Below are 576716 nucleotides of genomic sequence, written 5' to 3'. Positions count from 1 at the left end.
TCTCTCTCTCTCTCTCTCTCTCTCTCTCTCTCTCTCTGTGTGTGTGTGTCTCTCTCTCTGTGTGTGTGTTGTCCACATCCATTTCTCCAGTTTGCAAATGAGCCCCAAAAGGTTGGGCACTTCTGGGCTTGAGAAAGAGATGTCTTTGTAATTGTCTTTAAAGGACTAGGTGTCAAGGTACCAAAGACTTAGAAGCGGCTTTGCATTTGCTGAAAGAATAGTCTGGGGTTTGTGCACCGGACAATAATTTGTGATAAACATAAACTCCTTCTCAGGCCAAAACCAGAAAAGCACTATAGTTAAAGAGACCATCTCTCAGTCACGCTTTGACAAGCCGCCAATAAGGCCCATCCTCCTAAGCACTTATCTGGTGGCACACCAAGCATTAATAGGAGATTGCAAAGGCTTATTTTGAAATATAGTCGTATTGCAACGTGGTAAGAGGATGTGAAATTGGATATATTAGTGCATTTGGATGCTTTAGGGCTTCAGCTGCCAAAACAACAAACTGCACAGAGTCCAAACACACATACACCAACTAGAGGAGCTGCATGAACTGGTATAACCAACAAAGCAACATATAAAACTGGCTTAATATGATCAGCCTTTCAGCAGAGCCAATACATTATAGAATGATGGTTGGTCAAACATCACAACAAGCTCACAATATTTTTTTTAAGTGTTTTCTGCACCATCAAAATGTGCACAATATATAGCTAAGCAGAGAGAGTGTTAAGCTAAAGATAGCTGCTTGGAGAGAGTATGTTCAATCATGTTTGTTTGTGAGCAGGTGTTTAAGATGAGAGAGGATGCATCCTGGAAATTAAAGACATCAAGTACCACGGAAGATTTCTACTGTACCGTCATAGCAACATTTATCAGTATAAGGGTAGTTAACACTCCGTCAGCATTTCCATTTCAATCCTAATGTTGAAGAATTTATTACCTAGCTGGTATTAATCCATATTAAGTAGATATCTAGTGAGCACAGCATGCCAGAATTTCAGCTATGGCATAAATGAGTGGGAGCTCATTGCAGATTTACACTAGCTATTGATTGGTTCTCTTATTCCAAAGCTTGATGAGCGCTGATTTGGAATTGGCCACTGCTATATAGCTGAGTTATGTGCTATAAGGCATAATGTTTTATTACCCTCTAATTTCAGAAATAAATTTGATTGAATATATTATTGATAATTGCATAAAAATGGAAGGAGGGGAACCACATGGTTGTTTTCCCCCCCTAAAGGAAAGCACATTCCCTTGAAAACACACAAAAAGCTACCATTTTGTTTAATTATTATTATTTATTTAAAAAAACCAGGTGTAGGGAACTTATGGGTGAAAGCCACATACATGTGCTATTTCTGGGTTGTTTTAAACTGCAGGAAAACAGCAGTGGCAGACTTTAGGATTTCAAATTTCACCCTGTGCAATGCCAATATTTGCTTCTCCCCCACCTCTCACTTTCTGGTTTAAGTCACTGTTGTGATGCCCCTTGCAGCACCCTTGTGGCTTGGCACTCAGTGCAGGCAAACTGGTCACGCTCTCCTAAATCTGCCTCTGAAAATGGTATGGGCCAAGGACCAAAGACCAGAGGCAGATAATACAGCCATACCTCTGGTTGCGTTCGCTTCATGTTGTGGATTTTCGGGTTGCGAACACGGCAAACCTGGAAGTGTATACTTCCGGGTTTCACTGCGCGCTCACACGCAGAAGCGATCTGCGCGCTTTGCACATGTGCAGAAGCGCACTATTGCACATGCGCAGTAGCGGCGCTCTACTTATGGACTTTTCGGGGTGCAAATGGCACCCTGAAACAGATCAGGTTCATAAGTAGAGGTACCACTGTACATGGAATATGAAGTAAGTGCCATTGAGTTCAGTGGGGCTTACTCCCAGGTAAATAGGTATAGGATTGTAGTCTTAAGAAAAAGTATTTGAAGCAGGAAACAAACTGCATCTCTAGGTTTGCTACTGGAAGTAGGTCCACTGTGTTTAGGATTGCAACCTAAAACAGTAACATTTCATAAGGTGGGGGGGGGATGTTTTAGTTAAGAAACCACACAGGATTCTTAATACACGCATATTATTACAGCAGGCTCCAGAATACTGCAGGTTTCTTTGTTGGTATGGCTTGTGGGCCTGGGTGTCACAATTTGATGTAATGGAATGAGTGCCTCGTATCATCAGAGGAGTGAATTCTACCTCTGCTAGAAACTAAATATTCACCTTTAAAGCACCAGTCACCTCATGTGAGAACTCCTTGGCAGCTTACTGTTCTGAGCTTGCTATTCAACCAGTGCGAGTGAGTCCCAGGCCTTCAGTACAGCCTGACTAATTTACACCCACAGCAGAGCAGAGCCTCCAATTTTTGTAGATAACTATGCCACAGTCATGCTTCAAGCATACTAAGCATACGCACACCTCAGCTGACAAGGATTCTGTCAGTCTGGGATATGTGCAAGTGGTTCCAAGTGAAATGTGCGATCATGATTCTCCTTTTATCAAGTTTTAGTTTCCTGTCAGCTTTTGAGAGCGGTTCAGTCAGATGTGAAAATGAGAAATGGGAGTGCGGGGGGAGGGGGAGGGATATTTCACGCACAAGACAATGTAAAATAGAAAAGAAAAGAAAGCAACCTGTGTGACAAGCACAGGCTAGTCGCTTACAGTTGTTGTTAAGGTAACATCCTGTTTGTTGTATTGTTGTGGGTGAAGCCAGCATGCAGTTGGATCTCTGAAAAAGGAAAAACCAAAACCAAAATGCTTTTACTTCTCCACTCCTTATTTGCTCTTTGGGTATGCATATACCTTTCCTCCCTAGTCGAAATAACTAAGGTGATGTATGGACAAATAATAGGGATTAGAAAGGGGTGGGGTGGAATTTCAGGTGTTTTGTACTGTTTACAAGTTACAGGAACAAGGAAAACCTCATTATGTTCTGTGCTCTGCCAAGCAAAAGGGCATCCTGCCCAAAGAATATGATTTTCATCTTGAAACCCTTAAAAGAGCGGAGAAAGGGAAAAGCATAAATTTTAAATTGGCTGACAATTTCAGAGGCAAACCAGCATCATTTGGTACCTGAGCCAGAGAAACTTCACTCAGTCATGGAAAACCATTGGATAGAGTTCACTCTTGGCACAGGAGACTGTGTGTCATTTACTTCCCCTGCTCCGTCTTTCTCCTGCAGACTGCTTTCCTCTGCTATGCTGCTTTGTAATATGATGAAACATAATCGTTGTAGCAAAAAACAACAACACATATTGGTGCATGTATTCTTGCATCACAATCTAAAGGTTCAGTGGGATATCTGAAACAGGGACTGGAAAAGATCATCATATTAAATATATTGTACAATACGTTCAACAATAGGGTATCCCTTCATTGCATGGATATATCCAGGGCCGTCTTTAGCATATGTGCCTTGGGGTGTAAAGATCTGCCCAGCGCTCCAAAATTTAGTTTAGTTTAACTTTTTTTGAGCTCTTTTTTTTGGGGGGGGGGAGCCAAAGTAACAGAGCAACGGGAGGGGGGGAGAGACTTTCGCTCCATTGCTTTTCACTGCTGCCAATCGAGAGGGACCAGTATACAGCAGTATGTATACATTTGGCGTCCCCCAGAATTCGACACCCGGGTGCTCTGCACCCCTTGCACCCCCAGGTAAAGACGGCCCTGGATATATCTCAATGAAGCTTGAAACAGCTTTTGGAAAAATACTCAAAATCAATGCATTTGTTCTCTGCAAACCACCAGGCAACATGTTCTTATTATGTGATAGAGAAATACAGCCCCTGGGCCCTTCCCTCCCAGCTTACAGAGTCCCACTCACACTATCCACTGTGCAGGTTTAGACTTGAAAAACAGCCTACATCTAAGCACCCCACCCTGAAAATTTCAGGGACATTTTTCTGTGCTACCCCACTCCCTAAAAAAACAACCCTGCGGAAACTTAGGTTTCATTTGCATGATGAATGAATGGACTCACAGGCTCAAATCCATCTTTGTGGAGGATGGATATACCCGTGCAAATGAGCTTTGGCATTTTGGCCTACCTTCAGTTGCAATCTGGTCTCTGTTTGGATTTGAGAACTACACCATTCTATTCTAATGCTATATTCCGCCCCCCCAACACAGTTTCTTCCATTTTGTTTTCTTTGATACTGTTTTAGCTAGAATACCAATCACTTTTCTTGTGCTGCCTCTTTTCATGAGCACTGCCAGGCTTTCATCATGAGGTATGTGTTTGCACATGTTTTGCAACTCACAGAGCAATTTCTAGCAAGAGGAAAGCTTGGTCCAGTGTATTTGCTCAGTGAACTGTAAACTGTTTGGAGTAAAACAACATTCAGATTTGGATGGAGTTTCTGTAATTGGTGAAATGCATTAAGCAAGCCCTTCTGTCTGCAACGCTACCCACACCTTTTCCTACACCATCTTCACTTTCTCTTTCTTTTCATTCTTTCTGAAAAGCTTCACTTCTTGAAAATCTGTGCCTTTCAGCTTGGCATGCTTAACTCCTTTTAAATTGGTAGGTTGATCATCTTATCCATCACCCACCAAATTCTCCAAAGTCACTTAGCCTAAAATGCTGGACTGAGCTGTTTGTATATGTTGAAAGATAAGCACACTTAAAATCACATATGAGTAAAAGTAACCACTTGAAGATCCTATTGAGCTGAAATGCTGAATCTGATTATTTCTGCTATTCCACTGCAGAAAGATAAACATACTTTGTACTCTGCTGGTTCTGTTTCTTAAATTTTCTGTAGCAAATTAAAGCAATCCCACTGTTCAGTTGGTTGCATCTTATTTGTCCAGATGACTCCAACATGGCTTACTGCTTCCTTCTAGTAGTAATATAACTATGCTTAAGAACCATGTTTTTCTGCTTATTTGCCATAGTGCAATCCAGGGATGAGAACACTTTTCATTCAGAGAGCCACATGGAAGAGTGAATTCATTTCTATTGTCCAGGCTGTTAGCAAATAAACCTGTTCTGGATCTTGTGTAGAAATTACAAAAGACAAGAAGAAATCTTAAAGCTTTACTGCAGAACAGTCTTAAACGCTTAGTTACAAAATAACAAAGTCATACATTGTAATGAGTTTCAGTTCCCTAAAGTTCCTATCTCTGCTCCCAAAGTGAGATACAGACATACCTCGCAAGTCGGATGGAATCTGTTCCGGAAGTCTGTTCGACTTCCGAAAAGTTCAGGAACCATGGTGCAACTTCTGATTGGTTCCCGATTGCGCAGGTGCGCTGGAAACAATAGCAGAAGCTGCACCGGACATTCAGCTTCCAAAAAAAGTTAGAAAACCAGAATGCTCACTTCTGGTTTTCGATTGTTCGGGAGCTGGAACGTTCGACTCCCAAGGAGTTCGGGAGTCGAATTATGACTGTATTAAGCATATTTACTAAAATGAAGTTTCTGTGTATCTCTCCAACAATACCCTGCATCTGCCTGTCTGCTTCTGCACCTATGTGCTGCAATCAACCTCCAGGTAAGTGGTTCTCAGGTTACATCTTTTGTTATGTCTTGTGACTTTCTAGTCATTAGATTGGTCACAAGGTGTTTAGCTCATTCACAACAGAAGACACTAGCCCTGTGCTTAAGGCAAAACAAACAAACTTCTTATACAGCATTTCTAAATACAATGTACTTGAACACAGCATTAAACTTTAACACAGGCAACTGGTTCAATGTTCCCTATCTTGCCATACTGTGCTGGCAAGTCTTTTTCCTAATTCCATTTCTATTTGCACATGGTCACACATGCCTTCTGGAGGCAGAATGTAGATGGGGATAGGCATTTGGACAAGCACACCAATTCCCATTCCATTAAAAGTAATGTAGCACAGATGGACATCTACATTCAGAGGTCTAACTAAACAGCATTGTATTTGGATGTGTATCCAAAGCACATTCCCATTCTGGCAAGCTGCTTCAGTTGGGACAGAAGAGCATTTGCCCAATTGCATCAGCAAATGGGGACGCTTTCCTTCTTGTCAACACTTTCACACCCTTTCACAGGGGTGTTCAAAACTCAGGTAAAGATGATCATAACGGCCACAAAATTCACCCGCCTGTTTCTGCTCAGCACAAGCAATTTCCTTCCTGCTTCCCTTAAATATCATTTCAGCCTCTAAATCTGAGGCCAGGCTGTATGCAGAACTGCTTTGAATACCGAAACAGTCCTTTAAGGCCATTTGCTGCATGCCTCAGATCCTGCAACTTCACCTCAAAGACTTTACACCGGTCATAGTTTGCATGTTTATTCTGCTTGCTGGTTTATCCTGTTTTCATTTTCAAGAAGAAAACATCTCCCTGCATGTGAATTTTCATCCCTGCATATACATTTTTGGAATGAAAAATCTTGAGTAAGCTGCAAACACCCAGTGCTACTCCATTTTCATCTGCCCTAACAGTCTACTAAAATATATGCTGTCACAAGCTGTGCTTAGTCACTTAATCTGTTTTATTTATTCAAGGTTGGAGGCTTTTTATCCCTTATTTGTTAATCTTTTCTATTGTACATCTATTGTGTGAGGCTGCCTCAAACCCCTTTTGAAATCAAAGCCGCTTAATACTGTCTGCATTCTTTTGTTATCATTTCAATAAAAAGGTCCCAACAGCTTAATCAGACAAGTTTTATAACAACAGCAGTAATACCTTGTACATCCATCGAATGTTTGATCTCTGGATCTTTTAGAACTTTTCAAATATTGGGCTCTTTGACTGAGATGCTCATGTTACAAATGTGGTGGTGGTGGGAGATACAAAGATGTTAGGTCTCACTGAATGTCTCAGAAGTTATCTATAGACCTTCTTCGCAACAGATCCCAGATTTCCTGACCCTGTGTCCTGTTTGCTTTTCAGAGCTAGTTCCTCAAACACACAGATGGCAATAAGGTGCTTTATTCACAGTAAAATCTTTGCTTTTTAGAGTATCCTTTAAGAGGAAAAGCATGTCATTTCCTTTTGATCTAAGTGGTTCTCTTTTGGCTCCATATCTTTTACCTCTCACCACTGGAGTTCACTCTTACAAGAGTGATATAATGGCTACGTATATGCATGTAATATTAGGCAGCTTGGATACATATAGCATCCAAACCTGTAGCGCAGCATGCCAATTTAAATGAGATATTTAGTCAGTAAATCCCAGTTGCTGTTTTAGATCCAGTATACTGTTGGCTTTATATGACTGTACCATATTGCTTTAACCAGAGAGCCCTCACTTGGCTGTGTTGATTACTCTGAAGCTACTGCATCTAGATTCTGCAGTTCCAGCACAGCAGCTGTATATTAAGGGACACTTGTGCTTGGAGGGTACATGCTTCCTTTCAAATGCACTGCTCAGGCATTGAAACCTCATGCAGCGGTAATAACATGAGGGGGAGACTGGTGCCACACTCGCTGATCCCAGCATGAGATTTGATTTGATTTAATATTTGTATTCTGCTTTTCCAACAACAAATGTTGAGCTCAGAGTGGCTCACAATACAGTGGTACATTGGGTTACATACGCTTCAGGTTACATACGCTTCAGGTTACAGACTCTGCTAACCCAGAAATATTGCTTCAGGTTAAGAACTTTGCTTCAGGATGAGAACAGAAATCATGCTCTGGTGACATGGCGGCAGCAGGAGGCCCCATTAGCTAAAGTGGTGCTTCTGGTTAAGAACAGTTTCAGGTTAAGTACAGACCTCCGGAACGAATTTAGTACTTAACCCAAGGTACCACCGTAATCACAATAGCACTTTTAAAAAAGCAAATATTGCAATCAGGGCTTTTGTTCCAGGTAGAACTCAGTTCCAGCACCTCTCAGGTAGACACCATTGCCATTCTAAGAGAACAATTGAGGTGTTCATGGTGACTTCCAGCACCTCTTTTTCTAGAAAAATAGCACTGATCACAATAGCATATAAAGAAAGCAAACAAGAGCAAAAAAACCCCATCCAAATAATTCAACAAAGTCATAGAAACTCAGCGTATTACAAGGATACTTCCTAATCACATGGAACCTTACTCCAGAATGGATTGGGTGTGCCCTGTTGATTATCAAATGCATTGTTTTGCCACACTGCAGTGGATGGATGGCTCACTCACTGTATGTGAGCTATAGGTACCTACAAGAAACTGGAGGAAGGTCGAGGTCATGGAGTCCATGGAGTCCAGAACCAAAAGAGCCTAGGTGCACTTGCTGATGACTTGCATTACTGTTACCGGAGAGAGTGATTGGAGGACTGCTGCTTGACTCCTTGGCAGTTGTGCTGCAGAGTACATCAGAGTTTCATCTTGTTCCCTATACTTTTAACATCAATATCAAGCCACTGGGGGAATTTGGACCACAAGGTCACGAATATATCGTTTCAGGGATTTAGTGCCCAATGCCACCAGTATGTAGATACCAACCATGTTCTGCACACTCTCTCCAAATCCTCTGAATCAGATGAGATTCTGCAGATGATGGACCTTTGAATAACGATGTTTTGGGAAACTAGCACTGTGTAATCATCTTCTGCCCCAACACATGGATGTGGAGGTTAGTGTGACATCCGTGTGCATGTGACAGCAGGGGTAGCAAATGCAGTCCTGCTCTTCCCCTCTTGTGGTTTCCATCAGATGAGGCATGAACTCTGAATAGGACTAAAGTGGGACAGTGGGAGACACCCAAGATGGCGAACGGCACTTAGTCAGCGTGAGTGTGAGCTCCCTGATTTATCTTTTAAGATTGTTTTAATGAGTATAGAAACCTATTAACTTTTAACTTTAGTTTTTAGTTTTTTAGTTTTAGTTTTAAACTAGTAAGTAGGAGGACGCCTCTTTCTATCGGGGAGACAACCATTGACCTTGAAACTGGGGCGGCTGCATGAAGAGAGAAATGACTAAGCAATTATACAGCCCTGCCTGTGGGAGAGGAACTGGGAAACGTACCAGAGATTCCAGAGATTTAGACGACACAGAGGAACTGAGATGCCTGCCTCTTGCTAAACAAACAAAAATTAGTGAATCTGGAAGTACAAAGGATATTTTTAATATTCCGGTTTCAAACTCTTTCACACTGCTAGCAGAGATGAATGACGAGGAAACCATTGTGAAAGAACCTTTTGATAACCTGCCTACTAAACCTTCAAGCAATAATAATACTGGTATCCACTCGAATGACTGCACTAGAGCCCATGAAAGCTGCATTGATGAGATACTATTTGAACACTCGACTACTCTAGACCTAGTCGCTAAAACAGTGGACTATATCTTTAAATACATAAAAGACATCCGAGGATCCTTGGAGAAGATTATCTCGCTTGTATCCCTAACAGGTAAAAACAGTTCCCCTGATGTACCACCTGAGATGAAGCCCATACAAATGCCCAGAGCACCCGTTTTACCTCATACCTCCTGTATAATTCCTCAAGTTGCTGGCAATCAGAAAAGTGAGCCAAGTGAGCAAAATAAGAAGGAACAACACTTTGCACCTCCTCACAAACTGCTGCTGCAAGCTACCAAAATCTGCCTAACGGTTTGCCCCTTTAGAGGCAAGGTGATAAACTGGCATTTTAAGAGTGATATAAGGAGACACCTAGCGGAGCTTCTGAGGGTAATCCCTAGCTCTATTGACCTGAAGCATACTGACCATATTAGCAGCAGACCTCAGAGGCAGAGAGTGCTGCTCTCCTTTAAAACCAAAAAGCTCCCTGCACTTATTATGTCCTCAAGAAGCCTTCTAATTAACTATGGAATCCTTGCTACAAGAGTCTTTACCAATACCAAGATCTGCCCCCTCTTACCAAACTGCTTGCTCAAAAAGAAAGCAGACAAGTCTGAGGGTCCGCCAATTGCCACAACCCCAACTCCCCTGGCTGCAGATCTAATCAGCTGGATTGACGCCCCCCTGCCTCCACTGACAAAGGCTATACATCTGAAGAATTCTATGGAGCGTGAGTTACTTCTATCCTTCTCCCAATTGCCAAAACTGGAGCGAACAGAGATAACGGACAGATTGGACGAGTTGCTACTCTGTCTCCGTAACTCAGAAGATCATGCTCATGTAAATAAGATGAGTTCCTCACCAATTGTAGATCAGTCTACACAAGCCCAAGTGGTACCTGTTTTAACGACCTTTGATCTGCCACCTGGCTGTACACGGCCTCGGGATGTCAAGCCTGGGCAGGATACAGTGGAAGATTCGACAACCCTCTGGTCAAACTCGGAAGCTGTGGCAAGACTGAATGCTCTTTTGGAGGCAAACCGAAAAGGATGCCTCCCACCTGCCTTAAACAGCATGTTCCTTACAGCAACCACAGATCCAAAAGGCCCACCCCCCTCAATCTTAGAGCATACTTTAAATGCAGAGTCTATGGACCTGTCGTTAAGTGATACTCCTGTGCACCAGAATCCATCCCTGCAGCTACCAATAATTAAGCCTCAATCTATGGCTGCTGCTGCGGTAAGTGGTGCTCGGAAATTGCCTGGTAAGCAAGCTACAATTACTTCCTTCTTCCAGCCTATTGCCCCCCCTCGCCGTATGCATCCCCAGGTGGATTCTGCCGTGCTGGTTCCGCAAGGCCCAGCATGACCCGAAGGGGTGACCAGGAGATTACTTACTTTCTTATCCTGGAATGTAGCTGGCATTAAACCTAAGCTGATGGATCCATCCTTTGTCGCCTACATAAAAGGCAGTCGTATTCTTTTGCTGCAAGAGACCTGGGCTTGTGAGGGCTTCTCCTTATCAGGGTATAAGGGCTTCTACCTGAATGCACAACAGAATTCACTATCACCTGGTAGACCACAAGGTGGGTTGGCTACCTTAGATTCTTAAATCTGCAGGTGGAACAAATCGACATCCAGTCGTCATCCATGCTGGGTGTAAAGCTACAAACAGCGGAGGAAGTGTTTGTGGTGATTAATGTTTATTTGCACCCAACCTATAAGAAAAATCTGGTGGACCAAAGATGGAGGGGAATTCAACTGACTCTTGAAACTCTCCTAGAGAAATATCCTGAAGCCACCTTCCTAGTTGCAGGAGATTTCAACAGCCGATTGTCTCACTCTGATAAATCATTATTTGCTAAATATAATAAATATCCCTCACTACCCATTTTAACCTCAGACCTTTTACCCAGGAACTTTAAAGACAGTGTTGCTACATACGCAGGTTTTAAATGTAGACAAACTTTGATGGCTCTTAATTTTCACCTTCTAAACGGAGCTCTCAGTTCTGATTACCCTGCCGAATTTACTTTCTGGTCAGGCTCCCGAGCCTCTACCATAGACTTTATTTGGACATCAGCAGACCTAATTCCCAAAATTTCCAACTTTAGGGTGGTAACGAGGTTGGAAAGTGACCATTTTCCATTAGAACTCTCTCTGATCCTGGATGGAGAATTGGCTACCTATTCCTGTGTGCCTATTACAAATAACCAGCTTCAGATGAGGCCCACTGCCTTAAAATGGACCGACAATATGGCTCAACGGATAAATGAACTCCTGTGGTCTGACCAACTGCAAGAGACAAGGGACTCCCTTATTCAGGCAGTTGAGCCACTGCCAATATATGACAATTTAGTAGAACTGCTAAAACCTTCGTTGGCTAAGGCCCCGGTAATGAATAGTAACCATTTCTCTCATAAAAAGTGGTTTGACGAGGAATGTAGACACTTCAAGAACAACCTATATAATGAATTGTTGGCATATAGGGCATCAAATCACCCCGCACCTAGCAGTAACCTTATGAACCTCAAGAGAAGGTATAAAGCACTATTAAAGGAAAAGAAGCTTGCGGCAGAAAGAAATGATTGGAAGAACCTTCTAAAAGCTGCAGAAAATAGAAATCCCTCCTCCTTTTGGCACCAAATTTCTCAATACCTGGGTAGACCGTTGTCAAGGATAGAACCCCAAATTTCAGCTGACACCTGGGAAAGCTTCTTCTCCGATTTATATGCAGCTCACGCTGCCAGCGGAGGAAGGTTAGATTTGGCCCCCTTGCCTGAGTGGGATCCTGTTACCTGCTCTGAAGTGGAAACACTTATAGGCCAATTTGAGGCGGGCAAGGCACCTGGAGACGATCTTATTTCCATAGATGTTATTAAAGCCAATAAGGACTGGTGGTGTCCACCCCTAGCAGCTCTTTTTACTTATATAAACAAAACAGCACAATTTCCTCCAAGCTGGAACTCTGCACTGATTGTGTTAATTCACAAGAAAGGGCCGCGCACAGACCCGGCCAATTTTAGACCAATTAGCCTGCTAAATGTTATCGGGAAGGTCTATTCAAGATTTCTACTTAACAAATTAACGACCTGGATGGAAAGCAACAATATCATCGCAGAGGAACAGGCGGGTTTCCGCCCCGGAAGATCAACAACAGACCAAATCTTAATCCTAAATCACTTGGCCACCAAGTACGCTGGCAATGGCCTAAAAGCCCTCCACATTGCCTTTATAGACTTTAAGCAGGCCTTTGATCTAATTCCCAGGAACCAGCTATGGACAAAATTGGCAGCGACATCTATCGACCGCCGCCTTCTCCTGCTGATTATTAATTTGCATACAAATACCCTCCTGAGGATTAGGCTAGATAGTAAGGGGCTAGTCTCCAATCCGGTTGCCACCACTAGGGGGGTAAGACAGGGCTGTTTGCTTGCCCCTGCTTTGTTTAATTTCTATATTAATTCGCTAGTGGTGCATATGGCAAATGCTGATTTCCATCCACCAAAACTGGCAGGACGAGCCTTGAATGTCCTACTGTATGCGGACGATGCCGCCCTATTAGCTACCTCCCCCATCGGATTAAGGAGGATGCTTCGAGCTCTTCATGAATATGAGACCCAACACGAGCTCCATCTAAATTATGCCAAGACCAAAATAATGGTCTTTGCTGCTCGACTGAAACCTAATTTATGGTCAATTAATGGTATCCCTTTAGAGCAGGTCAGTTGCTTCAAATACCTGGGTCAGGTTGTAAGATCAAATAGGTCCTTCTTGGCGCACAGAGAATACATAGCCTCGAACGCATCCAAAGCAGCCTTGGTGATTAGAACCCTGTACTCCAAGAAACAGGCACAAACTGTCAAAGTTGCCTTGCGACTCTTTAAAATGAAAGTCCTCCCTCTTCTGCTGGTGGGCATTGCCTTGGGCTCACGTAGGGACTTTGAAAAATTGGAATCTATCCAAACCCAATTCCTCAGGGCCATACTCAGGATCCCCCCCTCCATGGCAGGTGTAATCATGAGATTGGAAACCGGTTGTCAAGCCTTTAGGTATGTGGCCCTGAAAGCGAAGTTATGGCTATGGCTCAAGCTCTGTTTCAGACCGGTGGGTTTGGCCCCCTTAATTCTGAGGGATAACTTTAAATCTCCATGGGAAGGGGAGATAGTGGAGGAAGTGCAGAAGTGCGGGTTGTCCTCCCTTTATATAGAGTCCATGACGTATAGCCAGGCAAAGGCGGTGATCGCTCAAAGATTAAGGGATATTGCCAGGCAGGAGGACATAGCCTGCGTGAAACCTGGGTTGTTTCTGGGGGAGCAGTTGTATCGGGTTGCTCCAGCTCGCTACCTGGCGGATATCCACTACGTGGAATACCGCAGACTATTTACTGCGGCTAGGCTGAATGTTCTTGACTCGGCGGTTCTGAAGGGAAGATACGGAGGAGTCCCATATGACCAGAGATTATGCCACTGTGCATTGGGTGAGGTAGAATCCACAGAGCACATTTTACTGAGCTGTCCCATTTACAACGATTTAAGACAGTACCTTATAACTCCACACTTACCCCAGCTCAGTTCCTGACAAAGAGGAAAGCAGACAGCATATCTGCTAAATAAGTCTTCTGGGAAAACAACTTTGTCAGTGGCTAAATTCCTTTTCCTGGCACTCAAGTGTCGGAAACGTATAACTGAATGCTTTGATGTGGGTTATCTGTGAGAGGTCTAGTACTGTGGCCCTACCTTATTTATGTACCCCTATGATGTTATAGTTTATAATTATTGTGTAATGTTTTATTTCTGACTATTGGTCGAATAAAGGAAATTGATTGATTGATTGATTGACTAAAGTTGGGTGCAAATCTGAATGAACAAAAGGATATGCACATCAAATTGGTCTTCTTTAATCTGTTAAAATGAATTTGAAATCTCTGTGGTCTCAATGGAGTTTGCACGTGTAGAATAGCTCCTGAATATGAATTTGTAGAACATTTTGCAGTTTGTGGCCTCACAATGTTTTATTTTTCTAACTGCCTGCCAGCTACTCATTTCTTGGCAGTTAAAAGCTCATTCCATAGCCTCTACTGCTAGTACTTGTGACCTTCCTTCTTCAATTGCAGATGTTTAGCATGCTGTTTTATACAAGACCAAAGGTACATGCAAAATTCTTCATAAGGAAAATAAGTCTTTAGTTTTCTCTTACTTTTGGTCCACTGAACATTGCACTTCCCATTTCATGCTATATCGTTGTCTTTTCTGATTCATTTTAACACCACTTCATTATTCTGTAAAAAAACAAGATTTTTAAAAGCCACTTTTTTCATCACAATAAGCTTGTTACTCACATTTTCTTTAATTAATCTATAAAATAAGCATGCCATTTAACCACACAGAAACTTTCTCAGCATTTTAATGTGTGTTTCTCTCCGAATATGTATATACCTATGTGCATTTTGTGTGTATCTCCAAACATACACATTTTTGCAGGCAATATTATGTGTTTTTAGACATCATTTTTAGTTGAACTGTACCACAAAATTCAGGGAAGTGTGAATTGTGATGGATCATGAGTTCTGGTTTGTTTATTGTTTGGGGAACTGTGAATTTAATAGGTTTGTGTTAAAATGCAAATTAAACACACACACCCCATCCGTATCACACATACGCTCCACTTATTTTCTAGATTAAGTACACTGTAGTTGGTGGGAAAATGTACAATTACAATAAACTAGAGAACTTTATGTCTGAGGAATTAGGTTCAATTCAATTAGCTTTGGCTCCATTCATATGATCCTGGTTTTCAGCACTTCTATTAAAATCAGGTGTGACTTTCTCTTCCTTTAATGACCAAGACCAGGAATTCACGTCTGTATTCTATTCCATTGTTTCTTGCATTTACCAGATCCATCACCTTTTCTATAATAGATGGCAGCAGTACCATCTCCCAAAGGCAGTAGAACTATCAGTGTGATCTAGAAGAAAGGCAATCTGTCACATCCCCGCAAGCAAGTACAATGCTATTGTATGTGGACCTGCCATGAATGCCTCATTTTATTGTTTTTCAATTCAGGTGAATTGCTGTTTTTATTATATCTTGTCCCTCACCTTGACACATATATGTGGAAGGCGATTTTAATGAAGAACAATAACAATAATGGTATAATCTTACAGGACACAAAATCTCTTAAAGTCAGAAGATGGGAGGTGGTGGTGGTGGGTAGTGCAAGATGCACATTTCCTCACAGACTCCTGCAGAAATCTTGATGGATCCTTAATCTAATTACTCATGGTTCTACTTAAGTTATAGCATGCAGTGGTCAGTGTGGTGGGGCTCTGTCACTCACCTGACCTCCACCTGGCTGAGGCATTGCAGTATGCAGGGATGGGGAGGTGGTGCAGCAATGTAGGCATGGTGCAAATGCACTAGCAGTAGCACTGGATTGGCTCCACTGGTGTGTTTCCTCCATGCCAACCTCACTTCTACTGTGCTCCTGCCCCTCTCTGTTCCAATATGCAGCAGTGACTCAGCCAGACAAACTATCAGGCTTCAGGAAATCAGCTTCCTCCCCTCTGTGGAAGTAGATAAGAAGATCAAGGAAAGGAACGCCCTACCAGTTAGAAACTTTAATGATCACAGTGAGAGAACAAAGAACACATCTCCTAGAAATGGCGGCGCTCCCAATTAAGGATCACACCCCCTTCCATCCCTATTAATCTACGCCACTCCTACGTCTTGTAAAATGAGCTTGTATCCTCTGTGCTTTTTGTTCTGACACTTTCTGAGCTCTTCTTCACCTTGGGCTGAGTGGAGGAATGCTGTCCAGAGACTGTGAATCTGTTAACCCTCTCTCTTCCAGTGTTTCTTCTCCTAGCTGTCCCCCATCCAGTATTTCCCAGCTTCTGCCTTCTGAACTATGTCCCTCTGCAAACCACTGTTCCAAATCTATACTGTCCTCCTGCTCCTAGGAAGATTCAGGAGCAGGAGCAGGGGGAGGGGGAGGCTCCCACCATTCTTCCTCAGTGCAGCCCTCCTTAGCACGGTCCCTGACACAAACATCAGCTGAGCAGCATAGCAACACCACACCATCTGCTAAGATCATAAGAATTTTCCAACCTTCATATTTTTATACAACAAATTTGTGTTATAAATCATTCAGCTTCAGGGGCATTTGATGATATGTATAATGTAAAAGAGATGGATGACATCCCCGCCCACCCCAAACGCACGTTTGGGTTTTGTGAGTCACAAAGTACATGGTTGGATCCATTTTATGTGGAAATATGTCCTGACACAATTTGAAATCAGGCTGCCTCAAAGATTTCTCTTTTTACCACATCACAAAAAACCTTCAATTTACAACATAAGGTATATCACAGAAACCAATGCCAATTGTTTTGAAATGGCATTTTATACAATTGTAGAGTGTGCAGCAAAAATGCTGCAATGTATTGCAATGTGCTCCTGTGAAGAATTCCAGCTAGCTCATCATGTCTTCCTACAGGAAGCCACTCCATTCCATTTCCATAACCCTGGTTATCCTTTTTATACTAATACCCCTTTGCTACTGAACATGCTCAGTCCTCTCTTCACTGTTTTGGGTGTTTTGTAAAAAAAAGGGGGGAAGGTATGTGGGGGTTATATTTCTGAAAAGTTAAGGTTCCCTCCAAGTACAGTATGCTAAAATCTTCCACTTGTTTTTCAGTGGCTCCATTTTGATTCCATTTTTCTTGATACTCTCTACCTGAGTTCAGGTGCCTTGAAAGGGCACTGTGTGCTGCTAAAACCCTGCAATCTACCTCTCCTGTTCCTCAGGGATTAAAAGGGATGGACTGCTTGTGACAGGGTCCCAGCTTTGCCCAAAATGTGATGCTATGATGTGAGTACTTAAATTCACATTTGGAGTAATCTTGGGAGTCCAAGGGCATGCTGTTGAATGGAGTAACTGGGCATAGCCATATGGCTAGAACATGAAGATCTAAAGAGAATTTACCTGAGTTCACTATTAGAAGAAAAGGTATAATAACTACATGTACACATAAAATGACGTAAAACAGTTTTGGATGCATGCTACTTATCACATCCAAAGCTGTAGAGCATTGCACATTCAATAACATTTCTGAAAGATGGGCTTCCTTGACTTCCCAGTAAATAAAACACATGAACACACAACTGTAGGAGTTCATTGCTAGAAGTGAAGGATTTAGAAATGATGAATTTATCTAAAGCTGTCCCAAATGTCCATGAATCTGAAAGGACTGTCATGACACTGAATAATGGAGTGATGAAAGCGCTTCCCCCAAAAGATATTTGGGACAGGTCACCAGGGAGTGTGATCATGATCAGTCCTTTAAAATACCTGCCGTTAATGTTATTTTAGTTAGTAATGGTGCTAAAGTTTATCAGAAGATCTGTCTATTTCATGCAGAAGAATGCAATGCATCTTCCAGGGTAAAGCTGGCATGTCAATAAAAGCAGCAAAACTCACATTTAATTAACTGGTGCAACACTGGTGTGAAGAAGCTTCTAAGCATTGAAGACAGAAGGATTAGAATCCTATATTCAATAACCTTAGGACAAGTTAACTTGATTTTAGTGAAAGCCGGTATTATCAACTCAGACTTAGTTCTGTGATGCAGTATTTTTCACCTAGTTTAGTCATAGACTATACTGGTACTTCAAACACGTTGTGAAACTTCGGGTTGCTTAGGGTGGTGTTCAAAATTTTGGAAAGAAATGTAGGGGTCCCATAACTAAGCTATAAGCCTCAGCCTCTGAGTTTCCCAGTTCAGCCTTTTGACTTTAAACAGAAGCATGCCTTAATATTCTTCAGGTTTTGTGTTTGTGTGTGAACTAGGATGGCTTTGGATCCAAACCACTTCCCAGAATGGTCCAGACACACCTATACCTGCTTTTGGCCCTACACAACATTGGTTGGGCCAGTCCTTCAGAGGAACCAGTAATAGTGGAGATGATGGATCTCTTTCTCTTATATGGGAACTCCATTTGATATCCCAGTGACCAGAGAACTGCACACTTCTTTTTATCAATTTTTTTTGGCTTTTATTCCAGAATAAATAGCTGTGAGATTTGTAACTGCCTTAAAGAGAATACCGTTACATTTTATAAAAAAAAAAATAAGGAAGCAAACTGAAGCAATGCTGGTAACTAATTACACATTTTAATCTAAAGTTGATATAAGAGATAAGACATTAGGGCACCTGTATTGCAAAACAATATAAATGCATGTATGTATAAAATAACTGATTTCACAGAAATATTTTGCTACAGTTTTGGCTGCTTTAACTGAAAGATGCATTTCTATGTTCTGAGCACTCATTTATTTATTTTCTCTTGTTATCCACATCAGTCCTAGGAAAACAACATTTCTAAGCAAACCTGCAGTGGTTGATTGAATGTCACCCTCTATAATTGGACCTGGAGGGATCTGCTTCATCAAATGAAACTTGCAGACCCTTTGTGACTCACAATCTGAAGTCAGTAAGAAAACAATCACCTGAAGTACTACAGGTATATTTTTAAATCCAAGGGAAACATTTTTTATTTTTATTTTTTCCTCGTTTATGCTGCGGCCAGTGTTATGACTGCAAAAGGTCTTCGTTTGTTTTAACATCTCACAGAATTCATTTTGTATTTCATTCATCCAACCCAAGGGCTAATCTTGTCATTAAAAAAATGGAATATATAGGACAAGCTGATAATGAAGGGCCAGAGCCTTTGCTGCTGGAACTTTGGGCACAGATGCATTTGTAAATGGTATAATTGCTCAGTTGCTTTTTAACCACTATACTGCATTCATGTGTGAAATATTTTTCTGGTGTCTGTGGTTTAGTTCACTTGACTGTGTTTTATGGAGATCCCTGGCTTGCATAAACCAGGGGCTGCCAACCTTTTTGGGTCAGTGGGCACATTTGGAATCTTAAGAAAGTGCCATGGGTGCGAGTCACAAAATGGCCGCCACAAAATGGGTGTGCAGCTTTACACAAAATGGCAGCAGCTTTACACATAATGGCTGCCACATTTAAAATCATAGAAAATGAGACAGGGCCATAAAATGGTGTAGGCATGTCTACCTCCACACCTCCCCCCTACAAAAATGCACCTACATCAGCACACAAAGAGAGCCTCCTCACATGTTTCTTCTGTTCAGAATAGAAGGCAGCATGAACATCCCATGCTGGCATCCAGTGTAGCGGGGCTTTTTCCCAATGGACCACTTGAAAATTGCTGAGGATCTTAGAAAAACATGTAATATTTTTTTCCAACTTGTAGCATCTGCAGTGTGCTATGCTGGATTCTGTATGGTTTTTAACTGTATTTCCATTGCTATCATTTCTCATACTATATTTTATTGTGCAAAATTTGAATTCCATGAAATTCAGACTGCAAGTGTTCTTCACATACATGCCAAAGACCACCTCTTATGATGCTAACAGACCACTGGTGGTCCCTGGGCTACAGTCTGTGAACCCCTGAAACAGGGCAAGTGTACAAGGTTATGTTCAACACAGAAGAGGCTGAACCAGTGCAAACAGGAACTGGGAAGGAAGAACAAATTGTCTCATGCATTGTCTTTTTTTTTAAGGTGACATTTACTGAGACCTTTTTCTGCGCATCACTGGAGATACTGGCAGGCACACTGATGCCCACAAGCGCCATGTTGGCTACTCCTGGTTAGCCCTGTTACACTGGGTGCCAGCATGGGTTGCCCATGCTCCCTTCCATTCTGCACATTATTAGTTCATGCTTTCTGAAGTGGTTTGCTGGAAATTTGTGTTGGCTTTATCTACAGGAACTATGGCTTCTCTCCTGCGACAACGCATTATAAGTCTCCCATTTTACCAGATTCTATTCATATAGATTCCACCACTCATCCTGCCCAAGCACAATGATTTTTGAAACAGAAGCAGTGAAGCTGATTTGTTGAAAGCCTTGAAAGCCTTGAAAGCTTAGATTTCTAGATATCCCTCACAGTAGGTAACTTTTCCTGAAAACATTTTTTTGAGTTTACTATTCATTTGATATATGGAGAGATCCATAGGAACAGATTGATAGTTTACACACAACTCCTTCATATTTTAGCACACAAAAATGTATAAACACACAATTGCTATTTCTCCTTAAATTAATAGAATCCATCCTATCGTGGTGATATTTGGCATGGAGCTTCTCATTCATAAGGCGCATAATGTGTAAAATGTTTCCATGCTTCAGACAAATTAAATATGAAATAACTGAGCAAAAGCAGTTTAAAGATTTGGCAAGGAGAAGTTATTTTCACTATTTCCTATGACTGTGTCAAGAAAAGGAAAATAAACTGGGTTTTTTAAAAATAAAAGTGTTTCATTATTGGTTTGGTGGAAATGTGTTGTGTGATTTTAAACCTGGGAGCTTAAATATTCCCATTTTACTCAACAGAAAGAGAAGTGTGGGCAGCTTATGCAGCACAGGGAATTTCTGTAGTTTATGTGCTATGCAGATCTCTTGAGGATTTCAGTTCTCTTGGTGTATATTAGTTGAGAACAAAGCAACGCTCAGCCAAAAGGCCATGATGGTGCCAAGAAGGCTGGATGCCTGTTGGGCAAGAGAAGCAGAGCAGGTAAATTCCCTGCACCGATTGGTGCATTTCTAAGGTGGTCTGACTAAGTGGGCAGGGCTTGATCCCTAATTAAGGGACAATCTGCTTTTCCTCCAGCCTCTCCATTTGCAGCAGCACCCGCCCTCCCTACCTGTTGCCCAGTGTGCTTTGGGGTCACCACTAGGGGGCCATGTAGGAAATTTTCCCAATCCGCATTTTGGATAGCAGATTGGGTTTTTTGCCTACTTCACAATGAATAGTGACACGGAGTGCTAGATGGACTGCTGTGTTGTCTAAATAGGTTAATCTTCTTGATTTGGTCACTTTTGGCAGTTTAGGGACTAAAGGAGTACAACAGAAATAGTGTTGTTGTTGTTGTTGTTGTTGTTGTTGTTGTTGTTGCGTCTTCCTGCTTTGCATGGAAGTGATCGGATTTAGACAGATTTCGATACAAATGATAATGCCATATTCTATTTTTTCCTGCCTTTTCACATGTATTTACAAGGCACAAATATGTATGCATGTGTATCGGGAGGAGATGACATGTCAAATTGATTAACCACATTCTCTGCTTCATTCTAGATGACTGACAACATTTTCCTTTCTTCATCTTTTATCAGAAAATCCAATAAACCAGGCAAACGTGACATTTCTGCCACTTGCAAATGTATTCTATTAATACTAAGGAGGACTATTTCTGCACTCAACACTGCAGTTTTGGAGTTTTCACAGTGCTTTTGTTCAAAACAGGTGAAGTTTTGCTAACATACACTGAAGCCCAGGATCTTAAAGGCACAAATGTCACCATTCAGATTTATTTAATGTCTTGTCATTTGGTGTGACATTCTTGTTGAAGTTATCCATGGCAACAAGCTGTTGTGGAATTCTCAGCTGGCATTTATGGTTATGTTATGGTGACTGGAGTTGTTAACAAATGTTTCTGAAATGCACAGAAATGGTTGTGAATGTGCATTTGTAGATTATGGACAGGTTGCCAAAAAGCCGGTGGCACTGTATAGACATTTCCTTGCAACTTTCCGACAGAAACTTATTTGTACAACATTAAAGCAAAATGAAACTAAGGCAAATTTTGCAATTCTCCAAATTGATAGATACACACACAGGAAGAAAGAAAAGGAGAAGGGAAATCGGAAGTAAAAGTTTATGCCTTCACTTCCATATCATCTATTAAAACAAAAACAAAAATTTCCTTCCAGTAGCACCTTAAAGACCAACTAGGTTAGTTCTTGGTATGAGCTTTCGTGTGCATGCACACTTCTTCAGATACACTGTGCATGCACACGAAAGCTCATACCAAGAACTAACCTAGTTGGTCTTTAAGGTGCTACTGGAAGGAAAAAATTTTTTTGTTTTGACTATGGCAGACCAACACAGCTACCTTTCTATATCATCTATTATTAGCAATAAATGCAATGTACAGTGTCACAAGTTGTACTTGCTTACCACCAGCGTATAGGAGCTGAGATTTGTTCTCAATTGTTACTGAGCCAGATATCCAACCCAAAGTTGGAGGAATTTGCTACAATCAGCTTCAAAACAGGAGGCCAAACATGCTCAAAGAAGTCCCTTATGGCAAAAAAGACATGGTGGACTCTGATATTAAAAGTGACACTATGCAATAACAATAAAACTAAGTGAAGAAGTGAGCAAGAGATGAACTCTGACTCTTTTCATGCAATCTCTTTTTGATCTTCCCAACACCCACGAAACCTTTTGTCTTCTGATTTGTTCTTTAATCACACAAATGGGTGGAAGGTTGCTTGCTCTTGATGGGGTTCACTCCCTCTACACAGCTTGGGGGTACTTCTGGACCCATTGCTGTCATTTGAGGCTCAGGTGGCCTCAGTGACATGGAGTGCCTTCTATCAGATTTGGCTGGTGGCCCACCTGTGACCTATCTAGACAGAGATAGTCTAATTTCTGACATCTATGTTCTAGGTTAGATTACTTTAATGCAGTGATTCTCAACCTTGGGTCCCCAGATGTTTTTGGCCTACAACTCCCATGATCCCTAGCTCACAGGACCAGTGGTCAGGGATGATGGGAGTTGTAGGCCAAAAACATCTGGGGACCCAAGGTTGAGAAAGGCTGCTCTAATGTGTTATATGTGGGCTGCCTCTGGAGATGGTTCAGAAACTTCAGCTGGTGCAGAATTCACTAGCCAGGTTGATCCATAGCTGTCAAGCGTCCCTTATCTGGACGGACAGTCCCTTATCCCAGTGCCATGTCCCGCTGCTGTCCCTTATTGATGAATGTCCCTTAAATTTCCCGGGTTTCAAAGGAAGAAGCTCCTCTCCCTCCCTCCCTGCCGGCCAGGGAGGAGGGAGGCTCCAACTGTGTTGGTTGGCTGCCAGGCCCGCCCCCCCCGGCCTCCTCTCACCAGCCTCGGCCCCCAGGAACCCCTCCCTGCCGGGATTGGTGGGAGCCTCGGGCCCTTCCGCCACCACCCTCCTCGTGGCCACCGAACTGAGCGTCTCTGCCTGAGGCCTCCCCTCTGCCCGTCACCGCCGCTCCTGCTCCCGCTAGGCCGTACTGCGGCTGTGCCGCCAAAGGACCCGAATGAGATGGGCAGCCTGGCATGGTCTATGAATTGATGAGGAGCCTTGAGAGGAGAGCAAGGGCAGCCATAGAGAAAGCAGTTCAGAGAGAGGAGGGAGAGGAGGAGGTGGAGGCGTGTCTGGTGTCTTGAGCAGCAACCTCTGGAAACAAAGGGCTAAAAACCGGCGCTGCTCTCCAAAATTATCTGGTCCCTTTTAACTGGTTGTCTAAAATCCCTTATTTTGGCTGCTGGTCCCTTATTTTCAAATCTGTAAGTTGACAGCTATGGGTTGATCACAGGGGCAAGCTGGTCTGAGCATAGAATGCCAATGCTGGCCTGACTTCACCTGTTGCTACTTAATTTCTGGGTCCAATTCAAAGTGCTGGTTTTGACCTATAAAGGTTTAAATGGCTCAGGACCACAGTACCTCAGGGACCAAATCTCCCCATATGAACCACCACAGGCACACCATGTGGTACAGACCACTCACCCAGAGTTCTAGGTGAGTGGATATTATCATCTGAGGCGTTTCCTCATGTGCCGCCTCTGCAAGATGTCTGGTGTGCAGCCAGATGAGAACAGGCCTACAGTGGCTCCCCATTTGTGGAATGCTCTCCCCAGGGATGCTCACCGGGCACCTTCATTACATATCATTCGGCACCAGGCAAAAATGTTTCTCTATAACCAGGCCTTTGGCTGATTAGGATTCTATGTGTTTGTGGGAGAGGGGTTGTTGGTTTGTTTTTGTTTTATTATATATTTTGTGTTCTCATTTTGTATTTTTCAGTTGTGGACCTCCCTGTGATCTTCGGGTAAAGGGCACTATACATATTTATGTAATTAATAATAATAATATTTCTAATAAATTTTTTACTAACATTCATTTTTGTATAAGTATATACAGATGTGTTATCTGTGAGTTGCTCAGTGCAACCAAGTAAACATAGGCTTGATTCACACACAATGCTGAATTTAAATGCTATGGTATTCGGTGTTTGTATTTTGAAATTCTATATTGTATCTTGTATTCATGCTGGACACTGTTTGGAGATGCCTGCATGACAGGTGGCATATAAATATTTAAAATTAATCAATAAATGCTAGAGCAGAAGGAAGAAACTGCAAAAGAAAACCTTCTTTCCATTGTTTTAGGGGATTGACTGGCATGCATTCCTGAGCTTTATCAAGATGCATGTGAGACCCAGGAAGGTCATTCAAAGCCACTAGGTAACAAATCCTGCATGATCTCCACACTGGTGCCCTTGGTTAACTCAGCTGAGATCATGTCAACATTTCTGCTTCCGACATTCCAGAGTCCAGGCACAGAGAGCCCTTTCTGCCCCTATGAAAGATGTTGAGGCCTGTTTAAACCATAAGCCAGAGTTTCTTGACCAAAGATTGCTTCTGTTGAATTCTATAGGTCCATGAGGTAATCATTTTCACCAGATATCCAATTTCCCCTGCCATAAGATCTAAAGAACAATTGCAAATTCTAAACATTTCGTTAATTCATTTTAAAGATAATCAACTCTTTGGAAACTCACTCCTATGTGAGTTTTCTCATTAATGTAGAGGTCATTTGTTCCTTGTCTTGCTGACTCATGTCATTTAATGGTTGTATAGACACTTTCCTCATTGTCTGATTGATTAGCAGATGTATAATTGATTTGTTTATGATTGGACTGAGGCGTTAACATTAAGAGTGTTAACTGAGAAAGGGCCTTTTCTGAGGTGGTGCCTCCCTTGAGAAATTTGCCTAATTCCAGATTTGCTTCATTTTAGATGCCAGGTCAAAACAATTATTGAAAATATTTATTAAATCTGTATAACAATATCAACTAAATAAACCAATTGCACAATAAAGGTTAACCTTATCTTAATTGTTATCTAAAAATGTATAATAAAACTGACAACATATAATTCCAAACATTAAAAAACTTTTTTACCACTGCCCAACTGGTCAAACCTGTGATTCTCCACTGACACCAATATAAATATAGCAACACATCTTCATAAAACTCCCAGCAACTTATATGGGTTACACATTATCTCACATGGCTGTAAAATGATATACTGTCTGACTCAGACACCTTAATTCACAGTGAGCAACACCAAGTTGTTTGTTGAATTTACAATAACCCGTGTGTGCCCTTCAACCAAAAGGGCAAAGAGAAGGGGGTGAGGGAGAGAAAGTTGCTGTGAACTGCTACTTTCCCGCAGCACAAACTAATCTTTAGGCTTTTTGGTGATTCTTGTCTGCATTTGGCTACATAGCCGTTTTCTTTTCTTTTTTGCAGATGGCTTACTGAGCACTGCAGGAGGGGGAAGAGGACAGAGAAGCTGTTCAATAAGATACATATTCCCAGAGTGGAGCATGGATAAAAATTCACTTCTTGAAACATACAATAAATAAACATATATGAAAAAGCAAATATCAGAGCAAGAACTTGTTGTTGAGGTGTCTGTTGTTTACTGTAATTTTTTGTATTCACACCTGCTGCTCTTTAAAAAAATTGAAAAGGGTCTTAGACTTAAAACAAATGCAAAAATATGTGGCAGATATAATCACCACGTTGGTTATTTTTTAAAAAAAAAACACAGGACTACACAAGCAGCATAATGAAATGAAAATGGTAAAATGATCATGTGTTATTTCAGACTACAGCTAAGGGCAGGCATAGGCAAACTCAGCCCTCCAGATGTTTTGGGACTACAATTCCCATCATCCCTGACCACTGGCCCTGTTAGCTAGGGATGATGGGAATTGTAGTCCCAAAACATCTGGAGGGCCGAGTTTGCCTATGCCTGGCTAAGGGTCCATGAGTCAGGGGCAGACTTTGGTAATATGGCGTAAGACCAAAAATTGGTGCCCCCAAACGGATCTTCTCAATTCTGCATCTTCACAATTTTGGCTTGGTGCGCTGTGTAGCAGCACTGCCCACAGCGTCCTAAATCTGACACTGCAGGAATGGAGCGAGTTCTGATCATGCAGTTGAAATTTCCTGCAGTTTCCTCAGATCTTCTCTGGGTTTTCCTCCACACTTTGGCTGCAGATTTTGTGATAGTGCTGGGGAAGAGTGTCTGCAGGGGCAGGAAAGGGGAGGGACATTCCACTGTGTAAGTGGAAATCGTTCAATTCCATGACACCAATTTTGAATCCTCTCCCGTGTACAGGTACAAAGCCCCTAGCACACCAGGTAGAAAGGTACTTGCCCTGCACATTGTCTGTTGTGCTCGTTGATGATATGGTGGGAGTTTTTTATGTAGATGACTTTTTTTTAGTCATTCCCCATATGTCAACAATATCATGTAGATGCAGCAAAAATAAAATGTTGGCATTTTATCTAACTTGTCATGGTTTCTCATGACTTCCTCTTTAAATCACATTTTTTTTAAAAAAGAAAGAAAAAAGAAACCTAAGCCCTGGTCAAATATTATACTTTCAGATGGTGTTATTAATTCATTGCTTTGGAAGTGATGGTGCACTCTAGTCAGTGCTTTTTTTTCTTAAAAAAGGTTTAGGGGTACTCTCATTTTCCTATTCATATTGAAATACTGCCTCCCAATGAGGCCAAACTTAGATTCACAAAATGTTTACGGGTATGTGTCCCTGGGCATCCCCCCAGAAAAAAGCACCTATTCTAGTCACTTCCATCTTTTAAGCTCCAGTCCTGTGCACACTCTCTGCATATAGTGCAACTAACACCAAGTAAACATATGCTATGCCAAAAAATTATTGCTAAATGCTCCACATTCACAAATCATACAAGGAAGCCATCCAGCAAGCGGTGTGCAGATCTAACAGAAATGGATGGAAGTTGTGAAGCCAACATTGTTAAAAATGGATTGTGCTCATGATGTTAAGGAAATACCTTTTTTAAAAAAATGAAACAACAACAACCCATTTTACTGGTACAAAAAAAAAACCAAAACTAGAAAAGAATATTCCCACAGAAAAGAATAAAAATAATTGGCTCAAAATCCTCTATCTGTTTTCTATGATCAGTTTTCAGCTTATTGTTGGAAGGATACTGGGGCAGATCAATATTTGCTTTGGGCTAATTTCTTTTTGTTTCATTGGTGTGAGATCCAGCCTGTGCTGTTCTTTAAGAATTTTTCATCAATATGGAGACCAGTTACACCAAGGCTGTAAAAAGCCAGCAACACGACTAATAATGTTTCAGAGTTTTTCCCCACCAGTTGCTAACCTCAAACTAATTAAACATTTTATAGGATACGCCCCTTATTTGTCATATGATGCATTTATGGTGAGGAAGGAACCGGATATTTATGTTTCATAAAGAGAGAAATAGTTTAGGCAGTGGACAATTACAAGGTATATTTCACTTTTGATACTTTTAGCAGTAGCAGCATGATGAGAATCTATGGGATTAATTGCAGGAGATGAACAGCTGGAATTTTAGCAGTAAAACTATTAGGATATGTGCACTTTTCTTTAACTTTTTTATATAGAGGTATATTACTTTAGTTCTCTTGAAAACTATTATTTCCTTGACAGCTTCTTCCTAAGACAAGCTTTGGGAGTAAATCTTCTGCATCGTTATATTTTTCTGTTGTACAACCATCATATCAGTTTCCTTGGCTTGAAGCAGCCCAGATATGCTGCAGCTGTCAAAGCAGTTTGACTAGAAACAGATAAGAAAAAGCAAATATGGTCTCATTTCTTTTTAATCTCATGGAATATACATAGATGTTTGTCATGGAATCTACACCTGTCAAAAAGAAGCCAATTAAAAATTATTTTCTTCCTTTTTAAACTAGTGTAAACATGATAGAGGATCTACAGTTAATAGCTTCGTTTCATTATTGCCCGTCACCCAGAGTGAAAGACAACCTTGTTAAATGCCTTATTTTATGCACTGAAAAACAATTACCCAGGAATGACATGTTTTAAAATGGAAGCACTTGCCTCATATTACCTAGAAAAGAGATTTGTATAGAATGAGGCTGATAGCTGATATCATGTTTCTGGGGACTAGTCAATAGCATCACCAATCAGAGTTTGCACCAAGCTTATGATATTGATTAAATTGTCATAAAGGTTGTCTTATTCCTTAGGTTGAGATGTTGGCACTTACATACAATGTATGAAGAAGAGAGTGAAGGGAAATGGCTTATATTTTATTTGCATAGTTTAACATTATAAGATGCTTTACTTGGATTTTTGTGTGTGTCTTCAAATGAATGCATCCCGAAAGAATCACAGATTCACTAGGATATACAGTGGTACCTCGGGTTAAGTACTTAATTCATTCCAGAGGTCCGTTCTTAACCTGAAACTGTTCTTAACCTGAAGCACCACTTTAGCTAATGGGGCCTCCTGCTGCCGCTGTGCCGCCGGAGCACGATTTCTGTTCTTATCCTGAAGCAAAGTTCTTAACCTGAAGCACTATTTCTGGGTTAGCGGAGTCTGTAACCTGAAGCGTATGTAACCTGAAGCGTATGTAACCCGAGGTACCACTGTAAAACATTCTTATTCAAGAGCTAAAACCAGTGGCATTTCCACAGACTTTCGATCTGATCCAGAACTTGCAGAAGACCTAATTGAAACATACCCTTTTCATTTCTCACAATAAAGCAGGGGCAGGCAATGTGATGTCTCCATATTTTGCTATATGCCAACTCCCTTCAACCCCACCTAGCATGGTCTGTTGTATGAGATGATGGGAGTTGTAGTCTACCACATATGGAGGTGCCCTGTTTCCAACTCTGGTCAAGTTCATCCACAAATTTCACAAGCAGGGTTGGGAGGCATCGTTCTTCACGTGTTGTCTGTCTGCATATTAGTTATTCAGAGGTATACTAACTGAGCATGTCTATCATGGGTAAATGCCCATTGACAAACCTGTCCTCCGTTGGTCTGCCTAATCCTTTAAAAGCAATCTAAGCTAGTGGCCATGTCAACTTCATGTGATAGTGAAGCATAGAATAGACACAACCCACAACTCAGTGCTCTAGGCAGTGGAGGAAGGGAAATCACCAACTACTTGCTCAATGTTAGACATACTGTTATTGGGTAAAGTGCTGGAGCATACAGTGGTGGTCCAGCTCTAGGCTTTCCTGGCTGACCTTGATAATCTTTTAGATTCTCATCAAACTGGTTTTCCATCTTCCTTTGGGACAAGGACTCCATGGTTGTGCCCAAAAGGCTGGACAAGGCAAGTGCAACTGCTGATAGTTTTTGCTGCCGTTCTTAGGATGTAAATGCTCTATTATGCTTTTAAATGAATTGTTGCAAAGCTACTGAGTAGATACTAATTTATGGAAAGACTGGTTATAAATATTTGAAATGAACAAATGAATGGCAAATCACTATGCTTTTTCAGAGATATGTATCCACTGATTTCATATTCCTTAATACTCTCCTGGATTGAGGTATGCTATGTAAATAGAATTGATTCAGAATAAAGATATACATCTAGATGATGCCCTGGGGGGTTACAGTCTTCTCCAAAGAGAGAGGGAGAGGGAGAGAGGGAGAGGGAGTGAAGAATGCAGTTAACATTCAGGGGGTGAGTGTGACATGAAAGGATAGAAATTCAGAAATTGGCAATTGTGTAGAACCCTTATTAGCAAAGTCACTGCAGCTTTCTGTAGGTGTAGATTTGCTTCTGAATCTTCACTTCTCTAAGATTTCATTTCAAAAATTCTGATATTTCAGGAGTGTTCCCTTCCTACTTGTATTGTCAAAAGCATTCAGGGCATAAAATAATTGCTCTTTAATACTAAGATGAGGCTGAAAGGCAGTATTCCCAAAAGGGCTTGAAAAACCTGTCTCATGTTAAATCCCTATATAGTTACCTGACTTATGTCATTTCTGGTTCAGGTGTTTCTAATTACAGACTTTTGCAGTGGGGGGGGGGGAATCAGTGGAAGGAAACCAGGCTGGCTGATAAATGCCTTTGCTTTGTAACATGAAGGTCAAGGCAAATTAAACAGGAATACTTTTCTTTTTTTAAAGAAGCTTTGTATTGGAAAGCAACCTCTTCTTTCCACTACACCTTCTAAATTATGGACTTTTCTTTTTCTACTTATTTACACATATCTGCAACCCACAACACAGAACGCAGCAGCAGGTGGAGGCTGTTTTTGGGACTCCACTGCTTCAAAGTACAGTGGGAGATGGTTTAATCTTCCCTTTTCTCATATGTACACAAATTTTGCTAAAATGAGGACCCCTGACTCATGGGAGCAAACTATCCCCCCCCCACTACACACACCCCTCATTTCAGCTCAGTCCTAAAAAGTAAGGTATAGAATACCTCTGATTGTCAGCATTCTTTCTTACTTCCGTCTTCTGAACTTATTACCTATGTTGTCATTAGACCAGGGGTTGACAACCTTTCTGGGTCTATGGACACTATCTTTCTGAGCCACTGGTTAGTGGAAAATCCCCAATACCCATCTCCCAAGACAGGAAGAAAAAAACCATAATGAATTTATGGAACACACAGGAGGCGGAGAGGGGTGGAGAGTCCCATCGTGTAGTAGAAGTCATTCTATGTGCAAAAGGTACTACCTAGCACTGTGTTGGATACAGCCCACTAAGACCAACAGAACAAGTTAATAATGATTTCAGTCCCATTGATTTCAGTGGGAACTAAATTCAACCAATTCAATCTGGTTCCAACCCATTGTGGTTTTGTTTGCTTTTACCATCGGTAATAGCAAAATCAATTGTGCTATACATAAACAAGCAATCAGAGATGTACACCATAGCATAATAATTGAGACAGAACACATAAAGTTACAAATCTATGAACAGAACAAATAAAAATGAACTTAAAAGTCCATAAAACAATACAAACTGTGAATATTCATATAATGTTGCTGTGTCTGTGCTGCCAAACTAAATTAATCTTGTTTTTCTGTAATGTGCTTGCCTGCTGGAACTCTAATACAATATGCATGATTATGCTGTCACTGAGTCCCCTACACCCAAGAATTTCTATGGCATATCTCCAGCCAAATAAAAGACAAATGTACACAGAGGATGCATGATCTAGAAATCATCAGGCTGTTCTAAGAAGTACAACTTAATGGCTGGACTTCTTTCCCATAAAAACATGGCGCACTAATGGATTGCAAGACATGGCTGGATACAAATGATTTGCAGATTAACCAGAGCGCCTTAAGGCTATACTGAACTTTCCCTTTGTACATTGAGCATTTGTGAAGTGAAAAGGCCTATTTTTCAGCTCTGTGGAGGAATCATCCATAAGAGCACTATTTAATTGCTTATATAGCCTTGCAAGCTGGTGTGTGTGATGGCCTCCTCTTGTACTCATACAGAAATGTCACAGTATAAATTAAGTTTTGCTCACATATGAAGAATGAGTCAATAATTTATGAAGAGCAAAACCACAAGCAAAGTTTAGAAAGCTTTCCAAACATCCTGACTCAAGCATTCAATGTACCTTGTTTATGCATTATGAGTCATTTAACTGTTAGAATGAAACAGGTAGCAGTGTCTGGATTTCTCCCCCTCTTTAAGCATGACTAGGATTATAGGAGTAACCCAGTTCCCAGGGTGAAGGTTTCTGTCTGGATGCCCAGATGGGCTAAAAGGTCATAGAACTCCCCAAATGGCCACATGGAGGGGACACCCTTTGAACCTGATGAAGTAATCAGTCAGCAATTGGGCTGGTTGATGCAGTATACATACCCAATGCCTATGTCAAAGCCTATTGTCATCTGTAATCAATAAAGTTGTGGCCATTTTGATCCCTAGATGTTGTCACGCCATTTGTACTACATGTGCCCCAGCCCTTCCAACCTTAGGCTCACTTTGACTGGAACTGGAAATATTTACTTTCTTACTATTCTGCTAATATAAGGTTGAATCCTGCAGGTTTTGCCTTTTGGAATAATTTAGCACAGAAATAGCTTTTCCACTGCCTTTTATTTTACCAAATATGCTCCCCTTAAATTGCCATTTTTGTGCATATGCAACTAAAGAAAAAAAGAATGAAATTATAATGCACACGTAGCACATATTAATGAGCATGAGGAAGATCTTTCATCCCCGAGTTATCTGGATTTAATCTTTATTATCTAGTGTTTGCTGATTTATATTCAGTGTTTGCATATGTTATCTCTGCTTAATTCTTCTGGTTCATAATTCTCAACACAGATTAGAACACAGCCGAAGGATGGGGCTGGGACGGGTAGGAAAAAAACCTGTCAACGGAATTCAGGTGTAACAGATCCTATGATCTAACAAGTCTAGGACAAGTTAGCAAGCAGGCAGACTATTTTCTATAATAAAAACCCGCCAGGAAAATAATACAGTATGAAAAACAGATTGTCCTGGTCTCTGTAATTTCAGTTTGGGAATGAGAGCAATACCTGGCATTACTACTGTTAAGTGCAGTATAGTTTTCAGAAAGTGAAAGTAAACACCACCTTTCCTTTTTTTTAATCATGTCGTTAGACTGAGAAAATGAAACTACAGAATGGCAAAACGATGTAGTCTAATGCAGGATGTCAGGACAAAATGATGCAGCGTCAAGTAGCTGTAATCAGTAAAAATGTTAGCATACCAATGCATCAAAAAGAAGGTGAAGGATGTGATTTAAGAATGATCAAGATGCAGGGAAATGTAGTCCTTCAGTATGCTTGGAGAGAACAGAACATTCCTGATGTGAGTGTTTGACTTTGTCACCTAGCGGAACATGGATGTTGTTAGTATCCTATCCCCTTCATTCAGCCGCACTGCAACCTCCCTAACTGAGCTTTTGCAAGGAGTCTCAGAGGCGGTGTTGGAGAATCCTTTCACAATAGTGTCAGGGGACTTCAATATCCGTGCTGATGATGCTTCAAATGGGCTTCATGGCTTCTATGACAACCATAGGGTTGTCTCACCTGCCTCAGAAATTAAGGTGGGAGGTGGCTCAAGAGTGGACATTTTCTGTGGCAGCCCTTAAGTTGTGGAATTCCCTCTGCACAGAGGTGTATCTGGCCTCTTCACTGCATAGCTTTTGGTGAATGCTGAAGATGTACCTCTTAACCCTGCCCTTTGGCACTTGAAATGTGTGTTCTCAGGACCCACTCTATTTCTGTGAGTTTGATCTGTTTCCACTGTTTTTAATTCTTATTTTAGAATTGCAACCTGCCTTGAGACCTGCTGGCAAAGGTTGAGTAATAAATATAGTAGCAGTGATGATGATGATGATGATAGTAATAGTAACAATAATAATTGTACAGTATTCTGAGCATTAAAGGGACGCGGGTGGCACTGTGGGTTAAACCACAGAACCTAGGACTTGCCAATCAGAAGGTTGGCGGTTCGAATCCCCATGACAGGGTGAGCTCCCATTGCTTGGTCCCAGCTCCTGCCAACCTAGCAGTTCGAAAGCACGTCAAAATGCAAGTAGATAAATAGGTACCGCTCCGGTGGGAAGGTAAACGGCGTTTCCGTGCGCTGCTCTGGTTCACCAGAAGCAGCTTAGTTATGCTGGCCGCATGACCCAGAAGCTGTACACCGGCTCTCTCGGCCAATAAAGCCAGATGAGTGCCGCAACCCCAGAGCTGTCCACGACTGGACCTAATGGTCGGGGTCCCTTTACCTTTATTCTGAGCATTAGGTACAAATACAGTAAGTGGTCTACAACATGACAAAGTTAGGCCGAATGTTGCTAAAAAAAATCACTACCCAAGACAATGGCCTGAAAGAGGCCAAGGGAAAGAAGAGGTTGGGAAGAAAATCTCAGTTTCAGTAATGATTCGAGAATATTAAGTAAATGGATAATATGCACTATTTGTTTTACATATAAGCCGGAGGAAAGCTTTCTACGAGCTTTCAAGCATCAATAGGTCTAGGCGGATGCACATTCATCTCAAAGCAACAGAAACCGGAAAACAAACAACTAAAGAGGCAATTGAAAATACTGCTTTCAAAACGGGAGTATTAGTTTTGCATAATTCAGTAATTGTCATGAAAGAATGTCAGATAGATAAAACTTCTTGGCTCAGCCAAGAAATCCTGAAGGTCTGGCCCAGATTCATGGTGAGTCCCCCTGCTGGGGCACACACTATGGGAACAATACAAAGTACTGATTGTGTCTGTGCTAGTGGGAGGGAGAACTGGGTTAGATATTTTACCTTTCTCACCTTTCTCTCCTTTGCATAAAATGAAGAGGGGCCGTCTTTGCTCATGCTGTGTATCCACGTGTTGAGTTCTAGCAGGTTGGCATTTGCATATGCATGTAGCTATCCAATGCTCTGGTTTAAAATGTCAAACTCAAATAGGTGTTTAAAATGTGACCAGATAAAGATTCCATCCACTGTAGCGCACAATGACCTGCAAACAACAGTGCCTCCTACAAAGAATTCAAACCACTCCTTACTGCGAAAAAGCAGGAGGAAAGTATTTCTTATGAGCAGAAGGGTATTTGATCAGCATGTGCATACAAAGTTTAATTTCAGAAAGTCAATTAAAGGTCACCATAACCTCAAATGACCCAACACTAGTTTTAATTGGAATGCGGTTTCAGCAGCACACAAAAAATCCTGCTTAATAGAATTAGCACAAATGTCCAGCATTTTCATTTTGACAATGAGCTAAGCTGTGGACATGAGAAAAAGGGAGCACATGTGTTAATTATGTAGCTATAATGCAGAAGAAGAGATTAGAGTAGCAACAGCCTAGTCTCAAGGATCCACACATTTAATTGTTGGTCCTTTTTGTATCTGAGACACTAAAACACTATTTCCCCACTCCTCCGACTGCACACTGTACTTTTCTGTATCTGCCCCTCCCCTCCCACAACAACACCTATTGTTGACAAATATGGTATTCCCCAAGATGTCTTGGGTAACACGCAATAAAATTAATAATGCAAAAAGTTGCCTTGTTAGGAGCAATCCAAAGTATCATAACAAATGGACCAGGGGAAACATCCTGGAAAAATAAAGATTCAGAAGCTGCGTACTAGTTGTTCTTTCCCTCTGTGAATAGCTCAAGGGTGAAAGAAAGTTTTTTTTTAGAGAAACTGGAGGATTTCTGCAAATGAGAAGTTCTCCTTGGCTGAATTCAGCAGTAGTCAAGATGCCAGACAAACATTTCCAGAAGTGAAATTCTAAGAATTTGACCATTCCTCCTTCAGTGAAATATCTGAGGAATTTTGAAGAAAGACAAAGGTGTCTTCACTGATATAAGATTCTCAGAGCTTACCATGCCGCTGAAACTTCTGGTTTCCTATGCTTGGAGAGGCGGGGAGAATCTATGGTAAAAGGAAGCATACAGTACTTTCCTTCCAAGAGTATGAAAAACTCATCCTGCATTCTTCTGAAAGATAAGTACTTCGCAAATTCTAATTTGTGTGACTCGCTGCGGGACGATGACGACTGAGGAGGAGGCGGAGCTGGAGCCACAGCATTAAGCTGCTAAACACGCCCCCCGGAGACACCTGGTTGGCTGCCTCCGGTGGGCGTGGGCGCCAGCCAGGTGAGGAGGGGCGGGGGCTAAGGCCCCCGGCCAGGGGCGGAGCTCGGGCTCCCGCCCACAACCACTCCCCTCTCTTCCAGGGAGGAGAGTCTTTGTCCTCAAGTGCCAAAAGTCTACATCAATGACTGGGGTTCACACTGTGTTTCCATTTGATGATCTACAGCAACTGAAGTGGAAGGTGTGCCAGGAATGGGTGTGGTTGGCTGAATCCCACTCTGACACCAATGGGAGGGAACATTCTTCAGGAAACTAACCATAAAAGATCAAATAAATTGGGGGAAGACACACACACACACCCTCCTGCCATGGCAACACAAGCAGGCAGAACATAGGAAATAACAGCTTGGTTTCCCCCCCCCCCCTCTGTTCTCCATTGGATTTGTTTGTCCAAAAGCAGTGCTGGTGTGTAAATTTGCCTGGAAACCGCACCCTCTGAAATAGAAACCTTGCTCCTTATTGTTTGATTTTTGAAATTTGGCAGCATGCTCTGAACATGCCTACACACATACACACAAAAATACACACACATGTCTTATTGTTGTTTGTAAAAAACCCCTCCTGGAACCTTTTTTCCTTATGAAGAATGGGATACGAATGCTTTAAATAAATATATTTCAGAGCTGAGATCTGAAACACCAACCATAGATTACATCAACAATAGATTACAAGACTAATCCATTAAATCTTGAAAACAATTTTTCAGTAGCTCTTAGCCTCTGGTTAAGCACATATGGTGTACTGAATTATTATTTAAGAAAGGTCTGTCAAGACTTGAAATGTGGCAATCAGCTACTCCTACCCCAGTTTATGCATAGCATTATTCAACTTCCCATAATGAATACTGAGGACCAGAGTTCAGGATTCAAGTTCAAGTGAAATATGAAACAAAACTGTGCCAGTCAGTCTCTCACAATCTGCCAGAAGTGTGTGCCTTTTAGCTAGCATACAAACTAAATGAACAATCAGATCAACACATATTATCTCTCCCCCAACACCACCTATCAAAACAGAAGCAGAATATTTTGCAGTATTGACCAGTGGCAGGCTTATATGCAAAACATGATGGTATACATGGGTCGCAGTTCCTGAACCAAACATACAAAGAACTGAAAATGAGATGAACAAATATTTGATAACATTGCCCAGTAGGCTGAATGGTTTGCACCATGATGGTTCTGCAGCAACACTATTTCATTAGCCTCACTCTATAAGGTGACTGTGGAATCCATTTTGATATACTGAAAACTGATCTGCTTATGTCTCCAGAGACTTGCCATGAGCTTTCACTGGAATTCAGGAGAAAAAAAATTAAATGATAGATGCATGTCAGTTTATTTATACAGGTCTCTAATTCTGCACCTCTCTAGAACAGCTGTTACACTGCTAAATCTTGCCTCTCGTGGTGTGAAAAAGAAATGCTTCACATGTTAGCTTTATTGTGGTTCGAGGACCCGACTCCCGCGAAGTGAAATGAAGACACAAGGACAAGTGATATAAGGTTGATGGGCTAGAAAAGGCCACAACTTTATTGATTACAGCAATGAAAAGGTATTGGCTTAGGCATTGGATCGAAACAAGTGGGTTTATTCACCAGTAGGTGGAGCCTGTTGATGCTAATCCAACTATAGGCTCACCCCTGATGTCACCGAGGGTCGTGCCATGGCCTCCCGCCAAGCAGGCATCGGACAGAATACACGACCGCCAGATTCCTTTAATGGAATACCCCTAAAAATTGAAGGCATAGGCGATGGCCACACCTAGCACTTCGACACACAACACATTATTCCAATGCCTAACCTACCCACCAATACCACAAAAGTTGCGACGATTGCTACGAGGTAGGCGAAAAAACCAAAAAGCCTAATGCCAAATGGAAAAACTCCTACCAGGCCCCCCGGGCAACCAGGGCGACCAACCTAAGGTCCATAGCAAGGCCAATGACCTAAGCCCTAACTAAAAGGGAGTGGAGGGTGGGTGACTCGCGATGGGATGACGATGAGGAATGAGGCCAGGGAGAGGATGGCACTGCAGCAAAAGGCTGCTGAACACGCCCCCTCCACGGCACCTGGTTGGGTGGCCATCGGGGGGGCTTGAGCGCCAGCCAGGTGAGCTGGAGGCAGGGGGCAACGCCCCCTGCTGGGCGGTGCTCGGGCTCCTGCCCACAACCACTCCTCTCTCTTTCAGGGAGGAGAGTCTTTCTTGTGCACTGCCAAAACCTATCATTCAATTCCTCAAAAAGTTTCTTTCCCTGAGAAAGAAGTTTCCTTCCCCCACCACTCTGCCCGACACCAATTCTTACTCAAGGCTTTTTAGAATTTTGGTAGATGTTGGATTAAGCTTACTTTATTGTTGCTATGAGGTTGTGGTTAACCTTGTGCATTTCTGACGATTAAACTTTTATTCAGAGCTGTGAAGCCTTCCTGATCAGTTATGGAAACAAACTATGGCAGAAATTATCTTGTTTTGTCTTCAGTGCACTACCTGACTCTGTCTTTAAAAGAAGTCTATCAATTTAGCTCTTAACATAATAATCCCACATCAATTTCTTGAAAAGTAAGATGACTTCACTTTTTAAAAAAGATGCACAGTAGGAAGCTTCCCCACATTTCTGTGTGTATGAAGATTTTTAGGAAATGGGGACATTCTAGTGGGCTGCAGAATCCAAGGCACTGTAGGGATGATTTTTAGAATGAGAAATATGAAATTTGGCCACCTTGAAATTGCAACACAATACAACAAACATAAGTGCAGCAAAACCCCTGAACCACACCCATAAGAATTTTCTTTCATGGTTGATAATTTTTGGATGCTATTTCAATCATTGCTGGAGAATGAGAGCACAATAGATGATAATAATAATAATAATAATAATAATAATAATAATAACAATTATACCCCGCCCATCTGGCTGGGTTTCCCCATCCACTCTGGGAGGCTGCCAACCGAATATTAAAACACAATACAGCATTAAACATTAAAAACCTAAACAGGGCTGCCTTCAGATGTCTTTTAAAAGTAAGATAGTTGCTTATTGTCTTGACATCTGATGTAAGGGCGTTCCACAGGGCAGGTGCCACTACCGAGAAGGCCCTCTGCCTAGGTTTATGCAGTGCTTTTTTATTTTTAAAAAAATGTTTAGGAGTACTCTCCTTTTCCCATTAATATTGAAATACTGCCCCTCAATGAGGCCAAACCTATGTTCACAAAATGTTTAGGGGTATGCGTCCCCCTGAATCCCCCCAGAAAAAAAGCACTGGGTTTATGTGACACTGGAGCCTCTCTGGCTGCCAGCGGCCATCAACCAATCCTCCTCTTAGTGATTCTACAGGGTGAGTCCTTTAAAAGAGGCCCCATCGATACAGAGTACACATGTTCCACGGGGCCTCTTTTAAAAGACCCACCCTATACATGTTGATATAGCAGCGGTCTGTCAGCAACTCAGGGGCAGCAAGTTTTCTGTGACCAGGAGAGGAACTCCTGCAATGGAACTGAATTAATTGTGATATTTCTCCCCCTCATCACCTCAGGACTAAATTAATGATGCTATTGGGATGCCTTCACTGATGCCTAAGTTACAGAGGGGCAGAGAAAGCATAGTCCCCTTACCGGCCATTTCACATTCGTGGAGGAAGAAGCTCCACCCCATCATACCCAATTCATTGATTAGAACAACTGTAGAGACACTGATTCCTACATCTGTAAAAATGGAGCGCCTTTATTCTAATGCAGGGGACCTCTAAATATTGTTGTTGGATATTGTAGTCCAACAACACAGGAGCCAATATTGCCCTCCCCAATAAAATATTTGAGGGGAACGCCACCCCCAAAGTTAATGGACATTGCCATTCAAACAGTATTTGTGCTGCTGCTGCTGCTGCTTCTTCTTCTTCTTCTTCTTCTTCTTCTTCTTCTTCTTCTTCTTCTTCTTCTTGTCTGATAACAATTTATTGATTTTCCAAAAAATAAGAATACAAAAACAACAACAGGGGACAAAATTCATAACCAAATTGAACCATAAATTTTGGTTGACTTCCCTCCACTCCCCCTCTTGGTTCCATTATAATATACTTGTTTATTCACGTCCATAAAACCTTATATACTTAATCCATTTTTAAAACCGTCTTCATCTTATAACAAGTGACTTTTAAAAGTTAGACTAATGTAAAAATCTGTACACAAAGCTTAGAAAATATGCTTTAAACAATTGCCCCTTTTTGTAATAATTTGTCCTGCATAGTTCAATAGTCTATTTTGCCAGTCTTCTTTATCTTCTTCTTTATGTTCTTTGGCCAAGGCTTCTTCCTTCCATAGGGGCTGGCTGGTCTTGTCCTGGAATCCAATCTCGCATATCAGAACAAAGTCTTTCGTTCAAACAATCCATCAAGGGTAGCGTCTTAAACCTTTTGCCCTCCCTTCTTGTTTCTTCTCTAACATAGTCAGAGCCTCCCAAATCATTTCACACAAGGTACCATCTTTATCAGTCAGATCCTCCCATATCATTTCACATGAAATTCCATTTTTGTCTTTGACTATTTTTACTTTCCCATGTATTTTCCTCAGACCTCGTTTGTCTACCAGTCCCACCTTGGTGGTTAGTGTGTGCCACATCTTGTGATTGATTATGTAGGGTGAAGCTTACCTGGGCACCCCTTTCCAAGAACATCTGGAGCATCACAGATTCCTCTGCTCCCATTCCAACAAATGCATGCAGGCCAAGGAGTGGAGTTGACAAGTGTCAGAGGCTCAGGAGCAGAAGAGCAGGGGAGAGAGCAAATAGAGAGCGGAGGAGAGGAATCAGAGGGGAGCGTAGGGGAATATGACAGTGGACCGAGAGATTCCATGAGCTTCTCCAGTGAATCAGAAGATTCCCAGGAGGGGGCGCCTATGGTAAGGGCGAGGCGAGTCCCAGGGGGGACGATCCATAAACAAGGAACCAGAGGGGAGTCCCAAAGGAGTAGCGGAGGAGTAGGGCCAGTTCCCCCACCAGAGCACAGTGGGGGGGAAGAGTCACGTGAGTCAGGACCAGCTTCTCCTCCATCGGGGAGTGGGGAAACGGAGGGAAGGCCAGGTCCAGCTAGCCTCCCCGAAAGGGGGAGCAGTGACACAAGTGTTAACGGTCAGAAGGAAAGTGGGAGGCTGCGCGCGCGCGCCAAGTTCAAATGTGGAGGAGCGCGGGACAGCAGAAAACCCGGATTGGGAGCCAGGTCCTAAAGCCTGAAGGAGGGGGGGAGAAGAGTCGGCAGAATCAGCGTCAGAAGAATCTAGGAGGGCTGAGACTCCGACTAGCAGAAGGACCCAGAGAAAGAAGGAACAGAGGAAGAGGTGGAGTAAGGCTAGAATCTTAAGCTGGTGTCAGGGGGGAGGAGATTCAGATGGGACTTCTACGGTCTGATGCACGTCTGGAAATGATGGTGAACTTCAATAAAGACTTTTTAACTTGAGGAAGAAGCAGCGTTGGTCTTGTGTGAGCTGGGACCTTGGGCAGCGCTGACAACAAGCTTTCATTATTCTTGGACATTCAATGACTGCAAAGGCTAGCAAAATAATGTATTAAAGGGATAACAATAACAATAACAATAACAATTTATTATTTATACCCCACCCATCTGGCCAGGCTTCCCCAGCCACTCTGGGCGGCTTCCAACAAAATATTAAAATACAGTAATGCATCAAACATTAAAACCTTCCCTAAACAGGGCTGCCTTCAGATGTCTTCTGAATAACAGCCAAAAGGAATGAGAATACCTCAATATTAATTTAGTGAAATTATTATTTCTTCAGACTTTTATATAAAAAGCTTAGATATTTTTGCAGTACTTCTATTTGTTATTGCAGCTTATATTTTATATTTTTATATTTCACACTTTAGGGACTATCCATACAGCCAGTAATACAGAATTGTACTATCTGTGTAATTATTCCAGCAGTAATTGAACAGAACGAGTATCAGTGTTAAGCCCCAAACCTGCAAAATCTTGCATACGTGTTCTATATAATGAGCAAGGGCATTTGCCTCACTAGGGGCTACAGTCAGTGTGTGTAACGTATGCACATAAATTTTGCAGATTGGAGCAATTTAGTTGTGTTCATTTATCAGTTAATTAAATGGCAACAGTTTGAAACAGCATGCAGCAATGGTAAGCAGAGAAATTAAGGGCACTGCTAAATATGTGACTCTTAAGTTAGTGTGCATGCAGTTTGACTAAAATCTGCATTCTGGATCAGTAGGTATTAGTCACCTGCTGTGAAGTAAGGGAGATAATTCTAAGTTTCTACTTGAAATGCTTGGCATCAGATCCACATGTCAAGGTTTAATTTTGTGTCAAGGGCATGAAATTCAGAATCACTGCTAAGCAAAGACATTTTAAACAGATTACATTCTCAATAAATGGATGGAAAACAGGATGTGTGTAGAGTTACAAATGTGTGTGTGTGTGTGTGTGTTGATTATGAATGGGGGACCATATGAAGGGGTTACCCCTGGAAATCTAACATTTTGATAAAACCCGCCAAACTGCTTTGGGAACCAAGCAACACAATAGGTCGCCCTACGGTTGGCTCTCCTGAACTTGTTTTTGCATGCAAGTGTGGGTCTTCATGTTAAGGAACTAATATCATCTACTAAAAGCTGCAAAGTCCACCATAGCATGGTTCTGGAAAGATATATAAACCTAAGCTACTTGTATCATGTAGTTTGGGAAACAGCTCTTCCAGAGAAACTAGCTTAAAAGGTAATATTTGTTAGAGGTCAGAGGGAAAGGGGTAAGTTTATTTCTATATGATACAATTTTGTGGAGCGTACAAATATGAGAAAAACATGGACAATCTCCACTGCCTGCTTATAAATGGATCTGGCTGGTCTGAAACCTTCCCTTTACTTTGGTTCCAACATCAATGGAATGGGTGCATCCCCAGTCCCTAGAAGAAAATACATTCTTGTTAGATTATGCTTAGATCATTTATATTCAATTTATATACGTAACTGTATTTAAACTTACATTCTACCTTTCAGAAATGCACTCCCTCTTGTCTGATATAAGTTCTTACTAGATTATGTATTTGTGTTGCTTTGATTTTGTTTTCTTTTAATAGGTTTAACATGTTTAACATGCTCTGGATTGTTGTTGATTAATACTCATTTACTGACATTAAAATTAATTAAAATATTATTATTATTATTATTATTATTATTATTATTATTATTATTTTAAAAAGGGCTTGCCATTTCCCAAACAAAAGTTGCATTAAAAGAATTCACTTCATGGTCCCAAATGTGAACTTAAGTTAAATATGTTTAATGTATGGTTTAGACCACTTTAAACAAATTCCTTGCTGTCCATATATTGATAACTTCCAGGGAGTTCATATAACCAAGGCTGTAGTCTTTACATTACTAAAGTAGGGAGCCTAAAGCCAGCAATTTATTACTATGAGGATAGCCAGCTATGGAAATAAATTTAATGGGATTCTAATACACTATTTTAGATGCTAAATATGCAAGCGTTCAGGCAAAATAGTCATAGATAAACAAGATATGACTTTGAAATAACTTTTATCCATAAGCAAACAGATCAGTATCTCTCACACACATTATTAATTCACTACTTCACTTTTATGATCATAGCATTGAAGATAGAATGAGTGGAAATAATTTGCTGTGGACTCTGTGCTTTTTGATATCAAGGTAAGTTTGCATGTCTTTTGAGATAAGCTAATCTGGCATGACAAAGATATGTTCTGACAACCTGAATTCAAAGAGTGAGGTTCATCTGAAAATATGAATGCCAGAGAATGGTCAAAACTTACAGACAACAAAAGGACTCCCACATGCATTATATTCACGCTCTGAATATAAACCATGTTTTATCAATGCACTAATTATAATGAAAAGTTATGAACTTTTACAAGGTTGGATGAAACCAAATAATTTTGAATGCTCCGCTATGTATTTCCCAGCTCTACAAAGCATCACTCCTCATTTGGAGAGATTTTGTTTGTCTGTTCCACCAATGTGGATGAATTTTGCAAAGTTCCTGAGGTATTTCCACAGGAACTGGGAAGACATCAGCTTCAATTTATTTTTTTGAAAAGGTGACAGAACTGATTGTCCAACAAGTTTTATCTGTCCCTTGCAGCTCTGTTTCTACCTTGTTAAGCTACTGATCATTCACCATCATCAAGTGGTGTATATTTCTCATTTTTGACCACATCCAGCTTACCATGGTTCATGGATCTTACATTCCAGGTTCCTATGCAATATTTTTCTTTACACCATTGGACTTTCCTTTCACTTCCAGGCACATCCGCAACTGAGTGACCTTTCGGCTTTGGCCCAGATGCTTCATCAGCTCTGAATCTACTTGTACTTGTCCTCCACTCTTCCTCAGTAGCATGTTGGACGCCTTCATCATGCAAAAGGCTGGACTGGCCCAAGTTGGAATTAAGATTGTCAGAAGAAACAGCAACAACCTCAGATATGCAGATGACACAACCTTGATAGCAGAAAGTGAGGAGGAATTAAAGAACCTCTTAATGAGGGTGAAAGAGGCGCGCACAAAATATGGTCTGAAGTTCAACATCAATAAACTAAGACCATGGCCACTGGTCCCATTACCTCCTGGCAAATAGAAGGGGAAGAAATGGAGGCAGTGAGAGATTTTACTTTCTTGGGCTCCATGATCACTGCAGATGGTGACAGCAGTCATGAAATTAAAAGACGCCTGCTTCTTGGGAGAAAAGCAATGACGAACCTAGACAGCATCTTAAAAAGCAGAGACATCACCTTGCCGACAAAGGTCAGCATAGTAAAAGCTATGGTTTTCCCAGTAGTGATGTATGGAAGTGAGAGCTGGACCATAAAGAAGTCTGATCGCCAAAGAACTGATGCTTTTGAATTATGGTGCTGGAGGAGACTCTTGAGAGTCCCATGGACTGCAAGAAGATCAAACCTATCCATTCTTAAGAAATGGAAGGACAGATCCTGAAGCTGAGGCTCCAATACTTTGGCCACCTCATGAGAAGACTCACTGGAAAAGACCCTGATGTTGGGAAAGATTGAGGGCAGAAGGAGAAGGGGACGACAGAGGACCAGATGGTTGGACAGTGTTTTCCAAGCTACTACCATGAGTTTGACCAAACTGTGAGTGCTTCCCTAAGGTAGTTCTTTCTCCATGGAAAACTTATGGTGATATCCAACTAGCTCATTCTCAGTAGGGACCTATTGAAATCAATGAACATGTTACTTAGGTCCATTGATTTCAATCGTCATAATCCAAGTATGACTAATGTTTGATACCATCCATTGTTAACAATAGGGAGGGAGGGCTATCACTACAACCAAGAAGGAAAAAAGGCAGCCCTCACTGGCACCCACCATTTATGTGAGGAAATTTAGAAAGGATGGCTGGGCACTTGTATGCTGCAGGTGTGAATTCTAATCAGCAGGAAAAACCCTAAAAAGGTGCCATGATATACAAACCACCACAGACTCAGCACTGGTTGCTAAACCACCCAAACTTACTTCATGGTCCATCACAGTTGCTCTTTTATTTAACCCAAAATAAATGACTCCAGTTAGCTGAGATCAGAAAATAATAACAGAATGTAGGCTTCTCCTTTTTTTTTTAACAAACATTAGTGAAATATAATTGCTCAGTCTTTCCCTTTAATAGGTTGCTTGGGCCAAAACAAAATCCTTGCCTAGTTTAAATGTAATAAATATGTATCATAACCTACGCAATTTAAATGCATAAGTAGCCTAATTCACAAGCTGCATACAGGGCATATTTTGGGCAACATAATGAAGACATAGTCTATGAACTATTTTTTAATGTGATTTACCCATTTAATTTAATATTCCCTGCCTTGAGGTTTTATATAGGAACGCTCATCATCTTGATGAAAATAATAAAAATGTCAAGCTTGTAATGAACCTACCGAAAATTTACCATAATTTGTTTTTGAATGATCTTTTTTTCTGATTAGGAGACTTTAAAATTGCATAACTGAAAGGGGAAATGATGGCCATTGCAAAGAATTCTCTTTGATGAGTTAAATGACCTGATTAAGCAACTAGCAGCACTGAAGAACACTGAACTATGCTAAATAAAAATAAAATATTTCTTTACTTGAATGAGGAATAGGTCAGTGAAAAGGCCATGATCTTTCAAGACACTTACGGTTTCAATAAGACTCTAATATATATTACAAAATATTGCATGACCTAGTTCATAGTCCAGAAACACCACCTTGCTGAAACTAAGCTGGGTCTGCTCTGGGCCAAGATTGGTGGCTACTCGGGAGCCCGCACCTTGGGTACAATTATGAAAGACAGGCAGGTTATAAATATAATTAACAATAATAAAGTTTTATGCCTGAAGGATCTCCAGACCTTTCTGCTTGTTGTAAGTGAAGTCAACTTGTGATTATTCTGCTTTGTGTGTGAACCGGAGTCCTCATGTCTGCAGTGAATTACGAGATGTGCATGAGTGTCTGCCATCCAAATCCCCAAAGACAAAAATGGTTCCCATTGCTATATATGGTAAAACAAAACATTAAGTGCATACAGGTCTCTTTATTCAAAGCCTGAATTGGATACACAGAGTGAGATCATCTGGGGAAGATAAATAAATGAGGGCTTTATTAATCCCCATAATGACTTGGCTTGCTCTCATGGATGCTGCACCTGAACTTTCATCTCGATTATTGCCAAACACTTTATTCCAGAAATCATTACACGGCCTGAACATCAGTCAGGTTACAAGGTATGCAAGTCAGTTGTTATATCAGAGCTTTCAGGCACAGGGTTAGGTATAAGCTAAGATGTTGTCCCAACACTTAACATGCCCCTTTAACATGCTCAGCTTGGGAGGAGTGAGGCAGGTACAATCACTCACGTGGTTGGCTTCCCAAATCTTGGGACTCAGCAAGCAAGCAGGCCTTCCTGGGAGCAGGCTTGATCTGCTCATGTTCACACTTGCAGCAGCACATCCTTGAAGAAGAGATGGAGTTGAAGCTGGCTCACTTTTCCCATCTAGTCTCAGTTGCCTCCATGGAGGTGGGGAGCACTTCAGTGATGGGGGGCTAGGGTAGAATCACATCAAGTTCTTGAGGTGTCTTATGGTGCTGAGGAGAGAGATTTTCCTTACATCTTACTCAGCCCCTCCCCAGCATCCTGATCAGAACCTCCCAAATCTCTGGGCCCTTTCCCAGAATCCAGTTCCACAGCCTGATCCCATTCATTCATTTCAGACTACCCTTGCCAGGATGTCTCCTCATGACACATGGCACATAGAAGGTAGTTCTCTTGTGCACCTGAACCCCACAGAAATCAAGATTGAATTCCCCACCCATCAGTTGATACATGAGAAGGTCAATGCTGTTTAGTCACTATCTATCCCCATTCTATGGACCAACTTTTACAATAAGCAGGACCACTAATCTGTCAATCACCTGACATCACTGTGGCATTAGATGACTGATAGGGGAATCTCTCTTCTACCTGTCAAAGTCAGCCTTCAAGGCAGAAGTGGGATAAAAATCAGGTCTGCTGGGTGGGAAAAAAAATCCCCACCAAGTCATAAGCAGATGAAAGACAATTGTTTGTTGTCACCTGGAAAGTTCTTGTGGGGTTCCACTATTTGCAGAGAATATTATTTGAATGTGGGTTTAATTTTTGCCTCCTTTTCAGTACTGCATGTTTCCCCATATATTTGCAGCATAAGTTGCTTTGAAATGGTTACTCAGTTAGCAATTGCCATGTCAGAAGCAATGTAAACAGTAGTTAGCTGATAATTTATTAGAAACCTAACTACTAGAAAGTCACTAGAAGAGAATTTGAGATAGTGTTCACATAGAAGTTGATGACCCAAACTACCCTTCATCTATCTGTATGTTTCCTGAATGGGTCTTCAGGTATTAGAGGGGAAGAGGGTACCATAATAGTCATTAAACATCCCCCCCTTAAATCGAATAATTCTTTCCTAGGCCATTGCAACAGCCAAGGCATGAGATAAATCAATACATTTTGTGGGGAAATTCAAGCAAGATTCTCTCCCATAGATCTCATTATCATCATCCATCCATGGGGAAATTATCCAGTAAATAGTTGAGGGGGAAAATGTGTATTTGGGATTTGCAGACCATTTGCAGTGTCTATTATGTTTAAATTAAAACCTTTTTTTTTAATTCCAAAAAATGGCCTGATTTCTTGCAAAGAGTTTTCACATTGTATGAAAACTGTTAATATGCATGGCTGAGAGAAAAAATGATGTGCTGCCTTAATGAGAAAGCATGCTATCATGGGAACTAAGCTATGAAATGGATTATACCTCAAACGTATGCTGCAATAGTGTTTAAGCCTTGGGAGTGTGAAAAAAGAGACTCCTAATACCTAAGGAGGGGGCAGGGAGAGAGAATAAATAAATAAATAGCAAATGGTCCTGCTTCAGAGAGAGTCTCAGATTTTCCTGACAGAATGCATAGAGCTCCGGGGGGGGGGGCAGGGAATAAAGTTTGGGGAAATGAAAATAAGGGAGAAAGGAAATACAGAGCACAGCCTTTTGTCGGAAGATACCTGGGTATTTGCAATGAGTATACAATATGTGCAAATAGCTGAGCTGTATCACCACCCACAATGATTCTGTGGCAAAGTCCTTCCCTTTGGCGATTACTATCTTGATGCCCTCTTAGATGTACAAGTACCAATGTCCCACTGGTTCTCTCTATTTAAGTTTTGCCCACTCTTTCAGTGCCATCCTCTAAGACCAAGAACTCCAGTTCACCCATCTTGACTTGGAGGCATCTTGCACCAGTATATAAACATTTGTATACAGTCTCTCTTTTCAAGCGTCTTTGGCACTTGCGTTTTGACCTGTAGTGCTTTGACCTCTCTAGAGAAAGGTGCCTTGGAGTATCCTACCTAGTAACCTAAATTTTGCTTCTAGGACCTCATAGCTACATGGCCCCATGTCACTGGTGGCAACAGGCACCATGACCACTGACTCCTCCACAGCACTATCTACCAGGCTATCCATGAGACAGGCAACATCTGCAAATTTCACATCTGGCAAGCTATTCACCCTGCAATCTGTAATGCATAATTGTGTGTGCACGCATACACACACACACACACACACACACACACAAAGAGCGCATGAAGAATGTTACTAAATAAAAGGGAAAATACATGACATAGAAATAAACTATATACTTAATTAGAAGTAATGTTGACTATGGATAGCTTAGTTGGCAGAGCATGAGACTTCGTTCAAGCCCCATGTTGGACAAAAGATTTCTGCATTGCAGGGGGCTGGAACAGATGAGCCTTGTGCTCCCTTCCAACTCTATGATTCTATGAAAGATGTACAATATTGTTGCCACAATCCTATGCTTCTTTGCCTGGAACTAAGTGGCACTTAAATCTAAGTATACAGGTATATGATTATAATTTTAGCTATTATGAAGCACATAGACAGAAAATTGCAGCACTGTTTATTTGTTTAGACATAGATGCATATTCTGATTTCTTTTTTAGCCAAGACTGATTCTGTAAAGCAGCATATAATTAAAAGCCACCCAAAAGTATAATTAGGGGTGTACTGGTTTGTGTGCATGTCAGGCTCTTCCTTACAGAGAGAATGGGCAGAAGGAGCTGCAGATGGACTCGGGGAATGGCTGATGGTAAAGCTGCCAACACATCAACATTCCCCTTCTATTTACAGATTTATGGATTTACAAAAAAATTAATAAATGTTAACAAACTCAATTAAAAGATTTCACTTCCATCACTTACTTGCGCAATCTTTGTTAATTTTGACATTTCTACAGTTTTTGGAAGCTGTTGGAGAGCCCCATTTGGAAACTCTCAAAATTTTAGACATAGTTAAAAGATTCCACAGAGCTGACAACAAACAACATTTATTGGCCTAACCAGAATTTGATATCTGGTCATCAACTTACATGTATAACTGTTCCACCTCCTCCAAAATCATGTATTTTAGGACAAATGTACCTACCACTTGTAGAAAATCAGCATCAGCTTTATTACAAGGCCTGCATCAGCCATTTTTGCTCATTTTTGTCTACACTGCAAAGAATAAGAAATCAGTTGGAAGCTAATGGGCTTTTGATGAACATTTGCATCCAACTGGAAAGTGTGAAGCTCTGCCCTTGCTCTAAGACTGATGTGGGGGAAGGGGTGGGAAATCACATCGCTGAGGCAATTTTCATGGCAGAGTGTCAGCCCAGCTGCTTTCATAACTGTCACACCCTTAACATTTTTAAGCCTACAGAAAATCTTGCAAAAATTGCCAAAAGGGGACAAAAGTGTTCATGAAAGTCACTCCCCTTGTCCATTTCAGCTCAGCTTTCATGAAACATGCATTGCTGATTGGGAAGTCCAGTGTCAGCACTTCAATAGTTCAGTCTTACTTTTGCTCTTTGGCCCTGCAATTTTAACATTTTCTGTCATCTCCTTTGACACTTAGGACAAGGTAACTATTTAGAAACCAATTCTTCCCTTATATCCTGTCATGATCTTTGCACTATCCATTAGACAACAACTTTTCTTGGACATTCAAGTAAGTTTGGCTAAATTTAAAAAGTGCTGGACGAGTTTCCTAAAGTGATTTCAGTTAGTTATGTTTTATATTCCAGGAGGCCTGATACCGCCACCCGAGACCACAAAGATTGCGGCCTTGGGCGGAATCCTTTAGTCCATCTTCCTCTTTGCGGCGGCGATACCAGGGTTCCCCATTAAAGGGGTTTCTGAAGGGAGGCTTTGACCGTACGCCGAAAGGTCGTCATTGCTCTCCCCTGCGGCGGCGGCGTAACGGGGGCGGCTATCTCTGCTTGAACATATGTTCTCCAGAGCCGGCCCATCCCCACCCCCACACTGGATAACCCTGATGCTCCCTAGGTCCCCGGCTGGGGACTGGGGAGGGAGAACGCGCAATGCCTGAGTCAAGGTCTACTCACATTTGAAATTTAATAAAGTTGTGGCCAATTTAATCCCATAGCACGTTGTCTTGAGTCGTTATTCCACATGATGGGGGGGACCGCGCGGGATCTGGGGACTCCGCCTGTCCACGCAAAAATAACTAACTATATGAGTAAGCATTTCCAAAATCAGCATCAGGGGCTAAGCTTGAATAAATCAGCTGACTGATATGCTATTAAGGTGTTATGGTGTTTACATGTTTACCTTTCTAATCTGAACATTGTTTCATCTTAAAAAATAAAACAAAATGTGTATCAAATATATTAAAATGTATTTTAAATGTATACTGTTTTAACAAGCAGCATGAACACAAACCATAAAAAAGAAAACCCTTAAAGGGCAGAATTTTACTGGGTGTTCAGATCTTTGGTTGTCAATATGTGTAACAGAAAATGATGGCATCAGTAAGAGGATTATCCAGTTGTGATCTGTCATTGTGAAATTATCCACTTGCTCAAGTAACTCCGTAACTGCCCATGAGACTGAGTCAGTCTCAGTCTGTAATCTCCAATCTATTATCAAATCAAAGAAAGAGACCAGGATAAAAAAGACTGTGTGGGGATCTACACACAAACATCAATTGGGAGGAGGATGCTTGACCAAGACACTATTTTTATTTTCAAGGCTCATTCATTCATTTATTACAGAACCATCTTTCCGCCAAGGAGTTCAAGGCAGCATACGGACATCTCCTCCTCTTTTTATCCCCACAACAAACCTGCGAGGTAGTTTGGGCTGAGGGAAAGTGACTAGCCAATGGTCATCAAGAGAGCTTCATGTCTGAACGGGGTTTGAACCTGGTCTCCCAAGTCCTGGTGCAGCATTCTAACAGCTACACCACACTGACTCTCTTTTAGGGCTGAACATAACAATGTTCAAGTGAAAATATAAAAATGACTCCAAAATGACTAATGGGGCAGTGAGATAAACAAAAACAAATTGCGTGCCTAAAGTTTCTACGGCTGTTCAAAATACCTGGGGTGGTGGGAGGGAAGAGAAACTGAGGGGAAAGCCTGTTGTAATATACAGTTCCTATGCAATATTTTTCTTTACAGCATTGGACTTTCCTTTCGCTTGTGCTCACTGGAAGGACAGATCATGAAGCTGAGGCTCCAGTACTTTGGCCACCTCATGAGAAGAGAAGACTCCCTGGAGAAGACACTGATGCTGGGAAAGATGGAGGGCACAAGGAGAAGGGGGCGACAGAGGACGAGATGGTTGGATAGTGTTTTCGAGGTTACCAGCATGAGTCTGACCAAACTGCGGGAGGTAGTGGAGGACAGAGGTGCCTGGCGTGCTCTGGTCCATGGGGTCACGAAGAGTCGGACACGACTAAACGACTAAACAACACAATATACAGTTACTGACTCACACTTGTGTGCATGAAAGGATTAACCTGAACTTGGGTTACCAGAGTGGGTGTAGCTTAGCATGCTCCCCCACTTTATCTTCTTTCCTTTTCCTAGTCATTGGAACAAGCAAAAAAGGAGCCATGTGGCCAATAGCTCTCAGCTGCAGGAAAAAACAAGTGAAGTGAATCTTTCCAAAAGCAAGATTTTAAAACATGCATCTCTGCTAACCTGAAGCTGACATGATCATTTTTGTAAAGAACCATGTTCTTTTCTTTTTTAGTCATTTGGAACCTTCCTTCTTTTTTGTTTTACTTCCAATAGATGGAGACTTATTTGCTGTAACTTCTGGAAACTCTGTGAATAAAATATTATTTGCAAAGCTAAGTATCTGTGATTTATTCTAGCCTAAGTAATTTTTGTGGTGAATGTTAGTTTAAAGGTGGGTAAGGGCAGATGCAAATATAACCAAGTTTTTTAAAAATGTTGCTAACCATTGTGCTAACTCTGCTGCTAGACAATAAGAGATCTGTCTTCCAAACTTCTCTTTCCAAGAAAGCAAATCCTCACATAAACCAAAACAGCTCCATTGCCAGTAGAGCTGATACAGAAACAAGTGGTAAGACCCTCAAAATGCCACCACTGATACCACTGAGAACATGGTAGACTAGTCCCAGTCTTCCGTAGCACTGGGGAACTCAGACCACAGTAGCAGCCAAGTAATATTGTCACAGTAGTGTGCTGGTCAGTAAACACACAGTAAACACACAGTTCAAAGTTGGAGTTATAGCAGAAACATGATCTCCACAGACTTGGTTGAGTGTCAGACCTAATGAGCAGAGCAGCTCATTTCCAGTAGTCTTACTCAATGAAAATCAGTTGCTGAGACTGAAAGTCCCTGCCTTCTCACAGCCATCTAAGTCCTCTCCTCTCCAGGGCTTTCCCCAAGCAATCAGAGACTGCACCTCTATGAAGCCAAACTCTTCTCTGTCCTTTTTATGCCCCTTCTGGTGTTGGAAAACAAGTGGGGAAGAGAGCTTATCTCAACATGTGACCCTTCACCAGCCTGACTCATCTCTGCCTCTTGGCTTCCCTCCTCCCACTATCCTGCTTCAGCTTCTCTCTCTGATACTGAACTTCTCTCTGCCACAGACTCTTCCAGCTCACTAAGCCCTGTTACCTCTTTAGTTTTCAACACCTTCTCTTTCTAGTTTTTTCCCTGTTGTCCCATCAGCACTCCCCAGGCTCTGAACCTTCTTCCTTTGGTGGCTGCCCAGCTGGTTCCTTCCACCATTCCTCGGCGTCCAACCAGTCCATGATGAATAAGAGACCAGACTATTGGCCAAGTCACACCTGAAAAGTGGGAGGAGGAGATATCAGACAAAACTGGCTAGAGCCAGCCTCCCCTTGGCTTAGGCAAAAATAATTTGCTACTGGCCCCAAAGGGCTGGGTGCAAATGTCATTCCCACAGCTGAAATGTGGGGAAGGAGTAAGACAGTGAGAAACAAAGGGATTACTGTGATCTGCTTAGCTTTATTTCATTTAATTAGTTGAAAGGCATTGCACAAATATAGCAATTAAACAATTAATACATTTGAAGATCAACAACTACAGTTACTCAAAATGCTCCCACACAATTGAATATGTGTCAGTGGCAATGAGAGAAGTTCTGACAAATAATTTCCTCTGGAGACTAAAGAAGGAGAACTTTTCTGCTAAGAGGCAGCTCTGAAACCTCATTATCAATATGAGCAGAGGTTGGCTGGTAGGTTGCATTTTCTCTATTTATTTTGCCATCTTATTTCCCTCTCTTTGTATTTACATCATGTCTTCAAGTTGTCTGCTGGAATCTGAAAGCAATTTACATTTTTTTAAACCAATGAACATTTTTCTTACGATTTTCTCCCCAACTCTTCTCCTCATTATGAAACAACAGAGTGAATGCAGTCATTGATCTTTTTCCATAACCCTATTACATATCAATAAAAGGGCCATTAAGATAAAACCAGCATCATCCAGGGATCAACACTGCTGTTATATGATTAGAAGTTACTCACAAATATGTGAAAGGTTTAGCCAGCCTAACAATGTATGTGTTCTGATTTTCAAAACCTATATTGAGATAATGGAAGAATGTAAGGTAAAAATGAACTATTTACCTTGGAAGGAATTGGAATATAGTGTAGGCTTGATCAAGCACCAGCTGTCATGTTGATGCACTGAAAGAAAATAAAGGGAAACTAATTAAACTATCTGTAGGGGAAAACTTGAATTTATCACATTTTCCATTGTAAAAAAAACTGATATTCCTCTTCCTGTTCAGATGAGTTGTGAGTGAAGGGTGCTTGTTTGTTTTAACTTCTGGTGGCAGAAATGGACAGATCAATAGCAAATTTCAGGAGGATGCAACAAGCAATGCATGCATTTCATTTTGACCTTTCCTGTACCATCAAGGTGTTAAAGATCATGCATAAGGGAGAGAGCAAAAGACAGTGAAGCCATGATTCATTGAAAGGTGATATTATGACCTGCCATGTTGGTGATGGATTCATTCCCAAACAAATTATTGTAGCAATTTACACGTGATACAAAATGCAGTTTGTCATTAACAGAGATGATACAGATGAGAATCATCTTGTTAGCAAGAACCACCAACTTAAAGTCATATTCACCCAATGCCATCAAACTGTACAAGTTCACAAACAAAATCATTCATTGGAGTTCCAGCTATTTACACCAGCCTTTCCCAAATCTGATGCCTTCCAGATGTTTTAGAATACAACTCCCATCATCCCTGACCACTGCTTAAGACTGATGGGCATTGTAGTCCAAAATTTCTGAAAGACGCCAAATTGGAGAAGGCTGCCAAACCTATCCCAAAGTGGATCACAGAACCTGACATGGTTTCCCTAATTCACCCCACAATTACGACCCAGTCTTCATTTGAGAATGTCAGAAGCACAGGGACAGGACAGAGCACTGCCAGAAGAAAGTTTGCAATGAGGGGAAAGTGTTAGAATTCCTGCTCCATGACTGCAGTCATGGGATTGTTGTCTTTCACATGACAGTATATGTTTTGACTCCACAGAGTGGGAAGTGATGGAGACAGGATGTTTGTGTTACTGGGTTCCATGAAGTGGGACTATTTCCTTTGTTCTTTTTCTCTTTGTGGTCTGATGCTAGAGAGGGAGGGAGCCACATTGTAGTGCTCCGTGTGTGTTTATATGTAAATAAAGTAGATTAGCCAAAATGCTGAGTTGCTGAGGTCTGTTACACAACTGCACAAACTCTGTGGATCCCTAAGTGTGCCGGTGTCGGTTGGCATAGGTCGCTGTGATGTTCGGACGGAAAAAAGCTTGTGAAGCTCCCGAATGATTGACCAGGAGGGAGAGAACATGCCAATCGGGCATGTGTCCCTGTCAGGGTCCTACTCAAGTGTAGGCTGAGCTTCTACAAACTATCCTCCTGCTTGCATCTAAGACTGAATGTGTAGCTACAAGCCATGATGACGTATGTGCTGTCTCCATGGTCTGAGGTATAAATGCTTCTGAATACCATATTCTGGAAATCACAGCTCTTGTAGTCGGGTCCTGTTTGCAGGTTTCACATAGGCATCTGATTGGCCACTGTGAGAAAAGGATGCAGGACTAGATGGACCATTGGCCTGATCCAGCAGGCTCTGATTTATTCCTATTGTAAGACAGAGCAGGTATCAGATACAGTCAGGGGTTCATCTGGCAGCCTGGAATGCAGGCAAGAAGTTGCTTATGTTTTTACTTTCCCATTAGGGAATCAATACATCTTTCCTGTAACATAAATTTGTAACAAGAACCAAGATGTATGTGTTTTATACATACTTAAAACAACAATAACCCATAAACCTGTTGATTTGGTTATGACACAGAGAATGACAGCAGAAAATTATCCATTATGCACAGACTTTGGGATGACAGTTTGTACTTTGGCAGTTTCCATAAAAGAAAACTACTAGAACACTTGACTCAGGCAAAGGTATTTCAACAACAACAACAAACAACAACAAAAATACTCAAAGTGAAGATTGCAAGTTAGATTTAACTTATCAGTGCGAACAAAAGCTTTGCATTTAACTGTACACAGTTGAAGCACAAACCTCTCTAGATATGAGTAAGAAATTTATTACCTTATTGAACAATTTCCCCTTCAAGTGCACTGTGTCGCCTATATTGAAAAGAAAGTTTAGAGACAGTGGATGAGTAAGCAGTAGGAATTGTACATTTTTGTACATTTTGAAGATTGATGCAGCTGAGCTTCTGCAGTGCTCTGCTAGGTACATGGAAGAAGGGATGTGGGAGCTGCCTGACTCAGTGTGTTATTAGTGATTTATAAAGCTGTAAGGAGCTTTCCATCATAAGATCAGAAAAGGCTTTTGTATTGCTGGAGATGAAATTCTGATTCTCTACAAACGAAAAAGGGTATGATGTTGCAAGAACCCTACTGGTTGTACTTATCCGAAGATGAGGTCCACAGATTAGTGTGGTGAAGAGCACATTTCTTTGCCAGTGATGGATTTATGATCCTTGCATGCAGCTTTCCAACAAGAATGTGCTCTTTTGTGAAAGAAGAGGCTACTGACCTTAACATCTGAGGGTGCAACTCCCTGTCAAGGTTGAAAAGGGGAATAATTCTTCAGTAAATTATTGCAGACCCTAGCTCATCACTAGGAAAAAAACAAAACAAACCTAGAGTTGTGTGAAAATGGCCTCTTGAAATTCTCTGCCCTATTGCAGGCTGAGAAAAGTGGGGGTGGGGGGAGTTTCTCAGGGGTAGTGACATGAGAACATATTATTTCCCCTAAGGTTTTTGTTGCTCTTGCTGCAAGTGGCTGTCACAGCATTTGCGCTGGCAGCCTGGCAATCATTTTGCATTGTTCCAGGCATGGTGAGAAAGACAGCAACCATACAATGGGGAAAGTACAGAGAAAATTCTGCAGTGCTGTCTTCTTCTGGGGTGGAGGAAATCACAAAATTATCTCGGGGGGGGGGGGATGTCTTCTGAAAAATTGCAGTGCAAACCTATTCTAAACACTGGGTGATATTTTTTAGATTTTTTTTTGTAGTCCAGCATGAGTTCAGAACAGGCTGTAAAATAAAAAATACCCCTTTGTGTCATTAGTTTGAAGTCAAGGCATGGCTGCAAAGGAGTAATCTTTCTCTGCAGATGCAGTTCAAGCCAGGAAAACTCATGGGCAGCAGGAAAAGGTACAAACTTTTTGATGAAAAATAAGAATTAGGAGCATGTTTAGAGTACACTCTGGATTCTTCTTCCCTTGAGGTGTGGGAAAAGTGGGTGTGATTTACTCCAAATAGCCTGGCAATGCAGGTTCCAAGGGCTGAGGATCCTAGTTAGGTCAATCGACTGATCTATATGGTCAAACATCTAAATAGGGCAAACACATACTGGAGAAAATCTGATCCTTGTTCTAGCTTAAACACACAGAGAGAACCAGAGAATGAAAATACTAAGTACAGTGGTACCTTGGGTAACAGACGCTTCAGAAATAATCCAGAAATAGTACCTTGGGTTAAGAACTTTGCTTCAGGATGAGAACAGAAATCACACGACGGTGGTGCGGTGGCAGTGGGAGTCCCCATTAGCTAAAGTGGTACCTCAGGTTAAGAACAGTTTCAGGTTAAGAACAGACCTCCAGAACGAATTAAGTTCTTAACCCGAGGTATCACTGCAATGCTCCTTGTCAATTATCTTCCCAATCCAAGAGAGGTATTAAGCAGTCAAACAGAGAAGGCAGGCTGGTACTGAGGAAAAAGAAAGAAATGGTGAGTTCATCTCATATTATTGTGTAGGCAGGACAGCCAGTGGATTCTCCATGTGTCAGCGGAGTGCCAGGCAGCATACCTTTGGGGTGAGTCAGCCAGTTTATGCAATGTTTTGCTCATTGCCTCCTTGTGCCTTCTTTCACCTTGCATGCTAACATGACATGAATCCATGCCACTACCCTTGTAGAAGCAAGAATGTTCAACATACCCATTGGCGCCCAAAGCATGCAAGCAAGGCATCCAGCCTGGTTCTTCCTCATTGATGTTCGGGACATCCACGACTCTAGGCAGGGCAGCTATTTCAAAATGTGCATAACAGGTTGGAAATGCATGCATGCATAGATGGATGTGCACAGACTTTCACTTTAGCTGCTGCTGCTCAGTAAATATGGATGGGAAAACTGGGCAGAGGACAGAATCTCTCAAGCATCTGGGAAGACAGATTACCTCCTGAAATTGGCTGGCAGAGATTTTTGTCTGGTAGATTCTCAACCCTGGGAACATGTTTTGCACCACAAACCCAAAGGGAACCATTTGCATGAACTGGAGCTTCTTGTATATGCACGTGGATATATGTGTAGGCCCCTGCTCATGAAGTTCATTGGGCAAAGAAGTGGATAGATTGCACAGAGGGGGCTGGTGCTGATAGATCTTGAACACACTTGCCCCAAGATAACTTGAAATCATCTTTCTGTAGCCATTATATAAGTCAATCTGTGAAATATTCCCCACTTGGAATCAATAATGGAAATCTGCCTTAAGGAGCAAAAACAAATATACCACTGGAATCAAGAGAGAGGGAGAGATGTATGGTTCCCAATGCATTTTTAAAACAACAACAACAGTTCAGCCTTAGGTTCCATGGATATGGTGCAATTCTTTTTTCTGTGTCAGGAGTTCGTTGAACTATGCCTTGAGTTGTAAAGGGGTGGGATGACAAGCTACTTGATGCTTTAAAACAAAGATTAAATGCAGTTTTAGAAGCTTAGTCAGGTGGATTGCAAAAGGGAGTCTAAACAATTTCCCCAAAGCCTGTGTTGTATATTTTAAATGCCTTTCTTAATGTACAAGAAAATACCATACAACATCTCTTTGTGATCAGGGATTTCTAGAGCTGGGAAGGAAAGTGTAAATTGAAATGCTGACTCTATTGATCTTTTGACTTGTGCTCTTGAAGGTGAATTCTCCCTTTCGACTCTTTAGCCAAAATAAATTTGAACAAATGCAGCACAGCCTGAATTTCATTTCTGTCAAATCACTTATGCAAGGCATTTGGGGCTGTGCAGACTTGCATTTTTAAATTTATTTATTTATTTCTAATCATTTGAAGACAGTGATATCCATGCAGAATCCAGAAGCCAGAAGCCACTTCAGTGCCCAGTCTATGGGGGAAAGCATTGGCACAGTTGTAGCCCTACTGTTACTGAGAAATGCATGCACAAGAAAAATCAGGATCTGTGTACAGACAGGCTGTGGTAAAATTTCAATTGACTTCAGATATTTGGAGAGATAGCTCAACAAGGCTTTGGAAGAATCTGCATAGGACAATGGCACTAATTGTGGGTGATGCTTCAAGCAACTGGAATACAGTGGTACCTCGGGTAACATACACTTCAGGTTACATACGCTTCAGGTTACAGATTCCACTAACCCAGAAATATTACCTTGGGTTAAGAACTTTGCTTCAGGATGAGAACAGAAATCGTGCTCCAGCAGCGCGGCAGCAGCAGGAGACCCCATTAGCTAAAGTGGTGCTTTAGGTTAAGAACAGTTTCAGGTTAAGAACGGACCTCCGGAACGAATTAAGTACTTAACCCGAAGTACCACTGTATCTTATTGCATATCAGAGGCTCCATACTGGAGAGAGGCCTTACATGCTTAAGATGTTGGAAAAGCTACAGTCAGGGTTATCACCACTCACACAAAAAACCCAAAGAAGTTGACGCCGGCCCATGACATTTTGACATCTGAGGCAGAACCCAAAATAGTGCCCCCCCCCCAGTCAAGAAGAAGGATTGATGGAAGATATCAAGAAAAGAAGGGGGGGAAAGAAAGATCAACATTGAGATCTGCTGCCCCAGTGGACCTTGCCACCTGAGGCAGTCGCCTCACCTGGCCTCATAGACAGGCTGGTCCCGAAAGTGGTAGATTGTGTGAGGAGCTTCACATGCAACTCAGGTCTTATTGGGAAAAAGTGAATCTGTGTGAGAGAGAAACCATACCAGTGTGTGGTCTCCACAATATGTTCAAGTCTCACTGCACACCAGAAAAATTATATGGCATACTGTACATCCATACATCCAGGTAAAATTGCTATATTTGAATATGTCATGTTGGATATTTTGTTTGCTTAGCACTTGTTTTAGTAATATTTTGTCTGTTTCAGTTATGTTATATGGTTTTAATGGGTTTTTTAAATCAAATCTGATTTATCCAATGTGATAAACTGTAAACTACTAAGTGAAGGTCATGGATTATGGAGGAGCATTTATCGAGATCTTTTGTGGGCACCATAGGAGGCAATGACAGTCACACTGGTAGCTGAAGTCACCATGACGTCATCTCCTGGAACAGAAATCAGTGGGACTAAAGTAACTCATATAACTAATTACAGGTAGGTAGCCGTGTTGGTCTGCCGTAGTTGAAACAAAATAAAAAATTCCTTCCAGTAGCACCTTAGATACCAACTAAGTTTGTCATTGGTATGAGCTTTCGTGTGCATGCACACTTCTTCAGATGCTAATATAACATATAACTAATCTAAGTCTTGACAATTTCAATGCATCTACACAAAGCATGACCAAGACTGCATCTAACCTCATGTTTGCCATGCTCCCTCTCTGCATTTTATCCAACATGCCATCAGGCACAGAAGAGGAGGAGGAGCAGGAGGAGAAGCAAGCCATGCTCACTCCATCAGTTCTGTTGTGATAAGCCAGTTCCATCAGGCATCTTCTCCCAACAGCTGGCATTTGGGAATAGCCATTCCTTCAATCTGTGTCAGCCAGAGATATAGGAAGCAGGGCTCATTTCATGAGCTTTGCTGGAGGATCAGTTGCATCGGGCACCTCCTGCCCCTAAACTGTGCCAGCTGGTCAGCGCAGTAACAACAGTGTAGAACATGGGTAGGCAAACTAAGGGCCGGGGGCCAGATCTAGCCCAATTGCCTTCTAAATCTAGCCCGCGGATGGTCCGGGAATCAGCATGTTTTTACATGACTAGAATGTGTGCTTTTATTTAAAATGCATCTCTGGGTTATTTGCGGGGCATAGGAATTCATTCATATATTTTTTTCAAAATATAGTCCGGCTCCCCACAAGGTCTGAGGGACAGTGGACCGGCCCCCTGCTGAAAAAGTTTGCTGATCCCTGTGTAGAAATTGGTGTCTGAGTTTTGATTTCACTGGGCAACAATTTTTTACTTTTTGAATGTTGTCTAGATTTCTACAACTGATTTAGGGTATTTTTGCACTGCTGAATCAGGAAATGGCATCCGTTTCTCTCTATCAGGTCAGGTTTACTGTAAACTGAATGGTGGGCATTGATAAAGGTAAGTACACGTAAATTGCATGTTGCTTCACCATTTTTCAAACTTCAGGGCTTGAACTTCCGTTTCTTGGAACTCCAGGAATGCTCAGCGGCAGGGAGGTCTCTCTTCAGAGTTCAACAGTAGTCATCCATCATGACTGTGTCCCAGTGACCCTGATACCTGGTCTCCATCTCTTTCATGTCCTGATGGAATCTCTCCCCCTGCTCATCACTCATTGAACCCAGGTTCTCAGGAAACCGGTCCATATGCGAAAATAGGTAGTGCATCTTGATGCTCATGTTGCAGCCCAGGTTTCTGAAAGCAGTCAGCATGTTGTTGACAAGTTCTGCGTAGTTTCTGGCCTTATTGTTGCCAAGAAAGTTCTTCACTCCCAGAACAAATGCCTTCCACACTTCCAGTTCCACTTTGTTCATTGACTTTCCGAACTCTGGATCTCTGATGAGCTGATGGATCTGAGGACCGTCAAAGATGCCAGCTTTCAACTTCTCCATGGTCAATCCTGGAAAAGCCTGGCACAAGTAAGTGAAGCAGTCACCATCCTTGTCCAGAGCCTTGGTGAACTGCTTGATTAAGCCAAGCTTGATGTGCAGCGGTGGGAAGAGTATTCTGTCTCTGTCCACCAGAGGGTCGTTGATGACGTTCCTTTCTTTGCAAGGCACCAATTCCTCCCGCACAGGCCAGTCCTTCTTCGTGTAATGCTGAGCACAGTCCCTACTACCCCACATGCATAGAAAACATGGGTACTTGGTGAAGCCAGACTGTTGTCCCAACAAAAAGTTCACCATCTTCAGGTCAACACAAATAAACCACTTATGCTGATCATAACCAATTTTCTCCAGCACATACTTCACCGCTTCATAGTTCTCCTTCAGTGTACTTGAGTGAGCCAGGGGTATAGAGGCAAACTGGTTGCCGTTGTGTAGCAGAACACATTTCAGTGATCACTTGCTGCTGTCAATGAACACTCTCCAATCTTTGGGTTTGTACTGTGGCACTCCAAGCTTGAGCAGAAGCTGCGCAATATCTGCACAGTACACCAAGTCCTTCTCTTCCAAGAAAAAACGGAGGTACTCTTGATGCCTATTGCGGAAGAAGCTGATGCGAGCACTGTCAGAGAGGAGGTTTTTTTCCTTCAATCTGGATGCCAACAGTTCGGCAGAGTCCTTTGACAAGCTGAGGTCGCGAACTAGATCATTCAACTCCTTTTGGGAAAATGGATGCGGAGCATCATCTTCAAGAACCACTTCTTCTTCTTCATATCGTTCAACACTGGAGGCATCTTCGTCACTAATGTCAGGAAGTTCTCCAAAGATAGGCACTGGAATTTCATCACAATGAGCTACAGGACGACATGCTGATTGAAGATCAGGATACTTCGTGGGGCGACATAATCACCCAGAACTATCAGACCTGAATACTTCTTGCCATTAAAATAATCATTTCCAATCAAAACAATTATTCGACATTGCATTTTACCCTCACCAACTTCTTCTAAAATGCTCCACACAAGCGTACATGTGAACAAAAATGTAAAAAAATGACATGTGGCCATAGCTCAAAAACTTGACCTGATTGAGCAAAACCAATGTGGTTTTTGGATTCAGCACATCAGATTCGTCCTAAATCAACTGAAAAAATGCAGACAACAAATTTGTTGTTGACCAGTGTTTTGCTCTAAATAAATAAATAAGAAGAAAGACAAGCAGAAAGATTGACTGACTGATTGACAGCGCATATGTGTATACCTGGAAATTCTAGTGGAGACCAACATGTGTGGAATCTACAGCTACACACCAGGGACATATGCTTATTTTATATAATTTGTGCTGGAATGAGATAAAATAAATAAATTATTGCAGATGTTGTAATTTAAGATAGATTGACAAACCAAGCAATATCCATGTTTCGAGGCTCATCAGATATTATGATGGAGTATCTCTCTTCAAGTACCCCGCCCATCTGACTGGGTGCCCCAGCTACTCTGGGCAGCTTCCAGCAAATATAAAGACATAGTAAAACATTAAACCTTAAAAAAGCTTCCCTATGAATTAAACTGTTAATTAAAACTAGTCAACTAAAGCATATGAGTTAGTTTACTATGGTAACCCAATCTATTATTATACACAGAGTTCACCACATTGGCTATAGTTTCCCCCTGAAGCTATCACTTTTGTTACATTCCTTTTAGATCTAAACGTAAATCAGCATTATCACTATGAAACACAAAGCATACACACATTACACAGATCAGGACCATCAATTTTAGTGCCATTTGTTGTAGAAAAGGTCAATCCACTATATAACATGCTATATAACATTAATGCTATAAATACTGATGAATCTGAACTGTCATTGCCAACATTCCTTAGAGGACCTCCCCTCCATTTGAACATTTGTGCCCCTATCTAACCCATAAAACCAAATTGCCTCGAAATGCCTAGTCTCAAATGTCTGACTTCAGGCATATCTTCTCTCTCTCTTTCTTTCTTTAAGTATTGAATCTGAGAATCTGTCACAAAGTTCACACTTTACAGTGTTGTTTCACTTAGACTTTCAGTATCCTAACCGTTATCCTGTTAGTGATATGGGTTAAATGATCAACAGTTTATAGAGCACCCAAGAAAGTAATATCATAGTGAGCACAAAACAAAATTTAGCATAACTTGTCTGGAATATAGTGTTGGCTTTTTCAAAATAAATAAAATATTCAGTTAATTTGCTGACAATTGAAATGCATTCAGAAAAACGGAAATATAAGGGGGAAATATTGACAAAACCATTACATAAAATGTTGTGGAGGGATATACTTAATTGATAACAGAAGTTAAAAATAATTTCTCATATCCAATTGACTAAAGATTAGTATGAATGTCTGGTAAACCCAACCATCTCTCCTTTGCAATCAGTATCAGATGAGTTGCAGTCAGATTACAGTTTTAAAAACTGGAGAATAAATTAATTTGTTTAGATTGCAAGGATTTCATAAGAAGTGGGAATATGACTGAACATTTTATGTTCCTGAAGAACACAACCATTTGAGTATTTTCAAGTATGGGAAATAGTTCTAAAATTTATAAAGAAACAACAGATATCTAAAATATATCATCTTTTGTGAAAAAGATTGTGAACAAGAACAAGCGGAGTACATGAAAAAATGAGCTCAAGATATTGGGAGTAATTTTCCTATGGAAACATGGGGAAAGCTATGGGGGGGGGGAGATATAAAGTCTGTGTAAATGGGAACATAAGAGACAATTGCTTTCAACCACATCAAGTTAGTACCTAACTCCTGTAATTATTGGTGTGATGGATAAATGCTAAAATGTGTTGGAGGTATAAAAAAAGAATGTGAAACATATTTTCCAATGTGCTGGACTTGTTCACGTGCACAAAACTAGTGGAATAAGATTTTAATTCAAAATCGTGGTCATTATTTTAACAATGTACTGCAAGACCCTCCATTGTTACTATTTATGTATTTATTAAAACTTTTATGCTGCTTGATGGTAAAAAGCAAAACAAAACCTCCAAGTGGTTTACAAAATATCATATCACGGAAAAGGGGAGCATAAAGAACTATAAAAGCACAAGCAACAGTGTTTCTTCCCCCAAAATTGATAGTTTTAGTACTACCTCACTAGAAATATTGATTTAATTTGCTGACAATTGAAATGCATTCAGAAAAACGGAAATATAAGGGGGAAATATTGACAAAACCATTACATAAAATGTTGTGGAGGGATATACTTAATTGATAACAGAAGTTAAAAATAATTTCTCATATCCAATTGACTAAAGATTAGTATGAATGTCTGGTAAACCCAACCATCTCTCCTTTGCAATCAGTATCAGATGAGTTGCAGTCAGATTACAGTTTTAAAAACTGGAGAATAAATTAATTTGTTTAGATTGCAAGGATTTCATAAGAAGTGGGAATATGACTGAACATTTTATGTTCCTGAAGAACACAACCATTTGAGTATTTTCAAGTATGGGAAATAGTTCTAAAATTTATAAAGAAACAACAGATATCTAAAATATATCATCTTTTGTGAAAAAGATTGTGAACAAGAACAAGCGGAGTACATGAAAAAATGAGCTCAAGATATTGGGAGTAATTTTCCTATGGAAACATGGGGAAAGCTATGGGGGGGGGAGATATAAAGTCTGTGTAAATGGGAACATAAGAGACAATTGCTTTCAACCACATCAAGTTAGTACCTAACTCCTGTAATTATTGGTGTGATGGATAAATGCTAAAATGTGTTGGAGGTATAAAAAAAGAATGTGAAACATATTTTCCAATGTGCTGGACTTGTTCACGTGCACAAAACTAGTGGAATAAGATTTTAATTCAAAATCGTGGTCATTATTTTAACAATGTACTGCAAGACCCTCCATTGTTACTATTTATGTATTTATTAAAACTTTTATGCTGCTTGATGGTAAAAAGCAAAACAAAACCTCCAAGTGGTTTACAAAATATCATATCACGGAAAAGGGGAGCATAAAGAACTATAAAAGCACAAGCAACAGTGTTTCTTCCCCCAAAATTGATAGTTTTAGTACTACCTCACTAGAAATATTGATTTAATAATACATTAGACTTTGTTGTGTTGGTTAAATTGGCATCTTATTTAAGAACATAAGCTTCAAATGAGAGAAGAAATGCATTTTTGGAAATTTGGTGTCCCTTTATACAATTTCCCCTTGAGAATTGTGGTGTTCTCCAACAGGAAACAAGATCTGATTGTTTTAGATAAAACTTAGTCCACACCTCCCTTTATTTTTATATGTACAATTCTAATTTAATAGTGACAATAAGAATGAGAAGGAAGAAGAAGGTGTATGTGGACAATAGAAAAAGTGAATCAATAAGATAATGGTGTTGATGTTTATTTGTAAATATATTTTTATAATGAATATGGCTACTTGCGTATCATTGTTAACATAACATGTATTACAATGAATGAGTTATTATTTATAATTGATTTAAAATTCATTTGTTATAAAGGAATAGTAAATAAAATAGTGATAAACCAGTAAAGTAATAGTTAAACAAACACACAATATCCAACACTACCTTCTTAGTTTGCAGAAGGCATCTATCAACAGAACCTGGAGGGAAGCAAATTTTGCTACTTCCTTCTCCTTTCTGCTGCCCCCTGTATCCCCCAACCCTTCAGCTTTTTTTGGGGGGGGGGCGACACAGAAAGCTGCAGGTTGGAGAAGGAATCACTGGAAATTGCCTCTCTCCCTATTCTACTGAAGAATGCATTCCATCAGCAGAGGATACAGCACTGGATAGTACCTATAATCTGTGGTCATGGGTTTTCAAAACAACTGAACTTAGAACTTGGCTGAAGGCTTAAACACAGCAAGGACTTGGAAGCAAAGACCCCTCACTGGGCTCAGAGAGAGAGAAACCTTTGTGTAAATCTAGAGTGTGTGTGCCAAGTAAAACGACTCTGCTAAAAACAACTATTTCGTGTTGATGAGCTGACATGACACATACTTGAGAACAATATATAAGGGAAGAATATAAACACACACACCATGAAAGAGAATAGTTGTGCAGGTGGAGGGACAACATTAATTAATGGGTCAGTGTTTCCTGGTACAGGTACCAGAGGCTGCATGGCTAATTTCAACGGCATTGGGAAGGCTTCCATGATGATCTCCCATCCCAAACTGCCTGGCAGGTTTATAGCCTCTGCTTCTGCTCCTCCTAAAAGCTTTCTAAAGCTTTTGAGGACAGCTTCTGGTTGGAAAAATAAACAGTCTTGCAGAGATAGTATATTTCCTCTTGTTTAAAACACTCCTGTCAGTTTCTGAAATTCACTCTGTGAAAATACAACACAATTTTCAATGTAGTCTGGATGTACTCTAATGAAGTGATTTTGTTAAATCTTTATTTCAGCTATGCTAAGGTGTTACATTACATATGCCCCTGATGTGAGAGGAAAATGTAAATTATAATTTGAAAGCAGAATTTGTAGATTCAGTCTATGACCCGAGCTTAACAAGAGTCCATTTCAATTGTCTCAGAATTATTGATTATTTTCTCTCATTAGCTGCAGCTGTAAAATGCTTAATGAGGTGAAAAAAAAGAATGAAGGGGCTGATGCTTTATTTAATCACCAAGGTGTTATATGAACTTCATTATACAACATATGTCTGTAAAATAATTTTTTTAAGAAAAACATTATAGATTTCAGTGTGCTCTCTCCCAGGGAGCTTTTATCCAAGTGCATAAATTACTGGGAAAATAGTTATAGCTTCATAATATCAGATTATAAATATTCACAATTAATTTGTAGAGAGCATATGAACCTACTTCTCATCATTTTGCTTCTAATTGCTACCTCTTTGTATTCATTTTCGCCTAGAGTGTAGAGGAGGGGCAGATTCAGCATTCAAACAGAGAAATAGGAAACATTAGTGATGTAGCCATAGATAAATTGCAAATTATCCTCTGACAGTGTAATCCTATACATGTCTAGTGAAAAGCAAGTCCTACTAAGTTGTGTGCTTTCACCCAGGTAAATAGGTATAGGATTGCTGCTTGGCTCTTTTATCAATGCTAGGTGTACCATCATTTCTGAAATTGTAACAGGAGAAAAATGAACAAAGTGGGGCAGAGAAATCACAACAATTACAGAGTGGTTTGTACATAGAATAGGCCTGTGGATGTTGTGGTCTCATGCTCCAGATGACACATATCTTCTCAGCCAGTTTCACCATGTCATCATCTAAAACTTCTTTTTAAAAGCCCACCCTATTCAATTTATGGAAATTACTGAGATTCTGGGAGAAGTTAGGGAAATTCTGGGAGAAAATGAGTTGACAATGTAGCAATGTCAGTATTGAGGTGACACTGCCCATGCATGTGTGAGGCCCAAGGCAATTGTCCCCCATGCCCCTCCTCAAACAGGCCTACCATTCAAAGTGTTTGTGACTATTGAATTCTAGCGGAGAAGGATCTGAAGATATCCTATGGAGCCATAGTAAATTTCAGGGAGTAGTGACAGGTTTCAGTTCTCTGAATGGAATTTCACAGAAAACAACTTAAACAACTCTAGCAGCGAGTGGGCAAAAGGCATTCAGAAAACACTCTTCCCTAAGGCATTTTGCCCTCCTGAACTACATTCCTTTTAGCAAAATAACAAAATAACAAAAACCTGCAGCAAATCTGACAGTACCTGTACACAGACAGCCTGGACTTTCCTTCTCCTTTCAGAATAAACACTTTCCTGCTGTTTCGCTCGACTAAGCAAGATACATGTCCCTGGAAGCTTATGTAGACAAACTGCAACACCATTTGATACAGCTCCACAGTTATTATGGAGGCCATGACATCCCATGGTCTCCTCCGGATGAATACTGAAGTCACACAGAACTATCATCCTGGGTTCCCTGAATGCCATGCCAGAGACCACCTCAGTAAGGGATATTGCTGGGCAACAGGTTCCCAGGTTCAGTCTCAGGTTCAATCTTGTGCAGACCACTGTTTGAAAGCCTAGCAAGTGTATGCCAGCCAGTGGGGAAAGGATCCTTTTCAGCATCATTCAAGGACACACTTCAGTCAAGCAAAAACATTCAAGGAGAGTTTGAAGCAGAGCTGGGGAAAGGTGTGGGTTGGTGACAGGGTCTGTGTGTGTGAAAAAGGGCTATGGCATGTGTAGGGACCAGAGGACCCAATACAGAGGTCTGCAGGGCCACATTTGGCCACCAAGCTGACATTCCTCATGCCTAGGATAGAGGCAATACTGAGCCAGATAGACCAATGGCATGAGTAACTTCCTATTTACTCCAGGTTACGACTTGAACTGGAAAGAGTGTTCATGGTAGGAGGAATAATAGTAAGTAGGATGGCTTTACCGTTTTGTTGTTGATCTTGTGTTTTATTTTATTGTACTTTTGTACACTACCCTGTGAACTCAGGTTGAAGCCAGTCCAATAATAATACCAATAATAATAATAACAATAATAATAATAATAATAATAATAATAATAATAATAATAATAATAATAGCAACAGCAGCAACAACAGCAACAGTGCAGCACACTATTCCTCCTGTCTTAGATTCTTCTGTAATGACATAGATCAAGATGCAGTTAAATCTTTAGCAGGTGCACCTAGCTTACAGCCCAAATGCTAAGTGTAGGTTCTCCCCATCAATGTCTCCTTTCATGCTGTTGGTAGGGATAGCACAAATGAGCCATGAACAGAAGACAGGTTCTGCTAAGACAGCTCTTGCTAATTAGCAGCCTCCTAATATCTGCGATACTAACGCTAGCCCAAAAAAAGGGGGGGAGGAAGAGAAATACGCACCTAATTTTTAATGACTGGCTGAGAGAAGTCTGGAAATTAATAATAACTTTTGGTATGATTAAAAGCAAGAAAGGAAATGAAAAAGTCATTGTCCTATATGGAATGTCGTTACATGGAAAGATATGCATATTGTGTTGTGTACTGGAAAATGTAAACACTGCAGAAAATGAATTTTCTGTGTCAATGTGTACTGGTGTGTGGGAGGAAGGGACTCACAAAGGTGGTGTCTGTTTTCACAGTGTTCTGCTCTGGCCCCTTGGAGGTGGTGTGTAGAGCTCAAATGAGAGGACAGGCGGTTCTCCCTCTGGTCTACTCTTTGACCTTAAAGTACCAATAATATTTTAAAATGTTATTACTATATTCAGTACACAACATAGCAGTGTGTCACGTATCATGTTCTGAGGTGTCTTTCATTATTCTAAAAAGTAGTAAAACCAAGCACATAATTTTCAAAATAATGTAGATGATATTGATTCAGTAAAGTTATGTGGGTTGTTTTTTTAAAAATAAAACCTCCACAGTTGTATAAGGTAGCTAACTAATTAAACATCTTCTTGATATAGATAGTTAGGAGCCAAAGGCTAGCCTTAGGAATACTATGTTGGTAATGCACTAGTCCCATCAGACTTCATTAAAACTCCTGTAGAGAGATTTAATTTTACTCCTCATAGCTGTCAGAAAGGACCAATGAAATATATTCACTGGCATGTCACAAAAAGTATGTCATCAGTTTCATTTTGAAGCTAAGTCCCGGAGTTGAGCAAATATTTATAAAATGTATGCTTGCTTACCATTAACTCCCTTCATTAACTGACTAGTGGTAACAGAGTGTTTCTGTACTGCTAAATTAATGAAAATATTCCATAACGCTGAGATTTCTGTAATGAAAAGTTGTTTCCTGGGATTTCTATTGCCCAAAATGAGGAGGCTGCATAAGAAAAACTAGCAGATATACCAAGGAAGCTCAAAATATTTATGACTATTCCAGGAAACTACACTGAGTAATATTTTATTCTTAATAAAGATTCAGGTTTTGTCTAATATGTCAGTCTCCTTGTTTACATTCAGCCAAGAACTTTCCACAAAAGGCAGGTACAAGTTTCAAGAGTTCTTGTTCTGTATGTACTAAGACTTAACAATGTACATATTTAAATATCTGTCTTCCTATTACTGACAGACAGAGGTATTGATCTTATGGATAATTACCATCTCGCACTATCTAGTATGGTCTTAATTTCATTCTGTCTTCCCACTTATTTTACACCCACCCACTCAAAAAATCAGTGTTCTGTGGCAACTGAGCATGCTCAGTTCTCCTTAAGCTATTTTTTTGGGGGGTCCCCTTTAAATATTCTTGGTACTCTGCATGCCCATGCAGAAGTGAGTCCTACTGAGGACTTTCTGCCAGGTTGGTGGGTATGCGATTGGACCCTCACAGTTTAATCTAGATAGACCTAAGTCCTACAGAATTCAGTGGGGCTCACTCTTAGGTACATGGAGTTGTGATTGTAGCCAAATCAAATCAAAGGAGGCTAAGAAAAAAGTTGATTGTCAGTTAAATGAGCTAGCGCTTCCAACCCTGTGTTCAGGTCAGGCTCACCTTCCAATAGCAAAGAAAGAAGAGTAAGAAGATAGTTATGGAACTGATCTGAACCTTTATTGCGTCAAGTGATTATAGGTAGCCCAGCACTGACAGTGGGAAACAGGGCTCATAAGTGTGCTGCTCGTATATATGAACTGCAACAGTCAGCCATCACCCAATTAAATATCACCATGTTGTCATCAACTATCAAATATTATGAAGTTATTAAAGAAGGCTAGCTCATTCAGGCAGATCTAACTACATTTGAGCATACCTGATTTTGTTTGTATGCTGAATCTTTCATCTCCACTGGAGTTCCAGAGTAATCCCCGCAGTTGTTCCGAAATGCCTTCAGTGCTGCTGTTACTGCTCTGGCCATGCAGCAATTCAGGAAGGCCACTCACTGCCTTATGGGTGAGGCCTTCCTGTGCCAGTTATCAAAGCATTAAACAGTCACTCCTCTAACAGGGAAGGAGAAGGGGCTCAGCAATTGAGTACCTGCTTTGTATGAAAAAGGCCCCAGGCTCAAACCCTGGTATCTCCAGATAGGAATGGGAGTGATACCTTTCTGACACTCTGGCGACCCACTGCTGGTCAGGGTTGTAAGAGCATGAGAATAATCTGCTGGATGAGGCCAGTGGCCCATCTAGTCTAGCACCCCATGCTCACAGTGGCCAGCCTATGTCAATAATACAAAGCTAGATGGATTGAGGGGCTAAATCAGCAGAATGCAGCATCCATGTCCTCAAGTCTCCCATGCTCTCTCTTTCTGCTTCTGCTACAGTGGGCAACATGTTTCTTATCCTTGACTGCCATTGCAAAACCATAAAATACAAAATGTAGTTTGTCAACATAACTCATCGGTGCACTTGTATGTCTGCTTGACTTGGAACAAAATTATTGATCTGATTCATGTCAAAACATTTCTTGAAGACTTTTCAAGTCAAAAAGGAACTTAACAGGATTTCAAGATGTTCACTAAAAGTTGTCAGTACCCTGTAGTTTACACAAGGGAATGCTGGTTTTTGTTAACAAATAGAGGACTATTCAGGGCTTTCCCCCCCCAGCCAGAGCTTACAGGAGCTCAGCTCTGGCACCTCTTAGTTGGGCTCCATTGCCATTCTAAGAAAGCAAGGGAGAAGTTCGTGGTGAGCTCCAGCACCTCTTTCTCTAGAAAAATAACACTGGGAATATTGATAGTGCACCCAATTTCTTTTTCTGACTGACAACGTGTTTGCTACTGCATCAGACCAAAGGTCCTTCTACCCAGTATCCCATTTCCCACAGGCTGCCTCTGCAAAGACCACAAACAGGGGAATGAACAGAAGACATTGTCTTCCTCCAGTTGCCTCACCAGACGATGGTTTCCCATGGTGAACTTATCTTTTAGAGTCATCAAAGCTAGTAGTCATTACCATATATTCTGGTAGAGAGTTCCGTAAATTATGTGTGGCATGAAGGAGAGCTTGCCTTGCTTGTCTTGAAGATTTATTAACTTTTGGTATCACTAGAAATAAAACATTTCTTTATGCAGCATACCCAGTGCACAATTAAGAACTTCTCCACTGTGGGAGAATTCTACAGGAGAAGGAAGGGCAATATTTTCTTCAACATTAGGGAATATACTAAGAGGGTGCGGTCAGATGAACCCTTTCAATACATAGGGCTGGGCAAGAATTTTGATTCAGTTTATATTTAAAAGCAAACGCTCTTCATTAGCACTTCCCAAAACAATATAAGAACAAAGATACGGCCATTCTCCAAGATTTTCCAAATGTTGCTATTCTCCAGCCAAGTAATGTGTAAAAATATATATGCATGTACTGGGTCAAACTGTGCACACAAATGTGGATATTAATGTAAAGAACAACCTGTCCAAGGCATAATGTTATGGGAAACTGTTCTGCAAAAATTAGTATATTGGGCAAAATTTTAGGGAGGGATGCACTAAAATGCCAATGGATTTTCATGCGGTCTTTTAAAATAAATAAACCACGAACTGAAATGGACAGATTCATCCATTTTTAGACACGTTTTAAGGTGAATACTTGAGGCGAGTCGTGTAGTCCTGCCCTCTGTCACTCAGCCCAAGAGCCATGCCTCCTGCTATCAACCCGCACATAATTCATCTTTGCCCAAGATTCCCCTTGCAGGGAGCCGCTACATGTTGATTTTGATTTAATATGACAGCTTTCCAGCAACTGTGGCACCCATCTGCACTATACATTTAAATCTGTATCATGCCACTTTAAACGGTCATGGCTTCCTGCAAAGAATCCTGGGAAATGCAGTTTGTAAAGGGTGCTGAGAGAGCTTAGGAGAGACTTTGATTCCCTTCACACAGCTACAATTCCCAGAGTTCCCAGTGAAGAGGGATTATCCGTTTAACCACACTGAAAGGGAAATTCTTTGTGGGGAGCCATGCCTGTTCTGCTTTAAATGTATAATCATTCTGCTTTAAAAGTATATAGTCGTACCTCGGCTCCTGAATGCCTTGGGAGTCAAACCTTCCTGCTCCCAAACAATTGAAAACCGGAAATGAGTGTTCCGGTTTTTGAACATTCTTTTGGAAGCCGAACATCCAATGGAGCTTCCACAGCTTCCGATTGGCTGCAGGAGCTTTCTGCAGCCAATCAGAAGCCACGATTTGGAAGTCAAATGTTTTGGAAGTCGAACGGATTTCCAGAAGGGATTCTGTTCGACTTCCGAGGTACGACTGTACTGCAGATGGGGTCTACGTTGAGCTCCATGCTGCTCACAACAGTAGCAAAACTTTAACACTTTTCCTAATACAAAAGAAACATACAATAAAAGCACAATGCAGGAATCAAAACAATATAAAAGGGCAAAACCACCAAACACGTTGGTGCCTGTGGCTGGCGTGTGAAGAGGAGTAATTGCTTGAACATCCCACAAAGGACATGGTAAGGATACACATGTATCCTAACACTGAAGTTTCTGCTTGTGCAAAGCTCTGTCTGTGTATCCTGCAGAGCTTTGGATTCCAGCTCTACAAAACGGCACATGTTGCCACCAGCACGGCATATCTAACTAGTCTGAAACAAATGCAATAACAGAAAATGCTGCTGACCATTTTAAATAGCTTTCTTTCTTCGCCGTCTGGAGCCGCTAATTTTGTAACTGCACAGATGGTGCATAAAAGGAATCTGATGACACCTTGGTTATTTGTTAAAAAGTGCGGCTAAAGAGTCTTTCCTACTCCATTCAATCACATATGTAACTATGATCTTAGGACAAAGATAGAAGACAGAGCCTTTTGGATCCCCAATGGGTATTAATAGATATTCTAAATTCAGAGCTTTCGTTTCACTAACTATGGCCTAAGGCAGTAATAAATCATTTTCAAACAGTGCACTGAATAAAAGATAAGTACAAATATCACTAGGATCAATAGCCTGGGGTTTTATCATTGTACTATAATTACCAACATAATTTAGCTCTAATGCTATCTAAAATTGAGTTTAATTACCTAAAGGGAACTGAACAATGGGACAGAGCACATAAGCTAAACGTTATTTCTGACAAAGTAGACCCACAGCTGGAAATATTTCGTAACCCGTTTAGACATTTCAACAGCTACTTGAATTCACATTGCCATTTTCAAAGCACAGATGTAGCAAAGGGTAAAGAATTAGCTCTTTAGCTTCTAAACATTTGGACAGGGGAGGGGGGAGAATGTATTTGCCATGCCTATTAATGATCCTTCCCCATTCAAGTTTTCACATTTTAATGTCAGCTATTCAGTCCATGAAAATCCCACAAGGAGTTTCATTAGCCGAAAGGAGAAGCGGGGGTAGGGAGTAGGAGAAATCCTTTTATTATTCCATTAGTAGATATTCCCTGTTCTGCTCCATCACACCACAATCCAGACCTGAAAAGGCCATCTTTTCTAGGGATAACAGAGTAAATGAGTCCCCATTCTCATCTTAGCAAAGACGGAGCACTGTGCCAAACAGTTAAAGGGGTTTATTCATGCAACCATCTAACCGAAGCTCAACTGAGACCACAATGCCTGTTTCAATTTCCCTCCATGAGTGGAGCCAAGAAAGAAAGAAAGAAAGAAAGAAAGAAAGAAAGAAAGAAAGAAAGAAAGAAAGAAAGAATCAGGATTGTTTGTGGGGGTTTTTTTGTTTTTGTTTTTAAAGTTGGAGATTTTCTCATAATGTACATAATATACATTTTTTTTCAAAAACACAAGTTGCGTTTCAGGACACAAGTATCACTTTAGCAACATGTTCTGTACTTTGCACAAAACCTATATTCCCTCTCTACAGTTTTCTGCAGATATGATTGTACTGGGAGAATAACCTCAGTCAGAGCTTGAGTAAAGTTATTGAAATTTTTTTTTTTACTAAATTTGAAAACTTCACTGTTATATTTCCATCATATAATTTAATCTGGTGACAATAAAAGCATCATGACTCAAGTTGCTTTATGTTTCAGGAAGCTTTTAACGTTTGATGCTTTATTATGTTTTTATATGTGTTGGAAGCTGCCCAGAGTGGCTGGGGCAATCCAGCCAAATGAGTGAGATATAACAAAGTCATCATCAACATCATCATTTGCCTTTGCCTGAATTTCGACTGAATGGAGGTGCAGTTATGCTTAAGAAAGAAATGCAGGGTCCCAGGACAAGGGGATAACCATATACACTAGCCTGGTCTTCTTGGAGGAAGAATAGGATGATATTGTGTGTGTGTGTGTGTGTGTGTGTGTGTGTGTGTGTGTGTGTGTAACATTTTTTTCCTTGTAGAGAGAAATAGAACTGTACGCATGGTATTGCATCAGAGTTTAATCACAGGGAAGTACCCAAAAGAGTCAAATGAGGTAGTATCTTCTCCCAAGCTAACTGGAGTGATGTTTAAGCTGCAGTCCTATACATGGAATAAGTCCCTTTGAACTTCTTAATGCATCTCACTTCTGGGTAGCTGGCACAGAATTTCCCTGTGCAGTGGTACCTCAGGTTACAGACGCTTCAGGTTACAGACTCCGCTAACCCAGAAATAGTACCTCGGGTTAAGAGCTTTGCTTCAGGATGAGAACAGAAATCACGTGGCAGTGGCATGGCAGCTGCGGGAGGCCTCATTAGCTAAAGTGGTACCTCAGGTTAAGAACAGTTTCAGGTTAAGAACAGACCTCCAGAACGAATTAAGTTTTTAACCCGAGGTACCACTGTAGTAGAAAGCATAATGTTGAACAGCAGCCCTATGCATCAGCTGAAACTGGGAAAGATCCCCATGTAATAAATAAAGCACTTTATAAATAAAGATACATGTGATTGCAGACTACCCGTAACTGGATGAGAAGTAGGATGGCCATAGTTTGCGTACTGCAACTAGTTCCTACCACCTTAGATAAAAATTCAGGGGGCCTAGAAAATGCAATATTCAGGTTCAATGAAAAATCACATTTATGCAACAATTACAAAAGACTCTATGATGGGTTGTTTTCCAAACTGCAAATATTCTCAGTTCCCAGCTGTATATTTCACATAACTTTAAAGATATGCTTCGTTTATCACCAAAGTACTACACATTTCATCTGAAAAGAGAAGCGTGTGGCATCTATAATAGTTTAGATGGATAGTTCATAAAATTGAAAGGGAAAAAAATCCACAGTATGGCATATCCCTGGTGGAGTCATCATTTTAAGGTTTTTTTCTTTTCCCCAAGGATAATCTCTACTGGGGGTGGATGGAATCCTTGTACTTTCTTGAAACATGGATCTATCCATACAAGTCGCTTATGAAAAAAGCCTGTATATTTCATTCCTCATGAGCACAGATGATTCCTGTGGCTGAAAGCTTTATGTATATCACTAAACAGACACTAAAGCCTACTTAATGGTCCGTATCTGAAGGCTTGAGGATGTCAGATGCTATACTGTCATAATAACTTTCCCAACTAAGATTAGAGCAGCTACATTCCTGCACTGTGCTTTGTGAAAGAAAAAAGAAAAAGCAAGCAAGCAAGAATCACAACAGAGGAATTCTCAGGCTCCATGACTCGGAGCAGCGATCTACCCAGATGCTGCTTATGTGGCATATAACCACATAGTTAAATGGGCAGAAAGGGTAGACATTGCCAGCCATGGTGTGGAAGGAACCACAGAAATGGCAGCAACAAGACCTCTTCCAATAACCCATGTTGCATGGGCAGAGGCAGAGGAAGGGTGTGTGGTGGGGGCAGTGTGCCCTAGGTGTCACCACTGAGGGGGGTGACAAAATGCCGGGTGGTACTCACCGTGGGGCTTGAAGTGCGCCCAAACCGTAGGGCAGCTGAATGGGAGGAGGCAGGCAGACTCCTCAGAAGCCCCGTGGAGCACCTGCCCTGGCTCGTCCCGCACCGCAGGTAGCTGGCCCCACCCCTGCAGCAGCTGGCCTCACCCCTGGGCGCAGGGGACACGCGCCGCCCCAGGCATCCAATCAGCTTGCTCCGCCATTGTGCATGGGCCCCTGCTCTGATCTTACTCTGGCTGTGTACACACATTTAAGGCACAGTTAAAGCCCATTCCACACCCTGCCAAAGAACCAGGGAACTGTAGCTTAAGGGTGCTGGGAATTGTAGGTCTGTGAGCCAAAAGCTAGAGTTTCCAGGATGCTTTGTGAGGGGGTGTACTTTAACTGTATGGTACGTAAGCAGCCTCTCTCTTGTCTCCCTCCAGCTGTTCCAGCTTTCTGTGTCATACATGAAGATGATTAGCTGTGATTCCTGCAATGCAGGAGGTTGGACTAGCTGGTCCTTGGTTTCCTTGCAATTCTATAATTCTGTGAATTTTTCATGTAGAGTTTCAGGTAGCCTGAAGACTTGTGGATTGATGGTCAAGGCTGAGGGATGGCTGGCAGTCTGAGGTGAGTCACAGACAAGTTTGGGAGCGCCCTTGAGCAAGACTCCGTGGTTTTCTCTTGCTCAGTGAACCTACGCTTGAGGATACAGTGGTTACATTTGGAATTTTGGGCTCCAGTCACAAAATAGCTGCTGTGGAGCATGGTATATTACAAATTGGATGCCACGAGGGCATGGTGTAATGCAGAATGAATATTTACTGAGACCTTTCACTAGTCCTATGGGGGGTACTGGCAGGCAAACTGACACCTGTGGATGACATGTTGGCAACTCCTCTAATGGGGTGCTTGGGGTGGATATAGACATGGGGGGGAACGCTATAAATAAATCAGAAATTAGATAATTATAACAAAAGAAGGAAATCCCTATGGAAAACTGCATTTAAAAATTTTCTTCTTTCTGATGCCATCTGGTACCCATGTTTATAGCGCATTCAAATCACTGTTTCTTTACTAATGTAGCTGAGTCGCCTGAATACGCTGATGATTCAGGACAGGGTGATGAAGCACTTCACCCAAAAGCTTGAAGATTAGGGTGACCTACTGGTAGCTATAAAGGCCCATTATGTACAAGTGTCTGCTTGAACACAGTGTTCAGGCATCACAGCATAAAACTGTGGATGGGGAAGGGGTGCACCCACAACCTAAGACCCACCACTGATGATAATGGGGAATCTTTCTAAGTGTGTTCAACTGAACGTGCTTAAAAACCGTCTTCAGTCCTGTGTGATAATTTCATGATATGAAGAGCAACTCAAGTGCCTGAGGATGTTGGATGTGTGCACCCTTGCCCCATGTGTGTTCAGGCAAGTGCCTGAACACAGCTATTTTCAGCTTGTTATATAGTGCTAACTCATTGGCTGATGATTTGTCTGTGCATGTTCAAATTCTCTGCCTTTGGCTAGTGGAGTTAGGCTGCCAGTAACGGCCATGCAAAAAATGGGAAACTGCATGGAGCTCAGTAGCAGGCCCAAGGCAGAATATCTACTCATCAAAGCAGCACACCCCAAGAGACCAATGTGCAGCTTCATTAAACTCAAAGGGGGATGTTCTTAGAAGATGCAATGTACCCTAGAGTGTGAACTGTTGGCAATTGTTGACTTTTATGCTTTCAAAAGTCACTAGTATCCATCTCTTTTGGTTTTTAATTACCACATTAACCTTTCATCTCTTGACTTTTTAAAAAAGACTTACTAGATCATGTTTCTGGTTATTAACTTCTATCGTGTACAGTAGAACTTTGTCTTATAAGGCTTATTTCTGTTCATAAGTCAGGTAGCTTGCTGCCTTAATATATCATCTTCATTTTCTCCTCTAACTAGGTACATTCTTGCCACTCATATATTCATAAAATATAATTTAAATACGATTCCATTTAGCTCTGGGTTTTTAATGACCTTTCCTACAATACGCTTCATATTCATATTTCTTTTGTCGCAATGACATTTTTCCCGCATAAGCATTGCTACCACAGTAAATAATGGGTAAAGAGACTAAGCTTCCTACAAACTAATCATCAGTGGAGTACTGATTAATTTCTATAGACCACTTATCAAGCAATGACAGAGTATTGCTGGAACAACCACTTTCAACCATACTTCTGTTACCTTGATATATTGGAGCATATAGACGTATTAAATTTGCAGGTCCATGCACCCTACCTCAGCCTTGGTCCATGATATGGCCACTTAAGAACAACATGAAATTCTATAACCTAGTTGTAGTATTTGGCTAACAGTGGCCTAGAAGTGTGTGGCTAAATTACGATATGGCAGGCTCACATTTTCAAAATACCTTTTAACCACTACATCTTCTAAAGTAGGGATGGGGAACCTTTGGCTCTGCAGGTGTTGGGCAGCAGATCCAGCCTCCAAGGAGTACATTGCCTGCTGTTGCTGCAACTTCACTCATCCCTTGTCCCCAGAGTAGATCTTCACTCCCCTTGTGTTCCCAATGTACATCTTTATTCCCCCTCCTTGTTCCTGGTGTAGGTCTTCACTCACCCCTTCTTTTCCAGTGGGTGGGAGGCACCGTTTTGTAAAGGCTTTGGCCATGGTGGCTGGGACTGATGGGAACTGGATTCTTGAGGAAAGGTAAGGTAAAGGACCCCTGGATGGTTAAGTCTAGTCAAAGGCGACCATGGGGTGTGATGCTCACCTCGCTTCTCAGGCCGAGGGAGCTGGTGTTTGTCCACAGACAGCTTTTCCAGGTCATGTGGCCAGCATGACCACACTGCTACTGGTACACAGAGCACCATGATGAGTACCAGAGTGCACTGAAATGGGAGCTCACCCTGTTGCGTGGATTCGAACTGCCGACCTTACGATTGGCAAGCCAAGAGGCTTGGTAGTTTGGCCCACAGTGCCACCCATGACCCCCTTGGACTCTTGAAACATGGAAGGTCACAGAATCTTCATCCCTAATCTATTGTATTCCGTCGCATGTATTCTTCCTTTGGTCTTAAATGAATTATTTTCTCAGGTGGTGTTTTAACAAGTTGTGTCCTTAGACAAGGTGTGTTATACAGAGAATGTGTGTGGCAGCCACTGTATGCCACAGCATGAAATACCTTGTGATTGTTTTATTCGCATTTTCACATATAATTTCCTAGATTCCAGCAGGCATTTTATCTCCATGCTTTCCTATGTTTATTGACAAGAAAGGTAATTAAAAATGAAGAGGTAGCTTCTGTTCTCATCTCATTTTAATGTTATCTCTGGTTTTTTACACAGGCATTTGAAAGATCTATATTATAAAGTTTTATGATTTACAAGCAGAAAAAATGGAGTATCATTCCAAATGGGTTTGGCAAATTCTGAATTCCTATGGAAAGGAATGGCCAGTGGATTGCCGGTGCCTTGTAATATAGGTGCAATCTGCTTTCTGGATTATATAGAGACATTATTTTCTGTATACTAAAGAAAGGGTATGCATTTATTTCATAACGAATACAAAATGAACTGAATGGAGTTCAATTTTCATTTGTCACAAAATTAAAACCAAGATTATGAATAGGATTCATTTCTTTCTCTCTCTCATAATGCCTTTGTATCCATTCACTACTCCACATATGTGAATGGGATTACAATATCTACCATCTTCTTGCCTGCCTCCATTCAGTTGCCATTTTCTTTTTCTAGAACATTCTGTGTAACATTCTGGGACATTTGGGAAGGTGGAAGGAAAATGACATTGTTTCCCCCAAAAATGGTGGCTGCCAGACAGTCAGCTATTCTTTTTGTGGCAGCCCAAAAATAATGCAATAGGTAGAGCATTCTGGGAAAATAATATGGTAGCTTTCAGAAGGCCGCTGCAGAGGTGTGTTCCAGTGTTGTGAACTACCACAAGCAGCAGCAAAACCAAAAGTTTAGAAGAAAAAATTGAAACAAAAATGAATGCGAGCAATGAAACAAATGGTTCATTTTCCTCCCTTGCCAGTACTGAGCCTGACTGGGGGAATTCTCTTCATTCCTAGTAATAACACTAAAAATGCACCATACATTTATAAATGATCATTAGAAACAGACTATGCAAACTGGATGACCAAATTGTTGTGAAGTGTTCTGAATTTATAAAGCTCAATACATGGCTTTTAGATTGCTGAATTTAAGAGAGAGAATGTAATCCTTATCAGAAATGCTATAATTATGTGACTACAAGATTTGGGAGTGAAAATCAACGACAGAGCTCAGCCCATGTTTCTAGTTTACACTGCAAATTGCCCAGCTGACAAAAGCTAAAACGAAGTAAACACATGCAACATTGCAGTACTTTAGCAAAAAGGAGAAGATGAACTACATAATAGAAAGAGAGTGAAACAGGTGTTTATGGGAGAAAATAATAGCTATTAAAGCTAGCTCTTCCTACCACGTCTCATTAAACCAATCAATGTCTGTGCAGGCACTAAGACTCTCCATATATATGGTCATTATTTGTAAGTATGTGAGAGTTGTTTTTTTTTCTGTTTTGGATTTCATGCAAAAGCAGAAAATCACAATAATTTAAGTATAAGAATTCTCCTCCAGTGGAGATGTCATGGTTCCACCAATAGTCAATGGGATAAGTTGTCATTTTTCTTTTCTTTTTTTGGACAACATTATCTGGTATTTAAAAGTATACTGGCTCTAAACATGGATACTCCATTAAGCTATTGATTGATATAGACAAATGCATAGAAGATATACCTACCATTAAATCTGCCAAGCGGTGGAGTGTGAATTGGAGTATTTCATTTGTCCCTTTGAAAAATTGTGGTCTATTGCTACATTACAGAAGGGGTATAAAAGATTAGCATTCAAGTAGAATGAGATAAGTGAAAGTTGATAATGGTCCTGTACAATGTAAAAGTGCCAATGAAATGACATTCATCTCTGGAAAAGAAAGAAATGGCCAAAGATTAGAAAAGCTTCTGAAATTCATCATCATCATCATCATCACCATCAAATTTCTGTACCTCCCTTCATCCAAAGATCAAGGGTGGTTTACAATATAAAAACACAAAAATACAAACATAATAGCAAACAAAAACATTAACTCCCTCCCCCCCAGTTTAAAAGGCCATATATTGCTTAATTAGCCATAGGCCTGGGAGAAGAGGAATGTTTTTTCCAGATGGCTAAATATATCTAAAGAAGGCAGACAGTGAGCCTCACTGGGGAGAACTTTCCATAACTGGAATTCCAAGATCTGAATTCCTTAGTCTTCTACTTTCTTTAGTAAAAGGAAATGTTGCAAGCCCTCAGTTGTTCAAATTATATACCTCTGAATTCTGTAGAGTGATGCTCATGTATAGTTTGGCTCAGCTTTCAGTATATTCATGCCTTTCCCTCCATTCCCACAATATCAAAGTGAATTTGCACTTTGATAATACACTGAAAAAATGAGTATTGATGTGATAACTGGTTGCACCAAGGTTCTTTTTGTGTAGTATTTTACTAATAAATAAACTGTTTGTGGCAAAATGAGGCAAAAGCAACATGCATGCAATCATGATGTGGTCAAGAACTTGAAACAGCCTGGAAGAAGAATCAGCCCAAGAGAATATGGCACAGCTCCAATCCAAAAGTACCAGAAATTATCCACATATGTTTCAGGAAGTTTCAAAGAAAGCTAGAAGATTGTTGTCGTGGAGGACATCCAAGGTGTTTAGCTTTGTTAGCATTCTGAAAAACAGCATAACAGTGCTACTCTTTTGAAAGCTATTTGAGAGAAACAAGCATTAGTAACCATAGACAAGGATAATTAGTTTGCTTTTATTAGAATAATTGGATTTATGAATAAACTTGAGTATTTATTTTGCTTTGTATTCAAGAAATTAAGCATCCTTCTACCTCCCGTTGTTTAGAAATTAGATCTCAATTGGCAGCGTGTGCATGTATTTCTGATAAAAATATTAATAAGAGATTAGACACCTATTGACTTCCATGTCAACAGAGTAACTCAAGATTCTACCTTTCATGTTGCTTGGCACAACATGGCAAAACCCACCTGATGCTTACAACACATTCACATAGCTTTCTTTGAACGTGTTTCCTACAATGGCAGGGGGTTGGACTAAATTATCTTTGATGTCTCTTCCAATTGATACTATCATTCTATTTTCTCTCCTCCTAGTGCTCTCTAGATGCCCCTGAGGACGCATCCACGTAGATAATTTATTCTATAAACTAGCTCTCTATTAATACAACCACCATTCTTGGGTGGGCTATTTCTATGATTGCAGCCGCAATAAAAGAAATTGCTGCCAAAAAGCAGCAGCTTTATGGTTCTTACAATACATTCCCTGCATGAATGAATAAATCTCCAGGGATCATCTGAGAACATTGCATCATGAGAGAATTGTAAATTGCATAAACTGGACTTTTGAGAATGACTGGAGTGATGGCTGTGTTTCCTTTGTATGCAATCTGAACTTAAGGAAACCTGACATAGCACCAGGGAAAGATGGGGGTCTTCTTCTGAGAGTGCATCTAAGCATAAACCACAACTTGGGGGGGGGCTCATGACCTACATCAAGTAGAGGGACCCTACTCAGGGGTCCCCGTTGGGGGGAGTGCTATGGCCCTAGCCCCCATCTGGGCATCAGACAGAAGCTACTCCTTCCAGATCCCTTTAACAAGATACCCTTAACCAAGGAGGGGCAAGCAGAGGCTACAACCTCCCCTCCAGCGAAGACAAAGTCCTACCCAATACCTAACTGCCCGCCATTGAAGAAGAGCGGACATCCCATCAGCTCTATTCAACATGGCTTATGCTCAGGAATGACGGGAGTTATAGTCCAACAACATCTGGATGGCCACAGGTTCCTCATCCTTAGTGTAAGTCTCACATCAGCCTTAAACTCATCTGAAGGCCTTAGGTAAACCAGATCCTCTCACCTCTCTGTAACACGTGAATCATAATGCTTGTCTCTCTCTATATATATAATGTCCCTTTCATCATTACCTGCAACAATGCCTGAAAATCAATACATAGATATTAAGCACAATAGCCCAAGCCAGTTGTTATTTTTGTTTCATTTTTTATTGCAAACAAATGCACATGTTGCTCATTAAATAATCAGATGAAAGCAGATTCTGATGCTCCTTCATCTCAATGCATCACATGCGTTTGCTAGCAACTAAGCTATCGAAGCTAAGCAATAGCTGGAATCACTAATTAGTTCACATGCAAAATTCTACTGTAGCAAACAGTCCTTTATCCCTGGGTGAATAGTCAAATAGAAGTACTCTATTTCTGATCACTCAATCCTTTCTTCCCCTTCAAAAAGAAATCTTTACGTCTTCCAAAAAATGGCCTAGAACTATAATTCCTAGCTCTGCTGGATATCAAAATCCATCAATTTAACAGCGATAACTAGCTTTATATCTTCCTACAATAGTTTAACACCCTCAGACATTAACCCCTCAGTTGTCTGGGAGCTGTTAGACCCACTCCTTTAGAACAGCTTCATGCATTGCTTAGAAGCAGTAAGATACAGCCCCATTGCCAGATACAGATTAAATGCATCGTGCTGCGAAGGGAGAAGTGCAGGTTCCCTTTGTGCACTACACTGGCAGCACAGAGTGTGTTGCCTTGTCTTTGTAATATGTGATGCTTTGCTTGCAGATAGAGCGATGGGTATGACATTAAAGCCTGACCCCCAAAGTCCCTGCTTCAGTCTCACCTTTGTCATGAACTCACTAGGTGGCTTTAGGAAAACTTCTGTCAGCCTCAGCCTCTTCATCTGCAATGCGGGGATAACACCACTGACCCGCCTTTGGTTATAGGGATTACTGAGATTATGTACGTAAAGCTCTTTAAACACTCTGAAAGGTGCTTGCTATAATGTCCTGTCTAAACTTGATGTAAACTTCTATGGCCATACAAGCACCTCATATTGCAATGTATGTTGCTTTGCTTCTCCAACTAGTCTTGTGTGGCTGATCTTAAAGAGATGGGGGCAAAACATACGACACTGCCCAGCAGTAATGTACAAATAGGGATACCTGAAATTAAAACTACAGGAAGTTTCAAAGTCATGTTTTCCTCTTTAATTGTATATCTGCTGCTGCTGAAGTGTTACTGGGAATGCTTTCAAAAATTTTCTTGTCTAGATTCCTCCCAAGATTATGGAGTTATTAATTCTGCGGATATGTGTGTGTGTATTAATAATAGCAGTGTATTAAGAATTCTCCATTGTGCCATTTTTGTTTTTGTACAGGGCACTGTAGATATATGGTTTTGCTGCAGCCTTCATTTGTGGCTTTTCATCCTCTAATATCTTACTCTGATGCAAGCATGCTCCACCACCACTCTGATGTTGGACCCTCCCCAGTTTCCCAAGTGAGAGTCTGGACAGTGGGGGGAAGGGGGCCTGAGACGATGGGATTCAGAAAAGCCAGAAGTTGTTAGATTCCAAATTCTATGCATCCCAGCCAGCATGGCCAATGGTGAAGGGTGAGGGTAGTTATAGCCCAGCAATACTTGGAGGGCTCCAGGTTCCCCATTCCTGGTCTACTAGATTCTACTGATAATAGTCAGATGATCCATTGCTATTGCAGAATCAGGGGGGTGAAGTTCTCAGAGTGTCCCAACCCAACACATACAATATCCATTATTTTGTTTTGTGTATTTATACACTTAAGTTTATCTAAGGCCCACTCCAAGCTCAAAGCTGAGGCTATAGAAGGAAGAAGTACCTGCATTGCTCCTCCTTTCTGGATTCAGAGATATGGGGTGGAATTGAGGACGATTCTTTTCCATCCTGTTGAAGTAAGATAGCAATGGTGCACTATTTCTGGTGTTTAGTGTGTGTGAGGAATACTTGGTGTCACTGATGAATTGCATGAAGAGGAATACAGTGGTACCTTGGGTAACATACGCTTCAGGTTACATACACTTCAGGTTACAGACTCCGCTAAGCCAGAAATAGTGCTTCAGGTTAAGAACTTTGCTTCAGGATGAGAACAGAAATTGTGCTCCGGTTGTGCGGCAGCAGCAGGAGGCCCCATTAGCTAAAGTGGTGCTTCAGGTTAAGAACAGTTTGAGGTAAAATTGTAACAAAAAAGTTTTCTCCATTGTTAACAATGCAGCCCCCTTGAATCGATAACTCAGCAGATGAGCACTGAAGTTTAGTCCTATATATTAGCAACAATATGTAACAGCTCAAAACACTGATACTTAAATAAGATCGATAGCAGTCTAGATAGCTGTCTGGATAATGGAATCCACAGTGGAAGATCATAGATATAGAAGAGGAAATTTGCAAGTGAACACATAATAACTGCGCTATCCAGCAAATAGCTGGAATTGAAGGCGGACATTTGCTCATTAAATAATAATCACCAAGTCTGAGACTGAGCCACAACACTTAAATGAGAGGACAAATAGGAGTCAGAGGAGTAGTGTGTAGAGCTGGGAGTGAGAAACCATGAAAAATTTAAAACTTGGTAAAATCCCCAATAACTATAAGAAAAAACCCTTTATTTGTTTGCATATTAGATTATGTTGTGTTCTCTGTCTCAGAATAATTGTATTTTTCCCTTTTGCCTGAATGCTTTAAACTATTAATGCTGATTTTTCTTATTCAATTAATAACAATCAATGCTTCAAGCATGTCACAAAGCCACTTAATTGGACTGACACCATTTCCAAAGATTTGTCATCAATCACAATTTAAGGTACAATGTATAATGGTTCTTTCTATATCTATCTATCTATCTATCTATCTATCCATATGAGAGAAAGTGGCGAGAGAGTGAGAGAGAAATACTGCCATTCATTCTCAAATGTAGCACAATTAAATAATTTCTGACTTTTAATTTTGGAATTTATTAATTTAAATAAGAAAAATGAAACAAACAAAAAACACAAGAGGTAAAATTTGGATTATAAGATACTTTGAAAATATGCTTGTTCTGAAAAGATCTTGCTTATTTTATTACATTATTTATTACATAATGCTAGTTAAAATATAAAAATCTTCCATGGCCCCAACGGGTGTTCTTTGGTTAACCTTGAGAAAGAAGCGACTCCTTATTTTAGGCAATATCATTATGGATTCCCACCAAAATTCTGAAATTTGAAAGGAAACAAGGTAAAACCTCTGTTGCAATTTTGCAGATTCTGTAGAAACGTTGATAGAAAATAAAAGGATTTCAATTTGATGTGCTAGAGTTTTCAAGACAAGAACTGGCTGTCTTTCAAAACAGTAGGAAGCCACAAGGAAATAGAAAAAGTTGTGCTGGGAAAATATGTCAACACAACTACCACTACAAACTCACACATCCCTTATATTTCTAAAGGTCTGGGATGCTATACACCAGTACACCAGAGAGAGTCGACAAGGGCCATGGAGAGCTTTCCAGGAACACTTAACAATGGTGAAGGTACCATTTGCAGTGGTCGAGCACTCGGAACCACATTCAGTCTTCCCTGGAATTTCCTACCAAAATGTTGAATTTTCATGAGGACCTTTTTATTTAGAGAGAGAGAGAAAGATAGAGAGAAATTGAAAATGTGGATAATGAATTAAATATTGGAAAAGTGAAAAATCAAAATTGACAGATTTGCCCAACCCTATCCCCATGTATGTTTTCCCTCAACAGGTAAAAGAACACAAAGCTCTCTCTCTCTTTCTCTCTTTCTTTCTCTCTTTCTCTCTTTCTCTCTCACACAGAGATCTGGTTAAAACGTGGATCCAAAAAAATTAAAATAGATCTTTGGGATTTGCATGGTTTTACCCCCACAAGCCACTATCAAATGAAAGCTTATATTGGTACAGTGTGAAGTAGAAATCAGAGATCCAGAGCTTGCAAGCACCTCAAAAACATTGACCCCAGGCACAGTTCCTCATGGATCTTTATGATTTTCATGTGGAGAGAGGCTCAGAACTCACAGGGTTAAGAGTTCTGAGTGACGTCTCACATTTTGAGGCGGGGTTTAGAACACTGAGGGGAGTGGTTTCCTGTGTTCTCTCAGTGTGTGTGTTTGCTCCGTGGAGAGAGCAGCAAGATGTGCGCTCTGTCGCCGGGAAATTTATAGCTGTTGTGTTGTGCTAAGGAATAAAGACTTTAAAGATAAGGAGACTGCTGCATCCAGCCTAAATTATTGCCCTCACACGAACGACGTTCCTGTTTCTGTTCCGCTGTGTTTACGTGCTGCTGAGTCAAAGGTCCCTGGGGGAAGACCAGAGCCGCGCAGAGAAGTGTGCCGGACGCCATTGGGCTCCATAGGTTATGGGTCATCAGCAATTAAGATAAGCAACGTTCGTACGTGTGGGGGAAGCCGGCTGAGGAGAAGACTGCAGCCAAAGGCCAGCCGATGAGACGCTGGGAAGAAAGACTGCAGTCAGAGTCGGCTGAGGAGCAGCCAAAGGCCAGCTGAGGAGTAGCTGGAACCAGCCAGGAGTTCGCTGGGAGGAGCTGAGGTCTGCCGGACCGGGAGGCACTACCGCTACCTGTAAGTAGGCCGGGCCCCGGGGGAAGATGGCAGACAGCCAGAAATCGTCAATCCCTTTTGATAAGGTGGACGGGAGCAAGCCCTGGGTCGAGAGACGGCAGGCACTGAAGAAAGCAGTGGGAGCCAGGCCAGAGGGGGCTGAGAATTGCTCTAAGGAGGCACCAAGCCCAGGAGGGGCTGAGGGACGCCCAGAAGGCCCAGAGGGGGCTGGGACTGTGTTGGAGGGCTGCCGGAATGCCCCTACACATGAGCTGCGTGCTGGAGAGCAGCTGAGAGAAGAGAAGAGAGTTGCACCCAAGAGTGGAAGTGCAGGCCATTCCAAGGGTCTTGAGAGTGCCCAGGCTGTTTGGCAGGAGCTGGAGGGGGTTTGCAGAGAAACCACAGCAGAAGCCAAAGGCCATTTCCCCAACAGCAGAAAAGCCTCAAGCAGTGCTGCTGGAAAGGTTGGGGGGGCAGAGAAGACCAAAGGCAAGTTTGCAAAGTTTTCCACTCGGCGATGTTCTGTTTGTGCTTCTTCTGAACACCTGCGTCGGAGCTGCCCACAGAGAGCAAGGGAGACAGGGCAGGATGTGTCCAAGGTTGCTTCCCATGGGAACCAGCCGGGTTTCCATGGCAACAAGTCCTGCAAAGCAGGCAGGCATGGGAAAGCGCTTACGCTACGAGCTCCAGAGAGGGGAGGAAATGCTTATCAGCTGACTGCGTCAATGGCAGTTTTGGAGAACACCTGCAGCGAACGCCCCAAGGTCGGGGGCAGCAGGAAGTCGGTTGCTAAGGCAACAAAGAAGGTCAACTCCAGAGGCAGAGTGCTACGTTGGGTTGTGGACTCGGCTTCTAATGGCCATCTGGTCACAGCGCCACCTGATGGACAAATGTGGAACTGCAAGGCTGTTTCAACTGGGAAAACAGTTAAATTTGCTACAGGTTCACAGGGACATGTGACTCATTTTGCTAACCTGTTTGTCTCTTTCTTGCAGGCTGAACTGAAGGTCTATTTCGTGCCTGAGATAAAACATTGCCTGTTATCTGTACCTTGCCTTTTACAGGAGGGATATTCAGTGAGTTTTGAGAAAAATGTTTGTACAATTTCCAGAGGGGGGAAACGGCTAATAAGTGTTGAGAGAAATCAGAACAACCTCTTTGTTCTGGAAACACCTCTGGAGGGTGAGGGGAATACTGGGAAAGCCACTGATCACACTCATGTGTCGTGTGCTTGCGTGTGGCACAAGAGAATGTCACATGGGTCCTGTGAGGACATTCAGATGTTATCAGAGTGCACCAAAGGGTGCCGGGTAAAAGAATGTGGTCAACCTTTGAATTGCAGAGCTTGCAGAAAAGCAAGGAACAAGGGATTTAATCATCCCAGGGTGGAGAGAGTAACCAGAAAGCCTTTGAGCTTGTGCATGCAGACCTTTTTGATATGCCACAGCCAAGTCTGGGCAAGGCCAAGTGGCTGGTGGTGCTGACAGATGATTATACGCGGAACGCATGGGCATTCACGCTGAAAACTAAGGAGGAGGCAACACAACTTATTAAAGATTGGGTTGCAGAGGTGGAACTAAGGTTCTCCACCAAGGTGCAGGGGTTCAAGTGTGACCGAGGTTCAGAGGTCACTGGGTCTGCTCTAAAGGGTTTCTTTCGCCAGAGGGGGATACGTCACAAAGTGACTTCTCCTCAGGACAGTGGCGTGGCAGAGCTTAGGAGTAAAGCTCTGGTTCGAGCATCTGAGATTCTACTGGATGACTCTGGTTTGCCTCAAAGTTTTTTGGGGGAGGCGGTAAAGACAGCCAATTTCACGATGAACAGGTGCTACAATGCAGTGGTAGGTGACACCCTGTATTTCCTGCTTCATCGGCAGAAGCCGCTTGTGCATTTCTTTCGCACTTTTGGTAGCAGAGCCATGGTACCTGTACCAAAGTTTCTGCAGCAGGAGGGTGGCCCAAGGTACCAGGAAATGATCTTCTGTGGATATGAGCCTGCGACAAAAGGGTGGAGATTCGCATACCCAGAAGGTGATCAGACCAAGCTTCTGGTCAGTAAACAGGCTGAGTTCTTTGAGCAGGATGGTTGGGCAAGGCGCAAAGCGCGCTCTGACGTTCACTCAGATTGTCTGTCTGACTCTGAGGAGGAGGGAGAGCCAGAGCCTGAACCTGCTGGTGGAGACCAGGTCCCTGAACAGAGTAGGGCGTCTCCACAGGTTGTTAAGAGAGTGTCCAAGAGTGAGCCCTCATCTCCTGTGCGCATAATGGAGAAAGCTCACAGACGTGTCAAGTCAGAGGGGGAGTCTTCTGATGAGGAAGACGCACATGCTAGCCCCAGTGGGTCGGGAGGAGCACCCCAGTTTGTGCCCAGGCGGTCATCGCGGGCTACAAAGGGAATTCCACCTGAGAGGTTTCAGGTCACAAATGCGTGGGTTGGTTTCGCACAGTGCGAACCTGAGGTTTGTGAGGAAGTTCAACAGGTGCCTAACAACGATGCCAGGAAGGGGCGGAAGGCAATGGGGAAGGTGTTGAACACTCAGAAGTCCTCTCAAAATATGATTCAAGAGGGGGTGTGGAGAGAGGCTCAGAACTCACAGGGTTAAGAGTTCTGAGTGACGTCTCACATTTTGAGGCGGGGTTTAGAACACTGAGGGGAGTGGTTTCCTGTGTTCTCTCAGTGTGTGTGTTTGCTCCGTGGAGAGAGCAGCAAGATGTGCGCTCTGTCGCCGGGAAATTTATAGCTGTTGTGTTGTGCTAAGGAATAAAGACTTTAAAGATAAGGAGACTGCTGCATCCAGCCTGAATTATTGCCCTCACACGAACGACGTTCCTGTTTCTGTTCCGCTGTGTTTACGTGCTGCTGAGTCAAAGGTCCCTGGGGGAAGACCAGAGCCACGCAGAGAAGTGTGCCGGACGCCATTGGGCTCCACACATTATGACAACAGAACTATGTTGGGTAGAAAATACTAAGCAGATACCATACAAAACATTACCCAAACCACTGAACATTATCCAAACTGTCTTGAGGGTAAACTAAGAAGGATTTAGCCCTGTGTCCTTTGGAAGTTTCACTTCTGAATTCAGAATGGAAATTATTCTACTCTGCCCCAGTGCTCTTGAAGGTATGCATCTCACTGCTCTTGTGAAAAATGAAATCAACTTCAGATTGCATCAACAACCCAAGGAGGAGCAAACCCTGGAGCAATGCAAATGGGCTGAACAGCTGGTGAGTGCTTTATTACAACAACTAAAAGCCGTGGCATAGCTTTCTTTTCTCTGAAAGACTAGTATTTAAAGTACTGCAGGGAACATCTTAGAAATGCTTCATAGAAAATATCGTTATGCTGAAGTTCTCATTACTACCTGTGAGGGCTGCTTTGATTTGGCTCTGCCAAAGTACTGTAGAATGCGATCATGTTGGTTTTTTTGTAACAAATTATCTCTATCCAGCCAATTAGAATGAGAGAAACAATATAGCCAGAGCATTAAAAAATAAATAAATAGCTGACTGGCTAATTTAGGCCCATTACATAATTCCCCTTTTATTCTACCAGAATGGCCCCCTGTAGCTAACATTATGTCTCTAGCATGTTAGTCTGCTGCATTAAATGTCCTGAAGCCCCTTTTGGACCCCCAATAGCTCTCTTTTTTCCAGTTGCACCTGCAAAATGACCCTATCATCTGAAGATGAGTTGCAAGCTACCATGTGCTATTCCTTAAGTAGTCTCTGTTGCCTGTGAACATAGGAGTAGGAGAATACTGTGATTACAAAATGTCAACACAGGTCTCTTAAGAACTACCCACACCAGACTCGCTGTACCTCCTTTCCTGATCAATTTAAAAACTTATCAGGAGAATATTATGGACCTAGTTTATCTTGATTTCAGCAAGGCTTTTGACAAGGTCCCTGTGATATTTTTTGCTGGGTAGCTGATAAAACTTTGATAGCTCATATCCAACAATGATAATGAACAGCTCCTCACCAGTAAGAGAAGTGACTAGCAGTGTGGCCCTGATGTTGTTTAACATCTTTATAAGTTGTTTGGAAGAAGAAGCCGAGGGGATGCTCATGAAACATGGTTATGACACCAAACAAAGTATGGGAGCTAATACCTTAGAGGACAGAAAGAAGATTCAAGATGATATTGGAAGATGGATTACTAGTAGCCAAAACTAACAATGACAACAAATAATTTCAACAGAGATTAATGTAAAGTTGAGCATGTAGATAGGAAGAGTCAGGTGCAAGAGTTAGAGTCAGATAGGGGACATCTAGCCTGGCAACAATACATGTAGAAAAAACCTGATCTAGGGATTTTAGCAGACCACAAGCTCAACAAGAGTCAGCAGTGTGATGTGGCAGCAAATGGGAACGGGGAGGCAAAAGCAATTCTAGCTGCATCAACAGAAGTATTGTCTCCGGGCCATGAGAAATTATGGTAGTACTTTATGCTGCTTTGGTCACCTGCAGTGCTACAGATTCTGGGAATCACAGCTTAAGAACGATAACAGTGAACTGGAATGCAGTGCCAAACATGGTGAGGAGCCTGGAAACCGATAAACAAAAGTTATAGGAGCTGGATATGTTTAGCCTTGAGAAGAGCTCTCCTCAAATATTTTAAGGGCTATCACATAGATGATGGAGCAACATTATTTTCTGTTGCTTCAGAAGCAGGACCCAAACAAACTTGCTCAAGTGATAAGAAAAAGAACTTAAGACTGAACATTAGGAAGAACTTCCAGATGGTGTGAGCTGTCTAACAGTGGGACAAATTGCCTCAGAAGGTGGTAGACTCTCTATCATGAGATGTTTTTAAGCAGAGGCTGAATAACCACCGAAACTGGAGTGTGAGTCAAAGCAGACAGACCACAGAGAGTCTCAGAACAGTTAAAGCGGCTTCATGAGGTGACTACTACAACTATAAATGCAGGGGAGATTGCTGCATTAGGGCACGTGTGGCACTATCCCACCAACCACCATTTGCCCTCAGCCAACCTACATTTGCCATCTTGCTAACCAGCAGTTCAGGATGTGGCCCTGGCTGTCAGCTTCCTTCTCCTTGGCTGCAGTTTTGCCCTCACAAAATTCAGCAGAAGGATTGGGGGGGAAATTAGAATTACCGTATTTTTTGCTCTATAAGACTCACTTTTACCCTCCTAAAAAGTAAGGGGAAATGTGTGTGCTTCTTATGGAGCGAATGCAGGCTATGCAGCTATCCCAGAAGCCAGAACAGCAAGAGGGATTGCTGCTTTCACTGCGCAGGATCCCTCTTGCTGTTCTGGCTTCTGAGATTCAGAATATTTTTTTTCTTGTTTTCCTCCTCCAAAAACTAGGTGCGTCTTGTGGTCTGGTGCGTCTTATAGAGCGAAAAATACGGTAGTTGGCACCAATGATCATTGCTCTGTCTCTGCCTGTTACTTGCTCTAGTGCCACCTACCATTTGCCTCCTTGTCTTCCACACCAGCCACCACTGTACAAATGTATTCCTGGGACCGGTGCATAGTCTTGTCACTACATGTTTACCTGGAAAATCATTATTAGTATTTTCTCTTTTTTTATAAGATGTTTATTATGATTTTACAAAAAGCATTATTAGTATTTTCTTTCTGAATTAAAGCAGCTGAACAGAGATATCTGCTTCAGCTAGTTTCAATTTTAGTTGCCCTTTCTGCAGCAAGAAAGCATTGTTGACTACTGAATGAAAGCCTATTTGCTTTTGTCTGAAACCTTTATGATTGCCTATGAGTTTTCCTTCTTAGTCTTGGAATTTCAAGTTCTCTGGAGACACTTGTGCCTCTTCCTTCTCTAGGAGATGAAATCTATTAGAGTCTGGTATTGTGAATGTATGTTCTGCCTCTAAAGTTTACCCACTTTAAATTATTTGTCATTGGGTTGTGGTAGAAATGTAACCTGGGCATTTTATTTTAACTAAATACCCATTAAAAATAAAAATAAAAATTTAAAAAATCATATAGCATTATAAATGTAAAATGGTATGAAAAAATAAAACTTTAACTATTCCAGCCACGGCCACTCAGAGAAGTTTAAAAATAAATCCACATAATTAAAAAAAGAGAATTCAAGAAAGTATAAATGGAACCCAGAGAACTCAACAAAGGGAGCACCGCCTAATCCCCATACTGCAGTTTAAACTGGCAACCACCACTCTTGTAGAAACTTCAGATAAGCCTTAAGGCTTAGATTATCTCTGAACGCACAGCTGCTGCAGCAAAAACAGAATCCCAAAGGATTTCAAATGAAGGCTGTTCCTTGCTCTCCTGTGCAAGTTTTCTTTGGAAGTAATAAAGAGGGTGGAGTCACATAAGCTGCAGGCACAATAAGGAAGTCCTGACCAGGATCAAAGCTGTTTTGTGGATCTTCTCCAGGAAAAAAAAACTGCAAATCTCAACAACCCTGTGCCCTGTGTGTCTTGATTATTTGCCGCAGTCTTTGTGGTACAGGTGACAAGCCACAGGATGAGAGCCCTTTGGTTCTTGCCCTTCAGCTCATTTGAAGGATTAATATCTCTGGCAAGGTATCTGCTTTATATACCTGGGTGGAACACAGCACAAGAACTGCAGTAGAAGATTGAAATGTAATCACTCCTCTCTTCTTCTCCAGCCTTAACAATCTGTACTGTGAATTCTGTGGAAATGTAAAGCAGGAAGGAACTGATCCAATAAAACAGGTGTGAGGAACCTTTGGCCCTCCAAATGTTGCTGAGCTACAACTCTCAGCAGCTGTATGGCCAATAGGAACAATAGGAGTTTGAGTTCAGCAACTTCTGGATAGTGAAGAAATCATGACCTGCTGTCAGGGACTGGGCAGAGGAGGAATGGTGGAGACCGTCTCCCCAGCCTGACCCTTCCAGAGAAGTGGAAGACAGTTCAGAATCACAACAGGGGTTTGAGGGAGGTCACAGCTCAGAGGAAGACGAGGGGGAAAGTGGGGAAATAATGGAAGAGGAGGAGCAGGCAGAGCTGAAGCAACAGCTGGCTGACACGTCACTAGAAAGCATTCCAGACCCACCATCTCCCAGAACCTGGCGAGCCTTAAAAGTAGGAGAGCAAAGAGCTCAAAGACAGATGGCACTAAGTGGTACCCATAGAGAAGGTGATGCTGATGAAAAATGAGGAAGTGGGAGATAAGGGGGTAGGGGAATGTTCCAAGCCCCTCTCTGTAAATATTGAATAAAAAGCAGATGGTAAGAACTTGTCCTTGTTTTTGTATGTTCCTGGCAACCGGCTGCGGGAATTGCTTACCACCTGACACATGCTTATTTTGTATGGATTTTATGTTTTTTTTATTTATTTCTAATGCAGGCAGCAGCAATTGTCTATACTGATTATTTTATTATTCCAAATAGACATTTTTGCTTGTTCTGTCCTACCTCTTCCTAAAATGCAATAACTCCAGTTAACATTTACGTGGGCAGAAATCCTACCAATGTCATTCTAGTAGGATGTTCCTCCTGTGTGTCATTTGCTATTACACTGCTTGCATGATTTTCAGTTGCCATTCAGACTAATCAGAACAGAATCCATGGGCTTAAAAGGTAAACACGTAAGCTTTTTGTATTTGCTGTTTAATGAACACTGCTGTCCCATTCTGACTCAAATATAAATGCTTCTTGTTCCCCTGCACTAACAGATGCTTGATACACACAATCATCATCGCTTGTTGTCCAACAGTGTATGTCTCAAATAAATAGCAAATGTGGCTTTTATTCCTTCTGAGACCTCAAAGGCTTGCAACATTTTGCTATAGCGCATTCTGCTCACAAGGTAAAAACAACAACAAAACTACTAAACTTGCTTTTAAACTGCTAGTTTTCACACCCAGATTGGACATACAGTGGACCCTCTGGATACGAACTTAATTCGTTCCGGGGTTCCGTTTGCACTCCAAAAATTACGTAAATAGAGGCGCGCTTCTGCGCATGCGGGTTTGCCGTGGCCGTAACCCAAAGATTCAGTATCCAGAGGGATACGTAAGTAGAGGTACGACTGTATTGCTAAACCATTTTGTGATATATGAATAAGCCTGCTGAAGCCCTAGTCTCCCACTCCATACCCCAATCATGGTACAACAACAAGAAGGAGACTGGAAGAATCCACTTCCTGTTTAGCAGTAGCTGCAGTTTATTGTATCTCCCAAAATGACAAATTGTAGATTAGTGTAAAATATGATTTATTAATATACCAGGACCATAAACCATGGTCTGAGTCTGGCTTGTCTCACTAAACTGTAATTTACACAAACCACATTCCTTTTAGGGTCATAACAGTAAGCCACTGCTACTACTAAATGGGAAGCAGATATTGCCAATTCTGGCTCATATGGTGCTGGAGGAGTGGGGAGTACAGAAGCTTGAGGATCAAGAAAACTCGTTCACATAATCAAACTGAGAAATCCTATTTGATCTCTTTTCATGCAGCTATATGTGATATAGATTCATCTTGTGCTATTTCAGTCCCTTCTTCATTCATGATGAACCTTCAAATGTTCATTTAAAACCCCAACACTGTAAGGTCCCTACATTTCTCTCTCTCACGCTTGTGTGTGTGTGTGTGTGTGTATATATATATATACTCACGCTTTTGTGTTTATATATATAGATACACACACACACACACACACACACATAGATAGATAGATAGATTTAATTCAATCAATAATTGTTCTTAAGGAATATTTTCTTTCTATTTTTTAGCTGTTCTTATTTTTATCTGTAAGCTTCCATGAGTCTCTGTCAGGGAAAAAGACAGGGTATAAATAAATATATTGTTGGCATCCATCTGTCTCAAGAGACAATGGAGTGCACCTTCTGGGGTGAAGTCAAACCACTGCACTGGCAGTGCCAAAGTGACCTCCCTGGGGTAGAAATGCGGGCAGTGTGTATGGAGGCCCTGGGCTGTCTAGACAACAAGACCTCCCCTCAGCCTTGCTGATAAAGGTCCAGAGGAAAGCAGAGGAATACGTTTGGCACCAGCTTGACTGCAGGAGTTGCCAGAAGGAGGCGTACAAGGCACCATCCAACCGTCTTACAGACTCCACTCTGGATTTGTGTACAGTTTGCTCTTTAGACCAGGGTTTCCCTTCTCCTAGATGGGCTGCCTTCCCAGGTTGACAAGCCCCTCACTTCCCTCTACTGCTTGTGCAGAAACCATCTTCTTGACTGTAGAACCCATTATTGGTCGTGTTCGCTCAATCTGCCAGAGCCTGTCTTTATATGCAGATGAAGTCCCTAACACACTGAGGATTTGAGACCCATCGGCTACCCTCACCTGGTTTAGCCAGCCATTCAAAGCCATTTCCTGGAGGGTAGGGACCAAAGGCAGATGTACTATCCCAGAAGGAGCACAATGTGTCCTCCACCTTCCCTAACACCCCATGCACCTCATAAAATAATGTGCGTATGAAAGCTAAGCACTTTTTTTCTGGAAGGACTCCTATGCTTTCATAGCTACATAATATGCAGATAGTCCTTTTCCCATTGGGGAGATTCAGTTTTAAATTTCTACTGTTGCATTGCCACATACCACACAACAATGTCAAGGAAGCACCCTGCCACAGGAAAAGGTAAAGACCACCAAGATGGTCACAATGCACATTGAAGAAATGCATTAAGTTTCCAGATACAGTGGTACCTCAGGTTACATACGCTTCAGGTTACAGACTCCGCTAACCCAGAAATAGTGCTTCAGGTTAAGAACTTTGCTTCAGGATGAGAACAGAAATCATGCTCCAGCGGCGCGGTGGCAGCAGGAGGCCCCATTAGCTAAAGTGGTGCTTCAGGTTAAGAACAGTTTCAGGTTAAGTATGGACCTCTGGAACGAATTAAGTACTTAACCTGAGGTACCACTGTACTGAGTTACATCCAAATTAGATATATTCAAAGTAGACCAATTAAAATTAATGAATACAGCTTAGCTCCATTGCAATGGGTCTACTCTGAGTATAACTTGGTTGGATACAACCCATTTCCTATAATAAATCCACCTGTGCTTTCAAATCCTTGGTCACATAGTTCAAGGGAAATGGTTGCAAGACACACACAGAAGTGCTATTCATACTGGCTTGTTTATCACAATACACTAACTTCTAGCAGATTGTTTTCCCGTTTAAAAATGGATTTGGATGGATTAGTGAAATAAATGAAACCTTATTTCGATTATGTATGAGGTATTGTTTGGAATTCAAACTCACATTCCGTTGGCAAGCATTCCCATATAAGGTAGAAAGCCAATGCATGCTAAAAATAAAAGTTTCATTGGGGAGATCTTCTTTGTGCATTATTAATCCAGGGGTTGGCAGCATGCTGACCTCCAGATATTATTGGACTGCAGCTTCTACCAGCCTCAGCCAACATGGGCTCTGGTCAGGGGTGATGGGAACTGCAGTCCATCAAAATCTGGAGGTCACCACATTGGCTACATCTATATTAGAGGTTGCCAAGATGTCTAAAAACTAGTACAGAGATAAATATTTAGCAAAAACAAAACAAAAAAACCCCAACCCTCACAACTCTGGTGTTTTGATTTAACTAATATTCCCCACTACCTATTTGCTTCCAAGCCCAATTCAAGGAATTAGTTTTAACACTGAATACCATTCATGTCCTGGGATGCTTGGACTTTAGAAAGCATCCCTCTGTGTATCAGCTCTCATGCTTATCAGAATCAGCAGCCCGCAGGATCACACCTGGCACACTCCAGCAGAAAAGCAGCATACACATGCAAAAAACCTCAAAGGAACAAACTTTTTTCTATGATGGAGTTGCTGTTGTTGTCTTGAATGTGTGCAAAATTCATTAGCAATATTCTAAAATAAATCTTTCCCTCCCCCCAAAAAAGATAAACACCTTGTAACTAAGTCATAACTGAATGGTAGAATAAATTTCATAGAAATGAGTGAATATACTTATCCCTAGTTTTGAGTTGATTTTTGTAAGGTACTTTGAGGTTGTGAAAAAAAGGAGTATAGGCTATTTTTTTTTAAAAAAAATAATACCTACAATAATAGTTTGTATGCTGAGAGGCCTCTAATTGGATCTCTTTCTGCATACCTGGATAGGCTCCAAATTTCATGTCTGAACTATTTCTTGCTCTAGATTGCATCATCCAGTTATTGCAAAAGTGTAATCTATTTGTCCTGTTAGAAATGAAAGTGGACACCTATCAAACACTCTGCAAATGGAACTTTGCCCCCAAGGCTTTCATTTCAGTTTTTCAATCTGATTTTCCAGTGTCTTGTACCAGTATTGTGCTGGTTTGATTTTTCATTGTACTGTGCAAATAACAGACATACCGTTTAAATGGCAAGTCTCCCATAAAATCATCAGGTTTAGTCTCTGGCAACCATGTTTCACCTGCACAAACAGTCATGTTCCTATTTCACACAAGCAATTGGTTGGTAGAAAGAGGATGAAAGGACAAAATAAAATCCAAAGATCTTATGAGGGAAGGGAGGTTTCTCAGTATGTAATATTAGAGAATCGGTAGCTCCATAAAAGAATATTTCTGAAAACTTCAACACACTCTACTTATACACCAGTACATCTCTGCCCATTATCATCACTTCTCTAGCTCCATGACCTGCCACCACCCAAAGTGGTGGCATGGTAGCTAAAGGTAAAGGAACCCTGGATGTTTAAGTCCAGTCATACTTGACTGTGGGGTTGCAGAGCTCATCTCGCTTTTCAGGCCAAGGGAGCCGGCGTTTGTCCACAGACAGCTTTCCGAGTCATGTGGCCAGCATGAGGAAACCGCTTCTGGTGCAACAGGACACCGTGATGGAAGCCAGAGTGCATGGAAACACAGTTTACCTTCCTGCTGCAACAATACCTATTTATCTACTCACTCTGGCGTGCTTTCAAAATTCTAGGTCAGCAGAAGCTGGGACAAAGCAATGGGTGCTCACCTCATCACGCGTATTCGAACTGCCAGCCTTCTGATCAGCAAGCCCAAGAGGCTCAGTGGTTTAGACCACAGCGCCACCCATGTCCCTGGTGACATGAAAATTGGATTCCAGACCATACCTGGACTACTGTGTCCAGTTCTGGGTATCACAATTTAAGAAGGATATTGACAAGCTGGAACTTGTGCAGAGGAGGGTGACCAAGATGATCAAGGATCTGGAAACCAGGCCTTGTGAGGAACAGTTGAGGGAGCTGGATATATTTAGCCTGGAAAAGAGGAAACATAGACATGATTCAGGAAAATTGAGTCTGTTAGTCAAGTGTTCACCTTATTTCTTTTCTTTTAAATCTTTCAAGCGGTTACACATTTTGAACAAGAAAAGCATCAAGAGGAAGCCTTTAAAGGATTATATTAAACTATTAAATCAAAGCTAAGCTAATGCACAACATAAACGATAAAGGTCAAGAATCTGGATTCAATAGAAATAAATGTCTTCAATATAGCATTCTATTTGAACATTTCATATGTATCAAGCCAGATTTGATATTACGAGTTCAGATTTAGTGGGGAGGGGATATCTAACACACTGGATAGATTTGCATGTGATGTGGAAGTGACACAAATACCATCTGGCAACAGCAGAGGAATCCCCCTACTGTGCAAATTTTATTCCAACAAAGTCCAGAATTAATACTTATAAATAGATAATATCAGTGGCGTAGTGTGGGTTGTCAGCACCCGGGGCAAGTAATTTGCGCCCCCTAACCCGTGGATTTGCGCCCCCTAACCCTAACCCCCAGATGTTGCGCCCGGTGCGGCCGCCCCCCCCTGCACCCCCCATGCTACGCCACTGGATAATATAGATTGTGGTACACATTAGTGTTTGATTTGGAATCCAACACATTATTGGCCAACCTGAGATTCTTTCAGAATAGATAACATGGAATTCCATCTAGCTGTGATGAGAGAATGATCTATGGGCAGCTCTGACAAGAAGATACATCTCAAGGTTTACAGTGATAAGCTAGAACTGGGCCAATCAGCTGGAGAACAATTGGGAGAATCTCAATGAAACATCTTTATTCAAAATAGCATACCTCTCCTCAGTCAAAGGACAAAAGAAGTCCAACACTTAGATGACCTGCTTATCAGCTCCCATGTGGATCTGGATGGCTGCTGTTGAAAACAGATGAATATGGACAGTGGTGTGATCCAGGAGAAATCTACTTAATTCTACAATTCCCAAATCATAGAATCATAGAGTTGGAAGAGACCACAAGGGCCATCAAGTCCAACCCCCTGCCAAGCAGGAAACACCATCAGAGCACTCCTGACATATGGTTGTCAAGCCTCTGCTTAAAGACCTCCAAAGAAGGAGACTCCACCACACTCCTTGGCAGCAAATTCCACTGTCGAACAGCTCTTACTGTCAGGAAGTTTTTGTACCACAAGTGTAGTACAGAATCACTTCCCAAACAAATCCTCCGACACTCACCAAAAATTGATTTCCCACAAATTTCCCCAAATTTATTTCTCCTTGAATTCTGCTCCAGCCTTATTTTCTACACAGGTATCTTCCCAAAGAAGAAGAAATAAATTATGAATATGGAATGTTCTTGTGGCCAATCTGCCTGGTACTGTGGGGCCTCCATCCTCACCAGAGGGTGAGGACCAGTCATTGGAGCTATGCATTGTCATGCCCCTTGCCATCAACAGGTTTTGGCTTGCCCAGGGCGTCAATTGAGATTAGTTTCCCACACTTTTCCATTCACCCTGCAGATGTTATGTTAATAAATGTGAACTTGTGCAACCTGTTTTCTGTATCTTGTCTCTTCATTCCTTGGTCTGGTCATAATCCATGTCAATGGTATTCACCAGGAAGGGATGGAAATCACTACCACATAATAGCTGCAGTCCACACACTGAGCAGTACCAAAAGAGATAGTGGGAAATGGTGGTAGGGAACTCTCTATATGGATGCTGATCTGTAAGGTGGATGTATTTCAAGGACCAGTTCTCTCTCTCTCTAGCTTCTATAACCTTAGATAAAAAATGGTGACCTTGCAACTCTCCAGATGTTGTTGGACTCCAACTTATACCGGCCCCAGCAGGCATGACCAAGATGGAAGTTGTAGTTCAGCAATATTCAGGAGGCAGGACAAGAGGCTCCCCATACCTGCCTTTAGCTGTAGGCTGAGGATCATGTTTCGCTGAAGCCTGGAGAGCGAGAGGGGTCGGTGCGCACCGACCCCTCTCACCCCAGGCTTCAGGATGCAGGCAGCTCCCTGCAAGCCTTGGGTGACCGGCGTGACTTCCTGCCAGGCTCCCAAGGCTTGCGGAGAGCTGCCCAAAGCCTGGAGAGAGAGAGGGGTCGGTGCGCACCGACCCCTCTCGCTCTCCAGGCTTCAGCGAAAGCCCGCATTCACCCCATAGGACGCACACACATTTCCCCTTCATTTTTGGAGGGGGGAAAATGCGTCCTATAGGGCGAAAAATACGGTAGATTTCTCGAGATTTCTTGAAGGAGGAGTGGTTTTGTGTGGAGATAAATAGAGATATGAATATTTAATTTTTGCATTTCAGGTAGCTCACAACAGTTCTGTGCATAATACATTTATCTTATTCAACAGAACATGAATGATACAGGTAGACCTTTGATACCTGGCTTGCTTTCTGCACATTTTTGTTTGTTTGTGAGGTTTTGGTTCCATAAGTTATCTATGGACTGAAGTAAGTGAAGTTGTCTAAACAGAGATGCAAATTGAAGCATGCAATTATTTGTTCCAAAGCAAGTGACTGAGAAAGGAAAAGAAAAGAAAAGAAAAGCAGTGCTTGATTATCTGACCTTTACTTTCTTAATCGTAAATGAGTAAATAAATCATGCAGGATTATTTATTGTTCCTCTTGTTAAGCAATCCAGTTCCTTTTGTATTACTTTTAAAAAGAAAGGTCAAAAGTAAATCAGGCACAAATTGAACTAAAATTCCCTTCACTCTAGTCCTCAGGTTAAGTTGTGGAAGAAGAAATTGCATTGTTTGTATAGCTCTGTGAACATTTTATTGACCATGCCCTTTGCACCACTACCTTTCTCTTCTGGTTAGATTTTCATCATTATTTGCTCTAAACTCATTAGGAGATCTATCTGGAGAACTCTGTAGGTCATGCTCACCTAGGAGCAGTCTGAGTTACATTTAGGTCCAGAGGGTGTATAATGTTGTTGATTAGATAAATCAAGCACAACATGAATGCTGTTAGAACTGCATGCGAGTTGATTTGGACCTGGCTTTCTTCACCAGCTTTCACATAGAAATCAATTCAGCATAATGGACCCTTCTCCACCCCAGCTGCTTTAGGTTCTGTTTTCATCTTGGTGAAAGTTGCAAGGAGTATGGTGTTACCGACTGTAACATATAGGATTGCTACTGATAGCTTCTTAAAGTTATTTTTATGGATAACCCTCCTTTTAATAGTATTATGCATGCTCGTAACAGACACCTACTTTCAATAAACAAAACTGTGTGTCCCTTAGACATCATTAAGCATCAACACAATATTCGTGGATCGGGGCAGATTCCATCACTTCTTTGAAGAAATAAAGTAAGTGCATCTCCATGGACAAGTCAGAAGACTGGTTTGTGCATATAACTTTTCCATAACTAAATACATGAACACACTTCAAAAGGAATCCAGGGAGATAAAGTGGATTAAGACTGTTAGCTGCCCCATGCTCTGCGAGGAATGATGGGATACACCTGTAATAAACATATTCACCTCTTGAGTGATAGTAAAAGCATTTAAATCCATTGCTTTCCATGGGTGCATTTTGAGTATGACTAGTGTTGGCTATTCTCCTTTGAGGTGCTTCTCCAGATTACTTGTACTTGTACATTGAGCATTCATCTTGATTTGTGTGCACAAAGCCTATGCAGCAGTTAGACTATGTCCAGTCTTTATGGAGCATTCATCTTCATTTGCTTGCAGGGTGTATATACGTCTTCCCATTAATCATTTATTCATCTCACACCACATCATCACTTTCCTAATCCTTAATTTGATCCCATCACACCATAAACATTTTTCATCTCTTCCCCCCTTGACAAAGAGAATGCACAGTTTCACTTTGTTTGTCTGAATTTGGCCTTTAGTGCTGTACAGTTCTGGATTGCAACTGGAATTGCAGGCCGTTTCTATAATTTAGAAGATGCATAAACAAAATGTGAGTATGGATGGGGGAACCCCACTGGTTTAGTAAGACTGAAGGGTAGGATGCCAATCTGCTTTCTTATTGTTGATATTTTGTCAGATGGTATTTTGCAATATTTTGTTTCGGGGATTAGGAGGGAGACTGAAAATGAATTCAAATTAGGACTGTCACATTGCACTAATCTCACAATCTTTTAGAAAACTTTGATCAATTTACTTGTCTTGTGTTAATAATTTTCCCTGATGCTTCTACTAATTATAGCATGTTTTGGGACTCTTTATCCAAAAGGATTTCTCTCTCTTACAGCCCATCTGTTCCTCACACTTTGATGTTTCAGGAAGTGTGTCAACGCACGGCAGTTATTTCAATTAAATGGAGTCTGGTTCAGTTTTTACTGAGCTAACAGCAGTTTTCAATTGCCATTATATCTTCTTACATTGTATATTCCCAGGAAGCTAGCACAAGGAATCCCCTGAAGAGATTCCTCACCTGGCAATGGGTGACCTCGACAGGAGCATCCCTCCCACCACTATGTTGGCAGTGAAGTCTTGGCAGCTGTGACAGAATTTATCTGAAGTATTGTGCTATCATACATACTGAAGTGAAGTAGGTCACTAAGTCTCCAGGGGGAAGATGTTACACCACACATTTTAAATCTGCCATAAAATGTTGTACTGTTGTGAAAGCTTTATAAGCAGGTGGTGGTATACAATGGAGAGGAATGTTTGATATGGGACTCTTCAGAACCCCTGTAAGAAATTTTTGCTAGGCTTCATCAAAACAATTGTTGTTTCCCTTCTTCCATGTTTTGCCCAACCAGGAAATTCAAAACATGCCTTTAGTTGTTTTACCATAAGCAACATTAGCCTGAGGTAAATGCAAGGTGAAGTAGTTGAGTTCATCTCATGTTTTGTTTTGTTTTGTTTTATGCAGACAGATAGTTGTTGGGATATTTCACCAAAATATCTATTTTTTACCTTGTATATTAAATTATTATTTCATTTTCTTTTTGGGAAATACAAATGGATGTCAAGGCTTTTAAAAATGAATGATAATGAATACAGAGATTGTGGGCTGCCATGTATCAAATAATTGTGGAACCACACACAGAGTGCCTTGCAGTAGGCTAACAGCAACGAAAGAGACTGATCATTCAACAACAGAGCACTGCACCTTCCATTCGAAGACTGTGGTATTTTTACATATTCGGCACCCTGTTTCTGTTTGTGTATTATTGAACTGAAGGAGCAGGAGCTAGGAACAGCCACTGCCCCCCCCAAAAAAACCACCCAACAACAAATGCCAGGACACTTCCTGTTGCCATGCAAATGGTTTTGATTCCATGGCACAGAACGATATTATCTTTTTAACTTCTCACATCTTGCCCTTGGTTCTATAGAAAGGTATTTACTTTACAGAACGAACAGCAGAGTTGACAGATTAAATGGAAAAGTTCACACTGAGAGTTAGCAAAAGAAAGGCAAATCTGCAGAATGCCACAAAAACAGGTTTCCTTAAACATTTTGTGAGGAATCAAATCATAACTTATTGCCTGCTAAAAGTTACTCCATTCTTTTATTGGATTTCCTCCCTCCTCTCTCAACAGCTTGTTGTTTCAGCACAGTGAGATGTTTGCAGACTTGCTTTGGTCAGCCATAATTTATACTTCTCTGTGTGCAGAAAATCCCAAAGCTTATAATGCTTTAGAGTCTCAAGTGAGCAGCATCCTTGTATACACTTGCTGCCTTTCAGTGTGATTTCCTTTATACTCATTTTATATTATTAAACAGTAGCTCCCTTTATTAAAGAAATAAAAACCCGTATTCTATGGGCCTCTGATTTTCTTGGCATGAGGAGAGACACTTTATTTACCGCCTTTTGTCTTTATGAAAGAGTTAGGAAAGACCTGAAATATTAGGTAGGTATAGATGGAAGCAGCTGGCACGTGTGAGCTAATGACCCCTGTGCCTTCACACATCTCACTACCACCACAAACCTATTGTGTGATCTGTAGGGATGAAAGAAGGCATCATTCTCCATCGTTTCCATTCCGCTGCAGTTCATCTTCCAGCATCTCGCTGTCCACTGTGGCAAAATTATGTTGTCATTACATCACTCCATTCATTCCAGTGCAAAGGAAGCACAATGCAAATCATTTGCGGACTGAAAGCAACAACATCAGTGAATGCCGATCATATTCAGTGGCACTGACTTCCATTCCAGACATGTGGCAGATAAGCAAAGATCTGCCATTTCTGCTCCTGTTTCTGCTTTTGTCAGAATCCTCTGACATCCCTAGTGGTCTGCCACCTTGAATGCTTTGCCATCTCATTTCCTCATTCTGAGACGCTAAGTCCTGAGCCAAGCCAAGAGTGGGGCTCATTTTGTCAATGCTACCCCAAGTGTACTCACCTTTTATCATTGCCTGGGTAGGAGCTTGACAATGTTCTCATTGCACAAACACGTTCAGGAAGCTGCATCCCCATCTGACAAGTGCCCCAACCCAGGATCAGAATCCGCCAAAGGGAGATAGCCTCATACCATTCCAAAAATTGTTCTGGCAGCCAAAGATGTCCAGGATCAAATGACATGCTCTACTGCAGATCAATACTTAACAGAACTCTTCTTCAATATTCTATGCTCAATACTAGAGTCTTTAACTGTATAGATGGGAATGACAGCAGGAATTCTATAGCCACTGTTTAAAAAACACCCTATGTGTTGGCACAGCTACACCCTCTACTTCACCAGATTCCCGTAACTGTTATCATGGACAAAACTTTCTCCTGCCACACTTAAAAGCCTTGTAATGTTTCATTTTTCTTAAATAATTTGCAGTACTGTCCTGTTGTTCTAATAGATGCTAGTGCACAACTGTGGTGTTTTGGGCTTTATGTTTTGATTTATGGCATCTTGGAACTAACAGGGAATCATATTTTTTACATTTAGCTTTAACTGCCTGCCAAATATTTTCCATTTGGAAAAAGAGTATTTTCTGAAAGCTAAATATCATACAATTTATCTGCAGCCCTAGCCCTGGAATTAATTTGTTTCAGGCAAGAGGGGAGGAAAACATTACCCCAAAGACTGCCCACATTTATCAAGAAGTCATAAAGCTAAAAGGTTTAACAGCTTTGATTTTATAAGTGAACTCAGACTGTGTAAAAAGTTCAATTATTCACGATTTGATTTTTTTTATTAAAAAAGTATAACATTATTAAAATGATGGCACAAGCAAATTATTTCTAATTCCCTGACTTTATTTTTTAAGCAGGAGCCTGTCATTACAAGATCATGAAATCCCCCATTCTTGGAATAAAATACATATTATATCTGGACTTCCAAAAAGCTTTTGTCAAAGTCCATCAGACTAAGAGTGCATTCAGAAGTGGGGGTTATTGCATTAGGCTTCCTGCTTAGAATGTCAGCACTTCTGTTCTGGTTTCTAATGTTCAGTTCACACTGCATTATCTGTTGCATAATGGAAATGTCAAGATACTGCTGTGTCATGAATTTCACTTGTGTAAATTTCACTCCTGCCAGAGGACATGGTATAACATGGTATAACACAACTGTGGATGTCATTTGACATATCAACCCCGCCCCCTCCCCTTTGTTTCCTTGTGATTTACTCACGAAAGTGGCAGAAAAGAACTGTATGACAGAATACTGCCCCAAGTGCTCAAATTTTCCTATTCATTTCCTCTACTGAATCAGGACACACATTTGGGCAAGAGGTGCTGGTGTATAATACAGGGGTACCTCAGGTTACATATGCTTCAGGTTACATACGCTTCAGGTTACAGACTCTGCTAACCCAGAAATAGTGCTTCAGGTTAAGAACTTTGCTTCAGGATGAGAACAGAAATCGGGCTCCAGCGGCGCGGCAGCAGCAGGAGGCCCCATTAGGTAAAGTGGTGCTTCAGGTTAAGAACAGTTTCAGGTTAAGTACAGACCTCCGGAACGAATTAAGTACTTAACCTGATGTACCACTGTAATCCCTAATGCTTGGTCATATTTCTAACTATCTGTGGCTGTACACCTGCCTCTTGTTGCTGGATTAGAAACCAAGTGTGCAGTCCTGTTCAGGAAGGGACGGCATTCAGTCCCTACTCTTTCCTAAACGGGTGGCTAGCACCTTTTGTTATGTAGGACAGTGAAGCTTATGAGCCTTGACCACCGTCTGACTCAGAACAAGATTAGGTTTTAATAGCCATGAAGCATAATTAATATAGGGCTCTCCAGCTGCAACAAAATTATGTATTATAGGGCCATGATGGAGTACTATGATAAAAGGGAGTTAAGTGGATGGCTCCACAGAGTATTTAAGAGTGTCCATCATAACTTAGATAATATTTAGGTGTCAGCACAAGAAATAAACCCCTGAGGTAGGTTTTTTTAGACATCAACAAAAACGAGAGCCATCAAACTGTCAGACTGATTTTTATCTTAAGGGACCTTCCTGAGTTTGTGTGGACACATCAGTTAAGGATTCACGAGACATGAAACAATGTTTTTCTCAAAAAGCGCTGCAAGAATCTTATTACAGGCAGCTAAAATTCAGATGGAAACGCTTCACAATCACATGCAGTACAAGCCTATAAAGACTAGGGTTTAGCACCAACCAGAACTTGGAAAGTTCATTTTAAAAATAAATTAGGTTTTGTTCAATTGAAACATGTCCCTAAAGGAATGAATCCAGTTCACGTTTATCCCCTTTTCAGTTCACAGCTCAGTTCAAGTTAAAGGAGCCTCGTGGGGGGGGGTCAACATTCAGAATGCTACAAGCTGCTGTGATGAAATATAAGATATGCTTAAGAAAAAAGTCGTGTCTTTTGTTACTGTTGAAGAGATTAATGAATAACTCCCCCCCAAAAAAGAGATATATACAAAGCATACACACAGGTGATTTAATGTCTGTAGCATGTTTTGGCTGTCCAACTCACTGAAACTTGGGGAGAGAGGAGGTTCCCCACTTCCATTACTGGCACCTAATACACCTTGGTCCACCTTGGACAGGCCCAGAATTTTTCTGATGCACCACTCTTTGGCTCAGGTGTTAGGATTAATCCAAATCTGCTTCACACCCCTGATAGTGATACAATGTCAGCATAAGTACAACCACAAACAAAGGTAATGTGTGTTTCATTGTTCCACTAATCTGTTTGACTTTTCCTTGGAAAGTCTTTTCAGTCTTCATATCAATGGTTGAGGTGCCTGCTAAATGATTCTCAGGGTCCTTTACAACTCTACAATTCTATTATTCTAGAGCAAGGAATTGGTATTTTTTATTTTAAAAAATTGGACAAGTTACACCAGGAGAGAGCACAAGCAAATATGTGCTAGAGTATAAAAGTACCTGCTTGAGGTAAGTGCTTCTGGGGGAGGATTTTTGTTCTAATGAATCTCTTTCTTGCACCAAACATGTCAGAAATAAAGCTTTCTTGTATGATTCTGATGTTGGTCCCTCATTCCCCAGTCAGCAGGGGTCAGGCCTGACAACTCACTTAACTTCTTATGGAGACAAAATATCTCTTGACTCATGTAACTTGAAGTAAGCCCTCTGGCTGAATACATAAGACAGGATCCGCCAGGAGACCCGTCCTTTCCTTTCCTCGCAGTCTTTCTGTGATGCAAGGTTTCAAGGAAGGCAAGATGAAAACAGATAAAAGAAAAAGAGCTCTCGATGGAGCTTTTTTTGAATCCCAAGAGTATGGACCCTAAGTTAAACTCCCAACTTTGATTCAAATATATAACTCCACAAGCCTTGTTCAACCAAACCCACGCACTGCCACTAGAGGACATCTTAGCTTGATAGCTATGGCTAGGTTTGCAAAACACAAAACACACAGGCACACCTCACCCATCCAAAAACAGCTATATAGACTATTTCAAGAAGAAAATCAGGTCACTGGCATTTACATATAAATCACATTTTAGTAATATAACCCTTGTAATAGACAGACTGTTCTTTCAATAGTGAGTTCTTACATAGCGAGCAAGACTAGAAAGATCCCTCGTGACTGGGAAGGAGATTTCATTGTGAAGTAGAGAGTTTCCCACCACAGCTGGCACCTCTCCATCTCTCTCTTTTTTAAAGCATCAGATTTGTCATTTTAAAACAGATGATAGGATAATTTGTAGTTTTATATACACTATTTAGAAAAAAAAAATTGCCAAAAAGAATAGTTTACCCAGGAAATAGTACATTAATCACATTTTAGACCTCTCCTGAAATCTAGAGACCTCCACTTCTTCAGACTTAGGCCGCAATCCTAACTGTGTGTACTCAGGAGCAAATCCTACTGAATTCAGTCGGGTTTACTCTCAGTTAAGCTAACTTTCAATTTTACACATTTGCCTTAAAGGGATTAATTTGGAGGTATATGCCATTAATTTCTTTATAATTAATTTCTTAGTATATCTAGAGGCTAACAGGCCATGAAAAAGAAAACCCCAACTACTGCACTTCAGCAGTTCCTGGGATTCTGCATAAGGATGTAAGAAGCCCTATAGAAAATATTCAGTAATCACATCAAAATTATCTAGACCAGAGTAGACCAACAGGGTGTCCACCTGATGTCGCTGAGCTCCAACTGCTATCAATTCCAGCATGGTCAATGTTCAGGGGTGATGGAAGTTGTCATCTATCAAGATATGGAGGGCACCACTTTGGCTGCCCCAGATTTAGACTGGGGTGGGGGAGAAATTTGATTTAGTTTGCATTTGAAGGCGAATCGACCTAATTCAGTTTTTCTGAAACAATACATGAACCAAAGCACGATCATACTTTGACATCTGCACTTCTCTGAATTTTGCAGTGAAGTTCTCCAGACAAGCAATTTGAATGAAAAAAAATGCATACCTCAGGGTAAAGTGTGCATATATGTGTTTATTGAATTGCATTGAAACATTGGTGTATTAGGAGAAATTTGCACTAAGATACCGATGAATTTTCAAGAGAACTTTAAAAAGCACTTCAAACTGATTTGGAAATGTGGAGAACTGCACTTTAGACTGGGAAAATGAGAAATCGAGAGAATCCAAAACTGGAAGATTTAATGACACCTACTTTAGACTATATAATGTATGTTCTACTTGAGAAGGACACTCCAGATTTGATGGCAACCTAGACATGACCATGCACATTGCTGAGTAGTATCTCTGATTTCCATTTCCTATAGTGTTTTGCCTGAGCAGGAGCTTGCCAGGACCCACAAAAATTGTATCCATTTTTCCATTCAGCAAACTTGGATGGCAACTGTTAACTGCCACCACAAGAACCATAGCAGATGTTTTACAGCATACATAGCTGAATCATGAATTTTGCAACTGCATGGTGTTATAGGGAGGACCCTGCTAAACCCAGGAAATTAATAAATGGTAGAATTTTGATTATTTGGGATATGCATGAAAATACTCACTGCAGAACTGTGCTAGACAAGGAAACCCTGAGCTGGCTTATGCAAACCAACCTGGCCAGCCTAGTGAAGAGCAAAGCCGTTAACATGACAAAGGGTGCTGATGGCCCATCTAAGACAGGGGTTGCCAAGGTGATGGGGAGGGGGTGAGGTGACAGGGAAAGAGAGTCTTGAACAAGGTGTGCTAGGAGGAGAAAGAAGAAGAAAAAGGAGGAGGAGGAGGAGGAGGAGGAGGAGGAGGAGGAGGAGAGAAAAGAGATCCATCTCAGGCAGGCTGCTGAAGGCAGGTTGGGTGAGATGCTTTGGGCTCCAGTGCTGCACTGCTATGAGGAACAAGCCCCTCTTGAGATGCCTATGGCCCTGTGGGGGGTGGCTTCCAATTTTTGTAACAATATGTTATCATTTGAGTTTGGGGAGATTTTTTTTCTTCAAGCATGAGGAGAAAATAGAAGGTGAAATCAGTGTGAAGCTCCTAAGAAATAAACATATTCCATGAAAAATAGCTTTGTATGTTTGTGTGTGTTGAGGGTGGATGCATGTGGGTATGGCCTTATGCATTACTGCAATGCAACACCCATCAGTTTTTCAGTCAGGTCATGTGGACGTCAGCCCAAAAAAGGTTCTCCATACCTAATGGAGAGCACAGACAATGCCACTATGCAGAGTTCTACTTTTGACAGAGATTTTTCCGTGCTACAGTCTGTCACCAGAAGCAACTGGTGGTGAGCAAAATCTCTCCACTCAATGAGAGTCATCCACACATAGGGCAGCTCTTACCCTTAGGTTGTTTCCATGGATTGGTATGTGGTCCCTGAAAGACTTTAGATAGGCACTCACACAAAATATACTTTAAAAGGCGTCTAATTCATTCGTCTTAGCTGCCCTTTCTTTCCAAGTGCAATTCAAAAGCTGTAGCTTCTCAAGTGTACATTTTGCCTCCTACTGTAAAAGGTGTGCCCCTTAATCAAAACTTTAAAAAGAGCAATGCGAATACTGAGGGGGGAAAGTGCCACAAGAAACCTTTTGAAATTATGTATTCCATCTGGGAAATTGAAATATATTCTTTAGTTGCTGCCTCCCTTTCACAAAATAAAAAAAGAGAAAGACTATCAATATTCTGTGGAGGAGATTGAGTGAACATTTCCACCACGGAAACCTAAATAGTTTCAATAGAATATATTTCAATGCAGGCTATTCAGAGTCTTTCAAGGGAAGAAGCACAATAAAAAGAAACCCAGATCTCTTTCTTTTCTGATTCTTGGCTGGAGGCAAGTGGTTTCTGAAAGAGAATTTTTAGCATTTGAAGGAAAGAGCTTCCTGCATTTTGTGCATAAATGATCATTGGGCAGTAACAACATAGCCATATCCAAGGCTACCAAAAATAATGGACAAAGTTTGTGTCTGTGTGTGGGAGTGGGGTGTTAGAAGGAGTCAACTGATTTACAAAATGTGCAGTAATAACAGACCTCACTTTAAAACAGAGAGTGGGAAATATGGTGTAACAGCATGTAAGGAATCTGCCTCAAATACATTGCTCCTTTTCAGTATGAGGAATGTGTATCAAATACATTGCTGCTTTTAAGTGTGAAAATATTGTTGGTGCCTCTGGAAACTCACTCAGATCTGAAAATCTCTTTATAGTTCAGTTGTCAACCCTTCTAAACTCACATTGAAGGAGGAAATTTATTTTGTAAAACCTTCCAAAATTTGTCTTGAGGCAAACTCCATTGGCTACAAAGATGCCTCTGAATAATGAAAAAAACATTAATATTGGTAAATAGATGAAAGTATATCCCCTCATCTGAAGATGTTAAAGGACTTGCTCCAAGTAGTACTAGAGACTACAGGTACATGGGTTTTTGAAAGCTTCACAGGAGACTCGCATTCAAACAAATGAAAATTTGGTAGCATTCATAAAGAGTGAGCTAAAGAGTTCAGAAAACATTTGAAAGCTTGGGACATTATACATGTAGACTGAGTTTCATCCCAATTATTTCTACTCAATCCCAATTATTTCTGATGCTGTCATTATCTCCCCCATGCTTTTTAATATTTATATGAAGCCGCTGGGAGAGATCATCAGGGGGTTTGGACTGGGTGTTCATCAGTATGCAGATGACACCCAGCTCTACCTCTCCTTTAAATCAGAACCAGTGAAGGCGGTGAAGGTCCTGTGTGAGTGCCTGGAGGCGGTTGGAGGATGGATGGCGGCTAACAGATTGAGGTTGAATCCTGACAAGACAGAAGTACTGTTTTTGGGGGACAGGGGGCGGGCAGGTGTGGGGGATTCCCTGGTCTTGAATGGGGTAACTGTGCCCCTGAAGGACCAGGTGCGCAGCCTGGGAGTCATTTTGGACTTGCAGCTGTCCATGGAGGCGCAGGTTAACTCTGTGTCCAGGGCAGCTGTCTACCAGCTCCACCTGGTACGCAGGCTAAGACCCTACCTGCCCACGAACTGTCTTGCTAGAGTGGTGCATGCTCTAGTTATCTCACGCTTGGACTACTGCAACGTGCTCTACGTGGGGCTACCTTTGAAGGTGACCCGGAAACTGCAATTAATCCAGAATGCGGCAGCTAGACTGGTGACTGGGAGTGGCCGCCGGGACCACATAACACCGGTTCTGAGAGATCTGCATTGGCTCCCAGTATGTTTCCGAGCACGATTCAAAGTGTTGGTGCTGACCTTTAAAGCCCTAAACGGCCTCGGTCCTGTATACCTGAAGGAGCGTCTCCACCCCCATCGTTCAGCCAGGACACTGAGATCCAGCGCCGAGGGCCTTCTTGCGGTTCCCTCATTGCGAGAAGTGAGGCTACAGGGAACCAGACAGAGGGCTTTCTCGGTAGTGGCGCCCGCCCTGTGGAATGCCCTCCCATCAGATGTCAAAGAGATAAATAATTACTTGACATTCAGAAGACATGTTAAGGCAGCCCTGTTAAGGGAAGTTTTTAATATGTAACGCTGTACTGTTTTTAACACTGATTGGGAGCCGCCCAGAGTGGCTGGGGAAACTCAGCCAGATGGGCGGGGTATAAATAATAAATTATTATTATTATTATTATTATTATTATTATTATTATTATTATCATGAGATAATGTCAAGTATAGTTTTCCTTTCAGTAAGGAACATAAGATTGTCTTCCATTTACAGGACCACCTCTCCTGGTATGCCCCGCAGAGGACCTTAAGGTCCACGAATAATCATAGTTTAGAGGTCCCGGGCCCTAAGGAAGTCAGATTATCCTTCACCAGGGCCAGGGCCTTCTCAGTGATGGCTCTGACCTGGTGGAATGCTCTGTCCCCTGAGACCACGGCCCTGCAGGATTTAACCTCCTTCAGCAGGGCCTGTAAGACAGAGCTATTCCGCCTTGCTTTCAATTTGAATATAGCCTGATCTTTTATTCCCCTTCCTTCCCTCCCCCTCCCCTTTTTATGAAGATTACCCGCTCTGGGATCCCACAGCTAATTCTCCCCTGGCCTCCTTGCTGGCCCAAATAGGACTAATTTAGCCAGCTAGCCCTGGTGATCATCTAATGTTTATTGGATGGATTTCCCCTAAATTGATTTTAGGATTTGAATTTATTGTTATTCACACTTTTATACTATATTTTGTGCTGTTTTTTGTTGTATCACAATTAAGTGTTTTAAATTTGTTGTTAGCTGCCCTGAGCCTGGTTTTCTGAACAGGGAAGGGCGGGGTATAAATAAAAATTTATTATTATTATTATTATTTGAAGGAGAGAAGTCTAATGATACTGTGCCTTCCTTTCTGAAAAGCCAACTTCTGGGCCATTTCTCCAGCAGTTGCTTTTATGTGCAGGCAGTTTCTCCAGCAGTTTGCTTTTATGGTAAGCAAAAAAGTCACAACTACTACTGAGACACAGAAGAGCACAGCAGTTCTTCATCCACTCCTTTCCTTGTAGCTCCAGTGGCACCTTCTGTTTCCAGGATGGAGAACCTCAGAGCCAGGGGCCAAAAGTGTCCCTCACTCAAGCCTCTGTATCTGGTGCTCAGGATTCTCCTCAGTCAGACTTTGCACCACTGACTGGTCTTCCTGCATGCCCTCCTTGTGTGCTTTTGCTGGGCTGGAATGTGTCCTTGAACTATAATCATGCCTCTTGCTTCCCTGGATGGATGGTAGAGATGGGCAAGTGAGCATGTGTAGAACCTGCCCTATTGTACAAAGACAAACTTTACATTCATTGCCCTGCCCACTTTTGCCTCTGGGTCCTGCCTATCATTGGCATGTGGCCCCTGGAAGGTTGCTCAGAAGGAAGTGTGGCCCTCGGGCTGTAAGGCATTATTTCCCCATGTTTGATTTCTTTGCAAATGTAGAGGATGAAAAGAGATGCCAGGCAGGCAATTGCAAGCGGAAGCAGGCCTCACGCTCAACTAGTTCAAAGCAAAATGTGAGCCAGCTTGCTTCTCTAGCCTTAGAAGCAATTAGATAATTACAGATTTTACCATATTAACTCCATAAGCTGATAGTTCATCTGGAATGATGATAGAGTGGAGGGAGAAAATCCTATCTCCGTCCTTGAGGTTTTCATAAAAGCTGTGGATTTCATTATTCACTTTGCTGCCCGTGCAGTTATGTAGAACATTGTTTCCCACCGCCAAGGTAGTTACAGCCAGCTCGGAGAGTCAGCCGTTTCATGCATTCATTGGGTAAGAGGTGCCTTTCACTCCTTCTGTAAAAATCACTGGTCTTCAGCTAGTGCTTTTTGAGGCAGATGGAGGAAAAATGGAAATTGGGATTAGGGAGGCCAAAAATAGAGTGTGCTTAGTACCAGAGAGCAGTGTATATGAGCAAGGAGGAGAGGCTATTACGAATGTCAGTCAAACTCTGCTTTTAAAACTTGGAGATAGAAGAATAATCAGCGGGACAGATTTGCAGCTTGTCATTACCAATAGCCACCTCTAGCATGATTAATGATGTGAAAGCCCAGCATGAGATATTCTCTCTGGTGTCCAAAAGTTCTTTTAAAAGTATCTAGGCAGCTTCTGCAAAAACAGATTCCTTACTTGTCAACTGCATTACATCCTCTCTCCATGCTTCTCCTCTGAATACTGAATATATCTACTTTTCTAACTTCAGAAGCAACCAACTGCTGATACTGACTACAGTGGAGGGGAAAAAACCATCACAACCAGCTGAAGGACATAGAATAAACCTAGACTACCTACCTGTTTGCTTTCTCTCTTGGTGCCTTAACATTTCTCCAGAGAACTTGTATGACTAACTGCTTTGACTTACAAAAGAGTCCTTATGCACAAGAGCTGTGATGCATTATGAATAATCTGAATTATGAACACTTTGGCAAGAGAGGCTGCTAGTAACTTGTGATGCTTTCAGCGATCTTCTCATCCAGGAGTTTCCCTGTAGTTCTGAATCATCTCATCTTGTTTCCAAAGTGGAACTGATGCATTAGGAATCCTTCATTGTTCTTTTTCCCCTTTAAATTTTGAATTGAATGCAGTACATGTGGAATTTGCTGCCTCTTTGAGTTCCTATCATGCATTTGTGAGTCTTTCCTCGTCTATTTTGCTGTGATAAAACACTGCAAAAGGAAAAGGAAAAGCAATTGTACATACATGTGATTGCATCAAGATCCTTCTGTGTGGGGTGTTTTACTATTTTTCACGCATGCATGGATGTACTAGTAAAACAACACCCAAACCAACCTTCATGAACGGAAATGCTGTTACAAGGCTTTTGCTGTTAGCTTCCATTTTGTGTTTGGGGCAAACCAAAGATTGCTTTGGCTAAAGCACAGGAACATGGGAATGACCATTCTTTCTTGATGTTACATCCAGTCTTGTAATTGATTTCTCTGTGCTTGGCCTTCTTGTCAGTGAGGTCATGAGTATCCAGGAAGTTGATTGATGGACTACCAGGTTGCAATAACGATAATAAGGCAAAATGATTGGTAATCAAAAGGTCACCAAATGATGGTTTATGCATCTAAAAGCCCCTGCACTGAGCTCCAGACACAAACTTTCTCCATAAACCAGAAATTTTACACAAATATAGATGCAGATAGAAATGGCCTACCCATTAGGCAGGCGGAAGCAGCTGCCTCAGGTGACAGAATCCCGCAGTGCCCCACCCACTCCTTTCACTAGGGTGTCATGGCAGCGGCTTCCAGAAAGTTCTCATGAGAACTTGCTGGAAGCTCCCACAACTCAACCCCAGTAAGTGAGGCTTCAGCAATGAGGGCAGCTGTGAGGAGTCCAGGTTCCCACATAGAGTGCATTGCAATAGTCCAAGTGAGAGATAACTAGAGCATGCACCACTCTGGCGAGACAGTCTGCAGGCAGATAGGGTCTCAGCCTGCGTACCAGATGGAGCTGGCAAACAGCTGCCCTAGACACAGAATTGACCTGTACCTCCATGGACAGCTGCAAGTCCAAAATGACTCCCAGGCTGCGCACCTGGTCTTTCAGGGGCAGAGTTACCCCATTCAGGACCATGGTGTCCTCCACACCTGCCCACCTCCTGTCCCCCCAAAACAGTACTTCTGTCTTGTCAGGATTCAACCTCAATCTGTTAGCCACCATCCATCCTCCAACTGCCTCCAGACACTCACCGCCTTCACTGGTTCTGATTTGAAAGAGAGGTAGAGCTGGGTATCATCCGCATACTGATGAACACTAGGCATATGCAAGAAAAACAGCATGAGTCACCAGGAAGACACTTGGTATAGTTATTGTTCTTGAAAGATAAATACATTCAGAAAGAGCATGTATAAGATAAATCTTCCAGTTGAATTATCCTTGTTTACATGCCCCAGTCTACATCTTAGCAGAACCTTCCCTGCCATATTACTGGGTCTTCTCTCCTGTAACCCCTCCCCAATGCCACGCTGGAATTTATCCAATCCCCTTTCATTTCCTCATTTTAACCTCCTCTCATTGGTCATCATGCCAGCTTACCTAAACACACTTTTGGATCTACTACATGCCTATCTAAGCCCAAGTTTTAGCCTTAGTTGCTGTCAAGTCTTCTCCCTCGTGCAACCTCTCTGTGTATCCCAAGAACACAGAATCACATCTTTATGTCAACGTTGGACTTCAAGCCTAAGGCATAGCAAAGAGTCTATGCTGCTGGTCCTGCACTCCAACATATTGAGGCCAAAAACTGTAATGTGCACCTTCCCAGCTGCACTCCCACATGACTCACATGACCTGTGTGAGATCACTGAGCCCCAAAACACATATTTTGGGGCAAAATGCATGGGATTGTGACCTCACAATGGGATGTCTCAATTTAATCAGGGCAGTTGAGGGGTAGGCAATGGGGTTTATCAAGGCATAAGCTGCTATTTTCAGAGCATATGATTTGGTTAAGTTATTTATGATCAAGTTGCTCATCTGAACCAAGTCCGAATCATTTCCCATAAATAAAATATTTTTAATGAAAATCAAATCTTGGAATGGTCTGAGGAAAGGAGAACAGATGGGGCCTGCCTTTTAAGTCCTCGGAGACGACCAGGAAGAGCAAAGTCTTCTGTCTGGTCCACTCATGATCATTTTCAATAACCAGTATTTTAAACGAGGGAGGGAAACCGCAGATGGTGGGCATTTGTACTTCTTGTGTTGTACTATATAATGAGTAATAGTAAAGAGAAAATTCAAAACACAGACATTGTTTAATTTCTGATAACAGCTGGTGATAAAATGGGTACACAAACCTTCTGAGGCTTTCAAGTCAAGCTGTTGCTTCTCCATTTCCTCTGAAGGAATGTGTGAGGCTGGTTCAACATATGCCTCAGAATGAAATGGAAATAACAAGACAGAATGTTGAGGTACTTGACAACACAACTTCATCCTGCAGGTGGGGAAAACTGTGATCCTTCCTTTAAAACAAAACAGAAATATTGATAAGTAGAAAACTAGCCAAGCTAGATTTTTAAGTGCGGGGAAGTGTTATGCAGTCAAACTCTTTTTAAAACAACAACTCTTTTTAAAACAATGTATCCCCTACATGCAGTCTGAAGTGGTACAGTCCATTTTGCCAATCAACATTTTATTACCTCACTCTGATGTAAGAAGACCAGCCTTCAGCAACCTGGTGCCCTGCAGATGTCTGGGATTACAACTTCCACAGCTGGGAAGCTGAGGCTGTTGGGGGTTATAGGCCAAAACATCTGGAAGGTACCACATTGGTGATGGCTAGCACAGACAATGCTTCAAACTTTCTCCTTGTGCAGGAATAAAGTAAAATAAAATAAACCCTCAAGGATCAACCTGCAAAGCAGCAAATCATAAAGGTAAAATATGATGTTATAAAAAAGTTAGAAATGTTCCTCTCCAAATGCTTCTGGGGACTATTTGCCTAGTAGCATCTATGTTGGAACATTCAAAGCTAGAGGCTAATAATTTCATTTTTAGGAAGTCATAAACAGCAATCCTTTTCGTCAGATGATGAAAAGTAGTGTTGATTGAGTGTATCCAAATGACAAACACGTTATTGTGATATCAGTTGCAGGTGCTTTAAGTATTATGATTCCTGTCTGTTTTGGTGACAGGCACAGCAGAAGTAAATTTGTCTTCAAGAAAGGGTAAGATATCCAATAGGTATCTGTGGTGAGGTCAAAAAGATAATCTCTGTGTTTTGTCCTGATCATAAAATAATCAGTCATCACCACCACCATTTCATGGCTACAATTTGCCTGGAGTTAGCCTTTTAAATGTGTGTGTATTTAGAAAATCAGAATGTAGTCAATATGCTAAGGAATATTTATATAGGATGCTTTGTTTGCACGTTACAATTAAATTAGAGAAACCTAATAGCCTATTTTGATAAAGCTAGGTATTACAGTAAGCAAATGTAAGAACCCTATGTATTGCATTATGGTCCCCAACCATCTGCAGCATTTGGTGGGGAGGGGTATCAGGCTGCAAGAGACAGAACTTCCATTAGTGGATGCCAGAAATGCCCTTAATATGAGAGGAACTCTTCCCACAGATCCAAGTCCATGTTTTGTTGTTAGAAAATGGAACAAAGTTAACAATGAAAGCTGGGATATGCACAGATCAAAACTGAGCCTCTACTTCTAATCTTTAACATGAATATTTCATAAATAGAAGAATGTAGGTCTCGATAAATCCAGAAAACATTTTCACTTTTGCAAGAGAATTTCTCTTTCCTTTCTTCTCCAGTACCCCTTGCACAAACTCCAAAATCTGCTGGGAGGGGGGCAACCACCTCGAGCAGAGTAGGGGGCGGCATGTGGAGGACGAGGGGGGGGGGCTGCAGAGGGAACCTCAGTCCATTCCACAAACAGTTTCTGTTTCATTGGAGGGCCTTTTAATTTCACCCATAATATCACCAAGATATGTAATGATCAGATACTTTCGTTTCAAGAAGCGGCAATCAATATAAAAATGAAAAGACTGCCTTTCCGTCAATATTGTGAAAGACGCATAGTTATCACATTAATCATGCAACATGTCAGGGCGAGATCAAAGTTTGAGAAACTTGGGCCACAAACAATATTAAACAATTTATTAAGGTATCGAATAAGGAAATAATGGCAGGATTTCCTGGCAACTTGCCCATATCAAACTAAATGGGAGGAAGGCTTGGAGTTTTGCTGCACTGCAAGATGCATGAGAATTGATTTGGTATAATATATCCTATAAACTGATAGGCATAATCCTGAAGGAATATGTCTCTCAAATATGTTTCAGCAGCACTTAACACTATGTAATTTCAACAACAGAAACCTAATTTCAACAATGGAAAAACCCTGGAAATGTGAATTATAAAACAGACCAACAGCTTTTATGCATATATGATGGCATTGCAACAAATATTTTTTTAAAAACACCAAACATTCTGGGGGAAAGTTACAAAACAAATCAGGGAAATATTGGGATATGATTTGCCAAGGGATCTGGTGGTCTTACATTTGTATTATCTGGAGGGCCGAACTGAAACATATAATGAATAATTTGTTTCAGATCAATGCACTGCATATAGCAGATAAGTGGAAGGATAATGCTGAAACTGTTTTAATGAATGTCTTTTTAAAAATGCAGAGAGGAGAAATAGTAAAATTATGTTAGAATAAGTTATAGATAACAACAGGAACATATATTTATTGAAAGCTGGATAATGTTTATTCAGTACAGTACTGGAATGTAAATAAGTAGCTGCTGTATACCACATCAGACTATTCATTCATCTAACTAGTTTTGCCTACTACTCAGACTCCCAGCAGGTAAATGCAATTGCTCAGTGAATTTTTCCTCTTTCCCCCCAGTTACAATTAATTCCAGGCTAGTTCTGTATTCTTCAAATTGCAACCTCCCTGGTATCTATATTTGGAAGTACATTATCTACTGATTTGGGGAGATGAAGTTGTCATTGTAACAATACTTACACTGGCGGCGGCTGTGTGAGATCTTCCTGAAGTTATTGGTTATTTAGCTCCAAGATGAATATCCTGCAAGGAAATATGAGGGGAACAACAGGCAGAGTGGAATGTCATCTTTAGTGTACCTATAAAACATGTAGGAGGACAAGCGTTATTAATCAGCTCTTCGTTTCATTTTGTTCTTCCTGACTATATGCAGTTTGTCAATCTATCACCAAGTCCCCATCAAAAAGCTGCTTGTTTTCAGGCATTCTGGGCTGTCCATTAACTTCCGTGGGCATATTTTTATGTATGCTTCTTTTTTTCAGGTTTCACACTGCACCATCATTGTAAGTGGGAGTGGGATCAAGACCCCTGATTAAGTTTCAGGACCTAGTTACCTGGAGGAATGTCTCTCCCATGATTAAAGGTCTTCCAGGAAGACCCTTCTGGTTGCATTGGCACCAAATAAAGCCTGGCATACCAGGAACATGTGACAGGGCCTTCTTGGTGGTTGAACCACAGATGTGGATCACTCTTCCCCATGAGTTTTACCTGATATCAGTATTACCCGACTTTCATCACCAGTTTGAAATGTTTGCATCCCACCAGGCATTCCGAAGTGCACACACAGCTTTTGTATTAATTGTATTCTGATTAAAGGTTAGCTACCTTGGTTTTATATGGAAATCTCAATATGCCAGCCCAATAGTTTATTCAGCAACCTTGGCTTTTGTAGCCAGAATCAGTCAGGGCCTCACCCTTTGAGACCAAGTGGGAAAAGACCTGCAAGCCAGAGTGCAGATCTCCCAGGACTCACAGCCAAGATGATGCGATATAGTTATGATTTCCATGCTACTATGAACGTCATGATCTGCCCTGAGATTGTTACATGATGAACGGCAGAATTCCTCCCTGTCACAATCCGAACTCCACCCACTTCCCCATTGCACTGATAGCATTTTTCTAATATAATGGTTCCAACGGAGGTAGATGCTGCTGGCACACAACAGTGGGCGCTATGCCAGCATAGAATCCATTCACTGACACATATTTGATGCAAGAAGACTTTGGAGCAATCCTATCTCTGCCCAGCAGGTCTAAATTGTGGACAACATTAGTGGACTTATGGATTATGTTGCTTTCTTGGCTAAAGATGAGACCTGCCCCATGCATTCACAAAATACAAATACAAATGCATCACACGAAGTCTCAAGTTTTCTCAACTGGGACTTGGAGAGCAGCTTGGCAGGCCTGTGCCTGAGCTCCCAGTAGGCATATATACATATAATCCCTTTCCACATTATAATTTCAGTCAGGGGAGTAACTTGTCAACTCACTTCTGTTACTGACCATTCTAACATGGAAAGGGGTCTTTAGAGAGCTTCACAATGAGGCGGATGAATTCAGAAAAGCTATTCTCTATAATGTAAGAGATCTCACAAGACCACATGCATCATTTACTCAAAGGATATAACCTTGAAAATTTGTGAACCAACTGAAGTAGTCATTTCTTTTTCAAGCCCTGTTAGGCATAACATATCACCATTTCCCTCCTGCTTAGAATACTGCCTAAATTAGTAATTAGGAACACTCCAAATCTTCAAAACAATATGGAGTTCAAGCAATTAACAATGTGATCCTATGCATGCTTACTCAAAAGTAAGTATTAAATGCAGCCTCATTTAATTCTGCATAGGATTTCAGAAGAGTACCAAGAGAGAAGGGACAAATATTCAAATAATAGTATAATATTTATGTATTGATCAACACTGCCCTCATTAATAGTTGGAAGTCAAGGAACAGAACTCTCCTGCTTCTTCACATTTCACTTTCTACATGGAGAAGATCTCTCAATTTTTACTCTGAATTTCCTTTTATTAAAGAAACCAAATAAAACTCAGGTTTTCATTCATTATCATGAGGGGTACCATTTCATGGAAAAAGATGAAATTTGAAGAAATGCTAAAAGGCCCACATGGGAATATGTTCAGATTTAAGCAGCAAAAAAATATTTTAAGAGAATTTGCTGTAGCTTTTATACTTCATAATGACTCTAGCAATGCTATCATAGTCACATAGAATCAATTCAACAAAGGGATTTCTGTCTTTGGTTTACAGAACTACCAAACTATCTTCTGTGTGCTGCTGTTCCAGCATGCAGAGAAATCTGCTGAGGGATAAACAGATTTATTTATTTTTTACTCCACACATTCAGGAACACACAACCAGTTCATTAGGGCTGTGTAGGGAATAGGAGAGCCATACAAAGCTGACCTAACCCTCATTCTCCTCTTGGTTAAGTTACGCTTTACTCTAGAGCTTGACTGAGCAAAGAATGGGATGGAAGATGCAGAGCTCCCATTTCCTAGTCTATCCTGGAACATTGTATGTTTACAGAGCAAGGGTAGGAGTTGGGGGGGGGGAGAGTCCTATGGGGAATCCCTCCATGCATGGATATTGTGCCCACATAAGGAAGGGTTGTAGTCCTAGTCTATAGGACAATTAGTTTGTAATAGTAGTTATTCAGTATGTGTATAAGCTGTGAATTGGCCAGAATTATAGGTGCCCCTGGAGAATAATTGCATTTGGTCAGAAACATGAGGAGGGAGAAGCAATATTCCCCACCTTCCTGAAATGGCATTGCATAAAGTCTGCATTGTATAAAAGAAATTGTAGGTCAACCACCATGGAGAAAGATGTGCTTTTTGAGAAAGATCATTGTCCATTTCCAAGATGCCTATTCATTAAAATTTGTCCATTAAAATAGCAGAGAACATTGTGTGGGTAAACGTCTTATTTAGAAACCTTCCATTTTACAAAACCAACTACCCTTCATAGCACATTTTTTGCAGCACACACTGAATTGGATTTTCAATGCACACTGAGCAGCATGAATACAACAAACCCAAAGAAAGCTTATTTTCCTACCTGTAGGGCTTTGTTTACTAGTGTTATTCTTCAAAATCATTACAGGGATGAAAACCAAGAAGTAGAAGTTACCACATGGCTTGACATGCAATTCTCAGCAGCACCAGAACACTATCTGGTTTAAATTGCCTAATAATTTATTGAAAGAACAAAGGGGGGAAATGTGCAGGTTCCATTGCTTTGGACGGCAGAGAGCTCTTTTTCTCTCTTTTTAATACTGAAAAAGAAAACAACAAGGGGGAACAATTTTCCCAACACCAGCCATTTTCAATCCGTCTAAATTCTGAAACGGTTCTTTAAGTTTTACAGACTGCATACATGAGGCTTCCAACAGTGACTACTGCAAAACATAATTATCTTATTTTGCACTTGCTTTGCTATCATGATTTTGCATGGATTACTTAGTATACTGTTTGGGTTTATTATTGTTTGCTGCTCTAAGTACATTTAGTAGAAAAGCAGGAAGAGATGATGATGATGATTTAGGAAATGATCAGAAAGCTCTCCAAACAATGTACAAACATAATTATAGATAAAAGCAGTGCTTTTTCCAGGAGGTAATCAAGGGTACACAGAAGCGGCACCTCTTTTGTTGTTAAAAAAGTGTGGCATTTACAGGGCTTTTTTTTTTTTAGCAGGAACTCGCCAGAACTCAGTTTCTGCACCTCTCAGATGCGTACCATTGCCATTCTAAGAGAACAAGGGAGGTGTTCATGATGAGTCCCAGCACCTCTTTTTTCAAGAAAAATAGCAATTAAAAGACAATTAAAAGCATTAAAACTTTTTTAAAAAACACACACAATATATTTATCATCATCTTAGTATTAGAATTGTTATTGTGTGATCAGGCGGTGACAGCCCCAGCCCCCAGGGATCATAAGGAAGGAATAAAAATGCAGGGGTGTGAGTCACCACTTCATACACACACCATAAAGGTAAAGGTACCCCTGACCATTAGGTCCAGACGACTCTGGGGTTGTGGCGCTCATCTCACTCTATAGGCCAAGGGAGCCAGCGTTTGTCCACAGACAGCTTCCAAGTCATGTGGCCAGCATGACTAAGCCACTTCTGGCGAACCAGAGCAGCACACGGAAATGCTGTTTACCTTCCCGACAGAGCGGTACCTGGCAGGAGCAGGGACCGAGCAACAGGAGCTCACCCCGTCGCAGGGATTCGAACCACCAACCTTCCGATTAGCAATCCCTAGGCTCTGTGGTTTAGACCACAGCGCCACCCGCGTCCCCCCACACACCATATAGGGAAGAAAAGATTAAAGGATTCCACCCAAGGCCATTACCCCCAAAGTTGTGACAAATTGCTATGGGGAAGACAAAACCTGCCAGTGCAGGAAAATTTCTTCCTAGTCCTTCAACAGCAACCAGTCAAAAGACCGTAGCAGCGCTGGCTAAACAGGAAGAAAAAGTTAACCTGCAAACAAGAAACATTAAACAAAGGGAGGGTAGGGAGGGTGACTCTCCAGAGCTGACTGCCTGACTATTGTCGGCTCCATCCCCTATTTATAAATGGGGCTGGCCCCACCTCCCAGCAAGAAACTTGATTACTGAGTCTGGGCGTGAACCTCCAAAAATTAACACTGAGAGGCAAGCCAGCTCCTGTTTGCCAGTAAGCTCCCTGGGAACTGTAGCACCACACACGATCCTGCAAAGGACACCCACAATGTGAAGTGTGAGTGCTCATTGTTGTTGTTGCTATCCCCTTGAATTTTTCTCAAAAAATTTACCTTGTGTAACTCCACTTTTCCTACTAGTAGTTGTGTTGAATTTTTCAATTTTCAATCTCCAAAAATGAGGGGTGCTAGAAAGTTGTACATGACATGGGAATTCAAAATATATGTTGGTTAAATTTAGTTTTGCTTGGTAAACAACTACATAAAAATGTTGACATTTTTTCTCTCTTTTTTACATTTTTGTGTAATTTCTATTAACTATCAATTTTAAACTTGTCTTATTGTTTGTGAAAAATATGTGTGCAAAATTGCATAAAGTTCATTAAAAACATTTACCAAGTAATATGCTGGAGCAGAACAAAAAGTGGAAGTGGCAAGAAGACAAGAAAAGAAGGCTTGTTGAATATAAGCAGAGAAGTAAGCAGAATGCTTCAAGAATATCAGACGAAATAATTTTCTCTGCTGATTAAAATGAAAAGCAAATGGCTAATGCCCAAATGGAAATTATGGAAGTTGTGAATTGATATAAGGTAAAGCAAGTACATTTTCCATTCATAATAAAAAGAAATGAGTACATCACATTAGAAATACATAATATTGCTATGCAGAGCATCAGATTTGTTCTGGCCCGCATGCCACAGCTGCTATCACCACTTCCGCTTTTATGGATGCTGGCCTGATCATGAAGGAGACAAGAGACAAGAGGAGATCCAAGAAAAAGTTATGAAATCCCTGGATCAAGAATTTGATTATCTTTGTCAGAAGAGTTGAATCAACTGCATCTTCTTTTATGACCATGAAGATACAACTCAAGTTATGCTGAGAGCAGACAGTTCAATAAGCAGTTCCACAGCATCACCACAGAACAGCATTATTCTGTGTGCAGTGAGGCATGTGGAAGATATCTTTACTACTTAAGAGAAAGGCTCAAAGAAAGAAAAACCTGCTGAAGTTATTGCTAATAATCTTGTAGATTTCATGAAGAAGAAAGGCATTGATAAGACCTGACAGGCCACTGGAAATGATTCTAGGAATGTTAACACTGGCTAGGAGGCTGGTACCATGCATTAGGTAGAAGCAGGGGTGTAGGAAAGGGGGGGCGGTCCTCCCCAGGTGCCATCATGGAGGGGGGTGACAAGTTATCAAGGAACAATTACTGCCCTACTAGGGCGATTCATAAAAAAACTTTTTTTTTTGGAAAATGCCTGCTCCAAAGGTCTTATCTTACTACACTAGGGATTATATAGCTATATATGAAATTTCATGCATATCAGTTAATATCTTGACCCTCCTCCACAAAAATAGCTGTTTACTTGGCCATTTTCCTATGTCGTGAAGGCTAAAATTTCAGTTCAGTGGAGTTGCTCTCCAGGCACACCTGGAGGGCTTCAGTTCATAGTCTTAACAGCTATAACTGAGTTTGGTCTCATGTATCCATCTGTGTGTGGTAAGAGAAGGGGACAGTCAAATGCAAATATATTAGAGATGACTAAAAGGATAATGGCAGTAGCAGACAGAGGGAGTGGAAGAGAACAAGCTGGAGTGTTATCTAAGACTGCAACCCTATACCTTTTTACCTAGGAGCAAGCTCGATTTAACTCAATAAGGCTTCTTCCCAGCTAGATTTCTTTAACATCATAATAGGGAATGCTCTTCTGCAAAGCCACAACACAGTGTTTGCTATTAACATATAACAGTTTCTAGCATTGCTTCATAACACTAGGAATAACACATGGTGCCAGAAGTAGGCTAGTCTGAAGTACATTTCTGGTAAGGCAGTATGAAATATAAATATTAAATAATAGCATGCCATTGGCTCACAGAACGTGAAAACCCTCACAGGCAAATGAGCAGGTGCACATTTATGATGGCTCAGCATGAACACAGACTGTAAAAGTTATTAAGAAAGAGGCTTTGCGGTCCTTTTTAGTGCCACTTTTGGATGGCCAATAATAGAAAAGGAAAGCACAGCATCTTCAAGTCAGAGCATGCAACACTAAGGAGCTCTAACCCAGCACGTGACAGTTTGCACAGAAAGTAGTATTTCTACAAAGGGTTGATATGATGGTGATCTGGAGCAAACATCAGAAAGACACAAACAGATTGAACAAGAACTTAGAAGATCTACAAGACAAAGCAAAGCAATATGGAGACTGGTAGAACACGGCCTAAAAGACGTGGATATAGCATTTGCGTTAAAGGGGCGGAGGGTAGATTTCCTTTTAGCAATGGATAAGTGTGTAAATTTTGATTTCTGTCACCGTCTCATTTTTATAGACTAGCTCAGTTTGCCACATTTCTGCATCTGTTTCCAAATTATTCTTTGGAATAATATGTTCATGAAAATTCATCAGAATTTTAGTGTCTCTCTCCCCTAATATACACATTTTAATGTGTTTTTGTCTAATATACAGCATTTTGTTTAATCACACCTCCCATGCTCCCATCCAGCTCTGCTTCCCTGCACAATGGAATTTAATGATTCTCAGAGTATTAATGATAATTTGCATGAAGAGCTGGATGGGGATGTGGGAGGCCTACACAGACTTCTCATTCCTGCATGGGTACATCCTCCTCCTGCACAAATGATGAAGGAAACGCACCAGAAGTGAGTCCTGCAGTAATATTTCTGCATGCAGGCATTGCACCTGAGGTAGAACTGTCATCATATCCTGTTTATTAAATAGTTATTCATGAATTAAATAAAAAGCTTAAATTAATTAAGTAAAAAAGAGATGAAGTCTGAAGCTTTTCCACCTGCTGTGCCCTCCCTAGAGCTACATTTCCCTTGCCTGTTCATTTCCCATCTGCTCACATTTCACTTGGATTATATATGGCATTTGTGTCTAGCCTGCTTCTTTCTAACATGCTGGCTTTACAAGCTGGCTTCCTACAAACTCGCCAGTTTTACAGGCACCGTTGTGGACTGTATCTCTTTTGCTCCTGATTTTGGTTTGCGGCAGACTGTGGCCAGGGTTAAGTGTGTTAAGCTGAGGAGCGTTGATGTGTGTGGCGGAGATCCTGCCCTGAAGCTAAATATTCTGTCTTTTTTTGTGTAGGAGTTCCTTGGTCGGGAGAGAGCAAATTTAGGCATGCCCAAGGGCTTTTGAGTAGCTAGTAGGCTCTTGCTTCCTTCCCCTTTGGCCAGTATCGCTTCACATACTGTATCATAAATAGTTCCCAAACCTCCTGCCTTTCAGAAGCACCTTACAATTTGGCTGCTGCTTGAGAAACGCACAGCATCAAAGCCTGCTGGGTTTGGCGAGCTTGTAATATGTTTGATGTGAAGAGTCTGAGAATACGGTGAGCCAGATCAAAGCTGTGTTCAACCGGCTTGACAGTGGCAGAAAGCTTCAGAATGGCTATTAAGATAATGGATCACACTGAATATTTCCAGCAGTTCAAGGGTCAAGTGAAAGAAAGCATCAGGAAAAAGTGTGCGTGTGTTTGTCTGTTGCTAGCATTTCCCTTCTTGCAAACTATACTGCTATTCCCCATTAAAGCAGGAATATGGCATTGACTGTAAGTATTCAGTTCTAATGAAAGAAACCAGTGAATTTTTATTTTTTTTAGAATATTTGTTATCAAAATGTAGCTATTGTACAACAGAAAAGCCTACTAAGAGTTGGAAGGGTGGGGGAATATGCACTGCCTGCAGTCAAAGCCAAGCATATTTAGTTCCTGCATTGTTTCAAAATGAAACTTTGTGATGTTAGGCTGTCTACTGCGACAGGTGTTAACATGTCAAATAGAAAATTGCCATCTATATAGAAGCCAAAATTATTTATTGCTACTCTTCCCTTACACCACTTCTCTACAAGGTTTTAAAATCCATATGGAAAATCCATATGGCTGTTTCATAGCTTTTTTTGGTTGATCCTCCCTCTTCTTCAATAGTTATTCCTCTTGCTAGTTATGAGTTTCTCTTTTGATTGATGCCAGTTTTGCTTGGGCGTTAAAAGAGCCCAAGCCAAAGGATCCTTCATTCTACCCTTTTAAAATCTAAGCTTATTTAATTTGTCCTCCCCACCTGCCAATAATACTCCATTACATCCCCTCCTCCATCCTTCCTGGCCACTGAACTTACTCAATCCTCAATGGGCTGATCTTGGAAAGTGGGTTTCTCCCCATGAGGCTTTCGTTGTACTTCAAAAAACCTTGACATTTCCCTGAATCTGGTGATACTACACTTGTACATAAGTGATGCTGTCTTGGCTACATAATCAACACATTTCTCCCCTGAAGATTGCAACACATATATAAAATGAACAAAAAACTTAGTCGCAAAATAACTACCGGTAAATACTGTGCTGATGCTTTATATTGGTCTTACTGTCTCCTAATTGCATGCCTAGGAAATGGTGGAGGGTAGGGCAAGGAATAGTTATTACCTGCTAGGACAGCAGGAGATAAAGTTCTCCAATTATTTTATGTTCTCACTTTGCCTGTACAGACACTTGTATTATGAAGTAAGAGGCTAGCCAGGAATGTAGAATAATCACATCTTACATTCCTCCTATATGAAAGATGATACAGAAAAAGAGAGAGAGATGAAATTTATTGGTTTGTTAGTGCCACACACACTGATATGATTTCTGATGGCTTCCTAATGCCATGTATCTGCAGATAAGCTATCAGTCTTTCATTGAGATTGCTGTACAGTTAGCAGGGAATCATTAGGAAACTTCAAAATTTATGACAGAAATTATCCTGTTAGAATGATCAGCAATGGAAAAACAAACCAACTCCTTGCCTCTTAATTCTGTTTTACATGCAAGTGTCAGGGGGTGGAATATATGAATGTATAGGGGAAATATCTTGTTAAAATAAATATATGTTCCTGTAGTTATTTGGAATCAACCTAATATTGAATGAAACAAGAATGGATGTTAGGTTGAACATGCATGGAACTGCGTTGAAAGCAGATAAATGATCACTAGTGAAATGGACATGAAAACACAAACAACAGATTGAAGGTAATCCTTGGAAAACAAAGTATAATTTCCATCTGTTCATGAAAACCAGTAATCATGAAATGAATCACTGACCCAAAAATGTTAGGTCTCTGGCTTAAAGGAGAAGTTTAATTGAAATGAGAATAGAGCTAACTTAAAAACTCAAATTTGGAGATTAGAAAATTAACAGGGGTTTAAAGCTGTTAAAATTATTTTTGGAAAGTTTTACATTTACTGGAATGAAGACTTAAAGCAATGGAAATATAGAAAGCTAGAGAAATGTGGCAGGATAAATGTTCCAGAAAATTATGCAACCCACATGAATACTCATCATTTGAAGCTGACGCTAATAATGTGCTGCCATCAGTATTGTGTTAATTTTCAAAATGGTCCTGTGAGCCAGCCAGGTCAAGGCCATTGTTACTCATATAAACAGATATGGAAATGGGGCCAGTGTTGTTTTCTAAACCATGCAGTGAAGATAAGTGCCGAATCCTGATCTCTGAGTACTATCAGACTCTAATGTCAGTAAATCAAACTGAGTAAGAACCAATTCACACAATCCCTGAATGAATCACTGGGATTTGTTTTGGTTTTTGAAAAAAAACTTCATTGCCACCCACACACCATCATGAAGATTGCATAGAATGCCATCCCATTTGGATTTTGCATGAATTTGTCTATCTGGGGCAGGAATGAGGAACCTACGTATGGCTCTCCAAATCATAGAAATATAGAATTGTACAGTTGGAAGGGACTCAAAGGGCCATCTAGTCCAACCCCTGCAATGCAGGAATCTCAGCTAAAGCATCCATGACAGATGGCTTGAAGTTTTACTATGTTTTTATATATGCTTAAGTCGCCCAGAGTGGCTGGGGAAAAGCAGTCAAATGGGAGGGAAACAATACTACTAATAAACCTCCAAGGAAGGAGAGCTCACAACTTCCCGAGGGAGACTGTTACACTGTTGAACAGCTCTTACTGACAGAAAGTTCTTTCTGATGTTTAATTGGAATCTCCTTTCTGGTAACTTAAAGCCATTGGTTCAAGTTCTCCCCTCCTGGGTGGAAAAAACCAAGCTTGTTCCCTCTTCCATGTAACAGCCCTTTGAGATATTTGAAGATGGCTATCAATTCTCCTCTCAGTCTAAACACACCCAGTTCCTTCAACTGTTTCTCATAAGGCTCGGTTTACAGATCCTTGGTTATCTTGGTTGTCCTCTTTGCACATGTTGCAGCTTGTCAACATTCTTCTTAAATGGTGGCACCCAGAACTGGACACAGTATTCCAGGTGTGGTCTGACCAAGGCAGAATAGAGTGGTACTATTACTTCCCTTGATCTGGACACTGTACTTCTGTTGATACAGCCTTTTCTGCTGCTGCATCACACTGGTGACTCATGTTAAGCTTATGGTCCACCAAGACCACTGGATTCTTTTAACATGTACAGCTAGTAAGCTAGGTGTTCCCTGTTTTATATTTGTGCATCTGGTTCTTCCTGTCTAAGTGTAGAACCTTTAATTTGTCCCTATTCAAATTCATTTTGTTAGTTTGGGCCCCATTCTCCAACCTGTTAAGGTCATCTTGAATCCCGATTCTATCTTCTCATTCCATGTTGACTGACTTTCATGCTTCTGATATTTGCTCTCTATCACTGCTTAAAGGAGAAAAGCAATTCCACTAGGAATTTGGGTTGGCTGCATTTGACTTACATCTCTGGTAAGTGAGGACATAGGCTTGGTTGGTTCTAGCTTTGAGGCTGTAGGCCCTGATCCTACTCTTCCCTGTTGCTCCTCCAGTCTGAGAAGATTAATTTCTGCCCCGTCTGACTGCCCCTCTCTTCCCTCACTGTGAAGATGAATAAGAAATCATCCAATGTTCTACCCCAAAATGAACTTAGCTCCTGGAAAATATAGTATTGACTTTCAGGCTTAGTTCAGAGATTTTTGAACTAGCTCAAATGAACTAGTTCATTCCAAGCACGACATATTCCAGATTGTAGACCTACATGGCATGCCTACAGTTGTGTAGTAAAAAAGGTAAAGGTAAAGGACCCCTGTATGGTTAAGTCCAGTCAAAGTCAACTATGGGGTTGAGGTGCTCATCTTGCTTTCAGGCCAAGAGAGCCGGTGTTTGTCCACAGACAGGTTTCCAGGTCATGTGGCCAGCATGACTAAACCGCTTCTGGCGCAATGGAACATTGTGACGGAAACCATAGTGCACGGAAATGCTGTTTACCTTCCCGCCACAGCAGTACCTATTTATCTACTTGCACTGGCATGATTTCGAACCGCTAGGCTGGCAGGAGCTGGGACTGAGCAACGGGAGCTCACCCCATCACGGGGCTTCGAACTGCCGACCTTCTGATCAGCAAGCCCAAGAGGCTCAGTGGTTTTGTAGTGTTTACCAGATCTCAGTTACAACTTCTGAGTGAATTGCTGATCATGAGCTTTCCTTTAGAACGTGTTAACTACTGATGAATTTTTGGCTAACGCTAATGAACCTGGAAATAAATCTTTACCTAATTTCATAGTGTCTTAAATTCATCACACTTATTTCTGAATAAATTTGCTGCACTATTGTCAATAATGGTTTCTGAAGTCCTCTGGTGCCTCACTTCTGCTCTGAGCACTTTGAGACAAAGCACTACATGCCTGCTGCCTTTTGCCTGGAAAGGAAGCCTATATTTTTCAGTGCTAGTTTTTTTTTTGGCCATACTTACTCCAAAGTTTCTATCAGTCCTGATTCATCTTTGTCCCTAGGCATGACTATTTTTCACTTCACTGCGCTGCTGTTTATTGTTCCCAAGTCATTGCACTTATTGCTCAAGATTACAGTTAATTTTCCTTTGGTGCAGCAATTGGATTTTCATTTTGTAAAAAAAAAAGGGGGGAAAAAAGAAATCCCTCTGAAGAACCTTCAACAGAGAAATACATTGCTTTTCATTACACATTCAGTGCGCATTTAATTAAAAGGGGGAGAAATTACCTGAAATTTAATTATGAAGGAAGAATTTAGAAGGGAGCTGAGTCAACAATGCCTTTCAGTAGCACCAAGATATGCATCAGATATGGCCATCAGGAAGATTTTTAAAAGGGAAAGAATATTAACAACCTAATAGCAAAAGGTTTCCCCCTCTCCATCAAGAAGATTAAAATAAGAATAAATTTAATATTCATGAGCAAGACATGATTTTTCACATACTCGTTTTAAATATACTAAGGCAATTTCAGTTCGCTTCAGACTTCTGTTAAGAACCAAATTTTCCAGGTACTGTCAAGTGCTGCTTGGTTGGAGGTGTTTGTGTGGGAATCATCTTTCCCTGTTTTTAAAAGCACTGATGCAGTTGACAGTACAGGGGGTGCAATTTTACTAGTAAAATAGGCATCTTAAACATGATAGATATATAGAAAGAAATCTTAACGTACTGGCTGTGAGCTTTAGAAGTGTGATGTATTTGGTAACAATAATGAAATGTGTGATAATCTTCAGTCCTTCTTTTCACTCAGGAGCTGGAGGTTTCATGTATTTACTTGTCCTTCATCAGATATGATCCCAGGAACGTTTACAGACATAAGCAACTGCACATTAGAACTATAGAATGCAATTTAAATCCATTTTAAAATTGAATCCTATTATACTGCTCCCTCAAAAGCATCTATTAACTACAGCTGGCCTAAACAGATCTGACCTAAACAGACCTCTCCCAAATTCACATGCCTTCCATTTGGAGCCAACTGTTAATTAATCCCATGGGTTAAGAGTTGGGATGCAACTGCCAACCCAGAAATAATAGTGGAGGCACTCATGACTTGACAGTGGAATTTGCAGGCTGCAGAGGTTCTTACCTGATTTCTTTCCGCAGGGACTGTAAGACAGAGTTGTTCCACCTGGCCTTTGGCTTAGAATCAGTTTGAATGTCTCTCCCTCTTTCTTTTTCCTTTCTCCTCCTATGAAGAGATTGCACCCTAATGTTTTAATGTTCTACCTTAATCTTTTAAATTGTATTTTAATCAACTTGTTTTTATTATTGGTTGTTAGCTGCCCTGAGCCCAGTCTTGGCTGGGGAGAGTGGGGTATAAATAAAATATTATTATTATTATTATTATTATTATTATTATTATTATTATTATTATTTACCCACCATTTCCATTCTTCTTCAAAATGGCCTGCATCAAAAACAAGGGCAGGACTTGTTACTTCTTACACTTACCACAGTATTAAAATGATGTTTATATAATAATATGCCACACTCAATTGTCCCATGAACCTTATGCTCCTGAACGGTTTCCCCTAAAAGCTCTTTTGCATCTTTAAAAGCTGTCCAACAGAAATCCAGCCCCCCATTTCTCTCAAATTGCTTGTACTCATCTCCTCTGATTTCTTCTCCCCATGACCTTTTATACCTAACTTCTAACCTCTTGGCCCACCTAAACCATAAACTCTACATAGCTCAGGCCTGGTCTATCAGAATCTTGCCTAGAAATAGCAAGGTTCTATACCTCCAGAGGCTAATATTGGCCAGAAATGGTTGACCATATAAGCAACTCGGTTGACTAACAGTGGCCACAAACAGGTCCTTTTAATTAAACTACTGATGTGCAGTGCCAAATTTAGGGCAGATTTAGAGTGCCATGCCAAGGGGGCATAATGATGATGATGATGATAACCCTTTTTATATGGGTACCTACTGAGAAGATCCATTAAAAAACAACAACTGTACCAAAATGAATTATTGTGAAAATAAGAAATATCTATGGCACCAAATTTTGTTTTCATTCAGGGCACCATATTACCAAACTCTGCCCCTACAAAATGTCTTATAGGTAAAAGTACATACCAAATTTTCCATGGATCTAAAACAACAAATGTTTCCTCAAAGTCAGAATATGAATTGATAAATATTTCTGAAAAAAACCACCCACAAAAATCTATGGAAGAAAAACACACACCAAGCTGTCAACATGCCAGAGTATCTCATAAATTTAATTTCATCACATTTTAATGTGTTTAACATAAGTATTTTCAAAAATATTCTTTCTATGCCAGTGTTGGCATGGAGCATCCTCAAACATTCCTCTCTTACACAGCCAAGTTTTGGATCAGTCCACCAAACCATTTTCTAGCCATAAATCAGAAAACTTACTCCCACAAATTTTCCATTATTTATGGCATGATTCAACTGATGCACCTTCAGCATAGGGTCATGATTGTGGCCCCATATGAAGGAACCCATATTTATGGTAAATTTGTTGGAATGTGGTGTGCATGCATGTGTGTTTTTCTCAGTATTTTCATACTGAAGGATAATTATGTGTTGAGAAACAATGGTGAATGTTCAGAGTTAAAAGTATCATATGATGGTTCCACCACTTGCCAAGCCTACCCCACATTTATGGCTGAAGTTTCCCAGTGCTTTGGCAAATGTGAGCTGATCTGCAAACTGATTGGATGGAAATGCAACCAGATGACTGCCTTATGCAGAAATCCACACAGAACACCTCAACCCACACTTTTGACATGCCAATATTTTTGTGCAAAATGGTTTCTTGGTTGCCGCAATGCCACATGTCCTTTTTTCCTTCTACTTTATTTGACTCTCATAAGCTGCTTTGTGTTTACAGATCAGCCCTGCAGAATCCGATAATGATATCCCTTTGTGTGGATATTTATTACTAATCACCAGCCAGAAATGAGTGAAGCAGCACTTGCTACCAACCTGCTTAAAATGAAAATCAATAAGCAGAATGAAAAGAGAAAGGGAGGATCAATAATGCCTGAGAGATTTTCCTGGGAAGCTAAGGCAATTTTCTTCACGTGAGAAGAGTTGTCTATAAAGATAGTGTACTGGTGATCATGGTCCAGTGTGCTCTGTCCTCATTACCCTGGTGTTGCTAGTTCTGGTTGTAGGCCATGGTGGAAACAATATCCACAGAAGCACCCAATGTCTATAGGTGAACCTGGAAGAGATGGGGTCCAATAATCAGCATCCAGTAATCTGAAAAAGAATGTTGTGGAGTTGTCCCTTGAGTTGTAAATTTGAACTAACAGTAACATTGGTGCTTTAAGGGCAACGTATTTGTTATATATTGAAGATGTCAATGGAGAACATGGCAAAGTAGCTGGATGGTTGTGCTGAGATTCCTTTGACATTTTTGCTCCTTTTTTTAGGAAGTGGGAGAAATAAATTATTCACAGATTTACAGAGTTCACCATAGGGTATCGATTCACTGTTTGAAATCTTGAACTGGCATAAGTAACAGATAATGCCCATCTTCTGCTTGTTGACCTCCTGTAAGGGAAAGTTCCCCTTATGACTGGTCCCTTTGGCAAACTGCTCTCATCATCAAGGTATGCTTCTTAATTTTAATTGAAATCTATTCTTCTAAAATTTGAACTGACTACATCTAGTCTTGTCCTCTTCAGTGGGTCTCTTCTGAGTTAAATCTTGCTGAAACCACCCTAAATATACCTTTTCTTATAGAATGTTTCTCACATAGTCTCCTTTTCCAACTAATGCAAAATGACTAGTACAAACTATTACTTCTTGTAACATGGAACGCAGCCTAAAATTGAATGAGTTTTTTTTTCTATAGCCACATCAAGTTGCTAACTCATATTCAGCTTATGATTGACTGCAGTCCTGAAGATCCTTTTCCTGTGCTTTTTAAAAATCTAAATGTGGAACTATCCATTTATCATTGCTGGATTTCATTTTGTTAGTTTCAGCCTCATTTCCCATTCTATTGAGGGTATTCTGAATTTTATTCGGGACTTCTGAGGTGTTAGTTATGATATCCCTCTCAAGTTTGTGTTAACCACAAATCTGATTAGGATTCCCTCCATCCCATCACCGATATCACTCATAAAAGTTCATGCAAACCACTAGGCCCTGCAGTATTTCACTCCAAACGCCCATCAAGCTTGATCATAGAATCATAGAATTGTAGAGTTAGAAGGGACTCCAAGGATCCAGTCAACCTCTCTGCAATGCAGGAATCTCAACTAAAGCATCCATGACAGATGACCACCCAACCTCTGCTTAAAAACCTCCAAGGAAGAGAGTCCACCACCTTCCAAAGGAGTCCATTCCACTGTCAAACAGCTCTTACTGTCAGAAAGTTTTCCTGATGCTTTGTTGGAATTACTGTATTGGCCCGAATATAAGCCGCACTCCCCCCCCCCAATTCCAACCGTGAAAAGTGTGGCTTAAATTCGTGACCTTACAAAAATTGGCTTACTCCCCCCCCCACCGATGGTTTGCCTGGAGGCTGTTGACCAGCATTGGTGGGATGCTGAGCACCAGCAATGGCCGCCCCCGTTCATTGTGGTAGCTTCAGGGAGGCTGGGGGTCCAGCACCAGTGCTTGCTTGGGAAGCGGGGTGCCAAACGCTGGTGCCAGCCACTCCCTGCCCCCCATTCAGGGTGGTAGGGCTGGGAGGTGGGTGTGCAGTGTGCTCTGAACCGAGTGCTGGCGCCGGTTTGGGGAGCGGGTCGCCGTGCACCGGTGCCACCCCCCAACCCACTGGTTGTTTGAGCGTCAGAGCGATTAAGGTGCCAAAAAAGCGTCAGCGCTGGCTAATCACCATGACTTTTTTCTTTTTCTCTCCAATTTTAAGGGAGTGGCTAGTATTCGGGTATTGTCTTTTTTTCTCTCCCCCCCCCAAATTTTAAAGGTGTGGCTTATTTGTGGGTGTGTCTTATATTCGGGCCAATATGGTACAGATGAACACTCTTTGAGTACACATTTCCAACCATCTGCGAATCCATCTGACAGTAGCACACATCAAACCCAGTCGGTAACCAAAATATTGCTTAGCTGAAATCAAGATAAATGAAGGTAAGCAAATCAAAAAGAGAGAGATTAAGATTGACAGTGTCATCTGCTGTAAAGAAGGTGGATCTCCCCACTCTACCCCTGCCTCACAGAATTTCATTACAATCTCCTGTGGTTCTTATAAGAAAAGAGAAGTATATTTGTTGTCATATCAACTGAAGGCGAGAACATTTAAAATGTAAGGGGTTTATTCTCCGTTATCAAGCATTTTCTACATACAGAACATCCACATGGTGTAAGATAGAGAAGAAAATAATGTAGAAGAAACGGATGACTGTAAATCATTGAATAACAAACAGTTTACATGGCAGTGGTGGGGATTTTTTTTTTTTTTTTTGCTCACAATGGGAAAAAATTGTTAAAAGGATTCAGTAGGTATAAATGTAAGTCAATTCTTTTATTCAATTAAATCTGCCAGTTTTCTTAAGCTAAAGAGAATTCTACTGTATCACAGCGCAGAATGCTAATTACACACAAGAAAATACAATGCTAGAAAATTTCAAATTTTTAAGCAGCTTTACACATTAGGGTAGAATTAGAATAAAACTTCTGACTGCATTGAATAAACAGATGTCAGTTGAAAAGCCTGCTTTATTTAAAGAAACACATTCTTTTAAAAAAATCAAAACCACCTATTGTTACTGAAAATCTGAAGAATTTTTTTACTGCTAACTTTGAGTGCAGATCTCATTTTTTCCTCATTCTAGTGGCTACAATGATTCTAAATTTTAGAACCTTTATTATCCTTATATAGATGTAGAAGCAATGTTCGAAACTAGAGCAGTAATTCGTTAAACAAAAAGAAATAATAAAGACAACACCTTGCAATAGTGATCTAATGGGAGGCGCAGGATAGAAAATTTACTGAGCTTTATTAAAAGTGTTGAGGAAAATCAGGTATTTGACAAACAATGTACATGTAGAGGCTCTAGCATCTAGCAAAGTGATCTTAAACATATTTACTTATAGGTTTGTCCCATTGATTTCAATAGACCTTTTACTTCCATTAAGAAGCTTAGAAACATCGTCTGACGCTGCAACCCTACACACATCTGGGAGTATGGACTACTGAACTCAATAGGGCTTAGACATGTACAGGATTGTGCTGTTAATCTCCACCTTTTTCGTTCCACTGATATACAGATTCCTTAAAAATGCACCTCTAGTAACAAATTAGTTTTTTAAAAAATAACAGTTTTTTTTGCCAGTGTAAGTGAATTTTCTTGGTATTGGTAGTTAGACAAAACATGTCTTTCTAAGAAGATACGCATGACATTTTTTCTTTCATAGAACCAAAACTCTCTGTTGATGCAAGTCTTTTAGAGGTGAGGAGATAATTGCCTAACTCTGCTACAAAAAAAGAGGGGTCAAAGTTCTATGAGCAGTTAACAGAATTTCAACTGAAACTTGAAATAAAAATCATATCCTCAAACTGCAGTAATAAAAAATGACAACACAAGAGATGTTGCAAATATACTTTTCCTTTGTCTTAAAAAACCATGCTTTACAACCTGATGGAGATGAAAAACTTGAGATATCAAAAGCTTCTTTTCAGGGAAAAAGAAAGCCTGCAGCCACAATGGGAATACAATTACATGTTTCCCAGGCTTCTCTTTCCTTGTGAGACATTTCCCTTCAAGGCACAAAAAGATTAAATAGTGGACAGGGCAGGACAAAATGCTTCAGTTAAAAAAAATAAATCTAAAGTTGTACGTAGAGTGTACCCTAACATTTCAATGAATAGGATTAAGTCGACATGACCCCCCCCCTTTAAAAAAAGAAAAGCCTTCATTTTAAAATGTGGCATCATTTTGTCAACACATGGCTCATGTGTAGAGGGTCCCTTAAACATTTAATATTTTCACCAATTGGCCAAATCACCCTAAGGAGGTCATCAAAAGTACACAAAATGTTTGCTCACAATTCCAGCATTTTTTATATCACCAAAATTGCATTTTAGTCAGCCACACAACATGTACAGAAGGGTCTAACTTTTTTTAAAAAAAGAAAAAAACACAATCAAAACAAAACAGTGACAATTTAGAGGATGAAGTTAAGTGCAATGTACTGTAAAACTATTCACTCGGCTGTTATCTAACATGGTTCCTTATGCTTCTCCAACCCAAATCACTGTGTTTCCTCTCTCAACTTCAGTGATTTCGCAATTCAGCTTGTTCAGCCGTCCATCCAGAATAAACAAGGATTCCTTAGAAGGCGTCATCAGGTACTGACCAAAGAGCCCGCTGCCTTCAATTAAGCGGTTCTTCCTGTTCCACGGCCATTCGTCCGGCTTGAGAGGCTCCTTAAGACTCTTCACCATCTTCACCTTGCCAGAGGACAATTCTACAAAAAGCACATCAGTTTGTGTGCTGGAGCTACCAAATACATTATATTGATGGGCTTCAGTAAATGATGCTTGAAAAGCTACATCAGATATGTGCAAGTTGGTGTGGATGTCAAAGGCATCCTGTATCTCTCCTCTAACTGTGATGGTCTGGACCCTCATGAGACCTTTCACATCATCAATGCTGACTAGATAGTGACCATCTGGAGAGATATATGGAGTTCCTGTTACATCACCATTGTATCCAATGACAGAGTCAGTAACACCGTCCACTATAAGCTGCGGTGGGACAGCTCCTGTGGTGTCAGGCTTACAGCTGATAAAATAATATCCTCCAAGGTGTGTGTAAGCCAGAGACTTTGGAACACAATTGTAATCCTTTAAACTAATTGTCTTGATGTACGACATAGTTTCAAGATCTATTTTCTGGAGCACAGGCTCATCTTTGTGAAGAATAAATCCAAACCTAAAAGTAATGAGACAAAAAACAAAATCAAAGGGGGGGAAATCCACAGTATAGTATATACAATCAAATGCAAGCAGTGCTTAAAGATCTCCACAAAGAGCTACATGTAAACCTTGCTTATATCTGAGATCTGGTTATCATATGCCTCTTTAAAAATACAGTGGAACCCCGGTTGTTGAATGTAATCCATTCCGGAAGACTGTTCGACTTCTGAACCGAGGTACAATGCTGGTCAGCAAATTCCATTGAAAAAATGGAGAAACGCACCTCGGAAGCCGTTCAACTTTCAAGGCGTGTTCGAAAACGGAAGCATTCCATTCCGGGTTGTCGGCATTTAAAAGCCGAAATGTTCGACAACTGAGGTTCCACTGTACTTGTTGTTTTTAAAATAATTTTTATTGAATTTTACATTTTTATTATATTAACATCGTATCAAATAACAAAAATAAATACAATTCCCAAATTTTCCCCTCCCCCCTATGACTTCCCTCAACTTCGTCTTCTGGTTTTCAAACATATTAACTTCTGTTTGCATTATTGTATGTTAATTTTAAACTCCTTAAATTAAATGTTATTACGCTCTTATCATTTTTACATCATCTTTCTAATTTCTATATTTCATTTTGTTAATTGTAAGTTTTTACTCAAATCCTGCTAATGATACTGTACTTGTTAGTCACCTCATATGTAGGTTTCTCATACAACACAACAGCACATTTAAAAGTCCACAGTGAATCTTACAAAAACCAACCAAATTATTTATTTTATGTACTTATATGGCATCCCCACAAAGTTCTCTCAACAGCTTACAATAAAAAAGTAAATAGAAAATAAAATATTAAATAAAACTAAATGAATACAGCATAAACAGAACACACAACACTTCTATATATTAAAAAGGGGAAAGATTTAAAACTTGAGATGCCCTGACTATATAAGCTGCTTACCTGGGGATGTCTTCACCGGGTGCCACAAAGAATCATAAAGATGGCACCCTGTGAGCCTCCCTAGGAGTCTGTTCCATAATTGGGTGCCACTACTGAAAAACTTTCTTTCCCTGGTGGCTACCTGCAGCAGGGCCTCTGAAGAGAGTCTTAAGGTTCAAAGAGGTAAAGGAGAAGCTGGCCTTTTAAATAACCTTGTCTACATCAGTTTAGGGTTTAAAATGGTAAAACCAACACTTGAAAGTAGAACTGGACACACTGGCGGAGGAACAGGCGTGTGCAGGGAGCAAACTGCCCCCGGCACCACTATTCCAGTAGGGTGCCATCGCGGCACCCCTCTGGACACGCGCGGCGCCACACCCCCCAGGATGCACATCACACACCCCAGGGGGCACCAGCCATGCCCCCACCTGCTCTCCGCCCCACCCTGACTGGACATTGATAAAATACAAAGAAAACCCCAACAACAAATTACAATACGGATCTCACAGTAGTTTAAAACACAAGCAGCAAAAATGGGAGCTTAGAACAATCAACTTTGCCAAAGGGATTAAATTAACATGATCTTAAAAGGCCAGGAAGGACAACACAAAGGCTTAGCCTAAAGCCAAAAGTACAACAGTGTGGGGCCTGTCAAGCTCCCTTGGGGACAACATACCATAGCTGAGTGAATTGAATTGAATTTTATTATTTTGGTCACAGACCAGTTCCAGCCCACATACAATATCAAGGAAGTCATAAAACACGATAGGGATACATTTGAAATAGCTGAGTGTGGTACTACCAAAAAGGTCCACCTGGATTGAGAGGGTGCTCAGGGAAGTGTATAACTTATATCAGATTAATGTATAGTTATACTTAATGAAGCTGAGCAGCTTAAAGTGTGAACCGATTCCAATGAAAAGCAATTTGTTTGAGGAGATGGAAGAGAAAATGTTGGTAGTGTTAACCGAGATAACCTATTTACAGATGCAAGTTACCACTGTGTACTGCAGTCATCAAGTGATGAAACACTCCCAAGTCACAAATTCTTCTTATCAAGTTGCTGGTGAAGGCTATAGCTTCTCTGCAATTATAATTCAGTTCCCAAGTAGAACAACATACATCAAAGCCACCTATGAAGTTTAATTGGAATATATTTTTTGCCATGTGATTAAGAGGAAATGGTACACTATTCTGGATGTGCATAACTCCAGCGAGATATCGTATATGCAGTTTTAAAATCAATTAACTGTTGCTTAAACCAGAATAGATACACAGCTTCAATGGGAGCATGCAGTACATCTCAGATATTTTAGTTCATTTCATTCTCTTTCTCCCCCTTGAACATGAATTCAATGCTCATTGCTATTATTCCAATCCTTCTCATCATAATGATTTAGGATTACACCTCCCAACTATTAAGGCCTAAATTGTTTCGTTTTCAAAGTACCTTTAGGCATAAGAACCAAGGAAATTGACTATGTGGAGGTTTTCAGAAAATATGAGACAAGCATGATAAAGCTGAGCAGAAATGGAGCAGGACTCCTGGATATTACTACACAGGCTTCCACCCCAGCTGCTGGTCAGACACACTGCAAAGTATTCAGCTCTGTGAGTGTGTAGTCAGAGGCTGATATTTGATGGCTGTTAAAGGACTACCTGAGATGCGGGTGGCGCTGTGGGTTAAACCACAGAGCCTAGGACTTGCCGATCAGAAGGTTGACGGTTCGAATCCCCGCAACGGGGTGAGCTCCCGTTGCTCGGTCCCTGCTCCTGCCAACCTAGCAGTTTGAAAGCACGCCAAAGTGCAAGTAGATAAATAGGTACTGCTCCGGTGGAAAGGTAAACGGCGTTTCCGTGCACTGCTCTGGTTCGCCTGAAGCAGCTTAGTCATGCTGGCCACATGCCCTGGAAGCTGTACACCGGCTCCCTTGGCCAATAAAGCGAGATGAGCGCTGCAACCCCAGAGTTGGCCACGACTGGACCTCATGGTCAGGGTCCCTTTACCTTTAAAGGACTACCTTGGCTCTCATAAGGAACTGTTCTAGTGTATAGCTGGAGAGACTGTGCTCCGAGATTTTAAATGATACAACTTGTTTACTAATTTCAACTCAACAGTATTCAAATTCTTAAACACACACTCACACAATAGCTCTGGTTATCATTAAATACTGTATTGTACACACGACACCTTCAATATTTTATACCCTTGCAGAAAAACAATATTACAGTATTCTTAACTACGACACAAGTGGAGCTTTCAGGCTTTTTCTTAGCAGCATGCTTTGGCACATCTCTAAATGTCACCCCCCTCTCCAACCCTTTGATCCTCAATGCCAAGTTTTCTTGATGTAACTTGCTAATACAGTATATCTGGAAAGCCTGACAAATAGCACCAGCAGGTTAATAGGATTAACAACCAATAAGGCTGATAGTGAGGCAGGGATGAGAAGGTGGAATAGACTGACTGAGTACATACTGATTTTTAATATCTGCTTATGATTCCGACTGAAGGAACTCTTCTTTGCTCCATCTCAAAAAGAATGTGGTTTGCTGCAATGCAGAAAAATTAAAGCATGCTAGAAATGTGAAGGGTGATTTAACAAATAAAGGAAAGGATGGCTAATGAAACATACATCATGGTGCTATGCCTTATATAATGGAGTCCTATCTAATTTCACTTTCTCCAGATAAAGAATGCATAGTTGCTGCATAACCTAAGAACGTTTGACAGTACTAACACAATGAGGAAGAAAATGGGTGACCTTTTCCTGAATGATTTATTACAAGATTGTGTATGGCCAAACACCAAAGAAATTCAAACTAATGGATCATCAGAGCTCATTATCTCTTCTGAGTAAGGACTACCAGATCCAAATGTCTTCTTTAAGCCATATAAATGTTTTAAAATATTGCCACGGGGCCAAAGTTCAATGGAAGAGGAGAATTTATCCTGCATCTGTTATGATTTTGCAGAAAGTTAATTCAATTGATCAAACTGAACATAAAATGTTGAACTTCCAGGTTTTTTTACATGTATGTAACTGTGAGTATCATCACCCGCTCCCCTTAAAATTAAGCCTTTCTATAATATAAAGTAAGGCTATCTCTTCTTAGATAGCCTGTGTTCATGTATGTTGAGGGTTTATTTTTATAGTGAACTCTTTCCAACTAAACATCAAGAAAAACTTTCTGACAGTAAGAGCTGTTTGACAGTACAGTGGTACCTCGGGATGCAAACGGGATCCATTCCGGAGCCCCGTTCACATCCTGAATGGAGCGTAAGACGCGATGGCGCAGCTGCACGTGCGCGGGTTGCATTTTGTTGCTTCCGCACATGCGCATGAAATCATTTTGAGCGTCTGTGCATGTGCGAGCGGTGAAACCCGGAAGCAATGTGCTCCGTTACTTCCAGGTTTCCACGGAGCGCAACCCGAAAGCGCTCAACCTGAAGCACATTCAACCCGAGGTATGACTGTAGAACAGTTTCCCTTGGGAGGTTGTGGACTCTCCTTCCTTGGAGGTTTTTAAGCAGAGGCTGGATGGCCATCTGTCATGGATGCTTTAGCTGAGATTCCTGCATTGCAGACGGTTGGACTAGATGACCCTTGGGGTCCCTTGGAACACTACAATTCTATAATTCCACACAAACGGCAAATGAGGTATCAGCAAAGTGTCAGTAAAAAGCCCTGCCAGCCACTCAGACTCACATTTTAGTCCAGCAATTAAACAGGGAAATGCCTGCACTTTGTTGATAGATCAGAAGCTGGCAACAAGTCCTATAATTTCCCTCAGAAAAGTGGCCTTTAGCATTTGCGCTCGGTCATTAGTGAGCAAACATTCTTGCCAAGGGCTGACATCTGAGCAACCTGTAAGATATGTATTGATTCTTATTTCCTCAGAGAAAAATATCCCCTGCACAAAGGTGAATCTAAATTGTCCCCTTCATGGACACAATCTTAAAACAGAACAGTCAGTGATTAAAGTGGCAGAGACCTATCACAGTCAAAGGGAGTTAAGCCAGATTCTTTAGGAAAGTATCTCCAAGGCTGTCTAATCTTCAGGCTGTAGTTTGAATAGAAGGCTTCAGGTTTTCAGAGCCGTTAATCTAGTACCTTTCATAAGCATTTAATTTTTAAAGATTAGGGGCAAAAACCTGCAGTCACTCATAATTGTGCCATAAAATTATGCTTGCGGCTTATGTACTATAAACCTGTTTTATGAGTAGGTCTCTAGTAGAACAACAAGTGATACATCAGAGTGCCTTTAGTTTCCCCCAGTGATTTATATGTAAAAAGTGTCATGTTTAATGCAAACTTCCCTTTCATGCAGATTGATATACGGAGGCCTCCCACTGTTCATTAATCCCTGATTAATATTTATGAGACGTCTAACCCTCATGTCTCCCCTGTGCAATAATATCACGCATAGTGCCTGGCTTAGAATCACCAACACGATTTTGTCCAAGTGCATACGGATCCTTCTTTCATCCATCCAAAACAGTGAAAAGTGGGAATTAGTTGTTCTACAGAACAACAGTAATGACATTTTTTTAAAAAAGAAAAGAGCTAGAGCAGGTGAAACATGACAGGCTGCGGGCAGTTACTTGGTCCAGTCTCCATTTTGCCTGCTAAATGTCTTAACTAAATTCTTATCAAAATGCTAATCTGAGTGCAGAGTCTGAGTAAAGGACAATCAAATGAGGCTCCTGTATTGAATGATATATAAAAGTTGTAAGTCTCAGGTCCAGAAGCCAAACATGGCCCTAAAAGCCTCTCTAACTGGCTCTTGGGACACATCCGTGGTTACACCTCTCGAGTCCTGTTCTGCACCCTTCTTGAGAGCTTTTGACTGGCTGAAAAGTATCCTTGAATTATGATAATGCCTGCTTCCTGCACGGATGCAGGACAGAGATGTGAGTGAGTGTGCAGAAAAAAATCACACCCATTGCTATTCCATGTCCCATGTTGCTTATCGTAGAATGTGGCTCTAGGGCTGAAAACCATTCCTCACCCCTCATAAATAACATGGGGTGTCCAATAGCCACCTGATGTTGGCCAGTGAGGCTGTCAGAACTTGAGCACAGCATTGCTTTCAAATCTGTAAACAGGGAATAGACAATTTGGTGCCAGCAGTTTAAATGGAAGTCTAATGGTGACTCAGAAATGCAACAGGACTGCTAGGCTAAGTCAAGTCTAGAACTGATTTTGTGAGTATATTAGTGACAAACAAGATGAAGCACCAAGTAATATCTCCTAAAGGCTTTTTATTTTTGTTTTACTGAAATGTATCTGGGTAGGGGAATGGGATACCTGTTTGGGAAGACAAAGTGCTGTCAGACATTTGTTCTACTCAAAATTGCCCCACAAGCTATTTTCCCACCTGTATGGGGTAAATGGTAGTATCTTTTCATCTGTGAATGTGAAAGCAGTGGGGGGGGGAGGCATTTTGTCAGAAAAAGCTGTCTGATTGGAAAGGGTTAAGCATCCCCTTTCCAATATCCTACAATTGCTAACAGATTTTCAACTTCCGATGTCTGCATTTCAGTCAAGCTGTCATAGGAACAACATCTCATCTAGTTTGTCTCTTAGTCTGCTGGGCAAAGATTCAAATGAATAGCAATAATGTAGTTTTGATTTTGATTTCTAAAATGCCTAATATACTGGAAGAAATCTAGAATTGGTTTCATTTGGACCAAATTGCTAAACATGTGCCCTTTATTGCAAGGATGCTCTCCCTCCCTCCCTCCCTCCCTCTCTCTCTCTCTCTCTCTCTCTCTCTCTCTCTCTCTCTCTCTCACACACACACACACACACACACACACACACTTCACCATTTGGTGTATCTTCAAAACACTGTTTTGGTACATTGTGTATCCACCTTGACTTTCTCTCGGTAATTTCGTTGAAATGTTACTTTCAGGAATAGTCATCAAAGTTACTTATGGAATATTCATGAATAAAGCTTTGGAATGTCATGGTGAAATATTTGTATTTCTTATTGATATAGTGCTATAAATGTGCATGGTGCTTTGGCACCGTATGATAATGCCTACCAAAGACAGTTTATCAAAGAAGGCAGTCTGTGATCATTACAGCCTCTTAATAAGTTAACTGGCAGTGGAGATTACTTTAAGGTGCATACTTATCTAATTAAGTTAAGATCTCCACAAATATGACCTCTACATTGACAAAGACAATCACATGCAGAATTTGCATTTCAAACTTCAAGTAACTACTTATAATTACATATTAAATATGAAATCCACATTTTGCTCATGCCGCATCTTAGACTGCTCTTCTTTTCTCAAGACACGACCATCTTGATATCTGGCTAGTAATTTCAAAGCTTCCCTTCTGAGGTGTATCTGTTGTGAACGCTTTTCAACATTTCACTGGCTTTATTGTGATGAGTTTCCACTTCCTTGGTGGAATGTTATGAGTTTTGCCATCCCCTATCAGTTACTGTTGTCAACATGGGTCAGGGATGGGTAAATTCAAGCATCACGGAAACAAGTTATGTCACATACTTTGTTTGTATACAATAATGGCTGGGCGATGGAAAAGGTAATGTGCCAGGTTCTGTACACGGAGTTCTAACAAACCTGGATATTTAGTTGTAGCACAACTCTCTGGGGGAAAATCACTATTACTTGTTTAGTTTTACAATGCCAGTAGTCTAGAAGCTTAACACTATGAAGCAAATTGTGAGTCATGCCTCTTTGTCTAAACTATTTATCCATGCTTAGCCAAATATGTTGCAGAGCCATCCAGTAAACATTCCCCTAAAATGCAGAAGTTCTGGAATTATATTGCTCTGGGACCAATGTCCCACAGAGCAATGGACCAAACAAACAATGCTCTGTGTAGTAGACTTCAAACACTTGTTTTTTAATAGAATGCTTTCCAATAAAACTATCCTTCGAAAGAAAGCAAACCTGGTATAACTGTGTCCTATCCACCCAATGTGTGACAAAAGCATTTTTCTCTTCATCAGGCTCATTGTTTCTGAATATTTAAGCTGTGCTTCACTTATTGCTAGTTGCCTTCCATGAAGAAAAGAGTGAGTGATATTTACACATAATGTACTAAAGAAATAGTTTTCAATCTGAATATAATGTGGAAGCAGAAGTGAAATACATCTGTGTTTAAACAGTAGGCACATTCAGAGTTAGAAGAAAGAATGTAGGTAAAGGTAGAGGGAAGCTCAAATGGGGATGTTGGTCATAGCACTATAGATTAAACTAGAGTAGATTCAGAGCAGGTGAAATTATTGGACTCCTCTTGAAAAACTGATGAACCCTTTTGGACAACAAATTGCAGTGGACTAGACTGGGGTAGCTAACTCCAGTCAAGCTTAGTCAGCAAGGGCAATGGCCAAGGATGATGAGAGATGTAGTCCAACAACATCTGAATAGCACTGTATTGACTTCTCCTGGACTACACTGTGTCAAACATGAAAAGGAGACATTGAAAACCAGTAGTAGAATATACTGTGCTGAAGATTAGAAAGGGTTTGGGAAGTCTAGCTCCTGTGGGCGAGCTAGAACTGGGAATTTTGGTCAAACACATGCAAAATATAAGTGGATATTTCTTTTAGTTGAGAGAACTAATTTAAAACAACATATAGTTTTGCTTTTGACAATTTGTTGAAGACACAGAGAGGTGAGACACTGTGAAAACTAAGAAATCAAGAGAGACAATTCATATCTCTCTTCTCAGTGTGAATTCAGCAAGACAGCAGAGATCTGCTCAAAACTCAAAGAGCTGAGAAATTTCTCATCATTTCTTATATATATATAAAAGAAAAGATCTGCAGGAACTGAATATGTAGACATCAGTCAACACATCCTATCCCATGTTTTCCTTGCAGCAGCAGGGAACTGCTTGCACAGGTGGGGTTAAAGTAACATCTTCCACTGAGCACAAGGGACAGGAATATGCAAAAGCTGGAAGTTTCTAGCTTCCTGACATATATTTTCCCCACCCAATCACATTCTGAAAAAGCTAAATTGGTTGCAAGTGCAGCCTGTTGGTGACTTCAAATAAATTCATAAAACCTTCTGCACCTAATAAGAAATTGTTCTGTTAGTGTGGCAGCGCATATGCTTCAGAGCTCCCTGTCTATTGACATCAGACAGAAACCTTCACTGTATTCTTTGACACCTGCTCAAAACATTTTTATTTTTTTTAGTTTACTGCTGATTTTAATTGATTTAAAAATGCTTTTAATTACTTGTTTTTATGGGTACTTCTAATATTTATGGCAAACTGCTTGGAGGTTTTGTTACAATCAAGCGGTTTCTAAATTTTGTCAAATAAATAAAATCAATTTTGATAAAACTTCTTAAAGCTGTAATTATTGGTTTTCAGAAAGGCAAACAACAACCTTCTGAGCTTTAATTGTCTTTGCTTTCTTTGTATCCCACCACATTCAGACACTCTTCAATTTACATTGGCTTAGCTAAACCCAATGTTAATTCTACAGTGGCTCATACTTCCATTTAACATTTTTTAATGCCCCAGGGAAGTTGGTGTAAAGCCATTTCCTATTTCTCTGGGTTGATTCCTTTTTTATATCAGTCTTGACCCACTAATTATAACCTTCTCTTAGCAACTCTTACAAACTAGTGTTTCTTCAATGTCTAGCCTACCAGAGCCATTTACATGAGTGAGTAACAACAATGGCATTTGGTTTTAAGAACAACTGTGGTCATTATTGCAGAGGTATCAGGAACACAATGATGTCTATAAAAGTTGTTGGTATGAACATACTTCAAGGAGAGTACAAATAATTCCATTTCTGTTACAGACATACAGACAACTATATGGGAGGGTTTTATATCAGACACAAGGCTGAACAGAGTACGAAAGTTATGGGAGGCTTTCCCAACCTACAACAGTAGGTGACCAAGGCTTTTTCACAAACTATAAATGACCATCTAGTGAAGCTTTGACAAGAGACCATCAGTAACTTGTGTTTTTACGAAAAATCAATTGTCAGAACCTGGTACGGGGATTATATTGACATTTTAAAGGCATGTACTTAGCACTAGGCATTCAATTTAAAAAATAGATAAGACCTCTGTTTCTTGCTCACATTTCTAGTGCTCATGATAAAAGAAGGCCCATGGCCATAGTACCAAGGCTCAAATTGCTAGCATCTTTCTCTTTCCAAGGGTAGAAGTAAGTCTCACATGATCACATACATGAGTAGATCCTAACCTGTGCTTCCAGTGATGTGGATGAAACCAATCAAACTAAGTCAAGTTAAATTTTGCACAGCAGTTTTAGCTTAAAATGGTTTTAAGATTAAGAAGATTAAAATTCCCATTTGGTCACATGCATTTTTTCCCCTTGTTTGATAAAGATTATGAACAGCTTTGGGTCTGATTACTTTTCAGCTAATGTATATGCAAATGAGCGGTGGTTCTATCAGTTAAAACCAAAATGTGGAGAGAGCATGTTTCTTGTAGAAGCTGAAAATAGATTTGCTTAACAAAAATCCAGCAAATAATACAAGTATTGTATTGCTCTTGGTTTTTAAGGAAATAATTTTGTTATGGATAGCACTATGATTATTATAAATCTTGTTTAAAATCCATGTTAAGTAATATAATTGTAACTAGGGCTTCCAGCAGCATATATATTGATGGTATGATTATGAACTATATTAAATTTCAGCTTCGCTACTGGAGTTTCATTTTGTGATGTATCTGACATATCTATGATTAATTAGAAGAGTTTTAAATGCAAGATGCCTGCTGATTTCTGGATGGCATGGGTAATGTGTTGCCTAGTGGGTATTATATGCTATAGTTGAATGCATTTTGAATCTTAGCATGCTGTATGGTTATTCAGACATAAAGCTGCATGCAACTTTCTCAGACACAGAGAACTGAGTCAGGTGATGAATTCATTGATTTGGAATAATGGGATATAGTTCACTGGTAGTGCATAAAAATTCCCATTACAGTATAAGCTAATTGCTTCACTGAGATATTTTCAGAGAGAAGGAGGATAGCATCTCAGCTAAGTTACTGCTATCATGGAGACTCAGCCACCACTTGTACTCGCAACTTTGGGAATTGCCAGTCTGTTCTGTTTCTGCTTGACCAAAGAATGATCAATGAACCTTTTAAAGCACAAGTAATGACACCAACCACGAATTAGACTGGCCATGTTCTGGACATATCGAAGAACAGACTTGGCCTAAATCTCCAAAGCCTTACCCCATCAATTACGATTAGAACTGGGACTTTGAAGGACATAGCTAAGGTATTGTAAGGCGGTGATCATCACTAGTTGAAAAGCAAACCTTTCTACCAAATGCTGGATACCCTTCCCTGGTTTGCCTCCATTGCCATTGAAAAGATGTTGTAAGAGTTGCAGGACTGCTACTGTTCTGTGTAGCTTTGTTTCTTCTACCTCTAGACATTGACTGCAATGTAACACATGAGGTGATGTTCTTTTGTCATGCATTTGCCTGCCCTCACCAGTCAATGAGGCAAAGCAAGAATGGTAGACGCATAGTATTATCATTTGATACATATGTTGCATTGCCATAAATGTCACGACGAAGGAATAACAAAGAAAAGTGGGACAGTGGCAATTTTGTGTTTCTTTTTCGTTTTAAAGTGAACTACTGCAGCTGTCCCTTAAATGTTTTTGCAGTCTAACCCATGGGAAGAAGTATCTCCTGAGAGTACTAGGCTGTCTCTCTGCATCAGCAAATACCCCACCAGCTTCCGGAGTGTGATAAATATAGAAGATAGTGTAAAATTTAAAGTATGGCTTCTGATTCGCTTTTGCATGCTGAGAAAATTGTTAGCCTGATGTTACCGTATATACTCAAGTATAAGCCGACCCTAATATAAGCCGAGGCACCTAATTTTAGCACAAAAAACTGGGAAAACTTATTGACTCGAGTATAAGCCGGTTCACCACACCACAAACCTGGTGCTGGCGGTAGCAGTGGAGGAAGAACAAGCAGCCCAAAAGGGCTGCTTTCAGGCTGCTCCTTCCTCCTCCTCCACCACTGACAGTGGCAAAGGCTGAGGAAGAGGAAGGAGCAGTCCTTTCGGGCTGCTCGTCCCTCTGCCACCCGCCTCACTCGAGTATAAGCCATGGGGGGGGGCTTTTTCAGCATAAAAAATGTGCTGAAAAAGTCAGCTTATACTCGAGTATATACGGTATTTCTTTTCCTTCCTTGCTCAAGGGCGCACCACAAATGCCATGAGGCTTAACCGAATTGTGGCATATTTGTGGCTGGATTTTTGGGAACCATTTTCTGTGAATGCATTGATTTGCAAACATATAAAAACTGGGTTGAGACCAAACCAGCTACCTAGTCTAGCATTCTCTTTCCTACAGCAGCCAGCCAGAGGACATGGGAAGGGTACGGAGACAATGCTATTGTCAACTACCCAGCTTCTGAAATAATAATAAAAATGTGGAAAACACAGCTTTCCTGATATAAGCAATCTTAGTCATCCAAAGTATGACTCACTTGTGTCTGACATACAAGGATTTGGAATACGTATTGTGGCAACAGACTGCTGTCTAAGAAAACCATCTGCAGAAAATATTGTAATCTGGCAGCGATAGGATAGCTTCAAGAAAAACTATGGAAGAGGCAGCATATAATAGAGTTAGCAGCATCCTAATCATTCCATCTAACCTCATTAAGTTATATCTCTAGTATAACAGCCACAAAAGAAGAAGTGTAGGATTACTAAATGAGAACCAGAAACAACAAAATAGCCCAACCATTAATTTGTGTTTCTTGGTCATAGCTTCCAAGACTCTGGGTTACAGGAAACAGGGTGCACTATACCATCCCAAGAAGTCCATCCTGTTTCTTCTGGGCCTTTCTGTTCATCCTCTGAAGTTCAGAACTCAGGAACAAAGAAAGTCGAGTGGTGCAGGAACACAAAGGCCTACCCTGTATCAGTGGAAGCATATTTGGTCTATAGGTAGAAAGCCTCTGGCTCAATCTCCAGCATCTCTGTGCAGGGCTGGGAAGGCCCCCTTGTCTGGAACCCTGAAGAAGCACTGCCCATCAGTGAGGAACATACTGAGGGAGATGGGCCAATGATCCAATTCAATATATTGCACCTGTCTATATTTTCCAGCGCTCCTTTATTTGTCACATTTAAAGACTTCAAAAATGTTTGAAGGAATTAAAATCAGAATAGCTTCTGATTGAATATTGCTCCTATGTCTATTAGCACTTCAGACAAAGAGAGCTATTTCAAAGACAGAATAATTAATTCTATTTAAATTTTGGGCTAACACACCAGTAGGCTGATTGTTCATTCTTGCACATGTGAAGGCAGGTACCGTGTGATGTTCATAACACCTGCTAGAAAGATTAAAGCAGCCAAAGACTGGGAATGAATATTTTACAATTATTTCATTTAACATTGCTTTGAAACATTGTATAATATTATAATTAGAGCCTTTAATTTATTCCAATTATCTTACTTTTCTTAATTTTATGAACTGTGGAGCTAAAATAATCAGCCCTTCTGCTCCACAGACTTCTAAATATCTCTCTTTTGATATTCTCTCTCTCATTCCTCACAGAAATTTAATGCCCGTCTAGAGACACCTGTGGGGACAATTAAGGGCCCTATTGTTGCTACTTTTGACAAAGCTTTGCCGAATTAAATGTATTATTGTCACCAAGATAAAAAAGCAGGTTGAAGTTAAGCGATGCTTCAATATTGAGAGAAAGTTTGGGAAACTTTATGCCGATTTTTCATTTTATTTGTTGTCTACTACCTCACTCACTAGTGTTGGATTCTGTGCACCAGCAGAAGACTGATTGCTGTATCTGTCACTTCAGGGAGCAGCCCAATCTGTCCGGAGTCAGTCACTCTGTGGTCTGGTCAACTCAATATGTATTTGCATGAGTGGCTTGGATGGAAGCAAGTACTCAATTCAAGAGGCAGTCTGATATGGGGAAAACTTGACCAGGTCACAAACTCTAAATTCCATTACTACTATTACTACTACTACTACTCAGACTTCACCAATGCATCCCAGGGCAGGCTATAATAATTTTAAATTAGAAATGGTTAAAATAGATTACCACCGTCACAGGAGTAAGATGGGCCCTGAAAACACATGTCTGAGTTGTCAAGGTCAGGCTAAGGAGCAAAAATCCTGTTAAAACAGATTCCTTCTCCAACTCTAGGTTGCAATCTCATGTTTGCTTCCTAATGTCCCTTCTGTGCTGGCACTGCTGTTGAGCATTTTCACCAAAGACAGCTAACTTTAAATTCTATGTGTCTACTCAGAAGTAGGTCCCATCAAGTTCAATGAGATTACAGCTTTTAAACCCTTTTCTGACACAATACTTAGATTTTTTTCAATTTTTATTTAAACCAGCCCTCCAGGTTCTTAAACCAAGGCACAATTAATTAGTGAACATTGAACTCCTTAGTGGACAAATTAAAATATATTTCTCTAGAGGTGGAGGGGGAAGGGAGAAACAGGTCTGTACAGGCTTATAATTTAATTTCTGGTTTATTTTAATATGCTGTCAAAGGCTAGTTTAAAAATTGCTCTAAAACCAAAATTCTTTATAATGTTCAAATAAGTTCATTGGGAGTGAACATTTTTGTGTAAAGCTGATGTTGAGGTCAAAAGCTGACATGCCTGACAGGAATGAAAACTGAGCTCATGTATTTGAACTAACTTTCAGAAGAATCATTGGAAGGAATAAACACAAGGACTAAAATTCTCTAGGTGAGGCAAAGAAGGAGGTATGATAATTGAAGTTTTTTCAGTTGCATTTCATAGCCCAAGAGTGAGGGACTGAAGTACTTTCAGACTGCTGTGTGTTCTTAACAGCAGTAACACCAGAGCACATAGAAGTATCCTCTAGGGCTGGGGTTCAACCAGGTCTGCAGAGAACTAGGGACTTGACGACAAGTCCTATATTGCTAACTCTCTGCCATGCTCTGTTTTCTTTGGAACTAGGGATTCCTAGTTTGGAGAGAGGGTGCTTACTGCTTTTTCTGGCTAACCCTGTTTCTGACCTTAAGCAAAGTTTCGTTTTCTAAGAAAATCTGTGTTTGGATGCTTGCCCCTTTTTGTTTTTCAGGGTTAATGTTCCCTTTGATCATTTCCTGTTCCTTCTGCTGTCGACTAGTACAACATAAATGTATTTGGCATATGTTAATATATATCTATATTATTGTAAGTTGTATTGATTCCCATCAAATTCCTCCCACCCATTTTGCAGTTTTCATTGTCACTATGCTCCTTATTTTTAGCTGCACCCCCCAAAAAATTGCTTTCAAGTTATACTACAGCACCCAAGTAAAAAATTGCTTAGGAAGACAATTCTGCCTTGGACCACAAGATCTAAGGATAGGATGGGAGTGGGCTGTGGCAGAAAGGTGAAGCTCTTAAGATGAGAGGACTGAGAGGGCAGAGTATTTGAATATAGGACTACAGTCACACCTTCGTTTTCAAACAGCTTAGTTCTCAAACGTTTTGGCTCCCGAATGCTACGTTTTGGCTCCCGAATGCTTAGTTCTCAAACGTTTTGGCTCCCGAATGTTTCAGTGACTGTTCCAGTTTGTGAACTATTTTTGGAAGCTGAACTGATGGAGCTTCCGTGGCTTCTGATTGGCTGCAGGAGCTTCCTGCAGCCAATCAGAAGCTGACCTTTGGTTTCCGAATGTTTTGGAAGTTGAACCGACTTCCGGAACAGATTCTGTTCGACTTCCAAGGTACGACTGTACAGGAAAACCTATCCTAAAACCTAGGGAAAGAATTAATGTGATACTGGAGAACAACAACAACAACAACATTAAAAAATATCCAATAGATAAGTAAGTACAAACCCTTGGCTCCAGAACTCTTACTAGTTTGTGTGTCACTTACCTTATGTGAGTGATGAGGAGGGTTGTAGATGGAATGAAAAAGTCATCCACTCTGTCAAACTGCTTCCCCACTGGCTGAGTATGAATAGTATGATGAGAAATACTCCCACTGGCCTGGGTTATCACCTGGAGGATGTATTGTGGAGGACAATTACTCACATTTTCTTTAAAATCTAATTTGAATCAATCATGTTTGATTAAATTATGTTAAGGGTAAGGCTACCAACAACTTATTCCAACACTTGACTCAAATAAAGTTACTGTAATGGGTGCAGTCTTTGTCATTGTTTTGAAAGTAGATGTTTCTAAATACCTGCCTTATTTGTTCTTTGGCATGTGGTTCATACCCCCAATTAGAAATAAGAATATAGTGGGTTGTATAGCAAGAAACTCCAGGAGTTCAACAAATATTCAGCTTTTTAGCTTTAGTACAAAGGATATATGAACTTCTTGTGAGAAATCCTAACTCTTCCACTATTTCTTTCTTCCTTCAGAATTATTCAGATGGTTCTCTCAGGTACTGTAGGTACATTCAAATTTGCACTGAAATTTCACTTTCAGTGATAGTGTAAACTCTGCTCAAAATTTGTATTGCAATGTTTTTGACAGGACAAAAACATGTATACCCTGATAACATGAGAGACGGCCCGTAATTCAGCAACAATATTATTATCAGGGGTTTTTAATACATTAAAGAAAGCTGCAAAGCAAGATGAATGTGGATCTATCCGTGCGCACAAATGAACTGTATACATTTCTGAAACTGTAGTAGCATGTTTCCTGGCCCCTGTGACCATGAAAATAAGGTGCTGACATTTTATGTTTGCCCAAGTGAATGTGTGCCTGGAGACAGCTTGGACTAGTGGTGAATGTACAGAGAAATATTATATGAGCAAGCCCTACATTTTGATGCAAACAATAAAAATTTAAATACCAGTGCTTAAAAGTAAATCCAATAGTTTCTACTGAAGTAAGCAAATAACACATTACAGTCTTATAAATCTGTATAGAAACAAGGATATGCAGAATGGTTGCACAGATTTAGCTGAAGTCAGGAATATTGGTCCTGATATAATGCTAAGGCCAATCCTATTATAACAGTTTACTGTGGTATACAAAATACAACAAATACACATTTTGTTGGACTGTACCAATTCCTTTTTAACCCAAAGAGTTGAAGAGGGCAAACAGTCATCTGCTGCCCCCCCATTCCCCACTTCTCTACCTATTCCTTTGCCACTAACAACTTTGTATAGCACTTTTACCTCAGTCAGAGATTATATCAGCCACCATCTCAGTCAGAGATAGTGGCTGATATAACTGCAAAGGTGCTGGGCCAGTTCCTCAACTTCAGTGGTTATGGCATTACACAGACCTAGCAATCCCTGCACAGCAACCCAAGGTTTGGGCTGCCAGGTTAGAAAATAATAGAGTTGTATCCAAATTAAAACATGTATTTGACATAAGGAAATCAATCTTCTTGTCCATTTTGCCTTAAAGTTCATCTAAATATTTTGAAGTAATTTTCAATAATAGTGCATCTAGTGGAAAGCTTAAAGCTCCCTGGAGACTGCAATCAGCTACCAAGTCATAATCAATAGCAATATATATCAGCCTTCATTTGAAAGTATGTCTCCCTGCGAAAACAAGCTGTTTCTTTCAATGCAATCCCATTATCAGTTTGATGGTTCTGATCCCTTTTGAAACAAATGATTCAAAAATAACCAACTTCAGCAAATAACATTCACAGGCAATCCAAATTATGCTCAGGCTCTAATAAAGAAGGGATGTGAAGCATTGCACAGCTCCTGCATTCAGGGGAATACACATTTGTCTGTATTAATGATTCCTGGAGATTTACTGGTTTCATGCAGTCAGGAATCATTATAAACAAAGCAGCTCTGATGAAAAATTACTGTGCATTCTATATATTTTAAACTATGTAACTATTGTGCTTATAGTAAGCCATTTTTACTTGAGCAGTGGCTAGACAGACATCTGTAGGGGATGTTCCAACTATAGGTTTCCTGCGTCAAACAGTGGTAGACAGGAGAGCCTACAAAGCTCCCTTAAATTCTAATTCTACAGTTCTGTGTACACATGTGGTTATCTCTTTAAAATTCTCCTGTTGGTAAGGTACCTTTAGGCATCACAGTAATAGATTGATGTCACTTTTCCCGAGGTACATTCCACAACACCAGGGGTGGAGGAAGGGGTGGGTGGTGGGTGCTGTCCGCCCTGGGTGTCACCACTGAGAGGGTGACAAAATGCCGGGTGGCACTCACTGCGGGGCCTGCAGCGTGCCTGAGCCATGTGTCTCTCCTGGGAGAGAAGCGGTGGCATGGTCTGCCCGCTGCCTCCCTGCCACCAGCTGTAGGGCGGCTGAGTGGGAGGAGGCAGGCAGACTCAAGAGGTGTGCCCCACCCTCGCCCGGCTCCACGGGTGGCTTGCCTGGCCCCTGGGCGCACCGCTCTAGGCCCCCAAGCGGCTTCCTCCACAGCTGCACAGCACTACTTAAGGATTAAAAGTCTGCCACCCTGTCATTTCACTGGATCTTTCCACCTGATCATCAACTATGAACCTTACCAATGCTCATGTGTTAGGACCTATCAGTACAGAATCCTTAAATATTACAGCAGATCTGCCAGATGAACCCATACAAAATGCTATTTCTATTCATTTCATTTTGTTTTCACGCCTTCCCCTTCCACTGAAGGGAGCCTGGGATGGTGCACAACAATAAAAAATGCACCTGTTCCAGGTTTGAAATACGTAAGTGTAAGATGGGTTGGATTCTGTTCCCCATCCCCAACCTGTTACACATGGCTCCTGTTACACAACTAGAAGACACAAAATCTTTGTTGTGATTTATCTGTAGATACTTTAAAGCCATTTTGATGTGCTTATGTGTGAAACATCACCAGAAATAGTACTGGGGGCTCCCTCTTCTGCACGTAACTGCCAAAGTAAGAGAAATGTATTCTGAACAGAAGTTTAAAAAACAAAATAAAATCTGTGTTTGTTTAGATTTAATTCAAAATGTTGACATTATTCACTGTGGGGCAGTGCCAACTGGGGACATCGTTTATAAGTATTCCACTGCAGGTTTTCTACATTTTGAGCACGTACAAATGAAGGAAATTTCTTAGTAAGTCTTATTGCTGACAAGATGGCTTTAAAAATTCATTGATAGCTGCTGTTGAGGAGCTTCCAAGGAATTACTTTTCTCTGTGTATCATAGGATTCTACAGCAAGTTTGGCTATAACTAAAACAATGAAATAAAAATACTCACCTGTAATGTAGGAGAATTCTTATCAAAACTTCCCCAGCTGAGCACCCATACCTGATCATGCGATTTGTCGTAGTGAAGTTTGACTGGAATAGGATCTGTACTTACTGCCTAAAGAATATGAAGAAACAAGGAAAGAACCAGCTTTTCTTTAATGTTATAGTAACATAAATATTGCACAAGTTTGGAGTGAAAATTAGACCCCAGTGAAGCCTTCAATTGTTGATGTCATTCTAATTAATCTGAAGCTAGAGCACTCCTGCTTAAACAGTGATCTTTGCTCATTATTTGAACAACGTGACATGGATATATGTTCCGTCTCCACCTAATTAAGTTGTATGCTGCAACAAAGCTATTAAAATGCTTGAGACAAAAGTGGTAAGGCAGCAAACTATTTATTTACCCTTCTTCCTAGATTGTAAGCTTCTTGGTTTATCTGTGAACATCTTTTTGCTTTTGTTAAAAGTTGCAAAGGAAGAGAAAAATGTGGAATATACTGACCATGGATTCATCAAAGTGATACATTTCCTTTTTTGAAATTGAAGAATTTCAACTAGCAAAAAGAATTCTGACCAGAGAAGGAAACTGACACAACTGTAATTGTTCTATGTGTATATTATTTGATCATAGCTTTCATGTAATTTTTAACTTGGTAAAACAAGACAAAATTAATATATTTCACTCAAATAATTTTGTGTGTGTGTGCTTTGAAAAGTAGAAGAAGCACACAAAGAGAGGTAGGACAAGAAAAAATCTTCACTGGGTGCTTAGAATTACAGAAACAAATACAGCAGCAGCTTGATATAAATGCAGTAAGTGTGTTTAAAGGTAAAGGGACCCCTGACAGTTAAGTCCAGTCGCGGATGACTCTGGGGTTGTGGCGCTCATCTCGCTTTACTGACCGAGGGAGCTGGCGTACAGCTTCCGGGTCATGTGACCAGCATGACTAAGCCGCTTCTGGCGAAGCAGAGCAGCACACGGAAACACCGTTTACCTTCCTGCCGGAGTGGTACCTATTTATCTACTTGCACTTTGACATGCTTTCGAACTGCTAGGTTGGCAGGAGCATGTTTACACTCCCTCAAAAGGGCCAATTATGCAGTTTGGGAATCATCCTGGGCTTGGCATTTTTGACCAAGGCATAGGTATCATCAGTAACCAAGAGTGCTTTTTATCAATTTCAGCTGGTATGCCAACTGTATCTCCCCGTTAAAAATACAGGTATTGACCTTTAAAGCTCAAAAAAGAAGAAAAAAAAGGAACAGGCTATCAGAAAGACCACCTACAGTTATATGTACCTGCCCAAGCTTTAAGACTGGCATCTGAGGCACGGCCTTCTCTGTGGTCAGTCTCTGAAATGCTCCTACTAGGAAAATACATAGGGCACCTTCTCTCCTGACATTTAGCAATACCTGAAAGACACACACACCCCTGCCATCTACCCTGCATTCAGATGACTCTATGCTTCTTAAGAACGCTTGTATCTGTTGCTATCATCTGAATGCTGCTAATAGTTTTTACAGCCATTTAAAATACTGAAATTGTAATGATGTAGTATTATACTGATGTGTACCTGCCTTCAGAGGGTATATATCCTTAAAAGCAGATTAGAACAATCAATTAAATAATAATCCTTGCCACTATTTATATTGTGGCAGGTAACTGTCAGAATCTGGTCCATTGAAAGGAGACTATTTAGAGAACATTTTAGTAGTTTCTTTTTGGATGTTGTGCTTGCCGATAATAATAATAATAATAATAATAATAATAATAATAATAATAATAATAATTTTTTATTTATACCCTGCCCTTCCCGGGTCAGAAAACCGGGCTCAGGGCGGCTAACAACAAATTTAAAACACTTAATTGTGATACAACAAAAAACAGCATAAAATACAGTATAAAAGCGTGAATAAATTCAAAAATCAAAAATCAATTTAGGGGAAAATCCATCCAATAAACATTAGATGATCACCAGGGCTAGCTGGCTAAATTAGTCCTATTTGGGCCAGCGAGGAGGCCAGGGGAGAATTAGCTGTGGGATCCCAGAGCGGGTAATCTTCATAAAAATTTCTCTGTTGCTGTCAATGAACTAACTCCACTATCAGGGCTGCATTTGTACTTTTGTTTTGTTTTTGTTTTAAAAGGAGCGCCTCTACCTCTTTGTTCTGTTTTGTTTGTTGGTCTTTCTATCACGAAACTGTGAAGCACAGCTTGTTTATCAGTTTGACAAGAAGAGTACCAGCTGGCTAATTAAGTGGATCTAATTTAAAGTAATGATGTAGATCCTCAAGATAATGTGCTAATGGCTGGCTGAGACCACTGGTGATGCTTAACTATACACCTGAGGTGTTGCGAAAAACTCCAGCTTCCTGTAAAGCCAATGCTGTTTTTCTTCTTGAGCAGACAAACTCCAGGACAATTGTTTACTTCTGGGTTACTTTTCTTTTTTTTATGCTGCTAGATAACACCTGCAATAGTCTTTCATGCCTGAATCAACTGTTGTGATACTGCAAATTGTGCAGGTTTGAAACAACGTCTTATTGTTGGCTCAACCACTGCAAAGAAATCGAAGGGAATCAAACTAGGTGACTTGGGTCAAACCCATTGAAACTGAAAATACAGATCTAAATAGTTCCACTTAGAGCACAATTCTTCTATTAATCTGCTTGCTAGGTCTGCTTCTCACTTTATTTCCGAAATGTCCCTTGTATGTGAGATGTTATATTACATGGGATATTAGCTGTGTGGGTGCCATGGTTGTAGAAATGCTTCTATGTAAGATGAGAAATCACTGAAGCTGGTCTTGGCATGCTTAAAATTGCTTCTACCCAATCTGTTAAGTAACTTCACACCAAACTACCTCACCCAGCAGGTATAATGTGAGATCAGGATGCTGAAAAGGTGATGTGGAAATTTGGCAAACTGGACTTATGATTGGAAAAAAGGAGAAACAGAGAGAAACAGAAATTGACAGTTTCACTCATCCCAGTTTCACTGTGAAATCACAATTTGCTTGACATGATCACCCAGCACATTTCATGTGTTTCTGCTGGTCCCTTCCCTTAGTTCCTGTGGGGGAGGCTGGATATCATTCAGGTACAGGATTGTATTGCAACAACATGTCTTTCCATGCATGCAATTATAGCTTGACAAGATCACCTCTTGTGGCACCATCTAGAGTTGTTTTCCAAGAAAGGTATGCAATTTTTCTCGAGTAAATAGAGAGCAAAATATATCCACCTTCTGAATAATGTGCATATTTGACTTCTTGTACCTTCCTATGCTAAGACATCTTAGTGATGTGGAAAGAAAAAATAAATAGTTCCATCAAAGTGGACTGGCTAAGAATCTAAATGCCTCACATATCGGTTATACATATTTAAAGATTTATGTCTAAATGCAAGAGAAAAATAACTCCTGGGGCTTGCCAAAAAATAATAATACAGTAGCATATCATTATGGGATAAGAGAGCAGGATTGTTTCTATGATATTACAAGCATTGCTGAGCCAACTCTTTCCCTAAAAACTGCCAAAGTACTTCATATTAGTTATACTTCAGTGCTGAAATCTCTACTATAAAATGACAGAGATAAATTGATATTTCCTTCATGGCTGGCAACTTTTTGTGGGAACTTTAGACATTATGTTTTGTCACCCTGGCTAAAAATCTTACAAGCCTCTTTCTGTTTTCTCACAGGATTTTTATCAAGGGTAAAAAACCTGTAATGTAGTTTAATATTTCAGTTTATTAAAGGAATTTCCTTCTTGCAGAAATGTGTGAGAATCAGTTTAACAAAAATAGTGCTGGGGTCCTCTTTAAATGAGAATAAACTTTGTTATAATGCTATTATTAGAAGGGTTGTGTCTTGGACTTGGTGGGCAATATTTCTGGACTCACAACAGGGCACACCAGCCTGCCTACTACAGTCCTCTGCACAAGAGTCCATTCTGTTGCAGAGAGACCCTCCAGGAGCAGCTTTAGGGACGGGGCTGGCAAGAGGCATAAATGTGTAGTGGGAACTGACTTGCACAACTAGAAACACTTTCCACTAAGGCTGCATGCATTTCCTGTCTCAAAGAGTTATGGGCACTGCAGTTTGTTGTTGTTGTTAATTTAATTTATATACTACCCTTTATCAAAAGTTCCCAGGGTGGTGTTTAACATTAAAACATATTTTTTCGGAGCATAATAATAATAATAATAATAATAATAATAATAATAATAATAAATAATACAAAGCATAATGACAGATAGCATAATAATAAAATAATCATAATGAGAGCCCCTCTACACACACCTTTAACAGGTCATAGATTATTTCATCACCAAAGGCCTGGGTAAAGAGGAATTTTTTTGCCTGGTGCCTAAAGACAGGCAATGATGGCACCAGACGAGGCTTTCTGGGGAGAGCATTCCACAGATGGGGAGCCACCACAGAAAAGGCCTGTTCTCTTGTTGCCAATCTCTGAACCTCTCGGGTAGGGAGGACATAGAGAAGGGCCTCAGATGACAAATGCAGGGTCTGGGTCGGTTTGTATTGGGAGAGGGAGTCCTTAAGGTATGAAGGTCCTAAGCCATGTAAGGCTTTACAGATCAATACCAGCTCTTTGAATTGGGTCTGGAAACTAATTGGTGTTGCTGGGAATTGTAACTGTGAGGAGTACACTACAGCGCCCATCATTCTTTGGCGGAAAGAATATGCTTCAAATGTCTTTTGAAAGCACAGTGTGTATGCAGTCTAAGGCAAAGCATATACTGGATACAACACATTATAATGGCCATCCAAAGTAGTTGTGGACTGCATATGGGAAATCCACGTTCCAGCAAGCATGAACATGATGTTTCATTCAGATAGGCCAGGTGTGGAGAACATCAGGCCCAGGGCTGAATGCAGGTGTCTAGGCCTACGTGGGACTCCTCCTCAAGCCACACTCCACAACTTCCTCTAGTGCTTTTACATGGCTATATTGTGTCAATGATTGGTGAAAATGGCTCTTGCCTGCCTGGTTGACAACTCTGGGGGAATGTGTATGAGGAGGTATAAAAGCTTGTAGTGGTGTTTAAACTTTGGTATTTTGTATGTCTGAAATTGTGCCTCCGGTTCATAGGTGAAGAGTTGCATCCCTTCTCCCAACCACTTTTTTTTTGTCTCTCACAGGCTCCATGGCATGTGGCCCTTGGAAGCTTGCACTCTAAGCAATGTGGCCCTCAGGCTGAAAAAGGAGAAGTACTGTGAGCCATCTTGTTGTGAACTACCTGTGCTTTAGAAATGTCTCTGAAACTAATAAACTGGACCCACCTTGAATACTAGGTGAGCATGGCAACCCACAAATTCTTCTCTTGCCTGGATTTGACAAGACAGAAATGTGACAAACAAAATAATACCTATTTTTGATTAGCTGGATTACATTCTGAGAAATGCAGGTGAATTATGCAGTCTTCCAACTGCTTCCCCAACTATAATTCTGTGCTTAAAAATGAACAGAACCTTTCTTTTGTATTTTATTGAATGCTATGATGATGGCATTCTAGAGCTGCTCTAAAATCTGCTCTAAAATAAATTATAGTTATCTTTATTTTAAACTGTCATATTGATACATGATAAAAAAAGAAATTATGAGCACTGGTGTACAAGCATTAGCTGTATATTAGTGTCTGTTATATTATAAAGAAGTCTAGGGTACTGGGAATATTGGCAAGGATTAAAATTTTAATAGCAGCCGTGCCTGACACTTTCAATCACTTTCAAATTTCATTTCTTCTTATGAAGATGACAGCAGATTTTTTAGCAACTGTATAATGCCTATTCATGAAGTGAAGCACAGCTGCTTGCAGGAAAGTCACATTTATATTTTAGAAAGTGCAAATTTTATGATCTTGAAATGAATTTTAAGACACTTCTTTGTGTTCTGAAACATAGTGCTGACATGATTTTGCTCTCAAGAGTAAGGTGAAAATTCTTGTCTGAATGTTTTTGGCTAACCCTTTTCACAGATGAGAAGCATCTAAAACTTAAACTGTACATCATAGCCAATGGTTGAACAGGCAATTATATTTGCTATGATATATAAAGCATGCCAACTACTTTATGTATGTGTATCAATCACATGTACACATACACATCCATATAGACATAAAGACACAAGTAAATGTACACCTCATTCATAGTTAAAGTAATGCTAAACTCAGGGGCCCAGAGAAAAACTTTGGGGGTTTAAAAAGTTGCCAATTTTTAACATCCAAATCTTTATAGGTTTTTTTTAAAAAAAAATCCTTCCCTTCCACCGAAATGTATTTGCACTTTGTTTACATTTTTTTAGTGTAATACCCTGAAAACTTCTAACAATAAGCACTGAATGGGCAACATACATTCATATATCCAAGTCTGAAACATCCAGACTTCAAAATATAAGCTGTTGTTAGGAGCAATTTCAAGGATGCCAAGTTATTTGTTAGCTTAAATAAACAGCACAGTCCTCAACATTCTACACAGAAGTAAGTTTCATTCTGTCCAAAGGAATGTATTCCTAGGTAAACTGTGTATAAGGGTGAAGCCAGGCAGAGCAATATGAAGCCCTCACTGGGACCAGCATAGTGGAGCGGAGCAGAGTGGAATGATTGATTGGATATCTCATCTGTCATGTCTAGCTAACAAGGGTAGAAAGTGTGTGTGTGTGTGTGTGTGTGTGTGTGTGTGTGTGTGCGTGTGTGTGTATGTTTATATGTTTTTGCTGTTTGGGGCCCATTTCAAGGGGATGGATCTACCTAGGATCCAGCAGATCCACAGCCAGCCATGCTCCACCTCTGCAACATCAGTTTTAGAATTGTAAGCTTCTTCCTGCAGGTAGGAACATTGCTGGCAATAGCATTCAATCCATCTTGCTTTCCATGGCTGCAGCAAAGCGCCCTCCCAACAAAGAACAGCGCTTTTGTAAGCCTGTTAACACACACTGCAGAATGTGACATGATCACACTCCTTTGGGTGGACTTACCACCGAACGGCAGGAGTCACAGTGCACATCCCAAGCCACATATAAGCTTCTTGCAAGGACATGGCCCTAGCCCTGTGGGTGTAAAAGGTCCTAAGCTGAACCCTGGGAATCTCTATTTAAAGCTGGGAAATTTTCCTCTGAACCCAGACGAGGTGCTGCCAGTCAGAAAAGGCAATACTGAACTAGACAGAAAAATGGTCTGACTTGGTATAAGGCAACTTCTTCCCAACACTACACTGATAGGAATCAGGTTGCAGTTTCTTTTTGTCTTTGCTAATAGCCACAAAGGGAACTGTTCCCTTTGAAAAACTCCAGATATCCATGGCTGGTAGGATATTCTAATGAAATTACTACCACACAGTTGTAGTAGTTTGTGAGATTTGTAGTAGTTTGTGAGATTACATACTTCCTGAATCATGGCCTGTTGAGAGAAAGAATAAGCAACAGGCCTCAATCCAACATTTTGTTCTACCTTATACAGCAAATGAAAGAAAAGAGTATCTTACCTAGGAAGAACACTTACCTGAACAACTTTTTGTGACTGCACATCAACAATCAGCACTCTGTCTAAGGTGGGTTGGGTTACATATAGAAACTTGTCTTTTACATTAACAGCAGATGCCCAGACACACTGCTGGACTTCTTCCCCCTCAGCCTTAGGGCAAACTTCATCCTAGAATTAAGAAGAAAGGAAGATGACAAATCACCCTAAGACCACAATAATTCTAAAGGGTGCTCATAACAACTCTGCCACATTTCTGCATGACTCAAATGCAAGCTCAAAATACGCCAGAAGAACAGGCAAAGCCTGAACTATTTCAGGAACTAACTGTACTAGCTTCAAATCGTGAATTCAGTTTCATCCAAGAACATTCAGCCACCTCCCCCGCCCACCCCAGTTTAGCTTGTCTCTTGAAGTTATTTGTTTAATGTTGGTTAAATTATATGCCTGTCTAGCATAATGGATGATGTGCTAGTTGTAAAACCTCTTAAGTCTTCTATGATGCCATTTATGCACAGAGGTGCCTTAGCTACAAGATCTAGTCCCCACCAGATCCACTTTTGTGTTCTGTTTTAAAGTAATCACATGATGTGAAAGATCATCTGATCGTCTGAGACTTCGGAGAGCTGCTCTGAGTCATAATAGACATCAATGAGTTAAACAGAAAAACAGCCTGACATTATATAATTCAGTTTCCTGTGTCCCAGGAATAAACAGAATATTGTATATAGCATGAAATGCACTTTCTAGAATCCTGTCCCTTTAATTTCTAGAATCTGTGACAGAAAATATCATACACCTGTAATATTCTAGGAGCAGCTAATAATAATAATAATAATAATAATAATAATAATATTTATACCCCGCCCATCTGGCTGGGTTTCCCCAGCCACTCTGGGCGGCTCCCAACAGAATACTACTACTACTAGTAATAAAGCGATAAAAGTACTCACAAAAGCTCACAGTACAGTGGTGCCTCTGGTTACGAACTTCATTCGTTCCGGAGGTCTGTTCTTAACCTGAGGTACCACTTTAGCTAATGGGCCTCCTGATTTCTGTTCTCATCCTGAGGTAGAGTTCTTAACCCGAGGTACTACTTCCGGATTAGCCGAGTCTGTAACCCAAAGTGTTTGTAACCCGAGGTGTTTGTAACCCAAGGTACCACTGTACTAGTGTCCCAGTAGCAGCATTGCTGCTGCTTACCAGGAGGGGGAGCTAGTGGTGAGGCTGGGCCTATGCACAAGCACCAACGGGACTTCTGGAATGGCTTGGTTGGTGCACAGATTGCTGCTTCTAGTTGTTGTGACTGTGGCCCACTGTGTGAGCCAGTCTTTTGATGCAGTGTAAAACAGTGCCCTTAATTCCCATTCCCTGGAACAGAGCCAGGTAGATACCTGGGCCTTGTCACTGCAGATTTGCAGTTGCTATACAGAGAAGAGAAATGACCAAAACTTAACCATTATCACTTATGAAAGTGCTTCTGGTCTATTCCGGATGCACTAAAGGATTCGTATGAACACAGGGTTATTAATCTGGCAGCTGATGTGTGGACTGTAATGTCTTCTGAAAATCCACAAGCGTTATGTAGCCGTAACAACACAAAAGGCAAATGGCCAGCGACTATGTGTGAATAGAAGGCATGTAGATCTTCCAGAGTGCTATTTATCAGTGGATATGAAGTAAATCCACCAGTGCTACAAAATTAACTGTGTGCCAAACATTCTAACACTTCAAAGAATGCTTGAAGAATATTCATACTCCAGTTCTGAAAATTGCTTGGGCCAGAAATGTGTCACATATGCCAAGATTTCTCTTCATCTTTTCTTCATCTTATTACTCAGGACAGCTCATCAAAACAAGATTTTAGCATATATCTGATGCTTATTCCTGACCTAATATCTTCTATTTGACACATCATAGCAGGCTGCTGTAGCAATACTTATGGTGTGTCAGAGGATGATGACTTCAAGTGAGGAATAAACAGCAGGCACTGATGAGCTGCTAAGCAAATATCTTGTTTCCTTGTGCAGGGGTTTCTTTGAAATGAAAAATAGAGGGGAAAACAGCACCTGTGACATGCAGAGGGATTGAATACTAGAAAGCACATTTTTAAAAGGCACATGATATAATTTATCTGAGCATTCTGTGGCATCTCTGTTTGATGGTTTTTCTTTAGTACACAGTATAGGCACTGTCTGAATCTTCGCATGTCAGAGTGGAACAGAAATCAATTTCTGAGTCCTGCTTAGAATGTATCCACTTACAAGGAAGGTTAGCAGTCATTATTTGTTGTTCAGAATTTATTAAATCTTACAGGGAAATGTGTCTGTTTGAAGCCACTCTATAATACTTTGGAACATTAAAAAAGGGTTCCTCTGAATTGACCAACATCGGGCAAAAGAGTACTTGCTGATACTAAAATTAAGGTTCGATTTCCTATTAATGCTTAATATAATTCTGTTAATGCTGTGCTGAATCTTGCCATTCAAATTCTCAAAAGTTATGTTCCCCTATGGAGGAGGTTTTCATTTTCCTGTCTCTTATTCACTGAGGGGTATATGGGGTATTAGGGGTAGTACCACTGGTGTGTGACATGTTGTGTTCCTTCTGAGGTAGTTTGTCCATCTTTGGTCTCCACTCTTCACTCAGCTCTCAGGAGCTGTCAGCATGTGACAGTGGCCACACCCTGAGAAACAATTTCAAAAGGCTGGCTAAACCAGCTGAAGTTAGCTGATGGGTCTCAAACCCTCCATGAGTTAGGGACTTCCCCTGCATGCGAAGACAGGCTCTGGCAGATTGAGTGGACATGACCAATAGTGGGCCCAACGGTTGAGAAGATGGTTTCTGCATGTACTGTAAAGGGAAGTGAGGGGCAGAAGGGGCTCATCAACCTTGAAAGGTAGCCCATCTAGGAGAAGGAAATCTCTTTTCCTAAGTCTTCACTGCCTTGCAGCTAAACTCATTCCAAGGAAAAATCCATACCCTCTGCTTTGTGGAACATATTTGGGAGAAAAAAAGGCTAAGCAGTAAAGCCTGTACAAATCTGGGGCGGAGTCCCTAAGATAGTTAAATGGCATCTTGTATGCCTCCTTCCAGCAACTCCTGTAGCCAAGTTGGTGCTAAACATATTGCTCTGCTTTCCTTTGGACTATATCAGAGAGGCCAAGAGTGGGGTCCCGTCATCTAGGCAGCCCAGGACCTCCAGACACACTGTCCAGGCTAGCACCCCGAAGAGGTAACAGCAAAAACAAGGCAGGAGGCAGCAGTTATGAGTTACTGGTCTCTTCAGCCACAGCAGGTGCTGTGATTCTCCAGCGTGGCCAGAGGCACACACCATTGTCTCTTGAGAATGATGGATGCCAACGTTAAAGTAAAGTGATTTGCCTCCCTAGAGAGGGAATTTTACATCATTTCTTGATCCTGCCAATCTGACAGATTTTGAGTGTAAGCCTACACAAGCAGGGACTCTGACATCTGATGCTAAGGACTGGGCAAGTACGTATGGCTACAGGTGGTCCTTCAAGTATCCAGCTAGCTGAATTCAACTTGACCTCATCCCGCCAAAGCTACAGGGTTGTTTTTGTAACATTCCCTTGAAAAGCTTAAACGAATGAAAAATGAAGGCATTCTATGGATAAATTGGGGAGATCAAACATCACAGATCACTACACTCAAACATAAAGCTATTGAAGACACCTCACTTAATGTGGCCTCAGCTGGGACAAATACTGTATTATGTATATTCAGTTATTTGTATAGCATGCTGAAATATGTACATATATGTTTTTGCATATCACAATTTTCAGCTAGTATATCTGCTGTTAAATATTAACTTAGTCAAATGAGACCTTCAGTCCTAAGCAAATTTTTTCTCCTTATTTATTTTTTATCTATGAGACCCATTAATCTGACTATAGCTGATGCCAGAAATAGTTTGATGGGAACAGAATGCAGAATGAAGTATTTTCTGTTTTAGAAATGATTTTTTAAAATTTTTTTATAAGGTTAAGCTTAACATTCTCCTCTTTACCTTCAAATGCAAAGCTCCATTAAAAATTTCCCCAGTGGTCAGATAATGGGATGAAACAATTTTCTCTTAAATATAGGAACAAATTCTCTTTTTAATTAAAAAGTGATTGATGCACCTTTTTTCCAATTTAGGTTCCTTATAAGAGGAACATCTGATAATATCCAATAAAAATGTTAATTTATTTCACTGCTTTTTGACACTTTCCTAAGCAGAAAGTGATTCAGTCTAATTCAAACCAGCAGATGGAATAAAGCAAAATATTTGGTGATTTTGGAGAGTTGTTTCTGAGATAGAATGAGATCTACAAAGAAAATTGATTTGCAAAATTCAGTTGTATGGGATGCCTTATTCAAGCTATCTAGTGAGTATATACATGGCCTCTTATTTCAGTAGATTCTGAGTCAATCCATATATTATTAATTAGCTCAGATACATGTAAATAATTTGTTACATGACTGATCTGCAAGAAACTTTGAAAGTTTTGTTTCTAAATAATATAAATTAGGTTAGGAGGAGAGAAAACAGAATTGGCCAAGGATATCTAGTAAACTCTGAAGATGAGAAAGGACTGTTACTTAATTTTCTGAGCTAACATTTTAACAACTGACCAAATGCAAGTTTGCTTATATACTGTATTTTTTTCTTTTAAAAGTTCATGTTTCTATCTCAGTTCAGCAAAGCATCCCTGTGCAAATGAACAGCTATGCTTAATTTCAAATATGCTTAAGTCCAATGTATAGTGTTTGATTCCTACATTAGACAATCAATGAACCTTTGTAATGTTCACAAGTAAAGCTAAACCATGATTTAGTGCTAAGGAAGAAGCCTTAGCCAGCCTTCGTCTTGCATGCTGTCTCCTCCACTATATATAGCGGTGAGGATATTGGAAGCTTAATTTCTGCTTTCAAACAACTTTGTTCTTTGTTACTCTTGAACTTGGTTTAGGATTATGGCAAGTGAACAAACCGTTGTTGAAATAACCAAAGTTTGGAGGCAATGGGGAATTATAATTAGTTTAAAAGTGGAATCTGCTAGATCTAAAGGTGAACTTCTGCAAGTGAAAGATACCTTCAGCTCATAAGAAGGCTGCTTTACAGATCATGCTACAGAGTTGCATGAAAAATAATAATGAAACAAATGCTAAAGATGTTGTTCTCCTTGTGCAAGAGATTCCATGAAAGCTTGTGGAAATTCTAGCTGATCAAGATTTATGAGAACTTTTGTAGAACCTGCCCATTGGAGCACTTTATCTTGCACCAACTCTTGGGCAAGCATTTGCAGAGTACAATTAGCAGTTCCTTTACTTGGGCTCACTTGTTGCTTTGGATCTAGTCTTGTCTAAAGACAAGGCACTTCAGAGCAGTGGTTCCCCAAGTGGGCAGTACTGCTCCTTAGGAGGGCATTAAGATTACCTATGGGGTGCTAAGAGGAGCTGCAAGGGGGCACGGAGCTGTAAATGACTATCAGACTTTTAAAAATGGTGTCACTGGATCAAGTTAATCAGAGTTTTTTAATTCATTAAATTAAATGGTATTAATTGGATTTTGAATAAATGTGCAATTAATTGCCACTGTTTTGAATTTCGCTGTGGTATTATCTTCCTTATAGGGATGCGGGTGGCGCTGTGGTCTAAACCACTGAGCCTCTTGGACTTGCCAATAAGAAAGATGGTGGTTCGAATCCCTGCAATGGGGTGAGCTCCTGTTGTTCGGTCCCAGCTCCTGCCAACCTAGCAGTTTGAAAGCACGCCAAAAAGTGCAAGTAGATAAATAGGTACTGCTTCGGCGGGAAGGTAAACGGCATTTCCATGTGCTGCTCTGGTTTCAATGTTCCATTGTGCCAGAAGCGGCTTAGTCATGCTGGCCACATGACCCAGAAAAACTGTCTGCGGACAAACGCTGGCTCCCTCGGCCTGTAAAGCAAGATGAGCACCGCATCCCCACAGTCATCTCCAACTGAACTTAATTGTCAGGGGTCCTTTACCTTTACCTTATTATCTTCCTTAGTGGGCCATTCAAATCACTAATCTGAATAATGCTTTTTTACAGGTTAGGGTAGAGAGCCCTGGGGATGAGTTTATGCAACCAAGGGGGTGGTGGCTCAAAAAAATTGGGAACTGCTGCTTTGGGCAACCAATGCCATAAACACATTGACAAATTAAATTTGTAAGAATGAGGACTCTAAAAAGCCTGAAAGCCCCTCAGTACTTGCATCTGAGGAAACTGTCACGTCAAAACGCTATGCATTTAATGTGGTATGTAGTAATAGATACTTAGCTCAAAAGCAGCTTGAAATCCACACTCAGGAGCCAGTCTATGCAGCAGAAATATATGTATTAAAATAATGCATAATTCAATGAGTTGGAAACATACTTTCCTCCTCCATGGAGGGAATTCTATTGAGGATTTTTTTTAACAACATAGCATAGTTGCCTGAAGGTATGTTGTAGTCAAAGCAATGAGTAGAAAATTATTTTTCCCTTGCTATGTAATTCAAGTTATGGAGCAGCAGCAGATTTATAGGCACTATGCAGGAAGGCGTAAAAATAATAATAAAATCCTAACCAGTAAAGTTGCATGGCAAAAAAAGGGGGCACAGAAAATAGATTTGCATGGCTATTTTCCAACTGCAAGGGAAGAGTAGTTTAAACTTACTACTTGTGGTGTATGTCTGTTCAAATTTTGCCCTATTCAAGTGTTCAGTCTAAATGTGCAAAGCGGCAAACAGTAATACATCATATGAGTTGGAAAGACACTGTATTAAACCTGAGGCATGAATTGGATATAAGTACTTTTGAAATGTCTATCAAGTACTGTAAATTTTACACTCAATTTACTGAGGGCTATCCCAAAATCTGCTCTGATCTCAAAACAAACAAACAAACAAACTGCTTAAAATTCACTCAGTGTTACTTGATCAAGCATTAGATGTTCTTCTGATACAGGATTTTTAAAACTTTGTTGTGATGAATTGTTCATCCTCACAAATGAAAGCAACATGTGCAAAAGACTACAGAGTTCATGACACAATGTGACTATTGTGAAAATACCAAGGTCCTTTCATTGAAGTGAGAGTCTGATGATACTGAAGGATACTGAAGGATAGCGCAGATACTGATGATAGCACAGATCAAGTTGGCTAAAACTCAGGATTATCTAAAGGAAAATGGAATAACAACACAATTCTGCCTATGTAATTTGCACACACCTACACACTCCGGCGGGAAGATAAACGGCGTTTCCGTGTGCTGCTCTGGTTCGCCAGAAGCGGCTTAGTCATGCTGGCCACATGACCCAGAAGCTGTACGCAGCTCCCTCGGCCAATAAAGCGAGATGAGCGCCGGAACCCCAGAGTCATCCACGACTGGACCTAACGGTCAGGGTCCCTTTACCTTTAACACACTTGCTTGCTCTATGAACTGAATCTTTCCCTCTCCTAAATTTTACCTCTGGTATGGGGGAGAGGGTTTAAAGATGGAGAAGAAAAAATTAACCTAATATATTTTACATTATAATTACTTCGCTTCACTGTTCATCACTCAACTTATCATTAATTCTGAAATGCTACACAGAATACTTTTACGTTTCACTGTTCTCATTTTAAGTTTCCTTTGGTAAAATTTTCAGATACTTCCTAAATTATCAGCTTTTAAATTACCCATCCACACGAGAGAGAAAAAAGGTCTTTGACTTATTTTTAGTGGTGTTGAACTAATTTTAGTTAAGCAGCACAAATCAAAGCTTGATTAGCTACTGAAAGTATAATTACATGCAGTAAAAATTTATCTTGTTGTTGAGCACTGCATATATCTGTATATATTTTTTTAACTTTGGCAGTAATCATTACAGAAGCAAATCTAGCCCAAGGGTTTTGTTTTGCATGGGTTTTGGAAGAGTAGAAACATAGGAATATGTGAGTAGGGATGTAGGTAACCCACAGTTATATTTGCATGAAGGCCAGAGGGATAGCTGTATTGGCCTGCTGTAGCAAAAACCACAAGGAATCCAATGGCACCTTAAAGACTAACCAAGTTATTGTGGCATGAAGTTTAATGGAGTAAGGTCCACTTACTTGATCAGATTCTGTCTTTATCTACACCCTTATCTGTCTGTCTTTGTGTTCGTCTATCTAATCTTCATACACAGAAACACATAAATGGGTACATAGAAGTAAAGTTTATACAAAGTAGGGTCACGTGGCAATGAAGCAACCTGTGGCTTTCTTACTCAGAATTCAAGGTAAGATCAGATTGACCTATTCGTCACTGCCTGACCCATTTTCAAAGTGTGGCAACAATTTGCGATAGTAAGCCTTTGCATGAGTTCTTTCTAGAGTAGGCTTCCTCAACTTAGGCCCTCCAGTTGTTTCGAGACTACAATTCCCATCATCCCTGACCACTGGTCCTGTTAGCTAGGGATCATGGGAGTTGTAGGTCAAAAACATCTGGAGGGCTGAGGCTGAGGAAGCCTGTTCTAGAGTTTGGTTGCTACAGCTTGCATCTTCCATATTTGCCATGGCATTCATACTACTGCACAGCTAGTGTAACACTGTAGAACCACACTGAGACAAGACTTCCACAAACGCTTGAGCAAGAGAGGGGACACATTTCTCCTTCTGCCCATAGTTCTTTGGAGCCAATCAAGTCAGGGTCTTCTATTGTAGTGGAGGCCCAGTGACAGAAAGGAGCAGGAAATATTTGTCAACCGTTGCTTCATGTAGATAGAACATTTCAAAGAGCATATTCAGCTTTTTGCAATATGATGCATGGTGGAAGGAAAGAGTAACTAGATGTTTCAGAATACTTGCCTGGAATCCAAGGAGCTTTTCACTAGGCTTAATATGTCTCTGGAATTCACACTCCACTGGCTGTATCACTTTGATTCCATCTTCATAAAATACATAGAACATATTCCCAATTCCCAGACCTTAGGAACAAAAACATGTTTTAAAAGTACAAAATTAAACCACTCAGGGAAAAGAAAAAAGTTCATGCACCAAAGCTTTGACTAATTTTTTTGGCCAGATAATATTTTGTTAATGTGTGTAAAATTAATTAAACTAATCCTGTGGGATTATTAAGAAAAAAAACACTGTAGACTTAAAATGAAACTTTAATGTGATACAAGATTCCACATTATAACCCCCCTGAGAAACAAAATGGCTTCATGAATATTAGTCTGGAAATATATGGGATACTTTGAAAATACCTGCAACAAAAGAGAATGTAAGGAATTTATTATTCATTTAGGATCAACGAGAAATAATAAATTATTTACATTTTCTCATTGTGCCATTTGTGAGGGCTGGAAGAGGTAAAATAGAGGTTCATGGCAACACAGAAATTATGGAGGGTTTGGGTTTCTAAGTGATTTTTTTTAAGTGTCTTATCATATGAAAATATATTTTATGGTTTGTACCCCATCCAGCTTTGCTGTAACAAAGAGTACTTTTGTCCCTACGATTTGGGGCACCAGAACTTGGCCAACCTATGAACCTTAAAAGTGGAGGTGTTGAGGAATCTGCTGGAGCAGACTGGGATATGGTGCAGGTGGCCAGGTGCTCAATGAAAAATGAGCATCCTGGCTTGTGTCAGTGGAAGTGTTTGCATAGAACCCTATACTTTGAAACACTGTAAAAGGATCATTCTATTGCACAAATATTCACAGAATCCTCCATCATATCTGGTATTGCACTACAGAATAAACAGCATCATTCTCACAAATTGGCTACAGAACTGGAAGCCAAGAGGAGGGCAACCAAAATGGTCAAAGGCCTGGAAACGATGCCTTATGAGGAACGGCTAAGGGAGCTGGGCATGTTTAGCCTGGAGAAGAGGAGGTTAAGGGGTGATATGATAGCCACGTTCAAATATATAAAAGGTTGTCACATAGAGGAGGGAGAAAGGTTGTTTTCTGCTGCTCCAGAGAAGCGGACACGGAGCAATGGATCCAAACTACAAGAAAGAAGATTCCACCTAAACATTAGGAAGAACTTCCTGACAGTAAGAGCTGTTTGACAGTGGAATTTGCTGCCAAGGAGTGTGGTGGAGTCTCCTTCTTTGGAGGTCTTTAAGCAGAGGCTTGACAACCATATGTCAGGAGTGCTCTGATGGTGTTTCCTGCTTGGCAGGGGGTTGGACTCGATGGCCCTTGTGGTCTCATCCAACTCTATGATTCTATGATTCTATGAAATTAGTTGCTGCATGATCAGCCTCCTCTTTGCACACATTATTTTGTCTTGGTGCTTCAGTTTTTCATATTTCTTACACATTACTAGGGATGGAATCTCCTTTGACACGGTGTCAGAATTACTAGTAGTGCTTCTGGGGGGCTTGTTGTAGGATCTCTTGATACAGGCTATGTGGTATCAAAATGGTGACAGGGAAAAGCGGTGGGTTGGGTTGTAAGCTTCCTAAGGTCTTGGTCGGGGAAGGCTCCTTGTTTCATACAGATAAGTGCTCAATTTCTCACAGTGACCTGAATGCAGAATCTGTTCATTGACCTGGCAGACTACGAAGCCCAAATCTAAAGGAAATTTAGCAGGATGCAACTATCTCAGTGCATTTATAGGGCGATTCAGAAATTCAATTGATTTTTTTTTTATGCAGATGAAGATGGAATGAAGGGTGGCAAGGGCAGTTAGCAGAACCCGACCCTTTTCAATTCTCCTGCATGTCCATTCAGAAACTCAACTGACAGCTACATCTTTTTGGAGGAACAAAGCAATACATAGCTGTGGTCACCTGCAATAGAAATCTCTCTGAGTGTTTAGAATCTTTCTAGTTCAAAAACCAAACCATTCAAGGTTGCCTACAAAGGCAAATGTAAAGCCAACTATCAAAAACAAACATGGCAGATAAAGCAAAGCAAGTTATAAAAGAATAGAAGAAAAATCAGCAAGGGGTGTGTGTGAAATAAATTAAAAGGCCAGCCTAAAAACAAAAATGTATCCAGCAAGTGACAAGTCTTTTCAGGGTGCCCACCTTGACACATTCCAATGGCTTCTCTGAAATTCAGCGTCTTATTATGGCCATTCAAAGGAACCACTGCATTTCAATGGTCATTCTATGTCATTGGTTTTGATATACCCCAATATTGCACTAAAAGTAGACATCTACTTTTGACAAGAGTGTATCTATAGTTGTGAGACAACCCCAAAACAAGTAGTTCCTGTGTCTTTAATAGCAGCTTGATTTGTAGAAATAAGCAAGCGAATTTTTTCTCAGCTTGGAGCACTGTCACCTAATGTCTGTTCAAGGCATAGGAACAGGTGCCAGTATACAGTTGGCAGCCCCATATGTATGTGTGCTTTGCTAGCAAAGACAGTGAATCAAATATGACATTTGGAAATTTCAAATCTCTCTGAAGAACAGTAAAGAGCATGCAAACATTGCCTAATATAAACCATTCTATTTCTGTTACACAGGTTCCAGCTAGCATATGCATTATAACTGCTGGCTTTCTTACTCTAATTCTGATTTTTGACATGTTTTCCAAAAACCTACGTACTATTTTGCTATACAGTCATACCTCCGCTTATGTATCCCTCCGGTTACGTAAACTTTGGGATACGTAAGTGGCAAACCCAAAAGTATATTTCCGGGGTTTTGCCATGCATGCATGTGCAGAAGCGCCCTAACATCGCGTGTGCGTGTGCAGAAGTGGTCTCTCCAGTTGTGAAAACCTTGGGATCCAGCCGGACCTCTGGAACTGATCCTGTCCACAACTGGAGGTACCACTGTACTCATTTACACTTAACTGTGTCTGTTGATTCTGAAAATCACATAGGTTGCATACAATATTAGTAATACTTGGAGTAGACCTATCAAAATTAATGGACATAACTAAGTTATGTTCATTAATTTCAATGGGCCTACTCCAAGATTTTTCCATGATACGTCTTGAACCCCTATAGAAAACAGTATGCCAGTAACCATCTCAGTTTCAGATGTGAGCAATGTAAATATTTCTTTTTAAAAGCTAGATAATTAAAATGTAAACAGTTATTTTTGTTGGAGGTAATAACTGAGGAATTTGAATATTTGTACATTGTAAGTTCAAGATTTATATGATTGAAAATTTAAATTATAATTCAGGATCAATTTTTGCTTTCCTCTTTAATATATTGACTATTTTGCCCATTGTTTTCTCTTGTTTTTTGAATGTGCCCTGTGTGGTGAGACCTGAGGACTAAACTAGACATATGGAATGAGTTATTGCACTTAAAAACATACACAACCAGCCACCCCAAGGAGGGGAGTGAGCATGTTCAGCACCATGGCTAGAGGTATGGATAGGAAAATTTGTCAATTTTGGTTTCTCTGATACCCTTATTTTTTAAAGTTCAATTTTCCACATTTCCACATCAGTATGCAAGTTCATCAACATTTTAATTTTAGTGTGAAAATTTCCTAATACACACATTTGTGTATACAATTTTGCCTAACATACACACTGTTGCAAGAAATCTACTCCTAAACTAAAAAGTATGGGCCAAGATTCCAAATTTTAAGGACGAACTCTCTGAAACTCAACTAGTAAATAAATGCTATGTTGCTTCTGAACTGAGCTAAAGGACATTTGCTTACCACCAAAAAGAAAGAAAGAAATGAAAAGCAAAAAGAAAAGAAAAGAACAGCTAAAGGATATTTGCCTATCACTTGAGTCATAGTGTCTTTTGAGCTCCTTTGGGAGGAAGGGCAGGGTAAAAAATTAATAAATACAATTAAAACGTCTGGCTGTAATCTTGTATTCTATATCACTAGCAGTAGGTTTTGGTAAACTCCAACCTTCACTCTCCCACCCCACACAAACTTCCCAAGTTTTAAAGCTTTTTAGTTTTGTCTCACCAAGTAATCAGATAACAGCACTTCTCTGTTACTCTGGGAGCTTCACTAGATAGCACTCTTGGCAAAATAAGAATGATTCACATTCCTGGGTCAACATTCTGACTGAAGATAAGCTGATTGGCCAAATGATTTATGACAGCAACAGGACAAGTTAAGGGCACAGTCCCCACAGGGAGTTTTAACTGTAACTCAGATATGCCCGTAAGCCTTTTAGAAACATGGGTTATTGTTAGGTACAAATAGAGAAGGAAAAGATAAACATTTACAGATACTGCAACCAAGGATTCATCCCCACCCCAAATAATAATTAGGGTTTTTTCTATCCTTGACAATGACACACCGTATAACAGAATTAGAAGCAAAGATCTATTTGTGAAGAATGAATGCATAATTAAAACATAATTGCTATAGCTATTGTCTAACTATAAATTTAATATGTACATCAGACAAGAAAATTACTACAGGATGGGGAGAAAATTATATTAGTACCTTCCTCTCTCCACAGTATGTTTGCAACTGCAGCATGTAAGAGGAAAAGAACAGAAGACACAGATGAGTATGAAAATATCACCCAATGGCACATCAGTTTCTAAAATTAGGAACGTGATACAAGATTGATTTGCATGCATCAACTATCTAAAACAAATTCTGATTGTTTGACTCCTAGATATATACTTACTGCACTTGATATTTATGACCAGAATTTAGCACATTTCAATGAAAATGAATAAGCTAATGTGAACCACAAAGCTTTTTATTATTATTTTTTAAAAAAAGGTTTTTAAGTGGAAATATAGACAATGGGGATACTTCAGCTAGTCTTATTGTGCTATTGTGTTTAGAATGAATAATTCTAAAGGGGAACACTTCACTGCATCTCAAAGAGGTGAAACATTAAAAAATATTCTATGAGTGGTGCATTCGAATGACACTTTAGAACTGCTCTGCATGATCTTGACTCCTTTGAAGCTTATGGGATGCTTCTTAGTGCCTTCAAAAACCAAAACTGAAGGCAATAATTGTCTGTAGCAAGAGAGAGAGAGAGAGAGAGAGAGAGAGAGAGAGAGAGAGAGACTTTCTAGTATATTTACAAGAGATCATTATTATTGAGATTTGAGCTCCAGTTCATGGAGTTTGGGTTTAAACATTTACAACTGAAAAACGAAACAGAACCCCAAATGCTTATTATCCAACCTATGACCATTTTTTTTCTGTTTTAGAAGCATAACTAGGCAGAGTCATACACCATCATAAAATAAATTGACAAATTCAGACACAACCCAATTAAAGTAGAAGTTAAAAGTTCCTAAGACATTTCAGAAACAGATCACTCACAGGAAACTGATACATCAGAGAATTCAATAGTATACAAGAACCTTTGAACACCAATATTCTTTTCTTAGAATTTTAAGAAAAAGGCAGAAAGTTAATTAGTTTTCTTCCTCCAGTTATTTTTTTCTCTGCTATGCAGGAATCTTACTTGCTCTACTGAAAATCCAAACATTTCTCTAAGCTAATCCTGTAATATCGGGCTGGTAGGCTTAAGGCAAAACCCTTATATTATGTATCAGTAATAGCATGACCAAACTAATAGCCACTCATTCATGTTTAGTATTAAAGAAAGTCATGGAAGGCAATTCTTGACATTAACAAGTTATATTTGTATTTGTGCTTTGGGTCTCTCCATCATAGTTCCCCTCACCACCACACATTTGGTCCTGGCAAAGGTAGATCTTGTATTAGTCAGCGTATAACAAATATGGACTTTAAACATTTGCCTTCAGTAGCCAACAAGACCTGACCGTATTTGGCATTTTCCCTACTTCTGTTAACTCTCAGGCCAAATATTTGCAGAACTTAAGGACATTTTCTCTTGTATGTTTCAAGGGATACCTTTAGTTATTTTGGATGGAGCTTCAGTGGGGTAACACTACTCTGATGAGTTCTATCTGTGAGGAAATTTCTTCCAATTCAACTGAATTCTTTATTGTGGCCCAGAGACCCACCAATAGATTCCAATACGATAAAAATGCATTAAAAGCAAACATACTAGTTGGGCAGCAAATAAAACTATGCTCATTTCATACGTTTATCTAATACAAGGTGCCCTCTCATCCTGACCGCCTCCCAAAAAAAAAAAATGTGAATAAATTGAAACAGCCATATATTATTAGTTTGTAACTTCCATTGAGATTGCTGGAAAGAGTTGATTAATCCAATAAACACTTTGTATTCTGGAAGATTATCTGAATATTTCACTTTTATCATTGGAAACAAGTAAGTTCATTACCAAAACTGTAGCTAAATTACTTTGAGAGCAATGAACCAATGAATATACAAGTAAAAAGTCTCATCTAAAGAAATGTAATACTACTTTCCTACCTATTAACAGACATATTTGATAATTTTGCAACGTTTTTGTGCATTAACTGCCAGGTTTTATTGACTGAATCAATATTTGGTTGAGTATATTTGCAGTTCAAGGACAGTTATGCAGAAAATGTATCACAGTTTTTAATACAACAAAATTTCGCTACATAAGAACCAATAGATATTTTCCCTGGATTTGAAAAAAAAAATGGGGAAATCTGCACTTGGATTTTGGTATAACATGCCAAGTTAAAAGCATAGGAACTACAATATAAAACAACAACAACAACAACAACTGTGGCAACTTTGTTCTGAATCTCTGTTTATCTCTGCTGTTATTAGGATTCATGGTTGAGAAGACACAGATTTAATTAGGATTGGGTCCTCTGAGCCTTGGTTCAAGGCCTCAATCATTGGTAAAGTTGTACTTGTAAGGTAATGGCATTGAGTGATGTGGTACACAGTATAAGATTGAGAAAGAAAGGAGAGATAACAGGCAGAAAATCCAAATCCCAGGTGGGAGAGGTGAGAGAGAAAAATCTGAGGGCAGCCTAGATACACAATATGACTGCTAAGGTATCAAGGAAAGTGCTGTGAAGAGTTCTGCAACCGAAATCCCCATGACAGGTTATTGGAGATTGGGTAAGGGGTGGAATCCCATTTAAGCTTGTAGGTCTCCTGACAAAACAGATCCATTTCCATCCCCCCCCCCCCCCGCCAGAAGTAGGCCCTGGATATACTGAAGTTTCAAATTCTTTAGGGGCTGCCCTACAGAAAACATATTATGCAATCAGTAAATGTGACTGGTCCTGTCTAAGGTCGCAGTCAGGTATAAATGAATCCAGGACCCATATTGGATCAGCCAGAGTTAATGATTGCATTTTCTGTTTCCTATATACCACCTTGATGGAGTTATAAGAAAGTGGTAGAATTGTATTTATTATTTAGTAAGGGTTGTGTTCAACTAATGTTTACTCAGAGGAGACCTATCACAATTAATGGACTAACTAAAGTTCATTCATTTCAATGGGGTTATTCTGACTAAACATTAGTTGAATACAACCTTATATTCAACCTTAAATTCCAGAAAAATGAGGGCATAGTTAGGATCCAGAATTGTGCAGTGTGGAACTCCACATTTGTCTTCTTTTGTAGCATCTCACATCCATATTTGGCTATACACATCTTCAAGTTCTCTCCACTGATTTCTGTTGTTTGCTTCCTGAATCCACAGAAGCCCTGCTGCTTATTCTAGACTGCCCACCCATTGCTTAGGTGCAATCCCCTTGGTCTTTAAAAATTGTAGGGTCTCCACACTAACATTGGCTTATTTCGTTGGCCTGAAGAGTCTCTTGCCACAGGTCCTGCAAATGTCCATTTTAACTTGGTGTCCCTTTCCATGACTCCATAACTGTCAATCTTTGTCATCTTAAATCATTAATTCTTTATATCTTTTAATGATAAGTTCCATGGAGAGCCTAAAGCCTTCAAAAATCTGGTCTGGGTGCTTGGAGGACCAGCATGGGAAGTGCCAATGGGGGCTACAAAGGGAAAGGGGAATTGGCAAAACTAACCTCTCTTCTTTCACCTGCAGGAGTGTCCATTTTGGGCACCTCTGCTTGATGCAGCTCACTGTTCAGAATGGAAGGAGCCCTTCCATTCAGAGAGCAGCAGGTCTGACTCCAACCACAACATAATTAAAACGATGTGTTTTATCTATAGAAACCACAGAGTTCTACAGACTACATAAATTCCCCACATATAGGCAAGTTAGTTATGTGCAGTTGAAATTTCCTTTCTCTGAAAATTCTGTAGACAGGGTTTTTATCTGAAGACAATAACCTTAGAATAATAACCCCAGAGATAACTGCTGAATCTTGTTTTATAAATAAACCCTTGGTAATCTACAGATGCTTTATGGGCTTTGGAAACAAAGATGACCCCAACAGTTGCTGGGTTGTTGTTTTTTTTAAACCTGTTTGAGACTGAGTCCCTGGAAAGCCTTTGTTCAGCTCTGCATACCTAGGCATATCATAAAATGCCAGCACAACTTATTCCCAGAGAAATGAGGTAAAGAGGCATTGCTGTGTATGAGATGCAAGAGAGACCTGTGAAAGACCCTGTGGAAGAAATTTAGACAATAAATCAGAGTCAAAAAAGCTTTTAGCCTTATGCTGTTCTATAGGCCCGACAGGAGAAGATGGCCATGAACCTCGGAAGTCAGTAGTATTCAGAGCACATAACCTCTTCTTAGGTGATAAGACTTTGACATGCAAAAAAGGCCCTGGTGTTAGAAATTGATCTATTTAATGGTAGCGAAAAGGCATATTATTTTTTAAACATAGCCTCTAGACACAAAATGCAGGAAGCAGATAATTTTCAGCTTGCTGTGGGTGAACAGATGAAAGGATTTATAGAAGTTGCTTCATAGAATGTGACAGAGTCACAGCTGCTTAACTGGGTAACATGGGGAACTGTAATGGATGTTAAAGAATAAAAAATGCAGGATGAAATATTAATTGGGCATCAAATATTCAACTCATCTGTAAATTACTGCAAAATATTTGGGTGGCAAACTTTCCTCTCACTTCATTAACAGGTAAACAACATGAAATCCAGATCGCCTGAAACGGAACAGCATTATTTAAAAAATATTCAAATCTAACCTTTATTGTTAAAAGTAAGCTTTTGAAAATTATCATAATAATAAAAATATCAATAGTGGTTTTTTTAAAGAAATATCTGTTTGAAAAATATTCTCGCTGAAAACCTAAGATGCTATTCCACTAAATCTTATACACAGCTGCTCCACTGAAATTAAAGAACATGACTAAGTTAAGTCCGTTAATTTCAATAGGTTTACTTCGAGTTGAATACCATCTTATACTACATCTGTGACCCGGGAAATGGTGCAACAGAAGTTCAAGCAGTTTATTATGCTGTTACAGTGTAACGGCAATGATAATGTTCGATATATATGATATCCCATTCCCACAGTTCTATCACGAGCAAGTGTCACACAAATAAAGGGACCTCAAGGTTAGGATATGCTTGAGATTCCTCTGTTTCAAACATGAATAAAGACACTTTTTAAAATGTCATCCTGGGGCCTTCAAGGAACAGGGATCCAAGTTTGAAATATATTCATAGGGTATCCTTGAGAGTTCATCGATCAAAGTGTTAATGGTGACCTCAGATGTTCACATGACTTAAGATGGGTCACCATCGCTACTTTTGAGGAATCTAACACATTCTGGGGAGACAAAGAACCCCTTTGGAAGATGTGTGAGAGCATGAGAATTTAAAATGCCTTCTCAACAGACCTAGAGGGGATGGGAGACCTTACAGTGATGGAAGAATAGTGAGTCACACATGATTCCCCTATGGTTGTTATGTCTTAAGTCAGTCTTATTTTAAACATCATCATCACCATCTCTATAGTACATCCTGGGAGTGAGTGAGTTATTTACTTACTTACTTACTTACTTACTTACTTACTTACTTACTTAGCATGCTGCCCTTCATCTGTAGATATCTGGGCAGTTCACAACATAGAAATATAAGATTGTGTTGCCACCCTTTGGACCTCTTGTGGAAGAGGTGCATGAAGAAGGGCTTCAGATGATGGTCACAGGGTCCTGGTCTGGAGTATATTATCCTTCTGTGGCTAACATAATTTATACAAATGCACCACCACAGTATACACTCAGTAATCATCGTTAATGTTGTGAAAGAAATGATAACAACAGACAGGAGACACTAAATTAGTAGTGGCTCAGTTTAGTCTGCCACAGGTACATTGCCCATTCACAGAGAAATCTTTTCTAGGACATAACAAAGCTGTCTTTAGCTAGTCAGGTGGCAATTCTTGGAAGTAAATCCTACTGAATTCCACAGGGCTTACTCCCAGGGTTAGGGTTGCAGACCCAAACTTTGAGAAGAGCTGGATAGGTTTATGGAAGGGGGCACACAAGTCTCCTATTCCCTATAAGATGTGGCAATCTGAGTGCCTGTGTATGCCACTGAAGGAACAGGGTTCTATTATGAGCTATAGGATCCCCACCAACTGAGTCTAAGGAGCAATCCTAGCTTGGGCTGGATTTTCCAGCCACATCTGCAGTTCTGCCAGCTCCTGCTGGTCAATGCAGAAGGTGGAGTGGGATGTTTTGCACTTGTTTTGCTATACAAACTGGCACAGCCTGAGGACACAGTTCAGGGACCTCCTCAGAATTGGAAGGGCTTTGGTTCCAGTTGATCCATTGCAATGTGTCCAGTAGACGGATACCTTCACGAAACTCCTAAACCCTAGCAGCAGCGTGGATCAGGGGTTTAGGATTGCTCTGCTTGTCCTTTAGGAACATAATAGAAATACTTGCCCTACTGTTGTTTAACTGACCCTAGGAATGTTAAGGCCTCCCAATCACAGGTACGAAGCTAATGTACCAATGAACATTATCTCACAAGATGTAGTGATGGCTGCCATAGAGGATGGCTTTAAAAGAGGAACAGACAAATCCATGGAGGTTAAGGCTATGAATGGCTACTAGCCATGATGGCTCTGCCTCTACTCTCAGAGGCACTATGGCTGTGAATGCCGGTTGCTCTGAATCCCCAGTGGGGAGAACATTGTTGCACTCTTGCCCAGTCTGTGGGTTTTTCATAGGCCACTGTCTGAACAGGATGCTGAACAAGATAGGCCTTTGGTCTGATTGAACAGGCCTTGCTATCTTTCAGTTTATGGGCTCACAAGGACACAACATGGTTTTGTGGACTGAGATGTAACTTTATTTTGAAATCACATTTCCACTCTAAGTTTATGACTCCTGAATTTTGGAGTTTGCATGAAGTCTCTTGTGGAGTTAATTATTATACTTCTGTGATTATGCTAGAACACAATACATATAAAATAAGTGTTGACAACGTGCAAACGAGCATGTTACGTATATACAAAGGACTGAAAAATCTCTTAGGACTGAGAGATATATTAAGTTGTTCCAATACTAATAGGAGTGTCAAAAGGGTTTACCAGATTACCATCTTTTGTTAAAATTGCGCCAAGCTGTCAAAGAAGCTTAACTCATTGCTTCTTGAAGACAAAAATGTAACAACTGCAGGATAAAATGCTTTCACAGTGTTTTTCATTGACTTTAATCTTGAATTTCCATTTTGATGATGAATTGTTATCATCTTAGTAGTACTGGCTTTTCTCGGGAGCAGAAATGTGACAAGAGTGTGTTATCTGCAGGAAACTTTAAAATAAAATTATATCCTCCAACTGCAACCAAAGCCAAAGCTCAGACTATTTATTTCCTTTTATTCTTGCCAACAGCAACAGGCATCACATAGTCCATTGAAGGTCTTATCCATCACTCCATTTTCCTGCCTGCTATAAAAGCCGGCATATTAATCTCCTAACAAACCACACTGTAGGTTATTACATCTTTTAAATCTAATCTCAAATTCTAAGTGTAAGTATAATGTAAATGCTTTGAAGGTTTGCTTCATATTAACCACTTCTCACCAGTAAATTCGAGTTTCTGATTTTGTTGTTGCTGTCAAAGAAATCCAGCGGAAGCGAAATGGATGCTTCATATCTTTTACTTCTGTACAGCCCAGTGATATATAAGAACCTTTATCACACTCAACAAAATACAGCCCTCCCAAGCTTCTCTTCAGAGGCAAGCAGATGATGCATGAGGTCCAAAAAGCTATCTCCAGGGCTGTGGTGAGAAGGTATGTCAAGAATGAACTTTATATTGTGAAACTTTTTTTCCTTTTTTCTTTAATGTGCATTACTGCACATTCCTTTAGACGAAGAAGAAAGCTACCAAGGCTTATGACCAAAACCTTTCATCTGTATTAATTCATAAAAGTTGTATAACTCTACAACACAGAGCAGGCTTTGCGACAGGTTTGATGTCTGGACCACATGGAACTTTCTCTCGATAGCAAGTTGGAAGACATATAACTAAACTAGGGCACTTTCTTTTTTACCCATCAAAGCCAGAAAAGCAGGTGTTCAAGTGTTCTGTGATGGATTTACGCAGTGGAGGGTTACTTTGCCAAAAGTAGAACCTAAGAATAATGGAGCCAGTATATATATTGTGCTAATGGAGAACAATGGAAAAAGAACTGTATGGTGGCAGCACAGGTTAATCTTGACACTGACACATCTGGTGTTGCAGCCGTTGAAGCGAAGAACATGCAGAGAGTGACTATAGGCGAGAGCCAGGGCTCCTCATTATTTCTCTTCTAATGCCACTATACTAGTTTCCTGGTAGGTGGGTCACTGTTGCTTACTGGGAGGGGAGGGGTAAGACAGCAGGAATGTCAGCAAGGCACTTCTGTATAATACACTACTCTCCTGCCTAAACCTTTTGGACTTTCATTTTTTCCTCCTTTGTTGCTATCATCATTCTATTTTCAACAACATATTTGCATGTGAGTATTAAATTATTCCCGCATTGCAGGGGATTGGACAAGATGACTCTTGGGGTCCCTTATGAAACTAGATATACTCAGGACTTCTTTTCAGGTGGAACTCACCAGAAATCAGTTCCAGCACCTCTCAAGTGGGCGCCATTGCCATTGTAAGAGAAGAAGGGAGTTGTTCATGGTGAGTTCTGGTGACTCCTTTTCTAGAAAAATAGCACTGGGTATACTCATTGTGCAAGAGCAACTGACAGATTAGGTTGCAAATAACACAAAATAGGTCATTGAAAAATTCAAATATGGGCACTGATGGAGAACTCTGGCATGAGGGTGCCATGGCGAAAATTGTTGGATGGGACTGAGGGAACCGGATTCCTTATTTTAAAAATAATAGTAATAATAATGTTTAGTATATTTACTCACCATAAAGATTATCTTTTAAAAGTTAAGCACCTTGAAGTTCCATTGATTTCACTGGGAGAGAACAAAACAAGTACTTCAGTTTTCTCATTGAAATCAATAGGAGTAAGTTCAAAGTGCTTAACTTAGGCATGCTTGTGTCTTCTATTTACAATAAAATCAGAATGTCTGCTACCTGGTTCTGAGAGAACCAAGTAAATACGCAGCTAAGAGGCTTGGCACAATTATTGGGCATGCTGTAGTAAATTATTGCTGAAATCAATATTACTTTTCAGATTTACAATTCTTGGTTTAATCCTTTTGCCACAGCAATCACTTCAGCTCTGACGTCTACAAGGCAAACCCCAAAAATCAATCAAATCTGAAGTTCACAGCAAATGTCTGTTCTGTTCACTTGCAAACTAAAGCACAGTGACAAGGAAAATGCTAGAATTATCAGGATTGAGCTTTCTACTAAAAGAGACCTACCATAGGGAGGTCCTTACAGGTGATTTATGTTCTCATGTGCTGGCTGGTGATGTTCCAAATTAGCTTGATAGATGGGAAGGAAGGAACTGAGCAACAGAAGTAAAAAAACATGCTTGGTGTTTTGTGCTGTGTTTGCTCAGCTTTGGCAAAATACATTTCACCTGCCTCACTTTTTATGGCTCGTAGTACTTCTTGAATGTCTTATAAATTCAGATTTAAAGTTTATTTTATAAAAAGAAAATAAGAAGTAAATCATCTCCTTACCTATCGTATTATTAACTTTTACTAGTCAGGTTCATGGGTTTAATTCCAGAAAGAATAATATTTTTCATGCTTTGCAACCATGGCATTCGTTATTTCCCTTTTATACGGTGCTTTTAGGAAAACAAACTGTTCCAATATCTTTGTTTCTTTCAACCAAAACAACCTTGTGAGGTAGATCAGGATTATCATCCACTAAATAGCTCATAATGAATGAGCTCCATGGGGAACATATTATGAGAAGTTTGAAGCAAAGGGACATGCGTTCTGTCATTTGCTCCCATTCCTTCAACATTCAGACCACTGATAATATTAAAAAGATGAAAGGCAGGGACTGCTGCCCTATAAAGTATGGAAGGGACAGGATCAAATCTATGCTTCCAGGTGTCATAAGAAAGCTGCAGAGATAGTGCAGGATAGTACGCACCTCGGAAATGATCTCTTTCAGCTTCTGCCTTCTGGAAGAAGGTACAGGGTTATAAAGACTTGGACTAGCTGCCTGAGAAACAGTTTCTGTCCAAATGCGATTTTGGTTTTAAACACAGTGTAAGGTAGTCTCTATGGGAGTATATGGCATTTAATTATGGGGTATCAGAGTTTTTAGGGGGTTAACCAAGCTGGGATAGCTGGGATAGCAGGCTTGTTGGTTTTTGAATATCTGATGTAGATTTTTTTTTCTTTATGGGACAATGACCATAAAGATTATTGTATTGTATGATGAATGGTGATAGGCTTTTTAAAAAATGCATACAGAGTAGGGAGTGGGGGAGGTAATGATAATGAATACTGAGATTGGGGAATAGCATACAAAGAAGAAAGGAACTATGATTTGAGGGCAGGGGGGCTAGGATGGAGCTATTGGTGGAATAGTTGGAAGGAACCGCTGAGATTACCACTGAGAAGGAACCAAACTTAATTTGAGGAGACCAAAGCTTAGTGGTAGAGAACATGCTTTGCATGCAGAATGGTCCAGGTTCAATCTCTGGCACCTCCTCCCCCTCTTAAATAGAACAGACAGCAGCTGAAGGAGAACATCCTGCCTGGACAGCTTCTGCCAGTCAGAGCAGAAAATATTGGGTTAGGGGTCAGCAAACTTTTTCAGCAGGGGGCTGGTCCACTGTCCCTCAGCCCTTGTGGGGGGCCAGACTATATTTTTTTGGGGGGGGATGAATGGATTCCTATGCCCCACAAATAACCTAGAGATGCATTTTAAATAAAAGCACACATTCTACTCATGTAAAAACACGCTGGTTCCCAGACCATCCACAGGCTGGATTTAGAAGGCGATTGGGCCAGATCCGGCCCCCGGGCCTTAGTTTGCCTACCCATGGGTTAGACAGACAAACTGCCTGGCTTTCTATAAGGCAGCTTCTTTTGTTGCTAACATCCTGCCTTAGAATGCGGGTGGCACAGTGTAAATGTGAATTGGTTGTGGTGTGTGTGATTTTAAGCAGATGATTCATAAGCAGGAGAAGGGCACTGAACTCTTCTTTCTGTGCACCAATCCTCTCCATTCAGGCAGCACCACCAGCTGCTTTATGGAGGTTTAGCACATAACATTTAGTATAGGGATATGGGGCGGGGGGGGGGAGAGTTGGCTTCCCACACCTTCCCAACGTAACTTCATTTGCCATTTGGGCTGCCAACTGGTAAAAGCAAAATAAACATTCAAATAAAAATCAGCTGAAGATTGTGAACACAGTTTGCCCGTGGCAGGACTGGCTTTGAAATGTGTGGTTTGCTTGTATTAACAGTCAGTTACGTTACCTGCAAAGTTCACATTGCGATAAATCAACTACAGTTTTCTTTAAAATAGTAGTCGTGCTGAGGAGTATTGCATCTACCCGAGCATATGTAACTCTAGTGATTTCAGTGGGACTGAGCACAAGATTGTGTGGCTCAAGCCTGTTGGAGAGCTTCTAGGAATATTATTATGTGGGGATGAGAGTCAAGATATATCCATTTTGTAATGACAAGTTTTTATTAGGCACTGTGATGGTCTATTTTGACTGTGTAAGAATTACTGCTACCAGGTGGTAAACAGCCTCACTAGCGACTATTAATTTCATTCAATTTCACTTCATCACCTAGACAACATAGCAGAGAAGCTGCCATTTGAAGACAGATGGCACTTGTGACATTTACTTGTAAGAGGCCACCAAATATATCAAGTAGTGTTTTATTCTTCAGCCAGATAATCAAATTATTGAATAGTATCCAATGCTATGAAATATTCTTAGAAGTAATGTACTGACATAGATGACTACTGTAACTATAATTGGGCTTCCTTCTATATATTTATGACAATGTCAGTGTCAGCCTAGCTAGGAAAAGGAGAAGCAGCAGAAGGCTGGAAAACATTTGAATTATGTGGTAATTTTCTCAGCAACTAAGTTCACATTTGGAAATACCATTTCCATCTCCAGTCATTAGAATTAGAAAGGTAATCTCAAGGATCTACAAAAACCATCAGTCAAAAATTAATTGCAATGGGAAGCCAATCTACATCTTAGTGCTACCTGGCAATAAGCCCCATTGAACACAGTGGGACTTTGTGTTGTGCAAATGTGTATACTATTGCTCTGTGGCAATAAGCCAGGCACAGAAAGCACTGGGAAATGGAATTTTGCTTGGTCAACACTTAAAGTTGATGTCTAGTGCATCAACTTCTTCCATAAACCACACACCATAAGCAAATACAGCACAAATCAAGGAAATGATTGTTGTTGATATTTATGCTGACTCCATGAAGCCACACATTTCCCCTCCATAAGATTTCCAATGCATTCCCAGATAATAAAGTAAAAAATATGACTGAACAGACCTCAGACCTTGGATGTTAATGGTTGAGATCCGATGATGCCCTAACAAGCACACCTATTTGTACAAAGGTGGTCCCTGATTTCTTATTGTTCCACCCATGTCACACCAAATACCATTCTGGAAAGCAGCTTTTCTGAGGGTTCTGGATATTGCAGCAGGAAGGAGGCACTAAAGCCTTAAATTAATAATATCACCTTCTCTCTCTCTCTCTCTCTCTCTCTCTCTCTCTCTCTCTCTCTCTCACACACACACACACACACACACACACACTATTGTAACCAAACCGAAGACAAGATATTTATTGCAGGTTCAGTCAGGCTGTTTGGCCAGTTACTTACACCCTAAATTCCTGGAAGAGCTATTTAGAATTACATCTGAAAACTCATAGATTTCATAAACAAATCAGTTCCTCTGAGGAATGAGAGGCAAGACTAAGTGAAAATAAAGATACAATCTCTGTTACCTCTTAAATAGGGATCTGTTGTTACTTTTTGTCAGTATTGCTTTTGAGGGACTGTTATTTCTGTGGCAATTACATGGATGCCAAGGCAATCCTTGCACAGGATGTTCTGGGAAAACTAGCAGGCTACAGTGATTTGACCTCTTTCCAGTTATATGAACCTGCCACATTTGATGATCTAGCCTCAATCAGAACATTCCAAGGGATGTCTCAAAACATATTATGAGACAGTAAAACTTTTTTTCTTATGTGTGTGTCTCCTATGGTTTCTAAGTACTTCCTATCAGTTACTGATAGCTTTTCTTCTCTAGGTATGAGGGAAAAAATAAAAAGTACACACGTGTCTTTCGAGCAGAATCCTCCACAAAAAGCGAAGAGATGTCTTCATCCACTCCTGCTTCATTCTTTGCAATACAGGTGTATGCTCCTGTGTCTTCATAGCGTACATTGCTAATGTGGACCTCGCTGCCATTTGCTGGGTGCAGAAGAAACAAAGGAGTACGTGAGTTATGGTTTTTGTTGTGTCACTTTGCTCGCAAGATGAAACAGGTAGCATTTGTTTTAGCCCAGCCCATTTAAAGCTTTTGTCCCTCCTCCTTGAACTCCCCTAACTGGGGGGATATAAAATGTGGCCACAAATATGCAGTTGGTCAATGATGCACATTCTTCTGCTTGCTATCAGAGAGGAGCAATGCCTTTTTCTATTTCAGTGCCAATGTGTGCACATTTCATCATAGCTCAATCAATGCATGTGTGAACTCTCAGGTAGAGAGAGGCATTGGATTTGGTCTATAAAAATGCTAATTCAGAAACTGATATTCACAGATTAAAGGAGAAGATATGTTAGTTGGTTAAACAGCATGTGCTTGTTTTTTTTTATAAACTTACCACTTCAAATTGGAAAATACTTCACTGTGGTAACATTTCCTAAAAAGATTACTTGATACACTTGCACAAAATATTAAGGTGAATTGAAAATAGCTATAGACAGAGAAGTAAAGGAAAACATATATAGAACAGGTTACTTGTAGACTTCAGAACTGTCAGCTTCACTTCTGAGGTGGAGTTAACACATCATACCTGTTGCTCAAGGCTCTGCCTGAAGGCATGATAAATAAATTACACCAGTTTAAAAGTTCACGTTGCTCTCCAAAGTCTTTGTAGTGCAGATAAAAAGACGTGCCTACGCTTTTACCTTGAAGAGTTAACTGTTTAGATAACTTTGGAGTTATATCAATCCCGTTCTTTAACCAGCCAAGCACTGGATTGGGGATACCCTCTGCATGGCACCGAAGGCTGGCTGTAACACCAGGCTCCCTTGCTTGGCTTTCGGGAAACACTCTTATGACTGGTGGAACTGAAATAGACAAAAAAAGCATGATAAATCAAATGGAATGCAAATATATTTAAAAAAAAGAATCAGTGATAACAACTGCTTAGCCGTGTATCATTGGCAAAGCAGAAGGAAATTGTGACATTGACCATCTTGGCTACGAATTCTGGAAGACCTGCTCCCTGCCTTGTAGGCCTTTTCCACCTGGGCCCTGACTGACTCCAGTCACAAAAAGCTATGGCTGCTGAACAGACTCTTGGGCTGCTGTTTTGTTCCGGGGGTTTTGCTGAGGAGGAGGGGTTGTTGCTGTTGGGTTTTTTGTATATTTATTTTAGATCTTGTGATTTATGTGGAAATTGTTCAGTTTGGTTGTGAATTTTAATGTTTTGTTTATTGTTTATTACTGCTTTTGTTGTGTTGTAGTTATGCCTTTCTTCATGCTGTAAGCCACATTGAACATGGTTTGAACTGTGGAAAGGCGGCACACCAATAAAATTATGAATGTGTGCATGTAAATGTTTCCTAGCAGATATTGACCTCTGTCATACAATTTGGGAAGGGCCATAGCTCAGTGGTAAAACAGCTGCTTTGCATGCAGGTTCAATCCCCACCATCTTGAGGTAGGGCTGGGAGAAAGATTTCTTGTCTGAAATCCTAGAGAGCCCCTATCCATCAGTGTACACAATACTAAGCTAGATGGACGAAATGTCTCACTCTGTATAAGGTAGTTTCCTCCTTTCCTGTGTTGTGGAAGGGTGAACATGCAGGGCCATTTGCCACTTGCCTACATACCCATGGAAAGTAGATAAATATTTCTGCATTGAAAATATATTTAATCTTCCTTTCCAAGTTGCATGAGAAAATTAAACTCGTAGAGTCGGAATCAATACTTAATTAGTGAGGGGAAAACCACATTTCATGGCTGAGTGGCAATCAGAGGATTACATCTAGTCATTTATGACTATACTGTTACCTCACCTGGGATTTACAGTGTAAGACAAAACTACTGTGTGATGTAATTGTAAAATAAGAGTTGTCATATACAAATGTACCTCTGCATTAACAATAAAGCTCTCTAATTAAAATGGATTGCTTACACCCATCTCTTCAGGTTATTTACTTTCACTGCGATTGCAGTAGATCCCTACTAATTAAATTTTAATGCTTGCATCGTATGATTTTGTGCTAACTCCTTTCAAACAGAAAAAATAAAAGTGATAGTCTAGAGGTAACTGCAGGTATCAAAAGTCCACATAGCGACCTATTTCATAGGAAAACTTCCAGCAATATTGTTCACAATCTAAGGAGCTCCAAATGCACATATACAGCTCTAGCATACATGCACCATGTAGGGCTAAATGTGTGGGTGGAAGAACGCAGAGATGGAAAAAACAGTTGAGGACGTCTATTTTTTTCATATATTTCATAAGAAAAACACAAGTTCACAGAAAACCACACGTGGAAGATAATACCTTACAAAAGAGTCTTAAATCATTCCGAATGCCACATGGTTCTGAGGTTGTGCGCCTTCAACTTCCGGTATGATGAAAATGTACCATTTTCCAATAAATTTAATTTTATCTTGCTTACCTTCCCCATCTCAAATAAAATGTGCTAACTTCATTATAAACATGATGTGCCAAATTCATAATAGCCATACTAATGTCGCTAGAATCTCTCTCTACCCCATTAAACTAGTATACCTCCTAGCTGCTGTAAGAAGATGGATTATCATTTCCTGATCCTCCAGTGGAACCAAGTACAAATAAAGGATTCAAGAGAAGATTACATAATGCTGTGCTAATAATCTCAGCTGAAGGTTTGTTTGCTTGTCTGGCCATTCTTTGGGGGAAGGGCAGTACAAAAGATTCCTTAAAAAATGTGGGAAGGGGAGAATTTCAGTGAAGACAGACAAGGGCTGGGTGCATGTGCTCTTTCCTTTTCATAATTCTAGCATGCTCCCAGTGCCAACAACCCAGCTTTATGTGCTGTGGGAAAGGCCCTCCCTCATGGGCTTTTCACAAATGCTTTTCACAAACACCTGACAGAGGTGCAAGAAAGGATTTTACTTTAAAAAACAAATGAATGTGCTGCTCTCAGGCACTCCACATGCAGCCTCTGTGGCTTTTTCCTCTCTCTGGAAAGTTCAGGTGAGAATGTTGTACCTCGGGTTAAGTACTTAATTCATTCCGGAGATCCGTACTTAACCTGAAACTGTTCTTTACCTGAAGCACCACTTTAGCTAATGGGGCCTCCTGCGGCTACTGCGCCGCCGGAACACGATTTCTGTTCTCATCCTGAAGCAAAGTTCTTAACTTGAAGCACTATTTCTGGGTTAGCACAGTCTGTAACCTGAAGCATATGTAACCTGAGGTACTACTGTAATGCAATGTCTTCCCAGGGCTGTTCCAGGAACCACAGGAATCTAGAGAGGCTGTGGAATGCTATGCTAGAACTATGAAAAGGAAAGAACCACATACCACATGCTGTAATTTTATTAAGGAGTTGCCAAACACTCTCTCTTGAAAATTTCACAGAAATGCTAATGTCTTCACAAAAGAGGCACCTCATTCTGGGGGCTGCACAGAAATCGTTTCCCAAAGTTGGTATGTAGAGTTTAACACAGCGTTAAATAAAGTTGAGATGAAAATCATGTAGGTGGAGACATTTCCTAAGAAAGCAGCAGGAAATGGTCCCCATTTTCACAGGGATTTTTTTTTTTTGGGGGGGGGGAGACTGGGAAAATAGTGATCTTATTAAATAATACTGTTGTTGATAGTTTTCATCTTCCTCCAAAAATCTGGGGAGAGTTACTTTTGCAAAAAGGTGAGTGAGTAGCTGATCATTAATTACTTATGGACATAACTGATATTACCTGAGAAAGAAAAATCAGTCACACGAAGAATGCACTTTCCAACACTTTCAGATTTGTTTTTTTAAACAACAACAACAACAACACCCTAACATTCCAGTACCATCTTGAAGCACAGTTATTGACACGGGAGAAAATTTGAATGACAAAACATAAATTATTAATTTTGACTATTATGAAATGGGATTATCTGTTTTCCGATGCAACCCAACTGTTTAAAGGAAATGGCTCAGCATGACACCCTCATTATAATTATGCTGGCAAGAAAGAAATGACTTTGACGCATTTTGCACCTCAGTAATAATCATACACAAAATGAAAAGCATTGACTAGTTTTTGAAGGAGGAAATTAGAAATAACAAACTTTAATCTTGATTCTTATCATACGCTCCAGCTGTTCCTATTTATCAGAGACAATTTCTGTTTTCTGGTAGTTGGAAGTTAAATCTCAAAGTGGGATGTACCTCGTATCTGCTTCTCGCGCTTATAGATGCATATAATGGGAGTGCAAAGGCACCATGCAGTGCCTGCTCCACATTTCCACATAATGCAGCTGCTGAGGTGCATACTGAACTGTTGACAACAGAGCTTAGGACAATTATGCTTTTTCTAGTGCAGCTGGAAAAGCAACTTACAAATAATGAGTAAAGCCTTTAGAATGTGAAGTAGAACCTTGATTCTCAGTGTGAGAATTGACTGCTTTAGTATGCCCTCATTTCCATTTCTGAAGTGGTAGATGACAGGTTTTTATCCTTATTCTGGTAACCAATTTATTTCATGGTCGTAGGCTTCCTACAGGGATTTTATTGTTGTACCTAGGTGAAAAGCTGCCAGCTTATTTGGCCTTTGTCCCTTCTATTCCACCAGTCCTAAAAGAACCATAGAATTGTAGAATTGGAAGGGACCCCGAAGATCATCTAGTCCAGGCACGGCCAAACTTGGCCCTCCAGCTGTTTTGGGACTACAATTCCCATCATCCCTGACCACTGGTCCTGTTAGCTAGGGATGATGGGAGTTGTAGTCCCAAGATAGCTGGAGGGCCAAGTTTGGCTGTGCCTGATCTAGTCCAACTACCTGAAATGCAGGAATCTCAACTAGATCATACATGACAGATCCATTACAATAAAGCCCTGCAGTCACGTTTCATGCTGCTATCCTACCCTTTCTCGATGAAGGATATTAAGCCTCAGACTCAGTTCTGGACACTGCTAAACATATGTGCAGCAGCAGCCAACTGACAACAGGGAAATGCAGCTTCCAGTCCTTCCCAGTATTAAGTAACACTGCTATGAGCATGCTGGTGCTAGTGTCTAGGTCTTAATCCTGAATCCCAGTGTTGTTATTCACATTCCTCACCTATGTTTCCTTTCACAAACTTGGGGAAATTGGGCTTGTTGCAGGGAGATTGGCTGCTGCTATTACTATTATTATTTCAAATTATATAACCCGCTTTATCTGAAGATCCCAGGATGGTGTATAACATTAGAAAATCATTTACATAGTATAATAAAAACAGACAGGAAAATAATCACAGAAACAATCATAATAACTGCCCCCCCACATACATTAAAAAGGCCACAGATTGTTTAGAGGCTAGAGGCCTGGGTAAAGAGGAATGTTTTCGCCTGGCACCTAAAGACATGTAATGATGGCACCAGGTGAGCTTCTTTGGCCTTGATAGGGAGACAAGGACTGATTTCTACTGCTTAGGGTTCCAGATTGTGTGGAAACCTGTGTACATGATGGTCCAATCTCATTCTTCAGACATTTGCACTGAATGTGTGGATTACAGGGGGAAAGCCCATTTGATGTGGTCCTTCTTCCCACTCACATCTTCTCCCACTCTAATGTTCTTCCTAACCATTCATCTGAATAGTGCTCATGAATTTACTTAAAATGAAATCTTACAGGTATTGCTCTTTTTTCAATATACAGTGGTACCTCGGGTTACATACGTTTCAGGTTACATATGCTTCAGGTTACAGACTCCGCTAACCCAGAAAAAGTGCTTCAGGTTAAGAACTTTGCTTCAGGATGAGAACAGAAATCGTGCTCCAGTGGCATGGCAGCAGCAGGAGGCCCATTAGCTAAAGTGGTGCTTCAGGTTAAGAACAGTTTCAGGTTAAGAACGGACCTCTGGAACGAATTAAGTACATAACCTGAGGTACCACTGTATATATATCCATATAAATATTATTTTCTCTGCTTCTAAATTTGTCGCTATTCTATTCAGGTAGCCACTATTCATCAAATTGCCATAGATATATCACTAAGATAATATAACAACCTCAACTTATCTACGTTGTGTGAAAAGTTGCTATTGGATTTGTGTTGTTTTATTTGCACATTGTACTTCTTTGAAAATGAAGCAAAGTTTGAATGAAAAATTATAGACTGAATTCTATAAATTATGTATAAGTCAGTAAAAGAGCAAATGCCTCTTGTCTATGACATTATTAAAAACATCAATTGCTCCCTGTCACTGTCCTACCTCATTCATTCTGTTTCCACACTCAGATCAACTCAAAAGTTAACATGGTGAATATTCATAAATAAAATAAAATTGTGCTTTCTTTCTTTCTCTCTCTTAGTAGCACTTAACAACATCTGAAGGGGGGGGGGCAGAACCATAGATCTGGATCAAAATGGTGATCTATAAACCAGTTTTGTTTAAATGTTTTATTTGATTTACACACTAATTAATCACATATGCTCACAAGTATGTCTTACTGAACTGAAAGTATCATGGTTGCAGGAAAATGTACTAAGGATTTCTATCCTATCACAAAAAGAAGTGTTATGCAGGTTCTTTAGCTGCTTTACCATATGTTCATAAGGGATTTAGATGAAAAGGGGATCCTGAATCAGGTAGCACAGTCCCCAGAAACACTAGATCTGGACCCTGGTACCACAGAGACCAAGTCCAACCATCAGGGTCCTGCCTAAAGGGAGATCCTTCAGCCAGGAACCCCAGTGACTGCAGCCGCTGAGGAGCCAGCGTCTTTGCTTCCACTGGCTTCACAAGCCACTGAATCTGTGCATGACTGAATTGTACAGCCCAGCAACAGAGAAAACAGGCTGCCAGGTTACGGGTCAGGAAGTTGTCACTTTGATGGTTTTGATTCTCCAGAAAAGGAGTGGAGCCGGAGAGGGGCTACAGAAGAGCTCAACCAAACTTTGTCAGAACAAGTCATATCTTTTCCTGGGACCTGTTCTGAAGGACCTGATTTGACTCCAGTTCTTGACCTGTTAAGTGCTTCCACAGTCTCTGTGTTTCAGTTCCTTTTTCTTGCTACGTCTGCTGAGCCACTATCCAACTTCCTTCCTCCAGATTCCATTGTGGGTTCATCTTTGCCAGGACAGGGCATTAATTAGAAGTTCCATCCCTTCACCATGCAACAGAGCTGGTGTTGTATCATAGCTAGAGTCTTTGACTAGAAATGGGGAGACCAAAACTCAAACTTGTGCTCAGAGACAAGGTCATAAAGGGTGACCTTGGTCAGCACACAGGTTTGTTGTCACATACATAAATATATATGACTATGTACACTACCCTGAGTAGCTTGGAGAAAATAATAATAATAATAATAATAATAATAATAATAATAATAATAATAAATAATAATAATATGGTTCACCTTGTTCTCTCTGGAAATAGATGCTGTTGCCTCCAGTAGAGAATGGAAACATTTACGCTAAACAAAATCAAGTCAATAGGCTTAACAAGCTTATTATTCTGAAGGTATGGAAATTATTTTCACTGCAAGCTAGCCAAGGCTCTGCCCATCATTCAGTACAAAGAGTTATGCCTATTTTTAGAGTCAGGCAGTATGTAAGGTAAGGTGAGAAGGGTGGGGAGATATGGTTCTCTAGAGATACTATGACATACATATTTACTCCTTCCTTGAAGTAGTGGTGGACCCTGGGGTCTCCAATTTCAGCAGTGTCCTATGCAACACCAAAATCCCCCCCCCGGCCTCTTTGCTTCCATTCTACACCATAGTGGTGGTGCCCCCAAGGCCCCATGCCCAGTGTGACCAAAGCGATCATGCTTCCTTAAATCCACCTCTGCTTGGAATCAAAAAATCTGGGAGTTTATCAAAAATCAATAGTGGCCAAGTTGTGGTTGATGTGTCATATTGCTTGGGAACTATTAGTCTGACAGGTCTGCTGGCTGATTCACTTCATTTTTGTCTCAATGGGACAGTTCCAGGTTATACAAACACACATCCATCAATGTTCTCAACCAGCCACGTCCCATCCTGCTCCCTCCCTCTTTCATTGTGAAGGGTTGCCAGGAACTGCTCCACTGCCCCCTTTCTGTGCAGCAGGAAGCCAAGCCTGCAGTCAGACAAGACATGCCATTTCTTCTCCCTGCAGTGGGGTCTGATAAGAGTGAAAAGAAACAGCTGTTGAAATGGAGTTCTTTATAACTGAAGAGGAAAGGAAGGGACAGGACTGGGGAAGAAAGGGTCTGACTAGAGAAAAACCCCAGTAGAGGGAAGGTGCTAGGAAGAAACATAAGTGGCTTGCAGTCCACAGTGCAAGGTGTAAGGCCTCAGATACTACCCAACAAGAAACTACTCACTGGGGAACAGCATGTGATATAACACCCTGTCCATAATAAACCAGAGTAAACTGAACAATCCAGTGGTTGTGGCTATTTGTGCACTGGAAAAGAGGGACCAAAGGCATGGACGTTGGGTCTTTTGATGTACCCCTGCCCATGGAAGATCAACAATGATTAAGGCACACCAAATGGCTGTAGCAACGAAAAATCAAGCTGTAGATGCTCTCCCACATTACGCTTGCATTACCTCTCTCATGCATTATTACTACCTTTGCAAGTACATTGCAGTATATGCAGGACTAGGGATGGATGTGATTACTGGAATGCCTTTCCACAGAGTTAATGCCAATATATAATTGCATTAAACCTGTGCTTCTCTCTCTCTCTCTCTCTCTCTCTCTCTCTCTCTCTCTCTCTGCTATGCATTTAATATTGCTCAAACCCCTACATGGTTAGAAAGTGACATATTTACTGTATATGCTGATTTATCCCCAGGACAACACAGGATATAAATCTAAACAAATAAGTAAAAATAAAATGGAACACAGACAAAAATGGAATTTAATTCTGGGATAAAAGAAAGGAAAAACAAAGAGAATTTTAACTGAGATAAAATGACAGAACATTAGTGATAACAATTACTACTGATTCATATGAATGAAAATAGACATGTTGCAAAAGTGGTTAAAGTCCAATTAAACATATTTCAAAGCATTCTCACATTAGATCTTAAAGATCAACTAAGCTTCATTATCTTGTTAACCTTATTTTGACTCTTCTGTTAATAGAGTGCAATTGCATTAATTAATCTTTTTCTTGGACTACAAGTGCTGGTTTCTTTGCCAATATTTAGGAAAACAGTGGTTAGAGCTACAAACAGAATCCATAAAATTGCTGCTTCATCTGACCAATGCATTAAGCTTCACATTTTGACCCAGTTTAGCTCCAATGTGCAAATCCCAATATATTCATCTGTTCACAATCTGATTTGACAAAAGTGCAAATACAAAAATATAACTACAGGGGTACTGTCAAATCATGGTCACAGTGATTGCATTAACTGTAGAGAGATGTATCCTTAATATAAGAAACTACGTGGCACATTATAGCCCTGTAAAAATCTGTATCTTTTTCAATGCCCTTCTTCTTCCCCAATAATCCCACCTCCTTTAAGTTGACAGAGAAAAAAGGTAGGTGATTGGTTTGATCCTTTGGCCTAAAGAGATAAGTTGCCTCCTTTTGTTTGCATTTTTATGGAGTTTGATGAAGTAGCACCCTTCTAATAAGCCTTAACTCCTTCCTAGATATCAAGAAGTCATAGTGATTGACATGTACAGAGCTAATAAATATTCATAGAGACCTCTGACCATTCTATTCAATAAAGCAAAATACATATTAGATAATCTGATCGCCTGGGAAGGAGCTTCAAAATACTAGCCAAAACACATGCATTTCAAGCCACTAAGCAGAGACAATGGTGTCCATTGTTACTGAGTTCCAGTAGGTCTATGATGGCTTACTGGAAGCATTAGGTTGCTCTGCATTTTAAGTCCTATTTTTCTTTAATATGAGGACAGCTTTTTTTCTGGAATGCATGCCACATTACTGAAAACGGACAGACTACAAATGGATTATTGCACTATGCAATAACATGATTAATCTGTTATTCTTAGCCATGTTTTCCCTAAATATCTATTATTTTACAAACAGAATACTAAGAAGGCACATTGTTTAAGACAATTAAGAGCTCAAAGTACAGAGTAAATAAACTGTGTGGTCTTCCTTATTATTTTCAATAAGAATTAATTATTTAGAATTGCTACATGCTGTGATTAAATCTCATTTTCCTGTAGCTTTGTTTATAGAAGAGAAAATATTAATGAAAACTGATCATCCATGTCTGTTTTTGCTTTTTGGCTTTCATATAGCAATTAAGAAACCAAAACAGTCTACTGAATTAAATCTAGAGACGGCACCACAACTTGGCAAATCAAACATTTCCCCTTACCATTTACTTGAAGAATATGAGTCTGATAAAGTTTATCATAGCCATCTGCATAGCAGCTGTAATTTCCCATGTGAGTTGTAGTGATCTTAGTAATGTACAGGGACCCATCATCGCCAAAATCCTAAAGGGAAAGAAGAATCAGAAGGTGATCACAAGTACCTGGACAAAAGTACAACAGCTGCTCAATTCACTTTAGAGGTACGGTACAAATACCAATGAATTTAAGGAGTTTCTAATCTCTTCAGTATAAATATGATAATATTACTGTGTCAACAACCTACATGATATCAAAGTCACACTGGAAATGTGTCAAACCACAAAGACAGCAGCTAATTTGAAGATCAACTGACAGGTGATTAAAATGATGTGGATCAACATAGGGGATGCTGGGAGCAAATTCTGGTTCTGCAAATGGGTCCGTGGACCTGCTGAAGTGACAGGCAGATCAGTGTTAATGAGGGGTCAGCAAAGCACACGTGTAGTAAGGATAATAATAATAATTTATTATTTATAACCCACCCATCTGGCTGGGTTTCCCCAGCCACTCTGGGCAGCTCCCAACAGAACAATGAAAACAAAATAGAACTTCAAACATTAAAAACTTCCCTAAACAGGGCTGCCTTCAGATGTCTTCTAAAAGTCAGATAGTTGTTTATTTCCTTGACATCTGATGGGAGGGTGTTCCATAGGGCAGGCGCCACTACTGAGAAGGCCCTCTGCCAGGTTCCCTGTAACCTCACTTCTTGCAGTGAGGGAACCGCCAGAAGGCCCTCGGAGCTGGATCTCAGTGTCCGGGTTGAACGATGGGGGTGGAGACGCTCCTTCAAGAAGATCCAGCACTGCAGCCACTGGATCAGCGGATCCATAGCTGCCAAATGCCCCGTTTTGGAGTTTTTCACACCTTATCACCACTGGTAGCTTAACACTCACTGACCATAGCTCATGCCTTCTGTTGTGATGATGCTGCTGCTCTCAGCAGTATACCTATCTGTAGGTGTAGACTAGAGGAGACAAATTTATATACCACTTTACTTACCCAGCAATCAGTGTAAGGGAGGGCAGGATTATGTTCTACGAGTCCTTCCATTCCAACACCTTGAATGCATATTTAGATCAGACCTGCACAACTTGTGACCTATCAAGCCGAGCACAGCTCGGCCCATCAACCATTTACACTCCATGAAACTTTCTTGTCCCATTTATTCAATCCAGGTTGGGCCAGCAAAACCAGCAAAAACATTCATTTACTTAGCTTCTGGTAGAGCATCATAAATGACTGACACATCTTTGTTCAACTTGGTGGGTCACAAGTTATTTGGGCCTGTTGTGAATCATCTTTCAGCTATAAAGTCTTTATCTGTTGGACAGTTTTCTGCTACAACAAGGTCCAGAGAACACATTAAGCATGAAAAATATATAATCAGCACAATAAACAGAAACAGAATATATAATAGGACATGGAAGCTACCCAGTTCTTTTGTTTTTAAGAAGTAACTGATATCGCTTCTCCTTTTTTATATATTTTTTTCATTTCCCCAGGACCCTGCATTCTTATAAAACATGAATGAATCTTTCCTTAGACTTGGATAGGATTTAAACAAGGTACTGAACTGCATACTTCCTCTTCAACACTTGAAATGTTGCAATAAGAAAAAGAAGAAAACAAGCTGAGCCCAGTTGTATGTGAAGTACTCTCCTGTGTCTACACAGTCTCAAATCCAGAAAGTCTTCAATAGTACTGTATGGTTATCAACTATGATTTAATTAGGCCATTACACTTGCTGTTAGTAATTTCTTCTTAATTCTTATTTTGGCTTTTATGTTTCCACACCATTAATGTTATTAGGTACCAAGTGGGTGTTTCTTTTATTTGGTGTGGTATATTTTCATAAAAGTACAGTAAGTTAATTGGAACAACCTGTTAGCTAGGAGCATATGGAGTCCCATTGAAAGTATATTACGATGAGAGATAACTTCTGTTGTACAATATTTAATGCAACACTAAAAATACAACACATAACAGGAAATTAAAGGATACAGCAACATACCAAAGCACTTTTCCCCGATCTGTTTAAAAGCCTTCAGATGATAAAGAGCTCAAACCGGGAAACTAAATAAGGTGAGATGACATTATGCTCAAAGCAGTGGCCTGGTTAAGACAAGCTTCTGGGTGCAGAAAGCCTATGCAGTTATGTCCACCAGACTTTTTTCAAAGAGGGCCAGATTTGATGAAGTGAAGGGCCGTGAGGGCCGACCAAAGTTGTTAACCTTTTTTTAAGGATTGAAGTTGCTGAGCCTTTTTTAGGGTTGAAGCTCTTGAGGTTTCTTTAGGATTTTACTCCAGGAAATAAACTGCCAGATTAAACTGACCGGCGGGCTGGATTAGGCTCCCGAAATGGACTTTGGACATGCCTGGCCTTATCAAGAGAGAATTGGCTTGTTCCTTGCCACAAGGCACACTTGCCTTGCCATATATTGACAAATTAGATGAAGCATTCAACTGTACAACAATGCATGTAAGTCTCAACCTCACAGTATTTTCCTAGACTCTATGCACTTAACAACAAAACTAATGCAGTAGACTTGTATGCACATTGGCCTCTATGCAGAAGTTTGGCCATAAATGAACAGTCAACAGCATGAAGGTGACAAGCAGAATGGTGTTTGTTGTAGGATAGAGGGAGATTAAGGGCTCAATTCAACTAACTGGCCCTGGAAGCAGTCCTGCAAAGATGTCCACTAGTGTAATGGGGCTTTCCCCCTTCTCCCCTCCCAGGTGGCTTGTGTGGGGTCAGGACATCTCCCAGAACAGCATGTGGGAGGAAGAGAATGGAGATCATTTCATCAGACAAGCAGAAATGAATTTCAACACTGAATTCTTTCCCAGGATGTGTTGTACCTAATACAGCACACATGGATTTGAATGTTTTGGGCTTTATTTGTATTTTTAAATCTGCCACACAACTGAAAAATATTGAGAATGTGCAGATATCCATCTCTATCATTTCACCCTTTGCTGTTTCTTGTAGGGCGGCTTTGTTTGGTCGGTTTGTCTTTTCGTGAAATCCTAAACAAAGGATGCTGGCACTGATTTAAGACATGATCTCAGTGATTTTGGGTAAGATCTCACCCCAAGTGGACGTGATGTCACCTGAAGTCAGCGCCGATGGCAGAACCACTTCTCTGCTGTTGGTGGAGGTGGCAGGGCAGGCATAGGGGTGGCATCTCAGGGGCTTTTGCCACCTGAGGCAGCAGCCTCACCCTGCCCAATCTCCAGCTCTGTATGTGCTTATCAGTTTCACACAATTTATTCGCTACAGATGGGCACTGATAAGAAAGTGATTTGGCCTCGGCTCCACACCAGCAATTTCTTGGCAAGAGACTGAAATTGCCTGTAATATGATTTGGTGACAGCTCAGTTTCAGAACTAGCCACATAAACATTATACGTATAAAAAAGCAAGCAACTCACCCTAGAGGCCTTTCTATTTAAGCTATGAAAAGCCTTGGCAATTATACACACAAGAAAAGACCGATCTCATGATTATTCTCTGAGGACTACACTGGAGAGTGGCACTAACAGTACACTTAAAATACAAGGAAGTTATATACAACCCCACAGAGAAATCAAAAGGAGACAATAAAACAAAAGCAAGTCCCCAGACAACAAGTCAAAGACAAATGTTGCTTTGCATGTGTAACAGACCATAGTTAGACAATGATTACAGACCTTGCTGATACTACTTTTATTAACTATTAGTGCTCTACAAAGTTTGCTTGGCAGAGAAGGATCAAGAGAGCCTTGGGATATGAGCAAGCAAATGAGTGGTGAGTTGCTCTCTCCCGACTTTCATCTCCCCAAACTCCTTAGGTGTCAACAGGCATAGAGAGATGTAGCACAGAGAATTCAGAGACATATCAAAATGCAAACTTTTTTTGCTTGTGCCGTATCAAAATCTGTCATCCAATCTTTTTTTGGAAAGTGTTCTTCCTCTCCAAAAGAAACTCCAGTTTTCCCCCATCATTCTTTGGCTACTTGAGAATTTCAGTGTGTGCAAGGTTTTTGAGTTTACCTTGTTATTCTAAAGTGACCAGGGACGGTGCCTTCCCCCTCCCTATGGGTAAGCATTTATCCAACACTCAGAAGTTTTCCTGGCTGCCCATGATTGGAAAAATCCCCATGTTTCTTACCATGGAATTTAATTAAAGTATGGGCACCCAGGAAGGCTGCAGAAAGCAGATCAACAGAGAAATTACTGGTAGAATGAAAAAAGGATACACACAAACACTATGCCACCGCTCAAAAAGTAAGGTAAGTATGACACAAATCCACCACCCAAGAGAATTTCACTGAATATTCTCTCATCTTTTATGACTTTCAAATGCAATTTCTTTTCTCATTAATGGAAAATGGGTTTAAAAAAATAAGAGAAATGTTCAGCATAACATTATTTTTTATATACATTTAGAAAAGTTGGGCCTATAGTTAGACAAATCGTGTCCTCCAAATCATGGAGAGCCATGTATTGCGGTGAGATCACCAAACTGCCTTCTTGTTGCTGGGGCGGGCCTGTTTGGATGACCTCTGCACCTCATCGCCTGGAAACGATGCCTTATGAGGAATGGCTAAGGGAGCTGGGCATGTTTAGCCTGGAGAAGAGGAGGTTAAGGGGTGATATGATAGCCATGTTCAAATATATAAAAGGATGTCACATAGAGGAGGGAGAAATGTTGTTTTCTGCTGCTCCAGAGAAGCGGACACGGAGCAATGGATCCAAACTACAAGAAAGAAGATTCCACCTAAACATTAGGAAGAACTTCCTGACAGTAAGAGCTGTTCGACAGTGGAATTTGCTGCCAAGGAGTGTGGTGGAGTCTCCTTCTTTGGAGGTCTTTAAGCAGAGGCTTGACAACCATATGTCAGGAGTGCTCTGATGGTGTTTCCTGCTTGGCAGGGGGTTGGACTCGATGGCCCTTGTGGTCTCTTCCAACTCTATGATTCTATGATTCTATGATTCATTGGTTGCCTCTTTGTTACTGGGGGAAATTTTCTGTCGGTTGGGTTTGATTGGCAACTAAGGGGTTATTTAAGGGGCTGCACGAGGTGAAGTACTTTCTCTTTCGCATCGTGCAGCGGATCTCCCTCCCTATAATTTAAGATGTGTTTTGACCTTGCTATGCCTGCCTAGGGGTTGTCTGTTTTTGGAGCAGGGGCCCGGTAGGAATTTTGCCACTTGGCTGATTAGCTGGTGCCATTTGGTTTTTGCCTACCGTGTAGCAAATCATCATAACTTTGTAAGGTTGGCGGTTAGGCATTGGTTCATTCTTTGGTGGAGGGGATTATGGATTGGCTGTGCCTGCCCCTCAATTTTGTTGTTGCTGCTAGTGAATTCCGTTAAAGGAATCCAGGGGCTCAATTTGCTCTGTCTGATCCCCTCTCAGGGGTAGAGCCATGCCAGAGTTCCTGGAAGAATCTGGGGTGAACTAAGAGGCGGAAATCCACCTCTGTGCTCCCCCAGTATGTTTTCCCTTACTGACCTCTGGAGGTTCCAGTTGTCAGTCCTGTTCCTACCGGTGCAGGTTCAGGTAGTCCGAACCAATGCCTAAGCAACCACTCACATGCTGTAATCAATAAAGCTGTGGCCAAATTAATGCCAAAAATCTTAAACAAATAATCTGTGTCCTGTGTGATTTATTTTGGAGGGGGTTTGGGGGTCTTCACATGCAAAGACCTTCATGTGCCTTTTGTGCAACATGTGTCTATTATGGTTAGGACTGAGGCCCAGTTCCTTCTCATAACACAGTGCAGTGACATCAAAAGAAGCAACCACGTACAGTATACCTTTGTACAAAAGGCAAAACAGTAGGCATGAGGAGCTTTATTCCTCCCTATCCTAGAGAACCCCCTCCAAACCCGGCTCTTCATGCCAAGTGTGTCTAATGTGCCTGTACCTTGTGCCCATGCTTTAAGCAATAGAGACAGTAAAGTTGATAAAATAGGACAGGACTAGATGAAAGAGATTGTTCTCCTACAGCCTTTATAATCTTCCATGCAAGCTGGGCCTGCTATTGTCCCTTGCTAACATTAACTTGTTACCATAGCCTCTTGTTCTCAAAGAAGTGGTAAACCTGTGTCTTAGCACTTTAGATGGAGGCTGAGGCCTCACACATTCTCTTTAAAAAGGAAAAGAAAAACCCTGCCCAGAAAACTAGAAGTCAGAGAGAAATATGGGCTAAAAACAGTGGCAGGCAGTCATTGGATGAGGGGGATTAGACTACAGTCATACCTCATGTTATGTTTGCTTCAGGTTGCGCATTTTCAGGTTGCGCATTTTCAGGTTGTGTCCCGTGGCGACCTGGAAGTACCGGAAAGGGTTACTTCCGGGTTTTGTCGCTCGCGCAGACGCGCTACATGACGTCACACACATGCACAGAAGCGGCAAATCGTGACCCGCACATGCACAGACGCGGGTTGCGTTCTTTTCAGGTTGCAAACGGGCCTCTGGAATGGATCCCGTTCGCAACCAGAGATACCACTGTAGTTCCCTTCTTCCCAAAGCCCGCCTTAGGAAGAGAGGTGCGATGCTCTGTTGGGTCCAAAAGCCTTCCCGCCACCATCCCAAAGCCCGCCTAGCTTTAGGAAGGAGGCAGCAGGGCTCCAGCATCCTGTCAGAGGCCTGGTGTCTCCTTCCCAAAGCCTGGGACACTTCTGCCTGTCTTAGAGAAAGAGACACGATGCTCACCAACGTGACATCAGCCCTCCCCCCCATCGCCTTGCAAGCTGGTGTCTCCAGCCCTAACTGTTCCCCTATGAAAAATTTCCCTGCACCCCACTGCACCCCATTTTCCTTTGTGCAGGGGATGGAGGCAATCTGAGGTGGTATATCCCAGAGAGGTATTATTAGCCACCCCCCTTTCCTCCCTGCTCCAACTTTCAAACTCATTTACTGGCTTCTGCAAGGAGCAAAGCTTGAACAATAAATGGAAGCCAGGAACATTTGTTGCACATCAAGACTACATGCAGAAAAGATGATGATAACCTAAAATTGTGCAATTTGTCCATTTCCAGGGGCTCGAATGATTGTAATTATGAGGCATGTAAAGTTCACAGTGTGGGCTTCTAACAAAGATTGGAAGTACTGAGTTAGAGCAAAGCTGGAAGCCAATTTGTGTCGTGCGCTACTTCAGATATTCCATGTATACGCACCCACCCTCGACGATGAACCTCATTCCTGTCATGGGTATATTATCACTTATATGCTGTGGTCTTGCATCCTGGCTTTTAAAGCATCTTGTGCAAACAGCTGCATCTCATATGCCAGTTGGTATATAAAGCAAGTGGGAATAGGAGGGTGGTAAACCCTGCTGAGTTATGCGAGCACACATCCCTGACTGTGTTTAAGAGACAATGTAGGACTTGCCTGTTCTAGAGAGTGATTCAGGTTTGCTTGTTTTTTTAGTGTGCTGTTGAAAAGTGTTCTTGTATGTGATGTTTCTCACTGCTGCTGTTTTTAAAGCTGTTTTATGCTGCTTTTAGGCATGTTTACAGTCACTGTATTTATTGTTTTTATTAAATACTTTGAGCTTCATTGGATAAAAGTCACATAAGAGATAAGCAGAGACAGATGGATTTTGATGAATATACATGCTAAATTGAGATCATTGTTCTATGGGCTGGCTAATTTCCTTCCCTGGGAATACAAAAATAGATAAAATGGACCACAAGTGAACTGGCCTCTCTCTTTTCCATTTCTAGCATTATCTGTGAAGACAGAACCAACCGGAACACATGTATGCTCCCAATTTGGGCATTTCTCTACGACTGAAGTGCACTGCCCTGCTGCTTGTTACCCCAGATCCAGACGCACAAAAGGGTCTAACTCAATAATGCTTCCTGGGAAGGTGCAATGTCACCCTTTATTGGCTGTGTTGCATTTACGTTCTCTACCGAATCATGAGTTATACACATGCATCCTGAACAGTCTGGAATCTGCCAGTTCACTATCAGGAAAAGGTAAACATAAAGGACCCATGGACAGTGAAATCCAGTCAAAGGTAACTAGGGGATTGCAGCGCTCATCTTGGTTTCAAGCCGAGGGAGCCAGTGTTTGTCCACAGACAGTTTTCCGGGTCATGTGGCCAGCATGACTAAACACTTCTAGCGCAATGGAACACCATGACTGAAACACACGGAAATGCCGTTTACCTTCCCACCGCAGCAGTATCTATTTATCCACTTGCACTGGCGTGCTTTTGAACTGCTAGGTTGGCAGGAACTGGGACAGAGCAACGGGAGCTCACCCCATCGCGGGGATTCGAACCGCCGACTTCCTGATCAGCAAGCCCAAGAGGCTCAGGAAAAGACTCAAGGCACAGGCCCATAATGCAAGTCTGCAGAATATGTACATAGTCATACCTCCGGTTGCAAACATGATCCGCGTGGGAGGCATGTTCGCCACCCGCAGCATTCGTAGCCTGAAGCGCTGCATCTGCGCATGTGTGTGACACGATTCGGCGCTTCTGTGCATGCGTGTGATGTCATTTTGTGCTTCTGCGCATGCGTGAGTGCCAAAACCCAGAAGCAACGCATTCCAGTTCTTCCAGGTTTGGCGTGGTCTGCAACCTGAAAACGCGCAACCCGCAGTGTTCGTAACCCGAGGTATGACCGTATAATTTATATGCATAGTTGCAAATAAAGGTCTCTGGGACAATTAAGATGTTAGGTGGTTCTCATTGTCACTTTGCAGAATGCCCAGTGAAGTATACAAGCATAGTGAAGAGTTCTGGGGAACAGAATGCAAGACTTGGGGCTCAGTCCTCTAGGCAACCCTCTAACTGCACTCCTAATACAAACTTCATCTACTGAGGTATCAGAAAAGAAGCTACTGGCAGGGCATTTGCTATGATTCATCTATTTTGGAACTATATGTAATTCAGACACTTACCTTGTTGATCTTTACTGATCTTACTGTCTGTTGTCACGTCCAGTCTACCTCACAAAGTAGGCTCATATGCACACTAGCACTTTAATATCCACATTGTGTACTATGGCAGGAAGCAGTTCAATTCCATGTACCTCTATAACATAATTTCAAGTTAAATGACTCCAGTTTTCTTAACTGGTCACATCAATACCTTTTCGGCAATATTGTTGCATGTGCCATATAATCTATTACAATCTACACCACCAATCCACTAACTTGACCACCTTTTGCACTCCCGCTGAACCAATCCTAACACATCCCAATGCAATCATTACTCACTAACCTGAGAAATGCCATCTTATCCCAATAACAAAGTGAGGGCTTTCCTTTTAAACCTCTTTCACCAATAATTGTACCGGTACATTCCTTTCCTACCCCCATCTCATGTAGTCTTGGAATCCCTACCTGCATGATTGGTCCTGTTCCAACACTAAAATGGTCAAGTGAATTATCCATAAAAGGAAGCTCACAGAGATAAATTCCAAGATTAATATGCATATATATATATCAAGGTTCTAAAATTATTACAAGAAATGGAAAATCTCATGCTTCAGATTGCACTGATTTGGCCTTCCCCCACTTCATTCTTCTCTTATGAAGCAAAATTTCTTATTTTCTGTTTGCAAGTTATATTTATTCCTCATCGCAATGTCTGCAGAGTGCAAGCTATTTAGCAATCTGACTGTAGCGTGCTCGTACATCCCACACCCATCCAACATACATTACATGGTTTAATGCTTAGCCATGCACTGTTTTGACATTCCTCAGTAATAATTGCACAATCTTCATAAAGTTTAGGAGAAGAAACAGCTTGAAATGTAAAGACATCTTCAATATGAGTTCTGAAAATTATAAACAGGGCGGGGGAGGGGAAAATGTAAAGTTGGATACCACCCAGACTGTTAACAGCATGCTACTTGTCACAGCATTTCAAGAGTCTGCCCCCCTCTTTTTTCTCTCTCAAGCAACTAACTCAAGTCATCGTGGTTTCATAATGATTTCCTCAACTTTGATCCATATTAAATGTACATTGTTGTTGTTTAGTCATTTAGTCGTGTCCGACTCTTCGTGACCCCATGGACCAGAGCACGCCAGGCACTTCTGTCTTCCACTGCCTCCCGCAGTTTAGTCAAACTCATGCTGGTAGCTTCAAGAACACTGTCCAACCATCTCATCCTCTGTCATCCCCTTCTCCTTGTGCCCTCCATCTTTCCCAGCATCAGGGTCTTTTCCAGGGAGTCTTCTCTTCTCTTTTTTTTTTTTAATTAAATATTTATTAGTTTTTCACAAATTATAAAAAACACAAATCACAACAAAAACATACACACACACAAAACACCAAAAAAGACACCACATGTATAATTTCAAACCCTATTTTCATAAAAGATTTTCCCGACCTCCTCATACCTCCCCTTACTGCATTCCAATCTCTAATTAATTTTGATCAACAAATCCTTCCCTAATTTCTAATAAATAAATTTTAACCTTTCTTTTCATATTGCATAATGGTTACAGCATTCAACCTCATGTTCTCCAAATCCACAACGTCTCAACATTCCACAATTTTACAGTATTTCTTAAGATAGTCTTTAAATTTTCTCCATTCTTCTTCCGCTGTCTCTTTTCCCTGGTCTCGGATTCTGCCAGTCATCTCTGCCAGTCTCATATAGTCTATAACTTTCATCTGCCATTCTTCCACGGTGGGTAGTTCTTCTGTCTTCCAAAACTTCGCAATCAATATTCTTGCTGCTGTTGTAGCATACATAAAGAATGTCCTGTCCTTCTTTAATACCAACTGGTCGACCATCCCCAAGAGAAAGGCCTCTGGTTTCTTCGGAAAGGTATATTTAAATACCTTTTTTATTTCATTATAAATCTTCTCCCAGAAAGCCTTAATCTTTGGGCACGTCTTCTCTTCTCATGAGGTGGCCAAAGTATTGGAGCCTCAGCTTCACGATCTGTCTGCGAGCACTCAGGGCTGATTTCCTTCAGAATAGATAGGTTTGATCTTCTTGCAGTCCATGGGACTCTCAAGAGTCTCCTCCAGCACCATAATTCAAAAGCATCAATTCTTCGGCGATGAGCCTTCTTTATGGTCCAGCTCTCACTTCCATACATCACTACTGGGGAAACCATAGCTTTAACTATATATACTTTTGTTGCCAAGGTGATGTCTCTGCTTTTTAAGATGCTGTCTAGGTTTGTCATTGCTTTTCTCCCAAGAAGCAGGTGTCTTTTACGTAATTTCGTGGCTGCTGTCACCATCTGCAGTGATCATGGAGCCCAAGAAAGTAAAATCTCCCACTGCCTCCATTTCTTCCCCTTCTATTTGCCAGGAATTGATGGGCCCAGTGGCCATGATCTTCGTTTTTTTGATGTTGAGCTTCAGACCATATTTTGCGCTCTGCTCTTTCACCCTTATTAAAAGGTTTTTTAATTCCTCCTCACTTTCTGCCATCAAGGTTGTGTCATCTGCATATCTGAGGTTGTTGATATTTCTTCCAGCAATCTTAATTCCGGCTTGGGATTCATCCAGCCCAGCCTTTCGCATGATGAATTCTGCATATAAGTTAAATAAGCAGGGAGACAATATACAGCCTTGTCGTACTCCTTTCCCAATTTTGAACCAATCAGTTGTTCCATATCCAGTTCTAACTGTAGCTTCTTGTCCCACATAGAGATTTCTCAGGAGACAGATGAGGTGATCAGGCACTCCCATTTCTTTAAGAACTTGCCATAGTTTGCTGTGGTCGACACAGTCAAAGGCTTTTGCATAGTCAATGAAGCAGAAGTAGATGTCTTTCTGGAACTCTCTAGCTTTCTCCATAATCCAGCGCATGTTTGCAATTTGGTCTCTGGTTCCTCTGCCCCTTCGAAATCCAGCTCAGACTTCTGGGAGTTCTCAGTCCACATACTGCTTAAGCCTGCCTTGTAGAATTTTAAGCATAACTTTGCTAGCATATGAAATAAGTGCGGTAGTTGGAGCATTCTTTGGCACTGCCCTTCTTTGGGATTGGGTTATAGACTGAATTTCTCCAATCCTCTGGCCACTGCTGAGTTTTCCAAACTTGATGGCATATTGAGTGTAGCACCTTAACAGCATCATCTTTTAAAATTTTAAATAGTTCAGCTGGAATACCATCACTTCCACTGGCCTTGTTATTTGCAGTGCTTTCTAAGGCCCATTGGACTTCACTCTCCAGGATGTCTGGCTCCAGGTCAGCAACCACACTACCTGGGGTATACGAGACATCCATTTCTTTCTGGTATAGTTCCTCTGTGTATTCTTGCCACCTCTTCTTGATGTCTTCTGCTTCTGTTAGGTCCTTTTCACTTTTGTCTTTTATTATGGAAATCTTTGTAAGAAATGTTCCTTTCATATCTCCAATTTTTTTGAACAGATCTCTGGTTTCCCCCATTCTATTGTTTTGCTCTATTTCTTGTATGTAGTGTTATTTAAATTAATGATTGTTGGTTTCTGAAGGGAATCATAATACAGAGTTTTGAGGCACCCCAAGGACTAACAAATTTGTTGTGGCATAAAGATTCATGCACATTTCATCAGAAGTGAACATTATTGCCCTTATGTCCTGCATGAAGTCAACATCATCAGATACAAAAAGCATTATCCTAAATATCAGATATATGTGCATTTTTATGGGGGGAGGGTTGGAAGCAGTAGACTGGTACCTTGGTTCTTGAATCCACTCTGGAATTCCATTTGTCTTCCAAAAACATTCAAAAACCATGGTGTGGCTTCCAATTGGCTGCAGGAGTTTCCTGCACTCATTCGGAAGCTATTTAGGATGTTTGGCTTCCAAAAAACATTCACAAACTGGAATACTCACTTCCGGGTTTGTGGCATTCGGGAGCCAAAATGTAGAAGTACCAAGACATTCAAGAACCAAGGTACGACTGTAATTCTTTATGTTCAGATAACTGAATTTTTGCTTAATGAGCAAGCAGATAGCGGGATCTGCATGTACTGAGTCAGAACCACTGTTAGCATCTTTCCAGGGTTTTATACAAGAAGTCTCTCCTAGTACTCCCTGGAGATCCTGGGAATTGAACCTGGAATCCCCTGCAGGCATGGCAGAGCTAGTAAGCTACTAGTAGCTACTGAGCTAGAAAGGAACAACACACCCCAACTGTTCCTAAATATTTCCTGGTCCGAAGGGCCAGTAGAGCATTTCAGTGCCACATATAAACTGATCATGCCATGACAAATAGGTTAACCACTACTATATCAGTAAGCAAAATATAGGATCCCTAAGGTTTGAATTATCATTCTCTAGTATTTTTGAACCTTTCAGCAGATTACTTTACTGCTTGTTCCAAAGGTACCCCCAATCAGTTTCACTGAGTGACCTCAAGTTTTATTATTATAAAGAGAGGGAGAAAAACACCTCTCTACCCACTTTCTCCATACCATGCAGAATTTCTTTTTGAACAAAAAGTGGCTTCACATGCAGAACCCATGCAGAAAATCTGTCCCACCATGCTGCCATTTGCAATCCAATTTAAATGGCCATTTGATTTACAATGTCTGTGGTTCCTGAAATTCCTTTCCAAAGCCACATACTTGCCTCTCTCCACCAAATTCTGTACTTTCCCCTTTATTTTAAATTCAGTACATTACCCTGAGAGTCTGCTTGGAAAAATCAATGGAACTAGTTAACACACTGAGCTCTAAAACCTATGTCTCATGGTAAACGTTACCCAAGAGTGTTTCAATAATTGTGCAAATCCCTGCAAACATTATGTTACTGTATATGCTTTATAGAAGCAGAAAAGCTCTCAACTAAATATGCTTTTTATTACCAGGAACAATATTGCCTTCCATGGGAATGATAAAACAGCCCAAAAGGCGTAACATTTTTCTTAAGGCATTATGTCGAATACAAAATGCATCAAAATGTCATTTTCAAAGTTAGCTTCTTAGCTAAAATGTGTTTAGATATTGTTGCAGTTTAGGGTGCTTTTATACATTCTAGAGGAAACTCGGAAGCTACCCCAACAACAAATGTTTGGCTGTGCTGCTTTATGTTAACAATGGGTTCTTATACTAATGCATAGTTAGCTCAGTTGGTTAGAGTGTGGTGCTTATAATGCCAATGTTGCAGGTTCGATCCCCATATGGGACAGCTGCATATTCCTTCATTGCAGGAGGTTGGACTAGATGATCCCCAGGGTCCCTTCCAACTCTACAATTCTCTCATTCCATGAAAGGACAAATGGAGGATACTAGTAGTACTGTGAAATATGAGACTACACTTAGTTATTAAACTTTTGCATTGAATTCAATAGGACTCAAGTACAACTAGCTTACTCTGGATCTACCTAATCATTACTGACATGGCCATTTGTGTTAATAGATGTTTGACATTCCACATTATTTCCCTGAAGAGCATACATAAACATCACTGCAGTGCTTTCCCTGGGCTATGGATGGAGTTAGAAGGATTTCCTTCCAGACCTCACATTAAATTTCTTCTGGAAACCATATTAGGTGCAATAGTTTGCATTTTCAACTTGAGATAAGTCGGCACATCTTTAACATATCCTTCATGAGGAACAAAGACATTGCTGAATTTCACTTTGATTAAAAAAAAAGGAAACTCCAATTTTGAAACTGCTAAAGTAGTCTTCAAAAAAGCTCAGTCCTAGGATTATGGTTCTTAAAAACTGGACTATTTCAAAAATTGCCTCTCTGAAGCTTCTACTTGCATTATGAGGGAAGACTGCACTGGTACTAATGGGAGCTTTTCTTGAAATGAAAATAGCATCCTTGAAGAGGATATTTTTGTTGAGACCCTGGCAGGATTAGAAAGATATCCCTCCACCTTACTCACATAGGTCCAATATCGCTCAAGCACCAACCAAATTTTATGTAGTTCTCCAACTAACCATTGTGTTGAAAATGCATACCTTAGGGGAAATTGTGCATAAAAATGAATTTATTAGTGAAGATAACATAAAATACAGTATATTAAGAGAAGTAGCTTAAAAAAATGTGTCCATTAGTCAAAACTGTTCCTTAGGAGAAATTCACACTAAAATAATGAAAAAAAATTCATGAGGATTTTTTATATATATTCACAAATTGCTGCAGAAATGTGGAAAAATGAGAAATGAACAGATCCTTCCATCTCTAGCACCAAATCCACAATTAAGTGCCATGATGGAAGCCATAGCTGTCAACGTCCCCCCCTTTTTAAGGGAAATTCCCTTATTCCGAATAGGATTCCTCGCAAGAAAAGGGAAAGGTTGACAGCTATGATGGAAGCACCCATTATTAATCTGCACTGATCATCAATTGCATTTTTTTGCAGCTCACTAAGCTTTATGCGACAAAAGCCCCCAGAAAATAGGACAATATGTATAAAACATATCATAGACATGTTAGGTTAAAATTCAACTAAACATTAATAGCATATATTAACAACACAGAGACTCAAATGAAAAACATTGCTTCCACTATCCTTAGCTTCTTGCTTAGGGGGAAGAACAAAAACCTGTAAAAATGGTACAGTTGCCTAAACTACTTAATTACAGTCAAGGCTTATCAAAACCTGACACTCATTTTAACTTCCTTGTTAGCAAAGGCCTTAACGCTATTCAATGTGAATTAAGTAACTGACATTAGCAGAGCACTCTAGTTGTAATATAAAATGCAAAATGCAAGGCAAGTCATGAATTGTACCAGTTAAATGTTGGGGTGCTGAATGTATATGTTTAACACTGATCTTCAGATTGGGACAACACAAATGCTGTCACCACTAATTTACTGCATAATACAGCATCTTATTGCCCAACATCAATGGTTTACTACGCCACTGCGACTATTCTCTGAATACTGTAGCAGCTGCTACAGTATTCAGTAATAATGGAGGAAAACTTCCAACTATATATGACTGGAAGAAAACGAGTTCATTTGTTTGACTATGAAATCAAATCACTCTACATTAATATAATAAATGTGCACGTGTTCTAATTATGTACATGGAATGTGAGTAAAAAGATAGGTAGATTTTCTGCACCTGCCCACTCTCTATATGTGCTCATGATATCTAAAAGAGAATACATGAGTACTGTATGTGCATAGGTTCTGCATGCATGAACAAGGAAGCCCAGATTCTACAGAGCTCATACACATGGTTAGTATGCATGTAGGCTTTTCCAGAAGTTGTTCTGTATGCACATACTGAAGAGGGCAGGTTCAGCAGGTAGAAGTGGATGCTTTCCTGCTTCCTATTAAGCACTGAATTTTTGAAATTGACATTCCAAATGAAATCAGCAACAAAATGTGCAGCACAAACCAGAAGTGAGGACAAAAAAAGTGGGTGGGTGGGATTGAATCAGGCGGCTAGATTCAGGAGCATGTCCGAAATCAGGACCAAAGAACGACCAAGGATGCAAGAACTCACCACAGTTTAGGAAGATATTGTAGACCAAGAAAGGTTCAGCAGGAATAGAAAGTCCTATTTATTCCTTCCTGTTCTTTGCTTGCCATAGAGTGGAGCAGCGAACTAAGATTAGCTAGGCATTCGATTTAGGCATAATGACAGACCACCAGTGGAGGCACCTAATTTAGGGGAATTGGGGCACTACCTGGCCTAAACCCCAGCACACAGAGACAGTTATAGCCCAGTCCTTCTTCCATTTCTTGAATTCATTTCTTGCATTCTGATCGGCAAGTCCTAGGCTCTGTGGTTTAATCCACAGTGCCACCCGTGTGCCTTTCTGTCATTTAGATATTACAATTAAATACTTTCAACACCATATCGCTCCCTTCACAGCTTAATACTTTGGTTCATAAGCAAGGGGCACTTCTCAGTTACCCACAACTGAGCAATTCTAAATGGTTATAACAGACCCACCTCTTCTTACTGGTTTGGGAGTCTTCAGTACCTAGAAGAACTCCCCTGTCCTGGCTATATTGAGATGCAGGTAGCCTGAATTCCCACAGGATCTACCTCTCCCGGTTCAGTCACAGCCCTCCCAGAACACTCCTGACTGTCTACCTTTCCCAGACCCTCAACCCTGTCTCCCTATCCAAGCTGCGAGGCTCTGTCTTCTCGCTACGGATAGTCTCCTCAGTGTATATTTTTAACTTCTCAGAACCAGTTCTCCCTATCTCACTCCCCATCTCCCAACCTGAAACCTGTCTAACATCTCAAATCGAATCCTATCCCTCTTCTCAAATCTAGCCCGATCTCTCAAAACCAAACCCCATCTAACTCTCTCTCTCTCTGAAACTGCTCCTTTTATTCTTTCCTCCCAAAGTGCTGCTCCTCCCCACTCTGTGGCTGGCTGACTCTTTAGCCAATCAGTGAAAGGCTCCAGCACTGGGCCTTTTTTATTGCCAAGGTGGTGGGAGAGGAGATTCTTGCTGACAAATCGTGCTTATTGAAATGGATACAGATGCTAAGGATTTGTAAAACTAAAGCGCTTAAGTGTTTACTGGTGCTTTACAAGGGAGAAGGATAGGGAGAGAATCAGAACAGGTGAAGGCCACACAAATCTCTCCCATCAGAAAAGCAACTGTCACAGAAGAGACTGCTTTCTGAACCAAAGATACTTTTCAGTTTAATTAGGTGCAATTTGTAATGAGCACTCACAGTTCATAATGTGGGTGCCCTTTGCATGATCGCGCGTGGAACTACAGTTCCCAGGGAACTTACTAGTAAAAGGGGGCTGGCTTGCTTCTCAGGTTATTATTCAGAGGCTCATGCCCAGCCTCAGTAATTAGTTCTTGCTGAGAGGCGGGGCCAGCCCCACTTATAAATGGGAGGCGGAGCCAACAACAGCCAGGCAATCGGCTCTGGAGAGTCACCCTCCCTACCCTCCCTGTATTTAATGTTTTCTTGTTTGCAGGTTAACTTTTCCTTCCTGTTAGCGGGCGCTGCTGTGGTATTTGACTGGTTGCTGTTGAAGGACCGGGAAGAAATTTTCCTGCATTGGCAGCTTTTGTCTTCTCCGTAGCAATTTGTCACAACTCTGGCAGTTATGGCCTTGGGTGGAATCCTTTAGTCTTTTCTTCTCTATAATGGGAGGTGTGTGTGTGAAGTGGTGATTCACCCCCCTACATCAGTGATGTTATATAATGGGTGTCACTGGCCATACACTGAAAGGTTGTCAGTGAACTACCCTGCGTGTGGGGATATGGGCTTGGCTGCCTGCTACACTTATGTCTTGCAGAGCACCCCCATATCCCATTTACCCTGATGTGCCCCAGCTCCCCCAGTTGGGGGGCTGGGAGGGATACACGCCCAAGGCCTAAGCCAAGGTCTTCCTATATTCGGAAGTTTAATAAAGTTTAATACAGTTGTGGCCTAATTTTAAGCCCATAACATTGTCTGAGTCCTTAATCCTTTTCTTCTGATCCCTGGGGACTGGGGCTGTTGTGCCTGGTCACACAAAATACAGTGCTTAAGTGGTCACAGTACCTTTGAAAGGGATGATGATGGGGAGAGCGTGGCAACTTCTCCTGGACCTCACTGACCATGCCCCCTAACTTCAGCGAACATGTCCCTTTGACATCCTAGCTATCAGCCTCACCAAGTCCAGCAGGCACAAATTCCCACTGCAAGCCACTGTTTAATGTAAGTTCTGACGACACCCCCCCCCCAACAATAATAGTAAGCGAGCATGGTCAATTTCAGTTGTACAAACAAATCAGAGTTAAGCTACATCTGAACACAATCTATCAATAGAATCTCAGCATTCTCTCTCCCCCCCCCCCTTAGCTGTCTCTCCAACTTCCCCACTGTGAAATTCAGATTATTGAAAAACAGGGAAAGCAGCATTTTAGGCACAAGTTCAGCCTGATCTTCACTTATGAGGCAATATGCAGACATTTCATTTTTATTCCAGATGCCACTTGCTAACCTCTCGTTTCAATTACATCTAACTCTAATTATACTCATATCATCAACACTTTCTGACAGGTCATATAACTCATTACAGTAACAAGACCTTTAGTAAAGTGAAATCATATAGTAGGAAAATTGGTTTCAAGAGCCTACTTTTTAATCCCACAGATTTTAAAACATTGATACTTAAATGCTAACAGCGTTTGGCTTTCGGCCTCATCGGACTAGCAAAATGCATACACCTCTGATGCGCATGTTAATCGCTTTAGGAATGGAAACTTGTAAGTTATTCAGTGATGTGAAAATTACAGTCTTGCAAAAAGCAAGTGAAGAAAAAAAAGGAGGTCAGGAGGCAAGGTGGGAAGGGGTTAATAGGAAAAAATGGAGGGTTAGAGGAGCATGTGAGAAAGATGATGGCTTTAGGACTAGGAAGGGGAATGAAAAAAGGGAGAAAGAATTGTTGAGGAAAGCATTCAGCATAGTTAACAACTTCCTATTGAGAGTATGGTTGCAATGGGTGAGGGCTGACTATTTAAGATGCTATACCAAAGAAGGAACAGAATTAAAAACTACCTAGAATCTTGTAGCACCTTAAAGCTGGAAGAAAATATAACGGCAAAAGCTTTCAGGTATTAGAATCCACTTCTCATCAGAAGTTAATAAAGTGAACTTTAGTTAATAAAAGGTGGATTCAACATAAGGCTATCTCATCCACCACCCTGCTTTCCACAATGACCAATGTATACTAAATATAGCTCATGCATAGGACTTGAGGCCAGCGGTGTTCATTTTTGATGTAATGAACATTAGTTGATGAAAGCTTACGGCATAACAAATGTGCTAGTCTTTGAGGTGCTACAAAATTCATGGTTGTTTTTGCTGTCACAAGACTAAGAAGGGTACTCATCTGGAAGAAATGGACAAGGGAGATGCTGAATCTCTGAATAAACATGCTTCATGATTGTGGGATTTCCTACAGGTTTGCAGCTTGGGAAGGCATGGAGAAACCTGATGCTAGAAAGAAGCACAGGTCGCAATGAAACGTCTTAAATTTTCTGAGCAGGGAAAAGGGATGTCCCAGCAGACTCATTACAGGCACATATTTAGAGATATGATGGAACATGCAACTTTAAAGAACATGCATTATTAACAAGGCAGTACAGTCGTAAGGATAAATAAGCAGCAGGGTAATGTTGCCCATGGGCGCACCAAAAAGCAAGAGAATGAAGATGAGAAACGCCACTAGAATTCCTGACAGCTCCTCCGTATCACTCAAGAGATAAAAATGAAAATGACAGGAACAAGGCAGTTTTAAGAGGCAACTTATGCATATGGGATGCCGAGTTAAGCTCCAGAATGGAAGGAAGACATATTCAGAAGAGAGTCTCAATGAACAATGTGAACAGGCTAAAACCAAAGAAACAAAGCATGCTTTAATATAAGGTCCTTGAAGAGGCATGTTTGCTGTAAAATACTGTCACTGCCTCAAAAAGCTTCATAAAGGCTTATAAAAAAATTATCCCTGGGATCCATAAGAAACACAAAGTGAGCAAAGAAACCAATTAATTAATTAATTTTACAGGAAAAAACCAACTTATGAAAAGTACTGCATCTACTTCAGTGGCCGTCTAGTAAAGATTATCCTCTTACTGCAGGGCATGGGAAGAAGGCCCACAGAAAGATGGAGAAATATTTCTACTGTGTGTCATTGCCACATGCTATTGCCATTCTGTTCTGTTCCCAAATTATTCTGTGGTGGGTTTTTTAAACTTCTCATCTTATTTTAGTATGTGTATTTTTATGCAAACTATTATTTGAATGTGAATGTGAATCTTCTGTCAAAAATACACACTGAAATTTATATTTTATGCGTCTACACTGTTGGAAACTGCTTTGAGGGAAGTGTGAAATCTGGTGGACAGCTAACTACACACATACTGTTACAAAAGTTGGATTCCACACCCACTCTCTGCCGGGTGGTAGCAAGATTTCAGGGAGTTCGGAACTTCCGGTTAGCGCCAGCGCTGAATGGCGGATTTCTCCCGGAGCTCCGGGAGAGATCTGCTTCGTGGGTTCGGGTCCTGTCAGCTACGGCGGAGCGGGGACCCTCAAAAATCACAGGCGCGTAGCCTGTGAACCGGAGACTCGGCGGGCACCTTTGCGCCCCCCCGACGCCGTGAAATAGCCTTTTTAAAGGCTGCGGATCAGCGGAGGGTGTGTGGAGCGGTGCTGAGAGTCGTTTTCACACAGCCTGCGAAGCGAAGCCGCGTCGCCATTAGCGGAGAGCGCTGATTTCTTCCGGTGAATTTGGACTAAAAAGAACAACTATCCGTGAGTAGGATTGACCTCTAAGATACAATTGGACACTAAAATTAAAGAAATTGGGCACCGAGACGGACAAGCACCAAAAAGGAAGTCTGCTTTCCGTTCTGTAGCAAGATCAAAGCGAAAGGCATTCAAGCTGTAACTGTTTGAAAGGAGAGTTGTGGGAACTAATAAATCCACCACCAAGTAAAGAACTCCCTCCCCGAAGGCAGGAGGGGGGGGGGGAGAAGATTTTAAAGTGTTTTCCTGCCATTTTAAAAGAAATTGAGCTATTCACCGCTGCTCCCATACCTGGGGATCGGACTGCCGGAGAAAAGGAACCGGCTAAGGACTGTTGCTACAAGAAGGTAAAAAAGTATCTTTAACTGACTTTGGCTACTCTCAACTTGAAACATTTACTTTGTTGCATAGTAAAGTTATTTGCAGGACATTATTGATTTGGATTCTTTAGAAAGAGAAAAGAACAATTGGAAAGGACTAGGAGGACTTTTGTTTATTTTCTGGAGAGTGTGGGATTAACTTGGAGGCAAAGAATTGACTTTACGCCCTCTAGAGGACTTATAAATTGTTTCAGCAACAAGTGGAGTTTAAAATTTGAGAATTTTTGTCTGACAGCTCAAGAGTGTGGGAATGACCTTGAGCAAAAGACTTTGTTATGGCAGATGGTAAAGAGAAAATTCACAAGAAAGAGGATTTACAAGAAACAACCTTGAGATCTGGCAGACAATACAAAGTTGATTTTTCCATGCAAAGAAGGGCTTCTGTATCAGGAGCCCCTGGAACTACAGTTGTCCCAAAGGCAAAAGTGAAAATAATGTCTTCAGAAGAAACCTTTGCTAAGGTATTGGAGAAGATAAATGACTCTTTAGAGGAACTAAAAAAGCAAGGTGCAGAAACTAAAGTACAAGTTGCGGAAACAAATAAGAAAATTGAAGAAATCTCTGGGAAAATTGATTCAAACACAAAAAGTATAACTGACCTTGGGAACAAAGTGAACTCAAATGCAGAAGCAATTGGGAAATTATTGGAAGAATCATCTACAACAAGAAAGATAGCTGAGGAAGCTAAAGAAATTGCAACTGCTGCTGAGGGAAAGTTTCCACCAGTGTTCAAGAAACTAGATGAGTATGAACTGGCACTTTCTATGCAGGATATGCAACGCAAGGAGAGGAACCTAAGGATCAGACTTGTGCCGGAAAAGGAAGGAGACAACCTGGTGGATTACCTGACAAAAGAATTTTCTGACTTTTGGAAGCAGGAGCTGGACAAAGAAGAATTTAAGATAGAAAGTGCATTTAGACTGGGAGCAAGGCAGAGGAAGAACAGACCCAGAGACTGTTTAATAACTCTAAGATCAAAGGAGGAACGGGACAAAATATTGAACCTGCATTACCAAACAACCCTTCGAATTGAAGATTTTCACATTGAGATTTTTAAAGACATCCCCAAAAGTATTTTGGATGCAAGAGGACACTACAAGGACCTGGTGATATTGCTGAAAAGGAACTACATACAATTCAGGTGGGAGTTTCCCCAAGGCTTGTCTTTTAAATACAAGGGGAAGAAAAGAAGAATAAAGACAGTGAGTGATAAAGACAAGTTCTTAGGAGAACACGAAGAAGACCTACAGAAAGAGACGTTTCCAGGGCAAGGGCATCCTTCACTAGATACGGATACGGAACCACCGACAAACGAGGAACAAAAATTGGGAGCTGTAGGAGGAAAGAGTAAATAACCCCATCATGGCTCTGCAACTTCTAACCTGGAATTGTAACGGTTTGAACATTCCCAGAAAAAGGAAAAATATATTTCATGCTTTAAAGAAAGACCAATTGGACTTGATTTGTTTACAAGAGACCCATGTGACAAGAGCACATAGAAAATTATTAATAAATAAAAGACTGGGACAAGAATTTATATCTTCAGACAGAGTAAAAAAGAGAGGAGTAGTGATTTATGCAAAGGAAAAGCTGCAACCGAAACAAATCTTTAAAGACGACCAAGGAAGATATTTGGCAATTGAAATTCAATTTCAAGGAGAAAAGTACCTGATAGTGGGAATCTATGCACCAAATGAAGGGAAAGCTGAATTTTTTAAGAAGTTGCATGAGACTTTGATGGACTATATGGATTATAATCTAATCATGATGGGAGACATGAATGGAGTAGTTTCAACAAATATGGACAAAGCACAAAGACAGGTAGTAACAAAAGATGGAAGACTACCAAAGACTTTTTTTGAAATGACTGACAATATGGACTTGATTGACATTTGGAGAACAAAACACCCATTAGAAAGAGAGGGAACCTTCTTTTCTGAAGCCAAAATGACATGGACACGGATTGACCAAATTTGGGTGACTAGCAGTATGGCGCAGAACATAAAGAGAGTGGAAATCTGCCCAAAAACTTTCTCCGACCACAATGCAGTAAAGATGGTGATGAGGCAAACAACAACTGGCTCCTTCAGATGGAGAATGAATGACATCTTACTTAGAGATGAGGAGATTTGCAAGAAGGCCCAAAAAACTTTGAAAGACTATTTTGAAATTAACCTAAGGACTAAAGTAGAAAAAAGAATAGTATGGGACGCAAGTAAAGCCGTGATGAGAGGGTTTCTGATACAACAAAATACATTAAAGAAAAGAAAACAAAATGAGAGGAAGGAAAAAATTCTGGAAAAGATAAAAGAAGGGGAAAAGAAACTAAGATTGAAGCCAAAATCACAAGAGATTTTAAGAGAAATCAAACTTTATCAAACACAATATATGGAACTGACGAATCAAGAATTAGAGTGGAAAATTAAGCAAATGAGACAAAAGACTTTTGAATCTGCTGACAAATGTGGCAAGTTATTGGCTTGGCAAATAAAGAAGAGACAAAAACTCAACACGGTAACAAATATAGAAGTGGAAGGAAAGAACATAAGTAACCCAGCGGAAATTAGGAACTGTTTTCAGAACTACTTTAGACAACTTTACACACAAGGGCCGCAGAAGGAAATGGATATACAACAATTCCTCGAGGAAAATGGGCTGAAAAAGGTCTCGCAGGAAAGTAAGACGATTTTGAACCAGGAGATATCAGCACAAGAAATAGAAGATGCCATTCAAGGTATGACGTTGGGCAAATCCCCAGGACCGGATGGACTGACTTCCAAATACTACAAAGTTCTGAAGGAAGGGTTGATACAACCTTTGAAGGAAGTCTGTAACGAGATTATGGAGGGGAAAAGGGCACCCGACACGTGGAGAGAGGCCTACATTACACTTATACCAAAGATAGAGACTGAAAAGACCCAACTTAAAAACTACCGACCCATCTCGCTATTGAATGTGGATTACAAAATCTTTGCTGACATTTTAGCAAAGAGACTGAAAAGAGTTTTGATGGAGGAGATTCATGGGGACCAAGCAGGCTTTCTCCCGAAAAGGCATTTGTCGGATAATGTAAGGAATATAATTGACATTTTGGAAAAGTTGGAAGTGAATATAAACACTAAGGCTGTTTTGATATTTGTGGACGCCGAGAAAGCCTTTGACAACATTTCTTGGAGTTTTATGTTGAAGAACCTCCGGGGGATGGGGGTAGGCCAAGGGTTTGAGAATGGCATAGGTGCAATATATTCTGAACAGAAAGCAAAATTAATTGTAAATAATGTAGTTACAGAAGAGTTCAAGATTGAAAAAGGGACACGACAGGGGTGCCCTATCTCCCCATTACTTTTTATATCGGTCCTGGAGGTTTTGCTTAATATGATTAGGAGGGACCAGTTGGTTAAAGGGATTCAGGTCGGAGCTAAACAATACAAACTGAGAGCATTTGCAGATGACCTAGTACTTACATTGCAAGAGCCAGAAGCTAGTACGAAAAGAGTTTTGGAAATAATCCAAGAGTTTGGTCAATTGGCAGGATTTAAATTGAATAAGTTAAAGACAAAGGTATTGGAGAAAAACTTAACACAGGTTGAAAAAGAAAGGTTTCAGAATGAGACAGGGTTGACTGTGGTTAAAAAAGTGAAATATTTGGGTATAAACATGACAGCTAAGAATGTGAATCTATTTAAAGATAATTATGAAAAAACCTGGACAGAAGTGAAAAAAGATTTGGAGATTTGGTCAAACTTAAAGCTTTCCTTGTTAGGTCGAATTGCAGTTATAAAAATGAATGTATTGCCAAGAATGTTGTTTTTGTTCCAAGCATTGCAAATAATGGATAAAATGGACTGTTTCAAGAAGTGGCAAAAAGATATATCTAAATTTGTCTGGCAGGGCAAAAAGCCCAGAATTAAATTTAAGATATTAACGGATTCAAAGGAAAGAGGGGGGTTTGCCCTGCCAGACTTTAAACTGTATTATGAAGCGGCAGCTTTCTGCTGGCTGAAAGAATGGCTGCTTCTTGAAAACACAGACATTTTGGATTTGGAAGGCTTTAATAACATTTTTGGGTGGCATGCATATTTGTGGTATGACAAGGTTAAAGCACACAAAAGTTTCAAAAACCATATTGTCAGAAAAGCATTATTAAATGTCTGGATCAGATACAAAGACTTGCTGGAAAATAAAACTCCAAGGTGGCTATCGCCAATGGAAGCAAAGGCAGTTAAAAAGTTAAACATGGAGTCGAAGTGGCCAAGATACTGGGAAATTCTGGAAAAGGAAGGGGACAAACTGAGATTGCAGAGTTTTGAGAAATTAAAAGGGAAGGTGAGAGATTGGCTGCACTACCATCAAATAAATGAAGTGTTTAAATTGGACAGTAAAATAGGCTTCCAGGTGGAAAAATCAAAATTGGAGACAGAATTGTTAGAACCCAGTACCAAGAATTTGTCAAAAATGTATAATCTGCTGCTGAAATGGAATACACAAGATGAAACGGTTAAATCAGCTATGATTAAATGGGCTCAGGACATTGGTCATAATATTTTGTTTGCTGATTGGGAAAAGTTGTGGACCACCGGGATGAAATTTACGGCATGTAATGCCTTAAGAGAAAATATTATGAAAATGATATATAGGTGGTACATAACCCCAGTCAAGCTTGCAAAGATTTACCATTCGCCTGATAACAAATGTTGGAAATGTAAAGAAAAGGAAGGTACTTTTTTTCACCTTTGGTGGACGTGCCCGAAGATTAAGGCATTCTGGGAAATGATCTATAATGAACTTAAAAAGGTATTTAAATATACTTTCCCCAAGAAACCAGAGGCCTTTCTCTTGGGTATTGTCGGCCAGGGGGTGTTAAAGACAGATATAACTTTCTTTATGTATGCTACAACAGCAGCTAGAATACTCATTGCGAAGTACTGGAAGACGCAAGATTTACCCACACTGGAAGAATGGCAGATGAAGGTGATAGACTACATGGGCTTGGCAGAAATGACGAGCAGAATCCGAAACCAGGGAAGAGAAGCAGCGCAAGAAGAATGGAAAAAGTTCAAGGACTATTTAAAGAAATATTACAAAATTAATGAAAGTTAGAATGATGTTGGACTGGAAAGTAAATGGTTACTATCAGTAATGGTTAAGACAAGGAGAATAAGGAAGATTAGTTTAAATTTTAATTAAAATAAGGGAAGATTTGCTGAGTAATTGATAAGAACTTGGAATACAGAAAAGGGAGGCATGAGGAAGTCGGGGAAGAAAGGTATAAGAAACTAAGATATGAAATGGTACATGTTTTTTGTTCTGTTTTTGTTTTTTGTTTGTTTATGTATTTGTTATATGTTTATGTTGTTATAAAAATCTGTAATAAAAAATCATTATAAAAAAAAAAAGATTTCAGGGAGTTCTAGGTGCTCACTCAGGGTTTGTGCTTCTTCGGAGAACTGAGACACTGCAGAGACTGTCGTGGCTTTAAGAAATATGATTTATTCTCATATTTACACCTTCAGTCTGCATGGAGGGAGTCCAGATATTAAAGCATGGTCATCTCATGAGGGGCTTGTTCCTCACAGCAGTGCAGCACTCAGTCCAAGGCATCCCTCCTAATTCTGCTGTTCCTAAAAGCTAAGCCTCCTTTACTCAATTGCATTCTAATGGTCAGTTATTTTGATGCTTATAAGTACTAATGGTTAATTCCCCCAGGTGTTACCTAACTAAGAAGTTCTCCTGACAACATCAATACTTGTTGATTGACTAGGATTGTTGTTGTTGTTGTTTAGTCATGTCCAACTCTTCATGACCCCATGGACCAGAGCATGCCAGGCACTCCTGTCTTCCACTGCCTCCCACAGTTTGGTCAAACTCATGTTAGTAGCTTCGAGAACACCGTCCAACCATCTCGTCCTCTGTCGTCCCCTTCTCCTTGTGCCCTCCATCTTTCCCAACATCAGGGTCTTTTCCAGGGAGTCTTCTCTTCTCATGAGGTGGCCAAAGTATTGGAGCCTCAGCTTCAGGATCTGTCCTTCTAGTGAGCACTCAGGGCTGATTTCCTTGAGAATGGACAGGTTTGATCTTCTTGCAGTCCATGGGACTCTCAAGAGTCTCCTCCAGCACCATAATTCAAAAGCATCAATTATTTGGCTATCAGCCTTCTTTATGGTCCAGCTCTCACTTCCATACATCACTACTGGGACTAGGATTACAGACTGGTAAACACTTAGGGCTTACCTAGTTTAATTAACTATTCACATGTTAATTGTTGATGCCCACACTTTCCAATACGCATGGATCTTGATAACAATGTCAAGGTCTGACACACTAACTGAACATCTCAAACCTTTTCCAGAACCCTCTTTCTAATACACGTTGTGACTGTTTTATAACATATCCCAGTCATAACATGCAAGTTCTAATTAAATTCTAATATTTACTAAACCTAAACACTTAGCACCATTACATTTTGATGTGTTTAAACTGCCTTGAGGGAAGTGTTAAATCTTGTGGATAGCTAAATTCATACATAGGTGGGTGGGTGTAGCTGTCTTTATTGAACGTTTTTTAGCCTTGCAAATGAGGGAAATACACACAACAGTATAAAGGGGAAAGTCCTTAGCTACAAATATCACTGCACAATGGCTATACCTTTACAGCTTTACAGTTTATCCAAACATGTCCACAGTGTTCCATGGACAGTTGCCAGTTTTATGCCATTAATGATATTCTACATTTGCCACATCTATCTCTCTAGTTTTGTATATAATGTGTAATTGTACATATTTCTATGGACTGTTGTTCATCAGCACAAGTGTTCCATTTTTTAAAACCTCTTATTTGCTAGATGGTCCCAAATCTATTTTATAGCCTCGGAAAGGATTGTGAGTATTGTGCAGCAAATACAATTCTTCTGGTTTCAGAGTTATCTCTGAAAATAAAGAAATATTTTATTCTAATCTCGCCCTGCCCTCCACAGTTTTGCAATTATGTGCTGAACAGTACAGTGGTTCCTCGGGTTAAGTATTTAATTTGTTCCAGAGGTCCGTTCTTAACCTGAAACTGTTCTTAACCTGAAGCACCACTTTAGCTAATGGGGCCTCCTGCTGCTGCCGCGCTGCCGGAGCACGATTTCTGTTCTTATCCTGAAGCAAAGTTCTTAACCCCCAGGTACTATTTCTGGGTTAGCAGAGTATGTAACCTGAAGCGTATGTAACCTGAAGTGTATGTAACCCGAGGTACCACTGTAGCACAAATTCATTTTACTATATGAATTGGGGGGGCGAGGGGGGAAGCAGCCTCACAGCAATCCTTTCACTTCAAACATAGTTGAGTAAATCAGCACTAGCACACAAATCTAGCTGGAATAGGGACTAGGTACCTATCAGTGGTTATTGGCATGGATTTTGGCAGTGAACTAGAAACATGCATGCATATATATATACAGCACTATCAGTTTCAATATCCATGTATATTTAGTGGGGAAGGGGAAGATAGTGACTGAATTTTGCTTCCTTCATCCCTATCCTCCCACAGGGAAGAGATTAATGGTGTCAAAACTTACACTGTTGGTCATTGTTTTGATAGATGCACATAATGGAGGTTATAGCAATATATAAAGCATATCACTGCACCTTTGAATTGGTGTATTTTTTTTAGGACTGGAACCTGAGCCATTACAAGGGAATATGCTCCATGGAAATTACTAGGCTTGCTTCCGAAATTTCTAATTTCATATCTCTGTGCAAATGTGGATTCACAAAGAGCAAGCTATAAATTAAAATTGCAATGCACAGAAATCAGAAGTCAAAAATGCACAATAAACTTCGGATTCTCCAGAAGTTGCTGCTCTGAGTATAGTACATTATATGAGAGCATGAAAATATGAAGTTGGTGAACAGGAAGTTATTTGAATATATATAGGATGATATGATTCTGAAATCAAGTTCTTCTTATGAATAGAAACCATTCTGAATGCAGAGATGAAAAATGAGAGCTATGGTATTTAGATAGATGTTAACTCAGCATAAAAATGACAACTAAGAAGGAATGCACAGGGTGTTGATAAAATTTACATATGCTGTGGAACTTGGAATGAAGGAAGAGAAATCAGCTAGGCTAAAGAACGCCATCAATAAAGGTTAGAGTAGCTGCAATATATGGTATTAGCAGCCTGGGTAGATAGATCAGTGAGCAGTTTAATTTAGAAAAATATCAAGAGCCATTTCCTAAAAAGTGTGGCAGATATGCCATCTTGAGCTGTAATCCTGTCATAGTGCACAAGTTAAGCATGGGTTGATCTACGTAAGTAATTTGTCACATGTCAGTCCTGCAGTAACTGGTGCTGGTGATTTTATGTGTGGCAATATTCTTTCTGGCTCAGTGCTGAATTAATGATGGGATGAGCCATTGCATGATTGACCTCTCACTGCAGCTAGAGTGGGTTTGCGTAATTTCAAAGGTCCTGCATAGGTTCTAAGCAGTGGGGAACATGTCACCTGAAATCTGCTCCTGTGAGCTGTCCAGTCACTGCATTCTGCACTAGTTGAAGCTTCCAGACCAGCTACCAGGTCAGATACATACAAAACATGCCACAAGTAATCAAGACATGAGGTTACTAATGCATGAGCTAGTGTACTAACTGGAGCTGGTAAAAAAACAACAACCCACATCTGCCACAGAGATCACTTGGGCCTCTAGCACAGGCATGGGCAAACTTGGCCCTCCAGATGTTTTGGGACTATAACTCCCATCATCCCTGACCACTGGTCCTGTTAGCTAGGGATGATGGGAGTTGTAGTCCCAAAACATCTGGAGGGCCGAGTTTGCCTATGCCTGCTCTAGTGGTTCAAGGAGTACTCTCAGACTGAGTACCTGCTCCTTTAGAGAGAGTACAACCCCATCCAGAACAGGCTGTTCACCTATCTCCTAGACAAGGGAACCACCACCGACAAGTTTTTCATGCTTCCATATTTCAAGCTTAGTTTATCGATTCACAACCAATCCATCACTCTATCCAGGCACCAGACCAGGACTTTCACACCCTCTCCTGACTCAAATGTAATGGAGAAATAGAGTTGAGTGTACTAATGACACCTTGCTCCAAAACTCCTAATGTCTACTTCCCATGGCTTCATTTACTTGTTGAATAGCATTGGGAGAAATAATGAAGAAGAATCAAGTAAGAATCAAATGCATGCATCAAGTGGATGCATTTGTGAACCAATCCTTGTGTGGTACATGCTATTTACCTTAAGTAAGGTGAAAGAAAGTATGAGGGGGGAAGCCCCTTTTTAAAGGAAATTTCAGGTCTTTTTAAAAAGCTGGCCTTTTTGTGGAACTAAAGCCTTGTGTAAGAATTATGGTCATGTACCCAGAGCAAGCTGGCTTGCACAAATGAAAGAAGTGTTGCAGAATCTCTTGGGAAAGCTACAAGAAAAAGCTACAGTGGTAATAGAAATAAATAATGAACAGTTTTTCCAAAGAATAATTTGGGGAAAGTGTAGCTCTGGGAATACAAACTGTCTCCTAAAAAGAAGAAACAATCCTTGATGGGTTCTCTAGCTTCCTTTTTCTTGAAATGCCACACATTTCTACAGAAGCAAGAACAGTCAATCGCTATTGACTTTACAGGGCTTAAAAATAGAACAAAGGGAACAGGCATCAAAGTAAGGCATAATTGTGTAGAGGACTATCAACAACAAATGTGCAGAATCAGGAGGCAGCTTCTGCTTTGTTTAAGAAAAGGACAAAATTAGCTTTATAATTGCCTACAGTATCAGAAACTATTTTTAAACAAAACAGAGTTGGGGGGAGGCGACATAAGAAAGATAAAAGAAAGGTTGGCATTTCAGAAGAATAAACCACTGGCTTAGAAATAGATTCAGAAACTTCTGTGTTAGCTAGGGAAAGTCTTGCTAGTCCAGATGAATCATATTAGTTGAAATATTGGTATGAGATAGGATGTTGTTGATCTTCAGGATCTTCCTTCTGGCTTCAGATAAAAAATATTAGTGTGAGCCAAAAGGTTCAAGGAATGAATGGAAAGGTGGACTCACTCTCACTCTCTGCCAACCCCCCAAACTCTTAGGCTACAATTCTACAGAGACTTCTTTGGTGGTAAACCACACGGGATTTAGTGAAGTTTTCTTCTAAGTAAGCATGCATTGGATTCCACCGTACAATTGCAAGCCTTTGTACATTTTAACTGGGAATAAGTTCCACTGAGGGACTTGCTGTATATGCAAGCAGACATGCACAGGACTGGGCTGCAAATCACATTATAGCATCACTAAAAATAGGAATCCCGGCTGTGATATGACTCAGTAAACAAGTAGTGATTCAGAAAACAAAGGGATCATGCAGAAAGTTGTGAGCAAAATTGCACTCAGCCCCATTCAGTTCTATGGAATACTGCAAACAGACAGCAATAAAATAGAACTAGCCCCAATGTTTTAAGACTGTAAACAACCATACGAAAACAACACCAGTGTGAAACAATTTTGAATGATATTATGAACAATGTGGACATTGTATAAACATGTGATAAACTAACTCACACTTATGGACTGGTTGTTTGCCCAAGCAGAAAAGTTATTAAATTGCCTTTGGAAGTACAAAGGATTTGGGAAAATAAAGAGGGTTCATATGCACAGCTAGGATGCAACCACAGGAAACTCTGATTACATGGCTGGTACATGTTAGATTAGGGATGAGAAAATCATGGCCCTTCAGATGTGGCTGGATTACAGTTTCTATTGATCCCAGCTGCCATAGACAATGATCAGGGATTATGGAAGTTGGACTCTGACAACATCTGGAGGGCTACAGGCCCCCTATCTTTGTGTCAGAAGGCTCCCTTGACTGATCTTAAAGATCATGACAGCATGCAGAATATTAAGTCATTTTTAGTATAGATAGTCCAAAACTACAGAAGACTTTTGACAAGTGAATATGACACTTCTTCACCTCCTACCTCACTTCTGAAGTGGCAAAACCCATAATCTATTTAAGCAAATGACAACACTTCATTTACTTCTAACAAGGTCATTGATGCTCCTCACTAGTCCTATTGCTACATGTTGAAACATTAAAAATGAAACCAGCCTTCTCTAATGTGTTGCACTCTTGCAGCTGATGCAATCACGTGCCTTTAATTCCATTGTATCCAGTAGCCAGTCTATTTCCCCCTATCTTGGCATGATTACTGAAAGTATTCTACCTGACTTTCTATACTTGAAAATACAGACAAATACTTCCCCCCAGCTTCTGTATACTGTGATTTAAAATCAGCTCTCACTGCTAAACAAATACACCATAGCTCATAATATAGCTAGAGGTGAGAACAAAGAACACCACCTCTGGAGACAGAAGAAATTGTACCAGTGCTGAGGCTTTTTGAGTGCTGAAATTGCCTTAGTAAGTGCAACAAATGAATTGGTATTTAAAGTGCTGCATAAACCACAGTGCACCACATTCTCTCTGAATGCATTTATTTGAAGTTCCGTATCTTTAAGTGCTACATTCATGTTCCACAGTGCAATTTAGAAGCACAATTCTCCTCAGTGGACCTATCCAATTACTCGGCTGCTCTCTCGGGCCTTAATTTCTATTTAGGGAGAAAAAAATAAAGTAATGACTTCATCACAGCTATGAGTGCAAGATTCTGAAGCTGGAAGTTTTAATAGGTGTCAAAAATTTAGCAGAGTATTTAATTTACTACAGATCAGCAGTAAAGGCTATAACCACATGTAAAAGAGGCAGCTCAGCTGCACACCTTGACAGTGTCACACCTATATTGTACATACAACATCACTGAAGTTCGCTTCAATTCATCCTGATTAACTGAACCCCCTTTGTCATCTGTTCACAAACACTAAAGCAGATTAAAATACCCTCAGCTCATAAGAATGCATTGAAATCCACCTTTCTAGTCTGTAATTATTGCACCTGCGCCTAGACAATTATATGCATGCTTACTCAGAAGTAAATCCCAGTGCGTTCAATTAGTGTGTTTCAGATTGCAACCTGAACTATATTAAAATCTAACTGACCAACATCAAGGCTGCAATCCTATGCATATTTACCAGGGAGTAAGGGAGTTATGCTAACCCTCAGCTAGGAGCCAGCACGGCATTCACTGCTACTAGTACCAGCCATGGTTAAAGGTGAATGGGATGGTTTTGTCATTTCTTTTGCTGCACCAGCTCCAGGATTGCACAGCAAAGACTAGGATGTAGCCCATCACCACCCTTTACTAGCTGAAGATCCATTAGGCCCTCAGTCACCCCAACTTCACACCCTCCCCAACCCGGAATGCCCTGTGGTGGGGATGTCACCAGCATTAGCTTCTAACCATCTATGATTTTGGTGGGCACAGCTGGGACCTCTGGTGACAGCAAGGCATCCACCAACAGAGTCTGATGGAGGGACAGCTCTTTCACAGCAAAACTCATTCCACATGGCAGATCAGGGTTTGGATTGCTTTCTAAGTCACTGGGATTTACTCATGAGTAAACACGCACAGGGTTTGACTTTAAGCATGAATCTCTATACTGAAATTTCTGCCTATGTGTAACTGATAAAATCCAGATCTATTAAAGTCAGTGAAGGCTTTGCCATTCATTAGAGTAGGAAATGGATGGTGAATACCTGAGAAGGTAGGGATGGATGAACATCTTGATTTTGGTTTCTCATATTCCATTGTTAAATTTAGTTTTCCACATTTCCACTTCAGTTTGTATTTTTTTTAAAAAATGGAAATCCTCATGAAAATTCACCAACATTTTAGAATGAATTTATCCTAATGTACACATGAAGGACAGAATGAGAATGAAAAGCCCCCCCCCCTCTCACTCCCCAAGAAGCAGAATCAGCTTGGAGGGTGTGAGGTGAGAGAGGTATGGATGCACAAGATGGGATTTTCCAACATCCACACCAGCCTACTCCTCAAATCTTGCTGCTCTGTGATTTTACCACCTGGCGGCATCTACATAATGCCACTGAATCATGTTCAAAAACAAAGCCACAGGGAGGTAGGTAAATCACCCCTCCAAAACAAAACTTTAAACATGCCCAGAACAAACACAGCTGGGCCTATCACTGTGAAATTTGGCAAGCTTCCTACTTAGGGACACCTCTATCACTTCTCTATTTTCAAACCAAACGCCCACAAAACACATGGGGAGATTAAACAATTTTGTTTTTTCAATTCACCTCAACAGTATAAAGGCTGTATTTATGGGAAAGCTACCAAATTTCCTTCTGAAATTTGGTAGGATTCAGACAGATACTGTATCCTACTTTCTGGGGCAGCTGGGTGCAAAAACCCCATGCAAGTGCCAACTCACCATAAAGAAAATATATATGCAATATGGGAAGAATATGTTGCAAGGGGAAAAAATCAGTGCATTATAATTTTAAAGCAAACAAAAGTAAATGTATCATTTTCTCTTTTTTAATGGTCTCTTTATGCCTTGCCACAAACTTTTGAGTTGTTCAGTGCATGTGCTATTAAAAGCAGAAATTATTTTTCTCCTTTATGGCCAAAGATCAGTTAAGCAGCTTCTTCCTTGACAAGACTCAACTATGCAGTTAAGGCTGGCCATCAAGACAGAACAAGAATGATGCTAATGAACAAATGTAATAAACAGTCTGCTGCATGGGAGGTTATGAAAGCTACACACATACTTAAAGACCCTGGTATTATATGAACAAATAACGAAAATACAGCCGCATTCCCCAGTGTATTTTCATCAACCTAGAAATTACATATTCAGCCAAGATTTTTTTTGGCTTTTTGAGCTGGGGGTAGGTGGGGTGAAAATTGCTGGGATCCTGGAGGATCTGTAAAATTTCTCATATATTTCATGAGGGTTTTTCATGATAGTTGTGACACAGCAGACTCCCTTGCAAAAGAGAGACTGGCCACAACTCCGGCACTTCATTGTAACACACACACACACACACACACACACACACACACACACACACACTTTTTTTCCAGCCCACACCCTCAAAATGTTTCTAAATTCCCCCCTTTCACATGAGACAATAGGCCTCATGAAGGCATGGGAGCATTTTCAGCCTTGCCTAAAAAGGCTGTAACACATTTGCAGCCTAACTTCCATGGTGTGTATACAACCAGAGCCTATTTCTAATCTCTCTCCAAGCTCTCATAACAATTCATGAGACCCCATGGAGTGAAGTTTAGGCAGGCCAAACAGACTGCAGTATGAGATCTGAATCTCACATTGTTTACTTCAGCTCCTTTGATGTCTCAGCTCCATGACTAAAATGCAGCCGGTAGGGAAAGGTTTTGTGCATCCCTTGGGATCCTGCTATGTTTCCATAAAAAATAAGATTGTTGTTGCTATTACTATTACATAGATAAGCTTGCAAATGTAAGAATAGCTGGTGGTACTACAAAAAAGTTTAGAAAGTTAATAATGTGGCAGCTGCTATTCAGTCTTCCTGGAAGAAAATATTTTATGAAATATGCCAGATTATGCACCAACCTTTTAAACTATGGATCCAATGAGGACCCTTTTATCAACAGGTTTTTAACAAAGAGCTCCAATTCTTGTTCCCAGCAGCCAAGTGGTCAAACTTGCAAGTCTATTGGTTCCTCCAAATCTGGACCATTGCGTTAATTGACAAGTTACCACACTTGGAGATGGAAGGTGAAAACAGGCAGTGACAGAAAAGAATGAGGAGCAGGAGTCTCCAGCAAATGGTAGCAAGCCCCCTACTGATCAGGCACCTTGATCACAATTAACAAGGTGTTCTTTATTACAGTAGTACCTTGGTTTTCAATTGTCTCGGAAGTTGAATGTTTAGACTTTTGGACGCCGAAAACCCAGAAGGAACTACTTCGGTTTCCGAACGCTTTTCAGAAGCCGAATGTAAATGCCTCCGGAAATGCATGCTTCGGTTTTCGAACGTTTCAGAAGTCAAATGGTCTTCCGGAACGGATTACATTCAAAACCAAGGTAACACTGTATATTGTCAGATCTTGTTATTTTTTTGACCATTTCACCTTCTTGCCTAGTTGAATCATGATTTAGTGTTAGCAACACTCAGGATAATAAAGGTACGTATGCCCTTTTCACCTGACAGAAATTACACGCAAACAATGGAACCTCATACAAAGTCAAAGTACCAGCAAGAATACAACCAAGCCAGTTCTTGAATTACATAAGGTGTTGTTGGATTCTATGGGGTGAATCCATTTGTTTCTTTAGCCTCGATCCTTTACCTCATTCCTTCCTCTCTCTCTTTTTTTTAAAAATAGGAGAATTGTATCATCTCTATTGCCAATGGGCAAGAATTTATATTTTGCATTTTTGTTCAGCATCTGAAAACGGAAGCCGTCATTTAATTTCAAGAGACATTTCCAGCATGACCCTTTGACCTGAACAGGAGGTCACTCATGTGTCAGAAGAGGAACAACACTGAGGAGCGGTTGTCAGTTTGACAAATGCTACTGCTCTAGTTTGTATGGCAAAAGGTTTTATAATGACTCTATTAAGTAGCTCGAGAGTCCTTTATCACTCACATTGATGTCTTCCAAATCTAAGTTGTTCAGAGCGACATTGTTCCGCTTCCAGATGATAGGAGGTCTCAAGGTCCCCTGAATGGCGCAACTTAGAACTGCACTTTGTCCTACTGTTGCTGCAGTGATGCTTATTTTCTGATCTTCTGGCAGACTCAGTTGAATTACTTCTGTAAAAGATACGTTGCATTTAAAGTTAATTAGCATACAGGGTTTCTGCACCCTGGTAGCTTTAAGATTTTAATTTGAATTAAAGGCAAAATAATTTCCAAATGAAGTCAGGAAATAGAACTGTTTCAAATAAAAGGTCAGCATGACATTTCAATTAGATTGACTGACAAGCATTGCTTGGTAAGAAGAGAGCCTTCTAACATGAAATAATTTCAAAAGCAAAGAACATGGCACACCGGCTCCAAAAGTACATTAAATATATTGTCAAATATTTGAGCACCTTGACAATATTTTTGTAGTGCCCTTCTGGATAAACATACTCATGGCATGTGTGTGCACCTGCACACACACTTTAGGGGAGCTGTTTTTTAAATAACCCTTTATAGTTAAATTAGACATATTGATGGAAACCATAGGTTTGCTCCAAGAATCTGCCCCCATTCACAACAAATAAAGCAGGGTCAGGAAGTCAATTATTAAATCAAAAGAAGTATATCATTGGGGATGATACACCACCTTACTTCCTGGTGGTCCATCACTTTAGGCACATTTCTTCTAAGCTGGATTATATTCTTTATTATTATTGAATTTATATACTGCTCTATACCTGGAGGACTGCAAGGAAGTAAGATGCCAGAGGTTTTAGCTCCACTGATCTGCATACATCTTTTGATATTAATAGTAGACTCGACCCGTTCATTGCTTTATATGCAATAGGCCAGGCTGATGAACAATAATCATTGGTGCCATCATCATACCCCTAAATAATACTAACAAATAAAATTAAAATCTGGTTTGCAAAGATGGGCATCTTCATTAGAAAGTGAGCACACTTAACTAAAATAAGCCTTACACATAGTCAACATGACCCTACCATATGTTTTTCTGTTTCAGTCTCTAGACATTAAAATATGAGTCTAGTGTTCAGCGGGACATGCTGTACAATCTTCTGATGGAACACTCCTATCTGGGATGAACCTGGGACAGCTCAGTCAGTAGAACATTAGACTCTTAATCTCAGGGTTATGGGTTTGAGCCCCATGCTGGGAAAAAGATTCCTGCATTGCAGGGGGTTGAAATAGATGAGCCTCATAGTCCCTTCAACTCTACAAGTCTATATTTCTATGATTCTGTCTCAAAATCCATGTCTGACATGGCACTGTGGAATGTTTGACTGTACAACATGTTCCTGCAAACATATGAAGTGGCTCAAAGTTTGGCCATCGTTCATGGACTAATCTACCGCCAATGACTTTTCATCTCACCGTGAAAACCAGAAACTGATGACAAGCTCATGCTACAGCTGATATGTCTAAGCTATGTGGCAATATGTAAAGGGTTTGTAAACTGGAACCAAATACAATGATAGATGATGGACTATTCACAATAAAAATGGCAAACATTGTCAAGAAGAGTTATTGATGGTTTTTGCTTATTGGCTTTACTGCCTTTTTTTTTTTTTGAGAAATGTATTTTACACTGAAAAATAACCCAGAGTAACAACTAGCAACAAAGTATTGCCATGCCCTCATCACACCCCTGTAACTCCTCAGTTAAGCATCTTTCTGGGGATGAGCCACGGGGGCTGTTTAGACATGGGCTGCCTACCAGCCAACAATGGAAAGAGCTCTTCATGGTTGGCTGTATCAGCTGCACTGTGCAAGCAAGGAAGAGGACAAATAGGAAGCTGGCACAACTCATGATGTTACATACTGTCAGGGAACTGCCATCTGAGGAGCAGGAGGTGAAAGGGCTCACAGAGGGTGAGAGAGACCATTCAGCTGAGGAGGGAACCAGCAGGGGGAGAAGTGGAGTTCCAAGGGAAAGTGAGTCGGAGGGAGGGCTCAGAGACACTTCCAGCGAAAATAGTGGGGAGGTTTCAGGACCTCCCATAGGGACACCTACTCCTCGCCGGAAACTGTCACGCCGAGAGTCCAGAAGACGCGTTTCCGTTAAGGAGCTTTTATGCTGGAAGAAGTTCCGTAAACGCCCACTGTCCGATTCTACGAGCGACTGATGGAGCCATGCTTAAGGAGCTCCGTCACAGACAGAGGTTTGTGGACTTAGCCAAACTCTGAGGGACTAGGATTTTACGCACAAGCAGCTCACCATCCCATCACAGCAATCGGACAGTCCCTGAAAGCAGCTTGTGCAGAGAGGCATCATGAGCAACCCAGCCGGAGCCGGGGGAGCAGGAGGAGCTGGAGAGGGTCCAAGCCTGGAAGAAAGGTACAGGGTGTTGGAAGTCCAGCTAGCGCTGCAAACGGCGAGGCTAGAGGAAAGGAGGGCGCAGGATGCAGAAAAGGCAAAAGGCGCTACACTAGCAAGAAAGATGCCAGGATTGGTGCAGAAGTTTGGGGGGGACCCCAGGAACTATCAAGCCTTTAGGACAGAGATGCAGTATGCTCTCGAGCTGCAGTTTGACGACTTTCCCGACGAGGCATCGCGAGTGGCGTTTGTGATTGGCCATCTCGAAGGGGGGGCGAGAGACTGGGTTAGACCCCTGATGGCAGGGAATAGTGAAATGCTGAAGGACACGAGGAAGTTTTTTCGCGCCATGGATTTGATGTTTTCCAGCGAGATTGAACAGGGACTGGTGCGCAGACAATTGATGGCTTGTAAACAGGGTAGCCGATCGGTTCGTGAGTACTGGACTGAGTTTACAATGTTGATACATAAATTGGGGTGGGATGGGACCTATCGGCGGAACCAATTCAAATGCTTTTTGAAGAGGGGCTTTCTTCGGCGGTGAAAGACGAACTTTCCCGGGCGCCCAGGGCGGAGTCTATGGACCAGCTGACCAAATCAGCGCTGACCATTGGAGCGCACCAGGAGGCAAGAGCCTTGGAGAAGCGGGAGGGGAAAGGAGAGCGTTGGAGGGATTTCCGCATTCCAGAGATTCCGGAGCCAAATTTCCCGCCAGGAGAGCCGATGGAAGTTGGAACAGCGCGCGCGCGCGCAGTTTCAAATCCCAGTGAAGGGAGGAAGAAGGAGGGAAAGAGCACCAAGAAATGTTATCTCTGCCAGCAGCCAGGTCACTTTGCCAGAGTCTGCCCGCAAAGAAAGGAATGGCAAGGGATGGCGGGAGCTGTTGGGGGGAAGGAGGAGGGAGTCCAGGAGCCAGTAAAAGCCAACGCCTGGCTGCCACCGTCAGGGCACTGCAGCCAGGCCAAGGAGCAGTAAAAGTGCCCACTCCGGAACCTCCAAGACCAGCCCTGGTAATAGAGGTGTTGCTAGAGCTGGCAAACGGATACCCACTAAAGACAAAGGCGCTGTTGGACTCAGGCAGCTCCTGTAATTTTATGAGTAAGGAGTTTGCAGCTGAACACCAGATACAGATACTCCCTTTAAGCAACCCCCTGCAGGTGACCACGATCGATGGGAGGGAGCTGTTGGGAGGAGAAGTTAGCCTACAGACCGTCCCAATGGTTATGAGGGTGGCCAGGCACACCGAAAGGATAGCGTTCAATGTGGCCACCCTGGGAGGGGCTCCCGTTATTTTGGGAATGAGCTGGCTAGCGTTGCATGATCCGCTAGTGGGCTGGCATCAGAGAGTGGTTTCCTTTGGGTCAGCACATTGCCTGGAACACTGCAAAGAGGGAAAGGTGCCAGAAGGGGCAAAAGCCTTTCTAGCAGGGATGGAAGTGGCGGACAAAGGGAAGGTGCCCAAACAATATGCTGACCTGAGCAAGGTCTTCAGCGAAAGGGAAGCAGATAAACTACCACCGCATAGAGCCTTTGACTGCCAAATTAACCTGGTCCCTGGGGCCCAGCTCCCCGTGGGCAAGCTGTACGCCATGTCAGACAGGGAAATGCAGGAGTTAAGGGAGTTTATTGATAAAAACCTGAAGAGGGGCTTCATCAGAGAGTCCAGAGCGGTGGGGGGGAGCCCAGTGTTTTTTGTGGACAAAAGAAACACGGATAAACCCAGACTTGTAGTGGACTACCGGGCCCTAAATGCAGTGTCAGAACCAGTGGCTTTCCCCATGCCCAGAATTGATGACATTTTGACCAGGGTGAGGAAGGGAAAGATATTCACGAAACTGGACCTGAGAGGGGCATACAACCTGATACGAATAAGGAAAGGGGATGAATGGAAAACCACCATGTTCACCCCTTTGGGGGCTTTTGAATATTTAGTTATGCCATTCGGATTACAATCAGGCTCCGCATGTTTTCAATCGTTCATGAACCATGTCCTGGGACCTCTGCTCTACAAGAATTGCGTGGCCTTCCTCGATGACGTGCTGATATATTCAGAGAATGAGGAGCAGCATGTAAAGGATGTCAGGGAAGTGCTGAGCCAACTGCAAGCAAACCAGCTGTGGGTGAAATTGGAGAAGTGTCAGTTTCACACCAAGGAGGTGGAATTCCTGGGGTACCGCTTATCAGACAAGGGATTAGCCATGGATCCAGGCAAGGTCCAGGCGGTGCTGGAATGGAAGACACCGAAAACGAAAAAGGATGTGCAAAGGTTCTTAGGGTTTGGGAACTTTTACCGTAAATTCATCAAGAACTTTGCCCACTTAACGGCTCCCATCACGGACTGTCTAAGCAGCAAGAAGAAATTCATTTGGACGGCGGAGGCGGAGCAAGCATTTGAGGAATTGAAAAGGGCATTCGCTTCGGAAGAACAACTCCTGCATGTGGATTTACAAAAACCCATGAGAGTGGAAACTGATGCCTCAGACCGGGCGGTGGGGGCGGTGCTGCTTCAGCCGGGGAGCAATAAGTCGGAATGGAGACCGTGTGCCTTCTTTTCGCGTAAGCTGAACAAATCCGAGAGGAACTACACCGTCTATGACCGAGAACTACTCGCCATTCACGAAGCGTTCCGGAGATGGAGACATTTACTAATTGGCGCACAGCATAAGGTGCAAGTGTGTACGGACCACAAGAATTTGGAGTATTGGAGAACGGCACGAGTGCTCAACCAACGACAAGTGAGGTGGGCCCAGGAGTTCTCCAAATTCCATTTTGAAATTTGCTATGTGCCAGGTCCAGAAAACATCAGAGCGGACGCTCTCTCACGCAAACCTGAATATTTGGAGGGGGAGGGAGCGCCTGAAGAGAGACATATTATCCCAGAGGACCACTGGGTGTGTGGGGCGGCCTGGGTGGGGCAAAGGGAACTGGTAGAGGGAACGGTAAATGATTAATACGCCCAGAATAAGCTCAGAGGTTTAAGGAGAGAGGGAGAAGACCCCGGAGGTTTTGAAGAAAGAAACGGGGCATTGTATTACAAAGGGGCACTATATATACCCGAAGGGGAATTGAGGGGGAGAGTACTCAAACAGCTGCACGACAACCCCACAGCGGGGCATTTTGGGCAACACAAGACCATGTGGTTGGTGACCAGGGAGTTTTGGTGGCCCAAGGTGAGGGAGGATGTACGGGAGTATGTGAGAGGGTGTGACCAATGCCAGAGAGCCAAAGGAGAAAGGCGGGCGCCAGTGGGGTTATTAGAACCGTTACCCACACCAGAACGACCGTGGGAGGCGGTATCGATAGATTTTATGACTGATCTGCCTAAATCCCAGGGGAAAACCGCCATACTAGTCGTAGTAGACCTGTTAACTAAGATGGGTCACTTTGTAGCTTGCTCACATGCAGTCACGGCGGAAGAGACAGCGAAATTGTTTGTAGAACATATTTTTAGGCTGCATGGCGCCCCCTTGAGGGTGGTCTCCGACAGAGGGAAACAGTTCATGTCCAGATTCTGGAGGAAACTTATGAGCTTGTTGCACGTAGAGGTCAACTTTTCGACTGCCAGGCACCCTGAGACCAGTGGGCAGGCGGAGAGGGCAAACGGTATCCTCCAACAATACCTGAGGTGTTATGTCAATGACAGAGAGAACGATTGGGTCGAAAAGTTGGCACTAGCGGAATTTGCTTACAATAATGCGGAGAATGTGTCCACCGGGATGAGCCCCTTTTTGGCTAATTATGGGTGCCACCCCAGGGCGTTTCCAGGGGGAGGAGGGGAGAGATGGAGTGTCCCGGCCGCCGAACATTTTGTAGAAGAAATGGAAGCGATCCATCGTCAACTCCAACTCAACTTAGAAAGGGCCAAAGAAGAATATAAGAGGCAGGCAGACAAGAGCAGAAGGGAAGGTGAAACCATTAGGGTGGGGAGTCAGGTCTGGCTATCAACCCAAGGGTTGCCGTTCAAGGGGGGTTGCAAGAAATTGAGACCCAAAAGATTGGGACCATTTGAGGTCATCCAACAGGTCAACCCAGTGGCTTTCAGACTCCGGTTACCGAACCACATGAAACTGCACCCAGTATTCCACAGGTCATTACTGTCACCATATAGGGGGGAAGGTGAAGGGGTATCCACACGGGGGCCAGTCTTAGAAGAAAGGGAAAGCAGCAACCATGTGGCGGAGATCATCGACTCCAGGTGGAAGGGTAATCAGGTGGAGTATTTGGTCGCGTGGGAAGGGGAACCGGAGTCGGAAAACACCTGGGTGACGGCAGAGGAGGTCAGTGACGAGATCTTGATCGAAACATTCCACCAAAGGTTCCCCAGGAAACCTCAGCCAGTAGCGAGGTTCCGGAGGGAGTACTTTGGCACCACCGACGATGAGGAGGAACTGGAAGGATTCAGGGAATCGGAGTTGGAAGAAGGAACAGACTCCGATGAGGAGGAGTACTTGGAAACTGGAAACAGCAACAGGTGGAGGGAAGTGTTCGAAACTTTGGAAGATGAGGGAGGTTCTTTCAGGGGTTTTGCTCCCTCGCCTCCCGCAGAGGAGGGGAGGGAAGGGGGTGAAGGGGGCCCTGGAGGGGAGGTGGATGTCAGGGAACTGCCATCTGAGGAGCAGGAGGTGAAAGGGCTCACAGAGGGTGAGAGAGACCATTCAGCTGAGGAGGGAACCAGCAGGGGGAGAAGTGGAGTTCCAAGGGAAAGTGAGTCGGAGGGAGGGCTCAGAGACACTTCCAGCGAAAATAGTGGGGAGGTTTCAGGACCTCCCATAGGGACACCTACTCCTCGCCGGAAACTGTCACGCCGAGAGTCCAGAAGACGCGTTTCCGTTAAGGAGCTTTTATGCTGGAAGAAGTTCCGTAAACGCCCACTGTCCGATTCTACGAGCGACTGATGGAGCCATGCTTAAGGAGCTCCGTCACAGACAGAGGTTTGTGGACTTAGCCAAACTCTGAGGGACTAGGATTTTACGCACAAGCAGCTCACCATCCCATCACACATATGTATAGAATTCCTATTGATTTTAATAGGTGATGTAACCATATGCTCAGCACTTTGGCTCCATTCAAGCGTAACAGCTGCAGAGCCATGCTTCCTCCCCTCCCATTTTCCTTCCACAATAATTTCTCCCGTTTTCCATTGTGTGCTTTAACCATGTTTCAGCATTACTTTGACATTATTGCCAATATGGTTAAAGCTAACCAAGAGCCCTTCATCATTCTTGTTTGGTAATCCACTTCAAGCCATGGGTACAAAGGAATCTTAGCTGGCTTTAACCATATTCATGCCCGTGCCACTATAACACTAAACTATGGTTTCAGAAAAGCATGGAAAGAAAGGGGGATTCATGCATGAGAAGGGCAAGAGAAGATGTGTGAGAGTGTACAACTTTGCAAAGCATGGTTTCTAAATTGGCCCAACATAGAATCACAGAATCACATGGACTCTATCTCCACTAACATCAATGGGACTGAAATTAAAAGTGCTTAACATTGGGTAGACTGAGCAAATAACGAAGATAGTGATCCATGTTAGAGTAGCCCTAGTAGGCTTAAGAGGAATGTTCTGCAATAAATGTTTTGTGACAAGTGGCCTAAAGGAGCCACAAAGAGCTTTGAGTTACTTCATTATTGCTCAAACAACAAATTAGTCTCAAGTAAGGCAGGCATTAATCTTTCAATTGGGGGTAGAACATCCATCTAGGAACATGGAAAGATCCTTAACTGGCTCCTTTTAGCCAAATTAAGAGAGCACTTTGTAATTAGCACAATTAAAGAGATAGCACATTTGTCTAATGTGTTTCCAAAAGGAAGCATCAAACAAACAGTCCACTAGTTCTGGGTGGGGAAAAAGCTTTGTTACATCATTAAAGTCATCTTTTTTTGGCAAGAAAAAATGGCAAGATTTTAGTTTCATTCCAGCATGAAATTCACAGATATTCTGCTTGTTCTGTAGTCTTAAAAAACAAAAAAGTGGTTCAAAATCTTTAATTACATACCACAAAAAGTAAATGATGTGTGTCCCACATCAGCAACCAACTCCAGTGCTGAATCTATGGAGGGTAAGACGCACATTCATCTCTGTATCTTTAGACGTATCATAACCAACAAAAAATAGTTACTAAGACGGTGTCCTTTGGCAATCCTGCACATTTAGCACTGACTAATTCTTTTGTCAGGAGCAGGGAATAACAAATGACTATGGTGGCTCTGAGTGGAACTATTTCAAATTACTGTAGACTAGATCTGTATTTGACAAGGACATTGAGCCAGACATCAGAATGGAACCATTGTTCATGTGAGCTCAAGATGTAGCAGCAACAAGTATGCAATGTTCAAGGCTGGTTTATGACAAGTCTGAGGGCACAATCCATCAGACAGTTGTGTGGCTGGGATTTCAATGAGATTCAAATTTCAATGAGATATAGATTTGGAGCCTATGTTACATTTGCCAAAAACTTTCCGAAGCTGAACAGACCAGTCTTTATATGGTGGATTAAGAAGCCATAAACTATTGCACTGGAAAAAAGGTGGAAGAAAAATACATGGCTCAACTATTCCAATTACTTTCTGAAATACTGCCATCAGTTCCATATCTGCTTGCCATGCCACCCATTGGCAGTTTTTCCTAAGCAGAAATTTAGTTAAGTCATGAGTGGCTGTGATCTAAAAAATGAATCAGACTATTGTCCAAAGTTTCAACTGCACAAAACTGATAGTGAATGGAAAAGTAGCATTGGTACCATTCCAGTTCTTAAATACTTTATCACTCAACCACAAGTAGCTAAGAGAAAAAGCAGAATAAACTTTTTTTCTTTTGGTGGTAGCAGGGGAGGAGACAAGGCAAAGAAAAAGTGAATATATGAACATCTGTATATATTACATTTCAATTGATAAAATATTAAAACGGGAACATATTCTACAGGATGTATAATGGCAAATATGCTTTTTAATTAACAACTATACATTTTGAGTCTTCCCATTCAGTTACTTATTTATTCACTTGCAGCCACAAAACACCCCTTTGAGCCTGAGCTAACGATCATTATCCAGACTGGAGCTTGCTAGATAGAATTAAGACCACATTAAACCTGTATTCATTTTGTTTGCCTATTTAGAATGTAATTTAAAAGCAATAACCTCCTCAAACGACATAGAACCATCCTTTGTATATAATCTACAGCAAGTTTCAAATTCTTAATGAGAAAACCATAAAACTCTGAAATAAAACAACAACAACAAAGTGCTGTGATGGGATAATTTTTACCTTTTGCTCCTTTGTAGTTTTAGTGTAATTTTATATATTTGTGATAAAGGTACAGTGTTATTGCATATGATCTTTATTTCCTTTTATTGCTCCTTCAGTAGTGTATAATGTCAGTTTCACTTTCAGCTCATTTTGTTCAGATTCACATAATAAGAAACATAACACATTTTTTAAATGTATGTAGAAGAGAACAGATGAAACTTAATATTCTCCAATCAGTTGAATAAAAATATAAATCAAAGTATTTAGGGAATAAAGCTTTAATAAACATGTTTTGGGCAGCAATCATATATCCACTTACCTGGGAGTAAGCCCCATTGAACACAATGGACTGAGCAGTAGGGCGAGTAGACAAGTACAGAATTGCATTGTTAAAAATGCATTTTATATGTAATGCTATAGAGTTAAGTTTCTTTTAAAAAATACAACCACATGTCACAATATGGAACGAGGCCTAAAGAACATAAATAGGCAGGGAAATGTTGCCTGTCTGCATGATGAAACTTTATCTTGTTTGTTTTTCGAGATGCAAGCCACATCCATGCGAAATACAGGGGAACCAACCTTGATTTACACCTCTATGTTCTAAGCAGGGGTTGGGAACACGTGACTCTCTAGATGTTGTTGGACTCGAACTGTCATCAGTCATAGTCAGCATAGGGATGATGGGAGATGTAGTTCAGCAACACGTGGAGGACCACAGTTTCCCCACCCATCACATATTCTAGATGAAGAGGTTTTATTTGTATTTATTACGCAATATTTTTTGTTCAATAGTGGATCCAATGGTCAAGAAGCACCTGCTGTAGTGGGAAGTGAGGAGCAGGTGGGGTTTGTCAACCGAGCACATCTAGGAGAAGGAAAACTCTGATCCTAAACTGCTGCCTTGAGAGATATTTTCAGGAGAAGAAAAGGCTAAGGAGTAAACCCTACACAAATCTGGAGTGGAGTCCCTAAGATGGCTGGATAGTGCTTTGTATGTCCCCTTCTGGCAACTCCTGCAGCCAAGCTGGTGCCAAAGGTATTGCTCTGCTTTCCTTTGGGCCACATCAGTCAAGCCAAGGTGTGTGTGTGGGGGGTCTTTTCATCTGGGCAGCCCAGGACACACTGTCCAGGCTTGAGCCCCAGGGAGGTTATTTCAGTGCTGCTGAATCACACTGATTTGACTTCACGCCTGGATGTGAACTCCATTGTCTGTCGAGACAGAAGGATGCCAACAAGTGCCCTTTTGTTTTCAATGCTCATTCCAATTATGCTGGGGTGACCCTCTGTATAGAAAGGTACCACTTGCAGTGGAAAATAACCACCCAGCAGCACACATTGACCACATAGCTAGCTCTGCAGTGACCAGAAAACTTCAAGATGGCACAAGATGATCCTACTCTGTTGTAACCTTCTACCTCATTCTTGTGCTATGTCATAGCATTACACTGGTACTGTATTTTAGCTGGCAAGTGGCTTTTGCAGACAGAGTTGCATATATGCTTTACGAATATATACCTGTGCAGGGTGTTAAATTATGCTGACATGATACCCTAACAGGGGCAGCAAAGGTTGTTCCATGGTTCCTGTGTTCAGACTACACATCCTACCTGCTATACATCCCAGCACCATCTGAATGACAACCATGTACCATGGAATTGTTGTACTGCATACATGTTAATTCCAGCATTTCAGACTGATATTCCCATACAAATATTTAGGACTGGTACACATCCAGAATACATTCCTTGAAATACTATGATCTCTGCGATCCTTACTAATGTTTTTCTTGCGATTAAATTTAAAAGACAGTTCATAAATAAATGAGAATATCTTTTTTATTTTCAGACATGAGCGCAAATTATGCTGCCTAAGTATTCAAAGTTGCAACAAAAAGTTTTCCTCCATAATTATTTTGTTTAAAAATATTCCATGCTTGGATTGTGAAAGGAGATTTAAAATAGTATAGATATTATAATTTGAAAGGATTGCTCTCTCAACTGCTTCATTTTAAAAAGAAAAAACCCACTGGGGAGAAAGAGTTTGTGTTGTTGTTGAGTGTTTGTACTAGTGAGTCTTTTAGGGCAAAACAGAGATGCAGGCTAAGGTGTAAGAGTTCTATGAGTTATTTATATCAAGTGGTCTGTGTGCGCGTAACTCCAGCTTCTCATTTTCAGTGCTTCAAGGAAGGAACAGCAGCTATAATCCACTGGAGATTCAAACATCTTTCTGATGGCAAAAAATATAGTTGCTGTTGGATTCTCTTTGCTTTTGTGGAGAGCCCTTAACCTATTTACCCTTACCATTGTATAATATGCGTGAATCTCAAAAGCAAAACAACACCCCCACCCCGATAGTTTTAACTACTAAAAAAGTCATGTGCAATGAAAAGCTAAGGCCCTGTAGTACCATTATTTTTTCCAGATATAACGAAGATGGCTTATTGAGAGCAAGAAAATAGGCCTGAATCACCCCTCAAAAGCAACCTTTTCTTCCTTACAAAAATATTAAGCCACAGGTTCAGCTCTGAATTGTCCCTTATCTGTATACATTTAATTTACAGTCTTTTTCTTTCCTTACAGTCCCACAAGCTTGCACTGATGAGTTATCCTTGGGTAAACTGACTGACAACCTCAGGCATTGTTCTTAAAGTCTATATCCTCCTTTTTCTGATCCCAACCCACTCCCACATATCCTTTATCTGGTTTTCTCTAAATATGGTGTTGGTCCCATACATACTTATTTGGTCCCATACATACTATTTTTGGTTCTCCTTTCTCTTCCTTCCTTACTTTTGGGGTTTTCATTTCAAACTCTGCAGTCTCCATCCACTCCCCTCTTCCCCATGCTTAAAATCCTCTTTCTGTAGTTTGCACCCTCTCATTATTTTTCTTTTAAAACTACCGTATTTTTCGCCCTATAGGACGCACTTTTCCCCCTCCAAAAATGAAGGGGAAATGTGTGTGCGTCCTATGGGGCGAATGCAGGCTTTCGCTGAAGCCTGGAGAGCGAGAGGGGTCGGTGCGCACTGACCCCTCTCGCTCTCCAGGCTTTGCGGACCTCTCTGCAAGCAGCGGGAGCGCTCCTGTTGCTTGCGGAGAGTTGCCAGCATGCCAAAGCATGCGCGTGCTGAGCTCAGCGCGCCCAGGCTTCGCGGACCTCTCCTCAAGCAGCGGGAGCGCTCCTGCTGCTTGCAGAGAGTTGCCAGCATGCCGAAGCCTGGGCGCGCTGAGCTCAGCACGCCCAGGCTTTGCGGACCTCTCAGCAAGCAGCGGGAGCCAGCGCTGGGCTCCCACGGCTTGCAGAGAGCTGCCTGTTTGGGGGCTGGAGTCGGGGGAAGCTCAGGCCTCCCCCGCCCCGTGCCTGGGGGGGGGGTAATAATTGTTTCCCCTTTATTCCCCCCCCCCAAAAAAATCTAGGTGCGCCTTATGGGACGGTGCGTCCTATAAGGTGAAAAATACGGTATGTTTCAGTCTTGCCTTACTGTTGGTCCTGGAAGATACCCAGAGTAGTTTCACAACATGGACATGTAAGAGTAATATGCTGGCAAAGCAGGATGCCATGAGTTTAGTTTCATTCATTTTTTTAAAAGTCTTCATTGACAGAGGGAATGATCTGGTATTTATTCATTATTCAAATCAATCCATAAATTCATCATGAGGAATATACCCTGTTTCCTTTTCCCATTCTACCTTATAGCAACTCCCAAAACCTAAAGTAATAATGGTCATATTCACATAACATATTAAGGCTGCAGTCCTCTGAATGCTTACATGGAATAATGTCTGATTGCACTCTTGAAGTAAGCATCTATAGGATCAGGATTTATATGGTATTTAGTAGTGTGTATTTTCAATTATTTAGTGGCACAAAGACAAATCACTAACCATTTATATACAAAGCTTCTGTATATTTTAGGTATATTTTAAAATATATTAATGGTGTGTACACAAGATAAAAGTCCCATTGAATTCAGTAAGCTTTACTCACAGGTAAGTGAGGTCTGCTCCCAGCAGTTCCAGATAAATGTGTATAGGGTTCATCCTAACAATTTTGTGAAGTAAGAACCACAATATTTGTTAAAGATGCAAAGATATTTGCACAAGCAGTTTAATAGGGGTTACACTTGAATTTAATTCCCTCTTGGTTGTTCTGTGGTGTTTCTGATCAACCTATTGCTGGAATGAGCAGAATGGAGGTGGAATGGAGAATTTTGGGGAAGTTTTTAATGTTTAATGTTACAGTGGTACCTCGGGTTACATACGCTTCAGGTTATAGACTCCACTAACCCAGAAATAGTACCTCGGGTTAAGAACTTTGCTTCAGGAATTGTGCTGCGGCGGCAGCAGGAGGCCCCATTAGCTAAAGTGGTGCTTCAGGCTAAGAACAGTTTCAGGTTAAGAACGGACCTCTGGAGTGAATTAAGTACTTAACCCGAGGTACCACTGTATTCTGTTTTTAATCTGTTGGGAGCCGCCCAGAGTGGCTGGGGAAACCCAGCCAGATGGACGGGGTATAAATAAAAGAAGAAGAAGAAGAAGAAGAAGAAGAAGAAGAAGAAGAAGAAGAAGAAGAAGAAGAAGAAGAAGAAGCAGCAGCAGCAGCAGCAGCAGCAGCAGCAGCAGCAACTGAAGTGGGAAAAATGATTCATAAGTGTGATGGGATGATGAGCTGCTTGTGCGTGAAATTCCTAGTCCCTCAGAGTTTGGCTAAGTCCACAAACCTCTGTCTGTAACGGAGCTCCTTAAGCATGGCTCCGTCAGTCGCTTGTAGAATCCGACAGTGGGCTTTTACGGAACTTCTTCCAGCATAAAAGTTCCTTAACGGAAACGCGTCTTCTGGACTCTCGGCGTGACAGTTTCCGGCGAGGAGTGGGTGTCCCTATAGGAGGTCCTGAAACCTCCCCACTGTTTTCGCTGGAAGTGTCTCTGAGCCATCCCTCCGACTCACTTTCCCTTGGAGCTCCTCCTCTCCCCCTGCTGGTTCCCTCCTCAGCTGATAAGTCTCTCTCAGCCTCTGTGAGCCCTTTCACCTCCTGTTTTTCCGATGGCAGTTCCCTGACAATAAGGATGTACAGGTTTGCTTCACACATTATTTTCACTGCAAAGGCGTACACTGATGCAGAGTGAAAAAGCACACCAGGATATACTGTCATGTGTGAAAATCATGCAAGTGCTTCTTTTGTCAGTTGTTTACAGGGAGCTTTCTACATATGGACAAATATTTGAGTTTATTTACAAACCATAAAGTGTATTTTTGTTGTTTGTAAATTCCCTTCATGCAAAATAGCCAACTTGACTTTGAGAGGTTTTGTTGTTTTCTAGGCATCACGCCAAAACAGGAACTTTTTTTTTATAAGTTAAACTCTGTTTTTGTCAGAAAGGTAGAAACCTCTGGGCCAGCCGTCTGGAGGAAAGAAACAGCGACACTGATTGCAGTTAGATACTGTAGCTCCTCTTTCCAGTGGGAGTGATAAAAAAGGGCTAATACAGAAAGGGAAACCATGATAACGTAATGTAACACATTTCCAGTTTCAACCTACAGTGAAGTGATTTCTCACCCCCTTCCCCAACTCTCATGTGACAGAGATAGGCATTTTTATCAGTGTTATTTAGCAGACAAGAAATAAGCAAGCTGCCTGCAGCTACACAGAGTGTCAGAAATAGTACTGAAAGTCAAAAGTTGGGAAGTCCTTCCCGGAATAAATAGAAATCAAGCTCTGGAAGGCATCCTTCAAAGCTCACCTGTTCTAACCCCCTCACCTTACAGTACGACACTTTGTACATCCCTGCCAGACACTCGACTCATTTTCCCAACTGAAAACTCCTATGAAGTTGTTCAAACATTATTTTCTCAACCCAATAAAAGCGGAGAGTGATTCTCAGAGTGCCACTGCTCTGTCACCTTGCTGAGCTTAGAAATATTTTTTTCTAACCACTAGATAATAACAACAATAATTTATTATTTATACCCTGCCCCTCTGGCTGGGTTTCCCCAGCCACTCTGGGCAGCTTCCAACAAAATATTAAAATACAATAGTGTGTCTAACATTAAAGGCTTCCCTAAACAGGGCTGCCTTCAGATGTCTTCTAAAAGTCTGGTAGTTGTTTTGCTCTTTGACATCTGGTGGGAGGGCATTCCACAGGGCGGGTGCCACTACCGAAAAGGCCCTCTGCCTGGTTCCCTGTAACTTGGCTTCTCACAGCGAGGGAACTCCCAGAAGGCCCTCAGCGCTGGACCTCAGTGTCTCAGTGGAGACGCTCCTTCAGGTATACAAGACTGAGGCCATTTAGGGCTTTAAAGGAATTGTGCCCGGAAACATACTAGTAGCCAATGTAGGTCTTTCAAGACGGTGTATCTGTACACAACCCAGACTGAAGATAGGAACAGTAAGTTTGTGGAGAGACTGGATACAGGCAAATCTAATGGCTGGGCAACTTAGACCAGGGTGGGGTACCCATGGCTCTCCAGATGTTGATGGACTAAACTCTTGTCACCTCTGACTATTGGCCATGCCAGCTGGCAGTGATAGCAGTTGGAGTCCAATGACACTTGGGAGTCTTCAGGTTCCCATTCCTGGGTTTGAACATGGTAAAAGGGAATTGACAATGGCATCTGGAAAGGTCAGAGCTGACTAAAGGTGTTGATAAATTCCACCCTCTCCTTCTTAGAAATGATGCTCAGTTGCACAGGCTTTTTAACGATGTTTCAAAGACAGGTAGAGATATCCAAGAATTCCAATGAAAACAGAAACAGGACTGGAAATTGTCAACGTTCACTTATTCGTTCCATGCCCAGAACAAATATTATTGGTATTCACTGTTGTCTATGCTTTCAGCCTACAAACGGCACGTAACTGATTAGATTCTCCCCCCATCCACACTGTGTTTTCATTGCATTAAAATGAATGGGACAGAATGACATAATCACAACATAACTTATGTAATTTGCATAATTAATTACATAAGTTGTGTAATTTTGTGACAGTGGACAGTAAGATGGAAGAACAACTCCAGAAGAACAGAAACAGTGCTGCACGTGATGATTACAAGGTGGAATGGAAAATGATGCCTTCTTACATCTCAGGAAAGAGTGAATATTCTTAAGAGGTTCAGAGTAGGCGTCCAGGGGGAGTAATCAGTCAAAATCCTAATATAAGTTTAACCTAAAATGAGTTCACAGAAGTTTCCAGTACCCTCTAACAGCCTCCTGCTCCATGGAGTTGGGTTTTTTTTGGGGGGGGGTGGAATTGCAGAAGGAAGGAGATGGAAAAAAATCCCTCTTAACAACAACCATAAGTTAACTTGTTTTAGACTCCAAGGCAAAATGCCTTCTTACCTTTGTTGTATTAGAAGAGACCACAAATGAGAGAAATAAGTTTTATAGAAGAGGAGCCTCCTTACAACAAAAGGATCTACAAATAAAGCAATTTTTAATCTGTTCATTCTAGAGTATGAGCTATGCTAAATCCCTATATACAATGATCTTTTTTATTACTAAACAAACAATGGTTGACTAAATACTTCACAATCTTAACAGGATTTGTTGTTAAGCTTCATATTTGAATTAAATCAAGAATCATACATAAACAATAGTAAAGCCCCAGTTGTATGGTGCTGTTTAATCAGCAACAGGGGCTTAGGTTATTGCTGCTCTACAGCTCTGGGTTCTGGTTTTTGTTTTTGTTTTTTTTGCCATGTTAAAAGATAGGAAGAACTGCATAGGCAATACATTTCAGGCACTGAGGGGGCATGGGCAACTTTCCATCAATCAATATTGAACTCCTGACTTATTACAAAACTACAAAGATGGGCTCTTAAGAGACACTTGTCCAGACAGCAGTCTCCAGACAAAAGGTTGATGGTACAGCAATAGTTCTTTCAGCAAAATGTCAATAGGGAGAAGATGGAAGTCTCAGGGTCCTGTCAAGAGATGCAGCCGATACAGCTAGAGAGAAATAGATGTGCAGAAAACATATACCAAGAGTCTCATTTGTGACAAGCTTACGTGGCTAGTTACTCAATCCCAAAACTCATGACAGCAATGCCCTTCCCCTAATATAAGCATTTTAATTGAAATAATAAAACCAAGCCTCAGTTTACATTTGGAATATCAAGTTTATTGTTGCAGTAAAGGCCACAAATTTCAGGTGCCAAATTACAATCCATTCAGATTTCCTTCTAATACCTTTCAAGGTTGTATAGCATAGCATAGCCTAGATGGGGAATGCCATGCTCTACGATAACCACCCCCCACTTAGTGCCCTCCACATGTTGCTGGACTACAAATCCCATCATCCCTGACCATTGGCTATGCTGGCTGAGGCTGATGGGAGTTGGAGTTCAAACTATCTGGAGTGCAGCAGACTGTGAGAAGAATGTGAGGATATACTGTTGATTGTGTAAATGCCCAACTACCTTTGCCAATACCATGAAACAAGAACATATTTAAAACAGGACTAAAACTATGTTGTCTGTCACTGCATGGCAACAACTTAGTCACTATCTTTAGATTGCAATCTGAAAGCATTACATATTTTCTGTATTTTAAATGAAAGAGTTTCCAAGAATGTAAGAGTCGTAAATAATAAAAGTTTAGAACAATTTTCACACACACATTTCCCTAATGACAAATGTCCCACAATCCCCAAAAGCTGCTCCTTTAACACAAATCTAGCCCATCATCCCACTTATAAGCATATCTTATAGATATCTGGTCCTTCCCCAAACCTAGAAGAAAAGGATGCACACACTCCAGCAATTAGCAGCCTGTTAGTTAGAGCACAAACTCTCCTCCCCACCCCCGCAACTTCTAAATATTTTCTGAGATTCACACCCTCCCCCATGGTTTCTACCTGTCACAAACATAATAATCAGCATAAGATTCATAGCTGATTTCCATAAATTTTGCTGTGGAATTAAGTGTTAAGAATGTGACTGAACAAATTGCCTCCAACATTTTTTTGTTGGAGTAAAAAAAGAAAAGAGAAAAGAGAAGCAAGCAATGGAGAAACTCTTTCGTTTGAATGCATTAAAACTAAAGAATTATTATTGAGATAGACTATAGGGAATTCAAATTGCTGCCACTGCTAGAGGCCAATGCAATTATCTGAATCACAAAGAGCCAGCAAATAATTATTTCAAATGGGGAAAGTTGGTAGCATTGTTGTTTTATAAGGGATTCAGAATTCAAGTGCAAATCCAATGATGTATTGCAGGCAATAACTGCATTTTCAAAACAAAACAGAAAAGATCAACCATACATGAAGACAAAAAACAAACCCAATAAAAACTTTGAACATTTTGGATGCCTTCCAGAAAATATTAAATGTTCATTATTCTAAGCTAATATGCTTAGAGAGTCTTTTTTGGAATGTTCTTTCTTTATTTGCATATTTTTCTCAGCCAGCTGTCTTCCTCCCTCATCCAAGAAGCTGGAATAGAGATCCTTACCATCAGAAATATCCCACTTCAATCATAACAGCCACAGTACTCAGGCCTCTATCCCAAGTGTGTGTGTATGTAAATATCCTCTTAAATGGGGGGGGGGGATTTGCATAAATGACAGGTTTGTGTGTTTGTGTACATTTTACTTCCCCAAGCCAAATTCCAATGTATCACAGTTCAGTAGAATGCCCTTTTTTAGACGGCATCTTGAACATCTCTTCAAAGACAAAACAGGAAAGGGATAGGACCTCAAACACAGATACAGACACAGACACAGGCAACGGACAGGTGAAGTATATACTGTAGGAACACATACCCACAGTCATGACATCTATGTCACTTCTGACTAAGCTCTGGGTACACATGTTCAAGTATAGCAGAAAAGGTATCATTCTAGGAGAAGTCATCATCATCATAGACTTTTATTGTGCTGGCCAAAGGCCATGGCATCATTCAGAAAAATAACAAAAGGAAAAACAGCAATAACCATAAAAATCCTCAGGCACCACACATACAATATAAACCACTGCCACAACTACTAAGATTGCTTGTTGCGTAAAACAGAATAGCAGAAGATTCTCTAGTAAAATGTGCCAAATTAAATATTCGAATCCCCTTTGCAGTTGACTGCTATTTTATCTAGTGTCCCCCCCTCGATCTTCTTAGCTGCCAACGCATAGAGTGCTACTTTATAAGTTACAAAGTCATCAGTATCGCTCAGCAGCCATTTCACCCTTTCCACCCTGTTCAAGTGAGTTCCATTTGGAAACGGGTTTTATTAATCAATCTCTTGGGTCTACATATAACAGGCACTGCAATAAGTAGTGACACAGGTCCTCCACACAGGGTTGCCCACATAGGCAAAGTCTCTCTTCATAATGTACTTTGCTGTAGTGTCCATCCAACACCGCCGAGGACATCGACTGGAATCGTAATTCCGTGAAAGGGATTCTAAGCACAGCAAGAGGGAGCTTTGACAGGTAACTGGCCCGGGTATGCTCCGTTTTAATAAGTGGGAACCATGGCAAACTCTTGGTAGAAGCCATCATGGTTAGATCCCTTTCTGCATTGGACCTAAAGAGACAATCTCTTAAGTGCCTCTTGTCCATCTTCATAGTCACCTGAAAATCTTGTAATTGATATTGAAACAAGAGGCGTTGGATACCATTCTTCCAACATTTGGTCTGTGTGTGACATAGCAGGGAATCTCTCCTCTGAAAGAAATAGAAGTCTTTTCACATAATTTAAGCACAGGTGATCAATTCTAGCCTGTATTGTTGTCACGTCAGCTTCAACGCGGAGAAGAGCAGCTGGAGTCCCGTTGGGGAGCGAGAACACTTCCTGAGGAATTTGTTCTGCACTATTTCTAAGGCTTTGTTGGCATTAGGGTCCTTGCCCCATATCGCTGCTCCATAAAGCATCTGGGAGACCACTTTACTGGCAAAGATTTTCAACGCAGGTGAGGAGAAGTCGTATTTAGCCTTCCAACGATTTAAACATCTCAGGTTGCAAAATGTTTGGCACTTTTATCTCACAGCTAGCACAAACCATTCCAGCTTCAGGGCATTTGCCAAAGGAAAACACAAACTTCTGAAGTCAGTACAGAGAAAGCATCCCATTAATGGGACTTTCTGCATTTACCATGTACAGTGCTATAGCTGCTGCTTCCCCTCACCCCTGACTGTGTGGCATGATGCCACATGGCATCAGCACTATTCAGCTGGTATCCTTGAATAATGTACTCAAAAGCTACTTTTACTTCTACCAACTTTTGTGAAGGATCCAGAATAGATCACCAATATTTTCATTTGTGTGGTAAGTGTACAAGTATTGTCCTGGTTTCTGCATGGAACAGGTGTGGTTGGTGGGTGTAGTTTGGGAGGCATTTGTTTTGTACCACTTCCTTCTGACTGGTGCAAGCTGTCAGTTTGTGAGCACAGTTCAGAGGAGAGATGGCAGATAGGGATGATGATACAGTCGTACCTTGGAAGTCGAACAGAATCCATTCCGAAAGTCCGTTCGACTTCCAAAACATTCGGAAACCAAAGCGCAGCTTCTGATTGGCTGCATGAAGCTCCTGCAGCCAATCGGAAGCCGCGGAAGCCCCTTCGGACATTCGGGTTCCAAAGAACATTTGCAAACCTGAACAATCACTTCCAGGTTTGTGGCGTTTGGGAGCCAAAACGTTCGACTTGCAAGGTGTTCGGGATCCAAGGTACCACTGTTCTGAGTCAAAGTATGGCCCATGACAAGAATCCTAAACTGAACACAAAAATTTATCACAATAACCAGGCCCACCATACCTCAGACACATAGGTCCTCTTGTAATTTTCTATACTCTCACAAAATTTGAATTCCAGAATACAGGGAATTGATTATTTTTTAAAGGGCTATCCCCATGCACATACTCAGAATGTTTGACATTTTCTGGCTGGAGGAACATAAGAGTACATTGGGCTACAGCCATGGAATTTTTCTCAATTCAGGCACAACCTGCCATTAGTATGGAAAGGAAAGCCACAGTCACTTGGTAATTGCAGTGACATGTGCGACAAGGTACAGACAATCCACTACAAAAACAGCAAGTGTACCACAACGTATGGTAAATATGGAAAGTCCCAAATCAGCATAGTAAACACAGAGAGTTTTCTATAGACAGATAGTCATGAAATGGAGTGCAAGAGAATTCAATGTCTGTGTGGCTAGGCTCAATCCTTTATTATCTGGGAGGGCAGAGTAAAGATCAACCTTCTAGGTCCCATGCCACTCTGTAATTCAATATAGAGGAATGAAGCACTTCTGAAGTTCTCTTTATCTGATTGCAAATACAAGATCAAGCAATTCAACTCCATCTCTCACATCTCCCCAAACACTTCTGATTATTATATGAAGATAGCTATCTTAAATGAACTCCACCTTCTCCTTCTAAGTGGAATTCTCTGTGCTCCTGCTAGGAACATCAGTTTTGTCTAAGTGGAGTATGCCTTCCATTTGAATTTGAATTGCAGCACTGCCATACATTCAATTGTTGTCCTTCGCCTGGGAGCACCTCCATATGAAGGCTCCAAAGATACGAAGCATGTGGGGTGGATGGTGAGAGAAAAGGGAAGTTCTGTTCCTCAAGTGGAAGTCCTTGTGTAAACAGGACAACTTCACTGGATACAAACCCACAGCTTTTATCCCTTGGTTATCTTTACACAAGGAACACAGTATTGATTTAACATGTAGTTTGGATAGAAAGCCATGCTGATCCTGGAGTGAAAACTTGACAAGGAAGGAAGAAATTAAGTGTATAAGTATTTGGACATGTAGATCCCCCCCCCAAAAGGTCTAATCCTATGGCTGTGGGGGGGGGGGAGGTAATGTTTACATTTAAAAAAAAAATCATGTTCTTTTTTAAGGGAAAAAAGACACACCTTGTGGTTTATTCCAACCTAAAGATTTGTGCTTACCAATAGACTTCTTAAAGGTATTCATTTATGCATTCATTCATAAAATGTATTAACTGCATTTCAACCATCTATACATGGAAATGTTACATGAGGATATCAATATTGCCCAGCTTAGAACATTTTAGGTCGTATTTCTGGAATAAAAACTATATCTGGATATTGATTCCCATGTAACATTCCCACATGCAGGTGCTTGAAAGAAGAGGAAAACCCAATGGGAGACCACAAAATGTTGACACCTAACAGCACTTAGCTTGACTTTATGGGGTCAAAGTAGTACTTCTGTCATGTGTTGAATCATCATAAATCCACCCCTCTTAAGATTCCTGAGTTTGCTTCCCATTTTCAGGTATTCAACTAAGTCAACAAGGCATGAAGGCAAGGTTGATTACCATATGCAGACTACCAGGTGACACATGCAGAAATCATGCAAGTAACTTGAGCTATGAAAAAATGAAGATAGGCCACTCACCCGTCAACAGATACATTAAAAACTCAGGAGGGGGGGGGGACTCTGTGTACTGACTTTTGACTTAATTCAATTAATTATATGAAACAAAATGAAACAAAAGCGAAGAACCAACCAAATTAGCATATGCGATGGAGAACATAATTAGGTTGGCATAATTCTGTGACATTTAGAAATTTAATGCATAATATGCTTGCATTATTTTAGTGTAACAAACACAAAGAGAGTTCAGGAAATGGGGGGCTTGGTTGCATAGTGGGAATCCCGGTGTCAGCATTAATTAAAAAAATACAAATTCAATTTTAAACATTTTTTGTCTAATAACAGAAAGTGTTGTTCCATCTTAATAATGCTATTTTACCACCATATCTGTGACTATATAAAGTTCAGGCGGATCAGAACTGGCAAGTTGAATTTTAATCATGAGATAACTCTGCTTAAATTATAAACAGAACTGGGAGCAATGGTATGAGGAAATAGAAATAAACTGCAAAGAGAAGGAAAGTTAGCTGTAATTCCTGCATTGTATGGGCTTGGCCTCTATGACCCTTTGGGTCCCTTCCATCTCTACAATTCTATGATTCTATGAAGGAGACTAGAAGCAGGAGACTGAAATAAGGTGGCAAAAAGAGGGGGGGGGAGAGAAATACTGTTTCTAGAAGTTGTGTAATACATCAAAAGTGGTGCTGTATCCTATAACTTTTCTGTGCCTGAAGATATTTTCTGACTGGACAATAGGAAATGGTTCAACGGCTGTTTAAGTGGGATGCTGAAGAGAAGGATACAGACTGGCTACAATTAGGTTAAGGTGCAACCTCTACAGCAGAAACTTGTAGGTGTTTCAGCCACAAGCAATACCTTTTGAATGGTCCATCAAAGCAGTGATTTGCCAGGAGAGGGAGGGGGAGGCTCTTGTGAAAGGCCAGAAGCACTCTTCCCTGGGAAATGTTTTGAAACTACTCATAATTTGATGCAATCTGCTGCACTCCAGAAAGCAAAAGGATTTCTCTTCAGAAGTGCCTACAAAGGATGCCCCTCTTCAAAAAGGCATTCATGGCTAGGATGCTTTAGAGATATCAAGCTCTGAAGAGGAAATCCATCTGGGAATTTTAAAAAATCCCACAGAAGTTAGAACAAATGTGGCTCACAATTTATGTACATGAACGTAACCTGAGTTTATGTCCTTATTAGCTTTGATAGTTTTAAAGGGGGATTAGACAAATTCAAGCAACTCAACTGTATCCAATTTTGTGCCTCCACTCACAGAATGCAATTTGATGCAGTAGAGGCTTTTTGTGAATGGAAGGTAGGGGAATCAATTTTAACAGATTCTCCCTTTCCTTTGCAGTCTCCTGTGCTCCTCCAAATATGCTGTGGAGGGTTGAAGTAGCATGGGAGAGGTTTGAATGAGGGAAACTGGTTCACTCTTGGTTCAGATCATAGGATGAAGGCACAAGAATTGCACTCCCATTCCCAAGAGTGGTCAAATCTTTCTAAGAGTTCCAAGCAAACTCTGAAAAAAGGCTTGAGAGTGTTTTGATCATTCAGCTTAGTGCTTGCAAATGATCTCTTAGTCACCCACTATTTTCTCCTGTCTCAAGGTCCTCCAGAAACTTATTTATTTACCATAGATTCCGGTGTATTAGGTGACTGGGTGTATAAGCCGACCCCCCAAACTGGCAGCACCAATTTGGGGGGTCGTCTTATACACCGGCAGCTGTCGAAGCAGCTGCAGCAGCAGCAGTGGGTGGTGTGCTCCGCTCCGCGCCAGGAGGAAGCTGCCCAGCAAAGCTGGCTTAGCATCACTGGGCAGCTTCCCCGGGCAGCTTCCTCCCAGTGCCCACCACCCACTGCAGCCATACCCAGTGTATAAGACGACGCCCGACTTTTTAACCTCTTTTCCGGGGTTAAAAATTTGTCTTATACGCCGGAATCTACGGTATTGTTTATCCATTCAATTTTTTACTGCCTTTCATCCAAAGATTATGGCGCAGTTCATGGCATAAAATTACAAAATGAAAGTGCAAAATATGTAATAATAAACAAACAAACATACCAATACCCCATACACAAACACAATTGAAAAGCCGTATAATATGTAATTAGCCAAAGGCCTAGTTAGAGACAAGTGCTTTCACCTAGTGCCTAAAGACATGCAAGGAAGGTGCCAGGCAAACCTCGATGGTGAGATCATTCTACAAATCGGAAGCCACCTCAGAAAAGGCCCATTCTTGTGTTGCCTCCCTCAGACCTCTCATGGAAGGGGCACATGAAGAAGGGCCTCAGGTGGTGACTGCAGGGTCCAGATGAGTTCATATGGAGATAGGTGGTCCTTAAGGTATCCTGTGATAAGGGGATAGTGATAGTAGAGACTTCAGACACTCAGGGCCCATGGGGAATTTATTCTTGATTGAATAATTGTGACACTCCTTGTAGTAATGCAGAGATGGGTGATTTGTCACCCTCCAGGTGTTTCTGGACTCCAGTTCCCCTCACCCCTAATCACTGGCCATGTTAGCTGGGGCTGATGCGAGTTGGAGTCCGACAACATGTGGTGGACCACAGGTCCCTCATCCCTCATTTATTATTTTTCATGAAAACTAGCTCATTTATCCTATCCCGAATGTTGAAGGACATTACTGGTAGATGATAGCATAAATCACGTTGGAAGATGACCAGGTGAGCAGTTCCTTGGTGGAGGACTGTATGTTCAGTATGCCACTGAATACTAGTTGTTGGGGAGCAACACTTAGGGGAGAGCTTCTCTTTATGTCAAGCTTGTGCTTTTTCTGAGGGCATCTGTTTGGCTGTGAAGGAAAGAAGATGCCAGACTGGACATTTCTTAGCTCTAATGCATAGTGGCTTGGGCAGCTTCTAAGATAAACAGAAATTGTCATATTTAACATGAGGCATATCTAATGCCTCATATCTAACATGAATGTTGCCATGCCCAAAGATGCTTAAAGACTTTGGTAGAACAAAATGATTATTGCAATCCAGTTCACATTTTTCATATGCATTTTTAATTGCAAAAACTTGTATGTGCACTTCACCTTATGGAATAATTTTAAAATGTAGCAGCTTTTGAACTTTTCCCTTCCTTCTCTCAATCGTGCCTCAAGCTTTACTTCTGCCTCATACACAAATAATTCCTGTTTAATGTTACTGTTCCCTGCTTTGCAACAAAAATGGCTGTTCAGTGCTCTTTTTGCATTGTAACTCTAACTGGTATGGCCTACATGTAAAAAAAAAACACACACACACCTATAAGGGCCATAGGTGTTATATTCGGAAATCCTGCTACATACACATAAGAACTAGATGGTAAAATATGGCCTTTGTTGAAGAGCTGTAATGCTCTGTGTATTTTATGGATAACTATACTTTCTGTACTATTTCCCCTACTATTAGCTGCCTTTGAGATGGGCCTCCCTAAAGCGACATGGGCAGACCATTTTTTTAATTATTATATTTTTGCTGCCACTCTTGGAATATTTAACATTAAAGGGCCCCCAGATGTATTTACACATATTTTCCTACTCTTCCTGAAATGACACCAGGCATCTAAATGACAGGTGCTGATTTCTGCCCACTCCATACCAGTTCTTGTGTGTATGCAATGTGATGGTGGAATCTCAAATCACAAATGGATCCAGGAAATCAAATTCTAATCTGTGGGCTCTTGTTCCCTTTGGCAAATAGAGCTGCTAGTATGGGAAGAACCCACACCCATGGAATCTTTAAAGTTCCTTGAAACACATCTGAAGCTTACAATTTGAGGCTGGGAGGTTTCCCTCAGGACAGTTTCATGTGTTTCGTGAATCTCTCTCCCCACCCCTGCACAATTGGGTTATATGGAGTAAAGGAACACGTCTATCTTCCTGCTTTGCACACAGACTTGAAAAGTACAAAAAATGGATGCCCTAGCCATTCATGTTTCCACTTCTCAGCACTTTGCATACTGTGTGCATCTACCTGGAGAGAAGAAGAATGAAAGCTTGATGCTCCTTATAAAATACAGTGGTTGGTTTTCTCTGTGCTTCCATCTTGACTGGTCTTTGATGACAGTATAAATGGATTGTAAAAGCACCGTAACCCTGATGGAGCATAGCACTGTTTCTTTTTCTCTTTTCCTTTCTTTTTTGGCAAACTTGTAAATGCCCGATACTAAGATTCGTTGCGTTATGTGTCTGGGTCTGCCTCAATAATATTTATCATGATGAAATAAATTAGCAAAGTGGGTATAAGGAAAAAATAAGAACTGTCTTCCCAAACCATCATGCAAGATGTTAGTGGTAAAGAAATATATTGAAGTGCAGGGTACAGTAAGCACAGGGTTTAAGTTATAGAGGGTATTATTTCTGAAATACTGACAGCTCAAAGTCACACATCTCTCCAAAAGGCATGAAAGACAAATACATAAGTAGAACAATCCAATCCAAAAATACTTAGAGTGTTATTCACTATTAGTCCACTGATTTCAATGAGCCTACTCTACTCTTAAGACTAATGTTGGATATCACCCTTATCTCAGAATGCTAGAGACATTTTGATTTAAAGTATTATTTATGCAGAGGAGACCCTTCACAAATACCCTCTCATCGGTTTGTTACTTACTTACTAATGATTTCAGCCGGACAAATTCAGGAAAAATAAGAAATGCCACATTAATAAATTTGCAACAGTTTAGACTTGTGGGGAGTCACAACCATGCAGAGCTAGAGAACAGAACATCTACTGCCACTCTACATGTAACACTATATAAATAACACCTGTACCATCAATAAGAGGGAAGGGGTAACTGTTGGTGGCAGTGGGGTATTAAAGGCAGAACAGGCCTGTCCCGCCTTGTCCTGCCTGGAACAGCTGCTCCTGGGCAGATTCAGGAACATAATTTTCTGCCAGGAAACATGGGATTTGTAGCTTCCCGTTCATATTAGTTGGGGTGTGAGGAGAACAGAGAGTGAGGCCAGAAAAAGTAGAAGCCATAATAGTAATAATAATAATAATAATAATAATAATAATAATAATAATAATAATAATAATAATTTATTTATACCCCGCCCATCTGGCTGGGTTTCCCCAGCCACTCTGGGTGGCTTCCAACTGAATATTAAAAACAGTACAGCATCAGACATTAAAAACTTCCCTAAAGAGGGCTGCCTTCAGTTGTCTTTTAAAAGTAAAATAGTTGTTTATTGCCTGGACATCTGCTGGGAGGGCGCTCCACAGGGCAGGCGCCACAACTGAGAAGGCCCTCTGCCTGGTTCCCTGTAACCTTACTTCTCGCAATGAGGGAACCGCCAGAAGGCCCTCGGCGCTGGATCTCAGTGTCCGGGCTGAACGATGAGGGTGGAGACGCTCCTTCAGGTATACAGGACCAAGGCCGTTTAGGGCTTTAAAGGTCAGTACCAACACTTTGAATTGTGCTCGGAAACGTACTTGGAGCCAATGCAGATCTCTCAGATCCGGTGTTATGTGGTCCTGGCGGCCACTCCCAGTCATTAGTCTAGCTGCCGCATTCTGGATTAATTGCAGTTTCCGGGTCACCTTCAAAGGTAGCCCCACGTAGAGCGCGTTGCAGTAGTCCAAGCGGGAGATAACTAGAGCATGCACCACTCTGGCAAGACAGTCCGCGGGCAGGTAGGGTCTTAGCCTGCGTACCAGGTGGAACTGGTAGACAGCTGCCCTGGACACAGAATTAACCTGTGCCTCCATGGACAGCTGTGAGTCCAAAATGACTCCCAGGCTGCGCACCTGGTCCTTCAGGGGCACAGTTACCCCATTCAGGATCAGGGAATCCCCCACACCCGCCCGCCCCCTGTCCCCCAAAAACAGTACTTCTATCTTGTCAGGATTCAACCTCAATCTGTTAGCCGCCATCCATCCTCCAACAGCCTCCAGGCACTCACACAAGACCTTCAGTTGAACCAAATAATCATATTCAAGCTATGCTTCCCACTTTCAGCAGAGAAAATGATAATTTTCATTCTCCCTGCCAGAAAATGATGTTCTTCAACATACTCTGGACTATCAATTCCAATTAAGGACATACTTGCCCTCTCCTATTGCTAGTGAGCTCTCCCTAATGCCCATTACCTTTGAGAACATGGAGGGGGCACATTTTTATCCTCTTGGAAAGCAGTTTGGGGAAACTGGAAGAAGAAAATATATGTTTGATGTTAGAGGGTTTTTTTTTAGTTTTTCTCAAGGAAACTCAAGGAGCAAACAATTGATCTCAAGCAATTTCTAGGAAAGCTAAAAAACAACAACCCTGTATTTGAAAGTGAGGCTTGTCCAACCACCACTGATCAGGTTCACTTAAAATGTCACTCATCCTTCCCATTCTAGTAGGGATGTCCTACCCTGCGTTTCTGCTAAGACTCTCCTCCCTGGAAGAGAGGGGAGTGGTTGTGGGCGGGAGCCCGAGCACCGCCGCTAGCAGGGGGCGTTAGCCCCCTGCCTCCACCTCTCCTGGCTGGCGCCCACACCCCTCGGCAGGCACCCAACCAGGTGCCTCCGAGGGGGCGTGCTCAGCAGCCTTTTGCTGCAGCGCCAGCCTCTCCCCGGCCTCATTCTTCGCCGTCGTCTAGTCGCGAATCATCGCAGGGAAAGTCATCGCAGGGAAGAGCTCAGCCATGAGGTTTGGAGTCAGGGGGTGTTTGTGTGTGTGGAGGCTGTCTGGTTCCTGGCTTGCCTTTTTAAATTTAGGAGGCTTGCGTGCGCTCATTGCTTTACTGCTTTTAAAAAACCTAGGCACCCAAGTTTGCCTTGCTGTCTTGCTGTGTCCTCTTTTCTGTGTATAAACCTACATTTTATTTCCCCCCACTCCTGGTGCTGGATTTGTTTGGGCGGTTTAAGTGTGAATTACCTTTCTTAAGCTGCAGCTTTTTCCTTTGCCCAGCACATGGTCTCTCCACCACCAGCGAGGTCTGAGTGTGAGTGCCGTCTTTCTATCTCCCTTGTCTCCTCACTTTCCTTCCCTGGCCTCTGCCTTGGTGGCTGTGCGTTTTATTTTAATTTTGGCCAGGGTGCCTGTATGTTTTTTCCCTCTATTGCCCTTGCCCGTCCGATTGCCTGGCTGGTCTGGGTGACTGAGTGGGTTTGCCTTACATTTTAATTTGTTGGCCAGGGTGCTTGTACGTTTCCCCCCTCCCTTGCCCTTGCCTGTTCCTCTCTAATTTTAAGTCGTGTGTGTGTGTGCTGGCAGCGTGTGTTTGTGCCTGCCGTTTGTTGATTTATTACTCTTTTAGTGTGGGTTTGATTTACCCTGCCATCCCGTCCATTGGTACCACTTAAACCTCACCCCTCTTACTTTATCTAAGCCACACACCCCTCTTCGCTTGGCATTTGGGGGAAGAAATAAGGCAGGGCTTGGGGTTGACAATTCAGGGTTTCTGATCAGGGAACCATTCCTCAGCATTGTACATTTATACGTTTAGAACCTTTGAAGGTGTACCTCTGCCTGGTTCTTGTCATTGGCTTCACTTGCCAGTACAGGGTCCCTAAAGAAAACCGCTTTTAAACAAACAAACAAACAAACAAACAAACAAACAAACAAACGGTTGTGGCTTATAGACCCTTACTGAAAAGTCCAGGCTAACCCACGGTTTATATTTCCACTTCATTTTGGCTCACTGTAAAGGTCAGCTATTTTCCTTTTCTTCTAAACTTTTCCTTGCCCTGAGTGTTCATTTTACCCCCCCCCATCTCCCCCCAGGCTTTCCTTCTCCTCCCTCCACCCCTCCTCCCTCCCAGCACCCCCCACCCTTGCAGAGTTCCCTTTGCTTCTTGCCTGAGTCATCACAGTTACCAGATAGGTTTTTCAACTGAATTGATTGCTCTCTGAGTGACTGGCAGTTTGTTAGGCATTGTCTTTAAGCACCTGGCAGTTCAGCAGCTCTAGTTGCATTGTCAGTTTAACTAACCAGCAGTTTGACCATTTGCAGTCTTTTGTCTGTTTAAGCACCCTTATGGAGCTGACCTTGTGGGCAAAGATTTACTTTTCTTTGTTTGGCAAAGTTTCCTTTGTTTGGTAGAAGTTTTCCCAGTAGTGAGATATTCCCCTTAAGAGCAACCTCACCCCTCCTTTTCAGAGGGCCACTGGTGTGGGCCTGGAATCTTGTTGATTTCCTTTTCTCTTAATTTGGCTGCAGCTTCTGGGCATTTCCTAGTAAGCAGTTATTTTCAATTCTGTTTAATTACTTGGTGTTGCTTTGTGCCTAGATTTGCCTATCATTTAAAAGGGGCAACATTTAATTGTAGGCAATTATCTTCCAATTCTGTCTGACTATAGTTAGGGTTTCTTTGTGTATGGGTCTGTTCCTTGGAGCCAGGTGCTAACAACTAGCTGAGCGCTAGTTGCACTATATTAGTGCAAAGAAAAACTGTGATCTTTGTATTTCAAAGTTTAGGTGGTTGATATATAAAAATGGTTGCCTTAAGTCTCTAATCCAATATATACAACATTGACTTTACTATACTAGAAACTTTTTTGGCACTTGCTAAGTTTAGAAGTTAGATCGTTTCCCATTAAGGTCTGACAGAATGTAAAACTCTGAGAATATTCCCTATGCTAAGCAATATTAGAAGCTGAGATTTAATCCCCCAGTCAATAAAGATTTAGGACACAGCAGGCAACCTCAATGATAAGAATTTATGATTTACATAATTTACATGAAGCTTCTGTGTTTGAAGCCTTTTTGAGACAGATGAGAGTGATGTAATTCTCTACATGCACAGAGTTAAGTTATGTGCTTTCAAAGCTTTTTGAAAACAATGATATTCAAGCATGCACATAAAGAATTATAGATATGTCACCGACTTTTGTTATTTATAATAGATAATGAATTTCAGTGAGACTTGCAATTTGCACTTAACACTCTTTGAACATGTTTCACAGTCTTCTAGAATCATCGAATCACAAAAGGAAGTGCTTTCTTCCAAAGACAACCACACCTATGTAAGCAAACACTGTGCCTCTGGATATTCTAAGTGACTGGAGAAGATGGGTGAACATATTAGCATCATAACTGGATAAATGCACTAATTTCCTAACCTCACGTTCCTTGACCAAACTAAGAAGGCAGGCCTGATGGGGATACTATTCTCTGTCGTGGTCTAATATGTGCCTGCCTGCTTTTCAGAAGGAATGGTGGAGCTCCCTAGTGACCTATGTGGATCCTTGCAGGCAGTGCTTTTTTTTAAAAAAAAAAAGGTACTCACCATGAAGTTGTTACAGTAAAGTGTGTTCTCCCTCATGGAGAGCACAGGTTGCAGGCGGGGCTGACAAGACACCTCACTGTTACTAGGCAAATGGTTTGGCCATCCTTTAAGCAGGGGCGGGCTGTTACTGGGGAAATCTAGATGTTGCCATTTGTTGATTGACAGCCCTATTTGTTAAATACAATGCTCGCAGCGAGGAACTTCCTCTTTTTGCTGCTTACTTTGGATCACCCGCCCTCCCTTCCCTAATTTTAGGCTGTTTGCTTGACCTTGCTATGCCTGTCATGGGGTCATCTGCTTTGGGGCAGGGGCCTGGTAGGAATTTTGTCCATTTGGCTGATTAGTGTGTGCCACTTGGTTTTTGCCTACTGCGTAGCAAATCGTCACAACTTGTAAGGTTTGCGGTAGGCATTGGTCTTGGAATTGGTTGGTGGAGGGGTATGGATTCGGCTGTGCCTGCCCCTCCAAAATGCTGCTGCAGCTGCTGCTTCAAGGGTTTTCCATTAAAGGAACCCAGGGGCTCCCCATGCTTTTGTCTGAAACCCCCTGGCAAGGGGCTAGGACCACGCAAGCCCCTGGGAGCATTCTGGGGAGAGGTGAGGCATGGTTCCCAGTCCCGTCTCTCTACCCAGGTGACTTACCCTTGCTGACTTCGCGGGGGGTGCGAATGTCAGAGCTGTCCCCGTGTGGGGTCAGTTAGTGCTACCAATGCCTAAGCAACCACTCACATTGCTGCAATTTGAATATAGTTGTGGCCAAAATTATGCCAAAAACCTTAAACAAAAATTAAGTGTCAATTGTGTTTTTCTTTGGGGGGGGGGGGTGTCTTGGGGACCTCAAAGCGCAAGTGCCACATTTTTTAACAACAAAAAAGAGGTGCTGCGTACTCTTGGAAAAAAGCACCCCTTGCAGACATACATGGTGGACTTGATGAAGCCCATTACTGTACATTCTGTCATCACACCACACTCACACAAACTTGATTATAATTTTACTTAAGAGCCATTTAACATATTACATAGGCAAGCTCACATATGCCACTGAATTAACCAATCCTGGGTTCCTGACAAATGTACATGTCAGAGCATGTGTATTCAAATGTTGTATTTGCACTCAACAGTTTGAAGTAATGATATTAACTTATAATATCACAGGTGAGCAGCTTAAAGACATTACTTCATGAACTCCCTTAAGTTAACTTATTTTAAGATGCAAGCCACATCTTTGTATAAGGTTGCTTTCAGTTATTGGGACTGCGAGAGTTTTTTAGGCTTAAGAAGATGCAAACACACATCAGTATTCTGACAGAATGTTAAGACTCCTGATTAATTTCAATTTGAAAATTGATTTTACAGGCTTTACAGAGACCACAGACCTGCATCTATACCACATTTAAATGTCAGCTCACATAATAAATAGCAATAATTGGTTTTAAAGGCTAACAATCTACAACTGAATGTATTGTATATTTTTTCATGCATTTATCCAACTGGAAAAGTGAATTTATGCAAAAATCAATGTCAGTATATGTTTGTTGTGTTTGCACATGGCTAGCTCAGGCAAAATCATTTCATTTAAATGTCAGAAGTTTACCATAGGCACCTTTTCCAGCTTGTTTTACGACTGTATAGATCTCAAGCTAATGCTTATGTTTACAAAGAATATATATATATATAAATCAAACATTACTATAGAACACTTGCATTTAACTCACATGGAACATTTAAGGAAGCAGTGAGCCTACTACGTGTCACTAGAATCAATGGCTAATGAAACGGGAAATTCAAGAGCACAGCTGACATTCCTATATATCTGAAGGAGCATCTCCACCCCCATCATTCAGCCAGGACATTGAGATCTAGTTCTGAGGGCCTTTTGGCTGTTCACTCACTGTAAGAAGTGAGATTAAAGGGAACCAAGGCAGAGGGCCTTCTTGGTAGTCACACACATGCTGGGGAACGCCCTCCCATCAGATGTCAAAGAAATAAACAACTATCTGACTTTTAGAAGACATCTGAAGGCATCCCTGTACAGGGAAGTTGTAAATGGTCAATTTCTGGGAACAATTCAAAGTGCTAGTTATGACCTACAAAGTCCTATTTGGTTTGGGTCCAGGCTATCTGAAGAACTATATTTCCCTAGATGTGCCTGCCTGGGCTTTGATATCTTCTGGGGCAGCCTTCTTCTCGATCTATCACCTTCACCTGCACATTTTGTGAGGACCCTCTTAGTGGCTCCTTCCAGATTGTGGAACTTCCTTCCACTGGAGTCTATACAGTGCCTTCCCAATGCTTTCCTTTCTCTGGCAGGCAACGATAGGCCTTTGACTATTACCTGGCTGTTATAACAGGGTCTTCTGAGGGCGGATGTTGCACGTTTTATTTTGTTGTGGTTTTAAATCATTTTAAGTATTAGAATTCAGTGTTCTTTTAACTTGTCAACTTTTACATTTTATTTTACTTTCTTTTTTTCAAAAAAAACACAAACATTTTTATAGTGATTGGTGTGTTTTTAGTTGTATCTGTTTTAATTCATGTTGTGAGTTGCCTTGGGCCCTGCACTGGAAAAAAGGTGGGATATAAAATAAACAAATAAATAAAGCAAGTGATCTCAGTTTCCTTTAGAACAGTGTTGCAAGTGTGCTGCCAATTCACCTCCTTATCACATCATTTTAACAACATTGGGGTAAATGCCTGAAAAGAGCCTATGTTTTAATCACTAGGTTTACTGGTTTCCCTGAAACCTGTGATCTAAAATACTGAAGGTTTATTTATGTATGGTATTTTCACTCTTTTTCTTATTCATTCAGTTTACCTACAAATATATGGAATAATTTCCATTTAAAGGTCTCCACATTGTACCACACAGTCACAGCAGTCACAGCAAATATACTGTGCATTTCAAAATACACAATAACCATCTAAAATAAAGCAGCATGTGGTTGGCAAAAGGCCTAAGGTTTGTTGTTGTTGTTTTTAAAAAGCTTGTATCTTGAGTGTTTCAGTATTAACACATAGTGAAGGAATCTGATTTACAAAGCTCCATTTGTAATCTTGATAACACTTCTCAAGACATAGTCAGTGAAAGATGCATTCTACTTCCACAAGTAGGATTGCAAAAAGAAAAAGAAAAAGATTTTTCATTTTGAGTGTAGACTTTCCAAAATCTATCAGTGACTCAGAAGTAATCAGTTGTCACAATGGGAGCTTTTTAGTCAGGCATCTTGTGTGTATCTATTGAAGTGATGAACACAAATATAGCTGTTAGCAATTAGCATTGCTATATGCTGGTTAAGTGAAACTTCTGGATGATCTGGAAGACAAATAATTCCCTCTTTATCTAAAGTTTGTTATTGGTTCTTTGTAGAAAAAAGATGTGCTTCCAAATGCTAGGGCATGTCTACTATGTGAGACTATGGGAGCTTTGAACATCGTCCTCCTCAGGTGTTCAAAGGACTTCAAATACATTACCTCAGTAATCCTTGCAAGATCCATGTACTGAAGACCCTCCAGTATTAATACTCTCCTATTTCAAATGAATACTCTCCTATTTCAAGTGAAGCAGACAGAAAATGACCTGACTTCTAATGAATGAATGGCCCAAGTGAAGGAATATTAATTGTTGCACAGCTCACATAGTACGTATCTACTACTGTATACCAGTTGTACTCTTTTGAGTATACAAAATGCACGCATTTCTCAATAGCTGTCAATGGCATTCCTACACTTTTCGATGACTTACTTTCCTGTGATCCCACAATGTTGTTTTAAAAAAGGTGTAGGGAACCTTTGGGCCTCCAGATGTTCCTGAACTACAACTTCCATCAGCCCCAGCAAGCATGGTCAATGGCCACGATTAGTGGGAGTTGTAGTTTGGAGAGCGAAAGGTACCCCATACCTGGTCCACAACCTACACATAATGCAGCTACTTGACGGAAGCTTAGAATGTTTGACTGAGCATTTGAATGGAAGAGGACCCATAACATATATATACTACTTTAACTTCCATGGAAGAAGAGAAAATAATGACAAAAGTTTATTAAAACTTGATGTTTTTTCTTTTCTTTTAATGGTACCTGCTTCTAACTCTTGAGTACTATTATGGGTATACCATTTCATCGACATTATTTCTCTGAAGATCTCTCTAAATGCCTACATTACATTTTTATTTCACCTGGTCACCAATAGTATCTTTTGAGGTCTTTGAAGTAGATGGAAAGTGAACAAGGAAAAATGATACACAATAGAAAGTACATTATAAGAGCTCAACATGAAAGACAGAATAAAAAAGACAGGTCAAGAGTTACAAAGGAATACTATAGTAATACTTAAATGTGCTTATTACTTTTGGAAATGAACTTTATAGTGGAATCATCTAAAATTGTACTTCACCCCCCCTCCCCATCATAATAGTATTCTTTCAACTACGGAACAAAACCAACCAGAATTCCTCCAGGGAAGGCATTTATGTATGGCCATCAGTGCACGGTATCATTTACATTATATTTTCACATAAAGGTCATTCACTGAAATCGATTTCATTGTTCAAAATATAGGCTATTTTAAGGATATTTAACTGATTCGTTTCCTTTGATGCATTCCAAATATGTCAAAAACATTATTATTAAGTAGGGCGGGTTTTTTATTTTTAAAAAAGACTATCTTCAAAGATCCCTTATTTTAATACTTATGGTTTAACCAATACAGCTGGGGAAATATACTAAAGCTTAGTTGTTCCTGCCTATGACAAAGGAGTTGTACTTAGCAGTTCTATACCAGAGATAGGATCTTGCTGAATCCTTCTCAAAGACCATCATCCAATTAAAGTAAAGAAGAAGAAAAAGGCAACTTGAACATTATTTTTAAACTAGACCACACACACTGCATGGATATAGAGGTGAAACTGTGCCTTTTCTTGCCAGAGTCAACAGACACTTTCCAGTAAAAAATAAATCTGAAGAAGTGTGCATGCACACAAAAGCTCATACCAAGAACAAACTTAGTTGGTCTCTAAGGTGCTACTGGATAGATAGATAGATAGATATAAATATATAGATATATAGATATATAGATATATTACATGTGAGACTGTACAGATCACTAGCAACATCTAACAGTGTTGAATTAATTTAAGTCAAAGGTTCAATGACATGGAGGGAAGCACTGTACTACTTTCATAATTTCTGAATTGCACGTTCATAAAAAATGAACTGTTCATGCTAGCCATAAGAATTAGCATTATATCTAATATAATAAAAGACTAATTATATTATGCATTTTTATTTCTTTTTCAATATTGGTAACCTTAGTCATAGTGACTGCTCATGGACTGAATCAACATGTGGGTAGGACTGTTCTGAATCTTCCACTTGCTCCCTGGCTTGTGCCAACCTTCTATGTCCTTCTGCATAGCACAGAAGGAGCATTCAGGTTTTTAGCTGTATCGTCCATGGCTTTCTTCCTGTAGATATTTGTGCTGTATGCACATCCATCAGAGCTGGCACAAGCCAGCATGTGCAATGCTGAGGATGGGGCATGTCTCCTCTCACATGTTCCAGAGAAGGTTCACTCATTAGGTGGAGAGAAGCAGCCGTCTCAGGCAGTGGAAGTGCAAGAGGCTGTGTCCCACTCACCCCACCACTGCCGGAATGCCCCCCATCAAATTTTAGCAAGAGTTAAGTGAGAGGGAGTGTTCCGGTGGTGGCAGAAGTGGGGGGGGGGGTAGGCAGGAGACAACAACAAGTATGGGGTAGGAGGTGACACATACCCATTTTGCCTCAGGTAGCATAATGGGACGGGCCACCCTGTCATGTTCATTCAGTCTGCAACCGTATTAGAACTATATTTAACTGGTTTTATAGGCAGAATTGTTTTTAAATAGTTGTATTGTTTCTGTATACAGTTCTCAAACTTGGTTCTCAAACTTAATCCGTTCCAGAAGTCTGTTCCAAAACCAAAGTGTTCCAAAACCAAGGCACACTTTCCCATAGAAAGTAATGCAAAATAGATTAATCTGTTCCAGACTTTTACAAAACAACCCCTAAAACAGCAATATAACATGAATTTTACAATCTAAAAAGACCATTGATCCATAAAATGAAAGCAATAAACCATGTACTGCAGTCACACAATCGATCAAGCAGTAGCTGAACTGGGTTCCACACAGTCACAAAAACAAAACAAAAAAGCCGCAAAATAAAGCAAAATAAATAGCAAAGACAGGACTCGGAGACACTCAAAACAGAAGTGTGGCACTCAAATTGGAAGTGTAACACTTAAAATAAAGCACGTTCGGCTTCCGAAAAAAGTTCACAAACCGGAACACTTACTTCTGGGTTTGCAGTGTTTGGGTCCAGGTTGTTTGAGTACCAAGGCATTTGAGAACCAAGGTACCACTGTCAGAAGTGTTTTTAATTGTTTCATTGTGGAACTGTTTTTAATTGTTTTTACACTTGTTTTACGGCTGAAATTGATTTGTCCTATAATTGCATATTTTATTATTGCAACCCACTCTGGCAGTCTGGATTGTGGGCTCATGACACCCACTAGTATAGAGCTCGCCTACCCTTGCCCCACTCCTGTCTCTCTCCTGGAAATCACAGTAGCACCCTGGTAACACCACCCCATGCTCTGCTGATGACTACAACCATCTAGTTTGTTTTATTAATTTACTCATTGAACCAGACAGGCATTTCTCATATGTGGCCTCAGAGTTCACTCTCACATTCTGTCCATGCCACCTAAAAATACTCAGGATGAAGTTAATTAGCCAATGATGGAGATTAAATACAGAGAAAACCATGCATTAGGGCAGCGCTTCCAGCACTGACACGCATACCAGTGAATAAGGATGCTCCATTATTTATGCATTATGTTTGTTTGTTTGTTTGTTTTAAAAAGTATACCCTGCTTTTCATCATATTGTTTCCAAAGCAGCTTACGAAATAAAAATACTATGACTTTATGCATATTTGTGTGCAGTGAATTACAAGACTTGTTCCTTGAATATTCTGCAGCATTTAAGAACCGAATGACTACTGGCTGTTTGTTCAGAATAAATATGATTGTATTTCATAGGGTGCCTCAAAAACACTTCTGTGTTATATCTGATGGACGACTCACAGTTCAAGTCATGTTGGTGATTCTCCTTCACTTTACAAAGATGTGTGTGGAATGTTACTTCCATTATTTATAATAAAGCCTTGTTATTTGTATTCACGGTATTCAATCAATTCTGTTCTTATTGACTTTCTGTTCTCTGCCGCTTCCATAAAGTGAAGGGACTACACATTTCCATCTGTTTAAGTGATCAAAGGAATAAGTTGTTGCTGCTTACTTATTTGTTGCAAGCATGGGACTTTTGTGCCCTGCTGTGAAAGGCTACCTGAGATCATCCCCTTGATGTTTATTTCATAAAGGTATGCTAATAGGGAGGTGAAATTACTTTTTATTTCAACTTTAAAAACAACACACAAAAATCATACAAATAGTAAACACAAAATTACTGTTGCTATAAGAAGCATTCCTAGTCAGAGCAATATTGCAATAGGAGGAAAATACACACAACACATAAAGACTATAATGAAAGAAAGAAAGAACTTATTCTCATCTTCTGTTGCACATCTGCATGGAAAGTTAGTGGGACTATGCCTCCCTCTCTCCCTGACCCCTGTGATTTCAGCAAAAGTGATGATGGGACTTGTTCATGCAGAATTCCAAATTGTGTTCAATGTTCTCTGTGCATACATCTATACACAGACAGAAGTCCATTTTGGAAACTTCTGCTGAGTATGTGGCAGTTGGGATCAGGGCCTGCAGAAAGCACACAAGCCATGGCACAGCCAGGATCATATCTCACAAAATAACTGCTTTCAGTGGTGTCTGCACATTTTGCTTCATAACTTTCATTATATGACACAGGTACAGGGGTAGAAACTTACTTTTTTCTTCTTCTAAAAATAACTCAGAGTCTCCTCAGCACTGGCTCTGGGCCTGCTGCTACAGCAGTATCCCCTGTACCACTGATCTTGGTAAACCCACAGAATAAGCTTCTAGCACATGTAATTTCACCTCTCAAGAGATCATCCCTGAAAGCTGCCATTTCATTTTTGCTCTAGTTCTGTCGTGCTTTGTTATTGTGACCACTCAGGAAAGAAAGAGATTGGGTGAAGTAGGTCAAATTTATTCATATGAACCCCAAACCAATCTGCATAGGGCACGCAAGATGTGCGATCTAACTAATAACCAAACTAGGTGAACCAAACCTTACAAGAGTAAGAGGTTGCCCCTCCTTGCACCCCATCCTTTCAGGAGAGTAGGGAAGCCTTCCTGCTCCACCGCCTCCTAGGGCCCCACAGCTCCAGGTAGGTGTTACTGAATGACCCCAAGGGTACTCCCTAACCATACCAGCCAGTCCCACAGCCATGTAGTCAGATTTCCAGACTACACTCTTTCGCTATAAGTGCTCACCAGTGCTTTCCCACATCTTTCTGCTACTGTGGCCAATTCACCTGTTTAACAACTACTCCCTGCTAAATACATCCACTGCTTCATCAGTACACTTCCATTTCATTTAAAGCTTGTCCAATCAAGTTGTGCACTGTGGTGATAAAAATTTTATACATGAGAGCACCAAGTAGATTTCAAACACTTCTAATCGAACATAAATGTTTGTAATAGTGAGAAAATTGGGGAAGTTTCATTAACATTTTCTCCTTAAGCAAATGTGCCTCCTTTCAGAAATCCTTCACATGATTTCCCCCACCATTTTCTTTTCACCGGGGAGCCGTACAGAGAGATGGCATGCCACCCTGAAATATAGTCAAGCAGCAAAACGTATGCACACCTGTCAGTCAGATAGTGGGAGCAGGACTTTATTCTGAGCCTCTTTGCAAATAGCTGGACGTTGGGTACTAAAAATACTGTTCTTCCTAGTGATAGAGATGTCATTAAGCAGTCCATAAGATACGATTATGTGAGGAGGTCACTGAGCTCCTATGAAGTTCCCTCAAAGTGAGGACAATGTTTTCTGAATAAGATTTCTCTCATTCTAAATTAGCTTAGTTTGCCCTCAATTACATTAATTTACCACATAATGAGACATATATATTTATAAAAATGTGCTAAACACGTAGCTGATCAGGGCTATGAACAATGAACCAGTGTCAAATAGGTAAACTTTAGAAAGGATTTTTTTTGTACTGAAAATGAAGAAAATTCAGCACAGTCCCATTAAAAAGTATTTAAAACAAAATTGATTTTTGAGCTGCAGAATCCAAATCCCTATTGGCTTAGAGATGCCAAATCATAAAACTCACAAAGTAATTTTCAGTCATGTTTGATTCTGAACTTACCATCTTCAGATGACAGTCAAGGCTCTAATTAACTACACTGCTGAAAAAAAAAATCTTCCCTACTAGGAAATGCTAATGAAACAATAGTGATAATTAATCATGCCGGTTTCACACTCCTGTCCTGTCTGCATATTTAAACAGAATTTAATTGCCTAACTGACTTCAGAAAGGAAACTTAAAGGGAATCTGAACTCCTAAAGACCCTGAATCCCAAACACTAGTATTGAAATGTGTATTTTCAGTTGTAGACTCACCCCCCCCAGACCCCTATATTCAAATATTTTTCAGGCTATTATTTTTCATGGTCCATAAACATATGTCAGAAATTCTCAAGCACTGTGCTAGTAAACTCCCTAAGGGAAAGCACAATCAAAACTACATAAGCTTGCTAAAATCAAGATAATTGTAAACAGGTTACCCAGTAGCCTTATGCATTCTTATAGATAAACAGGAGGTATAATCTGGTGCTACTGATTGGAAGCAAAGAAAACTAGTTTTTACAGATTAATTAACACTAAGCACTAGGATCTTATGCATTTGCAGAAAGGAAGTAAAACAGAAGGTTGTCATGTAGCATATTCAGAAGGGTGGAGGGAAGAGTCTGTGGTATATAGATATTCTCCAAGATTAGTAAATGATGGGAGAGCAAAAAAGATAAGAGAGCAAGATCCACTACAGTCTTCCAACTATAGACAGAAGGATTTGTCATTTTTGGTTCTCTCTGCTTCTTATTTTCCCATGCTTAATTTTGGTTCCCCATGTTTCTGTAGCACTTTGCTTTTTTTAAAAAAAAATCTTCATGCAAATTCATCAGCATTTTTGTGTGAATTTCTCCTCATATATTTATGTATACAGTTTTGACTAACGTACACATTTTTTCATGCAATTTCCTTTGATTTCTGTATGTTATTTCATGCATTTCTGTATGTTATTTCAACTAATATTTTTATGCACAAGTTCCAATAATAAAAGCATGTTTGTAAGTACAGTTTGGCTGGAGAATTGCATTGCAAATTTTGTACAAATGTGAATTTAGAAAGTTGGCTCTGTTTCAGTTCACATATTGTTTTGGGGTGGGTTTTGTAGATTGGGATTTAAATGTGCACAGATCTGAATGCCAACCCAGTAGATAAGCCTTCTGCAAACAGATGTTCTCCAAATGTTTTCCCACTCAGTCCCAGGCAGTTTGATCAATGGTCAGGTGTGATGAAAGTTCAAGCCCAAAACATCTGGAAGGTGCCAGGTTTTTTTTTGGGGGGGACATGAACCCTTCTCCTCCACACCAATCACCTTTGCATGAGCAGTCAGTTGGGGCAGAAAATTTCTCCATCCATGCTATTTGTTATTGGCTTGATACTAGCATTTGTGAGATAGAAGATAGTTGGCAAATATTCCATTATCTTAAAAAATACTTAAATAAGGGTAGGCTTCTATTGTAGTGGGCCTCAGTTCAAGAAACGGTGCAAAATTGTAAGATCTGTTTCAAATATTACACCAAGGTTTTTTGAAATCATACATTCATATGGAGCAGAACACAGAGGTAAATCTGGGAATAAAACTAGAAATTGTACTCACGAAATGCTCTATAGAATTCTTCCAGGCCTAGGTGCTTGTCACCGTTATAATCATCATATTTCAAGAGATCGAAAAGAGAGCAGTCAGACAGATCCTTGCCAAGCTCATCCTGTTTTATTACCTGACAAGAAAATTATAACCATGAAATTACACTGGAGCTCTAAGAGTTGAATGGAATAATTAAGTATTCCTAATATCATTTAATAGATCATTTTAAGGATGCTGTAAGGCAATGAACTAGAACTGTGTAAAGTCAGAAATTTCAAGTTGCTTTGTAATTATATAGTGCCATTCATAAAAAAATTAATACATTTTCATTGACTATGCACATTTAGATTTGGAATTCTATGGACATACAATAAGAGCTAACAATGAAATACAAACTATGCATTTTGGATTGTTGAAAGGCATTTTTTTTTGTCAGGATAATCAGTCTCACCTTTATTATAGATACTGCTCCCAGAGAACTAAGAGAGTCTAATATATCCTCATCATGCATGGAAGAAGAATAGCAAGCTCTTCCTTTCTGCCACTAGCATTCTAATGCAAATGTCAGAGTGTGGCACCTAATATTTCTTGAATGCAGTGATAGTTATCCAAGGGGAATTTCCTACCACTTCTTCTCCAGTATGTCACCCTTTCCCCCACTTCTTGTTTGGTAGACCCTCTGGAAATGCCTGAGATGTGGTGTGTGGCCTACTGTGAGAGCGAGGGATCAGGAAAAATCAGGCAACTTTATCATCACCATTATAGGCCACATAACTTACACAGTTACTAAAACTACCTTTGTTGCTCAGAAAGACAACCTATATTGGAAAAGAGGTAGGTGAATTACGATCCTCTTGGTTGTCCTCAACTTCTCAGCAGTTTTTGCTATAAACTATGCTGTCCTTCTGGACCACATGTATGGGTTGAGAATTAGAACACTGAATTACGTTGTTTCTGACCCCAACTTACGAAAAGGTACCAGGTTAACTGCTGTCCTGTCACATGGGAAATATCCTGTAGGAAATTCTACAAGGTTCTACCTTAATTCCCGTGCTTATTAAACTTTACACAAAAATGCAGGATGAAGACTGTATGGAAATTGTTCATCGACATAATGATGATACCCAGCTCTAATTCTCTTTTGTCTCTAGGATCATCAGAATCTGACTGTTGGTTCCATCTAGCTAAATATTGTTGCTACCAAGTGGAAGTGACTTTCTGGGATGTCTTTCCCAATGCTACCAGGAGGTGCTGAATATTGAACTCAAGGCCTTCTGAATGCAAAGCATGTGTCTACTACTCTTACAGCCCTTGTGATAGGTACCTTTAAATGACTACGTAAACTAAGGAAACAACTGAATTAAAGTGATTACTGTCACTGCTCAGTCCATTTTGATGGTGAGCTCCACTCTGGGAGAGCCATCATTGCTGACACCTTAGAACCATCGGGGTGGAAGACTGCAGCGTAGCTAGCTGGTGTCCAGGAGCCACTGGCCCTGGCATTGAGACTGAGAACATCTCTAGGGCCAACACAGCATTTAGCCACTGACCATGGTGCTGATTGACTGCTGGGACAGTTTGTACACCTCAGCTTGTTTGACTGGCTGTGGGGGGGGGGTGTTACAGGCACAGGGAAATGAACTGGGAAATGTGCATTGGGTGAAAATACTCCACTCTCCTTGAAACACAGAAAGAGAAAATGACCTCCCTGTGTTTTAAGCCACATGTTCAAAACCTCCCTAAATCTGAGCTGAAAGTTCTCGTTTCCCACTTACTTAACAAATGCATGTGACACTATCATGTACCCAGATTTGAGCAGCTGCCTGGTGGTTTTGGTGTTACTTTTAAAAAAGTAGTTTTAAAACAATAAAGTTGAAGCAGCAGCTGACATAGGCTGTGAACACCAGTAAACACCAGTTGTGCAAAACAGACCACCTTTAAAGCATTTTAGCATTAGCTAAAACCTCCCCTCGCGGGCCCCAACCCACTCCTCTCACACCAAAAATGTTTGCTGGATAACATTCAGATCTGCGCCACAAATGTCAGTCTCTCGCAAACAAAGGCAGCTCCTTATATAAGCAGAAAAAGCAATTATAATGTATTTACATTCATTCTGTTTATTTTTTAAAAATGCTGTCTGTCAAATTTGGATGATAAAGAAAGCCTGCACTCCCCTCCTTTTCTTTAGGTTAGTAAGGATGTTTCCATTGCAACTTTTCTGCTTAAAAATAAAAAATAAAAATTTCCTCGGTAAATTTACCCAACTCAGAGACAGACTTGTGTTTGTTTAATGATCCAGCATGGAATGAGAGGATAGAAGGTGCTTGTTCTCCTTCTGGTTTTGCAAATGAATGTTTATTCGTGGAGTTCAGAAAGACCACCAGGAATGTAATTTTATGTCCTTTGATTCTAAGTGTCTTACCTATCAAATGTGTCCTGATAAAAGCACAGTCTGAAACTGCCTTAGTATTCACTATCGCCTATGTAAATGAGCTCTGTGAAGATGGGCAAAATCAGCCTTCAACTGTAGGACTCATTTTCTTCTGAGTATAATTTCCACAGCAGTTTCAGCACACGTAAAAATGCTGCTGGTTTTATCAAAGCCAAAAAGCGGGGTGGGGGGATGCAATGAGCTCCCCTTACCCACCCAATTAGGAGCATGAGAATTTGGAGGAAACATCTGGAGTGGCGAGGAGTTCTCTTTGTTTCCTTTTACAATTATATTATGCATTTTGTGTTTTATGCTGTAAACTGCCCTGTGGTCTCTTGGTGAAGAGTGGTATATAAATTCGATAAAATAATAATTAACCCCAAACCACCCCAATTTTTACGCAAGTTTTGAGATAGAGGCTTTTATTGTGGTGACAATTTTCTTCTCTCTAAAATCAGCTTTCTGCAATCTGTGCTCTCTATATACTTTAAGCAACTTCTGGCACCCTGACTATTGGCCATGCTGGATGCATTTGGTGAGAGTTGAAAACCAACAACCTAAGGAAACCAGCAAGTTGTGGAAGCTTGGTTTAAACCAGTGGTTCCCAAAGGGGGTGGTGCCACCCTCTGGGGGCGTGCTAAGAGGGAGGGGGAGCTGGGGGTGAATATTTAAGTGACTTTAAACCAGACATTGGGAAACAGGTATCAGTTCATCAAGTCCATCCATCACATTAAGAATTTACTGAACAGTGAAGTAGTTACTAAATGTGGTGTCTAAAATCCTTCCTGGTATCACTGGATCAAAGTTCATCCATTTTGTTGAATTAATCCAACTAAATATGTTCTAATGGATTTTGAATAAATGTGTAATCAATCACTAATGTTTCAAAGTTTATGGTGTTATTATCTTCCTTAGTGGGTCATGCAAACCACTATTCTGAATAACGATTTTTGTAGGGTAGGGAGTGCTGGGGGTGAGTTTATGGAACCAAGCAGGAAGTAGCCTGAAAAAGCTTGAGGACCACTGGTTTAAACCAAGGGTGGTGAACGTTTTTCAGCCTCAGCACCAAGCTCCCTCCTGAGGTACCTTCTGGGTCACATGCTAGTGGTGGGGCCAGAGACAAAAAGTGGGCACAGCAACAGATGCAAGTCTTACACTGGGCTACATTCCAGCAGCCATGCCCATGTCATTCACTTTCCAAGTGTGAAGTCTTGGAAAATAGACAGGGAGGGACTGCAATGGCACCACTTTTCCTCCAGTAGGAGGGAAACCTCATTTATTTCAAGGTGGTTGCTTCTGAGCAATTATTTATTTATTTATTTATTTATTTATTTATTTATTTATTTATACCCGCCCATCTGGCTGAGTTTCCCCAGCCACTCAGGGCGGCTCCCAATCAAGTATTAAAAACAATACAGCGTTAAATATTAAAAACTTCCCTGAACAGGGCTGCCTTTAGATGTCTTTTAAAGATAGGATAGCTGCTTATTTCCTTCACATCTGAAGGGAGGGCATTCCACAGGGCAGGCGCCACTACCGAGAAGGCCCTCTATCTGGTTCCCTGTAACCTCACTTCTCACAATGAGGGAACTGCCAGAAGGCCCTTGGCGCTGGATCTCAGTGTCCGGGCTGAACGATGGGGGTGGAGACGCTCCTTCAGGTATACAGGACATACCAAACAACTCAATTATGTATTATTCTGTAAAGACAGCACACATGTCTCCCACATAGCCATTGCTGGTCTGCTTAACATCACTGGGCTGCTGTTTATTAATATTCGGTAACCACAGAAGGTGAAAAACGCAAAACGAATAAGCAAATACAACCATAGAATAATTAAACATCTTACAGCTGCAGTAAGTCAATATTCCTTTAGACGGTACTTTAACCTTTTTTCAGTCAAGGCTGGCAAAATGATTTGTGTGTATATGTATGATTTGCTGAGAGTTGTGAAACTGCATCTATTTGTTGCTGTTGTATATTTGTATATTCTCTTCCTGGGAGCTCAAGGCTGTCTTCGCTTTTATCTTCATAACAGCCCTGTGAGGTAGGCTGGAATGAGAGTTGGTAGTTCAGACATCAAAGCTGTGCAACAGCACATACTTCAGAGTATGTTTTGCCTGTTAGTTATCAAGGTTGGAAACATGCTTGTTTCATTTCGGTATTTTGTTATAAATGTCTGGACTGTGAAATGCTGTTGCTAAAGCAATGAAGCAGCTTTGCTGGCTTTTCTTTACATCATCTCAGAATGGTGTTACATAGCAATGGTGTTGCCGGGGCCCTGCTGGATCAGACCAATGGCCCATCTAGTTCTGTTCCCACAGGGACCAGCCAGATACCTGTGGGAAACCCACAAGCAAGACCTGTGTGCAATAGCACCCTCCCCTCCTGTGGTTTTGCTCAACTAGTATCTGAAAACATGCTTCTCCAACCATGAAGGCAGACCATAGCTATTGTGACTAAGAGCCACTGATAGCCAGGAATGCCATGCATTTGTTGAATGCTCTTTTGAAGCCATCCAAGTTGGTCGCAATCTCCACCTTCGATGTGATATACAGCGGACCATCCGGTTACATACCGCTCTGGATACGTAACTTTGAGGTTAAAAACGTGGCAAACCCAGAAGTGTATTCTTCTGGGTTTCACCACGTGCGCATGCACAGAAGCGCTCTGCATGCTGCATGCCTCTGGTAATGGATTTTTCGGGGTGTGAACAGCCCCCTGGAATTAATTAAATCCGTAAGCAGAGGGTCCACTGTATATTTATAGCTTGCTTTTCTATCCAAGAGCTCCAGCTTACGAACCTTTCTCTCCCCCCTCTGTTTAAAAGACATCTGAAAGCAGTCCTGTTTAGGGAAGTTTTTCATGACTGATGTTTTAATGTATTTTTAATCTCTTGTTGGAAGCTGCCCAGAGTGGCTTGGGAAACCCAGCCAGATGGGTGGAGTATAAATAATTAATAATAATAATAATAATAATAATAATAATAATAATAATAATTATTATTATTATTATTATTATTATTATTATTTGCAACAGCCTGATGAGGTAGGAGAGAGACTTTGTGCAGGGCATCAGACAATGACTTTCTCTACACCCCTTGCCACACCGTCTAGCCCTAGGAGTCTTCATAAGGGAACTGTTTCCAGAGGAAGAGCTGGGGTGAGAGACTTTGTCGTCATGGGGCAGTTGATTGACACATGTGCTGCCCCACCTCCAGCCTGAGGGACCTTCAGAATGGAGTTGCTGCCAAAGACATTATGTGTAAGTGTCTTCTAATGAACCAAATAGATCATGAGTCATGGGGAGATCATATAATCAAGTCTGTAAAAATAATGTGTCAATTTGTTACTGGCCAGCATACATTTGTATATATCCCTGTCTGCGCACAGAAGGGTCACATATCAGTCTGTGCTTTCTGCATGCCATTCCTGTGAATGTGTGAATAAGCTTTGCTTTTCATTAAAATATATTTCCTTGGTAACAAACAAATGCATGAATCACTGGTAAAGTACATTTTACCACTGTGTCTTCCCATAAAACAACTGGTACTCTAGGTATCCACCTCTCAGCATTAAGCAGTCACATTGACACCTGCAATAATTGAAACTGAATTTACAACTATGCAAGGAATTGTAATTGCTTTCATGGCATAGAAAACATGCAAGTAAATTTGCCTCACCACAGATTCACAGGGGGACTTTCGGCATGATAGCCCTTGATTGATGGTTATATTTAGGGTCTGATTCTGTGGGGTTGTAAAATGCCCACAGTGCCTACTAAGTACTCCCATTACCAGATGCTTTGGGGATTTTATTACACCAATAGATCAGAAAGGGAGCGACAAGATGAATCCTATTAGCCACAACCTATAACCCAGAGTTTTGGGGGAACATAATGAACTGTTGACCAACTTTGCTGATTTAGATTGTGCTCCACAATCTATTTATTCCAAGATATTGTATATAAAATTAATCATTCCTCTATTCTGGTTTATGTAATTTGTGAATCACAGGGTTAACTTGTTTGAAATACCTAGTCATCTTTTTATTCTTTTTCCATTCTGTCCTTCCTCCCAAAAGAGAGCCCAGGGCAGCTAACAATGTAAAATAGCAAAGAAACCTAAGAATAATTTTAAACGGCAAAGAAACGACAATCACAACACATCACAAAGATAATAGCGGATAAAGCTTCTGATAGGGACCTGATACTCATTATCTCACCAAGATCTGGACAAATAAATGAGTTTTGATTTTGTGTGTGCATGGCTGAAGCAGGGGGACAACCTGATGAGAGGATGGAGTTCCACAGATGGGGAGTCACCACAGATAATAACTTCTATCATTGCAGGGTACAGGACTAGCTGACTCTTGGGGTCTGTTCCAGCTCTACAATTCTGTGATTCTTTGTTACCATCCATCTCATGGACCATGAACAGGGCTTCTCCCACTAATTGAAAGTTTAGGATGAAAGGTACTTGGGAATATGTTCCTTCAAATATTGGATCCAAGGTCATTTAGGGGTTTGCATCTTAGCATTAACACCTTGAACCAGGTATAGCAGCACAACAGCAGAAGCCAGTATAGAAATCTGGGGTCTGGAACCAACTCCACTTTCCTCTGCTGCCTAGTTGATCAGCCATCAACTGGGTGGTGCATAAAACATTCTTATCCCTGTGCTGCATCTGGGATTTATTGGGAGTCCTCATTCACGTATATTGAAATAATAGGGGTGGTAGAAACAAATGGCTAATGGGAGAATGTTCTTCCTGACTCAACAACAGATCAGATGGTTGTGAGACCACCACCAATCTCCTGCTCACAAGGGAGGTAGGACAACATTAAAATTTGCCCCTCCTTCAACCATGCCATCCAAGCTGCACACCAAATCAGCACTAGGAACTATGCATTCAGTACTAAATTGGATTATCTAGACCTGGGTCCAACTGCTTTTTGCCCTTCCCTTGGTTTGAGTCATATGGACAGCAACATAGGGTCTCTTTCTATGGAATCTGTGCCTACCTTATTCAGGAGTGGGGACAGCTGTAAAAGATAAAACAGTTGACATTTTTCAGACTTCAAATTTTAGTCCTACATAGCAATATGATCTCAGTACTAAGGCATATCAATAATGTGAGTGATCATAATAAAGTAGGTTGAACAGATGCTAAAGGACACTACCTTGACCCAGCTATAATCAAGTTTATCTACAGCATTCAGCAAATATTTCTTACACTTTACTTCCACGGCTACTATTCCAGGCTGGTTCTGCTTGCACAAAGGCTGTCAATCATGTAAAATGATATCTTGGATTTGTAGAGTACACAGATGGCCTAGGATGAAATGACTAGCTATCATTTGTCTGAGAAATAAAGATGGATTTATCCTCCAGTCCCTGTGATGTACAAACAGAGTGAATTAAGTATCAACAGGACCTTTTATTTCTAATGTTAAGAGAATATTTGTATAGGTAGTATTTGCTGCAATCAAAGACACAAGAGCCCTGATTATACTCCCACAAAGCTACAAATGAAAGACTTTTAGGAGCTGAAATAATATGTGGTGAGGAACAAACTGATCTCACTTTGTATTTTTTTAAAGAGTGTTAAAAACAACTGAAACACTTGTGATTACTCTTTCTAGAAAATGTTCAGAGCCAATATGGATCGGAATGCCAGTTGCTGGGATCCACAAGTACAGATTGTGCAAACATTGTGTTGGAGTAGATAGGATTTTGACCTGACCCAATATGGCACTTCTTATGCCCTTATGTAATCTCCTGGTGAGATCTTATCATATGAAGCAACAAAAATGTAACTAAAGCATTTACCTGTGTCAGTTCATTGCTGTCCACCAGACCATTGTTGTCCGAATCATAATATTTAAACATCTGATCCACCAATAATTTCTTCAAAGCCATTTTATCTTCAACACTTCTTTCTCTTGTTTGTAGCATGTATCTTCTGTTCTGGAGATCCAGCAGAAAGTTTTTCATCTTATTGTAGTCGATTGACTTACAGTTATCCCCTGCCAAGATAATAACATATTTAAGATTACTTGAATTAGATCTTTAAAAATTGTTTCCTATGAAAGGCAGGCTGTTTCTGTTAGCACAAATGCTACAATTGAATTTTGACCCTTAAGCATGTGTAAATATGCCTAGATCAATATATATATTAAACAATACAAGCAAATGGAAAATAATGGATGAACATGACTGGGGTTTTTTTCAGAAGTGTGCAATGAAATTGGGCTTTGTCCAAATGTGAAATTTGCAGCCAGCACTTCAACATATGCTTAGATACAATAGTTATTTTCTAGAATAGTGTGGTAATTAGTCAACAGCATAAATATCAATAATTAGCATAAATTACAACAATAAGAAGCTAGAACAATATGACAGCATTAACGCACAAGGAGTTAAGCAGTTCAAACTTGGCTGATGAAAAGCATGTGCATAACAAAATAAAGAAACTTAAAATTCAGTTTGAGAGAAAAGTGAAAAGTTCCACTGAACTTACTCAATGAGAGTTCAATTTTCTACTTTAAAATGTCAATACAATTACCCAGGTAATCGTTATGCATGTGAGTTTTACTCAGAGAATTCAATCACTTCCTAATGATGACATTTTTCATACGTCTTTGAAAATAATTTCAGTTCTAAAGTATGAAGAATGGGTCAATTACAGAAGCTAATAAGGCTCACTAAACAGAGGTAAAGGGGGCATTCAGAAACCTGTCACCATCGACATGTCAAGCTTCTTTCACATAAATTATATTTTATGGAATGAAAAAAATTATAATTAAAAGCCATCAGTTACATCCATTATTTATTTAAAAATAGCAATTAAGTTCATACAGAAGAAATGTATGGCAAATTAATTCTGGTATAGAGAGGGCATCATTTTTTAGATTTAATGACTCACAGTGATTAGCAAATTCAAATAAGAGACAACCTAGCATGCTTGATTCCACTAAATGGATGATAAGTAACCATATATATATATATGATCCCTGGAGCCATTCCAGGCAGTCTGTGGGGTAGGGGGAACCCAGAAAAAAACACCACTATGGCTACTTTAGAGGCTCAGTTCTAAAGCTCATTGGGCTAGTTGACCATGGGCTTGTTGCTCATTTTCAGTTTAACGTACTTCGTAGGATTGTTGTGAGGATACAATGGGGCAAGAGAGAACATTGTACAGTCATACCTCGGGTTAAAGTCGCTTCAGGTTGAGCATTTTCAGGTTGCGTTCTGGTTACTTCTGGTTACTTCTGGGTTTTGCCGCTTGCGCATGCACAGACACTCAAAATGACATCACGCGCATGCACAGAAGTGGCGAATCGCGGCACGCACAGACGCAGGTTGCGATCTGCTTTGGATGTGAACGGGACTCCAGAACGGATCCCGTTCGCATCCAGAAGTACCACTGTATGTTGCTTTGTGCTCTTTGGAGAAGAAAGTGGAATACAGATGCAAAAATGAGATAAAAAATAATAATATTAATAGTACCTAACATATAAATACAAATAAATAATATAAGGAAGGGCTGTGACTTATTTATTCAGCGGTAGCTGATGGAAAACTCTTCTGCAATTTCATGTTGTGATTCAAGGACCCGTCCTCCACTTGGGAGTAATAAGGACACGTGAACACAGTATATTAGGTTAATGGGCTAGAAAAGGCCACAACTTTATTGATTACAGCATGTGAGGTATTGGCTTAGGCATTGGAGAACCGCAAATTTTGACTCCACCTACTTGGAGAGGGGTGAGTCTGACGAGGGTTAACCACCAGTAGGGGGAGCCTGTTGATACAAATATAACTATAAGCTCACCCCTGATGTCACCGGGGGTCGTGCCATGGCCCCCAGCCACGCAGGGCATTGGACAGGATCCACGACCGCAGGATTCCTTTAACGGAATACCCATAAGTGAAGGGGTAGGCAATGCCCACACCCTGCCCCTCCATACACCAACAACACATTCCAATGCCTAACCACCAAATACCAAGAAAGTTGTGACGATTGCTACGAGGTAGGCGAAAAAACCAAGAGGCCGGTGCCAATTTGCCAATTGGGAAAAAACTCCTACCAGGCCCCCTGGGCAACCAAGGCAACCAACCATAAGTCCATAGCAAGGTCAAATGAGAAACTACGCACTAAAGGGAGTGGTGAATGGGTGACTCGCAGGAATCCGGCAGCGCAATGGCGGGGAGAGCTGGCATGGCCGCATTTGAGTGGCTAAACCAATCGGGTGGTGGCTCAGGAGCGTGGCGCACCAGCAACGAATGGAAGTGCAGGGGCTGAAATGCCCCTTGCGGAACGTGGGAATCGGATCCTGATCACAACCCCTCTCCTCCAGGAGGAGGAGAGGCTTTGCTGTACTTCACTTATGGATGCACAAGAAAATATATGATGTTCCAAAACAATCATATTTATCTGTCTTACATGTTCCACCTGCCCTTTTATTTCTAGCGTAAATGATTTAGTGTCATCGCGCCCTCCCCGACTGCATGGAGCCCGGACAGCCCCGTGGTTTTCCAGGGATCTGAGGGCAATGAAACAATCACTGAGACGGCTAGAGCACCGGTGGCAGATAACTCACTCTGAAGCTGACTGGACACGGGTTAGAGCTCAATGTCGAGCCTACCAAGTGGCAGTAGCAATGGCGAAGAAGACTTTATTCACCGCCTCTATTGTATCTGCAGAAAACAGCAGCAGGAGACTCTTTCAGGTGGTTCACAACTAAGCGGAACCACCTGTTACATCGGAGCCCAGTACGGGCTACATGATCTCCTGCAATGATTTTGCAAAGTTTTTTTGCAGATAAAGTTGCTCAGATTCAGGAAGAGGTAGACTCTACTGTGGGAGTAGAGCTGGGGCGGGAGAGTGCTAGAGTCCTGTCTAGTCAAGTTGTGTGGGATCAATTCCAATCTATTACCTCCGAGGATGTGGACAGGCTGCTTTGGTTGAGTGAAACCAACCACCTGTCTCCTTGATCCTTGCCCATCCTAGCATATAAAAGCTAGCCGGGAAGGGCTGGGCAATGGGCTTCGCCGGGTGGTGAATGCTTCACTCTGTGAGGGAGCCCTCCCAGACCCGCTGAAAGAGGCGGTTATCAAACCGCTTCTTAAAAAACCATCTTTAGATGCAGCCAATATGGCCAACTATTGTCCAGCCTCAAATCTTCCATTCTTGGGCAAGGTGATTGAGCGAGTGGTTGCTGAACAACTCCAGGCACGCCTGGAAGAAGCGGACCATTTAGATCCCTTCTAGTCGAGATTTAGGCCTCATCATGGGACTGAAACTGCCTTGGTCGCACTGGTTGATGATCTCCGGCGGGCTAGGAACAAAGGTGAGAGCTGTTTCCTAGTTCTGCTGTATCTCTCAGCGGCTTTTGACACCATCAACCAGAACATCCTTCTGGATCTTCTAGAGGGGCTAGTGGTTCCGCTCCTTCCTCCTAGGCCATGTTCAGAAAGTGGTGGGGGGGTGAGTGTTCAGCCCCTGGGCTCTCACTTGTGGGCTGCCTCAGGGTTCTGTCCTCTCCCCCATGCTTTTCAACATCTACATGCAGCTGCTGGCAGAGATCATCAGGGGGTTTGGGCTGGGTGTTCATCAGAATGCAGATGATACCCAGCTCTACCTCTCGTTCAAATCAGAACCAGTGAAGGTGGTGAAGGTCCTGTGTGAGTGTCTGGAGGCGGTGGAGGATGGATGGTGGCTAACAGATTGAGGTTGAATCCTGATAAAACAGAAGTACTGTTTTGGGGGGACAGGGGGCGGGCGGGTGTGGAGGACTCCCTGGTCCTGAATGGGATAACTGTGACAGCTGCGGAGCCTGGGAGTCATTTTGTATTCACAGCTGTCCATGGAGGCACAGGTCAATTCTGTGTCCAGGGCAGCTGTTTACCAGCTCCATCTGGTACGCAGGCTGAGACCCTACCTGCCCGCAGACTGTCTCGCCAGAGTGGAGCATGCTCTAGTTATCTCTCACTTGGACTACTGCAATGCGCTCTATGTGGGGCTACCTTTGAAGGTGACCCGGAAACTACAACTAATCCAGAATGCGGCAGCTAGACTGGTGACTGGGAGCGGACGCCAAGACCACATAACACTGGTTTTGAAAGACCTACACTGTCTCGTATTTTTTAAAAAACAAGAAAATCTTTAATAATAATAAAAAAAATAATAACAGTGAATGACCTACACTGGCTCCCAGTACGTTTCTGACAACAATTCAAAGTGTTGGTGCTGACCTTTAAAGCCCTAAATGGCCTCAGTCCTGTATACCTGAAGGAGTGTCTCCACCCTCCATCGTTCGGCCCGGACACTGAGGTCCAGTGCTGAGGGCCTTCTGGAGGTTCCCTCGCTGCAAGAAGCCAAGTTACAGGTAACCAGGCAGAGGGCCTTCTCGGTAGTGGCACCCGCCCTGTAGAATGCCCTCCCACCAGATGTCAAAGAGAAAAACAACTACCAGACTTTTAGAAGACATCTGAAGGCAGCCCTGTTTAGAGAAGCTTTTAATGTTTAAAAGACTATTGTATTTTAATATTCTGTTGGAAACCGCCCAGAGTGGCTGGGGAAACCCACCCAGATGGGTGGGGTATAAATCATCATCATCATCATCATCATCATCATCATTATTGGTTTGGAATCTTCTCTCCCCTGCTTCTCCCAATCGTACAAGAGCTACAATCTCAATGATCTGCTAGGCTTTCTCGCTTGTCAGGAGTGAGGAAAATCCTTAGGAACTGATGCAAACTTTAATTAGAGAAGGCTGAAGTGTCCTCTACTACTATTACTAAATATGATGATGAAGATAATGAGAGATCAACAACAGCTAGACAAAAATTAACAAGGGTTTGTTTGTTTGCCCTGGCAAGGCTTCTAAATACCTTGTGACAGGCAGAAATCCAACAGAGACAGTGATGAGAGAAACTATACTTGTTGAATTTTTAAGCATGGAAGTATGATTTTGTTTCCCTTGGGTAGAAATGCTTTAAAGACACTGTATTTTACCTGGGATTAAAAAATGCAGTTGTTTGGTGCAGAAGTTATTCTTGTTTCTTTAAAGGCAGAGATTCAATGGGTACTAACCTCCCCATCATAGTAGCAATTTCACAGAATAGCTGTGCTTTGGTTTCCACATTTTTGGAGAAGTCAAGATTATCGGATTTGCATTAAACTGTTAGCTGTACCAACCTTCTTCCCATCTCTAATTATTATTAAAATAAACCTGCTAAACAAAACTAGTCACTCTGAGGAAGACACAGATATAAATTCTGACTTTTCCTGAAGGATACTGTGCTTCCCCATTCTTACTAGTCACACACACAAACACACAGTTGCGTAGAGCATTAGGTCACCAAGACACTTTGTTGCCTGAGGGAAGGCAACATGGTGCCAATCTGGACTGGATATTGAACCTTACTTCAACACTGGCAATGGGGACCATGCCTGATAGCTCTGTACTCCAGCATCGCATCACAGTTGCTTGCCCCTTAGCAGCTGCCACCTGAGGTGACTGCCTCACTGCTAATCGGAGGGACCACCCGGTATGCATACAGAATGTGAACTCTTAATCAAAATGGTTTATTAAAACCAAACAAACCATCCAGCTACATTGTAAGGTGAATAAGAATGGAGAAAGAGGAGAGTTACCACAGTTGTGGAATTGTAGCCACAGAAAGGCAGACTTGGGAGCTCCTATGATTCAGGTGCTTTTTGTTATGTTTTTCAGGCCTTTTAAGGTTGAGTTATCTACCTTATCTGGATCCAACCCATTATGTTTCTGGATCACATGTGTTAGGAAATATATTAGATACTAGCAACAGTTAAACATGCTATTTTGATAGAGTGTTTCAACATGATAATAGCAGTAATTTCCTTCAGCGAGTACCTGTTCACTCTGAACATCACCCAGCCTTGGAATTACAATTCTAGTCATGCTACTAAAGAAGCCATCCAGCATGTTTCCCATCTCAGTCAGAAGCCTATACAAATCAAGTCAATATTTAAACAACTTGCCTGAAAGCCTGTCATTATGCTCATAATGTACAATAATGGCGATAGTTTAGTGTAAGGGGGGGGGAGTCTTGAGCTAGATCATCTGCAATCTATAAGCACACAATTTCATTTTCCATTTTCAAAAGTCAGGTAGCAGTCCTAATTAAGATGCTCTCATTTCCAGCTATTTCCCACAGATATGTCTGTATTCGATTGACCCCAAGTAATGTTATTTCTCCCCCTTTCTTTCTACACCTCACTTGTACAGCATGGAAATGACATTCACAGTTTTACCAAGAAGAGAACATACATAGCCACTCACTGTAATTTTACAAATTTCCAGAGGCTTTAAAAATACTCATAAAAGCTGTATTATTTTGGTCTGTGCTCATATGACAAGTGAACTAACATAACTTAATATAAGTTTAGAAGTGTAATTAGAGGAAGAACTGAATTTTCAGATATATTACAGAGTCTCTCTCTCTCTTTTTTTCTCCCCTAAACCACCATTATTTGTGGAGAAGACCATGAATGCAATCCATAAACTGTAATGAAAGTTTACACCTTACTGGAATTATTAGCACTGAAGGGCCTGACATGTACCATTGTGATAGAGGCACACAACATTCTGTGGCCTGAGTGCAATGGCAAGCAATTTATTGTACTGCTTGCAATATGGTACTGTTTTACTTGCAGTATTATTAGCTATTACCCATCTACCAGCTTTCAAGTTATTTATTCTAGCACTAATACCTTCAACCATCATGTAAGGTTGATTTGATACCCACCCCCTTGTTTCCAATGTAAATCTTTCCTCGCCCCTTCTTCCCTGGTGGTGGGGGACCGAGGACACCATTTTGTAGTTCACCTCAGGTATTGATACCTCAGGTATCAATGTCTTGAGCCAAACCTGCTCTCAGTCTAACCTACTTCAGAGTACTGTTGTGAGGATAAAAGCAGCGGTGGCCATGTGTGTTTCACAGAGGTCCTAGGAGTAAGGTGAGATAAAAAGTGTAATGGGGGAAAAAGGAAAGAGCGGGTTAAATTTTTATACTGAAAGAGGCAAACCAGTGAGCAGGTAAGGTGGTGGATAGTTCAGCTCACCTTACCCACACACTTCTTAGACCACCTACTCCCCATTTTGTATGTGAACAAAGAAGACATATGAACAAACATGTCTGCCTCTGTCATGCTTAATTTGGTCATGAGAAACAAACAGGTCAAGTTATAGTTTACCTAGTCTGGATACATAGAAGAAGGGGGAGAAAATTGGCCCAGGATTTGCCAAATGGTTGATACTAGTCCTCCTATGAAGAAGCCAATTATGTGGTTAGTTGAAGCATCTCCAGCCTGCACTGCTCATCAGTAAAGTAGTGGCCATTATTTTAAATCCCACTCCTTTTTGCCTTGAAAATGTTTCACGTACTATGGCAATTGTTTGCTGAAAGATGGTGACTTCACAGCATCATATTTATAGAAAACAAAATGAATCGTTGCATTTTCTCTGCATTGCCACTTTTAATAGCTAGTTTTTTGTCTATTCAACCCCACTTATTATAGAGGCTGTTCTGTTTGCTATACATTACTAGGAAATAAGCACAGTTAGCCAGTGATGTGACATATGTCAGTGGGACATACGGCAAAGTGAGAAGGACCTTGAGAAGGAACAGCACGGCTTTTTGTCTAGAATTTAATGTTAGTTCTAGTCAATATTTTAAAATGGTTTGGTTTTCTACTAAATCACTGTATGGTTAAATGAAACACCTAATGGAAGTTACTTCTGCTAACCTCTCCATCCCGTATTCTTTTTGAGTATTTTTCAAAGGTTCATTCAAATGATTCATAGATTCAAGCAATTTGTATTTTATTTTTCCCCCATCTATGCCATAATTTGTTTCTCAATACTTGAGATTTATGTCATGCTTTTTTTATTGGCTTCAAACAGGGGGCTGAGATCATAAATCCACTTTTCCCCCTCATACATATACAAAAACAAAGTTATGAGAGTGAACCAACAAGAATGTCACTTTACTCCTTTTCTGTATATGAAGTAATTATTCAAAACTGGTGCTCTTTTGTCATAGTACAAACACAACGGAGCATATTTGTTCCCTTGTGTTTCATAAGCCACTGCATCTTTGTGGTAGTAACTTTAGAAACTATTGTAAGGTGATGATTCAAAGTGGAATGTAGGTCCCCCCCCCCATGAGTGGGCTTCAAACTAAGATGCTACACATAAGCAAGTACTAAACAATATTCTCTGTTTGTAAGCTTAAATACAGAATTAAATGCAGGACTATTTATAAAAAGGTATGAGCTGAACAATATACAGTCATTCTTGTGAGTACGTTTCCGAGCACAATTCAAAGTGTTGGTGCTGACCTTTAAAGCCCTAAACGGCCTCGGTCCAGTATACCTGAAGGAGCGTCTCCACCCCCATCATTCTGCCCGGACGCTGAGGTCCAGCGCTGAGGGCCTTCTGGCGGTTCCCTCATTGCGAGAAGCAAAGCTACAGGGAACCAGGCAGAGGGCCTTCTCGGTAGTGGCGCCCGCCCTGTGGAACGCCCTTCCAGCAGATGTCAAAGAGATAAACAACTACCTGACATTCAGAAGACCTCTTAAGGCAGCCCTGTTCAGGGAAGTTTTTAACGTGTGATATTTTACTGTATTTTTGGTTTTTATGGAAGCCGCCCAGAGTGGCTGGGGAGGCCCAGCCAGATGGGCGGGGTATAAATAATAAATTATTATTATTATTATTATATGTGTTACTGATAAGATTAAAGGAAGTGGGTTCAAAGAAATGGTACTGTTTGAAATCTGTGTGAACTTCTGGGCATTTCCTGTTTTCCCTGGAAAATCAATCTATGCTATTTTCTGCTTTATTGATTTATTTACCAATTACATTTATATCCCATCTTTTCCTCTCAGGAGTTCAAGGTGGCATACGTGGTTCCTCTTCCTACCAGTTTTATCCTGACAACAACCCTGTGCAGTAGGTTAAGTGACTGGGCAGAGGTCAGCCAGTGAACTTCATGGCTGAATGGGGATTTAAATCCAGGTATTAGTGTAATACCCCAACTATTAGACCACATTGGCTCTCAACACAGACTACTGCAGCTGAATAGAACTACAAAGTTCTTTCCTGATTTTCATCCAAAGTCGGTGTTGCTATTTTGAACTTTTACTAACTTAAATAATCTAAGTTCAAAATTTCAAAATATTTCTCTTAGGTTTTCCAAGACTGCATGCAGCAAACACAAAAGAGGCTGCTGATGTAAGATGGAGGCCTTGTCCAATTTTCATTACTCAAAGTCTTCTGCATAGTAGATATATGGTATTATACTTTACAATTTAAAAAAGCCTTCACCTTGTGAAGGAAAGGGTGTAGAAGAAGAAGAAGAAGAGTTTGGATTTGATATCCCGCCTTTCACTCCCTTTAAGGAGTCTCAAAGCGGCTAACATTCTCCTTTCCCTTCCTCCCCCACAACAAACACTCTGTGAGGTGAGTGGGGCTGAGAGACTTCAAAGAAGTGTGACTGGCCCAAGGTCACCCAGCAGCTGCATGTGGAGGAGCGGAGACGCGAACCCAGTTCCCCAGATTACGAGACTACCGCTCTTAACCACTACACCACACTGGCTCTCTAGGCAGTTGGTCAAAACTGGAAATGCTCTTCCTAAAGCAGACTGCAAATCAGGAAACCACAAGGCCAGTCCGCAACCCCCTCCCTCCTGTGAAGGAGAGCGGCTTTGTTCAGCTTTGGCTTACAGACCATAAAACTTCCAATTTTAAAATAGTAATGCTTTTGTTATGCCCACAACTGAAGTTTCTGAGTCAATAAAATCTCCGTATCAATTGATGCAATAAAATATCAGTTCAGCTTGTAATTGAACATATTCAGAGTAGAGATTATTCTTATTTGGAGAAGAACATTCCCAGTTTGGAAAGCAAAAAGTGTTTTTTGAGCATGTTTGGTTGACAAGCAGAGAAACTATTTAATACAGCAGTGCCAAACATTTCCAAAAAAAACAAAAACAAATTCTTTGCTGACCTTTTGTTGAATGAAACTTTCACGAAATGAAACTTTCACAAAAGATTGGGGGAGAGGTGAGGATACATTTCTGTTTGTTTTATTTAATAAAACTTACAAGGGAATCACTCCAAAGGCATTCCAGGAAGGGGTTGAAGAGGATTCTGATCCTCTCTGCCTTTGAAAGTGAATCTTCCCATTTCACACCCCTTGGGCTCACATGTGGATCAGAATGTTAGAAGTGGCATAATCAACAGACCAAACTACACACGTCTGTACTATATTGATGGGGACAGCCATCTTCCCCCCTGTACCCCACCAACTGGAAGGAGCACAAGTCCACAGCTTTCAGCTGACCACCCTTTCTAAAAGAACCCCCCCCTCAAAATTTACGGGAAATTCCTTTCTCTGCAGTATAACAATGGAAAAACCAACACCCCTCTCTGGCGGGATGGTAATATTTTCAGGAAACGTGGAGCAGAGGAATTCATCCCAGCCTTAGTTTTGTAGCTGCCTGTTCAACTCCTTACTGTTGAAATTCTTGTTGACTGCTGTGAACAACATAACAAGCCCCCATAACCAACCTACATCTATCTCTATTTGGGTCAATTCTCTCATTTATTCCTTGTAAATATGAATGTTCCTCATCCCAGCCTAAACACCTCTCTTGTTTCTGGGAGTATTTGTTTTGGCAGTTTCCAAGTGTCTCTTTGCCATGTCTAGTGCTGGGAACTACAATTCCTCAGGGATAATATACAATAAGAACACTTGTATGTGGCATCATCAGTTTGCATCATTCAACTTTATCAACCAGGCAAGAAATCTTGGAATACAGATAAGTCCAACCCCCATTGCTTGCTAAGAATCAGTTACTGAGCTGACTCTGAAGTGACATGGAGTGTTTGCTCATCACTAAAAATAATAATAATAGACACAGTGGCAGTCAGAAGGAGCAGCAGAGACATCTAATAATATTGTTTAAATGTTTTCTCAGATTTAAATGTTTTGATATTTATGATTATATTCAAATTGCACTTTATCTATGGCTACACTACTGTTTACATAGCTATTGTATGCTGCCCTGAGATCATTGCTGATCAAGGGCAACAATAAATAAATAAATGAAATGCCTCCTTGAGGCATCCCACATGATTCAGGAGGGTAACTAAGTTACTGTGTCTTTCACCATTATGTAAAATGCAAAGAAAGAAAGAAAAAGAAACTTAGACACCTCCTCTTGATGGCAGAGAGAGCTTATTTATTCAGTTTGCAAATTACACAGTGTAGCAGAAAGAAGCAACACATGTGTATACTTTACCTCACAAATTGAAATATACAAAACAGCCCTTTGAGCCAAATCCAAACACAGGGAAGCACAGGCTGGTCCCGCCGCCTCTGCCAACATACTCAGAAGCAATGCTCCCCACTGCCCACATGCTCAGAGCATACCAGATTATGACTCTGCAAGTGTACTAAAATACACATGTAGAGCTCTTTTACATGAAGGTCCCTCCATTGGCCTATGGAGCACACCAGAGATCTGGACAACAGTGTGTAGCCTCTGAGTGCATCAGCAATGGGGGTGCTAGCCCACATAGCCCTGTGACTTCCCTCGAGACTTTTTTCAATGACTGGGTTGATCATCTGAACTCCGCTTCATTCATGAAAAACACTTGCCATTTTAGGGTCCTTTTCTTCCCAGGCATGAAACTACAGCATTTTAGGGGTTGACTTCTACTCATCTTTTGCAAAGCAGTTAATCATAGTACTACTATCTGAAATAACACGAGTCAAGAAATACCTAAATATAAACTGGTTTCATATCAATATTTTGTCAAGTAAATAACATGTCATGTTCCTGCAGTTTAATGTTAGGCTTAGCATTTGAAACCACCATTCCAAATTTGAATTAGATTTACATAAGATCTCTTTTTACCCCCTGAGAGTCCAATACTACTTTCTTCACTTATGAATCACTATGACATACACGGTTATGGCTTGCACTGCCTGCTTCCAATGCTTCTGAAAACAAAATATTTATTCTCACTTAAATTATATAGGGTGCCCATGAAGATAAACACTATTGAGGCTGAATTAAACAGATATTAAAAGATTGACATTAGAATTTCAAAGCACTTATCTCATTCATACTCCTATCGGGAGTAGCTACTATTTATGCATTTTTGAACAATACAATTCTAACACAGCTCCAAAGTTGGCATATTGTCAAGGAAGGATACACAAAATGAATAGGAAGGCTGTCTTGAGAAACGAATAGCTCAACATGATACATCCTTTTGTAAGTATAACAGTCACTCTAAGACTGAAAGACTCTGTAGATCAAAAACAAAGTGTGGGCTTTTACTTCCTGCAAGTGCGCTCTCTGTCTCTCTCTCTCTCCACTTATGATCACTATGGATTTGGTAAATAGCTCAAGATGATAAGATGTTTTAATAATGGAAAGTGTTGGCTGTTTGCAGTATGGTAACGCTGCAGAGAGCTTGCTGGTGAGACCATGCATTAAAAAGAAAGGACTCAAAAATAACTTAAACAAGGTTTAATAAGAAAAACAAAAACTCCTTTTACACTAAGTACATTAACAACCAAACCAGACCCAACCACCAACCCATCCCCCAGGGTAATGGGAGAGCTAGGTGCTGCTCCTTATATACTACACCCAAATGCTGACACACCTTAATCAAATACAACTCAGCAGCACCTGCTATGCTTCACAGCTGTAAAGCTGGGTCTCGTTATCTTACTCTGGCCCTTGCTCTGGCCCCTTAAAGACATACACATCGGGTGCAACAATGATGAACCTTTACATTTAAATAAACCATTCAACATTTCCCCTGCGGTTCATCATTGTGGAACAAAAACATAAAGCATATTTTGTACATGTCTTTCATGTGTAACCTTTGGAAGTGCTTTAGTAAAAATGTCCGCAATTTGATTGTCACCTGGAACATATTCAAATACAATCATTTCGTCAGCAATTAGTTTCTTTACAAACTGTAAACGTAACCTTAAGACTCTAGTGCGCTGCGTATTGGTCTCTGAACACAGGATAGCAAGTCCGCTCTGGGAATCAAGGTAAACTTTTACTGGTAGTGTTACTTGCATCTGTAGGTCTGCAAATACTTGCAGATACCATTCTACATCACGAGTGGCCTGAACGCATGCACATAATTCACTCTCTGTTGTGGAGAGACAAATAATGGTTTGTGTCTGGGACTTCCATTCAAATGGACAACCGTTATAACAAAACACCATACCAGACACACCCCTGCAATTATTTTGTTCCACTGCATGAGATGCATCGCAGAAAATTTCAAAACCTTTGTCAATACATGTTGTAAACTGCAACCTATAATGTTTGGTGTGTTTAAGGTAATTTCTGAACATCACTGTAGCTTTTTGGCTCAAAAACTGCCTTATTGGCATACACAGTATTAAAATGTTCATCTGCAAAACGTTGTGGCTTCTGCCTCTTTCTATCTGAACGTCTTAGTCCAGAAGGAGAGTCAGACTCCTCAGACTTAATGGGACTAAGTGAACCACTAGTTTCAGGTTGTAAATCATTGTCAGATTGAAGAGATGCCTGTAGGCTAAGCTCACGGTCAGAAAACTCAAGAAAATCTAACCTCCCCTCGGGTGCCTGTGACTTTAAATCATCAAACAAATCAGATTCAACAGGCTTTTTGTCTTTTTCCATTAATTCAGAAGCACCATTTCCTGCTGCTGCTGCTGCTTCTTCCTCTTCTTCCTCAATATTATCTATACCATCAGTATCTTGGAAGACAGCAACTCCATTCCAATTTACAGTTTGTATCATGCTTCTGGTAATATGAAATTTGCCAGTTGCTGGTATGTAAATTCTGTACGCCCCCTGCTGGTAGCCCATTAATTTTCCCTGGACACTACGTTCACCCAATTTCTGCTTAGCAGGATAATGCATAATTACATCTGAACCCCAAATGCGTAGGTATTTCAGATTAGGGCGTTTTTTAAACAGCTTCTCATAGGGGGTGACATCTAAACCAGAATGATAACTGCGATTTTTAACATAACAAAACGCATTAAGCGCTTCAGCCCAAAAGTCTTTGGGCAGATTAGCATCGTGCAGATACGTTTTAACCCCTGCCTGTAGGTCACGCTGCACAACTTCAACAAGCCCATTTTGCCATGGACTTCGGGGGCAAGATAACTCATGAGTAGTCCCCTGCGCTTCCAGGAAATTCTCAAAATCCTCAGAAACGAATTCCCCGCCCCGGTCAGAAAACAGGTTCTTAATAGGTTTGTTAAAGTGCGTTTTTACCCAGTTGCAAAAAACTTTGTACTTCTCAAATGCTTGGGACTTCTCAGCTATTGCATAAGTCCAACAATATCTACTATACTGGTCTATCAGAGTAAGCCAGTACTTAGAACCTCCTAATGATGGTGGGAGTGGCCCAACTAAATCACAATGTACACGCTCAAATGGCTCAGTTACTTTCCTATCTGAGCACCTACCCTTGCGTGCAACCTTAATCTTATTCTTGCAACAGGATAGACATTGCATAAAGAATTTACATGGTTTTAAGTTGAGGCCATTAACAATATTCTTTGTCTTAATTACATCAGCAAAATTCAGGTGTCCCAGAATCCTGTGTGCCTCATGGACACACCCGGAATGTGGCCTTACATTCCTCAACCCCTGGCTTGACTGTGCTGCTCTGCAATTTATAGGCGATTGGGAGTAGGTGCGAAAATACAGTCTATATAAACCATCAGATTCCTGGGCATACAATAGACGTTTGTTCCCATCAAAAAACTCACACATTGACTTTAAGAAACGCACAGTTATGCCTTGACGAGCAAAGCACCTTACTGACAATAAATTGTCCACTGATGGGCAGTAAATGCAGTTCGCTATTGTAATGTTTAAAGAGTCAAGTTTAACAGTACCCCTGCCAAGCGACTGCAAGACTTGTGAATTAGCTAAATGTACATTACCAATTTCCTCTTCGAAAGAAATAAACAAGCTTCGATCATTGCAAACGTGCTGAGATGCTCCTGAGTCCACAACAAAAGACTTCCACTTGGCACGTTTAAGTCTTTTACGATCTGTTGTCCTAGCATGGAAAACTCGCGGCTCGTTTCTGTCTCTACTATACGATGTCGGCTGCTGGGCTGACGACCGTGACTGACGAACAGAAACAGGCTTGGGAGTACTTTGCTTTCTTTTGGATCTGCAGTCCTTTGCAAAATGTCCTTGCTTATTGCAGAACCAACAACGCTTTGCTGCTTTAAATGCAGTTGTATCACCACAGGTTTGCATATGGCGTTCCTCATTACTTCTGGAAATAGGAGTGCTTATGGCACAAGCCTCCCTTCTATCCAACTCGCCCATTAATCTTGCCGTTACCCCTTCCACAGTTAATTGTGCTGGTGGAACGGCAGATATCTGGCTAGCTATGCCATCAAAGTCCTCGTTAAGGGAACAAAGAATGATAAAAACATACTGAATATCAGGTATGTCCATGTCCCTTCGAATTAATTCACCGCGTATTGCCTCCAGACGTCTCAAGTGTGCTGCCAAATCACCACCAGGCTGCAACTTCGTCTGGTACAACTGCTTGAAAAACGTCAATGCAGATGCTGACTCTTTTCTAACATGCACTGCTGCAAGACTGTCCCACATTTCTTTGGCAGTTTTCTTATTTCTTATATAGACTACTTGCTGGTCGCTGACTGCCAAATTAATTATCGCCCTGGCTTTTGCATCTCCTTTCGACCAAGCATTAGTCACAGGGTCAGGAGGGTCATCAGTTACATAGGTCCATACTTCTCTAGAGGTCAAAAGCGCCTCCACCCGAAAAGACCATAAACTATAGTTCTCATCTGTTAGCTGTGGGAAGACCAGAGCCTTCTCAGCTTCAGGAACCCGGTCAACCATTCTGGAACTCTTCCAGACCCACAGAACTACGCTAACAGGAGAAGGAGTTTTCAAACCTTTCTCAGAGTCCAAAAATATGCAGTCATCCACTCAGCAGCTGGGCCCATAACCAAAGATGTTGGCTGTTTGCAGTATGGTAACGCTGCAGAGAGCTTGCTGGTGAGACCATGCATTAAAAAGAAAGGACTCAAAAATAACTTAAACAAGGTTTAATAAGAAAAACAAAAACTCCTTTTACACTAAGTACATTAACAACCAAACCAGACCCAACCACCAACCCATCCCCCAGGGTAATGGGAGAGCTAGGTGCTGCTCCTTATATACTACACCCAAATGCTGACACACCTTAATCAAATACAACTCAGCAGCACCTGCTATGCTTCACAGCTGTAAAGCTGGGTCTCGTTATCTTACTCTGGCCCTTGCTCTGGCCCCTTAAAGACATACACATCGGGTGCAACAATGATGAACCTTTACATTTAAATAAACCATTCAACAGAAAGATCATCCCCCTTTTTCTAAGGACACAGAAACACATATGCATTTAACAAAATGTATATACTGATAGCTTTTTTTAAAAAAAGTGTTTGCTGTGCTGAAATAAAGATAGCATCAATATATATCTAATGCAAGAGGAAAATGCCAACTGAAAAAATGGCACAATCCTGAATAAGATAAGAGCAATCAATGGTCAGTGGATGATGGTAGTTGCAGTCCAACAGCATCTGAAGAGCATAACACTAGTTACCACTGTTTGCAATAGAAGTTTGCAATAGAAGTTTGCAACAGAAGAAGCAAACTTTAGGAAGAATGGTCAGGGGTGATGGAAAGGACAATGAGACATTAAAAAGACAACAGTAACCTCAGAACCATTAGCCGGTAAAACTATTTCCTCCCAGTAAAAGAAATGAAGATATATAGCTATATATATTCTCATATATAAACTCTACAGTGGTACCTCAGGTTAAGTACTTAATTCGTTCCGGAGGTCCATACTTAACCTGAAACTGTTCTTAGCCTGAAGCACACTTTAGCTAATGGGGCCTCCTGCTGCCGCCGCGCCACTGGAGCACGATTTCTGTTCTTATCCTGAAGCAAAGTTCTTAACCTGAAGCACTATTTCTGGGTTAGCGGAGTGTGTAACCTGAAGTGTATGTAACCTGAAGCGTATGTAACCTGAAGCGTATGTAACCCAAGGTACCACTGTATTTGATGGAGTTACAAGCTTGGTGGATTGGGGGAATGCTGTGGACACAGTGTATCTTGATTTCAGTAAGGCTTTTGACAAAGCCCCCCATGATATTCTTGTGAGGAAGCTGGTAAAATGTGGGTTGAATGAAGTACCTGTTAGGTGGATTTGTAGCTGGTTTTAAGCAGAGGTTGGATCTGTCATGGATGCTCTAGCTGACATTCCTGCATTGCAGGGTAGTGGACTAGATTACCCTTCAGGTCCCTTCCAACTCTACAATTCTATGATTCTGTGATCATAAGCATTATTGTGCTACCTTGATTTTTTTAAAAAAGAATAAATCTTTACAAAGACTTGCAAATCTCATTTACGTTTGCACTGCCATAAATGACCCAGCAAACTCTTAAATTTCATTTTGGAAGTATTTAAAAAGCAAAACAAAATCTCCTTCCAAAATCAAGCCCGTAAACGGCGGTTGGGAATTTAAACACATGCTAGTATGTTACAGATGGTGAGTGAGCCATGTGGATTTATGATGTTAAGCTGTTTCAGAATGAAGGAACATTAATAAGCATGTAAGGCAGCAAGGCCTATCATGTGTAATTATATTTAGACCTCTGTTACATGCTACATATGCACTCTACAAGCCAGTCCGTTTGGACTGATGAAGATTAAATTAACTCCATTAATTCCTAATGAATTCCATTAATCACTAATGAGGCTGTATTCACTTTGTTTCCCATATTATAACAACTTCAAGCAAATATAAATGGAATAACTTAATACGACGTTCTCCATCCCTTCTGTTCAAGGAGTTTATTAAGATGGGATGAAATGAGAAATATAAAAGGCAGCCCATCCCTAAGGACATTGTTGTTGAAAGTGAAGGTCAAGACAAGAGTTCAGATCAGTTCTGCATTTTCCTCCGCAGTGGAGTCAGACCAGCTATTGCTGTCAGTTCTTCTCCCACAGGACACAGACAATTTTTACCTGTCACTATTTATTCAGACAGACAACATGAAAGGGAGGGGGAGGAACAGCATCCGTATGCTTCAAGATACAGAATGGTTAAATCAAATCAAACCAAAGACTGCCATAAACTTTTGCTCTAGATATCTGAAGTTTATAGAAGCTTTAAAGCACCCCTTGGCTTGGGGTGCTATTTCTCTCTTTGACGCAGTTTATGTGTTCTTACCTAGTTACAATCTCATTCAAAATAGGTAGTAAATGTGGGTTTAGAACAGTAGTTTTAGACTGCAACATATTACTAACTTACCTGGGAGGATGCCCACTGAACTGATTTATTTCTATGTAGACATGTACAGTATTTCAGCCTCAGTCACTTCTGACAGTCTCAGTCATGGCTAGATACACAAGACAGTGTTTACAGAAAACACAAGATCTAGATCATACTTTCCTCAACACAGAAGCTGTTAAAATACAGTGGTACCTCGGGTTACATACGCTTCAGGTTACAGATGCTTCAGGTTACAGACTCCACTAATCCAGAAATAGTACCTCGGGTTAAGAACTTTGCTTCAGGATGAGAACAGAAATTGTGCTCCGGTGGCACGGCGGCAGCGGGAGGCCCCATTAGTTAAAGTGGTGCTTCAGGTTAAGAACAGTTTCAGGTTAAGAACGGACCTCCGGAACAAATTAAGTTCTTAACCCGAGGTACCACTGTATTATCCTTAGAGGGTAAGATTAACCATCTTATTCTACCTTTGTTGTGAAGGAACAGAGATTTCAGCTGAAGATCTATCTGTAAAATCTACAAAATAGGTTGCTAACCTAGTCACTAAATTTGGCATTCTATAGGCTGTCTTTTTAGTCTCTCAAATCTATTATATTTCAGGTATTAAAGGGAGACATCTTCCTATTATCCCCGATCATTAAACATGCTGTCTCAGTATGGTGGGAGTTGGATTCAGTATCTAGAGGGCATCCTGCAGGATACAGCTGCTATATAGGATCTATACATTCAGCCAGGTGTCATTTGCAAAACCCTTTCGCTCTTTTTGAGCTGCTGCAGTCACCATTAAATCTACAAACTGTCTGATCCCAGCTGTATTTAACAAATATTTTTCAGCTCCCATCACCAAGATACTGCAAGCAGAAAGATTACTGTTTCACACGGGTTAGTTTCAGAATTCTTCTGTATTTCTGGTAGAGAAAGTTCCATAATTAAATGCATCTTTTTCCTTTTCCAAGTTTGTTTGAATTGCAGTCTTTCAAACTGCTTACTGACTCAATCGTTTAAAAAAACAGACACCTGTAAATATATTTTTTCACACATAATTAAAATTATTCAGCATCACTTCAGCATTTCCTCTAGCTCTCCCCATAGACAAGATGCTTCTGTCAAGCAGCTGGGTGGACTACTTCAATCTTTCAAATAAGAATTAATGGAAATATAAAATAGGATTTACTGAGCGATGGCAGATGGCTGGAGGATTTTGTAGAGGTGTGACTGGTCTAATTTACAGCAAGAGTGAGTTCAACCTCTTGCCGTGGACAAAAGGTTAGTTCTGCATTACATTATGAACTTTTTGCTTGATTAAATGCCAGGAGAGAACACACCATTTTATCCTAGTTCCTTGAATACCAACCTACCAGACAGAGATGATGCCTTCTATCCAGAGTGTAGGATAGAAACACAACTCAGTTTTGCTCCCTAACTATTAGTGTCTTATTATACTGAAACTGTTCCAGTATACAGTGGTGCCTCGCAAGACGAAATTAATTCGTTCCGCAAGTTTTTTCTTCTTGCGAGTTTTTCGTCTTGCGAAGCACGGTTTCCCATAGGAATGCATTAAAAATCAATTAATGCGTTCCTATGGAGACCGCTTGCCAGGCTGGCGGTGCGGAGAAGGGCTTTTCTCCTCACCGCAAGCCTTCAGGACAGGTACGGGAACAGAGGGGAAGGCGCACAGCGCTTCTCCTCTGTTCCCGGGGCTTGCGGTGGGAGGAGGGTTTTTCCTCCCCACCGCCAACATTCAGAACAGCATTCTGAATGTTGGCGGTGGGAAGGAAAACCCTCCTCCCACCGCAAGTCTTCAGGACAGCCTTCCGAAGGCTGGCGGCGGGAGAAGGTCTCTCCGCCCCGCCGCCAGCCTTCGGAGCAGCCATCCGAAGGCTGCCGGTGGGGCGGAGAGACCTCCTCCCGCCGCCAGCCTTCGGAGCAGCCTTCCAAAGGCTGGCGGCGGGGGAGGTCTCTACGCCCCGCCGCCAGCCTTCGGAGGAGGTCCGAGGACAGTGGGGAAGACGCGCTGCGCTTCCCCGCTGTCCCGGAGATTTCCCTATGGGCTTTCGTCTTGCGAAGGAAACCCATAGGGAAATTCGTTTTGCGAAGCGCCTCCAAAACGGAAAACCCTTTCGTCTAGCGGGTTTTTCGTCTTGCGAGGCGTTCGTCTTGCGGGGCACCACTGTAATATAATGCACTCATGGAATGCTGTCCAATGTATAGCAGAGATGAGGAACCTGTGATCCTTCAGATGCTGCTTAACACCCATCAACCACAGCATCTGTACTGGAACAAGTACAGAAGAGTTAATAGATACCCAGGTTCTAGGTAGAGTCAGAAAAAAATCACTCAGAACTTCAGTTGAGGCATGCATTAACATTATTATTTTTAAAATAGTCAGCAGGGAGTTTAGTTGTATTGAAACTGTGTGGGGAGGGGCTCTTTAACCCTTTGCCACCATTGAGAACAGGTTACTACCCACTGCAAATATGTGCCACCAATATATCTATCTGTGGATGAATACAGGAATAACACAATGTCTAGGTTGGCTCCCAGTACATTTCATACATACCAATATACAACCAATAAACACATACGAATATACAACAAAGATGAAATATTTTATAGCTTCTAATTCTTGTGAGTTCTGTAGTGATCACAGTCAATGTAATGTTTATTTCAATACCATATGCCAAGTTTTTGCCAGTTTCAAAATCACATGTGGTATCTTCTTAACTCAAATTAACCCCTAAGGTATTCATAGATACAGCATATGCCTGTTAATTGACCACTGTGCAAGCCATATGAGTTTGCAAGTTACACATTTAAACAGGCACAGTGCCTATTCTCTGGATAAATATAAAGGTAGGATGTTTTCAAATATAGGACACACATTCTGTCCTCACTAAAAGCTTCTAAGGGGAAAACCAGGATAAGAAAACAGATCCTGTCAGCCATTGTCTGAAATGAAGCAGAAGAATACATGGACATCTTTCAGAATCACACTCCACCCTGGCAGAAAAGGAGGGCACTTTTATTATATTAACAGCCATCAACTAAAAAGAAAACCATGTTCTGTAATGTAATAAAATGACTGAGGCTGCCTACAGTCTAACTTACCATAATTGCTAAAAATAGGATCTCTTGTTTCAAGAAAGGATAAACATGGTGAGAACAAACAACAGGGATTAGCACTATAGTGACTTTCCACCTTCAAATTATGTTCAAATTATGTTCACTGAGGAGGAGAATGGGTATGTCTCTATTTCTACCCCAAATTTCTAACAAGTTTCCCCCTCTTCGCTGTCAGAATTGTTGTAGGTCTTTTCTTTTTTTAAGAACTATATTGGAAAAACAGTAAAGAAGCCTAGTAAAGTCAAACATACTTGGCTAGGAAACATTAACGTTTTAAATTCCTAAAACATAAGCACAGGTCATCATAAAATACATTTAATTTGTTATGCACTTGACAACTCCACCCTTAGGGAAGATTGCCAGAGTCAAACTACACATTATGCTTAGTGCATTTTCCCAGTGGTTCATAGATGCATTAATGTGTGGGGAGTTTTTGTTCCACTCTCAGCTGGGAGAAGAGATAATTTTCCTCTTCCAGTTTGCTGTGATCCAGACAACAATTGGGGTTCCCAATGCCTATATTTAATTTAAAAATGAAGAGAAATGTAGCTGCACGTTATGCAGTAAACATAACAAGTAGTTTGACCCTCACTCATGTGTTTACCTTCGTGTGCTTTGTACAGTACTGGAAATGAATTGTTCATTCAGTTAGTATTAGTAGTTGCAAGTGTTACTACCTTGATAAATTAATCACAGCACAATCCTAACTCAGTCATCCTATTGAATTCAGTGGAACTTTCTTCTAGGTCAGATGGGTTAGGAGTATAGTCTTATAATAATAGGTTGCTAAAGTAAGCCATTAAAACAATGTAACTCCATATTGATTTGAGAAGCACCCGAAACTTCAGATATTTGGGCTGCTGTGAACAATATAACCTTCATGTGGCAGCAGCACAATATGAAGAGCTATCTTTGCCCAGCAGCAGCTCAACATGCAGGCTTTAAAAAAAGACTGCCACTACAAATGACCAACAGAACTGGTTTAAAGTAGCATTGAAACAAACTATGCAATAATAGCCGGTAAAGCTGATAGCTATTGCATGCGCAGTTGGCGCTGTGGTTTAAACTACCGAGCATCTTGGGCTTGCCTATTGTAAGGTTGGCAGTTTGAAACCATGCAATGGGGTTGAGCTCCCATTGCTCTGTCCCAGCTCCTGCCAACCTAGCAGTTCAAAAGCATACCAGTGCGAGTAGATAAATAGGCACCACTGCAGCGGGAACATAAACGCCATTTCTTTGTGCTCTGGCACTTGTGGTTTAGTCATGCTGGCCACATGACCTGGAAAGCTGTCTGTGGACAAACACCGGCTCCCTCAGCCTGAAAAGTGAGATGAGTGCCGCACCCCATAGTTGCTTTTGAGTGGACTTAACTGCCCAGGGATCCTTTACTTTTTTACCTTACTGCACATAAATGCATGGCTTCATGTGCCAACGATGATAGGGATAGCAAACCTATAGTGGGTGGGGGACCACATTGGCTACCCACTGCACTATGAAGTTGCAGTTCCTTGCAATGTGGGTTTTAGCCATTGTCAAACAAAACACAGCATAATCTCTAGAAGTCAATAGCACATATTGACTTCTAGTTGTTTTAAACCAGGCTTCCTCAACCTTGGCCCTCCAGATGTTTTGAGACTACAATTCCCATCATCCCTGACCACTGGTGCTGCTAGTTAGCAATCATGGGAGTTGTAGGCCAAAAACATCTGGAGGGCCAAGGTTGAGGAAGCCTGGTTTAAACTGTTTTAAACATTGTGTTTTAGTGTTATAACCTGTCCTGGGACCTTAGGGTGAAGGATGGGTGTTGAAGCAGAAGAAAGAGAAAGCAATGGCATATTTTATTTGTTTACACACACACACACACACCCTGCCTTTCCATCTGTAGCATGGACCGCCCATAATTAGCTCTGTTTTTACTACTATGTCTATCAGCCTGAAACCGATTTAGAATCTCACTCAAGTAGTTTTAAGTCATCCTTAGACTTATTGTTTTAGGTCTTCTGTACACTGCTTAGAGACATCTGTGATTAAGCATCATACAAACCACTGAAATAAATAAATAAATAAATAAATAAATAAATAAAAACATGACTTAAATGTTTGGAAATGGGAACCACTGAAATGAAAACAGAGCTATCACCCTAAATATTTATTGGATTTAGATAAGCTCCAAGTGCCAAGTAGATTCTGTATGAGCTGACATAAGCTGAAGCAGGGACCCCTCAAATGCTTTGTGGTGCCCCTGCAATCAAGAGATCAAAAGAATGTTGCAGACAAGAGTCTGCTGAAGCAAAAGTAATGCCAAAAGTTTCTGGATCTATTTCCCTGTCATTCAGAAAGATATAGCAGCTCTAGATGTAATAGTATGACTGCAGATTCCATCCACTTCTCCCAAAAGGGGAAAATTATAGGACTTTATTATTATTCCCCAACAGTGGCCAAATCTTGAGGCTGTTGCACTCTTATTAAGTGTGTTTGTAGATTTAAGATTTATAGTCCTCAGGGTGATGACTAGGAAAGTGGTCCAGATAAGGCCATTACTTGAACCAGTATGGCATTTCTTATATTCTTTTAAGAAAAGTCTTAAGATGTCCTGTAATTTCATGCATGAGTTCTTTGCCAACTAGCCATTTAAGTATAATTCTTTGGAAACTAGACAGGAAAATTAAGTTTGAGTTTTAAATTACTGTAACTGAACATTTTATTCTTACAAATGTCTTCTATAATTTGTACTTAACAGTTTTAGCAAGAAATCTTTTCTAGCCATCCAGACAACATCCAGGAACAAAGCTGTTCTCCTATTCCTCTTGGCTACCGTCTTTAAGATTCAATCCTGTACACTTATATCACAATTCCAAGAGAATCACACAAACAGGGCAAGTTGAGCAAGCATGTCAAAAAAGAAAGAAAGAAAAATGGAAGTATTGCAGCTTGCTTAGAGGAATTTAAATTTAAAGTTAGGGAAATTTAAATTGTAACTTCAGTTGATGTCAATCAACTACCTGCAAAATACAAGTCCCTCAACAGCAGATATTAATGGTTTTAGGAAATATTGTAAAAATAAAATAAAATGCAAAAACGACAAAAGAAACACCCCTGTCCATGACACTAATTGGATATTAAAGTATTATAGAAGTGTTGGTGTGGTGGCTGAAATTAAACAGTGAATCAAAACGTTCAAGTACTACTAGATAGCTTTAGGTAAGCCACTGCCTCTCTCAGCCTCCCATCAGGATACAGGTTTAACACTTGCATAATTCAGTGTATTCCAACCATTTTCTGACCGTGGCCCCTTTCTGACCTTGTTTCCTTCCTGTGCCCCCCCAATAGAAAGGCAGCTATTTAAATGTTTTGTTTGTCAAAAGAACATGTTTTAGTTATTAAAAAAAACTGGGGTGGATTTCGTCCCATGCCTTGCAGAGCCAGGTCGATGCTGCTGGCAGGTCCTGCGCCCCTCAGCAACATCCAAAGGCTCCAATCTGCTAGGCCCTGGGGTGAATTGCACGCCGCACATTGCAAAGTCAGGTATAGGCTGCCACCTGACCCAGTACTGGTGGCAGCTACAAGCAGTGGTCAAAATGGGAGCCACAGCAATCAGCCTCTCCTTCTGGAAACAAAGCAGGACTGCTCCAAGAAAATGCACATGGCAAAAAGAAGCAGTAGGTTTGCCCCCTTACCTGCTTGTGATTGGCCAAGCAGATATACAGGCAATCAGGATTATTATTTTTAAAATGATTTTCTTTTCTTCTCACTTCCCTCTGTGGCCCCCTAGCTTCATGCTGTGCCCATTTATGTAATTTTCACCTGTGGCCCCCTTGGAATATCCTGGCCCCCGGTTGGGAAATACTGACATAACTTGCTTTACGCTTAAGATAGGAAATGGAAGAATTGAGAGAAACCAGTATTGACATATTCTTCCACCCCTACCCTTTTGTCTTTGGAAAGTCTTTGATTATGGAGGGAGAGGTCATTAATGAATTCTGGGGTTATCCACCATTTGGCTTTGATTAAGGACTCCCAGTTTGTTGCAATGCGAGCATTGAAGTCCCCTGCTATAACATTGGGTATATTGGGGTATTTGGAGTGACAAAGAGTAAGATGTTCCTCCAAGATTCCCCATTTATTGTATAAGTCTGCAATGTTGCCTCCAGGAGGAAGATAAACATTTGTTATAACAAGTTCAAAATTTTTCCCCGTAATCAGGGCTGTAATTGCAAAGGTGGAAGCGTTTCCATCCCTACCCTGGATTAACAGAAGATGATGTTCCTCAAAGTGGCTCTTTAACAGAAGTACCTGGTCATCTAGTATCTGAGTCAGCAACACCACTCAAGAGCATGTGAGGATATTATTAACTAGAGCTTCTCTCCTTCCATTTGCCACCTCTTTCACAGGGAAGCCAATCAGTGGGTGACATTTCACCAGTTTTCAGGAATGGGAATGAAAATGTTTGGAGTGATTCAGGGGAAAGGGAAAGTTGTGTGTTTGTGCAGTATGCATGCAGCATGCCAAGTGGGGGCAACCTATTCCTCCCATCCTTCCTTACAGCAGGAAAACTGTGTAGGTTAGTCAAGCAGGTGTCCAGCCAGCTTGACTAGTTGGCAGTCACTAGTGTGTGGCTGCCAGTATTAAGCATCCCATGAAAGATGCTCTACTGCAGTGTTTTATGTCTCTCTCTCTCTGGCTGGGAAATGGCGGCATCTTGTAGCACCCATGGTGGGGCTGGGAGAACTGATTCAGAGTCAACTTTTTTGTTTTCCTCTTGAATAAATGCTGTAGTCTGTTTTACTACAACTCATTGTGTCTTTATCTGCAGCACAAAGCTACTTCTTTGTGTTTTTTATGTTTTTACAAAGTCTCCCAAACAAATGAAGTCTAAAGACTTACATGCAGACCACAATGGCTTCCCTGCCCTTGAAAATCTATCAGTAAATGCCCTCAATAATTGATTGTGTGCCAGTAATGAAATTTCCACTTTTAGTTCTCAGATAAAAGATATTCAATGTCTTATGTTTGTTCTCCCACCTAAATATATAACTGCTACATTGAAAAGCGATTTGTTGAATGTGTTTATATAAACTGTAGCTAGAGAATATTTAATTGTGGTTCCCTGAAACTTGATGGAAGACCGTTATTCCCTAAACCAGGGACTGGAAATTAAATAAATGAACTCCCCCTCTGTTTTGAAACACATGGTTAAATAAGTGGCTTTGCTAAATGGTTCTCGATAGTATTTCCACAATTCATTTCCTGCTCAAATGAATCTACATTGTTTAGGCTCTATTAATAACTACACTCTTAAATAATTCAGCAAGGAAAAAGAGTAGAAGTGTTTATCAAACTTTTAATGAACATTAAAAGGTCTTGTGAACTTCCAAAAGAGTGGGATTGTAAACAGAATTGTAATTTTGAAAGCTGCTTCTCCCAATCAGTTAAAGCCTCAGATATGAAATCTGAGCTGCTGCGCAGGTGTGGATCTTTGGTCCATTCAGTGGAGGGACTCTAAATTGTACATGGCTCATTTGGTCTAGAGGCCCTGGAAATAAGATACACACACCAGGCTCCTTTTGATATCCCCGCCCCCGTGGCCTTCAAAACTAAAAAAAAAACCATAGTTTCATTCTTCCACAACTGGAAATAAAAAAATATCTTAACTAAAACATTATGTTGCCCATTTATTGTGTGTAGCCAAAAGAGTTTCACATATTTAATACAATGTAAATTGAAGCTGCATTCTTCTAGCTGTCATACACACATCAGATTTCCCCCCAAATATTTCAACCATAAATTTAATACATGGTAAGGGAAAGGGTGAATGAAGCAGGGCACAGGAGTTTGCCAGGAGGTTGGGTGAGGTCACAAGGAGCAAGGTTTTACACTACATTGAGCTTCCTTGCTGGAAGTATAGAAATTGAAGCTGAATGGCCATTTACAAGATATTCCACAGTTGCATCCTGCATTGTAGATCCAGCTTTCTGTGGGGTGGGGGCAATACTAGATGCCAAACATGGTCCTTCTCAATTTTGCCTAACTTTATGATTCTAGCTCTTTGGGACTGTGATATCTTGCAGATGGAAGGTTTGAAGGAATCAGTTCCATAATGAGCTGAGATGTTGGCCATAGTTATTTTTGTTTATTTCACATGAAAGCAACTTCAAGACTGGTTTTATTTCAATATATACTAAAGATGGGGGGCGGGCAGGGAGAGGCTGCCACAAAAAGTATCAGCCCTATGTCATAGTCTCCCTCACCCTCAGAATAGGTCATTCAACTTGCTTATTATCTATCTCCTAAATTATTCTGATAATTTTCATGACCCTGCAAACCAATTAGGTGAAGCAGGGTCAAGGAAACACAGTCTGTGATATAAGATGTGTGGCACATAACAGAGAAAGATGGGGAAATCATGTAGTTCTTATCTTCCTACTAATTGTTGATAGGACAATTTAAAAATTAAAGCAAATACAGAGTCTGGGGTATAAGAGTTATGGACTGATTACTGGCTTACGGAATTCAGTGAACAGCAATGTAAAATAATGAGATTAGGGACTGAGAATAATTATACAAATAATAGCTTAGAAAATGTAGATAATAAAAACCATTGAATACAAGTTGTGATGGGATGGTGAGCTGCTTGTGCGTAAAATCCTAGTCCCTCAGAGTTTGGCTAAGTCCACAAACCTCTGTCTGTGACGGAGCTGCTTAAGCATGGCTCCATCAGTCACTCGTTGAATCGGACAGTGGGCGTTTGCGGAACTTCTTCCAGCATAAAAGCTCCTTAACGGAAACGCGTCTTCTGGACTCTCGGCGTGACAGTTTCCGGCGAGGAGTGGGTGTCCCTACAGGAGGTCCTGAAACCTCCCCACTATTTTCGCTGGAAGTGTCTCTGAGCCCTCCCTCCGACTCACTTTCCCTTGGAACTCCACTTCTCCCCCTGCTGGTCCCCTCCTCAGCTGACTGGTCTCTCTCACCCTCTGTGAGCCCTTTCACCTCCTGCGTCTCAGATGGCAGTTCCCTGACATCCACCTCCCCTCCAGGGCCCCCTTCACCCCCTTCCCTCCCCTCCTCTGCGGGAGGCGAGGGAGCAAAACCCCTGAAGGAACCTCCCTCATCTTCCGAAGTTTCGAACACTTCCCTCCACCTCTTGCTGTTTCCGGTTTCCAAGTACTCCTCCTCATCGGAGTCTGTTCCTCCTTCCAACTCCGATTCCCTGAATCCTTCCAGTTCCTCCTCATCGTCGGTGGTGCCAAAGTACTCCCTCCGGAACCTCGCTACTGGCTGAGGTTTCCTGGGGAACCTTTGGTGGAACGTTTCGATCAAGATCTCGTCACGGACCTCCTCTGCCGTCACCCAGGTGTTTTCCGACTCCGGTTCCCCTTCCCACGCGACCAAATACTCCACCTGATTACCCTTCCACCTGGAGCCGATGATCTCCGCCACATGGTTGCTGCTTTCCCTTTCTTCTATGGCTGGCCCCTGTGTGGATACCCCTTCACCTTCCCCCCTATATGGTGACAGTAATGACCTGTGGAATACTGGGTGCAGTTTCATGTGGTTCGGTAACCGGAGTCTGAAAGCCACTGGGTTGACCTGTTGGATGACCTCAAATGGTCCCAATCTTTTGGGTCTCAATTTCTTGCAACCCCCCTTGAACGGCAACCCTTGGGTTGATAGCCAGACCTGACTCCCCACCCTAATGGTTTCACCTTCCCTTCTGCTCTTGTCTGCCTGCCTCTTATATTCTTCTTTGGCCCTTTCTAAGTTGAGTTGGAGTTGACGATGGATCGCTTCCATTTCTTCTACAAAATGTTCAGCGGCCGGGACACTCCATCTCTCCCCTCCTCCCCCTGGAAACGCCCTGGGGTGGCACCCATAATTAGCCAAAAAGGGGCTCATCCCGGTGGACACATTCTCTGCATTATTGTAAGCAAATTCCGCTAGCGCCAACTTTTCGACCCAATCGTTCTCTCTGTCATTGACATAACACCTCAGGTATTGTTGGAGGATACCGTTTGCCCTCTCCGCCTGCCCATTGGTCTCAGGGTGCCTGGCAGTCGAAAAGTTGACCTCTACGTGCAACAAGCTCATAAGTTTCCTCCAGAATCTGGACGTGAACTGTTTCCCTCTGTCGGAGACCACCCTCAAGGGGGCGCCATGCAGCCTAAAAATATGTTCTACAAACAATTTCGCTGTCTCTTCCGCCGTGACTGCATGTGAGCAAGCTACAAAGTGACCCATCTTAGTTAACAGGTCTACTACGACTAGTATGGCGGTTTTCCCCTGGGATTTAGGCAGATCAGTCATAAAATCTATCGATACCACCTCCCACGGTCGTTCTGGTGTGGGTAACGGTTCTAATAACCCCGCTGGTGCCCGCCTTTCTCCTTTGGCTCTCTGGCATTGGTCACACCTTCTCACATACTCCCGTACACCCTCCCTCACCTTGGGCCACCAAAACTCCCTGGTCACCAACCACATGGTCTTGTGTTGCCCAAAATGCCCCGCTGTGGGATTGTCGTGCAGCTGTTTGAGTACTCTCCCCCTCAATTCCCCTTCGGGTATATATAGTGCCCCTTTGTAATACAATGCCCCGTTTCTTTCTTCAAAACCTCCGGGGTCTTCTCCCTCTCTCCTTAAACCTCTGAGCTTATCCTGGGCGTATTCATCATTTACCGTTCCCTCTACCAGTTCTCTTTGCCCCACCCAGGCCGCCCCACACACCCAGTGGTCCTCTGGGATAATATGTCTCTCTTCAGGCGCTCCCTCCCCCTCCAAATATTCAGGTTTGCGAGAGAGAGCGTCCGCTCTGATGTTTTCTGGACCTGGCACATAGCAGATTTCAAAATGGAATTTGGAGAACTCCTGGGCCCATCTCACTTGTCGTTGGTTGAGCACTCGTGCCGTTCTCCAATACTCCAAATTCTTGTGGTCCGTACACACTTGCACCTTATGCTGTGCGCCAATTAGTAAGTGTCTCCATCTCCGGAACGCTTCATGAATGGCGAGTAGTTCTCGGTCATATACGGTGTAGTTCCTCTCGGATTTGTTCAGCTTACGCGAAAAGAAGGCACACGGTCTCCATTCCGACTTATTGCTCCCTGGCTGAAGCAGCACCGCCCCCACCGCCCGGTCTGAGGCATCAGTTTCCACTCTCATGGGTTTTTGTAAATCCACATGCAGGAGCTGTTCTTCCGAAGCGAATGCCCTTTTCAATTCCTCAAATGCTTGCTCCGCCTCCGCCGTCCAAACGAATTTCTTCTTGCTGCTTAGACTGTCCGTGATGGGAGCCGTTAAGTGGGCAAAGTTCTTGATGAATTTACGGTAAAAGTTCCCAAACCCTAAGAACCTTTGCACATCCTTTTTCGTTTTCGGTGTCTTCCATTCCAGCACCGCCTGGACCTTGCCTGGATCCATGGCTAATCCCTTGTCTGATAAGCGGTACCCCAGGAATTCCACCTCCTTGGTGTGAAACTGACACTTCTCCAATTTCACCCACAGCTGGTTTGCTTGCAGCTGGCTCAGCACTTCCCTGACATCCTTTACATGCTGCTCCTCATTCTCTGAATATATCAGCACGTCATCGAGGAAGGCCACGCAATTCTTGTAGAGCAAAGGTCCCAGGACATGGTTCATGAGCGATTGAAAACAGGCGGAGCCTGATTGCAATCCGAATGGCATAACGAGATATTCAAAAGCCCCCAAAGGGGTGAACATGGTGGTTTTCCATTCATCCCCTTTCTTTATTCGTATCAGGTTGTATGCCCCTCTCAGGTCCAGTTTCGTGAATATCTTTCCCTTCCTCACCCTGGTCAAAATGTCATCAATCCTGGGCATGGGGAAAGTCACTGGTTCTGACACGGCATTTAGCCGCCGGTAGTCCACTACAAGCCTGGGTTTATCCGTGTTTTTTTTGTCCACAAAAAACACTGGGCTCCCCCCCACCGCTCTGGACTCTCTGATGAAGCCCCTCTTCAGGTTTTTATCAATAAACTCCCTTAACTCCTGCATTTCCCTGTCTGACATGGCGTACAGCTTGCCCACGGGGAGCTGGGCCCCAGGGACCAGGTTAATTTGGCAGTCAAAGTCTCTATGCGGTGGTAGTTTATCTGCTTCCCTTTCGCTGAAGACCTTGCTCAGGTCAGCGTATTGTTTGGGCACCTTCCCTTTGCCTGCCACTTCCGTCCCTGCTAGAAAGGCTTTTGCCCCTTCTGGCACCTTTCCCTCTCTGCAGTGTTCCAGGCAATGTGCTGACCCAAAGGAGACCACTCTCTGATGCCAGCCCACTAGCGGGTCATGCAACGCTAGCCAGCTCATTCCCAAAATGACGGGAGCTCCTCCCAGGGTGGCCACATTGAACGCTATCCTTTCGGTGTGCCTGGCCACCCTCATAACCATTGGGACGGTCTGTAGGCTAACTTCTCCTCCCAACAGCTCCCTCCCATCGATCGTGGTCACCTGCAGGGGGTTGCTTAAAGGGAGTGTCTGTATCTGGTGTTCAGCTGCAAACTCCTTACTCATAAAATTACAGGAGCTGCCTGAGTCCAACAGCGCCTTTGTCTTTAGTGGGTATCCGTTTGCCAGCTCTAGCAACACCTCTATTACTAGGGCTGGTCTTGGAGGTTCCGGAGTGGGCACTTTTACTGCTCCTTGGCCTGGCTGCAGTGCCCTGACGGTGGCAGCCAGGCGTTGGCTTTTACTGGCTCCTGGACTCCCTCCTCCTTCCCCCCAACAGCTCCCGCCATCCCTTGCCATTCCTTTCTTTGCGGGCAGACTCTGGCAAAGTGACCTGGCTGCTGGCAGAGATAACATTTCTTGGCGCTCTTTCCCTCCTTCTTCCTCCCTTCACTGGGATTTGAAACTGCGCGCGCGCGCGCTGTTCCAACTTCCATCGGCTCTCCTGGCGGGAAACTTGGCTCTGGAATCTCTGGAATGCGGAAATCCCTCCAACGCTCTCCTTTCCCCTCCCGCTTCTCCAAGGCTCTTGCCTCCTGGCGCGCTCCAATGGTCAGCGCTGATTTGGTCAGCTGGTCCATAGACTCCGCCCTGGGCGCCCGGGAAAGTTCGTCTTTCACCACCGAAGAAAGCCCTTCTTCAAAGAGCATTTGAATGGGTTCCGCCGATAGGTCCCATCCCAATTTATGTATCAACATTGTAAACTCAGTCCAGTACTCACGAACCGATCGGCTCCCCTGTTTGCAAGCCATCAATTGTCTGCGCACCAGTCCCTGTTCAATCTCGCTGGAAAACATCAAATCCATGGCGCGAAAAAACTTCCTCGTGTCCTTCAGCATTTCACTATTCCCTGCCATCAGGGGTCTAACCCAGTCTCTCGCCCCCCCTTCGAGATGGCCAATCACAAACGCCACTCGCGATGCCTCGTCGGGAAAGTCGTTAAACTGCAGCTCGAGAGCATACTGCATCTCTGTCCTAAAGGCTTGATAGTTCCTGGGGTCCCCCCCAAACTTCTGCACCAATCCTGGCATCTTTCTTGCTAGTGGGGCGCCTTTTGTCTTTTCTGCATCCTGCGCCCTCCTTTCCTCTAGCCTCGCCGTTTGCAGCGCTAGCTGGAGCTCCAACACCCTGTACCTTTCTTTTTTTTTTTTTAAAATATTTTTATTAAACAATTTTTATAATCATACAAGCAAAACATACATAAACAAACAAGAGACAAAAACAGAACATAAACAAACAAACAAAAAGAAAACAAGTACCATTTCATATCCTAATTTCTTGAACCTTTCTTCTTCGACTTCCTCATGCCTCCCATTTCTGTATTCCAAATTCTAATCAATTGCTCAGCAAATCTTCCCTTATTTTACTATAAATTTTAGCTAATCATCCTTATTCTCCTTGTCTTAACCATTACTAATAGTAACCATTTACTTTAGTCCAACATCATTCTAACTGTCATTAATTTTATAATATTTCTTTAGATAGTCCTTGAACTTTTTCCATTCTTCTTCCGCTGCTTCTCTTCCCTGGTTTCGGATTCTGCTCGTCATTTCTGCCAAACCCATGTAGTCCATCACCTTCATCTGCCATTCTTCCAGAGTGGGTAGATCTTGTGTCTTCCAGTACTTTGCAATGAGTATTCTTGCTGCTGTTGTAGCATACATAAAGAAAGTTATATCTGTCTTTAACACCCCCTGGCCGACAATACCCAAGAGAAAGGCCTCTGGTTTCTTGGGAAAAGTATATTTAAATACCTTTTTAAGTTCATTATAGATCATTTCCCAGAATGCCTTAATCTTCGGGCACGTCCACCAAAGGTGAAAAAATGTACCTTCCTTTTCTTTACATTTCCAACATTTATTGTCAGGCAAATGGTAAATCTTTGCAAGCTTGACTGGGGTTATGTACCACCTATATATCATTTTCATAATATTTTCTCTTAAGGCATTACATGCCGTAAACTTCATCCCGGTGGTCCACAACTTTTCCCAATCAGCAAACAAAATATTATGACCAATGTCCTGAGCCCATTTAATCATAGCTGATTTAACCGTTTCATCTTGTGTATTCCATTTCAGCAGCAAATTATACATTTTTGACAAATTCTTAGTACTGGATTCTAACAGTTCGATCTCTAATTTTGATTTTTCCACCTGGAAGCCAATTTTACTATCCAATTTAAACACTTCATTTATTTGATGATAATGCAGCCAATCTCTCACCTTCCCTTTTAGTTTTTCAAAACTCTGCAATCTCCATTTATCCCCTTCCAACACCCTGTACCTTTCTTCCAGGCTTGGACCCTCTCCAGCTCCTCCTGCTCCCCCGGCTCCGGCTGGGTTGCTCATGATGCCTCTCTGCACAAGCTGCTTTCAGGGACTGTCCGATTGCTGTGATGGGATGGTGAGCTGCTTGTGCGTAAAATCCTAGTCCCTCAGAGTTTGGCTAAGTCCACAAACCTCTGTCTGTGACGGAGCTGCTTAAGCATGGCTCCATCAGTCACTCGTTGAATCGGACAGTGGGCGTTTGCGGAACTTCTTCCAGCATAAAAGCTCCTTAACGGAAACGCGTCTTCTGGACTCTCGGCGTGACAGTTTCCGGCGAGGAGTGGGTGTCCCTACAGGAGGTCCTGAAACCTCCCCACTATTTTCGCTGGAAGTGTCTCTGAGCCCTCCCTCCGACTCACTTTCCCTTGGAACTCCACTTCTCCCCCTGCTGGTCCCCTCCTCAGCTGACTGGTCTCTCTCACCCTCCGTGAGCCCTTTCACCTCCTGCGTCTCAGATGGCAGTTCCCTGACACAAGTCTAGGGAAACTTCTTGTCTCTAGTATTCTTCATTTTCTGTTAATGCAGTGTAGTGTATTCGTCTTGCAGGAAGTCATTAAATTTAACATGAAGTTTTGAATGATTGAAAAAGTTATGTAAAAGGCATGTCTAAAAACAGGTAAGAGAAGTGATTTTGGAAAGTCTTCCAGGAAGATCGTAAGTGATTATATCCCTTATTGATTTTGACTGTAGCCTACAGATGATGGATTTTCTACTGACTCAGTTTTCAGAGAAGCAACAAAAAGAGGTTGGATCCTAAGAACAGCAAGACCAGTTGAAACTAGTAGCTACTAGATTTCACATTATTGATCATTAACTGTGAAGGCAGGTTGTATGCAGGTTAGGAAATGTCCTCATCACCAATTACACCAACACTACAGACGGAAATAAAACAAAACAAGGTTTCAGGTGCCAATATTGTCCTCTTCAAAGCAAGCCGTTGAGTGTGCGCAGACTGAATAGGAAGTGAAGTATTTCTGACAAGTAACTTTATTTCTCCATGCCAAATAACTTATTCAGCAGACAAGAGGAAAGTCACCAAGTATCAAGGTCACCTTTCCTATTTTTTAGGCAGTACTCTTCAAAATCTCTGAAAGTTTTAGTTCTTGTATTGCCAACAATTCTGAAACAAGCACAGGTTGGTGTGTGTATGTCTCTGTGTGTGTGTGTGTGTACACACAGAGATTTACAAACTTAATCTGCAGCTTCCTGTATTTGCTTTCCCCTTCATCAAGACTTTCCAAATATATCATACATTTAGAAAAAGAATTATTTACATTTTGATGTAGACACATTGATATTTTTTGCAGTGTTTGCAGAATCAGAAAGACTTTAATTTCCTTTCAAAGCATTACAACTGACTGTTCTACTTGTTTTGTGGGAGTGACGCTGTGCAAGCGGCTGATGCAATGCTATAAATTCAGAGGTGATTTTATTCCACTTTGATCAGCCTTTACCAAAACCTGGCAATCACATTATCCTTGGGAAATGAAGGATAAAAGTTATGCTTTGGAAAATTGCTGTGGCTGTTTATCATACAGACTGTGGCTGTGCACCTAAGAATGGTTTTAACCCATTGCACTTTTCAGATATTCTAATTCTGAAAGAAGGCATAAAAGGGCAATTTCTGTGGTAAGTTTCCTTCCCCCTTCCCTAAGGCATCATAATCAGTGGCTTGCTGAGGTTCCAGAACTCAAAGAAACTTCAAAGAACTCAAAGAACACAAAAAACACACACCTAGAACTCATTTTGCAGGTTCTTTCTCTTGGGTGGTACAAGCAGAAAATATATTTTCTCAGGTTCTCAAGTCAAGCCACATTTAGGACATGTGCAACTGAGCTAATTTCATCTAAGAACAAAATCAGCTCCTGCTGAAAGTGTGCTTCACCTCTCCATGGGAGTTAGTAAAAAATGGAAGAAAAGCACAGAGCAACAAACTGAGTAGGAAAATATACTTTTCTGCATGTAGAATTGAGAACTACATTGTTATTGATGACTGTTTTATGACTGGTATAGATGACTGGACAATATTCCGCCCTGTGAAATGTTCCCTTGCTGAGTTGCCTTTCTAGTCATCCTACTGCAAGGTACAGACTTTTGAATCTTGAGGGCATTGTGGTAATTATCCCCGATTCAAAATATACCCATCTTATTTGGCAAACATGAGCACATTTCCCCCCTCTAGCCATATGTTAGGCCCAGTCATTTATGCAGCCCAAGACAGGTGTTGCTTAGCATAAGCACTGTAAAACGAAATCTTAATAGAAACATTTGGTGAAAAATAGACAGAACTTGTCATTCACACCTCTCCAATATGTATTTGCATTTTTAAAATAATAGTAAAATACCAATTGTGCCATTCTGTTCTGCATCATGAAGTTAGGAATGGGTTGCACATGTCAGAACATAACACATTTGGATAGAAAAGTGGTTCCTAAAAGCAAGCTACTGGAATATAAACAGACTTGTTGCCATATACTTAACATCTGTGCTTTCTGTACGGCAGAACAAACTAACATAATGGTTACTGCCCTGGACTGAGATTTCACCACCTGTTTTTTGTTTTTTTGTTTCCCCAGAATCTGATAGCAAAGCCAAACCGACACACATTTCTAGTGTTTCAACTTCTTTTGATCACCAATTCACAACAAATGTAAATATCATGAAGGGAGAAGGGAATTTGTACCTTCAACAGGGTATGGCATGTTGCATTAAAACAAGGCCAAACATTAGTATATCAACAGGCAGCTTGATCAAACAGATACAACTAGCATGAACAATTCTGATTTATTTGCTTAATTGAGTTAGATCTGCAGTGTGTTAGTCACTGCAATAACTGAACTCACAATCAAATTGTGTAGATTTTTCTTTCTTTTTTGAGTGGAAATGTTTCCACTGAATTGCTGTTAGAGATGGAGGAGAAATATTCAGCTCACATTTAAAGCTGAATCTAATTCACACTTTCCAAAAAATACAGACCACACAGTCATCCTTCAAAATACTGAATTTTGTAATGTAGTACTGCAGTCAAATAGCATGTTGTAAACTGCATACACTGGAGAAAAAGTATGCATATAAAAGCATTATATTAGAGAAGACCACTTGGCAAAAGTTTTGCATATTAGGCAAAATTACGCAGAAAAATAGGCATGTTAAGAGAAGTCTAAACTAAAATGCTGAAGTATTTTCATTAGTATAATTTTTTAATCACAAAATGGGGAAAAATTAGAAACTGACATAAGCCAAAACTGGCATACTCCACGTTCCCTAACCACTACCAGCAAGAACATTCACGGAGACCTTCAGCCATAATAAAACGAGTTAAGGCGTATACATATAGCCACACGCAAATGTAAATAGTAATAACAGTACTATACTGTAGGTTTAAGCAGGCAAGAAGTTCTTGTTTTAAAGCCATAACAAACTGAGAAAGTTAATTAATGATGTAAGTCAGATGGTTAAACACATCAAAATATTCAAGGAAAGTCTCTAGGAGGATTACATTTATATTGTTAGCCAGAACAATTTCCAGAAGATTCACACAAAATCCCATGACTGGGATTGAGTGCTTCTACTCTCTATCCTGACTTGCTTCTGCTTACCTGAACTGGCAAATGAACAGGAACAAGTGAGAAAAATAGAAGGGCATGTGTTTGGCAATGGAGCTGCTACCTCAGATTTTTTTGGGTCGACCCTAATGGCAGTGCTATTTTTTCTAGAAAAAGAGGTGCCGGAACTCACCATGAATGTCTCCTTTGTTACCTTAATGGCAATGGCGCTGATGGGAGAGGTGCCAGAACTGAGTTCCGGCAAGTTCCGACTAAAAAAAAAAAAAGCCATGCCTAATGGCAACAAGAGGTAGCCATGGTGTCCAAATTCAAAATATTAGCACCAGAGCACAATAGAGTGGGAGAAAGGAGGCTGCAACAATAGTTCACGAGCACAGATATTGTCATTCAATATGAAAATTAATTCTTAGGGGTCTTTTTCAATTTTAAGAAAAGTCGAAAGCACATTCTCTTGGTACTCCCATTTGTCACACTCATCTAAGTTAAAAACTGGTATTCTGCATGTTGTTATTTCTAGAGGGTTAGTACAATTCTCCAGAGAAAACATCTGCTATTTTGACTGAATTTCACATGACACACAAGATCAATGAGCTGGGAGGCGGGGACTTGTCATTAAACTTAGGAGTGTGGAAATTTAAGTGTTCACCCTAAGGAAATCTAAATTGCTGGATTGGGCTGCTTTTCATGAATATTATTTCCACTTGCAAGTTTTTTTGGGGTGCTAATGAGAAAAAGTAATGTAAAGCTGCATACAACCACAGGAGAAATGTTGTTCTACTTAAAGTACCCTAATTAGCTCACAATAGCCACATATCACACAACAAGAACCAAGTCTGGTACATAACAGTTGCTTAGAGCATAAAAAGCTAGTTAGAGAAAATAAACAAAATGAAGCTCTATAGTATTCCTACAAATTTTGCTGGAAGTTTACCATCTAGCTGGAATAAATCAGTTCATGACTGAATCCAACCAACTATATGCAAGTTATAGAAATTCAACCCAATAGTTATTAATCTGTGTGTACATCTCCACTACATAGGTGTATCAGCACTTCTAACAGACTTGCCAAGCCTTGCTTGTTCAGGTCCTGCAGTTTTAGTCAGTCTCCATGTGGAAAGGTAACACCAGTACGGAACCTTGCACTAAATTTATTTCATAGTTGCTCTTCCAAAAAAGTTTATATAGATTGCTTTGATTTTTCTAACAGATAAATTATTCTGAATCCATTAGTTTAATTGAAGCTAATTTATTCCACATCAACAAATTTCCCATTAATCCATCTGTTATGAAATACATAACATAATAAGATACAAACCTCCTGCCAAGGGAGAAGTAGTATGGAATAATATCTGTTGAAATATTCTCCAGTTCTTCAAAACACTTATTATATATTTTAAAAGTTAGTTGGTGTTCTTACATTGTTTCAGATCATAGAACATATTTCAGTGGGGGTGTTGTTGTTAAAATAAGATTATTTGGCATTTCCCTTTCTGAGATACAGAAATTGTAACTGACTAGCATAAAAATATAAACTAATATTAGGCAGCCTCCCAACATTTTAAGTCTTCATTAACATACACTTAGCTATTCTAGAAGGTTTACCTAACACACTAATTTCATCATTAATCTGTCCACATTCTTTAAGGAGCAAATGACATATGTCTTATATAACCACCATTCAATTTTGTGGGGTAAAATGTTTAGCACAGACACACTTTTCACTGGCCAATTTATAGTGTAGCCCTTCTAGGATGTTGTCACAAATTGTCTTGAGTAAGTTTCCAAATTTCAGCCACTTACCAGTTACCATTTTCCTTATGAAAATAAGTAAACACCTGTAAAATGTTGTAGAAATGAATTGACTTTTGCCGTTGGGGTGTGTTTATTAAAAGGGAAAGGTAGAGGTAAAGGACGCCTGACAGTTCAGTCCAGTGCAGACGACTCTGGGGTTGCAGCGCTTATCTCGCTTTACTGGCCGAGGGAGCCGACTTTTGACTGCAGACAGTTTTTTCCAGGTCATGTGGCCAGCATGACTAAGCCGCTTCTGGCAAAACCAGAGCAATGCACGGAAATGCCGTTCACCTTACCACTGGAGCAGTACCTATTTATCTACTTGCACTTTTGGGCGTGCTTTTTAATTGCTAGGTTGGCAGGTGCTGGGACTGAGCAACGGGAGCTCACCCCGTCACTGGGATTCGAACCACCGACTTTCTGATCGGCAAGCCCAAGAGGGGCTCAGTGGTTTACCCCAGCCTATATTAACTGACTGGGACGCGGGTGGCGCTGTGGGTAAAACCTCAGCTCCTAGGACTTGCCGATCGCATGGTCGGCGGTTCGAATCCCCGCGGCGGGGTGCGCTCCCGTTGCTCGGTCCCAGCGCCTGCCAACCTAGCAGTTCGAAAGCACCCCTGGGTGCAAGTAGATAAATAGGGACCGCTTACTAGTGGGAAGGTAAACGGCGTTTCCGTGTGCGGCTCTGCCTCACCAGGGTAGCTTTGTCACGCTGGCCACGTGACCCGGAAGTGTCTGCGGACAGCGCTGGCTCCCGGCCTATAGAGTGAGATGAGCGCACAACCCTAGAGTCTGTCAAGACTGGCCCGTACGGGCAGGGGTACCTTTACCTTTACTATATTAACTGACTGCGATAGTAAAATCCCCAGCTTTTTTTCTTTTCTCCATCAGCACAAATAATAAGGATACAGTTGTTTGAGGATAGCACTATCTGCAAACATAGTAGCCAAATAAATAGCAGAGCTGGGAATTATTTTCATCAAGATCATACCATGAATAAACGTTGATGCCCTGTATCTCCAGCTTCAGTTCCTTATCTAAAGGCTCATAATTAACCACCAAAAGGTCTTCCAGTTTTGATGTCCACATTTATTCATAAATATATGAATTATTTTGAAATAGGAACTCTTATTTTATTTTTTTTTACCTAGGATTTTATTCTTAAATAAATTCATAAGTATTGGCAATGAAGCAGAGGACCTGACTAACGGCAAGATAAAAAGTAATGTGATTAAAATAGAAAGAAAAATATTTAATATATATAATATATATTTTCATAGCATTGGGCAATGCAAATAAAAAGCACCTTCCCTTGGGTATTTTTAAAAAATGTATTGAACAAGCAGCTGACAATCCTATCTAGATATTATACTTCTTGCTTAAAGACAGTACAGTGAATGAGAGAATCTTGCTAGCTTCCTTTGAGTTTCAAAAATGTGATAGAATTCAATAATCAGTGCCATTTTAGCTTCATAGCATCACATCCATAAATCTGACACAGTCGATAGCAGAAGCCTGTCCTTATAATAAAAGACTGATTTCTAAAACCTTTTAACACTAGCATCCTCTTACCCAACACTGCTTGAGAATTCTAAGGAAGACTGCTTACCTGTTTCCAGGCAGAGGTGGCGATTGCAGCCCAGCCCAACCGCCAGGGAACCAGAGGGGTAAAGGGGACCTTCCTGTGTAGCCAGCTGACATCATGGTTGGCTGGCCACAGGGACTGGCAGGATTGCCCATCGAACTTAAAATTTGCAGAAACCTCTGTGATGAAACAGGCCAGTAAAATGCAGAACTGACTACCAGCTATACCTCCAAGACTGATGGCAACAGGTACTATGAGACAACATGTCATGCTGTCTTAAGGTATTCTGCCACTCCTTATTATCTGGAGGGTTGTACCATGGCAGGTCACTGTTGTTCGGTGAGCTAGCAGAAAGATTATAGCATCCTGATCTGTTTTACATCAAAATTATGAATGCTGTAAGCAATAGATGCCGTGACCACAATAAAGATGTGGCAGCTAGGTGTAAACACCTGTATTTTTTCACCTTTTGTTTTCAGCAAGGTCTAAGCAAACTTATACATGGCTGTCAACACAGTCTTATTAAATTCTATTTTCCTTATAATCTTTATGTCTTGATATCAAGTTCTCTCAATGGAACCATATATTAGTCTGGTTACGTGTGTGTGTGTGTGTGAGAGAGAGAGAGAGAGAGAGAGGAACAATATTAGTAGTTACCGTATTCACAGAGGGCAGGTGCACACTCAAAAGTGCTATAATTACCTGTACTAGTGGGAAGGGCAAGGAGAGAGAGCAAAATTATGCGTCATAGACAATCTAAATAGCAATTGGTAGAACAAATTGCCAGATGACATTTGTATTGCGGGGATGTTGCTTAACTTTTAGACATTTGGTAGACTTTAATATTTAGTACTAATTATGCAGATAAAAATACATTCAACCATGATACGCATTTCTTCCTGGATTTTCTGTGAATGACAAAATCCAGAAGAAGAAGAAGTGAAAGTTTAGTATGTAAAAAAAATTGCAATAGTCCCCAGATCCATGAAGAACTGCATTCCCTATCACTGGAAGAGTTGGAAGGGGATTATTAACTGAATTGTTTCAGTATGAAGTTTGAAAGTTCTTTTTTTAAAAAAAGTCTAGTGTCATTTTACTTATTTGGTTAGTAGATGAGACAATCCAAGAAGCCAGTTAATCAAGTCCCAAGTGGGGGGGGGGCAGGGTAGGAAAGAAACACAATTACTGCTTAGCACTCTTCTTGTTTAATATAGTTTGTTAAACTCCTCTGCAAACATGCTGTAAACTTTGCAGCTGCATACCTTTGTCCCAAATCAGGGAAGTGGGGAACGGTTTAGGGTGGAGCAAGATTGAGGGTAGCCCAGCCTGTTGCAGAGAGGCCTCTTGGGTCCAGAAATTATCTACATTTTTCAGGAAGGGCCACTGATAAACATTCATATAGGGATCATGTGTCCTGAAAATGTATCTGATTTCTGGACCTAACCCATATCAAGGGCTGGGGAATTCCAACAAAGGGACTTCTGCTTCCCTTGCCAGAGAGCTTTGACATAACAGGCAGCGTATTTCTGTGTAAAAATGCGTGTGGTGGATGCCAGAGGAAATCTTTTCCCAATAGCGCAGGCATAGCATGACATGTCCCTGACATGTAGGATTATCAACTCAGTTTGCAGTATATTTGTAGCAAAGGGCTGGATGGTCACTGTATTCATACTACATGAAAAGGGAACAAAATGTGCATTCTTAATCTTTGCACATTTCTTGCCACTGCATTTTCAACTACTTCCGTACCCTAAGAACAAAATAAAAGCTCTGATCAATTTAGAGAAAATCAGGTTAGAAGAACACTGTTAAGCAACAGCTTCCAACAGTCAAAGATTAACCTTACTAACTCTTCAATGGGAAATTCTGAGTGGATGAAAAGAAAGCTGGCCATGATGTTCTCACCGTTAGTTCTTTAGATACCTAAATAGCTTAGATGACAATGAAGAAGAAAAAAAGAGGATGAAGTTAAATTTGCAGTGAGAATTGCCCTTCTGAAATGGGATGCAAATTAACATTAGCCTTACACAGACTTTCATATCTCTTTAGTACAGCACAGCATTATTAAAGGTTAAAGAGAAGTAGTGGTAGGAGACTGCTGTACTCTGAAAGCTTTGCACCATACTAACATCTTTAAAGTCTGACCCTTTCATTTTTATATTAGTAACCCATGGAAATAGATTAGTCAGTTCTGTCAGCTCCCTCTCCAGGAGCCCTGAAATAGTCTCATTCACTTATCTATTAGCTGTATACCCTAGTGACGAATTCTTGCCTCACTGTTCAGCAAAAATGTGCATAATAATTGTCTAATGTCACATGTGGAGAAAATAGTCCATTAGACAAGTTATATTATTTTTTGGGTACACTATGCTTATTCTGAAAAATATAAAGAACTACTTGAAAGCTAGATATTACCATTATGCCACTTCAAAGAGATGACTACTCTTAAATTTCTGAAACTGGACAATTACAGCTTCTAAAGGACTTCCCAGTGTTATATTACAGGTTCAGACAGCAATAGCACTCACTTAAGGTTGACGAACATTCACCATTTTGACTGCATATTCATTTGCATTTGAAGGGTTCCTAACTCTTAACTACTTGGCTAAAGTTGTCAGTTCCCAGTGAATTTATCAGTTTGACAAGTTCAGTTTTCAGTTCCCTTCAGTAAGGAGTTAGGTGAGTGGGGAGAAGGAGTAGAGAGATGTCACCAGGCGATCAGGACTGAATTTTGCTTGTGTCAGATGGAGCTACCACAGTGCTGAATGCAAGCAGTAGAGCAAGCCAATCAGGTGTCTGGGGCAGCGCGAGCCAAGGCAGAATGCTCTGTGGGACCTCCAAGGAGTCTGCCTGCCTCCTCCCACTCAGTTGTCCTACAATTGAGGGGGAGGCGGTGGGCAAACCATTTGGGGCAGCATGGAGCATGCAGGTGCCCAAGCCACCACATCACTTCCAGGAGAGACGTGTGGCTCGGGTGCACTGCAGGCCCCATGGTGAGTGCTGCATGCCATTTTGTCACACCCCCCCCTCAGTGGTGACACCCAGGGTGGGCGGCCTCCACTGCCCCCTTACTCCGCTCCTGCCGAATGCAACACAAATCATGCCCTGGTGGTGAGCAAGATCTTTCTCCAGCCAAACAGGACCCGAAGCACAAAGCAGAATGTGTGGTCATGAATCAACACTCCTAGAACAACCACATCTGAACTTTGTGAACATTTCTCTGATTCCGTTGAATAAGCTCTACTGAACTGCGCCAGAAATAGCAAGGTAGAACTACATCAAAGAGGCAAGCCACAACACAGCTACGTCCTCCTTTGGCAAAATAAACCAAGAGATCCCTGACTGGTTTGAGGCCAGTGTTAAGGACATGAAGCAAAGCACCAGGCTATGCGAAGTGCAAGTGTGTGCAGAACCACTGAAAACCTTGTCTGAAGAGATCGTCACAGGCCATTGCCAGTGAATGAACTGGATAAATTCTGCCTGCAAAATATATTCTCCATCACTGAAGGGTACAGCTCTTCCTTGACTACTAGCATGAAGTGATGTGAATAGAAGTGGGTTCCATATGGCAGCTGTCCCTTAATTATGCCACACTTTTCTTGGTGCCAGTGATTACAAAAAAAAAAAAAAAGTTAAGCTGCTTAACTTTGGCTGGACTTTGTGGGTGGATTGTCTTTAAGATTCCACACAAACTAATACAGCTGTTCTTTGGCAATCTGATCTTATGCTGAAGAATGGTTTCGACAATTGATTAGGGCACAGAAGGGAGTGATACTGACTCATTAAACATAGCTGCTGCTGCTGCTTCTGGAAGGGAGAATAATAGTGCTAAACCACAGAACATTCAAATAGTTGATATGCACTAAGGATGGCCATTCTAATCACGTTCCATTTACAATACAGATAACGGGATTGTCATTACTTTATTTGTTGGCATAAAATACCCAGAAGAACAAAAAAATTATGTGTGCATAAATCAGTAAACTTGTGGTTAATATCTAATTGGCAAAGGGAACTGGGATATGTGTAGCACGTTTAATGGCTGTTGGGTGTTATAAATCCTACGTTACAAAACAGGAGTCTAAATGAGGACCTTCCCAACCCACTGTATCATACAATACTCCCCAAGGAAAAGTTATGAATATTAAAGAATTAGCATATATCATCTTTTGAATGATAGAGCCCAAGAGCAACTCCATTCTTTTCTCGTTTGTTTGCCAGAGGAGAGGGTACGTTTGGAAATCGAACCCAAATAACCAGTTATACTTGCAGCATATAATGTATACATTTTATAGATAAAGCTACCCACATTCTCAAGTATTGAATGCTCAGACCCAGCAAAAAAGCTGAATGATTCCTGCCTGCCTTCTGTTACATAGAAATGTCTAGGATTAACCAAGGGTGCCCTCGTGATAAAATCAGTGTTTTTTTTCTGGGGGGGGACGCATACCCCTAAATATTTTGTGTATCTTTGTACTTTTGTCCAGTGTTGGAGCTTCATGCTCCTGCACCGGGGGGCGGAGAGCAGGTGGGGGCGGAGAGCAGGTGTCCTGGGGCGTGGCGCGCTGCCCATAGGGGCGTGGCGCAATTCCTGGGGCCGTAGTATGCCAACCATAGGAGAGTGGTGTGCGTGCTGGAGGTGTGGTGCCCATAGGGGTGTGGCGCCCAGCGCGGGCACGGGGGCAGCCATGATGGCACCCTGCCAGTGTGCTCCCCCCCCACACCTCTTCCTCAGCCAGTGCTTTTGTCCATTTACTGTATTTATTTTTCCCTATGTGAACTATAAAATTGTGATTTTCCTGAGTCAAAATGAGAGTACCCCTAAACATTTTTATTTTTTTCTAGAAAATAGCACTGGATAAAATCATCTGTGTACCACATTCAGACAGAAAAAAACACACATATATGTAAGAACAATATTTCAATGGCTGCTCTGTAGTATTCCTTCTGAAGACCTACCAAAGACTGGGCCCATTTATGCTGGATTTGGGGTCTCAGAGTAACTTCATGGGGGAGGGGAGTGTTTCATATGAGTTACCTTCCTTGAGTCTTAGAGCAGGTTGCGAAACAAATAAAACTCATATCTGATATTGTATATTTATATGAAGCACTCACACTGTGTTTAAATAAATAACTGATGAAATTCTACATTAATTGGTGTGAAGAGGAGGGGTTCTCCTCAGGCAAAACATCTGAGGAACAATGAGGGACGACAAATGAATTTCACTAAGAGGAATCTAAGAAAAATTAATCACACTGCTAAGTTGTTGCTGGATTTTGCCTAAAGCAACATTCAAAGCAAATTTGGGGACTTATACCTCAGGCAAATATTTGATAAATTTTGCAAGAAACAAATCTGGTTCAGTAATAACTGAAATTTGTCACACATTATTTCTATTTATAAACTATCTGAATACATCTTGTGGCTACGGCTTTCAGGATTGCCTTTTTATATTATTTATGGGTTATTTTAAGTAGCCTGCTATAGTGTGGAAACTGCTTCCAAAGGGCTGCCAATCCACCAGTGCAAGTTGGTCACCATCATGCCATGTATAGAACTCTTGCATTTGACACTTTTCTGTAATGTTTCCTGATTGATCTTGTATAATGCATACTCTGCATATGGTCTAGCATTCCCAATTACGTCTACTCTCATATTCTGTGGAGTTGCCATAGACTAGTGATGTGAGGTGAGAATATTCTCTGCTAGAAAATTCTCTGGAGAAAATTCTCCACAAACTGTAAATTCTAATGTAAGAACCAGTTTTACAACCCACATTTTAAAAAATCTAGTAAATAATAAGTCTAGCCAGTGTAAGTAACAAATAAATACTTTTTTTGATACAGTTGCATTAGTGGGCATTGTGTCATTCACCACTGGCAGTTCTGAAATGTGAACTACAGAAAACATTTTAATTTTTAGTTTTAAAAATGTTATTCATTTAATTTGATGAACATTTGAATTCATATGTATTTCAACTAGTCTTTTTTCCCCTATTTTGGTGTGATCTTATTCATAGCAATTCTGTACCCTTAACCATACAGTGTGATTATTTGTTTTACAGAAAGTAGCTTTAACACTTTATACACTTAAAGTACCTAGACCTATACAATTGTGTGTAACTGTATGTGAGGCGCTCTTGATTTAAACAGTTGACGTTTCTATATTTTTATTTATTGCGAGTAAATGGTTTTTGCAGTGCCATTCAGTGGTACAAGGTGCCATTTAACAGAGACTGACATTCTGAAATATATTATCATATAATGATAATAGATTTAATGTTAATGGCTTCTTTTTATATGTATGCATATAGGGTTTTTTTATCAAGCTGTGTTTTCATCAACAAAACAGTTATGAAGTGTTAGAGCTATTAGAAGCACAAGATAGTCTATTACTGAATTTTCTTGTATCAAACCTTAACATGCCAATTGTATTTTTTGACTTGTCCTATAACATGTACATGTTCTAATGGAAGAATAAAATAGGATTTAACTACTGAGTTTCCTCATAACATGACAATTACTGGTGCCATCACCTTAGAATGGTTTAACTTTAACTATAAAACATGTTTTACTTTTCAATTTGATACTTGCAAGTGACAAGTAGGCTTGTGCTTACATATTTTCACTGTGGTTCCTTTACTAAACAACAAATTAAACTAAATTATATCATTTTCAATGCATTAAAATGAATATTCTCCTATTTTAAATGAAAATTCTCTAATATTCTCATTAATTGAGAAAATTCTCCAAAAGATTATTCTTGAAAATTTAACATCACTACCCTAGACTCACGAAACTCTGGTCATTTTGTTTAAAATGGTATGCTAATGAAATGAATATATATCACAGAATTATTTCATATTATGTTACGACAAAAATGTGTGTGTGCACGCATGCCTGTGTGTATTTGTGCCTGCCTGTTTGCGGTAAAGCTGTATAAAAAGCAGGAAAGTAGCGGAAGCAGGATAACAAATAAAAATAGACAGACATCAAGCCAGATGTGGATTCAGCAATTAATCTTGCTTACAATTGACAGAAACCTGAGAAGGATAAAAACCAGTGATTAAACGTTGTAGATTGATGAGATAATTAACACTGACTGGCATCTTGAGTAGAAATTTACTGCTGTCCCTTGCTTCTTGAGGGAAGAGAATGTGACCTGCTGCTCAGTGCGCTAACATGCACCTTTTGTGTCCCTTCACAATACTAGAGCCTCTGGCAGGTCCCAACTCTGGGAATTAAGTAATTTACTTCCAACTGGAAAGTCTAATGCTTTAGCCCTAAAGGTTTCCAGATCAATCTTAGTCATAAACAAGACAGCAGTTGACACAAAAAATAATCTCTACTAGATTCCCAATATACTTCTGCTCTGAGAATTCTGGAACTTCCTCCTTATTGAGGTAACTCAAGGCACAGAAAGGATAACATTCCTCTGGGTATAGCACAACAAAGGTATCCCAAAAGAGTTGAATTTTAATTGTGAAAATAACAGCAAACTATATGTGGCACATCAACCAATGTGTGCTATGCCACATCATGCCTCCGTTTCCACCCTTCAAATAACACCTGCTTCATGATGTGCTGAGAAGTAATTTATTACAGCTCATAAACATAAGGTGAATGTGAGACAGAAGGTGGAAGGAATGCAGTTTAATAAGGTGCCAGTATTAAAAGGGGGGAAAACTTATCAAATCACAAGCTTTTCATAACTTACGTGGCAAGAAATGCTGCTACATTCAAGATACAAAAAGCTGTATGGCATTTGTATAGCATATATATGTAGCAGGCTTTCAACATTTCACTTAGGCACAACTACATTAGTATTAGTTTTCAAAGTGTTTTAAATACTATGGGTTCACAGAAAGGCTTTTGATCTAGAGGAGGCTCTGTGGAAGCGTGGGCAGAAGTGAATGATTTTTCACCAATTCAACCTTTCTTTTTGCAGTCTCTTTTCCCTCCAAAACAAAATATGCTCTGGGAGTTTGGTGAATCCTCAGGAACAGTGTGGTATATAGTACAGGGGCTACAGCAGAATCTGCTTCCTACTTCTGTTTATGGGAGTCTCCACTGAACTGAGGGCGCTTGCACACATGGAAGAACTTCCTTCATTCACAAACACACTGTTGGACCCATTCAATTATCTCAGTAGTCTTTACAACTAGGCTGAATGGTACCTTGTGTTATTATTACCATAAAGCAGACGAAACAACAAAGAGTAATATCTTAAAGAGGAACATATTAATTGTGGCGTATGCATTTAAGAGCATTTTTATATACCCACTTACAAAGTTGATTAGTCATCTGAGTAAGAATCTGGCTAAATGGATTCGGCAAATTTTGGCCTATGAAAATTCATGTCACAATAAATAGGTTAATCCTTACAGTGTCATAGGATAAACCTCTTTGTTGTTTTTGCTGCTTCAGTAGAACGATGCAACTGGGAGAGTAAAACTGAGATAGTTGCTTGTCTCAGGCCTTTAAAAAAAATATTGTCTACCCACTAATGAGGAAACAAATGGGGTCCACAAATTATCAGAGGAGAAGATCATTTCAGTTAAATTCTCATGGGCGGGATCCTGCCTTGAATTCCCATCTATGACAACACTATTCTAACAAGCCAGACCACAGGTTTAGCTGCTATTATCATCCTGCCATCAACACCATCTGCATGGCTTCTTCGCTCAGTGTAGTCTGAACTTATGTCCAGCAGATGGTGTTGCAATTACACAGCAATTCAATCTGCAAATTTTACAGATGTTTATGGATCCTCCCAAATTAACCCTCAGTTGATCAGTTCAGCTAACACACACACACACACACACACGGAGGCTTAGCAGATGTTCTTCAGCAATGGGTTTATTTTCTAGAGGCAATCACTGACCCAGCGCAGTTTAATAGTTCAGCATTCTGTTTACCACTTTCAATATGTCCCCCAGCACCAATGAACACAATGTAAACCTGATAGAGTTTTTTTTTTCAATTAAGCTGTATATAAATCTTGACAAATAAATAAGTAAACGTTACTGGGTCTAGCATTTTCAAGAATGCTCCACTTTCAATGCTGTAATCTTATATACACTGTTTTGGCAGTCAATGCTAATAAAAACTGTGAATGTCCTTGCGTTTAATTTATGCTGTAACCACAGATCCTGAAGATCAACCCTACATCAAGAAGCATGCACAAATTCGAATCAGATAGATCAAGATTAAAAAATCTGCACTATAAAATATAGATAGATTAGGATAAAAGTCTCCCCTGGATAACTTGTGGAGCGGTTGTCAACAGTTTATAGCACAACTTCAAGAAATAATTTGGTATTTATTGTCAACTGTAATACTGAACAGTAGCATGTTAATCCATTACTATAAAAGCCCAACAAGACAATAAGAGTGTTTCAATGAGGATTCTAAAACTATTCATAGCTAGTGTTATTTCAGCTTCTTTTCTTGGCTCAGTCTTTCAAAAAAACAAAACAAAACCTTTTCAATACCTATGCAATCCAATCACATGTCCAAAAGGCAAGACCACCAATCCCTAAGTCCTCAGAAGATCAATCTACGCAATCCAGGTAAGAGCTGCCATTTCAAATCACGATGCATAAGTGAAATCCCTCTCAAAAACAGAATGACATAAAAATTTAGGAGGTAAAGTCTGAGGGACTGTTTCTTCCAATTGCACATCTATGCAATCCATAACTCCACTCATTATCCTCTCTACTTTGTCACTGTATGACCAGGGAGACTACACTACATTTTCCTTTTGAAAACATTGATTCCAGCCTAAAGTAAATGTACCAAACAACCACCATCTCCAGGCCACAGCATTACTAAGAACTTGTAAATTATCATTTCATCTCAGGCCCAAATTACAGTACACATGTTCAGAAATATCACAAGGAATAGCTTGTATACAAGCCAGGGACTATATGTTTGAAAGCTTTGTCTCATTGTTTTATTTTTAAAGCAAAAAACAAGACTCAGCAAAGGGGCTAGAACTTTCCCCATCATGCTAGCTTTCCATGAATTGGTATATTTTAATATTAAGGAATATTCAAAAAGTTGACTTGGGATAGAGGACAATTCAGTTTGTCTCCAATGCACACTTCCGGAAACAATGTGTCAACCAAAACACAGCTTTACTTCAAAATTGACACATGTCTGAATTTTGCAACTTTCAAATCAAACACTGTAAAACAAAATAATTATATTAAAGTGTACTTTAAAATGTACATATGAGTGAAAAAAACTTATGAAAATGCATTATATAGGGAAAACTGCTTGCAAAAATGTATATATTCGGCATGATTGCATACAAGAATATATATATTAGTAGACATGAGCCCGAAAATGCTGACAATTTTTGTGAAACTAAAATAAAGCAAACTGAGGCAGAAATGCAACAAACTAAACTTACAGTTGGAAAAAGTGAAAAATGGGGGGAAACCAAAAGTGACAGATTCATCAGTCTGGACATGTGACACACAAACATCATTCTGAGGTGATATACTTTCAGGATGGCTTTTCCATATGTTTTAAGTTTCATCCAGATGGTATGGTTTCAAATTGGATGGGGGACCATGTGTTTAGATTCCTGCATTGTAGGGCATTGGACCAGATGACCTCTGGGGAGCCTTCTAACCCTACAATTCCATGATTCCTTGTATGCCATTTTCTAAACTACTTCTCCCACCATAATCCAGAGTGGTGAGGAAATCAATATCCTCTTCATTTTGTTAAGACGAGCCACACAACAAACGATGCATTAATGATTGGCTAGCTTACCTCAAACTGACCTTGTCGAATTCAGGCTTCCTTCCTCCAACAACGACAAAAAGCAACCCTGACTTGCAATGTTGAAAAATCACAAATCCTCAACTAATTCCATATCTATCAGCTTAGACACAGACGTCATCTGTTCAGTCCACCCAAAGTTCAAACTGCTAGGAAACCAAACTTAATCCAACAGATTACAGTTTTGCATGCCAACATCAAACCTTAATTTGAAAATAGATATTTATTTGCAGTGGGAAATATACAAATAAATTGCTGTTTTGACGTCCCCTCCTCCATGGACTAGCAATGCCACAAATATCTAGAAAGAGCACATGGTAAAGGAATCGAAACCATATTAAGTGTTTCATTTACTGTTCTCAAAATCCAAATCTACTATTTGAGGGCTAGAATACACACACACACACACACACACACACTGCATACCTTATTGGTAAATGTGTGAATTGACTTCAGGTCAGGATAGGGCCCAGGGAAGAAAGTCAAGATGGTGAGCAGCATTGGCAGACGTGGTAAGGAACAGTGATGGTGCAAAATAACATGGAAAGCCCTTTCAGTAATTGTAATGATTTTGCACCTACGTATTAGGATCAACAAATTCACCAATAAAAGATGGAAATCTATAAAGTAATTCAAAATAGAGACAACATTTGTTATGTAAAACTCATTATCATTTCCATATTTTTTGTGTGAGCCAGTCTCCAGTAATTAATCTGTCCAGAGGTTCACGGCAGCAAATAATGCAATGAAAAATAAATCTAATCTAGTTTTGTAGATTTCTGTGGAGAATTAAAGCATGGGGGGAGGCAAAACTAGACAAGAGTACAATGCACTTTTGTCCTATTCCAAATAGGCTCAGTCTTTCTAAGCCTTTTTGGAAATTCCTGGGACTAAACTCTGCTTTCCCCCAATAATTTTCCAAAGCTCAGAAATGTCCATCTGGGGAAGGTCAACCACTGCCATCAGCAGAGAATTACCACAAACATCTTAGATATTTTATTGTCGGGGCACAGATAAGAGAGTGACCAGGATCCAGGAAGGAAAGCACTTTGCAAGTAAACATTTTAAAATATTATGCAAGTTGAACTTTTAAAATAGGTAGGAGGAATACAAGATGAATAATAAAAGAATTCTGTAATTCTGCACTTGTTTGCAGACTGAATTTTGTACGCTGACTCAGTGGCTGTAACATGATGTTACTGTCATAACAGCAAAAGAATGTATCTGGGAACTGATACCACTTGTCAGCCCAGGAAATTGAAAATAGTACAATTGATGGGTGTCTCTCTCTAACAGCTTTGTATTCTTTATTTTGTTTAAGTTGAGACAGCAGTGTTGTTATCTGAAAATGGAGTTTTAAAATACTATTAAGTGCATGTAGTTTGGGGAAATAATGCCAAAGCTACATTTTATCAATACCATCAAAACGATTCAGATCTTCCACACAGAGAGAAGGCTTTTCAACACTCCTTCCTACCTGGATATTTCTTTACTTGTTTCATATACCCTCATGGTTTTCTTCCCCTAGAAATTATTACATAGGTGCAATTTGGATGTCACACTAAAGCACATTTTAGTATGAAGAGAACAAGCCACATTGAATGTGGGATTCATACACTCCCACTCCTCTCCTGCTGTTCAAAAAACGTTGAGCAGCTTTTGTTTCCATTTTTTGATTCACTACAGCTTATCACATCACCTGAATCTGGATATAATATGCTTCATTTTAGCTATGTTTAATTGAAACAAGTCAGCTTCAAACCACAGCAAGCTTCTTTCAAATAGCCATACTTAAGAATAAACACAGTTTTGAGTTCATGCAACAAACTAAACTGTTGTTAATCTAAAATAGAACTGGAAGCTTCCCAACTTCTCCCGAGGTTGCACAAACAGGGTTTGTTTGAAGTAACCCAAACTCAAACACCTAAGGATGCCCTAAGGATGAGTCATGTGTAAACAGGACTAGTGTCTGCGATTGGTTGGAAGATCAAGAGCTGACATGTGTTGATGATGGGAGCATCCAAGGGAATGAATGACTGAAGAAAGTATTCGACACAGAAGTTTACTGGGGATTCAATGCCACACAGGAATGTCAGTAGGCACCCTGTAATTCCAATTACCATTTGTATACTGGAGAAGAGGGCAGTCCAGCACCAGCTATCTGAAACCAACAAGCAGGCCTCACCAACAGGGATCCAAGGAAGAAGTCGGGGTGCCTGCCAAATTGGGAGTTAACAGCCAAAGAGTTATGTTCACCATTATCTCAAATGGCATACTCTTCATCTGAGGAAGTTGGGTGGGTGAGGAATTTTGGGTGGGTGAGCCAAGCAAAGTTATCCTATAACTGTAGCAGGCAGAAGAATATGGAGAAGGAATAAGGCCCAGGAGCAGGAAGCTATTACCTTTTAATAATGTTTTAACACGGAAACAGGAGGGACTTCCTTGGGGGCAATGAGATATCACTTCTGGGAAATTGTGCACAACAGCAAGGCAAGGAGTGATGAGTTAATCTGGGCAGCTGCTGGTGATGGGACCTAATCTTAGCTTAACTTTACAGCTATTATTCAGGATTCACTATAGTCCATTAGGCTCAAGTATGAAACAGAGTAACTATGGGACAAAGAACAGATGGAAAGCCAAATCAGTTCCTCAGGTGCTGATTAAGTAAAGTGGCCTTCTGCACCATTGTAGCTGGTACCATTTAGCTGTTATAACTGCAAATAACAATTGCCAAAGGTTGTGAGAGTTCCTGCCTATACTGGATCCTACCTGTTCCTTGCTGCCTGAAAAGGACAAGGTTTTTCTTAGGAGTGAGAAATCTGGGAGCAGTGGAATTGGAGAAGCAAAGATCTCAAGTAGGGCTGAATCAGTATATAAGAACTGAAACAGGAAGCAACGTCTCTGAAGTGGAACCATAAACAGAAAGAAAGCCAGTGTAATGATTTAAGGAAGGACATCACTTGTTCAGGAAAACAAGAAATGAGACGGATTTAGTAGCAGAATGCTAGACAGATGATCAAGTTGTGAAAACAGACGAGTGTGGTAGACTAGATGAGTGAATATCAAAGCTTGAATCAGACTTTTTGTTCATGGGATTGAGAACATTTTTCAGGGAGATGCATAATGGGCTCCAAAACCAGCAATGTAACAAGTATTGCACTGGTCCAATAACCAATTACATATCTTAGCTTAGGGCTGCCATATGTCCAGAATCTTCCAGACATAGCTGAGATTCATCCATCGAAAACAGTGTCCAGCCCTAACTCATTTCTGAGTACAGTGGTACCTCGGGTTAAGTACTTAATTCGTTCCAGAGGTCCATTCTTAACCTGAAACTGTTCTTAACCTGAAGCACCACTTTAGCTAATGAGGCCTCCTGCTGCCGCTGCGCCGCTGGACCACGATTTCTGTTCTCATCCTGAAACAAAGTTCTTAACCCGAGGTACTATTTCTGGGTTAGTGGAGTGTGTAACCTGAAGCGTATGTAACCTGAAGCGTATGTAACCCCAGGTACCACTGTACTTGAAATGGTTATACAGCAGCAACTGCTACAAAACTGCTTGAACTCATTAGTGCTGGCATGGAGGAATGTGCTGTAAAACACACTGCTGGAAAATGCAGTAGGACAACCATTTTTCTTTAATGAAATGGACATTTGAAGGAAAGTGAGGCCTACATGTTCTTATGACTTTCAGAGCCAGCGATGCCTTCCTCACTAATATGAATGGATGAAGCAGACTATTTGAACAAACGACTGTCCTCACAATTTTTTTGAAAAATGTTGTAAGTGTGTGTTGGGCATTGAGAAAGCATAAGCGTGCATGTATAAAACCTTGCAAAACTTTGCTTTGATTACTTACTACAAAGCAGAAAATTCAAAGTGAGCTACTGTGAAGAAATTACGAATAAACAAAAAAATGCCCCTCTAAACCATGAGCTCCCCTAAGCAATTTCCTCAAAACCTAATTACTAGTTTTGCTTTTTAAAATGGGACTTGTACGTGTGTTGTTAACACAGGCTTGTTTGTAAAAAGAAAGAAAAATAATAACCAAAACCATTAAGGAAAATAACATTAGATTATATATCCATAGATTAAATAGATGGAGCTGTATGTCACAAATCCTAGATAGATTAGATAGATAGATAGATAGATAGATAGATAGATAGATGATAGATAGATAGATAGATAGATAGATAGATAGATAGTGACCTCCTGTGATATCTGTAATGTTACATTTAATGCTGGTTCTTTAATATAAAAATTGATCATACAAATCTGTATTTTTCTTCCACCATCATGAAAACTTCTGCTTTAAAACTTCATCATACAATAAAGAAGATGGATGGAATCATTCGCCATCTGCTTAAGCAAATACACTTAAAGATGCTTCCACAAGTGTGATTAAGTGACAGCAGATCTAGGAGCAAAGAGTACTCAGATTTCAAAATGATGATTGTACAGCTGTAGCCTGCATCATTAGGGAGCCATAAAATTTTATGTTCCATTTGGATAGCAAGGACCTTTGTTGCAGATTTGGTGGAATGGGCAAATCAAGAAATGATCCATTTAGCAGTTGTGAATTTAGAAAGGCCAATAAAATAAGATCCTGTACTATTGTCACCATTTACCACCACCTAAGTTGGTTTCATGATTTTTCACTAGTTTACTATTTCTTTTTCCTACTGGAGCCATACTTTCTCAATGCATTATCTGTGCAAACCGCTGTGCACTGGTTTCAGCCAATCCTGAACTGAATCAGGCTAATTCAGGCTGATCTGTCTAGAGTGTGTCAAGGCAGCTACAAATCACTACAGAGTGGGCTGGGTCAGCGCAAATAAATATGTAGCAATTAGTGCTGATCTGTCGCTCAGAACAGTTTCTCGGGAATCCAGACAGACTGCCTCCAAACTGTTGCAATTATTAATTTCACCACCACATAAAGAGAATGTCAAGATGGGGAGGAGGGGAGATGCTTATTGAGAGCTGCAGGTCTTGGATCTTACCCCACACAGCTGACCTCCCACAGTGCTTACGGTGAGGGGATTGGAGATGCATCAATACAGAACTCTTATAAGTTCTTTCTCTTAGAAACAGTCTGGTGGAGTTTGGTGACATTTGTGTAGCCTGTTTTGTTTCCTTCGCAGTACAGTGTTACCTCTAGTTAGGAACTTAATTCGTTAACCTGAAACTGTTCTTAACTAGCGGTGTGCATTCGCTAATGAGGCCTCTTGCTGCCGATGCGCCGCTGGCACACGATTTCCGTTCTCATCCTGGGGCAAAGTTCTCAACTCAAGGTAACTCTTCCAGGTTAGCAGAGTTTGTAACCTGAAGCGTTTGTAACCTGAGGCATTTCTAACTCGAGGTACCAGTGTATATATACACCTGTTTGAATGATTTCCATAATTTCCCAATCAATCTCAGTCCCATCTTAACGCTCCCTGTCCTATTTTGTCTCTAGGTTTCAAGTTAGGTTTGTTTAGCTGTGTTCTGATTTCTGTGTCTGTCTTCATTAGTACTTTGTCATGTGTGTTCACACATAAGTATTGTGAATACATTGTACACAGTGGGCAATCAGCACCCATACAGTGTAATATCATATACATCAGGGTTTTTTTAAAGTATTTTTGAAGGGGGGGGGAGAACATTAAGGTAGTTAGCACACACACACTCCTAAAGCAACCTGTCTGCAAACTGGCAGGTTTAATCCCATCTTCGAGCACTACCATGTCATTAAATTTCATGCTCCTGTGTGTGAATACCAAAATGTTATGGCTATTTGAATTTTAAAACATGTTAAGGTAGCTAGCATGAAAACGCCTAACACTACCAAGGTTGATCACGTCCATAGGGGCTAGCATGCCTGCATATTTCATGATGCTATGTGAAAAAACCAAGAATATTATCTCCATTTTGGTTTTCCAGTTTGAGCCAATGGGATTTCCAAAGATTTCTTTTTCCGGGGCTATAAAATACAAGCAATCAGGGGGAGCCTGGGCTGGATTAGGACTGGATTGGTCTAGACCAAACAGTGGGTCTGTACGCAGCCCTATAAAAACAAAACAATAAAATTCATAATACAAAATGCATTAAAACTATAAAAAGAGAGAGCTACAAAAAATTTACAAAGCCATGCGTGGTGGTGTCAGTGGCCATATAGGCACACCAGTCTTAGTGAAATAAACATGGTTTTGCTGTCAGAAGATCTTTAAGGAAGGAACCAAGCAGTTCTGCAACTTTGGTATCACATTTGAAATGTTATCTGCCTCCACCTAACAGTCCTCTTAAAGCAGCGAAGTACAGAGCACACTGGAGGTGGTGAATGTAGTATGTTGATAGTTTCATGTGGGAGAAAGCTGCGCTTGAAGTGATCTGGCTACAAGACGTTTAGGGCTTTATAGGTAATAAGCAGGACTTCATATCTGGTGCAGTACTGAATCAGCCACCAGGATAGATTTTTAAAAACTAACAAATTAAAGTAATATACTCTGAAGAATGCTGCCCTGGTCGCACATTTGCATCAAGGGCAGTTTCTTGACACATTTCAAAGGCATACAGAGTGCATACCATTTTGTGCAGTTAGGGGGACCCACCAGTCTGTGGTTTGAATATGGTCCCCAGCTGAATTTGATATGGCTCTCTGCCCCACTCCTGCATTCATTAGCTCTTCAATGGAAGTAGCTTAGAGGGGGAAAGGCTTTGGTGTTTTGCAACATATGCAAATGTAATTCCTTCCTCAGCAGGAAGATCAAAGCAGAGGGGACAATATTTACAGCCAGTCAGTTGGGTGGCTCTGCCAGTCATTAGCTATGGTTTGTCTCCCAATCCCAATGAGCAGCAGCCACCATTGCCTGTCATTTATTCACATATCTAGAGTTCACTGACCTGTTTTGTTTTCTGTGCATCAGACAAATTGCTACCGAATACTGTAAGTTTCTTACTAAAGCTTTTATAATCCATACAACCAAGGAAGCCAGTGTTCTGCCAGCTTAATGGGTATAACTATGTTTTGATTGTATAATCTCTAATAGGTATAATTTAGGTTCACATCAGCAACAGGTGAGCACAGTGACGGCGGGGGGGGGGAGCTTTGGAACCTATTAAATGTATAGGAATATGAGCAATCTGTGTTCCATTATTTGTTTTGCTTCCCCCACTCCCTACTTATTAAACATTTTCAACAACATTCACATTCAACAACAAAAGCAGACACACCATAAGCTCTTAACAGATCGGAAACAAGTACCCTGCTGTTTTAGGCTGACATCAGCAGATTTTCACACAAAAATGTTTGTGTGTTTTCGCCCTCTAGACAATCAAAATCCTGGTCTCTAAATATTTCTGCCACCTGCTCCAGCTTCCAGAGAAACAAAGGTTTTTTTTTACATTTTCATATATATATATTTTTTAAAGCAAATATACTGTTTGAAACTTAATTGCTAGGACGTTAATAAAGATGAATACAAAAAAAAAAAAAAAGTCCAAACTCAAACTATAGTGAATGAAGGTTTCATAAGGTGCTGTCTGAATCACTTTTATTTCCTGGGGCACCCTTTTTTAATCTAGTTATAGTGCAATATTTTTTGTTTCATCTGTTTCTCCTATGTGCTTTCAACAGCTTCAAATTAAATCAATGTTATCATTATAGAAGAACAGAAAGCCTGTGGATCTAATTAGTTCTCCTTATTGGCCCAATTTGTTATCAATTTCATTAAATACAGACTTCAAGAGAAAAGGCTGGGACACATTTGCAAAGAACATTATCTTGAGAAATGTTTTCCTAGCCTTCAACAACAGCTGAACTTGAAATGAAGATTAATAAAAGAGAAATGTGACTGATTTGCAGTCAGATGGCATTTCCTTCTTATTCATCATATAACGCAAAGGGCCATAAATCCAAAGAGAGTTAACATTCTTGCCCTTTATGAACCTAGCATTCAAATGCCAGTTAGATCTTGAGTTAGTTAAGCCAGTTTAGTCCTGTTACCTTCAGTGGAATTAAATAATAGGAGTGCCCCTGTGTCTTTAAATATTCAGTGAGCAATAGATTTGAAAGCATATAAAGAATTCAGAAAGAACCAAGGGGGTTCACTGCACTACCACAGTGTTCGAGCGATTCAGATGCTTCTCTTAGAACCCTAAAAGTACACTTCAACTTGCAGAAAGTCTTCAATGTGACAACAGTCATTCACAGAAGCATGCATCATGCTGCATGATGCTGTGATACAAGAAGCAGCAAAACCCCACGTTACTCATGTGATGCTTCCAAGATTCATTTAGTGTTACAGATGTGCAGAAAAATGAAAGATACTTCAAATTCTCATACAACAGCCATGAACTTTCATTTGATTTTATCTGTTAGATTTGTAACTTGGTGAGTAAATTGTGCCTTATTATGAGGTCAGTTTGTGCATCCCTAAGCAATGATATTGAAAGATAAGGTGTGATTTACTTTTCGTATCTTTTATTATAATATAGTTTACAACTGGGTCCTGCCACAATAGGTTATATTGTAAGAATCATTTGTCTGTTCATATTTCAAGACAGCCTAAAACAGGTTCCTTGTGATGTTATTCAGGTCTCTCGCGGTGGGGGGTTGGGTTGAGTTTGAGGAACAGAAAATACATAAGGGACACCTTTCCCCTATCCCTCACAAGGCTTGTTATGGTGACTGCTGATAATGTTTTCTTGAGAAGTACAAACAAAGATTGTTTAAATTAATGCATTTGGCCAATATTTGTCCACTGGAGCCCAAACAGAATTTGTCTCTACAAAGAAATGCATGTCCACTTTTTTCTATTCCTATTCAGCAGTTCAGCTACCAACCACTGAGAAGCAAAGTGTGTATTTGTGTTATAGTAATAATAAAAAATCCATTACAATGATCAAAATACTAAAGGCATTCAATATAGAGTAGTCATGTCTATTCAACCTTCAGTAAGGATCATGCTGTCTTTTATCCAGATACAAGGCATAATAAAGAGAGCGTCTATTAAAAATGAAGCAAGAACAATGGGCACACCAGACATCAAAGCAAGTAGAAGATTAATGTGTGATTAGCAAAGGGAACTGGAAATGATTAAGGAGTAACTGATAAACAGTGTACTGTAGTTGACATATATGTGGATCACAACAAAAATTTTAAAGATAAAGTATCACAGCTCAGCATCACAGATTAGAAGTAGTACATCTGCTTTGCATGCAAAATGTCTCAGATTCAATCCATAGCATTCTCATGTAGGGCTTGGAATGTCCCCTGTCTGAAAACTGGCCAGTCAGATAATACCAAGCTAGCTGGAAAAATGATCTGATTCACTATAAGGCAGCACCCTATGTTACTTTCCTACAGACATTTCTTCACCATCTGCATTGTATTTCCTTGCATTGAAATGAATGGGGTGAAATAACATAATGACAATGTAATCAATTATGTAACTTATGTAAGTAATATAATTTTGCCATGATGGATAGTGAGGTGAATAGTGTAGATTTAGGCAGAAGACCAACTACAGTGGAACTGAAACATTGCTGGGTGTGACAAATACAAGGTGGAAAGAAAATGATCTTTTCTTACATCCCTGTTTGGCAGGAACCAAAAGAAGCCAACCTAAATTATATTGGGTGTCTGTGGAGTTATTACAGTACCAACAAGCAATCACTGAAACTGCCCTGCCTGCCACTGCATACCCCCTTACCCCCAAATCAGAGCGTTTGTAAACGGTGTGAAGGTGGATTTCACACACCACTCTGTTTTGTTTCCCCTGATTTTTTTCCCTTCAATTTTAAGGCTTACTTTCTTAAGTTTGAAGTACAATAATTATCTGCTTTCAGATTTCCCAGTAATCATGACATCTGCTTGGTCACTTGAGTACCAGCTTTCAGCTTAGGGTCCTTAGTTTATCAATTTCAATACCCTTGTTGAGTGAGATAAAAGGATCTTTATTTATGAGGAATGGGGTATGTGGAATAAGCTTATGCTTCCTAATATTTTGATCTAGAGATTTCCAACCCATTTTGTTATAACGTAAGAATTTTGACTGAGTTAGGAGTCCCATTCTCCATTGCTCCATGTTGCACTGACAACACCTTACATGTTGCAATGTCCTCTACTTGGGAACTTGCTTGACATTTGGAAACCAAATTCACAGGACCCCTTCTGTACATATTAGGAAGGCCCTGTTTCATAAATTGAAGGAGCATAGATCCAGCAGAACTGCCTAAATTAAATTAAATTAAATTAAACTGAAGTGTGGGAGGTAATTTTTCAAAATCTTCTTTCCTCTGAAATCTCTGGAGATTGCTCCAGAAAGTTGCCAATGTTCTAGAGCAGATTTGAGGTTTAAAGTGGAACAGGTAGCCAAGATCCAAGAGTGCCCCAACATATGAGTGGAAATCCACTCATGAAACTCTAAGATGTTATATTTAAATTAATTGCCAGTCACAGACTAAATTTATTTTGGTTCCTTCAAAATACTGACACATTAAAGGTCAAGGTACAACATTATCCTTTCTTAGCCACAGAAGTATCATCCTTTAGCAAAGAGTAACATCTTTTAACACAGAACTACACTGAGCATTTTTGCTATTTATTATTGTACAAATATTTCTTACCAGCCACTGTTCAGATTACTTTCAGAAATATTCATATTTTTGTATGGATGTTGTTCCTTTCCCATTCATTATATTTGAGGCAATCTGACCTTGTGTGTTCTCTTTTGTAGCTTCATATATTGTCTGCATACTAATCTATAATTTACAGTCTCAAAAGCAACTACTTGTGTGCATCTTTTCTGTCGCGTAAGAGAGATAAGATGCCCTGTCAAAGACTCAACAGCTTAAAGCAAATAAAGAAAGAAAGAAATACACCCCCTACTTACTGCTTCCAGAGTAACATGAAAAGGAGATTCCCTTATTTCCAAACCATTTTAGAACATCATCTGAAGCATGTGAGCATAAATCAGGCACAATGTGTACATATAACTATAATTACATATCACTATAATTATGTGACCAAAGTTCCTATAGTTAAGAAAATGACGTCAGGTGCATTTTGGAAAATAGTAAGACTGCACATATTCACATTTAGGCTATGTTACTCTTGCTTTACCATGCAACATCATTATCCAGAATTCCTTTGAAGGCAACTATTAATATACATATTTGCCACCCTATAAGTGTCACCATCTGTCCTGCTTCCTGCCTACTGTCCTGGCCCCTGCTACTTTGTACAGCTGGCTGCCACCACTCTCCCTGTCACCTGCCAACCCTGAAGATTCCCACTGCCGTGCCTACTCAGTCATCCTCTTCAAATCATTACAAAATCTTCAAGGCAATGAAATGAGGCATGAAAATACTTTCACTGCATTGAAAGTTCTCATTTGCCATGTGTGACAGGATATAACCAAAGAAAACAAGAGAGAGAAAATTTCTTCCCACCAGGAGTGCTGCCCTTTCATTTTGTTTCTTGGGTTTGTTCTAGTCACAGTGACTTGAGAATAATGTTGCAATTCAGTTGTTAGATAACATGATAACCTTTTATTTTGGAGTCAGTATATATACCCCTACCATTTTTCTCACAGGAGTCCAGAGCAGCATACACATAATTTTTAAAATCATCGAATTAAAACCAATGCTAAGCTACATACCTGATGGGGAATGCAACCCCATCTAGAAGAGGTCACACGCCTAACTCCGGGACTCAAGAGCCACATATCCACAGTACCTCCACCGTCTTATCAGGATTCAGCTTACTGTACTCTAGCCAGCCAGTCTCTGCCTTCAGAAACCAGTCTAGCTCATGAACAGCTTCTCCTGATTCAAAAGGAATTGCGAGATAGAACTGCATATCATCAACATACTGAAAACGCCTCTGTCCAAATATTCTGCCCCAATGATAGGAGCATAACCACTACAGCTTGGTACCACGCAGTATCAATCCAGCAAGCAGCAAGATACCATGATTAATGGTATCAAAGACTGGCAAGTGGTCAAGAAGAGTCAACAAGGTAGTTTCCCCCATAAAGGTCAACAATCAGGGCAACCCAGGCTGCTTTGGTGCCAGAACCAGGTCTGAAGCTAGACTGAGATTGGACCACTGGTCCAGTTAGCTAGGGATGAAGAAGAAGAGTTTGGATTTGATATCCCGCCTTTCACTCCCCTTCAGGAGTCTCAAAGCGGCTAACAATCTCCTTTCCCTTCCTCCCCCACAACAAACACTCTGTGAGGTGAGTGGGGCTGAGAGACTTCAAAGAAGTGTGACTGGCCCAAGGTCACCCAGCAGCTGCATGTGGAGGAGCGGAGACGCGAACCCGGTCCCCCAGATTACGTGACTACCGCTCTTAACCACTACACCACACTGGCTCTCGTTGGAAGTCCGATGATGGAAGTTGTAGTCCAAAACAGCTGGAGGCCAAGGTTTGGGATAACCTGGTCTAGATAATCCATTTTATTCTTACATATATTCAGTCAGTCAGTTCCCACTCTCTCTAGGTGCTTCCAGATAGGGAGCTTAATTTGCAAAAGAGTCACTGAGTTATTGCCAACAAGATGTTGTTGTTATACTTACTGGATTTCCCCGGGAAAGGGTAAACCTGGATTAAATGGAGAGAAATATTGGGGGAGGGAATAAGGGCTGGCAGTTTGATGCCAACAATGGCATGTAGATTCTGCACAAAACTGCACAACTTGTGTGCACAAGGAAACACCTTTAATCGTGTTGCCCAAGAAAAGGATATTTATGACTGGACAGTAGTTATCAAACAGCTCTGGGTCCTGGGAGGGGCTTTTTAAAGAATGGGCATGTTTCCTTCATGGTGGCAGACACCCCTCCCACAGTATTTGAGTTGGACTTTGTCTCTGTGAACTTCTGTTCTGTTCTCACTTACCCTTCTCTGCAGGGAAGAAGCATAACATACATATATAAGCCTATTTATTAGAAAATCTTTATCACAATGTCTGCATCATCTAGGGGAACAGAGGATATGAAATCTTTTTATAATTTGTGTTTCCAACGCTACTTTAGAGGGGCAGGCCCTAGGCAGATGGCAAAAAAAAAAACACAAAAAAAGTGTGTACAATTTCCACAATAAGGACGTGAATCAGCAGGGCTACAGACTGTGCAATTCACATACCTTGAGTGACAACATGAAGTCTCTTTAATTGCCAGCCATGAATTTCCTCCTAGTTACTGCACAATGTGTTTGGAGTGCAATGCCTGATGACATCACTGCCCACTTTCACAGTTTATTGTTACACAGAAAAGAAGTTCAGTTCCCAAGATAAAGGACAATTCTGAGCTTCTGAATGCAGAAGCTAGCCATCCGTTCATGCTGACAGGACATACAGTTAAGGACACTGTCAGAATCAGAGTGGAACATTTTCTAAATCATTTGCAATTGCCACCCACAGCGGGTTGTTAATGGCACATTGGCACCAATCAACAGCATGTTGTTTATTACTGTCATCAAACACTTCTCTGTTCTCTCACTTGACCAGCCTGCAACAGTGCTGGGCAGAAGGAGATGGCTGAAAACCAGCTGAAGTAATGGCCAAGGTGGCTTCTGAACACACTCAAAGATCTGTCGTTCCAGTTAACTCAAAAAATGAGAAGCTTTGTGATTCATCTGTCTAGATATCCCTACACACTACCAGCATGGTGTAGTGGTTAAAATGCTGGACTAGGACTTGGGAGACTAGGGTTTAAATCCCCATTCATCCAGGAACACCACTGAGTGACATTCAGCTAGTCACGATCTACCTGCCACCACTGTTGTGGTGGTCAATGAAAACAGAATCCCATTTCATATCTCCATAGGAAAAGCCTAGCAATGAGAAGCATTTACAAAAGTACCAAAACAGTGTCCCTGGAACTTATTATATAACACATACTGTTCTCTAAGTTTACTTGCGAATGAGGACACCACGAATACCTGTCTCTGCTCTTCAGTTACTGAATGTTACTTCCTCCCCTGAAATTTTGTTCAGACCCATCATCTGATGACAGCATTACAAAATATTGAGAGTAAATAAACAATTACAGAACAAAAAACACACAGAGAGATTTACCAATGTACCTGCAGTATGGAATGAAGGGAGAGAGCACTAAACAGGTTGAAACGCTGCATCTTTCTTAGCTGAGATATGAAAACTGTGGTTTTATGTATTTTGTGTAGTTTACTTTTTTTCCCCAGGAACACGCTTCAGCTTTCCACCATGAAATGAAACAGGACAACATATTGAAATGTACACATATGGTTGGCAGCATCTAACAAACTCATCACTAGATTAGCTCATGGTTCATGTCCTCCCACTGATCTACAAGCCAGCAAATAGTATAAGAAAATATGTTGTACAACAGCAAAGAACAATCAAGAAGACCTAGCTAGTTTAGAATCTCCCTTATCTTGATAGATGTGGTCTGTGACTGAGTTCCTCATTGAGCTGAGTCTGCACAGGAAGAATTCAGGTCAGACACCAGGGAAAGACAAGGAGGCAATTTATCCCTGCCTCAGACACCCAATTTGTGTGCTTTTACAAGTGAAGGGAAGAGTCACTTCCTCTATTTTTGGAGGGGTAGGATAGAAGAAAGAAAGTGACAAAATAATGAGCGGGAATCAAGTTTCCAAATTAAATTCCCCATGGCCATATCTGTGCATACTTTATCAACATACAGGAACAGATGCCAGACACTTTGGGCTCCTCTTTTATATACGTTGTTAAGCCTGACTGGTGGCCTGCCATAGGGCCAATGCAAAAGCGCTTTCCTGACAGGCAGAAAGTGTTGGCTAAAGTTCTCTGTAACAGTTAAAACTGGAAATATGACAATCTCTGAAAAGTAGTACTTACATAGCTTTAGAAGGCGTAGTATGACTCCAGATAAACCATTTATTTTCTGCTTAAATTATAATGTAAAGGTAAAACTGCCGACCTTCTGATCAGCAAGCCCAAGAGGCTCAGTGGTTTAGACCACAGCACCACCCTTTTAAATTCTAGTATACAGTGGTTTCAAATACGGTATCCCAAGATAGCTGTGCAACAGAATTTCCCTTCACTGTCTCTTCTCCCGGCACACCCCTGAACCCTGCCCCAAAACTGCTCCAGAGGGTTAGGAGAACCCCCAAAAGAGACTAACAGGGTGCAGGGGGTAAAGAAAGGGAAGGGAAGTTTCACTGCAAGCCATAACTCTTTACAGTAATGAAATTTCTCTGTTGAATACTGCCCATAATATTTAAATTATGAGTATTTTTACAGTCGGATATTATAATCCAACCATAATAATGCTGCAAAATGTCATGATCCAAATCAGATTCTGTTCAAGCTCTATGAAAAAAATACATTTTGATAGACATAATGAACATTCTTCTTATTATGAACTACTATAGCCGATAGCTAACCTGCCATTTCTGAGATTCCAATTGATATGTACAGACAAATTGGGTCAATACCACTAAAGAACAAACCATGAGGTTCCTTTTGCTTAGGGTGCCACTACTTTGTGGGAGGGATTCAAATGCAAACTGGAAATTTAGGTTTCCACAATTAAAGTGAAGTAGAACACACTGTTGTCCTGGCACAACAAATCCACTTTATTTATTTTTTAAAAAATTGCAGTTAGGACTGTGATGGGGAAATGCATAGAAAAGGATGGGATAAATGGATGATTAACCAGAATATATACATAAACACCCTGCAAGCAAATCAGGATGAATGTTCATTGTTGTATAACCATCCTGCAAGCAAAGTAGAACAAATGTTCAATAAAGATCAGACATGCTCTAACCTCCATGTAAGCTTTTTTGAATGAAATCAGGAAGAAAACACAATAAAGAGGTCATCTGGAGGAGCCATTAGCCGTCTTACTGTCAAATGTCAAACATCCTGTTGTATTTTTAAAGGACAGTATAAGGAGAGGTGGGACATGGGTGGTGCTGTGGTCTAAACCACTGAGCCTAGGGCTTGCCAATTGGAAGGTCAGCAGTTTGAATCCCCGTGATGGGGTGAGCTCCCGTTGCTTGGTCTCAGCTCCTGCCAACCTAGCAGTTCGAAAGCACATCAAAGTGCAAGTAGATATATAGGTACTGCTCCAGCGGGAAGGTAAATGGTGTTTCTGTGCACTGCTCTGGTTTCGCCAGAAGTGGCTTAGTCATGCTGGCCACATGACCCAGAAGAACTGTCTGTGGACAAACGCCGGCTCCCTCAGCCAGTAAAGCAAGATGAGCACCGCAACCCCAGAGTCGTTCACAACTGGACTTAACTGTCAGGGGTTCTTTACCTTTACCTTTTTATAAGTAGAGGTAGACATCAAGCATGCAAAATTTCATCCGTATAATTCATTTCCAAATAACAGTGTTCATTACTGGTCAGGGCAAACTACTGGTTCACTAGTAAATTTGCATGCATGAGGAACTCCCACAGGTAGCTTGATGGGAGGGTGAGAAAGCACACTCTGTAGAGGATAAATGGTTCTTATCCAGGATGGTTAAATGCTTCCTCCAGTATCAGAAGATAAACAAGAAACAAGACGCTGTACAAGACAGAGCTTTGGTCTGAGAAAGCAGAACTCAACTTAAATTCTGACAGCAGGCACTCTGGTCTGTGAATCTCAGCTATTTGCAGCAAAGGAGTTAAATGAAAAAGTTACATCGAGCAGAATGTAAATGCACATTAACAACATGTACAAGTGCTCCTGAGTTTAATTGTTCTGGTTGTCACATATGAGACCATCCTTCAATATAATGCAGAACCGCTAGTCTAATTTCAGCTCCCACACCTTTCACCCTTCCAATAATTATGCATTCTTCCTAAAATGCCATCCCATCAGCATCTACTTCACTTCCTTTGTTGCGTGACCTCCACAAGTCGAGTCAGTCAACTGTTATGCTAAACTTTTAAACTGAAATTACTATAGGCTCCCCCAAATGCAAAAGTTATTAGCAGGGCAGCAATTATGGAATGGAGAAAATGCAGTGCAATGGTCACTGCATTTCTATTACACTGCAGAGATGAGCCAACAAAACAAAACAAAATTGCCTCATTTGTATTGCATTCATATTAAAAATGTAGGCTGGATTTTATTCCAATGCAAGCAGACTCTTATAAAACATCTTGTGGACCTCAAATTTAAAAGGCTCCATTATGTACTAACAGAACTGAAATTGTATCCATAACTTTAACTTCTTCCTTGGCATTAGGCTTGTCAGAATAAACTGAATATAAAAGCTCTGCCTCATGTTCTGTATGAAATGCTCCTGTATGTGTGTTTTCTGCATGGAAAAAAGGGGTCTTGCCACCTCTAACAGTTATTGTTAGATTAATCATTTCTTTGTGCTCACAGTGGGGGAACTTAAAGATCACTTAAAAATACCAGCTTATGTCTCTCACCCCTATGGATATGCACTAAAATGTACATGGGCTTAAAATGCAATCAAAGTGCAGGATCATGTCTATAATTAAACTCCATTGTCTACAGAGCACACATCCCTTAACAGAGCAGTTGGAATGGATACGGCACTTCCAGAACCAAGTTAGGGGGAAATGAACTAAGCAGAAAGGCACAAATCAATGGTCAAGACTTAAGCAAAACCTAACCGGTAACTCCATATGCATTTGATCAACGTGAGATGAATTTATTATAATTCTTGAAGGCATTTTAATGAGCAACATTGTATTCATGGTGAAGTGTATATGAAGAGGGGTTAATTGTATGAGTTAAAGACACACATCTTTTTAAAAATATGGCTTCTCAGTTGGAAAGAACTTAAGTTCTGCATCACATACATGCTTGGATTTTATGGGTACTTCTCAAACCAGTATCAGAGAATAGCAACCCTATTGTAAAAATCTGCACATAAATTAGGCCTCAGTAATGGACCTGACTGAGAAGTTCAATTACTGTAAAATTGTCACGGGCTCTCATTTTCTGAATTTTCAGCACCCATTAGTTTTGCATTGTATTGCCCTGTGACTTCAAAAGCCCCAAGACTTCTCAGAATCACATGAAACAATTTTTTTTAAAAAAAATATCAAAATAAACATTAATATTTGTCCCGACAGATAAAAAGAGTGAAAAGCAGAATCAAAACAGCAGTGACAAACAAGATAGAAGCCAGGATCTTAAAATAACACAAAAGCTTTAGACAACAAGGCAAGATAGAATGGTAACTCAAAGATTAGGCTTCTAGCAGGAAGCTATACACATGCAGCCTCTGCAGTGGTTACATATTTCTCCATTAAACTCTGTAACTGCTTTACTTTATCACAGTTTTATTCACCTCTTCAAACCAAGGTCATAGGAATCTTGGTTACAACAGTGTCAAAAGCCACGCTTGATCTATATTCCAAGGCTTCTCAGAAAAGACACAGAGAAAACTGGGCGTAGCTGAGACACATATCTAGGGGAAGAGAGTTTTGTCAGATTAAGTTCTCCTACCATTTCTTCACAATACACCGTGCAGAATTTTATCAGTGCTCCAGCTGAATTAACTTCAAAATATGCAGCTGGCTAGAGTCTTCAAGGCATTGTCCAAACGCGCTTACCTTTGAAGAAGCAGTCTTCGTTGTGAACGATGGTAATCTTTTGCTTTTTCAGGCAGGCGGCTCGGTGTACTTCACAGTGGTTTTCGTAGAATTCACCATCTGAGCCACACACAGGCTTGAAGTGAGGCTTGCAGTGCTCCATGCAGACACACTCTGCTTGCCCTGTTCCTCTGTTAACAACACAGTGCCTACCCAAACCACAGTACTTGTTTTCACACGACCCAAGGTGAGCATCATGATTTGCGTATCCTGAAGAGAAAAATAAGAAAATGCCATCAGATTGTATGTCATCATCACCTGAGGGTTACTGTCATACACAAAGTGCTCAGAAATAATCAAAAGCAATGAAGAAACAAATTCTGGAAACCGGCATAGTCTACTCCATATCCATCTATTGCTACACAAGAATAAGGGGGCAGAAATAGAAAAGGGTGGTGTATACTGGGGTGGTCATCAACTAACCTTTACTCAGAGTAGACCCATTGAAATGAATATGAGTTACATCCATTAATTTCAATAATGTCTATCAGAGTCAAAGTTAGTTGAATGCCACTCCTGGAATTTGCAAGAAATTGTTTTGGAAAGCAGACTTACTCAACGTGATAATTTCAGCAATTTTCCTGTCAATGAAAATTGCTTTTGGACAATTCAAGTACTCAGGAGTCAGGGAAAAATTTTTTTGGGTGGGGGAAGACTGAGGTATATGTCCTAAATGGAAGGGAGAAAAAGGACCCAGCCATGGTACATGAAAATCTGTTTTAAGATTCACTTAATGACATTTAATGGTGTTGTTGATTAGCGGTGGCTTGTTCCTATTGAGCATGGTGGGGTGAAGCCCAAATAGCAGGCGGAGCCTGAGCCAATGACAAACAGAATTAACTGCTTCTAATTTTGTCCCTATCCTTCTTTCCATTGAGACTAAGGAGGCAGTGCCACCACCACTTGGACTGGATGTAGATAAGAACAAAGGCTAAAGTCCATTTCATTGGAGTAGCATATATACAGTAATTTAGGGCTGGAGTCCTAAATATGTATCGGGACCTATACAAGGAAATAATTCATATCACTTCAGACCACTGAAGAGAGCTTCTTCACATGCTTCATTTAAAGGATCAAAGTCCTGCAAAACCAGTTCTGTTCTCCTTTCCTGCTACTCGAGCATTCTTCATTGGAAATTCCAAAGAGTGTTACCCAAAGCAAACACGCCACAACCGAGTGAAATTCTTTAGGACTGTCATTTTCTCAGATTTTAGGTGCTGTCTCGGAAATTGGGTTTAACATCCTGAGGGGCAGTGCCCAGTTGTGCACCTTCAAAGAAGGCCTCATCCTGGGATTCAGTCCCCAAACCTCACAGGCTCTTCCCCAGGTCCTCACGCATGCATCATAACATTTTTTTAAGTTCAACCATTGGAAACACAACACCATCTATACCAATAAAAGTTATATGTGCATCTTATTTAAAGTATCGACAGTTCTTGTAACTCAGGTTCCCTCCAGAAGCCCTTCTTTTTATTGTGCATTCTTGATCATTTATAGTTATACACAATCCTGCTTTCACTACTGTTCATACCTGCAAAAGGGGGGGGGGGTAACATGCTGTTTTGTTTCCAATCAGTGCTTACCCATAGCATCCTACTGAAATGTTATAGCTTTTCATGTTTGGGGATAGGGGTGTCCTGCTTTTGTTGTGCTATAGTGCAAGGGTGTTGCTCGAGATGACAATAATGTGGCAGCATTGGGAAAGCACTGTAGAACAACATGTGGATGGTTCAGTATAAATTCATTGCTAGTTCACTATTATTGCATGAATGACATGTGGTAGAAAAAAATTAAAATCAAGGGGACCTCATTCTGCTGAGGAGTGTGTGTGTTTGTATTTGTAGAATTGGTTGTCATGCAATCTATTAAACACTTTGAGACTTCTGAATGCTGGCCTACATACTATTTTATTCAAGGTTAATTAGCTCAGATTAGTTAAGGTAAAGTAGTCGGCCTATATTGACTCCTACATCAGCATACTTACAGGGGATTAAAAGCCTTTTGCTGTGTTCAGTTTAGCCCTCATTCCCAGAAAGTCAACCTTAGTTAGGAGAGGGAACTTTGACCTGCTCAAACAAGAGCTGAGATCCAGGGGGTCTTGTTCTGCATGCGCAACACATTCATATGCACACTAGGTTTTCTGTATTATTCTCCCTTACTATAGCTCTCTATGCGGCTCATTTGTGCAAGCTGATAAATAGTTTAAATCCAGCAACAAACCCTGGGAGTTTTGAAAGTCTCTTATTTGCCATACTTTTTTTTTTTTTTAGTGGCACCGATGGGGAGACTATATTACTGGAAACTCTGTGTGTGAGAGAGAGAGGCAGGAGGAGAGAGAGAGAGTCTATCTACAGTACAGATCAGTATGGATTAATGAATCCTCAAAATAACACCACCGAGGAGAGGGCTAAGAGAGACCTAGTGGAATTATATACTGCAGATTGCATAGCATGACACAAGTAAATATGATGATATACTGCAGATGCAGTTATTCTATTCAGTGTACTGTAACCATAAATTCTATTTGCACTCGCTTAAAAAAAAAAAGTAAAGCACTATCAATTATTTCAAGAGGTATGAAAAACGCAAAAGCATATCTTCAAATTCCCCGGGAATATTTTGTTACATGGCTATATTTCTATTTGATTTTCCCGAGCAGCTAAATTCTTCAACACATAACACATACTCATTGGTAAGGAATACTATATGCATGTATGAGGTAAGTAGAGATGTGGACAAAAAGGACATACACTCAGAATGTTTGATTCACACCCCCACATCCCCAGCGCAACTCAGATGATGCAAACTAAGAATCTGTCAGTATTTGTTATGTATTCAGTGGTCTGTGTTTGCCTGAGTTTGAGTCTGGACTAAGGAATCTGAGCTCCTGTGTTCTGATTCGATACAAGATATCCAATCACAGAACATTTCAGGATGTGGGTCTCTGCCATTGGCCCTTAAACTCTGAGTCATGATTTGCTGCTTAGAAGTTTAGACAGCCAATCACGTTGGGAGTGGGAGTGGCCCAGGCTTTCAGAAATTTATATAAGCAGTTGTTTTGCCCCTGTTGTCCAGTTCTGTTAGTTCAATAAAGTTCCTTGCTGTTATCACTGTGTCTTGCCTCGTGGGAACCCACCTACACTTAAATATTCATGTACACATATTGCTTTACAACAGTTTATCTTGTAGGCACAGTGCATGCTCAAATACTTCCTCACCATGTGTAACTCACTACCATAAACATTGAGATAGCAGACATAAAATAAAATTTTTGGGAGAAAACTGATTTTCAACTGTAACTACAAAAACTGAGAGAGAAACTGCTGTGGATTTCTTATTTGCTAACTTGAGTAGTTTTTCTATTACATACTTTCAGCAGCACATCCATATTAATTATGCCAGAGTTGTTATATTCCATATAACTCTATGCTCAAATGTATTTCTCCTAAAACAAATGAGTATATATCTGGATTTTAATGGACAGTGCACTCCAAGGAAGCTCTACAGAGACTCATTAACCATTTTGTCCAAGCCCGTAGGGGTTTGGCTGCACCATCAGCCTGACAAAGATCAACATGCAGGTTCAGGATTGTGCCAGCGCTCCACACATCAGCATTGATGACTACACGCTTAAGGTATGCACTGAATCAGGAAGGTTTGGGGCATCACATGGCAGAACAGAGTCTCAAACAATGGTGTGCTTTCCCAGCCCCCATTCCCAGCATGTTTGCACTCCTTTCTCAGTGATTTCCTATGCTAGCTTGGTCATCTACATCTATTGCTGCCAATAATGTTGACAAGCAAACATCTTCAACAGATGCCACTGGCTGCATTCAGTGTCATCTGGTGTGGTGATTGACTCCTTCAAGATTCATTTTCAAAATTCATCATCATCTATATTATCATGCTGTACAGAAAATGAATGACTTTTCGTACTCCAGGAGGAGACACAATTGGGCCTCCCCTGGATTTCCGAGAACTGCTTTTCTTCACTATCCACTATAAGCTTCTTCATCAAAGCTGTACAATGAGTTTGCACAAGCTATCAAATCAAGACAGTTCTCCTTCCTGCCCATTAGCAGGAGGTCTATCAGCTCTGTGCTGTGGAAGAGCATGCTGAAACATGCCAACAAATAGCAGCAGTCATTCCATTGAAAAAAACAAACATTGATGCTTTTGGGTGGCCATCAAACAGCTGAACAGTGACATAGCCTTATATGCACAAAATGCTTGCAGTACAATAACCAATACAGACAAGCAACAATTAAAACTGTAAACCAGCCATTAGTCAGTGGTTAATAGAGTAGTTCATACAACATGCAAATACACCTTCTAAGTGCATTTGCTGCAATTAGACAAAGTGTAATTCATTTGTACAATATCCAGAAAGGTCATTGTACTATTCAAATAAACAGAAGGATCATATCCATTCTGATATTAATTTTCTATGACTAATGGTAAACAACGTCCAGGCAGATTAAATCAATTTTATCTAGTAATCATGGTCACACATACATTCACTTGCACTATACACTAGATAATTCACAATCGCCAGCTTACATAAACTGGATATAATTTAATCGTGGAACAATATGTCTTTACATATTGCATAACAATATGCAGGGCACACATGGTTTGAATTCTGTTTTACTGGCTGTGGATAGTCTTAATAAGAATGCCTACTAACATTGCAAAGGTAAGAAATGTATAGCCAGCCTGCAATGTCCTGTAGGTGACTGTCTCCACTGTTCACCTGATGCCATGCCCACTTACACATTGGAACATGTAGCTGATGCCAGTTTCTCACTTTGCATTACCTATATCATACTAATTGCAACATTAGTCTGTTGCAAAGCATAATATGCAGCCTTCCAGTGTTCTGTCAAATGAAGAGATGAGTTTTAAAGGACACAAGGGTCATGAAGGCTTTCCAACAATTGTGCTTATTGGAGGAATGTAACTTAGATGAGCTTCATATGTCTTTCCAACATCCCTGCAATATGGGCTTTTATAGTAACAAATGAGCATGAGTCCTTTTTGAAACAGTATTTGCAATAGTATTTCCATCACAGGCACTGATTTGCACCCAACATTGGGGTGCTGACATCACTGTTGATTTGGGAGAGACCTACCAGGCCTGGTTTGACATCCCATCAGGCCACGCCATGTCAGGACGACATCCTGCCAGGCTTCCTCTGCCCCCCTCAAGATGGGGGGGGCGTTATTCCCATCTCAGCGGACATGGGGGGGGCTGTAGAGGCTTCAGCCCCATAGAATTCGTGTGCCTGTTTTCCACCACCCTCCCACCTGCAAAACAAATATTTTGATCCTGAGCTCAAATGTGTTTATTTGTAGCTTTGTATTTTCCTAATTGCTTTGCCAGATTCTCCCTTACTATGAGAATGAGAGAGGAGCAAAGCAGGAACATTATACCTGATTTAAGGAGATCTCCAAAGGGATAAATAAATTAGGTGGTGTGCCAACAGGTGAGGATGATAAAACAGCAGTGAAATGGGTCATGGACTATCAATATGCAATTGACAACAAGTCACTATTATGATCAATTAACTGTTCAGTGGTAGTAGTAGATTTTACATTATCTAGGTGCCAAATGTATCGGCATTTACTGTACACGGAAGGAACATTTTATCTGTCCTAAATTTAGCAGGCTAATTATTATTCCTATGTGTACGAGGCATCAGCTGCCCGTGTAAACCCAAAGTCTTTTATACAATACACTGGGATGGGGAATGTTTTTTAGCCCAATACCTGCATTCTGTTAAGGACAATTTTCTGAGGGCTCATGCCACTGGTGGCCAAGGCCAGAAGAAAAAGTTGGCAAAGCACCGAAAGTAAATTTTAGGTTTGTACAGTAGAGTCTCTGTAAACACTTGCACACCCCTCTCTCCTCCATTCGGACAAGCAAGAGGCATTATCAGAATTGAAGGACACATTGCAGCCAAGACAAAAGCACTTGGGTAATAAAACTAGGCTAGTGGGATGTAGCTGGGGGAGAAAGGAGAGAGAATTGCCGAAAATTTATTCCCTTCTCATTCCACCGACAGAAGCCTTAGTGGCAGCTAAAAGACACCACTGGATGCAATTCATTACATATACAGAACAAATTGTTAAATGTCCTGCTTGGGGTAGAATTGTCAAATTCTTGAGGCCGAATTCTATAAATCATTACTATGCTTGGATTGGAAAGCATACAACAGATCACAGGCGGGCAAGTATTCAGAATTATTGCACCATATGGAGACATCACAATGTACTGTGTTGCTAGACTTCTTTTTGGGCTTCATTTATTATTGTAATTGACTCTCTACTATCTGAAGGGAAAAGGCTAACAGTGTAAAGAAAATAATTGGACCGCAGAATATTGGTGCAATGATATTACACCCATTTCCTCCTAGAAAAGATGCTTACTGTGACAGCAATTATAAACCCAAAGAAGCTGCAAAAAGAGAAAATTCAATAATCCTTGCTAGGGATCCTTAGGAAAGGGGTCAAAAATAAAACTTCCATTTTTTTAATGTCCTTATACAACCTAATGGTGTGACCACACTTTGAGTACTGTGCACAGTTCTGGTTGTCAGGTCACAAAAACGATATTGCAGAGCTGGAAATGGTACAGAAATGGGGAGCAAAATGATTGGAGACCTGGAGTAACTCTCCTACAAGGTAGGGTAACTTTTCAATTTAGTAAAAAGGTGAAGAGTGGGGGATATTAATTAATGTTCTTACATTTATATCTCCCCCCATTTATTCCATTATGAAACGCAAGGCAGCATCTACATGTTTCCAAGACTCACCCAGACATTGACTGCACCCAGACCTGCTTAGTTTCAGGAAAACAGTTTCTTTCTGTGACTTCAGACTATATCCTGAGACTATTTATATATGATGGGTATATATACAATTGTGCATGGTATGGGATTAACTAAAAAGAGAAAGCTCATAATGGAATCAGATTGTTAAGAGTATTTTTATGGCAATAAGAGTTCTTTGACGTTACAGTCATATTCCCTACTTTCTCAAAAGCAATCATGTATATCATTACTTTCTAAGTGTATTCTTGTGTGAAATGGAAAGATAGATGGTACTGGACTTTCTGTCCATGTTCAAAATAAATTCATATTTAAAGTTCTATTACATAAAGAAAATAGACATAAATGTGACGGGTTTTAGAACAGTATCCTTCTACACAGAACATGTCTTTTCTCCATGCCCTCAAACATCAAAACAGGAAATGGGGAGGTTATAGCTGGTGAGTGAAGGGTTAAGCATCTTCTATTATTGGGCAAGGTGATTTAGATGGTGGTCGCTGAACAACTCCAGGTACGCCTGGAGGACGTGGATCATTTGGATTCTTTCGAGTCGGGATTCAGGCCTCATCATGGCACTGAAACTGCCTTGGGCACGCTGGTTGGTGATCTCTGGTGGGTTAGGGACAGAGGTGAAAGCTGTTTCCTGGTCCTGCTGGATCTCTCAGCAGCCTTTGCTACCATCAACTATTACATCCTTCTGGACCATCTAGAGGAGTTGGGAGCTGGGGATACTGTTATACAGTGCTTCTGCTCCTTCCTCCTGGGTCGTGTCCAGAAAGTGGTGTTGAGGGATGAGTGTTCAGACCCCTGGGCTCTCACTTGTGGGGTGCCTCAGGGTTCTGTCCTCTCCCCCATGCTTTTTAACATCTACATGAAGCCACTGGGAGAGATCATCAGGGGGTTTGGGCTGGGTGTCCATCAGTATGCAGATGATACCCAGCTCTATCTCTCCTTTAAATCAGAACCAGTGAATCTCCTGTGTGAAGGAGGCAGTGAATCTCCTGTGTGAGTGTCTGGAAGCAGTTGGAGGATAGATGGTGGCTAACAGATTGAGGTTGAATTCTGTCAAGACAGAAGTACTTTTCGTGGGAGACAGGGGCTGGGTGGGGCACTCCCTAGTCCTGAATGGGGTAACTGTGCCCCTGAAGGACCAGGTGAGGAGCCTGTGAGTCATTTTGGATTCACAGCAGTCTATGGAGGCACAGGTCAATTCTGTGTCCAGAGCAGCTGTCTACCAGCTCCATCTGGTATGCAGGCTGAGACCCTAGCTGCCCATGGACTGTCTTGCCAGAGTGGTACATGCTCTAGTTATCTCCCAATTGGATTACTGCAATGAAGTCTCTGTAGGACTACCTTTGAAGGTGACTCGGAAACTACAACTAATCCAAAATGTGTCAGCTAGACTGGTGAGTGGGAGTGGCTGCCGAGACCATATAACACCACTCCTAAAGGATTTTCTTTGGCTCCCAGTACGTTTCCGAGCACAATTCAATGTGTTGGTACTGACCTTTAAAGCCCTAAACGCCTAGCCTCAGCCCAGTATACCTGAAGGTGCATCTCCACCTCCATCATTCAGTCCGGACATGGAGATCCACTTCAAGAGTCTTCTGGCAGTTCCCTCACTGTGAGAAGTAAAGTTACAGGGAACCAGGCAAAGTGCCTTCTCAGCAGTGGCACTCTCCCTGTGCAATGCCCTCCCATCAGATGACAGGGAGATAAAGAATTACACAACTTTTATATCACGTCTGAAGGCAGCCCTGTTCAGGGAAGTTTTTAATGTCTGACATTTTGTTATTTTTTATATTTTGCTGGAAGCTGCCTAGAAAACCCTGCCAGATGGGTGGGGTATAAACAATAAAAATTTTATTACTGTTATTATTGCTGTTATTAAGTTTTCAGAAAATGAGGGGGCATACTAAGTATTAACTTTTTCAAATTAAAAAATGCTGACAGTGTTGTACACCATGCATTTAATGTAATAGATAGTTAGACCCTGATGCTCATTAATCACAACCTTAAATTAGCAAAATGCACCACTTTCAAACAAATGGCAAACTCAATTTCATTCCATGTGGAAATGAGAACACCATTATGTAAACTGGCAACAAACTGGCAAGGAACCATTTCTCAACTGTTACACTCATCTCAGAACCGGATGAAATCACAGATTGGGAACAACAATTTGGGAACAACTGAGAAAAAGTCTTTTAAAATCTGAGCAATTCTGATGTAGTGGTCAGAGCTTAGTACCCCAACATATGCCAAGAGGAAGAAATTGAGACATGTAGGTTCAATGCCACTGCCAACTAATCATTGATTTAAGGCATTTATATATAGTCCTCAATAGCTAGGCAGCTGAAGGCAACAATAAAAACAAAATAAAAATACATACAACAAAGCAGGTCACCAATATGACATAAAAGTAGCACAAAAACATGAATGGTGAGGCTAAAACTGATAAGAACTGGAGAAGTTTAAAAGGCACAGGAGAATAAAATTGCATTTGCCAGGTGCCAAAATGGTGCCAGGTGAGTCTTTAAGTCTTGAAACCAGCTGGGACCCTTAACCAAAGCTAATGTCATGGCTGGTTGTCTGGAGACAAGCAAGCCAGATGGCAGGTAGAGCAGGCAGCCTGGGAGCCAAGTCTCTTTTCGATGAAGGAACCAGAGCACACTTAGCAGTTTTTTGCAACAAAATGGAACCCTATTGATTCCTTGGGTCACTGATGAAATTGTAGCTACTATATCTCTAGTGAAAGGTAAAAACGTAAAGGACCCCTGGACAAAAAAGTCCAGTCAAAGGCGACTATGGGGTTGTGGCTCTCATCTCACTTTCAGGCTGAGGGAGCTGGCGTTTCTCCATAGACAACTTTCTGGATCATGTGGCCAGCATGACTAAACCACTTCTGGCACACCAGATCACCATGACAGAAACCAGAGCACACGGAAATGTCATTTACCTTCCCACTGCAGCGGTACCTATTTATCTACTTGCGTGCTTTCGAACTGCTAGGTTGGCAGGAGTTGGGACAGAGCAATGAGATCTCACTCTGTAGTGGGGATTTGAACTGCTGACCTTCTGATTGGCAAGCCCAAGAGGCTCAGTGGTTTAGACCACAGCGCCACCCGCGTCCCATATCTCTAGTAGTGATGTTGATGGAGCACAGTAGATTGATGGGATGCTCTGATTCTGCACATGTCTGTGGCCTGATGGGAAGTCTTGCTTCTAAGCTTCGCTTCTGCACATGATGCTGCACAAACCGTTCCAATACTAAGACATTCACTCATCACCTTAGAATGTTCAGTTCACATTGAGTTCGTACCTGACCTGTTCTTAATGCATAGTTGACCACATCTACGGATGAATGCTATATCAATCACTAGTAAAAGTTTAATAAGGAGGTTTTCATGCCTGTCTAGTTCTGTGCTCCCTTTCCCAGCCTTTAATCTATTGGTGATTAATGCTTATATGCAACCTATGCTTTGTACTTGTGTTGACCAATCAGCAATAAGCACATACGTGGCAATGCTGTAATATTCAATAAAAGAGACTCCTCGAGACTTGCTCGGGAGATGCCTCCCAGATGACACTCGCTACCTGTCTGTCGTTATTTCAACCCAACATCTGGTGACCCCGACGTGATTGCCAGATCCCTTACGCAGCCAAGCCCCTGTACTTCACTCAACTGCAAAAATCTCAGCACGCTAATTCGTGAGTATGGGGGGGGGGATTGACAAAATTCCAAAAAGAGCATGCCAAGGAGCTGCTCCATCTCGTTAGACAGCGGGTGGCGGGTGCTCATATTTCTTTGAATGAAATTGAACAATTGTTATGTGAGATTGCTTGCCAATGTCCCTGGTATCCAGAATCGGGGTCTTTAGGGTCAGAGGCTTGGCAAAAGATCGGAAAGACCCTCTTTGCAGAACCGAGGGCTCCGATTCATTGTCTGCTTACTTGGCAGAAATGTGCAGACGCCGTTGCTAGATTAGGACCTCAGGCATCTCCGTCGGCCCCTGCCCTTCTAGCCGCTGCAGACAATCCCCCACCTTACCCAAAACTTTTGCCCCCTTCACAACCCTGCCAATCCCTCCCTACGTCTCATCCGCCTCAGCCCACATCCCCCCCATCCCTCCTTCGCTTGCCCCAGGCCCTGCGTGCTCTCCTACAGGAGCTGTGCGCGCCGCGCTTTCTTTAGCTAGGCAGAAAGGGCTCCTGTCCTTAGAGGAAGAGTCTGAATGGGCTGGTGAAATGCCATCTGCTTTCCCTATCACCTATGCAAACCCAGGAACTGCTCGACAACAGATACTGTACGAGGCGCTTCTTTATTCTATTCTGAGAGAATTAAGGAGAGCCATTCCTGATTCTGGCCTAAAATCCTCCTATGTGATAGGGATGCTGGAGGGGATAGCAAGTGGTTACACAATGCTACCCCAAGATTGGAAAGATTTGATGCGCATGCTTTTATCTCCGGCGCAATATGTAGTTTTTGAAAGTGAATTTAAGCATAGTGCATCAGCCCTGGCTGATCCACAGCATTCAGCCAATCAACTTTATGGCGCTGGTCCGTATGATAATATACCAGCCCAGGCGACATTAACACCTTTGCATTTCAGTCGCACCGCGACCTGTGTACAACGCGCCTTTCGGAAAGTCCCTGTCTCGGGGCAACCGCTGAGCTCCTTTGTTAATATTAAGCAACAGCATTCGGAGCCCTACCATCAATTTATAGATAGATTGAAAGAATCAATCGCCAGGCAGATAGATGACCCTACAGCTCAAAATGAATTGATGAAAAAATTGGCTTTTGAAAATGCTAACACCGACCGCAAGAAGGCATTGCAGTCAGTTGTACGTCGCCCCAAATATGACCTGGCTGATATGATTCAAACCTGTGCCGATGTAGGAAGCCAGAGCCATGTGATGTCTTTGCTTGCCGGTGCCATCCAAGCTGGCAATAAGCCAACAGGCAACTGATTCAACTGCAAACGCCCAGGTCATTTTGCTAAACAATGCAGAGCCCCTGGCGGATAATACCCCCATCTTCGTAAAAAAAGAAAAGAAAAGTGGGAAATGGAGATTTGCTTCTGTGTCTCATTTCCTGCCTTAATATAAATTCCATGATAGTGCTCATTTTCAGTGTTTTGTTTTTGCCCCTTTCTGCTTCCGCTCCTAATAGCGGTGATTCCACACCAATAAATGTGTGGGAATCTTTTGCAAAAACCCTCAATGTTTCATCTTTTTGCCTAACTCAGCAGGTATCAATAGGTGAAATCCTTGGCTCCTGCCTCATCCCTGTTTGCCATGACCCTCTCGATTTGCAAAATGATACCTGGTTTTATTCATCCTTACCCCAAAATGATTCCCTCCGCACCCTTGGTTATTCCGGTTACCATAACTGGGGCAACCAAGTTCGCCGACGCCCATCTCTGGCCATTGATTTGTTGACCTCATACGTGGCCTCTTTTAATATCACTTGTGCCCATATGGTCAATTGAACAAAAACCAACTGTGTGAAAATGGGCAAGGATAATTTTAACTGCTCTGATTATGTAAATATTTCCTATGTATATAAATATACAGAGCTGCCTGAAGGCTGGTTCTGGTCGTGCCCAGGCTATACATTCAATTATATTCCAGCGAACATTAGCCATGGCAAACCTTGCTGCTTAAGCTGCTTGTCCATCATTTTACCCAAGAAGCATCATTTATCCCGCTCTCAATATCGACGCTCTGTGGAATTGACTAATGATTGTGATGATTCTGTTTTTCTCCCTAGCAGATCTGAATATATTTCTCTAGCTGTCTCTCTCTTAGGAGTCCCTGGATTGGCTGTACGGAATAGCAGGAATACTAACTCTTTAGCTTGCTCCGCAGCAAAAAGCTCTGAACTTTACCTCACAAGCTCTTCACCTTTTGAATAAAGAACAGAGTGAACTCCAGCATGGACTCTTACAGAATCGTGCCACGATAGATTATTTGCTAATGCTTCATCATTATGGTTGTGAACAAGTGGATGACATGTGTTGTTTCAATATTACTGACAATTCCAAAGCTATTCAAAAGCAAATCTCCCATTTGCAAAATCTCACACATCACATCAAACAGGACATTGGACTTTCTGGCCTCTGGGATTCGTTCACCCAGTGGCTCACTGGCTGGTTGCCAAATCGGAATTGGCTTCGCAATCTTTTTCAATATGCTATTATCATAGTATATATATTAATTTTGCTATATTGCTTCATCCAATGCATCCCTGGTCTCATACGCCTTTGGTCTCAGTGTTTTTCTCCTTCTCAGCCACCCAATAAAATCATTGCTGCCTATTTTGTGAAATGGCAGCACCAACAGTAAATATTAGGGGAGATGTGGGCAGACTTATTTTGGGTATGCGCTGGCAAACCACGTATCCCAAAGTATTTCTTGTCCCATTCACCCTGAAATCACATAACAACATCGGTGGGCGGACTTATTTCGGGCATGCGCTGGCAAACCACGTATCCCGAAGTATTTTTGTCCCACTCACTTTTAAATAAAAAAAGAAAGGGGGAGATGATGGGATGCTCTGATTCTGCACATGACTGTGGCCTGATGGGAAGTCTTGCTTCTAAGCTTCGCTTCTGCACATGATGCTGCACAAACCGTTCTAATACTAAGACATTCACTCATCACCTTAGAATGTTCAGTTCACATTGAGTTCGTACCTGACCTGTTCTTAATGCATAGTTGACCACATCTACGGATGAATGCTATATCAATCACTAGTAAAAGTTTAATAAGGAGGTTTTCATGCCTGTCTAGTTCTGTGCTCCCTTTCCCAGCCTTTAATCTATTGGTGATTAATGCTTATATGCAACCTTTGCTTTGTACTTGTGTTGACCAATCAGCAATAAGCACATACGTGGCAATGCTGTAATATTCAATAAAAGAGACTCCTCGAGACTTGCTCGGGAGATGCCTCCCATATGACACCTGCTACCTGTCTGTCGTTATTTCAACCCAACAGTAGATAGCAGGCTTCCATTCACTACTCTGAAAAGCTACCTATTGCAGCAGAGATTAAGGCACCCAGTTTGTACTGTCAGAAAGCACAATTCAAAGTCCCAAGTGCCCTACAATTAGAGCTTGTCCACACTTCTGCTTGTCCCGTGCTTTCTAAGGCAAGGAACTGAGAGGTTTTTTGTTTGCCCCACCACTTTCCCCAGGAAAAATCCGCTGTTTACCGCTGAATTGTAACAAATGTCAATCGAAACCTCTCTGACCTGTGTCTACAAAGCAGGGAGCAAACAGAATAATAAAACATAGACTGAACTCAAGTGTGGATGAGCCCTTAGTCATCACAGCAGTGGCAAAAACAAGAGTGTGTGTAAAAGGAGAAGTGGGGAGAGATAATAGTGGATAAAAACAAAGCTCAGATGATTAATTAAACCAATTAATGCACACACTCTTAATTTTAACATGCTTTTAAAATGGATAGCTCCAGCTAAGCAACTATTTTTAAAAGGTATAAGTAAGAACCTGGGGAGAGCTGAATAAATTGTTCTTACCTGTGCTAAGTGATGGGAATTTAATTACTACTTTGACAAAGCACTGCAGCTCTTTATGAAGGCACTGCTGTAAAAACAACAGCAGACTTTCCCCATAATCTTTGATATCTAAACAGCAGTTTGGATTATCTTGATAGCCAAATACATAAATGGTGGGGATTACTGACAAGAAAAGCTTCTTACAAAGGAACAATTTGCAGTCTGAACAAAAGATAGGACTATAATGCAAGTATCATGCCGTTTTCCTTAAGACTGAGCACTATTAAGCAATTGAGCTGTCCAAAGAAGGGCTTGATGATATTAAAAAAAGCAAAGCTATAGAAATGGTCATGCAATTGACATTTAAGGCAGGATTGAAAATTAAAAGGGCACAGTCTCATTTAAAGGTCTTATGTTCAAAAACTCATGTTTTACAAATAATGCAATCAAAATAATTATAAATACAATAAGATAAACAGCCAAAGAGTAAAAATATCCTTAAAACTCATCAGTAGCCAGTAAAAACAATGGTAAACAAAAATGTTTCTATGCTGGAGCTGCATCACTCTTTGCACAAGACTTATTTCTGGAGCAGACCAATCCAGAGCAGTTCACAGCCTCCATACAGGAAGCTTTTTTTTACATTATTGCTAAGTATTGAATCACAGTGGGCTAGACCTGTATACATGACCAAAACCTATACTAACAGCAACTGCTGCGATGCTTCATGGAATGTTACATCACTGACAGTCAAGAAATGCCACTGCATAAACATCCAAATTCCACTGGTATTATGTCACTCTAAAAAGAGAAAGTATTCAGAGATAGAAGTTCACAGATTCAATAGCTATAAACTGGGCTGCTCTTCCCTTCTGACAGCTTTAGATTGTAAGATCATTGAGAACAGGGACCTATCATTTTATGATTATGAAACTTGGCAGAGCATTGTGTAAATTGCTGGTGCTCTATCTGCAAATAATTTTATATAGTTGACAAGCACACTCCACCCCATTCCCCACACCCCCTTTTAGCAATGTTTTCAGTGACTTCCAGGTTTGCATGTGTGCACGACTGTATGTCATTCGGACACACGTTAATCAGTCGTTGCCTGTAATGGCAAGTATAATTGGGTCAATGATAAATTGCAATCATTTATTTATAGCATAAAAGTTGGTTATCTGTTTTGGGGCCAACTACTGTTGGCATAAGGAAGAATGCATAGGTTTGAGTTATACAAAACACTTCAGACTAGAAGAATGGTTAGTCAATTGACAGCTATCCAAAGAACAGCTTGGTTAGAAGGCAAATATTTTTTTTTAGCCACTGTAGATATTGCATTTCCTTTTGTGACTCATTTCCTGAGATCTTGAATCTATTATTGAAACATTAAAGTCTGTAATCCAGCACACAGATACAGACATGTAACTCCCACTGCAATAAATGGGACTTACGTGCAAGTAATTGTGGGCGGGATTGAGGCTCAAAGGTTTTAGTTGATGCTGAGTTAATTTGTCTGATTATTTCCATTAATCACAAAAAAAGCCAGAAGAATATCAGTCTGTCACCCACAAGCTTTAAACCTCAAGACAACTTGCCGGGGAGAAAAGTAGAGTTGAAAGAGAATCCAAGTGAAACTTTCAATGGAGGCAGATGGATCGTAAGAAACACAGAGGATTTAAACTCTTTTATACTCTACAGCCAGTGAAATTGTGAAGGAAAACTGAGTTTAGAAAATGGGAAGAGTAAACCTAAGACACTCAAATGCAGCAATAACAGTCCAAATAAAACTGTCATGTGGTAGGATGTCAGCCCTCGGAGAAGAGGCATAAAATGTCCTGTTGTCCATTTGCTGGAAGCCAAAACACAAAACACCCTGATTCAGAATGATAGTCAGTGGAAGCTGCCTTCCCATGTCAACCCACTGGTGTAGCTAGTTTTCTACTGTCAACAGTTTCATACAGGAGTTTTTCCTAGTCCTAACTGAAGATGTCAGGGATTAAACATGGAATCTTCTGCATAGAAAGCATGTGCTCAACTGATTCAGCCGCAAAAGGGCTACACCCTTCCTCAAAAGGGTTAGACAACTCATAGAGATGTACTTGTGAGTGTGCATGAATAACAGTTTATGTGGAAACCACTATACTCAATAGATATATAGTTGCTGTCAAAGAAACAAATAGAATGCAACACTCATGACTAGAGAGTCTCATGGAATATCATTTTAAAAGATCCAAAATATTACAGTATCAAATACATTCTATTTCTGTCTTATGCATTTTCACTCTTCCATAATTTAATTCCAACCTATTCCAAGTCCATAGCATGTTGTGAGTTTTTTTTTTGGGGGGGGGGGGTTGAACCGCTTTAAAATGTAATTTGAAAATTGGTAGGTGAATTTATACAGTAATATGGCAGAAGGACAACCTGTGTGATAAATTACTTTCATAGATCCAATACATTAGAACTATATTTACAATACATTTTCTTGCTAAGACAAGACACAGAAATGCACTCTTCTTAATCTGTTTGCAAATGTGAATACCCTACCCAGCACATTCCCAAAGGCAATTAAAAAAATAAATAAATCATTTTTGCTTGTTGTTTATTGATCAAAACAGGTCCCTTTCATCCTAGATTCAAACTCTTGGAAGAAACAAGCACAAATTTAGAAGTACTCAGCACAACTGACCTACTTTGTATTTTTGTAAGAAGGGGATATATTCCCATAAGACACCTAAGAATAAAACTTGGCAGTATTAATGCATTTGTGCAACTTGATATTTTGGAAAATTGACCTTCTGATCTGAGGTATTATTTCTAAAGTTTACATAAAGGACATTATTTATTTGTGGGGGGAGAGGGCGAGTCAGTTTATAAAATTTTGATTTTTAAAGTAGTAGCTATTCTAAGCCAAGTATCAACATAAGACCTCTGGAATAGCTGAGATCTCAAGAGACCACCGGCTTCACTGAAGTTCTGATTCAAAACTTTCATTCCTTTTTTAAAGAGTTTAAAATATTTGCAGGATTATTCCACACTTTAATAATGTATACTTGGATTTCATGGATTTTACAGAGCCTAAATTTACAGTGTTTGAGCATCAGTTTCAGTCATTTTTTGTTGGACAGATCTTGAAAAATAAAGGATTCTACAATGTGGCTTAACATTTAGAAAACTAAATGCTGAAAAAAAGGTTTTATTAAAGAATTAAACTGTTGGACTACTTTACGCATGAGATGCCTGTGGATATTATCTTACAGTAACATTTACTGAAGCTCTTCATTTTTCCATCCAAACTCTTTGTATCATGTCTTATATTAATGAAACATCATTTAATATCCCACCATTTAGGGCTTTTAATCTATGTTACATAATGGTTTTTTATCTACATCATACTTTGCCCAAATCATCATCATCAGCTCACAACGTCAGAATAGGAAAAAATATATAACAGCTCGAGTTCATTAATTAGTATAGGCAGCTCCCCTTTTATGTGGGGGTTACATTCTGAGACTCCGCACGTCGGTGAAATCATGTATAATGGAAACCCACTGAAAAAGCCTGCAAACACCCTGTTATGCCCCCTGCTGCACTCCCATTATGCCCTTTTAGTGACATTTCAGTGATGTCTTTATGAAGTTTCCAGGTTACTTTCAGGTTTGGCGTTATGTGCTTATACACTGTAGCAAACATACTGAACACGTGTAAATGGGGGGGGGGGCTGCCTTTAATTACAAGACATACGAGCAACATTTTAACAAATCACAGAAACATTTCAACAGGCCAACATTTCAAAAGACCAATTGATAGTATAGCCAGAGTTGTACCAATCACTGACACCTAGACAGACACCAATGTCAAACGTCTAATAGTATCTAAGTCTTCTTTGACATCAGGCGTCCAGCTCTAAACCCAAAACAAAGGATGCACATAAATTCTCAAGTCACATTAGTCCAAACTACCCTTCGGCTCAGGAAAGAGGCCCTCCTCTCATTAAGATCCCAAATGCTCTGACCTCCCAATGCAATAATGTGTTATATAGAGAAGCTAGCAATAACAACAAAGTTGCAATATTGTCTGGAAATCTCGACTTTACCAGGATCTTTTCACACAATCTCTGAACGGTGAATAGAGTTATAGAGAGAAGTGGGGACCCATTCTAATCCACATTTCAGGCAATATACAATATTTCTTGAGAGGCAACTATCTATAAATTCAACTCCCAACACTCTGGGAAACTCATGTTATAAACAGCTGTTGATATTGGTGTCAAAAACCACAAAAAGTGCTTTTCTGCCTTATGTTGAAATGCTATAATTTTTTGTTTTTGTTTTCCAATGTAAGATAATCACAAAAAAATATCATTTAGGTTTTACAATTGAAAAATAATTTACAGTAGCGAAAGTAGGAGTTGCAGAGATAGTCAAGAAAGGTAAGTGACCCTCCCCCCAATTTCACACAATATACCTCGGAGATATGCCAGGCTACAGCACTAAAAATAGCAAGTAACTTAACTTGTTTTCCAAGGCAGTCACTTCCTGCCAGTCAGGCTCCAATCACTATGCATCTCTCTTTCTTTAAATTGAATGAAAAAGACCAGCATGAGGAGGAGTGGTGGTGATGTGTGGGGAGAGATGGAAAGGTAGGTTTGGAGAAATGATGTCTCCCATAAGCAACTGGGCACATTGCACACCAGCAGAGAAAGAAGGGAGAGCAAGACCTCCCTTTCCACAGGGCATTTCTGCCACTCTCACTGTTGCTGGCTGTTTTGGCTAGATTAAAACAGGAGTGTCTTTAAGCAAGTGTAAAGTGATTTAAATCAACTGTGAAAGTTGTCACAAAGGGGCAGGCAAGAAAAGGAAGATAAATAATTCTACTGTAACATGGTTTTGAAAACATATACAAGAGCAAACAAACTACTGGAAGCAAGCATTGTTTTGTGTTTGTTTGTGTGTGTTTCTATCCCTGTTGCTGGTAAATGCAGGATGAACACATTAGAGAAAGAGAAAACAGGATGAATGCATTAGAAGTATAAACTTTTAAAATAGGCTTCTCTTGCTTTGATATCATAGCTCTGTGAAGAATCATTTGTGCTGAATGTTTGTATTTTCCGTTTGCTCCCATAAAATATATTTGCTGTTTCCTTGATAGTAATTTATTTTCTATTTCTATTCCTTTTTTTTTCTGGGAAAAGATCACCTTAGCACTGACATCACATTAACAGATCTGGGTATAATAGCTGACATTTTGGCTTCAAATCTTTTCACTGTAAATGCAATATATAACCCCATTCTTCCTGTATCTTCTGAATCAATGAAATATCAATATTTCTAAAGATGTATATTAAAGAACATTGGGTGCAGTGATTTTGATCTTAGTTTTGCTGTTTATTAATCCAAACAAATAATGGAACAATGTATCGGTATTCCACTCCAAGATAACTAGACAGGATGCATTATGCCTTAACACTGGGGCAATGGGAAGTGTTGAGAATGATACCAGATCTTTTGCTCCTTTTCCTTTCTTTACCCCTGCCCTTTCATTGAAGGCAATTTATTTGCATCAAGTTTAGAGGCAATGTATTTTTAAAAAGATTTTTTTTTTAAGTGCCTGGTGTTTTAGGCACAATTTAATAGTTAACCTGATGGCAAATTCTCCCTTGATTGCTTTGTGCTTGAATACTGGATGCCACAGTTCCTTCAATGGCATCAGTGGTTCGTGGAACTGCCACTATCAGGGAAATCAAAACATAGAGCATCCAGATGGATAAAGTGGTTTGTTCCTCCACATAAACTGACCCTAGTTGTCCTATGTGACCCAATGGTTATAAGAGGGCATCAGGATGTACATAAACCCACTCTTCCTGGGGTCATCCCCCTACAGTTCTCTGCTTTGCTACCGTTGGAGAAAGAGGAGATGAAGCTCAGATGACGCTGGATAGCTGTGGCTGATGACCACAACCTGCAGCTGTACTGTTTTTTGTGACTCTGCACTGGGACAGCCCAGGACCAGGAGCAGCTCTGCTGAATTGGCAGCCCTGCAGAAGCATTTAAAGTAAGCCAGCTGAGCCACTGGGAGAGAAGGAGAGGTTGGAGGAGCAAGGAGGACTTAGAGATGATACAGCCCAAGCAACCATTGCAGCTTTGTCAGCCAATGAAGAAGGGATTGCACAGATGGGGCAGATGGGATCTGAGCCTTGTTGACACACCTTGCCTCTCTTTACTGATGAACTGGCCTCTTTTAGCCTCCCCTTGGCTGTTGTCAAAGTGTTCTCAAGCAGTATGGGCCTCCTCTGGCCTAGACCTTCTCCCCCACCAGCTTATTTTGAGGTGGGCCTTAGGTCCCCAATGGATGTGGGGCAAGTAAAAAATGTGTTTCCCTTGAGAATGTGCAGAGTGTTGTGCTATGAGTGAAGTGACTCAGAGTTCACCCAGAGCACAATATATCCTTACACCGGCACTGACACTACTGAAAAGGAAAATAAAATATTACGATTAGAAAAACTCCTAATTACAAGGATCTTATGCTATAGTGCACAAAAGAGAAAAATAACTGACAATCTCTCATTTCCCAACTACGAAAGGCAATCACATGTAATTTACAGATTGTAACTTATAGGTTTCTACAGAAAAGCTGTGATTTTCTTGGCAAATCTAAAGCATACTTTTAATATTCCATTTCTATCCCATCCTTCAATTCATGAAGAGCCCCAAGGCAGAGCTTGTGCTTATGGAGAATTTAAAAATCAATCAAGACTTGCTGAAGAATCGCACTGGCTTCAGTTCATGAGTTGGAACAAAATCTGAGCAAATATTATGAGTTACTGTACAGCTATTAATCAGACAGCCTAGACTCAGCATTGGCAGTTATACTAGTGAATACTCATCTGGAAAACTACCATTAAAGACATTTATTTGAAATATTAAGTTATTGGAAGTAAATCCAGTCCCCCCTCTGCACTGGCTTTTAGACAAATAATTCATAAAGCATAAAAAAAAAATTCTGGGTCTCACTACAATCTCTAAAAATATGAAGCATAATGATGATAATGATATTCTATGAGCCAATTATCAAGTCTTTGGTTAGCATGGTGTTCAATTTTGTCGTATGTTGATGCAATTAGTAATTTGACAAAAAGGATATCTAAAATTACATTCAGATGAACAGATAGATATGTGTATAGGCTAGAACTGGGGCAAACCATCCCTGACACTCTGCATAATGGTAGGGTAAAACCAGAAATGGATTAATCTGGCAATTTTGATTGCTCTGGTTTTCTCATTTTTTCCAGTCTTATATTGTATTCTCCACATTTCCACACTGGTTTGCATTTTTTTTTAAAGTCCTCATTAAAATACGCATTTCTTCTAATAGGCATGTCAGTATGCTATTTTGCCTAATATAAACACTATTGCAAAGCACTTTCCCCTAAAGCAATGAATGCACTTTTAATGGAGAACTGCATTGCAAAATTTGGAGAAGCTTGAATTTTTAAGGACGGCTGTATTTTAGTTCTCTCTTTTTTTGGAAGTGTGATTTAGATAAACATGTAGATGTGAACTCAGTCAGATTTCTTCCACACCCTTAGGTCAGACCTCTGTCATACTCTTATCCATAAATATGTAGATTGGCATAGTTCAGATTAGTGGCATCTAAATTAGTATGTGTAGGCCCTCATTAAGTCACAGACCGTATGCCATTAGTGGTGTCATCTGTGTTTTCCAATAGCAATTAATTAATTAGTGTATTAATATAGCACAATCATTGTTCTTTGCACAGTTATATGGGAAAGAGAAGTCCCTGATTGAGGAGCTTGTAATCTAGGAATTCAACACAGGGAAGGTAATAAAGAAAGGGGAGGAAAGAAAAGGGGAGGCTCAACAGAGGACGAATATGCATACTATTCAGTTACACATAGTTAGTTTTAGTAGGGGATAAGGATTATATGGGCCAGCAATATCCCTCCCCTTTATTCTTTATTCTCTGTTGAGAAACTGTTGTGAAGTAACAGGTGAATATAAACTCTCCCTGGGTTGTTGGTTTTTTTTTATTGCTTTGCACACATGGGAGAGTTTAGGCAGTTAATTCTGTGTCCTGGCACTGAAGGTCACCGGTGATGAACTGACGCCAGCTTATCACTATTTGTTTTCCTAGCTGTCAGTTCTCCTCCCTTTCACAGAACCAGCCTTTGCCCACTACTTCACTGCAAATTATTATGCCCTCTGCTCCACCTGCTCTCTCCTTCGATTTCTTTAAGAGAGTCCTTGTTTGCTGCTATTCCCCAAGCATTGCGTGAATTACCGCAGCAAATCATGACGTATCTTACTTCAAGCAAAGTATCCTGATGGACATTGAAATGACGTTGTCTGCATCCTGTTCTCAAACTGTCCAAGGAGTCATTATAAAAGGATGAAGCAATATTGTTGTGTGTCCCAATCTCATGCGAGGTATTCTCAAGGGTCCCAATACATATCTTGGCTTTGGTTTCCTTGACATGAAGGTCACTGGAGAACAATGGCATTTTCTGTGACCAAATGCTTATTTGCATTTATATACCAGCTGACCATGAGATGTAAGGCTCACATGACTAACACACAAACAGATCCTGCTCCTCCATTGGTTTGTCTTTCTGTTTTCCAGGGGATGAGAAGAAGAGGAGGAGGAGGAGTTTGGAGTTGATGTCCCGCTTTATCACTACCCAAAGGAGTCACAAAGTGCCTAACATTCTCCTTTCCCTTCCTCCCCCACAACAAACACTCTGTGAGGTGAGTGGGGCTGAGAGACTTCAAAGAAGTGTGACTAGCCCAAGGTCACCCAGCAGCTGCATGTGGAGGAGCGGATACGCGAACCCGGTTCACCAGATTACGAGTCTCCCACTCTTAACCACTACACCATACTGGCTCTCCAGTAGGGACCAACTGAGGAGGGACCAACACGAATAACACTATTGTTGTGGCTGCTCTAGGCTGCCCACATGGCCAACATGGCTTCTAGGCAGTATACAAGTACAAAAAGAATTATAAAATTCACACATAATTCAATCGCGCAACAAAACAATTATACCAAAATAGTAAAACATCCATAATTAAAGTTTGTAATATAACAATATGTAAAAAAGAAGCATTAACAATTAAGACCATTAAGAGAGCAATTTAAATAATTTGATCAGAAAGTAGGAGTTCAGGGAAATATTTGTCTAAATGTGCGTGTTCTTAAGAGCCGGTATAATGCCAATACTTATGGGGTCTGTTGTATTTCAGCAGGGAGTTGAATCCAAATGTTAGATTCTGCAATTTTAGATTCTGCACAAAGAACAAGTCTGGCCTCTGCATCTCATTTCAGCTCCAGTCCCAAAACTGCCACTTTTTTCTTTCAAACACACAGATTCATTGATGGAAGTATCTCCAGTCAAAAAAAAGGAGAGAAAAGGGATTCTCTCCTCAACTTACCTTCCAGAAGCATCTACAGCTATTTTAGGGCTGCCATATTTCCAGAATTTCCCAGACATAGCCAGGATTCATTTGTTGAAAATGGCGTCAGGGTGGAATTTTTGGAAAGCGACATAAATTTCTAGGAAAACACAGGCCCATACTGGGAGTGTTTTTTGGGGGGGAGGGGGGAGGTTGTAATTTTCCTTTAATAAAATAGGTTAAAACTTATTTTCCCTTTTGAGATTTTGCAAAAAAACACACACCAACTAAACAACTTTTGTGTCTGGATTCTCACTTTTTGAAATATGGCTATTTAGTTTTCAGTATTATTTATTTGTTGTATTAATATCCAAAGAGAGGAGGGGAGAACAGGTTTAGTACAAGTAGCCCTAGGCTCATGGAAGCAACTATCTCCCCCACTCCGCAAAAAAGGAGGCCCTGGAAATCATGCTTCATTCTGTACTGAATTCCTAAGCTGACCATGTGTCCAGAGGCACCCTGTTCTTTCATTTTTAGGTCCCCATAGACACTATTTTGCACCTGATTCCTGTTGGTGAAAATCAAGTAGATCCTGCGACTGAAATCCATCTGTCTACTTAAACCCTTGGTAATGCCCCCTCCTCTTTATATATATATATATATATATAGAGAGAGAGAGAGAGAGAGAGAGAGAGAAACTTTTTGCATCTAATAACAGTAAAATTAGCTTTTTCTTTTTGCAAAGTGGAGAAGTTGTAGAGGGAAGGCCAAGAGAACCTAAGTGGAAAGGATGCTAGTCAAGCATGCTGAAGTCTGCCTCTTTCAATAAGCCATCTCTTGAGTGAGGGAATGTTTGCCAATTATCACATGGCCTCAGAAAGTTTTTTTTAATAAAATAAAATTGAAAAGGTCATGGTAGTAACGCTGCAAGAGCATCTGGACTCCAGCAGTGTCTTGGAAGAAATCCAGACTGGCTTCCAACCTTGCTGTGTCTTAGACACCACGCTTGTCAGAGTGATGTATTATCAGCTGGTGATTTAAAATCAAGGACAGCTGTCCATTCTGGTCATGCTGCCTTACAACAGCAGTATATACAAATGATCATGGGCTGCCGTTTCATCAGCAAAGTGATATTGCCAAAGGGGGCAAGAATTGTCATTGAATAAAACATTTTTTTAGCTAGGATCACCACCATCAAACAGGCCCCATCCACCTAGACTAGAATAAGGAGCTGCTGGCTTCCTAGGTCATGAGATAGGTGCTACAAGAGGATGTAGGTTAATCACAAGAAAAGGTGTTAACAAATTGCTACTGTAATAAGATGTGCATCTTTGGGCTATTTTTCCCAATAGCCCTTGCTGTGACCTGTGTCTATGTTCCAGAAAGGAGGGGCATATGTGACCCATCTCATGACCTAGGAAGCCAACAGTTCCCTATTCTAGTCTAGATGGATGATGGTGGTGATCACAGCTTAAAAAAAAAGTTTTATTCAATGACAATTCTTGCCCCCTTTGGCAACATCAGTTTGCTGATGAAATATCAGCCCATGATGGCAGCCCTCCTGGCTGCAGCATGAGATCAGCTCTGTGAGCAGGTGATGAAACACCAGTGGGGAATTCAGAGGTGGAGTAAACTTCCTGGTTAGCAGTCTGAATGCTAATTACTGGACACTCAGGTACCTCTGAGGTAGTTACTATACAAACAGGGAGAGCCCTGGGAAAGGAGGCCTAACATAGTGCTGGAGGCGTGCAATCAACTATTGACCTGGCAAACATGGAAGCATAAGCAATTTCATTTTTAATACAGTTCTTTTGTAACATTTTCTGGGTGTCTTCAAGCTTCCTATGTTTACCAACCCTATTAAACCATGCAGGGTTAGTGCTCTTGCATTTAACACAGAGAGAAATAATCTTGAATGTGAATGGACACATGCAAGCTTGTTAGGGACTGTAATGCTTTGCATGCTAAATTTCCCAGGTCCAATCCCTGCTATCTGTAAAATAAAATAAAATTGAGGGGTAAGAAAATTGAGATGTGAAGGATCTCTGCCTGAGACCTGTCAAACTGGCCTAAACGAACTAATAGTCTGACCTGGGATAAAGCTTCTTCCTATATTCCTATATGGTAGTGACTGAATGCTTGTTGCTAAGTTTTCTATTCATTTTAGAATATTTGGAATAATTTGTGTTTAGGAACAATTTGATAGCTGAACTATGTTTACTATGTAACAGTATATGCCCATTTTCCTACAGCTACATACAGATTGCAAAAAGAAATGCCACATCCTTTCATTCTGGGAATTTATTTATTAGTACTTTTATAGGAGTTTAGAGGCTCATACCTGTAAGAAATTACCTGACACAAACTCCAGTGAAGCATTCAGTTTGCAGATGTTTAGATCGCACACAAGGGAAGATGCACTTAATTACCTATGCACTCACTGTATTCTGACAGTTCCTTCTTCAGATATTATTTTCCCCTGTGAGCAAGACTATGTTGGGGATGTTAAAATTCATAAATAAGAAAACCCAGTTGTCCCAATCCAGATCTAATTGCAGGAAGAAAACAAACAAACCAGCATTAACACATAGTTGCTGCCAGAATGATCATGGGGTGTGCATTTAATTCCCTCAATCCCCCATGTATCTCACTGACAGCAATACAGCATGGGTCAATAATATCTGCACTTGGATGAACATCCCCGTGTCTATCTATGGGCATGAAAAAAGCCAAATTGCCATAGGGAAAAGTCCCAATCCATATTTCCCTTCACAAACAAGACAGCCAAGGTACAAAAATGTCACAAAATCAACATAATTGTCATCATTTTATTAGGACCCTCTTGTTACCAGGCTTATGCAAACCCTGCAATTTGAAATCCAGTGGAGAGTATCATGAATTATGTATTCATTTAAAGGGTAAAGCATGTCAGTGGACTAATGAGTGCAGACAACATTTCCTGCTGGAGAACTCTGACTTCAGAGTCTTTCCTTAGATTACATGATTGCTAGACTGAAACGGAATCCAAGGGACCATTGCCAGTGTAGAATAAAAAGGCAGTTCAATTTCAGATGCTTTATATATTATTAAACAATTTTCAGGGTCACTAAAGTTGTTTAGAAAGCACAATAAATACCCATTGATGCCAACCATTGTAAACAAATGGACAGAAGTTTGAATGAAGCTGACTTGGAAATAACGTTCCTACCACACTATTTATTCCCTATGTTTTAAAAGCATCCTACTCAAAGACCGCATGGGACATTCAGTCTACCCATCCAGAAAAATACTACATAGATTTATAAAAGATTTGGACTGTGCGGCACAAAAGAGTGTATAAAATAAACCTGCTCTCGACAAGTCACACTTCAAATTCTTTTCACAGTATGAGCAGGTGGCAAGCCTGAACATGAATTCAGTTTGTATTTAGAATTCTATTTTGCTTCTGCTTGGTTCGTGCTCTAATAATCAAGCCACAATGCAATATGCAGTTATGTGTGCTTAAGCCCCAGTGAAGGAAAATGAAATAAGCAATGAAACTACACTGCATTGCGATGTTTATTACAATGGGCTATGGAAGACGGTTTACATTTAAGTAGTCTATGTCTTATTTGTGAGCAAAACAAATATTCCAAATCTATCAGGGGCATCTGATATGCGGCCTTTAGGCAGTACAAATCTCGCCACCTAGCTCAAGAGACATGAGATTTATACATTTTGTAGCAGTAGCTCTTTTACCAGTCACCCTCTTTTGACTTGGAAACTGTTCTTAAAAAGCAAAAATGTATATTCAAAGTGGATTTGACTAACAAGGGGTAAGAAAATGGCTGTTTCACAATTCCTGTTGCTCATGCTACATTTGAAGTGGTACATTATAGTGCGTACATCCAGCAGCAGTGTGAGGAAGGTAGCACTTACCTGACCTCTAATTAATAGTGTTGCCGCAGATTACGGAGTGTCAGGGATGGGCAGGAAGATGAAGGTGTTGAGGAGAGAGGGGACAAGATAGGGAAGCTGGGGGTGTGTTGTTGGTGGAATGTGAGGAGGAGGAACTTGGAGAAGGGACCAGTGAGTTGTGGGGTTCCATGCCTCCAGTGAAGAGAAACTTTCCCCTGTTAACCAGTTCCTTCACCAGCACCACCAGGACCTGCGAGGCAGTTGCCTGCAGAGTCACAAGAAGTAGATCAGGGGTTGGGTACAGATCAGCAGGAGCAAAGGAAAAAGGGAGCAAGTTTAGCAGTTGAGGAAAGAGCCTCCAGGGATACCTTGGAGCCCCCAAGGAGACCACCACCAGGGGGGACCACCTTCCTGAGTCTCCACACTCAGGAAGAAGTTTGAAGGGGCACAAGCAGTTAGACAGCCTCTTAGGAGGAATTAACATCTACTCAACTGGACATCTCAGGGAAGGGTATTTAAGGGGATGGTTTGCCAGAATTCTCTTTCGCTCCATCTCTCCATTACTGATCCAGATTATCAGTACCCAACTGCTTAGATAGCTAAGTAGAGGGGAGATTTGCCTTTTATCACTTATGCCTTAAGAGCTGCTGTAATAGATCATCCATCAGTACAACTATAAAGTCCAGACGTTTGTCTTCATCAATACAAGTGCCAGACAGGACTCTGAGAGGAGAAAGATTGAGGCAGTGGCAAAAATGGTCACTGATGTAGATGCACTTGTGGGAGTGCTGGATTGACTCAGCCAGTGTGTTTGCATGCCCTCTTCTACCTCCCAGTAAGCTTCAGCAATGTCAGTGTCGGAAGGTGAGGTAAGCACTGTTGGCCAACCAACTGCTACTGTGTTTGGCCCAACAGCTGAGAAATCCAAGCAATATGTTCTTCCTATGTAAGCCAGTCATATCTTAAGATCTAGGCACTAGGTGGAGCCCCTAACATAATATCAAAAGCGATACAATATTGTTTGTAATGCATATTGGAAGTAATAGATAGATATTGGTCTTGATATGTGGGAAGCAGCAGTTGTCTGATTTCCAGTATCTAGTGACTCAGAATTCTGAACTGCTAATAACTGAACTTTGAAGACTGAGAGAAAGAACTTGACTGAGAAAAAATATTTATTATTTGTATTTGTTAAATGTATATCCCTTTGTCCCCTCCAAAATAACTTACGAACTCCGAACACTTATAAAATAAAGCTGAATACAGCTGTGATATCTGTTTACAAGACCCCAAAACCAGGTAAGATATTTAACGGTTCTGTGGCATTGGTGTCAAAGGTAATAAATCAATATTGGTGCCCCTCACTGAGAAGCTACACATCCGAGTCCCTGGATGAACAGCTCCCTTTCATCCTATTCCTTCACCACGTGCCAGCTTACGCTTCTCGCAAAAGCTTTCTATATGGGGTTCCCTTAAAAACAGAAATCCATTCAAAATCCAGCCACCAGGATCTTAACTGGGACTCGGGAGAGTAGACCATGTAATTCCAATCATCTTACATTTTCTTAGTTGGGTAACTATTTGATTCCTAGCTCAATTCATGCTGCTTATGTTAATATTCAAAGCCTTAACTGTGTTGAGTCAGAATAACCTTCTCTCACAAAAGAAACAGCAGGGACCACAAGCTAAAAAGGCAGGTGCGAAATCTAATACATACTAATAATATTGCCACAATAGTGCAACCCAATAGCACCTCATTGTACAGTGCACTCTGCTTCCCAAGTTCATCAATGTCAAGATAGGTTAATAGGTTAACTAAAAGCTGGTCTCATTAATGAAGGATGCAGGCATATTACTTTGATGTTAAATTCCAAAACACTTGAAATCAAACTTTCAAGAGGGTATATAACTAATATTGCAGCAGGTGTGTAGGAAAACCAGCATCATTTTTCATGCCATCTATGTATTTAGGGATGTAATACAGACACTGTTACCTGAAGATCATTCATCTGGCATGTTATTAGTCTTTTGCAGGATGAATCTCTGCTTAAAATCCAGCTGGATGAATTAAAGTAATAATATTTTAAAATTCCTATATTGCCAGTCAGTATTTTCCAATGCCAAATCCAATTTTTCCAACTATTCCCCGTGAGGGCATATTAACCCATAAAGAGAACTGAAATCAAATTTACAAACATTTTCAGATTATTTAAATGATCCAGCTGGCATGGTAATATGGACATTTTAACTAAAGCCAAATCCACAATCAAGCCAGTGGACAGATTATTTCAGATTTTTTGTGTGTGCTAAGAATTGCTTCTTGGAAAATGTGTTTCCTGCTGTTAAAATGTTTATAAAGTCTTCTGGAGAAAGTATTATTATTTTTTAAAAATAGCAACAAACAAACACAGACTGCTGCAAAACTAAAGCGGCCATGGTATTCTCTCCAGGACAGCATAGCATTTGCTTGTTTGCACTAAGCCATGGTTTGTCAAAGCACTGTGAGAAACAAGATTAGACTAGATATAGCTTTTGTTTCGATCTATCAAGCCTCTTGCTATGTTATTAAAGTGTGTAGAGGTAGGTAAAGTGGTTTTTGGTGTGCTGTTTTTGGTGATTTAGTAACTTTTGTGAACTTATTTTCTAATTCAGCTGCAGAGGTTAGACTAATGGGTGGAACTGCTACATACATCAAATTCTGTTGGAGATCAAACACTGCTTCACTTTCCTAGAGATGCACTCACTGCTGTGGTATGAGCTTCAATAGGCAATAGCCCCCTTCACTTCGGCACAAAGGTACCAGTCTTCCCACCCATCTGCTGCTGCTGTGTAACAAGGTCACCCATCTACAAATTCTGTCAATGAGCCTCCTTTGAAGAAAAGAATTCACATCTGCACAGTGGCTTCCCCTTTGAGTGAAACATTTTCCCTTTGCATTGTTCTAACAGCTCTCCGAGCAAAAATTCAGAAATAGAAACACCTGAGCCTTTCTAATTCCGCTAATTCTAATAATGAAATAACCTCATACACTGTTGTCTTTGGGTCATTAGAAGATTTGCAGACAGTATCTCATGAATGCAAACAAGATAATCATACAAGTGCAGATATCAAGTAGCCAATTTCCCCCCAAATAATGCTGGTAGGCACATGCATATTCAACAGAATGCAAATATTGACTTTTCTGGTAGGAACCCAATCAGATTGCAAAGGTGTCTGATGGGGGAGAATGTGATCCCCTTGTGGGGAGAAGTACTGACCTTCATGCCCTGTGTGGCTTGCATGTAGCCCGCTTGCATTTATGATTCTCCTAACCTTTAAACAGTTGCCACAATTGGAAGAATAAAGTAGACATCTGGAAAAGGGCAGGCTCTGTCAGTACAAGAAAAGGCTTGAAAGAAAGTAAACAGACTTCATGTCTCATAATGTCTCTCCAGAGATGCAAGGGTAGGGAGAGCGGCAGGTTGCAACTGGCTGTTCAGAATAGGAAGCCAGCGCCAGAGAACATTCTTCTTTCAGGCTAAGTAAAGATGATGATGATGATTCAAAGGTTACAGAAGTATGCACTCACTGATCTGATCGATATAAAGAGCAAATATAGCTGTTCATGTAAATCTATTCAAACATTTAACATTCTAAATAGATCTTCATGCCATCAGCTGCATTTCCTCCCTCACCGCATGTTTCACAAAGATGGAACTGCAGTTGCAAAGCTACTGGATGATAGAAAATATTTTAAAGCTATCAGTGGCATATCTAGAGGAATTTGATTCAACTCAGAAGTGCATTTACTATATGTTTCCAAAGCCTGCCGTATCTTATATGTACAAACAAAAGGATGGAGGTAGAGAGTCTCCATTATTTATTACTTTTCAGCATACATGAGCGGTTAGTGGAAAAACTTGTCTTTAAAAGGAATCCTGACATGTTGATATAGTAGTCTGAAATATGGATAATATCAGGAACCAGATGGATGTGGAGGAGTGGTGGGAGACACCAGACCACTTAAGTCTTGTGGCCAAAGTCTTGAAGGCTGTGGGCCATAAGGCTGCGTCCTGTTTTCAGTCAAGCTCAGTGTGTGGTTCCCATCTCACGCACACACACTGGCCTGCCACTGCATTCACAACTTGAATTTATAGGCACATTTCAGGCCTATTTCAAGACTTGGTAAAGCCATATAATCTTTCCCTAACACCCATTCTAAATTTGCAAGCCACAAATATTATGCAGGCAATTTCCTCAGCTATTAGATCAGTTTCTGAGATCTGAACTATAAATACTGGAGCATCTTCTGAAGAAACCATACAACAGTAAATTCTTTACAGGAAAATTTATGGGACATTTCCTGATGCTTATGATCACTGAACACTGAAAAATCCTGGCAGGAGGAGAGGTGGAATGCTTTCTGTGGCCAGCCAGCAAAGAGTTAGATTGATAGCACTGAGGTTTTTGAAGAAATGCTGAAAAGCTCTCCTCATCTTTTGCAGGGGATTAGAGAAAAATATGGTACCCTAGTACTTCTGGTGACAGGGCCAGATTAACTCTGAGATCAGCTTGAACTGCACAGTGGATAAGGGTGCTGAGATAATATACCAGCTGTGCTTGGGCTTCAAAGAGTTGTATATGCCCTCATACCTTGTGCTATTTGGTTGAGGCAAACAATGTTTGTGCCTGTACCAGAGGGGTGCTAAAAAAAGTAGCTTCATAGAAAGAATTGGGGTTCTGCTCCTTGCATCAGTAGCCTTGAATATTTCAGGTAGCTTCAAGCATGGCTACAAAGCTGTAGTGACCTACAACTCTGCTTCAACTGGACACTGTAGAGAATAAAAAGTACTAGCAATGAGAACCTTAGTACCCAGACCTATAAATAATTTTGATTGAAATATATCCAATCCAATGATCTTTTTAGTGAATGGTATACAGAGTGAACTCACGAGCTCTACAAACCTTCTCCATGTTGTTGTTTTCAATAAGATTTACATTTGTGCAAGTGATGGGGATTAATTCAAAATAGGGAAGTTTGGGTAAGAACCTTCTCGGTTTGGAAGCCTCACCTCAATAAGAGTCCAGAGTCAGAGCCTTCCAAAATTTGGGTCTGGCTTATAATGGGTTCATTTGAGAGCACAGAAGAAAATATCCTAGCAGGAAATCATGGTGGGGTACCGTGGGATCTATGATTTCCTCCCAATTCAATTCAGGCACAGAGGAAACTACAATCCTATGGTTCCTTGAAAGAAATGACATCAGTGGCTTCATTTACAGTTAAGGATGAGGCCTGCGAGTGACTCTCCCTTGTCTCTAGTGAGTCTTGTCCACTAACAATAACTTCCTCTCCCCTAGGTTAAGGGTGTGGTGTTCCCCCCGCCGCCGCCCCACCCCCACTAGCAGCATGGGCAAGTGAGGGGGGGTGTTCTTCTTCCAATCCATTTTAGGGTTTTTTGGCATTCTAAGTGAAAAGTAAGATAAGAGTTCATCCATCACCCACGGTACACGTGCACCTCCGAAATAGATGGCCCAAATCATGTCTGGAATTGAGGTGCCAGATTGCTGTATAAGTATCATAATTGCAAAGACCTTGAATAGTACACTACATTTTCTTTTTTTTAAAGGCTGTATGACAAGCACACAACAATAGTTTTTAAATTCAATTATTTAAGCATCTTCTCCCATGAAATCTTGCAAGAACTTCCATTATAAAAATGAAATATCTTTCATTATATTTCCTTATGGTTCACCATCTACACAAATTATGGACCGTTATATTATCAATCTACTGAAATAATTGGAGCTTGCAAGGAAAGGCAAAACAAAATAAATCCACTAAAACGCTGGATAATTTTAAGAATGTTTATTAATATTTCCCCAGTTAAAGCAATGAAGTTCATTTGTATTGGAACACTATAAAACAAACTAAATGTATCACTGCTTATCATTTATAAAGAGTGTCTAACTTAATACCACATTCAATTTCCTATCCTTTCCATCTACTGAAAACTATTAGAAGTCTTATTTCTGTAGTGGAATTAAAGTGTGCTGAAGAAGCTCTAGTGAATATGTTTAAGGGAGATTTTATTAGAAACACTTAACCATACTCCCTTCAGGTTTTATGACTCCATAGCAGTTCTGCCTATTTTATTTACATTCTTGCAATTTTAGCTATGGATACCTTTTTTATTTTGAGGTGTTTGATGACTTAATTATAAGTAGTAGCAGGAATTCTTCATTGTTTGTGAGGGGAGAAGGTCAACAAATTGCTAATTAGATCATATTGCAAGCTGCATAAACAAACCTCCAGGGATCAAAATTATGATAGCAGAATATTATTTTTATAGGTTTTTCCCATTTGTAGTGCATTTTAGTGGGCAATTATCCTTAAAGCTATGAAACCACAGCTTCTTGTTTAATGGGGATGAAATCAATGCATATACTAATTAGATCCTCCTTAACATATGTCATATGAAAGGGTTTTCTTGTGCCATTTGTTTTCTTAAAAGATGTACGCCTCTGACTCTATATATCCAATGAGCCCCAATTTCAGCATCACAGTATGCCACATATGGGAGCCATCTGAAATTCACAGTACCATATTAGTGCAATAAATAAATACCCACTTTATGTGGACTACTTTTATTCCTATCCTCCCATGTTCCAGAAGCATTTATGTCACAGAGCAGGATTTCCCCCCCCCACCATCGGTGCTTGTAATGTTCAGCATGAAACAGAAAGTGCAGAAAGCACTACCGGTGTATTACATAGCATGAGAGCAACTACTGCTGAGGTCTGTAAACTGGAGAGATCATCACTCAGCCAAACTGGCTCAAACCAAGGTGCTGAGTTTTTCTATTAAAGCAGTCGTCTCCTTGCAGAGCCTTCTCTTTTGAACCCCCTGGAGATGCTCATTAAGCCATCTCTGTCCTCATCTTGAAATCTTCTATTCTGTATAGTTTTTAAAAGGGTGAGGGAGATTGCTGGGGTGTTGTTGTTTTTCCTCTCAGTTGGAAGACATTTTCTAATAGTGGAACCTAGGAAGCTGTATTATACAAAGTGAAACCAACAGTCCCATCTAGCTCAGTACTGGCATTGGCAATTCAGAGTTTTAGACAAGGATCTTTCCAGTCCTACCTGGCGCTCCAGGGACTGAAACAGACCTTTTGAAGGCAAAGAATGTGTTGTACTACCATGCAATTGCCTGAAGGGTTGATGGGAGTGACACCACCCTGGGAACCCCTCTGAGAGGAGGGCAGTAAAATATAAGGTATGGGTCAATTCTAAATGAGTCATCATTCAAATTCATCAAAGTTGTAAAAGCTTCATGGAGGCAGATTTTTACAAAACAAAATGACACCCAATGAGGGTTGAAGGAAGTTTCCATGCAGGAAGGAGTACTCTGGTTCTTTTGCAAAGGATGAATGCCTCAGATTCCAGCTTTATACTGGTAAGAAATAATCTTATCCTGATGACCTAGATAAATTAATGCATCTGAATTCTTCTCTCTATAAACATCTTACCCCATTGCAATTTACCTACACAAAAAGCAACCTGGTGCATTTTCCCCTTGAAATCTCACTGCAGAGATTTTGTGTATGTTTTAATTAGACCATTACTGCACAGACCAACCCTAGTATACATACAATATATTTTGCCTTGTCCACCTGCTTGAGGAAGAAGATCACTGCTTCTCCTGTGACCCTTCACTTCAGCTGGCTAACAGATGATGATCACTGCAGCAGATGTTACAGCCTCTGAGTGTCTCTCTAGCTGGGCAGCAGTAGGAGCCAAGAACTGGGGGGTTGGGGGTTGGGGAGGGACAAGATCACCTTCTCTTTTACACTCCAGATTCAACTTACTGTCAAACTAAGTTACTATGCTGCTCCATATAAACAACATTTCTGGAGTTAATTTATGATTGTACTGGAAGCTACATTGGCATCACTTTGGAATAAGTGATTGCTTGGTTGAAGCCAAAGCAGGCCCCGAAATCCTACATATGATCCTGCAGAGTAAGTAAAATACATGTTGTTCATTGAACCTGAGTTAAGGACTTCTAAAGTCCATTCATTCCCAAATGGAAACAAATGGGCTTTAAAGTGCTTAGCTTGGGCTCAGTTGTGAACCAGCAACTTGATAATGGGGCAAATCCCCTTGATTTTTGGCTTGTTGTGTTCATTGTCTGAAGGTTGTTGTGTTTTCATGTAAGAAAACAATAAATATACTCTTAATCCTCCCAGGATTTAATCAGAGTCTTTGGTCTACTTTGAGCTGTGAGCCTAAGTGTAATTAGTCAATTTTTAAATACGCTAGAAGCCCTTGGGTTGCCAGTCAAAATTTGTCAGCTGAACCTATTTCACAAGGTTGTTCTGAGAATAAATGCTGCTCTAAAAGGTAGGAGTCAAATGTTGCAACTTGTAAAAATGCTACAATGTATTTAGGATCCAGATTCTACAACCAAAGCCTGCAGTTGGTGCACATTGAAAGCACCCTACAGCTCAATCCATAGCCCAGCTAATCCACAAATTGAAGGACTTTTAATAGAGAGGTTGTGTGACCCAACTGTTCACTGTGCACCAGCAAATACCAGATTCCCCCTTGCTTAATATTTCACTTTCCACTTTCTTGGCCGCAGAAATAATAAGTATGAGATCGGAATTTGCATGAAGAAAAGTGTTGGTGATATCACAACTAGGAGTGGGGGAGAAATACAGTTTGGAATTTAACATCAACCTACCTAATCCATACTTCCCCAAATGATATGCAAATTGAAATAGAGCCATTCTTTGAAATCAATGCATCTCTGAATTTTGTGCTACAGTTTTCAGACCAATAATGTACACTAAAGTGTGCATGGTAGCCAAACGAATGTTTAAAATACAACAGTTAGTGAAAAATATATACACAAATTAATTATATGAAGGGAAATGGATTGCAAAAATGAGCATGTTAAGCAAAACTGCATACAACCAGGTGTATATTGGGAGAACTGCATACAAAAATGCTTGATTAATTTTAGTAAGGCCTATCTAAAATAAAACCAGACAAATTAATGTGTATAATCACAGATGAAAAAGGCCAAAAGAGAATTTTGCCTGTACCTTCACTTATTTGACCAAGTCCATCATCACTAGCACTAGAGATGGCAGAAAGGCAGCTCAAAAATATTATTTTAATATTTCTCATAGTAGTAAATAATAAGCCATAATATTTACATAGTGCTTTTCCTCCTGTGAGCACTTCACACTTCAGCAATGCTTACCACAATAGTATAAGGGAAGCGAGTGTTATTATCCCAATATATATTGTAGATGGTGAGGTAGTACCAAGAACTTAGTTCATGGCCACACTGAGATTTGAGCTGGGAAACTTCAAACTCATAGCTCACCTCTTATAACCACTGAGGTTCAACAGTTCTATAAATTGTAAGCTTAAAATGTACACTTTTAAAAAGCCTTGCCTTGTCATGATCCTGTTTGTCCTGACAAGAAACCATAGGTCTGTCATGTATGCATTTTACAATTTATAACACTAGCTTTCTTGGCTGGTCTCATAAAATTACTGCCTAGGCCTCCTTTTTGCCCTGGTGTTTTACTGGCTGCTTGGCAGCGCTTTAAATTATCTATTAAAACATGTCTATCTTACCTTTTGGTAAGACCCCTGAGGCAGCTAAGAATGCAATCTTGAAACAACACACAACAATTTAAAGGAACAGTGAAGGCACAACAAGAATACAAAGTCGCTGCGTGTAGTACTCTCAGTGCCGAGAGTAAACACAAACCAAGTATCTGCTGAAACAACCACTCATTTGCTGTTCTCTCAGGTTCAAAGTATTTGTGGAAATAGTCCTATCTGAGTGTTAATTTTACTGGCTATAAGAACATAAGAAGAGCTTGCTGGATCAGGCCAGTGGCTGATCTACTCCAGCATCCTGTTCTCACAGTGGCAACTAGATGCCTGTGGGGAACCTGACCATTTACCCCTCCTCCATTTTCTAGCAAGTGGGTTTCAGACGCATATTGCCACCAACCATGGAAACAGAACATAGCCACCATGGCTAATAGCCTTGGACAGTCTTATCCTCCATGCATTTGTCTAATCCCGTATTTTAAAGCCACCCATATCTTCAGTTTTATTTCCAATTGCTTTCCTTATGATCCCTAGCAAGGAAATTGCCATTTTCACAACTGATGCATACTGTATCAACATCTTCATCAAGCTATCCACTACGACCCCCAACCCCCCCCCCCCCGGCCAGGCCTGTTTCCTGGTCGCTGGTTCAGACCCCATAAGCATATATGCTGGTGACTTTCCAGTGTTAAATTGAAAAGTCTGAAGTGTAATTTTAAGGATATTCACCTGGAAATGTTTGGTGTCCCCGTTTCTGATTTGATCCCAGAATGTCCCACTTTTGCTTAGGATGTCCCTATTTTCATCGGAGAAATGTTGGAGGGTATGCAGGTTTACAGTCCTTTCCATGATCTGGAACCCTCATCACACAGGGTTCCTGATCGCCAGCTGAACTGTGCTTACAGTGTCCCTTCTGGCCTTCCCACTCACTGCAGGAAGTTCAGGATGGAAGCAACAGGACTGACATGTGCAAGTATGATGAGGCTGGTGCCAGTATTCACAGCCTCAACAGGTAATTAGGTTTCCCTATTCAGACAAAAACACATGAATTGGGCTAGTTTCATTTGCATATTTTGGCTGCTCCTTAATCACTGCGATAACTAGCTGGTAGGGAACTTCATACAGTGGACGCTCAGGTTGTGAACGTGATCTGTGTGGGATGCACGTTCACAACCTGCAGCGTTCGCAACCCGTGTCTGCGTGTCTGCGCACGCGTGGGTTGCAATTCAGCACTTCTGCGCATGTGCATAGTGTGATTTAGCACTTCTGCGCATGCGCTACCGCTGAAACCCGGAAGTAACCCATTCCGGTACTTCCAGGTTTCAGCGGTCCATAACCCGAAAAAACACAACCTGAAGCAGCTGTAACCTGAGGTATGACTGTATTATGTATGTTCTGGTACAAAAGCACAGCTCCCGGATTGTAAAGAAAGTGATCATGAAGACTCACTTTGGCTTGTCAAGGGAAGATGCCTTTGTGGCTACATGATAGAAAGCTATGCTGCTGCTGTTGTTTTTTTAAAAAAAGTTTTATGTGAAGTTTCTGAAGTAAATTTGAATGATACTAACATAAAATGCAATACTAATAAACCATTTCTTCTTCACCTACCCTAGAGCTGCTAAAAAAAAAATCTAGCATAATTCTTATCCTCCCCTCCCCCTTAATAGAAGTGAAATGGCCTTCTTGAGCACAGACATATTGAAAAAGCCAATAAGGATTTGATTGACAGTAGTTGTCCGATTAGTGTCCCTTTCTGAAAAGGGATCTAAATATGACTCGCCTAAAGTGCTAAGTGAAGAATGGATGCATTCAATCCTGGCAAAGTCTCCTTAGAAACACCAGGCTTTAAGCATAATAAAAACAGGCAGGCCCACATTTTATGCTAATGTGCCATGAAGCTTTATTAATCTGACCTTTGGAGAGAAATGAGAAATAGAATAGTGGCCCGCCATAATTGTTAGCGGCAGCATTTTAGCAGTCTTTAATCTGCACTTCACTTTAATATCAGCTCCCAGTTATGGTATAAGCAGTAAGAGGACCTGACACAATGCGCAGCGTTCCTGTGCAGCAGGAGGAAACTGGTGGTTTCGAAGTCAAAAGGAATGCAGCCTAAGTGGATCATAAAACGAGTCACCCAACCCCTATGAAGAGACTAAGAAACACAAAATGAATGCCTTCTTTGTTTTGAGCACCTGCACAATGAATGTACACTGCTGCAATTACAATATGCGTGGAAGAGAAACCGAGGCCCACTCGCTGGACTTACAACCTCAAGGTAATAGCTTTCAGCTATTGCTTGAGAGAGCAGATATATTGTGGCAGAGGTATAAGCAGCACTCCAAGGAATCAATATCTGATTATGCTGATCAGAAACAGGTTGGCCTAAGTACCATGCAACACAATCACCGTAAGACTGTGTCTTTTAATTTCCAGCATGAAAATTCTGATAAAGAAAAACATAAGAATGTGTTGATTTTGAAAGTCTTACAATGTATTATAGAAACATTGTTCCAAACATATGCTTATTATTTTTTTCCTGAATCCCGGGCAATGTTTTGGGGGTCAGGGTGCATATACATATCTGGGGGGAAATATTGATTGGATCATAAAATACCAATTTCAGAGAAGAACAACTGGAGAAAACCCCCTTCAAAACACAAACATGCAACAACAACAAAACCTTTCCACATACCCCAAAGTAAGCAAAACGCAAGCAAAACAGATAACTCATCAAACAGAAACAAACAAAGCACAAATATGCCCCCCCCCAAAGTCCAAAAATAAGCACTGTATACACACACCAAAACAGGCAAAACACAGACACAGTAACACATAAACAACAGTAATAAAATGCAATAAAACAGTAATAAAACAGCCTAAAATGCAAGTAAAACTCCTGAAACTTATCAAGTAGCATCTTTCTTTAGAAAGTCTTTTCTAAACAGATATAGAGGAGGCTGGAAGATGAAGCATAGGCCTCCAGAAGCCCTTCATTGCCAACCCCCCCCACCCCATGAAGCCTTTGAGACTACATGGAACCCACATATACTCTGGGCAAAGGAAAGGAAGAGAGTGGAATGGCTTGAGGCCTGCATTTCAGAAGCAGTGTGGTAGGGAAAGGTTGAAGAGCTTTTCCCTTTGCTGCATTTCTTCTTCCATCTTGCAAGTGGTCTTTCTTTTTTAAAAAAAAGGAAAGGGAAAAAAGTGGGGTATCTGATGTATGTATTTGCATGTAATGTGTGGTTAATGCCTTCTATAAAATAAAGAGCAGACTCAGCTGTTGTCAAAGGAGCCTACATTTTCTATTTAGCTGCCTACACTTGGCCTGTTCTTTTATGATGCATTTCCATTTCCTTTATTTCTTTTATCAATTTGCCTCTTTCATTTTTCCTCATTTGGTTATGTATGGCATCTCATTTAGGCATGTACCTCTTAACTCGGCTTTCCTACAATCCCAGACTACTGCCTCTGACATTCCTGGAATAAGTATATAAGAACAAATGACAGTATATAAATGAGCATGCTAAAAGAAAAAGAAAAAATACGACAAAGTACTTTGTGTACTTTTTGCTTTGGTTGTTACCCAAAATATATCAAACTAGCAGACATTGCAGGGATCCATGGCTGATCTCTTTACATTATTGGGGGCATGCCAGCCCAGATCCTCTCCCCTTACCCCATATGGCAACTTGACAGGTGAGTAGTCCTGCCCACCTTTCAGAGCTGGCCCATGAGGGCAGAGTTATATTTGTGAAATTGTTTTAACTGTTTTGTATACAGAAAAAGTGTTTTACACACACACACACACTTTGTGCTATTGTTTTTATTGTTATTTTTTATTGTGAATCACTTCAACATATTTTATGGGGAGCAATTCATAAATGGAATTAAATTGATGATACGTTGCTGGGTGAGGGGCCCTTAATCCTTTCTTGTGATTTTCCCCAATTAAATTCACTCTCTCAAAACTCTCCCTACTAGCAGCTTTTGGGGTGGGGGTGAGGAGGTCTTTCCATTGGAAAATTGCACAGTGGTTAAAGCTTAATCCCCTTTCCCCAGCACTATGGACTCAATTAAATCAGGCAGCTTCTTTAAATAAGAGTGATATGAGATTCCATAATCTTATCTTATTTGGCCCCGAAATATAAAATCCAAAATGGAATAAAATGTAAAAGGTTGATATTTGACTAAAATTAATCAGTCATGGCTTGAAGCTATAAGCTGATGTTGAGAAAGCGTATTAAGCTTTTATTTTATTTTTATTTTCTTTATTAAGGCTATATCCACTTACTAGAATAAGTGCCATTGAACCCATCAGATAGACAGGCACAGGATTGCACCACAAACAATGGCATTAGTGTTTCTCTTAAAACAACAACAACAGCAACAACAACTACTACTACTGTATGATGCTTTGGAAAGCTTTGAAGGGCTTCATAATTTTGAATATTTCCTCTTTTGCTTATGTGACTTAGTGGAGACTAATCATCTATTGAGAGCATTGATGGATCAACCTAAAACACTTTATTTTGACTTTGAGATCAGGTAGGTATAAAATTAAAGGTAGGCTGCATTACAGTAGGAGAGGAAGAAGGAGATTCTGTTTTGCCTCCACAGTATCCTCTGGACAACTCCTAACACCCTTGAGATTAATCAAAAATTTTGTAACGATGACAACAAAACTCTACCTAGTTAGGTTATTCAGGTAGTTGGTGATTCTTTGAAAGAAAGAAGCAACTTATAAAGTTTCTGTTCAGTTTTGAAAAAGGCTAGTAAATATTTACACTATATATTTCTGCAGTGTGCATAAGCACTGAATTTCCAATGCATTAAGTCCCTAAACTCTGATGCCTGAGTAATCTGCTTTTCCTGAGAGAAATCTCCCTGAAGTATCTTTAGGACAGACAGGCAACAAACTCCATCTTTGTGTTGCATACTAACAACTGGATGATGCACCTAACTGCTAGGAATGAGGTAACACTTCAGTCTTCAAAACTGTCAGCAATTCACTCTCCAGTTAGTATCCTGGATTCTACCATATTGCTGTTCAGGAACGGAAGCTTGTTGAAAAGAGCTCAACATGACAAGACTAAATATTTTGCATTAAAAGACACACATTAGTTTTTTAAAAAGAAAATTGGCAATTAAGAAAGAGCTTTCGATGATGTAATGGGCTGGCTAATGTACCGAGTACACTACTGCCATCTTCTGGGAACATTCACAGCCACTCAGCCTGTTATGCATGGTAGAACTAACATGCACTGCTAGCAATTTCAGACCAATAACCTTCCTTTCTTTATTAATGGAGGACTGGACTAGTTTTAATTTCAATGACTCTTTGTTGGGGGTCATTTTGCCATGAAAAATGTCTTTCATGCAGCAGTAATAGGGTTGGGAATAACTGACCAGTGAAACATTCTAAATAGGGACAAGCAAATAGCACGCTATTGATTGGCATAAAGTTATAGATAATTTTGTATATGAAAAACAACTTTATATCTCTTAAGCACCCAGATGTAACTGTGTGTGTGTGTTTACACTTCTGTGTGTGTGGTGCAGCAGTCAATCCCAGCTGTGCTATAGATGTTGTAACAAGGGAAGATAGAAGATTTTCAGTCTGTGGCTTTCAACCAACATGAGATTAGACAGAATGGTCTAATCTCATGGGACTGCTGTGCTCTTCCTTCTTTCGGAGAATTAGTAAGATAATAGCTATAAAGCATTTCTGCCTTTCTCTACTCTGTAAGAAACACTATCTCTTACATAACTAAACATATAACTCACATGTCTACTTGGTTGCCCTAGAAGCATTTGGGAATAATCTACAACAATGTAACATATTCCATTACCTAACACTTCTCTCTTTTCCAACAACAAAATATTATTAATTACTGGATGCTCTTATGTTCTTAACTACTGGATAATATTGCAGTGGATTATTGGGGTGTGCAAAATTTTTGGACAAATCTCAAGCCAAGGATCAAAGTGGAGCCACTTCAGACATACTCAGGGCTTATCTGAGCCCAGTACAATCTCTCCAAAGTGCCTAAACATGAGCAGGGATTTCCAAGGTACTTTGGAGCAAGTAAGAGAGCTAAATAATCATCTTCATAATAGGCTGCCAACAGCTTTTCTGAAAGATTGGAAACATTTTTCATACATCATATAAGATGCCAAGGTAGGGAAATAGCTCTTTTGTGACAGACAAGGCAAGCTTCTACAAAGATAGAATGATTTTACGAGGGAACTCCAATCACAGAGCTTTGAGGAATGGCTGTCCCAGTATTGCATCACCTTGTTCTTGTCTCTTCTATATTTTTTGCTAATTATCAGCAATTGCTTGGGAAATGCAGGACATCCAAGTCCTTCTGCCTCTGTGTTACATGCCCAAGCAACCACTCCTGTTATATAAGGTTTGCACTTAGGGACTTCCGGGTTAGCGCCATCGGCTAATGGCGGATTCCCTCCGAGCTCCGGAGGGAATCGGCTCCGCAGGATCCGGGTCTTGCCGCTGCGGCGACGCGGGGACCCTCAGAAATCACAGGCGCTGAAGCCTGTGAACCTGGTGACTCGGCGGGCACCATTTGCGCCCCCCGACCCGTGAAGGAGCCTTTTTAAAGGCTTCGGAATGGGGGACGGGGTGAGCGGCGCGGTGCTGAGAGTCGACTGCTTCTCCTGCGGAGTGAAGCCGCATGCCATGGTCGGAGAGCGCTGACTTCTTCTTGTGAACAATTGGACTCTAAAAGCAACAACCCGTGAGTAATACGGAAATTGGATTTGTAAAGGAAAATTTTTTTTTTAATTAGGCACGATCGGGGAAGGCGCAAACAGGAAGTCCATCTCCCCGTCTTATAAATAATCTAAAGCAAGGACTAGCTAACTAAGGTCGAGAGAATTTCTTCTTCTTTATTGGCTAAAAGACATTACTTTCACGATTTGGCAGTATAAGTAATTTCACTGGAGGATAAGAGCTAATTTTGAGAGCTGAAGTGCCACCCCCCCGGACCCGGGAGTGATCCGCGAGAGAGCCTGTTGAGGAGATATAGAAGAGTTTGACAGCTGTCAAATTAGCTGTCAAGAAGGAAAAAGAGAACTTTGTTTCTGCTATCTCTGCTGGATATATTTGCTACAATTTGGTTATATTTTGTTGAAAACAAGGAAGAACTGATACAAACTAACTTGATTTTTGGATTTGAACTGGAAGGAAGATAAAGTAACCAAAATCCCTCTAGAGGGGATTTTGGGACATTACAAGAATGGCTGAAGGAGGAAAAATTCAAGCTAAATTGGACAGAGTGTTTCTTCTCTTGGGAAAGTTACAAGGCCAAATTGATGTTTTGGCTACCAATGTTGCAACTCTGGACTTAACAGTAAACAAATCCATTGAATTTGATAAGGACTTGACTCATGAAGTCCATGCAGCTGGACAAGAAGAGAAACTTGAAAGATTTGAGAGTGTGGAGAAAGAGATATATGTTGTTTCTGAGGAAAAGGAAGGAGGAGATGTAATGTTGCAGATGACAAAGGAGAGCCAGAGGCCTGACATGATGGCTACAAAGGAAAATAAGTACTGGATGATGAAAATCTGGTCTGAATTGGAGATTGAAGAATGGAGAGATCTCCTTATGTGGAGATCTGAAGACCTATGGATTACAAATTTGATTAAGGTGAAAGTTGGAGCTTTTGGGACATTTGGACTTAAAAGGAGTAAGAAACAAGATTCAGGCTCCACTTTTAAGTATGGAGGTCTGGCTGGAAGAAATATGGACCCTATCGGGACAGAGCTTCTCCGAGATCTGGTGTTTAATATTAAGGACTACCAAAAAAACCAGCAGAGAGGAATTGAGAGAGAATTAAGAGCCTCGGACGTGAGGTCTCCAGGCTGATAGTAGACTAAGACTGATGCTCATTTGTTGGGGATTGAAACCGGGAAAGGGGGGGTGGGGTTTGGGAACCCAAAGGGTGCAGAATAATAATCTGTTTTATTTTATTTTGTTTTGTTATTAGTATGAAAATTGGGGAATTCGTGGAAGGGAATTTGGGTCGACTTTAGAAAAAAGTTTTAAGAATGAGCACTGATGTTTAAATATTGATGTTTATAAGTTAAAATTGGTTTGTTTGTTTTTTTAATGAATTAAATATAAAAAGGTCAAAAATTGGGGACAAGAACTTGTTGAATTAACAATTTGAATTGGAATATAAGAAGGGGAGGTGTGGGGAAGTCAGGGAAATATGTTATTGAAAATAAGGATTGTAAACTTTATGTGTTTTTAACTTTTAACTTTTTTAACTTTTTTGTTCTTTCTTTTTGATTTTTTAATGTATAAAGGTGGAAAAACTCAATAAATATCTTTTAAAATATATATATATATATTTGCACTTAGCTTCTGTGACTTGTAGTGCTAATTAAGACAAACACAATGCTTTTTAAAACAAAGTCTTGTTTTAAAAGATAAAATAAAAATAAAAGATAAAATAAAATAAAAGATAAAAATAAAAGATAAAATAAAAATAAAAGATAAAATAGAAACCATTCTTTTCTAAAAGACTATAAATCTTGATAAATGCTACATTGACATTGATTTGTTGGCCCAAAGTATCCACATGGTTTTTTCACTGATCATAACTCACAAACCATAATCTCGATCTTTCTGGAATATGCAGCTTTCTTTCTTTGGGACATCCCTACAATGCATGCCAAGTTCATAGTAAAATTGTTGCCCACAATATCACAGGTGAAGGGTGCTAAGGGTTGTTTAGAGACCCCTATTCTCCTTACAGAGTTGCAATGCTGGGATTTCCCCGGGAAAGTGGGTTCCATTCTGTAATTTGACAGGCTTTTTTCACTTGGCAGAGGTTAATATGCCTACAAATTTCATCCATTTCTGGGGAAAAGCTAATTTTGATTCCCCCAAAATAGTGAATGGGGCAAAATGAAGCTTCATTTTCCTCTGAAGGCCTGTCAGACCCCATGCAAATCTGAGCAGCTTTCAAAGAACAAAACTGAGATCTGAACAGAATCTTGTGGTCTATGAACACTCCTAGGACATATTACCATATTGTCAATTACACAGTTCCATACTTTTGGAGAAAGAAACTCTTGATTTTATCCCGAATCCACATTATTTTGGACAATATCGGAAGAACTCCTAGTAGCGGCTTGTCTTGTTCTTCATAACCAAATGTGTAAGACCCTGGAGACTCAACTAGATTGGTAAAGAAAAAGCAATTTATATGTGTTGTATATGCAATATAACATTGTGTCACCAGATGGCGTTATGGAGTCCTATTTCTCTCTACCTGTTTTCCCTGCCTGTTTAAATTTACAACGCATTTAACTGAAACACTTCTTTGATGTGTCTAGATCCAGCCTGGATGTTATCATTCCACTGTTCTCAGTACTGGATTTTTGTTGACAAAAATGAAATTGCCACTATCTCAGTAGACAGAGCACAAGACAATGCCATCTGATCTGGCCCAAATAAAGGAGGTGAAATATGAGCTTGGCACAAGAGAAAGGCAGCGACAATATTTCCAGTGAAAAGCGAAGCCCATATATTCTCCTCTCTCTGAGAAGAGCTAAGTTCCTGTACTATGAGAGAGTGAAATCATTTTTATTTACATATGGGAAACTAGGTGGTTTCTCTGTTTAGAGTTTTACCTCCCCCCAAAGTGAGGGGGATGCATACAAGCTGAAGTCTTCTCAGGGACAGAATATCCAAGCAGATTCATTTTCATATTGTTAAAAAATAGTATGAAGAATTCATTTCTGCACTGAAATGAGGAAGGCAAATTTGTCCTAAAGGGATAGAATGAACATGCCTAAATAAAGGGAACACTGCTAAACTCTGTTGGGCAGGATGTGATTGGACTATGTTTTGTGCTTTCCAATTGGCCCCAAGCACACTTTACCAACTGACCTAAATTTGAAACTAACACCAAAGGGGCACCCCCCCCCTTTGCAAATGAACAGTTGCTGTTAAATCAGACTTCAGGAATACTATTAATATTCAAATCCCTTCCACTTAGAAGTTCACACCAACATTAAAACTTAATGTTTTTTGAACTATTCACTTTGATATGGCATCAAGTCACTTAAACTATTAATTTACTTCATAGAACAAACATCTGTAGGTGGTTCCCATAAAACAATAAAAATGCAACATTCTATAACATTTCCTAAATACTAGATAAAAACAAAATGCAGCAGTATACTGCATATAAAACTAAGCAGCATTAAAAAAAACTAAGCAATGTACACTAAGCTGTGTACAAAAAACCACTATCACGTTCTTCACCACTGTAAAAAAAAAAGTGTATTGGTGACTGGTCAGTGATTGGCAGAAACCTCTGTGTTCAGAGTGGATTGTTTTTCAGGAATACCCCACCTCCTTCAAAGCAGTGGGGACCACCTGACCATGCAGCAAACCATTCACCACACCCTGAAGCCACCTAGTTAATCCTCCACAACTTACCCAAACCAGCCAGGATGGGCAAGGATCAAGAGAGCATGTAGTAGGCTACACAGTTACAACCATCTTGTTCACACACCCAGGCATCAATAACCAGGACTGTTTCTACAAAAATCAAACAGGATTGTGCATTGCACATCTCAACAGATCAATAGTGGCAATCAAGTCCCCATGGAGGAGAGTGCCTTGCAAAATTATCACAATAGTCTCCAAGGCTCCAAAACTGGGCTGCCTGAGGGAGATGAAAGCAATGCACAGAGCACTTTGAAAAACCCCAGTGGATGTCTACTGGAAGCAGCAAAGTAAGCTTTCTTCAACACTATACCACCAAACAGTAGATACAGTGTACTCTTATGAGTGTTCAGCTGTGTAAGAGACTTGTGCCTCTTGCACTCCAGCCATCTCCAGATCTATTTCTTTCCATGAAGCTCCCCAATAAACAAGAGGGCTGCTCAGGCTCCACAGTGCCAGGAACAGCACTTTATTTGGAGTGTCGCAACCGATAAACAAGTTGTTCTATGTGATTATACCTATGCAGTACGAACTATGCTTTTATGATGCAGAGATTAAAACATATTTTGCATTACAATACAGGACCTTTTGTTCAATATCAAACAAAACGTCAAAGAATGCTATGCTACCCACCATTTATGATATCTTCACAATTGCAAGTCATTCACCAGCATTTGAAGCCATTCAAGTGTACTCTGGCAATTTTGAACAAAGAATCACAGAATCAGATTAAGATTCCTTTCAACTCTGCGCCATGGATTATTTAAAGACGTGTCAATTTTATTTTATTTTTTTGGTTGCTTCCAGCTCTTATTGCTTTACTTTTGTTCTTTTTGTGTGTAAAAATCAAATCAAATAAAATCAACCTGTGACAACTTTATGTAGCCAATCACAGCCATCGACCAGACTTTCCACATAGGACTGGCTTTAGAGCTTCAAGCACTGTGCAGGTGCCTTACAATGTTTTTCGAGAATTAAGTGAATGACAGATATGCAGCAAGTTATTCCCATATGGTCTCCTCTTTACTCCTGGTAGATAAAGATCAGTAAAGGAACAGATGTTTGTTAATGAAATTAGAAAAGGCAGGCAATATGTTCATAATAATAGAGAATCACATTTGTTAAATGGATCGGCAAGCGAACAGTCGCTTTGTATTCTGATTGCTAAAGGTAAACGTAAAATGAAAGGGAATCAAAGAGTTGAGAAGCTCATAGTGTAATTAAAGAGCTGCCTGTCAATATCCTATGGCGCTATCTAGTTTTGCATATATGAGGGGTAAAACTAGTGGGGAACTGCAGATCCTAAACTTGAGATACTTTTAGAAGCATTGTCCACAAAGCATCTCTTTTGTGCAAATCTTCTTCTTCTTTAAGTCGGTTCGAATCCCTGCGATGGGGTGAGCTCCCGTTGCTCGGTCGCTGCTCCTGCCAACCTAGCAGTTCGAAAGCACGTCAAAGTGCAAGTAGATAAATAGGTACCGCTTCGGCGGGAAGGTAAACGGTGTTTCTGTGCACTGCTCTGGTTCTCCAGAAGTGGCTTAGTCATGCTGGCCACATGACCTGGAAGCTGTACGCCGGCTCCCTCAGCCAATAAAGCGAGATGAGCGCCGCAACCCCATCGGCCACAACTGGACCTAATGGTCAGGGGTCCCTTTACCTTTACCTTATTATTGATTCCAATGATCTTTGGGTTAGGCTGCCCCTCTGGATCCAATCCACTGTAGCTTATTTATATTACAGTACACTTGTGTGCCACATTTCTGAATTGTACTCATACAGGCCAGAGAACAGCTAAAATACGATATATGCAGACATAGCTCAGTTCTATTTCTTCCAGCACTGCCCATAAATAAAATACTACCCAAAATAATAAAACTGAAATGATCGGTAATAAACATATAAAGGGACCCTGCAAGTAGCAACTGCCCACCATCAAATTATACTAAGCAGTATTACCATCTGCAATATGTGGATCAAAACTTATCGGCTACTGCTCTGCAACCTCTAAGACAAACCGAATGGAAATAAAAACATTTATAGTAGGAGTTCAAAGCCTGAGCCAAATCCCGTATACTTGGTTTAATCACAGTTCAGGATCATATTGGCACCAGTGCTAAACCATGCTTACTTTTAACCGGAACTCACATCCCTAACTAGGGTTTGAAACTTTTTATTAATGATCATTGTCCACCAGTTAATGAGAAAAGAAATTGTGTTTGGAAATTATGAAAGAAGAGTGATAATTTTGACAGGAACTGTTTGGGTTTGTTTTTATTGCACTTGCTTCCCTTTTGAAGTGGCTTTGTTTTCCTTTCTTCTGCAAATTGTCTTTTCAGTGGTTTACATGCTGCAGCCTGCTTGAGTGTCTGCTCTTTCTGAAAACCCTATGATGTCCTCAGCTGGGCTTTCCTGTAAGTGTGAGACGATAGAGAAGCTGCCCACTGTATTTCTGACAGCTATTTTTAAGTGAAGGCTTTTTACTGTGTGGAATATTTCATCTCTTTTTTGAGGTAAAATTACTTTTCTCAAAGAAAGAAAGAAAGAAAGAAAGAAAGAAAGAAAGAAAGAAAGAAAATCAGCAAACACCGTGTTTCAATCAAATAATTTTACTCTGAGTAGACCTACTGAAATGGCAATCCTGTCAAGGCAATCCTCTATGTGTCCACTCAGAAATAAGTCCTATTGTTTTCATTAACCCCCATTCCCCTTGTAGGTATGCAGCCTTAGTCATGTTCATTCATTTCAAGGTGTCTACTCGGAACAAGACTTAGTTGAATATCACTCACTGATCTCATGCACTTTTGGGAGCTAGTTTGCCCAGCTTTCCACTCTTCACTTAAAACCTAGAGGAAGATGTCATGATGTATCTTCTCCATGCAGGTTTTTCACAGATCAGAAAGCAGAATGTTGGAGGAATGCTGAATTTGAGAAACACTCACTCACTACCTAGCCATGATAAGGTAAGCCCAGATGTACTGATTTATTTTTAAAAAACAAAAATCTAAAGCAAGGGAATAAAACTTTCAAGAAACAGGATGTCAGTTTTGGTGTGGTACTATCTGAAACCAGGATTTGAAGTTTGATAACAAAATTGAAACATTATGCCTACATCAATTCCCTGAAGAAACTCACACAAAAAGCGATAGAAAACCACAAGCATTTTCTTTTCTAAATTGCAAACAATATGTACAAAAATGGATCACTTTTTTATTCAAAGTATGTCTTGTATTTCAGTGTCTCACCCCCTCAAGCAAATGTTGATGTTTCATCAACATTTAAAGACATGCCAATACATGCAGCAAACTTCGGGAGAAAAAAAATCAGATGCAATTCTGGGTATCAAAACATAAACATTCCATTGCAGCAAAACCAGTGCTTCATATGGCTGCTAGAGAGTCATAGATTTATTCCCCAAACTAGATTTGGCAGACTTTAATGGATAGAGTTGTTGGAAATATTTTTCAGGTCTTTGACAACTGTATACTTGGTTAGTCTCTTAAATTGAAGACCTAATGAACCTCTGAGCATGCTGGGTCCTGCCAACTTGCAGAGTGCTGGTGACCTCCTTTAACATATACAGCACTGCATGGAAGCAGCAAGCTCAGAAATCATTCTTAAGAGCCTGCTTACTATCAGCCGCTGTGCAGGGAGAAAATGCTTTCTAGATAATTTGATGCTGGGAAAGTGGAAGACAACATGTATGAGGTATCTCAGAGGGAGATACAATAGGCATGAACTTAAGCATTCACAAATCTACGAACTTGTACTACTAACACCTCCTTAAACCTACAAAGCAAGTGACCATCTTTTTTTTTTTAGCAAGCTCCATGATGAATTCTGAAGGACAGGATTTAATTGAGGAGGGAGAGGGGAAAAGCTGACGCACACCAATTCTCAATTTTCTTTTTAACCCTAATCCATTAATTCCTTGTAGGCATCAGTGCTCTGGTGAGCATATGTGCTGGCAAGAGCTTCCATTAACTTCAATGAAGGGAACAGCTTTGCATGTGCAAAGAGATGAATAGATTGAGCTGCCCTGTATTGAAATTAATGGGGAAGCCCTGGCTTCCACATGGTAGATATATCTGTGCTCCCACAGCTGTACTCTGGAATAGGAGACATGAGGAATATACATGTATGTATCCCATGTGTTTATTAGAAGTCAATTAAGAATGTCAGAAGAACCCATTGAAAATGGACTACCATGCAGATTTCCATCCATCTGCCCATTCAACCGCCATCATAGCAGCAACCCTTGTAACATGCCTTCTACCTTAGTTTGAGCTTTTAAAAACTTTATATTTAATAGATACATATATTGCTCTACAATGTATATTATTGGCATATTCACTGATGTATAATTGCCACCATCCTGACAGGTGCCTTGCTGCTTTTCCTTGTTTTTTGTTTTGTAATGTGGTTTGCTGATTTTGTGTAAGTTGCTTGTTGCTAGAGGCAGCCTATATGTAATAAGGCTAACCATGCCTAACCATGTGTACTCAGAAGCAGGCTTCTTTATTGGTTTTGCTTTTTGTTGTTGTTTAGTCGTGTCCGACTCTTTGCAACCCCATGGACCAGAGCACGCCAGGCATTCCTGTCTTCCACTGCTTCCCGCATTTTGGTCAAACTCATGTTAGTAGCTTTGAGAACACTGTCCAACCATCTCGTCCTCTGTTTTCCCCTTCTCCTTCTGCTCTCAATCTTTCCCAACATCAGGGTCTTTTCCAGGGAGTCTTCTCTTCTCATGAGGTGGCCAAAGTATTGGTGCCTCAGCTTCAGGATCTGTCCTTCCAGTGAGCACTCAGGGCTGATTTCCTTAAGAATGAATAGGTTTGATCTTCTTGCAGTCCATGGGACTCTCAAGAGTCTCCTCCAACACCATAATTCAAAAGCATCAATTCTTCGGCGATCAGCCTTCTTTAAGGTCCAGCTCTCACTTCCATACATCACTACTGGGAAAACCATAGCTTTAATTATATGGACCTTTGTTGGCAAGATAATGTCTCTGCTTTTTAAGATGCTGTCTAGGTTTGTCATCGCTTTTCTCCCAAGAAGCATGCATCTTTTAATTTTGTGACTGCTGTCACCATCTGCAGTGATCATGGAGCCCAAGAAAGTAAAATCCAGACTAATTTCCCCTATGGAAATTCATTTACTTTGAAAGGGAATGCCCCAGCAAGGTAACCAATTTGTAAATATTTGTTGTTGACTGAGATATGCATGTCTGCTGTGTGTTGTGACATATGTAAAACATTACATATATTTCTGCATCAGGGGGTGACATTTTCTCAATACTTTCCAAATGTAGCAGACCCCCCACGTTCTCATGGAGGAGAAGGAGAATGGTGATGCGAAGGGCAGAACTAGTGTGCTCATTTCCATGGTCCCACCTTGAGTGTTTATATAATCTCACTAGCAGATGGCATAGTGGAGTGGCAACGCTCACCTGATCTCTGGTTGACCACATTGCTGCTGCTTACTGAGAGGCAGAGAGGGAGTATCAAGGCTGGCCTGGTGCAAATGCACTGGCAGAAGTGCCAGAGTAGCTCTGCTGTTGTGTTTGCTCTGCACCAACCTCACTGCTGCGTCATCTCTCCTAGTAAGTAGTGCTAATATGGCTGACCAGAGGTCAGGCGAGTGCTGCCACCTGAACACATCTTTCATTACTGTTTAACTTCATACTGAATGCCTGAAGGTGACTAATAAAAGCTTCATTTTAAAGATACTTTTTATGCTAAGCATGTTTGAGAACTCTTACCACAGCAACAAAACACAGGCCTTACCATGTTATATATATAAAGAGTTTGCTCTGAAATCCTAAAAATAAAATATTTTTCAACCCAATTTTAGCATGTGCAAGATGCAAACACAACATTTCTTGATTTGTTTCTTCTATACAAGGCTTACACACATCTGTTGTTCTGCACAAGGAAACTTTTACCTAACTTTGTTACATATCCTACTACTATTGTTAGCAAATATTACAGCATTCTGTATCAATTCAAATGAAGAGGTCTTCAATTAGTGTGATCAGATCTGTGAAACTAAAATATTTTGCACTAATTACACCAAGAAATGCTTACTCGATAAATTATTTCCTTTTACTTATTTGTATTACAGATACATCTGGACAAAGCTCATTTGAAATGGCAATATTCCTTGTCTCGCCATAGGTACAGATTTAATCCCATACAACAGTTTCTACTTGGTGTAAGTTTAGGAAACAGAGTCAGGGCCAACTACGCCTCAATTTATACATTCTGCCATGACACACACTAGCTGTTTATCTTTTGCTGCTACTAAGAGTAATAAGTTTCCATAAATATGCTGCTGTACAGTTTATTAGCTTTCCTCATACAACAAAAGCCAAGCAAAACATGCTCAAAGAACAAGATGTGTAGGGATTTCTGAAATACAGAAATGCAATGTATCCTTATTTCCTATAGCCGATTCTGTTCAGGTCTTCATATATTCAGAAGTAAAAGTAGCATTATCTCTGCACTGTGAGTAAAAATGCAATGCTAGTATATTAGCTGCCAATTAGTGATAAAAATAAAGTCAGTAATTATTTTTAAAAAACATTCTATACTTTGTTCATCAACTTGGGTAGACTTTATAAGCCAGAAAATATGGCTTATAAAGATTTAAACATAAATAAGCAATTAAATAAAAACTACTACCATAGCAACATACCTTTATTTCTTGAATTCTCTGGACTCTTTTCCTGCTGTAATTGAAAAGAAAAAGCAACAGTTACTCCATCTATACTGCCTAAAGGCTAAGAATAACTTTATTACCCACAGATCAATGACAAGAAACCTTTTCATATAGAGTTGATAAGTATATGCAGAACAATTGATCCTTTACCGTAGGGAAAGTTCCACAGAATTCACCAAGATTAATTCAGTCAAGCAGTAATACATATCAAAATCACCTTCTTAAGCTGCAATTCTAAGCACAAATACTAGTGAGTAAGCCCTGATGAAGACAATGGGCTTTCTGAGTAATCAGGCACAGGATTGTTCTGTAACATTTGTTTAAGTTCTTCTCTCTCCCCCAGAGCTCTGAACATAACCGACTTCAGCGTTCATTTGCTGAAGAAAATTGCCAAGTACAGAAATCGCCCCCTATTCCCCATCATCTCAGATGTAAAGTTGGGGTCATGCATTTGCTGAAGTGACCTTGGCCTTAAAGGAAAGGAACTGCTGCAAATCTTTCACACACAAGGGCAGTTAGGGCCTGAATTGTTCCGTGGTATGTTCTGTACTAAATGAAAAGACTGATAACTATAGTTGCAGCTTGACTGAGGCCTCTGGCTTCCTTCAGCTTTTGCAGAGAGCTGCAGTCCACCTCATGGAATGGTAAATTTTTGAGCACCATTACCCCCAGTGCTCTAGAGCATCACAGTGTCTTCCATGAAGAAGATCATCACGTTACAATTGTCTGGGACCATGATATCTCAAGGCCAGCCTTTTTCCATAAGAGCCTGCTGTGGGACATCACTCATCATCTTTTGATTAGTCCCATGCCCTGTGAATTATAGCAGGTGAGATTGTGAGACAGCCACAGCTCAATTACAACACCAAGCTATTTCCTCCCTAAAGAGATCTGCAGGCAAGCAGCCCAAATTTGGCCTATGGTATGGATTGTCTGATATGCTATAGGGTTTGAGGCTATTTTATCTCTGGGCTTTTCTGCTACCTAGTTTCCTTCAAAAATATTCAGTTTTTATTGATTGGTCATTGTCTGAAAGGTAAAAGGACTTTAAAATGTTGCCAGTGATTGCCCCAGGGAGCTCCTTTTAACTAGACTTGCCAAAAGGCTAAACTCTGATCCCCTGTAGAAGCAACAACAACAATAAAACCCATTTCAATTTGCACTGGTTTCTTAAATAGAAACAAGTGTTCACTAGGTTTTATTTAGCTTGGAATTTTGTTGTTAAAGTTTATATTGTAAACCACCCTGAGCCTTAATAATGAGAACTCAGTTTAAAAAACAAAAAAACTCCACCTAAGTTATTCAAAATCAAATAGAAAAGCTGAGTAACTGTCCAAAGACATACAAAGTACACTGATGAATCTTGCAAGTCATCCATCTTACAAGCAGTTCCCTTGTCCTTATCAGACTCCAAAGCTAAAGTTGACAACTCATTTGTTCATTCATTTACATTTGCCTTCCTCTATGACACACATCTTATTTGTATCCAGGCAACCACGAGAGCATTATTTCTCATTCAAGCATTAACTGACATCATATTGCATTCTTCCAGCTTAATTTCTATGCATATTTCATTTTGACTGACAAGTCAATTCTATATAAAAATAGTGATGCTGTTATAACGTAAGAGTTTGGAAGTACAGTGCATGTACAATTCATACAGAGTTCTGAACAACTGCACGAGCTCCCCACTACATATTATATTTCCTACTCCCTGTCAAAAACTATAGCTGCAATCCTAAACACACTTACAAGACACTGAAAGTGGGGACTTCTGAGGAGACACATGGAGGGTGACATAATAACTCTATATTCCAAAAGGCATACTGAGGTCAATTGGCTTAAACCCACATAAAATGATGCATGATAAGCAATTTATTGGTTATAAATCAAACAATAATTTATCCTTTTAACACCATTTTCTTTTGAACTTATTGGAAAATCAGAATCTAAATGCTTCACATAAATCAAGATTACTTGCAAAGTTGAACTGAGACTTGGCAAACAGGGCTCCATCTTTCCAAGCCTCTAATTTGATTCAGCACCTATTGTAACAGGTTTTTTAATTTTGGCGAACCTAGAAATTATTCATTCTTTATCACCTGTTGTTGTGCCACAGGAGAGCAATGGCAACAAATGAAATGACACTCAATGCCTCAAATTAGTATTGTTTAAAACATATTATCGAAGCATATATTTACTTTCAAAAATAAACAAGAGCTATATTCCTGTTATCACAAGAGAATGTGATTTTCTGTAACAAGATTTTGAAGTTTAATTCTTTAAAGCAATTTGCAAACATCACAGCATTCTTCTTTCTGAACAAGCTATGATGTTCGTTGTTTACAAGTCTTGGCACAGGTTAAGACAGACTGCACAGCTTGTGATGCACCAGGCAAAATGCAGCAATGGATTGTGGCCTGTCAGGTTCTTGACAACCCCCTATATTTTTGTAGTTCCAAGAAAGCATCAAAAACAGAAAGTTTTTCTTACATGACTTTGCCTTGGTTTGTGAAGGCCTGGATTACAATACTTACCAAAACACACCTGAAAATTCTGAATATTGTATCTAATTTTTAAAGTCAAGTTTCAGCTTCTTTCTTTGAACAACTTGTGATTCAAATATGTTCAGGATAAGGTGACCATCTTTGTTTCTGGAAGGTGCCTTGAGACTTTTAACAGCCACTTTGCTGGCAGAATTTAAGCAGGTGATGTGTCTTGCAAATTTCAACTCAACACTGGGAAAGGGTTCTCTTGCTAAATCTCTCCCTAATGATTGGGGGAAATCAACATCCTTTATTCAGAAGCCACTAAGCTGCAAACCTATGCATGTTTACTCAAAAGTAAGTTCCATGCAGCTCAAAGACTCTAACTCTCAGGTAATTGCATATAAAGGGAGGATTGCTTTCTAAGCGAGTTTGTGAACAAGTTGAGCACGTTGTTGTAATATTCATATAAAAGTACGTTAGCCATTTGTAGTTGCACTGATTATAGTCACTGCAGTTGCAACAGCAGGGGAGAGGAGAAAATAAATTAGAAGCAGATTATCCTGTTGGCATCTACCTGAATTTCAGCTCTAAACTAACCTTCCCCCACTCAGCTTATCCAAAGTTAACAATAATTCTATTTTATTTTGGCATTTGCTAACCAGCTTCTTCCTGTTGAGCATACCACTACAAAAGGCCATTTCTGTGCTTTTACATACTAACATGAGTGTATCAAAACAGTAGGAAATGCTATTATAACAAAAGCACGTTCTCCAAGCTCATTCAGGCTTCTTACCCATCCAAAGCCATATTTGTCAATTACTTATATAACTAAATGAGATTCTCAAGGACCACACTTCTACCAATAGAGGGTAGTTCTCTGGTCTGTTGTTTCTAACTGAGGATGAACTAATTCTCTGGAGGTCTCCTCAAACTGGGTTGCGAATTTCCAGAATTTGACCCAAGAAAACCAGGGGTAACTTGGGACTTCCCTGGCAGGAACAGTGCTGGTAACGGAAGAAAGGAAAAGAGAGAGCCACTTCTCCTTCCTTCGCCTTGGTCATCCCATCAAAATGACTTGGGTGATGGGTCATAGGGAATTGCCAGACCTTTGCCAGCACCTTGCCCTGAAAGGAGGCCCAGATTCCAACAAAAAGCACCAACTAGAAAACAGCTCCTGAGAAGACCATATTTGGCCACTGCCAGAAGGTTCCAAGTGTGCCAGCAGGAGAAGGGCTGCACCCGCTCATTCATTTGCTTGATGGGAGAGGAGTATGAAGGATGGGGAAATCTGTCTTCTGGCTTTGGTAGTGGGGCATAAAGGAACCCTTCCCTGGAAATGCCTCTACTCAGAACAAATTTGGAAGTAAAACAAACAATATTACAAGCACTGGGAAATCAGGGTTGCCCCAGCCACACAACTATTCCCAAAGACAGTGTGCTATATGTTTTCATGTTACTGTGGGGTTTGTATTTACAGGGAAGCTCAGGAGTAGAACAGCTGATTTGCATGCAAAAAAACCACACCTGTTTCAATTCCCCTGTACCAAGATTTTCAGACTACCCCTTGTGTATATTTTCAAGTTTTCCTGGCAACTTTCTGTGTTTTAGTTATTATCAAATAACTCTGCTGATTTTCCGAGTCTCCAAGCTAATGTGCTCTGAGGCATTTCTGCAAATAAGTATTAAAATTCACAAGAAATGAGACAGGCCTGAAAGCGTTTTTCAGGAATTTTGGAGTGGGACCAGCTTGTCATTTTCTCACTCAAAGGCTCATTACTTTTAAGAGCTGCATGGAAGGTAATTTTTTCCCCTGCCTGTTGTGCAGTTATTAGATGCCGCGCCTCTGTCAGGAATAAAGGTGCAGGTCGTCTTGCATCATCAGAGTTAATTGAAAGTTCAGCCCAGTGTTAATGAAATCAGAAATGGCCCATCAAAGCTTCAGATTCACTTGATATTGCTGCTTTCCACATTCCTTCCTAGGCTTGAATACACATTGCTCTGTTCTGTTGCATATCAGAGTCACTTTAGTTAAATCCTGCTCAGGATTTAAATCAATGGAAGAATGAGAACAAATTACAATCCACTGCCAATCAAGGTCTGCCTAACAAAAGGAAATTACAAAATATAAGAGCACCAAAGTGAACTAACAAGAGACATTCAATCGAGTTCTCTCTGCCTTCCTAACAAAAGTCACTAGACCTTACCCAGAAATCCAAAGGAATATTCTACAAAATAAAGTTCTGCTTATCATTGCAATGCCAAATTGGCTCCATTAACAAAAACTAGATTAGGTTAGAAGCAAGATAGTAATGAAGTACCCAACCATTCCATCTTTGAAATGGACACAAGATCTTTGAACATACTAGACACAAAACATCCCATCAGATGTCAAATAAATAAACAACTCTCTGACTTTTAAAATACATCTGAAGGCAGTCTTGTTTAGGGAAGCTTTTAATATTTTGCTGGAAGCTGCCCAAAGTGGCTGGGGAAACCCAGCCAGATGGGTAGGGTATAAATAAATTGTTGTTGTTGGTAGCAGTTCCCTGAGGAGGTACTTCTGACTATAGGTGGGGGAATTGTATTTCTGAATGTTTGCTTATGCAGCAGCAGCAACAACAATAACAGCAACACCAGCACCTTACTGCATGTAGAAAGCTAGTACAACAGGTAGAGGGCTAGGCTACTACATTCTCACTAGTGCTCTGGTTTTCTCTTTACAAGGACTTTTTCCCATGGGAGAACATTCAGAAATGTTGTCCCATATCTCCAACCTGAAGGGGAACATATTGTTGTACCAAAGCTGTGTGTTTTAAAGTTCTCTAATGCTGGACCATAACCAGCTGGGGCAAGTTATTATGCACACTGTGAATGCATGCACAGGCATAACTGCAAACTATTTGTGCGGCGGTGCCATCTCAGAAACCTACTTAAAACTTTGGTTTGCACAAGCCTACAAGGACACGTACAAAGATTATGTATACTTGATTTTAAATTTTGCTGATTTTATATATTGAAAATTATTTTTTATGTATATATACCACTTAGGGATGCTTTCACTATTTAGAAGAATCTATCAGCTAGCTTAAATATAAATAAATATGCAGGTCATGCAGGAGCTTAGTGCATCTACAGATACCAGCTGCATATTTTAGATGAAAGTTGTATGCATAGGGAAGTTTACAAATCCATGCAAGAGATGCTCTCTCATACAGACCAGATGGGGGAGAGAAGATTCACTGATGTCAACAGAAACTTACACAAAAGTAAATTTGCATAATTGTATCTTTATGGTAAAAGACCCCTTGGACAATGGATGTTTCCGAAACAATGCCTTGCTAAAGTGTGTCTTATAAATAGATTTGTCGAAAGCATAGAAATATAAGAATTGCCACTGGAATTCTCAGAACTGCAGCTTTCATCCCATTCCACAATGCCTAGCACACTGCCACTGTTAAAGGGTGAAAATATTATAATGAATATAGAATTTATCTGGTTGCCCATATGCTCTCTGAGCAGCACACAGAACAGCAACAGTCATATTACCTATTATTAAACTATATGGAGGTGGTGCAACATAAGCAACACACTGTTATTAATTAATATTGGTCCTTTACCAACAGAAGAAGTGATTTTACTATCCAGAATCCCCAGCTTGCTTAACTGTATGAACTAGGTTGGAACCCAGAGTGAAATAGCCAAGCTAATACCAGAGGATTTGCACCATGTTGCATCATGTTATGTTTCATCATCTTATGTCAGCCCAAACCAGTGAGGTGTATCAATGCACAGCACACCACTGCTGAAAAGAATTCTCTCCTTTGTGTCAGGCAGGCTGCATTCAATCCAGTCTTTTCAATGCACAGCGGATGAAAAGGGGAGAAGAAATTTTCACTGGGTTTGTGACGAGAAGAGATTCTGGATGGCTGACCACACAAATTGCTATTCTGGCATATTACGAGCTTCAAGCTACTTGCAATATATCTAACCTGGCATTGTTAAAAACACCCCTGATTTAAGTGCATTGAAATGCTTTAGCAAGAGTAAAAATATAATCTTTCCTTATTCCAGCTGCTATAAGCTGCAATCCAGATCACACTTACTTGGAAATGAGTTACATAAAAATCAAGGGTTTTCACTTCCAAGGATTAGGGTCAGGGTGACAGTCTCCATATAAAGATCAGCTCAATTCTTTTTACGATGTATTAGATATCCTGACATTATCATTGTGCAGGGCTGTGCTGAGTGAACACCACAGGCATGGCTTGAAATTACTATGTGGTAAGGGATGCCTGCCTGTTATAACATCTTGCCTAGCAAAGAAAATCACAATGAGAGTGGCAAACGTTAGAAGACATGCTCCCATATTGAATCTACATGGAGTGTCTGATTAGAAATGCAGCCCTTACCACTTTGTAAGCCTCTGGAGTATGTTAAAGGTGGAAGAACTATTTCCTTTAGACTCACTTGCTAAATTTCTAAATGTTGACAACCTTGAGCCCATGGGGTGGTTAGGTTGAAGTATGCCAATTTCTATGGCATGCTGTAACAACATGGTCATACGCTGAACAATAATTTTGAACAAACTGAATACTGCAGTTGCTAGCTCAATAACTGCTTTTTCAACAGGAAGGGCTGTAACACATGCTTTACATGTAAGAGGTCCCAGATTCAGTGCCTGGCAACTTCAGCTAAGGCTTGGAAAGCTGAAACTCTGGAGAGCCACTACCAGTCAGCTTAAACCAAGCTTCTCCAGTCTTTTGCCCTCAGGATTATTTTACACAGCTCTCATCTTCTTGACCATTGACCATGCTGACTGGGACTGATTGGAGTTGGGAGTCCAACAACATCTGAAGGGCACCAGATTCAGGAAGGATTGTGTAGGCAGTACTGCACTAGATGGACCAATGGTCTCACTCAGTATAATTCAACTTCCTATGTCCTGCCATGGACTGGGTGGATGCAGAAGAGTGGTTGGAGGCACCAGCTGGAGAACCCCCAGGGAAAGAAGGCTCAGAGCCAGGGAATTGGTGGTGGGACGATGGTGAGTGGACTAGGAGAAGGAGGTGTCGGAAACTAAAGAGGCAACAGGGTTTGGTGAGCAGGAAGAGGATGTGGCAGAGATCAGTCCAGACTTAGAGGCAGAGAAGGACATGGACTAGGAGACAGAGATCAGACAGGCCACTGAAGAATCAAGGGAGTCTCCCCTCCTGCTGTGACAATCACTCCTCCCCCTGGTCTCCTAGAACACAAATGGTATTCATGTGCTTTTGTTGTTAACCCACACACACGAGTCTCAAGAGGATTAAATATTTTAAATATATCCTTTTACCAATCCCCATCAAAGCCTTGGCTTCCAACAGTGTCTCCATATAAGATGGAACCATTAGCATAGCATCCATAGGTATATATGCTGGGGAAACAGGGTTGTAAGGAGATTATATAGTGTTGGCTCCAGGTTTTGGGGTGCTGTTGGGCAAGATGACCTCAGAAGGTACCTGAGTGGGCTCACCTTTTATTCAGGGCTGTATCAGTCCAGAATTTGAGTTTATTTACCAAGATCTTAAACCAGGAACAAAATTTCGGTTTCTATATGAGCCAACATGAAACCACAGTACCTCTATCTGCGACAAAACAGAGAACACTGGTATAAACCAGGATCTAGTACAGACGAGGATTGATATGCCAAGAGTACATGAAAGGAGGAGGGGTGGCTGATGCAATGGAAAATATCCATTGGAATAATGATTGTAATCTACAGCTGTATTATTTTAACAAAGGCCATGGAAATAAGAACCACACACAGAGAGAGAATAAACTCATCAGTTTCTTCAGTTGTAGTAGAAAACATTCTAACTTTTTAAACTGAAGTTAAAAAGAACAAATTGTGCTTCCATATCCTCCCACAACATCTAACCTTAGCTATATCTTTTCTACTAAAATAAAATAGTGGGATCTAAACACCTTCCAACAGGCACAGCATTCATTAGTCTAGCACACAACGTCATCTGTTATTTGACATGCAGATGAATTATTAGAATGCTGCAAACATAAATCACTAATTAAAAGGAAGTTGGGTGGAAGAGGGTGTACAAACCCATTTGTTTTAACATACTTTTGATAATGAAAGCTAGTCATCAGCTTTACTGTATGCTCTTGTTATAGGTTCTGGGTGCCTGAGTTTGTGGGTGTAAGTCACCCATAATTCTTGGATTCAGTAAAAGTTAGAATTAATCAAGGTTTGAAACCCCTGGATTTAGTTTCTGCTAATGAGCCAGACCAGCTCAGCAGATGGAGGCCATTGGCCGAACAAAGGCCATTAACCCATTAAGAAGGCAATTAACAGAAGACTCTCTGCCAGGCACAGAGGGGGGAGATCCTGCCCTGAGCTCTGGGTAATTAGCAAAAGACAACCCCAGAGTTGGAATGGGGAAGTTTCCAGAATTTCAGTGGGCAGCTGAAGTAAGCAAATGGGAGAAAAACGTCAATTCTGCAAGCTGGAGGGAGGGTAGACCACGAGGTGGGTAGTCTGTTTTATGCTGCAGACAGCATCAAATGTGGTTGGGGTCCCTTGGTATATAAGGCTGCAGCAATTGGAGGAACAGCACCCTCTTAGAATGTAAACACTGTGCTCTCACCATCTTGGTCAGGTTGTATATATGTGTAAATAAACCATATATCATACTGCAATGCAATTGTGTATGCATTTGCTCCCATGCATGCAAGGATGCCCTGGAGTCTGAGCTTTCATTTTTTAAAAATGTGAGTATCTAGCCCTTACAGAAGGCAAGTAATGACCGGGGGGCACTTTCCAGACAGGTTTCATATAGAGCAGTTCCAGAAGTCTGAAGGGCTGCTGCCCTTCCACTCTGGCTGTGAAATAACCCCCTCCACTGATTTTTGGAGAGAAAGTGGTTGCAGCAGTGAAAGGCAGGTCTATCTTCTATTTGTGGGGTTTGGAGGAAGGGTGTGTGAGGGCAAAATATGGCAGTGGAATGTTGACAAGGCACATATTTGATTGCCCAGAAGGACTTTTGAACAGAATGGGGGGAAGATAAACAATGATAGAGATAGCTTCCTCCCAGACTTCTCCTCATCCACTCGCCCATGTTGTTGTTGGTTTATATATTTGCTGTGGCCAGCAGAGATTTTGAAGGAATGGAAAAAGAAGCTGTGATATAGGGAGTTTCTGCCCCCCCTCACCTTCTGGTCCCAGCCTACCTAAAGGAACCACAATTTGATGTCTATTATATTAGCACTAAGTTCCATTTTGTAGTCATTTTAAACCATATTCCATATCTTCACAATACAGCTAAGAGATGGTGACTTATCCAGGACAAGAAGTGAGCATTGAGGAGTTAATGGTGAGTTAAGCCCACATTCTCAGAGTATTTTTTTAAAAAAAAATCAGTATTTTTTTAAAAAGCTTTTAGGTTTGCTTATAATGCTGAGGTTTTGTTTGGTTTTTTTTGTAGTCCACAAACACGTTTGCCCATGTAGTCATGTTAGTCTTTAGGATTCCACAAGAGGTGGCAGCTTATTTCATGTGTTCCTTTTGGGGAAGGGGGCCCATATTTTGGGAAGTGCAACCCAAAAGGGCACCCAACCACCTTTATCCACCCTTGGCTTTAATACTGGTAATGTCAGACAGAATACAGAAGAGACTTCAGATGCACACTACAGCCAATGTGGGGTTTTACATTCGTGCTATAGACTGATGTAAGGCAAAGACTCAGGTGTGCAAATGTCATTAAGCCTCCAGATCTGGAGAAAGTGAGAGCATAATGTGAGAGGACAGATTTCCATGAGACTAAAGTGATTAATCAAACCTCATTGTTAGCTCTCCCAGCAATTTAAGCTAAGCATACCTGCCATATGTAATGACAGCCAGGAAGCACATAGCAGAAGAGAGTTACAGATATCCATCTAAAATGAGACTTGGTCTGGAATGGTATTATAACAGAATAAGCCGGCTAGTGAGAATGAGAAATTGAACATACTCTGCTTTCCTCCTGATAAGAGGCAGGTTGTTAGGAGGATGCAATTCCCCTTTACTTAGGGAGGAACACCACTGCATTTACTGGACACTGTCCTCTCCCTTTTCATTTTAGACAGAGGTTCTGCAGCCAGGTAAAAGCAGCCCTGCTTTTTCTTTCAAAATTCAAACTCCACGGATAGCAGCACAACAACGGGAGCAATTTGAGAGACAGTAATAAGGAAGACAAATCTGCTTTAAAAGCAACCAATTTACTGTCACTAAGCTTACACATGCATGCAATGTATGCATGCATACACACACCCAGTTGATGATACTTGAAAAAGCATTTTCTCTGAAATTGCTGCCTAAGGTGAAGAGACCGAATGAGCAGCAGGTTGCAAGTAGCTCCTGCAGGAATTACATATTCCAGCTGCAGTTAGACTCATTTGCTCTGATTAGCACCATGGTTAAAAGCAGCTGCCAGCATCTTCTATTTTTATCCCATTTAAATTCTAAGAAGTTGTTCCACCCAATGACAAGCACATTCCTCATTTTGATTCCTGCACACACTCCTCTGTAGAGTGGGCCAGGTACCTCAACAGGATAGAAGAATTATTGAAAGGCTTCGTTACTGTTATATTTATATTAATATTAATGAAGCCCATCTCCCTCTGCTGAACCCCCAACAGACAGCTAAAAAAAATTGAATTCACACAATGACCAGGAGCAAGCAATACAATTGATGTTACCATTTTTAAACTATGTGCAGTATTGATATTGTATATCAGTTCCCCAGGACTGGAGGAGGGAGCAGTAAGCTTGGGATTATGTTTAGCCCACTCCAAAATGGGGGCTCTAGAAACCTATCCTGGTCCCAGGGTCCATGCCTGGCACCGCTATATTTATTATGCTTAATGCAAATATTTAACTTCCATAGTAATGGAACATATTACTTGTTTATTTAAAATATTTGAGGATACTATTGACATCTGCAATATTTTACTGTGGCAGCAAACAATATCACGATGCTACACTAGCCACACACACACACACTCATGCTGAAATTCTGATAAAGTTTCACCATGAGACTATACTTACTCAAACTTACAAATGCTCTTTGGCATTTCTGCAATGATTTCATTATCACAAGATCCTCTCTGGTTTAGTACAGAGGTAAAGAAACCAATTTGGTTAACAGTATGACCTCAGCAAGTCCTTTACCTAGAGCAGTTTCGTAAGCGGATTTGTTGCACATTTAACTAGCTCCCTCTTTGAATGGCTTAGCTAAATAGAGCAAGGAGTTTCTGACCTTGTAATGAATCACAAGTTCTCGTTTTCTACATAAGCCATGGGAAGTGATTCACTGCTGTGGCATGTGCAGTCTAATTGCGTGTTTTGAGGTGAGAGTTTGAATCCAAAAAGAAGTGCTTAAGATGTAAACAGCTTTATTTAATAAATAAATACCTTCCCTTCAGTCTGTGATGCTTTCCTAATCTCGTATGCCTCCCTACACAATATGCTGCCTTGTCAGCCGTCCATATTAATGACGTCTGATTTGTTGCACTGGTGTTGCCCAGAGGCTACAATGAGATTATGTCACACTGATCCTCCCTGCACTACAGGCTGCCAGATCCCCTGTTCCTAACAAACAATGCCACTCATAGGTCTGGCTGTATCACTCAGTCTCTAGCCTCTGCTGTCTGCATCAACAGATCCTGTCTACAAGATCCCCAGAACACACTCTTCCGTCTCAGCTTCATGCTCCTCATCTCTCTTTCCCCTCTTTCCAACTCCCCATCCTCTTTTCTCTTTAATTCCAACCAGGGATGGATAGACCACTAAATTCTGAGCCATCCCAGTTCTTAGAACAGAGAGGCCTAAGTCTGCCCTGTCCCATTTTCAACCAAAAACAAAGCCCTGTGTTGCAATAGGAACCAATCACAACAATACAAACACAACACGTTAGTAAGAATATGTAAGTAAGATTCATGCTAAGGATCAGTGCTCACTAGACAGTGTAGCTGCTATCTAATGAGCACTGATCCTTAGCATGAATCTTACTTACATATTCTGTTGAAAAATATTGGCTAATGAAGACTATTATGAAACAGTAGTATCATTCTGGAGACACTGTCCTTTTGAGGCTTTTGAGACGTCTTCTGTTGAAACTTTTGAAAGACTACTGTGAGTGTTAAGTTGTGGGTGAACATATCAGACGACACAGCGATTCTTCAAACAGCTCTTGTTTATTCACAGGCCAGAACAGAACTGAACTGAAGGGTTCAGCCAGCCTGCTTATATAGAGCTCCACTACAACGCAACAGTAGCAACTTTCTGTAACTATCCAATCACTGAACATCACTTTCAATTCCTTATTTGCATATGTGGACCTGAGTGAAAACTGTCTACAGTATCCCCCTGCTGGCCCAGGGTAAGAATTTCAGTACATAACAGTGAGACTGTCCTTAGACATCTGTTTTGAACACACGGCTTCACAGTCCTTGCTACCACTCTGTTATATCGTACATATGAACTTTGATTGGCTTATTCCTATAATTTGAATGACATCATTATTCTATTATATATTCTCTACTATTAGCCTACGTAATGTGTTTGATCTGTCCCATTTTCAGGCAGACTTTTAAGGGAAAATACTAAACATTGGCAGGAATTATCTCATCAGGAGGCCCATTCCCCACCATGTAGAAACTGGAGCTTTAATGTGGTGGCACCTTTGGAATGCCTACTTATTACATATCAGAGAGGCCCTATCTGTAGTGATGTTTTGGTGCCTGTGGAACACGTTCCTTTTTCAGTAGTCATTTTCAGATACCTTTCTCCTAGTCTGCATCTGTATTGTATTTGAAATTGTTCTCTACATATGAAATTGTACTTATTGTTGATGCTTTTAGTATGACATCACTTTGAGATATTTTGTGGGAAGCAATTTATAAATGGAAACAAACAAACAAATAATATGCCCAGAAGCGTGCATTATAAATACTGTACATATAAAAACAACTTACAATGTGGCCTGAGAGCTTTCCGGACTTTTAAAAATGCTTTTTAATTTAAATGCCACCATTTCTAGCTGCATTTCCCTTATGTGATTTGCCATTCCACTCGACACCACAGGTAGGAGGTGAAGAGAAGCAGGGGGAGGCAGGACTGAATCTTTGTCCAGTGAGAACTGGGAAGAGTAACTAGCTTGGCCAAAGAACTGTATCCCAAAAGGCTTTTCCTGGTTGGAGACCAGAACTGTAACGAGTGGTGATGGGCTACCTGAAATTAATGAGAAGCAGCGGGGAGAGGTGGACATATTCCTGGGTTTGTTTGAAATTGGGTATACATTGGCTAGAAAGAGTTTTAACCATTGTCAACTCTTTAAAATCATTTAGCTATTCCCAAGGTTCTGTTGCTGGGTTATTATTATTAGTAGTAGTAGTAGTACAGTGGTACCTCGGGTTACAGACGCTTTAGGTTACAGACGCTTCAGGTTACAGATTCCACTAACCCAGAAATATTACCTTGGGTTAAGAACTTTGCTTCAGGATGAGAACAGAAATCGCGCGGCGGAGGCACGGCAGCAGCGGGAGGCCCCATTAGCTAAAGTGGTGATTCAGATTAAGAACAGTTTCAGGTTACGAATGGACCTCTGGAACAAATTAAGTATGTAACCAGAGGTACCACTGTAGTAGTAAGTGCTGTCAGGCTCTACTATAGTTTTATGCTGTGTGTTTTCATAAAATGACATTTAATTAACTTTTGATGGGTTTTTACTTCCATGATGCATTGTATTTTATATACTGGAAGACATCTTGTGAGGACACAGTCCTAAAAGTCCACATTGTCCTCTTTTTAATAAATAAAATTAATCTACCCCAGGGTTGCTCCCATGCAAGCGTGCAGAGGATCTCATCCAATAAATTCTGTGGAATTTATTTCAGAGTAAACATGCATAGGATTGGGCTGTGGTTTACCACCTCCACTCCCCCAAAATGAAACTTATTAAAAGATATTTCAATAGTCTCTGAGGAAAAAATACTGTTTTCCAAATTACACATAATTTATACTCCTACCCCCCTGCACACAGGTACAATTTGGCATCCACACAATTCCCACTGTGTAGCTAATAGCTACAAAATTATTAATGTTACTTATTTCCCTAAAACCCTTCTCTCAGAAATAGCATTTTAGTGTGATTTTTTCCTTTTAAGTCACATAATTTGTGCTTCCTTTTTCTCTCTGCTTCTGCTGGGAACTGCCAGATCTTATCAAGTCAAATGTAAGAAATTGTTCATAACTATCTGCAATAACAATAACAATAACAATAGCATCTTTTTTAAAAAAAGAACTTGACATAATAAATCTCAGACAAGGACAAGAATTAGACAATAAAATCCAACTATATCTAATCTTCATTAGCAATTATGGTCTCATGTATACTGGAGCTGCTTCTTGGGGGGGAAATGGAATAAAGAAATCATACGTCTTCCCACCTGCATTGATTAACAAAGAAGGAACTTCAAAATTTTCTAGGGGCAAATTGTTATTTACACTATTCCTTTTAAAAGGGCAGATAAGGTAGTAGTGTAGTTGTATGGAAAAAAGGTGGATGTGCTATAAATATTAATAATTTGTCTCTCTCCTTTGGTGAAGTGCTGAATAAAATCTTAACAGGACAAAGGCACATTCAAATAGGAGATTTGATGAGAGATTATATTACAGTATTATACTGCCCACTGTGTGACATTTCAGAAACTCGAATACAAAATTAAGATGGTATCTTTTTATTAAGTCTGAGCCTTTCAGATTTATTTTATGTGTGAAGCCTGCATTTTAAATACTAAGGCTGTGCAACCAATTCAGCCAAATCAAATTGGGCTAAATACGAGCCAGTCCAGAGCAAGTTGCGTCAACCTGGAGTGATACAGAGCAGTTTGAAGCTCAAAACACTCTGTAAGAAAGCCAGACAGTCTGTCCCCAAAGTGTTACAATTATAAATTCCAACTCCATATAAGAAGGATGCCAAGGGGGTGGGAGGCTAGATTTCGCTCACTAAAAGCTCTTGTTTCCAATCCAGAGCTAGAACTTCACCAACACTCTTGAATTCTAGTACCTGCTAACCTCTGCCACCCTTTCCCTGCCCGCCTAGCTGCTTTTCAGTGGAGCTGTGCACAGCTCCCTCAATCCATCCCATGGCTCCAATCTGGGGGGTGTCATCAGGCCCACTTTCCCTTGGCCAGTCCAAGGATCAACTGCCTCAGACCCAGTCCCAAATAAGTTTGAGAGGTGGGGCTAATGTTCAATAAAAACTTGTAGCTGGGAGAGAGCAGAAACAGCATCTCCCTTTCTCCTGACTGAAAGTGGGATGTGTGTGTCCATTTTGCAGGGTGTTCCTTCACAAGCAGCTAGGCTGTCTGTCTTCAAGGACGGCCTCCTTGAAGGTGATATTGGGGTGCGCAATCACGGAACCACCATGAGCAATGACTGTTTTCATTGCCACCTTATTAACACGCTTTCTGGCTCCTTCAGTGGCAGCTGGACAGCGACTGCCACGCCAGGTGCGCCTCTGCAGCAACTGGGACCAAAAAACTTTCACACCCAGTAAAAACTCTGCCAATTCAGCCAGGTCCTTTTGAACTGTAAAACGTAAAGAACAACAGTCCGTGGCAGGCAGATCATTTCCCCCTAACTGCAGCACGATAGCTGTAGGGGGCCCCTCCAACCTCACATGCTTCCGAACAAAGGGAAACAATTCGGCCCACAGCATTCCACGCCTGGACGGCCAAGACACTTGCGCGTGTTGAGGAAGGCCAAGACTGAGTCCAAGTCCAGACTCCCTTGCTCTGATACCGGCCCAGTAGACAATGCTGTGGCCCACAATGCGAACAGCAGCCACACCTAAGAGAAGACAAGCAAAATTAAGTATGGGTGATCAACAATGTCTATGCACATATCCACAAAATGCATTGGACTTCCAAAGGCCCATGTTCTTAATTCTTTCTACGGACAGTCCCCAATGAGCTGCTGTAGTGGCAGCACCATTGCGGAAAGAATGAGGGGCGTAACCTGCTGCTTTCAAACCACAAGCTGCAATCGCTTTCCACATCACCTTAGCAAACTGATGCCTAGCCAATGGGGTGCCATCCTCATGAATAAGGAATGGACCCTCCCCCCGTGGCCTGAGATCCAAATACCTGGAGGTATCCTCAACCGGGCAAGGACCCTTATTCCCAGTGGCAGGCAGCCTAAGAGTGGCACCCCTGCCTAACTGGTCTGTCTTCAAATTCCGGATAAACAGGACCACCTCCGAAGGGGATAAAGTTACGTCCTGCAAAAGCAGTCCCCTTGACCCTCTGCCGCAGGTGAACTCCAATAACACATCACCTACCCTCAGGGTGCCAAAAAGGCTAAAGAAAAGGCGGCTGAAAAAAGCCGTGCTACATATTTGAACCAGCAAATGCTCCTCAACTTTGAGCGCATGCTGGTCAGCAAATCAAAAGTTATAGGCTTCCTTACCACAGGGGATAGAGTGCCCAGCCTACCCCAGCCTTGCGCACCACAAATTTGGCGCAAGGGTCTTTTTAAAAAAAGGCTTTGCAGAAAAAGGAAATGGCCGTCGGTTGGATCCTGAGCGTCCTGGCCACTCGGCCCAATTGGAAGAGGTGCGCCATCCTATGAAGTTGGAGCCTATTCCAACCGTCCAAGGCCCTGTGCACGACAAACTTTTTTCAAGGGTCTCTGAAAATTAAGCTTCACTATAACAGACATTGCAGCGGACTGAATTCTGATAGTTTTTTCAGCACATCCAATCTGTAGCAGGTGGGCCAAATCCTGCAGGATCTGCTCAGCGTATGGGGGCAAGTTCCTCTGAAGGCCGAGGGCTGTCAACTAAACCCTAAGAAATCAGTCCAGGCCTTCTCATAAGAGCTAAAAAGCAGAAGGGGAATGGAAGCTGCTACTCCCTGTAATTACTAATTGTTGTCAAAGTGCAACAGGTGGTCCGGAAAAGTCCGGCAATAGCTGAGTGTCTGGAGCCCAGGATCTGAAGCACTCCATCTGAAAATGGGATAGAGTGTCAGCAATATCATTAGAGGATTCCGTAAACAGGTGAGCAGCAAGCACAATATTAAACCTTAAGCAGTGCAGCTCAAAAGCATGAGCGGAGGGGCAGAGACTCTGCTGGAGCATGTGGACTGTTCTGCCAAGATGCTCACCACTGCCTGGTTATCCAACCAAAAGCAGATCCGACGGTCACTGAACTCCTGGTCCAGATGTGAACTGCTACTACAATGGGGAAAACTCAAGCAAAGTTAGGTCACATGGTAGCCTCACCACACTAGGCTTGAGGCCATGGCTTTGCACACCAGCAGCACCTGAAATAAAAACCAAAGGCCAAAGATCCAGCAGCATCAGCATGAACCTGAAAATTGCTGTGCAGGTTCAAGGTATCCTGCCATGTAAGCGTACACGAAGGTAAGGGGACCTCGGGCCGCAGGCAGCCTGGCCAAGTGGGAACGGAAGGGGCAGCCTGGGACAACCAATCTGCATGCAAGATTAATTAAATGACCCAGGAAGATCGGATCTGATGAAGCATCACTTGCTTCAGAAGAAGTATTACAAAATAACTTCCTTCCAGGCAGACAGCTTCTCCATAGGCAAGCAGTATGAGCAACAATATCCCTCTGGATCCCTAAATAATGATTGGCTTGCCCTGCTAAGCTCAAGGCCAGTGTACATGATGAAGAAGGGACCCCAGGCCATGAGACAACCTGGCCAAGCAGGAACGGAAGGGGCAGCCTGGAGCAACCACCCTGCGTGCAAAATTTAACTGACCTAGCAAATGATAGGATTTGACAAAGCAACACTTGCTTCAGAAGAAGTATAAGAAGAATAACTTCCTTGAAGGCAAACAGCTTCACCACAGGCAAGCAGATGTTTGAGCAACGGTATCCAGCTAACCCCCAAATACGTTACTGCCTATGAAACACCCAGCTCCTCAGAGGAATAAAGGGTGTCTAGCAAGCCTACAGAGGCTGGTGTGACATGAACCAGCCAGTAAAATAATCCAAAAAATGGTACCCCCAGTTAAATGAGTATAAACTCACACTGTTCAATCCAGAAAGGCGCTAAAGGACTCGAGCGCTGCACAGTCTATTGCGCAACCCATCGGCATCGCCTTATCAATATAAGGAGTCCCATCCCAATTAAAGCCCAACCACTTAAAATCGTGGGTGAACCAGCAGCAGCCTAACAGTCAATTCAATTTTTTATTTATTTATTTATTTATTGTTTATTTTTTTGTTTGTTTGTTTGTTTGTTTTGTTATAACAATGGCTAAGTGAGGTATATGAACCCTGTCTCCCAGGACCCAGTCCTGTACTCTATTTTTTTTAATAGATATTTATTGAAGTTTTCAAAAAATAGAGAAAAAACAAAAAAACAATTAAAAACACATAAGATTTACATTCCTTACTTTCAATAACAAATTTCCTTGACTTCCCCACACCTCCCCTTCTTGTATTCCAATTCCAATTTTTAGCTCAGCAAGTTCTTGTCCCCAAATTTTACCTTACTATATTTAATTCATTTTAGTTAACCAATTTTAACTTATAAACCTCCGTCTTTATACATCAATACTTATTCTTAAAAATCTTTTTCTAAGGTCGACCCCAATTCCCTTCCACGAATTCCCCATTTTTATATTAGTAGCAAAACAAAATAAAAGGAAACAGAGTATAATTGTACACCCTTTGGATTCCCAAAGCCCCACCCCCCCTTTCCCGGTTTCGAACCCCAACAAATGTCCATCAGTCTATCTGCTGTCAGCCTGGCGACCTCACGTCCGAGGCTCTTAATTCTCTCTCAATTCCTCTCTGCCGGTTTTTTGTATAGTCCTTTGTTTTGGACACCAAATCTCGAAGAAGCTCTGTCCCAATAAGGTCCATGTTTCTTCCAGCCAGTCCTCCATATTTAAAAGTGGAGCCGAAATCTTGTTTCTTGCTTCTCTTAAGTCCAAATGTCCCAAAAGCTCCAGTTTCCACTTTAGCCAGGTTTGTAATCCATAGGTCTTCAGATCTCCACATAAGGAGATCTCTCCATTCTCCATTCTTCAATTCAAACCACATTTTCATCATCCTGTTCTTATTTTCCTTTGTATCCATCTTAACCGGCCTCTGGCTCTCCTTAATCATCTGTGGCATTATAGCTCCTCCTTCTTTTTCCTTCAAGTCATCATATATCTCTTTCCTCACATTCTCAAATTTCTCAGATTTCTTTTCTTGTTCAGCTGCAGAGATTTTTAGTTCAGCTGCAAAAACTTTTTGTTCAGCTGCAAAGACTTGAGTCAAGTCCCTTCCAGGCTCAGTAGTTTTATTTACTGTTTCATTCAATGTTGTAACATTTGTAGCCAAAACATCACTTTGTTCTTTTAACTTTCCCAAGAGAAAAAAAGTCCTCTCCAGTTCAGCCAGTATTTTTCCACTTACAGCCATTCTTGTAATGTCCCTGAACCCCCTCTAGAGGGGTTCTGGTTTCTTAGTATCTTCCAGTTCCAACCCAAAAGTCAAATTAGCCTTTTCTTCTTTATTTTTAACAATTTATTACCAAATTGTAACAAATATAACCAGCAAAGACAACAGAAACAAAGTTCTCCTTTTTTCCCAACTTTGACAGCTAGTTTGACAGCTGTCAAAGTCTTCTATATCTCTTCAGCAGGCTCTCTCACCGATCGCTCCCGGGTCCTGGGGGAGGGGTGACAATTCCGCTCTCAATATTAGCTCTTATCCTCCAGCACAATCACTTATATTGCCAAAACGTGGAGTTAATTACTTTTATCCACAAAAGAGAAAGGTGTTCTCTCAACCTTAGTTATAAAATCCTTGCTTTAAGATGTTTACAAGGCGGGTAGGCGGACTTCCTCTTTGCGCCTTCCCCGGTCGTACCTAATTCCCAAGAAAAATTTTCCCTTTTTAAGTCCAATTTCCGTATTACTCACGGGTTGTTACTTTTAGTCCAAATGTTCAGAGAAAGAAGTCAGCGCTCTCCGTCCATGGCATGTGGCTTCACTCAGTAGGGGAAGCAGTCGACTCTCAGCACCGCACCGCTCTCCGTCCCCCGTTCCGGAGCCTTTAAAAAGCCTCCTTCGCGGGTCGGGGGGCGCAAATGGTGCCCGCCGAGTCACCAGGTCCACAGGCTTCAGTGCCTGTGGTTTCTGAGGGTCCCCGCGTCGTCGCCGCGGCAGGACCCGACCCCTACTAAGCCGATTCCCTCCGGAGCTCGGAGGGAATCCGCCATTAGGCGATGGCGCTAACCCGGAAGTCTCCCCAGTCCTGTACTCTAGCCACTAAGCCACAATGGCTCGTCTCTAAAATATTTTCTTTACAATTAAATTACACAGGCTGCAATGTCAGCCTAAAATAATGCAATAAAAACAAGTGCTGCAGTACCCAAGAATGGCCACTAGAGGGCCTACAAGAGCAAACTAACCTGAAGCACCACTTTAGCTAATGGGGCCTCCTGCTGCCGCCGCGCTGCCGGAGCACAATTTCTGTTCTCATCCTGAAGCAAAGTTCTTAATCCAAGGTACTATTTCTGGGTTAGCGGAGTCTGTAACCTGAAGCGTATGTAACCTGAAGCGTATGTAACCTGAGGTACCACTGTAGCCTGATCTTATGTTCTTATCTTATGTTACAACAATAAGTATCCAAACAAACCCCTGTGTTGCAAAAGAGAACGTCAGCAATGTTTAGGCAACACGATGCCCATATACATACATAATAGACAATCTTTATAGAATTCCTTCAAACAATAAGAAGTTCAAAATGAAATCCTAGTCTCAAAGTCTCTGAAAATCTTTAAATGAAGCAAGGTACCACATGCTGTGAATTGCAAGCTAAACTTTCTGCCTGCACTAGATATACTGGGGTCTCAATGCCAATGGACGCCTCGTTTATTTAGCTCCATTTGCTGTGCTGTTATAACAGTGGACGCATAGTCATTTTATATCAGCATTGCAAGAATGTCCTTGTGTTGTGTAATCTTCTTAATAATAACTTCTTGCAACACACCTTAAGGACTCTTGAAAAGTACTTCTCTCACTAAAACTGGAATAAAATGTCAGCAGTTTACATTGGCAATGGGAGTTTGGTCTTTCAAAAGGCAAATAGAAAGGAGCTGGACAAGTCTACCCAATATTCCTAAGATAACCACTTCAACTGTTACAGTACAACTCTTACACTGTAAGATTGGCTTGCCAACGTGATAAAAATCCATTTTCAGTGTTTTGCAGTGGGCAACATGTTGAATTTGGTTGTGGAAAATTTTAATTCCAGTGCTGCTTATCCAATAAAGATCACCGCCTAGCCTCAAGTGTGGCACTCCCTAGCAGCCTAAACTAAAACATATTACCGTAAGCTTCTCAAAATGAATTACAATGTTTCCAAATTCAAGTCATAAGCAACTGGACATGTCATTTAAGATTTATATACTTTATTTCTTCCATTACATTCAATACTCTTGAAATCTACTTGGGTGGGTGGATAGCTCAATTGGTTAGAGTGTGGTGCTGATAATGCCAAGGTTGCAGGTTTGATCCCCGTGTGGGACAGTTACACATTTCTCCATTGCAAGGGGTTGGACTAGATGTTTCTCAGGGTCCTCTCCAACTCTATGATTCTATGACTTAGTACCCACTGCCCTGTTGCAGAAGATCCTTTTCACACAGATTCTAAACTATCATACTCAGTAAGCTGCATCCAACAGCAACTTGCAGTCAGCAGAAACCACCTCGTCTCATGCAAGGCTAAGCACCCTACTGTTCTTGAGAACTGGAGCTCCAATGGAGCAGGATGGGATATGGCACAGAGGTCAGCAGTATGAAGGGGAAATAGTGAAAAACAGGCAAAAACAGCACCACTGCATATGCTGTAATATACTGAGGGACCCTCCTGAAATATGCTTTAGACAAATATCTTTATATTTGTAGAGCTTGTGTCATTGAGATTGAGAATGTTTCCATTATGTGTTTTATTGCAATTTTTAGAGTTATATTGAACCCAGGAGGAAATCAACTAAATTATTGTTTGAGAGTTTGGCTGATTTTGACAACTAAGCTAAAACAGTTCACCTTCTATCTGAGAGAAATAGATTACGCTAAGAACTGAAAGATTTGCTGTTGCCACACAGAAACTGGAGAACAAACTTTATTGCAAGCAATGTCATAAGCTGCAAAAATGCATGTAGCTGTAAAGAATGTGTTACTTTAAACATGTGGACTGCTTACACAAACTTTGCTTTTTTCACTACGGAGGCAATCTTAGATTAATTTGCAGAGATGATTCAGTCTTGCAATAATAACCCAGTTGCTTTGAGTGATTGATTCTCAGCTTAACCTATCAAGAATGTTGTGGATAAAATCAAGCAAGCTCCTTGAGGATGGGTAGGATCCTCGCATGGTAAATAAATCATATCCACTTGAGTATTTCTTATCTATTTTATCATCATGTTCATGTCTTTTCCAGAGAATACCAGAATATGTCACACCTGCTGCACTTCCTGCAGTGATTAAGACTGTATTGATTTTTAGATTCCCGACACACTCACATGGTTTTCAATGATGTCTTTGTTTTGTTGATCCTCTGTCATGTATTCCCCCCCCCCACTCTCTGTTTAATTTGTGCATTGGGAATTTTCTGGTGCCTTGGAAACTTGCCTTGCAGTTTTAACCCCTCCAAATTGAACCCATGAGTATAGTTTGCTGTATGTTTTCTCTTCTGTTTTGAACAGCTCCACCAGCACTCAGATCAGAGAGTAAACACACAACATGATAAAAATGAAACATATTCTGAATTTACAGCAGACAATCCAAACAATTGGCACCTGCTCTAGTGACACTTGGCACATGTCATTCTTCTTTCGCTAGCTGTCCCAAGTCTCCCATGTTACAAAACTAGAATTTATAGATGAAATTTGCACTCCCTGGTATAATCTATGTTGTGGCCATCCAATACCATTTTTTATTCTCTGGAACACAACATTATCCTGTAGGACACTGCATCAGTAGTACAGCACTATCTTTACCATGATCACTCCTAGATATACTGGATAATATTGACTAGCTTATCATTTACTCTGGAGGAGTCATTTTGATTGCAGTGAGATGTAGTACAGTCATACCTTGGATCCCGGTTTCCGAATGTTCTTCGGAACCCGACCATCCGACAGGGCTTCCGCGGCTTCCTGCAGCAGCCAATCAGAAGCTGCACTTTGGTTTCCGAATGTTTTGGAAGTCAAACGGACTTCTGGAATGGATTTCATTTGACTTCCAAGGTACGAGTGTAGTTAATTTAACTTTTTAACTAGTTAACTAGTGCAACACTACACATATCTAATCAGAAGTAATTCCCAATGAGTTAATAATAATAATAATAATAATAATAATAATAATAATTTTTATTTATACCCCACCCTCCCCAGCCAAGGCCAGGCTCAGAGCAGCTTACAAGCAATAATAAAAACAAGTTGAATGATTACAACTTAAAAACAACATTAATATACAAAATTAAAATATTGAAACATTAAAATATTAAAATGTAGCCTCATCGCAGGAGGAGAAGGAAAGGAAAAAAGAAAGAGAGGGAGGGAATCAAATTGGCTCCAAGCCAAAGGCCAGGAGGAACAACTCTGTCTTACAGGCCCTGCGGAAAGAAATCAGATCCTGCAGGGCCCTGGTCTCATGAGGCAGAACGTTCCACCAGGCCGGAGCCAGAGTTGAAAAGGCCCTGGCTCTGGTTGAAGCCAATCTAACTTCCTTAGGGACCGGGACCACCAGGGTGTTGCTATTTATGGACCTTGAGGCTCTCCATGGGGCATACCAGGAGAGGCGGTCCCGTAGGTACGAGTGTCCTAGGCCGTGAAGGGCTTTAAAGGTCAAACGCAGCACCTTAAATCTGACCCTGTACTCTACCAGGAGCCAGTGCAGCTTGAAAAGCACTGGGTGAATATGCTCCCATGGCAGAGACCCCGTGAGGAGCCTCACTGCAGCATTCTGCACCCTCTGGAGTTTCTGGGTCAGCTTAAAGGGCAGCCCCGCATAGAGCGAATTACAGTAATCAAGCCTGGAGATGACCGTCACATGGATCACTGTGGCCAGGTCGCAGCGGGAAAGGTAAGGGACCAACTGCTTGATGCGGCGAAGGTGGAAAAATCTCGCCTTGGCTGTTGCTGTAACTTGCACCTCCATAGAAAGGGAGGCGTCAAGGATTACACCCAAATTCTTAACGGAAGGCAATGGCACTAACTGGGCCCCCGCAAGAGAAGGGAGTTGGTCCCTCATCCCCATGCCATCCCGACCCAGCCATAGGACCTCTGTCTTCGAAGGATTTAGTTTCAATCGGCTCCCACAAAACCACCCAGCCACAGCTTCCAAGCATCTGGTCAGTGTGTTCGGGGCCGAGTCGGTGTGGCCATCCATCAGCAGATAGAGCTGAGTGTCATGAGCATATTGGTGACAGCCCAGCCCAAAGCTCCGGATAATCTGGGCAAGGGGGCGCATAAAGATGTTAAAAAGCATCAGGGACAGAATTGCGCCCTGCGGCACTCCACACACCAAGGAATGGCGCGACGACATTTCCCTCCCTAGTGCCACCCTCTTTCCCTGACCAGAGATAAAAGAGCACAGCCAGTTACGGGCTATGCCCTGTATCCCCACGTCTGCGAGGCGGTGGTCCAGAAGATCATGATCGACCATGTCAAAGGCTGCTGACAAATCTAAAAGGATCAGCAGTCCTGACCCGCCTCAATCCAGTTGTCTACGGAGATCATCTGTTAGGGCAACCAGAGCCGTCTTGGTCCCAAAACCAGGACGAAAACCGGACTGAAATGGATCTAAAGCCGATGTTTCCTCCAGAAACCTACCAAGCTGTTCAGCAACCGCTCTCTCAATTACCTTACCCAGATATGGAAGATTTGAAACTGGGCGGTAATTGGATAGGTCTAAGGGATCTAATGAAGTTTTCTTTAAGAGTGGACACACTACTGCTTCCTTCAGTTCCCCTGGGAATGTCCCCGTGTCAAGGGACAAATTGATAATTTCAACCAGGGGGGTCCGCGAAACATCTGGACACTCCCTAATCAGCCAAGATGGGCACAGATCAAGGAGGCAGGTGGTGGGCCTACCAACTTGGAGGAATCTATCCACATCAGCAGGGAGTATCCGATCGAAATGGTCCAACACTGGACCTGAAGTCAGTCAAGGGGCCTCCAGTTCAGTATCTAAATTGGCAGGGAGGTCACGGCAGAGCAACAAGACTTTCTCTACAAAAAAGCTCGCGAATGCCTCACAGCTGTGAGTCGAATTTGTGCTTAAATTTGGTTGTCCTCCTAAGGACGTTATTGACCTAATTATTCTAAAAAGTTGTGCCGGGCGAGAGCTAGCAGATGCAATGGAAGCTGCAAAGTAAGATTTCTTAGCAGCTTTCATAGCCATCTCATAGGCTTTCATAAGCATCCTATAAGATGTTCTTGAGGCTCCGTCACGAGTTCGTCTCTAGCCGTCTGAGATCCTGCTTCATTTTCCGGAGCTCCTCAGTAAACCAAGGGGCCCGGTTTCGACGGAGTCGAGTTAATAGAATAATCAAATTGGAGAGTTGGAATGGACCCCAAGGGTCATCTAGTCCAATCCGTGTAATGCAGGAATCTCAACATGAGGTTCCTCATCTAATTTGAAGCCACACTGGACCCTTAACTTTGCAAATGTGCTAGCAGTTTTATGACTACAGGACTTTCACAAAGGTAAATGAGTACAGACTAAAGCCTTCATAATCTTCTCCACATTAGTTACCATTCAGCAAAAACTTATATTAAAGTCTAGTTTGGGTTTGTTGGTTTGTTTGTTTGTTTGTTTAAAATGTCAATTTTAATTTGACTTCCAAAGTCAAACAACTCTTAAGATGACCCCACAATATTGATCCAGAAAGAAGTTATTTTTAAAAAATGCATGAATTCAAGAGTAAGCTTATATAACTCAGTTTTATGGAGTCTTGGACTGGAAATACATGTTTTATACTGCAGCAATAATGTACCATTGTGACAGAAAGATTTATAGAGGCATTTAAAGCATTGACAAATGCCAAGATTTATTTATAAAAATTACCACCTTCATTATGGGTCATTTTTCTATAGCATATCCACTGGTATGACATTAATTCTTCTTTCTTCGATTGCATGGGCACACACAGATTTTATTTCCATACTTTTTGTTATTACTTTGTTTTAATAAATAGGGAGCATGAATTCAGGTGTAAAAACTGTAATTATCAGCTCAAATTAGCAGCTAACACACCATTATGCTTATTTTGATATCAACAATTATATCAATAATTTATTACCATTATACTTGATTAACTTAGTGTACCAAATCCATAGCTGTGAGGATTAATATTGCAGCAGCAAGAATAATTTTAATTTCCCCCTCCCAGTCTACATACATTTTGGAACCACTGCTTAAAGTCAATAACTTTGATCCCTTTTATATAATCAGTTGTCCAAGAATTGTTAAACTGAAATCCATCAATTTGTATGGTTTTTCTTTTAAACCAACCCTAAATTTATACAGCTACCGCATTACAGAAGTAGCTAGGTCATACTATCCACTGTGGATTCAGCAATGATCTGTTCATCTAAATGTGCATTGTCTTAAGGCATGGAAAAATACTCTTGGCTGAAGGGCTAACTTTCTCTATGGTATGATTAAGCATATTAAGGTGATGCGCAATAAAGATAGCACAATTCACAAAAAGGGCAGAGATATATAGATGATATAGATATAGATTATATAGAGATATAGAGATATATAGATATAGATATAGAATCAATACAAAATAAACACCCATGGCAAAGACCAATTCATCCACCTAAAAAAGCACATTGGAACAAAAAATGTCTTCAATGGGACATTGGAATAGTAAGATAGTAAGAGCCTGTCATGTCTTTTTTTTTTTTTTTATAATATTTTTTATTACGTTTCTTTCCAAATTTTATACATTACAAACAAATAAGGAGTTTACAAGAAACCATTTTTTTTTTTTTTAACAAAAATCCCAACTTGGACTTCCCCACCCCTTCCGATTCTGCGTTCTTTATATTGACAATGTCAGCAATTTGTTACCTTATGTCATACCTTATTGTAACTTTTACATGTTATGTATCTATATTCAATGTATTATGTCACAATTTTTATACCTTTAAAATAAACGTAACATGTTCAATTTCATATTATCTCCTTTTCTCTTTTATCACTTAGTTTACTATTTACTTAATCATAATTGCTAAAGCGTATCATTTCCAAATCATGCACCGTCTTAAGATTCATACAGTTTGTAATACTTTTGCAAGTAGTCTTTAAACTTTTTCCAGTCCACCTCAATTGTTTCTACATCCAAATCTCGGATTCTGCCGGTCAGTTCAGCTATCTCCATGTAGTCCATCAACTGCATCTGCCATTCCTCCAGCGTGGGTAAATCTTGTGTCTTCCAGTTCTTTGCGATGAGTATTCTTGCTGCTGTACTAGCATACATAAACAAAGTTCTGTCCTTCTTTAACACTTTCTGGTCTACCATGCCCAACAGGAAGGCCTCTGGTTTCTTGGGAAAGGTATACCTAAATACCTTTTTCAACTCATTGTAAATCATTTCCCAGAAAGCCTTAACCTTTGGGCATGTCCACCAGAGGTGAAAGAAAGTCCCCTCTGCTTCCTTACACTTCCAACATTTATTGTCAGACAGGTGATGTATCTTAGCTAACTTGACTGGGGTCATGTACCACCGGTATATCATTTTCATAATGTTTTCCTTCAAGGCCGTACTGGCCGTGAATTTCATTCCGGTGTTCCATAACCTTTCCCAGTCTTCAAACATAATGTTGTGTCCAACATCCTGTGCCCATTTAATCATAGCAGATTTAACTGTCTCATCCTGTAAATTCCACATAAGCAGCAAGTTATACATTCTAGATAACAGCTTTGTCTTTGGTTCTAACAATTCTGTCTCTAGTTTCGACTTTTCCACCTGGAAACCAACTTTTTTGTCCATTTTGAAAACCTCTTGAATTTGAGCATAATGTAGCCAATCTCGCACCTTATTTTTTAGTTTGTCCTGGCTCTGCAACTTCCAATTGTCTCCAATTTTTTCAGTCAATTCCCAATATTTCGGCCAATAGGCCTCCATATTGGGTCTTTTTCGGGCCTTGGCCTCCACTGGTGATAGCCACCTCGGAGTTTTACTCTCTAGTAAGTCTTTATATTTCATCCAGACTGCAAAAATTGCTTTTCTGACAATGTGGCTTTTAAACAATTTATGTGCTTTAACCTTGTCGTACCATAGGTATGCGTGCCATCCAAAAGCATTATTAAAACCTTCCAGATCTAGGACATCGGTGTTTTCCAACAAAAACCAATCTTTCAGCCAGCAGAAGGCTGCAGCTTCATAATACAACCTCAAGTCCGGCAGGGCAAACCCCCCTCTTTCTTTCGAATCTGTTAATATTTTAAACTTTATTCGGGGCTTTTTGCCCTGCCAGATAAATCTAGATATATCCTTCTGCCATTTTCCAAAGCAATCCACTCTGTCCACGATCTGTAAGGTTTGAAACAAAAATAACATTTTCGGCAACACATTCATTTTTATAGCTGCAATTCTTCCCAACAAGGAAAGTTTCAATCTTGACCAAATTTCTAAATCCTTTTTAACTTCCAACCAACATTTCTCATAATTATCCTTAAATAAATTCAAATTCTTGGAGGACAAATAGATCCCAAGGTATTTCACTTTTTTAACCACATTCAGTTCTGTTTCTCTCTGAAACCCCTCTGTTTCTGTAATTGTTAAATTTTTGGTCAGAACCTTAGTTTTTTGTTTATTCAACCTAAATCCCGCCACCCGACCAAATTCAGATATAAGTTCGAGAACTCTTTTTGTACTGGATTCTGGCTCCTGCAGTGTCAAAACTAGGTCATCTGCAAAAGCTTTCAGTTTATATTGTTTCACTCCGACCTCTATCCCTTGTACCAACCGGTCCTCTCTGATCATATTCAATAGCACCTCCAGGACTGAAATAAATAACAGAGGGGATAGAGGGCACCCTTGTCGTGTCCCTTTTTCAATTTTAAATTCCTCCGTCACCACATTGTTCACTATTAATTTAGCTTTTTGTTCTGAATAGATTGCATGTAATCCATTCTCAAACCCCCGTCCCACTCCCATCCCTTCCAAGTTCTTCTTCATAAACATCCAAGATATGTTGTCAAATGCTTTCTCCGCATCAATAAAGATTAACACCGCCCTTGTGTTCCTGTTAGTCTGCAAAAGTTCTAAAATGTCAATGATGTTTCTAGTGTTCTCATATAAATGTCTACCAGGGAGAAAGCCAGCTTGGTCTTTATGAATTACTTCATTTAAGACTTTTTTAAGTCTATTTGCCAAAATGTCTGCAAATATTTTGTAAAGAGCCTGTCATGTCTTAATAGGAATGCTATACTACAGAACAGGGGCAGCCACATTGAAAGCCCTGCTCTGAGTTACTGTGGAACATGCTTCTGAGTTCTTTGGGTTCTCCCACAGTGGCCTTCTAGGTAAATAAGGGATAAGGCCTTGTACAGCTCAGGACCTTATATAGCATCAACAAATTGAACTTGGCATAGTATCAGCAGCCAGTGAAAATTCTGAAAGCAATGTGTCATAGTTCGGTGGTAGCTGGCCTCCACAAGTGAGCTATCCACAGCATTCTGAATCCACTTCAGCTTCCAGACCAACCCCAAGTGCAGCCCCCAGCCCCCACACAGAGCATTGTAGCAATCCAGCCATGAGGTTATTGATGTATGGACAACTGTGCTCAAGCTATCTCAGTCCAGGCAGGGTCTTAGCCATCTTACCAACAAAGTTGGTAAAAGACACTCCGAGCCAACAGGCCACCTGAAAAGCAGACCCCACAATTCTTTCATTTTCTTGGGTTATCTTGTTCCATGTGCTTTTTGTGTACAGGAAGCAAGCTGTAAATGATAAGTTGCTGAAACTTAGAATCAAAGCATGAGTCTGAAGGGTTACAAGGGTCATCTAGTCCAACCCCCCGCAATGCAGGAATCTTTTGCCCATGATCCTAAGATTGAAAGACTCCTGCTCCACTGATTTGAGGGTGTTGTGTACTACTTTGCTGCTGACCTTGTCCCAGAAGACCTTGTGGGTCTACATCTGTGTAAACTCTGCAGTGAAACGTTCACTGGTATGTAATTTATATCTATTTCGGAATTTATATTCTGTTTTTCAAAGCAAAAAAGCCTTCACAAATTCTCATTTTTCTTTCCTTTTTGAAAGTAGGTTTTATTATGTTCCTTGGTGCCTTCAGCAGTCCTTCCCCCCCCCACTTCCCTCCCCCCCAAAAAGCTCAACTATTTTTGAAACAGAAAGTCAAAGTGTTTGAAGTTTGTTTGATATACACAATTCTGACTTCAAAAATATGGCCAAACTTGGTTCATACATAAGTTTCCAGCTAAGATATGTGTAAACCATGAACATTCTCATATGGTGGCCTACAATGCTACACTCAAAGGGCTGGGTTACAGTTGTTTATGAAAACAGACCACTGATGCTCATTATAACCCATTGTTCTCCACAACAATTTCATTTTGTGCAAATGACAAAATAAAATGACTATGCACTATACTGCCTTTAAACAGCATACGTTCTTCTTTTTGTTTTCTTTATGAAAGGGTGCTTTATGATCTTCTTTGATGCCTCTTCTCCCCAACAAATGTTTTTTTGAAAGTAAAGGCAGAAGCGATTGAAGTTGGATTGAGATGCACACTTCTAACCTCAAAAATATGGTCAAACTTGGTTTGCAGGAAGTTTCCTACTTATTATAAAACGTGAACAAGCCAGTGGCATGCATATAGCTAAGGAACTTGATGAGGAAAATAACCAAGGAGAATCAGAGTAGTGGAACCATCATCAAACTCAAGGATCGCTCAGTTGGTAGAGCATGAGACTCTTAGTTGTGAGTTCAAGCCCCATGTTGGGCAAAAGAGTCCTGCATTGAAGTGGTTTGGACTAGATGACCCTTGTGGTACTTTCCAACTCTATAATTCTTATTCTGTTGGTTCTTGCTGGCCTGGACTACAGTTCCTCTCCCCCTTTGATTCCCCTCCCTCCCCACAACAGCTCCAGTCTGGTACACCTGAAGTGTCCAAGGATTGGGCTTCCTGGGCCTCTGCAGGTTTTGGATCATGTAAAAGGGCTATATCAACATGGTGTCCAACAATGTTCTAACAGTTTACTATGAAGAAAGGTTGTAAAATGTATGATCCAAAGCCTCCAGCTCTTTGCCCCCAAACAACCTGTTTCATGGCTTTCTGCAGACTATGCCTTTCACCAAAACATTGGCAGTACCTTCTTACTACATGGTGGAGCTTGGGTCCTATACTGCAAGGCCCCGTCCCCACCCAGACATCAACATTAGGAAGTTAGGATTGCACCCAGCATTGTTTGGCTTTGAATAGGACCACTTTGACAACCTGTAACGAATTGCAATATTCAAGAGTGAGATAAAGATAGGATTCTATGTAGGAGTTGTTGCCCAAGATAAAGCTGTTTCCTTCGTTTCATAAAAGCTAGCTATCAAGAAGAAAGTGGGGAAAGAGACTGATTAAGACAAGAACCTCATTTCTGGATTGCTTTCTGAAAACTGCTCTATTGTTGCACCTACACACTGAAATATTGTTCAAGTAGAAAAAGACACAATAAATGGAATGGTTTACTCAGTCAAAGGAAAGAGTTTCTTTTAAAACATTATTTTTACAAGCTCCTACAAGAACAATACCCATTTCTTATTGAAAGGCACTTGGTGTTAAATTTGATTCCCCAGCAAGATGTCAGGGATGCTATTCTGAACAAGCTAGTCAGCAGGGTTTACTTTTCCTACTAAAAACCCACATGAATTGAAGTGACCAGCTGCTGGTTCTGGCTGGGAGAGTTTATGGAGCAGGGAATAAAAATAGCTAAACTTACAACAGAACATTAACAGCAACCAAATAAAACAAACAATGAAACTTTACAACTGGATTGGTTTTTTGGGGGGAGGGGGATTGGTTTCTTTTTTTGAAAATGCTTATTTCTTGTGGGGATCCAAGTGATCCAGGGTTTAATGTACATTTCTGCATCCATTAATACTTGAGGCTCAGGGATCTGGTATATACTGAGGGATATTACACACTCCCAAAGAAGTCTTGAACTGACACTGGGAGATCAAAGCAAGTTACAAAAGCCACTGAATGATTTCTGTGAAGAACTAAAGATTCTTATGTGTTCACTTCCATGAAATAAATAAATAAATAAATGGAATCCGAAGAGGAATCTTTGCCAGGGAACGTTAAAGCAACTGGAAAGAATGGAGTGGAGGTTCTATTTTCTAGAGATAAAGAATAAAGTAATTTATAATAGGAAAATAAACATGAAAAAAATTATCTAAGGGACAGGCAGATCCAGGCAAACTCCAATGTGCAATGTTCAGAAAAGCTGAAGCGAACCTTTCTTTGCAGTCTTTTATTGAGACTGCACACGAAAGCTCATACCAATAACAAACTTGGTTGGTCTCTAAGGTGCTACTGGAAGGAATTTTTTTATTTTGTTTTGACTACGGCAGACCAACATGGCTACCTACATGTATAATGCTAAACATACGGAGTTGCAACATTCTGCAAACGTTGATGGACCACTGTCAGGTAAGCAATATTCCAGGAATAATTTTCTCCCTTTTCTTTCATCTTCCATAAAGAAGTGAAAAGGTGTGCCAAAGTTTAAAAGAAAGTTTGAAGACTCAATGCAGAAAGTTTTCAGAAAGTTCTGTGACATACTATTTTACATTCTGAAAGATCTGGACAATAAGTCAATTAAGCTTTATACTGCTGTAATGAACAAGAGGATGAAGTTTCTATGTTCTGTAGAAATCATTTTAATTGATGTGCCATCAGGGTTTATAATACTGTACTGCCTACATAAAAATTAAATAGATTCTGTAGAAGCAGTAACACTGACTGATTAGGAGAACAAAGGCAAAAAGGAAGGTACTCAGACAATTAAATGAATTATACAAGCTATCGTAGAGAGTTTGTTACTTTCATACTTTTAAACTAGGGTGACTAAAAAATGAACACATCCTGTTCAATAATTTCTTAAGATTCCCGGCAACTGGCAGAGTAAAAAAACAACAAAAAACATGTAATGCAGTCTCCAAAGAAGCCATTTCTAGGACAGCACTCAGATTATGGAAATCATCTTTCCATTTGTGGTCTTCCACCAAGATTCACATCACCCATCCATGTAGGGTCTTCAACCACCAGGTGAAGACATTTGGACTGAGAAAAGTTCCTCTGCTGCATCCACTATTGCTGGCCCTGCAATCCTTCAAGTGTTGCGGAGTGGTGAAGTTCTGCAGCAGGGAAGCTTTTCTGCCCACCTAAAGCCCCTATTGTTTAGATTTCTAAATTGTGCTGGGAGGCTCCTCACAAAAGATGATCAGCTCTAATGCATGAGGCCTATTGGGCTAATGGCAGTGATGGGACCTCAGCTCTCCCTCCTGAGATACCTGGAATCATGAAGATGAATATTTACATCGGGCTATAGTTAGGGCTGAGAAGGGAATAGATGAAGTGGGGGAAGCACTCCACATTTCTTCACCTGGTTTAAGAGATCAGGAAGTGTAACTGCATTGAACCTCTGAATGCAATCCAATATACCTGGGAGTAAATCCCATTGAATTAAATGGGGGTTGGTTCTGATTAGCATGTATAGGATTTTGCTGTGTTTCACTTGCATCTACAATCTACTGAAGAAGGAAAGAGCACATGAAATGAAGTACGAAAGTATGAAATAAATTTATTCCATTTCAAAGTTATCTGAAGTTATCTTTTCCTGTGATAGTTGAGTTTGAGCAACTATTAACCATGGGCCTGAGAGCCCCTCATGAGGCCCGTTTTTGCCTCTTGAAACACTTATCTGCAAATAGAAACAAACTTCTAAAAATAATCTAGTTTCATTCTGGTGGGAATCGAGGTAAAATCATCTAGCTTGAAAAATGGGAGACTTACCTCCTGGGACATTCATTCTGAAGTTAAAAGAAAAGAAGCCTACCCATAAAAGGTTGTTTGTTTCTCTAGCACAGAGAAAAGATGTTTATTGATTTTTTTCAAAAGGTTTTTAAAAGACATGCACATATTTGAAGCTGAATAAAATCTAGAGTACTCTACAAAGTTTAGTTCTCTTTCTTCACACAGAGAGCAACATCATTCATATAACCTAATAAGTAATACAGTTCAGTATCAGTGGGGGGGGGCTGCCTCTGGCAATTCACTGGGTGGGTGGGGAAGCTAAAGTTGTATCTATTTACTTAAAATACAATTTGAAGTGAAGAACAGGGTGCCTTTGACCACATTCTGAGCCTAGGAATTGTTTCAGTACCAGAACAGATGAGAGCTCAAAGTCTGTTTGCATAGAAGTCCACTATTGGGTAGCTTTCTTTATTTCAATAACCGAATTTAGGTGAGGAAACTACTTGTTAAGCAGTTGAAATTCAGAAACCATTTCTGATCTACTACATATCAGCCTAGATTTTCCAGTAGATCCCAAACTACCTTTTGTTCATCCTCTGTGTCAGGGCTTTTTTCAGCCAGAGCTCGCCAGAACTCAGTTCCGGCACCTCTCAGGTAGGTGCCATTGCCATTCTAAGATAACAAGGGTGAGTTCTAGCACCTCTTTTTTCCTAGAAAAATAGCACTGCTTGGTGCAGTACGATACGTTATTGTGCAATGCAGTCTTTCCTCACTTATAATATTGTGTGTTGCCAATTGGTATAAAAAGGAAGTATCAGCAATGAGATGTATGTTTAAAAAATAACAAAAAACTTAAATTTAAACAGAAAGAGCAGGAGGCACACAAATTTGTCAATGCATCTCTGTAAACCACAAAATCACTGTAGATTCATGATGAAGTTAGCTAGTGACACCATTCTACACTTTCTATTGATCTTATAAATCTCTGTTATAGAAATTTTAGATTTTTTGCAGCCAGATCCTAAGCTGTAAACCTTGTTAAATGGTGCTTATTTCCATATACGTATTCATGGGACTGAAGCCTTATAGGGTAAGCCTATCCATGTCTACTCAGAAGTAATCTCCATTGAGTTCAAAGGGACTTTCTGGATTGCAGCCTCTGTCAATCAACTTGTCTGCTGTGGAACTGACCATCATTCTGACCACAAGAATGGTTATGCAGATTGCTCATGTGTGCCAATCTCAAATCTCTTATTTCTTATACCACACATAGCACACAAAGCACATCTACATGGTAGACACCTAGCACACACACACTGAGAAACATGAGGAATGCGTGGAATCACACAAGAGAAGAAACTCTGATATTCAAACTCTAGATGAACATAATGGTGAAGTACTGGAAGTTTCATTTTTAAATAACATAAGTTTAATTTAAAAACAAAACAAAACCACACATAGAGAGAGTGGAGTGTAGTTTTATGGATCAGTCTGGCTGCTGTCAAATCAGAATCTGGGGATACTAATTAAAAAACAATGTGTTACTTTGATTCTCTTCCAATCATATGGCCCATTGAACTACAAGCAGCCAGCCCATAATTGCGCCCTTTCTTTGCATCAGGAAGCAAACAAAACAGTTATAAGTCTCAGTGCTTGGTCTATGTGCAGGATCTTTTCTTCTTATACGTGATAAACACTGCAAAAAAATTATTTATCTCTTGAAACACATGAAAATACGCAATTACTGATGGTTGCAGATTAAATTGCAAAGATTATCACAGTGCATATCAAACATTGCACAAAACTATTATAGGAATACTCTGTACGTGAAGCCATACAGGAATTGATTTTGAAATACCCACATTTTGGAGCTTTCCCTTATCTTTATTTCCTGTACATTAATACTAGTTTTTATCAGTAAAATTATAATTGGATTTCACAGGTTTGTCAAAATGTAGCAACTTTTAGAAACAACAAACATCCAGTTCTGTTAGCTGGCGGTAAAGATACATTCCCTTCTAAGTCATGTTTTCCGGTACTTCCTCTGTGCAGAGCTTGAAGATCCTACATAACTACAGCCTTCTCATCAGTATTTTGCTGGCAAACCAGAGACATAAGATGGATTCAGGATACAGCCTGTTGAATTTGGATACTCCAGCCATGTGCCTTCACCCATAAAGGATGGGGCAAAGCAACCATCACTTCAGCAACAAGTGACGTGGGGGAGGGAATGATATTCTGCACTCAATTTTTCAACTGCAATGAACTACAGCCTCGGTGCTTGCTATTTATTTACTGCTCGCAATACAAAAGAAAAAAGTCTTCAGTTAGAAAGGTAATGTATCCTTACAACTCCACCTGGACAATTTACTATTTAAAGAAACGGCCCCCACACCCAAGTCTTGCATACTTAATTCCTGTATTTGTACCATTCAGTTGGGCTGTATATAATATGTACATGATCTGAGACATAACACCCTCCAGTCTTGGGTCTTCTGAGCACCAAACCTCAGTGTCTGTGGTGTTTAAGATTTGTGTATTTAAAAACATTCCTACACTGCATTACATCAAAAGAGATTCCAGGGAGGTATACAAGAGTATAGATAACAAATTAATTAAACCCCAACCCTGTACAATAAACACTAACATTAGCAACCATAATAAAGAAGGCAGATGATATCTTTAAAATCAGGCTAAATGAAAAGAACCTTAACCTGCACTTCCAAAAAACTGTAAAGTAGGTCCCAAACAAACCTCTTTGAGGAAGCTAATCTAATGTCAGTAAGTCCTGGGTTTTTCCCTGTGATTACATTGCACACTTCAGATAAGGCAGGCATTTGGAATAGGGCCACAGTGGGAATAACTTAACAAATGCGTAGGATAGTATTTTGTAAGCTATATAATCAACCAACTAGGTCAAAATATAAATATTATATTATTATTATATTATTATATTGTATTGTATTGTATTGTATTGTATTGTATTGTATTGTATTGTATTGTATTATGCTGTCTTTCGCCATAAGGGTAAAGGTAAAGGTAAAGGGACCCCTGACCATTAGGTGCAGTTGTGGCCGACACTGGGGTTGTGGCACTCAACTCGCTTTATTGGCCAAGGGAGCCGGCGTACAGCTTCCGGGTCATGTGGCCAGCATGACTAAGCTGCTTCTGGCAAACCAGAGCAGTGCACGGAAACGCCGTTTACCTTCCCACTGGAGTGGTACCTATTTATCTACTTGCACTTTGACGTGCTTTCGAACTGCTAGGTTGGCAGGAGCAGGGACTGAGCCACGGGAGCTCACCCCATTGTGGGGATTCGAACCACTGACCTTCTGATCAGCAAGTCCTAGGCTCTGTGGTTTAACCCACAGCGCCACCCATGTCCTCACCATAAGGGTAGGTTACAGCAAAACCTTTTAAATTATACATTTTAAAATCAGATAAGACTAATACTTGATAAACAATTTAACTCAGAGAATAAAGGTAGGTCATCTCTCAGCTGTCAATGTCCAGAGTAAAAAGCTCCATACTCAGCATATGACAAAAGCTGTACAACAAGGATACCTGATACATGCCCATGGGGAGCAAATCCCACACCTGGGGGCGGGAGTTGCCACAAAGAATGCCCTTTCTTGGACCATCACCACTGAACCTCTGACGGTGGTGGAACCAAGAGCCCCTCTGCTGATCTTAGCAATCTTTCAAAATACAATGAATGATTTTTTTTTATTTTCTCTCCAAAGAGTATGCTGATGAAAGTAAACCTTATAGTGTCTATCAGGGATTCTGTAGCTGTGATTCCTGCATTGCAATGGCTTGGACTAGACTTTTTGGGTCCTTTCCAACTGTACAATTCTACAAGAATTCATGTGAATAATATGCAGCCCTCGGGATAAAATTTTAAATGAAAAAGCAAACAGCGTTGGTAGAGAACATCAGTACCTTGTGGCGTAATCGTACAAGAGGCTGGTAGCTTTTGAAGTCATATCCTTCTTTTGCTGGCCATGCTTCCACACCCAATAAGATGCCTCCAAGGAAAGAAACAATTGTCCACCACCTAAACATCTTTTCGAGACCCTCTGCCTAAACAAACAAGATGAAAAGGAAAGTGTTATGAATCAGAGATATAGTGGATTTGTTAAAGTTCCATAAATATTAAAAAACGTTTGAATTTAATTTACAGATTTCAACAAACAGTAGAAAACCAGCACAGGCTAATACAGATATATGGGTGGGTGGAATTGGGAGCTAATACAGCTGTTTGGGCTGTACTCAATATTTTCTAATCAACATTCTGCATCCATATCCTGACATGAGCAGCGAAAAATAAACCAATAAAATCTTGAAAGGCGAGAAACATAAGAGGAATCCACTGCAAAAGAAATGCTCTTTTTAAAACACTGAAAGACAGAGAAAATAGATAAGAGCATCTAACCTTTTTTTTTTGCTTATAAACACATTCCTTTTTGAATGTCTGTCTACATTACTAATGAGGAAAACCAATAAAAAAGGGGCACATTGGTCTATGCTCTACGAAAGACAGGAGATATGGAACCCTTCCAAGCAAGCGGCTGCTATGAGACTGTGGCAAGAGAGTACATTGATAGAGCACTGCAAGCTGCCAGTATATGTCCTGGCAAAAGACATGTTCTTAAGAGGCAAAAGTCATGGGTTCTGAGCCAAAACAGGGCACACTGCGCCTCCAAAACACACACACACACACACCACAATTTTTTATTTTTTATTTTATTTTGCACCACTTTTGAGCAGGATTGGAATAAAACTCAGTGTGGCAAGCCAGGGAGATCTCATTTAGTTCTTCAGACCTAAAAATGAAAACTGTAATGCTGGTGGTCAACAAAAGAGGTTTAAAGACTCTCTCAAGGCAGATCTTTAAAAATGTAGCATAAACACTGACAACTGGGAAATACTGGCCTGCAAGCACTCCAATTGGAGAACAGCCTTTACCAAAGGTGTCATGGGCTTTGAAGATGCCCAAACTCAGGATGAAAGGGAGAAACGTGCTAGGAGGAAGGCACACTTGGCAAACCCTCACCAAGGTCAACTCCCACCCGGAAACCTATGTCCCCACTGTGGAAGGAAGTGTGGATCCAGAACTAGCCTCCACAGTCATTTATGGACTCACTGTTAAAACAGTGTTTATGGAAGACAATCTTACTTGGCTCGAGTGATTGCCATAGAAGAAGAAGAAGTAGTTCTCTTAGCAATGGGAAAGTATCTGCTACCCTCCTCATTCAGAGTGGTTTTCGTTTGCATAATTTTACTATTTGCTTTGCAGCATATTCAGGTCATCATGCTCACTCAATGATCTCTGGATGGCTGGGATCCTGTCGCAAAGAACCCCTAAACATTGTTTTTTAATAGCAGGCTAGAGGAGCTGGAGACAGCTGGGGAAAATGTGACAGGCCACTAGTGTAGCCAACTCCTGGGGAAAATTCTTTAAACCTTATTTTTCATGTTAAAAAATAATTTAAAAAATGAAAAGTTGATGCAGTGCTACTTAAACTATTTCTAAATTTGCATCTGTAGATATAAATTACCATGTGCAAATTTTATGCAAATGTGGGGGGGTTGGGGGGTTGGTACAAGTGACTAGCCTGGTGTACGCAAGCAATAAACCATGGAGCTTTTCATTGTAAGCAATTGAATAATACATGAAAGCTGACTTTCACATGCAGCAGAGAGAACAGTTCCTATTCACCCTCTCTCTGCCCCAGCTCTCCATCTGTAAAATGGGAATCTTAATGACACTAGGTTGTTCTCAAGACAAATGATATCATTACTGTTTGATGGCTTTGCATATACAGAAACTCAACAGAAAGCACAGCAGAACAGATTTGCCTGGCACACAGGATGCTAATTCAGCTCTGTGGTGCAAGCCACACTATGCATAACTTGAGGATCAAGGTGTAAAATGGATTTTACAAGCCACTAGATAGCTTGTTTTCTTGAATGTCAAAAATAAAATTTCATTGCCGCTAATGATATTTAGCTAGTGTGCTTCATGTTGAGGAATAATTGAAAAAATCAAGGCAAAGAAGTTTCCTTTTGAAACTAAAATTCACCTAAAGCTATTTTTTCCTACAATGCTTTAAAAAAATTCCCAAAAGCAAACCAGCAAACCGTTTTAGCCCAAGTATCTGGCCAAAAGGTTTTGTGGTACCATCTTTTAATTTAAAAAGTGTTGTAATGAGCTTTTACAACTCTTTGTACAAACAACTGTTCATATAGATAAGTGGAAGCTTGTTGACAACAAAACACAGGGAACCATGCAAGTAAAACAAAACACCTGGACCTGAGATTGTTTCCAATTTATTGGAATGTCATTGATATACCATTTAGAGTATAACTAACTCTGTCTTTCTCTCTCAAAGGAAACCGTAACTGCTCTCAATTCATAATTAATTCATAATTCAGCACTGCTCTCAATTCATAATTAGATTTTATTTATTTCTTAAATTGATATCCAACCCTGTTTTCCAAAGGAACAAAGAACGGCAAACATGCAAAAAGTAAAATATCTAAAAACATCTCCAATACAGATGCAGACTGGGAAAGATCTCTTATTAAAGAGTTTGTTGGAAGAAGGTCCACCTTATGGGCTGAAAAGAGTCAACCCTGTCTAATATTTAGCAGGAGGGAATTCCAATAGGCAGGCACTACAACACTTAAACACCAGATTCATATGTTGTGTGGAATGGAGCACTTGGTGAGATGGTATTTACAGGAGACCCTGCATAGTGCAGTGGTCATTTGGATATATAAAGGGTGGGATGATCTTTCAGGAATCCTAGTCCCAAGCTTTATAGGGTTTCATGCACTAAAACCAGCACCTTGAGCTTAGCCTGTGGGCCAAAAGGCAAGCCCATGTAATTATTTTAGCAGCTGTGTAACATGATAGTAATATCCTGGCCCTCTGAGCAATCAAACCACTACATTTTGCATTAGCTTCTGGACCACCTCAGGGGCAGTGACAGGTTGCAATAATCCACTACTAGAGGCTACTAGTGCATGGACAACAGAAGTCAAGCTATCCCAATCTAATAATGATTTTGGCTGTCTTACCAGCAAAAGCTAGTAAAAGGAGCAACTACCCACAGAGTAGCTTGCACCTAAGCTTCTAGCAGTATTAATTGTAATTGTTTTCAGCAATTCTTGGTTTTATCTGTAAACTGCCTTGAGTCCCATAACAGGAAAAGGCAGGGTATAAATAAATATATAAGAATATTGACAAACAGATGTCACATTTTCATCTCCAAGGTTAGACCAATGTCTTCTCAATGATGTGCCTCTCTTCTAGGAACAATAATATAGCAGGGATAGACACCTGAGATTGCATCATACAAAGGTATATTCCAATCCTTGCACTGAGACTGAATCAGATTTTTTCTTCTGACCCTTCTACTTTTCTCAACTGTGAAATTTTGGCATTTTAAAAAACAAAAGTGCAAAAATACACCCAACTGACTAGGGTTCCTAGAAAGGGGAAGCTTGTCTTAGGAAAGCAGAAGACATCTATTCAAGTAAATTCATTATAGTCTCTTGTAGTTTTGATTTACTGATGATTGGAAGCATGGATATCCCATGTTTGGCAGAATGCCAACTTCTGTGAATTTGGCCTGTTTCTAAATCATATTTGACATATTTCACAATTAAGGCCGATGCTGTGAAATGTGGATTCAGACAGAGGACTTCCGGGTTAGCGCCATCGGCTAATGGCGGATTCCCTCCGAGCTCCTGAGGGAATCGGCTCCACAGGATTGGGTCTTGACCGCTGCGGCGACGCGGGGACCCTCAAAAATCACAGGTGGTGAAGCCTGTGAACCTGGTGACTCGGCAGGCACCATTTGCGCCCCCCCGACCTGTGAAGGAGCCTTTTTAAAGGCTTCGGAGCGGGGAACGGGGTGAGCGGCGCGGTGCTGAGAGTCGACTGCTTCTCCTGCGGAGTGAAGCCGCATTGCCATGGTCGGAGAGCACTGACTTCTTCTTGTGAACAATTGGACTTTAACCCGTGAGTAGTACGGAAATTGGAAAGGAATTTTTTTTTTTTTGAATTAGGCACGATCGGGGAAGGCGCAAACAGGAAGTCCGTCTCCCCGTCTTGTAAATAATTTAAAGCAAGGACCTGCTAACTAAGGTCGAGAGAACCCTTTCTTTTTTACTTGGTAAAAGACATTAATTTCACGATTTGGCAATATAAGTAATCTTACTGGAGGATAAAGAGCTAATCTTGGGAGCTGAAGTGCCACCCCCCCGGACCCGGGAGTGCTCCGCGAGAGAGCCTGCTGATGAGGTATTGAAGAGTTTGACAGCTGTCAAATTTAGCTGTCAAGACGGGAAAAGAGAACTTTGTTTCTGTTGTTTCTGCTGGCTATATTTGTTACAATTTGGTTACAATTTGTTGAAAACAAGGAAGAACTGTTACAAACTAACTTGATTTTTGGATTTGAACTGGAAGGAATATTAAGTTACCAAAATCCCTCTAGAGGGGGATTTGGGACATTACAAGAATGGTTGGAGGAGGGAAAATTCAGGCTGGGTTGGACAAAGTTTTTGTTCTCTTGGGAAAGTTACAAGGCCAAATTGATGTTTTGGCTACAAATGTTGCAACTCTGAACTTAACAGTAAATAACATCACTGAATTTGATAAGGATTTGACTCAGGAAGCCCATGCAGCTGGACAAAAAGAGAAACTTGAGAGCTTTGAGAGTGTGGAGAAGGAGATATATGTTGTTCCTGAGGAAAAGGAAGGAGGAGCTGTAACTTTGCAGATGATAAAGGAGAGCCAGAGGCCTGACATGATGGCTACAAAGGAAAATAAGAACTTGATATCGAAAATCTGGCTTGAATTGGAGATTGAAGAATGGAGAGATCTCCTCATGTGGAGATCTGAAGACCCAAGGATTACAAATTTGCTTAAGGTGGAAGTTGGAGCTTTGGGGACATTTGGACTTGAAAGGAATAAGAAACACGATTCGGGCTCCACTTTTAAGTATGGAGGTCTGGCTGGAAGAAACATGGATCCCGTTGGGCCAGAGCTTCTCCGAGATCTGGTGTTTAATATTAAGGACTATAAAAAAAACTGGCAGAGAGGAATTGAGAGAGAATTAAGAGCCTCGGACGTGAGATCTCCAGGCTGATAGTAGACTAAGACTGATGGACATTTGTTGGGGATTGAAACTGGGAAAGGGGGGGTGGAGTTTGGGAATGCAAAGGGTGTATAATTACAATCTGTTTTATTTTTATTTTATTTTGTTATTTGTATGAAAATTGGGGAATTCGTGGAAGGGAAATTGGGTCGACGTTAGAAAAATGTTTTAAGAATGAGTATTGATGCATAAGTATTGTGTTTAAGTTTGGATAAGGCAAAATTGGTTTTTTTAAATGAACTAAATAGAAAAAGGTTAAAATTAGGGATAAGAACTTGCTGAACTAACATTTTGAATTGGAATATAAGAAGGGGAGGTGTGGGGAAGTCAGGGAAATATGTTACAGAAAAATAAGGATTGTGAACTTTATGTGTTTTTAAACCTTTTTGTTTTTCCTTTTTTGATTCTTTTTTAATGTATTAAAATTGAAAATTTCAATAAATATCTTTTTAAAAAAAGAAATGTGGATTCAGACAGTCGGAGCCGCAATAATCAATAACTGCCTTGTTTCTTGCTACTTAAGAATGACACAGAAATAGATATACAGCCAAGAAAGCAATTTGCATAAGATTTCTAGAAAATTCTATTTAGGCTCAGCTCATTCTTCCATCCATCTTAGATAAAGTATCTTTGCCACATTCCCACAAAAAAGGAAAGCATTATCAAATGCATTCAACAGGAAAAAGTAGTGAAGAACAGCAACTTTCAATAATGCTTAGAAGAATCCATAGATCCATGAAAGTACCAGGCATCAAATTAAAATCTCCTGTATCCAACATAGAGGACACAAAGTCTTTCTTTTGAGAAATGTCTTTCTCTTAGCTACAAACCTTTCTGTATTTTAAAATACGTTTTTGAATACATATTCCAGTTTATGGTATAGTTCATTTCATTCCATCGTATAGTTAAATATATGCGTTCTAGTTTTATGGTCCAATTTATGGTATCCTGTAAGAAAAAAAAACAAGAATATATATCCCATTTATATCCTAGTGTTCCTTGGAGACACCTTGAAGACTATTTAGTAGAAAGGTAGGGCATAGATTTTCAAATATAGATAAATAAATGGAGTTTAGACTGGCATGTTTATTTATACTGTTATCAGCTTTGAATTTAATTTTTTTTTTAAGGAGAAAGGTGGGTATAGGTATGAATAAGTTTTTAAAAAGAAGGATATGGAGCCATTCTATTTTATCCTCCCCAGTTGGTTAAGCTGAGCTATAAAACGGGATAGGCTAAGATTATGATTTGCTTATGGTCACTCATTGAGCTTCATGACCACCTGGAGAAATAAACCAACAGATTTTCACATTCCAAATCCTACACTCAAGCAACAATATCATACCTCTGCCAAAGGTAAAGATTTCTGTTTACCATGAGCGTGGAGAAATGCCTAGTGTAAATCCATAACCCTACTAGGTACGACGCTAGTGAAAGCACTATGTTTCATCCACTGAACCACACTTGGGTTTGTCAGTCAAGTTTGTAATTCCAAGATATCTATTCCTGCAGTGTGAACCACTGCATGGAAGAACTGAGTTAGAGACTTGACTTTGGAGGCAACAAGTATAGGAATTGATCTGCTTTTTTCACAGAGTAAACAGCAAATTGAATCTGAAGACAAAGAAAGCACTAGCACAGGAAAAATGAAGCATGTATAACCCATTCACTTGATTTTGAGTACCTGGAAGTTGAGCAGAATCTAGTTAGTAGGTAACTAAGAACAGAGAAAAGATACAGTCTAGAATGCTGGAAAGTCATTAACTGTCATGGTCAGTCTGAAGTTGGAACTCATGAGGCAATGAACATTAGAAGCTGCATGACCACAGATAGCTCCAGGAGAAGAACCTTGCTCTGTTGAAGAGGTTCAGAGGAAATTGAGGCTTTTAATTATACAGCCTTCAGAGTCCACCCCCCCCAGTAGATAACTTTAAGATTATTAAAGGGCCAACCCTCTGTCCTGAAAATGAGCACACCGCCTCAGTTCCATAGCCTCCTGCTTGGTGCTCTCCCTGTAATGTTGGATCAGTGTGGTCCTATGAGGGGCACTAGGCTCCTCAGGGTAAGGTGCCTGTGAAGATCTGGGCTCCAGCCTTACAGGTATGGGATATCCAGTGATTTCCTGATCTCCAGCAACAAGTTCAGAGTCCTGCACCTTTGTCTGTCTCCTTGGTTGGAGACTGCAGCTTCTGACGCTGCAGGACTCTGTAGGATTCCGAGGTCTTTGTTAAATGTAAACAAAGATTTCTCTACTGCACATAATTAAGCAATGGGAAAATGTTTATTTAAATACATTCGACCTCCACTCAGTACACATGGTCCCTGGGCCATCCTGATAGGGAGCTCCTGGAACATAGCCACGGGGTCAGTGGGGCCCCTGTGCAGAACCCTATTTTAAACTCATCCTAAAGCCCAGATTCGCCCCTTTCTTAGTTAAGCAGAAACAAAACAAACATTCCTCTTTTGATCACCAGGAAACCATCCTTTCAAAGCCTTCCTGTTCTTTTGTGATTCTTTCACCACTCAAACCTGTAAACGTTTGGAATACTCAACTCCAAAAGCCCCCTTACTCCTCCACAAGCCTCCCAAATCTTCTCTGTTAATTATTCAGGTGGTCACACTGCCTACGTAAGTTCTGGATCTGTTGGCTGGATGCCCAGTCTTTCACCTCCGAATCCCTAAACTCCTACAGAAGAGAATCAGGGACGCAATAAAACAATGTTACCCACTAGCCTCTTTGAACTAAATTTTCTGTAATCCTTTGTGTTCTGAAATGCCCAATTCTCTGAAGACATAGAAGTATGCAGATATGTATACAGACTCGTGTCCCAAGCAATTGTGTCAATAAACACATTGAAAAAGAAACCACCTTTGCAGGTCTTATTGGTGAATAGGCACATGTTGGTAAGAAGCAGCCTCTGCAGTATGTAATTCTTATGCTGCAGTCTTAAATGCACTGATTGTAAGTCCCATTGAACATGGTGGGATCTAATTCCAGTTAAACACTTATAGGATTGTGCTATTGGCCCATGAAGAGCTTCAGTTGTATGTTGGAAGATTCGGGACAGACTAAAGAAAGTCCATAGTAATGGTCACCAGCTTGGATGGCTTTAAAAGAGGATTAAACAAAATAAGGGTATCAATGGCTACTTTATCTTTAATAATTTTGCATTCCCATTGCAGGGAATGACTGCCACTAAAATATATGGTGGAGAATATTCAGATAAAATTCTACAAAGTGGCCCTCTTTTTATAGAGGAGGGATTAAGATAAAGGGGGGTGTATTTAGGAGATGCTGTAATGCAACTCAAGGAACTGCAGGGGTGGGGATTGAATGTTGAAGCTCCAGTGGTATGCTGGAATTCCATTGCAATAATAATTAAGAGGCTCTTTGGGTCCTGGCCTTGGAGGTTAACAATTATGCAAAGCCAGTCACCCTCTAACCAAAATGATACAGTCATAGAAATGTCTCAGGTGTGCTAAAAATAGATATTGAAGAACATAAAGACATAGGACAGTCACAGCCTCCCACTCTGTTTTCTAAATTGCATATACTTTAGTTTCATGTGCAAGTATAAAGCCATTAGAATTTTTAAAATTATCTGACCTTGAAGTGTTTCCCCTTCTATGCTGCTCCAAGAGAAAGGAAAATTATTACACATTCATTCTTCTGACTTCATTGCCTGTTACCTTGATGAGCACTTAAAATGTAAATTAAAGAACTTTCCTGTTAGGACCAAGACTGCCTAAATCCCAGGTGTATGGTTTCTGCATCTCCTATTTGTTGCTCTCTGAAAAATTATTTCATATTTTGTCAAAGTCACACAAACTGTTTCTTAAATGTATTGCATAATTTGATTGCCTGGGTGATTATTTCTGCCTTAAAAATCATTGGAAGGGAGTTCAGCTCTTCTTAAAACAATATCTGATTTTTATTACAGCTTTATTGTGTACAACAAGGCTGGAATATTAATGCTACTTTTCCTTAAGGACCATGTTTCTAAATAAGAGAGTCAAACTGATGTGATTAGTTACAGCAAGCTGCTAAAATAACTTTATCAATTTCTGTGATTTCCACTGTGCCCTTGAAAGTACGTACTGCACAGCTTCTCTATGTTCTACCAGAACTTTTCCTCAATCCAGATCAAGCAATGCATGACATCAAAATTCAGAGAACTGATATCCACTCCCCCACCTAGGCTCAGCTGTTGAGGAGGCCCTTTTACACCTGGCCCATCACTGATGAGTATGACCCCATAGGCCATGTGCAGGTGTTGAGTCTACCTGGTGAGGTGCGGAGGGTTGGCTTATTAATCTGGCTCTTGCTCCTTCCCTCTGTCTTCTCAGTTTGGCCTTCAGCAGCAACCACACTCTACCCCATTCCCTCAGCTTCGGTTTTGCCAGTTGCCAATTTCGGAACCATGTAGGGATTTTTCCCTTTCAGTGTCCTGATTGGCCTTCAACAGTGCTGGGAGGTTGTTGCTGTTTTGCCTGTGTCACACTGTTTAATAGATCTAATAGATCTAATTGTTGTCTGGCTGAGCCAGTGAGGAGTTAGGGGAAGGAAATCTGTTGAGCACCTTGTAGCACATTCTAAAATACAAAGGGGGCTTCCTCAGATTTACCCATGACTATATAGCGGGGACAGGATCTCACTTTCAGGACTGCTCAGCTCATAGATACCAGTGCCTCAAAGCTGGAGCAGAAGATGGACGGGACAGAATTTCCTAGGAACAATGGATGTGTTGGCAATGATGGGCCATGAGTAGATAGTTAGCTACTCTGGGTACTTAAGCCAAGGTAGCCCAATCTGAGTTGGTTTAATTTTCATACCACTCAGATTTATAGGAGCATTTATCAAGTTTTTCCCCTCCACAGAGCCTTAATTATATATAATAAATATTGTTGATCATTTTAAACTCACACTACTGTGTCTACATGGGTGCATGGATCTGGGTCCAGGTGCATTCTGGGAAATGTTGTCATTGTGGAAAATAGAGCAGAGATGGAACCAGATACAATGAAGACCTTTGAAAAATGCCCTTATTGCTGTATAATCTCAGGGAGTACAGCCTACCTGATTGGTGTGACATTTCTATTTTGAGCATGAGGGATACAGGTGTTATGTGTTAGAATTCCTGCTCCATGACTGCAGTCATGGGATTGTTGTCTATTACATGATGGTGTATGTTTTGACTCCACAAAGTGGGAAGTGACGGAGACAGGATGTTTGTGTTACTGTGTTCTGTGAAGTGGGACTATTGTCCTTTGTTCTTTCTCTTTGCTGTCTGATGCTAGAGAGAGAGGTAGCCATGTTGCAGTGCTCCATGTGTGTTTATATGTAAATAAAGTAGATTAGCCAAAATGCTGAGTTGCTGAAGTCTGTTATGCAACTGCGAAGCCTCTGTGGATCCCTAAGTGTGCCGGTGTCGGTTGCCATCGGTCGCTGTGATGTTCAGGCTGAAGAAAGCTTTTGAAGCTCCTGAATGATTGACCAGGAGAGAGAAAACATGCCAGTCCAGCATGTGTCTCTGCCAGGGTCCTACTCAAGTGTAGGACGAGCTTCTGACAAAACAGGTGTTATGATGGTAATGGGTATGACACATAGGCCAACTGACATACTCCCTTCTAGAGCACAAATAAGATTGTAGGCGAGATAGCAGGCTCTGTTTATTACATAGGTATGGCTATTTATTACTTATGCATCTATCATAACTGAAAAAAGTATTGTGTGTATTGACCCTTATACATGAAATGAATTAAATAAAGAGTGAAAATGTGTGGAGAATCATTGTGACACAACAATGCCTTTGCCTGCCAGTAAGGAAGGGCTGTGACCATTTTGCTCAATGGACCAGATATACAACCAGACTGAAAATGGCTATCATTTCTTAGCCCAAACCTCCAAGGGAATAGTTAAGTATGTGTCATACCCTTTTCTCCATTGTCACTTTGAGTGGTATTATTTTTTAGGAGCTAAAATTTAGCTGGTAAATACTCAGATTTAATACAAATCCAATAAAGCTGAACTTAGCCGTGCATCTATTTTCATGCAAGAAAATTAAAAACAAAACACTGAATGATGTCAAGGCTAAAACTCAAGTGCATTGATTTCTATCTCAAAGCGCCAATTGACTTAAATGGGGCAATGATTTCACCCAGCTTCTTTCATTCCTATGACACAGATTTTAATGGAATGTAATCAAATGGGGAACACTACAGACTTAACCCCTTCTCATTACACTGTTGAGATGGTAATCTCATAGTCATTTTTGCAATGCTGTAGGGAAAGAAACACGATAAAGGTATTATCCTTCAGTGGCCTCAGAGGAGTCTTTTTAATAGAATTGACTTGTGTCTGTTGATCTCGTTTTCCCATAAAGCTCCACAGCTCAGTCTCATGAAACTGCAGTATTTACCAGCATTGATATTTGTTATCAGGTCTACTGGGTAGAACCTATATAGTCACAGCCCACGAGACTCCTTCCCTCTCTTCTAAACTAGGTTTCTTCTTACTGCTGCTCCCTCAATATCTTCTGGGATTTGTGGGCATATTGATGGCACATTGGGGGAAATTAGCACCAGCTGTATGGGGATGGGACACAAATATTACAAGAGGGAGAATGTTTTAAAAGTATTCTGCTGTTGGTACGTTTTAAAAACATTTGGGCTAGTTTGGGTGGAATGGATGGGGTTGTGTCACACTTCGCAATCATACTATGTAACTGTAAAGCCAACAGAAGAGAATGCAGCACTGCAAGTATAGAAAAAGAGAAAAGGGGGGAGGATGGATGATTGAGTAAACTTTAAAAAGAGCAAAATAGTAAGGCAAAGTACTTTATTCAAAGTACTTTGTGCACAAGCCTTTAAAAATTCCTTTAAAAACATAGAAAGGAGAAAGGGGCATGACAAAATTAAGACAGCACTGCAAGACAAATAACAATATCCCTGAGGGCATACAAATGGCTACTTGATGATGGACAATGAATAACAACAGTACAGTGGTACCTCGGGTTAAGAACTTCATTCATTCTGGAGGTCCGTTCTTAACCTGAAACTGTTCTTAACCTGAGGTACCACTTTAGCTAATGGGGCCTCCCGCTGCTGCCGCTGCGCCGCCAAAGAATGATTTCTGTTCTCATCCTGAAGCAAAGTTCTTAACCCGAGGTACTATTTCTGGGTTAGCAGAGTCTGTAACCTGAAGCGTCTGTAACCCAAGGTACCACTGTATTTTAAATATTAGTACCTATTCTGGAACACCTGCAACACTGTCAGAAGGGTCAAAAACCATTGTAATTGTTGCAAACCACCAGATGGGAGAAGATCATATAATCTTAATGAAATGCAAACTGCAGCAGACTCAGTTTGAGTTACCATAAATTACACAGATGACAAACAGGTACAGAACAGCAAACCCATCCCTAGTCATGATAGCCATTTATTGCCTCTAGTACCGGAGACAGTCTGCCAGGTGTACCAGTTACTGGGAATCACAACTGAGGAACGTATTGTTGGTCTCATTTTTCTGCCAGTGAATTTCCCACAGGCATACTGGGCACTGTGAAAACAGGATGCTGGATTAGGTGGGTTTTGGCCTGATCCAGCAGACCTCTTACTATGTTATGAACTTATTATCTGCACAAACAGAGAGAATCCTCAAATAGGTTTTTTTTTTAAGTCAATGGGTTTTTAATATCTGCCAAACCTATTATTCCTAAATACAGTCTCTCTCTCTCTCTCTCTCTCTCTCTCTCTCTCTGTGTGTGTGTGTGTGTGTGTGTGTGTGTGAGAGAGAGAGAGAGAGAGAGAGAGAGAGAGAGACTTTTGCCGATGACTGAAATAGGCCTGAATCTTGATGGCCAAAATATTCTTCTGCCTGGGGTATGTGAGAAGCATAAATGCCGACAACACTGCCTACCTCTAAACAAAGTGATAGCCCGCTTTAATAAAAATTAAGGTGATCACTCAATAAAGGGTAAATACTGGTATTTGTGTTGAGTTTTGTCTTTCTAATTGCTTGGGCTTTTCTTCCCAAACATTCTTGCTTTGAAGAGAGAGTTTCACTTTGAAGCCAGAAAGGTCAAATTTCTTGATAAGGCAGAATGTAGCATAGCACGAAATAACTGCAGGAAATTTCACTTGTTCTGTCAAGTCTTGAAAGAGGCTTGAGTTACTACAGTAATGTAATATATTCAGCAGGTCTCTTAGATCTGTCAGCTGAAGAAGCACCCAGCTTTCCAGCAGCATTTCAGTCTTCGGGGAAAGAACGAGAAGGCGTTTGGAGGAAAGCAACCCCCAGGTGTAAATGAATCCTTTGGCTTTTTCTGCCTTCTTCACTTGGAAGCTGGGAGCAGCTAATATGAAAAGAACTATATGGAATATTGGTACTGATTGCATGGAGTCCTAAGTGAGGCTGGGGGAGATTGTAGTAGTAGAGCCACTGCCACATTCAAAGCCTGCCAGATCCTGCTGGTCAGCTTAGAAAGTGAGGGGCAAGGTTTGTTACTCAGTTCAGTATTGAAGGCAAATCTGTGCGCATAGAGAATGAGATCACCCCAAATGCTGCGTAGCAGAATGGAAGAAAACTTCCATGGCTAATGGAACAATAGAAGAAAACTTCCATGGCTGATGAGCTTGAATCTTGATGGCCAAATGTTCTTCTGCCTGGGATATGTGAGAAGCATAAATGCTGACAATGTCTCAGCTGAACTAAGGAAATGCACTAATGTGGAGAAGGTACAATATTTGTTACTTTGCACGGCTACTTTGCACAGGGTATTGTTCGTTTTTGCTGCACCAGCTCCAGAGCTCAACCTGCTGAGGATCCTGAAGATTGAGCCTGTTGAATGAACTGTAGTATTTAGTTCCCACATCCAAAGCCTCCAGCACCCTGCCCCATAATATGCCCCTAGGAACCCATCTGAGGTTTTTTCCATTAGCTACCAGTGATTGCTATCTACCCACTTAGATAGGGGTAGAGTCATATCAATAGCACTCTCCTCCACTGCATCCCAAGGCAGAGTCATATCAATAGCACTCTCCTCCACTGCATCCCAAGGATTGCAGCCTTTGATAGAATTCCTTTTTTATTTTTAATTCTTAATACAGATAAAACCAATGTCAAGTATTAATGTGGTGCAACAGAGCACAGACTGGCTTGCACTCATGCAGCAAATAGGGGAACATCCTATGCAAGGTAAGTTGTTAAATCCAAGTAGTACAAATGATTCAATGAAAAGCTAAAATTGCTTCAGAATGCAGATAGGACCATACCCCTTCACCGGGGGACACGGCATTGCGGGAGGACCTCCCAGAGACCCAGGAGTGGGTGGAGGGATGCTGCCCATGTCATTAGGGCTCCCAGCCACATCATGCCCCTCTGGCTGACCAATCGGGTTAGCCAGGGAGCGTGGCCACTTGCTGTATAAACTGCAGTGTGGCTGGGGTGCAGTCTCCATTCGCCTTCTCATTGGATCTCCCAGCCCACTCACCCTCTCTTTTATGCATTGCTTGACTTGCTATGGACTAATGTCGGCCGTCTGGTTGTGGGGGCCAGGTAGAATTTTTTCCACTTGTCAAAATGGCACCAGCCACTTGGTTTTCACTTATCTTGGGCCATCGTCACAACTTTGTAATGTTAGGCATTGGGTAAGCCTTGTTTATGGGAGTGGAGGTTGTTGCCTCCACCTGCCCCTCCTTATTAAGAGGATCCAGGAGTGTGGTTCCTGTCTGAAGTCTTGGCATGGGCTAAGGCCATGCCATGACCCCATTGGTGACCCTGGGAGTGCTCTTATTTGATGTATATCACAGGGCTCCTCCTATCGGTGGTTGACCCTTTAGAGACTTCCTACAGACGGGCAGGAGTCAGGATATAGTCTGGCTTCACCCAAATGCCTAAGCCAAACCGTTAACATCTGTAACCAATAAAGTTGTGGCTCAATCTATCCCATTAACCCAACGTATTCATGTCTGTGTGTTTATTTCTGAGGGGAACTGCGGGTCCCAGGGCCCGGGGCCTCACCATGCAATTGACTCATCTCTTCCCTGAACCTTTCCCTGACACAACTCAACTTTGCCTGATGCAATTAGCTGCTTTGTTCCAAAACAATGAAGAAAAACAAAAAAACTGCTGATGTGCTCCAACAGTTTTTGTGGGCCACCCCATTGCTGGAAATTCAATGCCCTGGGATACCTTAGAATGTGGTGGGAGTTGTACAAGATATGAAACTGAATTGCAGCAGTGTTGTTTTACTCATTCCAGTAGCTACTCTGCTATTGCATTAGGAAGAGAGGTTGTGAATCCAATGCAAGATTCTATATATTAGTATGAATTACTGACAGTTTCATTAGTTTCCAGGTAAAGGTTTTAGAATTAGGGTATAACTTCCTGCAGGAAGCCAGAACTTCCTTTACCATTTGTTAGTCTACCATTATAAATCCAATGCACTGCTATAGACTATGCTTGCATTTTATTGCAGTATTGTAATTTCACTTTCATTTTTCTTTTGCAAGGACATTGTGGATGCCATGTAAGAATTTATTCTCTAGTATTGTGTGCTCTGAATCACCGCAATCAGAAACTTCATTGCTAACCAATATATTCCCAGCAAGTTTTAAGGATCATGTATCTACTCATAAAACAAAGAATAAGTTGTCAGGCTTCTTATATATGATAAATTGCCAGTACCTTTGCCCTGTAGGTATAGGCAAATATTTCCGTTCTAAGGAAATACGAAATCAGTATGTACAGGTGCCAAGTAGTAGCCAAAAAACTGGCTACATATTTTTAAATAGTATTCTTATTTTTAATGGTCAACTTTGCTGTCATTATACTTTATCTCAAAAACCCAAATATCTCAAAAATACATACATAGACTTTACCTCCAAAAATCATGTATATGACATAATTCTGTTGCACTAGGTATCATTTAACTCTCCAACTGTAGCCACATCAGCCAAAGCAAGCATAGCCAATAATATGTGATGATGGGAACTGAAGTCAACATCTGGAAGGCCACAACTTCCCCATCCCTGGTTTAGATATTGTTGTTGTTGTTTAGTCGTTTAGTCATGTCCGACTCTTTTTTTTTTCCAATACATTTTTATTCAAATTTTTGTAAATAAGCAGTTTCTTATAAATGTAAGGTACACAAATAAACATGCCAATAAATATTACAATATATATATAAATATACATATCTTTCATTTACATAGTTTATTATATCCCTTCCCTAAACAAACAAACAAAAACCTTTGGACTCCCCTCTACCCTTTTGGTAAGTATCAAATAAAAATTCTATAATCACGTACTTTGTTTTTAGTCTTATATATTAACTGCTGTTAGCGTTACTCCATCCCCGCTAATATCATCTACAAATTATTTCCAATATATTTCCAATATTTATTCCAATTTTTATGAAATTCCTGTTCATCTTGATCTCGTATTCTTCCTGTTATCCTGGCAAGCTCTGCATAATTTACCATTTTAAGCTGCCATTCATTTATATTAGGTATAACTTCCGTTTTCCAGTTTTGAGCCAACATAATTCTTGCGGCTGTAGTGGCATAGAGGAATATTACCTTATCTTCTTTTTTAATTTCTTTACCCAAAATTCCTAACAAAAAGGCTTCGGGTCTTTTGGGAAAAGTATATTTGAGAATTTTTTAAAGCTCATTATAAATTAGTTCCCAAAAGCCTTTCACTTTATTGCATGACCACCATAGATGATAAAGATCGCCCTCCGCCTCACCACATTTCCAACAACTTTTGTTCTTTAATCTATACATTTTGGCCAATTTCACCGGTGTATGGTACCACCTATATATCATTTTCCATACGTTTTCCCTCAGTGCCGTACACGCTGTGAACTTTATATTTTTATTCCATAATTCCAGCCATCTTTCAAATTCAATATTATACCCGAAATCTATCGCCCATTTGGTCATTGCCTCCTTCACCTCCTCGTCTTTTGTATACCACTCAAGTAATATATCATATATTCTAGACAATATTTTACTCTTGCCTTCAACAACCTCCACATTAAACTTAGATTTTTTATCCTCAGAACCTGCCTTCTTTTTATTTTCTTTTAACAAATCATTCACCTGGTGATATTGCAACCAACCAGTAAGCGAGCCTTTTATTTCTTCATACGGTCTAAGTTTAATACCTTGTTCTGTTTTACTTATGAGATCTTCATAGGTGGCATTTTTCTCTTCCATATTAGATTTCTTGATAGTTAACACCTCTATTGGTGAAATCCACCAGGGGGTCTTCCTTTCCAGTAAATTTTTATTTCTCTCCCATACCTGAAATATTGGTCCCCTGAAAATATGATTTAGAAAGCCCTTGTGCACCTTCACCTTTTCGTACCATAGGTACGAGTGCCACCCGTACCTATTATCGAAACCCTCCAGATCCAATATATCATGTCCGACTCTTTGTGACCCCATGGACCAGAGCACGCCAGGCACTCCTGTCTTCCACTGCCTTCCACGGTTTGGTCAAAGTCATGCTGGTAGCTTCGAGAACACTATCTCCTCTATTGTCCCCTTCTCCTTGTGCCCTCCATCTTTCCCAACATCAGGGTCTTTCCCAGTGGGTTTTCTCTTCTCATGAGGTGGCCAAAGTATTGGAGCCTCAGCTTCCGGATCTGTCCTTCCAGTGAGCATTCAGGACTGATTTCCTTAAGAGTGGATAGGTTTGATCTTCTTGCAGTCCATGGGACTCTCAAGAGTCTCCTCCAGCACCATAATTCAAAAGCATCAATTCTTTGGCGATCAGCCTTCTTTATGGTCCAGCTCTCACTTCCATACATCACTACTGGGAAAACCATGGCTTTAACTATACGGACCTTTGTTAGCAAGGTCTCTGCTTTTTAAGATGCTATCTAGGTTTGTCATCACTTTTCTCCCAAGAAGCAGGAGTCTTTTAATTTTGTGGCTGCTGTTACCATCTGCAGTGGATTATGGAGCCCAAGAAAGTAAAATCTCTCACTGCCTCCATTTCTTCCCCTTCTATTAGCCAGGAGGTGATGGGCCAAGTGGCCATGATCTTAGTAGCCCATATGGGGATCAAACCTGCAACTTGGCATTATCAGCGCTACACTCTAACCAACTGAGCTAACTAAAATTAGTAAAGGGGATGCAGATTACACTGTCTGCTGAAACCATTCCAACTTTTTTTGGGAAGCATGTGTATTGAATATACCAGGATGCTTTTGAGAATATTTCTGGAACTGTAAATAGTTCATTAAATCAGAGCACAACAATTTTCAGACTATTCATCCAATACAGATATTATGGATCAGGCTGAAAATTAACTATAAGAAAAGAAATATTTATTTCCAGTCCACAGGTGAAACTAACTCTTCACCAGTATCCATTAACAGAAAAGAGCACTGTTAGTAGGGCTGTTTCTTTAATTTTATCAGCTACTGGGGGTAAGGGATGTAAATTTTGGAAGATTCAAATAGAAAGGTGAATGTCTTTAATATATTAGAGAAAAAGATAAACATTCAATTAGGCTGTCATAGTAACAATACAAGATTTTGAGCTCTTCTTCCTGTTGATCCTCATATTAACATGAAGGGTTTGTCAGTTAAACTCAGAATGTACAGCACAGACCTGCCCAAATCCACAGGCTTCCCCACCCCCTTAATTTTGTATTAGGGACAAATTTTCCTGCTGATACTTCACTAAAGCTGCTGGTTTGGAAGAAACATGAACCAGTTCACAAGAACATAAATTGTTTCTTTAACATCCAGTTTAGAAATTGAATTCCATCCATCATTCAGCATAAGAAAACTCTTGCTCCCAACTTTTAATGGGAGGCCAATCAGTAGATCCAAGTGTACTAGTGGGGTTTGCACTGTTGGCTGCAACAATTTTAGAGCTATTTTTCAAATAACCTGGTTCATCTGGTTTTTGATCTGACAACTGCATTATAGATTGCCTTGGATAAAAAGCTATTCATGATAAGGCTTCTTATGATTAATCTTACATTAGCTACTAAAATTGTACTTTCTGATATTATAAAAAGCCTTTAATTGCAAACAGTTTGGGGAATCGCTAAACAAATTCCTAGAGGCCAACAAAATTGAAAACCCAACAGATAAATTTGACAGAAAAAAATGGACTGAGTTGAGATTCAAGAAAGATGGATTTCACTTACTGGAACATATACTGTAATTATATTAGGATTGGAAGGATTCTTTTTTCTGACTTCCGGGTTAGCGCCAGCGCTTAATGGCGGATTTCTCCCGGAGCTCCGGGAGAGATCTGCTTCGTGGGTTCGGGTCCTGTCAGCTACGGCGGAGCGGGGACCCTCAAAAATCACAGGCGCGTAGCCTGTGAACCGGAGACTCGGCGGGCACCTTTGCGCCCCCCCGACACTGTGAAATAGCCTTTTTAAAGGCTAAAGATCAGCGGAGGGTGTGTGGAGCGGTGCTGAGAGTCGCTTTCACCCAGCCTGCGAAGCGAAGCCGCGTCGCCATTAGCGGAGAGCGCTGACTTCTTCCCGAGAATTTGGATTAAAAAAGAGCAACTTTCCGTGAGTAGGATTGAGCTTACATTAAAATTGGACGCTAAAATTAAAGAAATTGGGCACCGAGACGGACAAGCACTAAAAAGGAAGTCTGCTTTCCGTTCTGCAGCAAGATTAAAGCGAAAGGCATTCAAGCTGTAACTTTTGACAGGAGAATTTGCGAGCTAAGAAACCCAACACCAAGTAAAGAACTCCCTCCCCAGAAGGCAGGAGGGGGGGGGGAAGAAGACTTTAAAGAGATTTCCTGCCTGTTTTAAAAGAAATTGAACTGTTTACCGCTGCTTCTCTACCTGGGGGTCGGACTGCTGGAGGAAAGGAACTAGCTAAGGACGGTTGTTACAAAAAGGTTAGAAAGTAACTGTAATATTGACTCTGGCTACTCTCAACTTGAAACATTCTATTTTGCTATATAGTAAGTTATCTGCAGGATACTATCGATTTGGATCTTTTACAAAGAAAGGGACTAGGAGGGCTTTTGCCTTTTGGAAGGTGTGGGAATAACTTGAAGTCTAAGAACTGACTTTACGCCCTCTAGTGGATTTGTGAATAGTTTCAGCAACAAGTGGAATTTAAAACCTGAGAACTTTTCTCTTCTGACAGCTTAAGAGTGTGGGAATGACCTTGACTGAAAGACTTTGTTATGGCAGATGGTAAACAGAAAGAAGATTCACAAGAAACAACTTTGAGATCTGGTAGACAATACAAAGTCGACCTTTCTACGCAGAGAAGGGCCTCTGTATCAGGGGCCTCGGGAACTGCAGCTGTCACAAAGGCAAGAGTGAAAACAATGTCTTCTGAGGAAGCGTTTGCAAAGGCATTGGGAAAAATAAATGACTCTTTAGAAGAACTAAAGAAGCAAGGTGCTGAAACAAATAAGAAAATTGAAGAAATCTCTGGGAAAATTGATTTAAATACTAAAAGTATAACTGACCTCGGGAACAAAGTGAACTCCAATGCAGAAGCAATTGGGAAATTACTGGAAGATTCATCCACAACACGAAAGATAGCTGAGGAAGCTAAGGAAATTGCTACTGCTGCTGAGGTAAAATTTCCACCGGTGTACAAGAAACTAGATGAGTATGAACTGGCACTTTCTATGCAGGATATGCAACGCAAGGAGAAAAACTTAAGGATCAGACTTGTGCCGGAAAAGGAAGGAGATAACTTGGTGGATTACCTGACAAAAGAGTTTTCTGACTTTTGGAAGCAGGAGCTGAAAGAAGATGAGTTCAAGATAGAGAGTGCATTTAGGTTGGGAATAAGGCAGAGGAAGAATAGACCCAGAGACTGTTTGATAACTTTAAGAACCAAGGAAGAGAGAGATAAAATATTGAACCTGCACTACCAAACAACCCTTCGAATTGAAGATTTTTATATTGAGATCTTTAAAGATATTCCCAAAAGTATTTTGGATGCAAGAGGTTCTTACAAGGATTTGGTGACACTGCTGAAAAGGAACTACATACCATTCAGGTGGGAGTTTCCCCAAGGCCTGTCTTTTAAATACAAGGGGAAGAAAAGAAGAATAAAAACAGTGAGTGATAAAGACAAGTTCCTGGGAGAACACGAAGAAGACCTACAGAAAGAGACCTATCCAGGAGAAGGACACCCTTCAAGCAAGGGATCACTAGATATGAATACAGAACCACCGACAAAAGACGAACAACAACTGGGAGCTGTAGGAGGAAGCAAGTAACCCCATCATGGCTTTGCAACTTCTAACTTGGAATTGTAACAGTCTAAACAATCCCCGAAAAAGGAAAAATATATTTCATGCTCTAAAGAAAGACCAATTGGACGTGATTTGCCTACAAGAGACTCATGTGATAAGAGTACACAGAAAATTATTAATAAATAAGAGACTGGGACAAGAATTTATATCTTCAGACAGAGTAAAAAAGAGAGGAGTGGTGATCTATGCAAAGGAAAATCTGCAACCGAAACAAATCTTTAAAGATGACCAAGGAAGATATTTGGCAATTGAAATTCAATTCCAAGGAGAAAAATTTTTGATAGTGGGAATATATGCACCAAATGAAGGGAAAGCAGAATTTTTTAAGAAGTTGCATGAGACTTTAATGGACTATATGGATTATAAATTAATTATGATGGGGGACATGAATGGAGTAGTTTCAACAAATATGGACAAAGCACAAAGACAGGTTGTCACAAAAGATGGAAGACTACCAAAAACTTTTTTTGAAATGACTGACAATATGGACTTGATTGACATTTGGAGAACAAAACACCCATTAGAGAGAGAGGGAACCTTCTTTTCTGAAGCCAAAATGACATGGACTCGGATTGACCAAATTTGGGTGACTAGCAGTATGGCGTCGAATATAAAGAAAGTGGAAATCTGCCCAAAAACTCTCTCCGACCATAACGCAGTAAAGATGGTGATGAAGCAAACAACAACTGGTTCCTTCAGATGGAGAATGAATGACACCTTATTTAGAGACGAGGAGATCTGTAAAAAGGCCCAAGAAACTCTGAAAGATTATTTTGAAATTAATTTAAGGACTAAAGTAGAAAAAAGAATAGTATGGGACGCAAGTAAAGCCGTGATGAGAGGGTTCTTGATACAACAAAATACATTAAAGAAAAGAAAGCAAAATGAGAGGAAAGAGAAAATTTTGGAAAAGATAAAAGAAGGGGAAAGGAAATTAAGACTGAAGCCAAAATCGCAAGAGATTTTGAGAGAAATTAAACTGTACCAAACACAATATATGGAACTGATGAATCAAGAAATAGAATGGAAAATTAAACAAATGAGACAAAAGACTTTTGAATCTGCAGATAAATGTGGCAAGTTATTGGCTTGGCAAATAAAGAAGAGACAAAAACTCAACACGGTAACAAACCTAGAAGTGGAGGGAAAGAATATATGCAACCCAGTGGAAATTAGGAACTGTTTTCAGAACTACTTTAGACAACTGTATACACAAGGGCCGCAGAAAGAAACAGATATACAACAATTCCTCGAGAAAAATGGTCTGAAAAAGATTTCGCAGGAAAGCAAGACGATTTTGAACCAGGAGATATCAGCACAGGAAATAGAAGATGCCATTCAAAACATGACGCTGGGCAAATCACCTGGACCGGATGGATTGACTTCCAAATATTATAAAGTTTTGAAGGAAGGACTTATACAACCTTTGAAGGAAGTCTGCAACGAAATCATTGAGGGGAGAAGGGCACCAGATACGTGGAGGGAGGCTTACATCACACTTATACCAAAGACAGAGACTGAAAAGACCCAACTTAAGAACTACCGACCCATCTCGTTGTTAAATGTGGATTACAAAATTTTTGCTGATGTTTTAGCAAAGAGATTGAAAAGAGTTTTGATGGAGGAGATTCATGGGGACCAAGCGGGCTTTCTCCCGAAAAGGCATTTGTCGGATAATGTAAGGAATATAATTGACATTTTGGAGAAGCTGGAAGTAAATATAAATACTAAGGCTGTTTTGATATTTGTGGATGCCGAGAAAGCCTTTGACAATATATCTTGGAGTTTCATGTTGAAGAACCTTCGGGGGATGGGGGTAGGCCAAGGGTTTGAAAACGGTATAAGTGCAATATACTCTGAACAGAAAGCAAAATTAATTGTAAATAATGTGGTAACAGAAGAGTTCAAGATTGAAAAAGGGACACGTCAGGGGTGCCCTATCTCCCCATTACTTTTTATATCGGTCCTGGAGGTTTTGCTTAATATGATTAGGAAGGACCAGTTGGTCAAAGGGGTTCAGGTCGGAGCTAAACAATACAAATTGAGAGCATTTGCAGATGACCTAGTACTTACTTTACAAGAGCCAGAAGCTAGTACGAAAAGAGTTTTGGAAATAATTCAAGAGTTTGGTCAAATGGCAGGATTTAAATTGAATAAGTTAAAAACTAAGGTATCGGAGAAAAATTTAACACAGATTGAAAAAGAAAGGTTTCAGAATGAGACGGGGTTGACTGTGGTTAAAAAAGTGAAATACCTGGGTGTGAACATGACAGCTAAGAATGTGAATTTATTTAAAGACAATTATGAAAAAACCTGGACAGAAGTGAAAAAAGATTTGGAGATTTGGTCAAACTTGAAGCTTTCCTTGTTAGGCCGAATTGCAGTTATAAAAATGAATGTATTGCCAAGAATGTTGTTTTTGTTTCAAGCGTTACAAATAATGGATAAAATGGACTGTTTCAAGAAGTGGCAGAAAGATATATCTAAATTTGTCTGGCAGGGCAAGAAGCCCAGAATAAAATTTAAGATATTAACGGATTCAAAGGAAAGAGGGGGGTTTGCCCTGCCAGACTTTAAATTGTACTATGAAGCGGCAGCTTTCTGCTGGCTAAAAGATTGGCTGCTTCTTGAAAACACAGACATTTTGGATTTGGAAGGTTTTAACAATATTTTTGGGTGGCATGCATATTTGTGGTATGACAAGGTTAAAGCGCACAAAAGTTTTAAAAACCATATTGTCAGAAAAGCACTATTAAATGTCTGGGTCAGATATAAAGATTTGCTGGAAAATAAAACTCCTAGGTGGTTGTCGCCAATGGAAGCTAAGGCAGTTAAAAAGTTAAATATGGAGTCGAAATGGCCAAGATATTGGGAAATTTTGGAAAGGGAAGGGGACAAACTGAGATTGCAGAGTTTTGAGAAACTAAAAGGGAAGGTGAGAGATTGGTTGCATTATCACCAAATAAATGAAGTATTTAAATTGGACAGTAAAATTGGTTTCCAGGTGGAAAAATCAAAATTGGAGACTGAATTGTTAGAATCCAGTACTAAGAATTTGTCAAAAATGTATAATCTTCTGCTGAAATGGAATACACAAGATGAAATGGTTAAATCAGCTATGATTAAATGGGCTCAGGACATTGGTCATAATATTTTGTTTGCTGATTGGGAAAAGTTGTGGACCACCGGGATGAAATTTACGGCATGTAATGCCTTAAGAGAGAATATTATGAAAATGATCTATAGGTGGTACATAACCCCAGTCAAGCTTGCAAAGATTTACCATTTGCCTGACAATAAATGTTGGAAATGTAAGGAAAAGGAAGGTACATTCTTTCACCTCTGGTGGACGTGCCCGAAGATTAAGGCATTCTGGGAAATGATCTATAATGAACTGAAAAAGGTATTTAAATATACTTTCCCCAAGAAACCAGAGGCCTTTCTCTTGGGTATTGTCGGCCAGGGGGTGTCAAAGATAGACATAACTTTCTTTATGTACGCCACAACAGCAGCTAGAATACTCATTGCGAAGTACTGGAAGACGCAAGATTTACCCACACTGGAAGAATGGCAGATGAAGGTGATGGACTACATGGGCTTGGCAGAAATGACGAGCAGAATCCGAAACCAGGGAAAAGAAGCGGCGGAAGAAGAATGGAAAAAGTTTAAGGACTATTTAAAGAAATATTACAAAATCAATGACAGTTAGAATGATGTTGGACTAAAGTAAATGGTTACTATCAGTAATGGTTAAGACAAGGAGAACAAAGATGATTAGTTTAAATTTACAGTAAAATAAGGGAAGATTTGCTGAACAATTAATTAGAATTTGGAATACAGAAACGGGAGGCATGAGGAAGTCGAAGAAGAAAGGTTTAAGAAATTAGGACATGAAATGGTACTTGTTTTTTGTTTTGTTTTTTGTCTATTGTTTGTTTATGTATGTTTTGTATGTATGAATATAAAAATTGCTTAATAAAAATATTATAAAAAAAAAAGAGGAAGGATTCTTTTTTCTAAGCAGACCTTTTTGAAAACAAATAAATAATGTTGGTGGTTTATATGATATTATAAAAGGAATAGAATGTATTGCATTTACAGTACAGCATTTACAGTTACACAACTACACAGCTGTATGTGAAATTAATTCAAGTTAATGAAGGGATGGGAAATCTGTGGCTAACCAGTTGTTGCTTAACTCTAACTCTCACCACCTGATTATTCCATAAACTGGGGCTGAGTTGTGATCCACCAACCAGAGGGCCACAGACTGTTAATTCCTGAGCTGATGGGACATAAGCAATACAAAAAACCCTGGAAGTTAAGTTAAATTCAAGCACATGAAATAGTAGATAGCAATGCAGCCAAAGGACCCAGTTGTCCATGTTGAAATTATTGTATTCTTTAGGTTCTATTTCTGGCTAATTTCAAGGTAAGCATTTTCATCTTACTCATGTACCACAGCATCTTATTGATGGTTAGGATGTTCTAAAAGACCGGATGAATGGCAATAACCTTTTAATGTTTTCAGCTCACTCTGGTAGCTATTCTTAATATTAACTCAAAGGCCATTTATATTCTTCCCAATTATGTCTGTCATCTACTTCAAAATGATGGATTGAGGTAGATTGAAACATTTCTCTTGCATTTGGAAATAAAAAGCTTGGCACAATAAACGCAACCTGGGAACAAGGAAGGAACACCACTGTATGTACTCAAGTATATTAGCTCATTTGGCTTATTATCTGAAAATGAGTATGATAAGCTTCCTAATGTGAACTATTTCAAAGTTGCCTAGCTGCAACATTTATTTATTTACTTGGCTGAAAACATATCCTTGAATTTCAAAGAGCTTCCAAGTTCCTTGGATCAAACCACCCTAGGAAAACGTCTTGCCAGGGGACTGCACCCTGAATGAAGACAAATACATAACAACATAAGAATAGCCTGCTGGATCAATCCAGCGGCCCAGTATCCTGTACTTCCAGCAGTCAGTCAGATGCCTGTGGGAAACCAGGGAGCAGAACATGAGCAAAAGAGCAATCTCCCCTCCCGTGGTTTCCAGCAACTGGCATTCAAAAGCACTGCTGCCTCCAACGGTGAAAGTAGGGCATAGCCATCACAGCTAGTAGTCATTGATAGCCCTCTCCTCCACGAATTTGTCTAATCGTCTTTTAAAGCAGGCATAGGCAAACTCGGCCCTCCAGATGTTTTGGGACTACAACTCCCATCATCCCTGACCACTGGTCCTGTTAGCTAAGGATGATGGGAGTTGTAGTCCCCAAACATCTGGAAGGCCGAGTTTGCTTATGCCTGTTTTAAAGCCAATCCAAGTTGTTGGCCTTCACTGCCTCCTCAGGGAGGGAGTTCCCACAATTTAACTATGTGCTGCATGAAGAAGTACTTCATCTGTCCTAAATCTTCCAATATCTTCATTGGATTCCCATGAATCTTAGTGTTATGAGGGAGAAAAGCTTTTCTCTTTCCTCCATTTTCTCCATGCCATGCATAATATTATATACTTCTATCATGACACCTCTTACTTACTACCATATTGATGTGCTTCAAATATATTTTTTTCTTTAATCTTTAGCGTTTGGTTTGTCCAGCAATTGTATATCCAATACCACATTTTAGTCAACAAGGTTTCCTGACAGCATTATCTGAGCTTATGTGTGATTGTGCTTACAAATGGATTAGGCATGGCAGCTTGAGAACACCAAGTCCTCTAGGAATTAGATGGACAGGGAACCAGACTTCTGTAAATATATCTCTAGCTGGATGACTAGCCCCATGTGTAAAAGGATGCCATGTGTGAATGTTGTCTTTCCATGTCAATAGTCAACCCCCTCCAGAATTAGGTGTTCAAGGAGAACAGAAGGTTGGATTCAGGTTCCATACACATCCCTCCCCCCCCCAAAAAAATGAGGTTTAGGGCAATGTAGAAAGCTTTGTATTGATCGCCCCTGTTGTTTCATGTACACTGTATGGATTGAAGTCAAATTATGTAATAATCTGATATAGATGTAACCGCTGAGAATGTTTTCTTTTGAAACTTCATAAAGGATAGTGCACATTTCTGTGTACCTGTTATAGTGAGAGAACATTTCAGGAACTGTATCCCTTTACAGATATTGCTGATATTTCCTGAAATAAATTGTCCTGTTGCCAAGACGCATTTGCCATGTTCAATAGAGAAACTGAAATATTCAGACTCCTCTCGCTTACTTGATAATGAACAGTTTTATTAGTGTTCATAGAATGTTGTCAGGGCATCCTTTCATTTCCATAATTTATCATGCAAGTTAGTTTGTATTTAAATCATTTGGTTGCTGTCTGCGGTGCTGGGTGAACTACCTGGTTTCTTCAGAATTAGGGAGACAGTTTGTTGTCAAATTCCAGAATTTGAAACCATGTTCTATTACCAATTATGTTAATGAGAGTATTCCTGCTTCCTTCTCTATGACACCTCCTTGTTGCTTTGAATGGCTAAAGCCCCCACCACCAGCAGTGGTTTGCCCAGAGGAACAGAGTTGCAGCAATAGCCTCCTGACAGCAACATCACTGTCATTTATTGTGAGACCCCAGCTGGCAGTGAAGCTGGTGCTTTGTGGACACACCAGTGGAGCCAGCCAGTGGAGGGTATATGGTCATTTAAAAACATTTTTATTATGTATTATTTTGTTTTTTATTGAATTTGAATGCCTTCGAACGAAGATCACAGGGCGAATCACAGCATACAATACAAAATGAGAACACAAATTACATTATGCACAAAAAAGCAAAAACAAATCAACAAACCCCCTCCCACAAACACATTTTAAAAGCCATAGATGCTAATCCACCAAATGCCGTGTGTGTGTGTGTGTGTGTGTGTGTGTGTGTGTGTATTCTGTTTTGACATGCTTTTAGTTCATTTTAAAATTGTTTCTGAATATGATTTTGTTTTGTTTGAAATTGTTTTAACTCCTCAGTGTTTGCTGCACTGGACTCCTTTGGGGGTAGAAGCAGGATAGAAATTGAATACACCATCATTGCTCCCATAATCCAGCATGCCCAGGAAGCCCTGCCATCGCCAATGCATCACCCTTCCTACAAAGCAGGAGTGCTACTGCTGCTGGGAGGTTATTGATGTGGCTCCATGCCACTTAGTGAGCTACTCCTGCCCAAGGCTCACTACCCTTTTCCCTTCTCCAGAACTCACCAAGAGACAGGGGCATCAACTGTGGCAAAAGGGCCCTTCCACCACTGGGGGACCTAGAAGGCTGCAAAAGCACCATCCCAGACATGAGAATTATGGGAAATCTCCCTCCTTCCCTCCCTTCCTTTGAATTTGTTACTATGGTGTTACTATGTCTATGGCTTTAATATGTTTTTGCAAGCTGCCTTGAAAATCCAAGTCTGAAGGACGAGTTGGCAATATTTTGAATAAATATGTATAAATAAATTAAAATGCTCTCAGCTGGCAAGGAATGACAGATAGAATGGATAGAAGGAATAATTTTTGTACACATAGACACATCAGCTTCAACTCATAACCACCACAATGAATCACAAATATGATTTCAAGGATACCAAATTAAGCAAATAATATGAAATTTAAAGGCTAGAAAACTTGTGGGGGAAATAATGTATGTGATTAGTGGATGGGCAGGGGGTGTACCAGGAGCATGGAAACTCAAGTCCTTTAACACCAAGGTTGCTATTAGGACAGCTGTGGTACAAACAAAGCTACTAATCTCATACCGCATCTTAGAGGCTTGTCAAAAGCAATAACAAATTCATGAATACTGGTGACAAACAAGCTGAGTATTCAAAGCACATAAATATTCTGAGAGCTTAATTGTTCCTAAATGCTCTCTCTGGGGAGATGTGCCTGGTGCCATCATTATAAACTTTTAGGCACCAGGCAAAGGCGTTCCTCTTTATGCAGGCACTTGGTTTTTAATTGGGAACATATGGTAGCATGATACCCCAGACTGTTGTGGTGCTCATCTTTTAGTAGGGTGGGGTAAGAGTCACCCTTTTTATCATATTGCAGGATGAGCACTTGCAGTAAATGATGCTGTGATATTCATTTTTAATGCGGCAGAGAAAGATTTCTCCTTTTTATAACATTTGCTTTTAGTAAATAATGTTGTTTTATTCTTTTGATGTTGTTTAAAACTTCTGTATTGTGGCTCCCTATTTGCCTACATCTGCCCTTGCTTAAACAAGTCTCGGGAGATTTACTCCTGAAGGAAGGGGTGGAGTAGGAGACCCCATGGGCTACATAACCCAGGGGGGAAGACGCTGGTAGCTAGCTATTTAAGCCAGCTCTGCCTCACACTCTCTTTGTGGCACCATCCCTACAGCAGTGGGGGCTCTGTTAGTTACCTTTTCAAGAGGCTAAGTAGGAATTTGTGGAGGGACTTCTTGGTTGGCTTTTTAGAACCCTCTTTTTCACACTACAGGGACTTCTAACTGGGAGTGGTGTTTCACTAATTTGGTTTTGGCATTTAGAAAGGGCTGGTCATGAAATATAAGATGTGTACACTGGGGCATTATTGAGTTAAGGACACTCCTTGTGCATCATTTGCCTTGCAGCCCTGTTCAGGGAAGTTTTTAGTATGTGACATTTTAGTGTATTTTTCATCTTTGTTGGAAGCCGCCCAGAGTGGCTGGGGAAACCCAGCCAGATGGGCGGGGTACAAATAATAAAAAATTATTATTATTATTATTATTATTATTATTATTATTATTATTATTATTATTACTATGTCCTTACAGAGGTGGGACTGCCCTGACAGGGCCGTCTTTACCCGGGGGTGCAAGGGGTGCGGGGCACCCGGGCGCTGAATTCTGGGGGGCACCAGGCGCCCGCTGCTGAAGCCACCTAAGCTCTTAACAATCTACCTGTTATGAAATAATAAATAATTTTGATCAAGCTAGAAAAACAAAATACATATATACCTAGGTATTACCGAAATGTATACCTACTGTTTCACTAAAGGACTTTCAACTTTGTGTGCTCATTTACCAAAGACGTTGTGGCATCATTCACAACGGTGGCGCTTGTCATTCTCAACGGCGCCGTGCACGCAAAATTAACTCTTTCATAAAAATATTATGTTACGTATTGTATTGAGCTGCTATGCGGCAGCAGCGGCACCTTTGACACGACTGGTGTTTCTCCTAAGTAGGTGCCTAAACAATACTTATAACTTTAAGTGTGGTGGTGGTGTATACTTAAGTATAAGTGTATTGTAAATCAGTGAGCAAATAAAAAGTTTGTTTCTTTTTCCTCCCTTCTTTTGTAAACAAGAGATAAGGCATAAGCGTGGTGTCTGACATAAGCATAATAAAAGTTAATTTGGGGGCTAAACTACATTTGGGGGCGCTGGGCGGATCTTTGCACCCTGGCAGCATACATACGAAAGACTACGCTGTGCCCTGACATTGATGAATGCTGGATAGCAAAGATGTGATATTAGTGTTATGTTCATATACCCAAGGCTCACTTAGCAAGGAGAGCTATCTTCTCCCAATTCTTTACTGTGGCTATAAACATACCCAGGGGGCTGAAGGGATACATCCCTGACAGATTTACACAGAACTGTATAGGGTTTTCTTTTCTTTTTTAAAAAAATGTAGGTCGCTTCAGGACACTTTGTGTAGTAAGTGGTGAATAAATGTAATAAATTATAATTGCTCCCATGAAGATGATAGCGGCGGTAGGGGAAATTATGTTGCAATCTCTCCAAAAATATATCTGATAGCAGGAGCTATCTAATTTTTTCTTCATGGAAATCCTACTGGGCCTGTCTACCAAGTGAGACTCCACTAAGTGCATTTGACCTGAATTTGATCTGCATTTGACCTGCATTGACCTGAACACAGGGCCACATTGCAGCAGTGATTTATAGATTCTGTCACATCCTTGAAGTGGGTGAAATAAACATTTCCACTTTTCATACTTTTTTCACACTTTTCATACTTTCCCCCTTTGAATAAACAGTCCAGCCTAAGTGTGGGCCTGTTAAAATTAAACTTGTAAGAGAAGCATTCACCGGTCTGTTGGTGAGCATGGAAAATGTGTGTATTTTTAATATACATTAAAAAAAATTAAGGAAGTTAACTTAGTGAAATTTATTTTTAAGAAATAAGAACCAAACAACAGTGCAGCTAATTCTGTGCTCCCAATGGAGGCTTGGGCTTGTTTTTTTGGTTAACTGAGGGATATTTCAAGAGCAATCTGTGATATAGCACAAGGGCCTGCTGTTCAAAGACAGAGAGAATGTCAAAAAGTAGAACTTTGGATTTCAGCCATAGTTGCTGTTAAGATGAAAAAGAAATGTATACCTACAATTCTAGACTTAAATAAGTTCACAATATAAGCACAACTTTTCAGTGCTCAAAGTATCTCTCAATATTAGCCTTACTTTTGAACCATACAGATGCAGAGCTTAGGGACTGGTGTATAGCTTTTAGCTTTGAGCATTGTTCCACTGTGTTGTCTTATAATCCAAGTTTTGACCACAGTGCTATTCAGTTATACTAACAATTTGGCCAGCGTCGACAAAGCAGAGCAGAACGATGATGCTGATGCTCTCACATTTGACTAAAGGAAGCTTTGCTAAGGGAGCCAATGCTTTCCTTGGCTCATTACTGATTATAGGATGCTACCCAGCCATGATGGGAAGCGGGTGGCGCTGTGGGTTAAACCACAGAGTCTAGAACTTGCCGATCAGAGGGTCAGCGGTTCGAATTCCTGCGACGGGGTGAGCTCCCATTGCTCGGTCCCTGCTCCTGCCAACCTAGCAGTTCAAAGTGCAAGTAGATAAATAGGTACCGCTCCGGCGGGAAGGTAAATGGCCTTTCCATGTGCTGCTCTGGTTCGCCAGAAGCAGCTTAGTCATGCTGGCCACATGACCCAGAAGCTGTACGCCGGCTCCCTCGGCCAATAAAGCGAGATGAGCGCCGCAACCCCAGAGTCGGCCATGACTGGACCTAATGGGCAGGGGTCCCTTTACCTTTACATTTTTACCCAGCCATGATGGGTGTGCCAAAGGATGTTCAATCACATCAATGTTTCACTAAAAATGCCAAGGATGATCAAATTTAGATATGCATCTTATACTGTTCATTGAATATCAATTAGAAATATTTTGAAAAGTTATTTGCCCATATCCAGCAATTCATTGTGAGCATGTATGAGTTCACAAAAGGGGGCAGAAGTGGAGCTGTCTTCTTCATAGAGCTGATGGGGAAGTCACTGTCTGGGAGCTGCATCTGAGTTTCCAAAGTACTTTGGACTGGGAGCACTACATTTCTAGACACGTGCGCACTAAAATATCCAAGGGCAGCAGAATCCAATAGGCAAATTGTCTTTCTGAATGGGGTGAAACATCTTGACTAGTGTCCAGGCAGGTGCGTTGTTGTTGCTTACGAAGGGTGGGGGGAGGCAAAACAGCTAGGAGGTAGGCAGGTTGCAAATGCACCTGCAGGCCCACCAATGGGCTCCGCCAGTGCATCTCTCGCTTGGACTATTGCAATGCGCTCTATGTGGGGCTACCTTTGAAGGTGACCCAGAAACTACAACTAATCCAGAATGCGGCAGCTAGACTGGTGACTGGGAGCGGCCGCCAAGACCACATAATACCGGTCTTGAAAGACCTACATTGGCTCCCAGTACATTTCCGAGCACAATTCAAAGTGTTGGTGCTGACCTTTAAAGCCCTAAATGGCCTTGGTCCAGTATACCTGAAGGAGCATCTCCACCCCCATCGTTCATCCCAGACACTGAGGTCCAGCACCAAGAGCCTTCTGGCGATTCCCTCACTGCGAGAAGTGAGGTTACAGGGAACCAGGCAGAGGGCCTTCTCGGTAGTGGCACCCACCCTGTGGAACGCCCTCCCATCAGATGTCAAGGAAATAAACAACTATCTGACTTTTAGAAGACATCTGACTGATGTTTTTAATGTATTTTTAATATTTTGTTGGAAGCCGCCCAGAGTGGCTGGGTAAACCAATAAAGAACTAATAATAACAATAATAATAATAATAATTTGCATTGCAGCAACCTTCCTGCCATCTTGCCCTTTTTCCACCTGGTCAGCAACAGCAACCTACCTGCCAGAAAGCTAATGTAGCAGCCCTTCTCAACCTGGTAAACTAATTTTGTATGGTGCTGTAGGGTTTCAAAATCCCATAATTTTAGAAAGAAAGCTGTCAGACTGCAGTGACGAATATATCACACAAACCTTTTTTAAAATGTCCATATGCAAAAGGAAATTTACTAGCTATGAGCCCTGAGCAGCAGGTAATATAGACCAAGAAATAAAAATATGTAAAAGGGCACAAATATATTAATCCACAGGTTTATTGGCCTACAGGGGTGCCACTTTTTAATTTCAGGTGCATAAGGAGCTCAGCTAAAGCTTTAGATGAAAGCTGTAAGGTGCCTATAACACTACCATCCCTCCCTGCTGAAGGCAAAAGGATCATGAAAATACAAGACACTCAATTATTTCTCCCTGGTAATAATTCTCTGAATTACATTCTGGTAGCAGCTAGGGAACACCAAACAACAAATTCAGTGGAGACAATGTCAGCAATCCAGGCACTGCTTAGCACAACACAAGGATTAAACATAATTTATATTATTTGGGTCCTAATGTCCCAGGTAAATAAATAAATCGCCCCACACATTAATATTAAACATAGCATTTACCAGAATAGATTTGTCTAGCAAAACCAGCAATAAGGAAATATACACACACTATCAAAACTAGCAATAGGAAAACCATACAAATTTCCCCTTTCATTGTAACCACCAGATTACCACTTACTGAGTAGTCAAATGGAGCAGGAATTTTAATGTAATGCTAATGGATTACAGGAGCAGTGGACGACCAAGAGTCTAAGGATTACGGTAATATTTCAGAACTCCATTGTCGCTGGTGAAGTCCTTTTTTTGAAGGAAAAAAAATACGTTAGCCTGTATGACCTATCTGCAAATACCCTGTGGGTTTTAAAAAAATAAATAAATAAAAAGACAACAAACATCTGGCTGGGGACTTTATGAGTCAGGAGATTAGTACAGGGATAAAGAATCTTTCACTTTTAAGTTATTTGTTACAACTGTGCCTAAAGCTGCCGTAGCTGCGAATCAGTATGCCACCTATAACAGCACTGGCAAAATTAGAGGGCCCAGAAATCATTGTTGCATAAAGGTGAATGGAAGGCAAGATAAAAAAAGACCATTCCACTCCTAACTAGTGCTTATGTCCTGCTTTATGAAGGACAAAGGATTAGGGAAATACGTAGATGCATGAGAATTTTCACAGTTTGCAGAGAACGGGGAAGACACAATGTGGGGAAAGAAAGTACATGATTATCACAAAGGAGGCTGCCCACCTAGATGGACTTCAAAAGACTGACTGACTTTTTGAGAAAATGAGAAAAGTGGTGCAAATGGAATGCAATGATGGTATGGAAGTGATAGGGTGGAGATCAAGGTCAGCTTCAGGTTCTACAGCCTTTCAGGCCAAAGGATGCGAGGATGGTCCCAGAGATCTGCGAGGTTGAGCCAAGAAGCCAGTACAGGGTCCACAGGCTAACTGCCACACAATTTTCATGTCATGCTAAAACAATGAAATAGCAAAACTCTTATGTGCATTGCAGAACATTAGGCAATTTGCATTTGACCTGTTCTCTGAACATCTCCTGCTCTCCCATCCTTCTCTAATATTGATGAATCTTCCCTCAACTGAAGGCGGAGAAAGGGACCCAGAAATCAATTTTAAGTAATAAATGCAGGAGGGGCTAGAAAGTATAACCTCCAATTTCTGACATCTCTTTTGGCACATCATGACAAACTTTCCATTCATTCTGGAAAGATGATACTGAGGGAGGAAGTGCCTTGTGCAAAGACCTGCAGGAATCTTCATAGTCTGGAAATTGTATTTTTTCCTTATACTCCCACAATTCACCTTTTGTTTTGTCAGACTTTTGATCTCTGGAGTTGATGTTACATCATCTTTCATGAAAACAAGGGAGTCTCCTAGGACCTGTTCCATTGGGATCTTTGAGAGTCTGTCTCTTAAGTAGAAGCCTCAACAATTAAAAATAAATAACAAGGCAGTTAACTACTGAGAAACGAAAGCAAATAGTGAGATGCAAAAATCGTTTTTTAAAATGCAATGCCCAAGAAGAAAAGACAGCAGTCCTCTTGCTAGAGAACAAGGGTAAATCCACAGGAACATAAGCCTTGGGAAGATGCAGCAATTTTCCTTCCATGTCTATGGCAGCAAGCCTACAGCTTCTACCCTACTCACCTCTCACATTATGCCACAGGTACACACAGGAAGCATACCCTTTAAAAAAACCCTGTATTGATACCTCAGTTGCACTTTGCACACTTCCTTTATAAATGATCTGATTGGTGAGCTCACCCTCTTGGAGAACAATCTATACAACAGTTGATCTCAAATACCTGCACAAAATATGAATATGCACAGTTGTGTGCTGGATAATTATAACATATACTAGGAATGATACATACCGTATATAGATATTCCATTCTGATGCATAATAACTGTGTGCTAGCTTGGTCTGTCCAATCAAATACCCCATGTATCACATTGACTCAAAGAGATTAATTGGGGGGGTATGGACATGTACTGTGCAATTAATCTAAAGGTCAACATTTTTAAATCTAGAGTAGATTCAGATGGTCAGATATTTCTCCCCCCTAATGCAGGGTTATTTTCAGTCTCTGTGAAACAGAGTTCCCCGAAGTTGAACAATACATGAAAGACTCCACCACCTACTCATGAACCTTATTTTATTCATACTTTATAGAAAAGTAGATTGTCCTTTGGACTTTTTTAGTTTCATGATAATCCTTTTGATTTAGGAATCGCCAAAGTTGTGTCCTCCATATGTTGTTGCACTCCAAATCCCATTAGCCTGAGCCACTGATTGACCATCGTGGCCAGTGGTCAAGGATGATGGGAATTGTAGTCCAACAACATCTGGAGGATACCACACTGGTTGCCCCTGCTCTAGTCAGTGGTTGCACAAGTCACTGTGCCAATAGGGCATGGGTAGTAGTCGTCCACATGCAACCTCAATAATGAACTATTATTTCTGTGCACAGGAGTGTTTCTATTTTTGCAGAAATGTGTTTGAAATTTTTAAACCTCCACCTCTGATTACTTTGTTCATGATTCAGTCCTGCTAAGTAATTATTTTCAATAGAATCAAATGGCAGTGAAGGCTCACAGTTAATTATAGGTTGCATAAAAAGTACATTCGCGGTTTTTAAATGTATTGCTTTTAAATTGAGTTGAATGTCTTTTGTAATGTGAGAAGGGCAATTGGGGGAGAAATGAACGGTACATTATAGCACACATCCTTTTGGCAATACTTTACTTTCTTATTTATCCATTCCTTGAAGTCGGAACAATGCTCTTATGCCTAGTCAGACCAATGGTCTGTTTTGCCCATAACCAGTACAGCTATATTTTACTGGCAGTAAAAAGAGGGCTTTCAGCCCTACATTTTCAAGATCTCTGTTAGAGACATTTCCCTGCTCTGGTATTTGATATCTTTTCACTAAAGTTACTATTAGAAACAGTAGATTAAGTAATTTAACTATGAAGTTTCTTGTTTATTTGCTAGGAACCTGTCTATAATTGCTATGTGCAACATTTGAAAGTTCTACCATACAAATTATTATCTTTCTGCATTTTTTACATAAACATCTTAAATGTTGTCAGTGCTTAAAGTACAAGCCTGGGCATGGAGATGCCTGTTTTACTTACTTATATGTAAAGCAGGGTTTGAAATTAGCAGAGCGCCAGGCACATTTCGCACCTAAAGATTCTGCATTTGTAAGCACCTCAAATGATGACTAGACATTCTGTTTTGGCACCCACAACTCAGGTCCCAGGAGCCATTTGTCTCTTAGCTTTTCTATCCCAGTTTCTAACACTAGTGTAAAGGTACAGAGATTTCCAAGTTGCTGCCATGTGTCCAACGATCATGAAAACCATCTTGGATCTGCACCTTCATGTGCAAATAATGCATTCCTTTACTGAGCTAAAGCTTCTTCCTTAAAATTATTTTCTTAATTTTCATATGGGTAGTTCCACCTTTAACAGTGGCAAATTTGCTACACACACACTTTAACCTGAAGGAAACTCCTCAGGAATTTCCTAAGGGGCAAGAAGGCAACCCGAGGCCCTGACCAATTTAGGGCCACTCTGACACCTGTTCATCCTCTTTTCAATAAATATAACCATTCCACCAAAATGTTGGTTCTCAAGCTTTCTTTGGGGGGGAGGGGGACAACTTGATTTTCTTATCCTTATGCTTCCAGCTCCTCAACTATTTGATAGAGATAAAGGCCTTGGTATGAAGAAACTAAGAAGACAAAGATTTATCAGTATGCAGTGGCATAGCATGGGTTGCCAGAGCCCGGACCTGCAGAGGGTGTGGGTGGGAGGGATACAGACAGGACTACACAAGCACATTCAGCTGCCTAATGAAATCCATGTCACTCAGGAGATTGCAACTGCAGAGATAAGAAAAGAAGAGTCACTTTGTTATCTGCAGAGGTCACTTCCTGGTTCACATGGAGGTGCAGCCCAGCAATGGATGTGCACAGTTGTATTGAGGCAGCACCAGGTGTTTAAATTTTCTTCCCCTAACAATTTCATGCCTGGGGCAACCACCCTTGTGGGCCCCCACATGCCATGCCACTGTCAGCACGAATTGGATAATGCTCAGTAGAGTCTGATGAAACTGTACTGGTCCATTCATGACCTCAAGGCGCAGGCATAAGCTTAAGAACTGTTTCATACACCACAATTTTCTGTAAAAATTCTGTAAAAACAACAACATATATATCACTGACAATGGCCACAGTGAACCTGTTGTTTTGCACTCATATGGCTGCTCCTGAAGACAATATTTTCAAAACCAATACAGTGGTACCTCGGGTTACATATGCTTCAGGTTACATATGTTTCAGGTTACAGACTCCGCTAACCCAGAAATAGTGCTTCAGGTTAAGAACTTTGCTTCAGGATGAGAACAGAAATCCTGCTCCAGCGGCACGGTGGCAGCAGGAGGCCCCATTAGCTAAAGTGGTGCTTCAGGTTAAGAACAGTTTCAGGTTAAGAGCGGACATCCGGAACGAATTAATAATAATAATAATAATAATAATAATAATAATAATAATTTTTATTTATATCCCACCCTCCCCAGCCGAAGCTGGGCTCAGGGCAGCTAACAACAACAAAACAGTACAAAACTACAGCACAAACAACACTCTAAAATCATTCATTATAAAATTAATTAATTCAAGCCACTGGCAACCATTGGGCCAGAGCTCCGCGAAGATTGCCGAGGGAGGGAGTCAGGCTGTGCCCTGGCCAAAGGCCTGGTGGAACAGCTCTGTCTTGCAGGCCCTGCGGAAAGATGTCAAGTCCCGCAGGGCCCTAGTCTCTTGTGACAGAGTGTTCCACCAGAATTAAGTACGTAACCTGAGGTAACACTGTACAAAGAAAGGTGGCCACACATAAATTAATTGTATGAATTAAAAAAAAAAAAATACTGACCCAGAAATCATTTGCAGGTCCAGGGGCTCCAATAAGCACATGAATAATAAGCACATTCAAGTATAGTGTGGAGGGCAGCTGATTGTGACAAGGAATGTGTGCCTGGAGCTGCCCCGCCCCCAGCAATGAAATGAATTATAAATGCCTGTGACATGGCCCCTGCATCTAGGTTCCAATGTTGGCTTGAGGAGAACTCAGATGACTCATAAGTCACCTCATTCAGCAGGAGTCCTTACGTCCACTTCTATACCATCCCAGCCTGAGGTCATGGTTCACCCATTGGTAAGCTACAAAGGAGAACACTAGTAAATCTGCAGCAATTGTGTATGCTTACTTATATGGAACCACCCCAAAGTTTGCAGAACAAACAACTTTTCCAGATATGGTTAAACTTTTACAATTAGCCTTGATTATTCAAAATTGCTACCATGTAGGAAAATGTGAAACCTTATGGGTCCTGCATGAAATGAAGTCATGATGATGTGCTGATTTCATCATCCAAGCATTCCAACAAATAATTTTCATTTTTAATGTGCTTTTCTAGGTCAATGATCATTGCCTATGTTCTTTATTATTTAAAGAGATCATGGAAGTTCAGTAACAATTAAAACATTTCAGTCTTCAGTCTACACTTATCTACAATAGTCTTCAGTCTTCAGCCTACAATTATCACCCATACAAATGAAAATTTTATACACCTTGCTCAGTGAAATAACCACATTACTTTTTTAAAAGCTCTTCAACTCTGCTCACAAACAACATTGAATCATACTCAATTTAGTGTGTTCAAGTACTTCTCAAGTACATCACCACATGCCAAACACTTTAGAATCTCCTTCTATAAAACCCTGCTGGACACCACCTTCCATTAATTCAAATGCAAATAGAGTAAACTTTAACACACTTCAAGCAATCAGTTTTGCCAGCTGTGCTTCAAACTTAACTCTTTAAACTTCATATTCTCATGAATTATGAGACCAAGGCACTGCACTTCGAATTGGACATGATTAAACATGGTCAAGGGAACAAAATTGACTTTCTGAGGCAATAAAATGTTCTAATTACAACCTGTCAGCCCAATCCTATAACCTGATGTGCCAAGACTTTATCACTGTAATAGTGTAGTATTAAAGCCTTGTGTGTTATTCTGACTATCTGGATACCTATGTTCTGTAGCGTTTATATATATTTGCTCATTCATTCATTCAGTAAAAATATTTGTTAACCACCTTCATAAAAAGTTTTTGGTGAGCAATGAACAAAAGTATGAATAAAATTAATTCACACACAATATAAATACTATTTAAAACCAACAAATCAGCATAAGAAAATGTAATAAGAGAAGAGAAGAAAGCTAAAAACAGAATACAATTCCAAAAACCAACTACTGTGGCCCTCAGGGTCCCTTCCGACTTTATGAAATAGAAAGGTCTTCATGTGGTATCTCCAAGGAAAAGGCCCACTCCTTTGTAGAAACATAATACACATCTAATAAAGACTGACTGACACACACACATTTATAGTCCACCCTCCATCATGGAGTCCAAGGGTAGGTTACATCCCACTCAATACAACAAACAATGAAATTCATAAACATTACAAGACCATAAATTAACCTGAATCAGCAGCAATCAGAAAATACAACAACAGTGTAATGGAATGTATATTCTGATGTCAACTTCCATCTCACAAGAGCCTCTGCAAAAAAAGGCATTTCTTTGCCTATTGTCAAAATATATACAATGATGTCATATGCATCCTAGAGAGGAGAGCATTCCACAACCTAGGGGCCACACAAAGAAGACCCTCTCATGTACCACTGCTCCTGCAGACTCAACATAGTGATGGAACCACCAACATGGTATCCTTTGCAGGTCTCAAATATTCAGGCAGGTCTAACTGAAGCATGGCCTCTCCTGCTTCAGGACACAGGCAGCCTGGTGTGGCAAGGGTCAGTCATTTGGGTATTTAGACATTTAGCAGTTTAGAACTTTAAAGGAAAGCACCAGCACTTTAAATTGGACTCAGAAACCATCATCACATCCCTGTTACAGGGAACATCACCTTCCGCATGTTGGGAAGAGAACTTCTCCTCTACTAATGTAGGTTTCCTATGTAACTTAGAACCATGAAAGATTAAATATTTGCTGGAAGGAGCCATGTGATGAGGAAAGGGCTACACACACACACAACTACTTTGTACTCACATTGTAACAACTTGATAGAGCTAAGGAGAATCCCAATCATGAAGTTCAAAACTGCATTGAAGATTGCAGAAAGTCCATTGTTCTAGGGAGGTATACTATTTGAGATCAGTTGGTACTCTAAGATTGCCATCTTAACAAGGCCTACAGTTCTAAATGCACAAGCTTGGATATTCTGTATTAATCAAAAAGGATTAAATTCAGTTAAAAGTGTTTAGGACTGGGGCCTTCATTACCCATCACTTGGTTGCTGTACATGGTGGCTGGCAGCTGTGAACTGGCTATTGAAAGGCATGATGCTTGAGATGATATGGTACAAAATTCAAGTTGTATTACTGTGTTGTATCTGTGATGGCCCATTTACACTTGCAACTCATCACTTGATGTTGCAACTATCATGTGAAGAATATGCATTTTTAATATTTTGTTATATTCATATCACACCTTTTCTCCAAAGAGCTCAAGATGGTGCACACACCCTCCCCATCTTTATACTAGCTGTGGTCCCAACAGTGGAACCATTTTCTCATAAGGAAGAGACTTGGAGCAGAGACTGAAGAAGTAACTTAGTCCATTCCTTCTGGGATTCCAAAGAATATTAAGTTCTCTTTCCAAGTTAGATATATACAACTTTCTACAATGTAGATCAGACATGTGTCGGGTGCAGTGTGCAGGTGTGTCGGGGGAATGCTTTTATAAGGGCTTAGTTTAACCTCCGGTTTGCTTGCAAAACTGAATTACTGTGTCGCAAAATGATGCATGTCTAAAAAGTGTGTCACCAACATGAAAAGTTTGGGAAGCTCTGATTGTAAACCATTTTCTGGACTATATTAACAGCAAAAGACATATTCATTCACAGCTGTATATATGTACGTGAAACATTTAACCAGGATATCTGCATGGATGCATTTATTATTATATAAAAACATGTTTACAAGCTCAGGCCCTCTGCATGTCTATCCTGGCACTGCAAGAGAACTAGCTCTTAATGCTTTTCTTCATTTCCATAGTTACTAATGATAGTTTTCTTCACATATTTTGAAAACAGATATCCTGGCATTTCATATCCCCTTCCTTTATACCCAAATTGAGGAAAGGGATCATTTGAGAATGCTCATTTATTTTTTACACTAATATAGAAGTATATAATACCCTGGAAATAGACTTGTGTGCAGTCATTAGACTGTAAATCACAACACAGCATGTTTTACACTTACTCCTAAAGTAATCAAGGGGAATAACTGATTAATGGAAGGAATTGAATTCATTGTTTTTCAAGCTAAAATTTCAATATTAAATGAGCATAATACTGGAGTTTAGCTTTCAAAACTTTTCCCTACTAACAGGTGCTTATCTTACTTCCCACTATTTCTGAATTGCTGAAAAACTCTGCATTATGTTAGCAGATGTTCACTATAACATCACAGTTCAACTTTAAATAAAGAATTTTAAAGGAAAGAAATACTAATGATACTTTGGAACATAACTGCCATTGCTCTGCTCATTCTTTCCAGACCAAACATTAGAGAGAGAGAGAGAGAGAGAGAGAGAGGAAATGCTGGACAACAGATATAACACAAATGTCACTGATATCTTATGTAAAGAAATAAACATTTTCTCAGATAATCAAGTGATCTGCAACATGATGCAATACAGGCTGAAACATAATGTGCTTTCCCATTTCAGTTCAGTCATCTCCCTCCCAATTGGCTATAAAATTTCCACTCCAGAATCAGCATTTAACTCACATAGTAAATACCCCCAGCTTCTTCTCCTTTATGTATAGAAAGAAGTCTGGCAACTCATAGTAACTACCTTAGCAGATCCCTGGAATAGAGAAGGGCTTGCCAAAGGTTAAACTAGGGTGGGAAAGTGAGGCATTTCTATCTGCCTACGTTCTTTTCCAAACAGGAGAGGATCTGTAACACCAGACGTAATACTACTGTGCTATTAAACTGGAGCTTCACATTTGCATCTACTTCTAGCCTGGAGGGAAGGCCTGACATTGACCAAATCAATACTGTGGAACAGACAACCGGGAACTTTCAATCCTGGGGGCTGACCTTGGGAACAGAGGGGTCAAGTCCTTTGTAAAACCGAGTTTCGTAAGTTTCATATCAGGCAGATCTGTCTGATTGTGATCATCGTCATCCTCCACAACCTCTAAGGATCACGCCTGATCTCTCTCTCTCTCTTACACACACACGCACGCAGGGCACATCAGGCATTTCCTCCACAAATCCTCTCTAATTCCTGCTTTGCTCGCTGCTTCCCAGACTAACCTCACATCCTCCCCCCCCCTCTCTGCCCCCTTCTTCTCTCCCGTCGGAATCAATGAGAAATCTACTCGCCCTCCAACGCCGTCGTTTCTTCGGAGGAGCTTCTTTAACGCGTTTTAATTAAAACCGAGAACAACAAGAACGGAAATCAATCTGCCTGCTTGCACCTCTCGATCTCCCCTTCCAAGGCGAAATAACATTGTTTAAAAGCCCCGAGACCACGACCAGGAGAAGCGTGTGCGGAAAACTTTGCCACGAGCACCCCACCTCATCCGCCTCCCGGGCTTCATTCTGCATTCATCTCTTGTTTACTAAGCCCACGATGATATTGAGCAGAGCCGCCGAAATATTTTCCCCTCGCCCCGTCCTTCTTTACATTAAGCTGCGGACTAACAGGCTCGCAACTTTCCCCCGTCCTTTGGCATCGCCCCCAAACTCTACCCGCTTCCTTAGCCACGTTAATTCCAAAAGGAGCTTGCATTTGCCACAAGCCCGATCCCCCTTCGCTCTTACCTGATCGAAGAGTCACTAAAGTCCCCAAAGGGAAGCAGGGGGAGAATGTTATGTCCTGTTAGTCGCAAGGATCGTGCATATATATTCTCTTCCTTTTTAGGTGTTCTGCTTTAGGAACCAAAGAGGAGGGGGGGAAGTCCAAAATGCAAAAGGTTGCAAAGGAGGGGGGAAAGGAGGGGAGGAGGATCCCAATAATCTGGGGTAGGCAAAACTCCGAAGAAATGTCCAGGTTTAGTTGAGCATCAAGGAACACAGCACGGGACTGAGAGAGAGAGAGAGAGAGAGAGAGAGAAAGAAAATCTCCTTTACGTCCGGTAAGCTCCTTGGCCAAGTTGCTTCTGACCAGGGGGGCGGAGTGGAAAGCGAGGGGGGCGGGACGCCTTCCGGGGCGGGCGGGGCCAAGAGGGCTGAGGAGCGGAGCGAGCGAGCAGGCGGGATTCCCGGGTTCAGCACCAGCGGCGCAGTGGACAGCACCAGCTCCTTCCCCTTCCCGCGAGTCTCAGGCACTGAAGCCGGCGGCAGCTGCTCGCTCGCTCGCTCCCTCCTTCCCCGCCGCCACTCCGCCCCAGCGCGCGCGCCCCGCCTCTCTCCTCACGTCAGCCCGAGCTCTGCCCTCATTTGCATAAAACCGAGGAGGGGGGGGACGGGCAGCTGCAGACGGCCCCGGGAGCAGACGGCGTTGTAGTGACAGCGCACGGCCGCCGCCAGGGTCGGCAACTGGTAGCAAGCGCCGCTGCGGAGGGAGCGCCAAGCGTGCCCGGAAGCGAGTTCTCCTCCCGTCCCCCACTCGCTCAGGCCGGCGGGAGGGAAGAATCCTAGAATTGCAGAGTTGGAAGGGAGCACCAGGGTCATCTAGTCCAACTCCCTGAGGACTCGAACCCACGACCCGGAGATGGAGAGTCTACCGACTGAGCTATCCCTGGGGAAGAGGGTGAGGGAAGGGGGAGCCAGCCCGTCGGGAGCAGGGTAGGCGACTCTGTCAGAAGCGGAGCGGTTCTTGCCTCCCCCACCCAAGGGAAAAAGCAAGGAGACTTCGGCAGTTTACGTTGCATGGTGGGGAGGGAGACGCTTAAGACTTGCCTGCGTAAGTTTGTGCCCAAACTGCACAAAACGTGGCTGCCTAACTCCGTTTCGTCTGCTCAGGCTGGTAGAGCATTGGCTCCTTTCAAAACTGGAGGCAGCAGGGAATGAACCTGGAACCTTATGCGCTCCAGGGATGGGAGGCTGCTCTACATGTATTTATTTACTCGTTGCAAGGAGATCCATGAGGTGCACATGGTTCTCTCTCCCCCCCCCACCCCCATATAATCCCCACAACAACCTGCTGAGGTAGGTTAGGCTGAGAGGCTGCTAAGATGCGCTGCTTGTCAAGAGAAGACTTGCCAACGGAGAGAGAGACTAAGAAGCACTGGTGGAGCTTTTCACTCTCCATTCAGTGCTGCATTCAGAACCTGGACTTGTTAGACGACAGAATGTTTCCAGGCATCAAGGATGTGGGTTAAACGTCATCCATTCTACACAGGATATCCTCCTTTGCCGTCTTTGTGTGACTAGTTGCCAACCTGCAAAGGTAGTCTAGGAAATCATTAAAGAAAACATGGCGGAAGGATTCCACACCTGGGGCTTCAGGGTCACCTGAAATTACGTTTACAATGCAGGAAGGAGAAACATTGTTATGGTTCCCAAGTCACAAGATAATGTGATTAAGGGGGTCACAATCTGCATAATAAAATAGTCTTTTGTGGGAAAGCAAACAAAAAACCCACCCTGCATTCAATAAACTAGTCCATCTGAGAGAAAACGGCATAGTATCTTGATGGGCTGAGGTTTTCTTTTTACACATACTGAACTATTTATCTGGAGTACAGTACTTCAAATATGACTCATCTCATCTGCCTTCACAAACAGGACCCCTAGCTGACATCTGACATCTCAGCTGACATATGTCTTACCTTTTTGGTGCCAGGCAGTGTCTATTATATTCTTCCATGTGTAAACCACTGTAGTTATTTTACTTGCTCTCCCCATTGATTGATTGTGTTATATCTCCTGTCCTTTATTGTACTACTGATTTTTATTGATTGACTGTATTATTTGTATATTCAATTGCTAGCCTTCCCAAGAACTGCTTGTGTGCTGAAGGTTCGCAGTATACATATATGTGCATTGCAATCCTGTGCTGCCTGCACAGAATTAGGGCCTGTTGAATTCAATGACTTACTCCCAAGTCCAAGGTACGTTTGTATGGAATAGCCTTAATATAAAGTAGAGCAATCCAGAATTTTTATGTTGTGTTACATAATGTATATGCAATATTATGCAACTCATAGCATGGATCAATAGGAAATGAGCGATTTTTGCCTGCTGGAACTGGCCTTTCTTTTTCGATGTCTTTAAGGACATGGGGGAAATTCCCCAAATCTCCTGCTGAAATGTTACAAACCAACTGAGCATAAAGCCAGCAAATTTTTACACATAGCCAATATAGAGAGAACATGTTAACTCTTTGTTTCCCTTTCAGTGCTCAGGACATAAAAAGCTAAAACCCACCAAATCAGAAATTGCTTACATTTTCACCTTTTCTGCTATATTTTTTTGCATGAAAACTTATCAAAATGAATCAACTGACTATGCATCTTTCTTTGCTTCTTTACCTAAAGTCAAATGAAACAAAGTCCAGTATAAGGAAATTAAATTGTCACTGCAAAATTTTACCCTCAATTTTTCCTTCATCCGATATGGTAGAATTGGGTTTGTACACTTGACTGGATGGAATCTGAGTCATCTACCATCTCTTTCCCCCTACTTTGTAAATTTCTGCAGTGAGATACACCACCAAATTCAGTACTTTCTGAAATTATCACTTGGGCGCTTCGACTGCCAACTTCCTCTGTCTATCTTTCACCGCAGCGGCTCAGAAACCAATGAACTGCCCACCCACACTTCATCAACAAATGTGGAATTTATGTCTAATGTACCCCCCTTTCATTTTAACTGCACTAATACTTGCTCAGAAGCAAATCCCATTGAGCTCAGTGGTGCTTATGCTTTGGTAACAAGATGGTAGCTTAAGGTACTCAACCTCATACAAAAGCTATCATATCACTTGTCTAGGGTCAGGTACTTACTGTATGTGTCAATCAGTCATCACAGAGAGCTTTCATATCATACAGTTTTAACTCAAATACTGTACAATATTTTATAATAAATTTCACAGAGTTAGCTGAGACTAGCAGTCATCAAGCAACAGGGTATCAGGGGTAAAACATTAATGTGTGAATGAGTTCTGAGTGAACAGCTGAGCAAGAGGCAAAATTATTCTTTAAAAAAATGCTAATTTTCATTGCTTTATCAAAATTGTTCTTTTGATGGTAAACTCACATGGAACAGCAGAATAAAACTATACTAAGTTTCACTTTGTTCTGTGTCTCAATACTACCTATGCTTTTTGCTCTGAGTCATATCCTTGGTACCTTTAATACTTCAGTCAGTACCATGTAGCAGATTCTTATCCCAGATGGTGGCAGAAATATCAGTAGTTGTCGATGAGCTTTCTGAGTTCAAGTGAGCATGCCCAGTAACATCAAAATATCTGAGCAATTACCAGAGTGGTGAATACTGTGGAATATGCTAGTTGAAAAAAGAAGGTATCTGGATGGGATCCAGAATTTCCATGAGGGGAATTCTCCCAATGCCACAAGAGGGTTTGGTGACCTCCAGAACACTTCTCATTAAAGTGGCACTAAGACCTGAAGTGGTGAAAATTGGGGAAAATCACATTATCCTATTCTAAAGCTGGAGCCTCCACTGGCTCTTAAGACCTTCCACAAATGAAAAGAACTCTTCTGCTAATGGAATACCAAGTCTGAATCCAACCCATTCATTACCTTGTACCCAGAAATCATCCAAGGTCTACAGAGTGTGTGTGTGTGTTATAAACATTTTTTTGAAAGGACTAAGACCTCATTCTGACCTCAATGTTTGAGCTATCAACTTTGTTTCTCTAATGTAGCTGAATATCTTTGGAGTTCTTAAATGAATGGAAAACAAACACAACATGGAATTTTCTGCAACGTTTGAACAAATTCCCCTCACAAAATCACAAAATAGCAAATAGCTCTCCTCTTGAACTCAGATCATATTGTGTTTACATTCTCATAGTGAAATGGTAGTTATGAAATACTAATTAGCTCTAAAAACATCAGTCAGCAAACTGAATGATGTAATACACTGGAAAGCAGTTTAGCAGCCCACAGTGTTAATACTTATTGTCTTTATCATGTTGAGTATCCCAGGTCAGCATTACCCTGCAAAATCAAATGATGTACTTAATTCCAAGTGTTTGAGAAGTCCCTTTGACTTACCTGGAGATCTTGTGAGCTTAATGTTAAATACCGCCATGAATCTTTAAAGGACCAGAGCTTTCTAGATATGTTACATGTTAAAGCCACTGAAAGCATATATTATCTTACATGAAATTGTGCTTATATGGATAGGTAGACTATTATTGTCACATATGTTTGGATCCGAGTTCACCTCATCGAAAGCATGCTTATCGTAATTTGACAGGGTTTTACATGGGTGCAGAAAGAGGAATCTACAACTATGAGATCAGTGAGAAAATGCATATATATAGTGTATCTCCATTTCACTCTAATAATTCTGTTAAAGCATAAATGTATGTAGGTTAAGCACAGTGGACCATTCACAAAGTAGTGTTGATGATCATGCAAATATTCTGGCACTGTGTGTGTGTGTGTGTGTGTGTGTATGAGAGAGAAGGAGAGAGACAAAAGGTGAAGAATTATGTGTCCTTTCAGTTGCATTGGCAATACTCAAATTGACTTGAGCAACTGTCAGGATTTTTCTCACAGCTGGCTTACATCCAATCATGACTATACCTGAACAAGCATCTCCACCCACATCATTCAGCCTGGACACCGAGGTCCAGCTCCAAAGGCTTTCTGGTGGTTCCCTCACTGCTATAAGTGAAGTTACAGGGAACTAGGCAGAGGGCCTTCTCGGCAGTGGCTCCCACCCTGTGGAATGCCCTCCCATTAGATGTCAAGCAGATAAAGGACTACACAACTTTTAGAAGACATCTGAAGGCAGCCCTGCATTAGGAAGTTTTTAATGTTTGATGTTATGTTATTTTTTATTTGTGTTGGAAGCCACCTAGAGTGGCAACTCAGCCAGATGGGCAGGTGAAAATGTTGTTACCTTCTGCTAGCACAAATCAGGGTATTTTACTTTTTGGCTAGTCCCCTTTCCCCACTGTAGTCCCTCCACAGTGTATCCCATTCTGTGCTGAAGGGTCTTCTAGGGGTGGGACATAGGGGTTACATAGGTGAGGCGGATCAGCAAAAATGATGTGTCCCAAGTCTGCAAAGGCAAAACCATCATTGGATACATCAGGGTGTTTATTTGAATTGCTCATAGTTTAATAGCCTATCTGGGTAAATAACCTATCTCATACTGCAGCTGGTTTAAGATACTGCCAACAAATTACTGTTTCCTTTGTACATTTCCAGCTTCCATTAGTCTATGATGTCATGGCAACTTGTCCTTGTCCTCTGTGCTCTGACCAGCTTTACCTGTAACAATTGATAGTATGTTGTGTCAATAGAATGCTGATTTTACAGACAGCAAGAGAACTGTATGAAAATATTCTAGTTGTTTAATTCCATGTCCGCTGCAATTTTATCATTTAGACACTAAATACATACACAAGAGAATGCAATAAGCATGAATTAGGAAAATCTCATTCTCCATTTTCCCTGTATGTATAATGAATTATATTTATCTACTAATCACATTCCTGTTGTTTCTTTTCTATTTTTGGACTCCTACTGTGACATCTAATTTTACAAGCTCTCATTTAATTATAATTATTTCTGTTCATTTGTTGTACACAAACTTTGTTAATTCTTTCCTCTTTATGCATTGGGTTATTATAACAACATTTACTGCTGGTGAGGGGGAAAACATGTTTATTGGGGGGAAATGACTCTGAACACTACATCTGGGCAGCCAATATGTACCTTTATTTTTGTGTGGCACATTCCAGAAAAGTAGGAGAAGGAAGAAAATCTTTAGGCAACTGAATTATCTGGTGCATCAGTGGTTTTTATAAAAATAAAAATAAAGGACTAGTTTGTTTCATTATTACTGCCTGTAGCTTAGAGCTGATGGTTTCGGGTTCTCTAGGCCTCAGCTGTGCTACAACATTAACTGTCTCTTGATTATATATTTGTACCTTGTTCTAATGTAGGCATGTACAATCTTCTTTATGGTGAACATACGCAGTATTTCATAATTAGCCGGTAGGCAGAAGGAATTCCTAGTGCTTAGTTTCCTGTTTTTGCTTTCCAGAGCTCTTTAATTTGGATAGTATTTGACAGTATCTTGCCAGATGCACTGTAATACGCTACATTTTGCAATATTCTTTACAATTTGTTTTATTTAACAGCTCCCAATGCATGCTGCCTGGCTGTTCATGTTTGTTTTGTTTTCATTCTGCAGCCTTAATAGTTACATTCAAAGCACTCACCAGTGCTGTGCAATAGTTGGATGCATCCTGTATCTTTCGTTAAGCGGTTTTGTGATATATTGTAATGAATTTTAGAGTAGTTTTACAGCTCCGGTATGTCTGTTTGTACACAAGGACAATTACTCTTATTTAACTTTGCATTTTAAAAGATTTGCCATTTGAAGGATGTAAGAAGCAGTAAGTCATCGGTGGTAGCTAAAACACTGAAAATTCATTAGGTTGGCAGGTGAAATAACATAAAAATTGAATACTTGATTCATCTCCTTTGCTCGTTTGACAAATATTTAAAACATTTTCTTGTTTAGGAGGCCTCCTGCTAATTCAGCCAGGGAAGTTAAGAGATTTCCTTTGTGTGCTTGGCCATCATACCATAGAAAGGTAAAAGAAACAAATGTTTCATTCTAGTTTTCCCTCCCAGTCACGGGAGCCTTGAATTTCATAAGGCAGGCAAGGAGAATTTAGAATCATAGTTGCTTTCCAATTGTGGTTGAACCCTCAGTTGGTCAGAATGTGGTGCTGATAACGCCAAGGTTGCAGGTTTGATTCCTGTATGGGACAGCTGCATATTCCTGCATTGCAACTCTAAAATTCTATGGTTCTGTGCTTCCACAACTTCCACCATTCCAACCAATTGGCCATTGTGACTAGTGCTGATTGAAGCTGTAGTCAAAAAATATATTGAGTTCTCCACCCATAAAAAATTCCCCACTCATTTTAAAGGAAGAACTAGATAGGTGCATGCATATATATATTTTTTGCACACTGAAATCTTCCCTCCGCCGAAATGAACTGAGGACTACTCCAAGAAAACAAAACATATGTGCCCATATCAGCAGACCTTCTGATGAAAATAGATTTTTCTTTTTCTCTGCATCTGTGTGAACCTAACATCTGGGCTTCTTTCTTCCCTCTCTGGTACTGTGATCAATCAGCATGAGGAAAGAAAATGAAGGAACATTGATTGCCTGATCCTCCCACTCCTGTTCATGATGTGTATAAATGGCTGAGTTAGAGTGACAGGCTTCATACCTAATCCTTTCCCTTAATCACCATCATTTATAATAAAAGTATTCCACACTGATCTTCTGTTCAGAATAGGCTCTGCCATCCTTATTCATGGCAGCAATATTCCTTGCTCCAGTGCATTCTCAGTGCATTACTCAAATTGCACAAAATAGATGGAAAGTAGAGGATTGCCAGCAGCTACGTTCCTCTGCTCAAGGGAGGTCTTTGCTCTAGGCAAGCTGGCAAAGGAAATTGTAGCTATCCAGTCTACCATCTGCCTCCTACTTTTCCACTGTGAAGATACAGGAAGCAGCTTGGTGTAAAGGTATTCTTCTTTGGTTAATAGTTCTCGGAACATCAACTGAACTTCAGGGAAAGAACTCTGACAAGGAGGACTTCTCAGCTCTGAATGAAAGACTTCTCAAGAGTGCTAACAATTCCCGGACCCCATTTCATCTGGAACCGGAAACTGCTCTGCACTATGCTTCTGATGATGACCAATATATAATTATATAGTATATATAGTAAATTGGGGACGTAGGTGGCGCTGTGGGTTAAACCACAGAGCCTAGGACTTGCCAATCAAAAGGTCGGCGGTTTGAATTCCCATGACGGGGTGAGCTCCCATTGCTCGGTCCCTGCTCCTGCCAACCTAGCACTTTGAAAGCACGTCAAAGTGCAAGTAGATAAATAGGTACCGCTCCGGCGGGAAGGTAAACAGCATTTCCGTGTGCTGTTCTGGTTCGCCAGAAGCGGTTTAGTCATGCTGGCCACATGACCCGGAAGGTGTACGCCGGCTCCCTCGGCCAGTAAAGCGAGATGAGCGCTGCAACCTCAGAGTCAGTCATGACTGGACCGACCTAATGGTCAGGGGTCCCTTTACCCTTTACCTTTATATATAGTAAATTACACAATCAACACTTTCTCTCTCACACACATACAACTTTCCAGCAGGTAAACAGGTAGCCTGCCAGAGAGAAAAGTTCGGCCTAGGATTCTGTTCTTGATTATGCTGATAGTAGACACTAGTCCTCAGACAGTGCTTCTACAAATGTTTAGAACTAAAAATTCCATGCAACAGCTGCTTGTAAACTAAAACTTGATGTAAGTAGGAAAGACGGAAGAGAGCCCAGCTTGTCAATGGGGGCTTTGTACCACAGCTCAGTGGTAAAGCAAAAGCTTGGCTTGCGGGTGGTCACCAGTTCAATCCTTGCTCCAGTTAAAAGAATTGCAGGACTGGGGAAGAAGACCTTCTCCTAGTCAGAGTTACTAGGCTAGATGGAGAAATCATCTAACGTAGTACAAGGTAGCATCCTATGTTTCTAACAATACGATTCATGTTGACTCTTTTGCTATTGCAGTTAATCTAACCCTTTGGAAGCCCACATCCTGGCACAGCAAAGGTTCTATTTGGGCCTAGGCTGGCAGTGTTATGGACCAAGTTCAGCTGGGAGTTGAACTACATGTTTAGCAATGGCTCTACCTCATAATTTTGTTGAGTGCAGAGCTCACATCTAAGCTAATAAGTATGCCATTTGGTAAGCATGCCTACTTGATTGATATGAAGGCTGTTTCTGGGATAGTCCCTGTGGTTCTGATTTCACACAGTCAAGCTTTAATATATAATAGCTGTAGTTTTCACACAGTGAATATGATTGAATGAGTCAACCATAACACATTCTGACAAATGAAGGATCAGGTGCATACTGCCCTTCCCTTGTAGGTTTTTTTTAAAAATATATATATATACATTTTCCAGGTTGTTTCTTTTTGTCATCCATTGCAAATGAAATAATACACCCTTATTTGTATTTTATTATGAAATGATGGCTGTAACAAGGTGTATTATTAATTATGATTATATATATAAAATAAATGTTAGCTATCTGGAGACACTTTCTCTTTCTGTAACTCCTTTTTTCTAGCTTTTATTCTACTTTTTTCTCATTCTCTTTCTGCCACTCTCTCCTAAGTTCTCTCCTTAACAAACCACAGTTCCCAGGATTCTTTGGGGGAAGCCACAACTGTGAAAGTTGTATAAGAGTGCTTTAAATATGTAGTGTGGATGTGACCTTACATTTGGACTGGAAAGTTCTGAATTCAGATCCTACTTAGCCACAAAGCTCATTGTGCTTGGTCTGAACCTAACCTACCTCTAAGGTTTGTTGCGAGGAGAGAAGGAGGCATAGAAAATAACCATGTAGCTTATTGGAAGAAGGGTTGCAATTTGAAAGCATATATATGTATATATAATGAATTTAATACAAACTTCCTCTCGTCAATGCTGCAAAAACTTCATAATGAATGAGTGTAAATATATATATACTTACTCCATTTTGTATGTGTTTATGTCAATAACCATTCTGTATGAAAGTGACAACAACAACAACAACAACAACAATAATAATAATAAAGTTTCTTTTTTTGTTTGTTTAAGAATGAGTTGGAAGCAAGATATCATACAGGAAGTAACCATAACCGTATTCAGACTACGCAATGCCTAATTATGCATATAACGTGCACATTAAAAAGCCACACACACAAGATCTAGTCATGTTAAATTCAGTAAGGATGCAATTCTATATTGGCAGCAACCTACTCTATTCTTTCTGGTAAAAGCGCTCTGGTTTTATTGAAGCCTGAAATAAGCTAATAATAAGGATGCATAGTGATGCACAGTTGCATCTATTAACTATTTGAACAAGTAAAACTAAAAATGATTATATTTTAATGAGCTCATAAACTTAAAAATCTTTAAATTGTCATTGAAAATGAAACTTTGAAAAAATTATGAATGGAGCTGACTTGAGGGAGTCTAGTAGTCAATATAGCTTTGAAATATGAAGACATAGTGACCTTAAGCATGTATATAAGTACACCTTATAAACAAAAAAGGGCTGAGGTTACTATTTGGTCTTATTTCAGTACCAGCTAGTTCACTTTAAGAGAGATCTCTTAGGGCATCTATTGGTAAATGTTAGTATTGCATGGGACAGGAAAATGTATGTAGAATGAATCAAGCTCTTGATGTTAGGTCCTATTTCATGCTTTTATAAGCTAATAATATATTCTGCCTTTCATATTAACGTTCTTATATCAGAATACCAATGTTGGATTTTACTCCAGAGGGTCAGTTTTTCCACCTTATTTACACTTCTTTGTTTTATAATAAAGTATAACAACAGATTTAGCATTGCTTCTTCTTAATAACAATTCAGCTCACTCACTCCATCACAATCCTTTCCTCTCATTTGCATATGTTCTAGCCACCTTTAAAACTAGCTCAACCTCTCATCAGATGTGGTACTCTGCAATCTATGATTCATAAGATAGGGCTCCCTCTTAGTTTTATTTTCACTCGAAAATTAAAATTGATACCTCATACTGTGTCATACTATCTATCCATCACTTTCATTTCTTGAAAAGAAACTTGCCTGGGTTGCATCTTAACTACGAGACACCTGAATTTTCTTAAGAGATACTTTCACTTTCCTTCTTTTTCTTATTGTGCTTCATCCTAATTCTTTCCTTTTTAAAGTATGCAATAACCAGCGCTTTTTTTCTTCTGACGGTACTCAATGGTACACAGTACCAGCACTTTTCTTCCCCCAAACAACAAAAAATCAACCACAAATCTCAGCTAAGGAGCACAAAAGGGATAAAAGGAGCCATGAGGTTCAGTCGCCCCAAACTCAGAAGCTTCCCATTGCTAATTGGGCTCTCTGTCACTCACACCTTCTCTTCCTTCTGGAACAATAAGTGATACAAGAGTTTGGGAGCTTGGTGCAACATGGAAACTGCAGTAGGCAACACTGAGGGAGATGAGTAGTGCTTGGCTCACCCTTCATGCTGTCCCACTTCCACACCCGGCCACCAGTGCCAAGCAAGAGGTTGGCTTGAGGGCAGGCAGCTGGTAGAGCCTGTGGCTACCAAGTTGGTGGACTCCCATCACAGCATGAAGGGGGAGACTTGGGCGCCCCTTCACATGTTGCGGGCTGCAAGGAGGAGGAGGAGCAGGGCACTACTGCTGCCACCAGTGCTAGGTGGGCATGCTATGCTCTCTTGTTGCTTACCCAGTCCATTCCTGGCCCACTAGCTGCTGCCTCTGGCCACCTGTTTGACGTCTCCTTATGTGTGCAGCTAAGCAGCATCTTGCCTCACTCCTGTGACAGTGGAAGGGCCAGGCTGTCTCCCCACTAAGGCCGTGCAGAGCATTGCTGTTCACAATCCGCTCTCCAACCCTCCCCCTGCCTGTTAAGGGGTCAGATGTATGTCCAGTCACACTAGGTATCTGTCAGCTCTTCTTTTCTTGGAGAGATGGTCATTTTTAAGTACTGGCATCTTTTTTTCTAGAAAAAAAATCACTAGCAATAAACCTTCCCTCATATTTGTTTTCTGCCAGTTCCTTTAACCTTTAACCAAACATATTGTTGAACAAACCCTAACCAGTGTGAGATTCCAGGGGTTTCAGTCACTTACCCAGTGTTCATGTTTTCCTTTGGAACAAGGCACAGCAGAGACTGCAGTATCTTTATGATATATGGTTTATTTACACATATATACTACCTGAGCCTATGATGGAGAGGTTCACAGCATTAACACCCCAAAAGGATCTTGTTTCTCCCATAGCTGCAGCCTTGGATTCAAACAGAAATCAAACATTGCTCTGACTCTCCAGCTTGCTGTTTTTCTTCTAGGTCTCATCACCGCCCAACTCTGCTCTCCACTGAGAGAGGGGCCCCACCCAATTGCCATCTCACACAGATCCCCTTTCCTTTGCTTCCCTTAATGGCCCATCACCCAGGTTGTCACCTCTACATTTTCATACTTGCTGGATTGGGGAGTTAAAAAGGTCTTACATACAGCTTACTTCCTCCCCCACCAAACTCATAATAATATTCAGTTTTCTTATTTAGCTAGAGGGGTTGTAGTGTTTAAAAACCCCACAGCACCCCTTTGGTATTGGTGTTCTGCAGCATTCAGCTACATAGCTGGGTGAAAACCATCTAGAAGGAACCCCACAGACCTTTGATCAGTTGCACAGGTGAAGTCAAATTCACAAGCAATTTTAGTAATCTTCTATGGTTCATCTGTGTGTGTGTGTGTGTGTGTGTGTGTGTGTGAGAGAGAGAGAGAGAGAGAGAGAGAGAGAGAGCGCTTTCCTAACTTGCAGGTTACTCCAGCTAGAAGGCTAGCTGAATCTGGTTACAGTGGTACCTCCGGTTGCAAATGGGATCCGTTCCGGAGGCCCGTTCACAACATGAAAAAAGTGCAACCCGCAGCGGCGTGTCTGCGCACGCACAGGTTGTGATTTGTGCTTCTGTGCATGCATGTTATGTCATTTTGTGTGTCTGCGCATGCGTGAGCGGCGAAACCCAGAAGTAACCCTTTCCGGTACTTCCGGGTTGCTGCAGGACGTAACCTGAAATAATGTAACATGAAGCGGACGTAACATGAGGTATGACTGTAGTTGATGCCAATGTTGGATCTGTTTGTGGTGTAGGGATGGTGTGGAGAAATGTGATTTGATTCACATTTAAAGGAGCATCTATCACATCTGCCCTCTCCGAAGCAACATGAGATCTGAAGCACAGCCCTCATTCAAAATTCACACTTATACACATTTTGCAATTATCCACTTCTCCAAGCAACAAACATTTACAAAAATACATGCATTAGGTAAAAGTGTGCATAGTGCTAAAAGAGAAAGTGTGAAGAACAGCATGCGTCCCACTTCCTCTTTCACTTTTATGTGCTTTTCAAGTCTCAGGTTAGCAGCTTGGGTGTTGATCAGAGTTTTGAAAAGCACATAGAGGTGAAGAGGAAGTGACAAAGAGCATCACCCTTCCAACTTCCTCCTTCAGCTCTTTGTACTTTTCAAAGGAGGGGGTGGAAGGCAACTCCCTTTACCACCTAATGGTGAAGGGGCCATGAGTAAGGGTCCAGAGGCTTGGTGGGCACCAGAGTAAGACTTCAACAGTACTACTGCATCAACAGACACTACACTGATGACCCCAGTTTATAATGCTGCCCCCTAGCTGATTGTATGAAACAAATGGAGCATTGAGACTTCAATCTACCAATGCTTTGTTCTCACCCTGTTCAAAAATCTGCATGCTCATAGGAACTGAATAATCCAAGTTACAAAAACCCGATATGTCAGCAGAGTAGACATTGCTATCAGATCTATTAAACGATGTAGATGCCAGTCAGAAAGACAATCATTCTAAAGAGGCTGTGGATGTTTGTCCTTGGCTGTAGCTTGATGCTGGAGCTAAGCCAGGATGACAAACAAGGGATTCATCAGGTCAAACAGGTTACCCCCATAGAAACTGCTCTACTACTCCAACTCTTATATGCATATAATTGCTTTGGGCTACATGTTTGTTTGCTAGGTGTCCTTTACCTTTCCCATGGGACTATACTGCGGAGATGAAGTGTTTTGCTGAATGAAATATTAGGCTCACCTCTGAGTTCATCATTCTTTATCCCATCACTCATGCTGGGTGAGTAACTTCTGACAGAGAGAAAGAAGGCAAGGAACCACGATTCCAATCTATGGTATGATGCTTCCAGTTCTCCCCTTGCAACATAATGGGGCAGATATTATCCTACGGTAAAATAAAAATAAAAATGGTGTCCTTAAATCCTGCAACAAACATGACGACAATGCAGATTACAATGAAATCAAGGACATTTTATACAAAGATTCCCAATGATAAACATTTTAAACCCTGTTCGGCTCTCTAAAAACAGTCAGCCGGTGTTCAGGACAGGGGGTTTTCTTTTTGGAAATCTACCAAAGAATAAACTAAAATAAAATAACGATTATGGGGTTTTCTAAGGACGGTGTATGCTGTGTCTCGTTGGTGTAGTGTTGGTGGAAATGCTCTGCAGGGGAAGGAAGAGAAAAATGAAGGGTTGAGGAGGGGGAGTGAGGGGGGCAGTGAGAAACGTCCCTATTTTCATCTGAAGAATGTTGGAGGGTATGCGTTTACAAAAATACTACACAAACCCCAGTGTTGGTGTTACGCAGACAAGAAAGTCCAACTACATTGACAGAAGTTTGATACATTCCCAGGAGTAGCTTGGCAACAGTTTATTTCCCCAGATTCATGTACAGGAGACCTTAGGTGCTTGAAGAAACGGTTGAGGAACTATTGTTTGTAGATGATTGGGCCTTAGTAGGTAATTCTCAAGGGAATATACAACAATGATGGATCATTTTTCAGCAGCATGTACACTTTTCTTTTGAGCTAATCATTAGCCTGAAAAAGAGAGGTTTTATATCAAACAACCGAGGTTAAGATTTATGCTCCACCAGAAATTACTGTTGGAGACCAGCTGGGGGATATATTCACATACTTGGAAAGTACCTTCTCTCATGAATCAAATATTGATGATGAAATCACAAATCAAATGGTCAAGAGTAGTGTAGCATTGGACAGACTTTATGAGTAGCTTTGGGAGAAGACAGGTGTAAGCCATGGTATTGACTCTCTTTTATGCTTGTGAAACCTGGACAACACATAGCTAGCATATTAAAAAACTGAACCATTTTCATCTAAGCAGTTTGAGAAAATTAATGAAAATGACACTGGAGCCCAGAATTCCCAGCACTGGCATTTTGTCTGAGGCCAAGTTGGAAAGTGATAGAACCTAGATCAGAGATAGATTAGTTCTGATAGGGGAATCTTAATTTTTATTTGTGATTATGGTGTCTCCAAATAAATTCTTTTGAGAGAATTGATAAATAAGCAGCGTTTCTAACTGGAGTCATATAATCCTGATTCCCTGAAGATTGTACTGGCTGCCAATACACTACCAGGCCCAATGCAAGGTTTTGATACTAGCATATAAAGGGATGCGGGTCCTGCTGTGGTCTAAAACACTGAGCCTCTTGGGCTTGCCGATCAGAAGGTCAGTGGTTTGAATCCCCACAACGGGGTGAGTTCCCATTGCTCTGTCCCAGCTCCTGCCAACCTAGCAGTTCGAAAGCACGTCAGTACAAGATGATAAATAGGTACTGCTGTGGTGGGAAGGTATACAGCATTTCCGTGCGGTCTGGTTTCCATCACGGTGTTCCGTTGTGTCAGAAGTGGTTCAGTTATGCTGGCCACATGACCCGGAAAGCTGTCTGTGGACAAACGCTGGCTGTCTTGGCCTGAAAGTGACATGAGCACTGCAACCCCATAGTCGCCTTTGCCTGGACTTTGCCAGGGGTCCTTTACCTTTATAAAGGCCCAAATGATTTGGGGCCCAAATACTTAGAGAAGCACTTCTTCAAGTTCCTTCTGGCTTGGGCTTAGAGAGCTGTTGGAAAGTCCTGTGTTCAGTCCCATGAACAGCAGAAACTTATTGTGCAAAACCAGTTCCTTTTCAGTGGAGGTGCTCCACCTGTGGAATCCCTTCCCCTAGGAGATTCGAGTCTCACCTCAAATTTCTGGTAGAGCATGAGACTCGTAATCTCAGGGTCATGGGTTTTTGAGCCCCACGTTGGGCAAAAGATTCCTGCATTGCAGGGGGATGGACTAGATTACTCTTGTGAACCCTTCCAACTCTATGATTCTATAAGTCTTTTTAATTATGTTTGGGGTAGGGCTTGCATGTGTTCCCCTGCTTGCACAACCACAGGGATTAGACCACAAAGAACCACTACAGGACTCTGCACAAAGAGATTGGACTATCCAGTAACATATTCTGCTGCAAGGACTGTCACCCAAAATGTACAAGGCAAAAACAATGTGCTCTTTTTATCCCTAAGAAAGAGGAATGAGTTACAAGCTGCAACCAGTCCACTCCCCATCTCCAATAATAAAGTGTGCATTTTAAACTCAAAGCCAATATTGTTTTTTCTCCCTGTTCTTCTAGAAGATAGAGCTCTAGGCTTTCTCTTAATTAGCATGAAGATAAAAGAGCGATTTCTTCCAAAGCAGATATCAAAAGAATCAATTAGTATGCCACAACAAGGGACAATTAGAACTCAGGTGAAAGTGTCAAGTCCTTTGTGAAAATGCATGACAAACTATGGGTTACAAGAATATTTAGATTTTTATTTTTTTAGGCAATTCCTTCAATGTTATGGTAATTTGCTAAAGGCGTCTTCCTATACAAAACATTATTGTAATAAGGGGCAATTCAATTTATTTAAGTTCATCTTAAAGTGGCTGGGGCAACCCAGCCAGATGGGTGAGGTTCAAATAATAAAATTAATTATCATTGTAGTCATCTTGTATGCATTGTGGGAGCAGGGGAAAATTAGAGTGGCGGAAGCTCATCCTCCCTACTCTACCTGCCCAGTATCCATATTGGTTGGAACATATGCATTGTGCACCATATGCACAGAAGCCACTGGGTACAGCAACCCAAAATTGAACATCGAGTATATGGAGAGGGCCAGTTCTGCAACCATGATTGTGGTCCCCTGCCCAAATGATCACAAAGCAAACTTCTTAACTGCCATAGGCTCGGTCCTGCAGGCTGAGTTTCTTTGGGCTCCCTCAATTGTTTTTGAGGGGGTTGGGGGCCCCATTGTTAAGGCTGAACATGGAGTTGGGCAAGTAATGACGTCAGGACATCACATTGGGGCCCCTCGATGCTCTTCGGAAGATGGTGCCTCTGTTCACACAGCTTCCATGTAGAGACAAACTACAGAAAGCTCTTTATCAGCAATGCTTCTTTGCTTAAAAAAATTATACCATGGTCGGAAACTCTCAAGCCTAGGGATCAAATGTGCCCCTCTGGTCTTTCAATCTGCTCCTTGGGTCTCTCCTCATTCACATCCCCCCCCCAGGCCACACCGCTAAGGAGTCTGGATCTGCACCCTCCTTGGCTGGAATGGGTCCTTGAACTCCAATAAAGCTTCTTGCTTGTCTGAATGGAGGATAAGAGGGGTGTGTGTGAGTATGTGGAGAAAGCAGTTTACTGGACAAAGCAGACTTTCATTTCTCTTCCCACTTTTGTGTATAGACCCCCCCACCAGAGGAATGAGGTCCCCAGGGGGTTCCCTGGCTTAGATTTATACCCTGCCCTTTGATTGAAAGATCCTAAAGTTGGCTTCAACAGAGCACTGTAATCATGCTGTGGCTTAAGAAATCCCAAACAGATTTATTTCAAAATCACTGCTTTGAGCTCTGGACACCAAGGGAATTTAAGGAGCGCCTTCCGAGTATGATCTGTTAAGGGATTTGCTTCCCTTTCCTGACTTTTCTAAAGACCTTTCGTACATCAGAAATCCTTGGGTTTTTCTGGAGTCTCACTTGCATGGATGGTGCCATTCAGGCTATAAACAGACTCACCATTGCATAATATTTGCTCTTAGTATATAGGATTTTCTCCGTATTAATAGACCCTAAAGAAATACTGCTTTTTCAGCCTCACCATAAAAACTGCCCAATTATGAGCAGGTTTAAGTAGATTGCAACATTTCTTGATGACAACATGCTGGAACTAGATTTAAGATAAGCTTATGTGAGTGTTGAACTGAATGCACCCTGCAGTAAATAAATTGAGGCACTCACTCAGAAAACTAGTCAGAGCAGGAATTAAGAGGCACTGACAGCATGGAAGATTAGCCTTGAAATAAGATTTGAAATGATGTTAATATAGCTCACTTATTATGTTTATGGCCAAACATCAAAGCAATATTAAAACCGGTAAATAGGACTGCATCGGGAGCGAAGACAATGGTTTGGCAAAGAAATCATGAGGTAAGTCTCAGCTGGAGAATTGGATAGTAAATAATGGTGTGGAAACAGTGTATCAGAAGAAAAAGAAAAACAGAAGCAGAGGAAATGGTTTGCCACTTATATGGGCCTCATTTATTGAGCACAGTGGTTTTCAAATCGTCTTTCAGAAAGCCTGGATTTCTTTGAAAGTTTATCAGGGGCTCTTCAATGAGGGGATAGGAATCTCAGAATAAGCTTGCCTGCCAACAATCTTTCCCTGCCATGCACAGAAACAAGAAAGTGTATGTACATAAGGTTGCACTGGTGTTATTCAGGGTGGTGAGGAAGTATTATGCACAGAAGAGGCAAAGTGCATTTGGGTATGTGCGCTTCGTCCCACATGAGGCATCAAGGCATATTTCCACCAACGCTAAACATATTTCAACGATGCTCATTTCCAACTGAGGATGCTTACCATTGCTGTCTGACTTTGATGTCTGGTTTATGGTCTTGTCCCTGCAAAGAGTGCATTTCCTTCAAGTAACCACTGAGGTCCAACAATGGAAGGAGGGAGGGAATAAGCTTGTTTGGGAAGGTGATTGCCCTTTCTCGCCCCTCCCTGGCGAGAAATTAAGAAGGTGAAGCTTATGGCTTCATTTCCATGCCAGAAGATCTCCAACTGGCTCAGTTTATTTTATTTAAATAAACTAGGTGTCACATAATACTTATTCTGCCTTCATCAGATATCAATCTGTTAGTGTGACAGCACCCACGCTTGGGAACCCCCTGCCTATGGACGTTAGGCAGATTCCCCCACTGTGCTCTTTTGGTGCCTGCTAAAAATGTTTTTGTTTAGGTAAGCTATGCAGAATCTTGGCATTTGCTTTAATCTGGTTTTCAATTTATCACTGATTTTAATTAGTTTTTGAAATGTTCCAAATAGTAGTTTTTAATAGTTAAAAAAAAAAATTGCTTCGGTCTTTTTGTAAAGCATTCTGAGGGGGCTGTTATTTCCTACAATCAAGTGGTATATAAATTTCATGAAATAAAGTAGTTAAATAAATAACCCAGAGAAATAGTGCCAATCAAGATCCCCAGCACACTTAGTCATTCCATATGCTCTAAAATTAGTTGTCCTTTCTGACAAATAACCTTATCTGTTTATCAGCAACTAGCAGCAAGGACATATCACTCACCCTCATGCCAACTAGGTGTTTGGGACTGTAGCCCTCATCAGCCCCAGCCAACATTGCTTGTGCCAGCTAGTGTTGATGGGAATTGTAGTGCAACACACCCAGAGAGCACCAGACATACAGACTGCACCCCACCCCAAAAAGCAAGCAAATATGCCAGAGACAAAAGACCGGGGGGGGGGGGAGGGGGAGGCAAAAGAAGAAGAAAAGTGTAGGGATGAGACAGAAATGCTATGAGTCAGGTTAATCTTTGTGCATGTGAGACTTCTATTAAAGGCATGAGAGCTGTGCATGTACATATATACGCACACATAAATATAATCTTAAAGAATCTTGTGGCACCTGAAGACTAATAAACTTATTACTGCCTAAGTCTTTGTGGACTATAGTCCACTTGATCCCATGGCATGGTCTATAATCCTAAGATGTCAGTATGGTGCTATTGAGTGTATCCATGCTGGAGGAATCATTCTGCCACAGACAGGGAAGTTTTTAATGTTTGATGTTTTATTGTGTTTTTAATATTCTAGTGGGAGCTGCCTAGAGTGGCTGGGGAAACCCATAAATAATAAAAATTTATTATTATTAACACAAGAACACTTCTGTATTATTATTATTTTTAAAGACAACTATTTGGAGGAGGGGTGTCTCATAACCCTCTGCAGCATACTGGGTTCTGTGGCAAATGTTCCACAACTGACAATGTAGAAAGATTATTCGAAGAGATCCGATTTCAAGGTTGCCAATACAGCTGAGTAGCCAGCAATCATCTTTCTTCTACCTGTATGAAAACACTCCTAGCCATAGTCCATTTCCTGACTGCTGAAACAAAAAAGCACTAGGCAAGGTGTCAAAAATATGATTGGCATGGCCCTCCCCACATTCAGAGTTGCATGCACAGAGGAGATCCCCATAGGCTTCCATGGAGACCTTAAGTGCCCTCTCCTCCTGCCCCCAGTCCTTAGAGAGGTGCTCATTTAGAGTCAGTACGATGCAATGCTTTCAGTAATTAAAAGAGTGGGAGCATCAAAGGGCACTCCCATAGTGAGATCCAGCAGTCATGCTCTTGCCAAGGGCAGCCAGCCACGTTGAGGTTCCTTGCTATGTGGTCGCACACTGGTTGTTGGCCAACAGTTAATATATGCACTCTTTCTGTACATGTTAGTATTGGTGGGAAACGGATTCAATTTCCTAGCAGTAAAAATGGCAATGTGATCACCAAGCCAATTGCAATGAATCAGTCACCATAAGCAAGCTGCCCTCAACTTTCCCCAAAGCCCATTTGGTTGTTAGCTTTGCTGGGGGATCCTCACTAGAGACACAGGCACATTTCAAGATTGCTTAGAGAAGGGAGTGGGTAAGCAATAACAAGGGGGAGGAAGCTGCAGGAAACACAGGAACTTTGCCAGCCTCTCCCGAAATTGGGAAAGACCTCCGAGATTGCTCAGAGGCATTACTAGCTGAAATTAAACAAGCATCATGATGTTTACTGAAGACCTTTCTGTTTTATTGTTTGCAGACTGTGTGTAAATGGTTTAATTGTTTTTAAGAATAATGTTTTTGTATTTGATTTTGCTTTTGTCCTGTACTTCAATGGTTTCAGGCTGTGAAGTGGTTTATAAATTTGTAAAATATTCTTAATTTTTAAGAATCCTTCCTAGGGAATTTCCCCCACCTTCAAAACCGAATCACCAGCAAGGCATGATGCCTGGGGACCACAGGATTTGTAGTTGTGTGTCCCAATTCAGTTCAGGGAGCAGAGGCTAATACCACCCCCATATCCCTGGGCAGGAAATGAATTTCCAGATCATGCTGTGTTATATCTTCTAGTTTAGAAGCTGTAGGAGAGTCCCCTCCCCATTCAGGTGGTCTACCCAGTGTGGTCTACCCAGTGTGGGCAAAGCCCATTTTGAGTTTAGAGGCATGAAAATGAATCAAATTGAGCAATGCTGTCCAGGTCCACGGAGTTCACATTTCCCCCAATTACAAAGCACACTGAAGTCAGTATACAGCAATCACTGATTTATGTTTCAGGAATGGTCCCCAACAGACTGCTTGCTGAATGAACAAATCAGTTCTCTACTAGTCATCCAAGGCAGTATTTGAGGAACAAAACCTCACACTACACAAACATCCAAGGAGAATTTTATTCTGGAAGGTAATCGGGATTTAAGGTCAAGTGCATATAATTCTCAATTATCTATGGCTAATTATTTTAAAATATTTCATTTATTGTAAGTAATTATTAGGATTAGGTTTCCTGACAGTGCCTATGGATTAATGAAATCCATTGCCAAAACCAACGCAGAAATCAAATTTCATTTTTGCAGTTTTATATATGCAAAAGGTTATCTCTCCTTCTCCACAAAAGAAAATAATAGATTTCAAGACTGCAGTGCAGATACCGCTTAATTTCCATTCCACCAGTGTGTGATCCCTTTCACTTTTTTTTAATGAATACTTTAAAAGGACCCATTTTTAATTTTCTCTGGCAGGAGATGGGGACCATCTTCCTAATGTATCATCTTAGAACCTACATGCAGATTATACGTTACTATTCTTTTCTGAAGCTCATTCAGTACTGCTTTCTGCTTCTTGTTATTAATGTTCTATTGAGATCAACTCACTTTTCATTGTATAGTCTAGAAAGAGAACAAAACCATTTTGACATTTTTTTAAAAAAAGACATTCTTGCCCAATAAACATCTCCATTTTCTTGTGGTATATAATCTTATTTTCTTTCAAACATATACTTAACTTATTATTCTTTAAAGGGGTCTGATTTACCGCTAATGAAATGAATGGGGAAACGAAGTTAAGAAATGCCTAAACTTACTGGAGTCCATTCTATCCCAAGCCACTTCACAAAGTAGAATAGACAAAACTTGGTAGCACTGCTGTGTGTGTGTGTGTGTGTGTGTGTGTATTTGGGTTTGTTAAAAAAAGAATGTGCATTCATGCATGCAACAAAAACACACACATAAAAAACCCCACAAAACCCAATTACGAAAGGACTGCCAGGGTCTTTCTGACTCTAGCAGTAAATGTTACACAAGGGCATTAACACACAAGGGCATCTGTTTCAAGTTGGTTTTTATCTTGACACAGAACTTAACACTCTCATAGTGTAATCTTCCAATACCGATTTCCCATTTGTAAAGTTGTGTGTGTGTGTGTGTGTGTGTGTGTGTGTGTGTGTGTGTGTGTGTGAGAGAGAGAGAGAGAGAGAGAGAGAGAGAGAGAGAGAGAGATAGTCCTGTGCTGCCAGCCATGGCAGAGCATAGTGGAGGGAGAAGACAGCCAACCAACCAAGTCTCAGGGAGGTACTTGCCTGAAGGCAGAGTCCGTATACGAGGTCCAGTCCAGTCCTAAGGTAAGGAGTATCTCAATTCATGTAGTCAGATGATCTGGGGGTCAAGAAAGCTGAGGGTCCAAGGTCACAAGAAGCAACAAGGTCTGGCCAGGAACAACGAATGTTGTTTCCAGCAACTGAGTGAGGCTGGAAGCCCTGCTTAAGAAAGCTGGAGCCAGCTGGTTCTCATCAGGAGCAAGAAGGCTGATCAGCAGCAGGTGGAGTCACTTCGCCTTCTGCTCCTTCAGGCTGCTGCTCAGCAGGTGAAGCCAACTCCTATGACTCTCCCTCTCTCTCTCTCTCTCTCTCTCTCTCTCTCTCTCTCTCTGTGGTGATTCCTGTTAGACCTCTGGGTCTTTACTGGACCCCTTCCATTTTTTATTTTACTCTCACCTCAGTATTTTATCAGGGAATGGTTTTGTCGTTTTTTATTTCCTCTTCTTAAATTAACATTATGGAGCCAAATAGACCCTAATAGCTTTTTGTTAGACTATGTCTGAATTTGATGTTAATAATTCTATTTCCCTGCTCCTGTTAAACTGGATTCATCCTGAAATCAGTCAAAATCTTTGTTTCCAGCTAGAAATTTAAGGGGGCTATTGGACCCCAAGAACAGATAATGTAAAAAAATAAAAATAAAAATGGAAGCAAATAATAAGAGATACCATCTCTAGTACCCTGTACTTTTAAAAAAAAAATTCTAAAGGAATTCCATTTGCTGAAGGACTAAGATGCATAAATGTAACCCTACTGATAAACTGTACAGGAAAATTAAACTTTGCTAGTGTGCTGTATAGGAAATTTAGCTGAACCTTGTCAATGAAACTTTCTTGTGAAACGGACAAATGCAAACCATTTCCTCCGTTCAGCTACTAAAACCAAACCAATAAAATGCCAAGTTTGATCTGACTCTAGTTTTGCTGAGATCCATCCTGCTTGATTTGGATGAAAAATTTGAAAGAGAATCTTTTAAGCACTCTGATTATTCTTTGGAAAGAATTTGGTGTCTACATTGATTTATGAGAGTGATCAATAACTGGAACAAAATCAAGGATGTCTACCTCGTTTTAATATAACACAAATATTGGCTTTGTGCTCTGAATTTGATAATTTGTTAACCTCCCTTGCTTCACATTACACTTTAAGTAGAAGGGGCACAAGATAATCTTTCATGGATTTACACAGTGTCAAGTCCCAGGGCCTCTTCAGTTTTCAGATTGCTACTGCAGCATCTATTCCAAATGATTCCACTGAAGATGCAAAATTGATGTGTTTTGCTCAGAAAGAGAAGCCAGCCTTACGCTCTGAAAGACTGAATGAATATCTATCTATCAGAGTGATTAGGTCATTAGAAAAATAATGATGAGGAGAGAGTTCATTCCACAGCACATACTAATTCCCCCAGATATATCTCATGTTTTTAAGAACGTAGATTTAATAGGAGTAGGAATTTCCAATGACAGCATCTTTGTCCTGGTAAAATTTAGAACAGGATGGTGAGGGGGATAGGGAGGCAATCCTCCCCCCGGTACTGAAATGACTTCAAATCAGTCCATTACAATCCATTGTGGCCTAACAGGATGGTCCTTCTGGAATTCGTCACCCACACACAAATTTGTAAATCTGTTTGTGCTTTGCTACCCAAAGCTACAATTACATAAACTTTCACACACCCTTTTATACACATGCAGTACTGTACAGCAATACATGCAGGCCAGGCCAATCAATCAATCAATCAATCAGGGGTTATATTCTGATGAGGGAGTGAGCTTTGTTCCATATGTTAAATTTCTGAAATAGAAAGAAAAAATTAGAGGGCATGGGGAGGAATGGCAAGCCTTGTGGGGAGCTACTTCTCCATCACCCTTTCTCAAATATCATGCAGATAGCTATGTTCAGAACTAGGGCTTCTGGGCTACCCTGACACAAAATCTCTTGTTTCTAGAACAGGCTTCCTTAGCCTCAGCCCTCCAGATGTTTTTGGCTACTACTCCCATGATCCCTAGCTAGCAGGGCCAGTGGTCAGGGATGATGAGAATTGTAGTCTCAAAACATCTGGAGGGCCAAGGTTGAGGAAGCCTGTTCTAGAGCCTCCACCTATTGCTCTCTGAGGGACGAGGCCTTGTACTCCCAGGTTGCAGCTCTGTGGATGGGAACTGGAAGCGACAACATGAATGCCTTGCTCTAGTTTGTTCCTCCTTTGGGGTGGGATGAGGAGAGGGAGCGAGGAGAAAAATAGGAAAATAAAGAAGCGAGAGGCAGTTTCTCAAGCCAAGTCAGCAATGCCTTCTCTGTAGGAGTGGGGACAGGCCTTTGGAGAGGACAAACTGCGCCCCATATTGAATCAATACAGGATGTAACATTTTACATTGAAATACAGTATGGGACAATTCCTTATTTTACAGAATGGGTAGCAACCCTAGCACCATACACCTGGAGTATCTCCATATACACAGTACACAGGAACATAGGAAGATGAGTCCATCTAGTTCAGTATTGTATACACACTAACTGGCAGTGATTCCCCATTGTGTCAGGCAGAAGATGCTCCCACCCTTTCTGGAGATGCTGAGGGCTCAACTTGGGGCATTCTGCGTGCAAAACAGTTGCTTTGTCACTGAGCTACAGCCCTCCATCGGGCTGTGCATCATTGACTAGAGTTACAGCACAATCCTAAGTATCCCCACTCAGAAATATGTCCTGTGGGATTCACTGGGACTTACTCCTAGGTAAGTGGGGTTAGGAGTGCACCCTCAATATGCTAAATGAAATCATCAGAAACAAAAGTTCTGTCTATAGGCAGGCCCGGCATAAAGAACCGGCAGCAAATTCCCAGTTTTTGCCTTCTACAATATGATAGAAAATTTACAGGAATAAAACCATTATTCAGTTTACATACTCTGTATATACAGTTTACATACCATTTAAAGACTTTTGTTAATGATGAATTGGTTTCTGCACAAACTATCAGAGTGATGTAGGTCTGAATAAACTAACATTTCCTTATCTTTCACCTTATAGACAATAGTCTTGTTCCCTTCTTATTCCAATGCAGTCAGTGTGGAGCTCAAAGTGTTTCTTAACATGCTTTTGTTATCTCATAAATTATTTTGTGTATTTTCTATATTTACAGGCATTTTATTGTAGATTACAGTGGGGTTTTAGTTTGAGGACTGCTATTTTCACCACTAATTGACGAGTAACAATGAAAGCAGAGGAAAATAACAAAGCAAAGCAAAAATGGGAATAGTGCAATGAAAACAGTAATGTGATCATAGCAATAAGCATCAGAGGTCTGCTACTGGCTGCACCAAGGGAAAAATATATGTCCAGGCTTTTAACAGAAGTTATCTTTGAAATTATCTCTCTCTCATAGTATTTCCACTGGTGACCTCAAGTCAACATTCCTATTTGTGAAAACGTTTATTGTGATGGTTTTCTGAGATGTTTTGCATTTACAAGTCGCTAATAAGAGTCTGATATTACTTTCCATGGGGTAAATGGGATTTAAGTCTGAACCCTGCTAGTCACAGTTTTAAAGGGTTCATCCATGCAGCCTCAATTATACATATTTTTTAATGCTGCCTGGACCAAAGCTTTCATACAATTATGTTTATATTTAGGAATTATCAATCTAGTTGGTTTCTTAAGAACACTTAAACAAAAGCACCTCATTAAATGTCATGTGTATATCTGCATATTCATTTCCTAAGTAGTACTGAGTTAAAGCAGAGTAATCGAGATTGGCATACAAGAGCACAAGGTGCTGACTTCCAGTTCTCACCACAAACCACATTTCTCAACACTGTGACAACACCAAGGTGTCCTCAACCCCTGGCCTACCTGGCAGCAAGTCAGTACGCCAAGTCCAAAGTCCAAGGGTCCACCCACCCAAGCAAAGTCCAAAGTCCAATGGTCAGGAAACAAGGTTCAGGGTCAATCCAAGTAGCCAAGTCTGAAGTCCAACAGTCAGGATACAGTCTAGAGTCAAACCCCAAAGTCCTGTGGAGGTCCAGGAGCATCCAAGTCAAGGTCCATCAATGTAGGCAGTTGAACAGACACAACACCTCCGCCTCTGCTGTCCTTTTGTACTTTGCATGCTGATTGCAACGCCTGTGCTTGACAAAGCATGTGACCCACACCTGTTCCAAGCCTACTCCAACTGAGAAATCACACCCCTCCTCTCAGAGCTGGCGAGTCCCACCTGGCTAGCTAGCGAGCCGGGCTGTGGGCCCTTGCCTGCCTCAGCCTCCTGGAACACCCCTCCCTTGGCTCCCAATGCCTCAGAGCCCACCATGTTTGTGGAGACAGGGATCCCTCTGGCTCTGGTTCCTGTGCACTAACCCCCATCCCATCGTCATCCTCCATCATTCCATTCCTACACCAACTTCTCCTTCCCCATCCTCTGCTTGCCCTGATCTGTCCCAGTCCAGGCTACACCCCTCGCCAGGATCCTTTTCCTCCTCCCTGTTGTCCGGCCAGTTCAGGGTTTAATGACACTTTTACTGCATGTTGATTTGATTAGATTATTTCTACCCCAGCCAACTCTCATGTTTTGACAACTACTACTCTCCAGTTTCTCTAGTATAGAATGTCTTCTCTAGTATAGAAGCTTTATTTATTTTTAACAGTTCAGCCACTGTTTTATGTGCATTTCAGAGATTTACTTTCCAAAACTTACTGTGACCAAATCTTTGTGTTTTTATGTCAATAATATTCTCTCCATTCTCAAGGCAAACTCAGTCTATGACTGAGGTATTTGAACACAGAGCCATTGCTTCACTCTGGCACTGCCTTCCAAATCTTTTGAATAAGGACCCCCTATAAGAGATTTTAAGAGTAAGGGCAAAGGTTTCCATTTCAATTTAGCTTATAGCTCAGCCATATTGATTTTCCTTTTGATCTTATTGTAAGGCACCTTGAGATTCCCTTGTGATATGTCTCCATAAAAGACTCTTGTACTATGTTTAGAGATCTTTCACATATTTCAAGTACTTGTCATTAGATTTAAGCTGTAATAGCATCAATAAGATTTCTATAGTAAATCCGGCTTTTTTGTTGTAACAACCTGTATTATTTCATACTAGTGAAATTACAGGCATTGTATGACACAGAAAGAACATATTCTCTTCAATGGGCATCTTCTACTACAGTTTCTTAAATAGCACATGGATCTTCCCCATTCACAAGGCATTTCCTGAAACTCTTTTTCATATACGTATAAAGGAATGCACTTGCAAAGCTCTCCTTCCATTAAAGTGAATCGGGAATTCCACACACACAGAAGCTCCATTCTAGTACATATGGGGATCTGAATAATGGTGATAGGATAGTGTTGGGTTGCTCCATGCCATACATTCCAGACTCATGGGAAGGGGGCACATTTAGTTCATGTCAGGATAACATTATTATGATTACTTAAGACAACTCAAACCCAGACCAGCAATCCCTGGAAAACAATACAGAATAATAAAATCTGGCAGTTTAAAAATTCTTCACAACATCATTAATTAAAAGTGGATTAACTTTTTTCTTGTAAAATGAAAAGTAGGAAATTAACCTAAGCAATGCTGTTACACTTGAGGCCATATTTATGATAATTTGTTGGAACCCTAGTTTAAAAGACATTTCTCAGATCGTTTCTGAACAGTCAACCTCTACCAAAGTGCATATCGTGCCCCAAGCCTTTTCCCATTAGCTTCAGTCTGTGGGCAATTTGGAGAGATTCCCACAGGGAGAGGAAACACTGCAAGTTAACCTTTCTGATACAATGGTATCTCTGCTGGAACAATGATGTGCCATTCCACATGGAAAAGATCTTTGGTTACAAAGCACTAGTGATCCCATGGCTGCTTGCCACTAACCCTGGCTCAGTTGCAAATATCAACAGCGAATATATTTTGAAAACCTTTTACATCCTGTTGCATTGATTCCTTGCAGGTGTGGGACTTCTGATGTGCAAACAATGCTTACCCATGTGTCAGGCATGCTCTTTAATTCAGTCAAAGGTACAGATCTATGTATGGCAAGGAATGTACATAAACTTCTATTGAACTGATCACACAAGAGCTCAGAATATATACGGTGCTCTGGAAAATGGCCTTTTATTCACAATTGTGCATTATTCTTTGGAAATCAATGGGCCTTCAATATGCATATAGCTGATTCAAGTATTGCAGCATGAAATACCTGAAAATGGAAAAGAAACACATAACCTCATATGTGCCTGGATATTTTACACATTCATGCAAAGAATTAATTATGTTTAATAAATTATATGTTTTATTGCCCCATCTATTAAAAAGTAGACATATACTGCAAATTATTACATGGACTCCAATCAAGCAGTCTGCAAAATATTCATTATCGTGGTGTGGTACTCTTCAGAAATTAACGTTACCGAAAATGTGAGAAGCATGCAAAGAGCACCATTCTTGGGATTTCAGCAAATCACTGTGCAATTAAAATCTGGATTGCTAGGCAGACAAATACCCTCTAGAGAAGTGTGGACATTTTAAATGCAATCAGTTATCACAAGTATCCTGCAAGGCTACCATTGTTTTCTTTGTATAAAATTGGGTCGAACTGTACTTATAACATGGCCACAACCAATAAAAAACGTGTGTATTTATTGGAGCCCTTTGTTCTATGCCTGTAACACAAATTAAGTCATGTTTTATTCAGTTTATCTGGCTGACTGTTGCAACAAACAATGCTGTAAAAACACTATTAACTTTGAGGGTCTCCTGGCAATTGTCATTAAATAATTGAAGTTTTTAATGAACTCACTAAAATTCCAAGCCATATATTTTTAAGTATTGAGGAATAGATTGTTTATAAATCATTACCCTAGTTCATTAGTCTTCTATTTAAAAAACAATTAAAAGGTTTCTGTCTGGCAAATTACAAGCCATGTGTACAAGATCCTCCAGATTGACTTCCTTACGTGATGTGGCCAGATCATTCTTTTGGAACATAAGCAGGCAAAATTCCTGTTCAAAAGGGTTGCTGTTTTGGAATTTAAATGGTTTGCTCCATTTCTAAAGCTTCATGCTTAACATTTATTTGAGGAGTTGCAATGCCCAGCTGTGAGTCAATAAGTTTTGATGCACACTTATAAAAGATGGCATGTGCCAAGACAGACAGCCAAGTCTTACATTGGCACCATCCTTGGTTGCCAAATACCACCACTATTGATACTTCCCACTTTCTAGCACTCCAGTGAATGCAGGTTGGCCACTATTAGAAAGGCCCACCATGCTCATTGTTGTCGTTGTTTAGTCGTTTAGTCATGTCCGACTCTTCGTGACCCCATGGACCAGAGCACACCAGGCACTTCTGTCTTCCACTGCCTCCCGCAGTTTGGTCAAACTCACGCTGGTAGCTTTGAGAACACTGTCCAACCATCTCGTCCTCTGTCGTCCCCTTCTCCTTGTGCCCTCAATCTTTCCCAACATCAGGGTCTTTTCCAGGGAGTCTTCTCTTCTCATGAGGTGGCCGAAGTATTGGAGCCTCAGCTTCAGGTTCTGTCCTTCCAGTGAGCACTCAGGGCTGATTTCCTTAAGAATGGATACGTTTGATCTTCTTGCAGTCCATGGGACTCTCAAGAGTCTCCTCCAGCACCATAATTGAAAAGCATCAATTCTTCGGCGATCAGCCTTCTTTATGGTGATGTCTCTGCTTTTTAAGATGCTGTCTAGGTTTGCCATCGCCTTTCTCCCAAGGAGCAGGCGTCTTTTAATTTCGTGACTGCTGTCACCATCTGCAGTGATCATGGAGCCCAAGAAAGTAAAATCTCTCGATGAAGCAAACAACAACTGGTTCCTTCAGATGGAGAATGAATGACACCTTACTTGGAGATGAGGAGATCTGCAAGAGGGCCCAAAAAACTTTGAAAGATTATTTTGAAATCAACTTGAGGACTAAAGTAGAAAAAAGAATAATATGGGACGCAAGTAAAGCCGTGATGAGAGGATTTTTGATACAACAAAATACACTAAAGAAAAGAAGTCAAAATGAGAGGAAAGAGAAAATCTTGGAAAAGATAAAAGAAGAGGAAAGGAAACTAAGATCGAAACCAAAATCGCAAGAGATTTTAAGAGAAATTAAATTATACCAAACACAATTTATGGAATTGATGAATCAAGAAATAGAATGGAAAATTAAACAAATGAGACAAAAGACTTTTGAATCTGCAGATAAATGTGGCAAGTTGCTGGCTTGGCAAATAAAGAAGAGACAAAAACTCAACACGGTAACAAACTTAGAAGTGGATGGAAAGAACATATTTAACCCAGCGGAGATTAGGAACTGTTTTCAGAGCTACTTTAGACAACTGTATACACAAGGGCCGCAGAAAGAAATGGATATACAACAATTCCTCAAGAAAAATGGGCTGAAAAAGATCTCTCAGGAAAGTAAGACAATTTTGAATCAGGAAATATCAGCACAAGAAATAGAAGGTGCCATCCAAAGTATGACGCTGGGCAAATCTCCCGGACCGGACGGACTGACTTCCAAATATTACAAAGTTTTGAAGGAAGGGTTATTACAACCCCTGAAGGAAGTCTGTAATGAGATTATGGAGGGGAGAAGGGCACCCGACACGTGGAGGGAGGCCTACATCACACTTATACCAAAGACAGAGACTGAAAAGACCCAACTTAAGAACTACCGACCCATCTCGTTACTAAATGTGGATTATAAAATCTTTGCTGATATTTTAGCAAAGAGACTGAAAAGAGTTTTGATGGAGGAGATTCACGGGGACCAAGCGGGATTTCTCCCGAAAAGGCACTTGTCGGACAACGTAAGGAATATAATTGACATTTTGGAAAAGTTGGAAGTGAATATAAACACTAAGGCAGTTTTGATATTTGTGGATGCCGAGAAATTCTTTGACAATATATCTTGGAGTTTTATGCTGAAGAACCTCCGGGGGATGGGGGTAGGTCAAGGGTTTGAAAATGGTATAGGTGCAATATATTCTGAACAGAAAGCAAAATTAATTGTAAATAATGTGGTTACAGAAGAGTTCAAGATTGAAAAAGGGACACGTCAGGGGTGCCCTATCTCCCCATTACTCTTTATATCGGTCCTGGAGGTTTTGCTAAATATGATTAGGAAGGACCAGTTGGTTAAAGGGGTTCAGGTCGGAGCTAAACAATATAAATTGAGAGCATTTGCAGATGACCTGGTACTTACATTACAAGAGCCAGAAGCTAGCACGAAAAGAGTTTTGGAAATAATTCAAGAGTTTGGTCAAGTGGCAGGATTTAAATTGAATAAGTCAAAGACTAAGGTATTGGAGAAAAATCTAACACAGTTTGAAAAAGAAAGGTTTCAGAATGTGACAGGGTTGACTGTGGTTAAAAAAGTGAAATATTTGGGGATAAATATGACAGCTAAGAATCTGAATTTATTTAAAGATAACTATGAAAAAACTTGGATAGAAGTGAAAAAAGATTTGGAGATTTGGTCAAATTTGAAGCTTTCCTTGTTAGGTCGAATTGCAGTTATAAAAATGAATGTATTGCCAAGAATGTTGTTTTTGTTCCAAGCATTGCAAATAATGGATAAGACGGATTGTTTCAAGAAGTGGCAAAAAGATATATCTAAATTTGTCTGGCAGGGCAAGAAGCCCAGAATAAAATTTAAGATACTAACGGATGCAAAGGAAAGAGGGGGATTTGCCCTGCCAGACTTTAAACTGTACTATGAAGCGGCAGCTTTCTGCTGGCTAAGAGATTGGCTACTTCTTGAAAATACAGATATTTTGGATTTAGAAGGTTTTAATAATATCTTTGGGTGGCATGCATATTTGTGGTATGACAAGGTTAAAGCACACAAAGGTTTTAAAAACCATATTGTCAGAAAAGCACTACTAAATGTCTGGACTAGATATAAAGATTTGTTGGAAAATAAAACCCCAAGGTGGCTGTCGCCAATGGAAGCTAAGGCAGTTAAAAAGTTAAATATGGAGTCTAAATGGCCAAGATATTGGGAAATTCTGGAAAAGGAAGGGGACAGACTGAGATTGCAGAGTTTTGAGAAACTAAAAGGGAAAGTGAGAGATTGGTTGCACTATCATCAAATAAATGAAGTGTTTAAAATGGACAGCAAAATTGGCTTCCAGGTGGAAAAATCAAAATTGGAGACTGAACTGTTAGAATCCGGCACTAGAAATTTGTCAAAAATGTATAATTTGCTGCTGAAATGGAATACACAGGAGGAAACGGTTAAATCAAGTATGATTAAATGGGCTCAGGACATTGGTCATAACATTATGTTTGCTGATTGGGAGAAGTTGTGGACCACCGGGATGAAATTTACGGCATGTAATGCCTTAAGGGAGAATATTATGAAGATGATCTATAGGTGGTACATAACCCCAGTCAAGCTTGCAAAGATTTACCATTTGCCTGATAATAAATGTTGGAAATGTAAGGAAAAGGAAGGCACATTCTTTCACCTCTGGTGGACGTGCCCGAAGATTAAGGCATTCTGGGAAATGATCTATAATGAACTGAAAAAGGTATTTAAATATACCTTCCCTAAGAAACCAGAGGCCTTTCTCTTGGGTATTGTCGGCCAAGGGGTGTTAAAGACGGATATAACTTTTTTTATGTATGCTACAACAGCAGCAAGAATACTTATTGCGAAGTACTGGAAGACACAAGATCTACCCACTCTGGAAGAATGGCAGATGAAGGTGATTGACTACATGGGCCTGGCAGAAATGACGAGCAGAATCCGAAACCAGGGAAGAGAAGCAGCGGAAGAAGAATGGAAAAAATTTAAGGACTATTTAAAGAAATACTACAAAATTAATGAAAGTTAGAATGATGTTGGACTAGAAAATAATTGGTTACTATTAGTAATGGATAAGATAAGGAGAATAAGGAAGATTAAATTAAATTAAAATAAGGGAAGATTTGCTGAATAATTGATTAGAAATTGGAATACAGAAAAGGGAGGCATGAGGAAGTCGGAGAAGAAAGGTATAAGAAAATAAGATCTGAAATTGTACTTGTTTTTGTTTTTGTTTATTTGTTTGTTGTGTTTATTGTATTGTATTGTTATGTTTTTGTGGTTATAAAAAATTCTATAATAAAAATTATATATATAAAAAAAGAAAGTAAAATCTCTCACTGCCTCCATTTCTTCCCCTTCTATTTGCCAGGAGGTGATGGGCCCAGTGGCCATGATCTTCGTTTTTTTGATGTTGAGCTTCAGACCATATTTTGCGCTCTCCTCTTTCACCCTCATTAAAAGGTTCTTCAATTCCTCCTCACTTTCTGCCATCAAGGTTGTGTCATCTGCATATCTGAGGTTGTTGGTATTTCTTCCGGCAATCTTAATTCCGGCTTGGGATTCATCCAGCCCAGCCTTTCGCATGATGAATTCTGCATATAAGTTAAATAAGCAGGGAGACAATATACAGCCTTGCCGTACTCCTTTCCCAATTGTGAACCAATCAGTTGTTCCATATCCAGTTCTAACTGTAGCTTCTTGTCCCACATAGAGATTTCTCAGGAGACAGATGAGGTGATCAGGCACTCCCATTTCTTTAAGAACTTGCCATAGTTTGCTGTGGTCGACACAGTCAAAGGCCATGCTCACAGTCATGCTATGTCACTGCCTGGCATTTCAGGGAATTGTGGGCAATTATAATGTCAGTCACTCATAGCACCACTGCCACCATTTTCATATTCCTCTTGTGGAAAGCTCACCCACCTCTCACTGCATCCAGATGGAATTAAATAGGAGGAGACTGCCCATTGATGAGGAAAACTAACACTAGATTTCCATGGAACCCTCTCAGATGTGGAGATAGCTCTGTGGGCAGCAGCCCCATGGGGAAGATTAAAAACCAGACTTCAATGTGACATACGTACGTGAGGCTCTGAAAAATATATATCGCTTTCCTGGGCTCCTGTGGATTGTGGGCATAATTGTTCCTGATCCACAAATACATGTAAGCACTGATATGCATATGAAGTTCCTGTAGAAACCTGCTGTCCACATTCCTTTCAAGGACAGTGTGTATCATTCTGCAGATGTTTGTCTTTCTACATTAAAAACTGTCTCCTCTATGGAAGTGAAGGGGGGAAACAGGTTAGTGATAATCCACATCTTCACCTGAGCCCACAGCAAAGCACTGTTTCAGAATTTCCCTCTTCTAGTCAAACAACAACAACAATGGAAGCCTTAATAAATTCAAACTTGAATATGCAGGAAAACAGGAAACAGCAGCAAGGAAAAGTGTGATACTTTAATATTCATATATTCACACCTGTATATATCCTGGACATATACCAGTTCAAGCTAGCACTGAATATTGTAACAGATGTAAAATTGGACATCCTGAGAATCTCAGGTTTTATTAAATAAGCACAAGAGTGCAGTTTTCAATGTTATGCATCTTGGAATGGAAATGTGTGAACAATGTCTAGTGATGGTTTCGATAGTAGAGGTTTGATTCATCCTGCAGTAGTTTGCTTGTGCAGGCATGCTGCAGTGTTTTCCATGGCAGCCTGTTTTTGTGGCTCATATTATCAGTTCTTCTGCTTATCTATCAGCATTTCCCCATGGACTAACACTTCCCCTTTCCTTCCCACCTTTCCCACACCTATATGGAAAATGCATTTCAAATTTTCTTGATCTCCTGAATCTTGGAAGCAGGTTCTGTTTCATAAAGCTAGTGGATTTAGGCATTTCCCCCGTAATTTGCCTAACATACTCTGATGACAGAAGTCAAATTTCTGCATACAACTTCTAGTGATGGTGGCCACCAACATTTGGCGATGGTTAGCATCATATTATATATTACCTTTTCCCCCAACACAGATTTTGCTCTGCACATATTGGAGCATGAAGAAAAGCGATACAACCTAAGGGTTTAATATGGCCCAAGTTTATTAACTACATCGTTACTAAAAGTTCAGAAAAGATCCTCAGACTGAGTGGGGAAGGGAATTCCCCTGTAAACTTCTAGGGATAGGGATGAAAATGGAGAAAAGGCAATCCTACCAACCCACCCGACCTCTACATCTAAAAGTGTCTCACTTCTGGGGCCACAAAATGAAACCATGAAATGGGAGTTGCATTGGACACATTGAAGCGATGTGTGCCTTGCTCCTGACCATCGTAAGCCCAATTGTGTGTGGACAGAGGCCTACTGACAGATATTATCTCAGAAACATATTTGCTTTGGATACGGGAGGCAGGCTGGCAGGCATGCCTGAAGGGGATTCCTGTTTCAGTCCTTGGGAAGTTGATCCAGGGAACTCCTCTTCACCCTCAAATTGACGCCTCAGGGCATGTTATCTTTCTTATTTCCCTCATGCTGCCCCAGCTTGCTGTGGCCTAGGTTGCTACCACCTAGTTAAAACACATCTCCCCTGCCCTGCTAAGTAAGGAATGTCATTCCCCAAGCAGTAAAATCCAGAGTAGATGAAAAATCTCCTACCTTGAAGTTCAATGCAGTTTGAAAAGGAAAAATCTTCCTCAGCCCTGAGTGATGGCAAAGATGGTTATACGTTTTACTTTACTGAGGACAGTACTCTGCTTGAAGGTCTGTCAGAGGACAATTTTCTATTTGAAGGAGTCCTCTGTTTGAAAAGCTGCATCAGGTTCAAGTCCCGTTTAAATATGAATAACCATAAGCAGGGAGAGCAGGAGCCATGAAGCTCCACCTGAACAGCCGACTGAGCAGGTACACAGATCACCTGTGATGAGATGTATTTCAATTTAAATTATAGTATTGCTTTCTATAGTAAGAGCTGTTTGACAGTGGAACAGACTTCCTAGAGAGATGGTGGGCTCTCCTTCACTGGAGGGTTTTTAAGCAGAGGTTGGGTGGCCACCTGTCAAGTATGCTTTACTTTTCCTGGGGTGTGGGTGCTGTCACATGCTGACAGCTTCTAGGAGCCACAGGTGAGAGTTGAGTGCAGGGTGAGGACCAAAGGTGGACAAGCTACCTCAGAAGGAGCACATTGTGTCCCTCATCAGAGGTACAACCCTTCCCTACATCCCATACACTTGCTTTGTAATGTATAAAATATTACAAGAGAGCCAGTGTGGAGTAGTGGTTAAGAGCGGTAGACTCGTAATCTGGTGAACCGGGTTCACGTCTCCGCTCCTCCACATGCAGCTGCTGGGTGACCTTGGGCCAGTCACATTTCTCTGAAGTCTCTCAGCCCCACTCACCTCACAGAGTGTTTGTTGTGGGGGAGGAAGGGAAAGGAGAATGTTAGCCGCTTTGAGACTCCTTCAGGTAGTGATAAAGTGGGATATCAAATCCAAATCATCATCTTCTTCTTCTTCTTCTTCTTCTTCTTCTTCTTCTTCTTCTTCTTCTTCTTCTGCAGGTCTGTTTCAGGTCACAAACATACAAATTAGGAAGCCAACACATATAGTACATTTCCTTTCAATGTTCTTGCTTTGCCATGCATGTGAATTATACTCTTTTCCCAATATTGAGGTTAACTTCTATGTCTGAAAAAGTAACGTGTGAAGTGGCTCTTACTTTTGAATTATGTGAAACATGAGCCATGAATCCTTACAAAATATATATGATCATATATTACAGTGGGGAGGGGGGAAAGGGTTGGAAGCTCACAAGCATATAAAGAATTTTGGGTTGGGAAAGTATATTTCATTAGAAAACAAAATTAGATGAGGTTGCCTGTTTATTAGCTGTGTTTTGTTCGCAAGGAACCAAAATGTTGGCAAATGATTGCATTTGGTGTTATTGACACCAAAATCCAGTGTGACCGCTGAATGGCTTTTTATGATAGCACTTTGAAAAATCAGTCACTCCCGTAGTGTTCTTATGTTATAGAGATGTACTGTATTAGGATGAAAGAAAAAGCATCAAGTCACTATAAACATCCTATTGACAGACATATAAGCCTTTGTTGTGCCAGTAGAGAATGCTCTTATAGAAGAAGAGAACATGAGAATTATCGAAGCAATGAAATTGGACAGAGTTGGTTATTGTGGGATGGCAATGAAACCACTTTTCTTTATGTGCACTCTATCCTTATCACCCCAATCATACCCTCACAGACATCAATGAGCAGGTGTCCTGAGCACAGTTCTGTGGAATCTTTACTGTTTTGACAAACACTAGTCCAGAGTGTTGTAGCATTGTACTGATAGAGCCAAATACACTATTTGTTGAGTAGGACACCATATGCACTCTGGCTGAAAACAAGTTTTTTTTTCTCCCTGTGATCTCTGCAATAAGAAATTTCCAAAGACCAGCTGGTTAGTTTGAACTGGAAGAACTTGTCAGTCTGATGATCTTGCCCAAACACTGCACTATGATAACTGCTTGGCCTTACATACTAATATATGGCTTATACAAGTCCTTCTCCAATGTAAACATATTTAAAAGTTGTAATAAACCTAGGGGTATTGAACATTTTTGCATGGTTATTTCACCAGTACAGCATTGCTGGATAGTTCCACAGATCAGTTCTAACTCCAGGGTTTTGGGGGGCCCTTAGGCCCGTATCTGGAAGATGCAGGACATGAAAAGCCTTCAACTGACCTTCTTGGATACTCTGTGCAAACTTAAAATGGTTGCAATTGTTAGGACAGTGGGCCCTCTGTTGGCAAATGCCTAAGCTTACCTCCCTTTCTAGCTGATTGTGCTATAGATATTTGGAACATTTAGACTGCATTGATCATTAGTGGGAGACTAAAGTGGTTGTCTTCATTGCCATGGCAAAAGATCTGAGATGGGATGCGCATATTTAAATCTGTGAAATGTTGGAAAGTATGCTTTCAGTAAATATAAAAAGGTAAAGGTCCATATCTAACCTTTATTAATACCAAGGTGGAGTATTCATTTCCTGAAGCCAGCATGCATGCATTATACATTTGCTTTTCAGTGCTTGGAGAGAGCATTTTGTAGGCGTATCTTTTAATGGCAGATGAATTTCAGTGTTGGAAGCAGGTCTATAAAGGCTCTGCATACACTTAGTGCTCTAGTTTGTGTTCATAATTTCACTGCCCCTGAAGGAAGACTATCCATGTGAATCCACCTGCAATGTGTCGTGCAGACAGCCAAGGGAATTTTGAATCTTATAGTAATGGTGTTCAGGTAGGAAGTCTGTGACTGTGCCGTGTAGAAGAAGGAACTCTTTTATATCATTCAGAATAGAGGTGGGTGAACTTCAGAAATCATGTGGTGATCTTGTGAACAAGGTTGCAAGCTCAGGTGAAGGTTCTATTATCCTGAGATTATGACGTATCTATACATTTTTGTCTATGCACTTTATCAAACTACATCTTGGGAATGTAGCATGCTTATACCCTTCTCTGCCTATTTTCACATGTGCTTTGTGCTTTGTTTATATGTTTTCATGCATGCTTTCTTATACAACAGGGGGATGGAGACAGCAGCTATGGATGCAGCACAAGCAAAATGAGCAGAAGCACCAACATAAACAATGCCTGCTTACCACAACAGGGCTTACATTGCTGCTTCTGTAAAGTAACATCATTCCATGCACATACACATTGCAAATGGGACTTTTTCATTTCCTAAAGAAAATTAAGGGTTACAGCAATCAGCATATGAATTTGTGCCAAAAGGACTGAGATGGAGTGCTTAGTCATACAGACTGTGTATGCACAGAAAATATAAATTGACTCAAAATCAATTTTGGTTTGAATTATGAAAATATTGGAAAAAAAACATGGAACAAAGCCAGGACTCAGTATACATTCAGGAATTATAGACCTTGAATTTTTGACTAATGAACCAACTAATTTTGAGTTTTGGCAGCATCAGTTCAGAATAATATTCAATCTGTGGTTTTACTTCTTCCTGATGCAAAGTGTCTTTTTGTAAGCCCCCAGAATCTACACACAAACCCAGGAAGTCCAAGCATAGCAATGTTGTTAAAACACAAACATGAATGTGTAGCAAATTCATTTCAAAAATGGCGAGGCGCCTTTCAAAAAGCACCAGCATCCCTTGAAATCACACCATCTGATCTGCAAACCCTTCATCCTAATCCCAGTTGTGTTGCAGTTAAAGTTACACATTCTCATGTGGAAATGATGATGGGAGAGCTCCTGGCATTCCTAGCTCAAAAGTGGTGTAAGAATACTTTTGCCTGAGTTCTTAAAGAGCTAGTGTCAGTCAGAATAGACAATACTGGGCTAGAAGGAAAAAGAGGAGGATTCAGATTAAAAGATGAACCACAATTCAGCATTTCATGAACAAACCTCAGTCTTGTGTGCTCCTTTCTCTTTATCTGGCCATCAAAGGCACTGAGTTCCATTTTTAGCTAACCACAGTATACCATCATAGCCCAGACAAACTGTGGTTAGTTTAAAGTATGGTTAGCCCAAACTGTTAGAATTCCTGCTCCAGGATTGCAGTCATGGGATTTTTGTCTTTCACATGACATGATATGTTTTGACTCCACAGAGTGGGAAGTGACGGAGACAGAATGTTTGTGTTTCTGTGCTCCGTGGAGTGGGACTATTGTCCTTTGTCTTTTTCTCTTTGCTGTCTGATGCTAGAGAGAGAGGGAGCCATGTTGCAGTGCTCTGTGTGTGTTTATATGTAAATAAAATAGATTAGCCAAAATGCTGAGTTGCTGAGTTCTGTTAAGTAACTGCGCAAACTCTGCGGATCCCTAAGTGTGCTGGTGTCGGTTGGCATCGGTCACTGTGATGTTCAGGCTGAAGAAAGCTTATGAAGCCCCCGAACAATCAACCAGGAGGGAGGGAACATGCCAGTTGGGCATGTGTCTCTGCCAGGGTCCTACTCAAGTGTAGGCTGAACTACTGACACAAACAAGCCAAGGTTAAACTGTGATTTCTGATCCCATTCAGATATACAATCTTTAAAACTAATCAGTTTCGGTAGAAATGACAACATGTAGGAAAGAAGATAAAGTACCTACCAGAGAAGAACGGCAGATCAAATTGATGGATTATGCCAAAATGGCTAAATTGACTGCAAGAATCAGAAATCAGAAAGACAAAAATTTTAATAAGGAATGAAAAAAAATTATAACTTATCTTAAACACCATTGTAAATAGTTAAAATCATTAGTAGGATTGGAATATCACTTGTTGTTTAATGGTGAATTTTGGATACAACAGAGAAATAAAAGATCTGGATTATTATAAAATATGCAGGAGGAAATGATTAGCAACAGGACCCACAAAGGGGAATAGGGAAGTCCAAGAGATTCCTTGGAATCTTGTTTTTATGTTGTATGTTAGATATGTGACTGTAAAATTTTAATCTGAAAAACCAAATAAATAAATTTATATATAAAAAAAGAAATGACAAAATTTGACAAGTTTAAAATGGAAGCAGATGCTTGAGGAGGGAAGGGAATAACAGGCTTATATGTTTAATGCTGAACTATGTTTTATCATAAGTATGAATCATTCAGTAGTCTGACAGCATCCTGTAATGTTGGATGCCATTTCTTCTTGTTGTTATAGGCTATTACATTTGTATTTCACGCTTTCTCTGAAGTGCTCTGGATGGCATATATTAGATTAATCCTGCACAGCCATTTTGTGAGGTAATTTAGACTGAGAGAAAGTAACTGTCCTAAAATAACCCAGTGATCTTTATGACCGAGTGGGATTTGAATCCTATATTCCTAGCCCAACACTAAACACTACCATATATGATGTTACTGTAAGCACTGTGCTTGCATGTTAATCTGGACTGATATTTTAGTTTTGTTAATCGGGTCCTCCCTTAAAGAGGGCACGTGTTGCAGTGGGACCTGGCAACCTAACCCTGTGTTGTGGTTGGGTACATTTGGATAGCCACAATACCCGATTGGTAGGTCCCTTGATGCAGGGTTCAATCAGGCCAATGGGACGCAGGCTAAACGGATCAAGGGACCTATATAGACCTATGCACGTGGCCCAGAGTTTCCTCTTTTGGTGCATGCATCGGAACACCTGCCCACCTCTCCCTATATTTAGGGCTGTGTGCTTGATCTTGCTATGCCGTCGTGTGTCGTCTGTCATTGGGACAGGGGCACTGCAAGAATTTTCCCCACTTGGCTGATTGGCTGGTGCCATTTGGGTTTCGCCTGCCACGTAGCAAATTGTCACAACTTGTAAGGTTGTGGATAGGCTCTGGTTCAGGTGATAGGGATGGGAGAATGCTCTCGCCATACCTATGTGAAGGGTATTCCATTAAAGGAATCCAGGGACTTGATGGTTTAGTCAACCCTGTGAGGGGGTTGTGCCCGTGCCTGAGTTTAGGGGGGCATTTGGGTGGCTGAGATAGCCTGCTCCCGGCTTTCTGCTTATCCAGGTGTTCACCCTAGCCTGACCTATGCTGGTGCCCTGGGTCAGCGCTACCTGCAATGGTTCAGGGAGCCAGTAGAGCCAGGGCCTATGCAACCAGTCACTTGCTGTAATCAATAAAGTTGTGGCCTAAATTCTGCCAAAAACCAAACCAAAATTTGAGTCTTGTGTGAATTTATTTAAGGGGGAGGTTTAAAGGTCTCAACACGCAACTGCTTATAGTCAAACAATTTCCCCTCCTGCTCCCCCAACTGCAAAACCACACTGTCACAAATTTCAGAGCTCAGCCCTGACATTGAAAATTGCTTCCAAGGACAGGTGTTGGTTTAGATAAAATCATAGTTTTCCCACAGTATACCCTGCATGGCATAAAGAAAAACAAATGCCATCAGAGTTGGAGTCTGCCACTGAAAGACCTGCTGAGGCAAATAAGGCTCTCAGCTTCAAAATGACAAGGGAATACTTCACAATATATATTTGTGTGCCACTAAGAATACACCTGTTTCAGAGATCTCACCTGTAGAACTGGATTAACAATGGCACCCAAACTGTTTCTTTCCACAGTTAAAACCACTGTGTATGCTGTGGAATGATAACACCCCTTTCATCCATGTTTTTCTTGCCATGCTGTTATTCAGGAAGTATAAAAACACAGAGCACCTCATTTTCTTTTGTCTTGTCATTTTTTTCCACCAAGGGGTCTGTGGCAAGGCCCTGGGAATACCTTACACATAAAGACGTTCTTGACAAATTCCGTTCTGGCCTTGCTCTGTTCCTCTGACACACAATTGCATCTGCAATGACCTGCCTGCAGCAGCCATGCTGAGTGGGGTTTTTTTGTCCCCTCACATTGTTCCCTTTCACTGTTTTTGAATAGTGGTTGACACTTTTGACCACAATAGCTGTCACTGGCATTAACGAACACTCATGTAGGCCTTCTCCAGCTTTTTCCTTTATCTGATTTGGTTTATTCAGCAGACTAAAAGCGATTGTTTGGAGGCTTCATGTTTTCTCTTGCCATAACAGTTTCTCAGGCTCCCTGGGGACTTTTATTTTAGCCTATTTTTTTGTTTGCCTTTCATTTGCCTCCTTGGGTATTATTTATGCTTATAAAAGGTCTCCACTGTGATATGTATTCTGATTGTGTTAGCTTTCTCTGGCCCTCAGGCTGTGCTGAATAAATATGAAAATTATGCTCTTTGGATACCCGAAAATAACCATTGCTGAGTTTCATTTTGGCTTAGATATTTTCAGGGAATGCTACCCATGAGAGAAAAGTACACGTGTCTGTCTTTTTCATCAATGAACAATTTGGATTTTCATCAAAACCCATAATTTGGAGGCGGCGGGTGAAAATGTTCTCAGGAATACATTAAGTTCAAACGACAATGTAGGAAATGGCTTGGGAATTGCATTTTCTGAATCTGATACCCACATTTCTTTTGTGTGGCCTCCATTTTCAATTTATTCATACCCAATTCATAAAAGTGTAGGATTCATACAAATCCTGAAAGAATAATGGGACAGCTTTCAAATTAAATACATAAATAATTATTATTTTAAAACCTCTAGATGATTTACAAAGAAGCTACTTAAAAACCAACAAATAAACAAATACAACCTGTATAATAAATGCAAACCAACCAACCAAGGCAGATCAACAGTTGACAACAGAATCCCCTCCTCAAGCACAAACACAATTTCCATCAGAAATTAGCCTCAGTAAGAAACATGAAGGGCACATCAAATAATGTTAAGACCAACTTTTTAAAAATGTTGCAATTTTTTTAAGTGGCATGTTGAAGTGGACTTATGGCCTGGTTTTCACATAACACTAAACCAGGCTTCCTCAACCTGAGCCTTCCAGATGTTTTTGGCCTACAACTCCCATGATCCCTAGCTAGCAGGACCAGTGGTCAGGGATGCTGGGAATTGTAGTCTCAAAACATGTGGAGGGCCGAGGTTGAGGAAGCCTGCACTAAACCATGGTTGGTTGGTTGGTTGGTTGATGGGTTGGTTTAGCTTGCCACCTTTCATCCAAAGATCACAGAGCCTTCCTGAAAAAAGCATTCCACAAAAGGGAGCCACGGCAGAAAAGGTCTGCTTTCATTGCCATCCTCTAGACTTCTCATGGAGGAGGCACACAAAGAAGGACCTCAGACAATAATCATAGAGTCCAGGTAGATTCATATGGGGAGAGATTGAATTACTGTGGTCCTGAGCCATTAAAGACTTTATACATCAAAGCCAGCACTTTGAATTGGGCCTGGAAACTAATTGGCAGCCAGTGTAGTCAGCTTAAACCATGGTTTAGCATTATGTGTGAAACAAGCCAACAATTTAACTATAGTTTATTAACTGTGGTTAAAGGTTTTTTACACAACTCCCAAGGCTCAGTCTCTCTCACTAGTGCTTTTAACCATTCTGTGACAGATTCTGAGGTAATAATCAGCTGAGCTCCTGCATTCCGTTATGTATTGGAGTGCCGATAAAAATAGAAAGAAAGCTTTGAATGTGCTTGTCAGGAAAGATAAACACAAAGGGTTGGCCTATTGAAATTAATGGATATAACTATCTTGGATTCATTAATTTCAATGAATGAGTAGAACTTAATCACAGCCCATATTAAGCACTTGAATTCTTTCTTAAGCTGCCTTGATGATCTGTGGGCAGAAAGACAAGATAAAAATATTAGGAAATCAATCAATTATTCAGTCAATCAAATAATGATTCTTTAATATGCAGTTGGGCTCTTTTATAAAATTTCAGCCAATAAAGACATCTATCTGGGTAACAGACACAGAAAAAAATGGTTCTGGATCTTCAAAGAAGAAGTAACGTCATTTCCAATCAATTTTGTTTTTCCAGTACCTCTCCTGATTTCAGATACAGTCATATATATTAACCGAACAAGGTATTTGTCTACCAGTCATGTACAAAAAAATTGCATTCCATTGTCGTCGTCTTCTTCTTCTTCTTCTTCTTCTTCTTCTTCTTCTTCTTCTTCTTCTTCTTTAAAAAAAGCATAGTGAAACAAAAACAGCAGCTCAGGGTGATCCTAATTTTAATCCCATTACCACCTTAAAAAGTAGCCACTTTGTACTCCAGTTGTTCTGAAATAAAGGTGCCTATGCAATACAACATATTTGAGAGACAATAGTTCTAGCTGTTTAATGAACATTAAAACATTCCTACAAGGGTGGGCATGTCTATTTCCTGAGATCACGAAGGTTTTTCACTACCACTGTAAGGGAGCTGTTGCTCCATCCTCTCCTAACTTTCATCCATGCCCTCATCCAGGCATGTGGTCATATTTCATCCCCCTGCTTCACAAGCAGCTAATCAGATACTGTACCAGTGCCCCTGTGAATGATGGGGTGTGTGTTGAGAGTTGATAAAGCAAATGATGTGGACAGCTCCAGTCCTGGGGTGATGTCTGGATCTGACAGCTTTTCAAGGTTTGGGAATCTGCTGGAGGTCCTGCTCCTCCTCGTCCTCCCAGATTTTGGAGTGAGCGGGGCTGAGCCATGCTAAAGATTTTGTTCCACTGTGCCTTCAGTGACACTATTTTCACTTTCCAAATGCATCAATGGCACAATCATGTTTGTGTGCTTCAGAAAAGACATAGATGAGGTCTTACCATGCTATCTATTGCTCTAATCAGAAACTTGCCTCTTTAGGAGGGTAAGCAAACAATCTTTCAGTACCATATTGAAATGTGTTCATGATATTTATTTAGTGCATTTGTTTCTTGCCTTTCTTGCACCCTGGAACTCAAGGTGGCATGCATGAGGCTCCAAGGTAGATCTTCCATTCAGGCATGCCCACACCCTGCTTTCCTTCAGGAAGATGACTGCATCAGGTGTCCTCAGACAGTGATCATGAAGCAGTAGGCTGCTTGGGATATGAAACAACACCTAGCTAGATATCAGAAATATTACTTTGTTTCGGCATGTTAATTCTGGGTGCATCTTCAACAAAATAATGCAGCACCACACATGCAACACCTAACCCACTCCTTTATAAGAAATGCAACAGCCAAAGAAACCACAGAAATTCATTCTGTTGGAGCATATTTCCAGGAACACTCAATGGTTTTGACTGGGCACCTGAAAACCAACTTCCCCAGCATGAAGCTAATTATCCATTTATGGAAAGCTTTTGTATACATCCTGCAGCAGGATCTGGTAACCAATGTGGTGGCCTTCAGTTGTTGTCAAACTCTAGCTTCCACCAGCTCCAGGCCAGCAACGATAGGAGGTGTACACCCAACAACATCTGGACCCCATGTGTTTGTGCTCTACAGTTTCATGCGACTTGACCATTTGGCTGTCAGGAGTCCAGGTTCACAGCTTGATAACACAATAAGCATACATAATTAAAAGGAGGATTTATTGCAAAAACAACAATTAGCATCGAACAGCTCTAGCCGAGCTGACAGAATTATCACTCAAGTTGACCCTTATGAAGAGTCCTTCCTGTGATGACAGAAGATATTGAACCTTCGACCCTTACATCTCTTATTTTGCTTCCTGTCTAGCAGCTGTCCTATTAGTCTATGCCTTGGGCTTATTAGGTCAGCTGTCTCTGTGGCTTTTCATGCCTGTTTGGGCTTCTGGAGAGCTTTGGCTGTGTTCCAGCCTGCTCTCAGTTACTCCCTTGGCAGTCGGCCATCCAAGGTCGGGGGGAGTGGATGCTGGCAGCTCTGGGCTCTCCTTTGCCAATGTGAAAGCCAAGTCTCTCTGTTCCTGACTGCATTCTGCAGCCGGCTGTAAAATTACACTCAGAGCTGGCGTATTCATGACACTGGCAGCACAAGTAGGCAAGTTTACCACCAGTCACATATGTGACTGACTTATGAACATATTTTTAGTGACCTGAGGACTCCTTTTGTTTAAAAAAAGTAGCACGGATTAGGTAAATGAAAATTTCATCCCTTTTTAGCACATTGATAATGCATATACAGATTCATCCAAAGAAAAAAATGCTAGATCTGCTGCAGATGGTTGATATGTTGAACAGGAACATGAGGATATACCACAGGAGATACCTATGTTTCTCATGGGAGACTAGTTAGTGAGGAAGAATTGCCAGGTACCGTAATTCTAAAAATAACTAACAAGAGATTCAGAAAATATTCCCACAACAGAGGTCTGACTTGCAGACAACATCTTTATTTCTTGATAAATAGAATTTAGCTAATATTGATTCAAACTCAAATTAACATAGTTTGCCATAAGTGGGCAAACAAAGATGAAAAGCTTTATTGGTAGCAGATTGTACTAACAACTAGATGTTTATTTCTTAAGCTTTAATTTAAAGTGTGAAGGTTGGAATGGTTGCAAATACAGCATTTCAGACCAGCAGATGGTGCTTTGATGTGCTATATGTTACCATCTTTTTGATCTTTTCTAAAATGTCCTGAAAGTTCAGCCATGGTTTTTTTAAACCAGTATCCTCCTTAAATGACCATGGGTAGTTTAATAAAGGTTATTTATGTATTACAGTACATCACGATACAGCAGCAAAGAGTCAAAGCCACCCTTTTTATGCCTATGGCCTCAAAACCTAAGCATGCTTTCATGGAGATGAATCCCATTAATGACAATGATTTCATGTAAATTTGTTTAGCATTCATGTTGTGGAAATAATATTAAAGGATGTAATTAATGTTACATAAATACCCAAATGAGAGTGTGAAGTGAAGGAGATAAAATGTTGAGATTCAGATATGAAAAGGGAGAGTGTGTGTGAGAATTCTCATTCACCGTGAGAATGGTTGAGAGGTATAAACTAGATCAGAGTCCCTTATTAGCATTGCCAGTGACAAAAACAAAAAGTAAACACTTGAAAATAAACTTGTCACTGATCATGTTAGGTAACAAAAAAACCCTAGCAGACTTAAAATTGTAGCAACCTTTCATTTCATCAAGTTAAAAGTGCAAAAACTGCAGCCTGGTTTCACACACACACACACACACACACACACACACACTTATCAGACTTTTAAATGCCTCCTTGTGGTAGCAATATGCAGTGAAACCTTTGTCGGGTCTACTCATAAATAAGTATCACTGTATTCAATGGGACTTACTTCCAGAAAGTAAGTTTTTTGAAGCTCAACATCAAAAAAACGAAGATCATGGCCCCATGATCCCACTGGTCCCACCACCTCCTGGCAAATAGAAGGGGAAGAAATGGAGGCAGTGAGAGATTTTACTTTCTTGGGCTCCATGATCACTGAAGATGGTGACAGAAGTCATGAAATTAAAAGACGCCTGCTTCTTGGGAGAAAACCAATGACAAACCTAGACAGCATCTTAAAAAGCAGAGACATCACCTTGCCAACAAAGGTCTGTATAGTAAAAGCTATGGTTTTACCAGTTGTGATGTATGGAAGTGAGAGCTGGACCATAAAGAAGGCTGATCGCCAAAGATTTTATGCTTTTGAATTATGGTGCTGGAGGAGACTCTTGAGAGTCCCATGGACTGCAATAAGATCAAACCGATCTCACTGGAAGGACAGATTGTGAGGCTGAGGCTCCAATACTTTGGCCACCTCATGAGAAGAGAAGACTACTTGGAAAAAACCCTGATGTTGAGAAAGATTGAGGGTACAAGGAGAAGGGGACGACAGAGGATGAGATGGTTGGACAGTGTTCTCAAAGCTACCAGCGTGAGTTTGACCAAACTGCGGGAGGCAGTGGAAGACAGAAGTGCCTGGCATGCTCTGGTCCATGGGGTCACGAAGAGTCGCATATGACTAAACGACTAAACAACAACAACAACTTCCAGAAAAATGGGCATGAGATTTCAGAGTTACTGAGCAATGAAACACCCCAAGCTACTATGCTGGAGGGGGCTGCATGCAATGGAGGTGTCCCTCTACCCAGTTCTGCCAGCTCTGCTTGGGTGGGATTCCTGCTCATTTTGTTGAGTAGGGTTCCTCAAATTCCTGTTCTGAGTACAGCACTATCAATTTGTCGCTATATAAAAAGCATCATGAAAAATGCACGAAAAGCAAACAGAGTGGCAAAAGGATGAAAGAGTCAAGAGCACAAGAAAGGTGGCTGCCTCACTTCCTGTGTCTCTGCAAATTTACTTGCTAATTGTGACAATTCATTTGCTTCTTCTCAGCTGACCTTGTGGGACAGGGATTTTTAAAATGTGTGTTAATAGCAAGCTTCCCCAAGTCAATATTAAAACTGTTCATGTCTGCTAAAAGGTAATGAAGACAAGACAAAGGCAGACACTTTGCTTGGTGGTGTTTACTTTTGTCTGGGGCAGGAGAGAAAGCAAATCAATGGAAAACAGAGGACTGAACAGGCTCAGCAAATGCCAGGCAGTGCTTGTGGAAGGAACATTATACAAGCAAAGGGCTTGCAAAAGAGTAGAGGGTAAACTCAGTCATGCTCAGCACTGCCAATCAGCAACAAGAATGGACACCACACAATGTATTGCATTGTTGTGAGTTTGTGGGTGCTAGCCCCCTCCCCCCCAAATTCCTGGGTTCAGTAGGTGCTAGAATTTAATTAAGGCTTGGGTTGTCAAAGGCTAACTAAGCTAGACTGGACTCCTGTGTGAGGTGATAGCTAGACCCTGTGTATTAGACTGTGTAAGAGACACTTCTAAATGGAGTTAACATGTGTTTAGAGCTAATTCAGTCAGGCTAGCCACCTGTGTGAGGTGCTAGCTTGGGGATGAGTCATAAGAATAGCACAAAGCATCAAAGGAAACTGTGTGAGATGGCAAAGGGGTGGGGCCCCTTTAGCTCTACAGGTAAGGTGAGAGAAGACAGGGAAGAGTTATGTCACAAGGAGGCAGAGCAATGGCTGATGTCTGTCTGAATCCAAGGCTGTGCCTATGGAGGAGGCAAAATCCTCTTGGAATGTAATGATGTGAACCTCTCCATTGTGGAGGTGCAACATGAGGGAATAATTGAAACTGGCTTTCAGCACTTTCGTAAGGATTCCATCCTGACTTGGGGCTTTGCCACATGCCTGCAAGTTGATGGTGTTCTTCAACTTATGGAGGGAGGGACATTCAGCTCTTCCAAGAAAGACAGAATCTGGAACCTGTTGACTGCTGTGTCAGTTATCCTGTTTTCCTGTGAGTACATTTATTGATAGTGCTCTGTCCATTCCTTCATCTTTCTAAGATAGTGATGGTCACCATATCTTGTTGTTCGTGTGAGTGTGAAGAAGCACTGTGTTTTGTCTATTCTGAAACACCCAACAACCAGCTTCATTTGATGAACCCCAGGATCTAATATTACAAGAGAGGGAGAAAAGCATCTCCCTGTGTACTATCTTCATACAATGCAAAATTTTATACTCCTCTACCATGTTTTCCCTTACTTTCCTTTTTACTAAACTGTAATGCCCCAAATACAGTGGTACCTTGGGTTACATACGCTTCAGGTTACATATGCTTCAGGTTACACACTCCACTAACCCAGAAATAGTGCTTCAGGTTAAGAACTTTGCTTCAGGCTAAGAACAGAAATCGTGCTCTGGCGGCGCGGCGGCAGCAGGAGGCCCCATTAGCTAAAGTGGTGTTTCAGGTTAAGAACAGTTTCAGGTTAAGAACAGACCTCCGGAACAAATTAAGTACTTAACCAGAGGTACCACTGTATTGCAATCTTTCCTCATAGGAGAGTCCCTCAAATTCCTTGATTGTTTTGGTTGCCCTTTAAGGAACCTTTGCAAGCTCTACAATACCTTTTTGAGGTGCAACAGCTAGAACAGTACACAGCTTTCCAACTGCAGTTGCACCATAGATTTGTATAACAATGTTATAACATTGGCAGTTTCTCTCTCTCTCTCTCTCTCTCTCTCTCTCTCTCTCTCTCTCTCTCACTCACACACGCACACACACACACCCTAATGACTCCTAACAAGGAATTCACTTTTTTCACAGCTGCCTCTCACTGGGTTGACATCTTCATCAAACTACTCACCTTGAGTGATCTCTTTCCTGGTCAGTTACTGCTAGTCCATACCCCATTTGTGTGTGTGTGTGTGTGTGTGTGTGTGTGTGTGTGTTGTATACACCCCATTTTTTTACCTCAACACCCATCAGTTTACACTTGCTTACACTGTTTGCCATTTTAAAGTCCATTCACCTAGTTTGTTGAGTTCCCCTTGAAGTTCCTTACCATCCATTTTTATTTTATGACCCTGAACAATTTCTTGCCATTAGCAAACTTGGCCACTTCACTGACCACCCTAATGCCAGATCATTTGTGAACAAATTTAAGTGTAGTGGCTCCAGTAAAGATCCTTGGGGGACCCCACTTTTTATATCCCATATAAGAACTGCCTATTTAGTCCTACTCCCTGTTTCCTGTTCCTTGACCTGTTACTGATCTATAGAGGACATCTCCTTTTCCCCATCATTGCTAAGCTGATGGCTGATGAGGATTGCTGATGTTCCCTGTAGCTGTTTTTCTACTCCAGTTCCCATCAGCTCTTTCCAGCATGGCCAATGTTAGAGATGATGGAAGTTGTAGTCCAGCAACACCAGGAGGTTTATGGGTTCCTTGTCCCTAAGGTGATGGGTATTTTTCTCTTTGTCCAAGGCCCTGGACAGCCATTGTCCATCAGAAAACACTCCGAAACTGACAAAATGGTGTAGTATAGGACATCTACCTCTGTTCCTAATCAATAAATAGCATTCTACCTAGCATATTGTATGCAAGAATATTGGCAATGTTGCTGGTGAAGGAGGTATTTGTAGAATTAACCAAAAAATTACTTTGCAAGAGGCCAATGTCACTTTGCAGGCAGGATGCAGGTTTCCAAATCTCATCCATGGTGTGCTTAAAAATGGCTGGAAACATTTCTCTGTTCTTTATTCCTTTTCTTCACACAAACTAATAAACACTGTCAGCAGTGGCTGGTAATTGGGAGACTTTGTGTGACTGTAATTATTACCCTGGAAAACCATAGACCATGATTTTTCCTTATCCCTGTAATGATGCCAATTTAGTTTGGAGCAATTTCCATTATCCCACCTTGTTATGCCCAGGATAGATTTTTATTGTAGACAGTTCTTATGATAATTTTTTTTGTGTGTGTACCCAAAGAAATAATGTGTGTAAATAATTAATACCCAGAGGTAGAATATTGCCTGGTCTTGTTAAAAATAAGTGAGAAGGATTTGAGTGAAACTCATTGTGGTTATATGAACTGAGCAAAATGATGATTGAAGGCACTTTGTGCTATATTATAGGGCACTGTACAATATTGTTGATATTCTAGGTCTATTCATATAAATTACTGGTGTGATTTGTGGGGTGGAGAGAACTAGGCCAGCATTCAAGACCAAGTAACCAGGTGGACATGTTGTGGGTGGCATAACCATTTGCCTCTATGTCCCAGACTGAATATAATTACCGTATGCTTTAGGAGTACCTGTTCTTCTGATTTGGTCATAATCTCATATATGCTGGTTGTTAATATAAACTGCCACAATTTCCATTATATAAGTAGTATAGGTATGGATTTTTCAGAAGGAGGGATCAGCAGCAGAATTTGAAACTGTAGTGGATAAAAGGAATGGAGGTGTTATTTAAGGCTGGGCCTAAACCAATAGGGTTGAAGAGGTAAACACTAGCAGGGAACACAGGAGGGAACCGGTGCATGCACTGTAGGACTGGCATAATTTAGTCGCTCTCAGTTACACAACCACTTGCTCATTATGAGTCAGGAACAAAGGAAGCTGGCTTATGCTGAATCAGGTCGTTGGTTCATCTTGCCAGCATGGTGTAGTCTGGTGAACCGGGATAGCTTCCCTGCTCCTCCACATGCAGCTGCTGGGTGACCTTGGGCCAGTCACACTTCTCTGAAGTCTCTCAGCCTCACTCACCTCAAAGAGTGTTTGTTGTGGGGGAGGAAGGGAAATGAGATTGTTAGCAGCTTTGAGACTCCTTAAGGGGAGTGAAAGGCAGGATATCAAGCCCAAACTCTTCTTCTTCTGTATTATTTCCCACACAACCATGCAATTGGTGAAAGAAAAATGCACAACATCAGGGAGGGGCTGAAAGTGCAACCCTGCTTCTTGCTTGACACATTTCTGCACTACACACGAGTAATGTGTGAATAGGATTATGGTGCTCTTTGAATGCAAGTCAGTGTTCAAGGGTAAACCCACACAGAGGACATCGTTGTAGACTAGCCTCAAAGAAACAACGTACATTGAAATGGATCTTACTCTTGGGAATATAGTGCCAGATAGGATCTGAGGAGTCTGCACATATAAGCAGCAGTTGGATTATCCAGCGGAATGTAGGGGTGGGGGTGATGGTGACTGCTGAATATCTGGCCTGGCTTATTATGGAATGTCATGAATAAATTAATGAAAAGGGAAAGCTACATTTGTCACAATAATTGAACAAAACATCTAGCAATACATTATGCATGATGGCTTGTTGCATTGGCCATTTAGGGCTTTTGCCTTTTTCAACTGCTGACCTCAATTAGAGCAAGATCAAGTAATTTCTTAGGACCTGATCTAACACCTAATGAAGTTAATAAGAGCACATTCTTCTTAAGCAGCTAATTCAATAAGTAACAAAATGAGCAAAGCATATAGTAAGGGACAAATGTAAGAGAGTCTGCTGTTAGGATTAGCTGAGGAAGGGGGGGAGGGATACGCACTGAAATCCAAGAAAGTCTTTTTATTTGTTAACATTTACAGCTACTAATTGTGAGATCCACACAACAATAAAATGATACTTGCAGACAAAGCTACAATGTAATAATTTAAAACATACATGATTAAAATAGTATTAACCTTTTTGCATTCATAATTAGTTACTTATTAAGAATAATCATTGTAATTGTTCCTCTCTTACTTTAGTTATTTGGAAAGATGCCTGAGTCTTCAATTCCAGGCCATCCTCCAGAAGGCAGTGGCATTTTCCTCTCCATTCTCAAAACAATAAATGACATTGTTCTGCAAAGCAAGCTTGAAGCTGCACTTTTTTCTTTGGGGGAAAAATCACTGACAAGGCCACAGTACTTTGCTTTTTCTTGCAATGCATTCCTTCTTGACAGTGACAAATGTCTCCTCTTTTTCATTCCCACACCAATATAAAACTCGTGTGTGTGTGTAGAAGGGTTCCTTCTGTTTAGTAGTTTTCTCATTTTGAAGTTCTCATATGATATTTACCATCCCTCCTACAACAGCATTTTCCAAAACAGTCACAGCTTTGTTGCAAACAGCTCCCATCCAGCCATTTCAGGAAAGAACACACTGTGCCCCTTCATATGGCCTGTATCTTGAGCATCCATCCAGAATTTGCTTGCCCAAAGGTTCTTGTCAATGGGTTTTTATTTCTTTGATTCTTAATGCACTTTTTAGTGCAACCTGCATCACATTCCTTACCACAAAAGTCCATTTTTAAAAATGTAAAAAAGGGGGTTTTGCTTTGCCGCAGCTGTTTAATCTGCTTTAATTTGGAAAATCAAAATTTTCCAGGGTGGAATCCTCCTGCAAATTTGTGAAAGTCTGGAGACCTTGCCCAAACTGAACCAACTATCTTCAGTGCTTGCTTTATAGGTTTCTTGGGAATGCAGACTGTTGTAGAGGCAACTTTGAAGCCTATGAGCAATGTTTATATGATTAACCACAGTGAATCTATTTTAAACTGGTTAGTAAGTCATATATCATATAACTACAGTGTTTCAAATACATTGTTCCCAGCAGTCTGCTGCAAAGGAACTGTTGCTAGATTGTAGAGGACAAAGTTGTGTAGCAACCTTTCACCTTAAGGTCCTGGGGCAGGTTACAATGTTATAAAAGCAGAAGATACATAGCTGCATCCTTCACCTTGCCCCTAAAATTTCTTTCTTTCTTTCTTTCTTTCTTTCTTTCTTTCTTTCTTTCTTTCTTTCTTTCTTTCTACAGTACCGCATCTCATTCACACTCCTCCGTTATTGATACTTCATTGAGAATTGTGCAGTCTGTTTAGTAAACCTTTCTGCTCTCCTCTTTGTCCTCTCTCTTTTCCCCGCTCATTTGTTTAGACAAATAAGCTTCTGTCAACGGTGGGGTGAGAGAAGGTTATCTGGTTGCTTGGCAGTGCGATTTTGCAGTCTTCCAATAAAATCCCGCACTGAGTGTCATTCAGAAATATTATCAGCAGAGTTCCTTTTTCAAATGAACGGACTACTTGGCAGTCAAATGTGTTGATACAAGAAAGGGAGGTCATCCTCAAGGCTGTATGTGACACCGAGAGACTGATGAAGGAAGGCTTAAGTGGAGGAGCAGCTCTGTTTGGAGTATTAACATTTTTGCAAGCACTTGAAATGTGACACAGCCTCTCCAAAACTTTGAATGCATATTCAGGTATGCTCAGATGTAACCTTAGAACGTTTCTTTACTTTATTTGAAAAGGAAGATTTAAACAGACCTGTGCTTATAAAAGGCTTTAAGTCCAGGCAATTTATTTACTTATTTAACACATTTATATGCTAGCTTTTGAGGTAAAGCCCTTCCAAGGCAGCTTACAATAATACTCAAAACAATGTAAAATAAGAACAATATAAAATCGCAGACACAATAATCCAGTTACAAGACTGAAATCAGATCTACAATGGTGCTCAAGCTTGCATTAAAGACAACTTGCCCAGTTCTCCCAATCTCTGCAATACACAATTGCAGGGAAGTGTTAGGTCTGCTCTAGGGTATATTCTCATGGCGTGTACAAATTTTATAATGTGAGACTAGCAGGCTGTGGCATGTTTTTGCTGCTTTGCAATCAGGCATACTTCTAAAGAAAAGTTGTGTGCAAGTTTCCAACATGGTGGAACATGAATGAAGAAGATCTTCCTGTGGAGTATTGGCTGTTACTCTGTGGTGTCATGAGCCTAACTCTCATTCCCCAAAGCAAATATTCATTTATCTAAATGAATAATTGTAGATGTGGTGCGCACCCTTTATTCCTTTTGTTTTTTAAAGGAAAGCTGCCTGTCTGATGCTTGCGGGGGAGAGGCAATACTGAGAACCAAATTGGTGGCCAATCTGTCTGTTGTGCAAAGTGGAAAGCCAGGAAGAAGCTGGGCTCACAACCCCTCTGTATAATTCATCTATACACACATATCTATCAGTTTTTAATCTCAGTTCACAGAGAAAGAGTGTGTGAGAAGCCTGCATGAACTCTGAACACTCTAGAACAGAAATACTCTGCAACTGGCAGGAGTCAATGTGGGATGAGCTCTCCAAAGCTGTAAAATCTGAAAACCAGCTTCAATGCAATTTGTGTACTATGGATTTTCATTCTCAGCAGCAACATAAGCTGAGACTGCAATTGAAACTGCTAGCAGGGCTGGTCCCAAGACCTTTCAGCATCTGAGGCAGAAAATTTATATGATGACCATGCTTTGCAGTATTTTTTTATTTTTTTATTGGTAAAACAGCCCAATGCACCCTGATTACCAGTCAACCTCCATCCTGTATATTTTATTATTCATATGCGCACTCCACATTTCCTCCAAGGATAAAAAGATTATGCCATTTTAGCCTTACAATAACCTATGAAAAAAGAATCAAGAGCACCCAATGAGCTTAAAATGGGAGCAGCAGTTTGAGCCCAGTTGTATCCAACCCATGTTGGACAATGTATTTAGTCAACTCCATTACACTGTTTTCATCATATGACTTGGTGGTCCAATGGTCCTATAGACCAAAAATCTAAATGGCCGGTGAGGTATTTGCCCTCTTCGGTCATCACTGAAATATAACCTTTTTTTTTCAACGAAGCTATCCTGTAGCAAGTGCAGGGGGTAACTGTGTCTATGGCTGTTTCTTTTGTGATTGCAATAAAGTGCTAGGCATAGTGATGTAGAATTCAAATAAGCCATAACTTTATTGGTTAACCATTAAGACTTGTTAACATTTGTTAACACTTTCTGAAGCTTGCAAAATGTTGCAGTACACTAAAACTGGCCAGTGAGGAAGGATAGCCCCTTAGTCTCCCTGTGCCCCTGAGCTTGACTTGACTGGCCTGGAACCTGCCTATTCCAGGCAATGCTGCCTTTCTGCTTGAGGAAGGTGTGCCTGTCTTGCAGCTGCCTCTTGGTCCTGCCATCCAGCTGACACCACTTCCTCAGATCTCAAAGCCAAGATAGTTCCGACAGCTGTCCTAAAATTTCTACTTGCTCTCATAATGGCATAATTATTCTTCAATGATTCCTCTGATTGGTTGTATTTTCAACCACCTGTCCACCTGCCAAAGAAAATGAACTGAATTAATACAATTAAAAGGACCTCCCTTCCAGGCTCATGCTCAGGCCAACCACTATGAAATGCAAAAACAAAACAAAAAACAAAACAAAACATTCCTGGCCCCAGAAGTGACTAACAAGTCAAGTTAAGGGACATAAGCAACCAGGATGAGTGGTGGCCTGGCCTGGCCTGACTAGAATCCCAACCTCAGATCATCCAAGACAGAGTTGGGTTTAAATAGCTCAGGTTCCCACCCTTCCTGGCAAATTGAGGAAGGGTGCAGCTGAGCAGCTAATGTATTCAGCTCCCCGAGTCTGACCTCACAAATAACCCTACCTGGAAAGGTATGCCACTGGGGCAAGGTCCCGCCTGCTTGATCTAGGATGGAATAATCACATCCCATGAAAATGATCAGTTTTGTTCTTCACCTACATTCTCTGATCCAGCATATGTCCGCCCATGGTCTTTCTCCCTCTTATCTTTCTGCTGTTATATCCTAATGCATCACTGCCTGTGACCTTTGTCCCTCCAGTTTCACCAACCTTGACTATCTGACTTTCCTTCACAAACCTTGCCACCTCAGAAGACTCCAACCATTCTCCCTTGCCTCCCCGTATTCTTGAAAGTGCCTCCAGGATCATCTGTGTGACACCATCTCTCTTCCTGCAGACCCTTCCTCAATATCTGTCTTTCCCATGATGTCTTTGGCTCAGTCCACTACTTCCTATACCTTATGGCAGTGATGGCCAAACTTGTCCCTCCAGCTGTTTTGTGACTACAGTTCCCATCATCCCTGACCACTGGTCCTGTTAGCTAGGGATGATGGGAGTCATAGTCCAAAAACAGCTGGAGGGCCAAGTTTGGCCATCCCTGCCTTATGACAACTAAATCTGCAACCAAGCCTAAGCATTGGAAACAATAGCAAATTGTTTCCCTTCTTAGCCCTGCCTACTCTTTCCACCATCTCCTTGTTGTTCCTCCTGTGTTGATTTTCGGCTTTTATGTGCCTTGGGACAGGCATCTATTGTACAGTGCTAGGCTCCAGGCACACTGATGATCATCATCTATAATCATAATAATCCCAGGATCAGCCTCTTTAATGTGTCATTTGAATTTATTGTGAATTCTTTACAAACGAGTATACATGGGGCTAGTTATCTCTTTGTTGTTGAAACTGGTAACATCTAGGACAAGAAATGGTTGATGTACTGGAAACACTGCTAGCTGAGATGCCTTTAAACTTTCTGTGAGTTCAGTTTGGTTCATTATGGATTCTGTTTCCTTTTTATGGGTATGATAATGATATTCATTGGAAAGTGCCTGGTTGTGGCAGCAATCTTTGTGATGCAGAAAATCTGCATTCAACATAACACACTGCTCTTTTCTGTGTCTAACACAGAAATTGGGGGGTGGGGGGAGAGTATTTCCAAGTAACTTCAGTAAAATGCTGAGTGTATATATTTTTTTAAATCTACTTAATCTCTAGAACATTTTAAAATGTGGCAGTAAGCACACTCACATTTTTTTAAAAAATACATTGACACATGTGTGTGTTTTTGGCATATATATATATATATATATATATATATATATATGATGAAGTGCTTGAGTCCCTTGTTCCTATCCCTTATTATCTTGTATACATCCGATTGCAAGATATAGACAGAAGCAAGTTTATGGTACAGATCCCCAAAGCAAAAGTTGTGTTCTGAAATGCTGCGGGACAAATCATATTCTTGTTTCTACATATATATGTGCTTGTGTATTAGAAGCAAATTGTGTCCCCGTTCTAGTAAATAAAACTGATTTTCTGCAGCAAACCTAATCTACATTCCTCTGTGAAAGGAAGGTTCTTTACTTTTAACTTTCTAGTAAATTGCTGTTGAAATTGCAATCTCCGGTGTATCATTCAGCTGGCTTATCTCTCCTACACATCCCAAGTCTCCGAAATAAGGTCTGTATTTGTGGTGATTGTGCCCAGTGTCTCATTTCTTTGATAGTCTGATTATACTGTCTGGATGAATAAATCTTTCTCAAATCTTTTAAACATCAAGGCCAGCCCCATGTTTTAGGAAGTGCACGTTCCTACTAACAGGGTGGGAAACAGGATTTAGTCTGCTCTCTTTTTTTATGTGAGGTTCCATTCCTGAATCACCAATGCCACCCAGTCCTTTATTTATTTAAAAATATCCCTTAGCCACATTTCTACCACTCAGAGCAGGTTACAACAGCAATTAAAACAAATTAAAATATTGCAAAAAAAAAGAAGTTGGAAAATCCATTTCAGCTCAAGGGCCACATTCCTTCATGGGGAACTTTCTGGGGGATATAATTCTGACCTTTGTACAGTAGGATATTTTACAATCACACAAAAGCCATAGGTTTTGCATGGACACACACACCTTTCCATGCAGAAAGGGAGGTAGCCGTGTTGGTCTGATGCAGTTGAAATAAATAAAAAATTGTCCAGTAGCACCTTAGAGACCAACTAAGTTTGTTCTGGGTATAAGCTTTCGTGTGCATGCAGACTTCTTCAGATACACTGAAACAGTCACCAGACCTTAGGGTGGGGTGGGGTTTTTCTCAGAAGGGTAGTAGGAGATGGGTGATTGACTCAATTGTAGGGATCAGATGGGATTACCATGAGGAATTATAAAATATACATCAAGCCATAGTGTCCACGATGAAAGCATTGTGTTGACTGGGTTTGATATATTGACAATAATTTCTGATTAAATCCCATAAGATTCTACATTCATGCACTTTTCATGCCCTTTTGCCTCTGCTGCCCATTTCTCCTTGCCTGACAAGTCACGTACACAGCCCAGTTGTCACCAGGCAGGCATCCTGGGCCATAAAGATAGTGGGCAAGCTTCTTTGAAGTAGCTCTCTAATATGTTAATTTTAGGATGTTAATCTTAGGGCCAGGAAACAGATCTCACATGAAGGTGATAATGATTGCTGTCCTCCTGGCCACCCTCCTTATTATGTGTATTGCTTGTTTATTACCTCCGGGGTTGCCAAATGCTCTTCTTTGTAGTTCTGTTCTTTGTTTACCCTGTGCTTAATTAGTTTTAGTAGTTTAACTTGTCCCCACGTGGGTTTGTGGAAATGCTCAGAAGAAATCTGATTGGTTCTTACGAACACTCTGTAAAAAGCTCTTTTGTGAATAAAACTACCTGGGCCAGGGGCTGCACATGGACAGGCACAGAGAGACACGATTATACACACCCTTCCCAGAGTCTTGCTGGTTCAAGCCTCTGTGTGTACTATTATTAATCAGAGTTCAATCCTTCCTTTATTTTGTGAATGCAACACTCAATAGGTATGGTAAACCTGTTGATGACTGTTAATGACTGCAATTAGTCCTACAGGAAAAAAGCAAAGGATAGTATGCAGATGACCAAAAATAGCTTTAGCATATGAAATGAGACAAGAATCCACTATCTCTATTCAGACCAGGTTTCTCCAACCTTTCCATCCAGGCAAGCTAGAGGCATCAGGGCCATTCAAGAACACATTCCAACCAGGCAAAACTGCTTGGGGGAGGGGGTGCAGTGAGGGCTAGTGAGGGGTGTAGCATGACCTAGGAAGGACTGAATATAGTTTCCAGAGGGTCACATTTAGTCCTTGGGCCTGAGGATCCTCCCCCATCCTGCTGTAAAACAACAACAAGGACAAACAAAGACAGTGTGGGTGGGTGGGAAAGCTGATTTGGTAAGGCAGATAAAACATAATAATACCTTTATTGTCATTGTACAACCTGTGTACAATGAAATTAAACAAGCTAATTAAACGGGGCTAATCTTACCTCCAAATCCAGCTTTTCATAGTGAGTGGCCTGGGAGCACCTGATGCGGTATTGTTGCTGAAGTCCAAGTGTGTAGAGATCAGATCAGCCCCAGGGTGGGTGACTGGCTGGAGCACCACTGCTCTGCTGATCTTTGAACGGAATGATGACACAGGAACAAAAAAACCAAAAACAAATAAAGTCCTGTATCATTTTAGCTGTTGTTTATTTCCTTTTACCACCCCCCACCCGAAAGTCAACCAGATATGTTGTTGGAATTGGTATCCCCATGCTATTTTCTTTAATAATAATAATAAGTCTTGATTTCAGCAAGGCATTTGACAAGGTGCCCCATGATATTCTTGTAAAGAAGCTGGTAAAATGCGGTCTTGACTATGCTACCACTCAGTGGATTTGTAACTGGCTGACTGACCGAACCCAAAGGGTGCTCATCAATGGTTCCTCTTCATCCTGGAGAAGAGTGACTAGTGGGGTGCCACAGGGTTCTGTCTTGGGCCCGGTCTTATTCAACATCTTTATCAACGACTTGGATGATGGACTCAAGGGCATCCTGATCAAATTTGCAGATGACACCAAACTGGGAGGGGTGGCTAACACCTCAGAGGACAGGATCACACTTCAAAACGACCTTGACAGATTAGAGAACTGGGCAAAAACAAACAAGATGAATTTTAACAGGGAGAAATGTAAAGTATTGCACTTGGGCAAAAAAAATGAGAGGCACAAATACAAGATGGGTGACACCTGGCTTGAGAGCAGTACATGTGAAAAGGATCTAGGAGTCTTGGTTGACCACAAACTTGACATGAGCCAACAGTGTGACGCGGCAGCTAAAAAAGCCAATGCAATTCTGGGCTGCATCAATAGGAGTATAGCATCTAGATCAAGGGAAGTAATAGTGCCACTGTATTCTGCTCTGGTCAGACCTCACCTGGAGTACTGTGTCCAGTTCTGGGCACCACAGTTCAAGAAGGACACTGACAAACTGGAACGTGTCCAGAGGAGGGCAACCAAAATGGTCAAAGGCCTGGAAACGATGCCTTATGAGGAACGGCTAAGGGAGCTGGGCATGTTTAGCCTGGAGAAGAGGAGGTTAAGGGGTGATATGATAGCCATGTTCAAATATATAAAAGGATGTCACATAGAGGAGGGAGAAAGGTTGTTTTCTGCTGCTCCAGAGAAGCGGACACGGAGCAATGGATCCAAACTACAAGAAAGAAGATTCCACCTAAACCTTAGGAAGAACTTCCTGACAGTAAGAGCTGTTCGACAGTGGAATTTGTTGCCAAGGAGTGTGGTGGAGTCTCCTTCTTTGGAGGTCTTTAAGCAGAGGCTTGACAGCCATATGTCAGGAGTGCTCTGATGGTGTTTCCGCTTGGCAGGGGGTTGGACTCGATGGCCCTTGTGGTCTCTTCCAACTCTATGATTCTATGATTCTATGATTCTAAGTCTATTGCTTAAATGTCAGCTTGAATAAAACTTGTGCAAAATTCAACACTGAAATTGTGATTAATCTGGATAAGCATAAAACTGTTGAAAAGGCATGGTTCTATGAAAACTGAAATGACAGCTACAAGGAATCTATTCTGCAGAAGAGCATAAAGCACCATCTCTGTCGTCTTTTTGGTGTTTACTTCTTTCAACAAGTCTTTTAAGTAAATATCTTTCCCAGTCGGCTCCTGAATTGGAATTGTTTTCAGAAGTTTTCAGATGCTTTAACTGCTTTATCTTTTGTTTGTTTGCTGCCCTGGGCTTCTTCAGGAGAAACACTACGTTAATATGCTAGTGAAGATTCTTCAGTGTCTGAAATATCAAAAGTGATCATGATTTCAAAATCTACCTTTGGTTTTGCATAGAGACTTTGCACTAGAAACCTTAAGTGATAACCACAGCATGCCAACACCATTCAATTGTGCATCAGTGTGAGCTTGGCCTTCTTAATGGGCTTGTATGAGCAGGTTGCTTTAAAGCTACACAAACCCCAAGGAGATGGATTGCATCTCTCCAGACTCTTATGCAGGGTAGTTGTTTCCTCAAACAAAATTAGCTCTTCCTCTAGAAGATCCCAGCAGAACAGCCTTGAACCATGTCTTGGGAGTACTACTGAGAGTGTACTGGAACTTCTGAGATAGGCTGGACCCCTATGGAATACATTTCCCAACAAGCAATGTTCCCAATCTGTTGATAACAGGGAGTTCCATTTTTGCAGATAGCAGAATTCTGCAGTCATAGTCAACAAATGCTGGAATATGGTTCATAACCTAATACAAACATATAAAACATTAATCTCCATGTGTGATGTCTTGGGGAGCCATGTATACTTATGCTTTATTATAACAATTCATTTATTTTTTCATCAAAACAACTCTTTTGTTTTCTTGTGCACCACAGTACTGCAAATACGAAACTGGATTTCTTAACAGGATTGTGTCAGTTTTAGCAATCACACAGCAAATGAATAGAAAGCAGCAAGGCCGTCACAATAACCATTATGGTAGTGTTTCTTATTGTTCTAGGTAGGGATTAAAAACAATTAGAAGCTAAAGATGCTCTGAGAAAATGGATGGATATGTTCTTAGTCTTTGACAGGTAATCTGTTGTTTAATTCTTGGAATGGTTCAAACCTCTCTCCCCTCACCCATTTCATTCTGGTGTCTCCTTCAGACGTGCAGACTCAAAAGCAATGGTTTAATGAAAGGAAGGAAATGTTTTGTGCATTTATAGAAGTGGAAATGGTATTCTTTTTATTTGTAAACTTACTCATAGCAAAATACTGTGGGTGACTTTGCACTACAGGAAAACACTATCTGTCCAAGGGCCAGACAGAAAAGTTTGGAGGGCCAGAGATCCTACATTCCTGCTGCAATCAATGGGTAGCAAGTCCCAGACATTGTATTTGCTGCAATGCAGAATGGACCACACTGCCTCTTTGCCATCGTTTCCCCACAGGATACTTGAAAGTACTTCTGGTTCTTCTGCCATTAGTTTCATTTAAGGCTAGCTTACTGCAGTTCTATTAGCTTGTCTCGTAGCAGTTCATCCACTTAACTAACAAGAATATATTTCCCCAATCCCTCTACAGCAATTGCTGGTGGTGCTGTTGGAAGGGCCACATCTCCACAACATCCAGCTACCAAAAACTTGTTATTTATTAACCAGCAATTACCCTGTTCAAAGTAAACAAGTTTTAAAGCAGCTACTGCACTGTTTGATAAGATAAAATATTTATTGACCCGAACTGTAAAGAACTTTTTAAAGAGTAAAAGTGATTATTGTTATTTAAATAATCAGGCAAGTCCTTCTGAAAGCAAGAGAGAAAGAGGGGAACAAGCAATTAGTATAGCCAGAAGGCATGATTGTGCAGCAGACATGTGTAGCCTGAAAAGGGTGATATCTTATAGCAGGTGTGGGGAACCTCTGGCCATGTTGCTGAACTAGAACTTCTATTATCCCACTAGCAAGGCTTGCTGAGGCTGGTAGGAGCTGCAGTTTGGCAACATCTGGAGGACCAAAGGTTTCCTTGTTTTATGGACTACTAACCCGTGTAGCAAATATTAGGGCTCCAAGAAGCTGAAGAATATTTCATTCATTAGTCAAACATCAGATGACTTTTTTCATCAATGAATGTAGCAATTCAATTTAAATTTCCATAATATCAGAATCTCAATATAAAAACCTGTTTGAGCCAAAGTAGGAGGCAGCTTACAATGTGACACACAAAAACGAGCATTCATTGTTAGAAAGAAATGCTATCTTTAGTGTTTGCTTTCAAGTCCCTTTATAGTAGTACACTGGAAACAAAATACCCTCATAAAAAGCAAATTGGACTTGCAGCAATGTCATGCAGTGTGTAATGTTCATGTTCAATGGTCCAGCTAGCTGCGCCTTTTCCAGTGATACTCCATCCCACTCTCCCACCCTTCTCTGTTATCCTTCAACATCAAACTGCATTATGTGTAAAGTGAGCATGCTCAGTCTTCTTTGGGCTCCCCCACCCCATTTTTCTTTCTCCCCCAGCCCTTAAATATTTCTATACTTCTGTCAACCTTGGGTCCAGCTGATAATTTCCTCTTGACTACATAAGAATCCGTGCATGTAGCACATTTAAAGTGTATGGCTTCCCCCAAAGAATCCTGGAAACTGTAATTTGTTAAGGCTGCTGGGAAGTGTAGCCCTGTGAGGGGTAAACTACAGTTCCCAAGAATCTTTGGGGAAAACCATGACCATTAAAGTGCTATAAATGTGCTTTAAATGTATGGTGTGGGTGTGACCTTGGCGAGGAGAGGAAGCAGAGCTGGGAGATATTTTAAGAACCGCTTCTGCTGTCCTTTTTAGAACTTCTATATTTGGACCTTCTGTTTGCAAGGACAATGGGCTTAGAATCTTGGCCCTATGTCTAAAATCTGCAAGCACTCAACCCACAATTGAACATTTCGGTACTGGCAGTACTGAATGTTGTTTTATTAGGCTCTTTTACTTGGTTGTCGCTGCCTCAAAGGGCTGTTTCAGAAGCCAAGGATCTGTGAAACCAGCCTCTCTCTTCCTGCTGTGCACCTATCCCTTTTTCCTCTGTGCCAAGAACCTTTAAAGTTTCCTGCATCTTGTGAACGTTTCATCAGCACAATACAGGGTGATCATTAGCTTTCTTCGTAGCTGTAGACACCATAGTGTAGAAGAAAAAATAGTTTAGGGACAGTCTGACCTGAAAGAGATACTCAGTAATTTTCAGAAGCTCAGGGCAAGAAGGGACCTTTTCATGGGACGAAAACCTGGAGGCCAAGGGAAAGCCAACTGACAATCAGACTTGGAATCTGTGCTGATGATACTGCAGGCAAAGGTCAAGCAGAGCAGCTTGGGTTTTGATGTTTCGTTAAGAAAACATAGAGGGCAGAAGGTTGTAACATACTTCCAGTGTTTCACAGATGAAAATAGGGATACTCATCTGTACTATACTTGGAACACTCCTATCCTCGTGCCTGTCTGCCGCCCTAACAGACCAGAAAGCTATTTCCTCTTCTTTCCTCTCTTAGTGCTTCACTGCCTAGAGACAGATTAAGCGCCAGGAAACAAGGAGGGGTACACCCCCAAACATCTAATCCATGGGTGCAACAGGGAGACAAAGGGGACAGTGAATGAATAATGGGGAAAGGTGTCAGAAAATAGGGACTGTCCTCTGTAAATAAGCAGAGTCCAGGCTGCTAGTTTTAAAATGACAGCCCTGTTACCACATCAGCTGAGGCTGCATTCACATGGCAGCTTGTTCTGTTTTTATGTCTTTTCACTAACCGTTAAGTTCTGCATTTTATTTGTGCTGTCACATGGTGTAGAAGCCACTTCTAGAACTATAGTGGAATATAGGGCAAGTTTGGTGCTCATTTCTGTGTCGTTTGCTTACAGAAAACATCTGTTGGCAAATAATATGGTAATGAGTGCTAAACGTGTGCTATATACCACTGCAGTTCTTGAAATGGCTTTTACATCATGTGAAAGCTCAAATATAGCATGGAAATTAACAGCTAGGGAAATGCTGTGAAAACAGCATAAACTGCCGTGTGAATGCAGCCCAACAATCGACAGATTGTGGCTGTTTCCTATCTGAGCTCAACAAGGTGTGCTGTGTTAGTCAAATGATGCTTAACTTGATGGTGCAAGTAGCAGGGCTTTTGGATTGGCAGTAAGGAACCGAAATGAAATGTGTGCTTGAAAGCAGGGTTGTATGCGCCCCACTATGGCAGAAATTGAAGAAGAAAATCTTAAAAACACATAAAACTGTCTTATTTTACATTGGTCCATCTAGCTCAGAATTGTCTACACTTATGAGAAGTGGACCCCCAGGGCTTCACTAAGGGGTTGTTACTAGCCTTACTGTACATAGAGATGCTGGAAACTGAACCCGGGGTCTTCTAGCTGTTTCCCTCCTCTCTACATATCTGCTAATGCAGATAGGAGCTTGCTGGGTGGTCCAGCATCCTGTTCTCACAGTGGCCAACCAGATGCCTGTGGCAAGTCCATAAGCAGGACACAAGGCCAACAGCATTCTGGGCAATGAGATCATTCAAGCAATATACTTGACATATGGTGCTGCATTGTACATTGCTGAGAGAAGTGTGTACCACTGCGGTTGCACATGCATACCTCAAAGTACCAGCTGTAAGCATTAGAAAATGTACAGGAGGGCCTTAACAAAACAAAAAATGGTACCACATCATTAATTTCTACAGTAGTCTTCTCATAGCTGGAAGAATGCTTTAGGCAAGAATCACAAAACCCAGAAGGTATAATTAGTATTGTTATTATTCCAAATTTCTAATTTCTCTGGAGTTTTTCTACCTCTCCATGAGTAACACAAAGTGCCCCAACAAACCCAGTGGCTACTTCAAATATTCTCTCTCTCTCTCTCTCTCTCTCTCTCTCTCTCTTTCTCTCTCATACCTTCACATCTGTATTTACATGGCTTTTCCTAGGCAGGATAATGCAGAGTCTGAAAAGATCAGCAAGGCTGTGCTGGAAGTAGTCTAAACTTCAGCATTGCACGGGGAGGCTATTAGTTCTTCGTTTCAGATTCAAGAACAGTGTAATTCGCAAGGGGGTGGAGAGCCTGGGATTTAAGTATTTCTTCGGTGATTATTAGGACTACTGAAATGCATATATAAACAGTGTTTTACATACCGTAAGGGAACGGCTTACTATATAATTGGCTGCTGAAATTCTTCTAGATCTGTTAGTTTTAAGTTGACTAACAAATAATGTCATGATTTATTCAAACTGCTTGGTTGCAAATTCATCAGCAGCCCCAATTATTTTCTAAATCACACAAAGAGAGTAGCTGTTAATTTTTTTCCTTCATGACTAAAATGTAGGTTTTGCCGCTAAAAAGGAATAGTGTACAACCAGCTGTATCAATCTATAATAATGACTGATGTCCAAATTAAATATGCATGAAGCCAATATGTGCATAATCTGGAGCCACTCTCTAAGAATCGCTGACTGGCTGCAGCACTAATGTAACATCCAGAGTTACCCTGGCATTGGAATAACCCAAGGAGTTAGTCAACAGTCACAAAAACATAAGAGCAGCCCTGCTGGATCAGGCCAAAGGCTCATTTAGTCCAACATCCTGGTTGCACAGTGGCCAACCAGATACGGTGAAGCTCTCAAGCAGCGTGTGAGTGTGGTTGTCACTACCAGGTGCACACAACAAGAGACTAAAAATATAGTCATAAATGTACCCAGCATGGTAGCCTTCAAGTCAAAATAAGATTCCTTTTCATCTGGATTTTGAAACTACATGTGCTTCATGTAGTTGGAGGCTCCTCCAGATGATATATTTATTGAGCATTCATTCTAATTTGCACAAAGTTTATGGTTAGATTTAATCTAGTTATTGTTGACCATTCATTCTGGTTTGTTTACAGGACATCCTGCATTCGTCCTGCTTTGCTTCCAGTGTGTTTATACATCTTCCTCTTCATTCATGCATTCTACATTTCTCAGTGCATTTCCCCATTATTTTCTAAACCCCACAAAGTCAGTTTCTTTTTTAATTAAGTGGATTTGTTGCACTATGAGATGGGCTTTAATCCACTTAACTGAGCAAACCTGAAGTTCTGGTGTCTGCTTGAACTCCTACCACAAAATTCCGACAGTCTGGAGACATCCGGAATATTATCTATTTTTGCACATTCATACCAGTTGTTAAAGGGCAAATCTGATGGAATTGTCTGTTCTGCCCTTGTTATTTAGTTTCCTTAAAGATGTAGAAATCATCTCACACCCATTTATTTACTGTACAGAGTAAAGAACGGCAGCCTCTGAAGATTTTTTGTTTGCTTGTTTGAAAAGCAAATCAAAACAGTATATACCTTTACTCCATTTTGACAGGTTAGACTGCAGTTTAACTTCTCACATCAAAATAACAGGCTGCAAAATATTTCAAGAAGGAAATATTTGAGTTGTTTATTTAAGGAGACATCCAGCAAACATATTCCTAATACAATCACCTTTTTGGGACTGGCTTTTTCCCAAAGAGCATACAAAAAAAAAATCATTACAGTTCCTATGAGATAAAAATCTAATTTTATCTCACAGCTGCTTTTATTCTTCTTGCAATCATATGCTTAATTATTCCTCATGATATTTGCAGCCCAGCCTTATCTATGCCTCATTCTGTGTAAGGAGCCTAGCATGCACCTTTCTGATGAGAGGGGCTTATATTTTGTATTTTTCAATATGTGTACAGTGGGGTTACATACGCTTCAGGTTACATACGCTCTAGGTTACAGACTCCGCTAACCCAGAAATAGTGCTTCAGGTTAAGAACTTTGCTTCAGGATGAGAACAGAAATCGTGCTCTGGCGGCGCGGCGGCAGCAGAAGGCCCCATTAGCTAAAGTGGTGCTTCAGGTTAAGAACAGTTTCAGGTTAAGAACAGACCTCCGGAATGAATTAAGTACTTAACCCGAGGTACCACTGTAGTTGAGTATGGCTTTTCAAGTAAGAATGGCCCTAAGAAACGTCAGACAGAAGACTATCATAATGGACCGAAAATGGCACTCATTCAACATAAATTGTATGAAGGGGGCAATCACATGCACATTTCATTTCCAGAGACAGATGCATTTTTTGGTACCAGTCGTATGTATGTCGCTATATCCCCTCCCTTTTTTCCCTGCAAGTGATTTCCCCATCCTACAATACAGTAATTTATCAGTGACTAATACTGAAAACAGGGGCTGTCTCTGGAAATTAAGATCAATTGGCAGGTACCATACTGGCTGTTTTTCTTGGCCACTATCAATTGCATGGCACCGGTTGCATGTCGGGGTCCCCAAGACACAATAAAACACAATTGACACAAGATTTTAAGTTTAAGGTTTTTGGCATAATTTTGGCCACAACTTTATTAAAATTACAAGCAATGTGAGTGGTTGCTTAGGCATTGGTTGCGACTATCTGACCCCGCACAGGGACAGACTGACATTCACCCACCCGCAAAGTCAGAAAGGGAAAACATTTTGGGGAGAGAGACGGGACTGGGTACCATGCCTCACCTCTCCCCAAATGCTCCCAGGGGCTCTTGCATGGCCCTAGCCCCTTGACAGGGGTTCGGACAAAAGCATGGCGAGCCCCTGGGTTCCTTTAATGGAAAACCCTTGCAGCAGCAGCATTTTGGAGGGGCAGGCACAGCCAATCCACACTCCTCCACCAACCAATTCCTAAACCAATGCCTAACCACAACCTTACAAGTTGTGACGATTTGCTATGCAGTAGGCAAAAACCAAATGGAACCAGCCAATCAGCCAAATGGACAAAATTCCTACTGGGCCCCTGCCCCAAAAGCAGACGACCCCATGACAGGCATAGCAAGGTCAAGTGAACAACCTGAAAATAGGGAGGGAGGGTGCTCCAATGCGTGCAGCGAAAAGAGGAAGCTCAACACTGCGCACAGGATATTTAAAGGCTATGGCTGTTAATCACAAATTGGCATCATATAAATCTCCCCAGCAACAGGCAGCTCAATGATAATGGTGGCCAAACCCTTTTTCCACCCAGCAACATAGGGTGCCTTGCTAGCCCCCACCTCAACACGTGCTCTCCATGAAGGAGAACACGCTTTCTCAACCTACCATGTCCCACTCCACATCCTTATCTAAGGGTGATAATTAATGATCACATGCCCTGTTCTATTGTACACACTCTACACAAGGGCAGGAGCTATGCCTTCTTTGTTTGTTTGGTGTTGTACATCATCCCTACTCCCAGCAAACAGTGTTTCATGCTTCTATCTCCAGTGCTGAAAACTGAAGCAAAAATGATGTATCTGGGCAAGCACAACCTTAAAATCAGCATCCAGAAATGTTGCAATTTATATGTTATTAAGAAATGTTCCACCCCACCTTTGCTGCTATGCTGCCTTGTAGAAGACATTTGAGGATATTACAGAGTTTGGGGCATGGGGTTTTCCATTGAGGGCAGGAAGGAGATTGACAAAGATGCTTTTGGCATCTTTAAATTTCAAACTATGGAAACTTTTTAAAATTGCATTTTTAACAAGAACATTTTCAAGAGACCACATATTACAATTTAAGGTTGTTTGGATTTATTTATTTTTTTAAAACCCATCACCATAAACATTTATTTTGTGGTTCTCATCATTTGTTAAATTTCTATTAATTGAATGCACTCAGCAATGATTTTCAGGGAGCCTTGTGAAAAGAAATAATTAGGTTTGGACTGTTAACACGGAGTCTGGACTTAATTCTTGGTGAGAGGAGAGAAGACAAATAGCTTCTTTTGTTATATTCTGCTATAGTCAACGGAAATCTAACAAAACCTCTGGAAGCTGCATATAAAAAAATTTGTAACCAGAGCTTCCTCGGATTTATGCTGTATGATAGGGAAAGGGCAAATCACAGGATGAAGAATGGTGAGGTTAGCAAGGAGTGGAAAGAACAAGATTTCAGTGGGATTGAACTATTCTTCCAAAGCTTGGTGCCAAATACAAATATACCTAAACTTCGGCTTCCATTTACAGATGGGGGGGGATGCAGACAAGAGCTGTTTTTGTATTTCAGCCAATTTCATTAAAATAAAATGTCTGATCCAATTAACATTTTACTGGCTCTAGTTATGATATAAAAGATTTGCTTTGAATAAAAATACTTCATTATTTAGGTTGATAGCTTTGTCCAAGAATCTGTAAGCTGAAATAGACTGTCTCCAAATTCTGCTTCTTGACAAGCTGCTTTTTCCCCTTTTCTTTTGTCAGCAAGCTGCAGTATATATATATTTTAAAATGAGATATTTAGGTTAGCTTCTGAGGTAACCACCCCATTCCCTTCAAAGGAAATAAAAACCCACGCAGATGGGCCTTCCAGATGTCTTGAAATATGGCCCAAATGTGTGAAAGAGATCCATTATGGAGCCAGTTCTGTTCTGGCTTTTATGTGATTGTGACAGAGACCCAGTTGGAAAGTTAAGAGACTGCATTTTGACCTGTTCAGAATGGCCGAGGGAGTAATCAGTGGAAGAAAAACTGCCGTCATTTTGTGGGAGGGATTTAGGTCTGTGCAATAACAGAGATTTAGGTCTGTGCAATTAAAGTGCCCTACCACCTTTGTGCAACCAAGCCACTTTTTTAAAGAAAAATGACATTCTTTCAGTTAGTGACAGAAACATACACTAAAAAATGGGAGATGAACAAACAATTTACTGGAAGACGTATAAAAACCCTGCAAGCAAATCAGGATGAAGACTAATTGTCCTGCAAACATATTACAGTGGTACCTCGGTTTACGAACTTAATCTGTTCCGGAAGTCCGTTCTTAAACCAAAGCTGTTCTTAAACCAAGGCACATTTTCCCTAATGAGGCCTCCTGCTGCAGGTGCCCTTCCATCATTCAGTTTCTGTTTGTAGACTGAGGTAAAGTTTGCTAACAGGAATACTACTTCCGGTTTTGCGGAGTTCGTATACTGAATAGTTCTTAAACCAAGGTACCACTGTACAATGAAGTCTTGATCTAGTCTAGCCTCTATGTAAGCCTGGTGAATTCATATCAGGATGACTGCTCAATAAACAGCTCGTCTGAGGAAACTCATGGCCATATCTGGAGTCTGTTGGATGCAAACATATCATCCAACCCTTTATCCAGTCACTCATGTCCCTGTACACCCACAGTCACAAAGGGACAGAAAGCATGTGAAATGTAATCATGACAACTCATTGCACTTTGTATATAGATCAAACAGAAAATAATTTTGCAAAGGATGTCCATGGGATGTGGCTCTTCTGCTAACTTGCTTCTGTTCTGATCCCCTCTCTTCTCTGGCACAACTTACTTCAGGATTTCCGCCTGACATTTCTCAGTGGTTGCTTCCCATGTCAGACCCCACTTAATTGCCTGCCTTGCCACCTCAAATTACATTCGGAGAGGAAGAGTTGCTTTCGGTAGCAGAATTGTTTTAGACGCGTTTCTCCGATGGCGCATCTCAGCAGCAAATGTTGAGCAGCTGGAAACTACCTAATTAGAATAGTCAGGGAAAAAAGGTCTGTTTGAGATGAATAATAATCACATCCATCACAATTGTAATTTTAGTTGTTTATGTGGTGTACACCTGTGCCTTGTTGGCACTCTGTTTGATTGCAGGAGAAGAGATTCAAAGCTGGCCATGTATCTTTCTTCCCACCTTCTGTGAACCTTAAATAGCACTTTTGCCTTCATTTAATTACAAAGACAGTATTATGCACCATGCTGCAGCAAGAACTCAAAAGTCTTCTTATGCAAACAGAAGAGATTTGCTTTGTAGTGGAACTTTTCCTGG

At 40.8% G+C, this 576716-nt stretch overlaps 1 protein-coding gene and 2 long non-coding RNA genes across 6 annotated transcripts; 1 reads left to right on the top strand and 2 right to left on the bottom strand.

The window, feature by feature from the left end:
- Positions 1-116694: 116694 nt before the first annotated feature.
- LOC128421102 (uncharacterized) lies at positions 116695-118682 on the bottom strand. The gene is made up of 3 exons (XR_008332226.1): positions 118475-118682; positions 117977-118350; positions 116695-117509 (listed from the first exon to the last, which is right to left on the bottom strand). It is a non-coding gene; the product is annotated as an uncharacterized LOC128421102 (long non-coding RNA).
- Positions 118683-120892: 2210 nt separating this feature from the next.
- Positions 120893-139069, top strand: LOC128420892 (uncharacterized). The gene is made up of 3 exons (XR_008332164.1): positions 120893-121062; positions 126723-126804; positions 138902-139069. It is a non-coding gene; the product is annotated as an uncharacterized LOC128420892 (long non-coding RNA).
- A 1664-nt stretch (positions 139070-140733) lies between these two features.
- FSTL5 (follistatin like 5) lies at positions 140734-503547 on the bottom strand. Of its 4 annotated transcripts, XM_053402951.1 has the most exons (17): positions 503274-503547; positions 459164-459304; positions 420634-420667; positions 366143-366391; positions 295388-295584; positions 294580-294600; positions 287140-287260; positions 243996-244162; positions 206883-207003; positions 197295-197456; positions 196440-196574; positions 183355-183381; positions 178824-178942; positions 170009-170158; positions 162492-162599; positions 159200-159324; positions 140734-143373 (listed from the first exon to the last, which is right to left on the bottom strand). In XM_053402951.1, exons 2-17 carry the CDS (start codon positions 459284-459286, stop codon positions 142671-142673), a joined length of 2562 nt encoding a protein of 853 aa, XP_053258926.1. In that variant the 5' UTR covers positions 459287-459304; positions 503274-503547; the 3' UTR covers positions 140734-142670. The 4 variants fall into 4 exon arrangements, with proteins under 4 accessions (XP_053258926.1, XP_053258928.1, XP_053258927.1 ...); XM_053402953.1 differs by lacking the exon at positions 183355-183381; XM_053402952.1 differs by lacking the exon at positions 294580-294600.
- Between the last annotated feature and the right edge of the window lie 73169 nt (positions 503548-576716).

This window comes from Podarcis raffonei, chromosome 9 (assembly GCF_027172205.1).
Source record: "Podarcis raffonei isolate rPodRaf1 chromosome 9, rPodRaf1.pri, whole genome shotgun sequence".
NCBI lineage: Eukaryota > Metazoa > Chordata > Lepidosauria > Squamata > Lacertidae > Podarcis > Podarcis raffonei.
Note: the sequence above shows the minus strand (reverse complement) of the source record. Positions and strands in the feature narration are given on the sequence as shown.

Bases quoted from the DNA above. Each gene is read 5' to 3' on its own strand.
- FSTL5 (XM_053402951.1), bottom strand. From the start codon at position 459,286: ATGTTTAGGTGGTGGACAATTGTTTCTTTCCTTGGAGGCATCTTATTG. The intron at 366,392-420,633 runs GTATGTTGCTAT...TTTTCTCTTCAG, and splicing joins AGAGAATTCAAGAAATAAAG to GATACGCAAATCATGATGCT. The intron at 244,163-287,139 runs GTGAGTACAATT...TATCTTTTACAG, and splicing joins AGAATTCTATAGAGCATTTC to AAGTAATTCAACTGAGTCTG.